The sequence below is a fragment of the Lagopus muta genome, chromosome 4 (assembly GCF_023343835.1).
Source record: "Lagopus muta isolate bLagMut1 chromosome 4, bLagMut1 primary, whole genome shotgun sequence".
In the NCBI taxonomy this organism is placed as follows: domain Eukaryota; kingdom Metazoa; phylum Chordata; class Aves; order Galliformes; family Phasianidae; genus Lagopus; species Lagopus muta.
The window spans coordinates 59,246,036-59,695,900 of record NC_064436.1 but is presented as its reverse complement, the minus strand read 5'-3'; the positions used below and the strand labels follow the sequence as shown (position 1 = coordinate 59,695,900).

General features: G+C 38.1%; 6 protein-coding genes across 27 annotated transcripts; 4 read left to right on the top strand and 2 right to left on the bottom strand.

Moving 5' to 3' along the window:
* Positions 1–7,129: 7,129 nt before the first annotated feature.
* On the bottom strand, positions 7,130–38,217 carry WFS1 (wolframin ER transmembrane glycoprotein). 4 transcript variants are annotated; one of them, XM_048943128.1, is made up of 9 exons: positions 38,084–38,201; positions 37,190–37,342; positions 36,057–36,254; positions 21,127–21,209; positions 16,571–16,715; positions 15,665–15,835; positions 14,991–15,071; positions 11,356–11,501; positions 7,130–9,807 (listed from the first exon to the last, which is right to left on the bottom strand). In XM_048943128.1, exons 2-9 carry the CDS (start codon positions 37,206–37,208, stop codon positions 7,999–8,001), a joined length of 2,652 nt encoding a protein of 883 aa, XP_048799085.1. In that variant the 5' UTR covers positions 37,209–37,342; positions 38,084–38,201; the 3' UTR covers positions 7,130–7,998. The 4 variants fall into 4 exon arrangements, with proteins under 4 accessions (XP_048799085.1, XP_048799084.1, XP_048799088.1 ...); XM_048943127.1 differs by having other exon boundaries at positions 37,747–38,196; XM_048943131.1 differs by lacking the exon at positions 37,190–37,342 and having other exon boundaries at positions 38,084–38,217.
* Positions 38,218–61,714: 23,497 nt separating this feature from the next.
* JAKMIP1 (janus kinase and microtubule interacting protein 1) lies at positions 61,715–192,166 on the top strand. Of its 12 annotated transcripts, XM_048943133.1 has the most exons (24): positions 76,299–76,316; positions 105,370–105,401; positions 106,501–106,695; positions 122,918–123,193; positions 128,798–129,292; positions 140,441–140,650; positions 141,355–141,474; positions 143,586–143,732; positions 144,359–144,499; positions 147,514–147,573; positions 153,188–153,316; positions 154,510–154,638; positions 155,693–155,776; positions 158,726–158,788; positions 159,978–160,076; positions 163,024–163,125; positions 165,501–165,554; positions 166,336–166,401; positions 169,896–169,964; positions 172,729–172,806; positions 174,374–174,577; positions 188,827–188,892; positions 190,423–190,467; positions 191,697–192,166. In XM_048943133.1, the coding sequence occupies exons 4-24, from the start codon at positions 123,065–123,067 to the stop codon at positions 191,727–191,729; spliced, it is 2,523 nt and encodes an 840-aa protein (XP_048799090.1). In that variant the 5' UTR covers positions 76,299–76,316; positions 105,370–105,401; positions 106,501–106,695; positions 122,918–123,064; the 3' UTR covers positions 191,730–192,166. The 12 variants fall into 12 exon arrangements, with proteins under 12 accessions (XP_048799097.1, XP_048799096.1, XP_048799089.1 ...); XM_048943140.1 differs by lacking the exons at positions 76,299–76,316; positions 105,370–105,401 and adding an exon at positions 61,715–61,865 and having other exon boundaries at positions 174,419–174,577; XM_048943139.1 differs by lacking the exons at positions 76,299–76,316; positions 105,370–105,401 and adding an exon at positions 61,715–61,865 and having other exon boundaries at positions 174,416–174,577.
* Positions 192,167–192,224: 58 nt separating this feature from the next.
* C4H4orf50 (chromosome 4 C4orf50 homolog) lies at positions 192,225–269,822 on the top strand. 6 transcript variants are annotated; one of them, XM_048943118.1, is made up of 16 exons: positions 192,225–193,868; positions 195,948–196,099; positions 197,301–197,439; positions 198,537–199,232; positions 202,976–203,090; positions 203,858–203,991; positions 204,311–206,530; positions 206,952–207,053; positions 208,584–208,730; positions 211,314–211,490; positions 213,691–213,747; positions 214,139–214,321; positions 223,610–223,852; positions 224,972–225,376; positions 236,019–236,072; positions 265,706–269,822. In XM_048943118.1, exons 2-14 carry the CDS (start codon positions 196,071–196,073, stop codon positions 225,353–225,355), a joined length of 4,626 nt encoding a protein of 1,541 aa, XP_048799075.1. In that variant the 5' UTR covers positions 192,225–193,868; positions 195,948–196,070; the 3' UTR covers positions 225,356–225,376; positions 236,019–236,072; positions 265,706–269,822. The 6 variants fall into 6 exon arrangements, with proteins under 6 accessions (XP_048799075.1, XP_048799076.1, XP_048799077.1 ...); XM_048943119.1 differs by lacking the exon at positions 224,972–225,376; XM_048943120.1 differs by lacking the exons at positions 192,225–193,868; positions 195,948–196,099; positions 197,301–197,439 and adding an exon at positions 199,447–199,606 and having other exon boundaries at positions 199,121–199,232; positions 202,981–203,090.
* A 4,007-nt stretch (positions 269,823–273,829) lies between these two features.
* CRMP1 (collapsin response mediator protein 1) lies at positions 273,830–317,074 on the top strand. Of its 2 annotated transcripts, none has more exons than XM_048943144.1 (14): positions 273,830–274,800; positions 286,782–286,870; positions 291,508–291,692; positions 293,079–293,243; positions 297,587–297,648; positions 299,293–299,373; positions 301,628–301,696; positions 303,525–303,645; positions 305,149–305,305; positions 308,854–308,995; positions 310,711–310,881; positions 312,092–312,271; positions 314,199–314,364; positions 316,036–317,074. In XM_048943144.1, the coding sequence occupies exons 1-14, from the start codon at positions 274,429–274,431 to the stop codon at positions 316,125–316,127; spliced, it is 2,052 nt and encodes a 683-aa protein (XP_048799101.1). In that variant the 5' UTR covers positions 273,830–274,428; the 3' UTR covers positions 316,128–317,074. The 2 variants fall into 2 exon arrangements, with proteins under 2 accessions (XP_048799101.1, XP_048799103.1); XM_048943146.1 differs by lacking the exon at positions 273,830–274,800 and adding an exon at positions 276,083–276,439.
* A 4,630-nt stretch (positions 317,075–321,704) lies between these two features.
* Positions 321,705–372,814, bottom strand: EVC (EvC ciliary complex subunit 1). Of its 2 annotated transcripts, none has more exons than XM_048943125.1 (21): positions 372,584–372,814; positions 369,425–369,535; positions 366,611–366,694; positions 365,842–366,074; positions 364,846–364,930; positions 362,697–362,795; positions 360,436–360,573; positions 358,536–358,694; positions 356,857–357,073; positions 352,620–352,768; positions 350,628–350,726; positions 341,389–341,601; positions 335,352–335,461; positions 333,896–334,106; positions 331,359–331,565; positions 330,367–330,511; positions 327,332–327,440; positions 325,218–325,344; positions 324,512–324,605; positions 323,587–323,704; positions 321,705–322,589 (listed from the first exon to the last, which is right to left on the bottom strand). In XM_048943125.1, exons 1-21 carry the CDS (start codon positions 372,755–372,757, stop codon positions 322,508–322,510), a joined length of 2,964 nt encoding a protein of 987 aa, XP_048799082.1. In that variant the 5' UTR covers positions 372,758–372,814; the 3' UTR covers positions 321,705–322,507. The 2 variants fall into 2 exon arrangements, with proteins under 2 accessions (XP_048799082.1, XP_048799083.1); XM_048943126.1 differs by having other exon boundaries at positions 327,332–327,437.
* Positions 372,802–437,398, top strand: EVC2 (EvC ciliary complex subunit 2). Its single transcript, XM_048943124.1, has 22 exons — positions 372,802–373,086; positions 375,951–376,005; positions 382,755–382,915; positions 383,376–383,441; positions 386,996–387,182; positions 389,162–389,271; positions 390,371–390,433; positions 393,596–393,730; positions 396,356–396,507; positions 403,120–403,444; positions 406,023–406,262; positions 407,741–407,916; positions 413,314–413,473; positions 414,115–414,572; positions 417,475–417,679; positions 419,176–419,298; positions 424,301–424,528; positions 428,104–428,318; positions 429,689–429,776; positions 434,636–434,826; positions 435,393–435,491; positions 435,947–437,398. The coding sequence occupies exons 1-22, from the start codon at positions 372,853–372,855 to the stop codon at positions 436,278–436,280; spliced, it is 4,005 nt and encodes a 1,334-aa protein (XP_048799081.1). The 5' UTR covers positions 372,802–372,852; the 3' UTR covers positions 436,281–437,398.
* Positions 437,399–449,865: the final 12,467 nt, after the last annotated feature.

Sequence of the window (449,865 nt, the reverse complement as noted above, 5' to 3'; positions counted from 1 at the left end):
GAGAAACCCTGAGGTTTCATTGGCTGGTCTCAGAGGAGCCAAAACAAGATTCCCTGCTTTTCAAGAGAGAATAGAGATCTCCCACAATAAGAATCCAGAGTGAAACAGGCACAGATTGACCTTCATGAGATGATGCAGTGCATCTTCTCCCTGCTTTGTGCAACCTAGAGACCTTTCCCTCAGTTCTCAGTTTCCCTCCTCTACAAACTGTAGTTACTTTGCACAGAAAAGTAGGTCATGTTCCATTGCTGTACTTCATAGGCAGCCCTGGAATCAAGCCAGAGAACATCAGACATTGCAGGGTGGGCACTCACAGCCTTCCATGGGGCTGAGAAAGGTGGCAACTCTCGTCTTTCCTACACTTGCCTCACGGATGCACTATGCTGGAGAAACTGTATGTAATAAGGCAAAATTCAAACAAAAAAGAAATTCTGCCAGGACAGCTACCAGTCCCAAAGAAGACCGGTGCTGGATGAGAACTGTGATATAAGGCGCAGTGCATGCATGGACTCTAAGAGCTCTAAGCTGCAAGACAGATGGGCTGCCCTGGGCTAAAGAAACTTCAGGATATAGGATTGAAAGATTCCCATGGAGACCCAGTTTTGAAATAACGATTAAAGGCCAGTTGAACTGTTACTAGAAGCTGCATTAGGAGAGATTAATATCTTCCATTTACAACTCCAGGAAAGCATCTTCTGTAAAGAGCAGACTGAAAAATCTGCTTATTGCAAAACCATTTGCTGGGATCACCACCAGTCTCTCATGCCAGCGCAGGCATACAAGCACTGCTCGGGCAGTAGTAACTGCATGTGGTGACTGTGAAAAAGTTTGCCAATTCCTTAAATATTTCTTGCCAGTATGTGCTTTGAACAGTGTTTAGCAACAGAATGAACTGAAATTGCTCTGCACAGCACCAAGAAATAATCTGGATTTTGACGGAGTATTTGATTTGGATTATTATTAGATTGTTCAGGCAGCGATACCCACCCTGACCTTGGGCTGGCAGACTGAGCTTTGATTCCACAGATTCTTGATCAGAATTCCATCTGTTCAAGCAGACTTTCAGAGCATCCAAGCCCTATTAGAATAACATTTCCATTACCTAATTAATTGTTTGAAGCTATTCTCAGTGATTACTTACTGAAGTTATAGTTTGTCACCTGAGGCAACAGAATGTATTGTTGTCGTGGAAACATCTCTGCTGTCACCGGCACTGAATAGAGAGGGAGGAACAGGAGAGGGAACTGAAGAAGCGAGGCTTTGTTGAAATGCCTCACTCTTGAAAGTGAACAATTATTTCAGATAAAGCCAGGGATGCAATGCACACAGATCTCTGAGAGAGGAGGGGTCAGCGGGTTTGGTTTGAGTCCTTTCTTCTGCAGTGTGACACAGCTGCCCTGCACCGCCGCCCCCATGGCCAACAGCAACACCCACAAGGCCCCTCCTGCTGCCAAACACGCTGCTGTTGCAGAAAGGTCCTGCTGTCCTCAAAAACGGAAGAACTCCGTAACAACCTGCCATCGCCTCTCTACTTCATTTGGAAGATACTAAACTCTGACTTCTGGGATTTGTTGTGTCAGCCTTTACCTGGTGTGTGACTCTCACACAGCCCTTCTGCTTTCCCCACATCTGTGCACTCATTTCTAGTGTGTGCACACCTGAAGAGAGCTGCAGCCAGAATTCCCTTAGAACAGCACATCTTCTACCAAAGTTTGAACACTGACACAGATTTTCTCTCCTTATTGTTCAGGTAACACAAAGTTAGTAAGAGGATTTAATCTAGATAAGCCCTGATATCTTTGCATCTAACACATGAAAGAAGCAGAGAATGCCATCTCTACCAGAACAGACATTGGGACTGCATGTTGTCACCACACAAATTACAAGAGCAAACAGCGCTGATTAACACCACCAAGTTTTTGTTATAAAAACCTCCTCAAAATGCTGCTGAACTACAAGGCAGCCAGAGAGTGCCTCTCACAAGACAGCTGTGCCCTGTTTTGTACACTCCTAGTTTACCATTACAGTATGCTGGCACATTTACAGTCTCAGATTGAAGAAATACTGTGGTGACAACTTTGCTAGTTACTGCTTGTAACTTGGTGGGGTGGCTTGAAATTGGGCCTATAGATAGTTATCTATTTTTTATTTACTAATCGTGTTTTCTCCCTGAAATGGAGTAAAAGCAGAACGTGATTCTTTTGTTCACCGCCGGTGCCCTCTGGAGACAGCAGCTGAGGGAAAGAAAACGCAAAGTGAACCTGGAGTGCCACCTGATGGCACCGCATTAAAACCACACACGCTGTGGGTTGGCAAGAGAAGGGGCAGGCATCCTGTAACACACACGGAGAAGTATCATCTTCTTGCAAAAAATACCAAATATGTTGAGCAAACAAGCACACAGAGGCTCCAAATTAGAAAAAAAAAAAAAAAGATCCCCAACCTAATGCTGAAATGTAAATGCAAGAAGTAGGTGATTTACCTCATCACAAAGGTTGAAAGTTCCACCTCTGACATTAACACTAGGTTTTAAGATGACAGCATCACAAACACCGTATGCCCACACAACCATTATGTGCAAATCTGCTTCTTCTGCTTCATAGGCAAAAAACATTTCAGTTCTCTTCCTGGCCACATCCAGTGGGCTCTGCAATATGATCTCAGAGGAGATGCACCTAAGAGCTGGCAATAAAACTTCATGTTATTTGATTACTACGCCCAGCAGCAGCTTCCAAGGAACAACCCACTGCACCACTCTCTGCTTTTATATTTAATTTCTCCCATTGCTAAGTGTTTCTTTACCTGTTTTTCAGCCTCCCAGCAGCAATCCCAGCTGGACAATACCATCAATAAAACATGCACCAGCTCTAAGCAGAACTCCTACCCACAACAGAGTCAGGAGAACAAGGACATTAACACACCAAAACACTGAGCAGGCATTCCTGCACATATCCAGCTCTGGTTTTCATTATTAGTTGCAGGTGGGAAAGCTAAGAACTAATTGTGCTCAGCCTCACTCGTTAAATCTATTCCCCCACACTAAACTTTGGGAAAGCCCTTTCTTTTTTGTTTTGTAATGGTGCTGCAGAAGGGGGAGGATACAGCAAACTATGAGTGACTTTGGGAGACAATCCAGACAGATCTATTCCAAAAGGCTGGATTTGTTCTGCATGAAACTAACTGAACCATCTTCAAACAGGTTGTACCACCAGTCTCCAGGACTACATCTATTAGCCCAGATCAGGCTGTGAATGTCCAGGCTGCAGAATCAGGTTTAAATTACCAGTGTTTCATTGCTTCTGTAGGTATGTTTGAATCTGGGGGCCCTCTGTCTGCAGCCAACTGTGAGAAACTTGTCCTTCTGGAGGAGTAGTGAGAACACACTGGAAAACATCAGAGTTTTGCTGCTTTGTTTTCTGTCTTGAAAAGGAGGAATTCATGTTTCAACCCGCAGGCCATCTGGACTACAACAAAGAGGGGGATCGAGGGTAAGAAATTCTACCTGACAGAAGAGGCTGGGGATGGACTGCCAACATCCAGTCCTGAGGATACAAGGTTTTGTCAGGAAAGCCCCAGGATGTGTTTTTATACTCAAGTGTCAGATATGGCTCTGTTGCAAAAACTGCATGCACTGACTACACATCCTATATACAAACATGCTCCATCTTACTCGTGCTCAGCTTGCACCTGTTTCTTGACTGAACTGCTGACTATCAATAATATATTTTATGTTTTGTCTTGAGAAGTATGATAACACACTCCTTCAGTAGAATTGCAAAGAAATTGCTGGCCTTGTTATCAGCTTCATGCCCTTCAGAGGGCACCTATCTTTAGAACTGCCTGTAATTCATCATGTTTTCAAAACTAAGAAAATAATAAATGTAGAATTAATTGAATAATTAACAGCAGTTGCCACATTATCATAGAATTGTAAAATCACTAAGGTTGGAAAAGATCTCCACGATCATCCATTCCAACCATCCACCTACTACTACTATTTTCCCCCCTAAACCACTGACCCTCAGTACAACATCTTGAACACCTCCAGGGACAGTGACCTCACCACCTCCCTGGGCAGCTGATGGGAACTGTTGATCACAGCTCTGATTGACCACCTGAAGCAAGCAATGAGTCAGCTGTGGGAGCACAGGTGAAGGCAATTCACTTGTGCTACCAGAAGGGGCAGAGCCTGGCTGCACCTCTCCTAGATCCCATTTAAGTGCTGACTGCCACTGAGGAAGGATTTTTTTCTGAAGATTACTCCTTGTGGAGTTTTCTGCAAGCCTATGACACTGGTGAGCATTTGCAATTATTTTTATTATCTTTCCACTGTTATAATCTTACTAAGCCTAACCTCTGTGTACTTACTGATTGTACAGCAGCCTATTCCACTGCCTCACCACTCTTTTGGGTAAGAATTTTTTTACTGCTATCCAACCTGAGCCTCCCCTGGTGTAACTTGAGGCCATTTCCTCTAGTCCTATTGCTAGTTATGAGAAAGAAAAGGCCGACCCCATCTCACCACAACCTCCCTTTGAGAAATTGCAGAGAGCTATATGTTCTCCCTGAGCCTCCTCTTTTCTGCACTGAATGATCCCAGCTCCCTCAGCTGCTCCCCATAAGACTTGTGCTGCAGGCCCTTCTTTGAACACACTCCAGGACCTCAATGTCTGTCTTGTAATGAGGAGCCCAAAACTGAACACAGTATCTGAGGAGTGGCCTCACCAGAGCTGAATGCAGGGGGACAATTACTTCCCTGGTCCTGCAGGCAGCACTATTCTTATATAAGATAGGATGCCACTGGGCACACTGCTGGCTCATGTTTAGCTGAGCGTCAACCAAGTCTCCCAAGTCCCTTTCTTCCACGCAGTCTTACGGCTGCTCTGCCCCAAGCCTGTAGCATTGCCTGGGGTTCTTGTGGCCAAAGTGCAGAAGGTGGTACTTGGTCTTATTGAACTTGAGACACTGCCTCTCCAGTCCATCTTAGGAAGATGGACTGTTTGGAATATAAAGCTATGGCACGTAGCAGTAGAGCAGTTATTTTATGCTGCTTGCCAGCAAGATTTGCTGTCGCAAGAAACAGCCTTTCCAAAACACTGAGCCCAGGACTGCAACTGCTTAAGTATTAGCAGTTACGTTTTGTCAGCTACAATTAAGAAGTATCTGCTAAAAACATTTTGGAACACTATTATTAGACAGATAATAAAATGGAATACCCATACATCATGTTACTGTTATCTTATTTTCCCATTTAAAAAAATACAAATATTAAGGAACACTTGAGAAACGGACAAGAATTTAACCTTCTGGACCTACGTTCAGCTGTGTCAACACAGAGATGTAATTGTTAGTGCATCTCCACCTTCTCTGCAAATACAAGGAGGGAGGAAACTCCACAGTTGCTTCATGACAAAAACCCAAATTCTCCTTTGAAGAAGCTCCCACCTCTGTATTAAATAAGGCAGTGTTTTATTGCAAGGAAAAAGTGATTATATAGGTAAAGATAACAAAAAAGCTTTATGCCATTCCTACCATACTGTAGTCTTATGCTAGAGGTTCTCTGCTGCTGCAGTGAGTTGGTCAAGATTGTTTCCTTTCCTCCCTGAGGTCTGGAAGCTGACATAGGCACTATGCACTAGAAGGGCAGCTCCCTGATGTCACTGGGATTCAAAGTCCTACTCAGCAGTTCATCCTGGGCTGAAGTACAAAGGCAAAGATTAGAGGTGTTGCATGCAGATAGCAGCTTTAGAAAATTTAGCTCATCTAACTTGTCTCTACTTAACAAATGAAGTATTTTTATCTCCTAACAATTTCCTAAGAAAATGCTAAACTAGAATTCTTGAAGTTGTTGGAGTTAAGCCTTGTAATAGTATTGTTATAGATGGGAACTGAACTACCTGGATTCAGCCTTTTGTCTCAGTGACAGAGCAACCATTTCCAGAGAAAGCAATAAAACTACATACTACTTCTTGCAACACTTTCCACATCTGACTTCATCACATTTTCCAGGATATACATCAACTTCTTCAAAACACACCAATTAGCCAATAAACTGACATCCTTCTGCAGAGTAAAAACTTAAATAAAAAGATGATGCTTATTTTTTCCCCTCCTGAGAAACACATGAAGTTTTAAATTTATGCATATATAAGGAAATTTAAAAAAAAAAAAAACAAAAAAAAAAAAAACCAAACATCTTTAGAACTTAACATTTCAGAGCCAGGAAGACCATTTGGGTATTCAAAAGAAGCCTATTGATAGTCCAGGAGGAGAGAGAAAAAAAAAAAAAAAAAAAAGGGGGAAAAGTAAAGGCAAAGTATGGCTTATTTGCTGCCAAAAGCCAAGAGAAAATCAGGTAAACTGATCTTTGCCAAAATTAACATTTGCTTGCAAATTCACACTATTTACTTTCTCCAGGGCTGACAGTTTTCAAAACTAAAAGCACCTTTAGAACACACTTCTACTTTAAAGATTCTCTGATAGGCTCCAATGTGACCAGGTCTGCAACACCAGGCTCAGCTAAGTGCCTGAGATTCTGGCATCCTTGCTTGTAGATGCTTGCTTGTCTTTGAATTCTTTCTATCTGCAGCTTGATCCTGATATTCAAAAGGGTGCCAATGGCTGGAGTGCAATCAAATGCCCCATTTTTCTAAGTTTCTCCTTCTCAGTCAGTTTTCAGTGACTGTGTTTCCCTCATGCTCTCTAAATTTATGACAGTTATGGAAAGGCAAAAAGGATATCAATGTAGAAAGAGTGAAAGAGAAGTCAGGGAAACAGAATGTTTCTATTATTCTATGCAGCATAGAATCACAAGGTTGGAAATGACCTATAAGATAATCTAAGTCCAACCATCTCCTCATCACCATTGCCACCACAAGCACTGAACCATATCATGCAGACATCATCCAGACACCTGATGCACAATGTCATCCAAGCACTCAAAAGGCAGGAAGTCGCAATGAAAGCGAAACTTGCAGTATGTCTAGATTCTATAGCTACAACTCGGGCAGCTCACAGCATAAAACTGCATGTTCTAGATTGTGTTTTCCAATGAAAGCTGTTTGTCATCAGTGCAACATGAACAACTGCTCAAAATGTCAAAGCATAACAGACACACATTGTACCCATTTAATCAAGCTTGTATTTTATCTTTATTTGCACAATAGAAATTATTCAACAGCCATTCTATTTCAGTTTCCAACGTAGACTTCTACATACTATGTTCAGTTGCTTTGGCTTGTCTGTTACTGGTACCAGTACAATACCAGTCCTACCATACGGCGTTTGTCATTCACGCACCAGCATGGATTATACCTTAGTGTCAGAATGTAGCTATCACAGCCATTAGAACAAACAGCTTGTTCTGCAAAGAATATTTAATGCAAAATGAAAGCTTGAGAGCATTTTACTACCTTGCTGGGGTGTGAAATGGTGTACCCTTCCAAAAAAAGATTGAAATCACCAATTTCTGGACAAGAACTGAAGCAATACGTTTTTTACACAGATATCACCACCAGGAACGGATTATATGATCACCTTTGTCTACAATACACCAAATAAATACAAGCAATATGTGCAACATAAGCTATTATCAACTACCTACTATAAATCATACCTGTGAAAATACATAGGAGCATGTTGTGAATATTTAAAGAGTAAAGTGCTTTAACACAGAGCAAGAGAATCCACCTAGTGTCCTATCACAGGCAAACAACATGTTCACTTGGGACAGAATAGTCTCCATGCAATTAGTCAGCAGCAATGCCCTGCATTCTTTTATAACATGAAACCAGTATATAACACTTCACTCATATTGGGCTTAAAGTCGAGATACAGTGTTTACACTTACAAAACTCAACCAATGCTCTACGTTAGCATACGTTTTAAGCATTGCTACAGCAGGGTGGTTTTGTGTTTATTTTTCTTTTTAAGAAGCCAAACCTTTGGTAGTGTAAATGCAGCGTACATCGAGGATGCCACTGGACCACAATGAGCTCATTATGCAGCTGACAGGAATGGAAAGAAGAAAAAATCAAAAACAAATTTAATGGCTTTATGCACTGTGCTCCTCCAGTCATGCTCTATTTTCACATGCCTCCCTGCAGGTAGGAGTTTAGACATGCAATTCAAGCAAGTGATTGCTTTCAGTTCAAAGACAGGCCATTTACTGCCAAGACGACCTTCCAGAATTGTGCTGAATTCAATTATACTTCCCTGCCTCAAGTTCAACAACACTTTCTTAAACTCACTGCTTGCTTTCAGCACAATATCTTTGGTTATATCATCTTCCTCCATCAACTTGGTTCCATTTTTGCTACTGAAAGGCATACCCACAGTTATTTCAAATTTGTACCGATCGAACATTTTCATGTGGCACTTATGCTTTGTCAAGTACTTGAGACGGCACAACTCTTCCTCCTCCATAGTGACATTTTTGGGGTCACAAAGAGGGTAGGTTTCACCATACAAGCACCTCATCCAATCGCCAATAAACAGTGGAAGCATGTTTATTGCAGATTCTGCACTATTGTCAATTTCTGTCACACGCACGTATTTGAACCGCCCAGTCCAAGTCACTCTGTGTCCTTCCAGGTGACTACATAAAATCTGAGTACGTGCCATATTGGTCTCCTTCCACGATCGGGGTCCACAGAGGAAGGCATACTGATTCCATGTCAAGGTGGAGTTGTAAACTTTCATTCCTTCTGATCGATACACATAGAACCAACAGAACAACACCACGGCTGTAATCCACACCAAAATGAGTTTCACAATTGAGCTTCGTGTGAGGGATTTAACCATATCTACTACAGAGAAGTTGACTTTTGTCCACCATCGGAAGAGCAAAGGAACAGCACACAAAACTAGAGTCACTACAATTTTCATGAGCTCCAGAGACACGAACCACTTAATGAAATGGACCAGACACATCAGCGCAATGCCTACACCTAGCACTGGGAGTGCAAAGAGAAACAGGAAGTACCCAATTGATGCACGGACCAGCCCAATGCCAGAGGACTCCCGCAGAATGACCACGGAGAGTTCACACCACATGAAGCAGACCAGATATGGGACCACGTAACAGTAGGTGCCTTTAAAATTTCGCAGTTGTGCCATTCTAAAGAAAAGATAGAACAAATACAAAAACAAAAGGCACGGGATGCTTACATTGATCACAAAAAGATGGCCTACGGGAACAGTAAAGAAGGTTTTACCTAAGAATTTCAAGAAGCCAAAATTCCCAGGTAATATCTGCAACAGGGATAAGCAACCTGCTGCTATCTCAGTCATTAGAGCTCTTCGCGTGTATGGCTCTGCACACGTGCTTAAACTCATGTAACTTGTCACTGTGAAGAAAACTGAGACAATAGCTAACTCTGAGCATGGTATACAGTCCTTGCTTGCTATAGGGAAGGAAAAAATCACAAAGAATACTGAGAGTAAAAAATAAATGTAGGGCTCTAAGTGATTCCACCCAAAGTTCACCTCAGCTTGCTCAACATCTAGGTTTGGTTCAAAACGAAGCAGTAAGTCAGTCAAAGTGCGGAAGTTTTCCCAGGCCTTACTGTCCTGAAAAACTTTTAGTGTGCAAATCACCATAGAAATGAAGGACAAATAGAATATAACTAACGGAATAATGAAGGCAAAAAAATCAATTGTCAGATTACTGATGATGAAGAAGAAGATGAGAGCATTGATGTGATGTGTTGGAATAATGGTAGACAGCCAATGCATTCCTGCCTTTGATGCAATATCTATGAGATATTCTTTAATTTCCATTATGGCATGAAGTGGGTATTTTACAACCTAGAAAGAGAGAAAGAAGCATTTTATTTAAGAGCAGTTTTGTACTGGTACACCACAGATATTAACTGAAGCAGCAGCAGCCAGTTGTCTAATCTCAGTTGACATGAAAAGATTTTTATTCTGAAAGAGCGTTGCCAATAACGTGACTTTATGTTGTCTGATATTATTAGCTCTATTTTGATTAATTCAGTCAGGTGAAACGCAGAGGCTATTTTGATTTCAAGGAAGATGAATTTCATTACCTTTGACACGTAATTAAACGGCTTCCTAGTCAAATACTCTGCTCTGCTAACTTCACACTGAAGATAACACAGAACTGTAGCCCTGTAGTTTAGCTTACGTCATCACTTGAGCTGTGAGTAATGCAAGTTTTAAAACATTTAACTCTACCACTCTTCTGCAAAGAGCATGTTATACACTCCGATTGTATGCACTTGCAGAAAGTCTTTATAGTCGTGTTTTATCTTTAAAAGATCCTTTCCACATACCTACAGATGCAGCTGTCAAAATCTATTTTATAAACAGCAGAAAATCACTGTAGATAATCTTAAAATTTTACCCATCTCACAGGGCATTTTCCTTTACAATTATACAGCAATAGAAGAAATGCTAGATCAGGTCTCCCTACGGCCACCTACACATTTAGTTTATTAGCAATAAATTTTCAGGATTTTTTTTCAAACAAGCATTCAAATATTACCATCTGCATATTATATAGTGCAAACAGTCCCACAAAAAACAGTTTTTAATGTTTTCCCAGAAGTTATGCTTTTACATTAATTACAACAGCAGAAAAGCCAAAAATGCTTCAGTGAACCTCTGCAACATTGTGAAGAAACGGCAACAAACACAAAGACTTTGGCACAAGCCTGTTTATTAGCAGAAGTATCTCTGCTGTTCTTCATAAATGCATCTCTTTCAGAGTATTAGTTGTTCAAACTACTGGAAGAGATAAAACCTATTACTTTTTTTGTTAACCCTTCTGTATGATAGCGGACAACAAAACCTCTCATGGCAGTCGCTAGGAAGCCCCTGCCTTGCTTGAAATTTATATTGATATTGGACATTCATCCTCAATTTTCCCTTCTCCTTTTACTACCTAGAGAAATAATACTGATGACAAATTGCACCATTCTTGAAATCCTCCATAATAGAACTTTTTAACCTTAGCCTCGAGACTAAGGATAGTTTTTGCCACCTCCTCATTCCTTTTAATGTAAGAAAGATATCAAGTATATAAAAACAACTGTAATAAAATTATGACAGTTACTATAGGAGCCTTTAAATTCTCATTGAGATGTAATGAACGTAGTTTGTCCCCTTGCAAGGAAAACTATTACCCTTTTCTCTTAAATACATGCCTGAAATTATGAAATTATAAATACATAAAAGAACTAAAGCCAAAAAAGAAATTATAACAAAAATTCTACTACTGATCTACTGAGGCTAAATATCAGCTTTGAGAAACAAGTGCAAATCATCTCTGTCTGTTCTGAAATGTGCACTTTACAGCCCTTCCACACAACCTGTTTATTCCTGTCTGCTTACCTTCAGTCTCAGAGGCAACTCTTCAGGAGTCTTCCCTGCCAATTCATCATCTTCCTCCTCCTGCATAATCAGGTTAGATGGGATGATTCCCTTTGCATACTTCTTGGTAATCTCCACAAAGTCATCCAAAGCAATAAATTTTTTAGCTGTAAGGTAAAGTATAGATTATGAGTAAATAGCATCACTAAAATGCTGCACTGTCTATATGAACTGGAATATTAACTTTCTTTCATGTTATTAAAGATGTGCTCTGGACTTCAAAAACTGAACTGCTTACCTTTAAACTTGCTCTAAGATTTGTACTTAAAACAACCAGCTGCTTTTCCCAGCAATACATGACTACTCTAAATCTTGTCAAACCAGTACATATTTTATTATATTTGCAAATAGGAAAACAAAATGTAGCTTATTTGTAAGTATTCCGAGGAAAAGAGACTGCTGGATTAGGTTACACAGTTTCAAATCATAACTTATCATAGCTTTGGTAATTGAGAGAAATCTTTAACTAAAATCCACACTGAAAAGAAACAATTGTACAGGAATAGTAATGAATTACCTATACATGATGAACTGAAAACCGACTTCTGATTTGGTTTAGCAATTATTTTTCCAATTTTGTAACTTACAGTCAGATATAATTACATCAAATGCCCAATTATTTATATCTGCAAGATTAAATACAAGTTTACTTTAGCATATTAACTTAATATGCTGTTGGGCTATATGAAAACTCCTCCCTCGAACTACAACAGCTAGGATTTAAATTAGCTAGCCACAAAATATGCTTTGCTCAGTTGTACACAAAGGCAAAATTTTTCACTGCCTAACAGCTCATTTACAGGTATGAAGCATCTTCTCAGCTATTGGCCCTCAGTATCCACTCCTACAAGTAGAACAGAAGCAAGAGATTACTTCAGAGATCTCCAGGGATGCTACAAGATGCCTTATACACTGCTTCCAACTCTTTTCACACCCAGTGCCTCGCATTAGCATGCATTAGCTGGTTTCTATGGTAGGCAAGCTTGATGTCGTTTGTAAAGGAGGATAATTAACAGCAACTTTTCCCATACGCTGCAGTAAATGACACTGCTGTAGATATGAAAGACTTGTGAATGACAAAAATCTGCAGTACACCACCTACACAGTATGTTTAGCAAGTCAGCTGACAAAAATAAAAGTGCTGGCCTGCTCAATGCAAGTTCATGATTTTAAAGCGACAGCAAACCGAATGGCTTAACTAAGTTTCACATAGAAGATTAGTGGATTTGAGCTTTAAAAAGGTTTTAAAAAGCTTTAACAGAAATAGTAGCTCTATGGAAGCCATATAAAATACATTTGTGGTTTTTAATATGAGAAAGCTGTAGATAACAGGACAAAAAAGGGCATTTTTTCAAGATACTCATTAAAGAAAGAGGTGTTACAAGGAGTTCAATGGAAAAACAGCAGCTTGAAATTTTTGCTTCCATCCCACAACTTGGACGTTGCCCTTGCTTGTACTTTTAAAATATTTTTCTGTTTCCCCACTGTATGAACCCTTATGTCCCACCAAATACCACGTGGCACTGTTCCCAAAAACCAGTTTAATTTTCTGCTAACTTGTCTTTTCATTCACAGACTGCAAGGCTACATGGCTTGCACAAAGAATTCAGTGAGGTTCCTCAGTTGTCTTTGGTGTGCTCCAGATCACTCCTAACTCCACACAGTCACCTATGCTTACTGCCTGATTTGGACAAAATATACAGCAGTAAAAATAGATTTTTGATGAGGAATCAGTATGTAGACACGACTAGAATCTTATTTATGTTCCTTTAGTAACTTTTACATGACTCTTGAGTTATCCTGAGTGGGAAAGAGTTATTAATTCAATTAATAAAATTAATTTTTGCCTATCAGGCATAACAATATACACACTCTCAGGCATGCAACAATTGTCCATTGACAACATCAGCTTTAGTATTCCATTTATGCCTTCATTAAGAATGCTCCAGATCAAGTATCAGCAAACATATTACTGGCTTAACACTTCCAAGAATTGACAACATATTAAAACTGAAGGAAAAAAATTTCTGCTGGCAAGATAAATGCAGAAACTCAGTGGATCAGAGAATTAAAAGCTGGATAGGAACAGCCGTCTTGTTCATCCGCGAAAAGATAAAAGCTCTCCAGAGAAGAGGTAACAGCTTAACTCCTACTTTAAGTGTTTGATGAAAACTTTTCATTTTTAAACGTTAGTAGTATTTTGTCATCCAGATGTCTCTTAAATTGATATTAAAAGTGTATGTTGTAGATTCTACTTCATTATTCATAGATTTTTTTCCTTCAATTTGGTTATGACAAATTCCCTGCCTCCCCCATCCACCGTAGGAAAAGAAAAATATGCACATCAATTCCTGCCTACGCTTACAAGTAGGTTCATTTACTCTCCTGTTATTTTATCTGCCATTTAAGCCTTAAAAAAGAGAGAAAGAGAGAAAGAGAGAAAGAGAAAAAAGCAGTTCCTTTTCTGACAATCTGAATTACTGAAGAATCCAGAGCAAAATGACTTGCTTTGCACTCATGCTCTGTCAGCACGTGCCTGTTCAGCTAGGGAATGCAAAGAACATGAGTGTCATCCAGCAAGTGCCCAGCAATATAACTCCAGTGAACTCAGTTACAACTGCTTTACGATTCCACAACCAAACAATGAAACACAATCTTTGAAGGACTATTTCTAGATTTCCAGAAGTGGCAAATCAGTCACAGGAACAGCTAATCTACTCCCATGGAAATTCTGATAGGACCAGACATTTGGTCTTCCAAGTACTATTTCTCCCTGTCTTTATTCCCTCCTTCATATACACAGGCATGTGTTCTTCCTCCACATAGCTAAAGCTGAAATACTCTGTTCTTAGGAGTGTCAGCTTCACTGCCAGTTGCATAACTTGATTGTGAAGCCACCTGTGTAATGAATACAATCCTTGAAAGCCAAACCGAAGTGATGGAATGTACATTTAATCTTTCAAGGACCTGAGACATGCAAAACCCTGATCTGGCTTATAAATCCACGTATAACATTTTAGTTGCACAATTCCTAACTACAGTATATTAGTAAGTAACAAGTCGTGGGACATTTAGCAGTGCTTTCAAGAACTGATCTACATTTTATATATCACACAAACTGACCTGTCCCTACCTACTTGAGATATGAAAGGAATATCTTGGTACCTATTTCTCAGATAAATTCTTGAACAAATACAAAAAAGCAAACATTAATTATAAGGGAATGGCAAACAGAAGCAAGGCAAATAGAGTAAGGGAACTGTCTGCACTAAGAGTCTGCATAATTAATTCCCTTATTATAAGTAGAGACTTTATTACAAGTTAGAAGGAAAAAAAATTACTGAAAGTGCAATTTATTTTCTTTTTACTGAATTGCCTCTTAAGCTGAAATGGGAAGAAAATGGCAACTTACATGCAAATTCCCTTTAATGTACTAATCACTGACAAATTTATGAGAATGGTAACATTCTATGGCTTCACGTGCAGATCCTTTATTTACCTTGCACATACAATAAATGGACATCATTAATTTATAGCAATTAAAACTTGCTATATATCCTTACTCAGGCAGATTAAAAGAAGCAGTAGGTACTCACATTCAGAGCTCACTAAACGCTCCAGCATTCTCCTCTGCTTCTGCACTGATTTTGGGACTGGACCAGGTTGCTTCTCACCATCTGGTTCAATAACAGAAGTTAAAGCTGCTAATTAAAGTGATCAAACAAAAACTGGAATGTTGTTCAACCTCAATATCTGGAGAATGGTATTTCCTCAAACTCAGCACAAGACATACATATCAATAGGTACGGAGTAGCTATTTACCTTTCTGTATCCTTATTACTATGCTTAAAAAAAAGAAAAAAAGAAAGGGAAGGGAAGAGAATTGTCAGAGCACATATGATTCCGTAACAGCAGATTTAATCAGATGTCTTACAGACTGAATTTGTGAACTGCAATATCTGGTAAGATTTAAGGATGACTGGGGTAAGGGGAAAAAAACTGAATCACAGTAAAACTGTAAGACATGGACAGCAACTGCTTAACTGAACCACAGACTACAGCAGGAGTTAGCAGTCTTTAGGAAATAATTTCACTAGTGCAGAGAGAGTACTTACTAATATAGCCATTAATAGTTACTTTTTCTTAAGTAAACCATACATTTACTTTACTTTAACTCATGCTTGATTTCTTATTAAGCTGTCCAGGTTTCTAGCTGTATTCTGCCTGCAATTATGTGTCATCAATACCATAAATCAGTTCATAAACAAACCTTCATTATCAACTTGCCCAACGTTTTCCAGTAGTTCAGAAACTGCTAATTGCTTCTTCTTTTTTGGGTTTAATTTCCAATACATGACTAAGGCAGCTTTTCTCACAGCTCTCTCCAAGTCAGTCTCAGATGATAGTTTTTTCACTTCTTGCTCATTCTCAGAAGTGATGCCTCAAGAAAAGAAAAATACATTAGATACTATTATCCCACACCCTTTCTGAAATGACAGATTTGCCCACAATTGATTTTTTCTCAGTTTTCTGAAACCTCTCAAGTTTCATTCACTACTTCACCCCTTACATTTTTCAAATGCCCTTCCATGCTCAAAATCTAGTTTCATTCATACTGTACATGCAGTATCCTTAGATCTTTTTCAACTTTTGAAGTACAACAGATCAGGCAAAAGGAGGTACAGACATGTATGACTAACATACAAAAAGCAGAAAGAATTTCACAAAAAAATAAAATTAAATATTTTTAAATATGAGTTCAGATAAGTGGCAGACAAGAGGAACCCATTTCAAGTGGTGGAAGCAGTATGAAAGAAGTTATGAATCCTGAATTCAGAGAAGACAGCCAGAAAGAACAAGCAGAAGAAAGCCTGGAACTGGGCAAAAGGCTGAAACAGCAGATATGTAGGTGGTATACAGTTATATCTGACCTAAACTGTCACAGAAAAGAAGCTTCAATGGTGTTGAAGGGAAGAATGCACATGGATTCCATGAAGGAACTCAATCAAATCATTAATACAAATGTTTTTTGCAGCACTTATTTGAACACATTTCCTGCAGCTACTCATATAATTTTGCCATGAACATTCTCATTGCATTTTAATGTCTTTGCAGTGTTAAAATGGATGGACTATTATTAAAGTAGGATGTACAAAAAGTCTCAGAGAACCCATACCTCTTCTGTCTGCTAGGCATCTACGCAGCAGTTTAACAGCTTCTCTTCGACCTTGCTTAGCAGCAAGGATGAACCAATCAACCGCACTGCAGTTGTTAAGTTCTTCATCCTCCTCTTCTGCTAATCTCAAGAAGTGTTTCCCCACCTGGAACAAGTGGAGAACAGAAATTCCTTCAATTACTGAAATACATGATAGTGTCTGTCTCTCTCTTCTCACCCCCTCAGACTCAGCTACAATAAAATCTCTTTGAACAAAAGGTCAAAACATTTGCTCCCAGCACTAAAGAACATAGTTGTAAGTTGATATTCTGCAGAGAAAGATCACTTTCCAGAACTGGAAGCACGAAGGAATTGCAGTACAACTTGATCAGGTCAAAGAATTAGTTGCCACTGGTCTCTGAGCATCTAGCAGGATCAGTTAAAGCTCATGGTGTTATTAAGTCATATTTAGAGTGGCCATTTCTTCAGTATCTAAAGGAAAGCTACAAGAAAGTATGGGATAGACTGTTAAGCAGGGTGTGTGGTGATAGGACAAGGGGAAGTTGTTTCACACTTACAGAGAGTAGATCCTGGGTGTGACGAAAAAGTCGTTCACAGTGAGGGTGAGGCACTGTAACAGGTGCCCAGAGATGTGGTGGAAGCCCCATCCCTGGAGACACTCAAGGCCAAGCTGACCAAGCTCTGGGCAACCTGATCTAGCTGTGGATGTCCCCATTCACTACAGGAGAGCTAGACTTGATGACCTTTAAAGGTCCTTTCCAACTCTTAAGGATTCTATGATTCTCTTTGATCCTTTACTTCCAATAAAAATAGTCAGATAAAATTCCGATGATGTAGGCTGGCAAAGAGTCTTGGCATGGAAGGAAGGTTCAGCAGTGAAATGCCTGGCTCACTGCAGTTTAGCCACTGAAGGTCAAAACAAACTCATGATTAATTAGCAAATGGAAGAAAACTAACACAGCTTAAGCACCCAGTAATTTAAGTGATATAACTTATAAATTCCTACCATTAAGGATTAATGTAATGTTAAATACAATTATGCTGTAGCATGAAACACTTCTGCTTATCAAACCCCAAGACTACAAAAGTTAAGTAGCAGAAAGTGGCCAAAAGTACTGGACACTTATTTACATGTACAGGGAACCTGGAAAATGCTTTTGTTTAGTTAACTGCTCCCCTTCTCTCTCATTCTCTCTCTCTCTTCTTTATTATTTACACTCAGAATGTAACTGAAATAATAATAGACTACGGCTCCATAAATCTACTATTATCTGTCGCAAAAACAAACAAACAAACAAAAACCAAAAACCACACCAACCCTGCTTGACAGTTTCTCTGAATCTTTGCATTTGATATCACCAGTTAGTGTGACTAAAGAAATATCTTCAAAACGTGAATAATAAACAGTTGTTGCAAGCAAACTGAACACTGATCTCATCAAAAAGATGTTTCTGTTAGACATGAAAGGTTAGGTCTCCAGCTTTGCAACTGGTTCAAGCACTTAATTGGGTGTTCAAACAAATTCTACTTAAGCAGTCACTGAATAGACCTTGGAGCAATTAAACTCATAGGACATACAGCAAAGTGACCCAAAAATGTAAGGGAAATTAGAAAAATATTGGACTAAGAAATACAAGAGACAGAACTAAATTATTATGAATTCATACAAGAGTTCAACAAGCACTGCACAGATATAGTGGCAGACCAAGAAGGGAGCGGATGAGGTTATTTATTTATTTTTACCTTAATACTTCAGCCTTGATAGTGCAATTGCCAAGTAATTCATCACCAACTGCAGGTCTACCTTCAGCTTTTTATGTCAAGAAGGAATTGTTTGAACAAGTTGCAAGGTAAATAACTTCTTTCAACAGGGACAGGAATTTCTTGAGCACGTTTATACTTTTAGCCACTGAAATTTTGAGCAAAGCTTCAAGGGTACTAGAAATTGATGCAGCTCTTTCAAGTTTATGAACATCTCTTGGTCACAGAAACTTGTATTGCAATGTAAACTAGAAGATTTTCGAGACAGTCGTATAATGCACAAGTGTATTGCATGAGGAAAAAGAAGCCACAGCACTGGTTTTATAATATGAATGTTTTGGGGTCTGGATTTTTTTTTTTTTTGACCTATGCAGGTTTTTTTGTTTGTTTTTGAAGTTCAGCACCAAGATTTAATTATTTAAACCCCCCCCCTCCAAAAACTGAAACAAAAATCCGAGAAACCAGAAAACATTTGTTTAATATTTTGGTTACAAAATGACAAGCCTTTCTGTGTATTTAGAAAGTTTTGTGAGCAAAAAGTCATCTCCAGTCACCTCCAGGTAACAAGCACATTGCATTTTCACAAAATACTACTGAAAGGGGCTCTAAACAAGCCCATGCCTTTCTTTGCTATGGCAAAGCTTCCACGTGGAGCCACTATGAATGGCTGCACAGCTCTGGCCTGCAGTGGTCAAATGAGGAAGAACTGATGGGCAAGAGCATCAGCCTCAGATTGCTAATATGACAAAGCAAGGATTTTCTCTTTCCCATGAGCTAAAACTATGAAATGAAGTAACAGCTGGCAATGACTTCACACCCTCTCTAAAGCCAACTGCCCACCTCTCACCTTTGGGCTTTACAACTGCAGCATTTATTACACTCAGGCCCCTTACAGATAACCTCTAGTCAAAGACACTGAGCTGCCTCTGCTCCATTACAGAATACAGCTGTGGGTGTTTCATTTTCATAACTGCTATGCAGTTATTTCTCAATAAAGAAACTAAAGCTACAGTAATGCAGGCTGACATCCACTCATGGCGTATTTATTTTCCACAGTCAGTGCAAGGTTATTTCTGAATAAGCTCACAGTAATAGCTAGGTGGTAGTGAACTGAGCATTTTCTTATGTTTGATTCTGTAATTCTTGGGGAAAAAAAAACCAATGACCTAATGTCAGCTTCTTATTCATAGTCTTACAACAGTCACAAATTAAAGTAGTTTTCCTGGATGGATTCTAAAGTAGAGAAGGATGTATATATAAGTATTGTATCTTATTTATTGAGGTTAAAAAAGAAAGATAATTCCCTCTCTACAGGCCACAAGACATCCAATTCCCTAGAAAAGAGATAACTATTTGGGGCTCTTTTCCAAACAGTCATTTCCTCCTGAATGCATAGTAAAGCAAAACTGTATCCCGGATCGTTTTAAGAAAAGAATACTGTTATTGTGCGGGAATAGAAAGTGTGCACAGTTAAAGGGCTAAAGGAAAGGAGCAAAGGAGGAATGAATGCAAAGGATAAGGATGAAATATAATCACTATTTACATATATATATACAGGCACACACATCATAGGGTTAGATTACCTATGGTATTTCTTACTCAGCCAGAAGTTATATCCTAAAATCATGTTCTACGGGTTTTGCTCTTTGGAAGAGGAGCCAAAATGTGGACTTTGTAGCAGCAATCCCCTCAAGGCTAAAGCCTCATCCTCTGCAAAGCCACTGGCAGTTTTGGAGGTGAGGAATTCCTTACTGTCTCAGGTTACAACTCCAAGGACAGCCTGCCCTCAAACCAGCTGAGATGGAGCGGGGATTGAGACTGGCATCGACGTATTTTTATCAGCTTCGAAAACATTTCTCTGTGTCATTGTTCCTGCCTCCTCCCTCTTGCCCCCTTTTTTTTTATTTGCAAGAAGAGTGGTAATCCCCAGGGAAAAACAAAACAACAAAACACCAGTAATCTCACGAAGGACCGTAAGTACTCCTTTCTGTCAAAGCTGAAGCTGGAAAAGAATGTTTCAGTCAGTTGGTATCCATATTAAACAGGAATTAAAAACCTTCTAAAAATGTGGAACTATTTATACTAAACCAGTTAGACCAACATACCACCATAATGGAATGGGCAGAAAGAAAACTGATACAATTTTTCTAAAACCTAAGGAAAATTAAGCACAATGTGTAGAAAGGCAGAACTGTCACTATGAATTTAACTGGATCTGTCATTACATAACTAAGTATAGTTAGCTTAATTAGACCATTACAGACTTGTTTTTAAAAAATGTGTTAATTCAACACAGAAACGGTGATAGAACAAAACCAATCTCTGATGTTCCTGCTGAAGCATCTCAATAGCAGTGTCTTGTGCAGAATCCAGCACGAGAGTCTTTGTACATAGTGGAGTATCGAACTAACAGTGTTGAATCACCTTTCAGCAACAACTCATTTTGTTCCAATGACAAAAATAAATCCAAAGAGCATTAACAATCACTATATTCATACCTCCACAAGTAACTCTGCTACATGGTTTAAAAGGTAAAATAAAGTGCTGTGGCTTCTCCATGCTCTGAGCCCTTCCCCCAGTTTTGACATTTTGCAAGAGCTGGCCTTGAAACCCAAGCAAGCAGCTTTCTCTAGGCAGAGAAGCCATCTGGCATCACTGTTCTTTGAACAACTTAAGATCCAAACAGATACAGTTCAACTAAATGTCTTTGGGAGAGATAATAGTTCTACTAAAAGCAGGCAGTGCTATTTTTGGAATTAAGAGTAAGTGGTACTGGACAAAGCATATAAAATTACCTCTGTTTGTGCTTTTGGTTCTCCGGCTTTGGCCCTCTCCAACAGTTCCTCAAAGAGCACTTCAGGTTCTTCCTTCATGGTCTCTATAAATTAAAGTGATTTAAAAAACTGGTTTACTAGCAACTCTTGAAATTATTTTCTAAATTGTTACTATATTTGGTTGAAGAATTAAAGGATCACATTGAAAAAATCCAACATGAGGGTGTTACAAGAACAGCAGTGGAAATTAACTCATTATAATATTTACACTGTATCTCAACGTTCTGCTTCAGTGTATGCACCATTACTTGTTATTTGGTACCTGCCACAGGACGCTACACACAGTTTACAGTTTCTCATTCACTTCCCCAGGATTAATCCCTCAATAGAATTCTCATTGCGGTGAAAATGGACACACACGGAACCTGCAGAACTGATCAACTTTTGTACTTACTGCTGAGAGCCCTCAAGTCCCTACCATGACTGCTCGTTTATTTGGTAGTGAAGCATTTTCAAGCATTCTGAATAATCAACCAGCCTGTAAAACTTAGCCAGTACGTTTGGAAGTTCAGCTCCTCAGCCCTTGGACTCCACAGAAACAATAAAAATGAGTAAATGCTTTAGAATTCATCCTACTTCATCCAGTTCAACACTCATAGCTAACTGTTTCTCCTTTCCTATCTGACTATACACATACAGATGTAACCACAGTTTTTTCTTCCTCAACAGCACGGAATTGATCTACTGGTCAGACATAAAGAAAAATCTTCCCAGCTCTATCTGATATCCAGTGCTTGTAAATAACAACATGCTGTGTATCATTTTATGAAGGAAGAACACTTTTAATGGAAAAGCTAACAAAGCCTATAACAACTACTTGTTCTTTTATATGAGAACCTGCAATCTGAAATTTGTTTGAAATATTAAAGAGAAAAACAATACGGTTTAATCAACACAGAGTGCGTTAGAAAGAACAGACCACTGATTCACAACACGGTTATCAAGCAAGCTAGAACTACAGCTAGAAAGGCAGGCCTAAACTCAACAGCAAGCTCCAAAGCCTTACCCCATCATCCTGCAAGGTCATCAAACACACTGTGACGCTTGGCAGCTATGTATTTAGGGCAGACAGCATGACAAAGCGTGGTCAGAAAGAACAGTCCCAGAGCGTAGGAAACTGTGCCTAAGAGACATTTTCTGGCACTTGCTCAAAGCTACAGATTTCAGTCTCTACCTAATATGGTCAGTGATAGTGCATGAAGCATGGGTAAGCAGCCCAGTTAGCTGAGGTGACATTAAGTATCAGTGATTTTTCAAGAAGTGAGAGGAAGAAGAATATAAACCAATTTCACATAATCTCCCAAAGAAAAAGACTCCTTACACTCTTTGATATCTCTGGTACTGGGACTATTTCCAAACAAGAACAGGCTGCAAGCCAGCCCTTTCATTAAAATGGATATATTTTAACAAGAGCAAATCATGAAAGTAAGTTTTCTCCTTCCCCATGCCACAGTTTTGTCTGCCAAGCTCCACTTGGAAAAATACTAATGCCAGATTATAATACGTTGTCTGGCTAAACAAGGCACATAGTGAAAAATAATTTTCAATTACTACTCCCTCTTTTCAGAAAGCTGTAAAAATATTATTGTAAGATAGGAAAACAACATCCCAGGAAAATTAACCACTTAATCTCCTTGCCTGATATATAGCCAACCACGCTGAACTCCAAACAAGTCAGAAGCCTCCTCTCCAGATGGCACCACTCACATCAGCACCCATCCTTCAGGGGCTCTCTGCTAACAACAGAAGTTGCAGTGAAGAGTGTATTGTTTGAAAAAAACATAATATTCATTTATCTACCCCACTCAAATGAAAAGAATTGGGCAATGCAGCATTCTTCTGCTTCTTCCTCTGCTTTCACTCATTCATAAGCTTCTTTCAAATCAGCAGCAATAGTTTTGGCTACAGAATATTTTTTGTTCAATATTTGGTACACGCTGAGAAGAAAACACCATCAAAGTTTCAGTGATACTCCGGATGAACCAGTGAAAGAGGCAGCAGTCAGAAGTTAAAGTGTTTAATAACTAAGTGCAATGTTCATAGCAAAATCACAGAAAGTTTGCTAAACTGATATGAACATCAGTAATACATCTGGTTATCTGGCAGCTTATACACACACAATACTTTCCTTTCTTGCCTGTTCCATCTTGCAGGCACAGAGCAAGAAATGCCATGGCTCTGGTTCCTTCCACCTCTTGCTCAGCTAGAAGTTTGTTAGGGAGCTTTTGCTGAGACTCCAAGACAAAATGACATTTTACTATCTTTGAAAGAAGGGTCAGACAACTTGGGAAGAGTTCAAGACAGGGTATGCAGAGGGGAAATCAGAATGACAAAAACCCAGCAAAAACTTAATCTGACCATCATTATTAAAAATAATTAAAAGTATTTTAGCAAATAGATTAACAACAGGAGGAATGCCAAGAAGAATCTCCCACTCTTACTGGACACTGCAGGGAACATTATCACAAAGGACTATGAAAAGGCTGAGGTTCTCCACACCTTCTTTACTTCTGTCTTATTATCCGGCCAGGTATCCTCAGGGTACTGAGCCCCCTAAGCTGGTATACAGGGATGAGGAGCAGAATAAAACCCCCCCCCCAACTACTGAGGAGGAAACAGAGACCTGCTTCTCCACCTGCACTGACACAAATCTACAGGCCCAGATGGGATCAACCCAAATGTACTGATAGAGCTGGCAGAAGTGACTGCTAAGACACTTTCTATCACATATCAGCAGTCTTAGTCAATTGGGGAGGTCCAAGACAACTGGAAATTTGCTAATAAGAAAACATACAAGAAACATCAGAAGGAGGATCTAAGGAACTACAACTCTGTCAGCCTGCACTCAGAAACCCATGGCTTGGCAAGGTGTGCTCCTTGCAAAGTGTAAAACTGGCTGCATGGCTGGGCCCATAGGGTAGCAGTAGTGAACAGTTAAGTCCAGTTGTCACTACTGGTGTTCCTCTGGAATCAGTACTGCAGCTGGCCCTGTTTAATACTGTTACTGATTATCTGGACAAGGGGAATGAGTACACCCCCAGTAAATTTGCAGATAACAATTTGGGAGGAAGTGTTGCTATGCCTATGGGTAAGAAGGCCCAACAGATAGATCTAGATAGGCTGGATGGGCTGAGGCCAACTGTACGAGTTTTAAGAAGACTAAGTGCCTGGTCCTGCACTTTGGGTACAACAACCCTAGGCAACGCTACAGGCTTGGGGCAGAGCGGTTGGTAACGTACACAGAGGAAAATGAACCAGGGGTGTTACTGACAGCCAGCAGCATACCTAAGCAGCTAAGAAGGCCAATAGCATCTTGACTAGTATCAAAAAGGGCAGTCACCAGGATCAGGGAGGTGATCTGCACTCAATCTGTACAGAGGGCACAAATGGTGCCCTCCATACTCAGCCCATGAAAAGCTGCATCTCAAGCACTGCATTCAGTTTTGGACCCTTCACTATAAGGAAGGCAGTGATGCACTAGAATATGTCCAGAAAAGGGCAGCAAAGCTGGTGAGGGGGTCAGGAGCACAAATCTTAAAAGGAATGGCTGAGGGATTATTCCATCCAGAAATGAGGAAGCTCAGAAGAGGTCTTATCGCTCTCCCCAACTACCTGAAAGGAAAAGAGGAAATAGCCTTCAGTTGCACCAGGGAAGGTTCAGATTGGATATTGGGGGGGAAAAAAAAAAAAAAAAAGATCTCAGAAAGAGTGATGAGGAATTAGAACAGGATGCCAAGGGAGGCACCGGAAGTCTTCAAGCAAAGGGTAGATGTAGCATCAAAGGACGTGGTTTAGGGGCGCAGCAGAGATGGGTTCACAGTTGGACTAAACCATTTATTGAGGATAGAAAAGACCATTTTTACAATATAAATTAGCAAAGCACACTTATTTCTTTGTTTATTCAACTCTGTGATATTACAATTACATTGCAAATCAACAGGTAAAGTTCTCAGGGAAGACTGCTTTAAAAGTGCAGGCTTCCAGTGGAAAAAAGTGCTCCCTGGGGCTGGCTTCAACTTCCTACTCAGTTACCACTTAGATAGCCTCTGCACTGCTACAGAGGAGCTGTAAATAAAAATGCTCATTAACATTATACTTGTGGGTTGGTTCCATAGTTGTGGAGTAAGGGCAAAGAGCAGACAGTGGTGTGTTCTGGAGGTCAAATTTAGAATAGCTATGTGTCCTAGAGTTCCTATAATGATAAATATTTTTCCTTTGCTTAGCTTGAGACAGGCCTAGAAGGTGATCAACAGGATAAAGCATGAACTCCTCAGGTCACACACCTGCTGTATCAATTTACTTTCCTAAAGCATTTAGGTCAGCTGTTGAAGGTAAACAGTACAAAATGCAGTCAAAGTGTATTTCAGAACTAAGAAGGAGAGAGAGATACTTTCCTTCAACTAAGTTGAAAACTGGGAAGACAAATACTATGAAAGACATGTCCACTATAAAAAGGCTAAGTGATCATCTATAACTTACTGCCCCCTGTTCTTTTCTTAAGCATGTTTTTAGTGAGAAAACCTAATATGTATTCCTCCTACACAGAAGTACCACAATCAAAGTGCTGTCAGTAGAAGCTTTTACTTTCTAGCTTTGGTAAAAAATGATGTCTTTTTAATGTCAAATCTTATTCTGTCTTGAATATAAGATTTTCTAGAAAAGAGGAACATTCATATTACAATACTTCATGCATCTTTTATGACAATTAAAATAGACTTCACTAACAGTTGTGTGTCAGTAGCATTTATATAAGCCAATGAAATCTATCAGTTATTCAAGGTTCACAAGCTCTGCAGCCATTCAAATGAAAGCAAGCAAGCAAAAGCACACAATTTTAAGTAGTATGCAGCATGCACGGAAGAATCAAACTAAGACAACACTGAAGTAGAAGGGTGGTTGGAACTTGACATTCACCTTGAGTTTCTTCCTACCAAGACTCTTTAGTGACCATCATCAGGCCACTGTAGGGTTCAGCTCCTGACACACAGAACAAGTTACTTCTACCTCGTCAGAGGCAGGCCACTCAAAATTACCAATTTTTCATCAGAACAATGATGCTATAAACAAAATTTCAGTGTTTATTATTATACATCATCATTATCTCTCATACCACGAAATTACACTGTATCCTTTTACCAGTGCTAGTGCTATTTGTTCACTATGAAATTATGTTTTACAATTTCAGAAAAATCCTGAATACACAAGTCTTATCTGTTTATATAGATAGATCATAAGTAAGCTGAAGAAAACTAAAGAGTACTTACTTGTATGAAGTGTCATACATTGCTTATTGATCATACAAAGCAAGACTCCAATTTTCAGTCCAGCTTTGTAGCCAAAGGCTGAAATGGAGATTGTTCATTTTAGCACAGGCAGGCATTTTTACTCTGTTAGGTTTTGATCTGAAGGAGGAGATGTTGCAATAAAGGGAAACACACTGGTTTTGAAAATAATTCTATATGATATTCTGTTAGGATACAGTTATTGTCCCTCGTGTCTCAAATTCAGCAATCAAAATGACAAAAAGGCATTAAATCCAAAGAAAGCGATTAATCCAAGTGTCAATGACAGGGCTTGGTGCTTAGCAGACAGACTGCATACAGGATAATAAAAGTGTTTATTGATGAAGTATTGATGAAGTTTCCTACCAACACAAATATATTACAGCTCCCAGCAGAATGGGCTTTGCTAGCAGGACTAGTGCTAAAAGTCCATTCTACTATCCACTGCTGGACAGATACACACAGCTCTTTTCTCCCCATTTAGGTCACAACTTCATCACCTGAATTCTCCAGATAAAACCAGAGAGCAGAGACTAAACAAGAAATGTCCAACTCAAAAGCAAGTATTTTAAAGGATCGCAATCTCATATGCTGAGCTTACAGTCTTTGTTCAGATTGTTACTGGGGAGCCAGAGATCTGCATTACTTCACACAATAAACCAATCTGTAGGCAAACACAAGACAAGTACCTCCAAGACCTTTGAACAACAGAAACTTGATGAAAACAAGATAAAAGGAAAACTGAAAGTAGTTTCTCAGACAGGAAGCAATAATAAAATAAAGTATTCATTTGAAATATATAAATTTAAAAGAAATTACAGGTTTTTACAAGTGAATATTAAAGCTGCACGGAAATGCTTCTGAACAAAAGATTAAGGCATCAGGCAACACCCACACACAGGAGGAAACCTGTACGGCATACAAACTTTGTGATCACAACTACAAGCATTCATTTGGGCTCAGAAAAGAAAGTGACAGGGACATGGAAAAGGAGGAAAAATGGTGTGTTTGGGAGAATAAAACAGATTACAAAATATGAAATGGCCCCTGGACTGGCTTTCCCATTTTATAATTACAGCAAGTGAAAATAGGACGAGTTAAACATATGCACAGTGCATATGTTATGTTCAGTCCTAGCCACTGTTAGCACACTTCCAAGCTCACATGAACCTTTTTAACCATTTCATGAGAACACTTGACAGTTGTCGCAGATGAAAACTGCTATCACGGCAGCCCAGCAAGGTGGCTCGAGAAACAGTAAATCAATTTCAGTTCATCCCCAAATCCTAGGGTTTTAAAATAAAGGATTACAGTAAAAACAAACAAACAAAAAACAAAAAAACAACAACAACCCAGACTAACAACATCAGTAAATCCCAGAGACGAAGCTAGCATCACAACATTGATATTACTTCATTTATTAAACATAGTTAAAACTCAGAGAAACCAGAGGAATGAACAATTTCTGATTCTAGAAAGGAGCAGCTCACAGAATCTAGATGAGCTCACTCTACTACTACTCTGCAGCAATTTAGATTTAGTACCTGTCTAGCTGTGCCCAAAGCCAAAAATCTGCTAGAGTTGAATTTAACAGGAAAACAGGATATTTGAAAAAATAAAAGACAGGAAAAAAGAGAGGACAAGTTTTTAGAAATAAGAAGGCATCATTGTAAAGCTGAGGCCGCTCCTTAATAAAAAGAATTAGAAAAAACAATGAATTTAAAACACACCACGATAGACTAGAAGACATTTAGGAGAATAACTCAGTGCAGAATCTGTTACTGCTTTCTATACCTTTTTCAAGCACACAGATTGCCGACAGCCCACCACACAGACAGGAGACAACTCAAGGCCAACAAAATATTTTATTAAAGAGATGGTCACCGTTAAGAGAGATCTATTAAAAGATATGTTCCCCTGCCAATCCTAACAGAAGATGGTGCTAAGAGGCTTTTATGCAGAAAGCTCAAATTTACTTCAAAAAGTTACCATTTCTTTCAACTGTATTTTAAAGCATAATTTCTTATTTGTTTATCCAAGTGTTCTAATGTTAAAATCCATTGAACTAGATGCTGCAGCACGTAACCTTTCACTTAAAGCAGAGAGATGAAAAGTGGCAAGCAAGATATCAGAGAGACCCATGATAGCAGAGACCATTACGTCTGTTATCCATAAAATAAAATGCTCTTAAGCTTTTATCAGTCTCATTTGCTAGTCCTCCAGTATGCATTTATCTTTGCTATAGTTACAGTTAAAAAAGCAAAGGCAGTAGAGGCCTTGCTACAGAGTTCAAGACTACAATAAGGCTGATTGCAAACAGCTGGTCCTTTTGGGCTACTGTGGAAAAAAAAAAAAAATGCATGACTGAAGCATTAGAAATAACAGACACCACAGTGAAGCAGTTAACTCCTGTTAGAACACTGAACAAATTTGCTCTGAGATTACATGTCCTGTGATATTTGATACACCAGCTTCCACATATCATTCTTCAGGATTTTCTGCAGTAGTCTGTTTGCTAGCATAAAGAAGATTTAACAGAGTTGAAAATTGAAGATGTTACAACAGTAGACAGAAAATAAGAAACAAGAACACATGCACACACAGTAAATAACGTGGGCATCATTTATTCAAGCAGTAAATGCTCACTAGGAAAAAGAAAGCTTAAGAGACCTCCAAAACAGTACAGAAGAATATATTTTGTGCAAAATCTCACTGGACTGTATTTCTTTCAGAGTTATCTCCTATTAATGCACTTCCAAAGGAAGTGGAAATCATTCCAATACCAATACACTGGCACTTTCTGTAGTGCTCTTTCGAGAAGCACAAAACTGATAAATTTATCCAGATGCAACAAATCATATTTTCAGGGAACAGTCCACAGCTCTTTATTACAGATTTTATTTTCACTGTGAAACAAGCTTTCTCAAAACTCAGACTTAAGAAAAAGGCATACACACATTAATGACAAAAATATTTTTATTGCTAGAAGATGCTCTGTAGACACAGCTCCAAAATGAAAAGAAAAAGTTAAAATTAATCAAGCACCTTTCAGGAATAAGTAATTTAAGCTGTTCATCTGCAGTTAGATTTGTCTATTATAGATGTGCTCTTAGAAAAAGTTGATCTGTACATTTTGTAACAAAATGTAATGTGCTAATAGCTTTTGTGTCATTGGATTGTACTGTTGAGCTTTCAGTGTTGAGAGGAGCCAGTTGGAATCTCTAGAGAAATCCTCCTACTCACTTTGCACAAGCTCCAGAAGTTGAGTGGCACTGTGCACAGTACCTGCACAGCACGACAGTTTTCCAGAAAAGACTGACGTTCCACCCAAGCACAGGCATTAAGCACCATCTCATAAACACCAGCTGTCTGTACAGAATATAACACAGAGGACCTGACTGCAGAGGGGGAAATTCTGCAAAAAAACAAAACACTGCTGTTTTAGTAGTTTTAATTCTTCAGACCATTACTTGCTCACCTGTAAGTGTTCAATCCTTTCATCCATTCAGAAACCTCCTGCACTTTTTTAAATGTGCCTTTGATTCCATAGTGGTACTATAAGACAGTCCTGCTTGTCTCAAGAACAACTAAACACATTTGTATTAGCATGCATTGTGAGGCATTCTATTTTTAAAGGTGATAACAGGGATGAGAGTGAGGGGAGTAACTTTTCTTTAAGAGAAGTCTAGGGCTCGGCTCTGCTTTCTCTGGGAGCAGCACTGCGTTTGTAGATATGATTATAGACTTAGTCACACCACAATTGCAAGTCATCAAATAGCATTAAATTGAAAAGGGAACAACTTCTGCACCCCCATAAAGTGAAGGTAAATTGTCAGGAGAGAAGTGACAAAAAGCATGTAGGTGGAAGACTAAGAGTGATGATATTGTAAATTTTACAAGTGGAGGGAAAACTATTCTTAAAAGGTGTTTCTTTCTAGAGTAGCTATTATTGTACACTGATCACTTAAAGTAATTTAAAATGATTTTACAACTAATAAGACAGCTTTGATGCTTTTTTCCTATGCAGTCTCAGATCTACCCCAACTTATCAATAAAAATTTAATCAAAGAGGTTCCAAAAGTGGAGTTAAAATTAAGCTTTTCGTCATTTCTCAGGTAAAAATTAAAACATTGCTAACCTTCTCCACAAAAAAAAAAAAAAAAAAAAGAAAAATCAACCTGTAGAAAAGCTATGTGAGAAAGACCCGAAAACATAAGCCTTGCATAGTCCACATAGTTGTGTGAATGTAAACCCAAGTTATCACAATACTACATCTCAGGAATTCTACTGTGAAAGTCCTTCAACACAGGCACTATCAGTTCATTAACTTATTGCCAAAATAGCAGCCCTTAAAAAAACACCTCCGATATTTGGCAAGTAAGCAGTGCCTATTCCTTGCTTACTAAGCACTGCTAATAGTTTACCGAGTTTGCAAAGGACTGGCTTTATTTCCAGTTTACTTTATCCAGCCTCACCTTCTAACTTCTGCACTTAGGTAGGCCTTTCTGCTGTTGCGAGAGGCCCCACTAACAGCACAAGTTTCAAATCTCTCCTACGCTTTCTTTTGCTGTTCTATTTGAAGATGAATGTACAGATACTAAGTATGCCCAAATGTTTTCATCTCAAAACACTACAAAATACATACAGAGGTTAGTCAGCCTCCAGAAGCTCTTGCTGCAAATTAATTTCTTCTATAAGACACTCAGTTCAGATGAGGCATGAGCTTCTCAGCTCTTCCAATTTAATGCATTTTGTTTGCACAGCAGAACACACATACTGGATTCCTTTTGGAGAAAACTTAAAAGGGAAAAACTATTTCCAACTGCTAGATTTAATTCAGACAAGCTGAGTTTAGTATAAATAAAGCATACAAGATGAGTATAATACGAACTTTGGGTCCTCAGCACCAAATGATTTACAGAAATACTCTAATTCCATGACACTACATGCTGATGTGAATGCAGCTCCTCCTCTTCTGCTCCTCCTTTCTATCCCTTCTTATCATATACATAAATAGACTTTAGGACTACATCCCAAATGTTACCTGAAAGTGGAGTCATTAACTTCTGTTTGTATAGAACCCTTTCTCTCCTACAGTAATGCCTGACAAAGGCAGTAGTCACAGGTAAAGTCTGAAAGAACATCAATAAACTGACAAATAAATTGTTAAGTAATTAATACTTCAGGGCATAAACCTCCACTTTAACAATCAAGTAATTTTCTGAGTTTTCTTCAAGCTTTGCACAAACATTTCACGTTGCCTCACAATGTGCCTGTACAGCAAAACATCACTTCTGACTTCATTTTCTGATAAAATAGAGCTCTGAAGCAAAGGTTTCTTATAACATTAAGTAGAAGCTAACATGTGGAAAGTATTTGTAAATTAGCAAGGTTCCCTCCTATTTGTTAACCTTCATTTAGCAATGCATGGGAGACACACTGTTGCACACTGTTACAATGTATTGTAAACTGTTTTGAAGATTTTTTGGTACTGTTTATAAATTCTAAGTCACACAATTTATAAAAGAAACTTCAAGAGGTACAAAAAAACCTCATAACCTTCCACAGAGCAGAAATCCACATATCTACTGACATAAGGGACAAAGCTCCCAATACAAATACTTTCCCCATATGTTCTCAATTTTAGAGGAAGAAATCGGCGCATGTCCTTAATAACAAAAACAAGGACAACACAAGTTAGGGAAGAGATGCTTCTTGAAGCACTGCAACTCAGTTCCACAGTGCTCTCAACATTTCCCAAGCTCACCTTTGAAATCCTATCCGATTTCTTTTTCTCAACTGTACTGGCTAGCAAACATATATGAGTGATGTCAACAAAACACCCCTATTCCAAATTAAAATCCCTTTTGTCTGCGTAAAAGAAATAGTCACCATCACACTGCTCTCACGATTTCTCTGTTATCCTATATGTCCCCTCTTACCTTCCCTTCTACTGTTGACCAGCAGGCAGTTCAATATCATTTTAAAGGAAGATATTCTGCATGCTTGAAAAGGAAACACCTCCAGATAACCTGGAGCACAACAAACATGTACCTGGGGGTGAGAGTCAGTCCAGTTCAAGTTATCACCACTGCTGACTTGAACTAATTAATGGAATGCAGATATTCCAGGCAAGTATCCTATCATTACATGTTATGAGAAGTTTCTCTCAATTATATGTTCTATGTACAAACATGGGAAATGATTCCTCTAGCAAGCATTGTGTTTTTAGGCCTATTTGGAAAATTGTTCTTATGGAGTGCAAAACAAACGGACAGAAATTGAGGGGCCTGTGCAGTTGGGAGGCATAACTGTGTCTTTGAGATCTGAGTCTTAGTTTCCTTCATTAAACTTCACTAGATTTCATTAGCAAGCAGCCATTGGTCTTTTTTTCCTTTTTTTTTTTTTTTTTTCCTTTTTTTTTTTTTTTAAAAAACCATATACCACATTCCTCCTGACACAGACTACTAAGGTAATGACAGAACTTCTTTAAGCAGCTGGCAACTCTTCTGTAATTTCCTTACATAAATACCAATGACTCAATGGTTTTGAAGTTCTGGAAGTTCTCATTAGCAGTGCATACGCTTTGCTCACTAATAAACTTCCTGTCCAGGAACATTCATGACAGGGCAGCAACATTGTGAAAACAAAAAACCAACAACAAATTGACACGCATGCCATTACTAACACACTCCACACAAAGAAAACTCAATAACTTACATAGGTAGAAATTTTCTTTAGATAACAGGTTTGGATAGGAATTGGAAAACCCCCTTTGAAACAAACACCCACCAATATCTACAAATCATCAGTAGAGTATAACCCCCCCCTACCCCCTTCCTCATGAAATTGAGGTTTGATTTAAACAATGCATTTGCAACTACATTTGACTGCTACCTACTACTGTGAGATGAATTATATAAGGAATGGCTAAAACACTACCTAATGATATTAGCCTATGATGAACTAAAGACTGACAAGAGAACACCTTCAGATTTTTATCCAAATGAAGTACCTATGCTTAAGTGCTTTACTGAATTACAGCCAGGGCATTCATTCCTTTGCTGGATTATGCTGCAAGATGCAGGTAATGCTGCTGGAGTGCTAGATAGGTGTTTCCAGAAAACAAATTACTTTCTGTTCCAATCAGCACTATACATTTAAATGCACTAAACAGAAACAGGAAGAAAAAGCATGTATCTGACATGCAGATATTCAGGTAAGAATATTTCAAGAGTAATGCAACGATTTAAGTTGGAAGACATCTTATGCAATCCCTCTGCTGAGGCAGGGCCATTTAGAATAGGGCACCTAGGACCTCATCCAGGTGGCTTCTGAATATCTCCAAGGAGAAGACTCCACAAATGACCTCACCAGCACTCAGCAGAGGGAAGAGATCATCTCCCCCTTGACCTGCCAGCAACACTCCTCCTAATGCAGCCTAGGATCCCATCTGATCTGATGGGTACCAGAAATGCACAATCTAGAAGTACTGGAAGGTCTCGAGAAAGTTCCAAGGTTGCTTTTCTAGCTCAAGTCATTTATCTTGAGGCCCTAGAAATAAGGGTTTTAAATCAAGAGCTCCTTAAGTCTCAAGGACTACAGCTGGCTGTGATCCTTCATCTCCCTCTGAGCTGAGATACCACTAGGGGCAGACTTCCAAGATCAGCACTGAAGAAGAGCAGCCCTTTATGGGACAGACCCTGTTGTCCACTGAGAGCCCACAAAAGGGCAGGCAAATAATTCACCAGGAGGTACAAGTTTAGAAGCCACCCCTTCAGTACTCTGCACACAAATTTCAAATGAACCTTGCCATTCTCAAACCTTAAGTCACTGTATTTGACTGTAGTAAATTTCATTGAATCAAGATGTTAAATTGGCCAGTGATTGAGTGCCAATTGAGTCACAGGGTTAGGTAGTATGATTCTTAGTATTGTAAAAGTATTAATAAACACTAAATCGCTGCCAAAACTAGAGCTGTGTAAGAACCAATCTACAACAACTATTCAAAGGAGCTGATGTAGTTTTCCAAGGGAGAAGTTGGCTCCCAGAGCATGTTTTATGTCCTTTCCTAAAACCAGAATACAACAGAACTATATCCCATAACTAATAGACTGAGTTCTGCACACATCTTATGTCTATGAGCAACTGGAATGTTATTTATTGGTAAAGGCTCCAGTGATTCTGAGGAATACCTTTTTTTGGTTTGAATACTGCAAAAACTGCTGATTTTGGATCTGAGATAAGGTTTTTTTTTCCTATTTACGCTTCAATAAGTAAATATATGAATGTGTGAACTTCTGTGAATTTGTATTTCTCTTTCTGAAGGTCTACTAAAATCCATTTTTAAGTTTTAATGACCAATGCTGCTGTGGGTGGAAGAGAAAATTCTCAGCTTCATCTTTTATGAGATTTTTCAGTTCCAGAACACGTTAGTATTATGCTACATTTTATAAGTCCAAAATAACCATAGAAAAAACTGGACAGAGAAATACAATCTTACTATCTCAATCAACTAAAATCTTGGTTATTAGAAACTTTGGCATGATATAACAACAACAGCAACTCATTTTGCAGCTTTAAATACTTGAATATATGAAAAGGAGGATGTAAAGGGCGGTGACGGTTACGCCAGGCTATTCAAGGGAATATCATCAGAAATGAGCCACAACTGAAATAGAGAAATACATCAATATTTGGAAGTCCTAGTTCTAAATTAAGAATCACATAATTGATGTCAAAAGTCTCTATTCTCTAACATCTGAGTTATTTTACAGGTGGGCTAGATGACAAAGATGGCAGCGATACCCTGAAGCATGTTAAAAATTCAGGCATTCAAAAAAAATTCACTACTTCTATCTAGAATGTGCTCTTTGGTACCAAAGAATGCAGAAGGTTCCAGCAATCAGCTCTGAATTGCATACAAGAAGTTCTACTAACACAGCCAATGGTATTGGCCTGAATCTTGTAATGAAAGTCTAATTTTACAGAAAGTTAAAGAACAGTAACCGTGCTTGGAATACAAGATTTCTTGCAGAAGTATTAGATTACAAAATGAATTTAAAACCGAATTCAGCTGAACACAAGAGCCTTATGTTTTTCTTTCTACCTTCAGCAAGAGGTTAAGTATTCTGCTGTTCAAGATGTATCGCTATTCTTAAGACTTCTTACCTGACAGCTAATACTAACTTCACTTCTGTCACTGATTTCATACATTGGTCCCTTAATCTATGTTACTCTAGTATCTATTCATCCATGTTACAATTTCATATTAAAGCTGCAGTCAGCATGTAGTCTAGCCAGTTAAAGAAATTAAATTTAAGCTTTTATATTCTGCTGAATTACATTTAATTCTTCCTGCCGATTTTTCAGAGAAACTTCTGCTGCTGCTCTATGTACATTAAGAAAACTAGATAGAAAAGCTCAAAAATACACAACAAACAAGCAGCAAAGAAAAAAACAATAGCTCTTCCAAAACAATAGGTTAAGAATTTAGAGGCTGCTTTTTATTACTTGGCAGCGTCTCTTCAGAGCAAGAGCTTAAAGTGTATACAGATATTGATCTCCTAAGATCACTCAATTTTGCAGAAAAACTGCTTTCATACTCACCATTTTTTTCAGCTTTCTCCCTGCTATGGGAGTAGCCTGGAACTGAAGAAGAAGGAGTTGCAGCATCTTCTGAGGGTGGTCCAGATTTATGACTGCTCTCACTACGGTCCACAGCAGCAGCATTGAGCTGGGACCTTCCAAGATGCAGTTGTGGTTGAGATGGACTTGATGGAAGATCAGAATTTGAGCTCATTTTCGCTGCAAAAGAAGAGGGGTTAATTGTCAAATAGCAGAATCACTACATAAAAACAAAGTGAAATTTAAAATCTGAATCTGCATATACAGTTACAAAAAGTCTCAAAAATGAAAAGAATATTGCTAGCAACTTCAGGGTGTACAAATACATCCTTGAATAATTCCAAGCATCAACAGTTACTGTTGATTACTGACTGAGCACTTATAGTACTATACAAGAATAGCTACTGGCTTTATCCGTTAACTAAATAAGAATTGATTTTTCAAGAATAGACAAACAGCTCACAATTAAATCCTGTAAATACTACATACAGACAACTATTTGAGTCTTAATTTTGCATATGCAAGAAATAAAGATTCACTCCTGAATTTTTTTATAGAACAATATCGTCCACTTTAAAACAATAGAAAAAAATTGACTTCATCCCAAGGGCCTGGTGCACAGTCACCACTGAAATCAAACAGCAGAGAAGGAAAAAAAAAAAAAAAAGAGGAGGAAAAAAAGGTGAAAAAGCAAAGGAGAACTCTGAAACTGGAAACAAAAAGAGGAACACCACCAAAGATACTGTTTGTGGACACCTGGAAGTGAAGTATACAGAACGTCAAATAAGCTCTCACTTTATTTCCTACTTAGTCCATCAAGTAAATAGAAAACACTCAGGCAAGGAGTGAAGGCCCTATGATTCCCAACGAGAAAATGCCTTTTAACTCCCAGTGCAAATCCTCCCTGAAATGAGGCGACCTCTGTTCTGTAGAGAAGATTTCCTTAAATCAGTAAACTTGGTTACAGAATGCTTATCTTGTATCAGACAGAAGTTGGAAGGCACACATTATACTACCACAGCATGACAAGGAATAACTCTCTCTGCTTGAAAGCAAGCCCCTTCAAATGAAGTAATTCATGACAAACACTACAAGTGTTTGCTTACCAACTATACCTTTAAAACAGCTGTCCATTTCATTGACCTAAAGGTGCTTTTTCTCACAGAGGTGGAAGCAATGCAGCCAAACTCAGGGATACAATCCCTCACACAGCCAACAGTGTCACCTCCACTTGAAGAGCACCAAATCATGACAGGATGCTGAAAGCACTGAAAGCATTAACATGGCAAAATATTCTCCCCAGTTTAGACAACCTGCTTGCCAAAATGAAGCTCACATAAAATAAAATACTTTACTGAAGGAAAGAAAACGGATTTCTGTATTGCATCCCTATATCAAGCTATAAATAAACCAACACAGTTCCACTCAACCACCCTTCAAACAAGCCCTAGGAAAGCACAGAGATTAAAATACTTTCCCAATAAACCAGCATGAGTATTTTTAACCACTGTACAATCACAAAAGTTACTTTGCAACCCGTTTCCAGCTTGACCTTCCGGTGCACTGTCAGCCGCAACACAGGTCTGCCTGCAAAGGGTGTCCTACCACACAGACGGACACAGGGCAACGAAGGCCGCCGTCCTACACGTGAGGCGAACAGGGAGAGACTTACCTCAGGCGCAGGCACTTCACACTGCTGTCTCAACAGTGCCTCCTACAAAGGACCTCAAGTTTCTCTGCGCCCACACTCTAATCCTTAACTTTGATTACAGCTCTTCCTCGCAAAGTTCGGGAGCAGTGCTGCAGGAAGAGCCGCCTCACATCCACTGCGGCCGGGCAGGGGCGCTGCCCGAGAGGCCGGAGGGTGCCCGGGCAGCGGCAGCAGCAGCAGCACTCCACTACCACCCCGGAAGGCCGCGGGTACCGGGAGGGAGACAGCAGCTCGCGCCGTCCTGCCCACGGCCCTCACTCCGGCCGCTCACCGAGGCGAAGCCACCGGCGCTACCTACCAACTCAAAGTTTCTCCGCGGCCGCCGGGCGCCGAGTGGGGCCGTAGCGGCCGCCCGCCGCCCTTAGGGGTGGCCCGGCCCTCCCCCAGCCGCAGCTCCTTCCCGCGGCGCCTCGCGAGCGGCCAGCGCCGCTGCCACTCATCGTCCCGGGGGCGGCTCCGCCGCTGGGGGCCGTACCGACGGGAGGTGGGCGGGCCGGGCGGAGGGAGGTGGCTTTGGGGGGGGTGGGTGTGGAGGAGTGCTTCCTGTGAGGGCAGTGAGGGTCAGCTGCGAAGCGGCGGTGTGGTGTTATGAGAAAGGGCGGGGCTGTATTCCTCCATCGGGAACAAAGGGGGCGAAGAGAGGAGGGGGCAAAATGGCTGTGATTGAGGAATTCATTATAATAAAATCTCTTAAAAGTTAGTACTGTCTGCTCGTGCTTGTACAGGGAGAGCCGCTGGCTTGCAGTGAGATGGGAGCTTAGGTGAGGGTTGGTGCGGTGTTGGTGCGGTGTTGGTGCTTCTTTGTAGCAGCAATGCGCTGCTGCTTGGTTTTGAGCTGCCTAAAGGTAGATCAGTCTCTGGAGCATTTCTATGGAGCACTGTCAACAGCTTCTAGTTCAAAACGAAGCTCTCACAAACTCTAAACAGGAGCTTAAATTTAAACTGCACAGTAACTTAGTCATTAAGTTAGTCATTGAGTAAGTTTTTTGGAAGTTATAGTTTATAGCAGGTGAGAGAGCACTATGGTATGTTTAATTTTTAAGATATCAGGTCCTACTTCTCAGCCTGGAGAGGGCTCCGGGGAGACCTCTGAGAGGGGCCTTTTGGTGTGCAAAGGAGGGCTGTAAGGAAGAACAGGACGGGCTGCAGCAGGGCCTGTGGTGACAGGACTGGGGGAAATGGTTTCTAAACTAAAGAAGGGGAGATTTAGATTGGATATAAGGAAGAAACCTTTTATGATAAGTGAAGTGCTAGAATGAATTGCCTGGAGATGTAGACGCATTGAGATCAGGCTGAATGGGGCTCTGAGCAACCTGATTGAGCTGTACATATCCCTTGCAGGAGATGTCCCTTGCAGGTGTTCGTTGCAGGAGAGTTGGACTAGATGGCCTTAAAAGGTCCCTCCTAATTCATACAATTCTATGATCATATTTGTTGATGTCACTGCCTTATATTTTTTCTATCCCCAAACAAAAATGTGATCCCCAGCACCTGTGCTTTCCTTTCTATTTCTTTACCTTGGAGTTCAGAAAAAAATTCTAATTTTACCCAAAATAAGTCTCAACAGGAAGTTCAGCTTATTACTTAAATAATTTTTTTGTTGTTGTTGAAAAATAAACAACCAAACAACCCAGAAAGTCGCTTTTAAGAAGATGTTTTTCCTCTCTGAATCTAATCTGGTTTTGTCAGGAATCTAAGTGTCTGCCTTATGTTATCAGCTCAGTTGTTTGTTCAGACTGACTGTGACCTAACTCAGATACAACAACTTTAACTGCTGCAATCTGCTCCTCCTGCTATTCACATTTGCTTTAAGCTATTACTCTATAAAATTGATTTGATATTTAGTGGGTGTGCTTAACAGATGTAGCTTGCTTAGGGAACAGGTGGAAATGAGGGTGGTAGCTGGAAAAACAACTATCAAGGAAGTGTAAAATAAGGCCTCTCTGTACTGCTTATGTCTGCTTCTTTCCAACAGTTGGTATAAGCCATTCCTGAGGATCTTGGTTCAAATTTAAAACTATCTCCACTGAATACTACTCAGTTAAACATTGAAACTCAATGTAAAATATATTCACAGACTGTTTATAAGTGATGTGCAGTGTATATGCACATTTGTTTCATTGTTGAACTTGGTTAGCTCCTTACCTTAGAAAATACCACCTAAACCTCAACAGTGTCTTAACTGTCACACACACTTTATGTACTCAGGTATATAAATACACATAACATAACTTGGAGTAAGCCAAACATAAGCATGGTGTCAGCCACTGATATCAACTCCACTAACTTCACTTTGGCTTACGCCATATCACGTATGTTGGTTTGCATTTGGCATAATCACAGTTGCCAACTGCTTCAGTTAAAAAGAAGAACCCTGGAAGTACTGTAATAACTCATGTCAGCACCTTTTTAATGTCAGTTATGTACTATGATTTAAAAAATCCTATTGTAATAAGGACAGAATAAAAGCTTGGTGTCCAGCCAGTTTCATCCAGCCCTTTTACAAATATTTTGTATATTTACAAAGTGATGTTGACTCTGTTTTCTGTAAATGTTGTTTGCTCAACATATAATAAAATGTAAGTGATCACATGAATGTCCTTATGTCATAGGGCTACAGGCTGAAATTAACTGCTTTTCCATAGGATCATCAAGGAATCCTAGAAACATGATCAGAGACTTCCAATGATGTCAGCAGCTCATACATAGCCTCTGTTAAGCTGCACTGACACTGGAATGTGATACAAAATTAACATCTTCACATTCTGTTATGAAATTTGTATTCTCAGATTGTATTCAGATTTTGGTGTGATTGTACTATTTCAATGTTTTTAAAAAGTCTGTCACTCAGAATATTTAATTTACAACTGTAAAGAGACATGGTCATACTGAGCACTATTACATAGAATGTTTTGTTACTAAATCAATCAATTCAAACTCATTTACCCATCATTATCATAGAATCACAGAATGGCTCGGATTGGAAGGGACCTCAAAGATCATCTAGTTCCAACCCCCCGCAGTAGCCTAATGCTAAAGTGAAATCACATTTGTTGTATTGTTGGCATATAAGTTTTTCAGCAGCCCAGAGAAAAACTTTTAATCAAGTGTTTCCTAAAATGATGAAAGAACAAAGTGACAATCCATGAAAATTAACTTGCGTGATGTATGAATCATTCCAGTGAACAGTCTTCAACTCTATTTGGCACAGTAACTCCAAAGAAGTCCGTTTCTTTAGTCCACAGTACAGTAAGAAACAGATTTAATGTAATTTGTCTGGATGTGTCCAGAATATGTTAATACTAGCAACAACAAAAAAAAAGAAAACAGAATTGTCAGCAGTTGTGAGAGTATAGAGGCTGAAAAATCTGGAGAAAATTGCCATGTGCACCTTCTGTAGTTACATGTTATGAAAGGTACATTAAATAAGAATATCTAAGTGATGCTAAATAAGCTATACTTAAAGATGTCTCAAACATCTTTGCCCCACCTTTCCAATTAAGAGATGTTGTTTTGAAATAATAGGTTTTGTTTTTTACTTTGTTACACCTATTTTAACAGCATAATTTGATTGATGAAGGGATTATATCAGCATAAAATTAGTGCAATAAAAGCTCCAGCATGCTTCATGAGCAGCTTGAGATACTATTGTTTCATTAGGCTCTAAGGACCAACCTGCAAACAGACTCTTTTTTCAGGCTATGTGTAAATCTAAAGCAGCAGTCATCTTCTGTCAGAAATACTTAATTCATACTTAATACTTTAAGGCACAGTAGAATCTAGACAGATATAGAATCCAGAAATTGAATGATGCGATGTCAGTAACTAGCATGTAAGTGCTATTTGGGATGGATATTTAGGAGGAAGAATTAGTAAAAGGCAAGGGTGGGAGGAAATGGAAAGAAAAACATAGAAAGGCAGCCTCTAAAAGCAGGTAAAAATAGTGAGTGGGGAGTTCTGTGAAGATTGGGGATGAAGAATCTTGTCAGATCTGCATATTAAACGTAACACTTCAGAGTTAGAAGAGCTTTTGTGTAAAAACTGTTTTCATGTGCATAAATACATAGGGCAGTGCGAGCATCTCTCCCTGCCCACTGCTCACTTACCTTTATCCCAATGTCCTTTTGCCTCTTGGCAAGGCCACAGGCAAGTAATAACCAGCGTCACTGCATTATAGAAATGAGCAATGCTGTAGCACTCCCTCCCATAAGCTTTCCCTGCTGGGAGAAAAGGGTCAGCCTTCTCCTCATGAATACTTATGCTCCAGGTCAGTTGCATCATATGTTCAGTTCTGTATTTATTCCCCAGCTGTTTTCTTAGTCATGGACATATGCTGTGAAAAAGGACAAGGTTTTAAAGAGATGCCAGCAGCAAACTCACAGGTGATAGTTAAAGCTGTAAATGTCCAACAGTGGCTTTTCTAAGGTAACTCATTTCCTAAAGGAGGCGAGAAGAACGTGCTCCTCTTTTGCTTCCTCAGAAGTTCCTGCTTGTTCTTTTGACAGCACAACCATGTGAGAGCAACTGATTTCATTGCTGTGCAATGTGCACACAGTGCAAATCAAACTTAACTTTCTAAAGCTTGGTGCTGCATCTGAATTGAAGTTTTATTCATTTTATTCTGCTACCACCTAGAGGAAACGGCAGCTTTCTAAGAGTGGGAAAATATTATCTCAGACCTTTATGCATGAAAAAAAAAACAAAAAACCAGTAACAGGTATGAATAGAGTCTGTGAATGTATCTTGAATCAAGTTGGTGCTAACACTGATTAAATTTGGTCTAAAATGAAATTTGACATCTTCAGACACTGAGAATAGCTTGGTAGATGTAACTTTTTACTCAAGAGTTTCTACAGAGTTTGTAAATAAATGAGGTTGCCCTAAGAAGTACCATGGCCCTCCTCGAGCTTGTAGCACAGATGAGTTTGTGTCATCCTTTCAAATTGCAAAGTGCTCCACAAATGTCCTGCAAACTGATTCATTACTGTTCATTCCTTTGCACTGCGAACATAATCTTGCTCACAGTGACCTCTAGTGTAAATGAACAAAACAATTTGGATACTGCAGTGCATTAATTTCAGGCAGAACAGCAGTTGCAGATCCAATCTAATGCATGTAGGACGTAATATGGAGCTGTTACCTGTTTAAAGAAACATGCATGTATGCCATCTGTTTGACTAAATAACAGACTGTTTTACCAATTAAACAAGCATGCAAAGAGTGAATCGAAAACCATAAAACCAAAAACATTCCTTCAGCCATAATAAATAAATAAATAATATTTTTAAATGTATTTAAACAAACAACAACAACAACAACAAAATAGTGTGATTCGGATAATTACCATCATTCCCAAGTGAAAGAGTTTGCTCTTACTTCTGAAAGATAGCTCTGGATTTCATATCTGAGATACAAATCAAACAGCAGTGATGCAAGAATTGCTTTAAAATTTATGGATTTTCCAGTATGCCACCCCAATATATTAAGGAGTTAACCTCAATGTTATAGAGAATAATTTGGATGGATTAAAAGAATTTACTCTAAAGCAAAGATGTTTCTGTCTGTTTTCTACAAAGCTGCATAAGGAAAGTAAAAAGTGAATATAGAAAATAATTTATCAGGGAAAATTCCTGATACTTGGCAGTGTTACACCTGGAATTTAATAGTTAAAGGGAATTTAGCTTGAGAAGTAGCCCAGTTCAATCCCTGAGTTCATTCTGAAGGCATCTTCCCACATTTCAGGAGAAAATAATCTTCACCTACTTCGGATAAATGTAAATTATGATTTTTTTGTCACATCAGCTCGCATAGCTTGAAATATAAAGAGTTAGGAATTTAAGCTACCTTCCATCCTTTCCAGCAATCCATCTGCTACACAGCAGCAAACGCAGACGTTTTGTTCTCCAGCCAGAAAATATTATGTATAAATTGCTATCTGAAAAATTGAGTTGCTACATCTCAATTGCTGACATGTTTAATGTAAAGGATTCTGTAGCAGGAGATTGTGTACCATTTAATTAAGTTCTCAAAATTGCATAAAACTGTCATATTGCAAATTACTTTTCTGACAGGAATATACACTGTTAGTCCTATACATGTCAGATCAAATTCTTTCATATTGTGCCTCTCAGTGTTTTAGTCAGGAAGCCTTCGTAGTGTCATATTAGTCATTAAACTTTCAAATCATATTTATGTCAATACTGCTATCTACAAATCTCACTACTTCCTGCCCAAAAATTGGCCAGTGATTTCACAGCTTTGCATACAAACACACTGTCAGAAATGTGAAAAGAAAGTGAGCAGTGATGTGAGTTCATTAAAAATATGAGTGAATTAATGGATCATTAGAGAAGCTCAGATTACCTATGTCTGGAAAAGTCCACATTATTCCTTGACAACTACATAAAATCAAGACAGACGGTTTGGTCAGTTTGAAATACAGGCTGAAGCATCTGTTCTTTGTCCAACTTTTCTATTAAACATTTCTCTGTGCTCGTTCAAATTTTATTTACACATTTCAGTATTCCAATCCTGTTGATTAGCACTGAGAGTGATGTGATTTAGTAACTTCAATAGTGAATTTAAACGACTATAAAAGGAGTGTAAAAACAGGCTGCAGCCCGTTAATAATGCTGTTTTGTCATAGCAAATGCAATCACATGATTGTTCTCATAGTGCAAAATGTAGTTAGTGGAGACCCTCAGAAAGGTGTTGATCAGTGTGAGTTGTTTCAATACCTTCACAATGCTGTTAAGTTTAAAAACCCACCATTCCCACCAGGGGGCAATAACTCTTCATTTTTGAAAAGCACTTGCTATGTTTTAGATGGTATAAAAGTATTTTACCTACCAGTTAGTAGGGAAAATGGTGATTTACAATAAAGTCAAGATGATGGAAAATGTAATTTTCCTGAACTCTCAAGGACCAACACAGCTTCAGTAAAGGCACATGATGCCTGGCAAATCTGTTGGCGTTCTGTGATGGGGTTGTAGCATTGGTGGATAAGAGAAGAACAACTGACATATTTTGGACTTGTGCAGAGTGTTTGACACTGTCCTTCATGATATCCTTGTCTCCAAATTGGAGGTATATGGATCTGATGGAAAGACCATTCAGTGGATAAGGAATTAGCTGGATGGTTGACTTGAAGAACTGTTGCCAAAGGCTTGATGCCTAGGCAGAGACCTGGGTGAGTGACGAGTGGTGCTCCTCAGGGGTTGGTTCTATTTAGCATCTTTGTCAGTGACATCATCAGTCTTGACTCTTCAGTGTCTGGTCATGCAGAAGCATGCAATGTGCTCAGTTATTCTTTTCAGATCCCTATAATAACGTGAGAAGACATAAGTGCTCAAAATGGGCTTCATAAGGAATGAACAGAACAGCATCTAACCAGACAAGCAGAAAGTTCTGTGGGAGGAGAAGGACACAAGCACTACAGACTTCCTACTACAGAGGAAACAGTTTAGAACAAATGTTTGTTTCTGCTAATACTTTACAACTTACTGTGTTTTTCAAGAGCCAAGATCATCTTTCAAGCTTTACATGCGGTTCTTTTGTCCATTTTCAGCCTTCAGAACTCTGTTCCAGCAATGTATCTGCCATTTAATGTTTGCCACAAATCTTACATAAGTTCAATTGTTTTTCCTTCTCCCTGATGTAGACGTGAACATGCATAAAATTTAGTAACTATCCCTATCTCACCTTAACATTAAAAATCAGCACTTGTTGGAATCTTTTCTTTTATATTCTGAATTTTTAACCTACTGCAACATGTCTGATTGCATAAACTGCCTATTTCCATTTTTTTTCTCCAAAATGCTTACACTTGGTATAAAGAAAAAGCTATTGTAAGAAAAAGGTGGTACTAACATAAGCATTGTTTTATTTTTACTGTCGTTATATAGAATTCAAACTGCAGAGTAAAGTAATTTATAGCATTGGTTGAAATAAAATATTACATTTGGTTCAGCTTAAGGAGAATGCAAGGTGTTTTTGCAAGTTACTGTTTTTGGTGTAAGAGCTTATGAAACATATCTGCTAGTTTTATATGATTGAGTGTATCATAAGATACCAATAAATGTGAAAATTTTTATTTAATACCAGTGTTAGTTTTCATGTGCTTCTAACAGATTATTGGATAAAAGCCCTTTGAACACAAAGCTAAGAAAAAAAGGCTGCGCAGCTTACTTCTGAAAGAGATGTGAGTTATACTTTTCCTTCCTTTTCAGTTCCCTTTGAAAGAAAGAACAAGCCCAAAACATCCTTGAATAGGGAACACTGCGCAGAATTAGAAACTTCATTGCTTATATATTCTCAGAAGGTCTCATAACATTAAGACATGTTCTGTTTCAATGGAAGGATGTTCAAGTGTAGGAAAATTCCAGCTGAGAAGCTTGGTACAGCTTCAGACCATACTATTCAGCAACAGAGTTAAATACTTCGTAAGATATCTAAGGCATATTATCGACTATGCATAGATAGACTTTACTACAAAGGCCTAAGTAAATAACACATTAGTGAATGACAGATGAAGTCAGGTATTTTATTTTAATATACATAATACCATCTGATGGGGAGAGCTGCATCAATGTCATTTTGCTTACTTTCAGAATATTTTTTTCCCTTTTTGAAAATACCATTATAATGCAAAACAATCGCAAATAAAAGCAGAAAACCAGCTCAGCCAAGTTTTGGATTGGGGTCAGTTTAACCCTCAGGATGCCAGAGTCATTAGATAGCACAGGTCATACATAGCAACTACCATTACAATTCAAAGATACTGTTGGTCTTTTGTAACACAATTGTTCCTTCCTCAGGAGTGGTGTCCTGAAAGCAGGAGGTAGTCTTAGTCTGGTGTCACTAGTGGTGGTGTGTCAGTATCAAATGTCACATAGAGATGCACTGATGTACCTCACACCTTTCTTCAGTAAATCCTGGCATTTATTTATTGCCCTCATCCCGATTCCCTGCAAAAGTCTCACTTCCACTGTATTTCCTAACGATGCTTTCTGCTTTGTATATATATCAGGCATGCTTGGCACAGTTAATCTGCAGTGCAGATGCACTACTTCTAGATAAAGGAATTGATTAATCCTGTACTTCATTGGTTATTTTTGTGTTTGTTTTTTTTTTTAAGTCATGTTATTACAATTCTAGCAGTAAACACTCCAACCATTATTGCTGAGTCAGACAGTAGCAAATCTTTGGTCTGGCACACCATGCTTTTTTTTTTATTGTATTTTAAGGCAATATTTATTCTGCCATATGCTTGAGATCATTCTATCATTACTCTTTGCCCAGATCCCTGGTCCTTTATAAGGATGCATAACGTGGACTCTCATTTTTTTTCCCCCCCCTCAGGTAGATTGGTATTCTGAAAATGAATCTTACAGCGTACTTCTTGGTCCATGCACTTAGACTGAGTTTCGTACACTTCTTTCTATGTGACTGTATTCCTGATTTATCTTTGGAATTAGCTTGAATGTCTCATTAAATGAAACTTGGATAAAGCTTCAATAAGACTAAAACAGCAGATTTCTTTTTTTTTTTTTCTTTTTTTTCCCCAGTACTTCAGTTTGCTATTTATTTTGATGGAAAATAAGCATCAAAATATTGTACAATAAAACCTTTAGAGGATGAAAAATACTGCAAGACTTTGGGAAGGAGATAAATAGGGTCATATATCTGCAAAACATTCTGGAACCTGAGAGATGGCTTACTCAGGATGACAGTACACTGATGCTCCATTCATTTTAATATGCCTGCAGGAAATTAGTATGACATACAGCTATGGACACTCAATAACTTGGCCTTGTTGAGGTGTTAAGTCTTTCCAGGATTAGCATGCTGACCTGACTGGTGTTAGGATTGTATGAAGAAAACAAGGACTCAGCTCAGAATGAGAGACTTGCAAACAAACTTCATGAACAAATAACTGAAGACATATTTCAGCTTGCAGGCTGAAATAACAACTATTTTAACAGTTGAGAATTGGAAGTAACTGAGTGACTTTAGAAACAGTCATTGCCATTTTCAGCTAGATAAAAGGCTACAGCTAAACAAAAGAATACTTTAAAATTACTTGATTCTTTCAGAAATTACACTTGATCAAAGTAAATTGACCAAACAGTATCTGGTGGGATGAGAAATCAAGAAAGAGAAGCCTGCAGGAAGAATTTTCAGGGAGCTGGGTAGACAGTTCTAGAATTGAAGGTGTACAGGCAACTGATAAGAAAGATGTCTGTGTTTATTGTTTCCAAATACAGCTTTTTGCAGTTTTGAAATTTCTAATGAATGGTGCCATATGATAAGGAGAATATTCGATTACTGATGGCCAATTTAATCATCCTAGAATAAAGAAAACTGTACAGTTAGTGTGGTGAATCATAGCTGATTCACTGTAGGCTGCATCTTGGATCCAGTTATGAAAGTAAGGAAAATAAATTATCTTAAAATATGTGACTAAGATCATAGTACTGAAAAAAAAAATAAATGGAAAAAACAATGAGCCTTAACAGACAAAAAATTATGTTACATAAGGGAGGTCTTCCAAGTGACCTCAGGATTCTTTTCTACTTGTTCTGACAGCCTGGCATTAATTTACAGAAAGAAAGACTCTCAGAAGTCTTAAGAGGTCTTAAAAGCTTTTGTAATCACATATGTGAGCTACAGATATAATTTTAGTTACAACTTGGGAGAAGATTTATGAAATAAAAATGATTTATCATCATTCAGTATTTGCATATGAAAGTGAAAGAGCTCAAGAGTAATGTTTGAATTTATTTTAAATAGAATTTAAAAGTAACTTGAGAAGTAGCAAATCTGTTTCCAACTCAAAATGTTGATTTCCTAAACTGCATGAATCTGTTTCATTTGAGGAGATAAAAGACAATACAATTTTCATTGTTGACTCCTAATATAATTATTTCACAGCAGTTCAAACTAGAAAACAAACGATTCAGCAAATACAAAAAGAAAAAAAAAAGAAAAAAAACAAAACAGCACATTATTTTGTTTCTATTTGAAGTCAGTAACTGGGTATCTTCTTCAGAGGTACAATGAATTCTGCATAACGTTAATAAGAGGTAAGTTAATGGGATGGTAGGTAGCTTTTGAAATGACTTAAATCTCTAAACACAGAATCAGTAGCAACATGAAGTCTGAGACACCAAGACTAGCAATAGAGAAAAATGCACCAGTTGGAAGAGTAAAGACTGGTCTGTGAGATAAATAATTATGGCCCTCCTTTGGATGTAGATTGGAGTATTGGGAGCATGGGAAATACTTTGCTGTTTATTGGCTTTCTCCTGTGGTGGCAGAATTCAGTGAAGTACGGGCTACCCTTAGCAAAACCAGTGGGTATCTCACAGTGGCTCAGCTGCATTAGAACCTCGTGGTTGGGAGCCTTAGATCAGGAAAGTGGTGTGATGTTTTCTTTCATTTCTGACAGCAGTTGGATCTACTCCCTTTCATAGGAAGCTTCATTGTTCTGTCATGGAAGTACAAGGTACTACAATCATCCCCTTGCTTTGCATGAGCAGAATTAGACTCACAGAATCAAAGCAGATGAGGGATGAAATAACAGATGAATAAATAACCTCTTCCAGGGAAGTAACTACTGTTGATTTAGTGATTAATGATTTCACATTAATTTTGAATTCTGCATGGATTTACTCTAATTTGAGGATTTGGCACAAGATAATTGATCTGTTTTCTATATTCTGAAAAAAAAATCAGGAATTAAGACCTATGAAAATGCATGGTGAGATGTTGAATAAATGTGTTATTATTTACTATTCCCAGTGTGTCAAAAGTTCCCTAATAAAACCCAAATGCAGATGTGGCACTAAGCAGAAAAAAACACATGTTGTTAAGCAGGGTTAAGAGGCAAAGAGAGAAGCAAATATTATACATTATGGAAGCTACTCTTGTCTATTCATGCTTGTGCTATACATATAGTTCAAAACACAAAAATCCCTCTTCAGATATATATATTGTACAGAATAAAAACCCTATATATACTGTAGAGACGTGAAATTGCTTGCCTTTAAGTTATCCACATGCCTTTAAAAAACTTTCTTGTCCTTAATATTCCTTTCTCAAGCTTCTCTTTAATTCACCAAGTTCCAACTCCTTGCCTTTTAAGAAAAGGAAGCAGACGGTACCTTGCTGCATCTGTCTGAAAAGAAAACTGTACAGGCAGCAGAACCAAAATATGCCATTCAGTTTACCTATGAACACCTATGCCAGAGCTGAGGTTAATGTGTCGAATGTTATACAACATGAAATGCAGAGTGTACTGCGCAATCATGGTATGGCAGTAACTATGAATAAAGCAGATGTCAGCATACTTACAGCTGCATTTTGTGTAGCTGTTGTTTGGGAAGACTGGGGGAAAAATCTCTGAAGTAAAGCACCAGTTCTGTAGCTACAAGATGTTCTATACACATGCTGCTGCAGCTCAGAGGAAGCATTTTACTCTAAAACCTAACAAATTAATGTGTTTAGTTCTCCAAAAGTGTTTCCCTGAATAACATTTTCCAGTGAATGTCTCTTTCAGACCTCAGAAAGCTCATTTTAAAAGCTTCTTAAAGGCTAAAAAATGAGATTTTGTGTTTTAAATTCTCCAGGCCAGAGATAACTGTATGAATGTTCCTCTTCTAGCACAGGATTTTGAGGCTTCAAGTTGCCAATGAAAATGCAAAGAGCCTATTCACCAGATTCTCTAGTTCTGTACTACACATACTTTTTAATTCATAATCCTCACCATTATTTTCCATCTGCTAATCCTTTGTCTTCTTTCCTTCTCAAATAGGAGGGCTATGTTCGGTCAACCCTGTCCTACTAGACAGTTGAAGTACCATTCATTACATCTTCAGACTTACGAATTCTTCTGCACGGGTAAGAAATCTCATGATTATGTTTATTATGTTTTATAAGGAATAATTTGCCTTTCACATAGTTTTTAATATGCATTTCCAAAAGCTTTCTAATCATGCTGCTCCCAGACAGATTCAGCAATGGAATAGGAAATCACACAGCAGGTTTGAAAGCTCCAAAGTTGGAAAGAATCCCTGCAAATACCCTTACATTCACTTAGGAAACCTGGAACCTAGAGAAGGCATCCATTACAATTTTAATTTTCTTTCAGCATGTCATTTTAAAAAAATCCCTGTTTTAATCACTTCACTGTTACATTACTGCTCATAAAATTACAATTTTCTGGCTTAGAAGAGTTAAAGAATGACAGTGAAGATTTTGTGTTTAGCTAACAGCGATAGAGATGGATCAGTATTGTAATACCATGTTCTTTTAAAACCAAATAGAAATAAATCTGTATGTTCTAAATGAATCATACCAGTGCACCTAGACGTATTTATAAAAATGTCAGTACTAAAATAAGTTATGGTAATAATAAGAGAAGCTTAAAAACTCTCTCTCTGGTTTGGATTTTGAAATGACAGGCTCAGAATTTCAGACTCTGCTTCAGCAGTTCTTTCTTTTCTGTTAGGATTCATCTCTTTCATTTCCGTTCCTCATAAAAGGGCAATCATGCTTAACCACTTGATAGCCTTCTAGGATGAGATGACCAGCTTGGCAGACAGCTTTATGACACTGTCCACTAATAACATTAGTAGGAAAGCTGACAAGAACAGTCTAGGTAATTGAACAGGGAGATGGACCGAAAACTGCCTGAACTGCCAGGCTCAGAGAGTTGAGATGAGCAGTGTGTCATCCAGCTGAAGACCAGTCACTAGAGTGTTACCCCAGGGGCTGTTACTGCCCTCTGTACTGTTTAATCACTTTGTTAATTACCTGCATGATAGGACAGGCTGTGCACTTAGCAAGCCTGCAGATGGTACAAAACTGGAGGGAGTGGAAGTCACACCAGTTTAATATACTGCCATCCAGGGAATTCTCAGCAGGCTGGAGAAATGGGCAGAGAGGAGTGTCATGAAGTTCAACAAAGGCAAATATCAAGTCTTGCACGAGGGTAAGAATAATCACTATAGCAGGTACAGAACCAGGGCCAACCAGGTGAAAAGCAACTCTGCAGAATGGAATCTGGGTGTCATGGTGGACAGCAGGACCATGAGCCAACAATGTATCACTGCAGCAGAGGCAGCTGATGGTATCCTGGGCTTCATTAGGAAAAGTGTCACCAACAGGATGTGGGACATGATTCTTCTCCTCTCCAAGCAGTGGTGAGGTCACATCTGGAGTGCTGTGTCCAATGCTGGGCTCTCCAGTGAATGACCACATGGATGTGACCTGAGGACCTACTCACATGAAGATATGTTAAGTTTGGAGAAGGGAAGGCTCAAAGAGGAATTTTATCTGTATTTATAGATATCTGATGGAATAATATAAAGAAGATGAAGCCAGACTTTGGCCTGTAGTGCCCAGGGATTGACAAGAGGCACTGAACCTCAGGAGAGTCTCTCTAAACATTAGGAATCCCTTCTTTACTGTGAGGGTTATTGATCACTGAAGTAAGTTGCCCAGAGGAGTTGTAGGGTTTTGGATTTATACAGAATGTGATGGGAAAAGAAACTGAGCAACAAGCATTAGATGAGTTTACATTTACAGGTATAAAAAAGAACTTGCCTATCTAGCAGAACATCATGTAATTTTATATGTAAACACAACAGCATGGAACTTGATCAAGATACCACAGTCTGCACTTAATATTGGACTTGTAGTAGAATCTCCTATATGAAGACATAGTCCTCATAGAATTAATGGAAGTTCCATAATAGTGAGTCAGTGCTAGCATTGATATTGCAATCCTTAAGCTCCATAGATGTCTCTTGTACCTCATTTTAAATCAGATATTGTTAAATGCCAAGTAAAGAGGATATAGAAAACAAGCCCACAAGGAAAATGCAAATGCATTTCATTCAGATGCATGTATGTTTGGTAACTCTCATTGCAATTGCAGATATTTTTCAAGGATATGCATACACAGAATTGCCTTCATCCTCTTACCTTCTGACCTCAAACGCTATCAGAGAATGTAAGAAAAGCCATGTTCTAGCCTTCATAGCTCTGTTGTAAGAAACGTGAGGTATGCCATATGCCCCCCTTTTCCCCTTTGGAGTTCCCCATGTCAGTATTTAAGGGAGTTACGTGATCTAACATGAGAATTTCAGCCTGAGGAGGTTTGTTCTGTGTGTGAGTACATTTGTTTTCAGTTTAGAGGTGTTATGTGCAACTTTTGACAGGTTAAAAGACAGCCATGGTCCTCTCATTGGGAAGAAATAAACACTACTAGAGAACAGACTTATCAGACCAAAATTGTCTTGCTGTATCTTGCTGCAACTCTCTTAAATATTACCACAATAACAAACAGCATCTAGGAAAACCATATTCTCTGTGGCACAGCAATGTGCTAAGGAAGTCATAGTAATTGGATCTCAGACATGAAAATGCATGGAATTTCTTGTGAGAAACTGGTATTAGAACTGAAGAAATCTGATTTCTGTCCCTATTTCTCCCATCAAATTGCTGCCTTGACTTAGGTTAATATTTATCATTTTCTATAACTGTTTCTCTATCTGCAAGAGCTTCATCATTGCCTTCATGAAGTATGTCACAAATCATGAATTAAGGCAAAGATTTACAGACAGGTAACATTGTTTATAAATGAAGCTGAACAGCTGGAGCAAAGGCCATCAAAGTTTGTAGATACACTCCAGGCTTTCTGAAACACAACAGAAATTTCTAAGGCATTAAGCACTAACAAGTACCCCTTTAACCTAGTGATTTTGGTCAAGTATTTACTGCTATTTCAGTCCCCATTTAAGGTGCTTCTACTATGAATACTGAATTTTAAGTGAGTATAAAAGAGACTTCAGGCTTTTTCATACCTTCCCTACCTATGGAAGGGAAAGGAAGGGAAGGGAAAGGAAGGGAAGGGAAGGGAAGGGAAGGGAAGGGAAGGGAAGGGAAGGGAAGGGAAGGGAAAGGGAAAAGGGAAAAGGGAAAAGGGAAAAGGGAAAAGGGAAAAGAAGAAGGAAAAGGACTGATCAGCTATACAGAAGAGCGCTTCTTTCACAAAGAGCTGAATAAGACAAAAATTCCAGAGACAAAGAGATAAGAATGCAAGTGAATACAAAAACAAAAAACATATCTAAGGGGACAGAAGTAGGCTGCTATCAAAATAACTCCATACTTACTGGACAATCTGCTACAGTTTTTCACTTATACCATTAAAATGGCTTGAGTAGACTAAAGAAAAGGAAAGGAGAAGGAAACAGCAAAGGAAACAGAAAAGGAAAAGGAAAAGAAAAAGAGAAAAAAAAAAAGAAGATGAAATGTAACAGTAGCAAATACAGAATGTAATACAGGCTGTTACATTTTGTACACCTGACCTGTTATCTAGGATAGGTCAATAATAGGATGGATCAAGAAGGCAACAAAAGATGAAGAATAAATGGCAAGGTAGCAGTACACTGGGGATTACAGAAGATTAATAGCTGATAAATTAAGAATGTCATTCTATTTCAGTTAAAGGCAAGTGCTATCTTGGCACGTAAGGCAAACAAGAGGTAATCCTTCTGCTATCAGGACTGTATGGCAGCTGCCATGCTTCAAAGTCCAAGTCCATACTTTGAGGAAGATGTGAGTCAGGTGAATAAAGTCTAGAAAATAGAAAAACCTAGAAGGAATTTAGGGAGAATGTGGAAAAATTACTCTTTAAGCCTTATCAAAGAAGATATTTCAAAATATGCAAAATCTTCTGCAAAAAGATTGCTTTTGGTGCCTAGAGTGCACAGGACAGAGAGCAATAAATTGCAGCAAAGGAAATTTAGATTAGATATTTAAAACAAACTTTAAAAGGACACTGAAACAGACTATCTGTGAAGCCATTATCACTACCAGACTTCTTTTTTTCTTTTTTTTTTCCTTTTTTTTATGAGAGGGTGATACAAACCTCTAAAAGAGCTTTTACTTTTCCAGTAGGAGTATAGAAGAAGAAACAAATCTTCAAGAAATTCTTGGGCCACAAGAAAAATGAAAAGATATGTTTAATTCATAATTTAGATTCCCTTTAGTTATCTTAATTCCATTCTGAACATCTTTAGTGGATTAAAAGGGAGCAGTGAAGGATGTATGGATTTGTATTTTGAAAGTTGAATGTTAGCTAAGACTAAAAAGCTGACTTCATTAAAATGCAATTTGGCTTTCACAGCATTTTCTAAGCTGTACATTTGTAACTCACCTCATCTTTCCTGAGGGCCATTCTCAAAGACTTTGGAATATGCCAAGATTTTTGGCAGTTGGGACCCAAACCTCTCAAAATGACTCATTTAAGAACACACTCTAAGAGGGTAAGTTACGTCATGCACTCTGAAAGGGAAGCAAGGAACTGAAAATTCCTTTGAAGATTTAATTTTTTTTTTCCTTTAGGATAGCTACAATTTCTTTTCTGAAGCAGGGACATACTTAGCATTACACTGCCTCGCTTCTGTTACAACAAATCACGTTATAACGTTGTGCTTGTGCTTGATTCAGTCCATTTGAACAAGAGAGACTTATATAGGGAATAGGCAGCCTGAATTCCAAAGATAGCTGCACATGTCTTAAAGAAGGAAAATAAAATAAAATAAAATAAAATAAAATAAAATAAAATAATAAATAAATAATTAAATTAAATTAAATTAAATCAAAAAAAAAAAAAACAACTTAGGAAATGGTGCAGAAATTTGGAGAACCTTTTGCATGTTTTCCCTGATTTACCAGGCTTTATCAGATTAAACCAATTTTGTACACTAAACCCTGCGCGATGTCTTTGCTTGACTGTGTTTTTTTCTCCTGCAGTCTCCTTAAGTGGGCTTTGGGAAATTGGCAAGACTGAAGAGAGAGAATAAATCTGTGTACAATGCCTGCAGCATAGATTTGTAATCTCAGCAGCCCTCTCTCTCTCTCTCTCTTTTTTTTTTTTTTTTTTTTTTTTTTCTGTTTTCTTCCCCCTGTAAGTCATGAAAGACAACCGAAAGAAGAACCATAGAAAGAAAGTCCATGTTAGGAAGTAATGCCACTAGTGCTAGCTCTCAGCTGCACATATGGAGATTAACCAAGCTGCCCTTCAGGAGCCATTATCCCATCAGGCTGTGAATTAGCCAGTTTACAAAGAGGGGAAGCTGGGAGATCTCAGCAGTTCAGTCACCCATCATTGACTACCCTTCCCTCAATTATATGTTATTTGTGTATTTGCGTATTCACTTATTTCATCATCATTCTCTGGATAGCAACTGATCCTATCCAACTTCTACCTCTACAGAAACGACCATACTGAAGATTCAGAATCCTTATCCATCTTTAAAGAGAACTGCTTGCTAGTGAGATACAGCAGACCTTGTGGATTTCCTGTGTTTTACTGCACCCTCATTTGGAAAGATAAGATTCTTTCTTCTTTTAATGGGGAAAAAGGAAGGAATTTACCAACCTATCCATTTATTTCTTTACCATTGTTTCTTTCTTCACCTACTTTTTTATCTACCATCCTTTCCTTAGAAAGAAAGAATGAGAATCATAAAGAGAAAAAAGACACCAAAACTGATTTTTTTCAGTGTCCATGATTAGCAGCTTCTTTTCCAGGAGCTCTTCTGGCTCCAGCTAACTCACAGTGCACTACGTGCTAACACAAGCATGAGTGACCCATAGACACCATGTCCCAGAGAATTTCTTCTCAGTATAATGGCTGTTATTTTTACCCTTTTATCCCCAGTCTCTCTCTCTCTCTTTGGCCTCTTCTCCCAGGCAACAAACAGGACCTGAGGAAATGGCCACAAGTTGTACCAAAGGAGTTGTACCATAAGGAAGAACTTTTTCTCTCAAAAAGTGGTCAGGCACTGCAATGGCTGCCCAGGGAGGTGGTGGAGTCGCCGTCCCTGGCAGTGTTCAAGAGGCGCCTGGATGAGGAGCTGCGAGATGTGGTTTAGTGCTTGTGGTAGCAGTGGTGATGGAAGGATGGTTGGAATAAGTGATCTGGCAGGTTGTTTCCAAACTTGTGATTCTATGATTCTATGATTCCATGAGTAAAGACAAATGTACAGGTAGCGCTAGAAATCAGTTGTCACTCAAACCTCTAGCGCTTATTTCCATGGCAGTGTCTTTGACCGAACATGGGTTAATATATTGTAAATCCTCAGTTTCACCCTTTAATATGGGCTGAATATTTTATTCTCATATTCCACGGTATAGTCATTAACTTCATCTACTTACACTGTCATTATCAATTAGATACATGACTGAACAACAAGGCAGCTTTTACCCGAGTCAGCTGTACATTAAGCCTATAATAAATCTTAATTTTAGGGTGTATATTCCCAGAAGACTCTTCTCCCCCTAGTATGGAAAAAGCGACTTCTCAAGTACAGGTGCAAGAAAAAATTGAAGGTGTATGCATATCCACTGAGATATGTGCCCTGTCACAAAAGAAATGAACATTGTACAGTCTACTCAGTACAGCACAAAAGATTAAAATTAAGAGTTGGAAAAAACCATATTTCAGCACTTAATTGCAGTCTGATACCGTTGGCTGCTATTGATAACAGTGCATGGTAAGTATTCCCTATAAAAAGCACATACTCAGCAGCACATGCTATTTCTGGATATTCTACCAACACCCACCTATGACAGTACCATAGACTGTTCCCTACAGTATTGTCATAGGTGGGTGTTGGTAGAATATCCAGAGGGAAAATCAAGGAAGAGAGGGAAGAACAGCTACAAGAAGATGTACTGTATCTTGTCATATCAGTGTTTCTACCATTCGTAAAAGAAGATTTGATTCTGACAAAATACTTGCTGTAGAAAGATTTCATTCCACAGGAGACTGTAGGTGGCTGTAGGCTGTTTTTGCCCTTCACTAAACCAAAGTGTTCCACCATTCCACATTACCAGCTGCAAACACCAGCATCGGTCTCCCTTTTGGTTTGGTTTGGTAGACACAAATGCTGTGTTTCGAAATTCGGCAGCATGGTAGGTGGCTTTTTTCACAGTTGCTAATGCTACTATCATTTTTAAACTTGACTTGAAACTGGATGATCATGGTCATTTTGCTTACCTAAAAACAGCTGATTTTTCCTGTCCTGTGATGAAAAATTCTGACAATAATAATGAGCGCTGAGCAGAGAGAAGTTTTAAGCATAGCCATATATGATACATAATCACTGCAGTAGTGCTATGCGCTATTAAATAGTTGCCTGCAGATGGCTGCATTTCAACTGGAAAATAAACCCACAGTATAAAAGAAAATTCTGTCATTAGATGTGTTATTTCTGGTTTTTAAAGAAAAATAAATCAGTGCAATCATTTTATATTTACAGCAGCTGATAAGTCGGCCCCTTGTGTGTTTCTCTATTAAAACAATTCTCTAGAATTATTTTAATGAAAAAAATGTAAGAATAAAAAATTACTATCATTCAGAGCTGAAATTTTAAAAACTTCCTCTCGGTTTGACTGAATAAGAAGGTCACCATTACTCACAAGGATTTTTTATTATCATTAAAAAGGTAGAGCAAATTTAGAGCGAGGACTCCACTATCCTTCCGCTAGCCACAGGCTTAAAGGTCTTTAGGATGAATAGATCAATATTAAAACTGGATTAACTTTTCAATTATGATCTGTCCTTGAAATTTCATTTTTCTTTCTGTGTAATACAGTTATCTCAACATAAGAACAAGATAGTTAAAATGCCTCTAATTCTAAACTGCACAGCTGGAAGAGGTTTTTAATGAATTTTTAAAGTGTTACTTTTAAGACTCAATTCTATTCCCATGGAACTAAATGAAGAATTCACATTCCTTTTGAGGGATTCAGAAGAGAGCACAGTATTTTCTTGCTCATCTCGTATAACGCTTCTTCTATTCAGTATTTCAATCCCCTCTATTGCTAAGAGTGGAACTGGAATGCAACAGCCAAACAAACAGCAACAATATAGCAGCTGACTTGTCAAAATGTTGTATTCCTTTGTAGACTCTGTAGTATTTTTCAAAATACTTCAGTGTTCACTGTTTGGGGCACCACAGTTGCCAGGATGCATCTGGGTTAGTTTCTGGACACTCCATGCATGTTCTGTGGGAACTGTGGCAAGTCTTGGTCTCAGCTGCCTTCCTGAAGTAGAAAAGCTCCAAGCTGGGGCTACCAGAGCTCTGCTGATACAAAACTGATGAAAACAAACAAATGAACAAACAAACAAACCAAATCAGATTTTGAATCCTTCCTTTTGCAGAGTACTCCCTTTCCTTGGCTATTCTGTACCTACGGAGAACATGAATGCTTTGAAGATAAAAACTTCTTCATGGTACGTCTGTGCCACACAAACTGAGTGCAGTGGGAGCCTCGCATGAATCCGGTAATGGTTTCCAGACATTAGTAGATATATCAGGCCTCATGCTCTTAAATCATGCTGTAGACTGCATAAAGTGAAGGTTTCTCCCCAGCAGAAAGGAAGTAGATTATAGATCTATGTCTGACAGGAAGCTCATCTTTTTGACTTTATGCAGACAAGACAGTGATGTACTTTCAAGTGAACCCCAACTTACCACATTAAAAAAGCTCAAACGCTTTCATGAATGACAAATACTGAGAACTAAAATGTTAGCTGGTTTACAGATTTCATTTCCCTATTATTTTTTAAGCAAAAATGATTTCACACATAAGAAAAATTAACTTCCATGTTACAAAACTTTGGCATCAGCCTATGACAAGCAAATCTTACACTAAATAGCCTGCCTTTGAATGAAGAACTCAATCGCGTGCCCTTGCACAACATACAACTCTGTGAAAAGGCTCTGCATATATTACTGAAGAGCTTCCATGTCTTTTCTCTCTTACTATAGCCAAAATTCCTATTCCTATAAAAAAAAAAGAGTAGCTGAAGCATAACAGGCTGCTTCTTATTGTTTCATTAATACAGATTTGGAGCAGAGCAACTAGTAAATGTATTGACTTTTTTTTTTTTTTTTTGAGTGTATATATCAAACATTTGTACCTCATATTGTCTTTGAAAGATGGAACAAATATACTCTGTGAACTAATTAATGCCAATTGGGACATTCAAGTCCTTAATTTTAAAATCAAAAGCAGCATTTTCCCTGTAGAAGAGACCCTTCCAGGGCCATTCTGGCTACAAGAATTCCTTTAGTTTTGTTTGAAATATCTTCCTTCTGAAAGAGATTTGTTTAAATGTACTGACTAATACTGCCCTGCAATGAATATTCCCTTTTGATTTGACTATTTCATTGCCTTTACTGTTACAAATATGTGCTCCATGTCAAATTTAGGTCTGACCCATTCAGTTTGACCCTCATAGAATCATTAGGGTTAGAAAAAACCTCCATGATCACTTAGTCCAACCACCAGCTCATCACTGCTATGCCCACTAGATCATGTCCCCTCAGTGCCGTGCCTGCACATTTCTTGAAAACCTCTAGGGATGATGACTCCACACTTCATGCCTATTCGGAGAAGGAATGCTTCCTAATATTCAACCCAGAGCTCCCCTAATGCAACTTAAGGCCATTACCTCTCATCCTATCACTGCTACCTAAGAGGCTGAACCCCACCTCGCCACAACCTCCTTTTAGAGAGTTGCAGAGAGTGATAAGGACTCTGCTGAGCCTCCTCTGCTCCAGCTCCTCTGCTCCTCCCTGTTCCCTCAGCTGCTCCCCATGAGACTTGTTCTCCAGACCTTTAACCACTTCTTTGACCTTCTCTGGACACACTCCAGGGACTCAACATCTTTCTTGCAGTGAGGGACCCAATACTGCATACAGTACTTGTGCAGTCTCGCCAGTGCTGAGTACAGGGGGAAATGACAGTCTCAACAACAACAACAAAAAAACAACAGTGCTTTGGCTCTTCAACTCTTCTTCACAAACACATTGCTGCTGCTGCTCATGTGCCCACTATCTTGACCAAGGCATGCCCTTCACCTGTGAGGATGCCATCAATGCAAACTCCTGAGTCCTCAGCTCAGCTGTATAGAACTTGTATAACCACTCTGCAGCACAGTCACCCTGGTGCTGTCCTTCTGAACTAGCCCACATCTTGGAGCATGGAGTTGTGAGGTGCTGGAGGCTGTGGATGCTCCCTTCCATGGAGGTGTTCAAGACCAGGTTGGACGGGAGCCTAGTGAACCTGGTCAAGCAGCAGATCTGGAGGTTGGTGGCCCTGCCTGTGGCACAGAGCTTGGAAATTGATGATCCTTGAGGTCCTTTCCAACCTCAGCCATTCTCTGATTCTATGGTTCAAAGGGAATGCATGTTTCCTATCAGGATCTTCTAGAAAGAGTCCTGCGGAAGACCACGAAGATGGTTAGAAACCTGGAGCATATCCTGCATGCTGAAAGAGTCTTGAATATCTTCAGAGAAGGAAACTCCACCACCTCTCCAGGCAGCCTGTTCCAGTGCTCTGTCACCTTCACTCTGCAGAAGTTTCAGTCGGGGAACATTGGAAGCTGCGCTTAGAGAACAGGGACAGCTTGGATACCAGCACATGATGCCTGTGCCTCGGAGCCTCAAGCTGATATCCTGGTCCATTCTAACAAAATAATGAGGTTTTAAATGGCATTAGGATTTACAGCTGTCTGGCATGGATAGCATGCACTACCAGTAGAGTTAATCTGACAACTCCGCGTGTAATTATGTTGCTGAAAGAAAGCACATCCGATAAAAACTGAAATTGATAAATCCATCTTAGTGCTCTGCTCTCTGTGTACGCGGGTCCACTCGTGTTCAGGCGCGAGCCCAGCTGCAGGAGTACCACGCACGTCCCAGGCCCTGCACCTCCTGCCCATCGCCGCCCGCTCCCCGAGCAGCCGGTGCGGCGGAGAGGGGCTGCTCGGGGCGGGGCTGCGGGAGCGGCAGCGCCCGGCACCAGTGGCGAGGGCGGTTCGGGGCCACCGCCTCCCGAGGGCGGAACGCCGGTGACAGCTGGGAGGGAGCGACGCCGGCTCCGAGGTGCGGCCGCCGCCCGATCCGCGGTTGCGAGCGCATCGCAGAGAAACGCGGCGAGGGCTCGGGGAGCCGGCGGGGCCCGGCAGCCATTGCCGGCCGCGGAGTGGGTGGGTGAGTACGGCGGAGGGGCGATGCGGGGAAGGGAGGATGGAGGATGCGATGCCGCCGTGCTGCAAGACTTTGACAGCGCGAGGTGCCGAGGGGAAAAAGTGCAGCCCGGTGTGGGGAGAGACGTGCCCGGCTCCGGTCGCCGCTCCGTCCCGTTGTCCTGGGGGCTGAGCGACCCCTCGGGGGCGGCCGCTCCTCGGCGGGGCTGTCCCGGGGCGGCGGCGGGGAGAGGCGGCTGCAAGCTGGGGCGCGGCTCAGCGGGGAAGTGAGAGCCCCCAGGGGCTGCCGTGCTCCCTGCTCCATCCCTCCCATCCCTGGTGATTGACCCCGCCGTGCCCTGCCGGCCGATACCTGCGGAAGGGCGGATAACGGTGCGGGGACCGCCGCCCTCCTTCTTCTCCTCCTCCTCTTCGTTCTCCTCCCTGAGGCCTGGGGCTGAGCCCCGCTGCCTTGGGGCTGCCCGCAGCCGCCTCGAGGTCTGCCCTTGGAGGGAGAGCGGGATGAGGCCTCTGCTATTCCGTGTGGGGTGCTGGCAGGCTGCTATTTACATAACATGTCTCTGCTTAAGTGTGACCTCCTTGCTAACTGGAGGTTTCCTCTGTTTTCTATGGCAACACTAAAGAACGGATCATTCACTGGAACAGATTATAGGGATAACTCGATGCAGGGTCCTTTTTTGTTTATTGGTTGGTAGTGGGGAATGGCTGAGATTTTGGGAGAAGTTGCTCATCTCAGTCCGTAGAGCAGCTTTAGGCCTGTGGTCTCTGCAGACCTGATGGGTTGAAAGAGAGTGGGGACAGGTTTAGCAAACAAGCAAGAACTATTTCTGACAGGTATTTACAGATTAGGAGTCATATAGTATTAGCCTGATTATTACCTTAAAAGTAACATGCTGCCTATAAATAAACAAAATATTACAAGGAACGACATTAAATTAACCCAATTTCTCTCTCTCTCTTTTTTTTTTTTTCTTGAATTCGTTGAATTACTAGAAGGAAGTCCTTGTAAATCTCGTAATGAGAGAGAAAATGAGTCTCACTTCATTTCAAGATTCCATTTGCTCCCTGAGATCACTGCCATATACTTAGGACCTATAATGTATACACAGTGATGTCTTTTCTTCCTTGATTGGTTTCACTGACAGTAAGCGAGATGTGTGTACGTATTTTATGCAGGAATGGGGCTCTGTAATGCTTATTAAGGTCTTATGCATTTTATCTCCATGAGATGCCTGTTTCTGTTCCAGGTTTGTATGGCTAGGAGTAAAAATGCTTTGTGTGGGTTTTCTAAAGCCTGCTGGAAATAAATGTGCTCTGATTGTAAGAGATGATAATTCATGGCACATTTATGCAGGAAGGTTTTGTGAAGACTTCTGAATTCTGCTTAATTGTCAGTTGAGATAGAGCTTTTGTCCTCCATTGAAAATCTGTATCTTTATCTATTAATAATGCTTAAAATTAGTTCCTGTAACATGGGAGCTGTGGTATTCCATAAGGTTTAAAATTTTGCTTTCCATTTCTCATCTCTGTTGCTTGCACTTCTCAGTCCATTGAGATGACTTTGTTTCTTTTCTACCTGAGATAGAGAGGCATCTTTGTGGGTCTGGTTGTTCATTTTCAGATGGGTGCAGGACTTGAGGATGTTAATGTAAAACAAGACCTATCAGAGTTTTAAACACAGGAGCCAAGGGTGTAGGATCTGTCAGAAGAGGTGACTGTGCTCACAGGTGGAGAGATGTAGAACACAGCTCCAGAAAACACAAGTCTGAGAAAGAGATCACTCTTTATGACTCTGCCCCTGAGCCATGTGGGCTTAGCTCTGCTCTGTGTGAGGTGCTGCACTGTAGGACATCACTGCTACAAAGATTTGCCCATGCATAAGTTCTCCTGCATGCAGATAAAGCGTCATTTTCTTTCTTTTTGGAGATGCTTTGAACAATAATCATTCTCTGCAGAGAATTTAGTGTTCGTTGTTATGGGAACACAAGAGTTGGAAATATCCATAAGAGGCCATGGGTTGAAGCAGAGCTAAAAATGAGGCTTGAAATGAAAGATGTGTGCTTTGTTAAAGAGTTAATCTCCACTATTCAGTGATAGATCAGAGATTCCTCATCCAGCATTTTCTCCTGGAGCTCCACCACTTCACACCCACAACAGTTTTCTGCAGTTGGTGTATTGGTGTTTCTGGTAATGTCCAGTACAGTTTCCCTCCAGCACCATCTTCATTACAGGTTACCCCAGCTGTGCTGTCAGCTTCAGCTTTGAAGTATTATTTGTTGATGTTTGAATGTTTATATTATTTTCACTTATTGATTTGTTGTTTGTTTCTGTTGAAGATTTTGATTAGTATATGACAGAAAAATAGGGTACATGGAAGTAGGAAGTGCACTGTGGAAATAAATGGGGCTGAGCCATGTTTCTGGGCAGTGCAAAGCCAGCTGGCATAAATATGTGTTGGAGAACAGAATACAGTGGAGATGGTGAGGTTGTCACACCATGCTCCAGGAGGATGTATGGACATCACTGCTGATTACTGTGGGACTGCCCATCAGTCTTGGCTTATTTGTTCAAATATTAACTGTGAAACGAGATTGCTCTGCTAATAAGGGAAGCAAAAAGCATAAAATCCTTCCTTGTGTCATTCTCTGTAATCCTTCTGATTTATTCTTTTTCTCTCAACTTTCATTAACTCTATTCTGCTTCATTTTGAAGAGACGATATGCAGCCTTAATTGCAGCTTTGTGTACTGGTATGCTCAAACACATTCCATCTCTCCATTTTTTCATTAAAAACCAAGTTTCACATTTGGAACAGTTGGTGATTTATTGCACTTACTCCAATGTTATTCTGCATTATTCAGGAAAACTGGATCCATACTCATTGTTTCATAGTTTGTTCATGTTGCAGTAAAATAGCTTTTATAATTGAGGTCTAAAAAAAATCCTTTTATTTTTATTTTTAATTATTTTTTAATCTTTCCCTATTGTGAAGAGGTTTCCTTATACGTATGAGAATTTTGTAACAAATTTCTTAATTTTTGCTAAGGCTTTTTTTTTTTTTTTTTTTTTTTTTTTTTTTTTTTAATATATGAAGTATTATCATTCCTAATTTCAGCAATAGGCAACATGCATATAGTATTTCAATAGAAATGGTATACATTAATTTTTGACGGTGCAAAATGGAACTGCAGTAATTTAAATCAATTTTTAGTCATTCATTTGCAGGGATAGTTGCTTACTTTGCGTAATATAATAAATCCTAGAACATGTTTTCTCACATGGAATGCTTTACTGAGCTGTTCTTTGAGAACATTAAAGCTTTCATTGGCTTCTTCCTTGCAATGTCCCACCTCTTCTCTCCTTCCATCTACTGGAAATAGCAGCTTAGAGGTGACTAATTCTATGTGCTGTGATGGGTGAGTTCTTCCTCTTTTTCCTTCACCACCAAGCTCAGGGATCTGGCATTTCCTTCTGCAGTCTTTCTTGAATTTGATTCATTTTCTCTTTGCCACCTATGCTTTCAAACAAATGCAGAAACACAAACGAGGAGCCAAATGTGTCTGGGAATCTTCAACCTGCAGCTGTTGTTTTAAGCTAATTAAGAGTGGATGAGGTGCTCTGTGTAATGAGGGTCAGAGTGAGAAGCTGAATTCCTGTTTTTGCTGGTTTTAGGCACAAGAACGTGTAGTCCTCAGGTATCTTGTTTACCATTCTCAATGGGAAATTGTGTGTCAATAAAAAAGAGGTACAGAATGACAGATCAGTTTGACTTCACGATCTCTGAAGGTCCCTTTCAGCCTCTGCAATTATGTGATCCTGTGATTCTTATCCTCCTTTTTCAAGAGAAATGAGCCTAAGAAACATTGTAGAAAAACCTTTCAACATACAGAGTTACTTCACTGCTTTGCAAGTAACTTGTTAAGTAACCTGATGAACTGAAGGGGCAAAATCTGGTCAGATGGGCAAAAATCATGTAAATGATGAGATCTTCAGTGAATTGGCTTATTTATTTATTTGTTTTAAATATATTGGCTATGACTTTCTCTCTATTGGTCTTCCCTCCCCTCCTTTATTTTACTCCCTCTTTCCTTACTTCCCTCTTCCTTTTTGTAAGTGGAAGAGGGTTGAAGAACATCTTCATTTTGTTTAGATGATGATGAGAGAGCTTCAATGTAAATATTACTTGCTTTGTTTCTTGTAGTTTTTGTAACCCCCCCATATATTAGACTGTGAGCCAGCTTTCTGTGATCAGGGTGGAATTAGGAGGGGAGCTATTTGTGCTGCCAGCTCAATGTGCATTTGTTTGTGCATTGCTTACTTGTTCCCTACTGAATGGACGTAGACACAACTGTAGCATGATCAAGATGTCTCTCATAACTCTTGCAATCATCTTTGAGGTTTTCTGCTGTTTTCTTCTCATTTTCAGCCTACCCTAACAGCATTTGCCTTGAAAGTAAGGAAAATGGGAACTATATCAGAAAGTATGTTTTTCATGTTTCTCAGTGCAATTTTGACTTTCATCATCTTGGAATAACAAACAGATGTCCTCCATTTCATTTGTCTTTGCAAAAACATTAGTACTGAACATGTCTAGTGGCTTTTTTTGCTAGCTGTTACCTCTTCATTCATTACGGAAGTGTCGTTAGTGATGTTCGTTGCAGTTTCACTTTTCATTTAGCACTAATGTTAAGCATGTGCTGAAGAAGAAATGCATGGCTCCCTGATAATAGCCTCAATAAATGGCGTAGCTTTAGTTAAGGTAAGCATGATTGTCAGCCTTTGTCTCGATCACTGACTGCTTATCCTTTTCCTTTGACTTCACTATGCAGGTGAGGAGGTGTTGTTTTTTTCCCACGTAAATATTGTGCCCTCAAGATTAATCCTAATGTTGCCTATTTGCTTTAAGATAAAGTGGGCTAAATGGCATGTTAAAGTATTTGAAACTGAATTATAATAATAAAAAACATAGCAATAATAATAATAGTTATTACATAATGAGCATAACAGTGAGCCACTGCAGATCAGCCTTCTTTGGCATCTTTCAAAATTATCTTATTTCTCTTCTTCAGTGACCAGAATGAGGAATATCATATCTATCTAAAATAGTTCTATTTCAGTATATATTCCCAAAGTATCAGTGATTATGGGGCTGAGATTTCATCTTGTTTTTCTGTTTTCCGTCTAGACAAGTATCTAACAACTGATAACTGTTTATTTACTGCATTATAATCCATCCACTTGTGCTAAGAAAATATTGTCAAACATTTTGCATTTCTTCTCACTAACTTACACTTAAATTGCTTGATAAAGGAGCAAGCCTTCTTTTCTCATAGACTACTAATTCTCTGTCCAAGCTTGTTCACCACCTTCATAAATACTTGTGGCAATGCACTTCTACCTTGAGCATTATCAGAGCACATTTCTGGAGGAGGGGGAGGAAGGGTTTTACTCTGAGACAGTGGTTCCATTTCTGTTTGAGTGTCTCAGCTGTAGGTGCTTCTATGACATTTGAAGTACTTCAGTTGGTTCTTTCTGTCCTACCTGAATATAAAGTCACTTTGCTATCTGTCACGATGGAGAATGTGTTGTGATGTATTTCTTCTCCAAACTCCTTGGAAATGGGAGATGAAACTGGTGAATACAGATGCTTTTCTTACAGAGGTGTAAAGCAGGGCCTTCACAATCTTTTTACCTTGTGTTGATGTACCTTGAGTCACATTTTGACATTTCCAGTAGAATAGAATGTGTCTTAGTCATTCATTACCAAACTACCTAGGTATAGACCATATTATCATTGTACTCTTGTTGATTTAGTGGAGCAGACTTTGTTTCTTAAAGAGAAAGAAAATACAGTTTTAAAGAGAAATAGAATACAGTTATTCTTCTTCTCATTTACCTTCCTGGTCTCTTTATTTTTAAACCAATAAGAATGAACAAAAAGAATGCATTTTATCCCACCTTCTTATATTGATGTTATTTTGTATTTACTGATTTTAAGAAAGATCAGAGTGAAAATCTATCTAGACTATGGTAAAATAAAATAATTCCATTGACCAACAGGATGATGGACTTAATTCTCACAAAGCCAGACTTCAGCTTCTCTGTGCAGCATAATCCTCTCAGAGATAATCAGCCTATTAGCTTCTGCATGAAGCTTCAGCCACTACCAGTACTATGGGGAGGGAGGATGGGTGCACCCAAGACTTCATGTCTGCTCTGGCAATTCTGAGTCGTTTAGTAAAATGGCAAGCTCTTACTAAAATCTTTAATTACATCTGCTGTAGCTTGGCTTCCTACGGAAACGAGACTTAAATGCTTCTGTTGTCTTTTAGTGCCCTATGACTAATTTTTGGATTTGTTGGCCACGCTTGTCATTCAGACTGCATTTGTAAAAGGAGCTGAAGTCTCAACTGTAATGCTCCTGCTCCAGAACTCAAGATGTAGATACCTGACTGGGATGCTTAGATGTGCTGTATTATTATTATTTTATTTTAAAAGCTGTTTCATTATTGCATAACATTAACTTGTATTCTATGCCAAGAGTGATGTTGAAAAGTGAAAATTTGGAGGCTACTTTATTTTTCCCATCATTATTTCACACTGTTAAACTTTCAGGTTTATTTTTGTTTTCTTGCCTTTCATGCATTGCCAGCAGACATTACCTTTCTCTGTGTTTTTTTAGATTCTGCATTCTGCCAGCCAGAAAGTCAATGCTGTTATTATGTTTTGTGTTAAAATACATCATTTTCCTGCACTCAGTTAATTGTATTATCATTGCCTTTATGCTTATAAAAAAAATATAAAAAAATTGTTCATCTCTTTCTTTTAAACTATTGTCCATAGTGTAAAAAAGCCTGTAAGATTTTGATTTTTATCATCTATGTTTTACTTTTCTTCTCGCCTTAGCCTTTCCTAGATGACTTCTAGACTAGATGGCTGTTCCCATATTAGATACAGCTGAGGTAGATTTAGTCCATCTATTTATCTACTACTAATCCAGCTAATTGGTAACATGGCAGTGGTTTCTAACACAAATGTGGAGAACTTCTGTGTGCGTATGCAAACATGCATTAAAAAAGCACTTCAGGAATTGACATACAAATAAATAAAAATGTGTTTGCTGTCAACATATATGACAAACAGGATGAAACAGAAGGTTCCCAAACACTAATGCTGTAAAATAATTTCATAGTAATGCCAGATTAGGCTTTAAGGGAGGATGTACTGAAGGTGTGTCTGATTTAAACGGTATTTCTAATCATTGCACTTAGTTAATTTAATGTGTATTTTGAGGTTAATTCTTCTAAGAGAGCAAAAGTGACATAAGATTCTAATTATTTTCAACCTAAAGCATTTTAATGTTGATCACACAAAGGTAATTAATCCCTGTAAAGAGGGAGGTGTCCCAGTATCACTGTAGGTAATAGCTACAGGGCATTTCATGCAGAGATATTGTTTTAGTGATTTGCATCTGTATATCTAAAATCCTGTTTTATGTCAGTAAATTGGAGACTTAAACATTACTATTGTAAAAAAAAAATTAAAAAATCAGCAGAAAGAAGAAAAAAATAATGTACTTCTTGTTTGCCCCTTTGTACCTAGTATATTTATCTCTCTTGCATTTGATGCAAAAAGATGTTACTGTCCAGCTGCTGCCATCAGCTGCAATTGGCATTGCAGTCAGGGAGCTAGAAAAAGTCCACAGTCCTTTGCTGGAATGCAGGAGCTGCCAGCTCCTTACTGAGAGGTGGGACCAGATGCATGAAGCTATCACAGCATGGAGGTGAGATTACAGAATAACTATCCTGCTTTCGTTATTTCAGATGCCCTTAAAGAACCATTTTATTTTATTTTTCTTTCCCTCGAGGAAAGAATTTTGATTGGCATTGCAGTATTTTATGAGAGGGAAAAACTAAAATGGATGGCTTGTTCTGAACTGATTGTAACAGAATAGCTGCTTCCTTCGTTAGTTTTTGCATGCAAACAGGTCTGAAGAAGCTGTGAGGAAAGCAGGCATGTCAGTGAATGTGAGGTACAGGAGATGAGTGAGTTAAAAGAATATGATACAGAGGAAAAAGAAAAGAGTAGGTGTCTATGTAGACAGCTTTGTTGATGGCAAAATGCTACATGTTCTTAGTTTGCTGTATTTTTTTTCTTGATGGAGGAATGGATGTTCTGCAGAATTTATGTCATTCTGTTTTGTTTTTTAAATTCTTTTATTTATATATACACATTCTTTTTTTTTTTTTTCTTTCTTTTCTTTTAAAATTTATTCTGGAAATTATCAACTTAAGACTAAGATCTCTTTTTCAGTAATGGAACTAAACAATGAGAAATTCATGTTTCTGTGACCAGAATGAGATGCATTAAAGTCTTTCTCATGAATAACCAAACCAACACCAAAACTGGAGACAGGATTGTACATGCAGTGTTATAACTTCTGAAATACATTCACAGAGTCACTTAACTACAGTGCAATACAGTTTTTCTGTTTAAAATTTGAAGGGTTGAAAGGTGAATTGTTGAATAAAGAGGGAAAGATCATAGAATCATAGAATGGCTTGGGTTGAAAACAATCTCAAAGATCATCAAGTTTCAATTGCCCTGCCATGGGCAGGGTTGTCAACCACTAGACCAGGCTGCCCAGAGCTGAGTTATCTTCTGCTGCTGCTTTGTGTTGCTTTTCCACTTTCCGCAAGGGCTGTTTTCCATGTGTCAGATGAAGGTAGCTTTAGGCAAGAAAAGTCTCAGCAATAGTGTCTTCACAGAAAGCTGTATTGTAGGTAGGTTGTAACAAGAAGCTTTTATATTGTGTTCTCGTGGTTCAAAAACTCTGCCTTAATTAATGGATTCACCACGTGGTGAAAAAGATAATGGAATTCACATTTTGTCTTGTTTCTGTCACAAAATAAAATCTCTGATCTGTTCATATGTGTGAGTTAAACAAGCTTAGGGCTCAGACTACTAGTCGTCAAACTTGCTGTTCTATTCTCTTTACATTTGATTTTTCTTTTTTTTTTCTTTCTTGTTTTCTTTTGCTAAAAAGTGGCCACTACTATTTTTTCTTCTTTTAACCATGGCTCTTTATGTATTTAACTAACTAACTAAATACATACATACATACATAAGTAAAATAAATTGGTGTGGTTTTTTTTTTTTTCTTTTTTTTTTCCCTTTGTGCACCTCATTATTTTATCTATGAAGAGTTAAATTAGTGGAAGAACTTTCTACAGTAAATAATTACCATTTGAAGCCAAGATGCTATGTTTATGGTCTGTTGGCCTCGTTTGGCTTTCAGAATGCCTTGTCTCCATCCCCGCTATAGCCACTGTTCTCTGAGTCTGAAACCTATTGGCCCAAAATAGGCCCAATAAAAGAACAGAGAATGACAACCTAGTCACTGGGAGAAAATATGGTGAAATTGAAGTTTAGCTCTTTGAACTGCATTTGTAGTACCATTTCCTACATTTACAATATCATCAGTAAGCAGTGTAAAGAAAACAGTTGGAAGTACTGAAAATACAACCAACTTTTAAGCATGTTTTGTATTTGCATTATTGTCTTTTATTGGGGTGCTCTTCAAACCACCAATCCTTTAAATACAGCCAACTCTAGCTGCAACAGCTGCTGATGTGTGTGATTCAATGAGAAGTCATAACAACGAATTCTTAGTTTTTTCACAGAATCACAGAATCACAGAATCACAGAATTGTAGGGGTTGGAAGGGACCTCCAGAGATCATCGAGTCCAACCCCCCTGCCAAAGCAGGTTCCCTACAGCAGGTTGCACAGGTAGGCATCCAGGCAGGTCTTGAACATCTCCAGAGAAGGAGACTCCACCACCTCCCTGGGCAGCCTGTTCCAGTGCTCCGTCACCTCACTGTAAAGAAGTTCTTGCGCACATTTGTGCGGAACTTCCTGTGCTGCAGTTTCCAGGTGTTTCCCCTTGTCCTGTCTCCACTCACCACTGAAAAGAGTCCATCCTCGCCATTCTGCCCTCGCACACCTTAGATATTTATAGACCTGGATCAGGTCCCCTCTCAGTCTTCTCAAGGCTGAACAGACCCAGTTCACTCAGCCTTTCCTCATAGGAGAGATGCTCCAGGCCCTTCACCATCTTCGTGGCCCTCCGCTGGACTCTTTCCAAGAGATCCCTGTCTTTTTTGTACTGGGGAGCCCAGAACTGGACGCAGTACTCCAGATGAAAGATGAAAAATTTTCTTCTGTTTGTAGGTTTTTATCATTCTTATTCCCGTTTCTTATGTCATTGTTCTACATTTGATGCTGTGTTTGGTTTCAAACAGTAATGTAAGATGATTCCTGTAAATGACCTGAAGTCATTCAAGGCCAGGTTGGATGGGCAGCCTATCTGATGGGTGGGTGTTTTGAAGCTTGATGATCTTTAAAATCCCTTTCAACTCAAGGCATTCTGTGATTTGTGTCAGAAAGTGCATTCAGAAAATCTCCATCCTTTTCCCTGCACAAATTTACCATCTATTGTCTTACTGTGCTGCTTTTTAAGTACACCTTTTGTCAGTACAGCTGCCTTCCAGCATGAAGGAGTGAACTAACCCCCTTTTCAGCATGCCATCAATGCCGCTTTGATCAGCTGGCAGATGTTGCAGGGTGACCGGTACTCGGCCCAGCCCTGCTGATCCCTCGGTGCCATATGTGTGTGCCTGGCAGGTGGCCGACCCCAGGGCTCCCACGTGGGATTCATAGCCTGCAGTGGGTGCTCACAGGCACTGAGACATTCCTAATGTGTTCTTGTTGGAGGGGTTTTCAAGCAAAAAGAAACTGCTGTGATAATAACTCACCATATAATTAAAGACTTAAAACCTCTTTCAAATTAAGACAAGTAAAAATAAACTTTCTGCATTATAAGTATGGGTTAAATTAGGCAGAAGTTCATTTTTTTGGTTACTGATTGTATCGGTGGCCAACATGTTTAACAAGAGTGTTCTTTGTGCTGTGCAGCAATTTTTACAATGAAATGGCACTTTCATTATTGTGTAGACATTAAAAAAAAAAAAAGCAGTGAACTTGCTAGCAGGCGTATCTGGGTTAGGCTGCAGTAACTCATTAGAAGCTTCTAAAGCAGGATTACATAAATGGGACCCTATCTTGCCAGGTTAAATATAGTTCTGTAGTTTAATCTAATATGTGGCTGTGCTGGCTGTCGGTAACAGTATGATTTGTTCACCTTTTCAGTGCTATGATTAAAACCAAAACTACAGTGCAAGTACAAATTCACAGGTGAATCTTTCATTGAATTTATTGTGAGTTTTATGATATTTTTAGGGTGCTTTTTTTCTTTCTCTTCTTACTTTTGTGAGCAAAAATACTAATGAACTGGTCAGACTGGAATAAACTTGAAATATAGGCAGTATATCTTTCATTCATCAGTTTTTCCTTTAATGAAATAATAAAAAGAAATTGTTTTCCTTTTTCTGTCTTACAATCTTAAGGGTGCTACTGCAATAGTACAGATACTTCCAGCTATAAGAATCTGCCAGTTGAAATATATGATTTTACAATATATTGCACAAAGAAAATAAAAGAAAGTATTAAGGGAATTTATTGATTCCCCTTGACCTGTTATTTGAGAACTGCTACATTTCTAATAAAATTACAAACAGATTCTTGGACTTCTAGAAGCAACGTTCCTAGGTTAGAGTATATACTATGCTCCTACCCTGTAAATACTACTTATATAAAAAAACTACTTGTATCTTTACATATGAGCACCGTTTTCTTGCAAAAATTGTTATTAATCAGCTTCTGGTTTACATTCAAAAGTTTCATGTGTTATCAAGTGAGGACACACTGGATGGGAGATTATGCTCAGCTCCAAATATGAAGTCAGAGACATATCCATACCCATGTCTGGAGATGAGCATGGCTTGCTGTATCCAAAAGCCTTAGCTGAGTTGTGCAGAGCGTAAGCATGTGGCAATAACACTTGGTCACAGTTTTTTCCCCAAATAAGATTATATAAATCTGATAAGCTCAGGATATGTCCACCAAGCATAGCCCTATTGCACATTCCAGTTGTAGTAGCATACTTTTTCCAAAAACATATCATGAGTATATGTAAATCTCATTCCCTTTCCTAATTCATAGTATGCAGTGAGTTTGCTGCTGTTTGTATTTTGTGCCAATCGAAACAGAGGGTCTATTTAACAAGTTAATGAGAACATAAAGATAATTAACTTTATACTCCTCACTTTACTTATGGAGAAGAAATTACTATTGACCTTAAGCATTATTATTATTATTATTATTAAAAGACTAAAAGTTGTGGAAATCTTGTTTGATATGTGTAGAACAAAAAAAATCTCACTGGAATATTTGCATTAGTAACACCTCATTGATTTTATCACAATCATTTTAATACCATAAGAAAAAGGTGTTCTGAGGCTGTGCATTAGAAATATGAAAACCAAGGGCTCAGTTCCCAAAATTCAAAAGATACCATCAAAAGCCAAAAGTAAGACTGCTTCTTTCTAGCAAAGAAGTTACTGTGTTCCAATCAATGCATTACATGTCTTATTTAATGCAACATTATTAGTCTGGTTGTTACTGTGGCAAGTCATTAGCTGGTTTATGGGCATTGTTAAACAGACATTTACCATGGTATTTTCATTTGTTTTCCATTTATTCATCATCTGTTACTTTTTAACCCTCCCCCTCCCCCCCCCCCCCCAAAGAAAGAAAAAAAGGAAAAGAAAAAAGACAAAGTTATGGTTAACACCGCAATTTGTTATGTGCAAGAAATTCTTGACTGACAGATATGCTATGTATACTTCATGGCTTTTCTGATTGTAGAAAGCTGAGATATTTTGGAATAAAAATAAAAAGAAAAGGAAAAGAAAAGAAGCTTTTTATGAGAATTTAGAAGCTGAGACCAAGCACAGCTTGATTCAAAGTGTATTCAGTAGAGCTTTCCTAAACACGATAACCAAGATCAGACCTGGATAAAGTGTGTTTTTTTAGAAACTTGTAGGATAAGAGTGAAGACCTGGTAACTGCAACACATTCTATTTCTACAGACTTTAAACTTCTTTTTTCTTTTTATCTTCCACTGCAAAGGATAAGATAAGAAAAAAGATAAGAAAAAACTCAAAGGATTTAGAGGTTTTATTCTTTGCCAGCAGGCATAGAGCATCATTTGGGAAGGACTTGTGAAATCACACATATTTTCCTTAACTGTTAAATTTTTAAAAAGCGTTGGATTTTGCTTGCTGTGTTTCAATAAAAAAGTACCTTTTCAGGTTGTATCTGAAAACACACCCAATTCTTCCTCTGCTTCCCCTTGAATTCAAACTCTTTGGAACAAGGTCTTCCCTGTACTATTAATTCTAGCTTTGTTGTCAAGGCAATAATTGTGATAATACATCCAGTACGTTCTAGCATGTGTTAAAAGTATTGTAGACAGGTGGCATATGCTTTAACAAGATGTGGCTTTGCTACTTTCAGTCTGTCTATCCTTGAGCTTTTTATCTGTATGTCTTATGTGGTTCTAAGGATGGTGGGTTTATTTGGTTTGCATTGTTTTCACCTGGACAATGCCCTTACTGTATCCTGGCAGCTCAGTTTTGTTTCTGTTTTGTTTTTGTTTTGTTCTTTTTTCTAGATGAAGAGAACATGTTTATGTGAGGAGCAGTCCAATTTTCAGTGAGGTTCTCTCAACATCTCTGAATTTCCAAATAATATCAAATACTGTTAATATCAAACTACTTTGTCCAGATTAATTTCAAAAAGTTTTTTTTCTTTCAACTGATACTGTTATGTTTCCTTAAGAGTCTTTGGGTATATGTTTAATACTTTGACAGATCTTCTGGAAACAAGTAGCAAAGTTACAGTCACACAATTTTCATCTTAAGAGTGTGTGAATGAACTCAAATTGCTCTGTCTGCAAGAAATTCTGCTTCTATCTTGTTAAGATGTTTTGCAGGTGTGACTGTGAAAGTAGCTATCTATCAAAAGTCACTTGATTTGATTTATGTTTTAAGTAATTCACAGTGTGAGATTTGCCAGACATGTGATACATACCTTAGTAATAGGAACACAAAGTGACAAGCATTGTATTCAAGTTACAAATATGTGGAGAGGAGCTGTAAGAGTGGTTTCTAAAGCCAATAAGGACAGGACAGTTATTTCTGTCTGTAATTCTGCTGTAAGGCAGCAGAATGTGCAGATGTACTGTCCTGAACTGCTATTGCATACTGCAGTGGAATTGCCAGGTGACAGCTGGAAGCAGTGGTTGAGCACCAGGTGAGAAGGTGCAGCTAACTCCAGGAGCTCAGGTGCAAGCAATGCACCTGAGTGATTGGAAGGAGTGGACCCTGGATCCATCCCCTCCTCTTCCTCATTAAATATTTAGCAGCTGAGAAGGGTAGCATTTTTCTGAGTACAGATGGTGTTCCTCTTGAGCTGTCATGGCCATTGGAAGGGGTGAGTAATTTTCCTTTTTCCCCCTTTTTTCTATTTGGTGTTTCTCTGTAAAGTTTGTAGCCTGCTAGAAGTTATTGTCCTTGTGCTCTTTTGCCATACGTGTGCTTTAGGTGGTTAGGTATGCATTGGATTGACTGTTTGTGGGCAGTAATTTGTATGTTCTTAGAAGTCATAGCTTGTTTGCTCTGCATTAGGTATACACAGTGAATGTGTCCAGTGTGATTTTATGTAAATGTATATTCTTGGCAAGTATGCAATTCTTTATAGGCAGGAAAAGTAGAGATGTTCAGATCAAAGTACCTTCTTTTCTGTTTTGTGCCAAATGGGATACTCAACGCTAATGTTCTTAGATCATGGTGACTGTATTAGGTCAGAGATGGAGACATACACCTAGACTTTTGATTTATCTAAAAGTATAATTGACAAAACGAGCTCAATGTGTTGTGCGCTACCTGTGTGGTATGCTGTCATCATTCTGTAACTTCCAGCATGCTTTTTCCAAAGTGTTAAATAATGAATTTGTGCTATTGGAACGTGTTTGTCCACTGCTATTCTGAATTCCTTCTTCCTTTTTTTACCATGCTTGGAAAAAGCCTTTCTTTTCTGTGTTACTTTTACATTTTGAATTTCCATGCAAGCTCACAAAGTCTTCTGAGCCAGAAGTTAGGAGAAATGCTGTCATATATGCATGCTGTCTCTGAGCTGGCACTTACAGTCACGGGGTGCAGGGTGAGATAGGGTTGAACTTACCTGAACCGATATGTTTGATCTTAACAGTACGTGGGATAGTGCTTAGGAGAGGGCCTCTACACATCTCCACTATAGTAGATACCCAAATTGATAATGGAATTTTATTGGACTTGTATAACTACAGAAATAAGTGATAGAAATTAAAATGCGATTATCCTTTGGAAAGGGAAAGAACAGGCTATATAATAATAAACATTAAAAACGAGGGGGGAAAAAGGAGACCTAATAGTAGGTAGAGCAAAATGGGGAGGCTGTTTTCATTTTTTTTTATAAGGGAGTAATTTTATCCAATGAGACACAAGAATTTACATTTTATATGCATTATGATGGCAGTGAATTAGATATGCTTTGATAGACATAGTGTTACAGTCTTAGTGTATGACATGGTCACTTGACAATGCTGATTTGATTGGAGCTGTCCTAGGCTTGTAATTGCATTTTGGTTAATTCAACAAAATAAAAAAAAAAAAATAAAAAAAAAATAATAAAAAAAAAAAAATGGGGCCCTTGTGACCCTAATGAGCTTCAACAAAGCAAAGTGCAAAGTTTTGCACTTGGGTTGATTGAGGCAATCCTCGATATGTATACAGACTGGGAAAAGAACTCCTTGAGAGTAGCCCTGCAGAGGAGGACTTAGGGGTCCTGGTAGGTAAAAAACAGAACAGTAGCCAGTAGTGTATGCTTGCAGCCTGAAAGGCCAATGGTATTCAGGGTTCTATCAGAAGAGAAGTGGCCAGCAGAGAGAGGAAGATGATTGACTTCCTCTCTTCTGCCCTTGTGTGGCTCCAGCTGGAGTACAGCATCTAGGTCTGGGGCCCCCAATACAGGAAAGATGTGCAGCTTTTGGAGAGTGTCCAGAGGAGGGCCACTACGATGATCCAAGGGCTGGAGCAACTTTCCTGTGAAGAGAGGCTGAAGAAGCTGAGCTTGTTCAGCCTTAAGGAGAGAAGGCTTCAGGGAGACCTCACTGTGGACTTCCAATATTTAAAGAGAGTTCACAAACATGAAGGAAAAAAAAAATATATTTTTTTACTTGTGTAGATAGTGGTAGGGGGAATAGTTTTAAAGTTAAGGAAGGGAGATAAAGATGAGATGTCAAGGGAAGTTTTGTATTTTTTTTTTTTTTTTTTTTTTTTTTTTTTAAACTGAGAGAGTGGTGAGATGATGGAACAGGTTGCCTGGAGAGGCTGTGAATGCTCTGCAACTGGAGGTATTTAAGGCCAGGTTGGATGGGGCCCTGGGCAATCTGATCTAGTATTTTAGTATCTGATCTAGGCCTATTTTACTTAGACAGAAGTTGTCGATACGAGGGCTTTCCTTTATCATAGTATGCTGTATCATATCTTTTTCAAATATCCCTTTGGTTTTCTCTTCCACTATTCTATAAAGGTTTTGCAGATATTGGAAAATCCAACACTGATCTAGCAGCTGGCAACCCTGCCTCTGTCAGGGAGGTTGGAACTTGCTGGTCCTTGAGGTCTCTTCCAGTCTAAGCCATTCTATGAAATGATAGCATAGTGTTGTGACAGCTGGAGCTGAAGGTTTCGGCTTTGAAATTTTAAGTAAGGAGTTCCTATTTTCACTCTGTAGCTTTGCCTTCTCCTTTCCTTAGCAGGAAGCCCCATATTAATACCTGGAGACCAGGTACTGTTGTGTAAGTTGCTTTTGCTATTTATTCATTAAGATGTCCTTTCACTGTGAAATATTGGCTCAATTAGGAAGATTTAGAGTACTCTCAGCTTTCTCACTGCAAATGTTACTTGCTTAAAAACAAAACTTTGGAAATGACTTAAAGTAGAATAAGTAAAAACAGCTATTGTTAAGATACCTTTATTTGAATGGTTCTTTGAGTGGTTCTATTTTAAGGAGATATGGTACAATGTCAAGATAAAGACTTGCTTTCTAGGAACTACTGCTTTGTTCTCATGACAACCACTAGTTTCACAAAGAGGGCTGGCATTTTTCTTCCTAGTTTCCAGCAAGGGTGAGGTCTTCAAAAGAAACTGATTCACAACGAATTTTACTTTTACTTAGTATCTGAACATGTATACGCTGTTACAAAGTTGCATCGTTGTTGCTGTTCTTATTCTTTAGACAAAACAATTTCTTTCACTGAACAGTGAAACCATGCTTATGAGTTCCATTATGTGTCTCAGGTGTTCGACTGCCAGCTTCTGCTCGCTGCTGTCTTATCAGGTGACAGCTTCCTGTTTGCTCAATGCTCATGGAGAAATAAACCGTCTTGTAGTAATATTCTGATTAGGATCTTCTTTAGTTTATCTCATCAGAAGGATATTAAATCAGCTGAGTTCCATTTCTTAGAGGACAATTTCTGAGACACTGCTTGTCCCTGGCCTATTTTACTTAGACAGAAGTTGTCGATACGAGGGCTTTCCTTTATCATAGTATGCTGTATCCTATCTTTTTCAAATATCCCTTTGGTTTTCTCTTCCACTATTCTATAAAGGTTTTGCAGATACTGGAAAATCCAACACTGAATACCATCCAGTGAGCAAGCAAAGTATCTCATTCCTCTTCTTTTAGTCTCTGCTAGTTCTTCCCTGCACCATTTCTAACAAAAGCCTGAAAGTCTGGTAACAGTGGGAATTCCTGGAAGTGTCAGTGCCAATTTATGTGGTTTAAAAATTTATTATTTTTCAAATGCATCCATTTGTTGCAAATATAAAGGGCTGTTTATGCAGATGTTATAGCATTTTGGAACAGGGTGCGGGTTAAATGCTCTTCATTACTTCCTGTGTGAAGCCAGGAGTTGGACTTGACGATCTCATGGGTCTCTTCCGACTCTGTATGTTCTATGATTATGTCATCAAACAAAAATGTTTAGAAAATACTGTTATATCTTATTCAAGTATTTGAAGTGAATCCAAAATAATAACATTAATTTTTTCTTGGGCATGTTTGCAAAAAAAAAAAATAGGTGATTTTTATTTTGCATCTAACACGTCTACTTTTCATAGTCAGTTAAATTAGAGTGCTTATCTAATGTATTAATAGATGGGGAAAAAAGCAGTTCTATCTATTCAACTATGTGTACTTAAAAAAAAAAAAGGGGGGGGGGTTGCCGTACATTAAAATAACATTAGATGTTCAGTAAGCAGAAATAGGTGAAAAAGCTGGGGATGGGTTTGGGGTGTGATTAGTCTGCAATCTCACCAGTGTTTTTTAAAAATCATACTGGGTCTGAAGGAGGTTTTCCAGTTCTCTTTCCATGCCCAGTTGCCTTTTCCTCTGTCAATCTCTCCTAATGCTGGATCCAGCATTTTTCAGCTTCTAAGATGAACTGTCCCAGAGAATGATAAAGGTTAAAAACACTGACAAAAGCAAATGGCTTGCTGCTGAGATTGATTCTCTTTCCTGAATTATCGCAGCTCTGCTGATTCAAGGCAAAATCATTTATTTATTTATTTTTTTTTTTTAAGGTTTACACTGGCTTGATTCTGTGATCTTACTTGAGGCACGCTGTAAGGGATAGAATGAGAGCTGTCCTTGTACGCCCATTAGGGGATTTCCTCTAATATTGCTGCATGGAAACTGCTCCCAAGATGATATTTTCTTTGGGTATATGCCTCAGCATTTATCTTTAGTATCGTCTTCCTTCCTTGCTGGAGTTTCTCATGTCATTGCCTTCCCCAGCAGCACCAGGTTGACAACTGACTGAACCACTGATATTTCACAGCAACTTTTGCTGAACTTTGATTATTTTCCACTGCTTCTATGTTGAATTCCACACAGTTTAGACAACATGGTTTTCTGCAAAGCCGTCATCAGTGCCTGTCACCAGCCTGCAGATTCTATTAATAGTACCAGGTAGTATTCAGTGTGGCCAACTGTAGATGCTAGTATAGGACCAGCAGGTAAGGGCTGTATTTATGAAGACATTGATTTGTTTCAATCCAGAGGTGCAGTTCTTAAAACATCCGCATGATGTGCACTGTCTGCACTTACACTGATCTCTACTTACCATCTGTAAATGTCTAAATTTCTAAAAGTAAGTTTTTGTATAGCTAGAGCTCAGATTTTGTGTTTCCAACTTACTCCACATTTTTCCTTCCTAAACCAGTCTCTGTTCATCTGTTTTTAACTTAAAATTTTCACTTGAAGTGGACCAAGTCAGGAGATGTATTCTGCTGTAATGGATTTGTAGTTAGGTGCCTTAAAAATGTGGTTACCGAAATCTTAATCGGGAACATAATCTGCATGAAGAAATCTTTTGTTCAAATTGAAGCGATTCTAATACAAAATATTATAGGATGCCAGTTGCCCACTGAAACTAGGTCACATCGTATAAAATAATTAAAGATTTATTGCTCCATAGGGAGGGCCCTAGATCTTTAGATGAGTGTTTGGGGCACTCAATGGGGAATAATAAATTACTCTTATTCTGGGTGAATATTGCAGTCATGATGTTTGTGTGAAGGACTGTTGGAGCATGCTCTTCCCAATGCGTCCTGAAAATAAAACGGATGCCTGCTTCATTTCTGAAGAATCTGGTTGAAAAACGTGAACTACGAAAAGATGGGTTAGAGCTTAATGGAGATGCCCATCTTAGGAGATCTTAGAGTCAGAAATGTATATTATTGACTGCTCTCTGCTGAGGATTGTAGAGAGGAGAATGTGAACTTCTCCATGTATCGTAGATGTTGTGGAACATCTGGCTGGATGTTTTGCTTCCCTAGTGATCAGCAGAACTTTCTCCTTTTCTCTCTTCTCAGCAGCAGCTTCTGAACAGAAGGAAATGCTTACTTCTTTGAGAGTAGCTTAAGTGATAGTGACTTGAATGCTTGGAACATTGACAGCCTTTCCTTCACTTCTGGGTGATTTCGATGCACTGGGCAACCAGAACAGCAGAGATATTTATAACAGTGCAAGTGATATCGAAGCAAAATGAGAAATCTGATGGCAGCTTGTTTAACAAGGGATTCTACTTTATCACAGGATTCCACTTTGTTCTCCTGCGCTCTGTTCTGAGTTAAGTGTTCCATGCTGAGCCTTTTTTAAAGTCACTTTCTGAAAATTAGAGTTGTTGATGATGGTACAAAATTGCAGGAAAAAAAAGATTTAATATTGTCTTGGCTCCGTTTAAATGTTATAAGGCTGAAAGAAAGCTATCAAAATGAAGATAAAAGTAAATGTGACATCATTACATAGTTATGAGACCCAATTTAGTCTAAATGTTGGACAGCAGTGAGTTCACCATGAGTGTTTTATCTGTGTAGTCTGTTGGTTCCAGTAATACAATGTCTTTGTGAAAAAAAGACTGCAGCTTCCAAAATTGTATGCCTCAAACCCAGAAGGTGAAATGCAGCAGTGTAGCACTGCCTGCCTATCATTATGGGAGGATTGGATGCTATCGCACATTGTATGTTTTTCTCATTAACTATGAACTGTGAAGCAACCAATGTTACATTTGACTGCTTTCTGAATGAATGCAGGCATGACCTAGGTACACCACTAATAAAACTTACCTCTATTTACATGAAGCAATCTATTTTAGCGATGTTATGGAAGGCTTTTTTTTTCTCTAGTTGGGAACATCTTACCTTTTTTCCTGTATTGCTCAATGCCCTAATTAATTTGAGTACCAATTTAAATTAGGTTTCTGAAGAAAAGAAAAAAAATCTAACTTCTCCTTCCAGGTCTCAGAAAGTTACTTCCATAGATGCAGGAAATATATTTCAATGTTGCAGTTCCTAGTATTCTAACATGCTTCCGCTTCCAGCTCCTCTACTCAGCTCACTTCTATCCAGCGTGATCATTCTCTCATTGCTTTTCTTTTCTGCAAAGATTATAAACTCACTTTAGTAATGGTGAAGGCAGATAAGGCTTAATTTTCATTTTGAAATATATTTAGTAGGGGTGACCTCTCCTGCGTGGGTACTGAGATTAAAAAAAAAAAAAAAAGTTTACATAAATTCTATTATTTTGAATGAAGCAACTTCATAATCTCCAATCAGAAATTCTACTTGTGCTCTAGTATAATGCTAAAGTAGGCAGATTAAGAAGAAATATCAGTTACATAAATGTGCAACTATAAGTAGTAAGCTTTTAAAGTCATTGAGTACACTAAAAATGATACTGACAGTCACCCTGTGTCGTAAAGAGGAACACCTCTCTTACATGCACAGGCTGAGAGGTTTGGGACTCTTTAGCCTGGAGAAGAGAAGGTCCTGGCAGGACCTTCCAGTACGTGAAGGAGCCTACAGGAAAGCTGGGAAGGGACTTTCTACAAAGGCGTGTAGCAATGCAGCAAGAGGAAATGGTTTTAAACTAGAAGAGGTTAGATTTGGACTAGATATTAGGAAGAAATTCTCTACTGAGGGTGGTGAGACTCTGGAACAGGCTGCCCAGAGAGGTTGTGGATGACCCCTCCCTGGAAACATTCAAGGCCAGGCTGGATGGGGCTGTGAGCAACCTGGTGTAGGGGGAGGTGTCCCTGCCTTTAGGAGGAGAGTTGGAGCTATGTGTTCTTAAATGTGCCTTCCAACCCAAACTATTTTATGATAAGAAGAATCCTAAATAACTATTCTTATAGAATAGTTACTTAGTAGTTAGTTAATAGTAATGCATCACCGTTATACTTCGTAACATGAACTTCAAAAATACTTCTATTTTTTTGGTAACGTTGTGTCATTTGGTGTAGTTCTTGTGTACTGCTCCCTTACGGAAACAGGATTGCTTTAAGGAGTGACTGTCAGATGAATTCTCCTCCTTCCTCCTCCTGCACTTCACTCCCAGCTGCCAGCAACATGCAGAGCAGCCAGCTGTGGGTGGAGGCAGTGCTGTGGTGCACTTCTGCTCCAGCCCTGCCCAGGAAAATGAGCATTTCTGGGACCCATTGGAAGGCAAGGCAAGCAAATTCCTATATGGAGTACCCTACAAATGAGGACATCTCTCATAAAACGTAACACATGTAGTTATGCAAAAAGTCTATTCTGCTTCTGTCAGTGTTCCACAGCAAAGCAGGCCTTCAGCAGGATGAAAAATGGCATGCTTTTAATGCTGTTTGACAAGGCTGCATTGTCTGTTGTTGAAGGAATGAAAACAACAATTTATGTATGTATTTATTTAAATTCAAAAGCATGTTATCATGCAGCAGGACTTGAATCAGACATGAAATGTTAAATCATGTTACTTAAACTATTTATTCATCTGTTTGGAGCATTACTCTATTTATTTCAAGAATTTGCCACAGGGTAAGTTCTTGGCTGCAGGTCATACTATAGTAATCCTTATCCCTTAATTTTCAATTTTTACGCTTCTTCTACACTTAAGCTGATGCAAGAGGTGGTATCTTCTGCTTTCTCAGCATTCTGACAGTAGTGAATCCTCTGGTTTTTATGTAGCATAGTTTTGTTTTCTTTCTTTCTTTTTTTTTTTTATTTAAACCTATTTAAGGACACCATACTTCGATTACTTTCATGAATTTTTAGAACACTGGCTATTGAAATTTGTAAGGCAAAAGCAGAAAAATAAGGAAGCATTTGATTCCGTGGTGTATTTGGACTTGAAGGACAATTAGTGCAAATATACCAACTGACTGTATGTTTTGTGGTAATTAAGCATTTTAGAGAAGTCACCTAGTCCTTTTATTTTATAATGTGAAAATTTTTTAGTGGTTTCAGAAGTTAGTTTTAAAATTCTGATGAAGACTTTTCTTCATTTTCTGAGTATGAGAAATAAATATCCATTTGGATTTGTTTAGCCATTTCATATTTCATGATCCCCAGTGTTAGTGCCTCATGTATTCCTGGTTGCTACTCTCTCCAGTTGAGCACAAACAACACGAAAGAAGGAAAGCAGTACTTTGTTCATTTGATTGTATTGTTTCCTCTTAATGTTTATGATGTTTCTTCATTAGCAGTCCAATATCTTTAGTTATGTTACATCTTTTGAGAACTCCTCAGTTTTTGAAAAAGTAAACTGCTTCTTGCAATAAAACTCCTATCACGTATTCAGTTTAATTTGTAGCCCTGAATCTGTTGTAGATTTTTGCATAATGCCTTGAGTTCTGCAGTAATTGCTCTGTCTCTCTTGTGTTGTATAACAGGAAGGTCCCTCCCAGATAGAGAGAGGTTCCAGTCCTACTTCTACAAAGGTTACATGGATTTATTTCATTCGAGTCACTGCTGTTTAAGAAGAGCTTTACTATTGTTGAGAAGTATAGTGTATCTTTACAGCACAGTGTCAGCCTGCTTCTTCTTAGATCAAAAAGTAGTAATGAAAAATCAAGAAGTATTAATCAGAGTGTCTTGGTGGTCAGGAAGTCATGGAGTGCTCTCAGCACAGCAGGGTTTCAGTTTGTGTTGATGGTTCTGATGCTGACTGTTCTGTTCCATAATTGATGGAAATGCAATTCACTTTTCTGCCAGAAAGTCCTCCTATATAAAGACATTTCAAAGCAAAGAACCTGTTCCAAATATATAACCAGGATGCATTTTTTTCTCCTAACTATTTTGCTTTTGGAGTGACCAAAAAGTTCAGATAATTTCAGAGTGATCACCTGATCACAGTATTTTGCTGATGGCTTTCTGAGTTTTAGATTTGGGATGGCCATATCTAAAGATGATGTTTTCTAGAAATTTATGATTGCCACTTTTTTTTTTTTAATAACATCCTAGGCAAAATTAAGTCTAGTTTTGTTTAAAGTAGTAATATCTAGCAAAACTCAGATTCTCAATGTCCTCTGTTAGTTATTAGTTATTACATGTCCTAAAGGCATGTTGATACTTTAAAGGTCTGTATGTTACTGTAAGAATTTTGCTGTTGATTTCTGATTCTCTTGATAGGGCTGAGATGCTAAGACAGCTATTGAAATCGTGATCTATATTTCATCTAAATGCAGTAACATAAATTTGAAAAGTGTTGTCTTTCTCCCCCATCCAGCTAATGAGCATCTGTAATGAAATTGAAAAATAAATAAAAATTATGAATCAAGAGTATATATATATATATATTTTAAAGTACGATATGCTATATGAATTTGATTTCTTTCTATCATTACTGGCATGATTATATGTAGCAAGGGAATGTTTTTTACTTCAGTTTAAGCATATATACTAAACAAGCCTTCTTTTCTTCAAAAGGATACACTGAATTAAAAAAAGAAAGCGCTTCACAGATACACACTACTGCAACCTTACTTCTATCATGCTCTTACTACTTGAGATACTACTTTTTACTGCCAAGCTATTTCTCAGGAGCATTCACTTTCTACTACTCCCCACCTTTAACTTTAAAAGCATAATTATGGATTATGTGTTTTGAACTCTAATGAAGGCTCTTCTAGGGTGGGGAGGGTGGCTGTAGGGTGTGGCAGTGGTCCACAGTCTGTCTCAAGCTGTAAAACTGTTAATGAGTTACTATAAAACTGTATGCTGCTTTTGTCCTACTAAGTCATTTGACATAAGCTCATACTGATGGTAACAGAGCCAATTTCTGCGCTGTTTAAGAAAGGCTGGATGGATGTGGTGTTGGCAGTGTTGAAGTCTGTGAAGTTCCCCCATTGTTTTGATACACTAGAAATACCGAGCAATGGAACTGCAGGAGACACTCTGAAGCATGACTCTCCTTGCCTGGGAGAACTGCTGTTTCCACCATCAATAATAGTCCTAATTTTCTTATTTTTTTGATGAAGATGTTTGGCAACCCAGAACACTTCCCAGGATTTCATCAGATTAATTCACAGTTAACCTGTCCTTTGTGAACTTTTTGATTAAGCAATCAAGAAGAAAGAAAGCTTGGCAAGTTCAAAAATGGAATGCTATTGAAAACAATTATCCCTGCAATAAATCCTCTTCAGTAGTGTAAAAACCAATGTTCATATAAGCATGTTTTTGGTGCTGTTATTTGGAAAACCTAGTGATCTGGAAGCCATTAAAAATTTTTCATTATTTTTTTTCTAGCTTCTGGTTTAATAGTGTAAGCATTCAGTACTAAGAAAGCTGAGAATACTAACAAGAGGTTAAGAGCTAGAAATACTTAGAAAAGACCACACTCACATTTAGAGATACTTTCCTAGTTCTCCCAGCAAAACCTGAAAATGAGAAGTAACACCTCTAGAAGTTCAGTGAGCTGCAAAGGAGGATGATGCTCCACTGAATCAAGAAAAATGAAGCAGTCGGACATCGCTAGATACCCAATTCCTTATTTAGGGTGACTGGGTTGTTTTTATCTATTCCTACCAACAGAAGTGCTTTGTGTTCAGAAAACAATCATAAAACAATTTCCTTTAGCAGCATTTGTTTAGGGAAACTATTAAATCATGGCCTGAACCAGGTGCCTGATTCAGCACCTGCTGAAAGGTGTGGCTGCCCAGGTGCAACAACTTACCTGTGCTTCTCAGGTGACCTGTGTCCAGTTATTCTTGTGCTTATTTAAGGGCTAGCCTCTGAAGGGAGTGTGTATCCTGGATGAAGGCCGCTTTCAGAGATGGAAAAATTCCAAAGCTAGAGACCGTCATTGCTGGCTGGGTGAGACAATTTTTTCCTGTATGTGATCATTGATATTCCTAACAATATTTGATTTGGTACCACAAAACTTATCAGAAGATGTTTTGCTGCTTCCTAGGACAAAGAGTTCTCTGAAGTCCTAGAATCATAGAATGGCCAAAACGATAAACTCAACAATTCTACATATAGATTATTACAGGATAAGCAGAAATACTTCCATAAAGTTAAGGAGAAGGGAAGTAGTAATTAGAAAAAGAATTGATATATTGAATTTATTCTCATATCTTTCAGTAAGATAAAAAAAGCTAAGATTGCTAAGAGAAGCATGTTATATTAGGATCAGTAATGTAGAAGTTCAACTGAAAATTAGCTTTTGGTGGAAAGTGGAATTTCTGAGGAGTTATGATATGATTGCAAGTAAGATGCTACAGGAGAAATACTTTTAATAATACTCCTAAGGTGGCTTAAAAGTATTAAAAACACTTTCCAAAAGGATAGGTGTTTCTACTAAGTGGAATGTTAAAGGTAATTGAAACTGACCACACCATGACGGGGCAGCCTGCTAATGCAAAAGCAGGTCAAAAATTATCTTGCTAACCAAAATCATCTGCACCTGTTCTGCTGCTTCCTGAGCATTTTTTAAGTAAAATATTAACCTCACCGGTTATTATAGTTTCTTTGTCTTTGGCAGTCTTTCTAGTTAAGAAAATCCTTATTTTCAATATGGTTGTTTATGTTCCTCAAAGGAAAACCTGTAGGAATTACCTCAAAAATCCAGGTGTATCTTGAATTGAAAAAAACCCCAATCACTCAGTTGGTAAGTTCCTTGACAATAAAAATTGTCTTGGTGTGGGATAGGTTTTCTGATGCTATTTGCCTGTTCGAAACACCAAAATATTGTTTTTTTGTAGAAAATCCAGAAACATCTAGAGATTTGTGTGTGCACACATGTACTGTTTTTTAACAAAAAGAGTGAATAGGTTTTTACTTTTGGTCTCTGTTCTTTCAAAGGTTAGACTTCAGGGCTGGCAGCTATCTAGGGGAGAGCAGGAAGTAAAGGTGTGTGATTTGGCTTGAAGGGGAAATAAAGAACTTCCCTGGGGGGAGTGGAGAGGAAGAAGTATCACTGCTGACTTCTAATAGAAGGAAAAATTATAATATTTATTACTAAGTACTGCAACTTTGAAATTTCAATGAAAACTTAGATTTTGAGGTTGGAATATCTAAATATGTTATTCTATTGCAATCCACAGTTTTATAGGCTTTTTGTGCCAAAAGATGGGATTACTGCTTATATGTTATACTGTATGAAGTGAGTGATCAAAACATCACTGTTCTCTGGAGTGCTTGTGACCAGTCCTGCAATTCCTGTGCTCTAAACTGAACGTATTTTACCTTCTTTCTATGGTTTTGTCATGTCTGAACTCTTAAATCTGCATGGCAGTAGTACCCTTAATGATGAGCTTCTGGCACTTTGGGAGCTTCTTCCCAGAATCCCACTCCTTTCAGGAGCCTTGATGCAGTAGGTGATGAGAGTCCTGAGTATTGTTGCATTAGGAAGTGAAATGAAAATTTAGCAGCAATGCTGTATTTCTGTTCTGTTCCCAGTCAGTGGAATGAATAACAATAGATTAAGAATTTAAATACTAAAATAACACAGTACTGCAACAAAAAATGTTAGCAAGGACAAGTGATGCTATTGAAGACTGAAAAGTAACTTGGTTTAATCATATACCAGCAGGAGGGAAGCAGAAAATTCATGTGATTTTTAGACAGCATCCTGTAGTTTTGCTCTGTGAAGATGTGGAGATCTTGATAAGTACTTCAACTAAATGGGAGAATGGAATGGGCTAAGGCTAAAAAGGTCTCAGAGGATAGGACTGGTTCTCCATAAAAGATATTGGTGAGATAAAAGTGTGCTTGCACGTTTTTTAGAGGGTATTGTACTGCTTCATTTCAATGTATACCTTAGCATTTTTCTTTGGTCACAAAGACAGTGCTATAATGTGAAAATTTTGTTAGAAGAGCAATACACTGATAACTTTAGGGGGGGGAAATGTTCATGGAAAATTTGCATGTGACTTTGCTCTCTTACGTAGTGGTTAGCAGGATATTAGGAGAGGAAAAATGGAGGCAACTCAGTAATTCATGCCTTACCTCAAGCAAAAGTAAAGCTTTCATAACAAGATTAAGTCTCATCGGCTAAAAGGGTTGTCCTAGTTTCTTCCTATCACAGGCTGCATGTGTAATTTTGGGCAGGTTTTAAAACCTTTTTGCCTGTTCCCTGCTTAGAGAATTTCCCATTGAAAATACAAGCGATTTCTTCTTTCCTCTTTGTAGAATCTTTCAGGAGAGCACTTTTTTCCTATTATTTTTCTTCTTAGAGCTTTTTTTCTTCTTTATTTCTCTTCTAGGGGAACTTCAAGTTGTTACAGCTCAGGATTTCAATAGAAATAGAAGGATTGAAGTTTTGAGGCAATCTTTTTCTGCAAAATTCCTTTTCTTCCTTATTAAGGGGGGAAAAATATAAACAACAAATTACTGTCAGCCAAAGTGCATAAATGCTTAAGTTTCTTCTTTCCTGTTGTGAAGCATATATACACATTATTGCGTGTTGGAGTATTAGATATACAAAGCTGTCTCCAATAGAAAGTGCTGCTTGGCTTCCTCTTGATCTTGTGAAGGATTAAAACAGCTGAATTCACCCTTCACAATGCTGAAACTTAATTCTACCTCTGTTAGGCCTTATTCCCTTTCTCTTGATGTTAGTTCATTAGATTTCATGCGAGGGTACATGCTACAGGAAGAACACTGAGAAACGTTTCTGTGAGAGCTGTTATGCTTTTTTCTTAAGAATATTTAACATATACTAGCATCTAAACCACAAACTTCCCTAGACCTCCCACTTTAGTTCATTAGCCTAACAGTTTGATGTATGATCATTATTATTTGAAATAGATATTCTGCTTATGCAGCTGTAACACTGTTTTACAGAGTTTACCAGCCAGTGGGAAGCTGTACGAACTTCTGGTACAGTAAATATATTTTTTGTAGCACTGCTGAAATACTGGATGTTGTAGCATGTGCATGTCATTCCTACATCTTGTAGGATGGACCTACATCAATTTCTACATCTTGGAGTTGCTTTTTTTCTTAAAAATAAAAGCATTTGTAGGTTTTCAATTATATATTAATATAATATGAATATCCACAATATCAGTACTTAATGAGTATCAACTATGTATTATGGCACAGCTTCATGTGAGCTTGTGGCTTCAGGTGTGTGCAGATGTGAGAAATCTTAATGATGTGCACTTAGCTCATCCACGTGGAAGGGCAAACCTTCACCAGTCAGTTCATCTTCCAAATAACAATGTTGGATGCCCACTGAACTGGAAGCCAATATGTTGTTGAAAGAACAGGAAAGGGCAGGTTAGCTTCTGATTATGTGTAAAAACCGTGTTGTATTGATTAGTTTAGATGAGGCAATATAAACTAGGAAACTGATTTTAGTAATTTTTAAAGCAGAATTGCTGACAATAGTGAAACCATTATCAATGACATAACATTTCTCCATGTTCTTTCATGGATTTCTGTCTACTGTGTAAGGTAGCTGGAAAAATGGTCTAGATCTAGCCCTGCATAGAAGGATCTGGGGGTCCTGGTGGAAGAAAAACTTAACGTGAGCCAGCAGTGTGCTCTTGCAGCTCAGAAAGCAAATGGTATCCTGGGCTCCATCAGAAGAGGGCTGGCCAGCAGGGACAGGGAGGTGATTGTCCCCCTCTATTCTGCTCTTGTGAGGTGCCATCTGGAGTACTGTGTCCAAGTCTGGAGCCCTCAGTACAAGAAAGACAGGGAGCTGTTGGAGAGGGTCCAGAGGAGAGCCACAGAGATGATCAGGGGACTGGAGTACCTCACCTATGAAGTCAGGCTGAAGGTGCTGGGCTTGTTCAGCTTGGAGAGAAGGATGCGGGGTGACCTCATTGCAGCCTTTCAGTGCCTAAAGGGAGCCTGCAAGCAGGAGGGGAATCAACTCTTGGAAAGGGTTGATAACTGCAGGACAAGGGGAAATGGTTTTAAGTTGAGGGAGGGGAGATTCTTTACAGAGAGAGTGGTGAGGTGCTGGAACAGGCTGCCCAGAGAGGTTGTGGATGCCCCGTCTCTGGAGGTGTTCAAGGCCAGGTTGGATGGGGCCCTGGGCAGCCTGGTCTGGTATTGAATGTGGAGGTTTGTGGCCCTGCCTGTGGCGGGGGATTGGAGATTCAGATCCTTGAGATCCCTTCTAACCTGGGCCATTCTGTGATTTAAAAACAAACAAACAAACTAGTTTTGCAGAAAATGTGATGTGATCAATGGTGAGTTCTGTTGATCCCAATTATTAAGGTACATGAATTAATTTAAAACACATGGGATTTTCAAGAAGCTGAACAGCCCTTCAAAGCATTAAATATAATAAATGTCATGGAGAGAGAGAAATCATGCCATGCCTTGGGTGTGACTTTTTCTGAACTTGCTTTAAGGAGTAGTTCCAGTGATGCTGAGGAATAAAGATATAGCTGGCGGCGGTGAGGGGGAATATCAAAGCAAGGAAGGTATACCAAACAATTCTTGTTTCTCCCAGCTTTGGGAATTTTACTCTGTAAGTTACTGTCAGGTTTGCTTTTTCTTTTCTCTTTCAGGTTTACATAAACGTTTCAGTATTACAGGTTGATGTGATAATACTGGGTGAGGACTATAACCAATGTTTAGGCAATTACTTCATCCCTCTTCTTTCCAAACTGTGCTTTAATAGACATCATTCATTTCTGAAAGTAGAAATAGACTTGTTCTCCACTCTTATCCGACAAAAAATTTTGTATAAACACTTTGCTTAGGAATACAAAGAGAATAATTTTTTTTTTTTTACATACTACTCTTTTAAGAGAAAGTTATGAAAAGTTAATTAAGCAAAAAATCGTATTTTTAAAAGATTTTCTAAGCCAGGTGTGTCCAGGCTGCAGGCCCAGTGTAGCCCTGGCCAGCTAACTTGTGACTCAGCAAATGTGTTTCTTTACTAGACTTTTGTAAAACTTCTATTACAATAGAAAACTATCACTCATTTCACAGTTCTGCTCTGTTCAAGTCATTGCTTTTTGGCAATATTTACAATTGTGAGCAATGATTTTCTAGGACGAATCACAGGAAGAGTGATATAAAATCAAGAATCTCTGAGGACCTTGAGAATGGGGCTGGACTCTTCAGCACAATCTGTGGTGATAGAACAAGGAGAAATGTCTTCAAGCTCAAAGAGGGTAGATTTAGGTTGAATATAAGGAAAAAGTCTTTTGCAGTGAGAGTGGTGAGGCACTGGAACATGTTGCCTAGAGGCATGGTTGATGCCCTGTCCCTGGAGACTTTCAAGGTTAGGATGGATAAGGCCCTGGGCAACCTGGTCTAGCTGTTGTGTCACTGTTCCTTGTAGGGGAATTGGACTAGATGGCCTTTAAATGTGCCTTCCAAATCTATGAATTCTATGATGCTCTGAGAATGTACTAAGAATTGCATCTGTTTCTATCAAACCACACGCATGAATTTTTTCATGAAAACAAGGTCTAGTTTTTTGTTTTTGTTGCCTACTTCTTATGTTTCAGTAAAAATTGTAAGTAACAAAACATATATATTTGTATACATTAACTATATGGCACAAGACTTTCTCTTCACTCACTGCTGCGCAAACAAGTCAAAAGGTTGGATGCCTGTTTCAGTATCCTTCTTCAAACCACCTCTCTTTAGAGATCCTCCTGTCACAGAAGTTCTTCCATACGTTTTGCCTTTTTTCCACTCGTTTTCTTTGTTCATGTTCATCCGTCTGTTGTTGGATTAGTACCCAGTTAGCATCAGAGACAGTATGCTTGACTACATGATTCTGCTCTGAGCCACCATCATTATGCTTGAATTCTTCACCAGCCTGTGCTATTGTCTAGTACTACGTGTTGTCTAAACAATACAGATGGTGAATCTGCAAGTAATTTAGAAAAATACATGCAAAAGAGGGAAGTCTGGCTCTCCCACCTACAACGAAGTTTTCAAAGGTTTATATGTAAGAATTCTTACGTATTAATTAAATGCGCACATTTGGGTTGACTACTTGATTGACCAGACTGATACCCCAATATTATTCAGATTTTGCTGAAGTTTTTTAGATATTTTACCCTAACTCGAATTAATATCACCCTGTGAAGATAGAGAAACCCTAGAATGGTTTTCCCTAGGACTCTCATAGGATCACTTGTGATGACTTTCAGTTAATGTTGATCATTACTTTCTATCCTGAATTTCTGTTTGGAAGTAAATGTAAATAACTCAGTAAGACATGCTCAAATCTGAGTGGGCTATATAGAAAAGGTGAAGATTTGCAACTCATTTGTATCTAAATGATATTTTAAGTTGTTTGATTTCTTTTCTCACTCCTGTTACATCCTTCTAGCTTTTCTGCTCATAGTGAAGTTGTAATTTGTTTTGTTTGGCTAGGGTATGTTCAGTGAGAGGAATTGTTATACTTTGTGCTCCTCTTCTTGATGCACCTCAAAAACAATTGTTTTGTATTTGATAGAAAAGGCAGTTTTATAAGTACTCCCCCTTTTATTAACTTTTATTGATGTTGGTGTGGAAGTTGATGTGAGATAATCTCCCTGAGTTCACAGTCTCTAGTCTATAACTCGTGACCTCTAGTTCCAGGGATATCTTCATTTAATGAACTTTTTCTCTTTAAACTACTTTCAGTGAGGTGAGGTAAGTTGAGAACTGTAATTTAACTTCCAGATTTATGTCATAAAGCTTCCTTAGTGAGATTATACTTATAAAAAAAAAAAAAAACCAACAATCTGTGCTGTTTGTGGAAATCCATTGCATATTTCAAAACAATCATAAATATATAATCTAAACATTTGGATTATGTTCTCCCAACTGTGTTATTTGGCTGTTATGCCTACTGTTTTGACACCACTATTCTTTGTATGCCTATAATTTGTCAAATGAAAATTGGGATACATACGAGAAATCTTACTTTGAGGCATTTCTAATCGTACTGTGACACTTGAAATGGTATGGCTGAAATTTCACCCAGTATTAAAAATCATTCAAGTGTCTGATTTAAGATTTCTTGAGGTTAACAGTCTGTGAAGCTGTTTGTTTCTGTAGTTTGAAATACAGTGGTAAGAGAAAACAAAGAATTTGATAGGACGTTGGGTGTTTGTACCGTAGATGGGACCAATGTGTTACTGACCTGAAGATCTTCAGGAGCACTTTGTTGATACCTGTAAAGGACCAAAGGGGTGGGATGTTATTGCATGTATCTTATTTCCCCAGACCAGGGAAGTTTAATAAAATAGATGCATTAAAATATTTTTGACTGATGCCATCTCTGTAGTAGAGAAGCAGATTTCTAACACTTTGCCCTCTGCAGAAAGAGGTTAACTTCTTCATTCTGAGGCTCTGCCATTTAAAGACTACTGTCTTTAAATGTCTAAAATCAAGACATTTAAAGACTGAAGTGTTGCTAACATATTAAAATAACCTAAAAATGAACTATCATCTCCCAGTCTCCCATAACAAGCTGGAGATATTTGCTCACAGGACAGATTTTCTGCCAATAAACATTCCTGACCCCTCAATTTTGAAGGCAAACATGTCTGAAGAAATCCACAAAGTGATGTTAATTGACACACAATGACATCCACCACTCATCTCCTACATAAGTCGCAGTTGTCACAAAGTAATCTTTGAGCCAATAAAAAAGAAGGAATCAGCAATGGTCTTTCACAGCCCTTTAGTGACCAAAATCTTAACTGAACAGTAAGGAAGCCTTAACATCAATAGTAAGTACTCACATGTCATTTGTGCACGACAAGCTCCTGAACTCGTGCACATCAAAAGTTTAAATTGTATAAACTTTCTTGTAAATGAGGAGATGGATTATTTCTTTTTATTATTATTTGTATTTCTGTCATGAAATGGCTTCCCTTGGCCCCACAGCTGGGGCTTAGAAGCACAGCTTATCCAATAGAGGTTCTGCAGCAGACACTGCCTGAGAGGAACCAATAGTCCAACAAAGCCAGCAAGGTACTGTGCAATAGTTGTAATTTGTAGTGTAGACTGGCCTTTAGTTAAGTTTCTTAATTAGGCTAAAATCCAGTAAGTCTAGGATGGGTAATTAGCAGAAGCCATATCAGGAGGCAGTTGTTTTTTCTGGCTCGTTAACCTGTCTTTTACTGTTTGCACAAGATTTGAGTTACATTAAAGTTCATGCATCTTCTCTTGTCTTTTTTTTTCCTCATCAAAACCTAATTAACAATTGATGTTGGTGTTTAAACCTGGCTTTATTTTAGAGATTTTCTTGAATATAAATCAGGTCTCTTACATAAATATATTTAATTCTGTATTAGAATGGAATGTGTCGAGTCTTTACCTTATTTCCTGTTGATCCGTGCATTCATATTATTGATCCATCAAGTCTCTACCTTAGAAATTCCTGGTGCTTCTCTTCAATCAGGACCTCAGATCTGTTCAAAAGTGCAGTCATCAATTTGCTCTATTTCATCCACTTCTTCCTGAATTACTCTGAAAGCACTTAAAAATTTGTGAATAACTGGGCTCTCCAACAAGACTGATTGGATAGAAATGTGCCTTGGATTACAACGCATTTTCCAAAGAGCTGCTTAAAGGGGCAAAATGTTTACTCTGTCTCCATCATTTGGGATTAGAGCAGATCATGTCAAAATTTCTAAATACAGGTATGAAGTTTTATGGGGCTCAGAGTAAACAAGTAGTGTATACATAAGTAGTGTATACATAGTCCTGTGTGTATAAATCATTTCCTCCATGTTCTGCAAACACACTGATCAATTGCTTGCAGCAGTAATAAGCTGTATTTTAGAAAAAGCAAAATCAAAAAGAAAGGGATCAGTTATCATATTGCCATACAGCAGCCAAAGGATCCTGTGGGTGTAAATGATGACTTCCTTTCTGTTACCTTCTTTGTGAAGTTCTAATAAGTATCAATTTTCTTGCACGTAATTTTTCTTTCTCCTCAGAGGTTACTACTTGGCTTGGTGTTTAAGAATTGAGGATAATTAGGAGATGAAGTCACAGGCATTGTATCCTGTAATCCTTAGGATATTGTTGAAACGGTTTCTCCTTTGTGCATTAAGCATTTGTTGCTCTGAAATTAGCTCTTTGAACCCATCAAATCTGAAGTACAATAGCACTTAATACTTTGCAGTGTTCCAGTATGAACCTTAATTGTATTTGTATTTGATGGAAGTTGTTATGCTTTCAGCAAGCAATCTGCTGTAGTTAGAGAATATTGTAAACAACTTCTGAAGATTGTGGATGAGTTGGCTGTGTGATATAGAAGAAACTGTGTACAGGTTTGCTGTAGGTGATGGATGACCAAATGAACAATGAAGTCTGCTAGATCTTAAGTTACAATGTATACGTGCAACCTTCTGAGCTGCTAACAAAAAACCTTTGGGCTGTGTTGAAAGGAAAAAAAAAAAAAAAAAAAAAAAAAAAACACCCTGACCTGACAGGTAACAGGCATCTGCAGTACTGCAGTACTAATTAGAGGGTAAATGGTAATGCCACAGCATCAGTCCTCTATTTACTCACCTTCTAACAGAAGGGAGAGTATGCATAATATAAGATCAAATCACACATATACCTATTTTATCCCCTTCTGAAGGAAGTGACATCAAAAGTGCTATATTTTCTTGGTTTAGAGAGAAGATGTGTAAAAATGGATGTTGGTCAAAAGCAATATTTATTTTGGATGTGTGTACGTATATATTTTATCTATACATTTTTATCTCCGTGTGGAAAAAAAAGTACAATCAAGCTGAACTGTAGCTGAGAAATATATCCAATTTATATGGCTTCTGAAATGCATTTCATCAGCAACAGCAACACGTGCATTTCTGCTGATGGTTGCAATTTCCTTGACTTTATTGTTCCATTGCCCCTAATAAATATGGATGCACTAGAGTGCATCTGTCAGTGTTTCTTTTTCTAATGTATCTTTGCTGACTCTAGCAGCAGTCTATTTCACCTGAAATTTTATTTACTAGGAAGTGTTTATATAAATATGCAGTAAACTAAATGTGATATAAACCCAAGTAATGTATTAGATAAACAGAAAATAACAAAACAAACAAACAAACCCAAAACTAAACAATTTCTCAAAACCTTTCTATGCAGTACTCAAGTTATATACGGTAATGCAATGCAGAATATGTTGGCTTTTTTTAATCCCTCCATGGTTTGTATTAAAGGTGGTTTTATAAAGATAATGAAAAATGAATTTATACTTTCAGTGTCAGAAAAACAAATCAAAGTCAGTGTAGCAGGTTTGAGATAAACTTGCTTAACTGAATCATGAATAATAATACTAGGTACGATGATTTGGTATTACAAATTAATACTTCCCAATGTAATTTTAGAAGAATAATTTCTTTTTTAATGGAACTGAGTTATACTTCGTTTTGCAAACCTAGTAGGGCAGCAAGATACTTAAACAAGTAACTAAAATATAATAAAGGAGAGGAGTGAGCATAAAAACAAAAGTTCAACTCTGCACAGGTATGGAATGGAGAGAACAGCACTGAGCTGCAATTAGGGCTGCTGAGCTTGAGCGTTATGATCTGGCAAAGTAAAATAAGTTGAGCTGTGTTACTGCTGACAAGTCTACAAGAACTTCAGCTTAGCGTATGTTGCAGTGATGAGAGCTGTGAGGAACTCCTTTGTGGAATTGTTAGAAGCAGGTTTTGCTGTGCTCATATTCTTTAAATTTGGACATTGTGCACATTTGTACAAACAGATCTCTGAAATGTCCAAAAGAGTAGATCAACTCCATGTGAAAATATCCTACCTGGGGCTTCTTGCATGCACCATGCCCCACGGGCTGGCTCATCCCATTGTCACCTTTTTCTTCCCACCAGCATGTAGTGTGGCTGCTGTACTATGATATTGTGTGATATTGTGTGATACAGTTCCAGAACTGATTCTGACCTTTGTGAACCATAATGCAGGGTTTTGGTAGGGTCAATGCTTTAGGGGATGGAAGTGCAGGAAATTGGGCTTCTCATTTACTTCCAAATCTGTGGCCGTTTCTGAAAAGTGTTTGACGGTATCCTATGTAATATATAGCATATAGGCTCCTGTCTGTGTGTTCATTTGTGTGTATATTATGTAAGAATGTATGAAGAGAGAACGGAAAAATTTCAGGGGATTTGGGAGGTGTGTTTCTACTTTTTACTTAGAGGAATGAGATTGGTTTCTCTAAAGAACCTTGAGATGTCTGTGATGCCTATAATTTTAGGACACCCAGATTTTTGCAACCAAATCCTGCTAGGGAGGCAAGGATGTGTATTAGATATAAGATGTTAGATACACTGTATAAGTATCAGCATACACTGATTGTGAGTTTTAAGAAATATGAGTTGCTCCTTGTGTCTCTAGATACCTAAATATTAGTTCACTGATACATGCATTTTCAGTGATGGGTCTAATATTTTTCTATGATTTGTTTTGAAGTGTGCTACTGTCAAGCACTGAATCCTCACAGTAATGATGCCTGGGGGATTCAGTTCAATAAACAACTGGACTGAAATTAACTGAGAACTGGAATTGAATACCAAGCATGCTTACACACTGCCACCTCTTTATGGCACTTTTCCTTACTGTGCTGTTGGTGAGAAGGCTGAAGTGGGCTGTAACCGTATCATAATTGTTCTGTAAAGGCAAGTACCTAAAGGTCACTAGGACTGGATTTCTTCTCTCCACTATTATGATTTTTATAGTAAGCAGCTCTTTGTTGATGTAAAACTGGTGTGAAGTCCTTTATTGGAAGATAATGATGTCTTTGTAACAAACAGTGCCTGTTTCAAACTGTTACGTTTGTCAATGTTTAATCGGACTTACCAAGGTTTCTGGGAGGATCTAACTTCTATCAGCTTTTACTGGGTATCACTTGAATGTTCTGAGTAGAAAAAAAAAAAATACAGTTTATGATTAGGTGGAGAAATATGCTAGCTGATTTCTGATATCACACTTCAATTCTTTGCAGAAACACAAGTGAATACACAGAAAATCAGAGTTTACAGACATACCTATGTGTGTCATTTTATGATCATTATGAAGCTTTAACTGAGCATGCAGAATCTGTGTACTGAATGCTTTCTGTGCAACTCTGTGAAATCTAGAGACCTCTAAATTTACTGTTGGGACTGAAACAATAGCAATGTGCTACAAACTGAGCATAAAAGGTGCTGCTCAATTATATGCATAATGCACAGCTAATTGATGGATTTGAGAATAGAAAGCGCAGGTTTTCTTCTCGGGGGGGCTAAAGGCTGACCTGCAGTTCAATCACATAAAATCAGCTGCCCCGAGTCCTTTTCATATGTTTTAGCTGACTCACTGCATGACCTTGAGGAAACCTCTTCTTTTGGCATACTGCGTCTGCAAGGGAGAAGTAGTAGCTGTTACCTTGAGTGGGTATTCTTAGATGCAGGAAACTGCAGATTTGATGAGAATGTTCTGTTTTAGATGTTTTACCAGCACTATAATAAACACTGCGAGTTAGTAATTGAAGAAAGCCTGAGAGAGAACTGGGAATGAAAACTGAATGAAAACGGAATGACTGTATCTTTGATTTCCTGTGAGTGTGGGGTTTTTTTTTTGTTGCTGTTGTTTGGGTTGTGTTTTTTTTTTTTTTTTTTTTTTTTTTTGTTATTTAGAGCATGCGGTATTTGATCCAGCACCACTAATTCAAAGTCAGTAAGAGGGCAGTGTCTTAAAGGGAGGAAAAAAACAAAAAAGGAAAACTGGTGCTGAAATTAATGGTAGGTGCATTAACAAATATCTCCCAGCTTAATGTTATTTCTAATTGGACTACGTATGAATTTTCTACTTATTAAAATACAATTTATGGAATTAGAAGGCATAGCACTTTAACATCTTAACATTTTGATAGATCATTTTAGCCTGCTCAGGTGTAAGATGTTCAAACTTTCCAGTATTCAACTGTATTCAAATAGCTACTGTTCTCCCTCCTTTGAATTAGCTGTACAGAAAAATACTGAAATACAAGAACTTGTAAGAAGAGCAGCAGCTGATGTTGGGAATTTTTTTATCTGAAATTAGTGGAAAGGTGGCACGCTGTGATCTTACCTTACTAGCTGTTTGTTATGTTGTGAAGCAGAGACTTATGCTTTACCAATTCTTCACATAATATCAACTTCTAACTGCACAAAGATAGCAAAGCTCTTGGCTTTTGTTTTGGTTGGAATTCTAAGTGTAGTAGTTATGAATTTTATCTCACTAAATATGATGTTTTAAGTTGCTAGGACCTATAAGGACGGGGCTTTTAAAAGAAGGGACTACCATAGAGTTGCAAGAAAGAATTTCTGGGTAGTTTATTTAAAACCTCTTAAAAATAAAATCCATACTGTAAGTACCACTGTGTAGATTTCCTATTAGTATGCAATGGAATTTAAGGGGAATGATATTATTTGAAGCAATACTCACCTTTGTCTGCTTCCAAACTCCTCCTAAAACATGCTGATGTGAAATATTATTACTTAACTGACTTTGCTCAATTGTACTAAACGAGTAAATCCTAGCCTTTGCATAGAGGCTTTCAGGGTTAAGGTATGAGAATCAGATTCCAAGTCATTCAGATTCAGAAACCTAATTCTTTTTGTAGAGGGCCGCCAAATATGTGTGTGCTCACATGTTTATAAATGCTAAGTGAAGGTCGTACATATTTATGAACTGAATTAACTGCTGAGGCTAAACAGCGACTATGTGAGAGAAAACTGAAGGCGTGACTAACCCAATAAATTTTGCATTACATTTAAGTGAATACTAGGGCCTGAAGGAATATATGTGGAAAAACAGGAGTTGTTTCTGGAGAGGAAAATCTTTCCTTTTCCATCATGGAAGGACTTCAGATGTAATTTCCTTATCAGTGACCTATATACAAATGAAGAATACTTGTTCAGGCTTAAAAACAGCAATTCTGTAAGAGCTGAAATAGTGAAGAAGAAAGTCAGTACATTAATAAGGCCTTTTCCAGGGCTAATCTAATTGGCAGTCTTACATCAGCAATCTCATTCACTTTGCTAAAGTCATACTAAATGCTGTGCGTAGGAGTGGGAAACAAAAATAGTCTTGTAAACCTTCGTTGCTCTAGACAATGCCTTTGAGTCAGTTGTGTAATAGCAAGACAAAATAGCTTAATTGCTAGGTCATTTCAGGGCAAGGAAAGTGAACAAAGCATCCTGAAGCTGATCTGGAAGCAAGATTCCATTAGAGGGCAATGCCTGGAAAAATCCTCCATAGTCATAGAATCATAGAATATTCTGGGCTGGAAGGTATCCACAAAGATCATTGAATACAACTGCTGGCTCCACACAAGACACGCCCAAAATCAAGCCATGCTTTAAACTTAATGCAGTTGGTGATTGTCCAGCCCTCTAATTTGCTGAGATCTCTCTGCAAGGCCTATTCACTCTTCAGGAAATCAAAGGTTTCTTTCAATTTTGTGTTGTCTGCGAACTTTATTAATCTGTGTTTGAGTCCTGTGTCCAGATCATTTAGGAAAATGTACGGAAGAACTGACTCCATGAATAGAGCCCTGGTGAACCTCATTAGTGAGTGGGCAGCAGCTTGATGTAACCCTGTTTATGCCAACCCTTTGAGCCTGACCCATCAGCTGGCTGTTCACCCATAATATTTTGTATTTGTCTGGCTGTAAATGGGATATCCTGTCTTGTAGGATACTGTGGTCAATTCAGTGGGCAACCTTGTCATAAGAAGAAATTAAGTTAGTTAAACTAGACTTTCCCCTCATCTGGTATTGACTGTGACCACTGTCTACAATTCAGAAAGACTGATGTAAATTTCATACGAAAGCACTGTTGCATGATGTGCAGCCTATGAGCCGTTGTTGGTCCCTCCATCTGGGAACTGTCACAGTTATCTCAGATATGACGATATCAAACAAAGCAGAAATTGTCATTCTGTCCACGCCTCTTAAGATCTAAGTTTGTCCCCTATAAGAAGTGTGGTTATGGTGTTTGCACATCTGGCTGGGTGTTTATCATGGTAATGATTATATTTAATACCACTTTCTGTCTTTGGTGCAGTCAGTAGTGAAGGCTTCATATTTTTCTGATTATTATGTGGTGTATTAAGGGGTGACTGAACGGATACATTAGAGAGCAATTGGTGTATATTCTACACAAGCACTTGTTATTGGCATGTTCTGACTACTGACATGCTAAGTCCCATTCATGAAGGGCTGTGTCTGTACTGCTCTTATTTATTTGCATATAAAGTCTTTGCTTGCCTGGATACAATGGGGAATCAGGCTTAAAAAACAACAACAACAACAAACAAGTAAACATCACATTCTTAGAAATCTAAGATTGGTGACTGAGAAGATGCAATCTTCTTGAGTATAACTTGTATCTAGGCAATTATTTGTCATTCTGGTGGATAATCAAATTAATGTTATGGATGTGAAGTTTTAGGCTAGGAAGAAAGGTACTATAGTAAAATGAAATGTGTTTTTAGAAGTGTGCTTTTTTAATGCTTGAACACTCAGTTATAAGATCTCACCTTCCCTGTCTGCTGATTAGAGGAACTTCTTAGAAAACAACTGAAAGTTAATGTAAATTCCCATTACGAAGAATTTGCCAAGCAAAACTTACAGCAGCTACTGCAGGGAGTTCACAGATATGCTTGGCACTACCACATGGCAAAGGAATTGCTTTATTACCAAATAAGACTTGTTTCTGTTGCTGGTTGACATGCTTTACTTGTTTTAAACTCCAAAAGCTTTTTTTTTTTTTTTTTTTTTTTTTTCTCAAAACAAAAAGACTTTAAAATGTGCATCAGCTGTACAAGGGTCTACCGAGGGCTTCTGAAATATTCAGGTGAAATACTTTCCTCTTACCACAGAGTAAGGATGTTACTGTTGTTCATCTTGTCTTTCTGCTCTAAAGGATTTAGAGTTAGCCCTTGCTTGTGACTGAAAGACAGATGAATGTGTGTCAATTTTAAGAGAGGATGCTATTGGGAATGAAATCATAATGTGTTACAAGCCAAATTTTCACTGAAGATTCCATATATTTCAATTTGTCAATTTAGAAAAGGGCTGAAGGTACCGAAGATAATTTCTTAACTATTTGGGAAGTGTTGACAGATTTACAAATCATTGCCACATAAACAGAAATAAAACCTTCATTCTTGTAACACTGAACTTTTGTCTGGAAAGCCATTATATAACAAAGCACGTAATTCAATCAACTTTGCTTATTCAGTCATACTGCCCTAACTACAGGATATGAGTGAATTATTACATTTGATAAATGAGTAATTTCATCCAGCATCAGTTCATCTATCAAATTATTTCTATAATAGCTTTAGTTCTTTGAGGATTTTTTGGAAAGCGTGATATACTTGGAATTCAGAATGAAGCTGAATAAGTATAACTTATGTGCTGTTTATTTGTGGATTAATAAATTTTAATAAAAAATTTAATAAAAAATTAGCATCCCTCTCCTCTTTACCATTCTCCTCCTACCAACCCCAATTAGAAGTAGATTTTTCTTAGCGGTTACTGGAAATGGGGAATTAAGTAACCAATTAACTTTTTTTTTTTTTTTTTTTTTTTTTATATTACAATATCTTTTGAGAAACTCTGGGAAGATTACTTAAGGATTATTGGGTTGCAGGTTTCCAGTGATTGCTGGTAATTTATTATGAAAAAAAATCTGATGATATCTAGTGAGAAACATAATTAAATATGTTTCAAGTCTGCAATATTTTCTGCAAGACTTATTTCCAATTACTCTTGTTTTCATCTTGCTGATGTGCTGTGCCACTGAAATGTCTACTTTTAAAAAAGGTATGTGACATTGCTATACTATTTTCATTACATATGCTATTAATAAAGCAACTCGAAATCACATGTCCTACATCTATGTTCATCCTTATAAAAGTGTCTGTAAATACTGTGCCCTCCATACTGGTCAAGAACTAAGATAGTTCTTGTTTCTAAACTACCTGGTGAATTTAAAAGCTACTGCTGTTAAACTAACAAGTTTTTAGAATGCAAGAACTTCTTTAAAAGAGTTAGTATTGTGGAATGAATAGGTCTGCTGAAGTTAGAATACATGTTAAAATGTAGAAAACTCACCAGGGTAATTTTGAATTTAAGGATTTGTGTTTTGTTTTCTTAAGTCTAGAGATTTATACAGTAACCATTTAGCAAGAACTGACTTTTATCTCTGTTGCATTCTTGCTGGGTTGGTTACTGTATTTTGGCAACTTCTTGCTCTCTTATGTTTTCTGTATTCACAGTGTTAATAGCTGAGTACTCCTGTTTCCCTTTAAATCAGACGTGTTCAAATTAGCTGCTGTAAGGCTAGAGGAAAATGACAAAATATTGTTCTATGTGTAATGACTATTGAAATATTTAGAAACAGGACAACTCTTAATAATGAAGATAGGGTCAAATCAGTGGTATGACATCATAAAAATCCAGGTTCTTGGGCCCCCTCTACCCTAAGGAAGCTTGGTGCTCTAGAGACCAAGTAACTTATACTTTTCAAGCCTCCTGTGCTACTTAAGGATGCTGACTAAGCTGTTTCAGCACTTTGATCTCCTGCCATGATCTGACCCTCATTCTATCATCCCTCTTAAAAGCATTCTATCACAAAAGAGAGGCCCTAAGGAAATACGTATGTGGAACTTTTTGGTGTTTTTTTTTTTTTCTTTTTTTCCATTAGACCCTGCCTGGATGATTGTCCTTATTGAACAAGTAAGTTCTCAGTTATTCTCTGAGGATTTTGTATTTACTCGATTAACAACAGCATCAACTCAAAGCCTGTAACAAACCACTTGAGCTGCGTGGAAATATTCCAAAGCAAAGGGAATTTGCTAGGAGTTAATGTTCTAGGGACTGTTGCCATTGGAGGCAAGCCTGATATATTCTGTGTGAAGTGCAACTTTTTGTGAAGGCTTTAACTAAGCACAAGACAACAAGCCAGTCACATTTCAGTACTGTTCAGGCATGGCATCCTGCCTGCCTTGCAGCTGTCAGCCAAAGGCCCTGGACTTTGCTGGGTTCTACATTACTTGTGGCAGCCCTATGCTTTGGAGAGCTAGATGCCTGCATTAGACACTATAGAAATTTGTTTTCCTTCTCTGAATCCTGTTTAGTCAATCATAGAGTTATGCTTTAGCAAAAAGGGTTTACTGTGAAAGGGCTTAATGCTTAGGAGACTCTATTTTCTTCACTGAGCTTAAGTAAAGGTGTCATCATACTTCTATGGTCAAAATATGTTGACTACTTTCAGTAAATGTGAAGGGAGACAGTCTAAAGCCTTTGTGCATCTTTTATTATTTCAGAGAGGAAATCAACACCATTTCTTTCACTGAACAGGACAAACATGGAAAGAAAAATAGCATTTAGGTTTCTGAAATTCATTCTAGTTCTTTGTTGAATAGGATGTGATAACAACCTTATGTTGATATATTTTTGGCACTTACAGAGATCCATGATGATGGCTAGGGTGCATGTGGCAATTCATACACAAGTGTAAGCCTGTAATGCACGAAGAGGTGATATGTTTTAAAAAGAAATACGACCTCAGTTAACAGTTTGCATTGCTCTCTTCTAATTGTTAAGTAGTGTAGCAACTTTGTCACTTTGATTGAAGATCAGCTGACAAAGGCAATTATAAATTGGACTCTACATATGCACTGTTAATAGAAAAATGCTACACTTATTTTATTTTTATTTTACATGCTTTTTCTTTTGCATTTTTGTTACCTTATGTAAATAATTTTTCACTTCATTACTACAGTTAAAGCTATCGATCAAATCTAATTTGGGTTAAATCTCTTTTGTCTAACAGATAATGTCACCAACGTTGCTCAGAAATCCCTTTGTCCTGGCAAAAAAGAGGATGTGCCAGTAGGAGTAGGAGTAGCTGTGTGGAAAAACCCGGTACAAACGTACTTAACAACTTAGCTCCTGGTGCTGCTCAGACTTAACATCTTCAACATAAAATCAAACACAACTGCCTCAGTGACTCGTGGACAAGAGAAAGGTACTGTGTATTGTCACCATGTTTGTTGGGTAGGAAAAGAATAAGTCTGAAATAGATTTACAGTGTTATCAATTTCTAACACACAGTGTCTTGAAGTTATATTTTCTTGTGTATACTGAAATAGAAATTCAGCCCGACTAGAATATACAGTCAGTAAAATAAACCAAATTAATACTAAGTTTCTACCTGCTTAATACGGTTCTAGTTACAAGAAGCCTTTCTGTGTTCACTGAACGCACTTCTTTATAGCAATGTTTTTACTCTGTTTTCTGTTAAATTTGTAAGACTTTTTCCCCTGGCAGAATCGTGAGTCTGCAGTACAAAAATGATGCCCAGTGTCATACCTTCATCACCTGCTTGTTAATCTGACCACTGTCTCTATGTCAAGTACACCTTGTCACAATTAATAAAGAGGAAATATTTTGAATAGCTTGGTTTCTGTTGGATGCTAAGCTCCTCTGACAGAATTTCTCATTCTTCTGTTGGCTTTCATGTGTATATAGTATGCACAAGTCTGAGTGTTGAGAAAGCAGCTTTATATGCTTTGCATGACAAATCAGTGGTTGGGGTTGCTTTGAGGTACTGGCTACTTATAAGGGGGAGAGATATCAGTTTTCTCCTATTGGTAAACTTATGGAAAGGATAAATACTAAAAGGACTGGACAACCCCCATTCCATGTAACTGTTCTGACCGAAGCAAAATGACAGTAGATCCTGAATGAATGATATACAGCATCTCTCTAGGGAAAAAAAAATATATTATCAAGGTTTGTCAAAAAAATTGTATTGCAGAAAAAAAAAAAGGAAAGCAGCAGTAACTCTGAAGATAAACTTTACTGGCAGACGCTTTGTAGTTCACATTTGGAAATTCTTGCTTTTCTGCTGTTCATAATACCTGATGTATTTTATATATTAATACAGTGCATAGTGGAAAAATGCCTTCTGATGAAAGGGTTAACTATGATCTGAAGTAGGGAGAATACAATGGGAAATGACAGCTCTGCAGTATCGTATAATCATTACTGAAGTCTTCCTGAAGAAGAAAGAACCAACTTTTTTTTTTTTTTCTTAAAAAAAAAAAAAAAAGGTACAGAACATGCCTTAGGGGCCCCTCTGGGTAGTATTGGATTGTCTTTTGTGATGCTTTAGTACAGCTAATAGTTCATTAGTATCTTTTGTTTTAATGCTTGAGAGATGTTCCTTATAGCATAATCATTATAAAGCAGTATAAAAAGAGCGGGGGAAAAAACAAGCCTAAAATAATTTGGTGTTCATTGAAGTAATTCTCTTTTAGTAAAGAGAAGAACTAACTGTGTATTTTGGGTCCTACAGATAACTAATTGTTTGTCTGTAATTGAGAGGACAGTTCAACATCTACCTCTGATCACACTTAACTCCTTATGGTGACTTGCAGGAGGAGATTCAGTGGCAGATATGAAGGTGATTTGTTCAGATGTACCTGACTAATAATACAAGGGCTGCTGGGTGTTGGTGACATGGCAGTAGAGGTTGAACCTTCTTGCCAATTACATTTTATTGCTGTGTTTAAGATGTGTCACTCAGCAGGTAAAGTGATATTCGCTGCTGTTAGGATAAGGAAAGTGTTTCAGATTTCCTGCAATCTGAACAAACTATCAACTCTACATTGCAACTACATCATGATGTAGCTGAAGGTTTGAACTTCCAGATTGAGGCCAGAGAATAAGGCAACCTTTCTCTTGCAATACAACGCCAGGCCCTGTGCCAGTTTGAAGACCATAGAGCATGTTGTTGATCTTGGCTGAATGCAGTCACCATATTAGTCTGGATATGGAGCCTTCTGACTTCTGCCTGTTTGGACCAAAGAAAGATGGATTCTGTAAGCAACGTTTTCCTATAGCATAATTGCTGTCACGGCAGCAGTGAAACAGTGGATTACCTCTGCTAGTGCAGACTTTTTTAAAGTGTGGCATGTAGGCTCTTGTTCATCGCTGGTGAAAATGCATTGAAAAATAGCATTTTGTAGCTGAGAATTTGTTCTGTCAAATAGAGTTGTTGTGTTCTTTACATCTGTTGTAGTTTCCACAGAAATAAATCATTACTTTCAGTGACCTATGCAATAGAAAGTAGATAATGCTGATTTTGAAAAGAATGAAAGTACTGAGTACTGTAGCTCCACTTCCCAATGAATTTTGATTTTAAAACTTTAAAACAGTTTAAAAAATATTCTTATAATTAAGTCTGTCAGCTCCTCTTTATCTAAATAGATGAACATGGACAAGAAGCTGGACTTGAGCCAGCAGTGTGTGCTTGCAGCCCAAAAGACCAACTGTGTTCTGGGCTGTACTAAAAAAGGGGTGGCCAGCAAGGAGAGAGAGGTGATTGTCCCCGTCCACTCAGCTCTTGTGAGGCCCTATCTGGAGTACGGTGTCCAGGACTGGGGCCTCCAGTACAGGAAGGACATGGAGCTCTTGGAGCGGGTCCAGAGGACACTAAGATGATCAGAGGGCTGGAGCACCTCTCCTATGAGGAAAGGTTGAGCAATTGGGATTGTTTAGCTTGCAGAAGAGGAAGAGACCTCACTGTGACCTTCCAGTACTTGAAGGGAGTGCATAGCTAGCAAGCGGAACAGATGTTTACAAGAATGGATAGTGATAGGACAAGGGGGAATGGTTTTAAACTGAGACGGGGAGGTTCAGGTAAGATATTAGGAGGAAGTTTTTCACTCAGAAGGTGGTGACTCACTGGAACAGGTTGCCCAAGGAGGTTGTGGATGCCCCATCCTTGGAGGCATTCAAGGTCAGGCTGGATGTGGCTCTGGGCAGCCTGGTCTGGTGGTTGGTGACCCTGCACATAGCAGGGGGGTTGAAATTAGATGGTCATTGTGGTCCTTTTCAACCCAGGCCATTCTATGATTGGATTCACAACTTGGTTTAGATTGATTTATTTAATGGACTCTGCAAAATGCTCAAGATATGATAAAGTCTTTGATACCTAATTCTGAAAGTGTTTGCTTCATCTACTGATTATCTATGAGGAAACATCACATTTCCAGGCGAACTACTTCAGGAAAGCATCAGCATAGGAGTTTCATCTTTTGGATTACTTACGCACTTTTGCCCACTGCTAGCGGGGGGAAAATGGCAAAAAATTTCCCTACCTGGCCCCTAGTCTTTATTTGATTACTCTTATTTCTTGCACATCAATGTCCCGTTATTTTGACTGTAATGTTTCTGATACTTCCAAACTATCTCCTCAGAATGACCATGTAAATACACAAGATTTCAAAGGAAGTTGTTGCATCATGCTGCTATGCATGGGTACATTTCTTTAAATAAGAAAAGACTGTGCATGAAAATATAGGATTGCTGCAATGTACTGGATGTAGGGCCAGGTGCATTTGTGTTTTAAATGTCTTTTTGTTTGTATTGTTGACTGATAGATCATGAAATCTGACAATTTTTTCCAATTCTACTTTAACTGATGCAACTTCAGTGTAGATAAGAAGAAATTACTCATATTTCATTTTTTTAAACAGCCTCTGAGCAATCTGTGCTGAGTAATCCTCTACCCAAATGTTTCCTATTTTATGACCATATATTCATTACTCTTCAAACAGCAAAAAAAAACCCCCCAAAAAAACAAAAACAAAAAAAAAAACCACAACCAAAACAAACAGACAAAAAAAAAAAACCAAAAAAATAAACTGCAGTAACATGCATCAAGATGGTTTCTCTTACGTGTGAACTGTCAACTGTTCTGAAAAGGTGCTGCATTGGGGTAGCTGGTAGCTCTTCAGCTTCTGGCAGAATTCCCACATGAGTTTTACAGTTAGATAAGCATGTGGCTGCTAATGGTCGTCTTAAGATAAGAAAGGTCATGTTTTGCTTAGCCAGAAATACTTGTCTATGTTTTGAATGCTTGCAAGAGGTGATTAAAAGAAACTAAAACTTTTCCAATACCGTAGAAAGGTCTTTTAATTTATTTAGGACTTGCTGTTGGTTGTTAAGCAAAAGAGATCTTCAGTCTTTTATGAAGGTACTTGTCAATTTGTATGTTTATGTGAATGGAAAAAGAAGGAATGAACCCTGAGAAACCTGTAGCCTGTATGCTATACCTTTAATAAATAGTTTAGAGAACAAGAAGTTGGGAGATTTGACATCTCTAGAATACTGTCCTTGTAATAATGTGCTGTAATACTGTGCTTCTTTTGGTAAATATGGTCTCTCCTGAAATTGGTTGACGCTCTTCGGGTACTTCTTTGTGTGTCTTTGTTGTTGTTTTGTCCATTTGCTTTTCTTTTTGTTGTTTTTCTAGCTCTTCAATTGATTTGTTGGAAACAGTAGAAATTGTGAGCAGTGCAATATGAATACTTGGACAGCATGGTTTAATTATGGCTATATATATTAAAAATTGCTATACGAAAGCATGCAGTAGTATAAATGCTGTTTTTAAGAAGGTAGTCTTAAAAGACTATTATCGCTTCTGAAAAGAAACTGCATACATGCAAAATATAAATATCTATATGTATGTTGAAAATATGTTAACATTTTTTTTTACATGTAATCTTAAGGAAAAGTGTATTTTAAAATCTTGTTTTTCTATATTATAATCAACTTGGACAACAGCAATGGTTTCAGATTGTTCTTCCATTAATGAATCACAGAATTGTAGGGGTTGGAAGGGACCTCCAGAGATCATCGAGTCCAACCCCCCTGCCAAAGCAGGTTCCCTACACCAGGTCGCACAAGTCGACATCCAGGCAGGTCTTGAACATCTCCAGAGAAGGAGACTCCACCACCTCCCTGGGCAGCCTGTTCCAGTGCTCCGTCACCTCACTGTAAAGAAGTTCTTGCGCACATCTGTGCAGAACTTCCTGTGCTCCAGCTTATGGCTGTTTTCCCCTTGTCCTGTCTCCATGTACCACTGAAAAGAGACTGGCCTCACCACTATGGCCCCCACACCTCAGATATTTATAAACCTGGGAGATCAGTACTGCATTTCTATTGTTTTGATAGTAGTATCAGATTTTTAACTCATTGAGGCTTTTCTGCTTTCCTGTCTTGTGTGAACATCTTGTGAATCATGTATTTTTATTAAATTTGAAATCACTGTGAAAAATGCTACATATTGAAACAATTCTCAGTTCATTCATTTTGTATTTAGTGAGAACTGTGTGTGAAAATCTCAACTTTAGCACTAACTAGGAAATCTACCTGAAATTCCTTTAAAAATGACCTTCAGACATGAGTTTGATTCACTGATAACATAATGATAAATACATGATTCAAAAATCTGTTTCTAGTACTTCTGTTTGGTTATAGCGTGAAAAGAAATGAGGAAAGCAAAACATGGGGAAGAATGAATGTGTCACCATGTGTGTGAGTACAGAAACTGAATAAAGCTGAATGTGAACCTAGCAATACCAGCTGACAAACACAAACCATCATAATGCAGAAAAGGTCATTCCAGAGAATGAGCTCTTCTTTGGATGGAACTGAATAACATAACTGTACTTCATAATTACAAAACTGACCTGCAAAATCTGGATTTGATTTATAAAAACAAACAAAAAAGTTTTGCTTGTTCATTCAAGACTGACTTGAAGATACAGTATTAAAGCTGGCTACTAGATGGTATCACTTTAAGAAATTCTCTTAAGCTCTGTTTTAATCAATTTTAAGAGTGATTTCATGTTGAAGAAATAAATCTCCATCATGAAGCTTGTAACTTATCTCACTGATTGAATCTCTGAAATCCTCTTTACTTGAATTATTTTTAGATGTTAACCACTACTTATAAAATATAACCAAACTGAGGAACCAATGTCTTTAAACATTTATTGTGTAGGAAAAAAAGTGTGTTATGGAAACAAGCAGTGCTGTTGCAGATTTATCAGATGCTTATCATTACTGTCCCCTGAGGACAGAGAGGGGGAATTACTATCTTCCCTCTTCCCTGAGGGCAGAAGCTGTTCATTCTTCAGGAAGAATCCCCCTATGGTTTAGGAAATGGGAATAATAGGAACTTCAGACTCTGTTAAAGAATATGGCAGAACACTAAGTCCTAGACGAATCTGTATGGAGACAGAATGATAGGATCTGTAGGTGTGCTCTGAAGTCAGGACCATCGAGGATGCATGTCTCAACTTGCAGGTGAATGTGATGGAAAGTCTTGAGGGATGGGGGGGATCAGCATTAAGTCATTTGAGTAGGGTCAAAAAAATCCCTACTTGGAGCTCAAAAGTAAGAAGCATCAGGGCTCAGACACCGTGTAGGTATGATGCACAGGTGAGGAGAGGCAAGAAAAGCAGACTTTGAGTGCTAGGGTGACTTGACAGCTGCGTGCAATCTGCAGAGATGGAAAAGAAATGAGAAAGATTCTAATGGCTGGGACAAGAGCCAGGAAGGGCTGGCGCGATCAGATTAGTCAGCAACCCTGAACTGTACTTCACACTTGATAAATGTTTCTGCTAAAGTGCTGCTGGCCTAAGTGCTGCTCATTGCAACTAAACCCGAAGTGCAAGTTTTGCGGAGGGAAAGGAATTCTTTCTCAGTTATGTTAAATTTGGCTTAAAATTAACAACAACAACAAAAAAACCAAACTGCACAGGGGAGATGGATGAGGGATTATACTGAAGTGTAAGTTACAAATTTCCAATTATAGCAGAGAGATTCCTATTGCTCACTTGGGAGAGTTTATATTCTTTACTGAAAAATACTTTATCACTTTGTGGTTGTTTCAGGCAAGAAGTAGGAAAGAGATACAAAAAATATAATAGTATTTTATAGTAATTCTGAGAGTCATGCTATTCTTTCACTTTTGGGATCAGTTGCACTTTTATTCCATCAGCTCAACTGTGACAGTTTAATATTTCTGTGCTTATCAGGAAACTGATGAAAGCAGACTTCCTATCTTTCTCAAGTAGAGGAAATTGTGTTAAACTGCTTGCAAGAGTGCAATTGTAGCAATTTTCTGTGCAGAAATAATTCGTCTTTACATTTAGAAATTTAGACATGAATGACTTCTTAGGGTAAATGGAAATCAGTGGAAGAGGGGAAGCAAGGAAAAGCACTAACTAGTGCTACTAGAGGCATGAGAACAGCTTATAGATGTACTGGATGTTATCAGAACCAGGGAAAAAAGAAATTGGATAGTAGATGGGAGATGGAGTATTTGGGCATTTCTATTAACTTCCGGAGATTAATCTAAGATTTAAAAGTGGGTCTAAGTATTTAGTGCTTAAAAACCTCCACATGTCAAAGAAAATATCCTCTGATTTCCTGCCTTTGGTCCCATTTATGAAGTATTAGTGAAAATCTTTGATTTGATAATTCCAGATTTTTACTGCTTAACAGAAATGTAAATGTGTGTAATATTGGTATTTTGATTGATTTCCCTGGAGGGGACAAATGTGATCAGATCTTCTAGTTTTCACATTGTTCGCTTAAACAGGCAACATTTCAACATGGAATATGAATACATGCAGGCAACAAGTAAGCCTTGATCTTTGTGCAACTCAGCTTTTTGTTTTCTCTTTTTTCTTCCTCTTCTGATACATATTTCCTTTCTTTTGTGTCTGAGAGCTCGTGGTTGTGAGGTAAAGAGTTGAGGGAGTAATAGACAAACAGCAGATAGGACTTATTTGGGATAGTGATAAGTGGGTTCTACTATTTCCCTTGTTTTCCTTTACTGACGTCTCCTTTGGCAGGCTCTGTTCTGTAAGGGTGTTCCCAACTGATACGCACCCTTCCCCCCCCCCTTTTTTTTTTCTTTCCTGCTCTGGAAACTGTTAAAGATTTGCTAGAATAGCTCTGCAGTTTAGGATGTGAGAAACTGCACTGCTACTGTTAGAGCTGTGCCAAGCTTAACTTCAAAGCAAAGTCTCATTCTGTGGTTCAGCCTGAGGGGATGATGAGGCAATACCTATTTCCCTGTTACTTCATAAAGTCTTCAATAAGACTGACTAAGCATGCATACAGAATTACTGTTGGTGCCCTAATGTTTTAGGCCTTTCCTCAGTACCTCTTCTAGGGCATGAGGTGGGGCGAGTGACAGAACAGAATACTAAGATCAGTACATAGCACAAATTATATAAATATATTATTCCACAACTCAGCACGGAGTTTCATTTCCTATTGCATCCTACTTATGTGGCAATGAAACTTAAGTAAAAACTTTGTCCATAGCCAGGGATGATAGCAGAAGCAGACTGGAGAAGAAGGTTGCATTTATTAAGACTCTGAAAACATGAAGGTTTTTCCTTTAATTACACCAGTTTCTGTGAACTTTAGTTGGCATATCTAGACCTTCGTTTCAAGTAAAATGCTGTCATTAAAATGCTTTATGGTCAGCTCTGTGAGTCAATATGCTGAAGTAAGAATTTGCTCTCACAGTAACTGAAAAAAAGCTTCATAGGTAAAAGGGGAAAAAAAAAATTCCTCAGAGTGAATAAAAAAATCATTTTTTAATTCCCCCCAATGGACATAAGAGGCTGCCTATGGCAGCAGTCAGCAGTTGAAGATACACTGGTAGCAATGCTGTACCTGTGGAACTTGAATGTTCAGATTTCCACCTAAATTTAAATCCTGTGTGAAAGTAACCCCTAGTCCATATTCAACCATTCTTACAGATTCAGGGAGCTTTATTTCTGCATATGCATTTCTGAGCGTTGATTAAATTCTGCACTTCAAAATACACTTCGGACAGTGGCTGATTGCAGAATAATTTTGGTTTTTGGTTTTGTATGTTTGTTTTTTAAACCATCTTATGGCTGACTTGTCTTTTGTGTTTGTTTCTTAACATTGAGGGATGCTGTCATTAATATTTTAATTTTGACATATAGAAAATACTCCTGTCCAGATATGCAAGTACTCATGAACAGCACATTCAGCTCTGAGCATTCTCTTTGCACATCCAGGGAGCACCTTGCCAACCACTGTTCCAAGCAGCCTGGTCTGGCTCAAAAAGCCTGGTCAAAAGCACTGGCAGTCAGCAGGAGGATGTCTTATTGGCAGTCTTTTCACTATAGTGAAGCCTCCAGTTTGTGGATATTGGAAGATGGTTACACAAAGAAAGTCTTCAGCTCACAAAGTTCCTCTGCTGTGCTTTTCTTGTGCTGTGTCATGCTTGTCTCTGTGCAGATGAAACTGAATAAGAAATGAGTCTGTCTTTGAGCTCTTACTGTATTAGCCTCTAGCTGTGCATTTTGCTGGCTGCAATTTTAAGCTACTGTACTCTTAGGGAATGGAGAGGGAAAGGAGGAAACTAACATCTGGCTGAAATAGTCCTTGTAAGTACTTCATCCTAGCTGATGTAGTTCCATCAGCCTGCAGTCCAGAGCCTGAAGCTCTGTTCACTCCAATGAACAGTCACTGAATACTAGTGCTTGAAATGTCAACATTAGATGACTAACTTTCAGAGCGCTATCATAAGGAGGAATTTAAGTGAGTCACCTCATGTTGTCACCACTGGTATGCATGCATGTGAAGAAATGCAATCACTGCTTCCAGGGAAGGTGCTTGGTGAGTCAGCATGATCCCTAGTCACGCAGGGAATCAATCCCTGAAATCTTATGATCAGAGTAAGATCTTAGCTCTCAACACAGTACATGAGTACAGGATATTATGTACCTGTAGAACAGTACTTTAGGTACTAACATGAGTTATCTAAGCCACCCACCAGAAAACATTACTAAGTTGATGTCCATCACTAGAGCTTTGAATGCTCTGGTCTGGTCTGTATTCAGTGATTAGATTATTCTCTATTTAAGAAGATCATATAAATTCTTTAGTAAAAAGTAACGATTCATGAGACTATTAGAGGACTGTTATTTTTGGATATTAATTTCTGTCTAGTCCCACTCAATCTGAATCTGTATCTTAAGTATTTTGTTCTGTTTCTGAGTTCAATTGTTCAGGGAAATACTGGTTTTAGAAGGGTTTTCTTTAGGTATTTCTGGGCATATCTTTATGAGGGAATTGCAGCTTTGTGATATGTTAAAAGTAGTGGTTCCTGCTCACTAACAATTGTTTTAAACTCTTGGTAGGCTCTCATTACCCCAATTTCTCATAATCCTTATTCAATGTTTCATATTTTAATATTGTCCTCAGAATATGAGATAGATAATGGTAATATCTTCGAACAAATCATTTAATCTCTCACTTACAAAGTCATTAATGGCTTCTGTGACAGAACCATCGATGGACCCAAATCCATCAAGACTTAACCCAGTGTATAGCCCGTAAGATGATCATCATTTTTATTATATCATAATCCAATTATTTTTGAAATTAGACTTGAACATGAGGTGTTAACGTAGTTAAGCGGAGTCCTTGATACTCACTGTCAGCTGTAAGCTTGAGATTCTAAAATCTTGAGGGTAGGTAGATAATTTTCAAAGATTCTGTGAAACCTCAAAAACTAAGTAACACAGCTCTGTAGTGTACTCTCTTATTCTGATTTTGGGAACAAGGGAACTCTGCTTTAAAAATGGAATTCATGCCATCTTTGGAAACAGTTCTCTTAACAGTCCTCCAGTATCACTAGAATAGAATAGGCCATCTCTATTTTGGCTAAGAGTTTTGATTTTAGTGAGATTTGTCAAAGTTGAGTTGAAGTCTTGCATAACTGCAATAAATTGGCACGCTGTTTTGTATTTTCTTTTGTGGTATAGTAGTAAGGTGGGAATCTGGCCTGGCAGGCACAATACAAGGTAGCTTGTATGTTTAATAAAGGTGGTTAATATTGTGTGTTAATTACACACAATGATTTCAGAAACCACAGATGATGACACCAAATAATGCAACATCCGTTTGCTTCCTTGTTTAGCTGGTAACAAGATCATGTTCAGCTATCCCTGTTCTCTTCCCTATACTTGACTTCTGAGGGCTTTTGGAGATCAGATTTCCAAAATCATGTCAGACTTACAAAATAAAGATGGAACGTTTGTTGGTGTTGGAACATCTCCTGAAGTTTTTCTTTTCATGAAGTTCAACTTCTCCCTTCTCAGTCGTTTGAGAACCTGAACCTCTCTCCCTAAATCTGACTGCTTTGCACATTTCCTACTTACCTGTCAAAATGTCTTTTTTCAGGTTTTGGGTTTTAATTATTCCAAACCTCTATAGTAATATTAATAACAGTGATTATGATAATTAAAAAAAAAAAAAAAAGTAAAAAAAAAAAAAAAAAAAGCTCAAAGGAATCTTCTTTTCATATTCAGGTAAATAACTCAGCAAAAGTGGTCCAGTATAATCCAAAAGCCTAGATGTGATGGAAAGATTAAGCCCCAGAGTGTCATTGAGGGTGAATAATGTTATTGCAGTCATTCTCAGTATTTGTCCTTTCTGTAGCCCTAAGTGGGAAATGCTAAAATTTGATTGATCTTCCTATTCTTCTTTTGTCCTTAAATCTTATGCTTTAAATGAGGAAATTTTCATCAGAGGAAGCCCAAGACTCCCTCTGAATCACGCAGGGTGCAAGCAGAAGGCTGGAAGGCTTGTGTGTATGTTGAGCTAGACAGCTGGCACCTGACTTGTCAGGTCTCCTAAGTATGGTCAAAAGAAAGGAATTGGCACTAAGACCAGAGGCTCAGCTCTATCTCAAGCTGTTTGCTGCAATGTGTACTAGAGCTGACTCTAGAAGCGTGTGGAAGGAGGGTCTTACTACTTTAAGTTGCATTTGAACTTCACATTGTTCTGCTTCCTTCTTTGACCCTGTATCACAGGGCTGCTGTTTGTAGTGGTTTGTCTTTTAGTGTGCTTAGTGGGGTAATTTTAAGGATTAATCCGCAAGCCAGTGCTACTTTGAAATTGAGTAAATGCTAATAGAGGTGAGTCAATATTAATTGAAGTAAATGAATATTTATTATGTATTTCAAAAGCTTGGTTTCAAGCTCATAACATTCTGAGAAGAGATTTAGGACAAGGTTTCAGTAACTTCTGGTATATTAGAGTGCTGTAGTGGAGGAAGAGAATTGTGGAGCAAATTTCTAGTAGAATCTTGAAGAGGCCAACAGAGCCAGAGGTAGACACAGAAAAATAGTCTGTTCTAAGTTATGCTTATAACCAATCTTTTAGTTCTCCTCCAATATAATCTGTAAAATAGGGACCAGCTGTTCCTTCAAATCCTTTTTCATTGTGTGACTCTTCTGCCATTCCTCTGCTAAACGGTTGACAAGGACTACTGACAATACTACCCCTTCTGTAAGTAGCTTCAGCATAGATTTAAAAAAACCAAAACAACACTCATATCCATAATCTACATTATGTACGTTAAAATTAAAATGTACATTAAAATTCACGTGAATTTTGATGGCTAAATGCATTTGTGATTCCTTTAATTCCCACTACCTCATCCTTTTCAGCTCGAATATTCCTTTTTACTGCATATATATATATATAGCACAACTTCTTGTAAATAAGTGCCAACTTTTTTTTTTGATTGTGCATATGTTTTCTGTCTAGAAAAAGGCCACTAATGTACTGGGTGCTATCTAGTGGCCTGCAATACTGCTAAACAGAAATAATTAACTAGTGTTGTATGTTCGTTGTTGGTTGATATACATTTGAAGGTGTGTATGGGTTTTAAACAAGTTTGGAATACTTTTGGGTTTTTGGTACGTTACGTGTTGACTTGGAAGGATTTTTCTAATTGCATGTGTTTTAGCAGATGCATACATGACACAGACAACCAATTAACTGAAGTGAAAATGAATATATTGGTGAAAATCTGAAGGTTACTAAATTGTAGTTCTGTTAACTGCAGAGGAGGGACCTGAAAGGCAGGGATTGTGGTGGGATGTTAAAACACAGCTACTGTTCCCTGGGAGCGATAAGAATTTGTTGAAAGGCTGTGGAAATGCAAAATCTCAGAACATCTCTTTAGCTGAGCTGCCTTTGTAGAAACTACTGTAGAGGATACTTTGGCAGGAGAGTTAAATGAGTTACAAATTCTGAGTTCTTCCACAGGGTGTCATTTGTTAACAGAACCTCCTTAGTCAGGCATCATGAATGTTCAACTCATGCTATGCTACAGTCTCTACAAAGCAAATGTTTGTTCTGTTCAATTGTTCCCAACACAGTTTGAAATTTTTCTGGAAAAATTTGTTTAAACATTTGAGTGCTTCTTAGTGATTGCTTTCCATCTAGTTTGCACCTAGAGAGAGATTCTTATTAAAACAAGAACAGCTGTGACTCTACCAACAAAAATTGTGGCTGTTAGTTATCAATAAAGATATTTTTGGGTTTATCCTCAGAAAAAAAATCACAACAGACACTTAGGGTTCCACTAAGGAAACTCAACAGTACTGCAGGTGGGATAGGATTTAAAGTAAACCTCTACTATTACAGAAATAGGTCTGTTTGGTAGTTAAAAAAAATGGGTACCTAAAATGTTTTACTAGTCTACGATATATTTAGAAGATTCTTCTGATAACACAAATGTATATTTGTTGACTGAGGAATGTATCTTTTTTCATCCTTCAGAGATGCTTTTGCTTTTATCCATTCAGTCGTATTTTATTACGTACCTCTGAGAACTGAAGCAAAAAATGTAGGTCATCTGAACCTTGTGGGAAATCTGCCTTGGGCATTGACAGCTATTCATGTCAGCATTCCCATACGCTCATTGGCTGATTGCCACACTTCTGAAAATTGTAACATAAGTGAACCGGCGTTTCTGAGGATATGTGTTTTACCTTTGTGCACTAAGTTTAAATTTGTCAGGTGCCAGGGTGGTAATTTTTCTTTTAAACTTCTTGAATATTCAGCATTGATGTGGTTGTCTCATGTTCACAAGCATAACAAGGCATATCTGAGGCCCATAGTTTAAGGCTGTGTAATACTGTAGGAGACAGGATTAAATAAAATGAGAAATCTCCTTATTTGGATGGAGGTGTCAAGATGAAGAATCTTTTACTTATTTTTATTTATCTATTTTAAATCTGTTTTTGTTTTATGTATATACAATACACGGTTGCATTAATTACTTTTAACCTTCTGAGGAACTTTTGGAAGGAAACCTCCTACCCTTACAAATAATAATGCATTAGAGTGAGGAATTTATTCTGTGGAAATATATTGCAAATAAATGACCATTTAAATGTTTAATGTTTTTACATAAGTGCTTTTCCACAATTAGAAATTAGGAAAATTTGTTGAAACTATGAGAGTGGAAAAGTCCAGAATTCTCAGGCATTCTTGAGAGCCTGTGGAGTTGTAGGTCTTTCTGTTTCTTGCAAAAGATTACTGCAAATTAAAAATCTGAGTTTGGGGAAGGAGTTTAAAAAGGCAGTAGAATGTGAAGAGCAATATCTAGCAGTACAAAAACAAAAAAAATGGAGATACTTATTCAGAAGGTTTTAAAGGAAGTTTCTACAATATTTCTTGGGCAGAAAAGAAACCTTAAGTATGTTACTGGTTTCTGTGCTAGTCAGGGTTGGCAAATATGGACAATGACAAAGCAAATGTAGATGAACTGAAGAATTTATCTTTTTTATAGGAGCCCTAGACCCAGGTGTAATTCATTTTTTGTTTCTTTGAGTAGAACAAGTGTGAAAATTTCAGCAGTAAGGAATATCATGCATTGTAACTGTCATTGTTCTCAATTTTTCTATATCTTGGTTGTATGTCAGATAAAAAGAAAAGGCATCTGATCTGAAGCGAGGTGGGGGGGGGGGGGAGGGGGGCAGAATATGGTTATTATAACATTAAAGCAAAAATAGGCATAGTCAGAGAAGTCTTTGATAGTATTATCTTAGATCTATAAAACTGTGTGTATATATACACGTTTTTATTTTGTCTTTATAATCATTTTCAGGAAGCTGTTACAGATTCTGTTGCTAGTAGTTGATAGTTTTCTTTCTTTTTCTTAAGAAAGAAACAATGGAATGATATTGATTTTGAGGGAGCTTCAGCTAATACTGAATCTTCAGTTTATATATAACGCCTTTAGAAAACTGCTGGTCTGGATGGGTCTTCATGTTTGATTTTCTTTTTGATAGAGGTGTGTGAGAAACAGTGCAATAATTCTTTTGTCACTGCTACTTTCTCATCTCTTTCTAAAATTCAGTAAAGCAAGTATTTTAATTAGCAGAGGTCATAGCACTGCAGATTTTAGTGTTGTGTTTGGAAGAAAAGAATCTTTCTTTGGACAAAAACACCAAGACTAAAGACACTGGCACACCAAATCTGGCAATTTCCTTTCAAATAAAATGGAAGTGCAATTGATTCTACAAAATATGTGGGAAGATAGATTCTTAACTATCACAAACCATTTTCCCTTCCCCCAGACATTCTTCCCTTATGTATGTTTTTGCTTCAGCTGAGCTGACTCATTAACAACTTCACCTTCTGGAATTCTTATTGAATCTGAACAATGTTGTTAAAGAAGAAACCCCTTTGCTTTATCAGGAATTTAATGATGAAAATTATATGGGTTTTGAAATAATTCTCACCTGTTGCTCATTTTGTTCTTGTGGAGTGACAGGTTATTTTTAGGGGAGAGCTGGGAAGGAGGGTGGGGGAAGAACTGATGGAGCTTCACTTAGTACTCAAGAAGAAAACTAATCTTGGGACTTTCTAATGATTGGAATTACGGTTCATTGCCTGCTATTGATGTTCTCCTTGAGTATCATGTAAAGCTGATTTAAATAATTGTATACTTTTTAAGCTTTGCATATTAGGAAATTAAAATAAAATGAAATACCTTGATACTTTGGCTAGATCACTTCAATCTATTGACCTTTAATGTATGCAGCTTATATTTTTAAAAATCTTTTGAAGTATTTTTTTAGTTTTATGCTGCTTTTTCCACACATGCTGATGTTTTGAATCATCTGATACCCTGATACCTGTGAAAGGTTCTTACTCCTTACTATGGGAAGTAAGCAGTTCCCACTGGAATGCCACTCAGCTCTATTAATTTATCATTGTCTCAGTGCCTCTTGAGAATCTTGTGTGGTCCAAGTCATCAGGTCCTGAATAAAATATGATTTATATTTATATGCTATATTATCATAAGAACAAAACTTTTGTTTCTGTAAGCATAGGAAGAGAGTTGATGTGATTTTAGGTACGATTATGAGTACTGTGTAACTCTTCTAATGCTTACTAATTCTAGTACATTATGTAGTATAGTGCATACCAAATGCAAGTTCAATGTGCTTTAAAACTAGATGTTAATCCTGATCTTTGATCTTGCTCTGTGGTGTAGTCTAATTCTGTTCCTACTTGGTTTCTTTCAGGACATGAAAGACAAAGCCCACAATGGCAGAGATTCTTGTGAAAGATTTGGTTGAAAACTTCACGACTCTTAAATGCTGAAAGCAGAAGGCCCTAGTTGGTGCAGCTCAATTTGGAGCAAAACATTATTTTAAACTTCAAAAATAATTATGTCAAAGAAAGGTCGTGCCAAGGGAGATAAGCCTGACATGGATATTGAAGCTCTGCAAGCTGCTAATGAGGAGCTACGAACTAAACTAACCAACATTCAGATAGAATTTCAGCAAGAAAAAAGCAAGGTATGTATTTGCATTTTATTGATCATTCTTCTAAATAGTACTGATGTTATAAACAAGCAGAGATTGAATCTCAAGTTAATTCCCTACTAAAATATGCATTAAACTTATAAGAAATGTCTCAAGAATCACTCACTGATAAACTGAAATTTTTGTCAGGAAGGTGTGGCATGAAATATGAGAAGAACTGAGCTTTAAATTCCATTCTCTTGCCAACTATTTTAACACTGTACGAAAGTAAATAAATATTCCCAAAGACATTGTTGCTGATATTTGCTGTGATTTCAGTACTACTAGCACTAGCTTAGCTGGTCTTAGAGGAAATAAAGCAGTTCAGGATTTTATCTTAGGACTGAAAACTGTTTGTTAAAAGAAGTGTAGGCAGAGCGAACACAAGCATATTCAAACCATGTTATGTACGTGTCTACAGAGATCGTAACTTGCCTGGAAATAATGTGTGTAGGACTCCTAGTTTGATTTGCATGGGTTATGCGTCCTTAGCTGCTCTGATGTGCCTGTTTATTAATGAAATAAATCCATAAATATTTATACAATATACAATATATTGTATATAATATACAATACTAGCATATATTCAACAGGCATTTGAGTAGTCAGGAGAACACATAGGAGAAAGTGTTCATTCATAAAGTACATAGCATCATAGAATTGTACAATTGTTTGTGTTGGAAGGGACCTTTGAGATCATTTGGTTCCAGTTCTCCTCACTATGGGCAGAGTTTTTGTTTAGTGATACTTTCTAAAAGTCTCAAGGACTTCTCTGAAGAAGAAATGTATACTGAAACCATGTTTACTTGATACAACGTGGCTTTGTTGAGTACTTGTGTCATCATATTGGTGCCAAATTTGAAGCATCTTTGCAATACATAGACAGTAGTAGTCCAGTATGTTCAAGCTTCTTAAACAGTCCTGTGTGATACTCAGCTTTGGATGGCATCTTCTTTCATGTTTTATTTCATGTTATCATTTCATGACACAAAGAAACAAGCCTTTAAATAGAATCTTCGGAATTTATTCCTTCCAGAGGAAAAAATAAATAATAAAGCTCTAATTCTTGTTTGACTAACTGTAATAGGTTGATTACAGATCAGACATACTAAATTTGTTGGAAAAGGGAGATTTTTGAACACAGACTAAAGATGAAGGATGATTTTCACACAACAGAAAACTGAAAATTTCTCCATCTTGGAGCAAGAAATGTATGAAGCATTTGCAAAACAATGTGTAATGGTGTTACCAATTAAAGCTGAAGGGTATTTGAATTCAGGTCTCTGTTCTTGTTGTATAAAGTCAAATGATCAATACTTAACAAATCACTAAGATGAGAGTATTTGGGTCATCTGCGAAACACTGTAAATAGCAAAGTTATTTGGAATAAATGTGGAAGAACTCAGAGTTCTGATAAGAGTGAAGTGTTAATGTGCTAGACATGTTAATGTGACTTCTTGTCCAGTTAAAACAGCTACTAAGAAGGAGGGGAGGAGTGAGATATCAGTATGAAGATATTAAACAATGATTATCCTAAGTTTGGAGTAATAAACAAGAAAGTATCACAATTAAATCTTCTAGATGCCATCATGTTCTAAATTGCTGACAGAAAATGCAGTGTGATCTATGGAATTCTATTCTGAATTGTAGTGGATTTTGTGCAATTAATGTGTCAGTCAAATTATACATCTACATTTTGTTCTGGAATAAAAGGACAGTTGCTGCAGCCTTCAGGAGTTTCTAGGGTATCTTGATATAAAACAAGGAACTATCCTCAGATGTGAGCAGAAACACATTTTCTGTGATGCTCTCACATAATCTTAAGAGTTTAAACTAAAAAATTATCAGAGTTGGAAATGCTGAAAGCAAGAAAGATTGCAGAAAATGCGCAAGATGGAATTTTTTTTACTTTTATTTTAACAAGTTATTTGTTTTTGGAGAAGAGTAAGCAGTAAGAGGATATTTATGAAGGTGCACAGAGAGTAGAGTGAATACAACAAGATTTTTTTGCTAGAGAAAAAAAACAATGAGTAAGATCACATAAATAAAAGTAATAATCAGTAGAGGCAGGTGGGTGGGAAAAGTGGTAACAGTAGTGAGTGTATATTACATAAAATCAGTGCCTGACAAAGTGGAATTGCATCAGCTTGTGGCCTCTGCCACTTCTGTGCTCTTAAAGGAGAAGGAGATTCAGAAAAATGATTGCCTGAAAGCAGAATCAAGTAAAAAAGAGTTGGTTTCTTAGGTACCTGGAAGTGATAAGAGCTCTTTCTTTTACAAGGTGTGATACAATGATATAATCTGGAAAGAAGCCAGTAGAGTTACTAGGCTGTGGACTGATGTGACAAATTGTCACATCCAATAAAGAGATTAGATCAGACCTGTAGATTCTCCCAAGGACTTTAACTTATATTTCTGAGCTCTACACTTGCAAATTCAATATTCTGCAGAAAAGTTATCATGTCCTAAGAAATACTAAGTTTTAGCATATTTTCTTTTCTCCCTGAAATTGTTTAAATTTTACTTATGTGCCAAGTTCTTGCAATCCTATCAATTGTGACTTTATCCTGTGACGTACAAATCAATTCAAGCAGTATGAAGTTTCTGCATTGAGTATTATCATGTTCTCTTTATTCTGAAACTGGACTGTTTCTCAGCAATTTTCTAAATCTCTAAGACAGATATGCAATGTCACTTCCAAGAAAGAAGTTGGGATTGTTGAGAATGGAGAAGTCTTGGAGGGACTTTATCAAAATGCATAGATAGCTGATGGGGGGGAGGGGAAAGTACAGATGGAGCCAGGCAGTCTCAGTGATGCTCTGAAAGCCTGTATGAATTTTTTTTTGCTTGTTGGCTTCAGTTCTTGGTTATGCTTCAAACTGTGGACAGAACAGCTTTATGCATTTAAAAATAAATACATTTTAACTGTGTTTGAATTCATTTCGAAACCGAGACAGTTAAGCATTTGGGAAAATACCATATTACTATTTTTGTTCCATCAGTTGCCAAAAGTGTAGAGATTAACATTTTGGGAGGGAGAGAGGGACAGAGTTTCTGGCTTTCAGGGAAGACAACTATAACAGAAGTAATTTGCTGTCTTCTCTGATAAGAAGCAGTAACAAGAATAGGCTTTTTAAAGACCTTGAAGATTAGGATGCATCTATTTTTCTGGGTTTGTAGAATGAAATGCATTTAAGATGAGATGCAGAATTCAGGGATTATAGAGTTGTTATTTGTGCTGTGATTGAAACTTTGTAAGTGAAATGACTGAATGATACGTGATGATATTCAGTTAGTCTGAAGGTTTTAAATGTGTTGTCATGGAGAGCAACAATGGATATAGATGTTGACATGCACTCAATGAAAAATGAAAACCATTATTCAAGCATGCAGTTCTGTGCTCAAACTCCCACAAAATGTCAGAATCCTTTTCAAGTATATTAAAAGTTCTTTTAGGAAGTCACAATCAAATGTGTTATAATGAAAACTGCTTTTCATTCTCATACCTAATATATGACATGACTGATTTTAAAATACTGTAGTTCTGGAGGAATATCAGCATTATTTGTATTTGTCATTGTACGATTTGTTTTCCTATGTAGTTTTTACTAAGTCTCATTTCATAGTTTCATCTCTATTTTCTTTGGTCATCAGTAGCAGATTCAAGCGAATTTGAGTGTTGGTAGGTTCACAAATTTACTCATCTGTGGTAGTAAACAGGTTGAACTTTTTCCTAGACTCTCTTATGGAATTGAGTGCCGTGATGTAACAGCGAAGATCCATGCTATCTGCTGTAGGCTTGGGTCTTCAAGTTATTTCACCAGATTAAATGCATCATGGGTATCTAAAGAAGATATTTTCCCGTAGCCAGAATTACCATTTGGGGGGAAATAATTCTTTTTTTGAATAAACATATATATGATCTGGATTATCCTGGAAATAACAGTACCTGTGTGATAACATCCTAGTCAAATGCTGCCTACAATTATAGTGCTGTCCCAGTCGGTGTTTAGTTTACACTATAACTAGAACATGACTTCCACACTCTCCCTATCCTGCTTTCACCTGTTTGGTTTTTTTTCTTTTGTTGTTGTTTGTTTTTAATTTTTTTTTTTTTAAAGGGGTTTGCTGTCCTTTCTAATGGAAGACTTCAGGTGGAGTTCAGATTCTGGAAATCATGAAGTTAGTGCTAAGGGCTTGATATGTGATAGATTGGTCTCATTTTATGACCAGTTAAATTAGGTAGTAAAGTTGATTTCATTGGATGAGTTATAACTGAGGCTTTTGAGTTATGCTGTGTTTTCTCTAAAGCAAACACACAAGTGTACCTGTTTAAATCCAGCCTGATTACAATGAAGAAAATAGCAAAGTTTTCTGAACCTTTCCTGAACTAGTATTATAGCTTTAATTAAACTCTTTTATTTTTTGACTGTAGAATCCAGAACTGTGGAAAAAGTAAACTGCATTAATTATGCCTTCTTAGTAAATTTTATTCTGAATATTAATAGAGATCCTCCCCTCCATACAGAACTAAAATCTGAGGCAGGCTGCATCTTTGCCTTAGTTTACCATAAATTAAGTACATTAATGCATTGTGTGACCACAGGTCCCATTAGTGCACTGCATAGGTGCAAGAAGTCTAGGAATGCTGTGGCAGGTAATAATATCCAGCTGCTTCATGACCTGATTTTTACCGTGCAGCATTATGTGGATTATATGTTTTTATTGCCACTCAAGGTCAAAACACAAATCTTTGAAAAATTTCTTCTCTCTGGCTTTGTTTTAGAGTTGAAGATCTCGTGTAGAGCCTGTATTCTGGCAGATGAAGTAATATGGATTGTAGGAAGGCGTTGCTGATATTAGTAGTGATTGGATACATTATACACTTTCTAGTAAACTACAATACAGAAGCAAGCTTCTCCTTTTTTTCCTCTCCCATCTATATTATTGTCTAATCTCACTTGGAAATTACCTTAGGTCAAACAGATTTGGATATAGATTTGGATTTGGATATAGGAATTTGGAACTCAAATCCCAAAGACAGTATGTGTATATACAAGGTAAAGAGATGATTGACTGGGAATCCCGTCTGCAGTCTCTTAGCTACTGAAGGATGCTGTGGAATAAATTACCTGAGCCTATATGGAGATCTGACTCACTGAGCATCCTTGAAGTATGGTCCATTGAGTAGTAGAAAACTTTCTCATTCTGAACAGAAGCATTTTTCTCTGTCTGCTTCCCTTCTCATCAGCTTGTTGGCTGCAATGTGAGGGTTGTGGATGAGAGTAATCTGGGGGGTCTGGTGGAGAAAATTGCTAAAGAACTGGGTTGAATGCTGCTTGGTATTGTTTTACTTCCTAAAACTGTGAAAGTTTGTTGCCAGTAGCACCTCCGCAAAGAAGATTCCTCTACATACAGGTACAAACAGCCTTTTTCAAGCTCCAGTTCTCTCGCTGTTTGAAGAGAAAATTTTGCATTTATGGTTTTGCTTTTGAATATTCAGGATGACTTTTTAAGAAGGCTTATGAAAAAGCTCTCTTGACGACTTGTAAGGGTGTGATGGTGCTTGCTAATCAATTTTTTGCATTGATGTTCCAGGTGGGTAAATTGAGAGAGAAAATCCAAGAGGTTAAGCAAGAAAGGGAGCAGGAACAGCACAAGCATACGGCCTACATTTCTGAACTGAAAGCTAAGCTCCATGAGGAGAAAATGAAGGAGCTTCAGAGTGTCAGAGAGCTGCTGATCCGACAGCACGAGCAGGAAGTAGCGAGAATGGTGAAAATTAAAGACAGTGAAATTCAGCGTTTGCAGTCAACAGTGAATGTGCTGCGGGACGGGGCAGCCGACAAGGTGAAAACTGCGCTGCTGAGTGAGGCGAAGGAGGAGGCCCGCAAAGCGTTTGACAGCGAACGAATGAAGTTGCAACAGGAGATCTTGGAGCTAAAATCTGGTAAAAAGCAGCTTGAAGAAGCTTTGAACAACATCATGCAGGCGGATAAAATGAAGGCTGCTGACCTGCGCATGGCTTACCAGTCCCACCAGGATGAGATTAATAGAATAAAGCGTGAATGTGAGAGGGATATCCGTAGGCTGGTAAGTTCATGAAATATGCATCTGCTTATGGCAGCATTTAAGATATTGCTTTATCATTTAGAGCAATTCAGCACCAAAGGACATTTGTTTGGTACTTGATTCTTCTTACGTGTATTCAAGCTGGGAGGTGGTTGAGTCACCATCCCTGAATGTGTTTTGAAGAAGTTTGGATGTGATGCTCAGGGCCATGATTTATCTATGGGTTGTTAGAATTGAGATAGAATGGTTAGGCTGTGGTTAGACTTGATCTTTAAGGTGTTTTCCAACCTAGAAATTCTATGATTCTAAGATCCGTTTGTTAATCTGGCTAATCAAGCAATTCAATAGTTATGCAAGTAGAATGTGATATTATAAGAAAATATTTCTCATGTAAAAAAAAAAAAAAAATTACATTTCAAATGGAATAAAGCTTCAGTTTTCTTAAGCAAAAATTATTTTATTATTTTGTGCTTATATGGATACGTTCTCTTATTTCTTCTGTTCCTTGGAAAGAAAGATGGTGAAGATAAGCTACAAACAAGTATTGTATCTGTTTAACACCGATCCTTTTTTTTTTTTTTTTTTTTTTTTGTCTGAGGAAATGAAAGCTTTTAATGCAGTTAATATTTTTTCTTTAAATAAACTGGATCTTGATAAGCTCTTGAGAGCATCATTTCCTTGATTAATTAATGACCACTGCAATGACTGAAAACGTGATACTAGTGTGACTGTTACTTGTTGTACATCTTATTTTATATCATAAATCTAGAATCAAACAACCATTATAAGCCAGGTAATTTTATGAAGTGTTAAAGAGGAGAGAAACTTATTGTCTTGTTGCTTGTGTTGTTGTAGAGAAAAGCTGTTATTTAAATATACCCTTTTCAAAGATAAGAGTGAGAGAAAGCACATACTTATGCACTCTCAGTTCTTTCATCTTAAATTGCTCCAACAAATACACCTACAGTGAGTCTCACAGTGGTGTTGTACAGAACAGCTTAGCTCTTCTCTTTCAAGAGTTGAGCCTTTAAGTCTGCTGTGATATGAAGGTGAAGGAGGGCACTCAAGTTTTGTCTGTCATCAAACAATCCTGTCGAATCATTCGAAATTATAATTGGAGCTTTACTGGGACTCTCGTTTCTTCCTCTGTTATTCAGTACAACTGTGTCTATAAAAGATAATTGTATTTTGTGTGTGCAGATAACTGCTGTTACCTGTTTACAGCTCTGGAAGAATTCTGCCGTTAGCTTCACGGGGTTTCACTTCAAGTGTTTGCATCCTTGTGCGCCTTAAGGAGAAACAATGAGGAAAAATGTCAGAAAGTTGGTGTTGCCATGTAGTGGTTTGACTTCTTTCAAACTTACAAATTTCAGTATTTCATTAAATTGAGAACAAAGTGCTCCTTCCAGATATTCATAACAATTCATGTGGTTATTCTTGTATGGGATACTATTTTAGCCTGTGGCAAGGTAAAAACCAAAACAAACAACAAAACAAAACATCTCAAATACTACAGGTGTTCTTGGGACCTACTGTCTTCCTCTGGGAGACTAAGTGGGATTATAGTCAGATCATCAGGATGTTTCTTTCTCTCTGCCCCATTGTTTTATTTAGTGCAAGGGATGCTTGCCTACAATTTCAAACCAAGTTTATCAGCTACAGATTTGGAGTACTTGATTGGCTTAGATCTTATCCTTGAAGAATTAAATGACAAGAATGTGTGAATATACAGATATAATTACAGTGGATACAGAAGTAACCATGCTTGCCTTGTACAAGTGTCAGTATTTTTAGAAATATGATTAATCAGTTTTGAGGAATGTCCTCATACTTCTGAATTGAGCCATGAGAGCTACCCAACAGGCCTCAGTGCAAGCAAGATGAATAGGAAGATCCCAGTGCCAAACAAGGGAAAGGAAAATAGCTATTTGGCAAAGGAATCACTCTTTCTCTGTACAGCATGAAATTATATGTAAATATGTCCCTTTCTTGACTTCACATAGCAGTTATGTAATTTTTCATTAATTTATAGAATGCTTGTGGGCATAGATTTCTTGTTTTGCTGTAGCCTTAGTTTTTGTTTTCCTTCCCCAAAGAAAATACATTCTTGCTATGTATATGCAAGGGCACAACGTGCAGGCAGCTGAAAACTAGAAATTAAAAATAGCTAGTTACAAACTGGAGATGCAGGTGAAACAGAAGATTTAAAGGGAAAGATACAACTTGAAGAAGATAAGAGTAATTATTACTTATTTTTTTCATCCACTATTCCAAGCAGCTAAGCTGAAATAATATTGTTCTATTTCTGGATCAGATTATTTCAAAAAAAGAATATGCACAGCCATAATTGCACTTCTTCATCCGCTGAGCTTCAACATGAACTGCCTCAAAGCATGCCTTCGGCTGAGGGCTGCATAAATGCATGCACCTCAGTAATTCTCTACCAACAGACTCCTGTTTCAATAACATGTTTGTTAGCAGGGGTGTCTGGTTTCCCTCTAAAGTCTGGGCTGGTACAAGGTAAACTTGATGACATACCTGATTAATGCTGTGGTGAAGTTATGGATTTTTAGATGTTTATTAAATAAAAAGCAGAACTATAATAGCATTTAATGTTTTAATCAATCTAAAATTTTAAAACACACAAAATAACAGGATGTTTTTTGGTTTGGACCTCAATTAAACTTGTTATTTAGCTGGCTTAATTTGGTTTTAAAATCAAGTTTAATGTTAGTTTTCAGCAGTAAATAGTTTGTATTCTTTGGCTTAAATCACACAGTATTTTCAAAAGGTTAAGTTTTGGCAATAGACCAGCTTTGTTCTGTTGCAAGCATATCTGTGAAATAGGGTGTGAGCAGTACATCCTTTTCGTTAGAGGCTTCATTCATCCCAAGATTATCTGGAGACTGTTTTTAAGAAATCTCTTACTTCACAAGGTGCATTTCTCTCAATACTCTTTTTTTCTTTATTTTTTTCTTTTTTTCTTTTTTCTTTTTTTTTTCTTTTTTTCTCCAGAGATGAGAGTGATTGACTCTTCACAGGGCATGCCTTGGAAAATAATACAAAATTATTTATCATATATTGATTTGACTTCGCTTCGTTGATGTATCACATAAGAAGGAACTTAAATGTTTCTTTTGTCTGACAATGTTATAAATAATGAATGCAATATTTTGGAATAAACAGATGATATGCATCCTGTATTGTGTGATGTGGGGTTTTAGGTAAATATTATTTCCTCTACTGGCAGTATCCTTAACATCAATACTTTTGCCCATTTTAAAATTCAATCTAGTTAAAAATTTTGCACTTATGATCTTCCTGAATATTCCTAAATATTCCTGGATTGAGATGAGTTGAATCACTTTATGTCACTTCAGTGTGAAATAGACTTAGGTTTCTTATCCAGAAAATCAATGTAGAAGATTCCGCTCATCTTATTAGGTGCATAATCAGATCTATGTTTGAGGATGCACAGCAGATTGAGTGAATTAGCTTTGCTTATTTCATTAATATTTGCAAATGACCCTTCAAAATTCTCTAGACAGTAATGTAATGTTACTACAGATTCACGTTTGCAAGGAAAAAAGTCCTTTTGTTGCTCATAGAATAAAAGTGCAAAGTTATTTTTAGGATTCTTTTTAAGAAGTTTGTGATCAGCCATGATTTATGTAGTTTTTTTTATGTGTCCAGGTCACATAAAAAGAAAAAATATATAGAAGGGAACCAGGCCTAAAATGGAGCCCTGTGGAACCCCATTACTTACTGGCTATGTGCCTGTGGTAAATCCAGTTACTGTAGCTTTTTGAGCTTGATCTGTCAGCTAATTATTGCATGAATTCAAAGTTTCAGTGTGGAGCCCTTCCCTCTGTTTAGAATTTCCCAAATATTTGTAACGCAGTACCTGAAAATTTGATTCAGCCTTCATGTATAGATCCTGCAATCTTTTCTTTGGCTAAACAAGTCCTGCTCCTTCACCCGTTCCTTGAATGACACATAGTACCCCATAGTGGTCTTACTGGTCTTGCTTCAATTTATGGTAATTGTGCAAATTCCTCCATGCCATATATTTTTTTTTTGTTTCAAATAGAGTGGCCACTTTAGAACTTCTTTCTCCTGGTGTGGTTTCACAAGTGCTTAACGAAGGGCTAGATCACTTCTCTCATCCTTCTGGCTGTAGTCCTCATTTGGTCCAGTATCAAGGTAATTTGAGAGTTAAAATCTCTCACTACTGACCTGCATCCAACTTGCCCTCCAGGACACCAAAGCTTTCTCATTTGCTTTTTTTTCTCTTTCTTTTTTCCATGCAGCTCTGCCAACTGGAATTGGCTTCAACGCTTTTCTGCTGCAGAGCTTAAACCACCTGAAGGAGTTTGTATCTGTCTTAGGTCAATTTCCAAGGTTACTTTCGACCCATTTCTCCTACACACCAAAGTCCCTCTGAATGGCAGACATCTCCCCTAACACACCAAATACCCCCCCCATGTTTGATGTCATCCACAAACTTATGATTCAGTGTATTCCATTTCTTCATCTGGGTAGTAGAAGAAGATGTTGCATGTGTTATTCTCTTCAGCTTTCAAGGGGTAAATTTAGAAGATCAAATAAAAATCTGCTTTCCAAGATTCAGCAATTCTTTCTAGTAAAACATGAAAAATAGCAGGAAGTTTAACAGTCTATCTAAAACCTAAGTTGAATTCTTTCATATGGCTGCAATTATTTCATAATAAAATTCAGTTTTTTTCTCACATTCTTGTGATGAGTTCGCCAGGAAAAGACAGTGGAATTTGTAGTGCAGGTGGTGCTAAGACTTTTCCTCTCAAAATTCTGGTAGTTGCTGTGTTCCATTGCTGAGACCTGAAAAGAAGGATGAGGCATGGTTTTATTAACTGCACTTGTGTAGCAAAAATATGCATCAGTTTTGTTTCTACTTACAGTATGAACACTGAATTTTCAAACTGTAAAGCTGAGTTTTGAATCTTCTTAGTGTTGTGTTTGAGTCTTCCAAGTGTGTGCAGTCAGGCTGGGCAGAGACTTCAGTAACATTCTTCTTATCGCCCAATTAATCGTGCATGTATTTCATTTGCAGCTGCCGATATCAAATTGTAGGCTGCTTCTCTGGATTTTGCCATCTGTTTGAGAAGCCTGTTTGGGTTACATACCAAGGCTCAGCTAATCTCCTGTAAAAATCCTTCTACCACCTTCAGCATTTTAGGACTGCAAAATATACTTTGCTTTTAGCATTTTAAGACTGCAAATAATACTTTCCTTCAGACCTCTAAAGATTCTGTGCTTGTCCACTCAGGAGCTAAAAGAGCAATATTCCACCCATGCCTTGTTTTTTTTGTTTGTTTGTTTTGTTTTGTTTTTCTTGAATCAAAGAGATCTAATGAAAGTGCTTTATAATACAGGCTCAGCATATTTTCTTAGGACTCCAATGTGGTTGGCAGGTCACTAATATAATTTTTATGTCCTTTAGAAGTATCCAACTCCTTGTGTGCTATTAAAAACCCACGGAAATGATGTATGGCATGGCACATGGAATAAAAAAAATCTGCTGAAGTTTGTGTTGCTTCATTTATCTGCCTTTTTCATTTTCTGACAACTTCTGTTACATTATTTCAATGAGCAATAATTAAAGTAGAGATCTCATAGTAGAGATTGCAGTCAGCTACAAAAATGCAAGATGCTTTTGGGAAATGTGCAGTAAACCTATTGAAAGGTTCTGATATGAACCCTTATGGTGTTTCTATTATAGTTTTGCAGAACTTTTAATCTCTTCGTTAGACATACACACTTTAATGGGAAAAGCTATTGGAAGGAAGTACTGACTATTGGTTTAGAAAAATTGTGATGATGACATTTAAAAGTAGATCCCATTTACCAGTATATAACCTTTTTCCACTGGACATCTCCCATCTTTTCTCCCTCTTCCCTTGAGCAGCAAACAAATAAATAGTTGACTGTGTCTGCTGTAGAGAAGCCTGTGCATGACACAGGAATATTTGTGTTCCTCCCTCCAAGTGGGTTTTATGTAGAATATTGTTATGTCTTAATGGAACTGATGGAGAGAGTTCACCAAAGGGCCATGAAGACGAGGGAGCTGGAGCATCATCCTTGTTAGCCTGCAGAAAGCAGGATGTCTCCCTCATGAGTTCCTCCATTTTGGCAGAAGAAAAGCCTGAAGTGGGATCTTATCAATGCTTGTAAATATCTAAAGATGGGAGTCAAATGGACAGGGCCAGGCTCTTTTTAGTGGTGCCCAGCAACAGGATAAGGCACAAATGGAACACAGGAAGTTCCATATGAACTTGAAGAGAAACTTCTTCACTGTGAGAGTGATGGAGAACTGGAACAGGATGCCTGGAAAGCTTGTGGAATCTCCTCCTGTGAAGGTATTCAAAACCTATTTGGATGTCTTCCTGTGCAATCTAGTGTAGGTAACTGCTTCAGCAGGGGTTTGAGCTCGATGATCTCTAGAGGACCCTTTCCATTCCCTACAATAGTGTGATCCTGTGAAATTTAAAATGTAGAACTAACTGGAAGTAATATCTTGAAAAAATTGAGTAGCTTCTGTTATGTGTCTGTCTTTCTCAGTAACAAGCATTCCTATCAAGATAAGCTTTTTTGTTTTGTTTTGTTTTGTTGTTTTTTTTTTTTTTTTAAACATGAAATGTTTGGGATAAATTTGAACTTGATTTCTTCTGGAGCAAAAAGTTACAGAATGCTGTTCTGCAGTTGGCTACCAGATAATTTTGATAGGGACAAGTGAAGAAGAGTGTCCTACACTTGGCCATGCAGCAGCTGGCTTTTTCCACTTGAAAATTGAGCATCTTACTGCCTTGTTAAAGCTAGCTATTAATTCCCTGGGAATTTCTCTTTCAACTTTGTGAGAAGCTAAAGTTCCCCCAGACATCTCTGACTTTTATTGTAGCTATTGAAGTGTGGGATAATTGGCACATAGATACATTTTCCAGTGACTAGCTTAGCTTTCTTTCATGTTTGGTAAACGTTATTAAAACACTTATTTTTGATAATTTATTTTAGATTTTAGAATGATTTTTAAATGCTTTTTATTTTTTAAGAAAACTATGTAATTTTGGAATAGGCTACAAATGCTGGTCCTACATTGGTGCAATGCAGGTGATAGCTGTGTTCAGCAGCTTCTGTTTGATACTATAAAACTCGTTAACTAAGAAATGATACTTTAGAAAACTGTGATTCTAACCAACAACTCCAGAGTGATTTTGTAGTAATACCCTCCACAGCTGCTGATTGTAGATCTTATTTTCTTTACAACTCTCTTTCTGATGCGATTTCTACTACTTCTCAAAGCATGTAAATGAAAATAAGTTTTAACCTTTTGTTACTCTCTTTCCTTCTGATCATAAGCTTTTCATGCTGAATTGTGTCTTGCTTAATTGCATTAAAAATGTGACATTTCTTAAATGCTTTAAAATCCATGCAAAGTAGAATGCAAAAGAATGTATGCATTCCTGTTGTACTACATAACTGAAAAAAAAAGAAAAAAAAAAGAAAAAAAAAAAGCAAGCAATGTTTTAGATCTGAGACCAAATCAGCAATTAAAACGGCCAACTGGAAGGAATTTCTGGTATATGTTTGGTTCAGCATATCTGTGAGCCCGATTTATGAATTGGATCTAATTATTTTAAATACTTTGGAATAAAAGATGGCCTACCTTTGTACCTTACTGCAAGGTCTTAAATGATTATACAGGAAGGAATACACAAGTACAAGAGCAATGTAGTCAGCTTTCAGTTGCTGTGTGTTGCTTAGCTCAGCTATGCTGTGCCACAGATGCAGAAACCTCATGTAGGCACCTGCTGCGGCTCCCTGGACCATGAGGGGTTGAGGAAGAATGGAAAATCTTGCTCAGGATCAGGGAAAGAATCATCAAGTGTGACTTGATCCACCCAGACTTACTGATCCACTGAGCTTCAGCTCAGTGCTGGAATTGGCTTACCTAAACTTCCAGTAGAGAAAGTTCTGCATTCCTGAAAAAATACTTCCCACCTCTTAGGTTCTCAGGGATTTGTTAGTTTAGATAAGCTGTTAGATGACCAGAAAATAGATGCGATTCTCAACAGTGTAATTACTGTTACATATTGATGCTTTTTTATTGTTCTTTTTTTCCATTTTACAAGTATGAAAAAAAGGGGAGAGATTTAAGAGGAATTTGAGGTTAGTCTGGTAACCAAATGTGTTACTTGTGCTGAGTCCCTTAAGCAGGAAAAGCAGCATGGGAGAAGACATGAAAATGCTTGCCTGCAAACATGGCAAGCTGCTAAAAGAACGAGGATGTGGCAACCTAACATTTGGTAAGGGATAAATGGACTATAGTTTGGGCCTATCATTGAGAACAAGTGTAAATTTTTTGTTTAATGTAGTAAAAGCCAAAGCATCCTAATCCAGAGGTGGGAGTTTTTGGCTTAAGGAAATAATCACTGGCAGCAGCATGCACACTGTGGCAGGCAGAAAGATGAATAAGCTTACTGTGTAATGTGCAAGTCAGAAGAAAGATGGAAAATTTAGGGGTATTAGGGAAAATTTAAGTATTAGGGTAAATTTAAGAAAAGTGAGGCAGAGATTGGGTTGATGTAGTTATATTGAAGACATCAAACATGTGACTGTTCCTTTCAGGAAAAGAAAGTTATACTGCGAACTAAATAGCTAAAACAATTCAAGGCAGAGGTGTTGTTGCTGCTCTTCTATTCGTATCATTCTGGTTGTATTGAGTTACTCGAGTAAAATTGCTTAGAAATTCCTCTAGTTTGTTCTTGTAATGAAATTAGCACCACTGCTATGTTTCCTGTTTATGCACATGTTATGTTTCTATGTTCCATGTGTTTATGCACATTTACTAATGTAAGAGATGCTCTGCTGTGTCTCTAACTTAAGGTATAGGTCCTCAAATAGAGGGGTCTGTAGTAATGACTATTATATTGCTATTATCAATGTATCTGTAATTTTTCTATTTGACTGAAACTTTTTTTCTTAGTTTCACCACATGTAGATTTTTTTGTAGAAGAAAAACTAGGAAGTCCAAAGGGGAATTCTGCCTTCTTCCTTGCCTTCCCCTAGTCCTGTCCAAAAGCTCCATCATGCAATTTTGTTCCAATGTGTTTGATCTTTATGGATGGAAGCATGTGGAAGGATGACTTGGGTGCAATGTCATTGACGATAAACTCCAAAAGATCTGTTCTGCCACAGTTCATCAAATAGCAGTCTGTACTGCAATTTTTCCATTTTTTTCTTTCAACTTAAACACCTGCATCATTCCACTTAGCATTTAAGTTGTGACAATATCAAGAGTACAAAATGTGCTACTGATTGGGTGACTATAATCTATGCTGCCTACATAATGTTTGTTCTTCCTTGTGAAGTGTATGCCTCGCATAGTCCAACTTCTGTTCCATTTATTTCAGAATGAACACCTGTGTAACAGTGAGCCAAACCTTGTCCACGGTATTTAGTTACATGACATTTTTTCCTCTGAAGGGAGACCCGTGACAGATCAGTGTGCATGATAGATAGCATTCAGTGAATGAGGCAGCTGCTTAATTTTTGTCATTGCTGTTCACTGCACAGTCCTTCTGAAATCCTGCATGTCTCAAATTCTTCCATTAATAAAAACTGCATACTTGTCCTGGAAGTTCTTTTTGACATAATTAAAGTGACACAAATCTAAATTAACTTGCTGGAATATAATAACTCCATTTATTGGATGAGGAACTGAGATCTTTCTGGCCTCCCCAGATCAGGAAGGAAATCTGCATTAGAACAAATAATGGCAATTTATGAGCAGTCCAGACCAGTTTATTCACTTCAAATCTGCTGATTATTTTAAATCACATTTTAATTGGAATAATCAAGCTATCCCTTGCCATACAGATCCTGGACGCAAACTAATTTCACATGCTTTGTAGACTGTGAAAAGAGCAAAATGAGAATCCTGAAGAAGTTATATTATATCTGATCACATAATTTGATTGTGTTAATCCTGTACAGCACTCAGACTGTCAGACTTGACTATAAGTTTTACTTGTAACATTTTCTTTGTACTTTTGGGGGAGGATGAAGTGGTACAGTTGAAACTTGACTGAAGGATATATAGGTATAGGACTATAACAAATAATAAAGTAATAGCAATAAACAATACAGTTTGTGATTTTTTTTTCTCTTTATGTGAGGCTTTAATACTCTTCCAAAACTCCATGAGTTAGATAGCCAAGAAAATGACTTCGTAGACTAAAGGAGATGGTACAATTTTAATGAATATATAATTAATGGTTAATATTCTTGTTAAGAAAATGGTTTCTATAGTAACTGCTGCAGATTGTCACTTCCTCTGGCTTTTGGAATACTACCAAAATGAATGTAACACTGATGATGTGAGATACAAATCTTATGAGAGCTGCAATAGATCCCTGCTAAGAGAATGCTTTATTTGGTATCAAGGTGAATGAATAAAGCAGTCCAATAACCATAGATGCTGTTTAAAGACTAGTTTTCCCTACTATTTATTCTATCCAAAGCTCTGCATGTATTTGCTCTTCTCCTTCCAGCTGGAAACTAGCAAAGGCAGACAAAATGCTTAGGCATACTTAAGGATTTAAGTTGCAATGTGATTGTGTGTCTGTTCATTGATCTTAAAACCTCTGAAGAGATTCACTGCCTGTAATTTCTGACTAATAGAGAGAGTCAACATGGGCAAATATGTATTGCTTAAATTTCAAAACAAAGCTTATGTGAGTTTTAAAGGGTCTGCTCCTCTTACTTTATGTTAGCCATGTGTTGCTTCTCTGGAACATGGTGAAAGGAGATTTCTCTTATTAAGGTGTGTATTTGCAAGTGAAATGGACAATCTCAGTGGCTATATATTTTGTTTCAGTGTATGTCTGCATCTATTTTTGTTTTCCACTTGAACTGAGACTGCATCCGGCAAGCTCATTGTCAAGTGAGAGCTGAAACTTTTTTAAGGGGAGGGGAAAATGCTTCAGAGGAGAGAGTTCTTTCTTTTTAGCAGCCACTCTGGTATTAATCTAATAGAAAAAGAACTTTTTTTCTTTTTGTAGGTTTATGGATATGTATGCAGCATGTCCATACTTGGGGATGTTATAGAAACTTCCTTGCTATATTTCTTTACAGATGGATGAGATCAAAGGCAAAGATAGAGTGATTCTGGCTCTGGAGAAAGACCTTGGCATTCAGGCAGGACATACACAGAAACTCCTCCTTCAGAAAGAAGCTTTGGATGAGCAGCTTGTCCAAGTGAAGGAGGCAGAGCGGTACCACAGCAGCCCCAAGAGAGAACTTCCTGCAGGAGTGGGGGACATCACTGAGTTGATGGGAAGCCCGGTAAGAAAATCCTGTCTCTTTTAAATGGCCAGCACCGGGCAAATATTGCCTATGTATTCACATTGATTTTGTGGTTACTTCTAAAACGCTAAAAGGCTTGATTCACAATAAGTGGTCTAGAACTGCATGTAGTGTTTTGCTCGTGAGTGAGAAAATCCTTGGACATCTTCAGTTTCAAAGAATGTTGAAAAATAGGTGAACACAGAACTTTTAGAGCTTACATGATGAGCTTCAACCATGAACTTGTTATCTGTGATTAAAAACAGCCCTTCTTTGTCTAGAACCCCTCTATTTTTCTAGAGTTAGTTATTTCATAATTTTAGAAATTATGTACTATCCTTTTCCAAAACTGTTCCAAGTGCTTTCAGCCTATGTAATACGCACTAGATTTCTTCTAGCTAATGGTTATAAATCATGCTAGAATTTACAAGTCATGAATGAATTATTTATACCTAGCTTTTTAAACAAATATTGTTAACTCTTTACATACATCTGTCAAGTAGACCCATTTCGGGTAAGGTATCATGTAGCATTTACACTGGATGTTGCTGTTTAGTCTTTCAGTTAATTAAAATAAGTTTTCCAAACACTGATGTAAGAGTCTACTTTAGCAAGTAGATTGTATAAATCTAAAGCATGATATTACATTTATGAATTGTCTTTTTAAAGATAATTTTATATATCTATATGTCTTTGATGCAAAGGAGCAGCATTTGGATGAACGAGATGTGAGGAGATTTCAGTTGAAAATCGCTGAACTGAATGCTATGATAAGGAAGCTGGAAGACAGAAATACTCTCTTAGCAGATGAAAGAAATGAACTGGTAAATTAATTAGTAATAACACAGATGGTGACTGGGAGGACATTTTTATGGTAAATGAATTAATGCTGAAAAGTCAGTGTTATAAATAATTTACAAATTAGACCTGGTTGGACACAATCAATTATACATAAAGATAAGAGATTTTTCTATGGATATTTACTTTGTCACCATAGACAGGGATGGAATCTCTTTTGTTTCAGAGAAATAAAGCTTTATATATTTATTTTGGGGTCACTGTAACTGAATTGACTGTTAGTTTGCCTGTGGCACTGTCTAACGATGTTGTGTAAAACATGCATAATCCATGCCCTTAAATTACTGTATTAATCTTGGTAATAGGCACATTGAACAATAGTTTTGTGACATGCTTATGCTAGCTGAGAATTAAAAAGTGTTTTTGGTCTGGAGATGTGAAATCTGCCATCTTTCTCAAGGGAAGTCTCTTAAGTAGGTGAAAATATCCTAGGAGAATGATAGTAACTTATTAAAGAAAGGCTATGAATTTTAAGAATGAATTCTATTAGCCTGTGTTGCTACTTAATTGCTTGTAATGAGATTAATGGGAAAACTCCCATGGACTGTGAAACTGAGTTTTAACAATATGCATTCTTATATGTGTCCTATTATAATGCACTGTTCCTAATGGAAATAGAAAGGATTTTTCATTTTAAGTAGAATTAAGTAGAATTTTTCTTTCACGCAACCTGTGTTTCTGATTCAAATGTAATGCTATTATGTATGGTGAGGGCACAATTTCCTTCCAGTATATTGAGTGCAGCATTGGCCTGTTCTTACTCTTTGTTGGACTTAGTTTTTCATATTGAGATCAGAGGATTTATTTTATGATAAAGGGACTTAATTTAGTTGTGATAACTTGATGATTATCAAAACTAATTTTTGAAACTTTCTTTTCCGAAGTCTTGGCTGAATCTAGACTAGTGAAGTTAATTGAACCATAATATAGTAACACTGGATGACTTGAGAGTGTAATTGTGAATTTTAAAAGAACAACATAAAACAAACAACTCCCCCTCCCCAGAAACAACTGTGTAAGAACACACTTTTTAACTGGGATGCTGTTAGCGATTTTCACTACTTTGCCTAGATGCTGGGTAGTGTGCTGCTTTTTTTTTTTTCTTTTTTTTTTTTCTTTTTCTTGTTCTGTTTTTATTTTTTTTTCTTTTTCTTTTACCAGTACAGTTGCTTTCCTCTACTCTGTACTTACAAGAACATCATGCTTTCTTTCAAGGTTGCATTATTAAAGACAAGATAATTCAGCCTCCTAATCCTTTCTGTGGACATAAGTCAGTCAAAACATCCCTGAAGAATGCTAAAGTACTGCAACATCTTTACTGCAGTGTCCCTCTAAATGGAAGGCATGTATGACTCAGTCAAAAGCTCTTCTTGATGCTTGACTTTGAGGTTTCAGAAACATAGTTAGGAATTTTGTCATATTTTGAGACAATACTACATAAAACTAGTGATATCAATAAGCTCCTGTGATTAAGCACTGTGTGGAAAAAAAAAAAAAACAAAAACAAAGAAAACAACTCAAGGACTAATGAAACAAAAGTGGTGAAATACTGAATACACACAAACACAGGAAAGAGCAGTAATTTGTTTCATTCAGTTGTCTAATATAATAAGACCACAGGAGCAAAGCTGAACAGCTTGGAAATGTCAGCAGAATGCTGAGATTGAATCTGTGCCCTCTGGCTGCCTCTTGTATTGCTCTAATTACACACTAGGTATAGGTTTTTCAAAGTAGAGCAGGAAGCGTTTACTAAAGGGTAGTTAAGTTGGTGAAAGATGATGACCCTATATGTATACTGGCTCCCAAGAAACTTACGTATAGCAAGTTTAGTTTATCAAGAAATCACTTTTACAGATCTTCATAAATGTTTTGTAAGAAGCAAAATCCAAGGACCAGAGCTATTTCTTATTTGCTTGGACTCTTGTAGTTCTCAGTACAGAAGTCTGTACCAGATGCTACTTAAGAAAAGAACTAAACTTTCTAATGAATGGAAAGGGCAAGAGAATACTCACACATTTATTCTTTCCTAAAACTATATACTAAAGCACAGCTTAGCTTCTTCCTTTGCCATTTGCAGCTGAAACGTTCTCGGGAGACAGAAAGTCAGCTAAAGCCTTTGGTTGAAAAAAATAAGAGGATGAGCAAAAAAAATGATGATATGATGCAGTGCATCCAGAGAATGGAAGAAAAAATAAAAAATCTATCAAGGGAAAATGTAGAATTGGTAAGTAATAATTTCTGATATCGTGTTATAAGAGAACTCAGGTACTTGGAGGTGGAAATGCTCATGAGGCTTTTTTTTTCTGATAGGCATTTCAGAGTCTCAACAATGGGATGATATAGCTGCCCGAGTCAGCCAATGCAGTTGAATATTCACAATCTAAGTACAGAGTGGTATTCCTTTGTGTCACTGAGTTGTATCAGTTTGCCCTCATTAAGGAAAAGGATCATGAGTAGATAAAGATATGTTTGGATACTGTAAATGTACAACTGAAAATCAGCTTTATGAAAGAATGTTGGTTTTTTTTCCTGATTAAAGCTCAAAACAGACTTTAAGTATATTTGCCAAAGTTTCTACTGCTATAGGATGTCAGGCTGCCTGTGCTGACTTTTTTCCAGACTATGTTCTTTGATTCTGTTCTAAAATGTTTTATGTGAAGTACTAACACTAAGGCATACAGCATATTTATTTAGCTGGTGAAAGAGGCCTTATGCTGTAGTGGAATATGCACTGATGAGTCTGAAGAATTATAGATTGCTACATCATGCACCAGAATTCTCTTATGTTTATGGGAAGATAATTTAAATATTCTTTGTGTTTAATAACAAATTTTATTTTAACTTTTGTAGAAAGAGAAATTATCTGCACAACCAGCGCTGAAGAGGCACACATCTTTAAACGATCTTAGCAGCACACGGGATGAACAAGAAATTGAATTTCTTCGACTGCAAGTCAAAGAAAAGCAGCATGTTATTGATGATCTCACAGTGGTAATACTTCTCATATCTGGTGCACTCATGTATGCATATACCTTGGTAGGCATGCTGAAGACTGGAGAGCAATATTTTAACTCCAGTTGTAGTAATGTCATAGAAGAAATTCTTTGGCATTGAACTGTTCTTGTTATTTCCCACATGTTGAATGAATTTCTTTGCAGTGTGTATGTGTTTATCAATTATGGACTGCTTAAGGAAAGAGGTGCATCAGTCCATTCACTTTACTTACAAAACTGAATGTCAGCAACTGAGGAGCCTGGAGGAAAGGACACATTCCAGAACTTAATAACTGAAACATGTTGGGTATAGATCCTGCTGTAAACTCAACTACTCATTTGACCTAGAATTTCTCCTAAAACAAAGGAATGTACAGAATGACATTAATTCCACCTAACTGAACTGCCCATGCTCTGTTCTTACAGCAAATAGAAAGATATATGATTCATTTTACCAAAGGTAGCATTTTATTACAACTGCACAGTTGCTACTGTCTGACTGTGAAAAGTACTTAAGATTATGCTCATAGGTTTTTGCACTGCTTGGGACTCATTTCAGCTGCACTAGAAGTGCTTAGTATTATTTTGGACACAGGGACACACCATTCAGGTGCTCGTGGCAGAAATTATGTACCATCTCTGAGAGTCATGTGCATCTGGAGCAGCATCTGGAACTCGGACTGTTCTATGGCATCTGAAATAGCACTATGAAAGCTACATAATGATGAAACAAATTTGAGCCCTTTCTGTCTAAATAAGAGATTAAACAATCAGAACGCTCAAATTAGAAAATAAAACAGAAAATAAAAATAGAAGATAAAAATTTTAAACAATATGATGTGTTATTACTTGGTCTGGAACTCTATTCTTGGCACTTCACCCCAGATTTTGACCAAGGATTTCTCTCTGTAATCTTGCCAAAGATGTCTGTGTGCATTGCCCAGTGTTATGAGCGGTGGGATGTTATCCAGACACCAATGCTGATTCACAGAGAGATGCTTCTTTACCTTCAAAATACAGCTCTACAGACAGGGACTATCTCATTACATTAAATTCCCAATATATGCAGATATAACCTCACCTATATTTCACTGTGAAGAGGATGTGACCCAGTAATTTGAGGAAATATATTGTAACCTAACTTTGGTCAACTAATATTAACTATATTTAGTGTGAAAATAAGATTAATAAGCATTGCAAAATATGGTCTCATATTTGGTTACTTCTTATCCTATGTACAGATGTCATTCAGCTGCAGAAATAAGTGAAATTGTAAGCCAGTGCACTGCTTTGCTTGTCAGTACAAGCTAATTGATGCTTTGCCTTCAACATGAATGCAAGGCACTCTGCAATGCCATTGTGCTTTTTAGCTATATTTTCTGGTTCATTTCTTGCCTCAGGAAAATACAAATGAATCAAAAAGAATGACCCACGTCACATACCTGATTAACACAAAAGTCATCATCTTAACTACAGCTGAGTACAGTATGATACCCACATAAATGAAAGATAGTCGACAGCAATAAGGCTATCTGAATTGATTTACATTGTCAGTTCCAGAGTATCTTTGATGCTGTTGAAGACCTATCAACTTGAGTTCTCCCATAACCATGATTTCTTGGCCAGTTCTTAAAAGGAAAACTGTCAGAATAAACTCAGATGCTTACAAAACACACAAGTGATTCAGCAGATAGTTTTTCTTTAATTGGTGTTATTTTAGTTCTGATGACTTGAAGTCATCAGAATATTGCGACAGAAAGTAGATTGAGCAGTCTTACAAAAGATCAGAAACAGGAAAAGTCAGGGTATTTAGGAAGAGTTTGTTTAATTCTGCGGAGGTGGAAGAGGAAAGAGAAGGAAAGAGAGAAAGAATATTTCATTTGTCCAATAATTTGAACAGCAGCCTGGGATGCCTGAGACCTGTTGTTAAAGCAGGGACTGTGCCTTAACTCACTCTCTGAGGAGTGAACACTGTTTTTCTACATCTTCTAAAATGTAGCTTTGTGTTTACAGCTTTAACTTAATGCATAATATTTTCCTATACTGTGAGATATCTTCAGTCTATCTTGGCAGTCATTACTTTTCCATATTTTGAAAGCCACGTGTATTAAAGGTGCTATAAAAATTTCTGAATTATTTCTTTTTTTCCAAAACTTCTTTATTGGAACAGTGCACTTATAAAATGAGTTATTTTATTTTGATTTCTACTTGGAGCTTCCCATTCAGTTTCTGAACTGAATGTATAATGAATAACTCTGAATAGGAAAATATACTGTGAGCAATGACTGCTAGAGATGAACTTGCAGCTGCTATGGGTCTTTTAAAAGTAGAAACGTTGCAAAGATGTAAAGCTAGATAGATCACCTGCTGTCACCTTCCCTTCCCCCTCTCCACAATCTCTGCATTTCTTACATTCATTTTGAATTTTTAAATTTAAGACAACATTCTTGCGCTTGAATGTTTGTAAACCAGTATTTTTCATAAAGTAGTAAAGTACAGTATTGTTCCATGGCCATGTTAGAAACTAGATGCAGGCTAAGGCCTGATTTCTCTTGATGAAAAAATGCCTTTTTTCCTTTTTTGCCTATTTATCCCTATAAATTACACATAACACTGTATCTGGCTGAGATTCTTTTTTGCCTACCAACATGCATCTTCAGGACAATTGAATGTTGGAATGAGAAAGATAATTCTGTTTCCATAGTGAGCCTTTTGGTAAAAGTGTCAAAGGAACTGCCAGAAATCTGTGCCCAATATTTAGCAAAGCCTTTTCCTGCCAACTTCCAATCAAGCGTGTAAAGTGTGTGGATGAATGTTTATTTGCTAAAGGGATACAACTGCAGTACAGTGTGGTGTGACACCAACATGGTGTAGTCTGAGGGAATAAAGATGTGTTTGTGTTGGCTTTACCTCAGCTTTCAAGAAACTTGTTAAATTTCTTTGTGTTAAACATATCTATCTATATGTGTATTTCAGAAGAAATCTACACCAAAATGTTATCTTTTCTTTTAGGAAAGGGAACGGCTATTGCGATCGAAAAAACAGAAGAAGAAAATTCTGAAACCTCAAAAGGTGAGCAAGCCTTCATTTTCTGTGCATTCTGATTGTTGTGAACAGCAGATATTCAAATACTACCCAAAATTAGAGTTCTATTTAAATTAATGGTAGAATTTCATGTAACTCTCCTGTTTTCTTTTGTTGTTTATTAACTTTTTCCTAAGGACGATGGAGGAGCTCTAAGATTTGAACTGTGTTTAAGCTTGTTTTCAAAGCATAAAAAATCATGTTTTTAGCCACTGTGACCTACATGTTCAAGTGGCTTGAGGCCTACAAGATATAATGATTTGAAGTGTAATTTTACAGAAAAATACAGCCCTTTAAAGTACTTGCAGAAAGTTATTGCTTAATCACAACTGAAAACTTTAGCTTATGCTAGGGATGAAATGATATTTCTGTAGGTAAAAATAGAAAAAATATATGTAACTATTTTTCTCTAGTAACTACTTTGCTCTAGAGTGCAAAGAGGAAAAAAATAGGATTCAGAAATTGAAAACTTTGTTTCAAACCGTGCCTTCAGTGCTTATTTTAATGTGTTTTAAAGTAGTTGGTTTTGCTGAATACTGTTTTATTTTTGCAAAGCTGAACATTAACAGCCTGGAGCATGTGAGGGGAGGAGAATGGGATAGGAGGGAAAAAATGGAAGTGAAGAGTGGGGAGGTTATTATCAGGTATACGACAGTATAAGATGCATGCTTTTGTAAATGAATATTACATTAGTTTTCAGTGTTCAGCACTGTGTACCTCTGATGACCTCCAGGTGATGCATTTTTATAGCTCTGTGTTCTATGTATTCTGAAAGAATTATCCCTTCCTGTTCTCTGAGTTGGTGATAATTCTTCAAGTGATACTTCTAATAGTGATGTGTCTTTGTCATATAAAGAAAGAAAAATTCAGATATGATGATAAATCTTGCATATCTTCTACTTTTACATAATGTAAGGCTGATAGAGGCTGAATGTATTTTTAGTAAGCTAACTATTTTTGCTTGTTGTACTGTATCCAGGAGTTTGTCTGTTGTGAACAATTTTAAAATAGGACTTTCTGCATACAATGGGTTGCTCCGAAAGTAATGCCTCCCATCTTATTATGTTGGCCCAAAATATCAGAGGCAGATGGTGGTATGGCAGTAAAGGGTGGACCTTCCTACCAATATTCTGTTACATTTTGTTGCCATGTGACAGATGGCAGCAGAGGGGCAGTCTGACAAAATGGCGCTTGATACAGAAGTGTGGATGAAGCAAAAGTGTGAAACTGAATTCTTCCAGAAGGATAAATTTATTACGTGCCATTGAATATTATGTGTGATTTGGTAATGATGGCTGCTTTTATGTGAAGGCAGAATTACAACGCATAATTTTGAAGGGCATTAAAGTAAGCTAGGCACAGCTAATCTGTCATTATATCTTAGTATCAAATCATGTAAGTTTGCTCTTTTGCTGTACAGTTTAAGATCAAATTGTTATTCCTCACTCTGATTCTCCATAGAAATATACTGAGTTACAGTTGGAGTTGAGATTTTAACCGAAATAAAAATAATAAATCTTCAAAACCTATAAAAACCACCACCAGTGAAAAATCCAGCCCTTCTACCATCCAAAACCCCTTAATGTCCAACTATCGTCTTTCACTTTAATCTTAGGGTTAGGGTAACCCTAACCCTAATCAAGGCTATTGCCAAATAATATACTTGTAAATGCATTTTAACATTCCATAACTTGTTTTTTTAATCACTGTTATAAGCCGAAGAAATTTTGTTATATTTTTATTATCTAGGGGCAACATAGCTTGAATCTACATAGGCAACTGTATTGAAAAGCTTTAAAATTTAAAGCATTTAAAATCTTCTCAAAGATCTTCTACAAAATGTTCTTTGTTTTAGTTGTGCCTGAATAGCTTCTTAGTTTAGCAGGAATTTCAAAAAGTTAGCTCAGGTCACGAATTTCTCTTTTTTGTTCATGCAGATCACATTTCATGAAGGGAGAATCAAAATGGTTTGAGTCTAGTTAGGTGCTAAATCAGAAAGATAAATCAAAATCCTCGAGGCTATGTAAATTTCCTGCTCTCTTTTACTTACTATATCTATGTAGAACAGATTACTCACCCAGATGTCCTGTGGGGATTGTATCATCTCAATTTTTACAGCCTATGTCAGTAATTGAATTGAAAATTGTAAAATTCATCAAATCAAAATCTATGTCAAAAGTCACTAACAGTGGTGAGATATAGACATCTCACTCTGAGTGTACCTTACAGAGCTGTAATGTTTTGATTGCTCTCCTCTGGAAGCAGGTACCTAAACAGGACGTGTGAGTTTTGTCTTGAAAATATCTACTTCTCTCAAATGACTGCATTACTCTCAAATGCAGTCTAAGATGAATTACTTTCTATAGAGACATGAACAGCGAAAGTGTACTTCAGTCTATGATCTGTGTGAGATTTTTACATCCTACAGATGATAACCTATATATAGCAGTAGAAGAAGTTATGGCTGTATCTGTCCTGCCAACCACTCAGAAGGAGAAATTACTGATGTAAATTCTTGGCTTTGCTTTTCTAAGATTTGTTAAATGTGAAATTTTGAGCATTAACATGCATCATTAGCACCAATGAATTACCAGGTTTGGCTATTGGAGTTGGATCTGTTTCCAGAGCTGTGACTCTCCTTGATAATGTGGAAAAGGAAATAACTGATGACAATTAGGTTTCATGACTCTGGTCAGATAAGCTTATATTAGAATGTGTAGAAGGTTCATTTTTTTCTTCTAATAACCAGGAACTAAGAGCACAGGTGGGACACTGTGAAGGTGATGATGCACTGGCACAAGCTGCCCATAGAATCTGTGGGTGCCCCATCCCTGGAGGTGATTAAAGCCAGGTTGGATGAGACTTTTTGCAACATGCTCTATGTTGTCAGCAACTGGTTGGCAATGCAACAGGTCTAGTGGTTGGCAACCCTGCCCCCATGGCAGCATGGATGAAAACTGGATGGTCTTTAAGCTTACTTTCAACCCAAGCCATTCCATGATTCCATGATTCTCTTTTACTCCTGTACTGTTGCAGTTTTTCCTGAAAGGGGTATACACTTATAATCTAGCTTCCTTAATTTTTGTGATACTCTGATTAGATAATGTCCAGTATGTGGACATTTCTATTACAAGTATTTTCCTAACAGCTATTCCTGCTAGGTATAACAAAATCCACGGCATAACTTTGTTGGTCTTTAAGATTTGTGTGAATGATCTGTCAAGGCTAATCCAGTAGCCTTTGTAGCCCTACTGTGTCTAAATAATGTTAGTTCAGCTGTAAGGCTTTTGGAAGTACTAAGGATTTAAATATTTTGTTTTACAATCAGATATCTATGTTATTTCTGGAGTACCATAATTGCACTAGGTTACTGTTGCTAGTGTAGCTTTAACTGAGATTTCTTGCAATTACCAAGGGACACAGGTGCCCATAGGAGAGCACTGGCAAACAGCTCAGGTGCCCCTGAGGAAAGGAGCAGCACAGTGGGATGGGACTTTACAATCTCTGTTGATTGTGTTTAGAGGAGTGAGTAATATAATGACTGTGGATATTCGAGTACTGTAGGGTATTTTTCTCTGAAGGAAAGCCTAAGAAAATGGCTTAAAGAAAAAGAAAATTTTGTTTGTTTGTTTGTTTTTGTTAATGTGTCACTTGTTAGGAGAAAGACGTACAAGATGTGAATCTTCTTTTCCTTCCCTTTTCATGGTGTTTTCTTTGCCTCCCGCAGCCCTGTTCTGGAATTGATATAACGAAGGAAATCTGGAAAGTGTTGTTTTTTGTTTGTTTGTTTTGCACCCAAAGAATGGAATTCTATGATTCCATGATTGATAATGTTATGCTTTCGAAAATAAAGCATTATTGCTCAGTTTCTTTGGAAACAGCAGGTCTCCACAGAGCTGATTTTTTACTTAAACTTTAAAAAATAAACTGCATTTGCAACAGGGGAAAGCCTGCACACTGGTGTAATGGAGTTCATATTTCTTGTTTTATACTTTTCTTTTTTTATCTGCCTCTGTACTTTGGTGTGCCTGTATTTTTCTGGCTGCCAAGAAATGACATATAAGCATGAAGGTAAGAAGTTACTGATTAGTTCCTCTAATTGAATTGCAGGGAAATTCATCCTGATAATTTTCATCACGTTAGATTAATTTATTGAAAAACTGGATATTTGGCCATGAAACTGCTTTAGAAACCCAGCAATCAGATTACCATTAAAAATGTGAGGGTATCTTGAAATATGCATACTATACATTCTATGTCTTGCTCTGTAACATTCTAAACTTTTATATTTACTAGTACTGTGCTCCAGTAGGAGCCTTAGTACTGGAGTTACAAAAGCCTAATGCATAATATTACTTCAAAATTATGTGAAGGAATTGATATAAATTCACATTAAAAATACTTTCTATCAAATATGTGAGAGTAGTCAGAGGAAATTAGAATTCAGATCAGAATTCTTCAGCAACTGATTTGACTTTTCTCAGTTATGATTTAGAAGTAACAATTGAATTCACATATCAGTATAAAAGCATAATTTGTTGAGAGCTTTCCTGCTTCTTAAGAAAAGCTTGAATAAATCTTCAATGAAAACCACGTAGTTACCAAAATCCAGTGAGTACTGTACATGTGCACATATTCTTTTCAAGAGCCATTGTGATTCAACTTTTAAAGCTATACATGGAAACTCCCTATAAGGCAGGGAAGAGTTAATCTTAAGTGCATCTGGCAGTTCTGCTGCTCACTGCACTAGGATTGCAGAGCTTCCTGTAGAACAGAGCAGTAACGGACCATTATAGGTTTTTAATACAACAGCTACACTCCCTGTGACTATACCCAACTGTAATGCTAGAGGGTTAGTAGCTTACAAAAATAAGATTGGTTTCTGAAGACTGTTCTAAAGCTTTTATCTACCTGTATAGCATCTGGTTTATCTGTATGTCTGTGGATGGATATACAGATTTGGAGAACAAGTGACTTCTTTTTTGAGTGCATAGCATCCTTTCTGGAGCTTTTTGTAAAATCAGTTAGTTTACAAGTCAGTTTGAATTATATTTTTAATCTGGTATTCTCATCTCAAGGAAAGCAATTGCTTAGGACATGGCCTTGAGACTGACCAGTAGTGTGAGTGGGATCAGCTGCATGAGAAACAATTATAGAGCTGTTTAGCTAACAAATGATGAGAGCTAGGACTGGTAGACCATGGTAACCTGGTGAGATGGACCATGGAGGACCAGAGCTGCAGGCTGTAAGTGCAGTGTGCGTGTAAATGCAGGCACCAATGTATCCCTCCCAGCTTACTTTGAGGTTACATCCGAATAGGTACTGCAGTCCTCCACTGCGAATCTTGTGAATCAGATCTTTATGACTTTGGAAATTAGTATTTATGTTTGTGCTAAAGCATTACTTTACTAACAATTTCCCACTACTACTTGGAGTTCTGCCTTAGCAAACAGCGATGGAAAGGTAACTAATTCAATGGAACAAGAGTTTACACGGGTTGTTCTTCTTCCTGAATGGTCAGAGAAGATCTTGACTGCTGTTTACTGGGTCATTGGGGTTTTCTAACTGTTTTGCTAATAACTGAGGAAAACTAACTTTTCAGAGGCATGTTGTGGAGACATTTTTTGGATTTGATGAAGAATCCTTAGACTCAGAAACATCATCTGTAACTTCATATAACACAGATAAAACAGACAGGACACCAGCCACACCAGAGGAAGATTTGGAAGATGTAAGTAGCAGATTATTTGTTCTTTAACTTCTACTAAAATTGGCACAAAATATAAGAGCAACCATTTTTGCAGCTACAAACAAAAAGCTTTTTGTATGAAAGACTTTGCAGAGAATTGTTTTGTTCTGTTTCAAGTCCAATTTTAAACCCCACAGTCACTGTAATAAAATAAGATTCTGCCTGTTAGATTTGGTTGATACTGAGCTGAGAAACAAAGCATGTTGCTTTGCCTAAACTAGACTTCAGTTTGCCTTTTGGCTTTATAATTTGACTGTTTTTATACAACCATGATTTTTTTTTTCTGTTTTCAAGATACTGAGAGAAGCTTTTACAGTTCAGTGAGGCTTAAGTGATTATAGGGAGTAAATATCCACTGTCATGTTTTGTCTGAGTTCTGTGACACATGCTGCAGTTGACCTGTTTCAGAAGATTGCAGAGCTGAGGACAAAGATTGAACTAAATTCTCTTTCATCTATCTGTCCTATTTGCTAACTTATGACTTCCATTATTCACTTGTAATGGGCTTCCTATTTTTCTAGCTTTAATATCTAGTAATATTTTAATTTCTTTTCCTTGTAGCTTGACTTCCAGGAGCAAAAACTAATTAAAGGACTTTTCTTGCCCTCAGCATTATAGAAAAGATCTTGAAATTGTTGATGTCAGTTTTTTAAAATTCTAAGCAACTTTAGACGTTAATATTACTGGAAGAAAAAAAAAAAAAAACCAAAAAGGATCTTAATGCTACTGAGATGAAGCTGCTGTGATAGTGTGCTTGTGCTGGTAAAGTTCTTTATGCTGGTGTGTGGAGACAAAGAGTAATGGAGTGATGGACTGTGTGACAAGTAGGATTTATACCTTGTGGCACTGGAGTTGATGAAGAAAAGTGATAAATGCAACTGTTTCACATCATGGTTTCTCAGTCAGTTTCTTGAAATTTCTATGTATTACTGCTTTATATAGCAGCTGACACTGTCCTGCAATTTTAAGGTGAATGTAGCTGCTGAGCTCTGCGTTTCTCATTCATTTTTAAACCATTTTTCCTTTCGTTTCTACTCATGTCATTTTTCTTACAGCTTTCTTGAAGTTTGAAACTCAGACGAGTTGTGTTACTTGTTGTGTCTCTATAGATACAAAAATATTATTTGCACTTATTGTTACGTTCACAAAAACACCTGTTTTTCCTCTTCACTAAGAGCACACCTAAAGAAGAAGCTGAACTAAGATTCTGCCAGCTAACAAGAGAATATCAAGCTTTGCAAAGAGCATATGCATTGCTTCAAGAACAAGTTGGTGGAACCCTGGATGCAGAGAGAGAAGCAAGGGTAATTATTTTAATTGCAATTCCTTTTATCTCTGAAATATTTGGAAAAGCTGAAAAAATTTTGCACAGCAGGATATGGTAGCATTACTACAGCTACTGTTAAATTTTGATTTCAGAGGCACTGATGTACTTGAAAATTGTGAGACCATTGCATATTGCCTCTGCCTTCATGGGAAGAAAGGCAATTATATGAATATTTTTGTTATAGCTTTTTAAAATTATCTTTTACAAAATGATTTCTCCTTCTTATTAATGACATTTTTGAGGGAGTTGAAGATTTTCAGAAGGTAGCTTTTTGCATGGTTAATTTTGCAAGGCACACTGTTCTGGTGTTCCTTCTACTTTTGGATGAGGCTTAAGGTAAACAACAAGGATCTGAAGATGCAGAAAGAAATCCTTATGGAAATTTTTGAACTGCTTAGGTGAAAAAGTAGCTGAAGTTGGATAGGAAGAATAATTGTAGTAGCTCAAGGATTCTCAGTAACTGAGAATCTCCAGAGATCTTGCCTTTTGTACATCTTTTGTTTATTTACTTGCATGTTTCAGTCTCTTTTAGGACATCTCTGAACATGGTGGGTAGATGGTTTAGAAATTGTATAGAAAGAGGAAAACGCAGTGGTGTTATGCAATCAAAGGGTAAATGCATTATTTTGGTCAATATATTTTATTTTTGTATAGCTCTTCGAATTGTTTAACTGTTAGGAGCTTATTCAGTGCTCACTGCAATTCTGTCTTGCACTTTTTTCCTTCTGTCTTCCACTTTTTTCATGAACAGCTTCCTATGACGAACTATGAAGAACTATTTCAGTTCCTAACATTATTTTTTTTTATGAGAAGAGCTTGATCACAGAATATGTATAGACTAGAGACGACATACACTAGGAGTGAAAAATACTCTTAAACTGATGTCTTTAAATATTTTTTTAGCATAAACTCAAAAGCATTTATTTTAATGAGAAGCATTAAAAGCTGATTAGATGATCCAAAAGAGAGTCAATTTGATTCCATATGTGATTAAATATGCACTTTATAATACAATTTTCTTTTTTCCTCAGACTCGTGAACAACTGCAAGCTGATCTTCTCCGATGTCAGGCAAAAATTGAGGACCTGGAGAAAGCACTAATTGAGAAAGGCCAGGTAAAAGGCTCTCTTAATGTCCTCTACAACATCATTTTCTCTCTTGCATGCAGTGGTGCCCTTGCCATCTTCATTGCTTGCTGGTGTGTTAATGTGTCCGATGCAGTTTAATTACTACTCCAGCAGTGGATTATTTAAAGGAAAATGGTATTTATGCTAACCACCAAAGATTCTTTTTTTAATACATACTACAGTCAGTGTAATAGAGAATTATCCACATATACATGCATTCTAAATTCTGTTCCTACTGTCATTCAGTGTAGTTTTCTCTCTTTTCTGTTTTGTCTTTGCTATAAATTCCAACAAGATGAGTATTCTGTATCATAGAATATTTTGGTGTGTAACACAGGAAAATTTAGAAGAAAAAAATTAACTTCCCTGTATTCTGGAGCAATAAACTGCCGAGTGTATCTGGCCACTGGAAGCCACTTGCTGTGTAAACTCTTCTGAGCTTCATTTCTTGGAGGACACAACAACTTTCAAATTGCCATAACGTCACACAGGGTAAAATTGGGCTTCTCTGTATCTCGTAAATAGCTGCAAAGATCTGGCTAATGCATATTCAGTGCATATTTAATAATATTTAGGATAGTCAGGAAGATTGATAGGAGAATGAATGGTGGATTTAAAAGATGTTCAGATGCATAAGTGCTAGAACACACAGAAAATTGGATGTTATTTTATCATTTCTTAATTGCTTAAAATAACAGCTTAAGATTGCTGGTAGTATATGGCAATAAAATTGGGTTAATTATCTGTAGATAAACATTTTGAAGACTAATAATCCTAAAGTACCAAATGAAAGCAACCTACAAATTATGTCAGGTTAACACTATTGATATTTTTATAGTTTCTATATCGTTTATAGTTCTATATAAGAAAACTTTCTGTAAGTTTCTGTATAAATTTGAATGCTTGGGAACCATATTTAAATTGATAACATTGATAAAAACTGATAAAAATTGTTTATGCTTACTTCCACACCAACTGCAATTTGCTTAGTAAATTCTATGTAATTAAAATATTATTAAGGAATATGTTATCAATATAAAAATGATGACTTGTTGAGGTTTTGGAGAAATAATTGGAACTGAAAACCTCATGAGGATCAACTACGTTTTCATGCGTTGATGATAATGGTGATGTAGGCAAATTGCTGTGTAACTGAAAATAACAAAATAATTGACTATTACAGTGTAAAATACAAGCAGTATGTGTGTAAACATGACAAGAGAAAATGGATACACATGCAAGAAATTACTTCTGAGACTTGTTTCTTGAATGGCAATATGAAAAATAAATGTCTGGAAATAAGAATTTAGGTAGTTTATTACGTTATGGGATTCTTAACCATATTTATGACCTTTAATCTCTTAGTAATCCTGAGAAGGCCAACAGGGATGTGATAAGGAGCAATACAGTAGTATCCCTACTGGGCTAGTTTGTACACTAGCATTAGATTTTCACAGAATTTGTCACAGTGTCTTCCTGAGAGCTGAAGAACCTACTTAGTTTCCTAACTTGTTAGTCCTTATATTCAACAAAATAAATGATTATGATAATAAACTGACATCTTTGTGCCCTATGTCATTTCTTAAAATTACTTTGTCATCTAGTAGGTCATAATAATGTTGATAAGACTTGTGAAATGTTCATTTGGAGAACCATTCCATAACATATTTTCATAAAGGAAGCAGTGAATTAAAAGATTCTACTGAGTTATCCCAGGATATTTTAGTCCAATATTACAACTGTAGGAAACAGAAGCTGTGAAGACTTTACCAGCTTTCTTGACATCAAATTCAGAACAAAAAATTGAAATCTTGTAGTTAAAAAGTAATTTGAATCTTGACTAATTAGTTTTTTTTATTTATTTTAAAAATTCTTGACAAATACAATGTTTTTCAGTACTAATCTTGGTACTGTATTCTTGGTATGTCTCCTTTAACTCCATAACAGAATAAATTGTTTGTTGCATGGAAGTTAAAATGTGCTGGCCCACACTTCTTTTACAAATGGGAAAAGGAATAAAGGCAGTAGAGTGTGAAACTTGTTCTCTGTAAGTAGAAAATCAAACTTCAAACTTAAAAAAAGAAAGTGGGTTAAATATTTTTTTCTTATAGCTGACCATTCAAGGCTATTTATAGGGTTTGGATGGCCCGATTTCATTATTTTCTACTGCAGTATCAACGTGCAAAATCCTTGCTGACAAAGAGTATCAGCCTTACTTTAGAAAATCACTTAGATTTTAAACAAGTTGTCTTTTTTACCTAGAAAATAATATCATAAAGCACAATGAGCCAGGTTGTGCAAATACTTTTCTCTATACTGAATAGAATGATGTTAGAATCCATAAAGTCTGAATATCTAACTTTGTTTTTGTAATCTGGGGTGTTTGATGAGGTCAGTTAAAGCCACAGAAAAACCTAAAAAGCAAAGATCAGCTTTGGAACAAATGATCAAATAGAAACACAGTTTTCAACTGGAGAATCTTATATCATCATCCTTCCTCCATTATCTTAAATTCCCTGTCACAAACACTGTTTATCAGCCTGATTCTCACTCTTCTAGCAGAGAGCAACTGACTGTATGTCTCTGAAACTAAATTTCATTTGTTTTGTGTAATAATATTTTTTTTTCTTCTTCTCCAGTTGGATTTATGTTATGAAATTCAAAATCAGATGATTTTGCAAGAAGGTCCTCGGCTTCTTGCAGTGGAAAATAAATAGTTTTGAATTAAGCTAAGTTGAATAAATAAATCTTTTTAAAATGACAAAATATCATATGTATGTGTTTATCCAGAGTTACTATATGTAAACCTTTTAATGTAAATTGATGAGTGATCGTTTCCTTACAAGAGTGTGCAATGGTCTGGAATTTTCTAATTGTACTTATTTGTCTTGTTCAACAAAATATATGTTATCTTCTAAATTTTCTTCTTCCTCATAGGATTCAAAATGGGTTGAAGAGAAGCAGTTGCTAATCAGAACAAATCAGGAGTTACTAGAGAAGGTATATGTTCAGAGTTTGGCAATTTTTTTTTTTTTTTTTTTTTTTTTTTTTGGCAATTTCTGTGCTTTATCATAAAATGAACGGCAAAAGGAAATGAATGTACATAATATGGGGTCATCAGCATAAAAATTGCATTCTTTATTTTTCTCCAGAAACAGAAATTCTGATTTTCTCCAATTGAAGTGCTAATATACTTATGTATTCTTTGGGAATGGAAACTGCACTTTATTGTGGTACTACTACTATGTTGTATAGCCAGTGTGTCTGATCATTCAAGTTTCTGCCAAAACATAACCATGGTAATATGAAATTTTACCAGTTACGCAAAGATTTTTATTGCCAGGACCATTCAAACTAAAATTCCAAAATTATCTGCTCACTTCAGCAGTTTTTTCACATTAAATAATATTAATTCATTGTAGACTATTATACCTTTTATTGTCTGAAATATTCAAAGCTAAACATCCTCATTGGTCTTTACTAATGTAGGTAGAAAAGTTAGCTGATACTTAGAATGTAACAATTATTTTTGTTCTTTGTAAATGTAGAACAATATTAACATAATAGGAACAAGATAAAGTGCATGAATGAAAGCAACTACAGCTGGACTTGATTTGTCCAGACACATACATGGCTATTCTAAGTAACTGCACCATCACTGTCTGCTAGATCATATTCAGGTGCTCCTCTTCAGTCCAGTTTCACTAACTAAAAAGACCACACAATTAAACCAGCCAGTAGACCAAAGGTATTAGTTGACATAATGAGGGTCAATTTTGAATTTCTGTTTTATCACTGTTAGTGTCCCAAAGAAGAAATCTGGAAAATTAAAAATTAATCATTAAAAAACCCTCCATTATTCTCCATTATATGTTGTTTTCACAAAGATAAGCAGAACAGTCTGTCCAAAGTTATACAGTTTTATTCACCTGATTTTAGAAGTAAGCTTGCATTTCCTCACTTGTTTAGATGTAATGTTCATACAGTTTTTCATACTGGCTTCCAAATTACTGTTCTGCTTGTTCTTACAAATACTTTCAGATGTGATGTTTCTTCTTTATGCCCAAGGCAAGGACCAACATCTAATGAGAAACTCAAGTAACAGTTTTGCCTGAAACTCTGACCCATAACTCAGTATAATTCCCTTTCTGTTATTTACAGGATGTTAGATGTTGTGTTTTTCTCATAGATTTACAGAATGGAACAAGAAGAGCAGCAGCTGAAGAACGAGATGCAAGATGCAAAAGACCAGAATGAGCTGTTAGAATTCAGAGTGCTAGAGCTTGAAGTAAGAGATTCTCTCTGTTGCAAACTCTCAAATGGAGCAGAAATTATGTTTGAACCCAAGCTGAAATTCCTGTAAAGATTACTGATGTCTGGTGCATGTTTAAGGGAAGTCACTTAGGTATATATTTTTTAAATGTTGTATCTTGGGATAATGAGATTGATACCACTGCCTTAATATGTTTTGGAGAGAGTACTCACTTGTGTTTATAAAGATGTAATATAGCTAATATATATTGCATATAGTTTGTTTTACATCTAATAAAATATTTTGTTTTGCAATATTTTGCCTTTTTTATTTGTTTCATTTCCATAACTACTCCTTTCCTGCATGTGAAATCACTTGGTATGTATACTACAGCCTCGTTTGGCATTGCTTCAATTAACACACCTTCTCACATCTTGCATGCAGTGAATTCTAAAGATCTGACACATCCATCACATCAATGTATAATTGCTTTTAATTACACTGATTTAAGATTGACAGCAGTAGTATGAAGTAAAATGGTATCAAAAGAACAAAGAAGTTTTTAAATAGTTTTTCTTACCTGAAATATATTTTCTGATGGTATAAGATGCTCATGGGATGAAAATAATTTTCACCACTCAGAAGAAGGAAAATAAACCTCTAAGAAAGTCAGCGTTAGAGGTGAGGCACGAGTACAATTTGTGGAAGTGGGAAGTTGCCCATAGCAAACTTCTTTAACAAATTCTGTGAAATAACTGTGAAATTACTGTCATGAATAACAGTTTGAACACGTAGCCTCTGATCACAGTAGAAAACAATGGTCCTCGTTGCCTTGTAAACGAGACCCATGTAAAATTCAGTGTGAGTAAACAGCTTGTGTGAGATGCAGTCGCACAGTCATACTGTCTGATAACATGTAGTTCAATATCAGAGATCATCAGCCATCTGAACACCATCTTGAATAAACTCCCGGAACTCTCTGAGTCACTTCTCCATAATTTTCATCACCCAGCACGTTTCACCAAAAATCTTGGCATGTGTAACTTTTCTGATAAAGATGAAAACGTCATGTCATCCTGTTGTGTGGACATTTCTCTTTTTCTTTTACCTTTGATATTTCTTAATCTATTTTTAATCATTTATTTTATCAATCATATATCATAGTATATTATATTTAAAATTAAGAATTTACGTTATTAGAATTTCAGTACATGTTCTGGAAAATAAAAGTACTTTCTAATATATACTCTTTATATTTTATTAAGCAACTGTAGATTAGAATGCTGAACAACTGTAGATTAAAATCCTGAACAATTCAGCTTTCAGAATTTCAGTTACCTTAGAATCTGCTCATTAAAATGTAAGTGTTCTTAGAAGTACAGCAGTCTGAAAAAATGCCCTTGAAAGGAAAATTGCTTCAAAACATTCTTCAGGAAAGTATTTTCCACATACAAAAATCACTTGAAAAGTAGTTCAGTTTAAATGGTCTAGTTTCATTATCTGCCAAATATTTAAGGACTTATTTCACAGGATAACAAGGGGAGTATTTTTTGTATGATTGCAGTAAATGACATTTTTCCTTTGTGGGCAGGCATTTAGACACAAACGTGATTGACAACGTGAATGCTTCAGTAAAGTCATGAACAATTCTCATAACCAGAACATTTTTTTCAGAACACCTAAACTGTGTCAGATAAAAATTACATAAATGTAGAAAACAGAACCAGTTCTACATAATTTAACACAAGCAAATCCAGGTGAGTTTAGTGTAATAGCAAGTCACTAATTAAAAAAAAAAAAATCTAAATTGGTAATTGAATTTGGAAAAGAATTAAGCTTCTGTTTTGTCTCTGAATAGCTAGGTCACTTAAATCCATTTCAAAATTATGCTGCTAATAGAAAAATTATTTAAAATAGTGATTATGCGATGCAAAAATATACAAAATGAAGAGATATTTTTCCCTCCATATTGTTGGTCCTAGCTTGATTAGTCAACGAACAAGAGCTGCTGTACTTTGTAACCCGCTTAAGTGAATGGGCGCTTCCCACTTGTGATTACCAATTAAAGCACCTCCTTTGTGGTTTAGAAATCAGGTAATGCTTGAACAGAACTTACTAAATTTGCAGCAACTCTCTTTCATTAAAACTGAAACTGAAGGCAATGTTGGCAATGCCTCTTGTTAGGAGAGGAAATCCAGTTTTTCTCACTTGGGTTCCCATGGCCATAGTGAGCTTGCTCATTGTGCATCCTAGTGCCTTGATTTGCAGTCTTATTCCAGTCATTCCCAGAAATATCTTGAAATTTCACTTAAGTAAGGTCTTATTTGTTGTTTTATTCTCTTTTTGTCTTCTGAAGAAATAATAGGTTGATATTTTGAAGAAACACATGAGAAACAAGTAGATGGGTTGGATGAGAATTTATAATTTTTTACTTTTGGCATGAAGGCATATTGCAACATCTGGGATTGTGCAGTGAATAAGACAGGATTTTACACGTTCTAATCCAAAGGATAACTGTAGAATAGAGTAGATACAGAGCTTTAATTTTTTTTAGACGGAATACATAACCATATTACTTGGTGACAGAGTTTACATTTTTTCCTGCAGTTTCTTATTGCTAAATGATCACTTTTGTCTTGAAAGAGAACAATAGTAATATAAGACCGTAACTGGAATTAATTATTGCAATAGCTACAATAGCTCCAGTCAGTAATTTCGGCAACATAAAAGAGTTTCTTCTACTGAAGTGTAGGTATTTGTTTTGCAAACTCTTTGTGTACATAGAATCAACTGGAACTCAAAATTATTTTGTGTGCTTAGCTAAGCCCAAAGTCTTTCAAGTATGGTGAACACAGGAGGAAATTCCACAAATTTGGAATATGAAAAAAAATCTGTGTTTTTAATGTACAAGTCTTTTTTTTTTTTTAAAATGTGAGATATGTGTTAACCACGCATCTTGTTTTTAAATAAAATCTTTCCTCAGGAGAGAGAACGAAGGTCGCCAGCATTTAATCTTCACTTAACCACCTTCCCTGAAAACAATGGAAGCGCGCTGCAACTGTTCTGTCAGCATGAAGGAATAAAGGTATATGTTGGGCATTAGGAACTGTTGGATGGCCGGAATGAAGAACTTAATATTCAAATGATTGGTTTTCCATTATTATTATCTTGCTGTAGGGAAGAAAATCTGAAAAATAAGTATAGTAAGAAAATACATTTTCAACTTGGTAACGGGCTTCATAAGAATACGTTGTGGTCATTTGTAAGGCTTTTGTAAATGAAAATGAAGACTGGTCAGTTTACAAGCTCTTTAACAGAAGGCTGGTTTCTGTTCAGTCCCTTAATAAGTGTAATACTATCAGTAGAGGAAATCGACTGAGAGTGTAGGCTGTGTAGTTCTCTCTCTCTCTTATATATATATGTATATACAGGGAACTGAATCTTTACAAAAAAATTTAAAAGTCACTCTAGTCATGTCCCTAAATCACATTGACTCTCATTAACTAACATATAGTCACAGACGAGTTTTGGTTGGAAGGGATTATAAAGTTCTTCGTGTTCCAACCACCAAGCATATCACCTTTCAAATAGAGCCTCCAGAGGATGCCAGATCTGCTGTTAACGTATCTGTTTTTCTAATTTGCATGTTGACTGTAGCTGGTACAGGATTCATTTTTAACTATTGTCTTCTGCTGCATGAAAGATTTTTATTTCTTTCTTTCTTTCTTATTATTTTTATTACTTTTTTTTTCTTTCAATTCTTTCAATTTATTTGCCTGGAAGCAGAGATGGTCAACTCATATGGGCATATTAAATTGTTTGCTTTTAAATGTTTTCAGTTTCAGAGTGATAGAAAATCTGCTTTGAGTTTTAAATATTTCTTTTTGCTTCTTTGTGGAAATTAACTAGAATGAGAATTTTGGGTTTAACAGGGCTAAGAACTGGCATGTCTTACTGAATTCCAAATCCTCACCAGTGAAGGATCAGCTAAAGTTTCTGTTCAACATTGTCATCATGATTCTGCTGATCAGAATTATTAGCTTTGACTTCAGTTCAGTCCAAATACAAGAGTATTTTAAGCTCTGCTCCATTCTAAAATTATAATGTGCGCTGTTTAGTAGCTGCTGTGGCATGTAGATGCAATGCTGCAGTGTTGAGGTGGATGGCAAGAGAGGAAGTGTACTTCCCATGATAGACAAATGCAATACATGATTCCTTATTGGAGCCAGAGTATTCTATTTTATACAGACTCTCTTCCACAGCTGTGTCTGATTTTCAGGCAATCTTTCAATTCCTTATTAAACCTTACTCACTGGAGTCTATTGGATGTGGAACAGTGAGCAAATATATTCTGATATAGTTATGTACTTTGCAAGCACAGCTAATTTCACTTCAAAGAAATTGAAAGATCACTCATCCTGACTTCTTGTACCATGCAACTGCATAGCACACAGATGGAAACCAGCATGTAACATGCTGTAAGTAATGAAACTAATGAGCCAAGGTACAGCCATTGGGGAATGCTGATCTCTGCTAAGAAGTGCTGAATATGAGAAGTTGAAGGTGCCAGCATTATAATGGCTGTCTTTTTATGTGTGTATATTAAACATTTTTGGACTAACATCAGCCGGTCTGTACTCATCCAATCAAGCCTTCTTACCTTCAAAAAGCACAACTGCATACAAGCAGTCAAAGGAAATATCCCTGCTCCACAATAATCTGTGCGCCAAACTTGAAATCATTCTAGTATGTGTTGTTATCACAGGTTAAGCAGTTCCAGGAACCTTTCCAATAACTTTTTACAGTAGAAAATAGAGTTCTGCTGCCTAGGAATGGTCCTTGGCACTTTTAAATCTCATCATCTGTGGATGTATTCCTCCTCTTTTTTTCGTATCAGTGAAGTGTTTGCCTTGGTTGCAGTGACTGGTTGCTGTTCTCTGTGGATACGGGGGTGACTGGCAGAGAAACGTGGTTTTCTACTCAGAGAGGTTGTGAGTTAGCGGTTTTTGCAGGAGCACATTTAGCCCTCTGTGCACATTCCCCTCTGCCATGAAAACACTGATCTGGAACTCTTCTGTTTTGCTCAAGCAGAGAAAAAACAACAACATACCTTCTTAGTTATTATTTTACTGTCCCTTTAATTTCTATGGCCTGATGTGCTTCACACTCCACACCAAACTGTGAGGGGGAAAAATAAAGGTACTTTATGCCTGCTTATCATTTTTGTTCATGCATTGTTGTACATCAGCAGGATGCACAGATCTCAGGGTAGCTTGCTGTATTCAAGTGATATTTGACTTTGTTTCTGAAATTATCAGTAACGCTTTTGTAGTTACGATGCAAAACTCACGTTTAACTTATTGGCGTTTCAAGACTCTGCATGCAAAGGTGCCTAAAATGCAGCATGTAAAACTGTTTCTCACCTTCTTTATAAAAAATAGTATTGAACATCTTTTTCAGGATGTGAATATATCAGAACTCATGAAGAAACTAGATATTCTTGGAGATAATGGGGTAATGATTTTTAATTTTAAATGTAATACTAGCTTTATTGTTGTTTACAAGCAGCTGGGCTTTTTTTCCACTGCACAGAATAACACATAAGAAAATGTAGAGTGATTTTTATATGTCTCTACTTGTATAAAAAATGTGAATCATCAGACACTACTTATACAAAAGATTTCAGATAAATTGAAGTTAAAGTGTATTTCCTCAAGGCAGGATTTGATCATGGCTGAATGACTTGAAAGAAAGGACTCTGTAGTAGGTGCAAGAATGAGGCATAAAGCAGCCTAGGGGAGAAAATCAAGGGAGTCAAAGCCAGAACCAGTTCGTCATATTTATTGCACTAATTTTAAGTTCCAGATCTATTTTTTTATGCTGCAAATTGTGTGGCTACTTCTATAGGAGTTGCTCTTTTATATGCCTTTAAGGAATAGAGGCGTGGCTCTGAACTGGACTTGATGGAACCTTCACTGCTGTATAGCTATATATATAATATAGCAAACTGCTATTTTGTATGGCTAGAAAAAAAATGTCAAAATCCTTGACAAAAACAACTTGGTTCTCATGAAATAATAAACAGATGCAAAAGAACTGTTGAATGATATGTTGAATTAGTGCAGAGATTAAGCACTTTTCTAAATTTTCAGTCATTACACTTTTTCTGAACGTGTTTATAAAGTACTGAATGTAACTTGTTTACTTTGATTCTCTACATTGCAGTTAAAATTCATCACTTGTATTGAAGAATGGATTTCCAATCCAATTTAAAATGCATTTTTTTGTATTTTAGAATTTGAGAAATGAAGAACAGGTTGCAATAATCCAAGCTGGGACTGTACTTTCTCTCTGTGAAAAGGTAGAACTCAGTAAAAATTTTTGTCTGCCTAAAAGACCAACCATGTCTGCTGAGATCTCATGTAGCTTTGTCAGAGAAGCATGATTTTTCTGTCAAAGGGATCTGGACAGGAGCATATATTCATCCTCACATGATTTTATTGGGATTGTGATGTTTTAAGGTATAATCTAACATTCAAATGAGATCAATTTAAAAAATAAAAACTTTCTCTGGAGTTATGTCTTAGAATAAGTTACTAAAAAGCCTCTGGACGAGAGCAGCTTCATTCTGAGAAAAGCCAACATTCTCCAGGGGACTCTTCTGGGCTGTTGCAATGTTCTCTCTAAGTCACACTATTAGTCCACTTTGGCCCACTTCTATGCATGACAGAGAAGCCTGAATAGCCCATGGTCCTTTGATCTGTATAGTGGGCAAAAATAACAAAAAAGTGCAAGTCACTCAACGACTACTTACTTCTCCAGTTACAGACTGAACATAATCTACGTACGAGTAATGATGACACTTAAAATGAACTAAGAATAACTTACCTTCTTGTTTTTTTTACTGAAGGAACTTCACCCCTTCCTTTCATAGTTAACTACAAAATCTTTCCTATGCTTTTAAAATTCATAAACAACAGTTTAAAATTGAAATCCGAGCATTTTGTTGAATAAGTTATCACTGTTTTAACTGACATTATTTTATTAATCTATTTATCTTAGTATCTCAACTTAGGTAATCTAAATAAAGCAATTTAATAATTATTAACTTAAGTGAGTAATTAGTATAAGCAAAAAAATAATAATGAGGAAGATGGCTAAAAGAGCTTTTGACTGTACTATAGCATGAAAAACATGAGATAATGTTCACTGCCCTTTAAATTCAGTAAGTGGGAGAAGGCTGATTAGGAAAGATAAGATATGGCCAGCCTTTAGGGTGGGACTGACTTATCATTACTTAATTAAATAAGTCCTTGCATAAAAACTGTCACTCGAATTAGTCAACTTTTTAACTGGTGTCAGTGGTGCAGCTTAGAAAATTCACTCTTATCTGTAAGTTATTTCCAGTAGCAATAGATCACAGCATTAGTTTTGTAAGCAGAAGTAATTCTTCAAATTAATAGAAACATAAAATTAATGGCAGTAAAAGTTGTGCTTAAATTTCATTTCAAGTAAAATAGTGAAGTTTTTTTGCTTTGTTTTTGTTTGGTTGGTTTTGTTCATTTGTGGGGTTTATATGGCCATTTCCTAGTTTGCATTAAAGGATTTTTATGGTCATTTTACCATAGAATCCAATTTTTATAGAAACTCAACACTCATTCAGAAAGTTGGAGTCTTTCATTTTATCTTTCCTAGGCAAATAGACTACATTAAATGAATGAAATAAAAATTGTTCATCTTTGGACTTTTCTGCAGTTTCATTCAGAGCGTCACAGTAACCTAATAAGCACCACCTGGCAGGCAGTTAAATGAAAAGAATACTCTGAGAACCATGAAACTTTTTGTCCTTTTCCTGGTGGGTACTTGAGGTACAACCTAATCAAATAACTCCGTAAGAAAGCACTATCCATATCCAAAATTTACCAAGACAAGGAAGACAAGGAATAGGAGAAAATAGACCTATGCTGTCTTCAAAGTAAGAAACACAATACCACACATTTTCTTAAAATTCTATGTTTTACGGCACACGTTGGGGGAGATAAAATGCAAAGTAAAATACAAAATCTGATAAACAAGATTAGATTATTGCTTTAATGTAAGTCCTATTGGATGCATTGACAATTTAAGTTAGAAGAAATCTAAAATAAATCTATGCCTTTTCTCTTGTAATGTAACTATCTCAGATGTCCTGCTATGTGAGGGACAGGTCCTTAGTTATGAGAAGCTGTCATATGTAATCACCTTATAATGAAATCTTTGATACAGCAAAGGCATTACAGACATAGATATGCTAGTTACATTCATGTCTGCTAGTTATTCATGCTTAATGTTTATTTCAATCAAATCTATCATACTCAGCCATTAGCAGTAATTTTTTTGGAAATCAAGCAAAGAAGGTTTCTGGGTACTGCTGGAACATTACCAGGAGCTTGCTTTGAATGCTACAACTGATTATGACTCATAAATACTTGCTTGTCCTTTTGTGCCCCTTGGCTCCAGAATGACTTGCATAAGAAGAACTGAATCAAAATTTAGTTCTGCATGTCACCCATACGTTCAAAAAATTAGACCTCTAATTCTTGCAAACAACCTTTCATTTGCTCCTATTGAGGGTTACTGTGAGAGATGATGAGTACGTTCAATTTCTATTGATTTCAAGGGTTCCAAATGCTCACTGTCTTGCAGAATCCTTTATCAGTGGTGCAGTTTTGTTTAGCAATATCTTCCGTCCATCACCTTCAAAATGAAGAACACAAAGATTATGATGAGAACTGTATATGAGGTTCCTGGTCATTTCTTTCAGCTTTGTATTCTAAAACAAACATACTAAGTAGGTAAAACAAGACTCATTTTTTTATCCATCAAACTCTTGAATAGTGAAAGATCCAAAAGCATCAATTCATTAACTCACATTTTGCTTATTTGTAAAGCAAAATCCTAAATTTAAAAAGTTGATGTGTAATTCTTATTCAAAGAATTAAACTAAGTAGGAGCAATCTAGTAAAGTCATAATTATTCATCATCAGTGGCAAAGCTGTGGTTGGACTTAATTGGAACTGGCCCTTGGAAAAGAAGCATTAATCTAAACTGTGCTCTCTGAAAACACTGATCCTTATTGTAGACCAATAAAAAAGAAAATAAATGAGTACACACAGAGCATTCCTACTCATTCTGATAAATTCTGAATATAATATAGTCCTGATGATTGTTAATTAAGTAATTAAGCAAGTACCTTCTATATCTGCACTTAGCTTTTACGATATGTAAAATCTTCATCCTCTTTTTTTTTTTTTTTTTTTTTTTTGCTTATCCCCACAATAAGGGTTTTGTGAGAGCAACAATGTTAACTTCTGTGTTTTCATTTTATTATTTCTTCTACATTACTGATGTTTTAGAAGTGTACCTACTATCAGTAAAGTATCAACTGCAAAATAAAGGCTCAAGCTTGCCACTTTGTCTTTTGTTTGTATTGTCTTCTGGGAAAGTGCAGAGCTAATGCCATCATAATGTTTTTACAAATCAAGACAACAAGCACTGATATATTAAGCTGGGAAAAATCAGGTTGATTTTACATTGTTCACCAAAGTCAATGTTGAATTTTACAGGAGGAAGGAGTCTCTAGTTGTTAGAAGATAATCTCCATATTACTTTTGACTATGTTTCTACAGTCTTCCATTCTGCTTGCTTTCACAACCTGCTTAGTCATGCATTACTTCAAGTGAATAGATTAATATGTCTGAAATGTATGCCTGGGAACTTTGGGAACAAACTTGGAGAATGTTTGGTGCAAATTTTTCAAAAGCTCTGTTTTTTCACTTCTCATTTTCTCCTTTTTATATTGCTGTGTTCATGTAGTGGTTAAAACAGATAGAGGGAACAGAAGCTGCGCTGACACAGAAGATGTTAGACCTGGAGAATGAAAAGGTAAGGAAAGAACACCAAAAAAGTAATTCATTTGGTTAAACTCATTTCAAAAGCAAGTTGAAACTTCACCACAGGTTGCTTTGCTGCCTTTCTCTGCTTTACTGAGATTGTTTCATGGTAGAATTTGCAAGAGATATCCAGAACTGTTTCTTGCTTGTATTCTTTGGAGCGGGATGGAAGTGTCAAAGGCAATCTGGAGCAAAAATACTAAAATAGACACAAAATAGTACACAAAGGTATAACCTTACAGAGCAGATTAACTGAACAATGTGAAATTGTGCTTTCTCTTTGCATTAATTTGTCTAGCAATAACATCTTTTTAATCATGCTAGAAGAATTGTCAAGAATATTTCTTTGTTCTCTGATATTCAGTCTCTGGACAAATTGTAAAGACCTTCTTTTACTCTAGATTGACACCCTTACCTTTTCACATGTTAAGCAAAGAGTTTTGAAATATTTGCTTCTTTTTATTGGTTTGCCATGCCTGCTGTGCTTTTCATCTTCAAATAGCTTTACAAAAACAATTTAATCCTCACCATCTTTTCCAGGTAGATAGTAATCAACATTACATGCATCTTAGAGAATAGGAAACAGAGGCAGAGAGGTTAAGTGATTTACCCAGAGCCACTGAAGAAGTGTACAGAAAGAGAAGTGCTCAGACTGTGTTGAGCATAGCCTATGATGTTGGCTTTATTTGAATATAAGTATCCTTCCCACATTTAGCATTTCTATTTTTAATTCATTATGGAAAAATGGGAAAGTTTTAGAGAGGCAAAGTGCCCAGAAATATTAGGTTTCTTTATAAATAAGGAATTGGAAAATGACAATTTCTTTCTAACTTAGTTTATCTTCCCATTTAATGTCTGTATTGCTTTTAGATGTTGCTCTCTAATTGTTAAAATAGCAATCTGAAAGTCTTAATTACTGATGGTCTCTAAAAACTGAATTGTGAAATGAGTTTAGAAATAACATTCTATCGTGCCACTGGTCCAGAAGTACTTGGAGCTCATGTAAAGTATTCAAGATCTCACTCTTGGTCTCTCTCTCTCGCTTTCTTGGCTATCTTTTACAATGGCTTTTGAAGAGGTAATATGACCCAGAGCAGCTGTGCTGCTATTCTGGGATCTACTGGTAGCTTGATTTTCTGTAGTCTTGGGCAAGTCAGTTGACTCTACTGTGAGCCACTTGTAAGCAGCTTCAGACCAGGCCTGTACTTTACTTTGCTTTACACATTACATACTCTACAACAAACATGGAGCTGTTGCCATAAGCTATCTAAGAAAATAATGTCACCTGGGCAGTTGAGCTGGGATTCGATATAGTATCTAATACCATATTACATTCTTCAGAATGATGTCGGGAAGCAGGTTCTGCAGCACCTGCAAGAGACCCCTGTCTTTCTAGACAGATCACAGATCCTGTCAAGCATTAATTTGTGGATCAGGAAAGATTTCTTTTAAACCAGATGTTTGCAGTGAGAGTTTGCCATCAGTATTGTTCACAGCTATGCAAATTTTACACTGGCATATGCATGTCATGTGCAATTCCAACAGTTTTTAAATGTTTGAAGGTAAAATTTGACCAAGTAGTTTACTTGGGTATAATCCTCAATATTTTTTTGTATTGTCAACATATATATAGTTTGCAAGCAAGTCCTTCTGTTATAGGAAATTGAAATTTATTGAAAATGGTCGTAATACTAAAATAAATTGATGGATGTAACAAGACTGGAGACATTTGCTTTATATACTAATAAAAGCTAGAACAAACATATTAAGATTCCTGTATAAACAAATTGTGATTTATTCTATGTATTACATGCTATATGTATGTCTGCATGGATTGCAAGTGTTTGTTGAGTAGAATCAAACTTTATGATACTAAATTTGATCAAAAGGCCTTTGCTTTCTACCTAGAGAGGAAAATTAATAAAATGTATTATTTTATGTTCTACTTACTATCACTGAAGCACTCTAGAGGCGTGTTTTTCTTGTAGTTTGACTATTCTTCAAACTGTTTAAATGTTCACAAAATCATCCTCTCAGATTCTGAGTTTCACTGAAATATCAGCTATAAGTTATTAATTCTGTGGAAGTTAGTTCATTTGATTTTAAATATATACAAATCCTTGGCATGTCAAAAACTTCTTCAGCTCTGCAGCTATAGTCACTTAATCTCTCTGGGCATCACATTACCTATTTTGAATTGGCTTCCCACCTCTACAAGCTGAAAACTGAATTTGTATTCCTGTTTCATTAACATGTCATGCATTATTGCTGCGAGATCTAGCTCGGGCCATGCACCTTCTGATATTCTTCCTGGAAGAGGCTAAACAACACAGATTTTGGGTTGTCTCATGATTTCCTTGAGGGTCATACTGGATATTTTCAGAAAACCATTCAAGTGCCCTCACTGCTGTTATCACCACCCCTTCCTTGACCTATTTGTTTGCACATAATTGACACTGGATCCATGCATGCACGTTTGCATCCACCTCCCTACCTTTGGTTGCAACAGATCAAGGAAGCGTTGTACGCTGATGTAGAGGTCTGTACTATTGGGTACAACTGGTTGATAGCACGCACATATTCTAAGTGCCTCTGTTGTAAATTTGATATCCAAATATCCTTCTGATGAATGTTGTCACTGACTACGGCTTTTCTTTTACTTACAAGCGGAGAGTTTACATGAAAATGATGGCATTTATGATTCTTCATGAATTAAGATAAAGTACAAACACTTCCTTGCTTTTATTGTTTCTTAGGACCTGTTCAGTAAACAGAAGGGTTATTTAGAGGAAGAACTCGACTACAGAAAACAAGCGCTGGACCAGGCATACATGGTAGGAAAAGAACAGTCATTCAATTTTCATGTTTGAACAGATTTGGTAAAATATTTTTTTTCTTTTCATTTTAATTCTTTTAATTTACCTAGTGTTCTACCAGTCTGGGAAATCAAGTGCTACATAAATGAGGACTTAGGAAAGGAATTGTAGTATTTAGACGTGTCATGTTTTTTTGTTTTTTTGTTGTTGTTTATAAATTCTAAAATGCATTAAATTGTTGTTAGTACATCTAGAATGGTAAGAGCTGGTCTGTCTGTGCATGAAACTATCCTGATAAAATATACCAGAAATAACTGTAGAACTCCTCCAGTATTACTTTTCCCTAAGCATTTGTGAGTATTGCTGGGAATGCTTATTCTTCCTATGCCCTTTCTTGCTGCGCTGTGCTGTCCTACCTAACATTACTTTTCCTAGTTTTCAAGTGGAATGCTACAACCTTGCCTTTTCTCAGGCTATGCAACACAAAATGAAGCCTTGGGAATGATCTAGGAATTGGCAAAACCACACACTTCACTTTCTTAGTAGTGAGACTTCAGGAAATCAAAATATAATGACACAAAGAACTGTTTATATATCATAAATATTTCCTATGGGGAAAATACTTTCAGGAAAGGAGCAAGGTCTCGTGCTCAGAGCAGATGACAGATGGAAGCAAGCAGGCTCTATTTCTAGCACCGTGACCTTGAGCAAGCCATTTAACCTCTCTGTGCTGCTGCTTATGCATCACTAATATGGATAGAATTACCTACCTTAAAAAGGTGTTAAGAGGGCTAAAAGGATGTTGTCAGATGTTTTTGAACTAAATAGCATTCTATATTGTCTTGTAGAGGGAAACATAGAAATATGCTAACCACAGGAGCAAGAGAAATACTGTCATGATTCCTTTCTTTCTTTCCTCTTGGGAATATGGTTCTCCAGACAGGTTCTCCTGTGCTCTCTGCTTTGTCAAGTGCTTCAGTTTGAGTTGGTGTATTAGATTCTGATTAGCAGTCTGACAAAGAGTGAGAGATTGAGGAGATTAGTGCACCCTGCAGTGTTTCTCTCCTCGTTGCTTGCAGTCATAGGTAACTAAGGGAGTGAAGTCGATATTGAGCAGTGGATAGCAGGACAGTAAGGCCAGAGAGAAAAGGCACTACTATTTTTGTTGTTCACAGCTTTTTTTCTGTATGCTACGGGCTTTTCATTTTGTAGAGTGACTTAGCAACTCAGTCGCAACAGAAGGGAAACTTTCAGTTTTCGGTGATTTTGTAATTTTCGGTATCGGGGGTCTGGGTGTCTTGTCGCATATTAAAAACAGACCTATCCCCCAGGAAGAAATTAATCATTTAGTAGAATAGAAATCAGCCAGGTGTGTACTGGTGCTGGGTGGTTCTGCGCACTGTGTGTGGAATGCTCCTCACTGCTCATGGCTGCTGCTTTCTGTCCTGTTCCTGTCTCGTGTCTGTGTCCTTCCTCCCTCCTGCCCACGGCTGTGCTCGCTGGCCTTCTCCTCGAGCTGCGGGTGGGTTGTGTGCTTGCTGGGTTCAAACGGCAGCCTGTCTGTATGTGATTTGGGTTGCCTTAGAAAATCCAGGAGCTGGAAGCCACGCTGTATAATGCCCTGCAGCAGGACACGGGAAGGCGGGCGAGCGAATCGCTGACTGAAGCCCAGAGGGAGGATTTGCGGGCTGCTGTGGAGAAGGTGCGGCGGCAGATCCTGAGGCAGAGCCGTGAGTTTGACAGCCAGATCTTGCACGAGCGAATGGAGCTTCTTCAGCAGGCCCAGCAGGTAATCCCCGCTCTCTCTGCACCCTCCTGTCGGCGTTACTCTGTGGTGGCTGCCACTGCCCGTACAGCAGCATCTCACTGCAACTTGTCAAGTAGGGCTTAGTGTATACCTTGCACTGCTCCCTCATCAGGGAGATGGGCAGTGAGAGGACACTGTGGGCCTGGGCATGGTATGCACGCAGAATGAGCCACTGTCTCACCACAACGTCCTGTTGCACAGTCTGCTTCTTGTGCGTAGAACTACAGTCATCCACAGGATTCCATGGGGGGGATTATTGCGAGTTTAAGGCTTATGTTAGGAAAAGCCAGAATGGAGGGAAACTTGTATGCCTTAACACTATGAAAAGTATTAACAAGCCTTCATTAACAAGCCTTAGCATTGGTTCAGAAATGCCTTGTCTCCTTCAGCACAAACACAACATAGATGGAGGGAAATTCCTGCCTTGTGGAAGTGTGGTAATTGTTTATTAAATAATCCTTTTGTATGATGATGGGTCTTTCTGTTCAGATATTCATGGAGAGAAGAGAACTGCATGGCTTAGTGAGTTAATTATTCCAATAGGAATAATTCCTGTATGGCTCCTCATTATAGTAACATCTGGAAGATGCAGCCAGATGTTGTAGGTCTTGGAGACTGCCCTCTGGTTGCTCTGGCTGCTTTCTTTGCAAATCTGTAATCATGTATTCAAAACATACTATGCAAATGCATGCAGGACATTATTGCTATTTCAAGTACTGGTTACTGGGTTAGGAATTACATTTCAGTTTGGCTCAAGCTCTGTTTCAGTTTGCTTTGTAGATTAATACCGACTAGATTGGTATATTATATTAGTTCTAGCACTGTTGTGTTCATCTTCTCTCATCCGACAGTGATGAGAAATGCTGACAGTGTTTGAATTGAGCTCTCGCTTTCTAAAAGTCTTCTTTTTCTTACTCCCTCAGTATGTTCTCTTGGTTTGGGAGATGTAACACTGAGATCAGGAGGGTATGAGCAACACTTAAATCTTTGTTAATGAGTGTCCAATCAGTGAAGGTGTAAGAAGGCTGGAGAAAGTAGACACAAACTAGTTGTAAAAGTGTCAGAAAGGAAGAGTAGATTAAGTCTATGAAATTTGATCAATTAAGATAGAGTCAGAAGTTATGTGCTTAATGTTATTATCATGGCTGAAATTACTGAGAATTAGACAGAATTTTGATTTTTTTTTTTTCAGAACTAGTAAATACTGTTTCTCACTGACATTTAGTAGGAGTGAATGGATTTCTGTGTTGCCACTGATTAGTGAGTACAGCATCAGTCTTTTTACCTCTTGTAGTAGCTCTGAAAGTTAAAATAAATAAATAAATCTCTTTTTGGCTCTAAGCAACCACAAATCTATCTTTGCTCAGAGCCTTTGAAGAAATACCTTATACATCTGAGGAATACATTATTAATTGTATAAATCCCGTTTATCTCTCATAGACACTTATTCAGTCAGGCGCTGCTGAAGCTCATGGCATTTCAGATTTTCTTTAGAGTTTGTCTGTTGCTGGATCTGACAGATGATAAGGTTTTTTTTCTGATATTTGCAAAAGTGAGCTTCAGAGGAGCAGATCACTCTTTCTGAACACTTTGTTCTAAGTTCTCTACATCTAAGTGATATAAAGTGTGAGATTTTTTCATCAGACTAGATACTATCTGGTCCTTTGTCCCTGTCTGGCATGTACTCTTTGAGGGACCATAACGGGCTAAGACCTTTCTGTAGTCCCACTGTACACCTGGGCAGAGATCCTGTTTAAGCATGACATTGACAAATAGGTTTTACTAATAGGAGTAGATTTGTAGACCGAAACACTTACTTCCAAGGACACTACAGCTATACTAAGTGCATTTTAGATGTTTTCTTTGGGTTGTGCTGGGTTGTTAGTTTGGTCCCATGTATTGCTCACTGAAGATATGTTAGAACATACCTTCATTTCAGTCTGGTTTATGTATTTATGGATTGCTCCACACATTAAAGTCAAACATGATGGATTATAGAATGGTTGGAGCTGGAAGGGACCTCAAAGATTCCATCTGCTGCTGAGGGCAGGCTGCCCAGGGCCCCACCCAAACCAGCCTTGAATACCTCCAGGAACATCCACAACTTCTCTGAACAACGCATTCCAGCACTTTGCCACCTTTTCAGTGAAAATTTACCCCTGACATTCAGTGAAAATCTCCCGTCCTTTGGTTTAGAACCATTGTCCCTTATCCTACAATGGATGAGACTTCTCTTCTGCCTTAAAGCAAAATGGTAATGTAAGCATAGCCTCATTAGCCATGGATATTTATGTATCTGTCTCCAGACCCACATTATAGTGTGTCATTGGAATTTCGTGTTGTGCCCATCTCAACATACTTATGTTGCAGCCCTGCAGGACATGTTAAGCTAATTCTGCTGCCTAATAAGAAGCTAAGCATTTTAGTCATCTATTTTTAACCTCCTGTTGTTGACAGGAAAAATAACGTCAAAGATGGCAGTTAATTTCCCTAAAGTATGGAAAGCAAGCATATTGCATTTGAAATTCTTTACTCAGTTTCTTCTCAGTTGTTTTCTTCCTGAGGTTTGTATTTGTATGGGACCAGTGGTCAATGCTGTTAATCTAGTAGTTGTGTGCAAAAATGTACAGCTTAAAAAGACAACAGAAAAATAAACAAAAAGCCATAGTATGGAACAGTAGTGTTACAGGGCTAATCCTCACAGGACTAAATGTGTCTGCCATAGCTGGTGGCAGAAGCTGAAATGCTACAAAAAAGAGAGCACCTTGGAGTTGTCAGTCTTCATATAAGAATGAAGCTGTTCTAAATGTGCTAAATATATTTAGATGCTACATTAAATGAGTGTCCTCTTTTCTTGATGAATTTATGGATACCAGAGGTTTTGTGGACACAGGGTTGTTAGCAAGCACCAACTACACTGTATTCTGGCAAAAATGTAGTCAAGACTTGTTCACATTTATGCACTTTACGGTGCTTTTGCTGTATGTACCGTTCTTTATCTCCTGAAATGGAGGATAAGGAGAATGACATGGCAGCATGATGGGCCTGCTGGTTTTACAAAGAAAGGCAAAGGTTTTTTTCTGGAGAATATACTGTCTGAAAAGGATGCAGACATGCATGAATAAAAATTGTCCAAAGTGAGCCTGTGCTGCTTTATGTGTGCTCATTTGTGTAGGTATGAAGCCCTAGTTTTTAGTCACTGTGTTTAAACGTTTGAATGCAATAAACATGTTTTAGGACGTTAAGCCCTGTTTTGCTTTGGAAGCTCTGTTCATCTTGTGCCTGTTTAGCCTCACATTATGATTATTAGTGTATAAATAAAATCATTCATGTGTATCCAATATGCATGAAGGAAACCAGGCTTCCGTGGAACCAAATCAGACAAACGCTGATTAGATCTGCTTGCTAAGACATACAAACTTTTACTAACTCAGAGAGCAACATGCAGATCTGGGGGACAGACCTGTGGCTGAAGCATAATGACAGTATTCCTTTCAAGTCATTGATGGTGTTTTGATTTCCATCATCCCCTCTGTTTGTGAGAGGCAAGATATGTTAATTAAAAATCTGTCACAAGCAGCTTGTGCTATTTGCTCCTAGCCATAGGGTGCATGCTGCTCCACTGCTGTTCCTGTATTTGTTATATTGTATGCTATAGTCTTTTTATGAGCTTTTGTAAGCCAGTGTATTTCTAACAGGACTTCTTTTAAAATTAACATGTATGCTTTAGCCTGTGCAGAGCTGTGAGTTTTGTGCACTTGAGAAATTATGAGGATTATTTCTAGCTGGTTTTGTGAGGGAGGGGATTTTACATAAATAACATGCTTCACAGTAAGCATTTTCTCAAAAGGAGAAAAATGTGGTGGTGTAGCTATAAAAATCCTCTCCTAGAAAAGATTACTTCAAGTAGAGCAGTACAGTATATTTCTGAAGTAGTGATATCAACTTCTTAATCAAGCAAGCTCTGTTGACTTTTTTTTTTTTTTTTAATTAAAAAAGTAAGAGCCACGTTGCTGGATCTCCTGAAAAAACGCTTGTGTATTAGTTTCCTGATGAAATTAGTAAATTTTAAAGGTCAAATTTTGCTTTATTATTTATCATATGGTATCTTTATTCCAATTACTGGGTGTAGCTCATTTCTGCAGTAAGAAACTGTGGAAAGTGATGGGAGCCAAGTTCTAAATCAGGATAGATTAAATTACATTTCACTGTTGGCTGTCATACATCAGGAAAATATATAATAGAATCAGAATTTATTCTTGATTTCATTTAAGTCATTTTAAGTACAAGAAACTAGAAAATCCTTGAAGAACACCAGATTGACACCACCTCCATTCCGAAAGTGCTTGCTGCCAATTAGAAAGGATGTGGGAGACAGATTTTATGAATGTAATCCAATAATTTCCCAGATAAGTCTTAACATTGCATAAAGTTATTAGAAAAAAAAAAAAGACCTTTTTTCCTCTGAGTTGCTTTGTAATCACCATACTAAGCTGAGGTGGGGAGAAGACTCTAGTTTAGTTCTAAACTCAGTTTAGAATATTGCTGGGTGAAGCCCATTTTCACAGAGTAAAGGAAGTCGTCATTTCATTCCTCTGAAATGCTGAGGGCATCCAAACTCCAGCCCCAAATAGAATATAGCTGTAAATATTTTAACTGTGTTTTCTTGAAGCCTTTACTCCTATGACCAGGCAGAATTATTCATCAGTGATATAAACACAAAACACCACTTTGCACGTTTTACTGGAAGAAGGCACAGGACAAGAGTTCTATGAGAAAGCAAGAGACCTTACTGCTTATAAGTTAAGCATGGTGGATGCTACTCCACTGTGAGTTCTTCCTGCTAACTCATAGGTAGAACAATTTTTCCATACTATCATGTAGTACGTGGGAGGGAACACCTTGTTCACAAATGCATAGGATAGAATGTAATTGTGTCCATATGACTCTATTAGCACAGCTATTCAGAATACATATTTGTTGTTATTTTGTTTTGTTTTAGGGTTTTCTCTGAAACCCATCTTTTAATAACATTAATTTGTTGAAATATCAATTGCCTGTGTGAAGTTGGAACCTGAGATTTGCTGCTTGATATATTAATGATGCTCAGGTAGAACTTGGATAAATTCAGCAGTTATTCTACTTCACTGTATAATATGTTACGGTTGATAAACCATTTATTTTTCACCTGGGGAGAATTGTTAAGACTTAATGTTTAACTGTGGAGGTTCTGGAGAGTCAGAGAGAGATGGATGCTTATTTTATCAAATTAGAGAGGATGCTATGCTTGGTGTAGCTTGGTGACAGGCATGAGAAGGTCTTATCTTTAGTTTCTCCTCTCTGGCATGTTGCCCTCTGCCAGTCTGTGACTTGGTCAAAATCCCACAATTTTGTCACAGTCAGTAAGGCAAAAGTATTACTAAGATTACTTATGCATTAGTGGTTGGGGTAATTCTCAGCTAATTTACTTCTTGATAGATATCATCTGTTTTAATGCTTTAATTTTAAATCTGAAGTGTCATGGTGCTAGCAAAGTTCATCTCCATTTATTTGCATGCAGCTGTGTGAAGATGAATTCATAGGACAAACAAGGATTTTTTTGCAGTCATTAATGTTTGCAGTTGGGAAATATTCACTGTTCAGTGTACAATAGATTATTGGTGATGGTGCATTTTTGGTATTCACACGTGCTTTTGGAGCTAACTGTAATCTATAGTCATGAAGCATATCATGACTGGGTTAATGACAGTTGACCTGTGGTATTGATTTACTACGCAGAAGTGAATATTGAGTCTTTCAAACCATCATTGCTGCTGTAAAAACAGCAGCATAATAAAATTCTGTTAGTTCCCACAGATGAGAGTTAATTTTAGTCATTTCTACATTTTTATCTTACAGTGCTTTGTTATATATGTTTTCCGTCTGTTTAGGCTTCAGATCAAACCATGCTGATTTGCTAATTGCTTTAGTGATGCTACTTGTCTGTGTAAGTGATGATAGCTGTACTGGTGCAATACCTACAAATTGTAAATGAAAAATCTGCTGCTTTTGCCTTTAGTGAGGTTTGATTCAGGTTGTACTCAAGTGAAGAGCAACTGCATGCCTGAAAGTACGAACAGAATCTAGAAAACTCTCACCTGAAATTTGAATGCTGAAATTCTGAATGCCCTGTGTTTCTTAGCAAGGACAGTGGGAGGCTAAGAAAGAAATTCTAAAAACAGAAAGAGTACTGGAGTATATAGAAAATAGAAGGTGTAAAGAGTGTAGGCTAAATGTACTTTCATATGCACAATTCATGTATATATCATGATAATTATTTACCTTGAAATTTTCTATTTAAATACAAGAATATAGATAACAAGAATCTAGCGCTAACTGAAAAAAATATTTTAATAATAATAACGTTTCTGGACAGTCAAGGAGTCAAGATATTGAATGTTTGGTCTTCTGAGTTCCCACAGACTTAGAATAACCACTTGGTATATACTTAAAGCTTAAATGACTTCAGTAATAAATCAAGTTTACTAGTAAATATTAAGCCATATCTTCATGTTTAGTATCAGCTTATAAAAAACATTTATTGTAAGGGAAATGCATTTATAAAATTCACTGGTTTACTACCATGTAATTGAGTACATGTTAACTTCCGTGCTGAAAGATGCATCAGTGGAACTGCTAAAAGATTCATTCTCTTCAGGAGGGCAAATAAAGCAATTGCAAAGTGTGTAACAAAGCTTAGTAAGAACAATTCTCCTACTTGAGTAATAATCAATTGAATTATCATGGTTGAGACTACAGAACACAGAAAGGAATGGGGTTATTACCTGCTCTGTAAAGAGTTAATGATAATTTTGAGAAGTACAGAGTATCAAAGATGATGTAATACATTCAACTGGCCCAAAGTTTTTGTTCATGAAGTAAAACAAGATGGCAACACAAATAGGCTTAATTTAATGATACTACAGTATGCTTGTTTTTTTCCTTGTGTTCAGTATGCAAAATCACAATTTAGGAATATGAAACTAAAGGGAATATTTGGATTCCTAAGCCTACATCTCTTACAGTAGCAGATACAACAGCTTGAGTTAATGTGTGTGACAATTGTCCCATATGTATTTCATTGTATATACATTATAATCCTTAAAACAACTGCTAAAATACGTTTGATTTAAATATATATTATGTTCTTATTTTTTCATTAAGGAATTTTATCCATCATCTAAGTGATTTGAATAACAGCTAAAAGCATATCAGTTTATATGCATCTTTGTTTAAATTTGTACACGTACCATAGTTACACCACTGTTCACTATTAATTACCTTACTTACCTGCATCTTGATATCCTTGAGAAGCTGCTTAAAAGAGTGATATAATGAAAAAATATTCTTGTCTTTGTTCTTGATGATATGCTAGATTCAAAAATTCATCATCTGATATAGTCCATCCATGGTGCACATCCTGTAAATGTACATCAGCGTGAACCTTTCCAACATTTCAGAGCCAAGGACATAAGCAGCTTAGCAAATCCTCCTTTGTCTGCTTTGTGCTAAAATTATCAAATTGTTTTCTTTGATTTGCTGATGGACGTAAATCCAATAAGAGTGGGTCACAGGAACTATTAAGGTGATTTCTATACCCCTGATTAGAATTGCACTGTTGTGTTCTTGCAATGATAGCAGTATGACAAAAAGTGTATTTTGCAGGCAGATAAATTCTGATGTAGCTGCCAGTAAAACAAAGTTTGTTCCTATGGGCCTTTTACTTACTCTTTTTCTAGAAAACAAGAATGTTGGGTCTGCAGCTGGATGAACTTGCATGAAGTCTCATTGTTTCAGCAGCTGAAATTTGCCATAGAATTTTCTTTCCTGGTAGCATTTTCCCCAGCTAGCAAATGTCCTTGAGGACTTGAAACCATCCAAGGTGTTGGTTCAGGACTGAGAACAGTTGGCTTGTGCTACAAGTGAATTGGAGAGGACAAAAGACATAAACGAAGATGTTCCATTTCGTTTACAGCACATCCAATATGCATAGCTATCCGATAACCAGGAAGCATCAGAATTCTCAAAATCTGTGTTTCCTAATAAAAAGGAAGCTGAGAGATAAGGTAAAAAGCCTGACTGTGTGAAATGAATTGCATAATTGCACAGAGGGATGGCCATTTCTCATCAGAATTTGACGTATCATGAAAGAAAAACTAAGAAATTTAAGAAATCTACACATGTTCATTAGATGGAAAATTTGCACGTTGGCTTTTCTGAGTAGCAAGGCACTTCTTTACACTTCAGATCTTTCTTTGTAATGCAAAATTTCCTGAGATGTCAAAGTCTCAGAATGATGACAAATCATCTGTGGGCTGATTTATTACCTTCAGAATAAAAATGAAGGCTCTATGATTGAAATACAGGGCTCACTGATCTCACTGGGAGGATTTCCATTTATTAAGTGCTCCTTTAGAACGGGTAGTGTATTCATGGAAAAGATACTTAATGTAGATGGATTGCTAATACCAACTGTGCATACATACTTCATGTGTACTATGTGGGATGTAATCAACTTTTTTCTTAATTGAGCAGTTTTTTCATACTTGTTAAAGCATTCAATGATATGAAGTATCTGAAGTGCAATATCATTTTCACTACTAGCTTTGTTATCTGTTCTTCTTTACTCCATAAGGCAGGTTTTTAAACCTGTGCTAATAGAATTTATCTGTTACTCAAAGTGGAGTAATGTTTCCAGGTGAATATCCATCTTGCTGATTGCATTTCACATAAACCTTGATTCCTCAGATGGTCCAGAGGTGCTTATATCCTTGAGGTTGCTGTACAGCCACGAGAACCAGACCATACTGAAAATTAAAGAAATTTCCCTTTGAAATGAACACCTAGCATATTTAACTGGTTCTCCATTGGCAGTACATTAACATCCTTCCATTGAACCTCACCTCTGATTTGAATGGTCTGCAAGGAACCTGCTGCCTTTATCTCAGTGGTATGCTCTATTCATATCTGTGCTGGCTACTCATTATTACAAGGTGTTTTCTCAGAAGTACTGAGGCACTGTGGAACTGTCTATGCTTTGTGAAAGGCAGCGAGATACAGCAATGTTATGCACTTCCATCTTGGTGCCTCAGCCCTCTATTACCTTAGAAGTAAGAGCTGAGTGTCTGAATTTCTGAATTTCCCTGACGTTACTGGAAGATACACAAAGGCACTTGCCATCCAAATTAACCAAAGTGAAATAACTACTTAAGTAAATAACTGCATTCAAGAAGTGCATCTTGTTTCCCAGAAAGATGGACTTTCCACCGTGAGGTGAAAAAAAATGAAGGTTATGTGCATTTAAAAGAAATACACACATTAAGAATCTTATGCTTGGGAAAAATACTCAATTTGCTTCTTTTAGGCAGTTTGACAGCCCTGAGTGTTTGGTACTTGAGCAAAGTTTCCATCATATGCTTATCACTTAACTATTGTCTTCAAAGAATATTTATGCTTTAGGTGCCTTAGCCTTCTGGATGTTCTTTCTCTTAGCTTACCATTAGTTTATCAGGGTGAATGCCATGGGACTGAGTGCCACCTTCCTTTGCCAAACTACTACTAAAAAATAATTTATAATGGATCTTAAATGTCTGTTCAAATTGCAGTTAAGTAATAAGGCGCATATTGCACATCTTCAGCATGTTTTTTCTGTGTCTGACTGGAAATGCGAAAGGATTTCCAGGAGGAGCCTGGCTGCTGACTGAGCAGTTCTACTATTGCAGCATAGCTTGGCTGGTAGAGCCATCTGCTGTTACCTTGGGATGGCAGCAGGCTGGCAGCCCCTTTTGGCTGCTCACAGGGCCCTGAAGAGCAGTGGCAAGAAACTGCTGGCGGAACTATGATTTATCAAGTAGTTTTTTTCTGTACTAAAATGGATGCTTGGAAGACATACATGCAGGTGAAGTGGTAACAGACTATTCACAAATCTGCCCATCCATCATCCTAAAGTTTTGTGAGTTTTTTATTTGCTATTGCAGGTTGAATGGCAGATCTGTATTCAGTATTTTGGTAGATTGGTTGTGAATGCAGGTGTGGAGCATAGTATTAAGGACCCATACCCTAGCACAGCCCTCTTCTTTTTTATGGTTATATTCTCATTGTGCTGTTTCTTTTCAGCTTTTTGTTTGCCAAAGCAGCTCCTTTGTCTGGCCTTGTGATTTGACAACACAGTGTTATTCTCAGGAACCCTGCCAGTTCCAGAAAGCACTCATGGGGCTAATGGGCAGCTATTGACTGCAGTAACATAGGAGCTGCTGGAACCCAGCTTGAACACTACTTTGCTCTGTCCCTCATGCCTACTCTGATTGAGGCCAATACCAAGGCTTTTCATGGAAACATAATTACTGTCCTGCTTTCAGATTTTCCACCCTTGTCTTCCACCACCTTCTAAAATAATGAAAATAAGCAAAAGAACAATTTGTAGGTATCTTCTCAACCAAGACGTCTTAGTGTTTTAATAGCACTGTACCATAGATTTTACTGGTTCTTCACACAGTCTGCTGTTCTGTAGAAATTACACTGGTTTTAAACTACCTTGTTCAAGCACAAAGCCAAAGGTATCATTGTATTGAAATATTTATACCTCCATAAGACACAGTAGGAAATCTTGACTTATCATCAACTTAAAGCTATAGCATGATAGTAGATGGAAAATCCTGATAACAATAAAATATTTCTGCATGATTTGTTGTTACAACTGTGCTTTGCAAACATAAACAAATCAGAGTTCATTGAAAGCAACTAATCAAGTGCTGTGAGGATCTGAGAGTGAGTCCACAGATTCTTGATTGCAAACACTTGCAAATAAAAGGAAGAGTTGATAAAGATGTAAGCATTTGTACTGAATATCAAGAAGTTCTGACTTCAGTCTTAATTAGGATGTGTAATTTTTTCTGTATTTTCTCTCAGTGGTTTATTATAGCTCATGACTGAAGAACACATGTTGGTGTTTCTAGAAGATACTCTTATTTAAGCTATTTTTATTTTATGTATCTTATGTGTATTTTTGAAGTCATATTCTGCAAATTATTATCTCACTATGGTCAAGATAATGCTATAAATGCAGATACATGCACAAGGGGAAAATATGTTTATTTTGATGTATTAGCTACTCTACGTGAATTTAAATCTCTGTGTTGATTTTGTTGTGTTTTTTTTCCTGTTGCAAAATTATTTCTGTATTTTTAAAGGCATCTTTTGAATTACATGGAAATAGGTAATGAATTGAACAAGATATTTCAGGATACGTAAATAGCTGAGCTGGACTGACCCTGTGCAGTCACGGGATGTTGACTGCAATAGTGACACCCACTTCATCCCCCTGGATAATCCTCCTACCATACTCCAGGGCAACACGAGCAAATACGTGCAAATAAACAGCACCAAGCTTTTATACAGTGGTGGAAAATTCCAGCCTACTGTTGCTTTTTAGAACAAATTCTGTCCTGTAGGTTTGAACTCTAGTTCTTGTAGCAAAGGTACAGTATATTATATTGAAGTTTAAGTCTTCTGTGTTCTATTGCCATTGCCTTTTCCATTCATGTAAAGAGAATGACGGCTATTTAAACATTTGTATTCTTACTTCAGCATGTCATTTTTAAGTGGCAAACTTGGAACAGGTCTCTTAATAGACATATACGTGTGTATGTTTGTGTATATATATAGAAACATCTGCCCTACAGGCAATATTCACTCTGTTTATGTCTGCCCTACTGACACACATCTTGTCATTTCGAAGATTTTCTGTAAACAGATTTTCACACATATGAAATGCAGCCCTGTATGTATTCCTTTTTAATTTCTAGGTTGTCTTGGTATTTAAACTGATTCTTAGGAACGCATAATTTTTTCCACCCTAAGACTCTTTTCACTCACCTCTAATGTAGTTGCACCAAGCTTAACAGTTATGACGGGTTATAGGTGAGAACTGCAAAACAGAAAACTCAGCCTTCATTTTTAGAACTATTCCAAATAACTGGAGAGAATAACTGAATAGCTGTAATCTTCTGAAAAGATTAAAAATTCATGAGGGAATAATAACATCTCAATTTTTACTTAATTAACAGAAATCTGAAAAATGCTGTCTAATTAAAATGTTCTTATATAAAAGAGAACTTGCTCCAAACCCTGAGGTGAGGAAAAACCCCAGATGTTTGGGGTTGTTTAGTGTTTTTACTTTTTCGGAAGGATATTTCTCCACACACATTGAAAAAACATCTTGCACAATGAATCCTGAAGGTGAAAACAGCATTTAAAGTTATTGCTTCTTTCCACTCAACTCCCTGCAGTCTGATTTTATCACAGAACATGGCATCACCCCCAGAGTTGAATTCTATCACTCAGGTCTGGGATGCAGTTGTAAATAGGAATCAGCAGAACTGAAATTAGTGGGAGAGAAATATGAGTGTGAGCTGATAGAGCAGAGAACTCAGAGATGATTACATCTACATGGTTCATATCCTGTGGCTTCTCACAGGTTTGTAATATTCCTGCTACATACAGTATATGAAAGCGATTGCTTGAGAGACAGAAATGCTGTGAGCCGAGAGCAGATGAAGTATAAATCAATTCAAAGGTAATAGAGGAAAAGTGAAATTAATACAGCTGTGCACCAGGCATTTGTTATTGTCAGCAAGGCTTCATGCACTTATGTCATGTGAGGGCAATCTGGTTTGTGCATTTATATTATCTGGGGAAATCTCTGAGTGACGTGGCATGTTATGGTGGGAGGGTTTTGATTAACTTAATCCAACTGCACAGTGTTCAAAACAATCATTGAAACAAAGTCTTTTCTTTAAAAAAACAGCAATAATATCAAGATTATTGTTTGCAACCTGCCTGCAATATTTTTATGGCAACAGCTGTGGGCATGCTGAGCTGTGGGGTGGATGTACCTCATCTTTTGGGATATCTCCAGGTTAGATTCAAAAGGTTAAACGCTAGGCGTTGTGGTTCCTAAAGCAATACTGAATAGTATTGGGATCAGTTGCTGCTGCTAGGAATGTTGTGGGCTGCTGTGAGGGTCAGGCATTTCCCACCATTGGAAGTCCTTGAGTTGAAAGCAGATGAATGAGTCAAACCTTCATTTGATCTCACTGATGTATAAGTATTGACTAGTTGCTTTTCTGAAAGATATACTGTTCAAATGGATAAAATAATAAAATAATAATAAAATAATTTGGGAGTGGTACAGCAGCTCCTACGTTCAATTTATTAGCGTGTGCACAGAAATTAGACCGGAAGAGAATTTTCCTTTCAAAGTTCAGGAACTGCTAATAACCTTAATTTTTATAGGCCAGGGAGAGGTCAGGCAGTTAATTCCAAAGAGCTGATAATTTAAAAAGTTGCTCCTTCATTCCCAGAAGCTGTTAGTAGGAGATCCCAGATTTCTACCTGTAAAAAGAGTTCATGAACTTTATAAAGTCTACTATATACTAAACGTACTAATAAAATGCATCCTCTTAATCTAAAAGCCCAGTAAACTTATTATTAAAAAAAAAAGAAAAAAAAGAGGGAACTTACAGAAAGGAAAGGGGAGCAGAAATAAGGTCAGATGTGTGGACCCAACAACAATCATATTTTTGGAGATGCTTTGAACAAGTAAGCTTCTTGAAGTTAGAGAGAGCTGTAGTGGAGATATTCTCTCTGATGCTGGTGGGAGAGGGTCATCGTAATAAAGGGTTTGAATGTCAGAATGGCATCTTGGTGGTGAATTGAAAGTCTAAGCATGCTTATTTTTTCTGGTATAGCAGAAATATCTCAGAAGCATAGTCATATTTTACAGGAAAGGAAAATGGAGTGTTAAAATATAACTGTCATAAGCTTACTCTGTAGGTAAGTTAAAAAAAAAAAACCTTCTGGCAGTTACAGAGAAAGCAGTCTTGTTGTACCTCTTGGAATTTTGGTGCTAACTGGCCTTATCTCTATATGTAGCTTAAAAGTATGATTTATGAGTGGTGAGTTTAGACAACCTGGTAGTAAACAAGATGATATGAAGACACAGCTTGTTTAAAATGCTGTTTTATGGAAATGTGGAACAATCCTGCCATCTGCACGGCTAGTATAACTGAGCAGGAAGTGCTACATTAATAAAGGGTATTTATTCTCGTGTTTAAGCTATTTAACATATTTTTGATTCATATGCTTTCCAAAGTAGATACTATAAGATCTACTTAACTTTTTTTTTGTTCCAGAGGATTCGAGAACTAGAAGATAAAATAGAACTTCAAAAAAGGCAACTCAAAGAAATTGAGGAAAAGGTAAACCTGGTCAATAAAAATGATTTTCCTTCTCGTACTGATTTTTCCCAGTTACACTGATGGTAATAGGATTTAACCTACTCTTGAGAGATCTATTTTCATACAAGAAAGATCAAATTTTAGTTCAAGTCCTTACTGCAATAAACAAAGCTCTGTCCCTCATAAACTCATGATCATCTGCTGCTTGGGTTTTTCTGTCAAGTAGGGAAGTCATTAGACTAAAACGAGGAGGACTTTTTTTCTGTAATTTAAGTCAAATAACAGCATTATGATTTGTTTATTTGACAGAAGAGGCTATGTTCGTCCTGTTCCATGGGTAATGCTTAGCAAATCTCACAACTGTGAAAAAATAAATAAAATCTCTTAATGTTACTACTACCAAAATGTAAACTATTACAGTTTGTAGCATAGATACTAGTTGAGACAGCTTGTGGTAAACTGGAAAATAGCAGTTAGCATAATCTGTGCTGGCTCTTATGTGCAATGTTTGGGGAAAAGTACTGGAAAAGAAATACTATAATCACAATCTGAACAGAAAGCTGGGAATGAGTTAAAATTGTTAATGTTTTCTCTCTTAATGTCACATTGACAGGAGACCTCTCAAGGTTTCATCTTCTACTCCTAGATAAGTGCAGGGTTTCCTTCTATATATATTACGTTTACAGTTTTTTCTTGAAATGAAGTCTCATTCAGAATTTGAATGCCTGAAAAAATTTGTATTGTCAGGAAATCAATGAATGATACACTTCTACCTCATTGCTCTTTTTAATGCTTAAAATGTAAGTGAATGGAGAATGACATTTACATGACACTGACACTGAGCACGATGACTTCCTGTGGAGGGAAATTCTTTCTTTTGAAGGAAGGGCAGTTTTGATAATGGAGCCCACTTACTGGCTTATAGTTACTTCTTCATTAGTATGGATTTTTATTTTCCCTCAGGAATTTATTCAATTTTTAGGTATTATGTAAAATGCTTTCAAATGAGAAGATAAGAATGGCAGTATTTTTACCCTTCAGCAAACTGTCCTGTTTCCAGAGGTTATCAGAACAATAATGTAAAGTCTCCATTTCATTCTACCTGCCAGTGCATGAGGAGCAAGTGCTGTTTAAACACATTGAGCTTTTCTCATAACTGAGTCCCTGGCCTTTAAGTTGCATATAGTTTTTACCCGTGTCTGGGTAAGTTTTCTTGCAGGAAATCTTTCAGGCATGTTATTATGAGTACGTACTTGACTAAGTCACAGAGCTAAGCCTGATTTTTCTGAATTGTACATAAACTACAGATGTTACTGTTTGCAAAACTATCCTAAGATAATGAATTTTGCACCCTCTTTGCTCTTTTCAGAGTCAAATTTGTATACTGATCTTTCAGGCCCAATCAATTAGTATTAATGTAAATTAACTGCTGTTAAATTATGTCACTGGATTTCATATTACATATCTTACATCTTCTTCTTTTTCTTTTTTCCTCATTTTCTTTTGATCTTATTTTATAGTTTTTGTTCCTTTTTTTGTTTTTTTCACTAGCATTCATTCTGTGGCCTTGATGACACAACTGAGCCAAGACATGTGGTTGGTATTCTTTATATTGTTTTGTACTCAATTTTTAGCTCTTGGATTTTGGTATGTTTTTAGAATCATCTTTGTAAGGCTTTGAAACCCTGGGAAAGCGTTTACTGGTTTTGCTTGCACATACAGGAAGAGTCCCTTGTAAGATCCAAATTGATGCCTTCTATTAACTTCCTAGCCTTCTGCAGAAAATCATTCTTTTTTCAACAAGAATTGGTTTTGCATTCTAAGATATTGAGTGTCTGAACTGCAGTGGGTACTTCTCAATTCTGTAGAGCAGGTACATTTTAATCTTGAAGTTCAACTATTACTGAAAGATTCTGTCTCCCGTCCTGTGTTTGGTTTTCAGTTGTATTTTCTAAAAGTCCTGTAACTATACAGAAAGTTTCATTTTACTTTCTTAAAATCCTTGAAGCCACAAAGTAAATTAAAAATAAATAACTCAATTTTCTATTATGAGATGATGGGAAGAAGTATGACTGACCTTCTTTGTGCTTGTGAACGCAGTAAGGATGAGACTAAGAAATCTGTCTTTCTTTAGACATAACTGTAATTCCCACTGCCCCATTCACAGTGCAAAGGACAGAGAGAATTTCTTTAGCTGTAGCAGCACTATAGCTACAGTGGCTTACCTTTCACACAGAACAAGAAAGAGAGATTAGAATAAAATCAGTCCTACTTCCATGGAGCAATGTAAGTTTCCTGCTCCTTTTCACAGCCTCAGTGACAGAAGATTAAGATGTGGTTTAAAACCACTGATTTTTTTTTTTTTTTTTAACTGAAAATTATGCCACTTTTGCAGTTTTTCAAATCTTTTCCTTCTTTGAAATCTGTTCTGAATTATGTCCCGTTTACCATGGCTGTGCAGTCATAAAGCCACTCCAGATTTCCAGGGGTTCATGGCATATCAAAACTCTAGTGTGGAAGACAATTTCCTTTAATTTGTTTTGCCAGCAGTGAATCTACCCTGAATAACGTAACACAGCAAAGACCTTTTTAAGAAACCTAACTGGTTTCTTGTTGGTGAGACTCTTAAACATTCTTCCATATTGCTAGTCAAACTGGTTTGTTTGCTAATGGCAGTTTTGTTCTTGTTATTTTGAAGCTAACATTAAACTTTTAGGAAGACTTTTTGATGGGCGTGAATGCCAACATTTATTACAAAATTAATTTTGTCTATCTGAAGCTAAGAATACATTTTTTCTTCTCTTTTTTTTTCTTCTATTACCCAGGTTATTAAAAGAACCTATGGAGTGAACAGCTGAGTCCACATGCAAAAATATAGAAAACATTTATTGAGCAGCTTTAAATTGGTGCATTTTTTCATAAAAGTGTTTGCATAATACTTGAAGCTGCAAAATATTTGAACTTACAATTAGAGTTTTTTAAATCTATAGCTTCAGGCTGGAATGATTTGATAATCAAATAGGGACCAGCACATCATACACACTGAAAAAAGTATAAAGAGAATTTACACTCACACACCAATCAAACACTGGAAAAAAAACCAAGTGCAATTACTGGATGCTATGTGAACTGTTCTCTACCAAATAGTTTTCTTACAGTACTGAGATCTTTGTCTCCATACTGCATGCTTTCAACAAATGTCGTTTGCATTTCACGCAGGTAACACAAAATCTCCTTTTTAGTATCCATATTAAAAAGATAAGTGTTTGACAATAAATTCTCTGTAGTAAATATCTGACAGGTTAAAAAAAAAAAAAAGCAAAAAAAAAAAAAAAAAAGAGAGAGAAAAAAAAACAAAAACCGTTCTGTGTTGAAAAAAAGAGAGATTTAAAGCCCCGCAGTGACAAAATTCATATTCAATTTATAAGTTGGAAATTCACAAGTGGAGAAGATGTAGAGTTTGGAGATAAGGCAGGGTATTAGACTGGACTAGAAGATCTTGGAAGTGGGTAAGAGCTGCAAGACAGAAGTGAATTTTTGAACGTTCCTAGAAAATTAAGAAATAATTTGTGAAGATAGCCCTGGGAGAATGGAAGATCATGGGACGGACTGAGAGGTCAGGAAAACAGAATGCACGGTGTGCTGTCCTCAGTTATCTCTTAGGAAGAAAGAAAGACTTGAAGATATGGGTGTATAGATGAATGTGCTAAACAGATAAGCATTTGCAAAGAAATATCTGGGAAAATTTTATCCTCACAAAAGAAAGTTGACATTAGCGACCAGGAAGAAAAAATGGCACAATTGCAGCCAGAAGAGCTGGATATACACAGTCAAGGACATTAACCACCTGAACTGCAAGAAAAACTTCTTATGAAGCACAGATTGAAAAAAATGAAAGTTGAAAACAGTTGCTTAAGATGGAGAACCGTAAGAAAAATTCAAGAAGGTTGTTTTTCTTTTCTTGAAAGAAAAACCCAATTTGCTCTTTCAGGGCTGGAAGGACATTGTGAAGAAATAGGTAAATTTGATTATTCTGGAATGTAGAGGCAAGTTGACAATATTATTAAAAGCACAACATTTAAAGACAACTTTCTCCTCAGAATTGTATGGAAAATCTTTATTTTAAAAAGGACTGTGTAGAAAATGACAGAGGGGCAGGTCTGCTTCCATGAACATGCTGAACTCAAACACAAAAGTAGAGTGGAATAAGATGGTTATGGTAATATATTGGATAAAGTGAAAGTTATAATTAAAAAAAAAATAAGGCAAGGAACCATCAAGGCAGCACAAATAAAGCTGAAGAACAGATTTATCTTAGCAACTGAATTTCTCCCTTTTGGAGGAGCAAGAAGCAGCTTCAGAAGAAGCCAGCTCTCTCAAATCTTTTAGGCTCTGAAGTATGATTTTTTTCATCAGAGATGAAAAATCACCAGCCAAGATGATTTATCTGCTGAAGTAGCTGGAGCACTCAACAACATTATTTCAGTCAGATGTCGTGAACTGGGGATCATTTGAGTGTCTGACAAATCCTGTTTCCTGGCACAAAGCACAACAAAAGTTAGAAACTTTAGAGGTTTTTTTAGAGAAAGATTTTGTTGCTCACAATGTTTGGTTCAAAAAGGAACAAGCATTCACAGAATGTGTTTTCAAATAGAGACTTTTCATGTTTTAGTTAAAACTTTTTAGCACTATAATAACTGAATATGAAAAAATTAGCTCTTTACTGCAAAAGGAAAAGTTTTGTCTTTATTCTGAAGAGAGACCATAACAGTTGTAATCAGAGCTTTGGATAACCAAAACAGAAACTGGTGGTGTAACAGAAATTGGGAAGAGATTGGATTGACCGGTGGATGAAGCACTCTTCTACCAGACATAGCTTTGCTCCTCTCTTATTTGGAAATTAAACTGGAAGCATAGACAAATGATCACTCAACACGTGACTGCAACATTAAGTGCTCTGCAAGGACAGGAGATGGTCTTGTTACAAAGCAGAAAAGGTATGATCAGTTTTATTATCTCTTATGTGTTTTATTGAATTGTAATTTGTGTGACAAGTTCCTAAAACAAAAATACCTGTCTGATTTGAGTGAGATTTTCCACATGACATTACGATGCTTTTATCCTATCTTGAAGTAACAGGTTTGTACTTCTGAATAACTGGGTGTATCATTTCAGTCTTACTGTGCATTGCACATTGTTATCAAACGTAGAAATGAGAAGAGGCTTAAGGTACTCAGGCCATGAAAGATGCTACATCTGATTTTTACTTTCTGTGACAGATTTTAAGTCATCTCTCCCAGGTATATGAGCAAAGTGGAAAACAAAGAGTTTCTGATTTCTGAGATCAGTAGTAACAAATTTCTGGTTTTATGCTGCAGTACTAAGTACTTTTCAGAACAAAGCATAAGAAATATAGAGGCCTCCTGGATCATGAAGATAAAAATCAACTGTAGAAATTATTGTATTAACTTTCATTGTATTTATTCTAGTGAATAAAAGTCCACTTAAGAGTAACAAAATACAACGTGAGTAGAAATCTGTATATCTACATTAAGTGTGAGGTTTAATTCCCACCTGATCTATCTTTCTTTTTTTTAATCTGGTAGCTACTTTCTGCAAAGTGTATCTCTGAGAAATCTTCCTTCTACAGCTCATGAGTTGGATAGTAGGCTGGGGCAGAGCTGAAAATGGTATTAATTTAGCTTCTGATGTTAACATGTTAACATGCAGAGCAATTGTGTCCATAATTACTTTAAATTTCTTTTGTAGTAGTACGTGGGGTTGCCCATTGTAGGAGAGCAAGATATTTGTTCATTTCACAAATAATTTTTACACAGAATTTGATAGTGGTTCTAGGAGCTCAAAGCAAAGATACTGTTCCACGTGCCAGGGAAAAAAGGTGTTTGTATTTAAAGGTCCCATGGTCTCTGAGGAGAGACTTGGGCTGGTAAGTCTAGAGGAGATGACAAAGGGATTTGAACTTTGTTGTCTGTGTGGATTTACACTTTATTTTCCTTTCTGTGCTTCTAGCTTTTAGGTATCATAGTTTCTCAAAGGACTGGGGAGTGGCAGAACCTTTTCAGGTCTAAGTCTTTATGTAGCTGACATAAAGCCAGAGAGTAATACAATAGCAAAATAACACCATTTTCTGTAATTCACCACATATGTGGATAACTCACATGAAAATGTGGACAATAATAAAGCTGTTTATTCTTTTTGCACCAATTTGGTGCTATTTTCTTCTCTTCAGTGCCAAAAGTAAATGGTACTTTTTTTTTTTCCTCAGTGCAGCATTTGAAAGAAAAAAAAAACAAAATACGAAAGCAAGCAATAAAACATACACAAAAAATTAATTGCATTATTTCGTTGAGAAGTTCAAATGCCAGTATATCCTTACTATTACAGTCCAATTTCAAATCAGTAAAAATTGGTTCACAGAATGAAAGCTGTGGCATTTCCCAGGTATCAGTTTTAGGATTGTTCTTTACTGAGAACAGATCGTGTAAATGAAGCTGAACTGTGGACTGAGGAACTTTTAGAGCTGTTGCTGAAGGAGGCAATGGAAATAAACAGACTTTGAAAGCTTGAGTTTGAAGGTTCCTTTTTAGGCATTAATCTTTTGTCTTAAAATAATAAAAATATCAAAGATTTTTCCAAAAAAATATCCTTTGTTATATAAGTGCTCCATGTTATCAGCTGCTCTATTTAGTAGAAAACAATCCCCATTTCAAAAGTTTGATACCTAATGCCTTCCTGAATTAATGTAGTTGTACTTTTTATAAAGATCTGCAACTCCTTTCGTACATGCTGAATTACTTTGAGGTTAGTGAAATAAGACTCTCTTATAAATAATATATGTTTTCAGAACTGAGGACTGTTAATTTGATCTTTAGGGAGGCTTAGCCTCTTATTGCATACTCAGACTGCAGTACATGAGAACTTAAATGATTATTTTCATCACAGACCCTTCAACTGCTAGAGAACAAGAATTTTGTTACTGTATTAAAATGCTCAGTGATGAAGGATTTGATGTTCTGAATTTTAATGTTAACATCGATAGTTCTTGGATTTCCCAGGATTTAGAAGATGCAAGCATACCTGATGAGCAAGAAAGAAGTGCTGGACAAGAGAATTTGAACCTCAGAATAAAAGAGCTGGAGAAATTGGAGCAAAAACTGAAACACACTTTAGAGGACTACATGGAGTCAGATTCTGTGCTAAGAAATAGGTAAAATTTTATTTATTTATTTATTTATTTATTTATTTTTGCATGTAGAGGACATCAAGAAATATGTGCAAAATTAGCAAATAAGCTCTAAGAATCTTCAGAATGGCTAATAAAATGAGTTTATGAATGTTTTTTTTTATTTTAATCAGTTTTGTATCTTGATGTAGACTCTGTAACCAGACAGCTTTCTCAGGAAACTTCATCCTTAAATATTCATAAGGTGTAAATTCTGCTTGCAGATTATATCACTTTTAAGAGGTTTTAAAAGTTAATTTTGGAGCAGAAAGATACACTTATATTTAAATTTAAAGTTTTGTGCTATATAAAAAAATTACAGTTTCTGACAGATGCGTGTAGCTTAGTATGTTAATGCTAATCATTGCTGTAGCTAAATAAGCATTAATTATGTAGTTGACTAGAATAAGATCAAGTGGTGCCTTGCAATTGCACTATTCTTAACAAAGCTAGAGAGTTAAATGGATAATAAAATCCAAATTTCCTAGCCATGAATCTAGCAAAATCCAGTGACTGGATAGGTGTAGAGACCAGAGCTGTGGTTATCTTTATGGTGTTTACTTTGCATAACACAGAAAACTTCAGTCAACATTATTTCCATTAATGTGATTATTTATGGTTTTCATGCTAAACGTGCCGAGAGAGAATGAACATCAACGTTGTCTTTAACATCTTTGACAGTCTCCAGAGAAACTTGCAAACCCCAGTAGACTCTTTTTGATGATGTTTATTTGTAGCAATCAAAAAAGCTATTTGATTGCTGAGAGAAAAATGGGAAAATAAAAATAAATTGATATCCCAGAATCCCAGAATTGTAGGGGTTGGAAGGAACCTCCAGAGATCATCGTGTCCAACCCCCCTGTCAAAGCAGGTTCCCTACAGCAGGTCGCACAGGTCGGCATCCAGGCAGGTCTTGAACATCTCCAGAGAAGGAGACTCCACCACCTCCCTGGGCAGCCTGTTCCAGTGCTCCGTCACCTCACTGTAAAGAAGTTCTTGCGCACATTTGTGCAGAACTTCCTATGCTGCAGTTTCCGGCCGTTTCCCCTTGTCCTGTCTCCACTCACCACTGAAAAGAGTCCGGCCTCGCCATTCTGCCCCCCATCATCAATATACTGATGATGACAGCTTATCCATCTGGACTACACCACTTACTCAGCAAAGATCTTCATTTTCAATATAACAGGATGAAAGAGCTGGAGCTGTCACACAAAACACTTCTTGTAATGATTGATCAACTAAACATGAAAGTGCACCATTTTGAAAATGCAAATGTGCGTGTTAAAGGGAAACTGCGAGAAATTTGGGAAGAGCTGCTGAGCTTGGTAAGGAGGATATTGTTTCAAATGACCTGGTTCAAGTTCTCTTTAAGGCAATAGTTTATAAGTCAGTCTCCTCTCCAGTGACCTGTTTTCACACAATACATCATTTCAGGCTTTCTTTTTTTTTTTTTTTTTTTTTTTTTTTTGTAAAACCAGGGCAATCAGAAGAATTATTTTCTCTCTGTGCCTCACTTTCTATTTCTCTAATTGTTTTGACAGCACTGTCAAAAACAAACAAACAAACAACTGTTACTGCTGCCATTTGAGCCATTGAACTTTGGGATACCTGCTCCCAAGTCAACACATTCTTTTTCCATAAATTAGGCTTTATTCTCCTGGCCCCACATTAAATCATTTTTAATCCCCACCATCCATTACACAGCAGTACAATGCAACCATGACAGCCTGTTTTCTGTACAAAATTCAGCTGCTCAGCTGCAGGGAATACAGCAATGTCTCAATGCCTCACTCTTACTTAAATGTTGTCATAATGACAGTGTGATACTGGTGGCTCTAAACAAGGGCAGCATGTGAATCATGAAAGCATTCTCTGCCTTCCCTTGACCTCTTTCACCTTTCTGTGTCTCTGTGTTCAAGCACAGTTTGATGCAAACCAAAATACTAAAGTCTTTCTGAAACTGATTCAAAAGGCATCTGTTCCTTTCTTCTTTTACCATGGGCTCATAAAAGGATCTGACAGATGACAGGTATGGGGAAGGGCAAAGGGCAAAAACTTTGTTTCTTATAAAAGTGTGTGTTCTCTTTTATTCAATAGAACCATGACTTCTCTGTCTGTAACATCTCAGTGTCATACCAATATCAGTGTATGGGATATGTTACTGTGTTGTTCAGAGCTGGTTGTATGCATTTCAGTTCAAAGTTGCTTTTTATTTAACAGTTCTTGTAGAACGTGCAAAAAAAAAGTGGGTAGTTTTTGATTTGAGGTGTTTTTCTTGTTATGTTTTTTTCCTATTTCCTATATTTCCCCTGAGTTTTCAGGGGAAAAAAGAGGTAAAAATATTGCAAAATTAAGAAAAAAAGATAAGAGAAGATTAGATTTGATATGAAGTTGTTAACTGTACAAATCACTAAAATTTTAGGTTGAAAACCAAGAGAAGTCAGAGAAGAAACAAAAGGAGAAATTACATTGGCTTCTGGAGCAGCTGAAGACAAAAGAAAATGAACTAAAAAGACAATCTGAGTACTTTGAACACTACAAACAAAGGCAGAAGCAACAGACAGCAGTGCTGAGAAAAAGGGAATGTTACCTACAGGGTGAGGTGTTTAGACTGGAAAAGCAAGTGCTAGATCTCAGTGCCCATATTGCTCTTTTGACGTCTGAGTTAGGAGAGGGAATGGCACAGGGTCTCCAGAAGAAGCTGGAATCAGCATCCAAAGGCCTGCAGAGCTGTAAACCTTCTAATATGCAACTCACAGAATTGAAAAACTCCATTGGAAATGTGGAGCATGACATGAAAAGCCACTTTGAGTCATTTCAGAAAAATCTGAAGTTCTTAAGGGATAAAGAGGAGGACAACAGAAGAGAAAGAGCAGACCTGCTGGCTCAGCTTCAGTGCTCCCAGGACACTGAAGACTTTCTCAGGAGAAAATTGGAAGAATCTTGTCATCATGTCTATAATCTGAAACTATCTGAAATCAAACTACAGGAACAAGTGAACAAGCTTTTGAATGAAAACAAGTCTTTAAAATATCAAGCTAGGGTGAGGTTAAAAAAGAAAGAAGAAAAGGACTCACAGCTTACAAGACCAGAAAATGCAGACAACAGTGCTGACCTGGTAAGTAAAAGTAAAGCAAAATACAATAAAGTTTCATCTTTATATCATCCCAGATTAAACTTTTCATTAGGTATGCAGAGGAGATGTAACCCTGAGGCTTTTTTCTTCCTGTATTTGTTTCCTTTATTTCTGTTGATGTATTGAAATTTCAGTGTCTAATTCACACCAATTGGAACCAGCAGCTGGAGTTTCAATGCATCACTGCTTTTATTAGGTGTACATTGAAGGCACTTCACAAACCTTGTTTCCTTAAGTTTTCAAGTGATGTGCCCAAGGCAAAAGGTCTTTGTTGGCATCAAAAGTAGAACCCAGAAGAACTTCTGAGGCATCTGTCTCATGGACACCATCCAGATGAAGAGTGCATGCATGGTTGGGTGAGTATTCACATCTTATTCATGCCTGACTGCTGAAGGAAAAAAGCACAGCTGAGAAAAATATCTTGCTCATGAGATTTTCTGGATAATGGAGCACAAGAGGAGATAGATACTATATTCAAGTCTGTGAGTTGAGATATTCAGTGCTTTGCAGCTCCCCAGCATTGTGATGTGCTCTGAATACACTGAATAGGATTTCTTTGCTTCAAGCAGTTCACTCCAGCAATGCCTGGGAAAGCTCCACATATGCTGCAATATGACATTCAGCTTCTGCCAATTCATTTTGCTGACAATGAATAGTTTCATGGAGAAGACACAAACAAGGTTTTATTATTTATGCACTGGGATAGGTGGTATTTTTATTCTGAGGACTTGTTAAAGTGAAATCAGTTCAGCCTCATGCTCAGCTACCCATTCAGATTGTGACCTGATATTCTTAAAACTCTCCTGATATTATGTGCAGTTATCTGAGAGGTAACAAACACAAAAAAAGCCTCTTTAGTGTAGGAGAACAAACATACTGTGAGTACTTTCAGGACTGGGAGAAGGTAGAGAGGACTGTCTGCTTTAAAGTTTAAAAAGAAATCAAGATGAAGTTTTTAACCTAGTATTTGAATGCATCTTTACAGACATAGTGATTTGGTTCCATTTCTAACTCTTTAGTCACAATTAAGTGAGAGGAAGAATGTTAAGATCCTTCTGGAACTGGCAGCATGAACTCTGAGGATAGCTTAGAAGATATGTTGCCACTTTTCTCCTTCGCTCCTTTTCTCCTGAGTTGGCAGAAGGACTTGCAACTGTACTTGTTTTTATAAGTCTGAACCTTTGCTACAGGTGCTTTACCCTAGTGAGTTCACTTAAGAATGAAGGTTTGAAAATGTCCCTGTCTTAAGATGTATTTAGAAGGAGTTGCACTGAGTTGTACACAGGTACCACAACGAAGTGCACTGTGAGGGAACTGCCCAGCTAAAACCAGGGGGGATGGTGGCTTTCAGAGCCAGAAAATAAGTAGTGAAGAATTACTTCCAAAAATCTGAGAAAGGGAAAAAGTAAATATTGAATTGGAGGTGTGAGGGCAAGATGACCAATTGCCCAAGACTAATGCAGAATGTCTTTGAGAAACGGGGCCATGTCTCCATCATTCTATTCTGTACTATGGTGAAAAGGTTTTTTTCCTTCACCAAGCTTTCTAACCATTTCTTTTCCAACTATTAATGTATGGCTGTGTTGTCTTAGGAATTTAGGTAGTCTATGGTATACACAAGCATGCCAAAGTATATGTTAAGCCAGTGTATTTTGTTCTGATGCACAAAAACCCTTGTTCCTTGTTGTGTTACACAGCATCAAGCCTTGTGCACTGCATTTTCCTTTGCTTTCAGTACTATTACAGATTTCACCTGGATTTTTCCAGTAGAAAATTTTGCTCTCAAATAGTCTGGAAAAAAAATTCAATTTCTGTTCTAAAGGGATGAGGGAGACCTCTGGTGTTGTATAGTAAAACTGAAGAGGTATACTTTTTTTGCCTTAGACTCAGATTCACTTTAGTTGCTGTTAATAAAATTTCCTAATCTCATTACACTGGTCTTGCAGTATTCAAGCCAAAATAGTTACATAAAAAGAAATCCTATTTAAGCTCATCATACTCCATCACCAGCTTTAAAAATTAGGAGTTATATGCATAACAAGAGAAAGTTCCATGCTGCTTTTTTTCTGGAACGTTTCTGATACATCATTTTTCACTGAAAGAGTGAGTAGGATCATATGCCCATTCTGCAGCCAGGAAAAATGTATTTTGTGGAGACAGGCTTATCAGAACCCATATGAAATACAAAAGATCTGAGATTCCTCAGTAAATATTGTATCAAATGACAAGCTCATCAACAATACTTGAAAATTATTCCCTGATCATTATCGTATATTAATGCACTAATATTTAACTCAATTAGGTGTTTTGCTCTGGTACCGTGGATGTGAACTGAATCTCGTGGAGGACTACAGTCACATAAATCTCATAAGAAAATTAAATTTCCATAATCTTGTCTGCAGTGTTCCAACTGCAGCTTATGCCTGAATGAAAAATGCCCAAAAAAGTAGCTAGTACCATGTGCCAATGTCTTTATTTATCAGAAAATTTCTGGATATTCACATTAGAGGTCTATTCAAGATCTTAGTGAAGGAATGTTAAGAAACACCGAGCCATGCACTTCTCTACAGCTCTCAGATGAGAGTTGGAGGTTTGATTTTTGTGGTGTTCCAGGCATCCAAGCATTGTGTCTTTTCCATTATTTTAAATAACAGTCTTCTGCTAGAACCCCCATATTGCTAAAGAAAATATATCTGGGAAGAAATAGAGGCAAACTTGCATGAAAAGAATGAGTGTTTTCCAATGAATTAACATAAGCTTCATTATCACTGAGAAAAAGATGGAAGAAATCTGGAATTATTGTGGTTTCCACACAAATCATGCCACCCAGACAAGATATAAGAGGGCACAATAACGCAGGATATGGCTTGGGTTGAAATCAAAATTATGCTCATTGATTATTGAGAGGAAAACCAAGTGGCATTTGCAGACTCATTTTGAAGTTGCTGCTTTTACCATCTGCGTGTAACTATAAAGCTGCAGCTCAGTCCTGATCTGCTGAGGTTTTTTTTCAGCTGGCATTTGATGCAAAGCACTGTGGGAAGACAAAAATGACTCTGTTGTCTTGGTTTCTGTTCTGTTGCTGCTTTGGCTACAGCCTCAATTATGTTTTTTGTCAAGGAAATCAAATCGGATTATTCACTAAGAATATGCATGGCACATGTGAAACATGATCTGCAGTGTATCAGACATTAAGGGTATCTGCTTTGCACCAGAAATTGTCCTAGCACCCAAATTCAATCTGATACTGAAGATAGATTTTGAGAAGAGAATCTGAATTTTATAATTAAATTACTGACTGAAGACAATTTTTTTTCCAAACAACTATTCTACCTTTTCTAAAGAGCTATTCCAATATAGAAACATTTATCTCCATAGCCTGCACAGTGCTGGGCATAGAACTGTCAGTCTCTTTCCCTTTGTTAATGGACAACGTGTCGATTAGACTCTGCCTTGCTAGTGTTCTGTGCTCCAACATTGTGCATACTTACTACTGAGATATTCTTCCTCAAGGAGATGTGAGGGTAAAATCTAACAAGCGTGATATTTACTAGAAAATGTTGGAATGAGAAAAGTATATAGAATAGTAGCAATTATGATGAAATAATTGGTCTATTGAATGTTAATAGAAAATAGCAAAGAAAAGTTGTGTGCTTGTGTGCCTTCATATCAGGAACGGTGTATTTATAATATGGTTTTTATTTCTTCCCCCTTTTCTCATTAAGAACAGAGACCTACACCAGCAAGATGTTCAAAACCAGAAAAGGGGAGCAATCTCAGATCAACAGAGAAGCAGAGCTGCTCAAACTTCAGTTGTGCTGCTGCATGCCATGGAGTATGGTATGAAAATGAGCTGCAGTTTTTTATTTCATTTCTGTGCAGCAAAAGTGAAGATTACTTCTTTCTTGTAGTGTGCTTGACTTAGAAGGTAAAATAGCTCCAAAAGCCTTCTCATCTGGAAATAGTGTCTTAAGAATGTGGAAGAATAACTATTCACTTGTATGATGTGAGGATTTAGATGTGAGCTTTCTCAATAAATCCTGCAACTGCCAAGAGGCTGAGAAGTTAGGCGATACTTTTCAAGTTTAGACTGAAATGTAGTGTTTGGGAACACTGCGCAGCTGTCAGATTTATTTTTTAGACTAAACATTACATGAAAGCTCTGATCTTGGCAAATTGTATCTAGTTAATTTTCTGACTAAAATTAATGTGGGCTTTATGATGAATTTCAGTTTATGCAAGTACAGACCTACACCAAATATTTTAACCCTTAGGTTTAACCTTTATGTTTAACACATAAGTTGTCCTCTACTCAATGTAATGAGATGTTTATTTCATTTTTAAAGGCTTTAAGGTGGGGGAAAAATCTCCAAATATACCTTAATTTAGAGCTTAATACTTGTCTTATGAAATATGTTTTCTTGCGTAATGTCATCCTTGTCTCTGTATCACTCATGGTATGCCTTTCTGATAGAGAAGGTAGTTTGGGGCGTATTCTTACCAAAATGCTTTCCATTCAAATCATCTGGTCAGAAATATGGGGGGTTTGTTTTTCATGTAACTGCCTGTGAATGCCATTACACTTACCTTGTGCTTTATCATAACAGAAACACCCGGATACAGCTGTGATGGGCCTAAACAGACAGAAAGGCCACAAGAAGAACTGTTGCTTGTTTCGGAGCACAATTCCAACATCCTTGCAGATGCTGCTGAAGAACTCAGTTTAGCTCAGATCAAACTGGTTAGAAGTTCCTGCTATTCTCATCTTTGTGGGCACAGTGAATCTGTGAATTTTGAGTTAAGAATAGTTAGTATAATTAAAGACAAACATAAAAACATTTGAAATCCTATCTAGTTAAGTTGTTATTCAAGGTGAATAATGTGCTCTAAGAAAATGACTGACTATTTGTACCTTCTTATTTTACCTTTATTCTATTTCAAATCCTTAAATTATTTGAAAAATTAATGTGGCAATATTTTTCTCATTTTTCCATAATCAAATATTATTTCCATTGGTTTATATTTTTCAGTTTGAAACATATCTCCTTTGCAATTATCAGGTCACCCTAGGAACAAAAAGTACAGGTGCTTCAGAAGACAGTTTCACTTTGTTTAGATGTACCCCAAGCTATTCTACCACAAGCCTGCTTCCACCTTGCTCTGAAAAAGTAACTAATGGTGAAACAAGCAAAGGAAACAAAGATGAAGAATACTTTTCTTTCGTGAAAGAACAAGCTATACTTCTACCAGCAAAAATGTTCCCTGTTTCTGTGGTTGAAGATTTGATGAGAAGCAAACCCAACATTATCTTGTTAAATCCAGAAAGCTACAGGGTAGAGGATGTCACAACAGTGAAGAAAGTGAGGAGTTTGGATTTCAGTGGGGCAAATACCAGTCTTTGCTTGGATGATCTGTGTGTTGTTACAGAAGAAGGTTTTTCTGATAAAGCTCCTACAGCTCTTTGTGGAAATATTCCATGCTCTGTGACCGAAAATTTTGCATCCTCTCTTCAAAAATACAGAGTGGAAAAACATCAGCAAAAGGAATTAATTCTATCAAAAAGCGTAAGTAAGAATAAAAGTTCAGATAAAAGTGTTCGTGATAGAAAATATCACCAAAAAATCTTTAGATCGAGAATTAAAGGAGAAGAAATACAGACTGAGAAATCCCAAGTACAACAGGTAACCTCTGTTTTTGGGGAAAATTCTAATGTTTTAAATAAGAGAGGTTTGACAAAGCCTGAGAATCAAGGAATTGAAGTCAAAGGCAAACGAGGTACTCCACAAGGTGTCCACAAAATATCTGTTGATGTGAAAGACTTTCAGTTGCATTTCAGAGAGAGTCCTGAACAAGTGGAGAAACAAGGAAGACTCTCAGAAATCTGCATATCTGATGTGATGAGGGTGTGCAAAGATGGAGACACGATAAAAATGGGAGAGGAAGAGAAGAAATCTCAGAAAGCAACTCACCAAACAAACCCTTCAAGAAATATTGGACTGAAAGAAAAAAAAGTCCAGTCCCTGAAACTACATGAATCAAATGAGAAGTATTTCTCACGTCAGGAAATTGCTGCTGAAGACATGCGGTGTACATACTCTCAGAAATGCTCTTGGTCAGAGGAAGAGGGTTATCCACTAAACATATTGTCTCCTATGCAGAAGAGGTCCATGTGCTTAAGCAAACACTTCGTGCCAGAGAACAATTTTTCTGAGTATTTCTTCCACCTGTCACCACCAGCAGCGGTTCATGAGCGTAATATGAAAACATATGAATTGGAAAAATTAGTGGCAATGTGTTCACAGAGGATATTTCTACTGATGCAAGAGAATGAAAACTACTTTAAAAAGGTCTGTGTATTACAAGAGGAGAATGAGAGATGTGTTCAGAAGATGTGTGCACTGGAAGAGGGCATGAATGCATATTTTCAGTACACTTTAGAAGTTGATGATGATAATAATGTTTCTTTTCAAAATTTACTCAATGAGAATGAAATTGTTGGTAAATGTTATAATGTGTCAGAAGGAAATACCAAGAGTCCAGGAACAGTTTTTGCTAAAACCATCTCTAAGAATCTCTCTTACGTTGATGAGAAAAATAGGAATTTGGGGAAAGACTCATTAACAATTGAATTAAATAAACTTCCCAAGAGTGTTTTACCTCTAGATGGAAAGAAAGTTGGATATTTTCAGCTACTTTCTGACCTGAAAGAAGAAAGAAGAAAATGCTTCAAAGAAATAGCTAAATTATTACAAGACAAAGAAAACTATATAGCAAAATATAATGAATTAATGCAAGAGAGAGAGGGAAACTTAAAAAGAATATCTCTTTTAGAAGGTGAAAAAGAAAATTTATTGGGAAGTTTGGCAGAAATAAAATGTGAACAGGATAAATACCGGGCCTTGGTCTCAGAACTTCAGGAGTGCAAAACTAGCTGTTATCAGACTATTTCTGACTTACAGGAGGAAAAATGTGTCCTGAAAAGAGCTATAGACCAAATTAAAAAAGAAAATGCAGAACAACTTGGTGAGTTTCAGAAAGCAAATGCTGACTTCATTTTAGAAAATAACAAATTGAAAGAATTGATGTATTCTTTGGGTTTCTCCTATGAAGATCTGAGGAGAGAAAAAAGTTTGGGAACAAAGGAAAAGATAGTAAAAATAAAAGAAGAAAATAAAACTCAACATTATGGTGCTAGGCCAAGGAAAGTTGAAACAGCATGTGGTGTAACTCAGACTGAAGAAGATGGAAGAGACCCGTCCAGCTATTTTTACAGCAAAGAGGTAAATATTAAAAATAATGAAAGTTATCAAGCAGGATAGAAAGAAAGGAAGAAATATGAACATGTTCATTTACTAACTTTTATTCTGATAGGGTTTATTTTTTTATCTGTTCTGGTTTTTGTGAAATGTATACTCAAAGACAAGATCTTTAATTATACTCAGTTTCTCATCTGTATTTTTCTTCTGCAATTGTGAATCTTACAGTGAAATTCTGTGGAAATTACAATGTTCTTGTAATAGCTGAATTATTGCTTCAGTTGAGAATAATCAACAAGGAAAGATTTATCTCTACTATTCTGATTTTATGCAAGTATTTGTTGTAATTCAGATAAAAGAAAACTATATTTTTCACTAAAATATATGTAAACACTTCTGTATAGGTGGGAAGAGTCATGTCTTTCTGTTTCTCCACTTGTTCCAGGGCAGGAGATCTGAAAGCTACAGTGAGATGAAAGAGCAAGTGGAAAGGTCAAAAGAGGAATTAAAAGCACAGCAAAAAGAATTAGAAAAATCAAAAAAAGAGGTAAGCTCATCTTCGATGCAGTTCCGAAGAGCAAATTTGTTTTCTTCTTTGTTTTCTTACGTGGCTGCTTTTTTTCTGCCAGTGCTTAATGTTTTTACTAAATGGGAAGTCTCTGATTTGCAGAACCAAGATCTTTTAGCTAAGAGATAAATTACATAGTTGTTTTTTTTGGTTTTTTTTGTTTTTTTTTTGTTTTTTTTTTTTGACAGAATTTTGGGTGAAGCTGCTGTCCTTCAGCATGCTTCAACAGAAACTGAGGTCTTAATAAAGACACTCCAAACAAAATATCTGCTGTAGCCAGCTCTGGCCTCCCTCCCCCTCATTAGGAATGAAGAGTAAGAAGTATCCTCGCCTCAGGATAATGGTGAATCTGAATTCAGAGTAATTTTTGAATAAGAGAAGAAGGGGCATAAAATCTGACTCTGCCAAGTGATTTTGCTATACCAAGTGATAGTGCAAAGTATGTGCACTTCCTCATCTCTTGACATGTATGTAATAATAACCATCTCCATGGAAATTCTTTGAATGGAGAGCTAGTTCTGTGCCTCTGTACAGCAAATCTGTGGTTTTAATAGCAGCAGAGAAAGCTAAGCTTTTTCTGTGTTGTGCCTTTCGTAACACTTTAGCTTTAATATTCCTATTTTTATTTCACAATCTCCATGTCTGTTTATCTTAACAGTATTTCTTTATGGCATGCTTGAATTTACGGGGCTGTTTCACCCAGTAACAAGCATCATGCAGACTGTCTGTGGAAAAACATCAACAGTAACAAATGTTATACTGGGTGTGTAAAGAAGTAGTATGATTACACACTGTGGATGTGTAATGTGCAACGATTACATACTGTGGATGTGGATGAGACGGCAGTCCTTTGACTACCACTGTGTAAAACCTCCCTGAATTAAAATGAGGCAACTGCAGTACAGGGATGGATTGGGGTTGAGTGATGGAGGGACAGACTCCAGTCCCTTGGAGTTTATGTGTAAATGTATCGTTTGATTTTTACTTATTTTAAAATGTCTGATTAATTTAGTCCCTTCTAATCCTTTGGGTGTTACAACAACTTATTTTGTTAACTTAAAAGAATGTGAAACCTTTGATTTCGGAAGGAAGAAATAATGAAGAAAGAATCGTGCGGTCAATGATCTACTGAATGTGTTTGTTTGTTTCAAAATGGCAGTTAATGTGTAAGTAGGGAAAATGAATCTCAGAAGTAATATAAACATAAATGTACAGGTTTTTATTTCCTCCGCTACATTTATCATTTTGACATTTTTGAGGATTTTTTTTTGCCACTTATTCTCCTTTATGCTCTGGTGGCTTTCAGACTGTTTTATTTTAAGCTTCATTCAGAGCATTCAAGTAACTTCAAATTTAGAAATCAGCCTAAAAATTTAATCTCATCATATCTCTAGCCATTTAAAACTTGGAGATTATGTTCAAGTCCATGTTTGTAAGCCAACGCTGAGAAACAGTATCTCTGCTAATCTAAACTCACTCAGTAATTTTGCTTTTTAACCTTACTATTAGGCTCAGAAATGGTACAGGGAACTTGGCTTTGCTGAAACCAGATATGAAGAAATCAAGACTTATTTAACACATGTTCTCTCAGAATTAGACTGTCTTAAACAAGAAGCTGAAGACAAAACTCTTGGAAAGCAGCACTGCAAATTAATGGTATGTATGTAAATGTAAAGAAGAAAAGCCATATTCCTTTGTACAGGTGTTGAGACATCTATTAATGTTATTGGCAATAGAGTTGATGCAGACTTACAGCCAGTGCAGATGTAAACTTGAAAGTAATGAGAATTATGCTGCACTGACCATCTCTCTTACTGGATAATCCAATGTTTCGGTTCTGCATGGGCATTTTAGACAGCTCTTTTTTTAGAACTCTCCCTATCTAGCCAGAATAATTCTCTGACAAATGGATTTTCAGGTGAATTAATGAGATTGCCCATAGTGGAAGGTTTGCAGTGTTGTTTGAGTTGCCTCTTACTTCTTTGTCTAGTTTAAATCTTTGTTGTGGGATTAATATCAATTTTTTAAATACATACATATCTCATTCTAGGGTCAAAGTTGTAGCAAATGGACATCAGGGAGATGAGTTTATCCTTCAGATACGCTATCTGATGGATCAACTAATTATCTGTATGACTTAAGTCCATTATATCTTCACCAAAGGATGTAGATCTTATTGGTAAAATTAAGCCAATATTGATATAGATAGAAATTAGACATATTTTAAGAAATATTAAAACTTTTTTTTTTCACTTTCTTTTAAAATAAACTTTTTAATAAACATCAATCTGTTTGTGTGAAATCCTTAATGATCTAAGCTTTTCTGTGCGGGTATTATATCTCAAAGTTACTGCTGGGACTTCTTGTTTGATTGGTGTTGCTAACAGAGAAAGCATCATTTAGCATAAGTTTATTTGGGAAAATTTTCTAGGCTGCTCTTGTGTCTTTCTGAACCGTACTATAGTAGTAGTTGGGAGAACTATGTGGGTAAGCAGGAAAGAAGCAGAATATTACTTGCAGCTTTGGAAAAGAACACAAGATTTTTGGATGATGTGCATACCACATAAGTTAAGTTAAGATTGGGGCTTAGTCATTCTTCAGTTATTTCCCAGTTTCTGCATTTGTGACCGTTTTGGAGCTTGAACAGCAGTTACTGTAAACTGGGACGTCATAACCTTACATCATTTTTGTGTGCTCATTTGTGCTTTTGAAAATAAATAAAACTGCCAGTGTGACAGCAAAATGCAGAAGGAAGGAGGCAAACCTTCTCTGCCTTCAACCTTCAAGCATTTTTTTTACCACTTCTTTTTCCGTTAAGCATCTTCAGTCAGAGAGTGTTTCCATTTCTGATTTAACATGCTTTTTTTCTGTAGGAGAGAAGATGAAAAAAAAACTGGTCTAATCAACCTTGATTTGTACAACAGTCACTATGGTTCTATTCTCTTAACACAAGGGGGAGCCAAGAATTTGATAAAAAGCAAGTGCAAATGACTAGAATGCTGCACATGGAAAACTCACTTGATTAGGAAGAGTATGAAAATACCGTATTTGTGGTTTTGCCTGTGCTGCAACAATGAGTTGCAGACAGAATGATGTGATAGAAGAAATCTCTCTTCAGTTTTCTGTATTCTTTGGAATGGTACCTTTGGTATCTTGTAGTCACCAAAGGTGTCCAAGTTGGAAAGATGGTCACTAAGCCAGGGAGAATTACTGCACTGCTGTGCACAATAGCTGAACATTAGCTCTTCTTTCAGCTGCTTTGTTGTTAACATCCATGAAATTCAAACCATCTTCCTGAGTGAGTGTTTCGTAAGAAAGTTTATGGCCTTATTACAGATCTGCCTAGGATTCTTATCATAATCTCAGAAATGCTCAATCTCTTTAGACTTGCATATGTGACATTACATGAAGACTTGAACAGTTGTGAGTATCGACTCAATATTTTTAAATATAAATTCACAATAGCACAGGCAGTATTCACAAAACTGTCTTTACTCTTAGATCTTCATCATTCTCAGACTGTTTAATCTGATAATATAATTTCTGGAACTGACCTCATGATGCTGACCACAAATCTAAAGCACTGTCCAATGTGTTCAATCTAACTGCATGAAACTGAAAAAATAAATAAAGAAATGGAGACTACTGAGAGTGGGAAAGGAGGAATTAAATTCAGAAGCTCTTCCTTCCCCTTGTTCTGTACCATTATCATTTGAAAGCAATAGTTTATTTTTAATTTTTTTTTTAATGTGCCCTTAAAATAAAATTATTTTTATTAATTATCTTCCAAAATAAAAGATAACTGAAAACATGCCATTTACTCTCTGAGAAGAACACATGTGCAAACCAAGGGGTGTATTATATAGCAGTTAGAGCAGGAGACTGGGGACTTTTGAATTCCGTCCTCACTAACTGTGTGACCTTAGGTTAGTCACTTAATCTCTCTGTGCCCCAGTTTCCCCATGTATGAAATGATTATAATACAATACTTACCTTGAAGGAACTTTGTGAAATCCCAGTTCTATACCTATTTTCAGAGGGAATCAAGAACTCCTTGCTCGTAATTAATTCTAAGATTTTTGCAAGATACTAGTTCTCCTATGTTCATAAAGATTTGAAATCATACATTTTGTATTAGCTTAAAAAAATTGAGTTAAAATGTAGATACATTGCTCAAAAGCATGATTCAAAATATTTTATTTTCTACATCTAATCTGAAATTCTGTGTTTGCTCTCTAGCCGATGTACACCATGAAAGATGCCCAGGAAATGGAGGAAAATAAAATATCCAATAAGAGATTACAGCAGCAAATACTGACCTTGAAAGCCCAGCTCAGGGACCAGACTGCATTACAAAATCAGTTTCACAACTTGGAAAATAAAGTGAAACTTCTTCAGGCTCAGCTGTGTGAAAAGGTATAAGCAAGCTGATGTCTGTGTGCTTGAATGGGTGGACTGATGTGGGCTCAGACTTCAGATTCTACTTCTTTCTTCCCAAAAGAAGGAGCCAAAGTAGTCTTTTTTTTCTGTTCTTTTTTTCCCTGGGAATGGGTCTGGGGATAATTAAGTGGTTTACAGGCATATCAAATTCCCCCTGACTTCAGAGAAATAGGAAAAGATGTAAACTGCCTGGGTGGTCAACGTTATGGAAAGATGATAGTCTCTCTATAATAAAAACTTGCCACCAGTCTGTTCTGTAATCCCCATATCATAATCCAAGAAAAGTGCTGAGTTTTCTTACCGAGCCACCTCCTTGGCTTACGTTGTCAGAATTTGTAACATTCCCAGCTGCCTTGTCGCACCAGAATTCTGTGGCTTTTTTTTTTATCCAGCAGTTAGGGTTACACGTTTAGAGATTCAGTTGTATGCGTGGTGTAGATTTTTTTTTTAAATTGACATTATTATTCTGTTGAAAAGCTTCAATGTACATGCAGGTCTACTTACATTAACAGTTTCTAGGTCTGCACACTGTATTTCAGTTTCTAGGTCTGCACACTGTATCTCAGCAGGCACACCAGAGCAGCCACACTCACTAACCTTTGCAGAGCTGTTGCCTTAAATTCAAACTGCTGTCAGTGTGACTACAATCACTGATCTCTTAGATGATCTCTGACAAATGAATAAATTTCTGTTAAGGCTTTTTTTTCCCTTATATTTTATCTTCTATTTCTTTGGAACCTTTTTTTTTTTTTTAATGATGACTGTTATAATGTGAGCCAAATTGGAATTGTCCATTGTGCTGTGAAACTACTAGTAAACAGAGTTTTCTCAGTTGTGCCCTGCAGAGAGCACATGGGATGTGCTTCTTCTCTGTCTTTTCTCTGAAATACAAAGAATTTTCTTCCTGCAGAGTGTGAATTTCGTTCTCCTTCCTCCACAGTAAATCCACTGCCTTGTTATGTGCTGTGATTTACTTTAAAGAACACTGCATGGAGAACTAGTGGCCTCTCTCAGGAGTTGATTAGGCTGCTTCTCAACAGAATAGTGCTGGTAAAATGAATTTGTTTTATAGCATCTGCTGTCTGCATTGATGGATGGTGCATATCAGATGGTAGGTGAGCAAAGGATGAGACGTTCTATCCACATAAGTGGGCAGCTCCTAATTGCTCTGTTGCATCAGCAAAGTGTTTTGTTCCATGCAGAATTTGTTCATCAAGAATTTAGTGTCAACAGTGAAGAGACCGACTGCCAGCTTTTCCTTTGTTCCTTCAGTACAAGTGTAATGTAAGGGCATCTCTCTGTCCTATCCACTGTGCTCCTTCCCAAGTCCATAATTTATTGGCTAAAGATTGGGTGGCCTCTTTCAGTGTGATTGAGTTCTTATAAAGGAAATATTTTTCTTTCTTCTCTTTTTTCTTTTTTTTTTTTCTTTTTAATGCACATTATATATTTACTGTGGGCTTCATAGAAATACAAATAACCAAACAAAATGAATTCAAAGGAATCTGTTCTTTTTTTTTTTTTCTTTTCTTTTTTTCTTTTCTTTTTTTCCCCAAATATTACTGTATTCATTTATAGTAGAAGGAGATTTTACCTGACAGACTATAATACATTTTCTTTATTATCAGAAAGCAGGTTTCTCGTAAATAGTAAGCATTTATATCATGAAGTACAAATCAGGTCATCTGCCTCACCTCATACTAGGGGAAATGTATCCATCATTTCAAAGCAGAAAATTGTTGATGTTTACTTATGAAAGCCTGCAACGGAATGAATGTGCTGGAAATCTCCCTGTGTTTCTTGCTCTCTACAACATAACATAAATAAGAAAGGGGAAGACTTTTCCCCAAAAGAGTATTTTGAAGGATTCACAGATCAAATGGGAGTATGAATGCATAATGAATGGTATCAAGTCTTTAATGTGATGTGGCTTTGATGATATAGGGTTCCATTTAAAAGCATCCGAAAGCACTTGGTAATACATGAGTCTAACATCAATGCTAGGGCTTATCAGTGTACAAACAACTCCGTACATTACTGCAGGGTGTTTGTGATACAAGGTCATGCAGTTATGTGAAGTATATGCTTCAGAAGTCGAGTCTAAAACAAATATCCAAAAACTACTGCAATATTTCTAAGTGAAAATATTAATATGGTATGTTTTTCTACCTTTCAGACAAAAGAACTCCAGAAGAGAAAGTCTGAAGCAATGTTGACACTAGCTCCTCTAAAGGTAATATATGATCTTGAAGGCTGATGCAAAGGGATATCCCTGTGTTTGCAGGCTTGCTCTTGTTTTCAGCATCTTGTATCTTCTCTCTTTGTAGCTGCTTTCTGCAGTTCCTCCTAACTGAGTTGTTTGCTCCAGTGGTTTAGGTGAGGTTGGCTGTTATTATAGCTTGCAAAAGTGGGTTTTCACAGATAGAAAAGTGAATGCCTCTTTTCAGTTTATCTGTATGTACATATTGCTGTTGCAGGATGCAGAAGCACCTGAAAGGCCTAGAAGTATAGGACTACAGTGCGCAGTTTTGGGTCAAAAGGTGTGGAATTTCACCAGACTCAGAATATAATTTTGCAGTCTGAACAGGGAACAAGATCACTGTTCATGTGTTTATTCTGCATAGGCTAAGTTGGCTTGCCTGACCAGAAAATGCCAGGAAAGGAACAGCTTCATTATCAGGATGCATGGCGAGTTTCACCGTAGAGGATTTAACAACTCCATGTTTGATGAAGAGGTGAGGAGCTTGGTGAACGACGTTGCCCTTGCAGAGTACACAGATACTTTTACAACAACATGTAATCAAGAGGTAAGCATCTGCATGTCCTTGCAGGATCCTCTGGTTTCCATTGCTGTTTTGTCAGTGATTTTTTGTGAAGTGTTTAGTGAGACTCAGTGAACAGTTATAAAATATCTCTGGGCTCTTAACATTGCTTCAGACCAAGCAGCAGACTGGGTTGCTTTACTGCAATTTTAGTCATGGTTTAAATATTCTGGAGCTCATCACCAGATATGTCTGTGCTCCATGATTTTAACTTTTAGCTAATACTTTGAAGAAATATCTGACCTAGTGGATAATGCAAGATAACTGATACAATTTGAGTTTTAATAGTATTTTTGCATTTTCTTCCTGAGAAATCTGAGATGCATTATTGAAGAAGAAATTAAAAGGAAAGAAAAAAAAAAAAAAACAGTCTGGATGGGACTAGATTTATATATATAGCTATAGTACATAGCTATGTTCCTGCAAGTGTTTCAAGACACGTCCCAACACTGTCTTACCTAAGCTCACACTAAGAATGAGTGTTTTGTGTGACAGAGTTAGTGACTCTTCTGTCAGAAATGTAGAAAATACTTCACTATCTTCAGATGTTTTCTCAAACACTGCTGTGATGAATGAGCATATAGTAAGGCACACTTAGTCTGTCTCCCTGAATGCCTAATTGTCACAAAACAGCTCTTAACAGAATAGCATTAAACTGAATCGTTATCTGGATGGCTAATGAGTTAATTTGGGAGGTAGGAGCTCCAAATTCAATTGCTTGCTTCAGCAGACATTTAGCTATTCACCAAGGAGAGCATAAATCTCTTCACATGGTATCCAGCACTGTATTGGCCAAAAGTTCCACCAGGTCTTGGGGACATGGGGATTCACACCTGCTTTCTGAATCTTGCTAAAGACAGCCTGGCTCTTGCTGAGCAACATGATGCTAAGCTTCAGACCATTCTGGGTCCAGATGTTTCAGCTGACTGTGGAAAGTAATTCCCATATGTAAGAGAGGAAAACCTTCCTGCCAAGGCAGATTTTTCTGTTCCCATGAAAAAAAATAGGTTTTCATGAGTAAGTTTTCCTATGGAAAACATTGTAGTGAGAAAATATCCAATTGGCCCTTCTACAAGTTTAATATATGTATAAGTAGTTGCAATCGCAAAGAGAAGGGAATGTTTCATATTCACAGTTCTGTGTGGACTTCTGCAGACATGTATTAAACTGAACTGAACTTTCATCTTTAAGAGTTACGTTTTTCATCTCAACTCTTATTCTCACTGCTATTCACATCTAAGATTCCCAGCTTTTACTGACATAAAACTCCTTTGAAAGTTCATTCTTTTTCATCCCCTGAGATTTTAACTTCTAAATCTTTCCTAAAACTTGAATACTTACAGAGAAAATTTGGTGGATGTGTTTTTTTTCTTCCTTCTTGACATACAGATTTGCACTTGGCTTTATTCATTTCTGGATCCAGTGACAAACGGAAGTCTGTTACATATTGGTGTCAGATTTACTTGCTTTAGCTTAATGATGGATTTCAACTGAAAGTTTGCAAGGATATATAAAGGTGGCCATCAGGGAGAGAGAGGTGATTGTCCTCCTCTACTTGGCTCTTGTGAGGCCCCACCTGGAGTACTGCATCCAGGCCTGGAGTCCCCAGTACAGGAAGGATGTGGAGCTCTTGGAGCGGGTCCAGAGGAGGGCTACTAAGATGATCAGAGGGCTGGAGCACCTCTCCTATGAGGAAAGGTTGAGGGAACTGGGCTTGTTTAGCTTGGAGAAGAGAAGGCTCTGGGGAGACCTCATTGTGGCCTTCCAGTACTTGGAGGGAGTGTATAAACAGGAAGGAGAACTACTGTTTACAAGGGTGGATAGTGATAGGACAAGGGAGAATGGCTTTAAACTGAGACAGGGGAGGTTTAGGTTAGATATTAGGAGGAAGTGAAGTTTTTCACTCAGAGGGTGGTGATGCACTGGAACAGGTTGCCCAAGGAGGTTGTGGATGCTCCATCCCTGGAGGCATTCAAGGCCAGGCTGGATGTGGCTCTGGGCAGCCTGGTCTGGTGGTTGGTGACCCTGCACATAGCATGGTGGTTGAAACTCTATGATCATTTTGGTCCTTTTCAACCCAGCCCATTCTATGATTTTGAGGGCTGATCCCGGAGCCCTTTGAAGGACTACATTCAATTCAGTGCCAGGTCTTGCATAGTTAAGTAAAAAATTATGTGCCTGCTTCTCAAACAAATTTTCATGTTATTGTTATTATTTTTTATAATCAACTGTGTAAATATATGAAGATAGGATCAGTCTGTCCTAGTTGTGTGTGAGGATGGTGTGGCTTCAGTAGAGGACTTATGAAAGTCAACACGTTACTAAAGACTAAAGAAAAAAGTGTATTTAGTTTTTTTCTTATTCAGGATACAGCATATGGTTGGGCATTCTCTTCTGTTTTCCAGAAGTATTTTTATTCCAAATAGCTATCTCTAATACTAAAACACTAAGGCAGTGCCACGCAAAACCAAACATCTTTAGATATGTAACTTCACTTACAGCATTGGAGGCTGTGTTCTCAGTCACTGTAAATCACTGTTGTCCCAGTGACTTCATTTTACTGGAAATTTACAGTAAACTGTAAATTTTGACACAGTTGAAGGAAGGGATGCCTTTCAGAGGGACCTTGAGAGGCTTGAAAGGTGGGCCCGGGTGAACCTGATGAGGTTCAGCACAGCAAAATGCAGAGTTTCGCACTTGGGCCAGAGGAATCCCAGGCATCCATACAGACTGGAAGGAGCAGTCCTTGAGAGCAGCCCTGTGGAAAAGAACCTGTTGGTCTTGATAGGTGAAAAACTTAACATGAGCCAGCAATGTGACCTTGCTGCTCAGAAGACAAATGGTATCCTGGGCTCCATCAAAAGATGGGTGGCTGGCAGGGACAGGGAGGTGCTTCTCCCCCTCTACTCTGCTCTTGTGAGGCCCCATCTGGAATAGTGCATCTAAGTGTGGAGCCCCCAGTACAAAAAAGACAGCTGTTGGAGAGGGTCTAGAGGAGAGCCACAAAGATGATCAGGGGACTGGAGAACCTCCCCTATGAAGACAGGCTGAGGGAGCTGGGCTTGTTCAGCCTAGAGAGAAGAAGGCAGCGGGGTGACCTCATTGCAGCCTTTCAGTACCTAAAGGGAGCCTACAAAAAGAAGGGGAATCAACTCTTGGAAAGGTTGGATAATTGCAGGACAAGGGGAAATGGTTTTTAGTTGAAGGAAGGAAGATTTAGGTTGGATGTCAGGGGGAAGTTCTTTACAGAGAGAGTGGTGAGGTGCTGGAACAGGCTGCCCAGAGAGGCTGTGGATGCCCCATCCCAGGAGGTGTTCAAGGCCAGGTTGGATGTGGCCCTGGGCAGCCTGGTCTAGTATTAAATGTGGAGGTTGGTGGCCCTGCATGTGGCAGGGGGGTTGGAGATTCATGATCCTTGAGGTCCCTTCCAACCCTGGCCCTTCTGTGATTCTGTGATTGGTTCAGCAGAGCAGCGCTCATTCTGAGAATTGACATCCTCAATTATTTTCACAGTCCAATGTTATAATCAAATATTTTTGAGTGAGAACTAAAATTTTCTTGAATCATGTAGTATGCCTTGTTCTTGTATATAATGTTTCAGTCATCTGTTTAAAAAAAAAAAAAAAACACATGCAGAAAACAAATAAACAAACAAAAAAAACAACCTGTAACCTATTAAGAAGAGGAAATCAATTTTCCTTCTCTTAACATACTTTGAAAGTCCTTATAAAGAGAACTAGACTTTGAATGACTTTCTCACCGTAGAACTGTACACCATGAAATTCTTTCATTTGTAATTTAATTTAGTAATTTAGTGTAATTGGTTTAGTTTTAGTTCAGTGTATCATAATAAACATATGTAATTATAAACTTAAGGTTTTATTAAAATTCATTTTCATGCAGAGAAAACATAACTGTAAGTGTAGTGAAAGCAAAGATTGTGTGCGTGGTTTAAAAAAAAAAGCTTCATCAAGCCTATCTTTCAATTTTGAAAAAATACATGGCTTCCTGGGAAGACAAAGGAATAACAATCTAGTCCAAGATTTTAGGAGGCACAAAGAAGTAAACGTCAGTGATTTCTAGACTTTGAGATACACTCTCATTTTAAAATGCCTAAATGGAGAAATCTCTGGAGCCTCTTGTCATAGAGTGATAATAAATTTGGACAACAGAAATAATTTAAACTTTGTATTTTGTGTTTGGAAATTAAAAAGTGGTCTGTAAAGAGGTGATACATGGCAGGGGCAAGAGCAACCTCTAGAAGATGCATGTAGCCCTCAGCACAGTGCCATGGTTGGGGCTCATAGGCTCAACATCAGACAAAATATATGAACAATCTCAGTTTTCATCCTTTTGTCACATCCTACTTTCATGATCTTCTTTTAAATGTTCATTTTTTTCAATTGGAAAGGTCTTGTTGTCTTACTTTTCTTGCTGAAGTAGGGTTAATTAATGGACATTATTAACAGTTATTATTTCTTTGCCCTTTTCAATGGAAAGCATATAGGGCAGATTCATCAGCTGATAATATATATTTCTACTTACTGGACAGAAAACAGTAACAGAAAAGACTAGGACTGGAGTTTTCAATAGCTGACATGCTTGACTTGGTAACGGTGGAAAGGAAGATGTTTCAGATAGCTAATAACAGGAAATATGAAATAGGAGCCGACACTTTTTTTCTGAATTTCTGTCTACTTGCACTTTAAGAAACAAACTTGACATGTTTTACAGCCTCATACACGAAGCTGTCTCCATGCTGCTTTTGGTATGTTGGAGAACCACACAGAGGAGCAAGAGAGCTTGGCTTGCCCTTCATGTGAGCTCACCCCAGACTGTGCAGTTATGTAGTATTTTCAGGCATTTTTTCTCTCTTCTAGAGTGTGTGTGGAGAAACAGGAGTGCGTTCAATTCTTTCCCACAAATGTCTGAGCCAGCCAGTTCTGATTTTACGTCAACAGCCTCCGTTCAGATGACTAATGGTTGTAATGGATAATGCTGCTGTACTCAATCACTTCAATTTCTCTTGCACAGGAAGCCTTTGACTTGATGATGTATTTGGTATGCTCTTTCCGTAGTGGATCTGAAGCCATTGTGGCTTTTTGCTCCCTTCTCTCAGATCCAAGAGGTGATTTGTGCAATGAATATAACGATAAATGGTAGTGCTTTTTATTGCCTTTCATGAAGTCATCTTAAACCTCATACATGGAAAGCTCCAGGCAGAGAATGTGTCCAGTGCAGTGAATTATGTGTTTTGCAGAATAGAAATAAATGTGCAAAACAGTGTGGACTAATCATCCTTTCTATCAGGGGATTTCTTCAGAGGTACTTTTCAGCAGAACAATGTTTTTCATTTATATATACGGATCTATATATGTATGTTCTCTCTGTATATTTCTTTGCAAGAGGGCACTTACTGCTTTCCTGTGAATCATATTTGAAGGAAGCAGGCCTGCAATAATATACTCTTACACTCTCCGTGAAATGATTTGTACATTAGTGTTGAGATCAGGTTTTCTGACACCTGGGATGAGATACAGTTCACATTTGATGCCAGTAATTAGACAGCTACATCTGTGGAAGTTACTCTGCTTCTTTCCATACTTAGTGGAAAGAAAGAGGCACTGACCAACAGTTACCCTGCCCATTTTATCTGCTTAGAAGTGGTAAGAAAATTCTAAAAAGTGACTTTCTCTCTGTTATAACAAGAGTCAGAAAGAGATATGCTTTGGCTAGTTAAGTCCCACACTTAAAGTGAGGGACTCTGAGTTTTTAGTCTATTGGTGAGCCAAGGTGATTTGATTGGAATTCCAAGCTGACAGAAGAACCATGATAGTGGTTGTTACTAAGTCATTTTCTTAAAGAAGTGTAGAATCCATTGCAGAGGAATGTTAATTTTGACCCTCAAAAATATTTTAAAACAATGAAGGACATAAAATATGGATTTAAAACTGTTAAGGGCAATCTGTCATTTCCAGTGGAATGACTGATAGAGCCATTCAATAATTATGTAAATGTCTGTAGAGAGGGAATCCCAAGAATTTGCAGTGACTGAGGAGTAGGTACATACTCAAGGTTAGCACCATTTTTAAGTAAAATTGGGTCTGGCTGACAAAGACTTAGATCTGTTTTCTGACAATATGCATAAAAGGGATATTTTTGCAGTGGTTTTTGCTGTAGTAGAGTAGAACAGAAAATACATGGTGGTGAAAGTGGTAGAATAGCCATGATTAAAAAATAGATTAACTAACTGTGAAGCTGTTTGGAATTTCTATTAAGATAAAATGTTCAGTTAAAATTATCCACAGTAACTCAAACTTTATTCTATCAATGACACCAGTATCTTTTTCTGTTTGTAATATGAGAAAGAGTAGTTTTTTTCTTATTATTTTTGTTTAAAAAGTGATCCTTTCAAGGACTTAAAGTGTAAATTTGCATTTTGCCCAGCTTGGGGGGATGTCACAATACTTTCATTTTGTTCCCAGCTGGGATAATTTGTGGAAACACTAAAGGAAAGAAAAAATTATCAAGGTAAAATAGAATTAATAATGTTAAGTGTGATAATTATCTAATAAAAGAAATTCACACATAGACACTGAGACAAAAATCTGAAATTTTTGTATTCATAAATATAGTGCTTGGTTACATCCGTAGAGTTAGAGAAAAAGTGATTTTTAGTGTTTCACAAAGCCTTATGAAATGCTAAAGACGAACGTTTTTGAAAGAATCATACCAGTTTTCATATACTGACCTTTCTGTGAACGCTTTGTCAGTGTGGTAGCAGTTCCACTCATCAGGGTTTGCATTAACTCATAACCCACATTTCTGCTGATCCCTGATGCATCGACTGCTGCAGAATTCAGTAATCCTGGAACTCAAAAGAGTTTGTGAGTTGAATACTTGAGGGAAATAGAAGAAAGAGACTTGAAAAAGATTATTTTTTACTAGCAATGGAATGTATGACTCTCACAGCTTTGACACAGTTGTCCTGGTGGCTTTAGCAGCAATCCTGCCTACTGAGGAGGACAGTGATTTGCCTTTGCATGGGTCGTTGGACTCCATAACTTGTGCTGCTCCTGCTGAGTCTCATCTATCACTAGGCTGCCTCTAACTGTGCTTCCTGTAGTGAGAAAATTGTCATCAAATAATTTCAGATGCAATTTCTTCATGCCTCAGAACATGTCAGGGCTGCCTTTTGTAACCCCTCTTTCAGCCAGCCAGCACTTTTTGTGAGTGCTGGTGACAGTCACTGCCTTCATAACTTTGGTTAGAAGTCAAGGACTTCTGGAGATTCCTTTGGCTTCAGTGTTTACAGGAGAACATCCAATGTATAGCTTTTGCTTTCCAACTGATCAGTACTGGTATTGATGCTATGATTTCATTGGGTGTTCATGCCACCCTGCCTAAATAAACACTATCCAGATCACAGACTGTCTGTATAATCAGCATAGAGAAAAAGCAAATCCTCTAGGGAGGAGCAGCACAGTTGGTCCATGTGAGTGGTCTTTCAGTTCCTTGATGTTGTTGTCCTGTGCCTCACCTGCTGCTCAGCCTGAAGTAAAAGAGACAGGTGGTGACTGCTGTCAAGGAGTAGTTGTCATCTCAGCTGGCAAAACAAATTGCATTTGGTATTTTAATGGGATCAATGGCCAGAATTCAGTGTTGGTTCCCCCCTCTTATGATGAGGAGGCAAGAATGTAAGGTACAATTGGATCAAAGTCAGTGTCCATCAATTATGTTTGTCATTCACACTCTCTTATGTGCTGTGTCTGGGAAAAGTTCTGTCCTGCAGCACACCAGATCCAGAGATGGACAGGCACAATTAATACACCTGACTCTGTGACCAGGTTACCAGTACACTGGTGTATTTAGGAACCACAAGACACATGCTTTAGGGAGCCTAAGAGCCAAAAGTGTTGTTTTGTAAGCAGGGCAGAAGAGTGATGAGCTTTCTCCGGTCAGACTAGCTTGTCTCCTGAGGATCAGCTAGGCTATAGCACAATGCAGCACCACTGGCATCTGTGTGCTCCTGGTATTGGAGCTCTTGACCTCCTTGCAAGTTGCATATTACACATAAATCTCCATGATTATCACTTCAGCAAGGTGGTGAAACTTCTTTCCTTGGCAATGGCAGCAAATCACACACTATATGTTCTCCTTTACACTGTCACAGCATTTTATTTTGGTGGATTTGCTTGCCAGTAAATGATAATTACATCTGGAGGATCACTTCAAAACAAGTTTACATCATTATAACGCATCAGAATCCCTTATTTTTTTTGTTTGTTTGTTTGTCTGTTTTTGAATGCTTACTTAATGCTTATTAAAGACATAGAGAGAAAAAGCAATACATTTCTGTAAGTAAAATGTGTTTTATCTTAAATAACAATTCCTGATTTGGATTTATAGTATTTGCATTTCTGGAATTTTTGCAAGAGAATTAATGACAGTGAAGTGATAAATTGAAATCAGATGCATTAATTTTGGAAGTAATTCAAACAAGCAAAAACCAAAGGGCTGAAAATATTGTTAAAAGTTGTAAATTCATTTTCTTTGCAACTACAAGGAAAAGAATGTATCTTTAATCTTGTTTCATTAATAAATTTGTATTTAAGACAAAATTCTACTTCTTTGTGATAGTCATTTATTTGCAGGGAAATCTTCTCTTCCTGTTGGCAACTATTATGAAAAGGTACATTATCAATCAAGCCACCTTTCTGTCTTAATGTGACGTCAGCTTTATTGTTGTACAGTAAAATAAATTAAGTTGATTTAAATATGGAATAAGAGGATGTGCCAAAGAGTTTGTGCAACTGAACTTTTAAAATCCATTAAACTTAACTTCCTTGAGCATTCTTAAGTAGACAAGCTTGGATTGGATTTGCTGCTGAGTAAGATAATATGCGTGAAGGAAATATGCTATAGAAGTTGAAATCCTTCAAGAGGATAAATTGTGAAATCTTTAAAATTAGTGGGTTTTTTCCTAGTTTTTTCTAGTTTTTCTAAATATTCAGGTGCAAATTTGGAATTTTTAGTTCTTGGGGAAGAGTTGGGGAATGCAGGATTCCATTTTAGAAAGAAAAAAGAATGCCTCACGCTTGAAGTAATTGGTATATTAACTACTTATTTTGATAAATATCATTACTTTACATTTGATTTCTGTGAATGTTTCTTGCAATGAAATAATCCAAACAGCTTCCACTTACTCAAAATAAACAGTGCTGGAAAGCTTCATCTACTCTGAGTTTCTAAAGATGACATTTTGTCTTGCAGATGCTGCCTTCTTCCGCAGACATTTTAGAGGCCAGTGGGCAGTCAGAGAATCATGAGGCTTCAGTCAAAGTGAGCAGAATGTCGCGGTCAATACCTGCAACCTTTCTGCAAGAGGCAGATGACATCCACAGCTCTCACATCACTCCAAATATATACACCAGTTCTCCTGTAAAATTAACGAGTCCAGAGAGGATCATAGCCTTGCATCGGGAACTAAGACAAAACCATCAGAGAAACTGCCAGGTCAGTAAAGTTTATTTCATTGTTTTTATTTTAGTTAAATGTATTGTTCTTGACAGTCATTTTACAGATCCTATAAATATTTGAATGGTCTCTTCCAGAGATGCATGTTTTATCGTTAGTTTAAACAAGCTGAAGATAAATTCTTAACGTTTTTCATTATGCATTTTCTTATTGCCTAAGAATGGTTTGATAAAAATGATTAAAAGTTGTTTTCATCATGGTATTCGTTCTGCTAAGGTTATCTCTGAAAGTTGTTCGATGTTAAAAAAAAAAAAAAAAAAAAGAGGAATTATCGTGTTGATTCTGTCCTACCTTTTTTTCCCTCCATTTTGTTTTTTTAGTGATCCAATTATTCCTATGCCCTGAAGCTCTTACAGTAATTTCCATTAACTGCGGGAATCCTGTTTAGAACAAAGTTGATCAATTGCAATTGCATTTGTGACAGGCTGCTGCTAAACTAAACACGCAAGAGATTTCACCCTGTCTAAGACAGCATAACCTCTCCATAATTATACAGAAACAAAATTTGAGTTTGTAATTACTGGAGCCAGTTAGCTAGAGCAGTTATGAATATTGCTGTACTGAATTTTCCTTGCTAAAATAGAAGAAATAAAACAAGCAGTATGTAGTTCCTACTTTTCAACTGTTACATTAAAAAAAAAATTCAAGTAAGATGTTAATGTCTGTCTTTAGTTAAGAAGTTTATTATATAAAAAATGTTGACTCAGAATTCTGGTAACACACAGAACTCGTAATTATTTAATCCAGGGGCTACACGCGACAGCTTAAACTGATTTCCCAGCGGTCTTCTTTATCACAGTCATATATAAAAAGGATTGATGAAAATATGGTTGTAGAGGAAAATTATTAGAGAGAGCAGAATGCGAGCAGCTCTTTGATGACCCTGGTCTTCGATAATTCCTGGATTTATTTTTTTAATACATTTACACCATGTGTCCTTTGATTAAATCACAGGAATAGCATGACACAGACCTATTGTAGAATTTTATGGGAAGCTACAACTGAAATCAACCACAGTGTCCAGAGTGACACGTTTTCATATGGGATACAGAAATACACTAGGAGGTCCGAGGTTATATTTTCTTTGTTCCTCCTCAGATGCCTTCATTTGTCTCCTCCAATACAAACTCAAAGGCTGACCCCAACCTGTCCATGACTCATGAGGAAACACCTTGGCCTCCACTCCCAAAGATGAAGGACACGCTGGAGCTTTCGAAGCGTGACTGGTCCATGCAGGGGAGGGACTGCTTGTCCAAATGGGATGATGTATTTGGGGGTCAAATAGGAAATCAGCATGCAAGTGCTATTCCCCAGGGAATTAAAGAGAAAGATGTCATTACAAATAATGCATGGCTCTCTAGAGAAAAAACAGATGGCTCAACCTCAGCTACCACAGCAAAAAGCTCTTTGTCAGACATGTTGTCAGCAAGTAATAAAGGTCGAAATCCTGTGGGAAGAAATCAGCTGCATGGGAAAGAATAAAAACCTCAGAAATAAAACAAGGTAAAGCAGCTTAGCAATGTGATACTCCCATTGTAATACTACTTTGTATGTACAAAAAAAATATTTTACTAGATGTTTGAGGTGCCTGGAAAATTTACATGAAAGAGAGCTTTAATCATTTTTAAGATCAGAATTTGTTAGAAGACTTTAGATAACTGAAACCAGCAGAGTTTTCAACAGCCAGGGTGCTTCTCAATTTTTGCTTTACCGCTTGTCTATGATTTGTTTTTCCTTTAACTGTGAAACAATCTATTAAATCACTTTTGTTTTTATATACAACCCATTTCTTCAGAGTGCATTGGCAAGTTCTGAAAAAATATCTGGCTTGAGTGATGGAGATATTGTGGCATGGACTTCCTAAATTCCTACTTTATGTAAATGTGACAGTAGTTCTGCTGTTAGTAATTCCTTAATGTTGTGGGATTTTTTTTTTCTTTTTTTCCTTCAATGAGCTGACTTACAACAGGATATTCTGTGTGTTCCTGTAGATGGTACTATCCATAAAACAGCATCCTTCAATTGTTACTTTTAAGCCCTTTATTCGAATTCCGGTTTGATTTTAGCAGTTTTATTGGACTTGTTTCAAAGTGCTTCTTTAGATGACTGCTTGGGCATTGTGAGTGCCATAACAGAGCTCCTGGGGTAGATACTGAGATGACAAACCCCTATATTCCTGCAGTAAACAAGTGAAGGCAGTGCCAGGCCAGCTGCTCTAGCATAGCTGTGGTAGAGCTTCCTTGTGAACCTGACTCAGAAATAGATGTGGTCTGGTCTGTGTGAACCTTTGATGGAACATGAGGTAATGGAGGGGAGCAGGAAGGAGGCATGTGTGAGCCAAGATAACTTGAGTCTGGAAAATTTAACAGAGCATGATTGCAAATTACCCTAAACACTTAATTTATGCCATTTATGTTGGGATCCTACCAACCAGGGTTGATATTTTTGGAAACTCAATTATTCAAATTTCCTAGCTATCATTATTTTTGATCACTTTTATTAAGAAAGGGCATTTTTTAACACACATTAATTTGTGACACTGTTCTGTGTTTTTTCTCTGCCTTCATTGATTACTTCCAATTGGTTCATAATGCATTATTGCTTTTTTTGATGCTGCTCCTCCAAAGCCAGAAACAAAATGACTGGTTTTGAAAAAGTATTAATGCACATATTCACTCCTCGTGGTGGGAAACCCATCTTAATTTGCTCAGTAATGTAGCAGAGCAATTGCTTACGGCAGTAACTGAATTGGTCTTCATCCAAAACCTCTTTAGAAAATACACACCAAGTGTCAAGGGAAATAGACTCTGAAAATGATGTTTTAAAGCACTGTTTAAGCAGAGACACCTATGAGTATCTAACATCTGGAATTCTGCTCTAATCTGGCTTCCTATTCTTTCTAATGCTGGCTGATGTCCTGTCACAAGTTGTTTTATTTAAGACTAGGATATTTCAATGTAGAAAAACACATTACTTGACACTACAACTTTCATATTGATAAAATGATGCTTTAAAGCACTTAGTGAAAACTTTTTTGGAGCTTCATCTTGCTGACAGCAAATTACATGAACTGGTAGCTCAGGTCGGCTAGAGGTCAGATGATAATACATGAAGCATGTTAATAATAAGGGTATTAATCATAATATTGTGTGATGGTAAGATAGCCTGTTATCATAAATACCATAGTATCTTACCATGAAATGAAGCCTTTCCCACTCCACTCTCTTTCTGTCAAACTTAACTATGGTTTATCTATTATGCTTCGTGTTACAGCTAAATAGGTTATTTGGCCCCATTTTTCCTTCTGTTAAAATTAGTTGTTTCCTGAACAAGGTCTGCAGACACGCACAGTTTTAATTGTGGGAACAGACACTTACAGACATACGTCCAAAAAGGAGCTGCATAACATGTAGTGGACTCAAGAAATTCCGAAGGCCAATAGATTATTTGCTGGCACTTTGTAGCTTTGCTTTGCAAGCCATAGATTTGAATTAAAATCCTTCGGTTTTTTTAATTCTTTAAGAAACACGTTCTTCCTACAACAATAAAAAAAAAATTAAAGATGTGCAGATAACAAAGTTCTGACTTTTCTATCCATTGCTTTTTACTTCTGCTAAGTAAAAATGCAAGATTTTAGATACTGCAGGGGAGGAATGCTAACGATTTAGCAGCGTTCATTTACAGCGTTACCTACAACAGCCCTAGGAAAGATGGATCATCTAAAGGCTTTCTTTTTGAAACTTCTGTCCTACTCCATTTCATCTTAACATTGAATAGGCAAATGAGGAATGATAGTCATATTATGCCAAATAATTTTCTGCTAATTGATGTAAAAGATTAGATGATGGTTTGTATCAGCAACAAGGTCTTTCAAATTCTTTAAACACTGTCGTTTATAGAAATCAGCTCCAAGTTGTACAGTGGCAGGCCAGTGTTTGTATACTGGTGTCCTGCCAAGCTGAAGCCCTTTGGGAGTCTGAGCTTGCTGAGTGATTCATATAGAACAATTAATATTTCCTCTTATTCCATAAATCTTTTTTTTTTTTTTTTTTTTTTTTTTTTGAAATTGAGGGCTGGTAACAGCAAGCATGCTTAAATAACATATCTGAACAATTGATTTGTGTTAATTACCTGTTGCTTGGTATCCAAGGACTGCTCAAGTGAAATGGCATTATCTGAGCTTGATGGGTTTATCTGCACGCCTAGAGGGAAACTGGACATCAGTATACATCCTACTAACCCGCACTCTCAGAGCCTGATTTCCATCAAGACCCTTTCAGTTACAAAGAACTTGTTAGAAACGTGGCAAAGCTGTTTGCTGGGATCAACAGTTCATGTAAACTCATTCTTGTTAATACTTACTCAAGTAATCTTTGCTCTGTTCTTTTTTCCATGCTTGAACTCACCAGTACTAAAGCCAAAACATTTTAGCAGCAAAATTTTCTCTTTTCTCTCTTTTTTAAAAGAAGTGTTATTTAGACATAGAATATATATGCAGTACATGGAAGAAGTAACCTGAAATAGTGCACACAGTGTATTTTAATGGCTACCTGAAAGATAAACTTGGAAAATAAAATGATGATGCAGCTCAGGCAAAAAAAAGGGAGCAAAACTTAGGGTGTTCAGTGGAAGTGATGCCACCATTAGCTCTAGGTGCTCATGGTGTTAAAACATCTGGAGAAAAGGGAAATGGGTTCTTGTGGAAGCCTATCAGTTCCTATCTAATGCTTTTTTCATATTGTAAAAATCTTTATACAAGATCTGGTGATGAAATTGGAGGCTCAGACCATGGTAACTCAGTCTCTTGCTCAGGGCTCTCATTGCTATGGGTCAGAATAAAAATGAGTAGCCAATGATTGTATTTTCTGCAGTCCTTAATAAATTACGATTACATTTTTGAGTGGCAACTCAGATGTGTAAGAATGCTATCTAGTATCTTCTTAGAAACAATCTTTTCCTTTAGTCTTTAATCTGATGAATATTAAAGCCCCTTATCAAAACCAGATAATGCATGGAAGGTTTTTTCAGTGCTGACCTTTTTCATATGGCCTGATTAAACCAAGAAACTCCCATCTATTTGTGCAATTGTATTCTTAACAGGCCAGCCAGCTGGTAGCTTTACTTAAGTCTGTCATTCTTGCAGCAGCTTTTTCTTGTGAATAAAGAGAATATTTTCTTTCCCCAGACTGTGTCCCAGATCTTACCAGTCAGTATAATGGTGAACCATGGGACAGTGTGTTCCTTTACACATAAATACAGATAAAATATTTATGAACATTTGTATCCTTAAATATGGATAAATACAGGGGATTGGCATAAATGATGGTAATATAAAATAATTGGGAAAAGTTACTTTCTGCAGAGAAAAAGATCAATGTTTGTATAAAAAATTTTTAACACTTTTTTTGTCTTGTTTTTGTACGCATAACATCTTGAACTTTTGCTCCTGTACTGGAAACTAGACTGACTTGCACCCTTGTTAAGATCTTCTGAACTCTAGTGAAAAATTTGAGGATATTTTTACAGATGATGGGTCAGGTTCACAGCATGCTGCAGCAGCTCTGTTTCAATCTGGTGACCCAGACCAGCTGTTACCCTCGCTTCTCAAGAACTGAGATCAAAGGATCAACGATAGAAAGAGAGGAGTGTGGTTTTATTTTTGTTTGTTTGTCTGATTTGTGGTGTACAAAGAATATTTAATCAACAATTAATCAGAAATTCAGGTGTGAGCTGTTCTGTCATGATGTGAGAACATGGAGCAGAGTAAATGGGAATTTCAGCAGAGAACTCCTTGAAGTTCACTTGGGTTGCACTTGCACTACTTACTTTTAGACAAGAGTGAGAAGTTTTGAATGGTGTTGCATCTCAGCATATTGCTGTCTGGCAAAGCATTCTTTAAGTGTCATTTTTTTTGTAGTGTGGCTCTAAGGCTTAAAATTATGAGTGATTCTTTCTTGCTCTGAGCCACAGCTAGAAAGGGAGAACGTAGCCATCTACTGGTGCCCTGTCTTGCCCCCACCATCTGCTGGGTTCCACCTCTCTATTTTCCCATCTGTAGGCTGAGGACTTTGTCTCTCAACAGCCACATCCTAGTTTCCATCTGGCTGCAGGCAGTCCCTTCTGGTGAGGGGGCTTTAAAATAAACCTAGTAGTGAGGCTGCCTTTGGCAGTGGCTGGACGAAACTGGTAGTTTATGGATGTTCTTGGAGCTTACCTTGGGATGCACAAAGCTGTTCTCATCTCTCAGAAGACATCTCGCAGTTTAGGATAGCTCAGCCAATGATGTGAAACTTCACGGCAAATGTTAAATGTGTTTTGGAGGCAGAGAGTTTGTAATCATCTCTTTAGTAACTAAGCTTGAATCCTGCTTAACTTGGGATCTAGAAAGTGGGATTCATTACACCAAGTGTAAAGTTAATCTCCTGAAACCTCTGACAGTCCTGAAGAGAAATCAGCACTAGGTCTAGAGGACAGGGTTCATCTCACAACAGTGTAGGTCTAAAACAGGCACTGCAATCCACACTCTAGAGCTGACCCTTCAGCTCTCCGACTGTGAAGTTGAGACAAGGGGGATCTTGAATGTCAGGTCTTTAGTGCAGAAGAAAGGGAAGGTGATTCCTATCCTCCTTCTGTGTCCTAAGCAGCTGCTGTCTCAAGAGAGATAACTGACATTAACACTCTTTCTTATGATGTTCTCTTTTATTTTTTAATGTTCTGCCTCAGGACTTTTCTTTTGTATGTATTCCGTGGGTTATCTATGTAGTTTTATCTTTATTTATATTCTTCAATTCTTTTGAATTCACTTTAAGGCATTTATGTCACAGTTTATAAATATATTAAATAGGAAATAAAAGGTGTACGTAAATCTGAAGCCTTATTGACCTGACATAAATTCTCTGGAGCCCGCAAGAGATCAGAGACGACATTCATCAAGTGAGGCATTGAGTGTACATCTGGTGCTAATACTCAGGAGTTTTAGCATATAGAATGTTTTGCAAATAGAATAAATTCAGTCTTCTTCACAGAATCACAGAATTGTAGGGGTTGGAAGGGACCTCCAGAGATCATCACTTCACCTGTGAAGTGTGCACTACTCTTTACTCACATATCCCCTTGAATAGTGCAAAATAGAATAACGTGGAAAAGAGAGTAACAGCTTATAAAGCAGTGTATTCAAGTGTGTGGATTCAGCCTGGCTTGTGGTAAGTTTTCTTCAGTGAATTTATACCTGCAGTCACTGCCGTTCTTCTGGGAAATCACGTAAGCACATGTTTCCTTTAGAGGGCTTCTGACCCCTTTTGTGTTCTTCTCTTTAATTTTTTTGTCCTAAGTAAGGTGATATTAAAAGAAATCCTTGGCGGTAATCATTCCCTGGGAGCTTTACAGAGTGTAAAGGATAGAAGAAGTTTCTGCTGCTTCTAAATTAAAAGCAATTGCTCAGCTCTTGCAAGTTTCCAGGAGATGACATGTCCGCTAAGAATGAGTGCAGCCCTGTGCATGAGCAAACTGAACGCTGGGGAAAGAATAATGTGATTGTTAAGACACATCCTTCAGTTTAATAAACCATTTTGAGGAGAAGGATCTGTCTCAGATTAAAAGTAGTCCTTGGGAAAAAAAAAAAACAACAAACCATAATCTAAACTTTAGCATGAAAGTAAGCACTCTTCTTGCTTGAAATAAACATACTTTTCTTTCTTCTGTAGTACTGGGTAACTTCCATAGTAGGTTAAAACTACTGTAAATCAATCATGTGTGAACAAGGTTATTATATTAGCAGTATTATTAGGAATAACAAGCTTATATTCTTTGAATTTATAAGCATGCATGTTTTATTTCCTAAGCTAGTTTTTCCCTCAGAAGAGCTTGTCTTGTCTGTAAGACCTATTTGTAATATCATGTTATATGCTATAAAATGAATTACTACCTTTGAGCTCTCAGTTATTCAGAAGTTGTAGCAATACATCTCTCCTGGATTTTCTGGCTGGTTAATGTTAGGGGCTTCCTCCTGCTTTCAAATAATTGGTTTGGGACTGATTATCAAGTCATATTGTCATAGTAAATTTGAATCTGTAGTAAGTCTGAATCTGCTTGCCACTCTGTTCTTTGAATCATCAGAACTATATTCCATCTGTGTGTTTTACATTGGGAACCCTATGCATCAGTGCCATTATATTCCCAGACACTGCAGAGCTGACATCCACCCACCCATCCATCCATCATCTATATTCTGAAAGAGATTAAAACATCGATCACACAGACCCCAGGCCCTGGATGGTGTACGGTTGCCATGTTCATTTTCACCCTCTCAATACTGTTCTTGTGATTTCTAAAGATGTAGGATCCTTGGCATTTTGGGGACTGCTGCAGCTGAACACAGCATTATCTGTTTAGGACCACACCATTAAAAAATCAACTTCTAATTTATTGCTTCAATTATAGACCTGCTTGATAGCCTGTGACACAAGCTGAACTCATGTTCAATAATTAACGTGAAATAAAAGACAGTGTTACATGGCCCAGATAGATTAGATGTTCTTTATTTAATCCTGTCAGTCAGCCACAGCTGTTAAAATTTATATCCTCATAAAAGAAGGTACCTATGCTGCTGGAGGTTTTCAAGCTAAAAGCAATTCATGCTGGAATAAAGTATACATCCAGAGCATATATCACTCAACAAGACAAGAAATAAGCATCCATAAATATAATCAGATATTTATGTGGGCATATGCTTACACAAATATGACTTTTTGCCACATTGTTATAGAAATTTTTACAGTTGTAAGAAGGAATTTGATATTGAGATCTAATGTTCTTTATATTTTAGTTTCTAACTAACTCCTCTTACGCCTTTGAAAACATACCCTAATTTACTGAATTTGATTATACATGCCCATATATAATCACATACAACCAAAGATGTGGATTCTTGGCGATTTTTAAATTATGCTTTGATTCGGTGCAAATTTCCGATTGAAATACTTACCCAGGGGACAATATAAATAAAAGTAGATGAAGAATCTCAGGATTGTTTAGCTTTGTGAAGCAGTTGAACTTTTGTAAAACTTGGCAAGATAATAGGAGTGCTGAAAAGACAATTAGTCACACTGGGCGTTAGCGTTAGGAAGATGCAGAGTTGGCTGCTGTGCCACAGGAACAGCATAGTCCTCATTCACATGTAGGACTGAAGGGGAATCCACAGATATTAAATGAATATTCCCATTGGGAAGGACACTCTTCTCCTTTTTGTGTGGAAAAGTCAATATCTCATCAGGGAACCCTTCAATACAGAATATTTTGAGTGAGCATATGATAAATAATATTCTTATCTGCATTTGGGATATAGGGAAAATGATTTTCCTGGTATAATGAGTAATAAGTAGAACAAAGATCACATGGGAATAAAATACAGCTATTAGATCCATTTGATAATTTCCATCTGGATGGCATTTGCTTCTCTCTGTAAATGGAATAGGAGCTGCCTATTTCTGGGCAATCTGTTCCGTTTCTTTTACAGGAAAAGACAGTTTAGCTATTCCTTCCATATGGGCATACATTATTACATCTAACAAACATGTTCATCTCTCATTTTAGCCAGACCCTCTAAGCACTCTTAATTCCTGGGTGGGTTGGGATGGGGATTGAATATCCTATTTTCTTCTTGTTTCCTCTTCACAAAGCAATAAGGAATGGAGAAGAACCACATTATTCTGTATAATTAGGTGCTAGTTAGTTTGATAAAAATAAACTTTACTTGAGGGAGTGGAAATCAAGATAGCTATAACGGTAACAGTGTAATCATTGCTTCTCTTGGCCTGATGATGCTGTATGAACACTGGTCTGCAAGTTTAGCTATCGTGGGCTTCAATTCATGCTAGTCCTGTCATAAATTAAGCTGGTTCTGTTTTAGTACTCACTCTTCTTTAAAACAGAAAAATATTCTAAGGGTTAAGAAAATCACTATAGTTGTTTTGGCTAACAAAAGGGGGGGGGGGGGGGGGGGGAAGGTCACAAATTAAGAAACTACAGAAAATGCTACAGATAAGCATATGGAGTTTTAGGACTGCACCTCTCTCATCCCTCCGCTGCTAGTGACCCCTGGATACTGGCTGTTCTCTCTTTTTTGCTTTGGTTTAGCTTGCTGGGCTCTTTCATCAGGGAGTTTGAGCTTTGTTTTACCACACCCAGTATCCTATGGACACTGCTGGTCTCAGTGTGCCTGGGCAGCTTGACTGGAAGCTCATCCACAGAACAGTTTGAAGTTAAAGCAGCCTTTTGTTGCTGTCACTAATACACATTTGCACAATCACTGAAAGTTGTCACTCGGCATCAGATCCAGGATGCTATTTTTAAAAAAGGGTAGGGATAAAAAAAAAAAAAAGGGAAGATACGTGGAGTATACTTTCTGATCTCCAGAATTTCATGAACAGTTCCTTTGCATTTTCCATGTGAAATGCAGTCTCAGCATGCTGGAGGCCTTTGTTGCTTCATAGCATACAGCCAGAATTAGAGAGCTTCAGGTGGGTTGAGTCAGACTTGGTAAATAATGAGACAGCAAAACACTTTGTCTGTTCGGGCTGGGGAAGACATGTGCAGCTCTATGGAGCCTGGATGCCAAAGGGCTTATTGGGGAAAGCAGAAGAAAAGGGTTAAAATGAAGAAACAGGTGCTGTCTAGTCAGGAATTCACATTCATTTTGTTTACTCACCTGGCTATTGAGGAAACCCCGTGAGAAATAACGTGTGCTTTCAGCTGCTGACCTTTCTATAAGACTGTGACAAATACAATGTTATGTTTTCCACAGAGAGCTGATGTGTGTTACTGCTGCGTCACTTCAGTTACAGCTGTGGATTTTCTTCTTCTCTGGAAGTAGCCTTAAATGAGACAGAAGTACTACCTGATTCGCTAGCACAAATTAAACTGTCAGCTGAGTTTTGCTTCCTTTGCCACAGTTTTTAGAGCTCTCTCTTTGCTCTTTAAGATTTGATCCAAATGGGTCATGGCTGTTTCAATCCTGATGTGTGTGCCACCTTGGCTCGGCTAATATCTAACCCTTCAGCAGTTGTTAAGGGGAGTCACATCATTAAGAATTTATTTTATGCCTTGAAGCCTTTTTCAGACCTTCCAATTTCAAGATGATATCGGCTACTACTAGCAAAAAGGGGTGCTGGGCTGCAGGTGTCAGTGCTGGGATGAACAGGCTGTACCTGAGTGGTACCTCACACATGTTTTGGACATCCTATCAGCAGTTGAGGTCCACCATTCTGCTTATTGGTGCAGTTATTTTAGGAATAATTTCATTAAATTCTTACTTGAGTGGTCACATCCTCCTGTATTCTACAGGCATGTACTAGGAAAGGCAAATTGCCATTTTTTTTTAAATGTAGCTTCTTGTGCTTACAGAACGAGACCTGCATGTGGATAGAATGGAAATATGCTTGCAGACAGAAAAGAAAGACTAAAAAATAATAATAAAAGACAGTAACTGAAAGCAGTTACTTAGAGGAAAAGACCAGCGCAGTCTGATAGTCTCCAGGGCCTTGATCATTTGCAACTCCATGAATTCTTGAAATAGTATCAGTTCAAATTCAATCAGTGAACCTTGATTAAGTTGTCAAGTTGAACCCACATTAGATTTCTGCATGTTGCTCTTTACTATGTGCAGGATGCTCACTGCTTGAGTGTGTTTTGTCCAGAAGCTGTGATGCCTGGAGGTGCTTGAGGCCACGTTGGGTGGGACCCTGGGCAGCCTTATCTGATGGGTGGCACTCCTGCCCACTGCAGGGGTTGGGCCTGGATGGTCTTTAGGGTCCCTTCCAAACTAAGCCTATGATTCTGTGTTAACAGCCAATTTGTTATTAACCAATGGCTTTTGTAGTGTACCTTGGCTCTTATTATTCCTGGTTTCCCTTTCCTCTTACACTTGTACTCGAGTATCAGTCTTCACTGTGGAGCATCAGTTTTACAGAAGAATCTATCTAGCAAACAACAGCATTGTTTATTGATAGCTATTGTACTCACATTTCCAAAGTCATTTCAGGACATATGTAAAGCAAAATTTTTGAAAAATTCTCAAACCTTTCTACTCCAAAATTATGTGCTTTAACAGAAATCACCACTTAAAATTTTTTTGTTTTTTATTTTTTAGGCTAGAGAAAATACTCATTGGGCCAATTCCTGAGCACAGACAAAACCTCTGGAGGTAAGACTATTAAAATTGGAATCCCTTATCAGAGCTTGTAAGGTAAATCAGGCAATTATAGTAAAAGGGGAAGGTGGAATAAATTAGAAAACAAAGGGATACTATTTCTTTTTAAGATACTATTTCTTTTTAATTCCACGTAAGTGCTTCTACAGGAAATATTTATCATGCCAGTTCCTCTGTGGAACTCCAGACTACTTTTATGCTCTGGAAATCCTAATTCTCACAAATTAAGTGCAAAGTGAATTTTGTCTATCTATCTATCTATCTATACATATATAAATGAAATTAGAATCACTTCTTTTTAGTTCTTTAAAGCTGTGTATGCACAACTAGCAACTTTATGATTTCTCTTCCTTTTTTTCAGTAGCTGTCAGTTCTGAAATGAGCATTGAAAGCCAAAGTATTTATGTCTTTAAGACTTATTTATATCCCCCAAAAATTGCAGAATGTTCATTCCACTGTCGATTATTATGGAAAGCAGTCACTTTTTTAGGTTGAAGTTATTCTCTCAGACTCCTGCACCGAGAAGTTAGCAGCGATGTTTTCAGATATTGTCTTTTTCATTTTATCTGCTATGTTATTACACCTGCTTCTTTTAATTCACTATTTTGTTTGCTGAAGTCTTCTTTCCTTAAAATAATCCTATTACCATGTGCAATTTGATGAAAACAATTAGACTGTATAGCTAATGATAGAAGATTGTGACTGAGATTAATAACTTTATGTTTTGCTACAGCATAGAGATAATGGGAAAATTCACAGTATTGTTGAGGAACTACTGATACTGGAAACCCCTATTAAATCAAAGCGTTAAAGCAAATGCTGAAATCATTTTGTAACTTCAGTGCTGAACTGGCCAGTGGGTTGAAAATTGACTTCATTGTAAGGACTCAGATGAAATGTTATGCTAAACTGAGAATACTGTTGACTTTCCTCACCAAAAGGGAGAAAACTCCAACATCTGCACTTATGCTCTGCTAGTGCTTTGGAAAGCTAATGATAATAGTATTCTGTGTGGATTTCGTTTTTTCTCCAGGGATCACTTTGCCAGTTGATTTGGTCTGTGTTATTAAAACAGTGTGGAAAAGCAACCAGCAGTTCAGAGAGACCATAGATGATGAATTAGGATGTTTTAATATGGCTTTCATTGCAGGATACAAAATAATAGGATTTTAACATAAATGAACTGTTAATATTTTATCTCAAAAGGCATTACATATTTTTAATTTTTTTTTTTTTTTTTTTGCTTATTTTTATTTGGATAGAGAAAATTCTGCATGTTAATTTTTAGTAGTGTTAATTTTCAAATAGAGCACATTGCTCTTGAAACACTCAATAAAATCAATATAGCCATTTCTGGTGACAAACACAGATTTGATGTGTTTTGCACAGTGGTCACTGACACATAATCTATCATGTTGCCTTACAAAGAAAAAAAAAAGAAAAGAAAAAGAAAAAAAAGCCAGCAAAGTAGGTAGAAGTGTATTTCATCAGGCATCATCAGGATACTTCTGTATTTAACTATTAAAAAGTACCTTTCACATTATTACTCTTATTTTATTAAAAAAAAAAATTACCTATATTTCCTATTCACAAAAAATGGGCTGAATTTCCAGCTCATTATTTGTTTTGGCTCAACACTTGGACTTTGACAGGAATTGGAGAGGTTGTACGCTGTTGCTCAGACATCTGATTTCTATCAACAATTCTCCTCCCTTACATGGATCATGTAATGCTTGTTTTTATTGTGTTCAGGAAATTCATGCACTTAAGTCTTGTCATCTTTCACTTTGCTCTTTAAATAGAACAGTTTTCTCTTTTGCTGAGGTACAGAGAGATTAAGTGAAAGTCTGAGGTCATGTACAGACTGTAGAAAACTGGAGTATCAATGATCTAAATTAGTTAGCTACTGGATTTATTCCTTATTTGTGATAGGGTTTGGTACCTGGAAGATACAGAAAATCTATGTTTAGCAATGGATGCAATAATTCACATTTATATAGTTATTGAAAACTTGTGTAGTCTTGAAATAGATATTTTTGTACAGAAATTAGAGTTCATAGTCCATACTTTGATTCTTTGGTTGAATTGCTCTTAATGGAGGACACGTGCTTTCAGATTCATTATGAAAGTTAGATTATTTCTTTCCTTCCTGCTGTGCTTCATCTTTTCCAGCCACAGTACAGTGACATTCATCACTTTCATAGTGAGTTCCATGCTTCTTCGAGTCTATCTCATGTCCATTTCACTTCCTCCATTTTTTTCCCCCCCTCACAACTGCTCAGGAACATGCTGTAGCTCACTTGGACCTCACGTTAACCAGCACAAACGTGGTGACTGATTCAGGATCATTTGCCCCTTTCATCTGAAAAAAAGAAAAATCTCATTTCAATTAACTGCTCAAAGTGCATTCTGTAAACAGTGAATCACAGAATCATCAAGGTCAGAAAAGACCTCCAAAATCATCCAGTCCAACTGTGTACCTACCACTAATATTTCCGCACTAAGCCATGGCCCTCAGTACCACATCTAAATGTTTCTTGAGCTCCTCCAGGTACAGTGACTCAAACTCCCTGGGCAGCCTCTCAGAGAATAAATTTTTCCTGACATCCAACCTGAACCTCCTCTGGCACAACTTAGACTCCCACATCTATGTAGAATTAATTTAAATATATGACTTTGCCTTCCTGTTTTCTGAACATTGTCCCAATCACAGAATCACAGAATCACCAAGGTTAGAAAAGACCTTCAAGATCATCCAGTTCAACCATCCACCTATCACCATTAGTACTCACTAAACCATGTCCCTCAACACAAAATCCAATGACTTCTAGTCATTCTGCCATTTAAATTTATGCATGTATTACCTGAAATGACTTAGGACAAATTTATATATACATATATGTATTTAGGAGCAGTTCTTCAGGCTGTTTTAATTAGTCTTTGAATTTGGCACTTCATCATATTAAGAGAGATTTATTATCACATGTGGTTACCATATGTCTGTATCTAGTGGTTATTGGTCAGCATTTATATTGTGGTGCTCTGGAGAATATTTTTTGCAAGCAGAAATTACAATTTCATGGATGAAGCCCTTGCTCAGCGTTACCCTATGAGTAGATCCTTTGTGCAGTCCCCGTGAAATCTATTGCTTCCTGAGCATTACATTGTACCTTGGCATGCTAAGCTGAAATTTAACCCAAATAACCCTAGCTGAGTTAAGTGGGCTGTAGATGTAGATACTAACTTAGGGGAAAAATTGGCTACATCAGAACAGCCTCAGTAAGAGAGTGACAAGGACCTGTGGCATTTCACTTATGCAGGAAACACTAATTTGGTTGGAGAAGGTCTTGTGGCTTTCTGTAATGCAGGGTACAGGCAGAACAAGCTGACAAGTTTCTATGAAGGACTGGAAATGTACCTTTGGCTTTAAAATAGAATTAGAGTTGCCTGAACATTAAAGCTGTTCAATTATTTAAAGGTGTTTAAGCAAGTCTGTTACCTAAATATGCATGTATGGGGAAGGGTAGTAAAGAGTAGTGAATACAGGAATTAGCCTAATATAGTTATCTTGGGTTTTAAGTTGTTAAATACACATTACTATCTCTGGTTGCTTTTTGACAGTCAGTGGTAGGTGGGTGTGAAACTGAAGATTTAATAGGACAATTTCCAGTCACTCTTGTGAACATTATGGCTATGCCAGGGTCAAAGAGGTTTTGAATTGTTTGTCTCCAGCTCTGAGAGAGAATCTGCTTGCCACCATCTGAGTCTGTTTAAACAAATCATAATAAAGCAGATGCTATGCAACATAGATCACCCTTAAATATCCACCCAAGACTTCATGACCACCAAAGGCAAATATCTATCCTATATTAAATCCTTTAAACAAGTTGTGGGTTCTATAGAATTGTTTGAGTTGGGAGAGGCCTTTAAAGTCCATCTAGTTCAACTCTCCTACATATGAAGCTGTATCAGGTTGCCCAGAGCCTTGTCCAGCCTGACTTTGAATGTCTTGTATCTTTTTATTTTTTTCCATGCTTATATACAGATGAGGAGTTGTGAAAGTCTGCTATGAATTCAGCAAGTACAAAGTAGCTCAAGTCTTTGTTGAATGACATTATTTATTCTATTAATATTTAATGTGGAGGAACCAGTGAACTGCATAATTTGATAGAGATGTGTGTGCTGCTCCCTGAACACCTCTAATGCTGTCATGCCTTCTTCACTTTTTAGAAGTTATATGAAGGAATAAACACAAAATGCTGTGTTCTGATAAAAAGCACAAAGCAGGTTAATAGGATGTGGCAGTGCACACATTTTTTTCCTGGCAGTTTTTCTGTAAGTTGCTTGGGACTCACCAGGTCTCTTGGGCCTATTGAGCTCCACAGGGGCTTCCTGTCACTCTCAGACGTGTTCCCATGACACAACATGACATGGGATGTGCCTTACAGGTGCATTTTTACTTCTCCTGGGATTTGCAGTTCTCCCCACAGTGAGCCCCTAGCAGACACCAAGTCCATCCTGGCAAGCAGTGGGGTGAGACCAGGTCACTTTGCTCTTGGTAGCATTGTTGCTGGTTAGGCTTTTCCATGCTTGTTAGATTTGAATGCTGACACATCTTTGGAGTCTATTATGGCAGCTCTCCAATGACATCATTTGCAGTCATTGCTGTAAGTACACTGAGGTTAGGTTTATTTCTCTGAATATATACTGTGAAAGCATCACCAATTCCATATTGCCTGTATGTTCTTTTCCCCAGATGTCTTAATTGTGTCCTGTTATTTGCTTCTGTCTGTGAGCTAAAAATCCATAACCCATTTGACCTTTTACTCTTCATGTCAATGCCTTGCATCTGTCCTTAGAAACTCAGTAGCTTCTCCCACTGGAGATACTGGCTCCTTTCTCTGCCTTTCTACCTGTTTGTCCTGTTGATAAGAATATGATAAAGACTATGGAAATACCATAAACCATATGGCCATAGGATAGATTAGTTTAACTTGCCCCTTTGGCCCCTCCACCTGGTCTCTACTTCCAGGGACTCGTCCAGAACTCCATGCCACTGAGCTGCAGCTGTCATTAAAAAATACAACAGGTAGGATAATTTTTTTCTATTTCTGGTGAAAATCCCACAGATGAAAAATCACTCTTTTGTGGGTCCTGTGAAGGGGATAAGGCTCTCTCAAAAGCCATTATATAAAAATATTTTTATGTCAAGGATAATTGCTAAAGTCCAGAATATTATTGTATTCTCTCCCAAAGGAGAGAGAGAAATTTTTTTTCAGTCTGATTCAACACTTTTAGTTCTTTAGAAGATTAAAATCATAATATATAGTCTAAAGAACAAATTTAATTTTTAAAGAATTTTATGACCTCTTGTGAGCTCTTTACAGTAGGATTGCAAATGCCAAAACCTGGAGCAGTGACGCCATGAGGTTCTTGGCTAAAAATATATTTTTCAGTTTTCTAAATAATGACAAACAGAGAACAAAGACTTTAATCAGTAAGAATGTGAAAAGATCTGCATTTCTCACAGGTAAGCTCCTCTGGGAGATAACCAGTCTGTATATTACATACCATACAAAGTATTACAATCTCTACTGGCTCAACCAAATCCGTTACAAGTCAAAGGACTTACTTACTTCAACAAAAAGCTTCTTCTAGTATTTTACCAAAAAATATTGCTTAATGAATAATATTACAGAAATAGTTGTAGAAAACTTACTCATTTTACAATGAATACATCTTCTCTTTGCAAACTGTCTTTAAAAACAAAAAAGACCATGTAGCATTTCAAATCAGTATTCAAATTGCTGGTGTCTCTGGCTTGCTTTCTAGAAGTTGAGCACCTGCTATAGGTATAGGAGGCAAGGCCTGTGGTCTGAAGTTCAGCCTTGCTCTGCAAAGAAACAGCCTACTGCCAGCTCCTGTAAGGTGCCTTTTAGTGAAATTGTGTACTTCCATATGAACTACAATCTTGAATTTATCCTCTGCATGATCCATGCTAGTGCCTTTCTTGAAAAAGCATCTACGACTCAAGTATATGCATGTTCTCATAAGGAGACAATTACTGAAGAACCTGCAAAAGGTTAGTGAGGTTAGTGGTGCATTCAGCAGAAATGCTGCGTTTTAGTGCTTTTTTTTTTTTTTTTTTTTTAAATCAGAACATCTGTGATTCCTGCCTAGATATCGTGAATCTGGTGAACAGTGTTCCTGTGTTGTTAAAGGCAAGTTCCAAGCAGATGGAGTTGGAGCTGGGATTAATTGTAAGGAAAGTGAGACTCAGTGGTGCTTGTTTTCAGTGTTAAGAGTCAAACCTGCTGCCTTGGATGACACAGAGATATCTGGATCTGATACAGATTGATAAGATTACTGGAGAAGGGTGACAAGAAGTAACCTCCAATAACCTGATTAAAACCTGTTTTTTCTCTGTAACACAGACAGACTGTTAATGATGACACAGTAAAAGAGGATTCATATCTATGACTCTGAGAATTTAAGAAAATTAATGTGTGAAGACTTTTGGGTTGGAAACACAAGGAGATTAAAATCAGAGGTTCTTTAGGAGCTTTATTAGGAAATTTCTAGGCAATTTCTTCATAATTTCCTACAAAGAGTATCTCTGCTAAACAGATCTTAGCCATGGTAACCAAATGTCTTGAAAGGTGATGTTCCTGCAGCATAGGAGGGAGAGTGAGGAGACTGTTCAACGAGAATCTCTGGTGTGTAAGATGTGACATCTGAGTCTGTCTTTGGGTTTTGTTGTGACATTTTTACACAGCGCAGGTAACTGCTCAGGGACCTGAACAATTCTGCAATATACACATCCTGGAATGCAAATGGCAATAATAAAGACTGCTGTTATGTGCCCTGCATGCACAGGTTGGCGTCAGCTAAGTAATGATTTCTATTTATATAAATGTTTGCATTGATTCAGTTTTTGAAGTGTTCCATAATTCTTTTGAAAAACCACTTACTCAGCCCTTTGGCAGGAAATTCTGAGCTCTGGCAGGTGTATATAGTAACACAGTAATGTAACTTTTATTCATGGATATTTAGGTCTAAAGGTAACTGTTAACCATGGCAGGAGGTTGGAACTTGGTGACCTTTGATGTCCCTTCCAATCCAAGCCATTCTATGATGATGATCATTACATTCATTCTGCTGTCTGTTCTCCAGAATTCTGTTCGTTCCTCCTGGCCTTGCCCCCATTACGTGGCTGCACTGTGTATCACCACAGGAACAAAATCTGGTTCTCTTTTGAATTTTTTTTTAACTTTGAAATACCAATGTGAGTACTAGAAATATCACACAATTGTAAGCACCATTAGTCTTGGTGACAATGCTGACAAAATAAAAGGAAGCAATCTTGATTCAAACATTTATGCCATATTCTAGTCACTTCACCTCAATGAGAATCTTTTGATTCTTGTGCTATATAGAAGATTTGTAATATGCATTATGTGGTTTTTTTTAAATTATTTTTAATTAATTAATTAATTAATGCTTATAAGTCTTTAATCAAAGCTCTTCATACAGGACTTTAAAACTCTCTAATTGTATTACTTATTTGCTTAAACAAATTTAAGACTAAGAAGTTTTAATATAGTTTAAGACCCTTTCTGAAAAAGCATAGACCATGTTTGACATGAGTCAGACAGCTGTTCTGGCACATACCATCCCAAACTGTTGTAAGGGTATTAAGTTGGATATTAGGAAAAATTTCTTCTCAGAAAGAGTGGTAATGCATTGGAACAGGCTGCCCAGGGAGGTGGTGTTAACATCTGTGAAGGTGATCAAGAAAATAGTGGATTTTGCATTGAGAAACATGATTTAGTAGTACAGTGATAATGGGTGGATGGTTTGACTAGGTGATTTTAGTGGTCTTTCGAATAAACTAGTTGTCCTAGATAAAAGTGGGAGATATGTGAGTGCTGACCTTCAATACTTCTTTATTTCATAGTTCTTGTAAGAATGTCTGACTGGCATCATAAAAGGGACAAGTTGATTCAACATATTGCAGAGTTGTAAATGGGTTTTTCAGAGTTGGAGAACTAATGTTCTGCCTCTTGTGTCCCCACCTGTACACTAAAAGGCAGGTTTTTAAACATCTTTGCCCTGAACTCCTGTGTTCTCCTTTAGAGAGTCCATTGGGGGTAGATGCAGAATGAGCAATGAGAGAAAGATGCAAGAAAGGAAGATACACTTCTAAGCTGCAGGAAACAGACTGTGAGCTTGAGTTTTCTTAGCTTGCTACTCAGCAGGAGATGGAAATTGTTCTTTAAACTTTATCCAAGAGATATATACCTATATTAATTGTAACAAAGGTTTTACGTATAGTAGGTTGAGTATTTTTAGATGGAAACTTAAATTTCTTTTGTGGGATTTCTCTTTAAGATGAATATGAATTTATATACCATGGTTTATTTCACGTACCATATACAGTGACTCATCTCTTACCAGATTGAACCTCAATTATTTTAAGAACAAGTTAGTGAATTTTAATGTGTGTGGGGCCAAATTACAAAGAAATTCTAAGCCATAGACAGATGGCTTGTTCATATACATCCCTCTCCACATGTGATAAATCCCTAATTGTGCTCTGTACTGAAATGTTTAAAATTTGGTTAATAAAAAATATATTTACTTGTTTCTAAATAAGTATTGCAGAATAGGAAGTTCCCTTAAAAGCAATTGTTTGCCAAAACAAACAAACTACCCAAAGCAACCAACTAAACAAACAAACCCTTTGCCAACAACAAAATTAACAGCAACTAAAACAAACAAGGAAATTTTGTAGCCAGGTACTTTTCAGCCATGTGGTCTTTGTTCTTACAATCATACAGCCTCAAAAAAGGTGACCAAAACTTACTTGCTTTTAACAGAGCATTAAATACTTCCTTGCTCTTATTAGCAATAAAATAGTTCCTGTTGAAGTAAAAATTAAGCTATAGATCATAATTCTGGTGAGATCAAAGCTTGAATGAATACACAGGCAATTTCCGTCTTGTTCATGATGCTATTCACAAAACACTCAATTCATATCCTTTACACATAAGCAGAGCCTTCTGAGAGCCCTGCAGCTTTGTTTCAATGCTGGGAGCATGCTGCACTCTCTGTGGTTTCAAAACCACTTTAATCTGGAGGTGACAAATGGGAGAGATTAATGGCTTCAATTTGGACATAAGTGGCCAAGTACAACATTGATTCTTTAGCAAAGGCAGAGCAGACTTGATTGCTTGGGGTTTAAGAAAGCAAATATTGACTCGGTGAATGATCATAATATACATTCTTACTTAACTTAAAATATTTTAATATCACTACAGAGATGGAAATTCTGTCTGCACACTTTAGTGCCACTGAAGTTGCCTAAATGCATATTTAAGGATATAATGGAATTTTATAAACTTCAATAGAAAAAAAAAAAAAGTGTGATTAAAGAACTTGATTATCTGAGAGTTAACCAGGTATTTAAATATGGAAGTAATTTTTGCATCCTTGTTTTTATAAGGGGACAGTTAAGACACAGAGAAGACAAGTGACTCTCCCAGCATTTCCCAAGAAGTCTGGGGTGGATAAAGAAGCTGAACCCAATTTTCTTGTTCTTGGTTAGACCCAAGGCTGACCTACAAAGCCACCCTTAAAATGCAGTGTCTCTGCATTGCCACTTTTCAACACAAATTTCAGTGAGTGAAAACACAGAGACTTTGCACCAGCAGGGATTTTTACTAGGCATGCTTCAGAGAATGTACTTTAGAGTCTTCTAGACTAGCTTTATTAACAAAAAGCCTCAAAACATTTAGTATATAATATAATAATTTATGAAAGGTTTAGGCAAAACTTTGATACATCTGTGGATATTTTTTCTTGTCCTTGTGTTGCTTTTAAAGACTGTCTCTTTTCTGCAGATGATAAGAAATGGGCTGACTTTCAAAGGAGAGTTGCAGAAATGATGTTGATACACTTTAATTGCTAGCCAGGAAAACGCCCTCTTTAATAAAACCTTTTCTGAAGTCAATTAAAATAACAGGCTTAGAACACAGGAGGGTGCAAAGAGGTGGAAAGAGCTGATGTACAATCATATTAGCTGGAGAGATTAAACGTTCACTTTCAAAGGGAATTCAATGGTGATGGACTCCCCAGAAAAACCCTTCTAATTTCTCTTATGCTAGGAGCACAGAAAAAATTTTTCCTTGAAGGTTTGTCTGGGTGTTGGAAAACGTAGGGTCTAAGACTTTCTGATGATTAACTCATCACATATGAAACCACCATCAAGAAAAACTACATATCATTTAGACCTCTGTGACGGTGTGACATACTCAGCATTTTTATAAAGCAGGTCATTTAAATATAGCTGTTGGGCTAAGGAAGGCAAGTTTTAAAAATCTTAGCTAAAAGCTTGAGTATATCAAAGAGAAATAAGTCAGAGTGTTACAAGTGTGAAGTTACACATATGGCGTGATGGTTTTTGGGTTGTTGTCAATTATGCAAGTTGACTGAAATTAAGCAGAACTCTTTTAATACTGGGAAAGCAGGTGGATGAAGCCAATATAACTAGTTTTGTTTTCCCTGTTACTCCCTGCCCCCAGTCTTACACGCGTATCTTTGAAATTGATTGCTGGAAAATGGCTGAGGACTAACAAAGATACATTTTTCAGAGAACCTATGAAGATCTATCCTTTTTATCCTGTCTAGAGATATCAACAGAAGCAATTTTCTTTTTTTTTTTTTAAAGCCAAATACGTAAGGTGCATTAATTGTTAGTTAAATCACCAGTCGTGATAAATCAAACAAAGCTAAAAAGCAACTAACTAACCAAAAACCTGAAAAATCCCAGCTGTCCTCTGGATGACAGTGTTATTCAGTCCAGGAATTTCTTAAGCTACTGCTTTCTTTATGAGCTACAAGGGCAAAAATGCTTCTCCATTTTGTGTCAAGACTACCGTGATGGAAGATCCTTACAGTGGATTTAGTTCATCCCTGTCAATTCCTCCACAGATATTGGTAGGTTTTTTTTATGGTGTATGGCTTTGAGGCAATGCATTTTGAAGCTCAATTTCCTCCTTCCTGAAAATAGAAAAATAATCCTGTTGCCTCTGGGAGAAAGAACTGGCCCAGAGAAGAATTATATTAGCATGACATATATAAAAATAAAAAATAAAAAAGGAACTTGCTTGAGAGAGAACAAGGAACATTTACTTACTGTCTCACAGAGACAGATTTTCATGTCTATATGGAAGGTTGCTGTATGACTTATATGCTACTTAAGTCTCCCTTGAAGCCCTGATCTGAATGAGAATTTCTTGCCTCCCCTGGATGTGAGGCAGTTAAAACCAGACAGAGCTGCCCACGCCTTTCTGATCTAAAACCATGTGTGCGTGCTCCAGCAGTTTGTGCAGTAGTAATGAAGGAAATGCAGGCTAAAACTAAGCACGTGCTTATCATTCTGAATGTGTGTTGTAATGACGCTCCAGCAAAGGAAAAAAATATTACTGCTGCTCCTCATTATTTCCATCTACAATATATTACTATCATGTGACAGTGATCCTAGTTGTGTAGCACTCACCAGGCCTGCATCTGGAGCTATGCCTCCTCTTGTCTTATGAGAAACTGTCAAGAAACATTTAAAATTTTATTTTGACATGTTATGAACTTGCAGTAGACTTCTGCCAAGCTTGTCTCAGTTGAATGAAAGTTAGCAATCTCCTAAGAAAAATAAAAAAGAATACAGGAAAAGAAAAATGTTAATTCTGTCCATGATATTCCGTAAATTGGCTTGCTAATCCTGAATTTGCTTTTTGAAATTATATGTAACTGAAAATTGAACTCTAATAAGATGGTATTAATTTAACCAATCATACTGTAAAATATACAATAGTCTTTGGACTTTACCAAGTAGTTTAATTCTTTGCTAAACATAAAATAGAGAAGACACAAGTTTAAATGATGTTGTCTTAATCTGTTGTATCACACGCAGTAGTTTAGAATTTAAAGATAAATGTAGTTTGAAAAGATGATAAAAAGGAATAAATACAGCATGATGAGTAATTATGGCACATATGAATGTCATAGACTATTCATCTTTCAAGTCTGCTATTCAAGGCCATAAATACAGTAACTCAGCTATCAGCTCTTCTCTGCAATCAGGACTATGCAGGTCATAGAGAGGTTGCTATAGTAACCTTTCATTAACAGTGCCAGGATGCTGAAGGATCTGGCTAACTATTTAAATAAAACAATTGAGGGGAGTTTGCAACCAGCTCCCTTATTAATACGGTGCTTAATTCCATCAGGAGAGCACTTAGTCTCATGTGGATTAGTCCTGAGTTTGAGGAGTAAGAGAAAGGCTGACACTTAAAGCTAAATTTGGGTGAAATGGGTCAGTGATGGCACATGTGCTCCATCATCTGCAATTCTACCTTCAATAGACAGTCCCAGAACTGAACCCAGGTGTGAACGTACTTCCTGGGAGCACGTTTGGATATTTTGAACACAAAGAAAACTGTGAAGCTGAGCAAAGTCCATACAGTTAAATACAGTTATGGAAGTACATGGTTTTGTGTTAGTGTGGACAGGGCAGCTAATCTTTCAGAAGAAAAGGATAGATCAGGGCATGGTTAGAGAACAGGTGAGATTTAATGCTGGTATGTCGTGGGGACCTTTATTGTTGACAAATGAGAATTAGTGTGCGGGAAGAAGCAGCCAATTCCTGAATTGGATTTGCCTGTGTGGTGAAGATTGGCTTGAGCCCAGATGAAGCTTTGCAGTGTTTGGGTACACACAGGACCTGTGTGCACTCTCTACAAGCAATAATCCAAATATGTAGCTTTTCCTATAGTGAAGCAGCTTACTGCAGGAGTTGCTTTCTTCTACAGACCTCCTAATTCATGGGAGCTTGTGAGAACTTTGATGCTTTTCCCCTATATTGTTTCATTTTAAATACGGCCTCCTGGTTCAAAAGTGAAAGAGAGGCAGGAATGGAGAGGCACAATAGTTGTGAATGCTCCGTTTCCATTGGAAACCAATCTAAAAATACTTTGTAGCTGCAGCTCAGCTGTGCTATCACTTCAAGCTCCTGGCTAAGACTGTGAAAGCACTCATGTCTATGCCAGAGAAATAAAAGAAAAAGTTAAAGTTGTAGTCTATCATGAGCCCGCAGTCCTACAAAGGAAAACCTTCATTGCTTGAGAAGGGTACCAGAGCTTTTCCTTTTTGTCTGGCCCTAGAAAGCCAGATCAGTTTTGTGACTTGCTTTGTTGAGACTGAGAGCCTGAGCAGGGCAAGCTCCCGTCCTTACAGCCTTCTGCAAAGGAAAGAGGGGAAGGAAGATTTTTGCTTCAGCAGTTCCATTTGCATTGCTTTCCTTCCCGTCTTCCCAGCATAAAGGTGGTTTTGTTCAAACTCAAGAGCCAGCTAAAGAGTTTGGCTGTGAAATGAGCTCTCCTCAGGAAAAGAGAAAATGGGTAGAAGACACAGCTTGCAGCTGCAGAAACAAAGCTCTGCATGCCCCCTCCTCCAGGTCAGCCACTGAAGATGACTTTTGCATTAGCCAGCTGCAGACCAGATAATGAGGCAGTAGTTGCTGGATATGTACTCTTGACAGAAGTAGTTTTGTATTGCAGTTAGGTGAGAACTTAAATGGTGGGAAATTAGTGAGAAACAGGATATGGTTGATATTTGTTTTGATCACATTGTTATTTTTGTTCAAAATCTTTGGTGCTCTCAGGAAGGTGGGAGAGAAGGCAAAGCAGTTACTCCTTGCAGCCAGCACCAAGCCAGACATTTCAAGATGTTCCTTATGTGAACAGACTGAATAACATTAGACCTACAGAAATAAAACCAGAAGTTCCCCCTGCACTTCCCCTTGTTGTGAAATATCAGTTGATAAAACAGTGTGCCACTGAAAATGTAGGTAACCAGGATTTACAAGATCAGAGAAAAATCCACATTATTCTTCTTCGTGTCAGAGATGAGGTAGATACATTGAATACAGGGGAGTCTCTTGCGTCTATTATTCTTACAAAAATATGTCAGAAGCAGAACACTGCTGAGCACATTTCAAGGGTTGATATATAGCAGTAAGAAAGTTCTTATAACAAGGGTAGTTAGGTGCTAAAACCAGCTGGGTAACTAAACACCCAGATCTGTACTTGAGGCCCTTGGGCAATGATGGAGGAAAATGGGAAGGAATGTGTATATCCATCACCTCTGCGTCTACATAAGATAGAGGTTTACATGTTTTGAAGCAGAGAAAGAAAACCTAGTGTCTTCATAAGAAACATGAATGACTAAAACATAGCTGTGAAGTGGTCTGATGTCATTCTTTAAGAGCTGGGTGCCCTTTCTCAGGCTCAAGACTGTGCAGTTTATGTGATTATTGTCCATGTAATCCTCAGCAACTTCATGTGTTCCAGCAAAGGTACAGGATGCAATGTTTGGTTAATTAGAGCCTTCACATCCCTCTGCCTCAAATACTTCAGGGAACAAACTCTGATGTCTGACTCTGCAAGTTAAAACGTTGGCTCGGGGTCTGAATGGACAGGAAACGAGGTTATTCTCTTCCTTGTTGCTGCCTAGGCTCAGACATGAGGTGTGGAAGAGGTTTTGATGAGCTGAGCTGATCTCCATTGGAGCACACCAATTGACCTGGCTGTGTCCCAGTGATGCTTGTGAAGATATCACATGGAGATCTGCTTATACAGGGGTAAGGAAGGGTGGAAGAAAACTGGGTTTAAACAACTACTTTATTTAAAAATTAGCTTGTACTTTCCATGAAGGTCTACTTTTCCCTGTGATCTTGCCCAAATCCCTTAATTCGTATCACTTAGAATAAAATGACTGCTGAGTGTAAGGAAGATTTGAATTGTCATTTCTGTATTGCTAAATAATGATTACCTGGGGAGATACAAAATTTAAATTGGAAATGTATGACCTAGAGCTGATGATATATTAGATGTATTATCTCCAACCTGAGGCCTTCAGTCAAGAGAGAAGGTCATCTGTTAAAGATGTTACAGAGCTCTGCACCAGGTATTATATATTTTTTCTTTTCTGAGTTTAATTTTCTCCACAGAAACAGTGCGTAATTTTTCCAAGATATACATTGTGTTTTCTTGTTAGGCTTCCTCAATTATTTTATTTTGTGTTATGTTTCATGAATTAGAGAAAGGAAGGGATCTGTATTGTTCTGAAGAACTGACAATCACGTTTTCTGGAAACCTGTGATTTTTCCTTTTAATTTATTTTTTATCTATTTCTGCTTTGTGTAATTACTTAATTGATATGTAACAACTCTGAACATAGATACATGAAGCCTCATTTCCCCTAATCCATGTTCCTGTGGTGAAAATGAAACATTTTTTCTTCCAGGTACACAATTACAATATGCCTTACATTGTGCTGAGTCAGATAGCAGTGTAAAAGAAGTACTAATTAGTCCCAAGAAGTATTCCTGTGTGACAAAGGGCATTTTTCTTCAACTAGACCTGCTCATTTATGCTCATTTAATATATGCAGTGCTATACTAAGTCCAGTTAATCAACACTATTTATTCTGCAAATAGGAAAAAAATCTGTATGTCTATCACACTCCATCACCTTTCTCCACCCACTTAAAGCTAAATTTGGGTGAAATGGGTCAGTGATGGCACATGTGCTCCATCATCTGCAATTCTACCTTCAATAGACAGTCCCAGAACTGAACCCAGGTGTGAACGTACTTCCTGAGAAATTTTTCTCATTTAGAAAATGGAGGTGCAACAATTATTATTATTATTTGCAACAATATTCTGTGATGTACTGAACCTGTACTGGACAAATGCTCTGGAGAAGGGAAAGGAGTGTGAATTACCTCAAATTCTTCTCCAAGTATTCCCAATGCAAACAAGATAATTGGAAGTAGTAGGAGACTCCCCTCTTGTCTCCTGAACGCTGAAGTGAAACCAGATTTCTAAGGGGGAAATGTACTTGAGAATCTCTGAGGTTTGGTGTTTCCTGGGGCTGGGTTCTGTAGAAGGTTGGGGTTAACAGCATGAGCCATCCGTCAATGAAATGCATAAAAAATAGCAATATTGCTATTTAACTTAACTCTGTTTTTCTAGCTGTTAATTATTCTTCTTTTATGTCTTCTCACGTTTAAGCTGTATAATTGTGCATAACAAAATGTTTCTTGTTACCTGCTGTGATCTTGAATAATTCGTGGTATAAATATGCAATTTGGGACCACCGTATTCTCTTTGGAGCAAAATGAAGGTTCATTTACTGTTTTTGTGTCTTTGAAGGTGTGAGGTATGCAGGGTTTGGCTTGCATGGTCTTTTCTCAGGAAAACAACTTTGAATCCTCTGAACAAATTAGAGAAGGCATAATGAAGACACAATAGATGTGTGACTTATTATTATGAAATAGCTTGCTGAGGTACATGGTAACCTGAGCAAAGCAGCCCAGGGCCTCTGCAAACAGTAGTGACTTGTGCTTCCAGTTAATTGCTCCTGCAGATGTAGTCAGTGACATCAGTGTGTTTATCCTATGTCAGTGTTACTGCTACTACAAATTTCATTTGATTGTGTTCTTTTCTTAATGGAGGGGTTAACCATATCTAAAAATAAAAATCTGTTTTTACCATTATAATAGGGACTTTTTTATATGAGTTTTGTGAGTTTCCCTGGAAACAAGAAAACACTGAGATAAGGTCAGAAAAATGGTGGCATGCCAGCTATTGTTTTCAGTTTTTTGGTCCCAGCTTAGTACCGGATAAAGATATTGCTGGGGCTCCAGGTGTTAGCTGATACTGGCAGTAACTTCTGAACAAAGACAGGTGTGGTGTGTTTGTTTGGATTAGCAGAAAGTCAATGGAAATACTTGGCAGTGAACAGTTGCCATGTCAGGAAAACACAAAAAAATTTTGTTTTTCTCCCCCACTCTGGCCTGTTTTCTGGAGCAGTTTTGTTGTGCCATTGTGTGTTTGTGCTTCACTGCTGTCTCAGGATTCCATCTCTTGTACAATCTGTACCAGCCAACAGAGTATGAGGCTGAAAACTTCTGGCTATATTCGCAGATAGCTTTGGAATGTTTTCTCATTTTCCAAATGATGAAAATACTGCCCTTCTGAACATGAAGCAGACTGGTTTAATGTTAATACAATGGTCAGTCCTAAAGGTTAACTGCTTTATAAATAACCACATTATTCCCTCCACTCACTGCAAATTTGCAAGCTGCTTAGTATATGCACAGTCAGGGAAAGGCTGTAAATATAATGGTAAAAGCAGACAATGGAACTATTTCTTTTGCTTTTCTTAAGCTTATGCAACTGTTTGCAGTAGCTGGTTTGCAACAGAACTGTTGTGTCCTAGCACTTTAGGCTTAATCATCTGCCTCCTGACTACATCCCATTCCAACTTTCTTGAACAGATCTGCGGGAGGAGGGTTTGCAAGACCAAGACCAAGCCCATTCACTGAACATCACAAATTCTTTAGCAGCTGCTAAAGCCACCACCTTAGGTCTGAACTTGCTAATCCAGTAATGCCAGTAGAAGTCCTGTCTGAAAGCAGGTAGTAACCATACATTTTGGCCATAAGATGCCCACCCCTCAAATCTCATTCGGGTTGTTCCACCTGCTTCTCCCCTTGCAAATGCCTGAACTTCCCACTTCTAGAGGTCTTCCAGTGAATCTTTCTGATCCTTCTGTGCATTCACAAGTGTCCTTTCTGCCAGCTCCTATCTGCTTAAAAAAGCAGAGGTTATCTGCATCCACAGCCTCCTCTCTGTGGACGGATCCAGAGGTTCTCTGATTATGAATAACATTCTTGCTCCATGGGCTTGCAGATCTGTTGAAGGTGACAAGATGATCCAGGAAATTATTGCCAATAGTTATCTACAGGAGCTCCTTGTAAAATTAGTCTAATGCATTAACAAGCTGTATGAGAGGAGGGTGTACTTTATGCAAATGAAATTGGAAAGTCTTTGAAAGTGATAGTTTGAAGTGGGTGGAGAAAGGTGATGGAGTGTGATAGACATACAGATTTTTTTCCTATTTGCAGAATAAATAGTGTTGATTAACTGGACTTAGTATAGCACTGCATATATTAAATGAGCATAAAATTGTTCCTATTACTTGGAAAATGCCTACTATGTGATTAAACCTAACAGGTCACGCTCAGGATGTTATTACAGATGCAAATTTAGAAAGTTTTAGAGGTGTACTCTTGCAGATAAATGCACTGTTTTTGGTGAGCTTGGTATCATATATTTGTCCTGTTTTAGTGTCAGTATTTTACTTTGTGGTAAAAATGGAAGTAAATATAAAAAGAAATGTGGAAACTTTACCTATAGAATAGCTTGTGTATTCTGAAAAGTGTTGTACACAGTAGTAGTGCTGGGGAAATTCTATTTCACATATGCCACTCAGATTAGGTGCCCCTGAGAGATGTGGTAGAATTGCCTGTCTGTCAGCTGCTCATTTACATCCCAAATCCAATTTGACCTTTCAGCTTTGTGCTTGATGGTCATGCTAACTTGTTGGCCAGAAAAGTTTCTGCTTGTTTCTTTGATGCTATTGTTGACATGGTCTTTAATGCTGCAGGCATGAGCTGTACACTTAGCTCCTAGTGCATCATCTCGAATTTAACCATATTAGAATATTTATAGAAGTCAATGGTCTCATTTACATGCCAGCTGGAGATCGGAATTGCATATTGGAGTTACCTTCTTGGTCTAGAATTGGGATTTGCATAGATATCCACATGTATTTGATAGCTGAATAAAGCACTATAATGATTACAATAGTAAATCAATTTTGTTGTCCTCAAGTATGAGTGCCTGTGATATTAGCCTGAGCACTGGGCACCAGCTGTTGATTTGAGTCCTCTCCCCTTCCTTATACCTTGTCCTAGATTTAATACAGAGATTTTCTTAACATCCCAGTCTGGATAGTCCTGTGTGCTGTGTCCTGTGAAGATGTATAAAGTCCCCGAGCTATGGCTGTTTCAGAGGTATGGCTTGTGGGTGAATGACAAAATGGAAGAGGTTAAAGGAAAAGGAGAAACAAGAAACAGCAGTAAGAAAATATGGAGTGAACATTCAAATTAACAACGGTACTTGAAAGAATATGTTGAAATATAACTAATGTGAGTTAACTCAAAATCTTTTCTTTCTAGAAGCAAAACTGCAGTGGAATTGATTGGTACTAGTGAATCTGGGAAAAAAAGAGAGAGAGAAAAGCCTAAGGAAAATGATTCAGTCTGTGATTCCAAGCACCAGGCTAAGAACATGAAGCAATTACAGGTCTTTGGAAAATTGAAAGCTGAGATTTCAGTGGGTCTCCTTTAATACAAAATAGATGCATGTGAGCCTTTGATGAACAAGCACACAAGGTTATGTAGCAGTCACAGCATATTCTATCTAATTTGGGACACAGAGCCTGATGCATCACTGTTATGTAAGCCTGCTGACCTGATATAGGGCTTTGTGATTATAGGAGTTTGAGAAAAATAAATCTTTTTCAACTTAGCTTATGTGCTCACATGAAATTAGTGATAAATAAATATATATCTTATACAATATATGCATATATATGTGTGTGTGTATATATATATATATATACGGATATATATATATATTAGTTCTTCGGCTACACAGATATGGTATTTTCCCTATATAAAACACAGCATTCTCAGAAGAGCTTGTTTTTGGAAATAAAATGGGGAGGGAATGAATACCTTGGATAGAAAGGAAGAGGAAAGGAAAGGAAGAGGCTGTGAAGATGATGAAAGCGCAGGCTGCTGGGCAATAGGACAATCTGTGTACTTAAGCGTCTGGACCCTGGGATGTCCTGTAGGCCAGTCATGATGGCCTGTTATTTAAGTGGATTGGAATGGAAAAAGATCATTCCATTTTGCAAAGGATTTTGATAGATTTGTTTAATTTGGCTTTATTCTGATTTGAAACAAACAAACAAAAAAGTGTGTATTTTTAAAATTCTTTTGTTAATGACACCTAGAACTGAAGGCGTCGGAAACTTTGGGGTCCCCAGCTAAAGGCTCTCTGTCTTGATCCTCTGGCTGATGAGGATGCCAAGGAGTTGCACATTTCCAGAGCTCCCACACTTGTCTTTCTTGTCTTTCTGCCTGGTGGGCTAACAGAGAGGTGGCAGCTTCAGAATTTGTGAGCAGGGATACTCCACTCTGAGTTTCTTGGCAACCTGCCTAATGAGATCTGTAGAGGAGCCAGCAGCTTAGGAGTTCTGCAATCTCTGAGGCGATCCTGGAGCAATAACTTCTTTCAAACTCCCACTCTCTGTCAACCTGCCAGAAATGCCATTGAAGACCAGGGAAGGGGACCTGGCAGGAAATCAGGCGTGAATCCTGCAGCCTCATCAAAATCAAATGCTCTGTGAACATTTTTTCTGACCACTTTTAGTAATCCCATGTGGAAACCCTAATATGTCAGCATCTGGCTGTTGAGATCCTATGTCTACTTGCTTTAGATATAGTGCATCTAAAGTTCAGGGAGGAGAAAGAGGATGAAGAGATACATACAGCATCCTAGTGGCTCTGCTCGTTGCGGACCATCTCTGCACTGGTCTGTGATTTACTGGTTAAGTCCATGCATGTAATGTTTGTGGGTCAGGCAGCAGCTCACTGCTGTGCTTACCCTCACGTAGCTCTGTAGCTGCAATGCAGCTCTTCACGTAGCATCAGGCTGTCCATAATCAAATGGCCTACAAATTCCTATTGCTCTCATGGTTTTTGAGGACATGTTTATTCTAGAAAGCCTAGAGGCTGATAAGATGGCACTGCAAAGGCAGATGAAATACATATTGATGCTCTGCTTTTTTATGTGCTTGCTTTATCACTGACATTGAGGTCTGTATCTCTGTAAAGGTACTGGAATAATAGAATCATTAAGGTTGGAAAAGACCCCAAAAACATCTAGTCCAACCATCTGCCCATCACCACCATACCCAGTAAACCATCTCATCCAACCTGTGTGGATGGGAGAACTAGGCATTTATGTGTCCTGAGCATACCCTTAAATTTCAGTAGGCATCCCCCATGTAATATATAGAACACTAAAATTTGCTGTAATTTGAACTTAACATCTACAGCTTCAGAATGGAGTTTCAGCAGTCAGAGGCCCTGGAAGGTGAACATGTTTTTTCTAGCCACGAAGAAGGAGGATGGTAGACAACAAGCTTGATGGTCCCTTTAGGGTGATTTAGGACTAATGATGCAATGCAAAACTGCCCAAATGACAGAGAAAATCTGGGGCACTGTGTTCATCTTGTCTGATTTCCAAATTTTTCAGTGCTCAAGGGGATGAAATTGCAATGAAACATGACTTCCTACTATGTAGGTCATAAGTTGAATTCTCCACCACAGGAGTAAAGCTTGACCAGAGAAACTTGCTTTGCCTCTGTGAATATTGACAGGAAAAACAAATGCTTTTCTTCCATTAATAATTTTCAAGCAGTTAGATTTGGGATAGAATTACTTTGGTTTTTACTATTGGTATCGTGTTAAAATATGCTGCAGTGACAATAGGTTGCAGTTACTGAACTCTGCCCAGAGCAAAATTCTCTGTTGGTCCTCAGGCTTTTCCAGTAATGAGGGGACTGTCCAGCTGTGCTGTGGGGTGTCTGTGGGTGCTGTCCCTGCAGTGCTGCCTCATCATGGCTGTCACCCACTGTCCCTGTCAGACAGGATTGGGCAGGCTGACACTCAAATCTCCTGTAGGTTGGTTGGGCATCAGGGTGAGGACGCAGCCACAGAAAGCCGATGATTTGCTATTGACTAGCACATGGACTTGTAGTAACATTGTTCTGATTTTTACTTAAAAAAATAAAATCCTCAGCCTCAAGTGCTACATAATTGGTTCTGGATGAGCATACATAATTCTCCCCCGTGTGGCTGGAGGGATAGTGGAATAATAAAATACCTTGATGAAATGCGAATTTGCTTGCCCATTTTTCTTATGCTGACAACAGCAAGAAAAATCTGCTGATGAGTTACTTGTATGACTGTGCATTTAAGGGGGAGATATTTCTTGGTTAGTGCTACAGCACTGCTGCAGCAATTAAAAAAGTGTTTAAGGAGACTGCAATAACTCTGAAAGTGTCTTTGGTGACTAAACATAGTTTTCTAAATAAGCAGTTCTGCTGATGATTTTTCCCAGTCTCCTGTGAGTCATAAAACCTTGTCTCATACTGAGCAATCCATTGTTAATGACCTTGAATTTTAAAGAAAATGTGTGTCTTCTCCTAATTCAAATAATTTAAACTAATGATTTTCTGCAGAACATTTGTGCTATTTCCAGATCATCAAACTTCCTGAAGGACAGTGGGCAGCCCCATATTTGTAGGCACATGTGTAGACACATTGACAATGTGCACAAAGGTTGCTGTGGTTTAGATGAATGTGACCCTTCTGAATTGCCTTTATCCATGCAAATGGGTAATCTTCTCCAACCCTGGAGACATCCAAGGTCAGGCTAGACGAGGCACTGAGCAATGTGATCTGGCTGTAGGGGACCCTGTTCATTGCAGGGGAGTTGGACTAGATGACCTTTAAATGTCCTTTCCAACTCAAATGGTTCTATGATTCTATGAAATGTGAATTTCCAGGTCTGCCTGGAAAGATCATCTGGTAAAATGACAGCAATTTCAAAACGGAAAAGCACCAGTGGCCTTTAATCCAAGGAATCTTGCATTTTCCTGGTCACAGTAGGCATTCTCTTCACCCAGCAGGTCTTTCAGATTTTCATGGTTGCACTTGCCTCCTTGTTTTCCCTAGCATTCCCCACGGACATGCTCTGAAGCACAGAGTTTACTGCTGCCCTGGCAGGTGATGGAGTCACAGTCCCTGGAGACGTTCACAAAACGTGGAGAGGTGGCAGTGAGGGACTTGGTTTCATGGACAATGGTGGTGATGGGTTGATGGTTGGATTAGATGATTTTAGTGTTCTTTTCCAACCTTGATGAACAGTTGAATTCTCTCATTGTCTGTTGATTCAGTTTGCAATGCCTTGCTGCAATGAATCAAAGCCAGCAAATGAGACATGTTTTCAGAGGCCTCATAACTGTTATTTACTGCAAGTACATCATTTCCATTTTGCAAAACTTGCACTGCACATTACCAGCAGAACCTAATGATTAGGATTGTGATCTTAAAGATACTCTCTGAGAAACAATAAGGAAAAGATTGTCCCTTCAGCCTCAGTGTTTGGAAATAATGGAGCTGAATGTTCTTTTGCATATTGACTTTAGGGCTGCAGGAAAGTGATGTTCTATGTTCACTACTGGAAAAAACACATATGTTCTGTTTGTAACCAGACGTATGATGGTGCTAATACACTCCCGTACGTGGTGCCATGCTCTTCTTGTCTCTATAATGAGAGGTTAACTCATTTGTACTAGCCTTCAACTCCATTATAACTGTCTTAATAACAGATCAAAAGAGATGTAAATAGCACTAAGTTCTTCTTAGCAGAAAAAGACCCGATACTTAACAAGAACCAGTAGATTTTCAAGGCTAGCAAAAGCTCTGGTGGGAGTGATGCTTTTGTACAGCAAAATCGAACAGGGTCTTCTGGAAGATGCTTTGAATACACAGGTGTTTTCATTGTTTCTTATTTTAAATTGGAACAGGGACATTCTTTAACCAGGACTGGTACTGGGCAAACTCTTTATCATTAAAAAAAAAAAAAAAAAAAAAAAAATCCAGCTGGATTTTTCTTTCATGAACACACACACGTGTGTTTCTCAGCAAACCGTGATCAGACTTCAAGGTTTCTTAGATTGTCATTTACAATTTTTGGACTGCTTCATATCAGCATGTTTCACTGTAAGTTTTTTGGCAAGCTAGCTTGCTTTGGCTGCTTTCTCAAGACTATGGGTTAGATACTGATCTCATAATTTCTGTTCATAATGTCTGTTACTGCTGCCTGCCTGCCTGCAAATTTCTGCAATATTTGATGAGCAGGAGGTTACACATCAGGATTCTTCTGTATGCATTTGCGTATCAGAATTGAGTGCCTTGCACCAGAACAAGAAGTATTTACAAAAATGTTATTTTAGAAGATATTTTGAAAGCAAAGACATTCTTTCAATATATTAAATATTATACCACTAGTAGAAGAAAGAAACTTCCAGGATGGCGCTCAGCACAGCAGTGAATTCAACTGTCCGTGCACAATTGGAACTTCTGTTCCCTCAAACCCATCTAAGACTCCTAAATTGTTCTTCTCCAAATTGTGAAAATGAATGTGTTACATTTTCCAGAAGAGTTCCGTACCATTAAATAGCACTACTCATGTGTTATATATTAAGCATAATGTAGAATCAACTGTTAATGAAATTAATTTATCTTGTGTACGGTTTAGTTAAAACGAAATTTGTTCATCACTGCATGAATTCATTTGCCCAGAGTTACTACATTAGTTTGGAAAGAAAGAGTGGCATAAAGTCAGAGCAACAATACTGAATCAAATCTATAAATGCAAAACTTCTTAGTATGTAATACATTTATTAAGCAAAAAAATTAGATTACCATGATTTCATTTTCTAACAGAAAATAATATAATTTATTCATAATTTTTAATAGTCATGGCTGGTTAGTTGGTTGTTTTTTCCTCTGGGATGCAGTTGGCAAAGCTTTTCCTTTGCTCTGATATACAGCCAAGCTCTGTTGACCTTAGCTTGTAATTGGGATCAATACATCTTCACTCCAGGTTTAATGAGATACACACCTCCTGAACGCCATCAATTAGAAGCTACCTTTATAAACAGCAAGTCATAAATAAGAAGATGCCACTGAGTTCTATTTGATTTTTTTTTTCCAAATACAAAATCTAATGTTTTTACAGAGATCAGAATGTGTTTGTTGAAACAATATTTACCATAAAGCTGAGGGATCCCATGTGTATTGTGGCAAAAGGCAATTTTACAACACTTCCTTTCCTGTAATCACTCTTTTTCAGCAATTTTTCTATAGTCAGGCAATCAAACTTTTTCTAAATAAAAGAAGTTTACATGATAAAATTAGATTGTAATTTAAGATGTGCATAGAATATTTCATGGTAGATTGTTTCCTAATAACATGTGTATACCACAGACCTTTAATTTTCTTTAATTAATAGAAAATATAAAAATGACTGCTCCTTGTATTTGATAGACCAAGTATCTTTAAATACATTAACAAATATTGAAGAACAACACAAGCCTTCTTGCTGACATTTTCTTTCCTTTGTGCTGCTGTAGCTCTGGAATGGAGGTAAAAGCCAATAGTGCCTCAGTGATGTCAAAGTGGAGAGAACAGGTGATGTTTGATAATGGTCAAAACAGGGCAGAGTAATTCTTTAATATTTTGCAGCATAAATTCTTTCCAGTTCTTAAACTGTACTCAGTTCTTTGATATTAGGTGTTAGTTATTATTAGGAATTGTTTCCAGTAGGCATTGTCTGAGATTAGTCAGAAGGCAGAGTGAAGCAGTTGGAATTCAGTGGTGGTCCACTGCCTAAGCCCACCCCACATAACATGGAAAGTTTTTACAGAGGCGTCACCAGTTTTCACACTCTCTGTCAGAGAACACGAGGAAAAGAATGTCCTCCTTTTTCCAACTTTAGCTTCCTAGTGGAAAGAAGTGTTTAGCTGGAAATTTTGTGTGTGTGTATTCACTAAGTGAAAAAAGAACAGGCATTCCCTGAAGATGGTGTAGAGATTTTAAGAATGTGCCTTCGGTATTGTAGTTTCTTTTTTTCTTTTTTTTTTTTCTTAACTTCCATCCCTGCTGTTGTTTGTCTTAATAGTATCTATATTAGTTTGTCTCTGACCACAGACTCTGGAGTGGATGCAGAGCTCTGCTCTCTGGGGTAGAGGCGTCAGATAGGACAACTCTTTTTAGAAGTAGTTGAAACTGGGGAGCACTGGTTGTGTTCCGCTGCTGTGAGCAGAGATAGATCACTAGTCTGTGCAGAGCAGTCAGCACTGTTTCTATCATTGCATTCATTAAATCATTACTCTTTGAACAAAATGAGTTGTTGAGGGCCCATCAATGGCTTTACGTAGCATTACTAGTGCTCTCACACTCAGCTTCCTTAAAAATGTTAGTTTAGGCACTGTGGGGTAAGGGCCCTTGCCCTCTGAGAAGAGGCCAAAGGACCTAGGCTTGTTCACCCCTGAGAAGAGCTGGCATTGGAGAGACTTCACAACAACTTGCAAGGAATTGCTGCGCTCAGTTGGCATGAGGTGAATCAAGGGAGATTCAGACTGAATATAGGAAAAGCCTTTCCTCCCTGGGGACAATCCATCTGTGGGACAGGTTGCCCAGAGAAGAGAGGTCTGTGAATTCTCCATTCTTAGAGGTTTTAAAGATTTGAATAAATATAGGTCTGAGGAACCTAGTCTGGCTTCATAATGGTTGATATTAATAACCTTCTGAAATCCTTACTATGGTCCTGTAGTTTTGGGAATCTCAGCACATGATAAACAAGGATAGATGAGGATGGTAAGGAAAAGTCAGAACAAATGAATGCAGACAGCACACAGGTTGTGAAAGACTGAAGAACATAACTGAGCATACAAAAATGCCCTAATCTTTGTTATGTTGGATATGATTCAACCCTGGATTAGAGAGTATGGTACAGTCTTGTCATTTAATTTTGTAAGATTCCCTTTAAGGCTCCAAGGTCATGAAGAAATCAGTTTACATTGGCAGTTCTTTGTGCTGGTGACGGAAATTGATTTTGCTCCTCTTGTGAAGGAGCATGAGCCGAGCCTTTGCATTGCTGCTCATGCATGTGCTTTAGCCCTAACAAAGAACAGGATGCCAGCAGGTTTCTGAGCATGAGAGATACCCTTGCTGAAATTCTAAGTCTCGCTGTTAATAAAGACTTGGCTGGTTGTTAATTGCTGTGGTACCCTGTTGGTGACTGTACCTCCGTGCTTAAGCACTGTAAATGCTTAGTTGGTATTTTTCTTTGGCAAAGTGACATAATGAAGACCTTTATTTGCCTCAAGCACTTCACAAAACAGACATCTTTCCTGACAAGAGTAATTACAACAGATCTGTATTCATTTATGTTGCCATGCTACTTAGGTAAGTGGTACAAACAAAAAGAATGGGAGATGGATGAGTACTGTGTCAGGAAAATAAGACTGCAAGAAGCACAAGGGTCATAAAAGACATAGAGTGAAGAATAAAAGGTGGGATAAATAACACCACATGGGAAGGAACAAGGACAAAGATGAGGGAAAGAAGGTGAAAAAACAAATGAAGACTATGAGAAAAATTAGAAATTTAATTGATAGCTAAATTTTTCAAGAAAAAAAGCGTGTAAAAATGGATTCAAGTATTATGCCAATAACTGTTTTAAGACTGTAAATGCTTCTAAGAGTTACAGTGCCTGTTTTAGTGAGAACTGTTGGTGATAGGTGGATGGTTGGACTGGATGATCTTGTAGGTCTTTTCCAACCTTGATGTTTCTGTGATTCTGTGACAAATATCCTCTATCTATGACTACAGAAAATTGGAGAACTTATTTCAAAGTTCAATGACAAAAGATGTGGCCACTAAAATGCAAAAAAAAAAAAAAAAAAAAAAAAAAAAAATTCCCTTTGAAATAGTTGGTAAACAGTGGAAATGATTGGTGTTTCATGTGCAAGCAAATGAAAGGCTAAAAGTACAAATTCTCTATCTTCTAAATTAAGATGAAGTTTTAGAAGGTCATGGGATCTCATCACATTGATCTCGTCCAGAACTTATGCATGCTGATGGGATCACATAGAAGAGACTTTGTGTGAGTGGAAGGGGTGGAAGGGGAGAGACAGGAATGTCTTTCAGACTGTCCCAGAATACAAGATCATATTTCTCTTTTTAATATTCTTTCTGTAATATTCGTTATAAAAAGGGATGTGGCTGACATCCTGTGAAATTATTAATATCTGTGGATAGCAAGAACTATAAATATGTTCTGCTGCACATTGTCCTGATTGCAGTTCATACTAAAATATGGTGATCCCCAGAGACAGTATTTTCATAGGACATGAAATGGCTTTAGGATGTGAGGAAACAGCCTCAGGTTGTGCTGGGGGAGGTTTAGATTAGATGAGAGGAAGAATTTCTTCACAGAAAATGGTTAGGCATTGAGACAGGCTGCCCAGAGAGGTGGTAGAGTCACCATCGTGAAGGTTTGAGATGTGTGGGCGTGGTGCTTGGGGACATAGTTTAGTGGTGGGCTTGGTAGAGTGAAGTGATTGTTGAACTTGATCTCATGGGTCTTTTCCAAATTAAATAATTCTGTGATTCTGTAGCCTGGTACCAGCACTCTATGAGCCTTCCCTTTTTGGAGAAAAGAATGACCTGCAAAGGACTCTGTTTGTTGGCAATACAGAATAGGGCTCTATTTCATGATGAATAGAAAAGAAACTCCCCAGACTCTTTTGTTTGAATCCACTTACAGGAAAAAAAAAAAAAAAAAAAAAAAAAGAGAAGATAACATTATAGCAAGATAGCATCATAAGAAGGCTGCAGAAAGCTTCTTGTGTTGTATTAAATAAGAGGAAAGACTGAATATTTGTCACCTTTTTATTCAAAATGGAAATCTGAACCAGAGAGTATGGAAGGACACTAAGTGCCTCTTATCAATAGCAATCACCGTTGTGCTCTTGCACAGCTGGCACTCTCCTGACTCAATTATTGTCTCTTGCACACCTCACTGGTTTTGTTTCCCACAATATCCCATATAGCTGCTTCTCCAAAAATGATGGCCTCCCCATTCTGCCTCACTGCACGATTTTTTGTTCTGTTTTTCTTGCTGGTTAAAACTTTCCTATCCTAAAGTATAAACCAGGAGGGCTCTTTTCTTTTCCTCTTTCTGATTTTTCTCTTCCGGGGAGAATGTCAGTGAATAGGTTATGTTTCAGTGATGACAGTTAATTTCCATTGCTAGCCAGTTTTATAATAATGACTTCAATGTATTAGTGTTTTAGAATCTTGTATGTAGGTTTCATTTCCCATGCTCTTAATATACTAAGATGAGTGTTTCTCCAATAGACACTAATTTTTAGATAACAAATACAGGCAGTGCATCATTCACAATATTTAACAGTAATAATGGTAGCCTCATTAGATAATGCAAATCCAGGCTTTTTTATCAGAGAGATGATCCAAATGATGAACTTGAAATTGCTCTGAGAAAGAGGCATATAGATAGGGCTTACTTGGAAGGTTGGACTTGATGGCTGTCATCCCTGGAATGCACTTTATTTGAGAGTCTACCTCCAAGAGGATTATGAAATGGTTTTGGGAAGAGGGTAGGAAGTGTTCGTTCTCATATTGATAAATGGATGAGTGGAACTTGTTTACAAGAAGGAGCAGCAAAAAGGAGAAGTACAAGATGTGACTTTCATCATAAAAGTTAATCGTGGGAAAACATCTCAATGTGTTTAGAACAATTCAATTCCCACAATGTGTTCTGTTAATGCTGCAATTGTGTTATGTATGCATGGAAGCACACAAAGCACTCTACTTTCCAAATGCTTTATTTTGTCCTTGAACAAGTAAAGAACAATGCTTTAAATTGTGGAAATCCAGATTCTAATCTTATGCTTTTCTCTCTGTGTTTTCTCCTTTCACTTATCCAGGGAGTAAACTTTTGGTTACAAAGACACAATTACTGCTCTGAAGGAATGATGAAAGGTGTTTTGACGTGGAGGTTACCACAACTGCTTCATTACGGGAAAAAATTGAGAAGCTGCATTGATTTACCATCTACTGTGTTTTAGCCACATCCTGTAGTGGAACTTGACCATGAGAGCCAGTCTGATATGTGGTTTGTTTTTTTGTTGTTTTGTTTTCTTAAGATCTCGAAAGTCCCATTTTAAGAAATTATCATACTAAGCACATACCTCAGTCTTCATAGATCTGCTGATGTGGGCATGTAATGCCTGCAGCCTCTTATGGTGTTGAGCATTCCAGAAAAAGGCTTTGGTTTAAGTTAGGATGTTCAGTATTTCTGAGGACATGTTAGATGAAGGTACAAATTGTCCAGGAAATGAGATAGAACTACATTTTTACAATGTATGAATTGAGGATGCACTTCATGGACACAAGAGAAGCATCTGGAACTTCAAAGCACTATGTCCTAATGCTCTAGATTGATTGGTATTCAAACACATGAATAGGCCACATTGAATTTAACTTTCAGATAAGGTATTCACATATATGCATTCTTTTTCTGAAGTAGGTGTTTCTGCACCCATTGGTTGATAATATTACACGTTATGCAAAAATATTTTGCAACTACAGTATATTTTATGCACTCATATCTCCTGCTATTCATAACTAAGTATCTATTTGTGAAGGCAGGCAGACATGAACACTGGCACAGGACTTGTGCTTAAGTGGTCATAAGTGGTCATATAGATATGTACATTCCTTCTTTAACTACAAGCTTGCACAGCACTGCTGAAGTATGTGGCAACTCATGTTGTCCGAGTGGAAACAGCCATAGATACTGATCTCCCAAACCGTCCCTGTCACCGTAATGGACTTTCAGTATTGACAGCTGTTTTTTGTGTTTCTTTTTTTTTTTTTTCTTCTTGAGTTTGCTGCTGGAATGTGCTGATATTTACAAAGCTCAGTCTCCCAGTAATAACAGATATTCTTTGAAAGGAGGCAGAAGGATAAAAAAAACAGTGGAATCCAAAATCAGATTAATGTAATGTGTATTTCCATCTTATGACTAGTAACAAGATGGCACGTTGGCATGTTAACACTTGAAGTTTAACTACAAGTTTTTAAAATGAAGCAATGATGTATGCGTAGGTTTCTCTCCCTTTGCATACTATCCACCAGAAAACGTGCATCATTTTCACAGCACTCAGGCAATTAAAACCTACTACTTGCTATTGAATTAATTGTTGAACTAAAACATCATGCTTCTTTCCTAGCATTTATGCATAATCTCCCACCATGAATTATAAATGTTGATAATGAACCTGTCCATTTTGTATCATCTTAGGCTTTCTATTATTAGATTTCATTTCAAAATGATTAGCATAAGATATATAAAGCACGCTTCATTCTTTGTGGTTTGTACCATGATTCTCTTTCAATTCTGCCACAGCCTAGTATGAAAACCATCAGACCAATATTGGAAGACCGTGTTTATTAATTGAATTGGTAGACCATGTGGCTGAGGATCAGGAACTAAAATTCCAGTCTTACCTTAAATCGCTAACAGAAAATTTTTAAATGTGAGATTATCAACTGAAACAGAGATCCTGGCTATTATTTTTTTGATACCTTATGGTGAAAAGTGTTGTCTGACTGCTACAGAGTCTGTTCAGTTTTCTTTTGCTAAGCAGAAGTTAACTTGTTAGATGTGCTGTCTATGGCAAACAGGCTGGGCACTGCTTTACGTACATCATTGTTTTGTGTTAAACTTCCTCAGAATGCAAAATGAGGTACTTTGTTCTGATTGCTTTATATGCACAATATCGCTTTGACCAAATTCCTCAGTCAGAATTGAGGTGCTGCTAAATTCTAAGTAAAAATAACCTTCTTTTGTCGCCCTAAATAGACAAAGTGGGCTGCGTTACATGATGATTTCTTTGACAGTTCACTTATTTCCATATACTATAATGTATAGAGCACCACAAGATACTGAAAATATAGCTTAATGTATTTCCAAAGCTGCTTGTGCAATCTTTAAAGCCTGAATTCTATTCTTCGTACTACTATGGATGGCATATGCTTGGAAGTACCATGATTGACTCCTGCACAATAATCACATTACATTCAGAATAACGCAATTGCTGGGAAATATTTCACATACACCGGAGGGTTCTCAAGTTAAACCTCCATACTAAGGTATGGATCATGTTTAACCTTCTGGGCTTTTAAAAAGTGTAAACCTTGACCTGTATTTCTAACTTGCAGAGGAAGGATTTTAGTATTTCGATTTTCTATGGTTGTGGGTGGAGGGAGGGAGATGTACATGCTGGGTTTTGCTACTAATCCTTTGGAAATCCTTTAGTGCCTTAAGGAGGCAGAGGGGAAACAGACCTTAGGATTACGGAAATTTGTTCAAACCTCTTTCCTGCTTCAGCAGAGTTCCTTTAAAATGTATTGTGCCTTTGGCTCCAAACATATTTGCATTAGAAATCAGTAGCAATAGGATTATGGAAAGGAATTTTTGTCCCCACAAAATTGTTAGAAAAGAAAGTATACTGTTTATTATGTAGGGTGTGAATTAAAAATATAGCTGACTTAAGTTTTATCACTGTCTTCCATGCCTAAACCATTATTTGCTAACGAGGATAATTGCAAGTTGGAGATAGAATTAGAAAAGAAGAGTAAGTTTAAATGTACTGGATGAGATACTTGTACCACAAATCTCCATTGGTCTCCCTGGGACCAAGATTTCATGCAATCTACTTGGCTTAAGAAATGCTCAAATCTGATAGGTATACAGCAATATTATACAGCTCTGTTTAACATTTTCTAAATACGGAGGGGGGGGAAGAGAGATGAGTAGTTGTGAAGACTTTCTTTGATTTGGAGTCATTGGGATCAGTGGTATAAATCTCTGTTCGATGTTATTTTTGTCTGTAAGAGACTCTTGTTATTGGAATATGAATATGCAAATATAAATTCCAACGTGAGAGGGTACTGTGCAGTGTGAACTAATGGATGCTGAATATCTGCATTTCTCTGCTCTCAGAATAGTGGTTGTGTCTTTTTTTAAATGAGGGAAAAAGTAGTTCACTGGTTAAAACCACTCCTGTGCAAAAAGTCTTTGAGAGGTCGTTCATTTTCTCACTGGTGTTCCTAAGCAGATCTTAGGAGAAGTTAATCAGCATTTGGCTTGGAGATGGGGAGGGAATTTTATCTTCTAGGAATTAAAAAATAGTTTGTTGGCACAGAGCTACCAAAAGAAAAAAAGTAAAAAAGAAAAAAAAAGCTGATATGAAACTCAGAGGAGTGGTTGTCTATTTCTCTCCTTGTGATGACAAACAAGTTTTAAAAAATATGTGAATAGAAAATATTATTACACAGCTCACAGTATATAAGACAAGATGCAGCATGGAACAGATTTTTATGGCTTGTTTATAGATTAGGTTTCTGTCTTTTGTTTGGAATTTGGAGAGAGAAAACATGTAAATTAAATAAGGAGTAAAAACTCTACTCACACTGACTGAAACAAAGATATTTCCCCACCTCCTGGGCATTAATGAGAAATCTGGGATAAATAATGTATGCAGATGTATTTTGAGCTCTACTGCTGTGCAGCTATTCAGCTCTTCTGCACAGCCACTGGTGTTGTAGTTAACATGAATCATTGGGGATGCAAGTTGGGGTCCATTTCAAGAGGTGCCAAAGAATTCACAAAAAGGCTGGGGTTTATGGTTTGATACTTATTAAACAGATGTACCAGATAGATGTTTTTGGAGGGAAAGGGTTGTAAATAAATGCAAAAATTTTAAACTCTTACCCATGATTACCCTGTAATTGGGTGTCAAAGTGGAGAAGCTAACCAAGAAGTTTCAGTAACAAGACAGAGACCACTCTTGATTTTTATTTGATCATGGATAACTTTTCAATAAAGATTTCCACTTTAAGGCATTTATCATGGATGTGAATTGTACATATGTATTAATTTTCAATGTAACTAGGGTGAATACAGAATTGTAATGAAGTCACAAAGTCTACTTGATGATTATCACAGATTTGTAACTCTCACAAATTATGTAAGATATGTTGACATTTTATCTTGTTAACAAGATGTATTTTTCTATGTTAGTTAAATGTATAATTTGTACAATTTTGTATATTAAATGTATTCATATTTTAAATTAAAAACTTTATAATTTTAATTATTTTTAACTCCAAAATGGTGGTGGAGCTTTTAAATATAGTTGTAAACACAACTGTATCCCTTCATAGCAACCAAGAAAGTCTCCATTTTGAGGAAGGGTTGTCAACTATTGGCTATTTGATCGGCTACCAGGATAAGGATACTGCTCAGTCTTTAGTTCTTGCTCCTCTTCGTAGAAAAGCTGCCATTCAGCTTCTGATAACTTTACAGAATTAGCATGAGTTAATCGAACAGTACTGGCTGTCTTTTTATTGTAGTTTCTCAGGAAGTAGGAAACATGAGCCTTTACTGGCTTGTGGAATTTCGGATCCAGTTCTGACATATCAAGGGGCTGTGCAAATTTCCAGTGTATAGGACAGGAACTGGGGACAGGAGAAGGGTACAACAGCCAGAAATCCAGTAGTTGTGTAAAGCACAGAAGGAATCTGAGTGATTCAGCTTTATCCTCTGGAAGAAAGAAGTCTCAGATCTCTTTCACTCTCACTACTGATGCTTTTTTTTTTTTTTTTTTTTTTTTTTTTTTTTTTTCTGATGATTGTGCTGTAAAATATGCAAAGCAAAAAAGCAAAAGCAGGTGGAAAACGTACATTGCGTGTTCTCTGAGCTCCTGTATTTGAGAAGCCATTTTCCAGCTCTCGGCATTCATACTGTTGAAAGAAGAGTTCCAGCTACCATTGGCAGGTTGGTAAAATCACATATTTTTCATTGGAATTTTGTTGAAAGTTTTTGTTGAGGGAAGCAAGCACGTCTCTAGGTTTTCTCTCATCTAGCCTGTTTGGAATATAATTAATTTGCCACTGGTGTTATGTCAGTATAAAGCTTAAAGATCCTATAGGAAGAGGGTGCAATTTCAATTAACCTCTGTCCTGTTTTCACCAAGTTATGCCAAGATGAGAAGAAACACAGTGTCTGCAGAATATTCCAAAACTACGTAGTTCTCCAAAGCTGCATATGTATTTTTAGGTAAATTCATGAGGTGACGGCATCAGGCTATAACTGGGTCTTCTGGAGCAGCTGAAACAACAATTTTCATCTCTTAGTGAACAGAACAGCATGCATCTGTTCACTTAGAGCACGGGTAGTAAGCAAAGGCCTGTATTATGAAAGAAAATGCAAAAACGAACAAAGACATATGATTTTATGTTTGTTCTTAACTTGAAAGTTTTACAGTTTTCTGAAATGTTCATTTGATGTGTTCTTTGAGTCTTTCAGTCTCCTTACGCATTAAGATGAATGTTCTAGCTTAATACTAAACAAAAAAAAAAAAACATTTTTCTTTGTTGTTTCAAAAAACTGGGCAGTACTAGGAACCTGAACAATGTTACCACCTAGAAGCCACATAAACAGAGAGTCTGTCTTGACTTTGTGAGCATGAAACAAAAGATGCTCTTTAACTCTGAATCGTTAAGCAAACTAATGCATCACGTACAACATACTGGACCTACTGTGGGACCATCAGGAATATATTTTACTGAGGTTCAAAATTCATCTTCTGATTGGAAAGAAAAGTCTTACGAAATGAGTATTTTTTCCAGTATTTAGGGTGATGTGTGACCTTCATGTCTTCCTGAATGTACCACCTACATTAATGTGGTAGCCCGTTTTACTGAGTTAGCTATGAAATCCTGCACAGGAATATGTGTTTAGGAATGCCAGTGGTGATGCAGCAATTACTTAAATGAGTGTGTTAATAACCAGGGATCAGTGAACCTTTGACTAATTCTCTAATTCCACTCATGCAGACAGCACAGTTTTCCATGGCATTTGAGACAGGAGTCACTACTGCTATAGGAAATGCAGAAAAGGAAGATGTTTCTCTTTGACTTGTTAGAGCAGTGCTCAGGTATGTTACATAACAGCTTTTTACATGGCTTTGGTCCACTGGTAGTTGTTGATGAGAAAGCTGGTATACTTTGATGATGCATGTTGGGATGACAGCAGCCATTTGGATGGTGCAGTATTTAATGCATCTTCAGCCTGAGACCAGCAGTAGTTCATAAACTGGTTCCTTGGTTACATTTATGACATGCTTTGAGTTTAGGGAGCTGTTTAAAATATATTAGCTGGATTATGACATGAATAATAATAAAGCATTAATATTTAGCCTGTTAGCTAGCAATTGAGCTCAAGTGTTGTGCAGTAAAACTAGGAATTGGAAAAGTCAGGGAGTCTGACTAAAAAATCCAATTTTAACCCCTTTCAAAAAGATTAAGTTTACTTTTTACCTCATGGCTTTTCAAGTGGCTGCTAACATTGGAAAAACAATTTGATTCTGACTGTTGTTTTTATTTTTATATTTCCCCAAATCCACACTTTTCTTAAGGAATGGCTTGGAATAAAGTTTGTGACACTGTCACTATTCAGTATTTGCACGTTTCCAGTTATCTCCACTGGGGAAAGCTATTAAAAGTAACGGATGCTGCTTCTGAATGAAGATGTTCTGGGCCAAATGCTGCTCTCAGCTATGTCAGTGGAAATATGAGTATTATAAAGCCCGTGTAATGAACGATTTTACAGTGGTATAACTGAGTAAGACTTTGTCCTGTTGATGTGCTTACACTATGGAAAGCATTAAGTTTTTTTTATCTGCCTGTAGCTGTCTATGTCAGTCTACATCTGCTATATAGAGCATCCAAAGGAGGGCTACAAAGATGGTAAAGGCTATGAAGAACAGCTGAGGCCCCTGGTTTACTCAGCCCAGAGCAGAGGAGCTGAAAGGAGGCTTCATGGCAGCTGCAGCTCCTCACAGGGAGTGGTGGGCAGCGCTGAGCTCTGCTTTCTGTGACAAGCAACAGGGCCCAAGGGAACAGCATGGAGCTGTGTCAGGGGAGGGGCAGCTGGGGTTAGGGAAAGGGTCTGCACCAGACAGCAGTGAGCATGGAATGGGCTGCCCAGGGCAGTGAGCATGGCCCATGCTGCCGATGTGTTTGGATAATGCTTTCAGTCATAGGGTTTGGGTGATGCTGTTGGATGATCCTTGTGTGTCCTTTCCAACTCAGGATATCCTGTGATATCCTGTGATCCTGTGAATTCCAAGGGACTTCTGCCTTTAATCTCCTGCTTCTTCTATTCAATCTACAACTTGCAATTCTTCTTCTGCTGGGACAATCAGGTGTGCCTGTGGCTCAGAGATAGCATTGTGTGGCCGGGCTTTGTGTTCAGATGGCATAACCACACTGTACATGAGCTGTAAGCAGGTCTTGTGATTGATCCAGTGCTTTGAATTTGCTTAGTCATTTAATCAGTGTCAGAGCAATTTGTTCTAATATTTCAGAGCAATAGAGTGTGATCCTTATGTAACTGCTGGTGCACTCAAGGCACGACAGGATTGTCTGAGGTCGGCTATGTGGGTGGGAGATGAGTATCCAAGGTTTTGTGCTCTTAGCGGACGACCCCCGTTTTGTAAGACAGGTAGAGGTGCAGAGCCGCACTTTCTGAAGTGGGCAGAGAAGAAAGCATTCTCAAATCCTCCCGCTTTAAACAGTAATAATAATAGAGAATCGGGGTTTGTTAGCTGGCACCGTGCCGACAGAACGAAGCGCTGCAGTCGGGTCCCGTCGGTCGCCTCCCGCAGCGCAGCCTTCAGCCGGCGCGGGCTGCGCGGTGCTGAAGGGACAGCTCCGCGGGGCGCGCCGGGCTGCGGGGGCTGCGCGGGGCGGATCCGCGGGCAGCTCCCACCGCGATCACTTCCGTGTCAGCGCTGCCGCCTCCGCGCCGCGGGATCGCGCAGCGGTCGGGGGCTGCGGGGCGGAGCGGGGCCGCCCTCCCCCTCCCCCCACACCCCCAGCACCAGCTGCTGCGGCACGGAGACGGCAGCGGCACCCCCTGCCCCGCCCCGGGAGGAAGGAAGGAAGGGAGGGAAGGAGGCGGGGAGTGCGAGTGTGCGAAGTGGGAGAAACTCCCCCCGGCTCGCTCGGGGGACTGGGGGGAGTGAGGGCTTTTTTTTGCTTTTTTTTTTCTCCCCCCCCGAAGCCACGTAGCAGCAGGTGACTGGAGCCCGCCCGGTCCCGGCCGTGGCTGGGTGTGCATGCGGCGCGCTCCCTCCTCCCCTCCCCTCCCGCCCCCCGGCTCATTCTTTATACCGGGGGAGCGTGTGCACTGCGGTCCTTGCTCTGGGAATTGCTGCTGCGCTTCCGATTCGTCAGGGACTTTCCAATCACCTGCCTCTGCCACCCTCTCCTCTGCTCTCTTTGTACTTTATTTTCACGTGCTCTTTACTAACACGGCTATTTCTAAATCCCGCTTGGATTTATTTCGTCCTCTTTCTTTTTCATAATCTTTTTTTTTTTCTTTTTCTGCTGGGGGCGGATGGCGGAGGGGAGCCCGCCGCCTGCATCTCCCTAAGGGCAGCATCCCGGCAGCCAACCCCGCGCCGCCGCAGCCGTCCATTCATTTTTATGGTCACGGGCAGCCTATCCCGGTAGCAGAAGGTGCAGAGAAGTGGGGTAGCAGAGAGCGAGCGAGGGAGAGACCCGCGCGGCAAGAATGGCCGAGAGAAAGAGGAACTGGAATAAAGAAGACGACCTGCCCGTGTATCTGGCCCGGCCGGGGACCACGGCGCAGACACCGCGGCAGAAATACGGGGGGATGTTCGCCTCGGTGGAGGGGGCCTACGAGAACAAAACCATCGACTTCGACGCCTACAGCGTGGGGAAGAAGGGATCGCGCACCCCGCGGAGCGGCAGCCGGCACGATATGCTGGACGGGGGGGACAACTACAGCGAGACCGCCAGCGACATCAGCGAGGTGTCGGGCTCCGTCATCAGCTCCCCAGGGGAACGGGAGGACAAGACTCCGGGCGTGGAGATCCGCTTCCCGCTGGGGAAGGAGCTGCTGCAGGGTCCCGACAATGGGCAGGTGAGCGGGGACACGGGGGACGGGATATGGAATGTTTTTGGGAGGTCGAGGAGGCTCTGCCCTCCCGTCCTGGCAGGGGGATGCTGTGGGAACGGCCCGCCCGGCCTGGGTACTGTCTCACTCGTGAGCTTCCTGGGGGTGTTTTGCGGGGGGACGCGACAGAAATCGTTTTTCCTTTGTAAGTGATGGCGATGAGTTTTTTCCTTCGTGCCGGTAGAATGCCGGCCGGGCGGGGGCGGAGCCGCAAGGTCGCCCCTGTCGCCCCCCCCCCCCCCCCCCCCCCCCGCCCGGGACGGAGCGACTTGGCCCCGCCACGCGTGGGATTGCTTCCTCCGAAGCCTCCGATGCCCTCACTGTGCCCCGGGTGGGGTGGCGATGGGGGCGGCAGCTGTGGGCAGGATGGAGAGGGCTCACCACCTGGGTTCGTTTTGTAGACTTAAGGAAAAAGTGAGGCCAGGGCGGGGGAGCTGCGCCTCCATCTATTCCGATCGTAGCAACTGAGCCGGAGGCAGAGCCAGGCCGGCTCCGGGGCTGTCATTGATATCCCTTTAGGAAGAACCGCGGCCTTCAGCCGTGTCTCCGCACCGCCGCTTGGCACCGCTCGCGGCCACCCGCCTGCGGCCGGGCTGGGAGCTCCGCTCCTCGCGTGAATAGGGGTCCGATCTACCCGGTGCTCGGCAGCCCGGAGGGGACACGGCTCCGCGCCCACCCCGCGCACTGCGGCGACCTTGGTGTCTGTGCAGAGCTGCACTGCGGTGTTTCCCACCCCACCCGCACCCCTGTGTCGGAGCAGCGGGGAGGGCGCACCCTGACCATCCCCCATCGCTTGGGACACCCGCGATGCCTCGGAGCGTGTTGCTCTGGCAGGTCCCCAAAGTTCTAAGGCTGTGGGGGCGAGGATAAGCTGGCAGCACAGCGGACCTTGTGTAGTCTCTGGAGCGCCGAGCAGGGATGATCTGGAGAGGGGATGCGTAGGGGAAGCGACCTGGCTGGGAGATGCCACGTGCCTGTGTGCGTGTCGCAGCGCCGTGTGCGCAGTGTCCTCCCCTCGTTTGCACGGCGGGGATTAACTCGGAGGCAGCTCCGCGGTGCCTTTCGCCCTCCCCGGATCCCACCCCGCACTCCCGACGCACGGGAGCCCCGCTGTGCCCGCAGCCCGCGATAGGGCGGCGGCGGGGCCGGGGCCGTGGGCGGCGTTTGCCAGCGCCGGTGTGGGAGGGAGTGGCTGGGTTGATGGGCAGGGAAAGGGGGGCCGAGGAAGGGGGATGTAGGGGTGGGGGACAGGAGGGAAGGAACCGCTTCCTGGGTTGAGCCGAGCGAATCCCGCTCCGACCTGCAGCCGGGAGGGCGCTGCTGCCGCCGGGAGAGGCAGCGCCCGCCGACCCCCCCGGGAGCCGCGTCCCTGTTTTATTGCAGCTGGAAAAAAAGGTGCCGGCTCCGCCTGGCGCTCCCCTTCCTCCGGGCGAGGAAACTTTGCCTCCATTACACAGCTCCGCCGGGTCCCACCGCCCCGCCCCAGCATCCGAATTATCCTTATTCCCGTTATCCCCACCGTTATTTTTCTCTCGCTGTTTGGGGCGCGTTCCGGGCGGGAGCCGACATGTCTTACCAGGGCAAGAAGAGCATCCCCCACATCACGGTAAGCGCAGCCCGGCGGTGTACCAGCGCCTTTGTTAGCGGGCAGGGAACGGCGGTCAGCGGCCGCGCAGAGTCCGCGGGGGGCGGCGGGGAGCGGGGCTCGGGGGTTGCCGGCTGCGGGGCCACTGCCTCCTTCCACAGCTCTGCGCTGGGTTCGTTTTCGTTTCATTCATTTGATTTCGTTACTATACCGCATCCGTCTGGTTTGATGGCGGGCGATTTCGCTATTAATTTTTCCCCGTACCTCGCCTTATAGCTCGGGCCCGACGGCGGTGGTTTGGGGTCGGGGGGCCGCCGGGCTCGGCAGAACAAAAGAGGGAGGGGACGCTGCAGCACGACGTGCCCCCGGCAGCGGGCAGGGGCGGGGGCCGGGCTGGGCCGGGGGTGCGGAGGGGCGGGGGGTGGGGGGGAGCGTGGAAAATGAGAACGCCATGATGCCAGCGCCCACACCTCCGCGCTGGGAATGCATCAGGCGTGTCGAGATCAGGAGTCAAAGGGTTAATCGTCACCATCCTCCTCCTATGTGCATCCAGCGGGACCACAATGGAAGAGCTCTTTCCACGGCAGAAAGAAAGGATCTGGGTCCTTTATTCAGTATATTGTTCCCCATAGACCTATAAAGGCGAGGCGGAGCTGGCGGGGAGGGGGCTTCTGTGGGCGATCTCTCCCTAGTGGGGCCATGCAGAGATGATGTGGGGTCTATCCCTGAGCTGGGCCCTGCTTTGCTCTCAGGAGTCGGGGTGGGGGTGATGGAGAAGGGGTTGGGGCACTGAGTGAGAGCTTCTGGAGCCGGGGATTGGGCTGTGGGTGGGTGTGGTGGCTACAGAGCCAACGCTGCTGTTCAGGACCGGGGGGAGGGGGTGGCTTTCAGGAGGGCTTCTCGCTTTGGGAGAAGGCAAAATGTACTCTGAAGGCATCACTCAAGCCAATGTGATGTGGCTGTGAGCACCTGAGCACCTTTATCTCTTGTAATTGGAAAAAAAATCCTTTAGCTCAAATATTTGGACATGAAGGGAACAGCCCTTTTCTGAAAGCAGGGCTGAGTGGTACCAGTGGGTGCAACAGCTGCAGTTCTCCCCTACCAATGGACACCAGTCAGGATGAGAGCATGGCTGCTGTGTGGGCTCAATGGGGGACAGCTCCTCGTGCTTCAGTTCTGAGAATAGGTGTGACCCATGCTGGCTGCCCAACTGCTGCTTCCCTTGCACTGGGAGCCCCCCATGCCTGCTGGGTGGGTGCTGGCTGCTCTGTGTGGGGCTCAGCCCTGGTGTGCAGCAGGTGCGCACCTGTGGCTGCTTGAGGTGCTCTCCAGTTCAGAGTAGAAGACTGCAGAGGAATTACAAGTGCTTGCTTGGGATCAACAGTTCATCCAATGAACTGTTCCTTCACTTCCTCAAATTTCTTTCTATGTGAGGGGAGTGCTGGGAAAAATGAAAGCCCAAAGCCCTTTCCCTTTGAAATGGGATGCATGAAAGCTTCTACAAATGAATATTCATTAATGCTAGTGTTGAGTTTTATGACCAAATCAAAAGCATAAATTAACATCAGGGAAATTGGCAAGTATTGGGCTTCAACTGCCTTTGTTTATTTCCATCTTTTGCACTTCTAGGCCATCTCCTCTCCAGCATAAGCAAATCAGCACTCTCAGTTACACCTCACACACATCTCCTGCCTCTGAAGCATCCACCAGCTCTAACTGTGCATATCCCCATTCCACATTCCTCATCCTGCACTGAGGAAATGCATTGCAGGTTCAAACCTTCTGGGCTCTGAGGAAATGTGACAGCATTGTAAAGTTATGCAACAACAACAGCAATATTGAAATCATGCAAAAAATGTCATTTGTTACTGTGCTTAATTCCTGTGGCAAATCTGTATGGGGATGGGAGCTATCCCATAGCATCCCACACCAGGCCAGCCCCATGCCCACCCTGCAGTCAGGATTTGGCAAGACCACTCTGGGAGTTTGCTGAGGGTCAAGTCTGCAGCACTGGAATCTTCATGCAGGAGGAAGCAGGGGATGGTTTCATCACTGTTCAGGGCTCTCCCTTTATATCCCATACAATGCTCCGATGCAGTTGTTGGACTGGAGACACTGTAGCTGCTGTGAGGAACTCAGTCTTTGAGGCCCCATAGAGGTGCTGGAGTGATGTAAAATAGAGATATGCTGAACTAGTGAGTGCTTTGGTGATGCCCTCAGCAGGGTGCTGAGTTCTAGAGGGTCTCACTGCCCTGGCTCAGGAGTGTTGGATGAAGAGGGGACAAGGATCTGTAATGCATGGTGACCATGGGTGCATCTGCAGGAGTGCATTTGTCCTTACGTGCAGCACAGTCATCCAGCACAGCCATTGCTGAGGTGTTTTTCTGCATGAAGTGGCAATCTTTTGTGCTTGGGTTGTGCTCTCAGAGCAGATTTTCCAGGGTGCATCCCCCTGCCTCTTGCTGTAACGTCACCATTGTTCTCCTCCTGTGCAGGATGCTGCAAGGAATCAGTGGGGATGGTGACACTGAGATAGCCATTGCAAATCATTTTGGCTTGTGTGTTTTGTTAGTGTTTCAAGCAAGTTCTCAGCCCAGATGAACTCAGCATTCTAAGTAAAAAAGCATACGGCTTATAAGATGTCTGTAGCAGGACTTGTTCCAGTAGCAACTGCAACCATTAAAACAGAATCAGCGTGAGCTCAGTGAGGAGGAGGTGTGAAGGCAACTCCACGGAGCAAATGGAGAAGAGCAGTCAACATAGCCAGTGTATGGGAACATGTGGGAGAAGCAAAGGGTGTCTGAAACCCCTGGGGATGAAGTAGCGTTCCTGGGAGGGGTCTGAGAGTTGGTACTTCCATGGGGGAAGGAGCTGCTGGCCCTGAGCTGATGGACTGTATGATGTGGGGGACAGCTCACAAGCGAGGTTTTGCAAGGGAAGGATCTCACCACACTTAGGAAGGAAAGAGAAGAACTGGTATGAGATGAGAAGAAGTAGCAGATGCAGAAGAGTGAAGAGAGGGTGGAGAAATTCAGAGGAGTGGGCACAGAGATTAATTTTAGTTGTACTCATTTGGATTGATTGACATAGAGAGAGATGAGAAGGAAGTAGGATTCAGTTGAAGACAGCAGAATATTTTGAGTCTTAAGCCCTGGTCTGGATGTGGGTCTGTTCCACATCTCCCCTTTTTTTCCCACCCACTTCTACGTGGAAATACAGACGGATGTGTGACTTGCCAAAAGGGTTTGAAAAGCTGCTGAGTGCTGGGCATTGGGAACATTTCCCACATTGTTATCCTGTTATTGGTGCAAGATTTAGACTGATTTGGGCAGCACTTTTTTTTGTACTGCTTTAAATCACCTGGGTGTGGGATTTCTCTCTGATCCTCTCTTACTCTGTAATATTATATACATCTATTTTCTATCAGTAGCTTTTTAATAGGCTTGGCTACTCTCAGTTTGCCTGTCTGCCATGAACATTTGTGAATTCTTGTTGCCTGTTGTTCTGGGCTTGAATTTGGCAGCTCCAGGGATGCTTTTGCTGACTGGTAAAAACCAATCTGAAACCACCATTTCTATGACTTTGTGATGTCTTGTTCTTTCCTTTTTTTTCTCCAGAAGAGTAAACCCTTGTTTCAGTCACTTCCATCTGCTTCAGTCACTTCCATCTGCCTTCAATTACATTCACAGTAGGTCTTTTGGTGACCTATCTTTCCATCTCCTTCTCTGGAGGTTAAAATCTTTGGCAGAGGGATCGAAAATGTGGGCTGGGGTGGTGGTTCCTAGAAGTGCCACTGCCAGTTTGTCAGCCAGCATCCTCTGTGCCCATCAGGGCTGTCGGTGTTGGAACTGCCCTGGGGTTTGGGTGTTGGAAGGAGAACAGTTGCTGTCTGGGAAGACAAGTAATGTTGAAAATGGTTGTTGAGGAAGTCACAGTTGCTGAGAGCCACCACTGTCACAGTTGCTGAGAGCCACCACTGGCAGTGAGCCACTTCCCTGACATGAGGGTCCTGTTCTCTGCTTCTTCCATTAGAAGTTTATTGGTGCAGTAGAAAGGAGAAGCCTCATTTTCTGTACAATCAGCATAAAGGAGTTCAGCAGCAAAATAATTTGTAGTTTTCTAATCTTTATGCATGTAGAGGTGGCAGCCTTGTACCTTGGGATGGATTTGCTTTGGAATTACTTTTCCTTGTCTTTTACTGTGCTTATAATCAGATGAAATTTCAACTTGTAGTACATGTCCAGTTCTTGCTTATGTTCCTGCTGAATTATAAATGTCCCCACTGTTAGCAGTAAAATCTACACTATGATCTCCTAAGTGTAGTAGTGAGGGCGCAACAAAGATGGTGATCCTAGTCCACCTTGCACAAGGCTCAGAAGAAGCTGTGGAAGGACTGTTGGTGGAGCAGCAGGCACTGTGACCTGCTATGACTTACACATCTACATGCAAACAACACGCATGTGCACCCACTGCATTGAGCTAGTCAAGATATATTCTCCTGTCTCTCTTGCATCCACATCCTCTGCCAGAGAAGGGGTTCCTTATGGTCTCAGCCAGCTGTCAGCTACTTGTAGTGCCTCTAACTGGTGCCAAGGCTGATATGCCCAGGTAACCTGATGCAGGTTTCTGACTAAAACACAGATAAAGCTGCTCTTTAGTTCAGTGGCACGCGGCAGGAAACTGCTGAATTGTTGTTATTTATACCCAAGTTCAGCCTTGCCCATGTCTGGCTTGCTGGGATTTTGAGATCAGCTCTAATTGACGTAACCAGTGTGTAACCTGAGAGCTGGGTTTTACAACACACAGTGTGATAAGTTTAACCCTGCAGCCCATATTTAGATGAAACTCCTGCTGATGCCAATGAAGATTGCCATCAGTGAGATGTTGTTGTGCTTCTGCTCCAAAAGCAAAGCGAAGATGACATTTACAATGAAGAAATCCCTGTGGAGTTTGTAGCTGTAGGAGTAGCCCTTTTAGACTGAGTGATTAAGGATGAGAATTGCTAGATGAATAAAAAGCAAGGTCTCCAAAGGGGAAACAAAGGAACATCAGATCTTTTAAATGAATAAAGATGAATGAGTACGTTGGCTACAGACCAAGATACAACATTACTACAATCACCATAATCCTTTCTAAATGAATTTCCATATACTGGAGTACATTTGTTAAGAAAAGGGCCTTAAAAGCAGGATTCTCCTTTAGTAACGTAGCAGATGTGATACCTTAAGGGTATGATATTTGCAAGTGATTCCCCAAGTCAATTCAGGGATCACTACAGCTAAAAGTTACTGCCTATGGAGTGCAACCTAGACATGAAATTCAAAAGAAAGGGTGGAATCGTACTGATTAAAAGCACATATTCTATAAGCAGAAAGCACTCATGAAATCCCATTTATAGCGCTTTGATCCTTATGAAAGGATTTTAAGCAAGCATTCCTTGTGGGAAGGATATCTTTCTTCCTTTGGCATTAAGTTAAAAATGTTCCTTATTTGTAAGTATTTGCAAAACCCAAGGTAACTGAACCATATTGTATTGCAATGGTTTCCCAGTCTGACTGGCTCTGAACATAGGTAGGCAACCAAGGATATCTAAAAAGGAAATATAATGTAAATCTCTCATTTGCTATGGGAAATTAGAAATGCACAGAAGCACGGAAGGGCTCTCCCTCCATGGTCTGCCAGTGAGAGTTTTGCTTTTGGGGCACTGCTCCCTTACAAATATTCATAGCCAAGGAGAACACAGGCATCATCCTGGGCTTTTGAACTTTAAAATAGGGATGCTGTGTCTTTTTTTTTTTTTTTTTTTTTTGGCTCCCAGTGGTCCTTTTAAAGACTTAATAATAATGGATTCTACCTTTCAAATGCTGAAAAGTAAAGATGAATGCCCTGGTTGTGTGTGAGATAACATAGCCCACTGCCTTCTTATGTCTGTTATGTTATGTGTCTTTTAAACCACATACTTATGGGCAGAGAACTGAAAATACAGGTGAATTCAGAATTTGAACTGTTCTTTAACTGCTGTTTAGCATAAAATCATTTGTCATCTTCAGAGCCCTTCACTATTCCGAATTTTAGAGAATACACCCTTTGTTGCTGTGGAGATCTGAGGACAGTAGTATATTCTAGTAAGTCCTTGGAGTTGTGCGAAGGATGAAATCACTACAGAGTGTTTTCTTCTCCTTTAGGCCTGGAAATACTGGGGCTAAAAGTGTTGCAAAACCTTTGCAGTTGGGAATGGCTGCAGTGCAGCAATCGTGAAACTCCAAATCTAAGCACAAAGCAGTACTCAGAGCTATTTGCTGAGTACATCACGTGAATTTCATTGTAGTTAAATTGTAGAGCAAACTGTAAATGATTAAAAAGACATTATTTCTTGATTTAGAGTTGGTTGTGTAATAGATAGACATTCTATTCTTGAAAGAAAAACAAAAATAGAATAGAATATATCAGGATTGCAGTCTGGACGGATGCTGGTATTTGATTAAAACACTACTCCTGAACTCTCTTTGACTCTTTTTGTGTAGTTAGAATACATAATGTCAGATTCTGTCTTGCTTTTTCCTTTCCCAGCCTCCATCTTGTACTGTAGGTGTGGTTTTCTCTGAGAGGTGCATGCAAGCGCAGTACAATGCGTATTGGTACTGCAGAGAGGTGTGTTTTCTACAGCTTGTGCTGCATTGTGCTATGGCATGCTGCATTAGGATCAAATAATATTTATTTTTTATATCATTTCATGCCAGTGTTATTCCTTCTGTTGCTGCGATATTCAGATGTTCTAGAAGACTGAGGATGTAAAAAATGTATTTGAATTTTGTTTTATGTAGTGATTTTAAATATGTGTAGCTCTGAGCGCAGTAGGTAAATGGAAAAAGGGATAGTTTAAATTTCTTTGCAGTTGTTCTTTCAAATCTAACATTTGGATCATTTTGATCTGAAGATAGAGGTAAATGATTTACTAACCCAAGGGATTTGATTTCCCCGGCAGTTGTGCAGGGCAGTGATGCAGAATTCAGGCCCCCCAGTAGCTTCATACACATTGTGTGGGTCACTGCATGTTGGTTCACACCCCTGCTTGGCTCTGCTGGCCCCTTATCATGGGGAACACTTGAAAATATGAACATACTTCAGAAAGAGCTGAGCCACGCTGATTTTAAAAAACCCAAACATCAAACCAGGCGATTTGTACAAACTGTCACCAGCCCACAGATGTTTCGTGTTGCTCGTGCTGTAGTGCAGACAATAGCTGTAACACAGCAAAAGCCTGGTGTCTGGGCTCCTCCTCCCACAGCAAGCGATGCTGAGGCTGTGGCATCTCCTTCTGCTGCTGTGAAAACTGCTGTCATGTGACAGACTGAGCTCAGTGGCTTTGCTGCCAGATGAAGCAGGAGAAGCCGGCCTGCGATCAGTGAAATGTCAGCAGTAAAGCAGTGCATGGGGTTTGAAGGCGGAGTGCTGTGAGTGAGAGGAGCCGAGCTGCAAGCAGCTGGAGCATTTGCAAAATGGAGCTGCAAGGCTGCACATGGCCCTGCTGCAGCTGTTTCACCCAGCCACAAACCCAGAAGCAAACAGCTTTGCTGCAGCAGTAGGTGGAGGAGAAACACCTCAGCTCAATGCCTCTATAAATGCTGAGCAATTGTATGCACTCACAGTGGTGCTTCCCTCCCCTCCCATGTCACTGAGAGGAGGGATTTTTGTCTTGAAGCTTGGCACCCAGTGAATCGCTCCATTTCAGTGTTCATTGTAATTCCCCCTCTCGCTGCACAGCGTTCCTGCTGTCAGGCCCATAAAGGCTTGTACTGTGGTTGCTGGGCTGAGCAATGAGCACGCTGTTGTTTGCATTGTGAGAGCACCCGGAGGTCAGCCTGTGGCTGGGGGCACATCTGAGAACTGGGCAAACAAAACGTCCTGCCGGAGGAGATTTACAGCTGGGAGCGGGGAACGTGGCCCAGCACTAGGTGATGGAGGCCTGCGTTTGGGGCACTCTTCCCACCCTTCTTTCCCCATGGTGCAGCTTTCCTCTGGCCTGCAGTGCTGTCAGGGAGAAGAGGACTTTGATCACAAGTTTTCCGGGGCATTTGGCACTGTGTAAAGAAAATTGCAAGGTCTGACTTGAGATTTTGGTGCCTGTCAGCACCCTCTGTGTCAAAGTACCTTTCATAGAATCATTAAGGTTGGAAAGGCCACTAACATCATCTAGTCCAGCCATCAACCCATCACTATCATCATTGGCTTGTCCTTCTGACTTGTAGCAATCTGTAGCTCTTCCTATGGATGCACTTACAACTTGAGCAGTTGGGAAAGATTCCAGCAAATCCCTTTTCATCAGGACGTGCTGATTCACTCAGATCAAAATGTATGTCGGGAATGTTTTCACATCCGTTAGTCCTGATGAGAGAAGGGCAAGGCTCCACAGACATCTGCATGGTAGCTCATGTCCCCAGTAGCTTGGGAGATCTGGGGAGCAATGGGAAGCATCAGAATCTGTGGAGTTTTGGCAACCTCATCTCCCTTGGCTTCCTGTTCCTGGCTGGGGACATTAGCCACCAGCCAGCTCAGGTGCAAGACCTGCTTCCTTTTGCAGCAGCGTTGAAGGGTTTGTTTTTTCTTTTGGGCAGAATGGTGTCAGGAATTTTAACATTGAAAGGCTCTGTGAAGTGTGGTTCTCTTTCTTGGGCAGTTTCTTAGACCCTCTGAAATGCTGAAGAAGGAGTGATTTAGATCTAAATAGTCAATAATCCTTTATAAACTATAAATGAGTCTTCATTTAATGGATGAGTCACATAATTGAGTGCCTTCTTGAGACTGGGTTTGTATCCTTTTATTTTCAGTTCTTCTGATGCCTCCTTTTGACCCATATATGTTTATATAAAATGTATAAAATCCTTTTTTGTGTTTACAGTTGTTCTATTGGAGTTGTACTTTGTTTTACTTTAGGTCTATCTTATTTTCCTCGCCTGTTACATTTACTCCTATTCATTATGCATCTTTTTCTGTTTTGAAAGGAAAAAGTATAGAACATCTCTATGAGCATGCAGATTTTTGACTCATTAGCAGTTGTACATGCAGTGTTCCAGTAGAATTCCCTGTCCATATCAATGAGCTCTTGCCTCTTTGTGCTAAGACAGTGTTAACGTGTAGGAAGGCAGTTCTCCATGGGTCAGTGGATAGTGTATAAATCATCATGGTGAAGAGGTACTACTGCCAGCACATGGCAAAATAATTTATGACTTTTCAGGCTGCTGATTTGTAAGCACTGTAATTGTGAGTGACAGCAGAGAGACTGGGAAGAGAACGTGGAGCCCAGTCTGGCAAATTCCAGAGTGAGGACTTGTATTTGTCTGCATCTTTTAAGGCAAGGATTCCAACACCCAAGGCAGGTCCCAGGGATGTACTGCAATGCGGATCTGGGCCTTGACTTCCCCCTGCCTGAGAAGAGACTCATATTCTCTGTGTACATCTCCTGTGGTCATGCACTGTATTTAAAATGTCTTTATAAATGCTAGGTAGTTCTCCCTTCATGCTTCTCTAGATTCATAGGGAGGGCTATATAGCTTTCAGACCTGCAAAATTTTGAATACAAGCTCAGTGTTCAACATTGGGCCTATATCAGAGAAGTCACACTGAAGAAAGGTTATTGTTACAGCCCTAGTTCTGGCTGAGCATTTTTTATCTGTAAATTTTTAGGAGCTCTCAGTTGTTGTCTTAGTTTCATAGATGAGAAAGCATATTGAATTGTTCAGTTGTTTTCTGAACTGGGAACTTGAGACATGCATGGTTTATGTGTGTGAGTCATCCTGTAATTAAGCCAAGAACTGAGTCAGGAGTGAGGAGCATAAAGCGTGGACAAAATATAGATTCTGAGTTATTGTTCGGTGAGCCAAGGAAATAATTTATAATAAATGGCCTGTTTAAATATATGAATGGGGTGAGAAGGTTCTCGCTGCTTCAGTTTTTCAGCATTCACAGTCACTTGGCGAAAGTCTTTCAAAAGCATTATGCACTGAAGTTGCAAACTTCTCCAGTTTCTGAGTAGGGTGCTGGTGTTTCCAGCATGATTCCTTCAGAAGGGGAATTAGAGCTCTGCTTCTTCTGAATATACTGTGGTATACTGACTCTTGTGTGTGCTTTAAGGATGGGACCACTGTGATATCCCAAAAAGCAGTAATAAGCACTCAGTGAAACTATGGTTTTCTACTCTACCATCTATGTACTCACCCGAGTCTATGGCATAGATCTGTATATAGGGTGAGTGCTTTGATGTTAATGACTTTGCATATACTATAAGCCTATTTGATATAATCACTATGTTGTTATGATTATTTATTTGAACAAAACCACATTTCTTCCTCTTCTTCCCTCCCAGAGTGACCGGCTACTCATTAAAGGTGGAAGAATTATCAATGATGACCACTCCTTCTATGCGGACCTATACCTGGAAGATGGACTTATAAAGTTGGTTTTTTAAATATTGAACTTTTTTTGCATGCCTGTTAGCATAGCCTAATGTGATTTCTTGATGGCACTGACCTCATTCCTTGCAACTAACATCTTGGTTACTCCTGATATGGAGTCACTGTAGAGGAACGCTAAATAATGAAATTCCGCCATTTAATCTTTTGCTGGTATTAGACAGGTGGAAAATTCTGTAGCTGTAAAGAGAAAATGTTTGATCTTTGAACAGTTCATTTCTAGCTTTGGCCAAAATAGCCAAACAAAGGCAGGCAGGTACAATCTCTTGAAGCAAGAAGAAAAAATATATGATGAGTATTTTTTGAGTCCATATATAGCTGGAGGATTATTACAACTTCACCTTCACCCCAAATGCAAATGCAGCCATGCTGTACAGGATCGTGTAACACAGAAATACATCCTTGACCTGTTACACAAGTGTAAGGTGGGGGGGGTTGGACTTAAGGTCTTTTCCAACCTGAGCAATTCTATGATTCTATGATTCTATTCTGTGTTCTGTTTGTACAGTGGTGTTATATATTGCTCAAATGTCCCTTGCTCAAATTTTCTTGCTTAGAAAGCAAGGTCTTTAGTTTCATGCCATTAGAAAATCCTACTGATTTATTGACTATATACCACGGGAACTGGGAAGGTATTCCTTAGATGAATAAAAATACACATTACTGAAAGTTCAGTAAAGAATAACAGAGATGTAATGTAACTCTACTGGTCATACTTAGACCGTGGTGATGAGAGTTTGTAGTTGTGATGAATTATGTGTGTGTGTAAGCACTATAATGTAAATCAGGATCAAAATTTTTTCTCAACTACTAAACATTTTCTTTCATAATCTAACAAATTTGGTCTCCAGAGGCCCCACAGAAACATAATTACGGTTATATGGTAAATAATTAATTGCCTACTTGTTTTCAGATTTCCTTTTCTTAACAAGATATCATCAGATTAAAAGTCTGCTTCTTTATATATCTATGCCTATATACATTATTCATGACATAGGTTATTGCAACTGAAAAAAACTAAACTTATTTTTGATATCTTGAATTTTAAAATGCCTTCATCTTTGTCAAAGGAGGGGAGCTTGCTGTTGAACAACCTGAGTTGTAACCGGTGTTCTGAGTTTGTACGACTTGAGATTTTTCTGTGCTCTGAAAAACTCGGTAGTTAATATGCAAGTGCAGCCTGGTGTGAGTTGGGCTTGGTTCCTATCTGTGTTCTGATGGCAAATTCTACAGTTTGGAAAGTGCTGTGTTTTCTGGGTTTGACCTTTATTTTCTCCAGCTGAAACTGCCCCCTGTGTCTAGGTATTTAACATATTTGTTAGGTGTTGCACAGGGTCCTTTGGAGGTGAATCTTGAACCTCAGTCAGCCACATTTTAATTGATACTCTAACTCTTCAGCTGTAGATCCAGCTGATAATACAGAATTCTTTCCACAAAATGGAATGGACTCTACCTAGAATAGGCAATAGTGTGATGGCTTTGCCAGGATATGAAGATCAGGGATCATTTTCCTGTTCTGCAGTGGAAACTGATTAGAAAATAGAGGTTGAGTTTCTCTTGCAGACTAATGAAATGAAGTAGGGTCCACTAAGACCTACTGCAGATATCTGCAGGTTGTTCTGCGGAGAGAAATGCACATGTAGCGAACACATTGAATACATTTGAAGATTATCTATAGTTTGGAAGATGGTAAAGGCTTTTTCCTACCTATCTGGGCTCAAACTGGCTCACTATGTACAAGGAAGCATGAGATTTTTTTCCAGCTGAAACTCAAGCTGTGCATGATGAAATGGGATTTGAGAGGCTGCTCTTTGGTATCTAAATAGTAAGTAAGATATTCAGTAATTTAAATTACTATCAGTACATAAATAATACATTTTGCCTGCATCTTTCCTGTCTTTGTTATCCACGTGAAGAAATGAACCCTGGTCTTGGTGCCAAGCAGTAGGTCACAATGTCTGCTGCTTGCTGTCCTCCACTCCAGCCCTGCCAATGGAAGGTGTGGGTTCACTCCTGGTGTAGGGAACCAACAAGTGTGCAGGATGGGTCACAGGGGACTGGAGCTGGGCGAGCAACAAACCAAGGTAGAGGGAGCCTGAAATGTCTAAAAGATATCTGGTCGTTAGTGACTGATATAACTTAATTGAGTGCTGAGGGAGTTTTCCAGCTTTCTCAAGTTAAGCTTACAAAGAGTCAAAGTCTGATGTGATACAGCTGTTATTCCTTTAATCAGCTTGCATATGACAGGATGTGCCAGCTTGCTCAATTTATAACTGTAGAATGCATCAACTTCCCATAGACCAATTTTTCTAGTTTGCTGAGTTGCTGGTGCATCAGAAAAGTGGCTCAATCATTTATATTGTGCCTAGGATAGTTACCTATGCCACTGTATTTTTTCTCCCGCAGGTAACTGAAGCCCGTTCTTATTAGCATACATTAACAAGTGAGAAATTCAGGAATCTCATCACATTATCTCTTTATGTTCGAATCATAAGAGTAAAAATAACCTTGAATGCCTTCTGTCAGCAGCCTTAATCTTTATGCCAGGCAAGAGATGGGGCAGGATCCTGACAGGTAGTAGCACAGCGTCGTCCACAAAGACCATTTGGTCCTGTATCACTTCAGCATGGATGACTCCAGTGACTGCCAAATAAGCTGTTGCTGAGTATTGAGCAATGAGTCATCAAAAAACTTCAGTACTCACTTAGCACTCTTTTACTTCATTTGGATGTGTGTCTTCTTGAGTAGGAAACTGATAGATACTGATTGTGGAAGAGCATGAAAGTGAATTGCTTTTATATTTTTTGGATAGGTTTTCTTTAGCAATATTATGTGGTGTGGTAGCAGTTAAAATTTTGGGAATGGATTCAACTAACAAAAATCAGTGCAGCACATTATTATCCATGGGTCTACCTAACTTTCTCTATGCTCTCAATCTGCTTGTGGGCTGGAGTGCCGTATGGTATGCCTTTGCAATTCAAATTTTAACAGCAGAGAATTTTCTTGCACCGTGTTTGTGCCATTTGATGTGCTGGGTTGCTTTTGCATATCACTTCCATGTTTGTCATGGCACCATTAGCATTCCCCACCACTGTAAACAGGTTATGACATGCTCCCAGTGCCGTATGTGTTAATGAATATTGGACATCAGATACAGAGCTGTGTGTCTTCAAGTTGTGATATTATCAAGTCTCACAAGCTAAGCATTTTTGGATTTGTTCAGCACTGGGGTGAGGCTGCAGCTTGGGCTGCTCAGGGGTGTTTGCTCACGGAATGGCTGTGCTTCCCTGCAGCAAAACCCCACCGTGCTGGGAGAACCAAGCTGCTGGAGGTGGCATTTTTGCATAGGGTATGAAGCAAATTCTTGACCTCTTGGGGCTATTTATTAACTCCGGTGGTTTGGCCAAATTCCAGTTTGAATAATTACCCTTGTTTTTTCACTGATTTTAATTAATGGTTTTATTCATCTTCTGTTCTAACTTGTGATTGGCTGTTAATCGGGCACTGTGTTTTGCTCCATAAGTGGGAGTTGCATTTTAATATGGGAGAAACAGATGCAGCAGCTCAGATGTCTGGGGTGTTTGTTTAGCTGTGGGTTAGTGTTATTTTATCCCAGACAAAAGGAAATTAAGGCAGGGACTGACTGTGTATCAGACATATGAAATCAACTAAATGAACTTAAAGTGCGTTATGATTGTCTCTAAGCCCAGACCGATGAAGGGGTAGCAGCGCAGAGACACAGCTCCCACACTTTTCCTCTTTGACAGCACAAAACAGACTATAAAAATGTAATGTGGCTTTAAAATCTAAAGGTCGGTTTACTCAGTTATGTCTGTGAACACTCAAAGTATTTTGATTGTAGGTATCTGGAGTTCACTTGATATCAGCATGGGGGACAGATTAATATTTTTAGTAGTGAAAACAATCCTGTTTTGAAGATCTGTAAGGGGAAAGATAGCAAGAGCATTTGAAATTGTTTCTACTCAGTTGTGTGGAATGTTCCACTAAGCTTTAACTGCAGGAGGGGGATGAAGATTATGTGACATGGCAGGCTAGGTTTGTTTGAGTCTCAAGTACGTATTTCTATATCTTAGCATATTTATATTTCCTTTTAAGGACAAATTCACACTGCTTGATTACAAAGTAATTTTAGCTCCTTTCTGATGTCCATTTTGCCTTTGCCATTTATTTGCAATTCTCACTTACTGTCATACTTGATCTATGTTTTTCTGTGTTCTGATAGAAATTAATTTAAAATACTGGAACTCCTAAGAGAATGTTAACTCTAGATAATTGTTTAAAGATAGGATGCTTAAGTCTCATTTTCAGTCATATTAAAAAAAGAAGTTTTTAACTTTGGCACATTATGACTTTTTTATTGGCCACAAGAGCAATGCAAAGCAATTAGAGCATGTGGCCCAGCTGACAAACTCGTGGGTGCTTTGTTCTGCCAGTGCTGTGCAGAACAGCCAGAGCAGGTGGTTGTGTTTGTCCCTTCTTTTAGGTCTCAGTTCTTTCTGCCTTTGGTATGGTCCCTAGTTTTCTCTTCCCTGTGCACACCAGATAAGTTCTTCGCTTTACTGTTTAAGTAAAGTAATATTGCCTTTCCTTGCTGCATAGGCAAATAGGAGAGAATCTGATTGTTCCTGGAGGAGTCAAGACCATAGAGGCTAATGGGCGCATGGTTATCCCTGGGGGAATAGATGTCAACACTTACCTACAAAAGCCCTACCAAGGAATGACTACTGTTGATGACTTCTATCAAGGCACAAAAGCAGCAGTAGCAGGAGGCACCACCATGATCAGTGAGTATTGGCAGAACCACTTCTTCCCATCCCAAGTCAAAGCCCAGGCATTGGTAGGTGGAGACAGCTACAGGAGGTTCTGTACTGATATTCTGACATCTTCTCTGATTAATACTCAAATTTCTGGATGCTGTTTTGGAGATCCCAGGGTTTGCCTGAAAGTGAACCTACCCTCAGAAAAAAACAGCAGCACAGGAGTTACTTCTTGGATTTCCCTTTGACAAGCATAAGGAGTAGTATACTTACTTTTGGGATTCTTAAAAAGCAATGTAGTTACTGCTATAATTATATGACACAGACCATCTGGCAAAGATCTGTTGGTCCTACTTAGTGGCATTTCAGAGACTTTGGAATAACAAGATGCTTACTTATGAACTTGGGTTTGGTGTGAAGAATGGAGGAAGTTCTCAGTGGAGGTGTCCTGGAAGCCTTGGTGGATGGGAGAAGTGTTACTAGTTGTTACACTGTGTACTATAGGGCAGGACAAGATTCATCTTCATCTCTCTCCTATAGGCAGTGTAGAGCTGCCCAATGGCTCCCTGAGTTGGGATGTGGCTACATTTGCTGAGCAGTGTTGCTTATTATCTATGTTCAGAAGCAAATATCAGCTGAAAAAATGTCTGGCAACAAGCAAGAAGTATGTTGCTGTTCATTACTTTTGTTAGAAAGTTTTTCAATGTATGTTCCTCAGTTGAAGCTTCCTGTAAAACATTTTGTTTGCATGTGCCATCAACAAGCCCATAATGACATGTGATGTAGGTTAGCAAAATGATAATGGTACATGTGTAAGTTATGTTGTATGACTTGGTGGCATTATCACATGCTGAAAACCTTAAGACAGCCAAGATGTGTAATTCCAGCACGCACAGTCTGCCATGTGGTATGGCCAAGTGTTTGTGCTCTGCAGCCTCTCTGTTCAAACATTTGGCCATATTCCCAATTCTGGCAGTTGAGAAAGCAATCAGCATCTTCACTGATACATTAGTAAGGCAGAGTGAGCCAATTCAGAGGCTAGGAGGCACTGGTTAATAATAATACTTGAAATACATAGAAATGGATGCATGAGATAATGAATAGATCTTCTCTTAGAAAACAGTTAATGGAAAGTTAAATATCTCCTAAACCATGAGATATTCAGGTCTCTTGCTGTGCAACTCTTGTTGCTGTACCAGGCAACTTGCTGGACTCACCTTTAGCATACACTGTCCACAAAGCCTGTTGTGCCTCAGACAGCAGGATCTGGCTAACATCCTGAAGTTACTTCAGGGCACAGAAACTTCCCTGAAGGCTGCTGTTTTGGCTGAGATGGGAGAAGGCTAATTACAAGCACTGAGGAAATCCAAATAGTATGTAGTCTGAGTAAGAGACACTGATTCTCTTTTTCAGTTGACCACGTGCTTCCAGAGCCCGGATCAAGTTTACTGACATCCTTTGAGAAGTGGCACGAGGCAGCTGACACCAAATCTTGTTGCGATTACTCTCTCCACGTGGACATCACTAGCTGGTATGATGGGATTCGAGAAGAGCTGGAAGTACTGGTGCAAGACAAAGGTTAGTGAGTGAAAATAAGCACCATTTTGGTGTTTTTTAAATGTCGTATGGAGGTCAGATTTGGTAGTAGTTTAAAGAATACATGATGCAGAAAAGAAATGCACAGGTGCTGGGTATGCTTCCCAAAGTTGTACATTACTTTGAACTTTTGTATTTTCTTGCTGCTTTGTAAGTGGACTTCAAGGCTTGTGCATTAGAGCCCATTTGACCGCCTCAAATTAAGCCCAAATATGAAGGGCCATCTCATCACGTATCTGAGAAAGTCTCATCACAGGCTGTTGCAAGTTTCTCAGCAGTTTCTTAAGATAATTTACTTGTCAGAAAATTATTATAGAAAATGCCTATATTTTTTAAATAGGCTCAAGAGAAAAAAGAGCCTAAAGTTAGGTACCTAATAATGGAAAAGTGCCCTGATTTTCACAAGTTCTTGGTCTCCTGTGGCTCTCCCTAAAGTTACTAGAAGATGTTTTGTATCAGGACTCTGAAAAACTAGGTCAGTTATTTAGGAGTCTGTTTAAGAACTCAGAGGCTTGATTCAGTTCAATTAACAAGTCTGCTATCATGTGACATACTGTAGGTTACCCTACCTGACCTCCAGCTGCCATTCAGGAATAGGACAGATAAAATGTCTAATAAATCCTCTTCCACACCTGCTGCTTCAGCACAGGAGAGGCATATATGGCAGGGCATCTTGGTAGCACCGCATACCTGCATGCCTTCAGAAAACAAATTGTGGTCTAGTTCCTATCTGACAGCCTGGGTTTTCTGCCCAGAAACATATTTTTTCAAGTATTTTTCATTTGATGCATTCTTCCTATGTTTATTAGTGGGAATGTTTTCTGAAACAGTATTAAATACCATGAAAATCAGAATGAGTCTTTTGTTGGAAAGTCTTAAGTAGTACATTAATGCATCGTTCTTTAAGAAGTATAGTGTTAGTGATGACTTAGATTTGAAAAATTCTCTTTAGGTCACAATATACTATCAAAGTAGAAACATGAAGCAAAATCCCATATTTTCAGTGAGTAGTTGTTCACTGAGTTACTGTGGAGGAATTTATCTTCTACTGCAGCATGCTAGCAGCACACTTACTGTATAATGGAAAAAAAACCCAGAACATTACAGTTAGCAGGATGGCATATAATTTAGACAAACTGCTGCTGGTCTTCAGTTGGATATTTTTTTACAAGGTGATGACGTCTGGTAATAGTGATGGTGCTGTTCCTCTGTTATCAGTGCTAACATGGACACAGTGAAGTGCGTTAGCTGAATATCAGACAAGAGTGCTGTGCTTTGTTTCAAAGGTTAGATGTTATTTTCCAGAGCTTCTGAGTCACACGTGGCTCAGCATTTCCAAACGTGCCAGGGGCTTACATTGAAAGCCCAGTACTCAGTTGGGTTAACAGTTTTCTCCAGCTATAGAAATGTGAGTTTTCACTCTTCAGGGAAGGCAGGGAGCTATTCATCCATTTCTGACCCTCGGTGGCATCTTTGGTTGCAGCAGCACTAAGAGGTCACTTTTGTTCTTCTGGATGCTGCAGTGTCTCAGTCAGTAAGAATTACTTTTGTGTGTGGGGAGACACAAGTTATGGATGAATATGAAAGAACAAGCAGAATAGGAAATAATTCAGTGTGGCAAGGACTTTCAAATTAATGGGTAATATCTGCTGATAATTGGAAACATCTGAGCCAGCTGGTGCAAATAGACTTGATTTGAATGGAGTGACACTGGTTTTCATCATCTGAGAATCTGGATTGAATTTAACCTCAGCTGATTGTTTGGTAGGAGAGTTAGGCAAGGAGCAGGCCTCCGTTAATCATATTTCTGTTTGTGCCTACTAAAATCTTGGTATGAGTAATGGGAGCTCAGAGAGCTGCTGCTGCTGTACTTTGTCATGAGGTGTAATTGAATAATTAATCAGTTTTAAATCAACACAAAGCTAATTTAGGGAGACATAGGATTTTGATGGGCCTGGAGATTTTGTAGAACCAAATGTCAATTACAGAGCTTTTAGCTTTTTAACAACTAGTTTGTGATTGTGATTCTTCAGTGTATATAAAGGCACAACAGCCTGAACTGTGTTGACAGAGGCCTTGATGATTCCTTTAACTTTGTTAAAAAATTTGTTAGAAATTTGGAGAGGATTCTGTTGAGTACCCTGGTGCAAGAATGAGAACCCACCCCTGATTTGAAAAAGGTTATAGCATGTAACAAATGTTAAATGTGAATTAAGATATGCAATGGACCAGGTCTTTTGAAAAGCCACGTATTCCCTGTGAGGTGATTGAGGCACCAGACCCAAGTAATTGGTCAAAGAATTTAGAGTTGAATATCTGTATATGTAATCTGGTGTTATTTTACCTTGGTATCTTGTCAAGGTAGTTCCTTTGCAAAATAGGATGGCTTGAACCATCTCTGTATTGGCTGTAAAGGCTAACTGTGAAGTGCCCTTCCATTTTATGGTGCCTGATATAGTTTTGCTTCTATATCTATAATTTCTCCTTCTGCGTTATGGAAGCAGTCAGTAAGGAAGCAGGATCACGTCCCATAGCTGTCTCTTCTGAGATGCCTTTTACTCCTATGGACTTTATAGCTAACATTAATTTGAGTGGGAGCAAAACTCACAGTTAAGTTGCCAAAATTAGGACGGAAAAGGGAAGAGATCTTGTGATGCTTGGGTAATGCTTGTCTTCCAACTGTAATGCCTTGATAGGACAGAGGAAATGGTTTTAAATTAAAGGAGGGGGAGATTTAGATTAGATATCAGGGGGAAGTTTTTCACAGAGAGTATGGTGAGATGCTGGCAGGGTAGATGGGACTGCAGGTATGAGTCTGTAATTGTTGGCACCAAGTAAAGCAGTCTTTGACTGTTTTTTAACAGGGATATGAGTGCGCTGAAAACATGTAATATGAGCAGTCTGAGGGATTACAGCTGCTTAAGTCTATGTGTGTTTTTTTGGGATCCTGAAAAATAGAAAATAAGGTAAGATCACTGGCTGAGGTGGCTCCGTGGTTCAGGCTGGATTTGCTCAGCTTGGAAGGCAGCGAGGAGGGACTAGTTCCCCCGTCATATTTCTTCCTGAGCTGCCTGGCCTTAGCAGAAAGACGTTAATGCCAGTGATCATTTCAAGGTTTTATCCTCCACGTATCCCAGAGTATTTTAGCTTTGTAGTTGTATTGAATTGAATTGAATAAACAAATTCTCTGCATGAGCACAAACCAAACCTTCTGCTTGGGATATGTCTGCATGTCTAGATGCATGAAGAGTTTGTAACCAGGGAGCATTATTCATTCAACACAGCCAACATACATAACATGCACAACTCTCCTTTTTCCTCTTGCCACAGGAAGCTCAGTTTTCCCAACAGCTATTTTGAAATGCAGCTTACACGGATTAACTTAGAATTGACTTTTCTTTTGGGCTGGAGAAGTGTGAGATCAGTCCCTGTGCCAAACTGGGGATATTGTCAGTAGACTAAAAAGAAAGGCAAGTTTATAGACTAATATAAATTCAAATCATAGAAAATATAAACAGAAGAGGTCTGGAATTCCCATTCTATATTAGAACATGAAGCTGTATAATTCCTCTGAAGAAATTTTTGAAACATAGTGGAATACAGTTGATACATGGCCACCAACACTCAACACTAGTATTTCTTACTGATTTCTAAAATTTGGAGCTGTCATCTTTCATGGTTCTGTATCACTGCCAGCATAAATCCTTCCAGCTTTGGAAGGTGGAGGGAGAGGTATGGCAAGCTGCCCTTGTATCTGATTTCAGGCTTTAATTCTGTGTCTGCCATCAGCTCAGCTGGGTGCTTTGGACAGCAGGATCAAGAAAAAGCAAGTCAGCTTGCTGGTTCAGACACAATTTCTGCAGCTTTTCACCATTTTGAAGAAGCATAACTGGAAGTTTATCTGTGTTTAAAAGCACAGTTCCGGGTCAAACTAAAATGTTTTCATGATTTGTTAAAGAAACCTAAAAAGTGATGTATAGAATTTTGTACCCTGCAAGTTTTTTTAACATTTTATGAACTTTATATGCTTGTTTAAGCCACTGTCACTTGTCTGTTATTTGGCTCCTAGCAATCTTGTCTGCAGTAATGGCTGTGTTGCTCCAGGGCTGAACATGGCAATCCACAGAGTCCAGCAAATTCCCTCTGAAAAGAAGGGGTTTAGGCTCCTAGTCACAGCAGCTGTAATACAGCTGTGTAGCCTGCTTTATTTATGGCATTATTTGGTAACACTGAAGACATGATCTGCTTTTCCTGTTTGATTTTATTCAAATACAGTTTAGGAATCCACTAAACATGGCAGTGTCTTTCATTTTGTCTTGGAACAGGTGTTAACTCTTTTCAAGTCTACATGGCCTACAAGGATCTCTACCAAATGTCTGACAGCCAGGTACTGCTCTGAATGTTTTTCATTGCTGTGATCTGTCCTTTCTTCTGTGATCTCTCTGCCAGCAGCTGAGGAGCTGTTAAGTTGAATCCTAGATCAACATTCCCACTGATCTGAGTGGCACTGGGGGGGGTTTGCACCCGAGGGCTATTTTTCTCTGAAGGATCAGTGCTGTTAACATCTGCATGTGTTCTTTGGACTGTATGGCATTCAACTTCTGCAGGGATCATCTAATGTCCCCAACGATGCAGCTGCTCAGCACTGCTCAGGAGTTTGCCCTCTGCTTTACTTTGCTGTTGCCATTCAAGAACTCTGTGTAAGAAAAGGAGAAAATGATGAAGCACATGAGGCAGTGACAATTTTGAGATTTGAAGAGTTCCTCTGTTGCTGCAAAAGGTTTAATAGTGTTGCTGACGGAGTAGGTGGCCTTTTCTCATTAGGGCTGGAGATAACAATGAGCTTGTTTGTCCAGTGCTCATTACAGATTCCACACTCTTCAGCTTTCCCATTCATGAGTATCAGGTCATTGTAAATGGACAATGACATCTGTGAGTAATGATAATGTGTGCTTATTCAGTTGAGAAAATGTTTTATTTGTACTTATTCCCAGAGCTGTAGCTCTCAGTCTCTTAAATAACTGTTGCTACACCTCCAGTACATGTGGTTTTAATTGCAATTTTAGACAAAATAACATGACTTCTCTTGGAAGCAGTGCATGCCAAATTCAACTCACTGTTGAAATTACCAGAAGTAATACAGCAAAATATTAAATGTAGCTGAACTAATGCCTTTACTCTGTTTAAGGCAAAAGTAGGCAGTGAAGAAACCATATCTTCAGGATTTGATCTGTAGTTGAAAAATGGATTCCCATGCTGCTGAAGTCTGGCTTATAAAAGGATCGTATTAGCTCAATAACTGTTAGAAAGAGAACTAGAATTTCACTAGTGTGGTAATTCAGTTATCTCAGAAATCCTCACTTAAATACAGTAGGATCAACAATTTTCATTTTGTGAGGATGGGTTTATAATCTTAGCAATAAACAAAAGAATGCTCTAGAGAAAATACAGGTTCTTTTAATTGTAGTACAGAAGGTACTGGTGAAAACTTGACACCATTTGCTCTAAAGGGTGATGCAAACTGCCTGCACTTCAGAAGGGATGTGTTTTGGCTGTACTAGAGGTGTCTGTAGTCTACTGATTATTCCCATTCCATCTGAGTGCATCTTATTGGATCTTTTTTTTTTGTTTTGTTTAGGTAGGCAGGAGACCTTTGTTATTTATCTACTGTGTTTGATAAAACTTGGGAAAAGAGATTATTCACAATGTGGAAGGCATGGGGAATAGAAGGAGTTTGTGGAACCACCATGTCTGAGGGAGATGTGGCATCACTTGGGACTTGACCCTGTATTAGTGCAGAAAGGCACAGGCTTGTCCTGGGCAGGCATGGTGTATGAGAGGTGGACCAGGTGATGCCTAGCAGTGTAACTCTGGGAATATGTCAAAAGTGGATTGTGGAAAAAGGAGATAATATGCCATTCACATAGAGAATTACCAACATAGAAGGAGCAGAATGGAGATGAACAGAGTTGCCTAAGTGTTAATATGTTTTCCTTATTAATCAGCGTTTCCTTCTTTGTACTACCTGCAGCTTTATGAAGCCTTTACCTTTCTAAAAAGTCTTGGGGCTGTCATCCTGGTGCATGCTGAAAATGGAGACTTGATAGCTCAGGTGAGTGAACTGTGATTTTTGTTTCACTTTGTGAGATATCCCAAGAATCAATAGCAAACCTTCCACTAATCTTTCCAAGGGAGGATTCACTTGTAGAACAGAATGGAGAGTTCTGAGTGGGTATTGTTATGATCACATATATCTGTGGCAGATGAGTATTTTAAGGCTGTTATAGGGATATCTCAATCCTCAGATCCCTTGTCTGTGTGCAGAGCACATCAGAGGTCTGTGAGCCTCTGAGTGAGCTGATTGGTTTATTAGCTGGCTTACCTAAGGACTAAACTACAGAGCTGACAGGAAAATTACAGTAGCTAAGAACAAGCTGTCTTTGAGCTCTACATTAGGGGAGACATATTGTTGCATGCTTAAGTGAGATACAAAGATTTGAATTTTTGTGGAGTGTGTAAGCACTCTTGCCCTTAAGGGTTTATTTTGTTGTTTTTCCCTTAGTGGGATTTCTGTCCTTACTCTAGCTGGTAAGAATTTACTGCCTTTGAGAGCCTTCTTTCCCTAGATCAAGTTTGACCAAGCAACCATTGATCTCAAAAGAGAGTAGTGAGGAGTCAGCAGGCACATGCAGCACAGTAGTGTCCTTCTCCCACTGAAACCAGGTGAAAACCATATGGAGAGATTCAGGAGAGGAAAAACTGCTGATTTTTCATGAAGATTAGAATGATTTAAAACTATCAGAATATATCATTCATAGTGTTAGCATGACACAAAACATCCAGTAGAATGAAAATCAATACATAAGTCAATATTACTGTAGGAATGGCAAAATGAAACAAATCAAATGGCATCTGTGATGTTTTGATTTGTGTCCTATTAAAATCAGTGTACACTTGTGGAACTGCATTTTTGATAGAAATCTGTTTCAGTTACATTTTTCATTGCTCAGCTTTAATATACAACAGTGGAATATGAGCATACAAGAAAGAATTGTTAGAAAAAGAAGTAGTTGTAAAGAAATGTGAATTATGTTACACAGGAAAATATTTTCCCAGCATTGCCATGTTTTAGGAAATCAATCAGTTCCTTTTATTTAGAAGGATCATTTGAATGGCAAAAACAAAGCTGGATATTCAAATCCTCTTATGTTAGTAATTATATCACGTGATCTGATATTATGACTTCCTTCAGGATATAAATGTATCCTATCATAAGTGTTGACATCCTGTGCTGTCTTGCTATTTTTTGATTTATGGATGCAACTGTTTATTTTTTTTATTGTATTTTAATTATCTGAAGTGTTTAACTTGCAGTGTTCAGAGCTGTTGCCGTAATGATTAGAACATCCATTTCTAAGAGTACCTATGAAAAATTATGATTTTCTAACCCAAATAATCTTCATTACACAGTCAGATTAATGCATTACTGTTAAATGGCTGTTCAGCCTTGACTTGCAGTGAAGGCAAAAGTATGTGTGGATGTTAACTTACTGAGATTTTGCTGGAGTAATTGGTAATGTGTGAGCTTTGCACTCTGGGAGGCCTGGGATCAAATATTTACTAGATGACATAGTAAAATGTGTTAAGTAACTCCATCCTGGTCTCTCAGGGACATTCTTCTGTATTGGAGACATTGCACTTGTTGAAGTCTGCTCCTTAGAGACCTGAGGACATGGCAGGCTGGGCTTTGAGGTGCATCAGCTGCTATGTTCCCACTTTGGGCCTATTGGTAGACCAGTACCAAACTCGGGTTGGAAGTGGTTGAATTGGCAATTGCTATGACAGAGGAGCTTTATTCCAACGCCATTGCTTGGTCTTACATTGGAAGTTCAGTGAAGCTTCTTTTCTATTTAAAAAAAATTGATCGCTTTGCTGTGAAGCTTGATAGCATAATTTTTTTGTGACAAACCTCCATTGGTCCCTAGTAGGGCTTTTTGCTTCCATAAAAAGATAATGTTAGTTATTCACTCTAGGAAAAAAGCCATACAGAAATGTAATGCTGAAAGTTTAATGAACATAACAACACTTTGTAGGTTGCAGAAACGGAGTAAAGAAAGAATTGCAGGATGGGAATATCCATAATTACTACTTAAAATGTTGGTTGAAACCTGTTGTTCAGTCTGGTGTTTGGTCAAATAGGACTCCTAGGCCAGTGGAGACTTCAGCAGGCTTACAGAGCTACATTTGTACACACAGGAAAAGGGTGATCAGAAAACATGGCTGTTAATCTTCTGGGAAGTGGTTCGAGAATCTCATCCTGGAGTGGTTGTTGTATTGAGTTGTTGTATTTATCTGTTTTGTTCCAGGAACAAAAGCGCATCCTGGAGATGGGAATCACGGGACCCGAGGGACATGCCCTGAGCAGGCCTGAGGAGGTAAGAGGTTTTCTCATCTTGTTCATGGAAAGACTTTGTCTAGCATGCAGTACTGCAGCTTGGCCTCTGTACATGCAGATGATAGATGGGTGCATGGAGGGAGGCAGCATCCTGTTTGTCCTATGGCCACTTCCAGAATTATTCTCTTTCTTTCTGTTTCTGAACCCTGTGCTCTGACTCCAGGATTTGATGATTGCGTAGCAGGCTGAGCACCAACAGTACTGCTTATGGGTTAGACTTTTAGGTTACCAGATTGATTAAAATGCCTTGGATTAAAACCTCCTGTTAGATACATCTGTATGTATATTCCATGCGTATATGTGTGCCAACTTATGAATCTGTATTTATGTCAGCAGAAACATTTGTAGTAGTACTGCAAACAGTAGAAATGCAAATATATGAGGATGGAAAGATGCTGCAAGGCAGCTCAATTTATGTGATTGTCTTGTAATAAAACTAGACATTGCAAGGATCATCTCAGGCATCTGGAAATGGTTTTCTTAATGAGAAGGAATGGATGGAGATGTGTCAGTGTCTCTTAATGTAGACAGTTCAGGCTGCTGATGGCATAATGGGGGTAGTGGTAAGTGACTGCTTTCCTTGAAGATTAAAGAGACAAGTCCCTGGAGATTTGAGGCTAAACTTGAAGAGATTGTTATGGTTTGCAGATCTTTATATAACCTTTCCCCAAGGCAAGAGGAGTAAACTTAATTGGTCACATTCTATTGAACTGTTTATGTATTTTTTTTTCATTTTCCTGTTTAATTTCCACCTAAATTATTCTGAAATAATTGAGGCATTTCCTTTTAATGAGAGTAAGGGCCTAAGTAAAATCTACTTTTGCAATTCTGGAATTTCTGACTCTGCCATCTGATGGCCTCAGACTCAGTCAGTGGTGCACAGAGGTCCTGTGTTCCTTCCTTAGACTTCTGTAGGTGTCTTTGGGGATTTGAGAGCAAATGTTGCCATAAAAGTCATTTAAGAATCTGAAGTTATAGTCTGATTTTAAGAAAAAAAATATTTTACAAAACTGTGAAGAAGTAAGGAGTATGGTTTTGGCAGGCTAAATTGTTCAGCTTTGTCTAGCACAGCTTTTGGAAAAAAATTACTGCACTGTTAAGTCAGTATGTTTAATTTCAACAGATTGTTAGGTACTAAAATGTTGATACTGTGAGTTTGTCTAGGAGATGTAAAACTGATGACTGGGTAGAGGAGCCTCAGAGTCACTGGCAAACAGTGCACCTCCACCTGAAGATGACTGCTTTGTGCCTGTGTCCCAAACAGATCTATGGTAGGAGGTTGCGTTGATGCATACAGGGAGATGTTTCAAAGGCTTTTATGGACTGTGGGCTAAATTCAGTCCATAATGCTGATGTTGCTGTTGGAGAATACTTTATTTTCACTGTCCTTTTATCCTTACGAAAAGATTGCAGAGAGTAAGCTGCCAGGGAGAGTTCTGAGCTGAGGCACTGTTCCTTGTTTTGTTCTCCTTCCAACTGCAGAGTACAGGGAGAGGTCGGAAGACTTGAGAGGGAGGTAAGGAGGAGCCCTGTTAGCCACCTGCATGTGATCTTTCCTCAGGAGCAGGGAGCTGTATTTGCACCAGACCAACCGTACCCTTTAACAAGTACAGCTAAATATAGTGGTTACTCCTAACAAGAGGTGTGTGATGCTGGGGGAGCTCCTGCTTTCCTGCATATCCCGATGTGAAAAAAACAATCAGTTCCTGAAGAGTTGTTGCTAAGCAATGAGAAATATGGCTCAGTCCTCCAGTTCATTTTTTTCTTGTCTGCTTTTTCAGTTAAATTCTTCTTCCTTTTCCCCTCAGCTTGAAGCAGAAGCAGTTTTCCGTGCCATCACCATTGCCAGTAGAATAAACTGCCCAGTGTACATCACCAAGGTGATGAGTAAGAGTGCAGCTGATATCATTGCACTGGCCAGAAAGAGAGGTAAGAGAGTTCCTTTTCTGCCCTCAGACTTGGATTTTGTGTTGTATAGAAGCTCGGTGGAAAAAAATGTTACTGGCAGACTGATCAGTACACTTTGACACCAGTCACAGACACTAAGTGTTTAGGACTGGTTAAACTGAAAAGAGATCCTTCTTAGATAATTTCTCCCCATGAACTCTTAAGCACCCCAATCCTCTTCAGGATTGCATTGTAACTCTTTGTTTTGGTTTCCTTTCACCTTTAACTTATGCCTTTAAATTTTCACCTTCTTACAAGACCTAGCACCTTCCCTGTGTCTTTTATTTCAGGTTGTTACCTTGTGGGGGGTTAATTCTAGGTTGCAGTGGCTTGGGCAGTGGATGTGCTGTATGAGGTGTCTGATCCTTGCTCTCATCCTCGCTGTTGGAGGCTGACCACCAGTAACATGCATTGGGGATGTCTGTGGTCAGCCTTGCTTGGTTGGCCATGTTAAAAAACACCCAAAAGGGACAGAAGAGGATGCAGCCTCTTCTGAGGCTGCCTTTGCTTGCTGGAACCTTTGCATCACAGAAACAGCACCTAAAGTGCTGCCATACTGGGACACTCAGATCTTCTTTGAAGGCAGTGGGACAAGGTGTAGCTCAGCATGGGGACAGTGGGGAGATTCACTCCCTTTTGTGTTGAAAAGTTTTGTTCTTTCACAGTTAATCATTGTTCTGTAATCCTCATTTTCTGCTACAAATGGCACCATGTTAATGATTTCTCTTTTCTGCTGAATTGTCACTGTTTTTCCATGCTTTTCCTTCCTGTTCTTTTTGCTTTTCTTTTCTTGCTTGTTTTCCGGCTCTTCCATTTTTCAGACTATTTCTACAGTGCCTCTGTTCTTCCTCCTGCCCTTGTTTATAGAGGTGATGAGAACAAAGGTTAAACCAAGTAAGAGCAGACTCACACTTTTCCATCTTTTTCACAAAGTTACTTTTCCATTCATTTCACTTGAGAATGGAGAAGACAGGCAGGAGAATCAGCTCTGTTCTGCTGGTTGGTGTATGAGCAATGCGGGGAAGCCAAAGAGCTAAACATTATCTTGATATTTATGTTCCTGGAGACTTGGAGTTTGCTGGCGGAACCATATGCTGCGATCTGCTGGTGCCATGCCTAACCTCAGAGTAATAGAAAGGCATCTGTCAGGAGCCCATCCTCCACCTACATTCACTCCAAAGCACAGCAATGGAGAGAACGTGGCTGTGATTAAAATAGTACAAATTAAAAGCAGGTCTGAACTGTCTCCTTCTGGATTAAAAAGAGAGCTTTGTAAATATCCTGATCAAAAGCATGTGTAGCTCAGAGAGCCTCCTGATTAATTTTTTATCGTGCAGACAAAGCCAAGGCTGCTTTATTTTCTGGGGGCTACACTGACCATGTAGCAATGCATAAATTATACATGGCAGCATGCAGCAAGATCTGTAATGTGCTGGAAAGAGAGTGGATTGTAATCAGTTCCTGTAAATCCTTGCTTTCCCCAAGGTCCCCTTGTTTTTGGAGAGCCGATCACTGCCAGCTTGGGGACAGATGGGACACATTACTGGAGCAAAAACTGGGCCAAGGCTGCAGCTTTTGTGACCTCACCACCTCTGAGCCCTGATCCTACCACTCCAGATCACTTAAATTCGCTTTTAGCATGGTAAGACCTTCATTTTTTTAACTGACTGGTGGTCAATCAAGTGCAAGTGCCACGTGGAATAAAGCATCCAGAGATCAACTCAGTTTCTTTAAAACCAGTGCCATGCATGACACAGCAGAGAAGGGAGGGTGGAAAACCATCTGTGAACGTGTGCTGGGGCAGTTGGACTGATAGACAGAGCTGGACCCTCCAGTTTCTGGGTTGCATATTTGAGATAAGATGTCTGGTTATTCAGGAATTCTTTTTCTTTCTGCTTTTTAAGTGGTTCCTAGTTGTACAGCTAAACAAACAATATAGCATGCCTTATGTTTTTATAAATTCCAGAGTCCTGAGGCTGGAAGTTAAGTGATATGTATAGAGAATGTATGTCAGGCATGAGAAAGTGACCAGAATGGTTTACAAAGAAGACTGTTGGGGATTCAGGTGGAGACAGGCTAGTGACTGAAAGCATCATGAGACAACAGGGCTGTGGATTTGCTGTCTTCAGGTTGGCAAGGGGATAATTATCAGTAAGGAGGGGAAAGCAGTGTGGACAGTTTAGAGACAAGTGTCTTCTTCATGTAGAAGGTATCAGGAACGTCTTGCCAGCAACACAGACTGTAAATCCATCCCTGAAAGTGCTGCCTGTAGCCAACTGTTGGTCTTCTTACATAAGGAAGTTCAGCTGTAGATCCCCCAGGGTGGATTGCTGGTGTTGCTGGTGTTAGGAGCTCAGCCACTGAAACCCTTATTTCCCATGGTGGAAGCACTTTGGTGGTGACACTTGTCTCACCTTTTGCCTCCCCTTTCTGAGAATCTCTCTGCTTTACACAGCACAGTACAATTTTAACCCTAAATGTGGCCTATTGGTCTTCAGAAAACATTTCCTCCTTAGATTAGTTTTCAACATGACTAACTGGCTGCGTGGAGCAATGGCAATGGGGCCAGTGTTACAAAAGCCCTGTGGTGTGTAACTCAGGTTAAGCAGAGCTTTGCTTCGGGTGGAGGGATGTTCCTTTCCTTGCATACATCTCTGCTTGCACATTGCAGGTCAGACTGTGTGCTCAACAAATCTAGATTTCAGCTACTATAATGGTGCTGCATTCACTGCACTGTTAATGAATGTGTATTTGAGCTCTGAGTTGCACGCATTTCTGGTAGGAATGTGCAAGCATTTGTTCTGCTCTGAAGGCCTTGTGGCCTAATTTTCCATTATTGAGTTTTCTGTTCCGTAAAATAAGGACAAGAAGGAAAAATGGCTTTTCTTGTCTGACTTGTCACTAACAGCAGTGTAAGGAGTGAAGCTCATTGTGTGAGGGTAAAGCTCTTAGCAAGCATACATGTACATGTGTATCAGAATGCTTGGTCCTTTTTTCTGTCAGATGCAGCTATACGTTTTCAGAAAAGAGAGTCCTCAAATAATATGTGGGTCAAAACAGATTGGCTGAAATAGCAAGAGAATTTTTAGACCTGGAATCCAAATAATGACATTTACCCTAATATCAGAAAGACAAATGGAGGAGGGAGAGTTTTCATTATGCTCCAAGCATGCAAAATGCCTTTTTTTTTCTTACAGGCTTAGAGTCCTAGATCTTAAATGACAGCAGCTTAGCCTGCTTTTGGCTTTAATACTTTAAATCTATACTATGAAACTAAAAAAAGAGCTGTATGTATTATCCCTCTGCTCTGCATTTGCGGGGAATTTTATGCAAGGATGATGGTAATCATAACATTTCATGTTTCTATTTCACTGTTCATCAGGAGATCAATATTTTACATCCATTAAAGAATACTCAACAATATTCATATTCTGCAAGCATGCTGCTCATGCTGATTACCACAGAATCTGTTGACTTTTTACTAAAGAGTTGGAAGTACGAAAATTAAGGGTCTGTCTCATTGGGCTTGCAGATTTGGTTCTTTTTTCATCTGTGGCCCCATGCACCTCAGATAGCTTTCATCTTCCATGGTGTACTACTGCATTATTGCTGCCTTGAGAGGCCCATCTCTTCTCAAGCTAGAGATGTGAGATCTCAGCACTACATTGAAGATGTCATCTGCCCCCAAAACCTTGTTTACAGTGAAAAAAAATGCCATGAGGTATTGTGTGGTGTTTAAAGAGGCACTGATGTTGGCTGTTAATTCCCACCACTTTTTTGAGATGTTTTCTGTGGTGATCCCTTCATCTCAGTTGTTCAGCTGATCAGATGCTTGCCCCACACTTGGCTGTGGCGTACACCTAAGCAGTAGGAGTGTAACAAGAAAGAAGAAGTGGCATACAATCTTATGTCTTTATTGCTGTGTTAGAATAAATTAATGTTTTCCTGATGGATTTGGCTTAATCCTATGGATTATTACTCTTTAATACATTCCTACGGATTAGTATTCATTAATATACTCATTAATAACTAGAAATAGCTAACACATTGCTATTTCACCATGAAAACATAGGTTTGGCTTATAACAAAAATGAATGGCTGGATCTGAGCATGGTGAAGAACCAGAACAGAGGCCAAAGAGTCTTCTCCAACTGTCAGCAATCATTGGGGTTGGCAGCCCAGAAAATTGCAGAAAGTTGCTGATGTGTGACTTTTTTCTTCTGTACTTGGTTGCATGTTAGCTTGCAGATACCTAAAGTAGTGGACCAGAATTGTTCAGATGTTTCAGAGCTGGAATTTGTCAATTAGAAAGAATGACAGGCTGCTAGGATGTCACCCTTCTGCAGTGACAGGAGAAATCGCAGTTTGTTTCAACTTGCTTGACTGCTGTAAGCGTTCCTGCAGATACTGAAGAGCCTATTTTTTTTTTCTTATATTTGCAAGATACTATATATTAATTACGCTCTTCCTTCTTATTCCCCAAAATAGTAGTGTTCCAGTTTTGATCTTTGCAACAATTTTTTTCTAAGGTGAAAAAATATATTCAAATACAATCATTTTTTTGGTAGCTCTTTCTGTGTTTCACTCCCTGCGTTTCCCTGTGTAAGGCCTATAAGTTAGGTAAATCCAGAGTACATTTCACTTGCATTATCCCCTTTTTTGTTTAATTAAAAGACAGTGTGGTGAAAAATGTTCCTCCTTTTTATTTTCATTGTCCTGTATTGGAAGGCCTGTTTGGAAGGTCAAGGAACACTTGTGTAAAAATTGCAATAGAGTGTATGTGCTGGGGAGAAATGCAGGAAACAAGCTTTTGTGCTGCAAAACATGCTGTTATTTCTGAACGTGGTTATGAATTTGAGTACGGCAGACATTTCATGGAAGCTCCTGATCATTTCCTTAATCTTAACAATAATCCTTTGTCTGGGTTTGTGTTTGTGCCTGATCTCTGTTGATCGCAGCCCTAGATCCAAGGAGGCTGGAATCTATGGGAACTCGGGGTGTTTCAGGGAAATGTGGAGATGTCAAAAGTGCTGTTGGCTCTTCAGTGATCTGTAGCCAACATGGAAAGGCTGCTGATGTGACTTAGAGCCTGTACCTCCAGTGTGTCGGCTTGAAAGGTCCATTTGAGCTAGTCCGAGACAAAGGTAGCCTTGGTGACTGGTCTAAACCTTCTGTGTGTTAACTCCACAGTGGGGACCTGCAGGTGACGGGAAGTGGACATTGCCCTTACAGCACTGCCCAGAAAGCCATTGGAAAGGACAACTTCACTATGATTCCTGAAGGGGTCAATGGAATTGAGGAGAGAATGACTGTTGTCTGGGACAAGGCTGTGGTAAGTAATTACTTTTATGACAAGAACTTGACTGTTGGCTGAATTTTGCAAGGCAGGAGACTCCTCATCAGTATTTCAGTGACTTTTTAATATATTAGTGAGAATTCCCAGAGGGAGAAACTATGACATGAATTGTTTGTTTCAGAAATCTGCTCCAGTATTATAAACTCAGGTCTGTGTATCACTTCTGACATGCAATGCCAGTGTTTTACTTGACCTGAGGCTTCACAGACTGCAGTGTGTAATTTCTTCAGTTGTGTCAGAGTGGATGCTTCTCATAGATGTACGATCACATGGCGTGTAGAACAGTTCAATGATTGTGAAGTAGACCTCATGTAAATGAAATGAATGGATTGTTTGAATTTGGGAAGTGTCTCATTGCTTTTCAGAAATTACAACTGGATGGCAGCAGAGCCTGAGGCTAAACCATAAAGTGCTCTGAAGGAGAACGTTGCATGTAATTCATGCTGGCATATTTTGCTGTGGAGTGCCGGTGTATGTTAGCATTTTTTTGATGGTTCCGTGGATCCTAATAAGTAATGCTATTCTCCCTCCATTGTCTGTCTTCACTTCCACACCCAGTCACACACACAGGCTTATTACTTTGCCCTGCACTGCACTCAGATGTATATTACAGACTGTAAACTGCTGGTATTTACGATACTTCTGTGAGCATTTCACACAGATGATATTTCATAACCACTGTCTGCAGGGACCACTTTTGTGATTGCAAGCACAGAAGCAGCTTCAGATATCTTCATGTATTAAAAAAACAAGCAAAATGCAAGCAGACAGTGATATTTTCATTCTGTTACTCCTACAGTAGGAAAGAGCTGCCACAGGGGTTGCAAGATGACGCTTACAGGTGCCAATATTCATTCCTGGACTACTAAGTAGCTTATACATAGAATCATAGAATCACTAAGGTTGGAAAAGACCTAAAAGATCACCCAGTCCAACCGTTCACCTATTCCCAATAGCTCCTACTAAACCATGTCCCTCAACACAACATCCAGTCTTTCCTTGAACACCCCCAGGGTCGGTGACTCCACCACCTCCCTGGGCATCCATTGCAGTGCCTGACCACCCTTTCTGAAAAGTAATACTTCCTCATGTCCAGCCTGAATCTCCCCTGCCGTAGCTTGAAACCATTCCCCCTGGTCCTATCACTAATGACATCTCATGATTTATCAGGCAGTAAATACATGTTTATTTGTTTGTTGCCAGGGAAGACCTCAAAATACTCTACTGCAAACTCAAAAGAAACTGCAGCGTGCAGCTGCTACTAAGCCATCACTAACAGTATAAAAGGTTCAATGGGTGGTGACATGTCTCCAGGCAAGAGCTTTGTAATTGCAGTTGTATTGCTTTGATTTGCAGATTTGAGAATACATACAGGAGAATAGAGTTAATTTGCAAAAAGTATTTCTAAAGGAATCTGATCATATTTTATACTTGATCTTTTAGTTACTCTTGTAATACTTACATGTATGTATCTCAGTTCTACATTCACTAAAATGCTTAACTGGAAATTACTAGGACTTGTGAAAAAGCACACAGGCATCAGTGCTTAGGGAAAGGGATCCCAGATAGCTGAGAAACTGGATGGTATCCACGGCATCAGAATGTTGTTGGTTTTTCTTTTTTTCCATTCAGCACTCTGAATACTCAGTCTCTATCTTATAAATGCTTTGCTGATGTCACGTTGTTTTTAGGCCACAGGTAAGATGGATGAAAGCCAATTTGTAGCTGTCACCAGCACCAATGCTGCCAAAATCTTCAACCTGTATCCAAGAAAAGGCCGGATTGCTGTTGGATCAGATGCTGATGTTGTTATTTGGGACCCTGATAAGGTGAAGACTATAACAGCCAAAAGCCATAAATCGGTAAGCTGAGAAAGACAGCAAACAACAAAAAAGAAATGCCTCTGTCACTTTTCAAATGTTGATCCCATTTCATGTGAGGAAACACGTGAAATGTAGAGGAGTGGGGCAGCTGCCTACTCCTTATCTGAAATGTGTAGTTCTGAAAATGAAGGTAATGAATCTTGCATTGGAAGCGCTGGGATCAGGAAGGGTTTATTTTCTCTCTGCATATACAGTTGCACTATTTTTTCGTACTTGATCTTGTAAATCAGCGTGAAGTAGCAGGTCTGCAGCTGAGCTTAATAAAGCTGTGATTATAAGTTTGAAACCAGCTCACTTTTTTTTGCTTACATGAAAAGCAGCTGGTGTTGTGAAATGCACGTTTAAATCAACAATACCTTCGTGTATTATAGATGATGAAATACTAACAGTTTCATGGCTCACTTAATTGCAAAGCTTTGATATGTACTTTGCTGTCCTTAGCACAGAGTACAACAGTAACTCACCTTCACTTCACAGCAGATCTTCTGTGTTTATCTCAAATTTGTATCATCAGTGCTGTGGTCTTTTGTACTGGGAAATCCTTATATAAATTTAATTGTAAATGCAGTGAGGTGGTTTATATATAAAAAAGCGTAAACCTTTGAAAACCTTTAAAAAGTAAATGCAGGTGATTCTGTTTTTATTTCTTTCTCTCTCAATATTTTTGAAAAAATAATGATCACCCGCCCTTTGGCAGTCATTCCTGTTTAGCTTCAAGCTTTCCTGGTCCTTTCTGGGCTTTTTCAGACAGAAATACATGTGCTGGCTCTGAAATCTCAGTTCTTTCTGCAAGTCTGAAGCTTTCTCTGCTGGGCATCTGAAATTGCCTTACATAGTCATAGCACGTACATGGTGGGACCACGTCTTGTGGGTATCTGACAGCTGAGCCAGAATTTTCCTTCTTAGTGAGGTTATTGCATTTCTAGAGGTTCTAGATAAACAGGGAAAGTCCTCAAAAAATAGCAGATAAAGTCCTGATGGAAAGTAAGCAACGTATCCAGGAGAGGTGGATCGGATACACGCTTTTAAATTATTTAATTCAGAAATGCATTGCTTTTCCTTAAAGCAGCATTTTTATATGCCTGTTAACGGCAGTTGCTTAAAAATATGACTACAAATGTGGTTTATTAGTTACTGAGTGAAGGAGGTGTTTTACCAAACTTGCAGTGAATGTACTGTTCATCCTCAGGCTGTTGAGTACAACATCTTTGAAGGAATGGAGTGCCATGGTGCCCCGCTAGTGGTCATAAGCCAAGGGAAGATAGTGTATGAAGATGGGAATCTGCACGTAAATAAAGGAATGGGCCGTTTCATCCCTCGCAAACCCTTCCCTGAATATCTTTACCAGCGCATCAAAATCAGGAATAAGGTAATGTCGGATATTATTTAATCTTCTTCCAAGCCACATCCTCTTGGAATCACATATTATATTGTGCTAGTATGAGCCCATATTAGATGGAGTATGTAAGACTTGTTCAAAACATGACCAAAAAGCTGGCTCCTTTGCAACTGATAGCACTTAACACTGTGCTCTTCACTGAGTAGAGCGTGTAAAGGCCTATTGGAGTAACTGTCTTATGCCCAGCTGTGCCATCTTCTGAAGGGAATAGTGATACAAGTTACTTCTAGATGGATGTCAGCAAAGAGATAATGATTCTTTGGGAGAAGAGTCAGCCAGAAGAAAATTAAGAATTTAAAATTGATATTAATCTTTGCATAATGTACAGCCACATTGCAGAGAAGAAAAGTCAGGCATCCTCTTTATATTTGGCATCTGTAAACTGCTGCTGGTGCATTTGCTGAACTGAGTTTTAGCAGCATTTACAGCTCAGAAAGCTTTTCTCTTGTATTTAAATAAAATCTTGGGAAATAACTAAGATTAAGACTAGGGCTTGACCTGTCTTGGCAATATTTAGGGCTCTTTGGAATTTGATGCCAAATTTTGCCAGTGGGTGATAAAATTACTTTGAGAGAACAGGTAACAAGAAAAAAAATTACTAAAAGATTTATGTTCTTCAACTAAATGTGTGCCATTCCCTGCAAGGATAACCACTGCTGAAATTAAACCTACAAGCGGGTTGATGAGTCCTCCAGCATTTTTATGCAAATTGTGTCAAGCTATGAAAGACAGAAAGTCTGCTCTTCTAAGGAGAAAACACACCATAAAAATAAAATGTATTTACATAAGAGTTTTGCAAAATACCAAGTGGTAAATTTTCTTTTTTACGTTATTGAGTTAGATGATGTGGGCCTTTTCTTCACGTTTGCCTTTCAAGGGTTTAGCACATGGCAGTGCTAAACCCTTGAAACTGTAGAGTGACGATGTTTTATTTAAATAGTGAAAACTACACTTCCAAAACAAGTATAGTGTTTCATAGCAGAGATTTGCACAAAAGTAACTGGGCGAAGTGACTTGCATCTAGCAATGGGACTGGATTTGGGAAAGACATTTGATTATAGATACGTTGGGAAGGGTATGCAGAGGAACCAAGTGAGGCACTGACATTTTTGCACTTCCAGCTCCCTCTGCTGCCTGTGGAGAGGAAGTGAGAGCAATCCCATATCTGTGTTTCTTTTCTCACTATCAAATTTTATTAATTGAAAACATTTTGAAAAACTCAGTGATGGTCGTATCAGCCACCATTAGCTTCTGTAGCTATATCACTGCACAAGAGAAGATAGATGAACACATCACAGAAGGGCCTGCAGAGCTCTAACTGGCACAGGGAAGACCTCCTGGAATAGGGATAGCAGTACAAATCCCTGCCTTTGTGGAGCCCTGGAAAGTAGATTCACTGCTGTGAGCAGCTGCTTCCTTCTGGGCATTAATGTTGGCTCAGCTTGCAAGGTTCTTCTGAGCCTGATGCTGAATTCCCCAAAACGAGGAAAAAGCATTGCTTTCTGTAAGAGCTAGAACAGACTCCTGTGAGCAGTGTAGCTTTCCTACATGGCATTTAAATTCCACTTTTAAACCACTGGGAAAATGATTCTGAAACAATGATCATATAAGCCTTAGATTTCTAATCCTTCGGATGAACTTTGCATTCTGAAATCCAGTGGCTAGAGACTCTTCCTGAAAATTGGAGCTGTTTTCTTAAACATACATTTCCTAGATTTCTGTCTTTGTAAGGCCAGTGAAACTCTTATGATTCTCTTTTCTCATATTCCTCATAAGAACCATAGGCCAAGATGCAGAGACCCCACTGTGCCCAGTGGCCTCTGTGTGTCAGTACGGGTGTCATTAGGGAGCATTATCAGAGCATTCAGTGTCTGGTTTTATTCTGCTCCTGCTTTAGGTGGGAGGACTGCAAGGAGTCTCCAGAGGAATGTATGATGGGCCTGTGTATGAAATCCCTGCTACGCCAAAATATGCAACTCCTGCACCCTCAACTAAATCCTCCCCTGCCAAAAACCAGCCCCCACCAATCAGAAACCTCCATCAGTCTAATTTTAGCTTATCAGGTAAGTCAACCCAACTCATTAGAAATGCCTTTAAAGCCTTGAGTATGGATTATTGGTGATTAATTTCAATTACAATAATTACCTCTTTAATCCAGTATGAAAAAAAAATACATATATGTAACAGGAACATATATAAAATGTTCATATGCATTCTTTCCTTAGGAATATTTAACAAATTACCAAATATTCAGAATGTTTGTAATTTAAAATACTTTTCTGCTGCAGCCTGTATTATTTACCTGACACCATGCAGAGGTCTGTGGTTGATGTGAGTGTGGCCCATTGGTGGTCAGTGGCATGTGGGCCTGGTGTGATTCAGGTGGCTCAGACACCTCCGATGTCCTTCTTAGAGTACTGACAGAAGCTGTTGGATGTGGGAATCTCAGTTGTCCTTGCCCATGGTCTCCAAACCATGTGCAGTATCTGTTAATATGCAGATTATACTTTTCCATGTCTCTTCACTCTTGGTGCCCAAAATATTTTCCATGGTGCATAAGAAATAGACTGGAAAATCATCCTTTGGGGTTGTTGGAAATAATTCTTGTTATTTGAAGATAATTGCAGGCGTGTCAAATTGCTATCCTTCAAAAGTCTGCAGCCCAATTGGTAAATAAGTGGCTCTTTATGATGTTGTTAGGAAAGACACAGGATTTTCTCCCCCACTGGGAGAGATGGTGGCATTTTCATTCCTGACAAATCCTCTCTTTAGAAATTAAAACCTGTAGAAGAAAGCCTAAGGAGAGTAAGTATTTTAAAAGCCCTTCTAGTGAGTTGGAATGTATTTTTCCCTGTACACTTGGGCCCATGGTGAGCATACAGAAATATGTATATCTATATAAAGAAAAAAAAAGCAAGCTTAAAAGTTTGACCTGTAACAATAAAAAGTAACAGGAGGATTTTGAAAAGCATGTGAAGCTGTGGTTTCTGAGTCTGCTGCTGGACCTGTGTATTATCATGGCACCTAGTGGTGCAAGTTTGATTCCAGTCAGGCACCTCACGTGTGACTGAGCCAGAGAGTACAATAGCATTTAAAATGATCTGACAATTTTTTAGTAATCTTATTTTGCCTTTAAGAAGCTGAGTGTGTTCACACAGTATTTAGCATAGCAGAAAGCTTGCTGTCACAAACTTAATCGTCCAGCATTTTAAAATGCAGTTTGCAGTGGGAATGAGTTTACATCAGATCAGTGCTCCCTTTCATGTGCACTAACATCAGATTTACTGTGCTGTTAACCCATGGACCCTGCAGGGACAGGTATTTGAAATGAGTGAGGCAGGTTTCAAAAGGCCATTCTGCACATTCATGATTTTCTTTCCTAATAAAAGAGCAATATTTTCTGTCAGGATCTGATCTGGTGAAGGGAATCCAGGTGGTCATCCCTGCCTGGATTCTTTCTCAGATCAGCGGAAGACAATTTCCAATGTAGGACGAGCATCTATGCTCAGTCTGATCCCAAACATTTATGCCTGCATTTCTTATTGAAGATGATTGAAGCTGGGCACGGGCACCCTTGAAGGTCTCTTTAGCACTTCAGGCAAGGGCCTGGCTCTGGAGAAACCAGCTGATGGTATGTGAGGGAAGCACAGCTGGTATGTCATGTAAAACATCACTGCTGATGATTTGATTTTGCCCTTCTCATAGCCTTGTTTTCTGTGTTCCTCTTGTTGCAGGAGCTCAGATAGATGACAACAACCCCCGCCGCACTGGACATCGCATCGTGGCACCTCCTGGTGGTCGTTCTAATATTACCAGTCTTGGCTGAAAAATCATGATGGACAGAAACATGAGGAGGAAGGATCATGTATCTGTGTTACTGAACCCACAGTTTTACTTGGTACTAATGGAAATAAAAAACGAAATGTCCTTTTTTGGGTTTTTATTTTTTGTTTTGTTTTGTTTTTTTTTTTTTTTTTTTTTTTTTTTTTTGTAATTTGTATAGAAAGAGGTGATAATAGTGTGGTGTGTTTGCTTGGAACTACTTGCCTCACAATTGTGCTTTCATGCCATAGTCACCTTAAAGCATGGTGCTTCCATTGCCCCTTTAGTGACCACAGGCTTTAGCTTTGTCTCGTAACTGAATGATGGTTCCTTTGCACCCTTTTGCTGTATTAGAATAGTTAATGCATGTTACTGAGTTATTTATGCAAGTTGCATTCTGTGAGTGAGTCCCTATAGAACACGTTGCCAACAATTGACTAGACGCAATGCCAAGATTAATGTCTGTATTTGATAACCACCACTAAAAACACTTATGAAGAAAACGGCCATCTTGAAAGTATGCAGTAGAGTAGTATAGGCAGCTTCTGTTTTATCTTTAATTTATTATAAACCCAAGAAGCACTTCTCTCAGACACAGAAAATCATCAGGACAAATGACAAATGGTCTCCGTAGCACCTGTCTGTACCCACTCAGTACGTTCCAAGTCTGTGTCTTCATTGTTTCCATTTTAGACCGCGCCATACTTTATACAAACCAATGCCATTGCCACCCCTGCAGGGATTTCTCCTCCTGGGCAGTAGCGCTCTCCTTCTGCATGAGTTTTTTGGTACTTACAGATAATTCAAGTTGCCGTCGGATTTTTAAAGTTTTTTGTACAAAGTTTTTCCTTTGTAATCACATGCATTTTTACTTACTCTACCGTATCAAGATCTACTAGTCGTGGTTCTATTTCTGAATTCAAAGCTTGTGAAATAAAGGAAATTAATTGATGGATAAGTGTCTTCCTCTGCTTTCTGGTACTGTTGCTCAATGATGAAAAATTTTGGGTGGAGAAACTCATGAGAAATTGTCTTTTAGGTTGGTATCATGTGAAAGAAGGAAACACCTTAGATAACAAGGGACATATAAGTATAAATTTCTGCATATGCATACCATAGCATAACATGATCTAATCTTTCTTAATTAAATCTGTCTTAATTAAATAAGAGTTTGCTGTAAAAAAATATACTTTACCATTTATCTTGCAGCTGTCTCAATTTTGGCCAAGGGAGACTTACATTAGCTTTCTCCCAATATCTTTAGTAGTTGATTGCCATCATCTTTATCTGTAGTAGAAAACCAATAAGAAACGCTCCAGTTTCACCTAAGTTGCATATGGCTTGGCATTGATTTTCTTGGTATGCTCTGTGCTGATCTGAGCTTGGACAGGGCTTAGGCTTGCCACGAACAAGACGTGATCCAGAAAAGGTGAGAAAAATGGACTTACATTTCCTCTTTCTATGAGAGCTATGGAAATGCCCTGTTTTTCTGGTTCTCTCACAGACTCTGTAGAAGAAACATTTTTTGTCACTTTTTAGTTGTCTGATTGTGTTGCAGATGTGGGAAGTGTGAGCTACAGTGGAGGATGGGTGCTATGAAAGTGAGCAGGTTGGCAAAGCACCACCCATTGGCTTTTCTGTCCACTTTGCCCTTTCCTACATTACCTAACAGCAACAGGAAAAGTACACTGGCAGCACAGTGCCACTGGAATGATTTTATGTAGTTGTGATACTTGACCACTTATTTCTGGTCTATCCTTTCCATGCAGCAATAAGCTTTTGGCACTGGGTGTGTGGTGCATGTCAGGTGCATGTGGGACATGAAAGTTTTGGAGTATAGCCTACCTGAAGCCTGTCATTGTATCCTGAAGCCAGCATGCTGTCACCTCCAGTATTGCCAGAGAACAAATCATTACCCTACAAAACTTTATTTCGGTCAGCTTGGTCTGAAGCCTGGCATCAGGGCTGGTCTGAATAGCCAGCTATTCTTTTTGCTTTGGCTTTAATCTGAACCTGTGAAGAAACACCACAATTTAGCCTAAGGTGATCTGAATTGATTCTGTTTCCAAAATAAAAGAAAAAAAGAAAAAGCCTTTCATCAACAGCAAATATAAATATTGTGCTTGTAAAAAATACTTGACTCTCCATGCCAAGGGTTCAAATTCATGTTTCCTATTGCCTGGAGAATACTCTTTTCGCTGTGCTTGTATGTTTGCTTGGTGGTCCATATATTTTATATTAAGTGATGTCACCAGAGAAGCCTGAGGATAAACTGCTCTCGAATAGCCTACAGCCCAGCAGGTCAGCCATCTTGTCTAGCAATCTTGAAACACAGGTCTCCACCTCCACTGTCTTCTTTCGTGCAGTTTTCTCTAAGAATCGATAGTGCCAGCAGTGGGTCTGGTAGTCTATCCCTGAAAACAGGAGGAAAGTCAGCTTATGAAACTATTGTCTGTTCAATTTTGGAAGCGCTGGTTACAATTTCCGTAGTGATTTTGTTCTGCGTGTGTTTGTGCCAGTAGCAATGACTGCTCAGCTTCCAGCAAAAGTATTCAGTCTACAAGACTTTTCTTGTTAAAGGTGACAGAAGGAACTGCTGTGTAACTAGTACTGACAGATTCCACTTTTCTACGTGCAAAACATAGTCCTAAACCAAAGAACGCTTTGTGTATAAGGGTCAAACTCCACTGTTGTTAACATGCATTTGTTTCTTCTTGTTAAAGTATCTGTGAATAAATATACCTACGGGTGTTTGAAGCACTTCATGGATCAGTGGTTCTATGTGAACAACACTGTGCTCGTCAGGCCAGTGTAATTCTGGGATTTCTCTGAGGAGAAATGTGCTAGCATGTCCATCACAGTCAGAAACTCCCACAGCCTGGCCACACTCCAGTGCTGCTGCTTGGGGACAGCCTGCACTGAGCCCGTATGGTGCCTGGGTCTCTCCACCCTGGATAAGCACTGCTTCCTAGATGTAATTTAAAGATATCTTTATTTCTGAGCACAGGGAATTTGCTGCATGGTCCCCATCCTGGTGAGGTGACGGACGCCGTAGTTACTGCAAAACACCAATCAGAGAGCTAGCTACACGTGGTGTTCTTCTGCAAGCTTTAGACAAGGTGAGTGGTGCATCTTTTACCATCCCAAGACCTATTCCACAGCAGTGCCCCATCCCGTGTGTTGCTAACCCATCCTTGAAAAAAATAAAACTGTAGCAAATAGAAATGAATTCATTTCTGATCCTAAATACGACTGCAGAACAGGAACCTATACTGGTATGTGCTCCCTTGTAGAAGCACTGAGCTGGGCGATGTTCAGTGTCTGAGCAGTTATCTCCTTGCTTTATTCTTGTAGTTTGAAGTTGCTTTCATGCTTTGTGAATTGTCAAACTGCTAAAAATTTGTACCAGGGCTGTAACTTGTCTTAAAACTATGAATGAGGCTGAGCTGTTTTAATAGCTGTTAGCAGTGATGTTAGGAAGAAAAAAAGGCGTGCTTTTTCCTTACATTTTTGACAGCACTTTTGTGTGTATCTAAAAGCATGATCAAAGCTCCTTATGAGCCTTTTCTAAACTAAAAGAGCTGTACTACAAGGCAGGTGTTTTGAGCTGTATTTCCATTTTCCCCTGTATGACATCATTATGCTGGAGACTGCTCTCAGCTGGCAGAACTGCTCAGCCTCCATGCACAATCCCTGGCTCACAAATTATTTCCACTGCCCCCCTTTCTACAGGAAAGATACAAAATGGAGAAAAAGCACTAAAAAACAGATCAATAGGAAGGTACATGAGACACACTGAGATTCATGTAGCTGGAGTTCAGCTAGTCCAGCCTATTCCAAGCAGGGCTAACTTCCAAGTCAAAATTGGTTGCTTAGGACATTGTCTAGCTGAGTGCTGAATCTCTTCAAGGATGGATATAACAGAATCACAGACTTGTAGAGATCTATGGAGATCATCTATATCCAACCCCCTGCTAATGCTGTTCCTTAAGTAGGTCACATAGGAAAGCATCCAGGTGGCTTCTGACTGTCTCCAGAGAAGGAGACTCCACAAGCTCTCTGGGCAGCCTGTTTCAGTGCAGTCATCCTCAAAGTAAAGAAGTTTTTCTGCATCCTCTTTGAATAACCTGTTGGTGGCAAGGATATTTTCCTGCTGACCAGTAATAGCTTTAAGTTGCACCTGCAGAGGTTCAGGTTGGATATTAGGTAAAATTTATTCTGAAAGAGTGGTGAGGCATAGGAACAGGCTGCTAAGGAAGGTGGAGGAGTCACTGTCCTTGGAGGTGTCCAAAAAACATGTAGATATGGCACTGAGGAATATGCTTTAGTGGATATGGTAGTGATGGGTTGATGGTTGGACTAGATGATCTTAATGCTCTTTTCCAACTTCTTTGATTCTATGATTCTATGATCTTCAGCATCTAGAGACAGCTCAAGACTGTTAATAATGGTTAAAGTTGAAAAATATAATATACAGAGCTTAAATGAACTGTTGTGAGCTCAACTTGGTGTTGCTACACTTGTTTCTCAGCCAAATGAAATTCTCTGTCACAAACTGTGAGACCTGCTTAGATCTGGGAGTCAGACTCGATGATCCTTATGAGTCCCTTCCAACTTAGGATATCCTATGATTCTATGATGCTCTTTCTTGTTCAATACCTGCATCACTTATGGAGAACTATCGTGAGTGCCATGCCATGCATGAAATCTGTACAGGACTTTTACCAAGGCAATGGATCAGGGGTGTAACGCAAAATGACTGAAGTTAGTAACACTTGATTTTTATTTGTCATGAAGCAAAGGTGATTTGGTGAGAGAGTAGGAAAAAGGGCAGTCTGCAGAAAGCCGAGGACAGAAAGCAGGCAGAGACACAGCCCTGGCTGGCTAGGTCTCACCTGCAGGGACTGAGAGGAGGTGGGGGCTCTCCTGGGCAAGCAACTGCTGCCCTCCAACAGCAAGGGAAAGAGACCCACGGGCTGCCCGCGAGAGGGCACTGCTGCCCTGCTTTTGGGATACGACAGGGATAAAGCCACACAAGCCCTGCCTAGCGGAATGGATGACACAGTGCATCCTGGTAGACTGCTGCATTCTGCCTGTGACTGGAGCCTCTGCTACACTGCATGGTTTAAATCGGTATCTTCACAACATTATCAACTCTATTATTAAAAGCTTCCTTCTTGCTATGTGCATAGAGTACACAGAAGAATTATGGTATTCAAACAGAAGGAAACAGGCTGCATCCATTTGAAGATAAATCACATCAAATAGGCAATTAAAATGTCTCCATTGGTAAGTCAGAGGGACCATGGAAAATGATTGCTGAAACAGCAGAATCTAATGCTTGAAGTAGTATAATGTAGGGAAAAAGATTTTGATAATGATTGAAGTGAAAATTAACAATTTAACAATTGTGTGTAACGTGCCCAGTAAAGTCATTTGTGTGGCGGCGCTTTCATCCGAGGTGAACTGCTTTGCTGATGTAGTATTTTACATCAAGTGCCAAAGGACAGCCCTTTAGTTAGGAAAATATATGTTAATTTTAAGAAGACAGGAAAGTTAAGAAGACACAAAAGCTGTAAGACCACTTAAGTAGGGCAATTTATTACAAGATACAGGTGCTCTGTGCAGCCAGGGAGAAAGAGCTGCTTTGCATGACAAGAAAAATTCCCATATGGGATGTAATGAGAATAACAAAGTGCACTGAAAACAAAGGAGTTTACTTAAGGAATTAGAATATAAAATGAAATATAAGAAAATGGAATAGTAGGTGAGATTTGTCTCAGTCTTTTTAAAAAGTAATAATCAGAAATCTGAAATAAGCAAAGGGAAAGAGATTTACAAAAATCTTTGTACAAATTTTAAAGCATAACTTACCTTGGAAGCATTAAAATATAACAAGGGAAAAACAAATTTAATCTTTCAATTTCCAATAGAACCTGAAGTCTCTTTATGTAGTCTTTAAATTTCTGTCTATTTCTGCTAGTCCAAAACAGTGACCACAAACACTGAGACCAAATCTGGCACATTTCAGGCTCAGAACATCAACATTACAATGAAACCTTACTGCGGTGTCCTGACCTCAGCATTCTAGGGTGGATTGGTTCTGCATTTTCCTCAGGTATATTCCTCATTTAAAACTATCTCCCCTTCATGTTTCCCACACCGTCTGGAAGAGCTTAAAGAATTCTTTGTTTCCCCTTGCCAAGGCTAAGTGAGAATGTTGGGATTGATTCTCACTCTGTAGCTAAAGAAGATTTCTCGGTTATTATTGATGTTCTTCATTGTTCCTCAGTAAACCAGCTCAGTGAGTATTTATAGCTGCTGAGAGCTCCCAGAAGAATGCTTTGGTACTCTGTGTTCAGACAGCTCACATAAATACTCTGACTACCTGTTGCCTCTTTTTTTTAGCATCTTTGTGATTTTCCTTGTTTCAGTCTCCCCTTCGTGTGGCCTCTCTGACCTCTCTCTGAAAGAAATAAATGAGAGAAATAAAACAAAATTGTAGACCAGGTTTTTCAAAGGCTACTCTCTCTTAAACTAAATTCATTTTGAGAGCACTTGCTCTATGATTATAACTGCTGCACTAGCTGGTTTCAGCTGCCTCTCTTGAGGCTGCCGAAACAAAGTTGCATAAAGATAAACGTTCCTTTGTAGTGTCCCTGTTCCCTACACGCGTATCCCTTGTTGGCTGTGGGAAAGGAGTGTGTGAAAAGAGTTGATGCCATTGGGGAAAGGAGCCATCTCCTGAACTCAATCCCAGGCTGAGGTCACTCAGGGGATAAATACTTTTCCCCAAAGGCCTGTGGCTCCTGAGAACTAAATGTTTGCTTTGCCTGTCAACAGGATTTTCTCTGCTCAATATATCAAGCCCCAGCGACCAGCTGGCTGGTTTGATCTGCCCGTAGTAATCAGCTGGCATCTTTCAGGTTTGTAGCCGTTTCTTCTCCTCTAGTTAGCACCCCAGCATAAGCCAACTGAGACATCTATCAAGAAAATCATTGTTAGAACTGCTACCCTCATGAGCTAAAGACTGGCGCTTGCCTTTGTTGAAGAAATAAAGTGGTAGTTGAAAGCTTAAATACCACAGACCATATTTTGGTTGCTACAAGTCAACTTAGTTCCATTGGGTTCAATTGTCCGTGCTGATTTATGCTGTCTGTGACTCGGGTTTTTAAAAGACTACTTAAAGGAAATTTGGAAAGAGTATTTCTCCTTTATCTGCTTAAAATCAAAGTTATTGATAAGATCTGTAACAGCACAGACAAGCAAACTCTGACGATTTTCCTAATTTAGAGAAGGATAAAAGAAAAACAATGGTCAAGTACATGTGAGAAATAAGTGTTAAAGATTTGCTAGTGTAGGTGTCATATTTTGGTTTTATTGGCATACCTGCCTACAAAGTAGATGTACTATTTTGTGTAAATAGTTTTTTCACAATGCATTTTTTTTAGCCTCTACTGTACCTGCACAAGCTGGAATTCAGTCTGAGGGGCTCCTGAATATTTTCACAAGAATCATCTTTATCTTCAGATTCTGGAGACTTTAAAGTACCTCTTTTTGAGTTTGCGTTTCTTTTTTCCCCTGGATTACCAAAGACATCACAGATATTAGAGCTGTTTTTAGATTATTCTCAAGCAAAAAACCCCCAAACAAACAAACAAAACCAAAAAAACCAAAAAAACTAAAAGCAAAGTGAAACAAACAAACAAAAATCCGCTACAGTAATTTCTAACATAGTAACACTTCACACAGATAAATTATTATGGCAAAAAAACCGCCCCATTTTATGTGGGCCTGTTTTATTGTAAATGCTCACAGAGAGGACTTCAGCTTTCAAATTTGCTGCACACTGGTTTAAGTTTGTATGAGGGGCAACCACTGAAAGCATCTCTTGAATAACAGATGCGTCTAATCTCCTAAAAGTGCAGTAGATTCATATAAATATTTCAAGTTTCCCAATTAAATAGGATTTTACTTTTGAGTATCTGTGTGGGAAGGCTGATTCTTCCATTCTACCAAGTGAATGAAAGCTGAGCGATTCAGCCCTGCTCTCCTCCCAGAAATGTAGCAAACAAGGTGAACACAGTCCTTTTTTAAAGTACATCATAAAGATGTGAAAAAAAACTGAGTTTGTGCAAGGTAAAGCCTTACCTCATGGTACCCATTGGTTAAAGGGCAGCTTTGGAGTGGGAACGGACACATTTATTTGTAATTCAGCCACCAGCAAGCTGGATGACTGTGGAAACTCACTGTACTTTTTTTCTATATCCCAATTACCTCATCTGATGAAAAAAAATCTTTCACCAAAACTCTGTTGTGACCTATTGCACCACACTGAACAGAGTAAGTGCAACTATGTGTTTTTTAAGACTCCTGGATTGTACCAACCTGCTGGCTTGCTTCTTTTGGACAGCTGCTTCTTCACAGTGACAGGAACTCGAGCCAGTGCAGCCAACTCAGTAATGAAGTCCCATTCTGCTTCCTGCACACAAGGATAAAGCAGCAGTCAGTTAACACAAAATGGTTTGATTCTGGGTTATGTTATTCTACACATAGTGTGACAAAAACATTCATGTTATTGCAGATGCATGGGAAACAATATGGTATGGCTTCCCTTTAACAGCACTTGACACAAACATGCTGAGAGCATCTGATAAGAGCAGGAGATGTGCTGTGAAGCCTGGCTAGTCACATATACGTGGTATTTGGGCTTGACCTGCCTTGTCTTGGCTGTGAACTCAAGCACACTGATGTACTAGTAAGGAGATTGAATAGACTCCATTTGATTAGACAGAGATGTTCAAGTAACCAAAAAATAAGCCTGAACTTGCAGTGGACATGATGCAGAACTGCCAACAAGTAAGATAAAGAATATAACATGTCCCTCATTTCCCAGGTTTTCTTTGTAGGAAATGGTTTCAGGCTGTTAAATGCCTGCCTGTGTTACTGGTTCCTGAGCTTCAATGGCGAATCTCTGCACTAATCTCAAATGGAGCAGCAAAAAGACCCTTACAACCTGTCAACCAATGAGTGGAACAACAGATGCTTTGTCTCTGACTGATTCAGGTTGGTGAGTGATGTTATCCTGATTTACCTTCAGTTGATTCTCCATCTCACTTTCTAGGTGATGCAATCCCAGCAGCTTCTGTTTCAGAAACTCCAGACGAATTTGTTGGTGCAATTCAAACTGAGTCAGAACCTTCTTTTGCTGCAGCACCATTCTGGTAGAGGGAAATTTGAAAGTATCCATGTTGTTCAGGATCATAAAATCATAGGGGTTGGAAAAGACCTCTGGAGATCATCTAGTCCAACCCCTGCTAAAGGAATACAATGCTAGTGAAGTGCAATCAGAAGATTTTGTAGAAAGGCTCATTAGCAGTATCAGTTATCAATATCATCCAGTTTCTAGTGTGAGAAATAATTTTGCTGTAGATTTTTTAATTAGTTTTCCTTATTTTAACAACCTGCCTTGGGTCACCACAATACACAAGCTCCTTTCTAAGGTTGGAACTGCAGCATTTCAGTTTGTCCATGCCTGGAGATCAGATCTAATTTTGAAGTCTTTTTTCAAAACCATTCTATGTTTTCTGCAATGAATCAAGTTAGTTTCACTCTCTGCATGCCAAAGAGACAAGCTGTTAGAGGATCAGGTGTGAGGATAAGGGAATAAGAATTAGCTATTTCATTCAGAGCTTTTTAGTATCAGGTTGACACTGAGCCAGAAACATGATAATTAGAAACCTGGTGTTGGGAGCATTGACAGCTATATTCTTCGCTTGTTTTATTTTGCTGGTAAAAGATTAATATTAATATAATGGCTGCAACTTTGCTAAATTTGTAAGTCTCCTGCTCTCTTGCCTGGCCTACCTTGAAGCAAAACTGTCAATCACTCATTGCATTCCTTGGGGAAGGAGATAACACAAATTGTTTCTGACATCTCCACACAATGCAGTTTCTGTTGTAACGGTCAACGCTTACAGAAGGTTAGCTTACAAAATTTGCTCTTTGAAATCACACACACAACCTTCCAAGGGCAAAAGCAAATAAAAATTTCCACTGAGTTTAAAAGGAATTAGATAATGGAAATTCTGTCATTGATTTAACATCCTGAAAGAATTTGGGATTTCCTAAAAAAAAATCATAATGGAAACATGAAACTGAGTTTTGACTGGTAGTTATGAGATCAACTTAGATGCAAAATAGTTGCATCTTTAATGCCCTATTTTCTAACTGAATGCAGTCCAATTTAATTGTATTTTATTTTGAACTAGTAGAATAGATTAGGGATGAAAAAATTGAAACAGCTACAAGGGAATTTACATATCAGAATAAATGATGGGCTTGATAATGAACATCTAACATATTTTCTGAAGCTCTTTCCTAGATGAATTTATTTCTATACTAATTCAAACAAGAATGAAAAACAGAAACTAGCAGAATGTTTAAAAATGAATTAACCACTTTACAATGTCAAAATTGCATATGCAGTGTTACTTTGGATAATAATGAAAAATAACTAAATTAATTACAAAATATATATTATGTGCATATCATTTTGCAAGACCTGCAAACTTATACCTTTATAATATAGATTTGTATGACAATTAATTCTTTGGATTTACAGTGCTTTTTGTCCAGTCTAAATTCCATAAAATCAATAATATATTAAAAATGACTTTTTAATCTAATTAACATCTGAGGTGTTCAAGCCTAAATTTTGTGCAAACAATGTCAATCATCAAAGGCATTCAATGAAATCCTCTAGCCATTTTGAATATTACTCATTCTTCAAAAATGTTATCTTCATTATGGTATATATTTACTCAACAGCAAATTAATATGTACTTTTTATATTTAAAGCAGAAAAGACGAATATAATGAATTGGAGAACAGCAATTCCCATTCCACATTTACACTGAGTTTCTTTCAAAATCTGGTGTATGTTTTGGCATTGCTTTTCATTCTGTATTTCCAAACTGTCTCTATATAGTTCTTCAGTCTGTAATTAATGAGTACCAAAAGTTCTATTTAATAAGAAAGCAATTCTTTTGAGATCAATGGGTAGAAAAATTTGGCAACAGATGCTTCTTTTCCATCGAGGACAAAATATTAAACGTAAATATAAAACATTTATTCAACTAGACGTTGATATAAATATACTAACGTCAAAACATTTAAACAGCCAGCAGTGCTTCTGCTTGCTCTTACCTTTGGTGGACTGTGGATGATACATTCAGGTTGTCTTTGGTCTGTTTTTCTTTCAGTGCTTGTTCATTCTCTTCTTTCTTCCTAAGTCTGTACCTTTCACTTCTTTCTACTGAAATAACATTTTTGTAAAATCTTCTGCTCACAATTACAGACTCTACTTTGAGGTCTGGCATCCAGACGATCCATGTTTTGCATCAGTGCAAATTAATCCCTGTTCTAGGTAATCTTTCCAAAGTCATTGCTCCTTAAAGATCTCAAGCACTTATTACACATGCTTGCTCTGCCACTGTGATCTGTTGTACCATCAGACACGAGGTTGTGCATTGTTTAGCTGAGATGGTAACGTCCGTGAATTCCCGTTCTTATCTGCTTCTCCCGCTAGGCTAAGTGATTCACACAGAATTTGAAGGAGAAATTTTATGAAAACATTGCCAGATAAAAAAACTCTCAATTACTCTGAGGCCTGAGAATGCTTAACACTGCACTTCCCTTCATTTGAAGGTGAAGTAATTTCAGTACTTCTGCTGATGCTCACACTCTGTAAGCAATCTCTTTATCTGTTGAGTGGGATCTTGAGCCTTGCCTTCAAAATCCTACCTGGAAGCAATTTGCTGGATATGCTTTCCTCATACCCACTGTTGTGGACCACTGCATTTTTTCTAAAACAAGGAGAGAAATGGATGGGTATACATAACAAATTAAGCTACTTAACATTTATCTGGGGAGCATATGACTTGTTCTGAATGCTGGGAGAGGATGGCAGGCACCTCTGAGGCTAGCAGTGTATTTGGTGAGGGGAACCACTCTTTCCCTGTGTAGCAATCATGCTGGGAAATCACCTCACAGAACAGACCCTTCTAAAAGTAAAGAAACATTTATGTCCTGTCTCCTGACAAGGCTGACAAGGCTTAGCCCAGCTGTTAAGAATCACAGTGGAAAATTTCAGTGCTTCTGGGGGCAATACAACAGCTGAAGAGGGTAGGTATGGGGCCTGCACCACAAATTTTGACTTAGGTTAAAAAAGGGCTTATATCTACTAGAGCATCAAAAGCTCTTATTAAACCTATTTCTCTCTCCTAATACGTGAAGTACCAACAAAGCAGAAGTAGTTTACTTGCTGTTACTGAAAAACAGGGCCACGTTAGAGCATGCACATGTATCACTGCAATATTTTTCACTGTATTAGTTCATTTAAGCTTTCAGTTTCAGCTTAGTTTCTCTCAGGCCACAAAATCTCAAACACTCCTGTGTTTATTACCAACATAAATACTCTCATCTTCTTTCATGCCTGCAGGCTTACATTGCAGGAGAGATAAATTTATTTTTCCTCAGTTGAAAAGAAAATGTGCTCTTTCAGTAGCTGCTTACACACGTAATTTTCTTTCTCATAGTTCACAGAATGCCAATTCATTGAAACGATATATCCACACAAACACTAGGAGAAAAAATGATACAAAGAGTGGTGATCAGAAGGCTCTCTTTGTCTCTGCTGATTGGTATTCCAGGTCTTTCAGACTATTTGGGAGACTAGTTGAGAGCAATATGGAAACACCAATGAACAAAAACCAGTCGTGTATGTAATGACAGTGGCATCTCAGCTCGCTCAGATCAGAGAAGTGCTTAGCAGTAGGCTTTGGTTTTAATTCCTGCTTATCACAGAATGGCTTAGGTTGGAGGGGACCTTGAAGATCATCTAGTTCCAACCTCCCTGCCGTGGGCTGGTTGCCAAAGACTAGATCAGGCTGCCCAGGGCCCCATCCAACCTTGCCTTGAATGCCTCCAGAGACGGGGCATCCACAACCTCTCTGGGAAGCCTGTTCCAGCATCTTACTACCCTCTGAATAAAAAATTTCTTCCTAACATATAACCAAAGTCTATCCTTTTCAGTTTAAAGCACTTTTTCCCTTGTCCTGTTGATATCAGACCGTGTAAAAAGTTGGTCCCTCTCCTGCTTGGAAGCTCCTTGAAGTACTGCAAGGCCACATAGAGGTCTCACCAAAGCCTTCTCTGGCGAGTAGAACCAAGTTAAACTAGCTCAACTCCCTTAGTCTTTCTTCATAGGAGAGGTGCAACCAACTCCAATCAAAGGAATTTTAGACTGCTTGTAGTCAGCTAAATCAAGACCAAAGAGGTCTTTAGAGAGACTTAGTGAGAACACAAATAACTGAGTGCCTTGCTGGCTGCCAGTGTCTAAAACACAGGCCATCAAACATCCCTGCACAGATTTTGCCTGTTACTTCAGCTTCCAATTTTAAGGCTTCAAGGTCCATGACAGGCCACTGCTGAACAGATTGAACCTCCTATAACCAGTGAGCTATTAACAGGAGCTCACAAATCCTTCCTACCAAAGTATGTGGATAGGTTTGTTCCTCTTCAGAAATCCTCTGCTTTGGTTAAATACTCAATCCTACTTAAATTGTTAACTTAGGTTTTAGAAAACAGCTTTCATTCATCCGCACCGTGTCTCAAATACTTAGAAGCTTCTGTCATTCTACTAACTTACTAACTTCATTTAATACCAACAGTCTTCATCCAGAGGAGAGAGCTTGCAGAAGAAATCAATAATCACAGCTTTCTTTCTTTCCTGTCCTGAAGGGACTGAACAATTAGAAATAATTCCAGGAAAAAATGTCTGTATATCTGTGGAATCCATGAGTTCATAAACCTCACCAGCAGTTGCACAGAGTGTGAAAGTGTTACGGCTGATAGCAAGAAACAATGCAGTAGCTCATATTCAGGATGGGAATGATTGGCTTTTTCCTGTATCCTCCCATGAATCTTCTCTATTTCAGAGAGAATAGCATTTTATTGAGTCATAAAAGGAATGAATATAAGAACCTCCTTCTTAAAATTGAAGGCAAACATCTCAGAGAAACCAGACTGTCTGCCAGGAACTGCAAACACAGATCTCACCCCTTCTAAAAGGAAGATCTACTTTGCAGGGTCCAGTCATACACTCTTTTCACTCCCTCTATCAGTATTTGTTAAAAAAATCCAACACAACAATGTTTTATAGCTGTCAATATCATACATACCTTGTAAGGATTTCAGTTGCTGAAGTTTTTTCCCTTCATAGTCTTCCGTGATTTTTCCAACTTGCTGATAGTAGTTTTCTACCAGTCTATTGATATTATTGCTGGTCCCATATACACTTTCTACAGCAGCTTCTACCAGTTTCTCCTGTATTACACATTAGAAAATAACAATTAATTTTCTAAGTAAAAAACTAGGTGTTTTGTTCTGTCTAAATCTGAAGACCAAAATTAATATTGTATGTGCATACAAGATTGTAGATTTTGTGCTTTAAAAATGTGACAAACTGATATGTTGGAACATGAAGAATTACAGTACAGTCTTTCTAATAACAGAATTTCAGGGGTTTGAAGGAACCTCAAGAGACATTAAGTCCAACCCACCTTCTAAAGCAGGTTCCCTACAACAGCTTCCACAGGCAGGTCCAGAGTAAGTCATCCAGACAGGTCTGGAGTTTCTCCATAGAAGACTCCACAACCTCTCTGGGCAAAGTGTTCCAGAGGTCCATTACCCTTACCATACTGAAGTTCTTCTGCATGTTTGTATGAAACTTCCTTTGTTCAAATTTTAGACTCTTACTCCTTGTCCTATAACTAGACACCACTGAGAAGAGCCTGGCCTCACCCTAATGTGCGAATCAAGCTGTTAAGCTGCATGCTATTATTAACTCTAAAATCTTTGTCAATAGATTGTCATCTTCATTTCTTTCTCATTTTTGTGATTTTCTGTCATCAAAAACCTCAGTGTTTTAATGTTCTGGGGTTTGGTTTAGTAAAAACTCTTGACAGCTATAGTGAGTCACTAGAAAATATTGCACTTTGACATAGGTGTTAAGTCTTTAAATAGTTTGCAGGTCGTCTTCAGTTTTAAAACAGATTGTAATGCTGTCCTGCTGATCTTTTAGACATTGGTTAATGCTTATTTGGAGTTGCCCTCCAATTTATCCAAGCAGAACTCAATTTTTAAAGAAAGCTGCTACTGAGCACTTCCATACCTTGAACTCCTGTTCATCATCTGAATTCTCTTTTATAGCTTCCTGTCTGGCATGCTGCAGCAGCGTCCGCCCAATCACTTTCTCCATGTGTTGCTGAAGAAACTGAAGAGCTTCTTGGATTTCTGTTACTAACTGCTGGTGAAATTCTAAATGGTTTTGCTGGGTTTCTTCCTCAAGTTTCTCTTCCTCTTCCAGAATGTGAGACTCCTGGTAATTAGACAAGATAATAGCAAGCACTGCCATTCAAGCGTACTCACAACTTTAGTCAGCATCACTGTAAAAGAAAGTCCTACAGCCATTCAGAATATCACTGTTTTAATCCTTAATCTAATTTCCAGCATAATTTTTTATTCAGTTACTTAATGTATTTGTTTTGGCACCAAGGTTATTGGCTCTGTCATCGTAAGTACAATAACAGCAGTATCCTGTCCCAGCAGTCATACCCAAATGATGAATTCCAGTTTTGATATTCGTACTTTTATATTGGGTCTTACTTCTATGCAAAAACAGTCAAGCTCAAATACTCTGACTGCAGGAAGGGACACTTGTGGATACCTTGATAAATAGCACAGGAACAAGGCAAGCACACAGTTATGCTTCTCATACAATTTTGAGAAAAAGTAGTTATTCGTGCTAAGTACTTAATAGCAAGAAGAGACCATTGGCAGTCTTAGCACCTGTAGCATCCTCATGATGAATTCTGCAGCTTAGCAACATATTCTTTCATTTTGAAAAAATCAAGTGGCTTTCAAGTAGGAATCTAGTAGCTTTGCTTGGCGTTCTCTTGTACTTTCATCAGAAAAAAAGACATAGAAACAACTGTATGCCAGTTTTAATACCAATTACACTCACATTTCTTCTAGGCTGAAGAGTTCTAGTCTCTTAACCTCTTTCAACTATCCTTGCCACTATTTTCTATGCTACTTTTCAAATCCACTTTCCCTCCAAGCTCTGTTCAGCACACAAGAGGACGCTCACCAGCACAACCTGTTCCTTCTTTCCCATGCATATTACTGTCTTTCACAAACTGCCTTCTATTGAGTTGCAGATTTCCCTCTTAAACTAATGTTCTCATTTAAGACTAAATAAAATTAAATTATTCTGAGGAATTTAAAAGTTCCTGTTTGATTCCCTCTTGTAAATAAAAATTGCAAGCAGGAAAAGAACCTGCTCTGCCCACATTCATCTGTGGAAAGTAATGATGTCCCTATTGATGCTGGTTATTTTGATGTCTTTATTTAGAGCTCAGGCACATTTTTGACATTTCTAAGTCAGTCATAAAGTCTTTAAACAGTTTTTCTTTTTTAAAAAAGACCAAAATGTCATGTTATGAAATAAATAGACTAACATAATACTCTCACATTAATTTCAGCATAAGATTAAATTAAATTTACTTAAAATAACACAGTATGCCTATAACTCTGGTTGAGTGTCTGCAAACTAACCTCTTCCTTAACTCCTTATATACCAGTTTTAGTTTTGGAGGCTCTTCCTAACATTTGTTTTCTCTCTGACAGTTCCATATATAGACTCTGCTCCTTTGGCAGCAAGGATATTATATGCATATATTTAAGCATTTCCTTGTGAGACTGGTCTTAGCTGGCCTTGGAAAAAGGCTGTAATGGATACTGTCCAAAAGAGCAGTAGTATCTGGGGGCATTTCATTTTTGCTAGGGAACACAGTGATTGCATCAATTCTTGTCCCTGTGGGACCTATGTGAGTTGGAACAGTGGAAAGAACATAAACACAGAAACAAGAGGAATGATGTCATATGCATTTGTATTTCACTGTATTTTACTTCTTCTAAAGGTTAATGATATTTTGAGATTTTCACACTTAACAGGGACAGAATTTCCTTAATCCTCTCAAAGCAGAGAATTATGGCTCGTGTCAAGACAATTAGAACTAGATGCATGCAGAATATTCTCTCTGTGCTGATCACACAGTGAAGACATGGAGCACAGAGACACAAAGTATTGGATGGGTTCAATCCAGACTGGCAGCAACAGTGAATTGAGTAGGGGTTAATACTGATGCCTGCTAGGAAGGCTCCTCTGATGTTGACTTCAGCAACATGGTGTTGTTCAAGTTAAGTACCCACTGTAGGTAAGTGAATAACCAACAAGATCTAGTATTAACCAGAAAGATTAAGAATGAAAAATGACAACAGTACATAAAAACTTGCTAGGTCTGTTGAAGGAAATAGATAATTTCTTCCGACATTCAAGAAAAGAATTTTCAAGCACGTATTATGATCTCTAGAAGAGTTAGTAGGAGTTTCTCTTACCATAAAGCAGTAACTTGTGTAGAGTCAATTATACACTGTGCATGAAGTATTAGAGAATTTTAAATGTCTGCCCAAACTAGAAAGGAATACTTAAGTGCCTCCTATGTCAAGAGGGGTGCATTTTTGACAGGATTTTTTCTCTCTATTTGGAACATGAATGTTTTTATATTTGAGATCTGTGGCTACTTCTAATGCCAGACAATGGCACTTAAGAACTCAGGACAAAGCCCTCCAGAATACTGTACCTACCACTGCCTTCTGTAGCTGCCACTGATCTTCATCTTGACAGGCTGAGGAGTCCTTCTGTAGCATATGTTGCTCTCTCAGCTCCTGGAGCAAGCTCTTTTTTCTGGACATCCTCATGCGGGTCAAAGCTGCCATTCCAATGCTTCGAAGAGTTAATCTTCTCCATACTGAACACAGCAAGAGCCGCTGTTTTTGAAATATGTAGTTAACAGACCTGCAAAAAAGACCATTAAAAATCACTAGGCTAGGCTGCTTGCTGATTTTGCACACCTGTGGTCAGGAAAGTCATTGCTCAAAGATGACAGTTACTGTTCACTCCCACAAAGCATGCATTAGAATGTTTCTCAGATATAGAGAATGGATATTGCTATGATAAACCTCTAATTCTATTATGCTGAAATTAAATTACAATAAAAAAGGAAGAAAAAAGATAAATATTCAATTAAAATTACTCTTTTTTTTCATAAGAGACCTGAAATAAGATGAAAAGAGAATGTAATCAGAACTGCAGAGAAGTTCAAACTGAAGAAAATGCAGGAGAACATGCCTTGGATTAGCAAGGAAGCACACTCTGAAGAGATGCTGAAGAAGCTAGTGTTAGCTGGCAGCACAGGCAGGGCTAGAACAAGTGAACACACTTTCAAGAAAACTGAACAAAGCAAGTGGAATCTACTCTGTGTGCACTTGGGATGATACTCTTCAGAGCGGATTTGTGTCTGTATCTAACTTGTGTAATTGTAAGGCACTGTGAGATGTCCAGATACCAAACTGTGGGAAATGTCAAAGTTGGAGAATATGAAAACAAGGTTGAATTGAAAAGTACAGTCAAAATAAAGGAGCGTGGTGGCAGTAATACTAATATTCCAGATAGCCAAGTGTTTAAATGCATTGATCTATGGTGATGTGGATACCATGGTGAATGAAGTCATTTGGCATCTTAATCAAAACAAGGCAGATAACACAGAATTTCTTTTGAGAAGGTGTCTCTTAAGGAGACTTTTAGCTGATAAAACTGGAAGTTTCATTAGTGAGTACAGACAGAGAATGAAAGAGAGGAGTCACTTCCATGGTGTTCTAATAGTAGAAAGCAAAGATAGAGCTGAATGGTGCCAGACTGAACATTTTATGCTGAAGGATGTTACTCCAATGTGACATACAGAGGGCAAAGTGAATCTAGTTCAAGATTAGGAATTACTCACAAACATAGCAATAGATACTCAGAATGCGTATCAATTGACTAATCAGAGAAGACTTCAGACTTACAAAGAGTCTGTATCTTTATTCTTTTAAAATTTTTTTTTTTACTAATGAAGATTAAAACGTACAGTAACTGTCTCTCTGTTTGAGGATGCTTAGAATCCCTCAGCACTGCTTTCTGCAACATAACATACACGGGTGTTTATCTGCATTTGCAGCACTGCAGATTTACCACACTGCTTACTGATAAAATCATACTTACTCATCACTGAGGCAGCCCAGTCTGCTCATGACACCTTGCATTATCTTTTCTTGTTTCTCAGACAGGTGCTTTTGCATCACAGAAGTGAGAGCGTATTCATTTATCCATACCTAAAAGCAGGACAAAAAATTGCAATCTTAAGATACTCTCATTTTCATCACTTTGATCCCCATATGATAAATCAGGGGTTTATTTTTATTTTTGTTAAAAATAGTAATCCCCTCTTTCCCTTTCTCCTACAGATTTTCCCCAATATTTTCCCCAAAGATTTTCAGCAATAGAGGAACAATGAAAAAAGAACAATGTGGCACAACATTTTGCATCAGCTCTTATCAGCAAGTTGCAGTGGGCTTTCTGTTTGACTTTTTTCACTAGTACAGACGTCATTTTTACTTTAACCCAACAAAATAAAGATAATCATCCTCCACCACACTTTCATGTGTATTACACAGTGAAAAAAGAAATAGAGATTTTGCGATTAGGTTTTTGACTGTACATTTACAGCTCCTTCAAGATGATATTTAATCAAAGAATCTTGAAATGTTTTGATGGACTTTTCATTGGACTAAACTTTTGGAGATATAGACTTAGATTTTGTTTATTGTATTGAGAGAATTTAATGAATAATAGGCCGTAAGATGAAATGACTGTAAGGTCCAAACTCCATTACTGTGTGATGAAGAGTGTATTTCAGGCTAAGCTGGCAGCTGAGTGTAAGCAGGTAACTTGCAGACATACACAGAGCCCTAAATTAAATATAATACTCAAGCTCTCTGATAGCTTCACTTCATGTCCCAGCCTCATGCACAACAAGACGGAGTAAATTTTGTATTACCATAGACAGCAAGATTTCACCAGATCAATATGTGTAGCAAAAAACTAGGTGTGTAATTGCAGACCCTCTTAGTGCAAGGAATTAGGAATGGTACTGGGCCTTCATATTGGGTTAGATAGTCTTTTCCTTGGGAAGCACCAGGAGAGGCTTTATGTGTGAACACAGAATTAACTCCCCAGGGGAGTGCAGAACATCAGAAACCAGATATTCTCTGGCTTTAAAATAAAAATGTATTTCTTTCCTGGATAGTGCATTTTCTGCACCATACTCAGCAGTACATATGACTGAACCCTCTCCATGTAGAAAACCTTACCAGAGCACATTCTCCTGTGCAAGATGCCTGAGAAGGATGGGCTGGCAGTCTGTGTCACAGATGGAAAGACCATTAGAGACACACCACAGAAGCCTGAAAAGAAGTGCAGAGTACTCTTGGTTGCTCTCACAAGCAGCTGCAAGATGTGCACGGGAAGTGAGACCTCAGCTAATTTGAGCCAGGCTCATTCTTAAAATCAAAGAGCCCAATCAAGCACAACGTCATCTCTGATTGCATACTACAAATAACACATTGAGGTCTACCAAGTCTCCAGGTATCATAATCACAGACATAAAATATTTCCTCAAAATAATAGCTGTATTAGTATTTCCCTTTAGCAGCTCTGTGGATATAGTTTCCTAGTGCTTCAACCTCTCTGCAGAAGTCCATAAAAGTTTTGGCTAACCAGCCTGAATCAGCACACTATGTGTTTTATTGTCTCTTTCAGCAGTTAAAAGAGGGCTCAAAAAGACTTCTTAACTTTCTTAACTTAACTCTCTTAACTTAACTAGGAGTGTATTCAATAAGAGACTGCCTATGGCTCAGATGTGGCTTCCCATTGTTTTTAGAGACTTTTTTATTCATACAGCTGTTGTTCTTGAGGGCCTGTCCTCCCAGCTGCTCTCCAACAGTGCACAGAGGCAGGTTCCCAAGTAATGTAACACAGGAGACATTTTCAAGATTTGTAAATGATACAATATTACAGTCAAGAAACAAAAATGTAACACCTCTGCTGCTGGTGGTATATCCTATCCAAAAAAGGCACACAGAATGATAGATAACAAAGACAGGGACTATAATAGGAATTGCAAAAGAAATAGAATAGTTCTGCAATGGAGAATGTAGACTTTCTTATAAAGGGAAAGAATGAGTCACCTTCTAACTGAGACTGCATCTAACATAGGCTGTATGCAAAAATTACCTCTTCACTCTGAGATCAATAGAAATCCTAGAATCCAACAAAAAGTATCCCCTATGCACAATTATTGAACTTAAAAGGAGAAGTGCATTAACTACTAAGTAGTCTGAAAACAGTTATTACACATTTAAGTAGAGATAGTAAATAAGGAAGATTTGAGATCTGAACCAAATACTAAATTGGTGTTTTGCCTCTAAAGGTCACTAGGAAATTGTTCACCATGAGCCAGCAGTGTGCCCTGTATCTAATGGGCAAGAGTCAAGTGAATGAGGTTGAACTTCTTTCAGTGCTGTCCAGTGACAGAACAAAGGAGTAGGGGCACAAACCAGAATGCAGGAAGTGCCATCTGAACATGAGAAAGAACTTCACTGTGCAGGTGACAGAGCACAGGTTGCTCAGAGAGGCGGGGAGTCCCATTCTCAGGAGGTATTGAAAACCCACATGGACACCCACCTGTGTGAGCTACTCTAGAGCACCTACTTTAGCAGGGATTTGGACTAGGTGATCTCCAGAGGTCCATTCCAACCCTTACAATTTTGTGATTCTGTGACTAACCGGGAGCAGGAAGAGAACAGTATATTCTTTATTGCAAGTAACACTTCAGTTGCTCAACGGGATGGACCTAGAGGGCTAGGTATTTTCTATCCCCAAAACTGCAAAAAAAATCAGACATGCATGCACGCACACTATACTGAAGATCCCCTGGGAATCTTAATTTGAGACTGTTGGCTTCTGACTTACAAGTAGCAAAACAGAGACAACTATTTCATCAAGCAAGAATAAAAGATGATGCCCCATTCCTAGAGGTGTTCAAGGCCAGGTTGGATGGGGCCCTGGGCAGCCTGGTCTAGTATTGAATGGGGAGGTTGGTGACCCTGCCTGTGGCAGGGGGGTTGGAGATTCATGATCCTTGAGGTCCCTTCCAACCTTGGCCATTCTGTGATTCTGTAAAAAGGTGAGCACTGCACTGCTCTTCCAACACCAGGATAAGTTGTCAGCAGCCTTTCAAAGCTTTCTTTATATCGCTGTGAGATCCAGCACTTTTAGACAGGATTCCTGTACCTGAGTTGTGTTTTTTCCTCTACATCTTTATGTCTTGGTGTTGTCAGCACTGACTGGGGAATCAAAATGGCCCCTAGAAAGTCAGCCTGGGCCTAGGCTGACTGTGGCACAAGGTAGCTCTCAGCTCCCCCGACCTGTCATCCCCCACCACTTTCCTTCCCATCCCAGCAATTGTCCACTACAATGTGATTCCAAAATACTGTTAAAGAATAATAGATTAGTAAAGAATGGAGAAAACGATCATGCTGCACAGTCAGTGTCTGGAGAACAGCTGGGGTCTCTGATTCCTAAGCTGCAGTAAGACCGAGGCCAAAATCATGTTAAACGGGGAAGCAAAGCTCCACAGAATTTGAAAAGATAAGCCATTCCTATCACTATGAAATAAATTAGTATCAGAAAAACAAAGAGAAAGCAATAAAAAGCACCACATGTCAAAGCTAATAAGCAGCTGCTGATTGGCCTCTATCGGTGCCAAGCAATGATGTGGGAATGGATGAAAAACTCCTCACCTCGTTTTGTCTCTGCAAGTTTCTCAGTGTTTTGTCTCCTGGCAACAAGTCCATTATAAGACCTTCTGGAGCAGAGCTAACATTAAGCACTATTCTTTGGCAATAAATACGTGGAATATGCCTTTGGTAGGTAATGAAACCCATAAAATACTTTGAGTTAGATCTCAGATACAACAGTAAATTAGATCCAAGTAAGCTCACTTTCTTGTGAAGCTCTCTGACATTTTTAGCACAGATTCTTCAGGAAAGCGAAGTAAAGCAATTTCTTTCTAACAGCCTGTAGATGGTGTGTGATGCATACTGAATGCCAAGCAAGTACCTACCCTAGTGCAGCAGCCTGCTCTGAGTAACAGATGGCAGTGCTCTTCCAGGGAAATCATGAGGCAGGAGATACATGGGAAAATGTTCATGATTTATTTTCATTACTCAATTATTTCTGTTTGCCTTGCTCATATTCTGAAGCTTATAAGGTAAAAGTAAAATATGAAACCGAATTTTAATTGTCATGCATTAAAGAGATTCTTTTTCCCCAAAGGTCGTCATATTCCAGGTATGTATAAATGCAAAAAGATAATCTCAAACAAATACAGTCCAGGTAAATGGGAAAAATCTCTTTTTGAGCCACCTTGGAAAGCTTAAATAATGTGGTGAAAACCCTTCTGGTGCTAGGCTTCCTAAGGCTGTAAAGACTAAGCAATTCTTTATTGTAGTATATTTGTCAAAAGGCAAATGAGAGACATATTTCTTGCTGGAAAATGCCTGATAAATTAAAAGGCCTATTAATATAAATATTGATTTATGGACCTTTAGTCATCAGCACTGCAACATCTGTGGAATCTCCCAAATGTCATAATCACTTCTCACAAGTAATTGATCCCTCCTTTTATAAAGGTGGAAATCAAGTGCTTTCTTCAGTAGGATATGGGTGTCAGCTCACTATTTAAATGTACATGTAGCTGTGTTAATACTAGAAAAGAGTCAAGAAATGAATTTTGCATTTAAATGTAATATAGTTAATTCTGTCACACACTGGCTTACACAGGAAAATATGCCAGCCTAGCCTTGATGGAGTAGCTGTTTCCCTACAGACTCTCTTTAGAGATAGACCGGTTTTCTTCCAGTTTAGTTCAAACTACTTCAAAAACCACGTGTAAGTGAAAAAGAACTACCTATTTAAACGTTTCTTCTTGAAGAGTCACATATTTTCCCAGTAGGAGAAACTCTCTCGTAGAAATTCATTGCACAGAATCACTTATCCTTAGGAAAGCCCTACCTGTTGATCATGCAATTTTTATGTTGAAGAATGCCCAGCTACACTGCTGGTGACCCAGAGACCAATGAAGGCTATATAGTTATTTAGATGAATTCCTTTATAGCTCAGTAATTACTGTTATGTCGGTAAACTCTCTTTTTTTTTTCTTTTTTTCTCTCTCTTTTTTTTTTTTTTGCCCAGCTAGGAAACCATTTGCTTTATATTATGAATGCTACAGTACACTGAAAATATAGAAAATCAGCTTTTAAATCTAACTATCCTATGCTTGGCCATTACTGGAACATCTGAATTCAAATATAATGCATTAATCATACAGTGCTGTCTAAGGAACTATTCTCCTCAGCCGGCTGCTGGAGCTGAACTAATCCTTTTAATCCCTTGAGAAACAATCCTAGGGTCTTAGCTCCTCCACTCAATCTTCGTACATACTGTGTCCAATGATAGTACTGAAGAAATGCATACAGAATCTTTGGAATAAGCTCTACACTTGTGATCTACATCCTCTACAGTTAAACTACATCCATCTACTAGTTAAACTACGTCCTCTCCGACCTTGAGCAATGTCTGACATTCAATGGGTTTGCAGAAGGATCAGAGCAGAGGAGCCCTAACACTGATTTATTTCTGTTGCTTTTCTCTTGTCTCATTGCCCTCTATGTGCTGGGCACAAACAGAATGAAAAATGTGGACATGTGTTTCTTCACCTTATGAAGAGCATTTCACGTAGAATATTTATCATATGTTTCTAGTAATTACAGTATTAATACATAGACATGATTAAGAAGTATGTACGTAAGAATCATGTAATGCTTCCTTTTCTGTAAACCGATGAATATATTTTTTTTGAACTGTTTCTGTAGATGTTCAAGAGTTGAGGACACTGTGGAATCAGACAGAAGACTTGCTAAAAAATGTTTATGTACTGACAAAGCTGTCAAACACTGTGGACAGATGTTCAGTAATTACTCTCTGACTCTTCTGTGAGAGTCTACACACACAGCATATATATTCACTCCTTACAGCATCTCAAACTGCCCATTCTGAGTCTGGTTCTGCTCTGTGTATTCATATACAGGTTATTTCTTTCCATATCCCATTTTTAGACCCTAATGTCCCAGGTTCCTACCTTTTTTTCTTGCAGTAGCTGTTCCTGGAACAGCTTCCAGCGTTTCTGGCGGTGGCTGTCCCACTTCTCCAACTGAGGGACAACATTCTCCTGCCAGTCCTCTTTCAGAAGTTCACATTCTCTTACAGAGAGGCCGGTCACAGCAGGCAGTGTTTGAAGAAACAGCTCATTCACCAGCTCTGCTAAAGCATGGGAAGCTTTAGAATACAGCTCCTACCAGGGGGACAAAAAGGGACAAAGTGAGATAGGTGAAAGCAAATCTCATGGCCCTTTGCAGCTACTTCACTGCATGCTGCGTGATACCAGTGAGGGAATAATGCTTCAGCCAATGTACAGGACTAGTGACACCTAGAGATAAAATCCAATGCCAGTAATGCTTGAGTTGGAGCAGATTCTGTAAATGGAGCCTGTAACAACACAGATGTTTTGGTTTAAAGTGCACAAGAGTATTTAAAATGCCATAGTGGCATTAGCATGAGATTCTGAATCCTAACTGTTGTCCACCTGCAACTGCAAAGCAAATAATACCATGTTCTACTGGCTGTAGTAACAGGTGGTAAAATTCACTTATTTTGCCTGTTTGAGTGGAAAGAACCTTGTGTAGCATGACAAATTTTAGGCATATTTTTAAAGGTGCTGACATGAATGAAGGCAAGAAGTAAGGACAAGTTAAAAGGAACAGTACAGCATTTAGATAGACAAAGTTGACACTGATCACATTAATAGTTATTGCTCCAAAATATGACTCTCCTTAATGCCTTCTGGAAGGACAGAATTATTCAAATCCATCCTGATGCAGAACAGCTTCAAGCTTAGGAAAACAAACATCTGCTGGTGGTTCTATTAAAACTAGTCTCATGTGAGTGGTTTTCAATTGCCGAGGCTGCGTCATTCACAAGAAGAGTTTGGGCGATTTAGTCAGATGGTATTCAAGCTACTAAACCTTTACAAAACCTGCAATTTCAATGTCGAATACACAGTGACATGACACAAGCTGTGTTTGCAAACTTGCTAGAAATTTGAGGTAAGCCCTGAGGAAAATAACTGAGTGCAAGTAGCTTTCCTTAGAGGAAGAGACAAAACAAAGACGTGGAAAGGTCACACAGACACTGCAGCACGCCAGCAAGATGAAGAGCTGGTTTTGTGTGACTTCAACATTGTCATAGCAATCAAAAAAGCTTTATAGTCTGTGTGGTTTTGCTTTCATTGTAAATCACTCAGCCCTCTTGAAAATACTAAGATTTATTCATTTCTTTTAAAATACAGCTAACATTTTTAAAACTCTTTGCAGCATTTCTGTTGCAAAAACAAGTACTTCAAGTCTTCTGGCTGTTGTCTTTCTTTAAATATGGTTTTAATCACAATCTCTTAAGTGATCAAAATCCAGAATCTCTCAATCACAGCACAACAGAGACACAAGCACAGATGTTTTTATCTAAATGTCAAAAACACTTGTCTGCACCTTATATACATAAAAATGTCAAGTGAACTTATCTGGTTTTGGGGGGCACACTGATATAACACGCTATTCTATAAGAACTTCCCAACTCTTAGATGTGGTATGATAAAAACAAGATTAGAAAAAAAAAAAAAAAAGAAGAAAAAAAAGAGATGATAAATTTGCATAGTCAAGTACTCAGAAATAAAAAATAAACACAATTTATGTTGCAAGTAAAATCTGGCTCTGTGCATATGCCCCCATTCTGATAAATTTTAGGCTCCCATACCATTTTCACAAGATTTTTATATGTTCAGTGTTTAGGCTTATCAGTACTCATCAAGTGGGCACATTTTAACAAGAAAATATTTTGTATTTCTCATTTAACGTAAAGTTTGCAAGATGTGCACTGAATACAAAATTATTATTTTCCTCCTGTGATGTAGAATGCTAATCACCATATTAATGAGCTGTTTCACAAACAATAAATAGCTTAGCTCTACAGCTCCCTGCAGCAAACTCCTCTTATGGATAAAGTCAAGACACAACATTATCAAAAGTGCTCATAACACCTTCAAGACCTGCTGTCTTGATTTCTTCCATTCTCTTACCTGTTAAAAGCAAAAACACGCAGTGTTTTCAGAATCCAGCTCCCACTAACTCTGTTTAACCTCAAAGCGTTCAGAATTCTTTCACATTGGGCTACTTGTTCCAGAAACTGGATCTTGTACAGAACTGACAGTGTGAAGACACTGTAGACAACCAGTTGGATATCTCAGTTCTGGTAACACTTGTCTCACTTCTGCTCACAACGTGGACGTGACCATTAGGTATCATTAGGGCAACATCTGAACAGTAATTTATTTCTTCACACAGAGCCTTTTCTTACTAGGAAACGATCTGGTTGGCAGGGCTATATTGTGTGGCCAAGACTGTGCAACTTGACCTCAAGGTGTTTCTGACAGCACAGGAACAGGGCAGCGGAGAGTCAATGTTAAGTGACCATTCTTCTATAAACTAAAAGTGGTTTTACAAGAAATTGCATTCCAAAGAATTCTGGATAGCTGCCAGCAAATGCTTACTGTGTAGGTAGCTATGTCTGCTCTGCTAAAACTTCCCAGACTAAATAACCAAACTAGGCATTGGGAAACATTGAAAAGTGCATTCTAAATTACTGGTTTAAATGTGCTTCATTAGAAGGGAAATGCCATAGGCTGTACACAGCACTGCAGAGACAATCTGCTGCACAGGTAAATCCTGTCTCAAAGGAAGGATCTCTCTTCCTTAATTACTATAGTTACTAGTCCCTGTTATAATAAAAAGTAGGATTTCTATTGTCTTAATGAACTGTTTTGTAGTGGAAACGGCTTATCTTGTCAACACTAATGCTAAATGGTTTGAGTTCTCACTGCTGCTATTTCTTGATTTTAGAATTCTAGCCTCTAAATCCTGGGATTTGAAGTAAACTCAGATTCCATGTTTCTAACCTCTGTATCCTATGTCACATTTAAAAAACTCTGTCACTGTAAACTGTCTCTTCTCTGAGCTTTTCTAGCCTTTCCACACAAGCTAATTCTTCTTCCTTTACTGGATGCTCTGGATAGAAGAAATTCTCCTGTGTCTTCAACAGTTCAGAGTCTAGAGGATTCCGTGGCATTTCTACTACAATCTCAAAAGATCTGAGGCAAAGTCTTAAGGAACTTTATTCTTAAGCAAACAAAGTTCTGCCAAAGCAACTAATCATTTTACAACATACTTTGCTTCAGAACTGATAGTATTTGCTTGGCATGCTGACAACCCTGTATTATTATTTATTAGGAAATCTTCTGCACAGAACCTAAAGAAGGTATTTTGTTATTTGTTGTTATGCTATTTTGTTTAACAATAAATTGAACAGCATTCTGGTTGCACTCCCCACAGATTCAAATTATTTTGTATATTTAACATTGGTGCTACTGAAGCGGGTACATAGTTACCCAGAAAAAATGTGATTATGTTTCAGTCACAGGTGCTTCATCATTTGCAAAATACTTTGCAGCCCTCTGTTGAAATTAATGTGAAAAGACAAGAAAGTAGGACTAAAAATCCAGGAATCAACAGTGCCTTTAGAAATGTTGGACGAAAATATGGAAGATGAACAGGACTGAGTGTATTATTTTTCATCTCCTAGATGCTGCAAACAGGCAAAGCGATAGGAGACCTGTTCAAGTGCTGTTAGGCCCTGAAAGAGCGATCGTCAACAGTAAAGAACACTTCAACTACTACTACAAATTCTGCTCTGTGCAGGCCAGAAATCCTGCACACTTAATGGTCTCAGCTGCAGCCCAGGATCACAACATAAACCACCATCAGTGCTAACTATCATAATACTAACTTCTTCTCATCTGGTCACTGGGTTCTTTAACCCAAACACATAATACTAAGAATATAACAGTCCATGAAGTCAGTGCAACACCAACAGTACAGTGTGCTCTGCATGGAAAACATACACATACAATGTGATGGCTATGCTGTTTAACACTGCACTTGCAGAAACATAGTGGAATAGCCTTGTAAAGTTTGTTAGAAAAAATGAAAAGTCTACATTTAGGAAAAAATGCAAGTGTAACCAAATTCTACTATGTGACTCAAGAATCATAGAATCACAGAATGGTTTGGGTTGGAAGGGACTTAAAAGCCCATCCACCAGTTCCAATCCCTTGTTGTAGATAGGGTTGGCATCTACTAGTCAAGCTGCTCAGGAAAGAAAATAGTTCAAGCTAAGAAAATTGTACAAAATTATTTGTACTCTAAGGAAAGTACTCAATATGAAACAGCAGTAAGTCTGTCCATAATCAAGGACAGCACGATACATATTATTAAGTCTATCTTCTACAGAAAAATAATGAAACCGTTAAGAAATCCTATTGCTACCAACATCTTATTTCTACAGAATAGTTTCTGTGAACTTACTGATATGTCATCTCTCGCTTGTAGAACTTTCACTTAATGAAATTTATTCAAATTGATTCCATTAATAGAATAGCTGATTGCAACAGTGAATGAACCTGTTTGTAGTACCTGGCAGTCAATCTGAAAGCTTTTCAAAAAATCTCCAGAGAAATTCATCAAGCATAAAGAAATACCACAGAGTATATGCAGAAATGAAATGGTCTCACATTAAACTGCTGAATGCATCTGAATTTCAAACAAGGCAGTAAATATAGAATTTTGTCAAAAATCAAGGGAAATACACAGTTTACCAGATTTCACTGTAGATCCAAAGAACAATATTAACGCTTTCCCTCAAACTCAAATGATTAAGCGGTTTTTACATGCAGATGAGAATAAAGTGAATAATGACATTTTGAAGCAGGAAAATATATTTTGAAAGGCTGGTTGCACTGTATTTTAAATGCCAGCCACTCCATTACATATTATCTCCAAGAGGCAATGGCACAGTTAGTTGTTAACTTGTAACAGTTACTTGTTAACTTTGGATACAGTAGCATTTCATGGCAAGAATTAAAACTTCTAGTCAAGCCCTAGAGCACTTCATCATCACCGGAAGTCCAAAGGCTTGCTAAGGGGGCATATTAAGGAAAGAATTTCAGAAGATCATACATTCCTCTATAATTTCAATGCTCTTAGGCACTACTGGTATCTAGAAGATACTTCACGTCATAAACTCAGGACAGATGGGGAAAAGTTGATCTACACCATATCTCATGCTAATGAAATTACATAAGGAAAGAAATGGAAGAGTTAAATCTCTAGGAACCTGAACTTAAAATTTTGACAAAGATAATTTTCTCCCTGTTATTAACTGAGGAAAAAAAAATATTTTGCTTCACCTCACATTCATGTTTACTCATTCATAAAATGTTTATTGCTTTGCCTGTTGATAATGCTCAATACTTAATAGCTTTTAATCTAAATTCTTACGCTTTTCTATGTTCTGTCAAGTAAAATCAAATAACATTTTAGTGAACTGCTATCACCAGAAAAGAATTATAAATGACAGTAAATTGTGTTGTTTTTTTTTTTTATTACGCTTTTGATGTTAAAGCTGAGGAAAAATAATTATCTTATCAGGGACTATGCAATTCTTGGCTGTTAATCGATTTCATTTTGCGTAATCTGCATGTCTGTTTTCTTAATAATAAGCTGTTAACCATTAATCTCTTTTCACTTCTCCTTTCCCTGCTGAAATAAGCAGGTAGTTCACACACACACACACAAAAATAACAACAAAACAAACAACCAAAACAATAACCCAGAGAAAGGATTAAAGGTTGGTCAGTACCTGATAGGCTAAATTGAGACAGATTTGCAAGGAGCTAGCCATTTATCTTACCAAGACATCAGAAGAAACAGAGTAACACATACATGGGGTTGGGGGATGTGGAGGCTTTCATTGTCACATGAAAGAAAATTTCAGTTTAAATCTTGCAATTCAATATCTATACAAACCAATACAAACTGTTACTGCAACAGAGTATCCCCTGTGTATGGGATAATTCCAAGGGCTACCTTTACCTTTTAAATAAGGCTGAGCCTTTCAGTTAGCTTTGACACAATTCTTTCTTCAATTACAACACTGTGTGAATTAAAATCACTCATCAACAGTGCTCAGTTTGGACTGTACAATTTGTTACTGCCTACTCACTACAAGACTACTCACCCACAGTGCACTATTTTAATTAACTAGCATCGCTGAAAAGTCCTATGTAATCTTTTAAATACAACACCTTCATTCACTTCAGGCATCAATGGATTCCACTGACCTCAGTTAAATCATTTTAATTGATGTATTCATGTGTTGACAAAACAAACCTACTCAACTATTCTCCGCAAACAGAGTCAGCTTCCAGATCGCTGCTTTTTTATATATTTAATCACCAATTTGAACAATTCCTTGATGTTCTTTAACACTACAGGCTACATTATGCTAGAAGGCCATATAAATCTCGGTGAATTCACATTTAAAAGGCAAAAAAAGCTAAAAGAAATGGCGGAGAGTTTTGAGCAGGGTTTAGAAGAACATCGTGAGAACATGATAAGGATATTCTCCCACAAAGGAATGGCAAATACAGTGAAGTGACATATTTTCTTCTATCTCTAGGATATTCAGTGGTTCTCTAGTTTGTTATATGCTGACCTTTTCCCTACATTCTAATATCACCTCTCGCATGGAGGTTATTTTTCTACTTATTCAAGCAACTAAGTCTGTCACGTTTGCTTCCCTGCTCATTTAAACTAGGACAAATCAAGGTGACTGCTGAAATAAGTCATACTAGTGCACAAGTGAAGAAAAAAAGAGCCTAAGCTAAGGGCTATTTAACTTGGAGAGGCAGGAAGCAGAATAACTTTGTGCAGCTTTGCAAGGCTAAGTTTTATGTTCCACAAAATAAAAACTAGGAATAACTAAATATTTAACTACCTCCAGTTCTATGTACGAATGAATCTTTCTGAAATTCTCTTGCAGTCTTTGGATGCCCTGTGGACAATAGGCTAAGGAATATTTATATACGTAAGTGAGGAGCATGATAAGTGTGTCTCATTGGTCTAGATATAGAGAGTACCACCCAGTTTCTCAGTAATATTACTAGGCTTCAGTTTCTACTGGAGTGATAAAAAGCAACTGAAAAGAGCTTCTGCTAAGCAAATGACTACTGGTTAAACTACAAGTCTTTTGGAACTAAAATAATAAGCTCTGCAGCGCTAGTAGGTGTGCCCAAATCAGCTGGCACTACAAACAAGCTGATTCAATCCCAACTGGGATACAGGGCTTGCAGCATAGGGCTGAATATCACCTTGGGAGAGAAGTTGGTAGCCAGTTAATCTAATAATTATTTGCTCAGGTCTACTAGACCTGCAGTCACACCTCTACACTGGAAATTTGAGTACCTCAAATTTCTCTTGCCTTCACCACTGGAAGCAGTAACTTCTCCCTCCAGAAAGCTGGAAAAACTATGGAAAGATGTGAAGCCCTGTTGCCCAGGGAAAGGCTTGTCCAAGGAATAGTTCTGGTTTGAAAGTGCGCTGAAACAGATGAAAACTGAAAAGCACTGTGATTGTGAGATGCAATTCCTTCCCTCAAAATCAAATGTTTGCTTTTTTGTCCTGACAAAATGTGTAACTACTGCAGTTCCCTCAGCTGTAGAAGTCAGAACAATTCAATTTATATACAGTAGGGTTATGCTAATTTGTACTTTCTCTTCTTTCCAGTCTATGCTGTTTATAAGATGTACTGAGAAGTCTGTAGAATCTGCATTTAGGGCTAAGGGGGTGCAGTTGTTCATTACGTAAAACATGACAATAAAGAAGTTTTGTTGTAAATGTTTTATTGGAAATTCAGATTTATGGACTCTCATCCAAAGGATGCCAGCTGGATTACTTCACTTATTGTAGTTTTTCATGTCTGGTAGCGTTGTTTGTGTCTAAGAATGACAGCAGCCATAATATGGAATATAATGGCTTTGAGTTGAGTGAATTGGCAGAGTTCAAGTTCGTGCAGCTCTCCTGGCAAACTGGCAATTCTAGAAACACTTAATTCACCTAGATCAATTTTTCTTTAATGGAAAAGAAAATTTACCTAGCACGCTGTTGAAAGAAGTAGGATTTTCAGTCCGATTTCAATGTCACTGAAGCAGAATACACAACAAAAGAAAGCAACATAATTTCACAAATGAAGAGAAACTATGCAGGGGAAAAAATGTTTGGTCTGTAGAGACTTCATGTGAAATGAAAAAGGGGCTTGAGAAGAAGTCGTTAACTTTGGAGAATTGAGCATCCACAGTAACTTCAGCAGACATGCTGACCTTCCTTAAGCAGTACTGTACAATTAATTTATTCTGATTTGTGGCCATAGCCCTGCAAGTAAATTTTACCTTTCTCCAAAGCAGTAGTTTTTCTCAAGCGTCCTGTTGCTTGCTTGCAGAATAACATAAAACTCGAGTAAAAACTGTTTATTTATTCCTAATACAAAGACTTTGTTTTCAGCTGAATTTTAAAAAGTGCATGTGGACCAGCACTAATTAAGATTGCGTGGGTATCTTATCTTGACGTGCTGGAGAGAACAAGTTTCCAAAACACCCTGATCTGGTCATAATTAATCATGACCAGGATCCTGCAGAGCTAAAAGTGATTAGTTTCAGCCTAATTAAAGGTCACTGCCATCAACGCTTTTGGTCTTCATCAGATAGATCAAGTTATCTTATTTTTCAGTGCAGACAGAAAATAATTAAAGATGACGTAAAGGCATGATGCATCCACACTTTTTCCAAATCAGTAAGATTAAGAAGTGTAAAAATATTACTTATAGTTAGTTCTCTGAAATGTGTTCAGGTCTGTGGTATAAGATATTCTTATATATATAAGAAAAATAATTTCTTTGAGAGGAAAAGAGATGAGAAAACTATTTTGGGACATGTAGAGAAGTTAACTAAGAATAGAATCATCATACCATGGTGTGCAGGAGATAATTATGGTACATAAATGAAGTCTCCCTCCTAGCAGTAATGCCAGATTTTGTATACTCTAAACATTATCACAACTTTGTCAGCCATCCATACACATCTTGGAAGATCATGTAGATATTTTCTGATAAACTTGAGTTTAAAAAACATACTGTGTTGAGAAGAAAACGGAAAAGGCAAGTTAATGCGGAAAACTGTCAATCTGTTTTGCTAGCCCAGCTTCCTGGGACAGCCATGATCTTTGATGCAAATCCCCACACTAAGGCCTCACATTTGTGTCATGGAGTTGGAGAATGTTCAGAATTACTTTAGTGAATAACATATATCACTAGAAGCGGTACCTTGTAGAGCTCCACCACAGCCTCTGTGCTTTCACAGTCATCTTCCTCTTCCAGCTGCCACTGTGCCTGCCAGTGTTTCTCTAACAGATCATGGTAAGCCTGAAAGAAACATAATAGACATATTTAAATAGCTGAAATGCTGTTTAGATGGCTTCTTGTGACCCTCTACCTACCCTTCCCTAGACCTCAGAGGGTGGTGAGACACTGGAACATGTTGCCCAGTGAGTATGTGAATGTCTCCTCCCTGGAAGTATACAAGGCCAGGCTGGACGGGGCTGTGAGCAATGTTGTCTAGAGGGAGATATTCCTGCCTGTAGCAGGGGGATTGGAACTACATGATCTTAAGAATCCCTTTCAACCCAAACCATTCTATGATTCGATGATTCTATATGAATTTTTCTTCCTCTCCAATGGGCTCAAGGCCCCCTGTGTTAGGACAAAAGGGTCTCTACTGAGGCAGTAGAAAGTCTTACATTTCTGTCCTTTGTTATTTGCACTGAGGTATTTCCTAGCATTAAGAACTACGTTCTCTTCTGCAGCATAAAGAACGAGTTGTCACCTCTGCCCATTTCCTCTCAGCCTGTCATAAGCAGCTCATTACTCTATATTTTATCCAAGAGTAATTGTTGGTTTTCTAAGGCATGCAAAATAGAGCATTTTCCAGACCAAAGCACTGTGGCTGTAATTTTCTAGGGGAGAGATCTTGACACAATTTCTAAGCTTTGTTTAACAAAGTTGGGAAGCGTTGGGGAATTATGTACGCTTAGAAAATACATTCAATAGCTACAAAAATGTGTGGTAGAATTATTAGTCCCAAGTTATGAAAAGACAATGAAGTAAAATGTGCTTTAGCATTCTAGAGTGACTCAAACCTTTTGTTTGTTCAGATGTGAAAGCAGTTTTGAAGAGAGCTATGCCAGACAGGTGTGGCATACAAGAACAGTAACAGAATTATCTAATTCACACAATATAATTAAAGAAGTTGGCCTGCAGTACAAGATTGCATTGTTGAGATTAACAAAGTTTGACAGTTTGCTACAGTTGGAATCTGAGTCTTCTCCAATAGCAATTTATCTAAGTTATTAGATTGCATCGAAAGTTTAATGCTTCTGGAAATAACCACTTCAACCTTAAATAATTTCTCTTCATGAAAATTGAGAATTGATTTTTTTTTCTTCTTAATTACTTGGCTTTGTGGTTTTCAGCAGTTATAGGAGTTTTGCAGCTGTCAGCATTTTACAACTGAGAATTCTGATTTTATGTACATTCTGAACAATAACAATTGAGGTGGAAAATGCGGCCAAGAAAACATTACATTAGCCACCACATACCATATTAAATTATCTATTGCAACCTCTTATAAGGTATCCTGCCAGTGTTCAAATCAGTTTTCCCTCTGTTTATGTGAAATTTAACAGTCTTTAGAGCCTCTGTAATTTTACTCATAGAAAGGTTCAATTACACCAGTGCAGCCTGCTTTATTCTATAAGATAGGCCAGATACTTTCACCCAGAGATTTCCTATACTGAACCAAACACAGAGTATCTAAGTAAATGTTTTGGATGAAACATGCAGTCTAGCAGTAACCTACCTTAGCACTTACTTCCAATGTGAAAATTCCAACACTGAAAGAAAACCCAAGGCAAGCTTAGACACAAGTATGTCTGACCCTTTCTTACCTGTGCTGATGATTCATAGCAGAACCTAAAAATTCTGATTTTATGGAATTGAGAGAAATCTGAAGCATGTTTTGCCTTGAAAAATCACAGAATCATGTAATCCTTAGACTTAGAAGGGACCTCTGAAAGCTATCTAGTCCAGCTCCCCTGCAATGAACAGGGACACCACAGCTAGATCAGGTTGCCCAGGGCCTTATCCAGCCTCTCCTTGAAAGTCTCCAGGGACAGGGCATCAACCACATCACTGGGCAATCTGTTCTAGTGCCTCACTACCCTCACTGTAAAAGATAAAGGAACGTTTCTATGTACACACCTTAAGAAAATCATTTAAATCTCCAATATTAAAAGCTTTAGTAAGGAGAATCCCTTGTTCAGTTTTCTGTCTGCGTTTGAAGTCTTCTCTCTTTTTTGCACGGCACTCCAGTCGTTTCAGGATGAGGTCTTTACTTTGCTGGATGCATTCTGGAACATGAAATACAAATGATTAGATACTGTAATTCCACAGGGAGAAAGTAGCATCTGCTACTGTCACACAACATAAGCTCACAGAGATCTGTGAAATTTAGTGAACAAAATAGGAAGAAACTACTACACAGAATTTCAAAGCTGTTTCTTCAACCTTTTCAGATGCAAACTTTTGGGCACTTAAATCTATCTGCCTGGATGACTGCGAAGATGACCTGCGGGTGTTGATGGATGCTCGTCTGAACATGAGCCAGCAGTTGGTGGTCAAGAGGGCCAATGGCATCTTGGCCTGCATTAGAAATAGTGTGGCCAGCAGGAGCAGGGAGGTGATCATCCCCCTCTACTCAGCTCTGGTGAGGCCGCACCTCGAGTACTGTGTTCAGTTTTGGGCCCCTCACTACAAAAAAAACACTGAGGCTCTGGAATGTGTACAGAGAAGGGCAGCTTCTCTGCTGTTGTTTAGTCTGGAGAAGAGGAGGCTCAGAGGAGACCTTATTCCACTCTACATCTTCCAGAAGGTAGGTTGTGATGAGGAGGGGTTTTGGCCTCTTCTCCAAGGCAACAAACAGGACCTGAGGAAACGGCTGCAAGTTGTACCACAGGAGGTTTAGATTAGACATAATGAAGAACTTTTTCTCTCAGAGTGGTCAGGCACTGGAATGGCTGCCCAAGGAGGTGGTGGAGTCACCACCCCTGGCAATGTTCAAGAGGCGCCTGGATGAAGAGCTACAAGATATGGTTTAGTGCTTGTGGTAGCAGTGGTAATGGAAGGACGGTTGAACTACATGATCCTGAAGGTCATTTCCAACCTTGTGATTCTATGATTCTATGACTCTATCTTTTCTTTTTTGGATCACTACTGTCCTGCACTCCCACCTTCACTGGTACTGCTTTTGCATCGATGATGAGTTCAATACAAGAAACAGATTCCTATTGGCAGCACACCAGCCAAACCTCCCCCTCCTGCTTTAGGAAGGTCCAGAAGTGGCTCATTACCTAATTGCAGATAAGCAAATATTACTTCAAGAACAAGGGCAACAACAAATGGTGGGGAAAACAGGTCCAGAGGAACTTCAGTTCCTATTAGTTTGAACTCGGATGTCAGGTGTGACTATTTCAAGAACCTGCAAAAGTTGTCAAGGTTCATCCAGTTTTGCATGAATACTGTGAAATATTTGGGACACAGTACTTGCTTCTTTCATCCTTCCTCTTGCTCTAAGTGATTTACAAATTCATAAGTCAATCTGAACCCCATCCTACAGAGTAGAATTGATGCTTATGATGTTTTCTCAATATTTCATATCACATTGCTTGTCCACCTAAGAATCTTCATTTCCTCTATACACTCTGTCCCTGATCAGTAATTCATTCTGGACATATGTAGATAAATGGGAATTCAAAAGAAGAGTCAGATGGAGTTGATTTAATGGGGAGGAATTATTTTGAGGAGTATTACAGATTCATAGAATCACTGAGATAGGAAAAGACCCTTAAGATCACCAAGTCTAACTACCACTCGACATCACAAGCCAACCACTAAACCATGACCCATCCACATGTCTCATAAAAACCTCCAGGGATGGCAATTCCACCACCTTCCTTTGGACAGTCTGTTTCAATGCCTAACCACTCTTTCTGTGACTAAATTCTTCTTGATATCTGATCTAATCCTTTGATCTGAGGAAAGAGATGTACATCCACCTCACTAAAACCTCATTTCACATAGTTGTAAAGAGCAGCAAGGTCTCCCCTCAGCCTCCTTTTCTCAAGACTAAACATCCACAGTTCCCACACCTGCTCCTCACCGTGCATGCTACTTTTTCCATGTTCCTTTCTCATATATGATAAAGGATTGATGACTCACCGACAAAACATTTGAAAGTGCACAGAAAACACAGGAAAGCCTCCAATTAAAATTTCCCCTGAACAAACGTAGCAATCATTATCTTTAAGCACTACTTGATTCTTTCAACTTTCTTGTTTGTTTCCTAGGAGCAAAGCCTCTTGCTGGCTCTGTGCTCCACTTGTTAATTATAGGTACAGTATAACTGATGTATTAAGGAGCTCATAACCTATGTCAACTCTCCAGAGTGTTTTTTCTCAAGCATATTTAACTTGAATGTGAAATTAGGATGTTGCTATCTAATGCCCTTCTGCATATTTAAAACTATGGCTATAAACACTGACTTTACATAAAATCAAGGCCTTGACAGAGTATTCTGCTTTAGAACAAGAGAAACAATGCTAAATGGAAGGAAAAAAAAGCACAGTTTTTAGCTGATTTTTAAGGGAAATCAGTGCCTGAACATATGCAAAGACTATGAACTAGGCATGCTAGTTCTAGAAGTAAATGTCCATGAAATAATGTGTGATGATACACAGACTGAAAGATGAGGATCTTCAGCCTGGAGAAGAGAAGGCTCTGATGAGACCAAAGAGTGGCCTTTCAAGTATCTGAAGGAGGGCTATAAGAAGGACCCTTTAGCAGGGTCTGTTGTGATAGGACAAAGGGAAATGATTTCAAAGTGAAAGAGGAGAGATTTAGATTGGATGTCAGGGTGAAGTTTTTTTGCTGAGATAGTGGTGGGATGCTGGAAGAGGTTACCCAGAGAGGCTGAGAATGCCTCATCACTGGAGCTGGTCAACATGAGACTGAATGGGGCCCTGGGCAATGTGAACTAGTACTTAATCTAGTGCTTGGCGACCCTGTCTGTGACAGGAGGATTAGAACTTGATCCTTGAAGATTCATAGATTCATGGATCTATGAATCTTCAAAGATCCTTCCAACCCAAGCCATTCTATGATTCTATGATGAATTTTTTTACTAAAAGGGTTGTGAGGCACTGGAACTGGTTGCCCAGAGAGGCTGTAGATGTCCCATCCTTGTAGACATTTAAGCTAAGGCTGGACCAGGCTCTGAGCAACCTGATCTACCTGTAGATGTTTCTGTTCATTGCAGGGCACCGTTTCACATACAGGCTTAATAAAAATGATCAGCAGTTAAGTACTTCTCTCTATCATTTTTTTTCACTGAACATATACTAAAATTTCCCGTGACTGGAAATTCTAAGCCCTTCATTCAGCACCTACTAGAGAAGTTAGGGGTAGATTTCTAAAGAAGGTGGATGTTAGGTGTATGGGAATTGTTAGATCACAGCCTAAACCAGTGATTGAGCATCTGGTGAAGAGACGTGGCTACCCTGAGAGCACAGGTGCAAGCAATTCACCTGTTCAATCAGAAAGGGTGGACCCAGGATCCTCCCAAACCTCATTTAAGGTCTGGCAGTCAGAAAGGAAGGATTTCTAGTTGGTGGTTGCTTCTTGTGGGAATTTTCAGCAAGTCTTCACCTTCAGAACATGGTAAGCTATTTTTTTTCTTATCACTGGCTTATGACTAATACCTTTCACAGGTCATCCTAAATCTGGTTAGATGCAATTCCTTGCCTGTATAAATCTGTAGTGAAACAGGGGAAAAACCTTAAGTCAGTTAGCTTAGACTTCACTAATATTGTATAATTTACAGCTAGGCAGTCTGAAAAGGTGCACGGAGAAAAGATGTTCTTCTAATTTTCTAAATATCTTAAGTATGAAAAAGAGAAGAATTGCTGAATGTTGTAACTGTTAATGTTACCTTTTCCCAAGAGTGACAACACTGCTATATCTTTGGGCGCCTTTTCCCTATGCTAGTAGTTGATCATAAGACAATACTTTCCACATATACAGTTGGTATTACTCCTAATGTTAGCCAATATCACCAACAATGTCAAGTACATAAAGAGTAACTGGAGAAATCCTAAAACTGTTAGCAGCATATTTGACTCTACTTCAAATCAATGAAATAAGGTACAGATTATATGAACTATAGAGTAAGTTTGAAGTAATGCTAGGAACAAGATCTAGGAGGCTTAAAGCCAAAGTTCTCATTTTAAGTGTCCAGCTTCCACTAGGATTGTGTTTTTGGCCGATTCATCAAGACACTTTTAAAAGAGGCATACAGGACTAAAGCCATAATTTTTGTATTAAATAATACAATTAAGAGAAATCATACTTAAATTAAACGGTGATCTCTTGTCTAACTACTCACCATTAGTGAAATGTGCCAGTTGTTCCCAGAAGGCCTTGTGAAGGTCTGTTAAAAGTTCTTCTTTTTGTCGAACGGAGAGCTTATTCTTTACAGTTAAATGGTCCAGAATATTTGATAACATATTCAATCTACACCTGCACTCTTCTGGTATACAGGACTTCAGTGAATCAACTACTTTCACCATAAGCTCCCAGTTAAATAACCTTTCCTGAATGTCCTAAAACAAACAAAATATCCTGCTTAGAAACTAAGAATCTTTGGTCACACATGCTTTAATTGAACTATTCAATTCCAAACAATACAGAGAACTCAGGAGGCTTCTCAAGGTAATATGAATAGTAGCTTTGAGGTACTTAAGTAGTTCCAAAACTCCTAACCTATTTAGGATTGCAGCAGGTTTTACTTCATGTTCACTTGAAAGAGCAAATAGAAAATTAGTGTTCTCACTAACTGCAGCTATCAAGATGACATTAATAGCAGAAAAAAATGAAACTTGTGAAACAAACTCAAATACTCGAGGGGCAATGATAGACAAAGGTGCAACATAGGAGTCCTGGATAGCACACCACTATGTGCTTTCATAAGTGGAGGGCACATCTGATTTTGATACTGCTAGGATTTCATCAAGAGTGTGGTAAGCTGGAGTTTAGTAAATACATTTAAAAAAAAAAACACCTAATAGTTTCCATTACATTGTTAAAGAAGAAACCAGGATTACTGTAGGGAACAAGACTTCTTGAGTGAAGCTGGAATTGCTTTAGACAATGATGAAAGGTTAGAAAAAACGTGACAACTATTCTAGTTATTGGAGATGCACAGGCTGTGACTTTTGCACATAAATGCAAGTATGATGGTAGTTATTTCAGGTATTAATGTTTTCTCTATCATGTATCTAAACACCTCGTTTGAAGACTGTCTGTTCAAAGCAACTTTTCAATGCTATAGTAGCACAGTGTGGGTCAAATGTGATCAGTTGCCAAAACTGCCTTCAAACATGATCAGATTGGTTTCCTTAGCAAAATAAAGCTAGTGATCCATTTATCCTTCAAATTACTAAAAAAAAAAAAAAAAAAATGCAGATTCTGATTGTACTGTTAATCTATAAATTCCAAGCAACTGTTTCATTCTCTTGTGTGAAGTAAACCACATATCTGACAGAGATCTGTTACATTTAAAAGCACAGCACTGATGTACTTTTAAGCTTATTTTTCCTTCTTAAGACCACATCCCTATGAAATAGTAAGGGTTTTCAAGTACAGTTAAAGTCATTAGACACACAGAATCACTCCCAAATGACAATCTTCATCTAAATTAGGATTTCTTAATCAAAGGGGAATAAATATTTTGAAAGAAACAAGTGTTAATGTCCAGGGTAATGATTCTCTCTCATCACAGAGTTCTTGTTTGCTCATTGGCTGCATTTATATCATGTACATCACTTTTTTTTCTTAACGCGACTGCCTAAACTGTATTTTGAGATCAAGAACATAAGTGAATTAGCGTTCATTCTCTAGTGTGCTGTATGGCAGGAACTGAGCTCTTAGCATGAAGCTGAAAGACGTACAGTTGGAGTAAGCAGTTTTCAGCATTCTTAATATAGGATGGACAGACTTGTACACTTGCATTGTGCTTTGTGTTCAGACTGACTAAATATCTTTTGACTTCTTTTTGTACTTTACCATTGCCTGCAAATCCTGAGATGCATTTAATAAGCCTTCCACTGCAATCATCCTCTCAGTCAGGTCCATCGTTATCTTTGCTGCTTCGGCACTTGAGCATTTTGACTGGTCCAAAAAATCCTGCTGGGCTTTATCAGTCTGCTTCCAGAAAGATTCCATCTGTTGAATATTAATCAAATAACAATCCATTTTCCCTCATTAATAATCTGGTATTACGTTACACTGAGAGAGACAGGAGTCTACTATGAGATACAAGTCACTGAAATACAGACTGCTTTCAGTACTAATCACAGCATAAAGCTGTATTTTGAGACTACTTATTATGATTTGTGTTGATGGCACACAACCAATATATGGTATGTTTGGACAATCTTTTTGCAATAGGAGTCATTCTGTGCAATTCGCAGAAAGTGTAGTTCCTCATCTACTGAAGCCCACTATGCTGTTAATGAGAAAAGTAGCATGGATAAACTTTTGTGAAGTTTCTTTATCTGTTGCAGTAGGCATTCCAGTCAAATATCACTTCTGCTGAAAAAGGAAAACTAAAAATATTGTTTTTCATCAAAGCCTTTCATAGCCACACACCACATAACCACTCTATTAACTATGCTGGAATTAAGCACTTCATGCAGTATTGGCACAGTGCATGTGCCCATTCTAATATATTATCCCTAAGGGTAATATCTACCTTTAGGCTCTGATCCCACAACCACTTTTGACTGTGCACAGCTGTGGATATTCTGTGGGCTCCAATGGGATTAATAGTATGCATTAAAGATTTACATTAAAGATCTGTGAGTTCTGTAGTTATGGCCACGAAAACCTTTCTATTCCCGGGCAAAGAGTGGATTAGTTCAGAGTCCTGATCTGCATAGAGGAAATCATTTTAAAAATGGATGAAAAGCTTCTGCCAGCACAAAAGTGGCAGACCCACTGAAGGATGGCTGCCATCAGTGAATAACTGCCTCATGTTGCTTGGCACAGCTTTCATAGAGCTATCATGTGACTGACTCTCAATTCTAAACAACAAACTTAAGGAATAAAATTAAATTGCAAGATAAACTTCACATGGGTCTACCATTGTTAAAAGGACTTCCACTATAAATCAAAACTGGGAAAAATACTAGTGAAGTGCTTAACCATCAGCACTAAAAAAAATATTAACTCCTCTACAAGACTGAGATAATGAGCTGATATGCTGTGGTCAATCAGTGCAGGCAGCCTGCAGAGTCATCAGTCTGACTTGTCATTCTTTCATTTTTATCAAGAGTATATTTGTTAAGCCTCAGAAATGGGATCAGGAAATAGCCTACCTTTCAGAATATCCAATTTCTTGGAAATGAATATACTGAATGCTTTTAACCCCCAGCTTTTTTGAAAGTAAGCTAGCTTGGATGCAGTGGCACTACTGAAGATAATTAGTACCTATAATAGGATAATATTTTCTACATAAAACATAGGTTTATCATAACATGCAAAACTACTGGAGTAAAATGCTCTGCTGTAGCAAATATGCAAAACATACTGAAAGATTGTATTGCAGTTATTTTCTTAGTAATTATTTCTGCTGAAAAGAGTATTCTTCTTAGTCTTTTAGTTATGTGGCATTGAAGAAAAAAGGTACTATGATAAAATTCCTGAAAGTCAGGCTATACCTAGGCTTGAGATATGCCTCACCATCTGACAAGTAATAGGTGTTTCTCATATCTAAAACAGTGTGATGCAACTGTGTGTATAAAAGCATTGGCTATCAAAAGTAGTTAGAAATACTCCACTGGAGCAATATAAAAATGCTTTCATGTACCTTTTAAGTACTATGACTATTCAACACAACAGTTAATTAAAAAAGCATTCCTCATTAGGAGAATAATATTTAAAGAGACAAAAATTAAAAAGTTACATTATCTATTATGTGCTCAGAATATTCCCTTTCTTTCCTTTCTAAGTCTTCTACAGTCTGGTATTCTGAATTATGGGCTCCTGACATCTCAGTATTCTGGAGTCTGGAATCCAGTTGCTTCTGTAATTCTTCAAAATCCTGGGAAGAAAAAGTGATTTGTTAATCACAAAAGTACATTATTTTTAATTTCAAGAGTGAATTGGTGTCAGTCCTTGTACATGACAAATGAAACTGAAAAAGTGTTTGAAAAGCTGTTTCTTGGTAATGTGCTGTGATGAAAAAGTATCTGGCACTTAGTACAAATATTGCAACCCTATTAGCACATGAGTACTGTTGTCTATCTCTGCTAAACTCAAGTTTTGGTAGATAGTAGTCCATGAGCTTTTTTACTGTGTCTAACACAAATGTTTTTTAACATGCGCCCAACTTAAATAGCAGCTGTGAGCATACAAGGTCTGTTTTGAGTACAGATATGTATCCAGATACAGTGTTTCCTTCAGAGTGGTAACACACAGGGATGAACACACCTGTAATGCACATAAAGAACAAATTACAACCCATGCAATTATCTGGGTTTTCCAATTCTTCACTCTATGGAAACCAGGATGAATTTTTCCAATAGCTAACAATATTAACAAGTACTAATTCTCTGCTCTTACTTAGTAGCTTGATAATACAATGGACAGTCCTCCAGTTGCTTAAATATGCCTTATGTGAACAAGCTTTTTTTCTTTACATCACATGATTTTAGGTGTGAACGCATTACCTCAACACCTTTATGCTTTAAAGAAATCTAACCAGGCTTTGACAAGGTTCACAAACAACTTAACTAAAAAAATCACAGATTTTTCTTATGATGGAAATAGAGAAAAATCCTGTCTAAAATCAATGATAATATCCTTGATAGCCAGCCTTATTCTTTTTGAGTTATTTCAGCCTGAAATGTGCCATATTTCCATGATCTCTTTCTCCAGAATACAGGGCACAGAAATCCCATATTGACACTTAAACAATTAGGCTACTCCAGTGATTACTGTAACTAATAAACAAAATTTAGTCACTGTCTTGTTGCAGCTCGGCTACCTACATGAAAACACCCAAGCTGTCAAGCATAATCCAAGGTTTAGCTATGCTGGGAAGCGCTATCTTTTTTTTTTTATGTTTGTTTATAATTTGAAGTCATTAATTGAAGTCCATTAGAGGTATTTACACACCAAATCTCACTTATTATTTAGTAACTACAATTAACTAATAATATCAAATGTAAGGATTTAAGAAAGACAAGCGATTTTAAGACAAAAGACATTCTGCTGTAATTGACATAAACATTCTGTTCATTGGGAAAAACTGTGGAGATTTCTGTCATTGATTTGCAAACCATGGGACTGCAGAAACAAAATATTGACAACTAGCTGTCAGCTAGCAAGCTGACAGACTTGACTTTAATGCCTAAATGTGAAGTTTCATGAGTACATAAGAAAAAAAGAGTAACAATTACTGTAAGAACAGATGAATACTGGACTAGGCTGCCTAGAGAAGTGGTGGTCTTCCATGGGAAATATTGAAGACTTGGCCTGACAAGACATTGGAGGCCCTGCTTCCTACAGAAGATTGGACCAGATTATCTTCACAGATGCTTTCCAATACAGACTTCCTGTGATGCTGATGTGGAAAACAGAATGGGGAAGCAGTAGCTCTCCTATCTTTTTTTTTTTTTTGTACAGCCTTCTAGTAATAGTAAAAAAAAAAAAAAAAAGTGAATCCAACTGAAATGTACATTGACTGCAAAAGTATGTCTTTTAGTTCACAAGTGAAAATGGATTTTGATGAAGGACAAAGAGGAAAGTAATTGCATTTTCCCCTGATAGGAACACTGAGTTTTCTTCTAATACTTATTCCCTATTGCTCTATCACTCGTAATGATATATGGAACCTGACAAAGACTTGATAATTAGAAATTAGTAAATTTGAGAGAATAAGGTTCAGAATGTTCTCTTTACTTGAGTGGGTTCAACTACAAAATATTCTTAACAGATTAAGAACATCTGTTTTGATCTCTTCAGATAACAACTAAGAGGAAATCAGAACAATGTAATACAGAAAACCAAGTAGCAAGACAGTTTTACGCATTTCTTATTAAATGGATTACAAAGGTCATTGCTGTTTAAAAATATAGGGGAGATAGCCTGCCATGGAAGCCCCCATGAATTGGTGGAATTAACTCCTGAATTCTGTTGTCTGAAATACCAACCAACACTTACATTTTTGAGAATTAAAAATGTCTTCTTGAACAAATCATCAGTAATCTTCTTCTTATGATTGAAGTCTGTGAGGTATATTTTGAGAATCTGAATGAATATCTATTTAAAAGGAAAGAAAATTGCAAGTATTGAATAAAACCAACAGAATTTATCACAAAGTCTGTATTAAAATTAATCAGTAAAAACTACATTGAAGCATAAGCAAAACAGTAGAGACATCGTCAGCAATTCCCCAGAATTCCCATTATGGAAAATTTGTCTTCAGAATATCGGATGATGGATTTACATTCAAATGAGGGCAAGGACATAATCTGAGACACTTGAAACTACTCTTTATTGGAAAGTACCTAGACCACTTAAAAACAGAAAGATCTAAGCTAAAGGATATTAGCATATTCATTATAATGATTTCAATTGTATTATGCCAGATAGAGTATAAAACATTTTTATATGAAACCTCATATATAACTCAAAATAACCATCTCAAATTCTAACTACCTTTTCTTACAAAAGATACAACTATATTCTAGTTCTGTTTCCTAAGTTTGAAATACCACTTGCTTCAAATGGTCATTTTGAACCCTGGATAATTTGAATAATCAAATGCCTTGTCTCTTTCAAAATGTTATTTTAGAGACAATTCAAGAAGACAATTCAATCTTTGTCTTCATCTTGAAAGATGTTACATAAGTGCTAAAAAACAGATGATGAAGTTGCTTGTTTTTAAACACTTATATGCTTTATGTTTCTAAATTAAATATTATAAACAGCAAAATCTGGAAAATATTATTGCCCAGCAGAAAATAATTAAATGACCATGTTTCGGATCTCACTTGCCAGTGTTTTAGACATAGTTTTGTGAAGTTTTGAACACAAAACACCAACACTTCACATACTGTTTAAAATAAATAAATAAAAGGCATGGGGAAAGAAAAGCTTCAAGAAAATACTTAAGAAGAGTTGTTTTCCTTTTCCTAGACTGACTCTAAAATCAACTTTGAGTGAGAGAAACAAGTGGAAAATGAAGGAACTATTCCCTGTAATCATAGCTTTTTTTTTTCTCCCTGGTTCCCTGCTAGCAAAAATACAGAGCTATTAAAAGCTCCAGGTAAAAGTCAAAGTCACCACCCTCTTGAGGTCATTTCTTGTGGGCCACAAAGTCAGTCAAATTTTCCCAGTGTTTCTGTAGCTACATCACCATGTTATTAGTTTACCTTCTTTTACAAATTTATGACTAACTTTAAGATCAAGTTTAACATTTCGTGGCTAAACTAAACTTCAGTCTGGAAGCTAATCTCAAGTTCCCTTTCTCATCTGCTTACAGGGGAATCAAATCCATCCAGAGAGAAATTGCTAGGGAGGAACTTGCCCAGAAAAATCTCGCTCCTTGAAATATTCCTAGTGCATTTACCAAATTGTATCACAGATGACAAGTCTATTCAAACTTAAGAGATTGGGAAGGAAGGTGAGAAGAAAGCTATCCAATTTATGTCCAGATTCACATTACCTCTGCTAAAACTCAGTAATGGAAATGATTCCATACTTGATCTCAACCATGCACTGTTAAATAACTGTCTGAACCAGGTATTCAGTGGCTTTGTGTAAATCCCTTTTTTTTTTTTTTTTTTTTTTTTTTTGTCTTGTCAGCTTTGAATGCTGTGCCTTGATAGAGGTAGTCATCTTGGGTTTAAATGGGTGTCTTAATTCCTTTGTCCTACAAAATCAGGATGTTCTACTTAACACAAAAGTACTGACTCGGCTGAACTGAATTTTCAGTTTTATTCAAATAGCTTACAGTCCCTGGAGTTGCAATGCCCAAGCATTTCCTTAAAACATTATCTTATCTATTAAACATATATTTTTTTCCCTTCTTATAAACTCCAACTGCTATGTTTTATTCCCTGGAGTAAGATTTAAAATTGTTATGTTATTCAGTCTGACTTCTGTATTTCACAGCACAATAGATTTCATTGTATTTTATTCTTTTTGTGAAGATCATATACATGCAGAACAGAGAGAAAAAAATAAAAAGAATACTGCAAAGGTATAATTCTGCTACACTACTCATCTAGTTCATGTTGATTGTTTCCTAATATATTCAGTTAATGGTTTCAAATCCAGTAACTCTAAATGAGACATGAGTACCTACCACATGTTCTTCTTTTCTAAGCTCAGTATCAAGAAGCATGAGATCTTTCAAGAGAAGACTGCAAAGGCAGAGCTTAACATCAAAACTAAAAGAAAGATGAAAAGAAGTTTTAAAACCAATCTAAACAGAGGTCACACAAAAAAAGCAGCATTGTACAACAGTTTCATTTAATCACTAAATTCTCCATTGCCCCTAGAAGAGGAGTAAGATCATTTCTACAGTGCCTCGTAACTCAGATAAAAAGAAGCAAATCAAAATAGTCCTTATCAAAAGGCATGGTAAATATGGGGATGAATGGCTACAAGAAAGGGGGAAAATAGCTTCTAATTAAAACTGTTAAAATGTGTGGATATTTAGAAAATATTTTTCATTGTATCTTCCTCAAACCTCACAGTGACGTACACCTAATTTTCTTTATTTTTGCAAATGAGAATACAGACATTTTTTCATTTAGGAATACCTCACTTGCATGGTGTAGCTAAAAGAAAAAGAGCTGATAGTCCATTTGGATTAGCTCTACTTGCTAATCCCTTGTGCATCTGATAAACGTACAGTTTTCCTTGAACATAACGTGAACTGTTCCCATTAAATCAAGGAGAACGACCACTGTCGTCTGCTGTTCTCAAGATACCAGCTGTATTACTTGATGATGTGCAGTGCAGAAGGCTCCATTAGCTTGGAAATAGTCTACTGCATGAGTGAAGAGTATATGAGGCAAAAGGGGTCTCCTTATATTAATGGTGATAATACCTTTCACGAGAAGAGAAGTTCTGATTCCCAGAATTTCATAAACAAGAAACTGACTTTCAGGGTATGAAGCATTTTTCTAGTCTCTCAAACCACCATTTTTAGGGTTATAAGTCTATAACTCTGTCCTGTGGTGAATGTATGCATTCAAGCCCAGTCTTTCATTTATGTCAGACCTTTTAATGGTTGTTTTGAAAATTACCAGAGCATACCAAGAAACAATCAGGCAAGGGCTGGTTTACTGCTTACCTCTCACATGTGAGCACTTCAGGGAAGCAGGTTACCTTGAAGAAGGCTCGATCCTGAAATCTGTCATCACTTGTTGTTGAATGTATTGTTGTGGAGGAACTACAGTCCTCTTTGTCTCCCTGGCTAAGGGATTCCAGGCTGCCTGAGGTAGATGCTTCTGTTACCTGATTAGGCAGAACTGTCTGCTTTGGATTCTCATGCAAAGATGGATTGGATGAGCCATCTGCCAAAGGCTACAGTCAAAAAAAAATTTTACAAGGTTAATTAATACAATTCAATCTTGAGATAAACATCTTATTAATTTGCAGCATTTGCTTCCAAGCAAAAAATTAAACAACATACACAGCAAAAGTGTTTCCATGTAAATTAATGTTTATCATCCCAACAGGTTTCTGTATTGCCTGGAAAAGTACTCATCTGATGAGGTTATCTGCTCTGAGTCTTTTTTTTTTTTTTACTGAAGTGCAAATCTTTGTGTGCTTTTTTCTTACATCTCCTTGGGCAGATATAACCTCCATTAATGTTAATGGGAAGAAAACGTTGCATGACTGCAGTGAAAATTGACTGGACACAACGTAAAAGCACTGCAAGTTTCAGAGGGAGATGAAAGCAGCTGATGCCTTACAAAACAATTCCTGAGTCAATGGCCTATAAACAAACAAAGATCCCTTTGAAACAGATTTGGCATTAAATTTTCTTACAGTACTTGACTGCAATTTACTTTGACTTAGAACTACTGCCATTAATATTTACAAGTCTAAAACCATACCCTAAATTTCTGATTGATGGGATAGATGACTTTTGCCTTCAACGCAAATGCTGTAACGTTACTGTTCAGAGGAGACTCATTTTCCTGTGTGCAAAAGAAGATAAAACAATTAAGATTAGAGAATAACAGTGGACCTGACAGTTGTTCACTGTAAATATTCCATGCCCCCTTTTGATTATATAACTTAGACATTCCAATTGATAACTGTTTATTGACTATTTCAACTTAGGTGTGAAAATTCTTCTCCTAGTACTCATTCAGGCCAAGGTATGAAACCCAGAAAAGAAAACTGCCATCACCACTGCTCCAAAATATTTTATGCCCGTAAGGGAAAATGGTCAATAGTTGGTATTCACAAGATATTTTCATTTCCCTTCTTTGCTCTTTTAGCAGTATCTACAGATTTTGCATAACAGACTGAAATAATCTTGATAATAGAAAATACTGAGGGATAAGCTCCACACATCATGGATGTAAATTCTGTCTTCCAATTTAAATAAAGAAACAACAGATCAACAGATTAAATAAAACTAGTCCTTTTTTTTTTTTTTTTTTTTTTTTTTTCCAGAAAGAACTTTTATAGTGCAATCCTTTGTCTTTAATCTAGAGAAAATAGCAATGTTCTTCCAGGGAACTTTTTATAGAAAATGTTTTCTTTTCATAATACCTGATATCTCATGTTGCTTGACTTTCTGCTCCTCCTCTTTCTTATCCACTGCCCAGAACAATGGGATAATCAGCTCTGTTTCGTGAGATTATGCAAGTCCAATTAAAAGGTCAGATTTATGCAACAGACAGAATAGTTAGGAGATTTACTGTTCTAGCCATTTTAGTGTTGGGGATTTTTGTTGGTTTTTATTTTTCATATGAAATTAAAGAATCTGACTTGTTAAAACAATTTTCCTTACATAGATTTTTTTAGAACATATCAAAGCATTACTAAAATCCAAAAATAGAGATAAGAAGAGAGGAGTAAACTACGCCATTTGTTAGACTCTTATCACTGCACCTTTTTATCTCCATTTCATTTATTTGCAGAAGGCATTTTTGGATTTACCGATAGAGTAAAAAGCAAGGGGCTCAGTATGTAAAACATTTTCTCATGCTGAGTAGCCCCAGTGCTATAGCATACATTCAGGAATAGAAGCTGACAGATTCACTGCTCTGAAATGGCTGGAGGCAACGCAGCTTCAGTCCACAGCCATAAAGCTGTATCACAGTGTGCTGGAGCTAATGCATTCTGCTTCTCAGCAGGCATGAGTAATATAGAATTATTATTAATACGGTAATTATGGTATTATTGCAGCGTGGAAGGTCTCAGAATGAAAATATCTGTTTTTCTGAAGGCTTTAACCTCACTAAAAACATTTCGCCATCTAAGCTTCTCCCTGAACTGTCAATTTGATAGTAGTAAAAGCCAAAGCCTCAGGGAATTGGAACAATCAAATAGAAAAAACATATATAACTTAGAAGTTTGGCAAATAAATGGCAGAAAGCCCTTTCAAATAACAAGGCTACTTCTTAACGCGTCACAAATGAGCAGCCTTGCCTGGGATATACACATAGTTATGAAGGATCACCTTTTAAAGGCTGTGATGCATTTTCAAAAAGAATGATAATATGCATAATTTTATACCACTGACAAGTTCTCTCACAGGATTTACACTCCAAAAGAGAATCTAATCAATCCTCAATTGTTATGCTGTGCTTTAACTCACAAAAAATGACCAACAATGGTTTGCAACAGTTTTTTGATCACAAAACTGAAATGAAGAGCAATTGTCTGCCAGAATTTAAACCAAGGCTAAAATGTTTACAATAATGTTTTTTCTTTGTCCTGGAACCATTCCTCACTGAAAGCTAAGCACCAGGCTCGCTGGCTTTAACTGACACTCTCTGCATGTATTTAATTTATGTATAATAGTGTTATCTGAACTGCACATTTGTTAAATATTGCTATCCACAACTTTTAACTTAAAAAGTGCAGTCAAATCAGCATTGGGTGAAAAGCAAACAGCTACAACATCGGAATCATTCTCATGTTTACTTTGAGATTACCACAAAAAAAAAGTGAGTGATTAGAAGTTCTCACTGAGGGTTCATTTAATTTATACCTTCTCCCACTCTCTTTCCAAATTACTTTTCTATTTGTCCATGAATCCCAGGGTACCACAGTGCTGTTCAACTACTTGTGGTCATTTGACTTCTGCACTGTGTCTTCAACTGATGGGAGAGTTCCCTATACGAAAAAGACATTGAAGATGCTGTTTTCTAATGTACTCAGTTTGGTTTATTTATTCTATTTCCTTCCACTGATCTACACAATCCAACTCAGGTCTATATCCATACATTAAGGAGGCACTAGAAAAAATTACTTGTTCCAGATGAGACCTGATGAGGAAACTTTATCACTCTCAAATTTTCTGTAATAAGACTTCTCAAGGAAAAAAATCCATTATGAACCATCAGGACTGATTTCAGTACTTAAGTACTTCTTCCTTTTTCAGTAGTGCGAACATTTTCCACCAGGCAAAACTAAGGAAGCCAGTGACCAAAGAGATCTCAGTATCTTGATGGAAATGTACAAGGACAGTTGCCCAAATTAAATGGAATTCACAAGGGAAATGAATGCCTGAAATGATTGCTTTCGTAAGAAGCTATCATCACTCATTCTCCTTCCCACAATTTCTTTGAATGCTTTTTAAGGGCTCAATTGCAAGTCCACTACAATCAAGACCGTCTGGACATGGCCCTTAATGTGCTGATTAATACGTTCAGCAAAATGGACATACACTCCGAAGAACCCAGCTTTACCTCCAAAACCATCTCCTCTTTTGATTTATAGGGTTCTGCTTCACTTTTGGTGAGAGGATTCTCTTTTCCATCGCAGTTGAAACTTTCCAGAAGTCTCTGGGAATCATCTTTCTGAAATTCCGAGATAAAACAGATAAAATATAACTCTGAGATCACACAGAATCATCCGAGGATATTCAGGCTACTCTCAAAGACTGTTCATGTCTCCATTCTGAAAATGATTCCAGTATCAGCTGGAAATGATAATTTCGGAAAAATACAAACTAAAAACAAACAATAATTTTATATATGCAGGATGCATTCTTTTAAACTACTGAACATTATGAATTTGATTTTTCATTGTAGAAGTAAAACTTTAACCCAAAAAGATAATGTAAACGTGTCAAATTAATCCATCTCAACACTATACTACTATGGTGACAAGCTCACAGTCTTTGTTCAAATTCTTAGTTAAAAAAAGTTAATTAAAATAGTTTGCAATTGCTTGCAATGAGTAGAATGTACAGTATTTTTTGCATTACCTGTCATGAGAAATACCTCCTAAATGAAGTTTTATGTCCAAGAAAGTTCCTGTTGAATGAATAACCATCATAAAGCATTCGCCATCTTCCTTCTCGAAAAGCAACACATATAATTGGTCTTCTCTTTCTTAACAAACACATCCTCTGGTCTGGACGCAGACTACAAAGGCATGAAGTGCTCTGCTGCACACATGCCTCTCTGCACACTAGCATAGACTAAAGTAATAATGAGGTCGATCAGTGCATCCAAAAATAGCACTGCAAGGAATTTTGCAGTGAAGGAGAAGATGGCAGCCACCCTACCCTGACTACTTCTTTCTTTTACTTTTCAGCTTTTTATTCCACTGATTGCTTTTTCATGTAGTCTAATGATATGGCTTTCGCCACTATGCATGTAGCTCTAATGGGAAATTTCTCCTTGAATTGTTTGGTCAGTTGGTGTATAAAGTAGTCAGTTTTCTCAGTATATAGAGAACTGCTTAGGGTTTGAATAGATTTAATTCCTTATGACTTGCCTCTATCACCTGTCTGGAACACAGATGCTCAGGAATACAGATCACGTTCTTGGGTTAGTCTCCAAGATATGGTGAACTGAAGACACTGTTTCCCAAGAACCTACTATATCACAAAAGAACAGCTACAAGTCCACTTCAGCAATCTTAGCACTATTTGTCCCAAACCATTCATAAAACTTTGAGTGACTGGGAGCTGTGGAATTAGCCAAGCTGGATTCACTGCTGTATATCGCATCACTGCCATTCCAAACTAAGAACTTGCTTTCCTCAACTTAATTCTTTAACTACTCACTCTCACCCACTATTCATTTCCACTCCTTTATATATCCATTGTGTAACTTGAACAGTATTTGCAATTTTCCAGGATTCATTTCTTTTCTGCCAACACTTCTAATCTCATCTCCTTCCTCTTTATTTCTGCCCTCTTTTGCACATTTGCAACTCCTCCCAAACAGTATCTACAAAAACAACCGAAGTGATACTGACCTTCCCTTTTGTGTCATTAAGAAGCTGAATAAAACTAAGTTTAACTGTAATTACTGTAATACTGCATTAAACTAATCTAATATCATGAGACAAACTCCAATCCAAAGAGCCTCTAGCAATGATGTTTAGTATAATAGGAGAGTTTAATCGATAGAAACGCATACTAGAGAAGTTCACCACAGCGTCTGAAGCTATCATTGAAAAAGTTCTATAAAACTTTCCTTGTATGCACAGATCCTCAGATCAATAAGGCACTGCATGCATTCAAGTGTCACATAAAGAAATGATTAACTGGGGTTGTGTGACAAACACTGGTAGCTTACTGCGGTTCTCCAGGCACTGTTCCTTCTGCAAGCTTAACTCACGTGCTTGGGATATGCTATCCCTGCTTTTATTCTGGATACAGAAGGCTGTAAAATTATAATTATACAGAAGCTCCAGTATAGTAGTTCCTTTATTATAGTAGTAACTATAACACAGGAAGAATGCTACCAAATTAAAGTAACTATATAGTAAGAATACTGCATCCAGGAGGCTGTACCACAGCATAGCTGAGGCAGACAGTGCGTGAAAGTGAATGGTATAGTCCAAGGTTGCCCTGTTTGTTTTTTGGAAATCAGACCCTAGGGCACAATCTGACTGCCCTGCAGTGTGCTCTGTATGTGGCAGCTTTCAGAAATAAACAACTTTTTTACAGCAGCAGCATTGATTTTAATAGCATTTAAGCACCTCAATGCATTTGAAGACCTGGGCCAGAAAGAACTGATAGCTTCTATTCCCTATTGACGTAAGTGACAAAAAGGATAAAATTGTACAAGGCTATGTTTGAGTTGGTAGTGATGGTACAATAAAGATACCATCTATTAAGACAGGAAACATGAGAAACTGAATCAGAGAAGCTTGCACTCGCGCCGGTTGCATTGATCCACTATTTGAAGCGAACCCATTGTTAGGGTAAAGTATGGCTTCAAACAGAGCTTCAAATCTTCCACTTAAAAGCAGTCGGGAGGATTCAGTGGTGCTCAGCCCAAGCAGACAGATCCATGCAGCAGAGCAGGTACGGCTGGAAAACGTGCAGACACGAAACAAGGACAAGCAGACACCTCACACACGCACTTTGGCGCAGATTTACTGCTGTGAGGGAACATTAACACTTCTGTGCTCTACATTTTCCTTCTTTGGACTGTTCCTCCTGTTGTAGGGTGGAAATGCGTGTTTGTTTCCAAGCACCTCACAAACACAGCTCACCTCCCCGTGACAGACAAAGCCGCGGGCAGCTAAAAACAAGCCCCAGGATACAGACCAGGGTTTGGAACACATCCACACCTAAAGCAGTGTCTTTTTGGAGCCGTTTATAACGATGTCTACATTAGCAAAGCACTGAAAATGCTTTGAGCAGGCGGGTGTCACGAATCACACGGCTCTCCAGCCACCACTGAGTTCACACAGTCAATCCGGGGTCACTCCGGCCTCGCATCCGGGCAACCCCAGCGCAGCGGAGATCTATCTGCCTTCCTCACGCCGCTCGGCGCACGGCCCGGCCCAGCAGCGCCCCAGGGCCGCTCACAATATCGCTTTCGCTACTCTATGTCCGCGCATTCCGGGCTGAGCCCGCTCCCCTCCCGGCGGCCCCGTACCTCTCTCCGCCGGCGCGGCCGCAGCAGCGCGCAGCGGCAGAGCAGGGCGGCGGCGACGGCCCCCAGCAGCAGCCCCAGCAGCACGGCGGGGGCCAGCAAGGCGGGCAGCACCCGCAGCGAGCGCGCCGAGAACTGCAGCCCCACCGCCCGCAGGCACTCCGGGACCGCCGCCATCGTGTTCGGCCCGACCCGGGCCGTTTCGGCCAAAGAGGAGGTCCCCGCCGCCCGTCCCCCCGCCCTTCTCTGTGGTGGGAGGAGACGGATGGCGGATGGATGCGAAGGCTGGGGCCCGGCCTGGATCGGGGCTGCGCTCGGAAGGGCTGCGCGGTGTTCCGCGGGCCGGCCCGGCGCCGCGCGGAGCTGGGCAGCTGCTGGCCGGGCTGCTCGTGGTACTGTTGCCCTCCGCGCCCGCTCAGCCCCTCGGGGCGGCAGCCCGACGTCCCGCGCGGGAACACGGGGTGCCGGGCCCGCCCCGGGGGCACTGCGGGAGAACGGCGGCTGGGGTAAGGAGGTGTGCCCGCTCCCGGGGCTGGCGGGGGGTGCTCGCAGCAGGCCCTGCACAGACAGCTGCGGGCGGCGAGCTTCCGGGGCCCGATGTGCCGGGAGGTTTGGCACGGTGGAGTAAGGCATTCATACGGTCATCCCCTCTGCCTCAAGCTAGGAAGGCTCAGGGGACCGTGTGCTGCTGGGGCTCTGTCACTGGGCGACCACCTGCCTTCCTGCTGTGATGAACACAGACTGCACTTGGAAGGCTCGCAGGCCCACCACTGATGGCTTACATGCAGCCAGAACCCTGATAGTCACAAGGAGGCCCTGTGCTGGTCCCACGGGCAGGGATAGCTCCCAGGGATTGCATGGTAGGGCACTGCAAATCCCACACTGACACCAGCTGCGTTTATCTGTTCTTGAGTGGATGCATTTGATTTTTATATCGAATAAGAGTGTTCTTGCCCACTGGTGTCAGCCTGCCATTAGGAATGCCATTAGTGGTTTAAGATAAGGCTTTTATTTTTTTCTCTCTAGGTAGTTGTTTAGCTGTCTGAAACTACACCAGTGTAGTTCTGTGTGGTGAATACTAGCGAATGTGTAGCGGGGGTTGGAGGGAGTCATAAACTGTTATCTACAGCTGCTCTTGGGAGGTGGTGGAGTACTGTTTGTGAGGGAGTTCAGGAAGAGGGTATATGTCACACTGAATGACATGGGCTACAGCAGTCACAGCATGGGTCAATGGCTGGACTAGATGATTTTCAAGATTCTATGATTCTGCCTTGTCTTTTGGCTATAAAAACTTCATAGGCGGGAAACAGTAGTGCTTGAAAATGAAGAAAGCAAATCCAACACTTATTTTTCCACCAGAAAAAAAAAAAAAAAAAAAAAAAAAAAAAAAAAAAACATTGTAAAATGTAGGGGAATGCATGCTGGCAATTTGGCTGCATTCAGTTAACTGTGAAGCGTCATGGTAGCACTGTCCCATTGGGTTGGTGCTGGGTCCTGCTTGCTGATGTGAAGCTCCTCATGGTGCCCTCTGGTATCATGGAAGTTTTCTGGAATTGACTGGAAGAAAATAAATGAATATTCAGATTCAGTTTTCTGGAGTAGAGTATTGAGGAGAGCAGAATAAGACAGAAAGAAAAACAAGGAGCAAGGAGTCTTGCGGTGTCATTCCTAGTTGATGCAAATGGGCACAAAAATATTGTAGATTTTGTGCATGAACTGTTGTAAAACCACAGATGAATGAATGCCTGGAGTCTCTAGAAGTCCTGAGTCATTTCTACACTAGTTGCCTAGGCAGCAGGCTTGGCTAATAAGCTGCCTTCACTGCACTCATTTATGCATGCTTAGACTGCGTTTGTCTGCTTTTGTTACAGGCTTGTTTACAAAGAAACTGTTGACATTTAATGTTCACCCCATATATTGCAGAAGAGTCATATTTAGGATTTGTATTTATGAACAGGACTTATGTTAACACTTAAGCCACTCTCCTACGTTCTTGCATTTCATCAGTGATGAAAATAGTGTCATTACAGTCATTTACTGCACTGGTACACATTTTGTCAGTGCACACAGACTGTTCTAGAAATATCTGGCAAAGATTAGTACTCATTTAATGTTATTTCTACTGCTGTGTATATGCATATATGGCAAATTCATGTGTGTATTCATATGTATAAATCATCACCAGGAAAAAAATCGTTTAAGATTTCTGATGGAGTTTTGTGTTGTTTTGGGGCTCCTGAGCAATCAAAATTCAGGGTCATCTAGATTGTTCAGCTAATGAGAAGAAATTAGTGCTGGAGTGAGAGATGCAGTAATTTAGTTATGCAGGAGGACCTGTGCAACTGAGTGGTTGGAGATATGTAAATAGTGCCCAACAAAGAGCTCAGTGCCTGATGTGTCCCAGAGCTGCATCCCAGGGCTCAGAGAGCTGCATGTGCTTATTTTCTGCTTAAAAATGCTGAGATGTCTTGCACTTCCTGTAATGTTGAGGGAAGGTGCCCTATCTTAAGTGAGAATTGTTTTCACACAAGGTTAACAGACACTGCAGCTGTAGCAGTAATCAAGATGATGAATTTCTCAAGCAGGTAAAGAGTAAAATTGCCTCTTACTTGCTCTACTGTAATAATGGTGTTGTTGTATGTTGGGACTAACACTATTTGTACACAGTGCTTGGGAGTATACAGGAACAGCAAGTGCAGGTCACACTGTTTGGTGAACTTGGAAGATAGCTGTTAATCAGCTGGCTCTCATAACTGTATTTTCTCTCCCTGGGAACCATTTTTGTTGAACGAGAACTTGTTTATGTGACTGCTCCATCATGTTCAAAACACTGGACATTATAAAGTACTAGTTTCCTTTATTGAAGTTTTAGAGCTGTGATTTTTCTAACAATCTCGGTCTGGACACAGGCCGGAGTCTCATAAGCTACAGTTCTTAGCCCGTGGTCTCTTTGGATCTGCTTAGGCTTGTTTATTCAATATGAACTGATTCCTGCTGCTCCTAGCAATGGGATTTGCCTGTGTCCTCGGTTCTACATTTGAAAAGAATTATTGTTTAAGAACAGACTCATACTTAATATCAAACACTTCTGCTCTACTGTTGTGCAGTCTCAGTCTCGTAATACCAAATACAAATAGAACCAGAGAACCAAGCGTGCATACTCTTATGACAGTGCAGCAGCACTCATACTGCTTATACTACTTGACAAGCCAGTGTTGTATCTCTTGTATGAGTTGATTTTGGAAACTCAAGGCTTGGTGGAATAGGATTCTAACTGTAAAGCATAAATTCTTCTTAAGAATTTAATTAATATTAAATGATTAAGAAAACAATTGTTTTTTATAATTGCTTTCTTCTGTTTTAACTTCAGGTTATTACAGATGATCCGTGGCTTCAAAAAGAGACAAAATGTCTGGGGATGACAGGTATGTAGCTGTTTTCTTGTCAGCCTGTGGGAATCTCAGCACTCCAAGGAGATGGATGTGCAATTGGGCAGGGGACTGAGGCTGTGCCTAGTTTTTTACTTGCAGTCTAACTTGGGAGGAAGGGAAGAGAGAAGAAATGATGCAGTCTAGTTCTAAATCCATCAGGATTTTTACCAGAGATTCTGGCCCAACAAACCAAATCTGAGTGGTTCCCAGAGTACTGTTGTGCCTTACTCTATAATTCAGTTTGCTGGAGGAGCATGACTTGTGTATAAATATGTGCTGTCAGCATTTCTGTCCTGACGTACAGCCCTACAGAGGTAGAAGCACTTGTGGTGTCCTATTTCTGTACCTGTCAGTGGGACATCTTCATCCTGGACCATTGGGGAAATTTCTCTTGGAAATTAGGCTCCCCAGGCAGTTCATATAGAAAGGAGCCTCTATGAGATGACCTTGCTTCCTTGCCCCAGATCATTTTCAGGAGGAGTTCTCTTTCCCTTTTAGTGATAAGGATGTGTAGGAAGCACACTGATTCCCTGTGTTGCAGAAAAACCATGTTACTTGAATCTGGTCAACAGCTTGTTGCTTTTCAGAAGCTATCATTACCACTACATGTTTGCTAACACTTCCAGTAGCTTTGCTAACACTTTCAGTAGCTACTCCTGAAACTATCTTTGAACTATCTTTATACTTGAAGGAATCACTTGCAGCTTAAAGGAGCTGCATCTGAAGATTGCTGCCACAGACACTTTGAGTAGATCTGAACAAATTTTGTAGTTTCTCTGAGTCTCTGGTCTTTATTTTCTTTATCAGAGATAATAAATAACATGCTGCTTCACAGAAGTGTTGTGGAGATAAGTTATTAAGGATTATTGCGTTATGAAGGAGGTAATGTCTGTAACAGACCCTTCCTCCGTGGCAGAGGATGCCATTCCCCAAAGGATGATTCCATAACATGCATTTGCCAAGAAATTACACACACTGAAGCAGTCATCTAGTGAGATGTCTCTAATTTCTTTGCCCAGTGCCGTGGCTAATTCAAAATGAGTTTATTAATTTAAATAAGAAAGCAAATAATTCAGATTTTCTCAGGTTTCCTGTTTGTTTTTCCTCCCTGCTGTATTTATATGATATAAGCTTTTCTGCTCACATCTTCCTTTCTTATGAGTTACAAATTAATAACATACAATCCACTGAGAAGGGAATTGCATGTGGTTTTATAGTTCAGAACAACCTTATGGCACTAGACAAAGTGAAGTAATTGGAAGATTTTAATGATTTTTTTTGTGTGTGTGTATTATTTGCTGATTGTCTTCCATTCCCACTAGTAGGTAATTACAGATGTTAAAGGAAAGGCTGCTACAAGTGCTGGATCATATGCCTGATTTTATATCTGAGAATTGTCCCATACTAGTAAGAATATATTTTTAACACATTTAAAGCTAAGTTCTAAGAGGTTTGCTTGATCAAGATAGTAGAATGTTTATTTCTTACTGAAGAAGTTCTCAGTGAAAGCAGTGAGATTGGAACTTCTGCATAAAACATTTGCCACTGAAAATGGCAGCATATTGAATTGAAACTCTTTGTGACAGCACACAGATTTCACAGTTCCTGGTTGAAGTTTTTTTCAAGTTTTTTTCTGAGTAAGACTAGAAAAAGCAGACCCAAAATACCTCTGTGATAGGGGAGCACAATGGATTTGTAGAATTATGTTATAGCCTGGCTTAATTTAGCAAAACAAGCATGAAAAATAGATTTGTTTTGTCTGGTTGGTGCCTGTAATTTCTTTGACTTTGTAACAAGGAAAGCTAATGGCAGCATTCAAAACTGCAATACAGTAAATTACTACCTTTGCTTGGTCATTGTTGTGTGTAATTGAAAAGACTTTAAATTGGATCTGGTATCCTGGATGGTTTTTAGGACAAGGAATAATTGAGAACAGCAACAAAAATAATATAGTAAACAGGTATATTTAACTCTTTCCTTTCCCTACTGAAATAAAGCCAAGTAATTCAAAGCTTTACTGATAAATTCAGAGGAAAAGCAAATTGTACTGTGATTTGGGACTTGAAATATGCAACCTGTGAGAGCTAAGAATTAGAATGACTGTTTTTAAATGAATTAATTTTTAAAAGTGAACTTGACATTTCACAAACTTGTCACAGCCTTCACCCTCCTACATATATTATCAGTTTAGGGTTTATTGTAAAGGTATGGGAGCCTTAAGGACATGCTGAAATCTTTGCTGGAAATCTATTACAAGACTATTTAATTTAATGTCATCCTATTTAATTGCTGTGCCTTTATCTTAACTGCTATCAAGTACTTACAAGGCACTGGAGGTTGTAGAAGTTGTACCTACCACGAATACTAATCTACACCCTTGGTGTGGTCAGGATGCAGCCTTTTTAGTCCTGTGGCTCAGGCTTGTAGTTTAGTATTGAAGGTCCCCACACTAACGTCTTAGCAAAGGACAATAGGCTGATCGCAAACAGAGGACAGTTTCTTTTCTTAGATAGCCATTCTTCCATCTCCAGCTCACGTGAACACAAACCTATCATCATGACAGACTTCACGTGGTAGGGTAGGTGCATTTTGTACCACACTGGGTCCTCTCTGTATTTGACAGAAAGCAGTTGTAATGAGAGGTGATGGTGGGAGACCTCTCCTCTCTATTTGTATTGTATGTGCCTTGACTGTGGCTGCTAAAATTCCAAGAGCGTAAGGTCACCACCCAAAGCAGTAGTGCACAAAACAAATGAGTTGTCAAATGACTGTGCAGGGGGAATGGCAAAGGAAATTGAACTCGGTTGCTGCTTGTTCTGGTCTGATTATGCATTTGAGACTGTTACAATTACTTGGGCACGTTTCAAATTTTATTATTGAGGCTCTGTGTGAGGGACTGAGTGAGTGCTGTAGGAACATGTGTTAAAATAGAATGCCAGTCTTCCAGCTGTTTCTGTTAAATTAATATTTATTTTCGTGTTTTCATTTGGCAATTCAATACAAAGTCAAACTGCCAGCACTAGTAATTAACTAGGAATATGCAATTTTAGGCAGGGTTCTGGTATATCTGTTTGTATATTTGGTTATGTAGGATTAAATAATTGGAAAATATTTAAATAACATGCTGATGAAGTAAGTTCAAATATTTATCGACTTGATTATAGACTGTGAATGTGTGGAATGTTTAACATACATCACTGAGGAAGAGAAAGAAAATTTCATCTTGGAGATTATTTTATTCTCTCCCATCTCAGAAGAAAGTAAAACTACTGCCTTTCTTTGATGAATGTTTCATTTGGTGTCTTTGGGGATGTTTGCAGTAAAGCCCCAGATGAAGCCTCATGCTCTGTGGTGATGCTCACTGGAGGATGTTTTGGCCTCAGGCTCGACACGTGGGGAGCTCCTGGCTGGGGGGTGCTGTGGCTGAGCAGCTTGGCAGCGTGTGGCTGGAACTGCTCTTCAGCTAGCAAAGTTTGTGTTTCAAAAAGGACTGACAATAGCTTCTGTTTAGAACCAATGGAAGTGAACACTGTGCAGCTCAAATAATGGCTTTTTTGAAAGCAGCCGGAAAAATGACAAAGATTAGAACTGTAAGAGAGTGGAAGGAATAGAGTACAGAGTTGGTGTAACAATTGAGATGCACCTCTGAAGAGGCACTGACAATGGTGTGCTCTCATTTTTGATCTGCAGGGTATCAAAAAGAAATCTCGATGCTTGTTAGTGAAAGGCCACAGAAGTCAAGCAACAGTATTTTTTAACCTCAGATGAATCTACTTGTAAAAAAGCAATTTCAGAACAGAAATCTAGGATAGACTTGGAAACCTCAGAGCATCTTATGCCTGTAATATCCTTTCTGAGGTGTTCAGTATTTGGCTTTTCAAACAATGTTCAGCTATCTACAATCCATGTAGGACCTCATCTGAGAAGAAGCAGTATGTGAATTGATAAATACAAATATGTTGTCATGAGGTTAAAGTATTCAATGAATTCTGTAGAAAAGCAGTTACATTCTTGCAGGTCAACTGGACTGAGTGACAGTTAAATATTTGTGGATCAAGAAAAGCATATTTTGTTTAACTGACATTTGACACTACAGAAAGTAATGAGATATAAAAGTGTTGCTTTACTGGCAAGGGAAACCAGGTTATTAGCAAACAGCCTGTGCTGTTAAACATAAAGAATGAGAAAAAAATGGACATGCATCACACTGATTGTATCTATTTGAGCAAAGCCTTCCCCTAAATACTAGGGAGATGCAAGTGAATTTGCAGAAGTATCCTTGTAATTGTCATCAACATCAAGACTGCTTGACGTAACATGAAGAACCTGCCAAATCCCTGGCCTTTCATTACCAGTGATGGAGAAGCCAAATAACATCTCTGGAGCCTTATGCTGGGTGCTGTCCACGTTGCTGAGGATGTAAGTGATTACAAAGCACAACTTGAAAGCAGTCATCTGTGTAATTAATAATCCAGATCTCTATTCGGAGGCAAAGAAAATGATCCATTGATTAAATCTGTTATTATGGACTTGGTACCATCCAGAGGGAAGTATCAGAGTTCTCTGTCACATGAAAAGGGCAGTTGTAGTTGGATATGCTGATGGAGAGCTCTCATGGTATAGGGCACAAAGAGCAAAAGGTATTTAATGAATCAGTTACTCCTCTTGTCTGACTGCCTTCATCCAAGATGCAGAAGGAAGTGATGTGCTAGAAAAGAAACACTATAGGGGCAATAGTTGCTCAGCAGAGCCCATACATATTTGCATGTTGACTTCTGAATCTTGTAAAGCTCTAAGAAGAAGCTCCATATCTTCAATTAGGGCTTCTTTTTCTATAAGGGAAAATGCTTCTCCTGTTGTCTGTCAAGAACAGGAAAGTTGGTGCTCCACCTCCGTAGGTGTGAGGTGGCAATTGCACCAATATCTAATAGGCACAGCAAGTATGAAAAGAATCCTTTCAGTGTTTCAATATATATAAGAAGAGGCATGATTCTGTTGTCAGAACATAGACTTGGATCTGTTGTAGGCAAGATATAATATGCTGCTTGATCTTTTGGGGAATGCTGTGGCCAGGTGGGACTAGGCTGGCAGCCAGCATGTCAGTTCAGCACTGGCAGCATTCCAGGTGATTTGGGCTGTTGCTTCATCTTGAAACTGAAATGCAGCATGCATGAATGCCCTGAAAAATACCAGCCCAAAAAGTATGCAGACATTTGGTATTATAACTAAGTGTTGCTGTTCTCCTAACCAAATTTTTCTTACTATTTTTATGGTCCCTAAATTGGTCTGCATCTGTTGCACTGTGAACAGTTTAAGTATGCAAGTGAAATTTAGGGAAATGAATTAAAACTAGCTGTAAAATCTAAACAAGTAATTTTTCCTGGCCTGTATAAGCACAGTTTTATCCAGTATAAACCACTCTCACAAAGAAAAAAAAACATAAAAAAAGCATGAAGCTCCCTAAGGTGCAGCTGTCCATCTGGGTTCTGTAAGCAGCAGGAATGAATCTCGTTCCTTATATTAACAAAAGCCTTTTCAGTGATCCGTGTGCATTCATAGACACGTAATAAGACCTTCATCTGAACATTGAGTTATAATTGTGCTGTGAACTCCTTTTCTATTTACAGCTGATATTATTTCTCTGTATTGGTTTTACAACGCAAAACTGTCTTTTGTAAAACAGGAGGCTTCTCGTAATTGTGAGGTTGTCAGTATGTTCAGTATTTTCAGTATGTTCAGCTTTTTATATTTCATTAACATTTAATAGTTGAAAAAAATAAAAATTTACAAAAGCAGTCATTTGCCAAAAAGCCTTTGCTCTTCAGTGAGAGCTTTTGTTCCCATGCGTATGTATTGCTAATGATTAAAACACAGGGTTTAGAAATAGGTAATAAGTGAAAACTATTATGCAGAGAGTGACAAAATGTATCTTTCAACGTAGAACGTCAACTATCATTTTGAAATTTTCGTTTCCATTTTTTTTTCCATTCAACAGCTTTATTTTTTACAGCTAGGAGATTGCTGAATTGTAGTATAATCTCCTATTGTCATGTGTGCATTTCTTAGATGAAACTAATTATCACGTAATTTTAAAGCTCTTGTAATTTCATGTAGTATCATGGCATAAACTTTACTTAAAATGTGAGAGTTGGTGAATAGGATAGAACTGATATTTGTAGTTACTAAATTGAAATGTTTGATTCAGTAGTACTCCAAATCAGCTGAAAAGTAATTGACACCTGTAGTCAACCAAGAAGTATTTTTGTTCTGAATATGTGCTGAAAAATGTAATGGTTAATTGGCAGACTGTTGCAGAAGCACGCCACTCTTAATAGTGAGGCCACTCACATTGTAGAGTGCTTCAATTATTTATGCTTTGCTGAAAAGATTCTTTGTGTTGAAAATATTAATAGTTGATTTATTGCTGAAACTTTTAAATTCATGCGTTAGGTGATTTAATGTGGAGTATATGTGAGCTCCCTTGGTAGGATACAGTTCTAATTCTTGCTGGCTTTTCTTGGGCAAGTGCTGTCTCTGTTTCCTACCTACCCCCAATCTCTGTTTTCCTACCTACCCTCCATTGCCTGTTTAGATTTTAAGTGCTCTAGGGTAACGTGTGCTGGTCCCCGTGTGTGTGCAGAGCATGGGGTACCACGATCCCATCCCAGGCATGACATGCACCAAAGCAGCTGCTGCACAAGAGCCGCCTTTAATTCTAATACAGAGTCTTGCCCTGGTTTCAGCACTGCAGTTGCCTCTGATGGTTCAAGCAAATGAAGTCCCTGATCTGATCTTGACTTCTGCAGCCTTGGATGATCAGTGGAGCCATTCGATATTTGCTCTGATACCCTCATGGACAAGGAAGATTTTGTTCAAACGAGATTCTTCTGTTAACCACCAGCTGGTCAGTAAGAAGATGGTTTGCTGATTCCAGTGTTTATAAGCATCACAGCAATTATATCAAAAGTGGGTGTTGGTGGAAAATTGCTATTCAGTTAGTGCATTTTTAATTATGTCCTAGGTGATTATATTCAGTTTAGATGGCTTCAGCAATACCAAATGGTTGGGAGGCTTCTAAATAATTATTGTAGCAGATACAGCTATGTGATTGCTTTTTAAATTCTGGCACATAGTAATGAATTGCATCTGTATAGACTGCTGAACTTTATACACAGCATATTTTTGTTAGGGAAGCTTGATTGCCAGGAGATGAGTATGTCAGTTAATACACTGGTAGTTAAGAGTGGGAGTCTATACAAAAATATACATATTTTTTTCTAATTTCCTTATTTACACTATTTAACTTGTGCTGCAGTTTGTGAATTGTTTCTTTTATTATATCATCTTTTCACCTTTCATCACAGTCTGAAGATGTGTCCAAGTTGTCAGCATCCTCTGGCTTTGGAATAACCCTTCAGAAATGTGCTGTGGTAAGGTTTGTTTACATTTATCTAGTTAATTTGATAGAAAATTTGTACTCAAATGTCCTTTAAAAACAGTTGACAGAATGGTATCCATACTGAATGTGGGCACATTTTTATGTTGAGATGATTGTTCTCTATACAAGATGAGTAATTTTGCATTGATGATTCATAACTGAATGAAGTCAGTGAAATCTTTTCCCAGACTTCAGAGGATTTTGATTATGTCCATTGTAAAGTACCTCTGTGTGAATCTGTGAAAATAGAAATGTGAGAAAGCAAGTGAACGAGACTGAGTAATGACAGAAACTTCTTTAGAGAATGTGATAAGCCTTCTGAGATACACTGGCTTAACTGTGTGTGCCTTACCAGTGTCAAGTATGGACTCCTTTTGAAGCACGGGCGACTAAGCTCTGTGATGCCTACTCTGTCCTTGAACATCCTGTCACAAAGCCTTGGAAGAGTCCAAGAGTTACAGTCAGCATAGCGAATAGAACCTAGCTAAGAGCAGAGTTTTTTTAATGAAAAAAAAAAAAAAAAAAATCATTTGACTTGCATTAAATGCTTATGAGGAGCAAAGGCCTCGCTGATTGAAAGAATTTTCAAGTTTTGCATTTTACATTCATTTTACGTTTTCAGCTGGCATACATTGGTAGATCTACTTAGACTGTTATTTCTTCTTTCATTTTTTTTTCCTCCTGTTTTTTGTTTTGTTTTTTCCCCATGTTGGTTGAATCATGTATGAATTTTGTTGTTAGAGACAGTTCACAGTGCTTGCCCCTTGGAAAAGGAAAGTGCATCCAATTTTAAGGCAAATCTGAATTCAAACATCGACATGCTACATTTGAGGATAGAGAATTTAGTACCCAGTACAGAAGAGGTGACATTATGACCTGCACCAGATCATCTGCACAGAAAGAGAATGAATATTCATTGCACTCATGGCACTCATTAGCTATAATGTCATTATTGAAACGGCTGCGTGTCATAATTAATGAGGCTGAATAGTGAGCATTTCAGGAGTAAGAAACAGTAACACAGAATATTCTGAATATTTTTGGAGCTTTTCAAAATGAGAGTTTGAGATTGTTACATGCAGTTGTTTTCTACTATTCATAGCACAGCCTCATGCTTACTAATTAAAAGTTGTGAAATCCTGCTGTACAAGATTAAAGTTAGTCTGCTGTAGATGCTAGGATTATTAAAAAATAATTCTGCAATGCTTCCCGTTGTAAATTACTGAAAACTGTGCGATTGTATGTGAATTGTCCTCCATCTTCAAATGTATTTTGTGTTTTGTTTCTCTTTGCTTACCTTGTCATCTACTTCAATCTTAATTCATTTCAACAGATGCTTTCCTACTAAGAGGCAGACTGGCCATATGGTTGTCTTTAACTGTTTTAAATGGGAAGAAAAAAAAGTGAATCTGCACATTTCCCAACCACTAGCCATGACTGACTGCTCAGAGCATGGAGATGACATACGTTTCCTTCTTGAAGACGGTGTTTTTCCAACACTTAATCATAGAAATACATAGACTGTAATTAGGGTGTTCAGATTTCACTTGCGCTTTGAGTGCCCAGTTCTTCTTTCTTACCAGAAATGTGCTCCTTTAGGACCTTCATTGTGCAGTATCACATGAGCATTTAGTAGTGCTTCATAATGACAAATTCTTCAGCAGAGCCGAAATCTTTAAATTTGTCTGCTTGGCTTTTAAAAACTTACCTGTCTCATTTTGGACTCCTAAGCATTCTCATGTCTTAGATCACCTTTCTTTGAAGTTGGTTTCATATATCCTCCATTCCTTTCACTTCCATGGCAATTCCTCCTGAAACGTTCTTTCATTTGCTGTGGTTCTTTTCATTCCGCTCACCCATGTACTTGGAGTGAGATCTGTTGTAGGGGATGATAACACACTTCAGTGGCAGAGAGAAAATGAAATAAGCACTTATCACCGCCATCAGTGGCTGCCACCAAGTTCTGTTCCGGTTGGCAGCTTAATGATGTGCTCCAAAAGTGAGAAATAATATCTTGAGGCAAATTAGAGTTGCATCTTAAAGGAGATACCAGCAGCCAGTGATCTCAATGGCAGCAGCATATGGAGAACATTGTGTCTAGGAGAGATGAAACCCAACAGTTTCCCTGCTTCTTGGTTCTCATCTGCTGTTTTATTCACTCATATCAAAAAAAACAAAGCAAGTTTTCCCCACTGCCACTTAGCGTAAAACTCATTGCTGATCAGAAATAAGCAAAGTCTGACGAGTATTTAAAGTTATTGACAAATGCAGCATGACCTTTTGGCTGCCTGATGAAAATTGCAGTAGAAAATAGGCAACAGATTTGTGATCTCTCTGACGGGTTGCTTTGTTTAATCACTGAATTAAGAATTTTATTAAATTAAATGAAAAGGAAATGCAATTTTAGTTGGGCAAAGATAATACATACGATATGTGTAAGTGTGCATTAAAACTCTAGACTAGCGGAAGGAAAGGACTAATGCTTCCATTCCCTCACCTACTTATGAATATACACAGCCTACTTCTTTTGGCTATTCTGTTGTAGGAATTTGCCTCAGTTACTGTCTGGTTAAAAGCATGGGATAAGACCACTAAATCTGAATTTTTGCCTTCATCTCACAGAAGAGCAAGAGAAAGGTGTAGGAAAACAAATGAACGAATGAAAAGTCTCAGTTTTCCCATCTTTTCCAGCTCCTTTATACTTTTTTTTTTATGTGTGTAAGCCCATCCACACTTACAATGGAACATAACGTAGTAGGTACGACTTGTGTAACATAGTATTTTCAGCTTGTGTGGCTTCAACCTGAATTCTTTCAAGATGTATTTTCTTGATTCATTGATTAGGTCAAGTTTTAGTTTATAAAGGAAAGCAATTTGGGATGTGAGAAGTATGCTCGAAGTGATTTCATTTAGTTACATTAACATTTTCATTAGTTAACAAATGCTTAATTGAATAAATAGAAAAAATCACCTAACTGCATCGCTAGAGCTTGCTTATTAATTCATGAACTTTGCCACTGTCTGGAAGCACAGCTCTGAACCCCAAGTGGTTCAATCAGCCCTTAAGTCAAAAGAGCAAATAAGTGGCAGCTGGCACTCTTGGGAGAGTTGCTTGAAAAAAAGAATGGAAATAGAGAAGAGTGAAGAGAATAAACTGTCAATGAGAACAGCTTGCAGAAGAAACATCTCTGCGATACAAAAATTAAGAATTTTACAGAATCTGATTTTAAGTTGTTATATGGTTTTGCTTATCGAAGGGATGTTCAAATTCTGGTTTTCAGTTACTTCTGGCTCAGCAGGAGAGCTGGGTTTTTAACTACTGCTTTTCTGTCTCTTTGTCTCTAAGCAACGGCATAGCATACCGAAAATTAAAGTCTCCTTGAGATTTTGAGATCAAACCAAGTATAATGTTGCTTGTAGGTCACTGAGAATGCCTTCAAAACTGAATTACTTGTATAGTGAACTTTTGCTATTAATCAGGATGACAAATTTTGCTGATTAAATGCATGTACAGCTATTTTGTACTGTTAATATTTCTCTTTTCAGGTGGATGTGGAACATGACCCTCAAATTGCATACATTAGACTTCTCATTAATAACACCAACTCACTGCCCTCGAGAAACATCACTGATCTTATCCTTCTGGACAATATCACTGGTCTACATGTTCAAAAAGACAGTGGTAATGAGACAAGAGATGGGATGCAAATTTACAGGAAAAGATTCTTGCAAGGTAACAAACTGTGCAAAGATGTAGCCCTGATTACACAGGAGGAAGAACATCTGTTCAAATCAGTATATTTATTTATTTTTGATGGTGTAAACTCTCCAATTATCAATTACTACAGGTGAAATATTCTCTATCAGGTTTTGTGCTGCAGTTTAAAATTCTTTTAACTCACATTTTGGCTCCTGACTTTAAACTTCCTCTAATCTCCAAGGCACACAGTTGAACACACACACTCTTGACATCTATACATCCAACACACTCTTGAAATCTATAAAAGTCACTGCCATCAAAATGAAGCAGAATCTTTCATTATGGTATTTGTTCATTTTGGATATATTTAAAAGGTGCTACGCAAGCAATTTTAGTCATATTTGACAAATATTTCTTATTTATCCAAGCTAAAAATTGGAAAGTAAGTGAACACGTTACTTTAAAACCATGGCATATTGGTGTGCTTGGATAGATTGGAATTACAAAAGACCATGCAAGTCAGCAAGATGATTAATCTGAAAGAAGGCAGCTCTGCTCTCCCTAGACTGGAGCAAATTATAAAATTGAAGCAATAGAACAAAAAAGACATTCCAGTCTTGATGTTAGCAAGTTCCCTGAGTAGAAGCTGGACCATTGCACATTCATAAAAATTTGTCCTTTCTTTTCTAAGCACGTGCAAGAATTGGAAGATGTGCATAGAAAATTAACTGCTTGCTTTTTAGTATTAGGATATTCCTCCTGCAGCTTCAGAAGTCTTGAATAATACCTGATTCTAGTGGAAGTTTTATCTAGGTTTTTTTGTTGCATTTTATGAGTGGAAAAATTTCCAAAGAGGAAAGGAAAATCAGTAGATCAAGGTTGTTTTCTGATTAAAAGTGGATTGCTAGGCTCCATTTCTAAAAAAAAAAAAAACACAAGTGATTATGGGGCGAGGAGTTGCTGGCTGTCATTCTATGATTCTGTGATTTTTAAGAACAGGTGATCCTAAAAAAGAATAATTTCTGAGAAAAGAAGAGAAAACGAACTTGCAGAGCTGTTGCAGTAAAATGTGTTGCTGCAGTTATTGAAGCTACTGAATCAGGAAATGAATCTAACTGAATTAGAACATAAAGGTTTTGCTATGTAAGTCCGGCATGCTGTATTAGCATGACATACTGTCATGCTGCATGTTAACTAGAATGATTTTCCTGTGGTCCAGTGCATTGCGAATAAAAACAAAGCTGAAATCTCAGTCAGACTCTTCTGTTTCAGTGAGAACAGAACCAACCGGTTAGTGGCTATAGTGCAGAGTATTCATCTGATTAAAAATAATAATAATAAAAAACAAGTTTAGTTTTAGTTGTCCAAACATGATGTTTTTCAGTAGCTTTAAGCATCATTTAAAGCAGTTTCCAGATCCTGTGCAAAATTTGCTTGAGTTAGTAGATGCAGTGTGTAGAAGGGATGTTGCCAGGCCCATGTTTGCCAAGAACTGGCTACTCTGGATGTGGGGGATTGGAGGTATTGGAAAGGAAAAGCTACAGTGCTTTCCAAGATCTTCCCTGGGGATGTTTGAGAAATTTTCCTGAGATAGAGCAAATTTATCCACATTCTTCTTCTCTACTATGCTGATAGGCTCAGGATGCATTCCCCTTTTGAGGGGTTTTGTGAGCTTACTGCAGCTAGGCTCCTAAGAGGGTAACTTTGCTGGTGAGGAAGCACAGTCTATAAGGGGAACCTAAACTCCAAAATGTTTTATTCATGTTAAACTTGCTTTCCATATTTTGCAAACATCTATAACTGCAGCTGAGCTCAGCAGGGTGCTCAGTTCTTCAGAGAATCACGCCCAGTATTGCATATAAAGAAGATATGCAACTCTGCTAGGTTATTTTTAAGTCAACATAGCTACTGTTTGAAAATTCAGACACTTACTGAGAGGCCAGTATTTTACTGTTAGATGTATCTCATGTATTTAATCTACACGTGCTTTTTTTTCCTCTCTCTTTTAACAGTTGGGGAATATTTTGCAATCAACTATACTGCACTTCTTGATGCAAGGAAAACATGGAATGGTAGGGTCTTGACACTGCCTGCACAGCTGACTTTCAGGAGTTTGTCACAGGTATTTGCTGTACAATTTTATTTTCCTCTTCTTAGTTTCTGTGAAGAAACACTTAGAAAGCAATACTTGTCTGCGTAAGCAGTGAGACCTGTGGTGAGGCCAGTATGTATGGAAATGAGGTTGTGAGGCTCCTCGGTTCTGTACCGTACATTTTTAAATACACAAATCATCTGTCATAGCTTTATGTAAAGGATGCTTTTGATGTGTTGTCCAGTAGCATTTCTCACTATTTTTTGTATTTCTTTCCATTTGACCTATGTGTCTTGAAAATGTGTTGCACCTCCTTATGAGCTTTTTCCTGGAGTCTGTGAGGGATTAAAAGTTTTGCCATCTTTTTATCAGAAAATAATTTCTTTTTACCAAAACCACTGTCTGAGTTTGAGAGGTTTGAGACCTCTGAACAGATTTGAGAGGAGCTCAGGATTTTTCAGCCTCGGTGATTTTTGGTGCAACTCAGTTCCACCAGGCTCTGAAACAAGTGACCTTATACAGGAGTTAGCCTGAGTAGGAAGCAGGACTAATGACACAGGAGAAATGGTTTCTTACAAAGTAACCATTTCTCATTCTTAAACATGGCTTGTTTAGTTCCCTGTGGTTTATATAAATGCATGTAGTCAGAACCTCTGGATATATTTTCATTTGCAGCTGCTGTATCTCCCATGTTTTAGAGGGAAAAAATGATGGTTGCGCATGATTGTGTACTAGAGTGGCAAAGAGTAAGACTCAGGAATCAGGGAAGCATAAAAGTAAAGGACATTTAGCAGATCTGATTATGTGAGTTGCTAACCTTGATCCCCAGAATACATATGCAGTGGCTTAGAATCCTGTTCTTTGCACTTTCTGTCAGTCCAGATTTTATATGTACAGAAAAATGTAATTCTGTGAGCACTGGAGTAAGCCTATGCATGGTTAGAAGGGGAATGGATTGCACAGAGCATTGTTACCATTACACTCTCATATCAGATTTATTTCAGCTTTATGCTTAATGAGAAGTATAGCTTTTTTTTCTAACGAGAGGCTTTTGTAGAGACTCTAGACTGTTTGAAAGTGTTATCTATTGAATTCTGCTCATTTTTAATACTTGTAATATTTTTCTCAGAATCAAACAGATCTTGTATCATTGACCACATTGTTCACAATAACTGAAGAAGAAAAGACTGAGGTAAATGCTATGATTTTACATTACACAGACTCCTCTTCTTAAACTTGGGTAATCTAAACTAAATCCTAGGGGGCTAACAATATACTTATGTACTTAAGTCTCATTACTCTTAGCAACTGGTTATTAATTATAGACAGGTTCTACCTTCTCTGGTTTTAAGAGGAAGAAAACAGTGAAGCTTTGTTGTCTTAAAGCATCAATATTTAGTATGGAAAATCGACAAAGTTCCTTCATATTCCTAGCCATTTTTTTTTTTCATTTGAAGCATTGTCCATCTACAGAGAGCTGTAATGAGGAATTTGTTCACCTGCTCTTGGGCATAGCCACCATGAGAAAGCTTTTGCCTTTTCCAAAGCTGTCCTCCACCTGTTGACAAAATGGTTATGTATTGTGGTGAAAAAGGTGAAATGTATTGTAATTTGCCCATGGCTTCAACTGTTGTAAATGCTCCCACATTCAGATTTTATTTATTTAAAATTATGTGGTGAAACCAATACATGTATGTGACCAAGTAAATATTAAAAGTTGACTTTGAAGCTAGAATAATGAACTACTTGCACAGTCGTGGTAGTGCCATGCTAAGTCGGCTTTCATGTGGTTTAATTGCATGTTTGTTGTGCTGTTCTTGAAAGCTTTACAAACCCTGTGAATTCTTCCTTCTGCACTGCAGAGTGGAAGTGCTTGGTTGCCTGTGTAATGTGGGAATGTGGGCTAGGAAGACACATGAGCATTGCTTATCTGTGTTCTTGCCAGATGTCTCCCACACTGCTTCAGGGGCTGTGAGTACTGCATGGCTCTGTCCTTAGCTGAATGTTTTTGGCACTGAATAGGAAGATGTAGTGAAAAGAGCAAGAACCATTTCTCCTATCTGACTACATTGCATGGAATGTGTGTGATAGAGATTGCTTTGAGCTGATTTTTGTCAGGCTTTTTTTTCTCTCAAATCAATGGGAGTGCAGTACCTTTTCAAAGAAAACCAAGCCTCTAATGTCTGTTCACTTCACTTAAGAAATAAACTTTGCATGTGGGTTTGAAAGTCAGCCTTCAGTGCTGACACTGGTCCTCTTCTGTGGCTTATAGGGGGGTCTCTGGTTTCCCCTGCTGCAGCATCTGCTGCAGTGCTTTAGGCATTATAGCTTGTTATGGCTCTGCCATATCCAAAGAAGTAGACTATCCATCTAATACTCCTTTTACTCAAGCGTATATCCAAGGAAATTGACTGTCCATCTAATACAGCTTAAGTGTAAAAGCACAGGTAATTCTCTATCCAGTGACTTTTCCACAAGAGCTTAACCTCTTAACAGAACTGTGTGCCCTGATAACAGACAGTCACATTATGGATCTCAGCCTTTACTTACAAAGCACAGAGTAATTCCTTAGCCAGTATTTTTTCACTGCCAAATCTTAAACAAGCTTCTTTTCAGCTTCGCCAGATTCCTGCTTTTTGTAAAAGCCTGGATAGGTATCTAAATTTCAGAGTGCTTGGAAATTAGACAAACACAAGTGGTTTAAGGCAAGGCGATAGGTGGTTCCTAAGCAGCTTTTTTTTTTTTTTTCCCTAAGTACTACATATGGCATCCCTTGTTCCTTGAAAGTAGAACTTCAGGCAGAGCCTTGATGTTGCATAGTTCGATAAGAACCATTGTGGGATGTCCTCTTTGGCCATCCAGCACAACTGGAGAAGCTGAGGAATAGTTAAGAACTGTAGTCTTCTCAAGTCACACACAGATGTTAGCGACGTTCAAGAGATATGGGCTAGAGAGGCAAAACCTTTTAAATCTATGGAGGGAATAAACAGCAGCTTAGAGAAGGACTTAATAGTTAAATCTTTCAAATAAATTTAAAGATGAAGATATTTTGTTGCCAAGTGATTTGGCATGATGCTGGCTCCCCTTCCTTAACTTTTTGCTCTTCAAAGTTTTTGTGAAGTGTTAACTGAACTTCTGACAAAGAACTGAGAGGCAGCATGGAGTTAGAGGAGGAGTGAGCTGTTAATAACACTGCTGTGGATGTGCTGAATGTTCTTCCTGGTCATCCTTAGTGATACAGGGATGCTTCTGGGGATTCGTTATTTTATATTGTTTTATTTTTCAAAATAAATAAAAACTGAGTGAGTGCTGAGTGTCTCCAGCATCTTTGTGGAGCTGAGCCAAACAACGTCTGACATAAGGGAATTCATTTAATTTATTTCAGTGTTCAAAAACATGTATCAGAGACAGAATAAGCAGGCAAAAAAAGGACAAAATTCTGCTGTTGAGGTAGAATACATTGTTTTTAAGCTGCAGACCACATTTGATTGTTGCCTCCTATGCAGAAATCTATTGATTGCATGGAATGCTCTCAGCTTTTTACTTTAAAAGATGACAAGCATTGCTTGTAAGAGGCATGTTAATTATTTACACTACCCTCAGCAAAGTGATTATTTTGTGGTGAAATATTATACTGGTAGCTATGCTGTTTTTCATCCAAACATCTCAAAGAACTAAACAATGAATTAGCTTTTGCTATGTGAAGCATGAAGTAAAACTTAATTTTTAATGTGCTTCCATTTAAAGATTAAATTAAGGCCTAAAGTGGAAGGCCTACAATAATATTAGCTGACTTATAGTTCCAGTGCTTCTGCTATTATTTCTAAGTCTGGCTTATGCAGAAACTGTAAGGATGTGCACGCATCAGGTGGTTTTGTTAGTTGTCATTTACTTATTCATTCTGAATTCGTACAGTGTTTTATCCCTGCATTTTTATTGAATCGAGAAATGACTGTTATTTTTTGGTAGCTGACATTAGACTGATTTTACTAAGGCTTTGAGCATCATCAAATGTCGCTAATTTCAGTGAGACCTGGGAGATTCTGGCAATGCTATTAAACAGGCTTTAGGTAAGTCTGCCCAGAAGTTGAAGCACTTATAATTCAATCTGTTAGTTGGGATTACAGAGGCATTTGAGCTAGTTGGACGTATGTATGGCATGTAGGCTTCAAAATCTATGGAAAGCAGGCACTACTAATGTTGATAAAATTAATATTAATAAAAATTAGTACTTGTAATGCTGAGTAACTCTGATATTGCACAAAGCCATCTAAAAGTAATTTACTATGTTGCATAGAGCTGTAATCTTTGATTATTATCTTTGTATGTATGTAACGTGGTATTTTCATTTCAGGTCTCCTACAGCCATGCTATCCATGCTTCAGGATTCTTCATTGCTTTTTTTGTTTCCCTGGTATTGACATGTGCTGTTTTCTTCATTCTCTACCGAACCCAATTATTAAGATGGAGTTTCTATAGTAAAAACCAGGTGAGTTATACATTCTTTAACAGTGTCTTATATAATTTTATTATTGATCAAATCTTGTGATACAAGGACTACAGATTACCTGAAGAGTTTTTGAAGATAAATAAAACGGTATCAAGTGCTGGATTGGATTCACAGCTTGTGTAATGTCTTCAACCCCTAATCTTTAGCACAGTCAGATTTTGAGGGGATTTAATAATGATCTGATCAGAAGAACTGCTGGCAATTCCTGGATGTTAAGCTTCAGAACTGAGCAGTATTAGCCTTGCATTTGTTTTCATCTTTCTCCTTATTTTCATCATTTGCTTTTCTCCCATAATGAAAGGCAGAAAGTCTCTGGAGTAGACCGTTCACCCTGAATGCAGCAGATTTGAATCCAAATAGTATTTATGATTATCAGGAACAGACAGGGGCTTTAATCTGGATCTCTTAGTTCTTTGGATTTGCGTTAGTCTCTTGAGTGGTTGGGTTTGAGGAAAGAGCATTTACAGTATTCTTTATTTAGGCCGTGCCAGTTTGTAGAAAGTATTCCAGTACATATTGGGCCAGATAGAGAAAATGCAGAGTTTGATGAATATTCATCAGATTGGCCCAAGTTTCATTCACTCATTTTATTAATTATTTAGATATTTATGTGAAATGGTACAACTTCAGTGGGAAGGAGCTAGAGAACTCAGTCACTATTGTGGTGATGAGAGCAGTCCTGTAAGAGAAGGAATGCTTAGAGATTTGAATCCATCCTCTGTTCATTTGGTGGTGGGTCTCCTGGTGGGCTACTGGGTCAAGTGGGCAGCATCCCTCTGTCTTTTGCTGTTTCAGCTTGGGCTTGGTCTAAATATGGTGGGTTAGGATGGGAGTAATGATACAGGTGAGAGAATACCAGTCATTTGAGAATCCCCCTGAGGCTGTTGGGCAGTATAAAGTGTGTTGGCTGGTGCTGTCAAATTCAGATAATACAGACAGGGAAATTTTAACTGGTAGCTATGTTGTTAACTCTGTGTTTGAATTTCAGTTTGATTATTTTTTTTTCTTTAGTAATCTCACTTTACAAACACCCAGAAAGCTTCAATTTGTAATCCATAATGAAGGTGTCTGTTAAAGGTTTTTAAAAAAATTCCATGATAAATGTAAAGATTTGGTTGAAATACAGCTGTGAGCATTTATGTGTGCTCTGGTGAGTGGTTTTAAGATTTTATTCTTCCTATGCCATTTAACTTCGAACCTCAGAAACCCTTTATATGCAATTTTTTGGGATACTGCTGTGATGTGGCACGTGTGGAGGCAGTCCAGGGAGAGCAGGGGGAAGCACTGCAGTTGGGCATTTCAGAGTGTGCTTTAGAGGCTAGAGTAGTCTCGCTGGAAATAATTTATTTTGGGACTAAGTGCATGGAGTTTGCTTTATTCAATTGTATCAGATTCAAATAATCATAGAATGGCTTACGTTGGAAGGAACCTCAAACATCATGTAGCTCCAACCCCGTGCTGTGGCCAGAGCTGCCACCTACTAAATCAGGCTGCCCAGAGCCCCATCCAGCCTGGCCTTGAACACCTCCAGGGATGGGCTTCCACAACTTCTCTGGGCAGCCTTTTCCAGCATTTCACCATTCTTTGAATAAACAATTTCTTCATAACATCTAACTGAAATTTCCTCTCTTTTACCTTAAAGCCATTCTCCTTTGTCCTATCACTATATCAGATCATGGTAAAAGCTAATCCCCCTCCTGCTTATAAGATCCCTTCAAGTACTAGAATGCCGCAGTGAGGTTTCCCCACATTTTCTTTGTAGTTTAAATTCTGTGGACAGTTTACTTTGTCATTATTTTCAGTAAGTGGGAAAATAAGGTGAATTACATTTCTTACAGATTTGCAGTAATAGTTCTGTCTGAACCTGTGCAGAGGGGATCTCATATCAGGCTGGTGGATGAACCAGATGATCTCACAAATCACTTCCAGCCTCTCTATGGTTGAAAATTACTGTTAATACATTAATGTTTTTTATTTTTCGTAGGCCTGAAGTAATAATCCCTTTAAATAAAAAAGGTCTTGTTTTGTTTCATTTTTACAGAAAAACCTCTCATAACATTTTTTTATTAAAAAGGGGCAATTTGTTCTTAGCATCAGATATCTGCAGCATTTTGTTGTGTATTATTAGACCTCAGTCTCAAGGGTGTCTCACTGATCTGTGAACTATCTGACTCACTTCTATCATTCATAGGATTAATGTTTCATTTTGTTCACCTTATAGTAGTGTAATCTTACCATACCTTGGTAGTTTGTTAAAAATTGTCGTAGAAAAGTTTATAGCAGAAAATAATCTCCTAGAGGGCTCTTGTAAGCCTACTGAAGTCTGCTGTCCTTTTTTGCATTGATTTCTTCATTTGTATTCTTGATCTGTAAGTACATTTATTTTATATCTGATATATAAAAAGTTCAGCCTGAAACAAAGGTGATATATTTAATCCTAGATATGTATTTGAACTACACTTATACCCTTGCTAGCTGTCCAACATGATGATGAGTTGGAGTCTTTCCAGTAACTCAGGGTTACCTGTAATAAGATTAGATCAGACTCTCACTGTAACTTTTTAAATAATCTGAAGCTTACTTTTTTTCTTTCTTCTTTTTTAGGACATACAGCATGAACTCAGTCAAAATCACAAACTGGAGCATTCTCACTTCAATTCAGGTGACCTGTTCAGTGAAGATGTAATTATGAATGACCAAATCATTGACATACTAACCTTTGAAGAATCAGGGAATATGCTTCAGGCTTTAGAAGAGTAAGCATTCCTGTTGTTACATCATGTTTATCACATTTATTATAAGCTAATCCTTTGAGCATGATTTGACTATCTGCCTTTTAATTGTTTTTGTAGCGTCTGTTCATGCATATGACTGTATTATTACAGTCCAAAAACCTTAAGTAGCCATCTGTGGAAATTGAAAATTACTGTAATTCACATTGCTTTACTTACAAAGTCATGTATTTATCTAGGCCTTAGGCATGCAAGTTTTCCTATTCAGATTGAACATTCTGTTTTGCTTCTTTGTGGTTCATTATGGGAAGGGTGACTTCTGTGTTCAAGAAGATGTTAAAAGGTACATTCTGCTATTGCTGAATGTAGTGCTGTTTTATAGCTTTCGTCCCAGCTCACTCCTGGGTGCTAGCATTTCTGTGTAGCATGCATATTTTGGAAATGCCTGACTCAGAGTCTTAAGAAGTGATCAGGGTTGTTTGGCAGAAGTGTGCAGCTATTAAAGGGCATCTCTTTTTCAGCAGAATTGGAAAAGATGTCTGCTGTGAGGACAGAGCAAGTTTTGTTAATTTAGTCTCATGGTTAACTCTGGCAAGTCAGGTTACAGTCAGTATTATGCAACTATAAAATCTGTAGAAGTTGAAAAGTTAAGAGACTCTGGAAGTAGTTTTCTTTGTTAAAGGGTAACTAGCAGCATTATTGTTTCCTGCATTTTCTTGATAATTTGGATGCCTAGTTTGCTTTTATAACTATATAACTGCAGATTTTGAGAGGACTTAAACTGAAAATTCACAGGTGAACGTTGAAAGGGTCAAATAATTTTTTTAACTCATTTTACTTTTTTTTTTTTTTTAATCAAAGATATTTTGAATATTTTCCTATTGTAAGCCAAAATACTTTTTTATTCAGCAAGCATGTGTTAGTTTGATAATTCACATATTGGTACAGCTACATGTCATTTTCTCTGTGTGTTTTATATATATACTTGCCAACATAGTTGATATATTCTTTCTGAATTACACTGGAATAGTATACATGGTTGGAATCATTCTGGTGTTTTGCTCTGTTGTCCAGACACAAATGAGAAAACTACTTAGGAAAGTGTGAGCCACAGAACTTTTTTTTGTCCTCTTTGCAGTATGAGGCTGTGTTAATAATTAATGTATTTTACAAAGTAACAGAGCCAAATTGTTTAGCAAATACATTAGGAACATGTGTTCAATATTTATGGACAGGGACCTCTTTGGAGTACAGGCAGTTTGTGATGTCAAGAGGATTGGCCAGAGAACAAAACATACTTTCAATATTTCATAAGGAAGATTCTTATTTGTTTTGTGAGTTTAGTCTTAATAAGTCATTTCCTTGCTGCGCATTATGCAGCAAAATAGTTTGGTTTTTGTTCTCAGTAGGTTCCTTGCTCTGTATATTTCTTAATATTGACCCACTGGCAATGAATGCTAATGAAAGGAAGCTATATGTCTGTATATAGGATTATGTAAGTGCCAGAAAATCACGGTCCAAAATGCTGTAGGTCTCTTCCATTGTACCTCTGGAGAAGAGCATAAAAATAGCGGAGCAATTTGGTTTTGTGTCCAACATGATGAAGTCTGACCACGCTTATAATCTCAGCTATTTTAAAGGCAACTTTATTTCTTTAAAATGACTTTCAATTACTGCAGCTTTTCTTTTTCATCTTGATTTCATACTATGCTATGCCTGCTTGAGTTTGGCAGCATTCTAGCTGAATATCTAGTTGAACTTGAATTTGACTGCTGATACACAGTGTATACTGACAATTATTTTGACAGATCACTAAGTAATATGTATGCATTGAAGCTTTTTTTTTTCTGATGATAGAGGGCATTGAGGCCAAGGTACTAGAGAACAGGATCAAAATGTTTCCAGGGAGTCTTGATGGAAAAGCCAAATACAATTTAGTATTGTATTAGAAATTCACCTTTTCTTTCTAAATGTAATTTCTTTAAAACCTGAACTCAAATAAAAAGTAAGAATCATGTTGTCATAGTAGCTAGACCTGAATATCCCTACATAGAAAACTGCGACAAATAATTAGATTGTTAGTACAACAAAATGAAGGAGCTAGATCTCTGTACTTCTAACTTTCAAAACGTGTGATAGAAATTTTAGAGTATGTAGGGGGAGATAATAATGCTCTATGTTTGTGTAGTGTGTGTGATGCAGGACTAGAGCAATAACCATTACAGAAGCAGTAAGATCATAGAATCATAGGCCTGGGTTGAAAAGGACCTTGGGGGTCATCTAGTTTCCACCCCCCTGCTGTGGGCAGGGTAAAAGATAAAGTACATATAGATGGAAGGAACCCTAAACTTTTTACTTGTAGTTCTCTGTTCTGAATGCTGTTACGAATTTGACAAATGCATAAACTGAGATAAATGCAGAAACCCTCAGAGAAACACAAACTCTTGATGGGTAATAGAGAGTAGCTCATAAGACAGAGGAAGTGAAGAAATAATTGAATTGATCAATTAAAGAACCTGTACACTTTATATTGCTATGGCCATTTAAATGTTTGATGATGGAAAGTGGTACCAAATTTAGTGCTTAGACTTTTCCTTAATCAATTTTTTTCTGAAGAACCAATGATCTCTCAGCTCAATTTATCTTTTTTTCTTTAATTATTTTTTTTTGCCGGTGCATCAGGAGAATCCTGTTTTTGTTCTGTCAGCATCTAGGCATTTTCTGGAAATCTAAACTTAATCTGTGATTCATCCATGCAAAAGCACCCTTGATTAATCATTGCTTCCCTTTCTCAGCAATTTGATTTATTTACAAGGTATTCTGTATTTTCTGTAGGCTCCTATTTCAGCTGTGCTAAATTCATGCTTAGCTGTGTGGTGATGGTCACAGGACCGATGATGACCTCCTTCAGTTCAGGCCAGTACAGCTACCTGTGGCTCAGAGCATCTTCTGATGCACATGGGCCAGGCAATGCACCCTGCTCCAGCTGAAGAGGGCTGAAGCTTGGGGCGCTCTGTAGCTGTTGGCGGCCTTTCAGACCTCTTGTCATTGTGTCTACACACCATTACGGTGCAGCCTGGGTAAATGCCTACCAAATGAAATGACTGTTCAGATTCTTTTATGTAACTCAACACAGCTGGAGAGTGTGAGATGCAGAGGGAGAGGCTGAAGGGAGCAAATAATGTCAGCACAAATGGGTCACAGCAATTACATGTTTACAGAAATGAATGAAATAATAGTGTCAGTAGTTGATCTGTTGTTGTTATGCAATTTCCTGTGCCATTTCAAGTACAAGAGGGTCATTAGGGGATGATTCTTTTTTCTTCTATTTTCCTTTCTTTCTAGTTCTAAAGCCAGGATTCTGGGAAATACAAGCACTGCTGTGTTTCAGTCTAATTCTGGGGGATGGAAATCTCCTGTACTGTCAAGATTTTTTTTTAATAAAAGCATTCCCCTGTGCAATTTACATTAAAAAAAAAAAAAGAGGGAAAAAAGAAGGAAAAAAAATCACACCTACATGTGTTAATGTTGTATTATTAATCACTCAATAAATACATGATTTTATAGATGATTTAGGAAGCAAACCACATCTGTAGCTGAGTACCTTTGATGCCTGTTACACTTGAGTTGGTTTTCTTTGCTTGCCAGCACAGGAAGGTAGTGTTTTGAGTCACAGTCCTATGATTCCTTTTATCTCACATGTAGGATTTCCCTCTGTCCTTCTTCACTTCTCTGAAGCATAACAAGACACAATGGATGGTAATACTTCTTTCTTGTCCTCCTTTTCCCTTCCTTGCTACCACCCCACTGCCTAGGGGCTGCAGTCTCCTCTGGATGCTGTAGCAGTGTGCATGCTACTAACTGGATACCTTTTGCAGATGATAGATGAGGGGCTTTTTTTGTTTTGGTGAAAAAATATCACCAAAGGGAAGTTCACTTGATGATTCTCTCCCCTTTAGAATTAAAAAATTGTATCACAGTAATTTCTTATCTTTATGTTCATGTTAAAAATGTATCTAAAAGCCATTAGTTCATTTTAGGGCTGTTACATTCAGAAGCTATTAATTCTGTTGTAAAATTTCCTCTGTGGCCTCTAATTTGAATAATAAAACTTAATGACACAATTATTTTATAGTTAATTAGAGGTTTCCTATGTGCGTATTTGTTTTGTTCTAATTAACTATGCTTGTTTCTTCCCTGACACTAGTTGCTTTCCTGTATTCTGTTATTAGGTCTGTGGAAGACATTGGACTCTCTCTCTCTGTTTCTCTGTGTTTGGCATATGGGATTTTCACCTTCCAGATATTTCTGACAGATCTTTAAACCTTCTTCCTCTTCAAGTGAGTTAAAAATCTTTACACTCGCTGTTTGCAGCTTCATTTTATGTCTGTTCACTTTTCCTTTCCACTCCCCTTTTGTACACCTATCTTCTGTCCTATCCTTACTCTTTCTCTGCATACTTTGCCCAGAAGAAGCTTTGATCTTTTTCATCAATGGGCCGACATCTGCTAACTCTGCTTCACTGACTTTCATGTTTCTATTGTGTTGAATATGCTCAGGAAGAGATGCAAGACCTTTTAAGCATCAATTGCTTGAAGAGTGCAGAGTGTTTAAAGTAACTTATTAAATCTATTTTGGTCTAAGAATGCAGACTGTCAGGTTATGATTTTTTTCTCCTGAGTAACACAAAGCATTGCTCATTTAATCTGGTTGATTGTAAGCATTGTTCTCCTTGGGGACTTATGTCTGAAAGCATTTGTTGTATTCTACGTAGTAGATTCTTTTTTTTGTGCTGACTGCTTGTGTCAAAGATTTTCAGAAGTAGGTTAATGCCAAGAACTGCCTATTGATGTCTACGATGCAGCTTGCTAAGGGTCAGGGTACCTTCAAACCTAGATGCACCTCTCATTGGTGTGAGAGCTTGAGGCAAGGTGCACGTGGTTGGCTTGATTTGCTCCTGCAGCCTGCTTGGAGGACACTGATCAGAAGCAGAGCACGTCATATAAGGTATAAGGCACATTTCAGATTTTTGTAGACAAAATCTTTCTTCAGCTGTCACTAAAAAGTGACTGCTGCACGCCAGGATGTGACCTATGAGAGCTGTGGCTTACAATTACTTTTTATTCTTGTTATTACCCCTAAATTGGTGGGAACAACTCATGTGCTTCTTCTGCTCCATTGTATTCTTAATAAATATGCTGTCAGGAAAGTAGAAGGTGAGACTTGCAGGTGATCATGATCTTAAAAGCCTTGCTTATCATCAAGTGGGTGATAAGGTAAACTATATCTCCTGCTTTTGGCACTAGGATCTTGAGGAGCAGAGTTAATCAGGTACCATAGTTCTTCCTGTTAAGCAGATGAAAATCTTACTCAGAACGCAGTCAGGTGTAGTCTGGAATGACTTGCAGTAAAAAGAAATAAATGCTGTGGGAAAATTAAGGGAAAGATAACCGTAAGATAACTGAAAGTTTTTTGGTGGTGTTTGGTTTTGGTTTCGTTCTTGGATCACTGCTGAAGAAGACTATAAAACCAGTAAGGAGGTAGATTAGGAGTAGCTTAGCCTTTGTTCCAAGCTTTGGTGGAAGAAAGTCTGCATTTGTTGTTAAGAGATTAATGTTGTGTTACAAGCTGTCTATCAAAGTGGGAAACTGTGAGGCATTGCCTTTTAGTGACAGAGTTAAGGAATTGATGTCTTTCACGTTTCAATGAGAAAAGGTTGTGACATGCTGTGAGCACCATTTGGCTGCAGAACAAATAAAAACAATTAATTCAGCTTAACTGCAAAAAAAAAAAAAAAGGATGGATGGCTTTTGGTTTTCAAAAGTGTACTTTGTAGATTTTGTAGATTTTTTTTAAAAGGTTCTTAATCTACATGGAAGCATACAGAGCTGTATTTTCATCTAAATTGGCATGCGAGGGCAAAAAATACCTGCTTATTTGAATTGGTAAAGCTACAGAAATTACCATAGATAAGTCCTATATGAAATGAGAGTAATTGTCATTCCAGTTTAATTAACACTAAAGATAATTGAGACTGTATTCATATGTAACATAGCATTTATGGCATTTTGTTTCACAAAAATTAAACTGTCTTTTCCAGAACTTTATTACTCTTATTGAAAGAGATACATCAGCTTTTTCAACTTTTTTTTTTTTTTTTTTTTTTACATCAGCACATAATCAAACCTTTCCCTATACCCTGCAGAGAATACAAAAGAGTAATGCATTAATATGGATGGCAATTTATAGTCTATTCAGTTGCTCACTTCATCTACATTGTGTGCTTACTGGCACAGTTCTGTTATCGTTCTCAGTTTTGTTTTTGCGGAATGTTTTGGTGTTTTTCTTTTAAAATGAGGGAATGTTTCGCATTGCAAAGAAAACGGTTGCCTTTTCTTCCTCTAAAACAGAAGTGTATGAATGTACATCTTTCATTGAAGTTAATGTAGTAGAAGTCAGTTCACTCTACTTTTAAATAAATGATTACTGTCATGATCGGTAAACTCATATGGTGATGTATTCCTGCACTTCTCTCACTACCATTTTCATTTACACAGCATTCAATGAATTTAGATATCCTTGTTTTATGATAGCAATTTCATGAGATGTGAAACAGTCTTGATGGTTTCTCTACAGCTTGGAAGTTGCCAGTCTGACTCGGGCAGATACTGATTTGGAGGCATATCGAATGCAGATCTGCAAAGAAGTGATTGATATGATGATGAAGAACATGGTGTTAAGTCACAGCCTCATTCCACACGTGGAGAAGAGGATGAGTTCAGTTTTCAAAAAGCAGTTCCTTACAATGGAGAGAGAGTTTCAGGAAGAGCACGAAAGGAAGGTTGTGGCTTTAACAGCTGAGTGTAATCTGGAAACAAGGAAGAAGATGGAGACTCAACGCCATAAGGAGAGAGCTGCAAATGAAGAGGCTGAAGAGTTAGTGAAAAAAGTGAATGAAATGGTAAGTCTTGTATAGAGTGGAGAAACTTTGCATGATGTAGTTTTATGTAAATGGTTTCTCTTTTGCAGTAGGATGGCTGAGTTGTTCTCTTAGAGGACTGTGCAAATTAAATGTTTTCAAAAGATCAGATTTAATGAGAGTGGATACTAGCAAGAAACTGTTTTGCTTTACCAGGAAAATGAAATCATCTTGAGAATCTGTGACACCTGAAAACAAAAGGCCACCACTATCTTGCTTTATTTTTTGCTTGCACAGTTGCTCACCCTTGCAAAGTAGTTCATTATTTATTATTTTGTACTGCAGCAGTTCTAGGAAAGAAAGTATTTTACACATTCGGAGTAGAATCATAAACCTTATCTGCATCAGAAAACCTACAGTACAGATAAAACTTCTCCAATATTCTTATTTTGAAGAGAATGAAAATACATTAGCCATCTCCACCAAGGACTGTTTTCTTCTAAACCAAACGAAGGCAACCAGAGCAGTCCATATTTAAAGCAGAGCAGGAAGTGAAATTTTCTTGAAAATAACCTCTCAGTAACAGTGAGATAAATCATGTGAAGATGAATATGATTCTTTACAAGTTTAGGGTTCTCTGTAAGTAAAATCTTAGTGCTTATACCTGTTACTTTTGATCAGAAATTTCTGACTGAATGGGTATTAATGCTTAGGATTTCATAGGTGGTCATTTCAGGAAGTAGAGCTGAAGTCATCTGACCTCCATTTCAGTGTCCCTGATACAAAATCATCCTCAGTTCCTCTACATCTTCTTTCAAATATTTTACAGTAAAACTGATATATTTTTTTTCCTTTTTAATTCACATGTCTGGAGAGAATTCTGGTAATTTCTGAGTGTTTCACCTCTATAACCTTAAAATTCTAAAATATTCAAGTTTAATGTTTCATGCTTGTCTAAGTTCATAACTCAAGTTGAAGAGGATGACTTGGTGGGAAGAAATAGCGCAGTTTGTGATTTACTAGTGGTGCTTTAGTTCTGGAGCACATGTGGATGTGTGGGTATTGGATGTGGCGCTTCTGAATTTCCAGCTGTCTTTGGATAAGTGGTTTCTAGTAATAGATTCTTTTAGACCTTTATACATGCCTGTGTCTGCTGTCATTATAGACATTTCCTAAGTTTTTGGCAATCTGTAAAAACACTTGATTTTTTTTTTCTGTTTGCATGCCATATACCTGTAATTGTGAAGGACTTCAATAGCAATTTGTGATAACAAATTGGAGAAAAGTGTTTTGCTGAGGGTTTGCTGGTGAAGTACCCTCAGCATGCTGAGGATCTGGAAGAACTTTGATTTCAGATTATTCAGAGTTCAGTGTTCAAATTTTTACTAAACGTGCATTCAGTCCAGTAGATTTTATTTGCACAAAATACATTGCTGCTCTTTCAGTCTTGTTTATATTAGAAATCCCAAACAGTAGCTGTCATTAAAAAAATTAAGACCAATTGTCCTTAAGCATTTATGATCTACTTATGTTCTGTTACCCAACTTTCAGTCCCCTAAGATCCTGACAGTAGTTATGCTTTTTGAAAGAGAACTGTAAAACCCAGCAGAATGTATGAAAGAATGTGGTTGGTTTTTTTTTTTACTTGCCATGGAACTTGGTCCAAGAGGACATGCTGGAGAATTAGGGATGTCTCACACTTGAACTCCTGCCAGTGGGTGACGTCAGAGAGACAGCGGTGACAAGCAGCTGCAGCAAAAGCTTCTTCATCCTTTTTGGTCAAAACAAAGAATGGATATTCCTTGCCTTTTTGATCAATTGTTCATTGCCTACAGTGCATCGCTTGGGAATGAGGGGTGAGCTTAGGGAGGCTCAGTGCAGAGGACAGTTTTGTCAGTATGAATAGTATGAAATTCAGAACAAGACTCACATAACACTTTGGTAGCTCTGCTGACGTAAGAAGTATCCTTTGCTCTTTGGGACATGCATGTTTTGATTCGAAAATGAGTTCATGCCATCTGTGATTAAAACTGCGAATACGTAAATCTTACTGGAGAGCTATGAGAAAGTATTTCTTGCAAAGAAGCTTTTGAATTAATTGCCATTTAATTCTGCTCCATTGTTGTAACTCTAAAATGGCTCTATTGGATTAATTTGTAGAAACTGATAGATAAAGTAGGTCACTGATAATCAAAACTTCCAAAGATTTGCAATGTAATAGTTTTTTTTTCTAATTTGTATTTTTTTAGATATCTGTGTTTTCTGACTTATGTAAGTCTACTCAATTTTAATATGATTTCAACATTGCTGAATGTAAGAAATTAATTTCATATATATATGTATGTTGAATCTCATGAAGTTGGTTTACCTTCAGGAATGCTTCTCAGTTCTAATAAAGCCTTGGAAGCATCATTTGGGTTATAAACTGAGTATTGTACAATCCATCATTCCAGCAGATAAACATGGAAAGTGTGCACAGATTCAGTATTAGCCTTCTTCAAACCTGAAATGATAGCAATCAAAGTATGCATAAAATACATACGAGCTACTAACTTCAATGCTTCAAAATATTTTGAATGCTGAATTTATTCAGAGTTATTTATTATTCTCTTCTCTGCAGCCTGCTGTAGAATACAGAAGTCTTTTGGATAGACTTCACAGTCTGGAGCGAGACCATTTGAAAAGGTTCCTTCTGGTAAAGCAGGAGGAGTATTTTGCAAAGGCTTATAGACAGCTGACTGTTTCCCAGAGAAAGGAGCTCCATAGCATCTTCTTTACACAGATAATAAATGCTACTTTCAAGGGAGAACTGAAACTGGAAATTGCAAAATCATTAGTGGAAGATTACTCTAAAATACAGGTAATGGGACAACTGTTCTCTTCTTAAGCTGATGGCAGAATACAAACCCATAGTAACTTTTGTAAAATATTTCAGGAAGCATATGCACTTGTGCCTAAAATGTATTACCAATGTATTATCACTTTTATAGCTAATTTTCATAGGAATAACATTTAAAAGTATATTACCATTATTATGTATGTTTAGATATCTGTACAACTGTATATGAATGCATTTGCACAGCCTTTTTCTGCAACAGTGAATTAGATGTATTTGCTACAATATTATTTGCTAAGTACTTGACTTCTGTTTTCCTTGGTAATATTTTCAAAGTGCCCAAGGTTTTAAAGCTAGTCTTTACTGCTTAAGGAAAATAAGACTAAGAGGTCACCTATGTCATGCAGAAGAAATGAGGCTGAAAACTTACCTACACTATGCATGGGGAGATTGTGATATACAAATCTGAAGTTTTGCAGTGAGTATTTTGTGTCTGTGCATAGCTCCTGAAAGCTGACTTAGTAGAGTTCTGTCCTTGAGCCCTTTTCCACAGTGTGGACTGTAAGCAGATTTGTGTTCGTGCAGCAAACTTCTGGTTCCAAGTCTGCCCTAGGTGATGTTAATGGGGCCCTCAGCTTCTGACGGAAATGTCAGGGTGCATTGCAACAGCATAGTGTGTGTCCTTGAAGGACTTTTTACTCTGTTTGTGTTGGAAGTTAGTGTTATGGATTCTAAAAACTCTGGGAATTGTTCTTCTGCCTGTTTCTTGACGAATGAGTGTCGGGATCCTAGACATTGAGGTTTTGGAGGTTACAAAGCAGTATCTGAAAAGTAAGTGTTAAAACATAAGGTCCACTTGTAAAACTAGGTGCACTGTCAATGCTTTGTACAAAAAAAGCCTCACATGGGTCACTAAAAGACATACATGCTATAAAAACTTCTCCAAAAGGTAGCTAAGCAACCATAAATGATAGGGCAAATGAAAGAAATCCTGAAGATGTTTGTTTTGCTACTTGAACATGGGTGACCTAAGTATTAGAACTTGTCTTAGATACCTGAATGTGTGCTAGAAACCATCCTGTACACACCTTTGGTGTCTACTGCAGCCACTTGTAGACTTAAACCTTTCCTATTCCAAACTGTTGAAAGCAGAAACTTCTGAGCCAGCCTGTGTACAGCTAGTGTGGATTTTCCTATGCCGTGCTGGACACATGTAGGAGATGTATCCTTGTCTTTGAAGTCAATTTAGGAGAGTACACATAAAATAGAAGTATTCATACCAAAGGCTCTTTGTGTTATTTTCTTTTGATGAAATAATGTTAATAATTCAACATGATCTCCAGACTTAAGTTTGTATGAGCTCAATGGTTTTTTCACTTGTAAAAACTTCTCTCTGTTTACTTCTCTCTATTTAGGAGCAAGTCTGACCTGATACCCTTAGGTGTTAGTTGAAATTAACATTATATCTAATTAGATATGTTTGTTCATGTTCTTTCCTGTAGGGAGACATTGAAGAGCTAATGGATTTTTTGCAAGCTAGCAAGAAGTATCATCTGAACAGAAGATTTGCTTACAGGGAATATCTTATAAGAAACATACAGTTAAGGGATTCTCAGGCCTCTGCTCTTATAAATGCAGCAGCAACTCAGATATTGAATCTCATTAATAAGATGGAAAGGTAAATGCCTCAGTTGTTTTTTTGGTATCTATGTTGGTGTTTATGTTTCCTAGCAAGAAAGGTGAATAAAAATATGTGTGGGGGTTGAGTTTATTCTAATATTTTGTAACTGATACCAGTGTCAGTTGGCTGAAAAACAATCCAGCACTGCTGCTACAGGTCCTGTGTATGCATCTTAATTTGTGTGTTTCAGATGTCTGTATTGGTGTTATTCACTGGCATCATATGGGGCATGCATTCAGAGAGCAAGTTTAACATAGGTAATGCAACACCAGCCTTTTGGCATCAGTGGCAAGAGTCAGCACTGGACAGATATATCAGACTTTACCTTGTGTATTTTCTTTCATGATGTTGACTTACATTAAAAGTAATTTAATATTAGAAAGCAGGAAGTCTGTCCCAAACCAAAAGATTGCATCTGTTGAGATGGTACATTAACTTATTTAATTCATGTAGCCTTTGCTTACTCTTCCTGTTTACTGACGTGCTGAGTTCAGCCTCAAGATTTGTTGATCAGAGAGTGGTTCTTCCCATATGCTTCGACTGCTTTGCCTATTTTGCTAAAATCTGCAGCTGTGTGGCTCTAAGACAGAAATAAATCTCTTGGCATAGGAAATAGAACTCAGGCACATCTTCCACAGAAAGTTCCTTTCCATCAGTTTGTGCCTCTTTTCAGAAACGTATTATGCAAGAAATGTTCTGAGATGTTTTCACAGATGTCATTATGTGAAAGGCCTTAATGAGAAACTCATCTGTATAACCACTGCGTCCTTGGATCAAATCATTGCAATAACAACTGGAACTTCTCAAGTCGAAAAATAGGTTCCACTCAGTGTTCAGTGCTTGTTACTGCGCTTAATAGTCAGAAAACAGATCAACAACAGAATGAAGAGAAGACATGTAGTATTAGTAAGGCCTAGTGGATTTCATCCCCAGAAATATAATAGGAGGGATGATTGTACACGCATACAAAAAAAATACCCTTCCTCCAAAAAGCCAACAACTTCTTCCCTCTTAAAGCATAATTTCCAAGATGAAAAATAATTCCATTGTGCTCCCCTTCCAAACCTCTCAGACTGGCAGAAAAAGAAAATGTATCCATAGTTCTAGATGACATTTGTAGAGAATAAATCCCATCTCACTTTTTGAGTGTAGAACTAGTTATTTTCCTGTAACTTCCCATATCTGCTGGGTCACAAATTCCATTCAAGCAAATTTTGCCAGATTCTTATTCAAATTCCATTCTAAAGAACAAATTACAGAATGTAGTTATTTAAATTTTATGCTAGATATTTTTTTTCCTACAAGCAAACTGAAATATATTGGTATAAACCCAGAGGAAGTTATAATCTGTGCTAGGCAGGATTGAATTTCAGTTTTTACCTCTAAACTGATTTAAGGCATATTTACAAATTTGGGAGTTAAAATTTGAGCAAGAGTAGTTTGGAGCTGCTACTTTATATTTGTGTCCATAATATCGTCTTATTTTTCGTACTACTGTTTCAACTGCTTGTCTAAATGTAAATACAGGTCTACCTTGATTCGTTGTGTTTAGCTTTGGTACTGGGCCTGAAACTTACAGTCACAAATGGAATTCTAAAATGTAGAACTGTTTATCTTGAGTTGAGAAACAAATATATATCAAATTAACAGATTCAGAAATAAATGTAACAAGTAAGTTGTATGGGTAGAGACCATAATAGAACATATAAAATGTATCAGAGAGCAAGGCAGTTCAAAATAAACATGAAAATGATTATCTGTAGCCTGAAATAGAGGCTAAAAAAAAAAAATAAATAAAATAAAAAAAATTCTAGGGAGATTTGTGAACATTTTAAATGAAATAAAACAGCCAGGTTTGTTAAATTGAACTTTCTAAAGATAGCAGTTAAATAAAATATCATTTTTAATAGGACTGGCTGTGTGTACTTGGTGCTGTTTGGAAATCAAGCCTGTGAGTTGCAGTGTTGGAATGCAGGAAAACAAATTTTAAAATTCCAACACTAATGATACATTTTCAGAGGTGTCTGGGCTCTTTGTGTTTTCCCTTACAGAGTCAGTGAGTCAAAAGGCAACCAGAGAAAGTATTTAGCCCAGTGTTGTTCTGAGTATACACAGAGATGCAGAGCTCTTGATATTTTTGAACTGCAGCAGCTGTAACATTGCATTGTTCTTGTGCAAATATCTGCACTTTCAAAGAAGTTTTCTTAGTTCTCAAAAATCCTCACATTTTAATATCTGTAAGCATTCATTATGAATTGTGTTTTTTGAAGCAGGGTGTTGCTTTGATCTTTTCTTACAAAGATAATCAAAGCATCTTGTATTGTTCTGACTATTCTTCATTTACGTGGTCCTTATTATAAACTAAGTAATTTTCCACACAGTGTCTTTCTGAACCTTTCAGGAAGAAGTTGCTGGAAAGTGAATATCTCCAGTAGTAATGCAACAGCACAGAGCTTTTTCGTGATTTCTTACAGCCTTTTCTGCATATAGCTCTTTTCTGTGTTAAGCTTTTACAGCCTTGAATTATTTACTTCAGTTATTATTGGTAGTATGCCAGCTTGGCAGGTAAAATCCTATAATAGCTGAAGTGCAGTAACCTGGACATCATCATGCAGGTTCTCTGCATACAGTCTGTTTTGAGACAGCCTCCATATACAGCTTTTCTGATTGATCTCTTCTGCTTCAGTGACTTTCTTCTCTAGCCTCTATAAAACATTTCTTTGCTGGGGTACAGCTTTCATTAGGCAGTTCTCCATTACATTTAATACAATCTACTACTTTTTATTTTTAGTGCTTTTACTATACATTTTTTCTGTAAACCTTTAGGCTTTCATTCTGTACAGAGAAGTCAAGGTTTTTCTCCAATTGACCTATGATGTGTGCTTCTCATGAGCCCACACTGCATCTCTGTACCTTCCAAGACGCTAACTGCATTTGCGTGAATCTTCCTGTAAACCTCTCTGTCATTACTCTAGTATTCTCCTTCATTAACATTCTCCTTGTACAAAAACATTAAACACATGCCTGCACATTTTTTCAATGTCTGGTATGCTGAGATCAAGCATATCATACAATCTTACACTATTTCACTGTCTTTCTCCTCTCCTTTTGTTTTGTATTTCAGTTCACAGTCCTTTGGTAACAGAGTGTCTTTCACTTCTAATACACCAACTGTTTTTACTCTGTATTTGTATGGAACTAGAAATGAAGTTCTCTTGGAATGGCAGAGCCTCCTAGGAACTACCATAATACTGATTAATAGAAGTTACCGCTTAAACTCCTATAGACCTCTGAAATGGCAGGAGTTCTGCCCACTATTTTATTATGTGGGATTTTTAAGTAGATTCCAAATAAATAGATCATCAAATGCAGTTTGAGAAAAAGGCATATGGATCTCTAAATAATCAACAACCCTGAACTGAAATAATGTAGACTCTTTTTTTTTTAATCCTAAGATAAATCATCTTCCAGTCATTCTGTGTTGCATGTCTATTTTGAAATTTTTCATTTGCAGGATGATTCCAGCACATCTATCTTTTTCTATTGCAGATCTTTCCACTGCTCTGGACAGGGATTTTAATTGGGTGCAGTAAGACTGGGTTTATTTCTTCAATGTGAGACAGGTTGAAGGTGTTAAGAATAATACTTGGTTATTATCTTACCATAATAAATCTACCTTTGATGCAATAATCTTTTGCCTTGGGCTTGATCAGAAAGGAAGCATGAGATCTATCAAATACAGATATGAAACTTGGTGCTCTTGGGTCCATAATGATTTGCTTGGACATAACACTGAACTTTATTTACTTTCAAGGCAAAAATGACTTTGCCAAAATATATGAGAATAATGCTTGGTGAATTGCTCTCAAGTTGCTGAGAGGTGTTTTAATCCTCCTTACAGAGGAGTAGAAAAATGCAGTAGACACTGGAAGAAACCTCTGTAAAAGGAGGCATTCTCTGGTTGACATAGCTGTGAGAATGCAGATCTGAGTTTCTCTCCAGCACAGTCAGTACATGGGGGTTATTTTGTGGCTTGCTCGGATATCTGCAGATGCATGAGCTCTAGTTGGAGAGGTGAGAGTTGTGGAATTTGGACACCACGTTTATAATGCAGTAACTGCAATCAAGTTAGAACTTTATATTCTCCTTCACTTATTTTAGCTTGTAGTTTGAAGATTTTACTTAGTTAGAATACGGCTGCAACAGTATGAACAAATCCTAATAAAACAGAATTAGGCCCCATACATGGAGAAGGTTGTGGTGGTAGATTGCTATGTTTAGCCATTACTGTAGCTTATTAATTCTGCTAGGTATCATGCTGGAACAGAGACCTGAAAGACCAACATATAAAGACCAACATACCAAATTTTTCAAAATTGTATTGAACCCAAGCTTTGTATGTAATATTGATACGGGAAGAGGGGATTTGGAAATTAAACCAGGAAATTTTGGACAACATCCAGATTCAGCTTTGGAAGAGGTGCGTTCTGCTCAAAATTTCATTTGGCCTTTTCAGCACCACTTCAAAACTCCAGTGTGCTTAATATAAACTTAATATATATAAATAAACTTAATATAAAATACAAACGGCCCAGCAGACTGGCCTGACTTAAGATAGTCTGCGTTAAGATGCTCTTCCATTCTTCTGTTGTTTGAGAAAGATTTGGGAATTTTCTATTGTAAATAGTGTAAATAGGACAGCAGACAATTTTAGAAATTAAATTTGAGTGTATAGGAAGAGAATTTTTATAACTATTAAACTATTATTTGTATTTTGCTTAATCTTTAATGTTAAATGGGATAGCAACTGCGGGTAGATCTAAACTTCAGTTTGAAATAACCATGTGCCTAAGACCAAGAGTTTGCTCTGTCATAGTATTATATTTCACTGTTTGAAATCTTTTTCTTATTTAAATGCAATAGGAAAGCTGAATCTAAGTGTTTTTATTTGATTAAATTACATCCTTAAAAGAGAAGATTGCTTTTAATGAGAAGGAAATATAAAAGACATCTAGAGTTGCATCCCAGTGGCATTAAATGAAAGATGTAAATATTATGAATAATATATAAGGTTTGAAATGTCTCATTTGAATATTACTTACATTACTAGATGATATGTAATTGGTTTTGCATTTGCCTTCCCTTTCTTCCTTCTTCCCATTCCTTCTTCATACTCTGCCCTCACAAACTGCCTTGATTCTGCGTTCATCTTTGAGATTAGGGCTATCCTTCTGTTATCTGCTTGTCCATTTAAGAATTATGTTACTGCTAAAAAAACAAAGATCTTTCTTTGTGGCTGCTTTGTGGAGCCTTATTACTGTACTAATTGCTTTAAATATCTTTTTGCTTGTAAGAATTGGGGGTAAGAGGTTTCAAACACCATTATTGTTACAGAGCGGGTCATCTACATGAAAGTCATTTGGAAATGCTGCTGGACCGAGCTGAGGCTGAAATTAATTCTGTTAAACAAAAATTCGATCATGATTTAAAACAAGAAAAGCAAAAGCTTCATCAGAAACTCATTACCAAGCGAAAGTGGAAAATGTTGCAAAAGGTAATTATTTTCAGTAGATTTATTTTTCCAGGGCTTAACGTGAAGGAAAAATTGAATGTGCTGAAAAGTAAGGCATAGTTCTTAGGTTGGAGGTCAGCCAAAACAGAGATGAAAATAAATGTTCACTTTTATTTGCTGTGTATGATCATGTATTGTACTGTGTTTATTATTCAGTAATTAACAGCTTTTCATAAAAAAAAAAAAAAAGAAAAAGCCTGCAAGAAATTAATGTAAGTGAAGAAACTCATGAAGCCCATTTGCTTAGTCTACTTGTGCATTGTTACAGTTTTGTCTTTTTGGGATTGGTCAAACCACATGGTCATACGTTTCTGTAAGTCACAGCCTTTCTCTCTAACTATAATTAAATTTATATTTAATAATTTATATGTATATATATATATAAATAATTATTTAAATATAATTAAATTATTATTAATAATTAAAATAATCTCAGGCCTGCTTGATGCATATAAAGCCATTATGTTGCATACTAAGTAGATATCCGCACACTGAAAAGCAGTTTTGAGAACACTGAAAAGCAGAATTTTATTTTTGCTATAATATGCGTATTTAACAAGCTTACATTTGAGAGCTGTCTCTTCTCTTAATCTTGTTCCTCTTTTTGGCAAATGAATCTGCAGAAAGAGCAACGGAAGGAGCAGTTGTCCGTAGGGAACGCCTTTAAAACCTCAAGGGAGATCACTGACTACCTGAGCCACTGGAAAACTCTTCTGAGTGATCATGCCATTGAATTTGAAGAACTTACTGAAAAGCTGGATAATGAAGGCAGTGAAGAGCTGAGAGACCTTATATTTAATCTAACAGAGAAAACTGTTGAAGAACTTAAACTTGTTCAATATGGAGTATTTGTGCAAGAGCTGATAAAGATCAGTGTGCCAAAGATGTTCCTGCTGGAAGTTGTGGAGGAGCATAAAAAAGAGATCATTGCTAAACGTGAACACCTTGAAAGGGAAGAACGTGAAAAGAGCACAGCTGCTGAAGAGTTGCTTCAGCTCACCAGGCAAAAACTAAGCCAAGAGCTGGAAAATAGTCTTTCACAACAAAGAAAATTAAGGAGCTGGGAACAATCAGTATTCATGCAAGTATCTCTCTCTTTTCTTCTGTTTTTGTAATTAGTAATAAACTAGTAGCTGACAGACCTGTGTGGTTGTAATTGTTAATGACCAGTTCTCTGTCATGCACCTGGGAACTGATTTCTCACAAATGCTCAGCCCCTGCAGAGCCAGCAGCATGAGCTGACAGCCTCTACAGTCTAACTCTTCAGTGGAATTTCCAGGAAATAGTGTTTTCAAAACCAAAACAGTGCAGTACTATTTTTATACTTCAGTTTAGCCTGTGTCAGTTGTCACTTGTGTGTCTTTCATCATTGTTCTCAGTCCCTTCTCAGAGATCCAGATTACTTTGCAAATGTCATTTAGTCAGGCCTATTTATCCCTACAATCGATTTTTATGTATCCCTTCCAGCCACAAGTCAAGCTTTATCCATCATGTGCTCATTTATGCTCTACAACAGTAATTTTACTTATTTCATAAATGCCCAGCATAGTAGTGTACCCCTCCAGTTCTTGAGCTCCATCCGTCAGACTTGGTTAATTTGCCCTGCTGACAAAATGCTTCTGGTACCGAGGTCCCAAGGCAGAGAGGCATCATGGCATGCAATGCAGGTGATGCTGCAGAGATTTGCTGACTTCAGGCACATCCTCTGGCCATTGCTTTATGCTATGATGTGACATTGTGGAGGTGGAAAGGTGGGGGGCCATGCTACCTCCCCTGGGAGACCTTAGGAAGGGAGGGACCATGACTGTAGCCAAGAGAAAGCAGGCACAGTGCTGTGCAGCAATTTCCTCGATAAGCTTGCAGTGTTGTTAAGCATTTGTCTTTCAAGTACTTTTTTGACTTAGTTGTTTTATTATTTGAACGTTTACAGTATTGCATTTCCTATACAATGTACTTAACAACAAACTTGGTTAGAGACATAGTAACAGAATTGTAGCTTTAGAGGAAACCACTGGAACAGGCAATGTGTGGAGCCTGAGGAACAAGCGCACCAAATGTGAGAAATCATAAAGAAAAATGCATCAGTTAAACTTTCTGCTTACTGCCCCTTTTATGAATAAAAGAGATTTGCTTGGTTGTTTTTGTCCAGGCAGCATGTCTCTTAAGTTTGTCTGCTGTACAGGCAAGACAGGGCAAGAAACCTTGTCCACTGCATGTTTGCTTTGTTAAAGAATAAAATCCATTTGCATCTTGGTTTGGTTCTGTTTTCAAGGCCCTTGCATTTTGTTCAGCATTTTAAATACTTTCTTGTAAGCCATTTTGGTGCATCTTCTAGCTTATCTATTATCTCAGAATATATTACTGAGAACAGACCTGTGTGAGCAGGAAAGGAGATTGTATGACCCAGCAGGTCTTTCATTTCCTAATTTTCGATTCCAAGGTAATTGTGTTCCAGTATGCAGCATTGTCTGTTACATTTGTTAGATGCTATCTTTATTTCCAGCAATAGTAAGCTGCCTGCTTTTTCTAGTAAAATATGGGCATATGCATACAAAAACTTCAGCATTTTTGCAACTGTTCTGTCAAAAGGCCCTTACGATCTATCACTGTCTTTTTTCTAATCCAGTGGCTGTTGATTTTGGTTATTTCAGTCACAGATACCAGCTCTTACGTTTGCATGTTTATCTGCCATATAGTTTTCACAACTGTTTTGAGCGATAGCTTTTCCTTTTTATTGCTTGTTGGAGAGACAGTGAGTCAGTCCAAAGTTTGTGAAGGTCATTAATGCTGAAAGTTTTTTTAAATATGGGCTTTACAAAATTGTGGTTTACAGACTTTACACACTGTGGATTTTCTTCTGTTGAAGGTCTAAGACAGCAAGAGGAATAGAAGGAATACTATAAATGCTTATTTGGTGTAATGTTGCCTTACTTATTTTTAAGTGAGCAATACTCATATTGAAAATGTTTTAATATAGAGTTTAAGTGTACTTTGATGAATCAGTAAACAGGAATGGAATCTGCATTTCAAAACCCAGAAATATTTCAGTAGAACTATGAGTTTCTGTAAGCCTGTGTTACACTGATTAAAAGCATCAGGCTTAATGGGACTCACAGGACAATAACATTTTAAAAACAAAAATTCTTTAAATATATATATATATATTCATATATATAAAAATATTCATATTTTAAATGCAACTGCATTTTTGGGAAATAGAAAAAATTAAAAAGTTAATCTACTTTTATCAAATATTCAAATAATATTTTAGTCACAGAATAAGAATATGATTGTAGTTTAAGGTCAGTCAAATCTGGAAGATGAATTTAAGTTCTGGCTTTTTTTTTTTTTTAATGTCAACTTCACCTTGACCTGAGGAGCAGTTCCCCAGACTTCTGTGTTGGAAACCTTTCTTCTACAAAAAATGAATTTTGAATGATTCACATTGTTAAAATGTAATCCATGTTGTTCAGACTGCTGAAAGCTTTTTTACGAAGAATAAGTCAAACCACTTAGTGATGGGACAGATGACATATATGAGTTTATTATAAAGAGATACTTTTTTTCCACTCAGTGGCTGTGACAGCTAAGTGCTGGGAAAAAGCACAGAGAAACTTTGCAAGAAGCCTTTACCGTAATTACAGCCTTAACTTCAGAGTCTGTATTTTCTGAAGTGGTAGTGGAAGGATTCTATGCATAAGTGCTCAGAATTATATATATTTATTTTTTAATTCTGAATCTGTTTTATTTTGCAAATGATTTTTTACAATCTGAGAAGTTCTGTGTGAAGAAATTAAAGTATCTCCAAGGAAATTTTGAACATGTTGAGCATCTCAGTCCCAGGAGAAATAAATAACTCTCGTATGATAAGACAAAAAAAGAATGATCAAAGTCACGTATTTTTCTGCATGCCTTAAAATTTTGTACAGAGTTGTTTGTATCACTGAACAAATGGCTTTACTTTTTTTCTTTTTCCCCAACAGGCATCTTCTAACTTTGCCCCTTTCACTATCTGAAGAGAAGTTGCTCAAAATGAGGCAGGAGTTCCACTGCTGCTTTTCTCAGCTGGACAGCAGTTTGGCTCTGCCCAAGATAAGAGCAAGAGCTTTACTTCAGGCTTTTGAGCTGGAGTGGAGAGATGCACAGCTACTGAAAGTCAATCAGAATCTAGCAATGACCAATATGCAGGTGGGAACATTTGGAATCAATTTGGGAATGGGTGAGATGTTCATATAGGTCATCCACAGGTTGTTGGCCTCATGTGCAGGTACAGGTCAAAAGCTTCTTCATAGGGGTGACTGTGAAGTACGCTCTTCCTCTGTGTGCAGATGGTGGACTAAAAGGTAACTGAGCGTAGGGGAGTATGCTTGCTTCACATACACCTGCATATTGCTACTGCTTGCATATCCTCCAGCCTCTCCAAGATGAAGGTGTAGGTAGAAGGAAGCAGTTGGGTGGCCAAAAGGAGGCACATTTCTGAGGAGAGACACTGAAATGTCAAAACCTGGAGCGGTGCTAAGCTTCAGGAAGATCAGGCACAACCCAAATTGCAGTTTTACCTGCAACCCCCATGCTTCACAAAATTTGGCAATAAGGAGGAAGTAAGGGCAGATAAGGGAGTATTTTTAGAGGAATGTCCTACATTATCTTGTTTGCTTAAGAAAGTGAAATCCCTGAGGTAGCTGATCATTCTTGGCAAGAATATAGCTTGATATTTGATTCTTCTTTCCAAGAAAATTGTGCAGGTACTGAGGATTTTCTTCTTCTGTTTGGTTGTTTTAAATTTACATATATATACGTTTAAGGTTGGAGAGACTTTCCCAACAACTTTCCCATCTATCAAATCTATCCCCTTTTTAAATTTTAAATAATTGTATGAAGGGTGTTTAATAATACCTTCAGTAAAATGTAAAACTTGTGGAGTCATAAATTGTTTTCTGTCCTTATTCAGCAGAAAGAGAATTGTTTCCTGTATGATTTGTTTGATGCCATCGTAAATGAAGGACTTTGCTTTGCTCTGTTTTGTTTCAGTTATGTTTTCTGAATGTGTAAGTGAACTTGGGATAATTGCAATAGAAAGTAGGCTAGATCAAAACCTTAATAATTTCTGAAGTACTTAAAAAAGAAAATGACTTTGCCAAGCCTTATAGTTGAACAGATGTTATCATTTCCCTGAGAGTACATTATACTTAGTTGATATTCTTGTAAAGAAATATAAAGGTCAAGAATAATTTGATTACATGGAACGGTGCTCCTTAATACTATCATGGTTCATTTGAGATTCATATAATGTGTCTGGAAAACAATGTAGCTCTTGAATTAATATTCTTTGTTCGTTTTTAACTGTGCTGGGGAGATAATGTATCTGTTAAAATCTTGTTGTATTGTCACTGCTAAAGGTTGTTTAAAATAAAATTTATAACAGTTTCATGGGAAGGATGAATACATAATTCTACTTGAAAGAAATCTAAAAGGAAATTTCCAGCTTTGTCTGAATATCTGAAAGGAATCTTCCGAGTGAATAGCCAACACATGCATTTTAGAAATATTTTCTTAGTGAAAGTTGTCCTTGCCACATATTTAATTAATTATTGAATCTGCCAAATACAGTAAGTTGTAATCTTAATGTTAACATACCCACCTGTCTCTTACAAATAAAGCACTTTGCACTCATCTTTTTACAGCCACATTCTAAAACGAAAAAAACAGGATCCAAGAATAGAAATAAGATTGATATTTTGAAGAAATCTTTACAGGACAAAATTTTCATTTATGAAGACTCATTGAAAGTTGAAAATTTGACTAAGGTAAATGCAAGCATTTTCTGTACTGGGATCAGAGCCTAAATTTTAAGTAAACAAGATAAAAAATGAATGCTCTTTAATCTTTCTCTGCTTTGCTTTCTCACTTGTATGATATGAGTAACATAAATTTTCTATATCAGATGAATATTACAGTGACAACAGTTAGACAGAGGTAGTGGTCAGCTGTTGTGAACTCTGTGCAGAACAAGTGTCATTGGAAGTTAAAATTGTAGATAAAAATCCTTCCACAAATGACTGCAGTGACACTTTTAGTATAAATTTGGATGCAGTTTTGTTCTTACACTTATTCCTTGTGCTTTATATACCTTTATTCTGAGGAATGTAAAATCATGGATCAGTGTGTTTATTCAGAAATAATTTTACTTTTACATGAGATGAGCACTTTGCTATTTTTTGTTGCAGATGGTAAAAGTGATGGTTTATCCAGCATCCAGTCTTTGAAAGTGAGAGAAAATGCTTATGTAAGAGTGAGACAAGTGGCCAAGTGTATTCTGCCACTGTCTGATAATTTAAGAGCTCCTATCCGAGTGTGCACCAAATGTGTTACTGGGGACATTTGAGCTTCAATACCTGTTGTCATAACCTCCAAAAAATTATTATTATTATTTTTTAACTGTAAAGTACAACTTAGTATGGGCCCAGCTCATAAGCATTCATTTTTATAACAACTTTGGTGCAAATACTGACTTGAATTTTTGTTAGAATTTTGTTTTAGAACTAGAAATTTACCTTCTCTCATCCTCAGTGTTTGTTTTGCACTGTTTTACATTCACCATCTGGTATGCCTTTTGTCGCTTTAATTTTCCCATGGGCAGGGTCAGAATTGAAAGATCTTAAAGGTCCCTTCCAAGCCAAGCCATTTTGTGATTCTGTGATACTAAGTTTGAAGCCTGGTCTTTATGTGAGAATATCATCACTGTGCTGTGAAAAACACTGAAAGCAGATTTTATCTACTTGTGTTTCATGGCTGTTTTTAGCTATTCTGCGTATTTGGAATGAAGATATTTCAGTTCTGATATCGCAGTTACCTATCTCAAAAGAAAGACAGTGGTAAAAATAAGTGACCTTAGTCTGTTTACCCTATGGGGCTGAAAAAAACTCTCAGTGGTAATAGACTTGCATGAGAAAAGTCTTAGCAACTGCATGTAATGAAGTATATTTTCAGATCATTTCCATTATTTGTAAAATTTAAGATGGAGACATCACTAATTAGCAATTAGTGAATAAAGTATTGAATTTGGAAGCCAGTGCTTTCAAGCAGAGGACTAACCATAGTGCATTTACAGAATTTGAATTATTTTTTTTAATTTACTTCAAGCATTTTAAGTGGTGTTAGCAGCAAAAGTTCAGACATAGGAGTTGATTCATCATAAACGATGTATTTTGATATTCTAATGTATTACACTGAATTATACAGTGACAAGCAGTTTTTTACAGTCTTCTGCTTATATGGTAAAATCCTTCATGAGTGGCAAGGAAATACTACTGCTTTAGAAGAAGTTTATAATTTAGTTTGAAACCAGTATTTCATCTAGCTTTGACTGAAGTTATCACATATATCATGCTGAAGTCAGATCTACTTGCAAACTTTCATTTTCCCAAATTCATTTCTGTTTGGAGGGCTATGATTCCAGAACTAACAACAGGCAGAAAGAAACTCAGGTGGAGAGAGATAAATAATGCTACCTGTCTGAGCAATGCAGTGACTTGTTTAAGAGCAGCTGATTTATTTTATGATGTTGAATAGAACCTGAATAATAAATCTGGAATATCCTTCTTATGTATTTGGGCACAGTTAGCATATGGTTTCATACTTAATAATACATAAATATTACCTTGTTTTGCAGTTTGAACTATAAATCTTATGGTTCATGGAATGTACTTAACATCATGTGTAAATCTGTGTGATATTTGGAGTGGCTAACAAAGGAAGTATGTTTTTCTGTCATCAATGATATCTCTTTGGCCTTTTAATTCAGCTGCAATTAAAATATACATTCTTGTGTCTATATGAAATGTAAAACTGTATTTCAATCCTTATCCATTTAAATGGATAATGAATTCAAGCTTCCACGTGATCACTCATTTATTCATACATATTCATTCACCCATCCTCAGATTTCATATAATTCACTTAAAATCCTTGTATCTGAAATGGAACCTTCTGTGAGGAAAGAAGCAGGTCTTAAATTCAGTTGTGTGTACACATCTCTCACAACATTTGTGTAGTTTTTTATCTGTATCTTTAAAGGCTTAAGCACATCTTTTTCCTAAACAACAAAAGTAGCCTTCAGATATTGCTGACTAATTTTGTGTCATATAAACCAAATCTTTCCACAAGAATGTGTTTTCCACTTTTTGAGATATTGTAAAAATTGTACATGTTCTGGCAGATGGACAGTATTGTAGAGATGTAAATACAAGCTGGATGAGAAAGAGAACCAGTTCCTCAGAATGAATATATATATATATATATATTTCATAACACATTAAAGCTAATGAATGAGTGCTAAATAACTTAGATTATTTAATATATATTAATTAATTATTATTTATACTAGCTGGAAGTTGCCCTGGTATGTTGGATAGAGAGCATCACAAACAAAAGCATTTGAAAAGGATCCTATTTGATTTTAGTCAGGTCGGTGCTGTTGAACTTTTTTCCCCATTCCTTGAACAAGTGGTATTATATTGAATTATATCACTATCATAATATAAATCATTCTGTTGTGATTCCATTGTTCTCAGCACTCAACCATGACAAAATTTAAAACGTGATTTGTGGCACCAGTTGTCCAGCCTGGTTCATTTCTAGCACTGCCCTTTAAATTGTCATCGGTAGTGTTTTATTTCCGTCTGCAGGGAATGCCTTGGTAGACACCAGCTGCTGCTAGGAAAGTGTTAAGTCATCAAGTCAAATGTAACTTGAAGTTTTTCCTGTGCACAAGTTTCCAAAGGAGGACTTTTAAAATATTTGCACTGGTGTGTGGAATAATCTTTTTTCCAGCCCATAGTCTTGTATTGTTGCCTCATAAGAATATCTTGAAATAACATTTTGGATTTTGAAAGCAAGCTTTCTTTGACAAGTTAGAAAAACAAAACAACAAACAAACCTTGAGCTGGGTGGGATTGGCTGCCTCGTACAATCCAAACCAAAACTGTGATTTGTAGAATGTTTTACAGAAGTTTTACATGATTTCTGTTTCATGTCGCTAGAGTGTAATGTAGATGTCTGAATGCTTGTTTGTGAACTGTTGGATTGTGAGGTTAGATAGGGCATGCTGAAGTTATCAGCTTTTCAGTAAAAAGCATGGCAGTGAAAATACCTCAAATTCATTTTATTTTTCTTGCCTACTTGCAAAGAATGTAAAAGATATACACACCAAAATAATATTAGTACAGAATATTGACTACTGAAAACTGGAACAAGAAATGGATATTTTTGGATGTAGCTTAAGATACAAATCATCTACTTTTGTTTATTGTTTTTAAGAGCAGTTGGAAACAGCTGGAGCACCAACTCCAGATTTTGGCCATTATTTTTGCTTTTCACTGAAGAGGTGTGACTCCACTGTTCAAGAGTGACAAGTTAGTTTTTAACATTTAGGTTTACTGTATTTCCAGTATGATCTCTGAGCTAAGTTCTGTTCTGAAATCAGATGTTTGCTAGCCATTTGCTTGCTTATTATTTAATGTTATATACATGTATTTTTCAAGATTAACTCTTTAGATTAACAGTAATGTTGAAAGGCAGTGTCTGTCTTTTAAGATGGAGACTTGTTTCTACAATGTGCTTATAAGATGATTTCTTTACTTTTTTGTTGCAATTGTCTAACTCATTTCTTAGAGATATGTCCTGATGATAATTGTCTTTCCTTTGTGTTCAAGGATGTTCCAAATGATGTAATGGAAATTTGGAGAAAATCATATGAGCACGAACATACCATAAGCATTGTTTATTGCAAATCATATTTTGAATTTAGCTGTATCTGTGGGATAATAGAATTTGGGTGATACATGGTCACTCTTGAGAAATTTCTTACCAATTAAATATCCAGAGAAAAATCATGAGCATCATTCTTCTTTAAAGCAAACCACAAAATAAATTTAAAAAATAATGTAATTCTGATAAACATGAATGGAATAAAAACTAGCATGAATGGAAAGCTAATAAGGTTTTAATGACTTGAGATGCAGAAAAACAGATGCAGGGGCAATTTCATTGGTCATGAATGTCAGTGGTACAGAATGGAGGGCTCGTCAATCACATTGCTTTTGATTGTGTGCTTGTAAATGCAGAGTTTGCCTTTCACTCATGGATTTTTTGTTTTGTTTTGTTTAGGTCCCATTAGATGTGTGGCAGCAACATAGTTGAGTCAGAGCATTGCAATTTGATTTTCTTTGATGTTTACTCAGTCTAGTTTTAATCCTGTCTGAAATCCGTTACCAGCAGGCTCTTGATCTATAGTTTAACGTTGTTTACAAAAGAGAATTTTTAGTTATCTACTTAAAGAATAGTAGGTTGAATTTTACTAGTCACTGTCAACTGACACATGCCAATTTGAAAACTAAATGTAGTCTTTCCATGCATTTTATTATTTTTGCTAAGTAAAAGGATATATTTTGTCTTATTATTTAGTCAATGACACAGGTAAGCAGAGAGTTATTTGTACTCTAATTTTTACTTTTGTTACATTAAATATTAATGTAGACACTGTATTCCAGGTTAATATTTAATGTTAAAGTTATCTTTACATAAAATGAAGCCTTATCACATTGAAATATCTCACCTAAATGCAGTTTTATCATTGTAAATAGAGTAAAAGCCTGAAATGTAATGCTATAAACACCTTTTAAGCTAATAACAGCTTTGATTTCTTTGCTGTTTTAATCCAGCTTGTTAATTTCAGAGTAGTAAAATCATGAGTGTGCATGTAATGTTTTAGGTTAATCTTGTTATCTTTTGTCTGTCATTATCTTTTAGGTCAATTATGAGTTGCTACTTGAGAAAGACTGTCAGATACATGATCTGGAAAATAAACTTGGGGAATATATTGCTTCTTTAGAGTTTCAAAAGAGTGTTAAAAAATGCAAAATGCTGGAGCTCTATGCAGCAATCATAAGTGTGCAAGCTTTCCTCTTGGAAAACCTGAGCATGTCAAAAACACTGTCAAAATCGGAATGTATTCAGATTTTAAAAGCTAATAATCCGGTAAGTAATGAAGTTGTGAAAAGGAAAGTTCCTGCTGGAAGACAGCAGCTGGCATGGTGGCTTATTGGACGTTAGTTTAGCTGTGCTGGTTTGCATCTGTTGATGGTCTGCTCTTGAATTTCTGTGTTTATTTGCACTCTAGTGCTCCAACTAACACAAATAAAGCAAAGAAAAGTGTAAGAGCCAGAGATGATATATTATTTATTTTTACTGTAGTGATGTACCTAGACCTGCAGTCAGAAAGAGCAGTATTTTGATAACTAGTTGATGTTAAAATTTTGTTGTTCACAAGGAAGGCAATGGGAAAGTGATGGTGAATCATAACTCACTAGTGTGTAATCGTTGTATAATTTGTCAGGAACAAGTTAGAAAATTTTGCACATTGTAGTTGTAACCATACAATAAAATCCATAACTGCATGTTCTATTTAGATCATGGAGCTCTTAAAATGCCTGGGAAGGTTATGGAACAGATATTCTCGGGAGCCTTCATGGACCAATTAATGGTCAACCAGAGGATCAGGCTCGGTCAGCATGGGTTTACAAATGGTAGATCTTGTCTGACAAACCTGATCTCATTCTATGACAAGGTGACCCGCTTAGTGGATATGGGTAAGGCTGTCGATGTGGTCTACCTGGACTTCATCAAAGCCTTTGACACTGTCCCCCACAGTATTCTTGTGGAGAAGCTGGCTGCCCACAGTTTGGATGGGCGTACTCTCTGCTGTGTGAAACTCTGGCTGGATGGCTGGGCCCAAAGAGTTGTGGTCAGTGGAGTTAAATCCAGTTGGCTGTTGGTCATGAGCAGTGTCCACCAGGGCTCAGTACTGGGGACGCTTCTATTTAACATCTTTATTAATTATCTTGATGAGTGGATTGGCTGCACCCTCATTAAGTTTGTAGACAACACCAAGTTTGGAGGGACTGCTGATCTGCCTGAGGGGAGAAAGGACACTACAGAGGGACCTGGATGGACTGGATCAATGGGCCAACATTAACTGTATGAGTTTCAATAGGGCCAAGTGTCGGGTCCTGCATTTTGGTCACAGCAAACCCAGGCAACCCTACAGGCTTGGGGAGGAGTGGCTGGAAAGCTGCCTGATGGAATGGGACCTTAGTGTACTGTTGGATGGTCAGCTGAATATGAGTCTATAGTGTGGCCAAGAAGGCCAATGGCATCCTGGCTTGTATCAGAAATGGTGTGGTGAGCAGGACTAGGGAAGTAATCCTGTCCCTATATTCAGCATTGGTGAGGCCTCACCTTGAGTACTCTGTTCAGTTTTGGGCACCTGAGTACAGAAAAGACATTAAGGTGCTGGAGCAGGTCCAAAGAGGGGCAACAAGGCTTGTGAAGAGCTCGGAGGATATGCCCTATGAGGAGAGACTGAAGGAACTGGGGCTGCTTAGTCTGGGTAAGAGGAAGCTGAGGGAAGACCTTATTGCTCTCTTCCAATATCTGAAGGGTGATTGCAGTGGGAGCGGGGTTGGTCTCTTCTCACTGGTGACAGAATGAGGGGAAACGGCCGCAATTTGCACCAGAGTAAGTTTAGGTTGGATATCAGGAAACACTTCTTTACAGAAAGGGTTGTTAAGCATTAGAATCGGATCCCCAGGGAAGTGGTTGAATCACCATCCCTGGATGTGTTTAAAAACCATTTGGATGTGGTGCTCAGGGACATGATTTAGCAAAGGGTTGTTAGGATAGTACGGTTAGGTCATGGTTGGACTTGATGATCTACAAGGTCTTTTCCAAACGGAGTGATTATATGATTCTATGTACCACCCATTTATCCTACTCTGAGCATGCTCACATGCCTTACGTATGTAGTAGAAACTTCAGACAGACTTTTTCCCTTCATTGTATTTGCCATGTAGTTAATATGTGACCATTTTTTAAATCTCTTTTTAATACTTCAGTGCTCAGTATTCATAAGGAATTTTTTTTTTGTCTGCTATTTGCGACTATTCAAGTGAAGCTTGGGAGAGCACTGGAGTAGAACAAACAAAACGTTTTTTTATGAGCAAAACCTTTTTGCTATAGGGCATCATTAGAAAGATATTGCTGTGAAAACTCCTGCTGAAATTTTAATGCTCTCATCTCTGTAGAGCTTCTCTTGAAACAGCAGTTAGAATATTTGTGTCATTCTAGACTTTTTTTTTTCTTTGATTTGTATTAAATCTGTAGGAAATAGGGAAAGTTCTATGTGGACAGAGTATTAAAATAATTTAATCTGGGATTATTACCTTTTATGCAAGAAGTGTAAGAGGTCCCAGCGAAGAGACTGGATTTTGTCCTATTCTCTGCAAAGAGATTACCTTTAGCTTCTCAGTCCTCGAACAGATGTAGAAAAAACATTGAAGGAGAGACAGAAAAGAGATGTAGAATAGCAAAGGATTCTTTATCCAACATGCAAGAACTGAGCTAAAACATATATTAGTTGGGAAAAAAAAATACTTTTGGCATTGACAATTTACAGAAATAATGTCCTGGTGATCAAACCTTTATATCTTGATATCTTGCTGCGCTTTATTTCTGCTCCTTTATTCTGCCAGCTGGCAAATTTTAACAACTGTCATTTTAAAACAAGTATATCAGATTACACAGGATTCCCAAATACTTCGTTAATGGTCGTTTTGCCAATCAATGAAACAGGCATGTTTGGCTATTTGTGAACATGCTTCATCCCCTCAGAGAGAGCGAGTTTTATTCATTTTTGCTGTTAGGAGTGTAAATCTGAGCTCTAAGCATCAAATCTTGCTGACTGAGGGACAGACACTTACTCCATACAGATGGCATACTCCAATGGATTTCTAATACAAATAGAGCTGATGAGGTCGGGGAGCAAATGGAAAAAGTACTGAATTTTTATCTAAGCTACAGGTTGGGCAATAGGGTGCTGAGATATTTATTAAGCAGCTTGTTTGAGGTCAGACAAAAATGACCCTTGAAGACTGGAATATGAACCCTTCCTTTTGGAGTCAAGTTTGATTATTTGACCAAGGAAAGAGAGTTTGGCATGAGAGATCCAGTCCACTTAAAACTTAGGTTTTAGCAAAAGGTTTTAACCATTCAATTTTTAGAGCATTTTATTTTAAGTCTAATTTTATTACTCTGAATATGAATTACTCTCTTTGAACTTTATTTCTCGTTAATGCTAGTGATTAATGCAATATAACTGAAATTAATCTTGTTCAATTTTGCACACTATTTCAGTAGCTTTATGCAGCTCATAAATTAATTATAATGGCACCATTCTTTTACTAGATCTCAGGTTTCTGTATTGTACTTTCTAGATGTCCTCTATAGTGGAAGGTTTCGGAGAGTATCAGCAGCAAAAACTGACTTGTATCTCTAGCTATCTCTATGAATCTGATATTCATAGTGTGCAAGTCATATTTACTGAAGACCCGGAAAAGTGCCTTGGAAAGTGTAACGACTGCATGTGGTTGAGTAGAATGATAAAATGAATAAACAAATAACACAAACTGATGTCATCTTTTTTCTTCACTCCAAATGGAATTTGTTCTTCCAAGATAAATCTCAACTTTTCATCACTATGTGTGTTCAACCTCTAGGAGATTGAAGAACTTGACAGAAAGCTGGAGTATGAAATGTTGCATAAGGAGTCAGCGCAGCATCAGCAACATCTAATGAATAAGCAGAGGTGGACACCAGATGGAATGAGACCTTCAAATGAAACTGTAGAAACAAATGTAGACAGACAGGTGACATTTCTGTTAAGACAGGCCATGAATACACGTATGGAGTTTATAAACCTGCACCAGCAGAGGTGAGTGCTGTGGTCTCGGATATTGCGAACTCACTGCAGTCGTTATAGACTTTAAGATACCACACAGAAACAGCAAAGTGTTCTGCATTGTTGAGGAGGGGCTGTACATCTGTGTTTAAACAGTGTCTTTTTTGTGATGCAGCCCAGAGTATAACAAGGAAGTCTCAGGAACACTGAAATAAGAAACATGGAATAATAATTTGGTTGCATTTGGATTGTACTGTGTTATAAGACTATTTCTTGATGGGGCCAATGGAAACCTAGCAATAGCAGCAAGGGGGGAAAGAATTCTAATCCTGTTACTTCATTTCCCAAGGATATAGGCAGGGACTTCAATGAAACCTGCTTTGTTGGAATCAGAGGAAGTAGCCAAGACAATAAAATTAAATTTCCATCTCACTGTCACACTGTTGACTGAATTCTCTATGACAGTCATCTTTGAGGTCATATATAAAGACTTCCTCCAAGATAGGCTTGTTTTCCCTGACCAGTTTTCAAGTAAAAATATCAATGGAGAAAAAAATCCTGAACAGTCATGCCTCCTGGGAGATATTTAAAAATATCTGTCTTGTCATTGAGGTCATCCAGCAAAAAGATAATGTGTAGAATTATGAAATACTGTATTACCTTTATTAGGGTTTAGGGAGTTAGAAATAACATTTTTTGTATATTGTACAGTATTAAATGCCTACCAGCAGTTTTACATTAGAAAGAGGGGTTTCTCTTGTACCAGTTGATTTATTAAAAGGTTTTTGATAGACTTTGAGTAGAGCTGTTACTCTCTGCTCTTACTTTGAAAGGGTACCTGATGTAGATTAACAACTCTCCTATTGTAGACTTAATAGAAGAGAAAATAGGTACCTGGCTTGGGAATACCATGGGGTACAGGTAAGTTAGACATGCTTTCAAAGAAACAGTAACCAGTCTTTCCTATATACCTGTGAACATAATGGAAGAAGTGAATATTGTATTTTTCTCACATTGCATTGTAATTGCTTCATAATTTGTTCTAGAATGGAAAAATCATCAGTAATGAGAAAGCTAAGAGCTTCTTGTTATTTCAGCACCAAAAAGATCCACAATGTATTGAAAAGTGTGGAGATGAAATTAGGGATGGTAGGGGGACAGATTGAATCACAGTCTTTTGGAGCGATTTCAGATTTATATTTTGTGCAAGACTCTGCTCTGATTTTGTGTTGTGACTCAGAGAAGGGAAGGGGAGAAGCTTGCTTATTTTAGATGTTATGCTGTTCAACCAGCGTAGCTGATAAGAGTCACGCTTCCTTCAGGATAACTTTCAGTTATTGTTTCTTGTAATACATTCATTGTTCCAGGGAAGATTTCTATGTTAATTCTATCTTTCACTTCAGCTTGAGAGATGAGCAATGGAATTGTATGGTGCTTGAAGATCTCTTGGAAAATATTGAAATGGATGCATTTTCGGCACTTTATAATCAGGTAAGCGTGAAATCGCATGAAGGCTCCAAGTTTAAATTACAGCTGTATCTGGAAACTTTTCTTCTTTTTTGGGAGCCATTGCAGATGTACTTGGACCCAGTTCTGTAATAGTCACTGCCAGTTCTGGTGTTTGCAGCTTACATTACAAATCAGTTCTTTCTGACCTACTTTCAGCCTTTTTAATTTCAGCAAGTTGTAATACTTTTTGTTCACTTACAAATCCTTTCCGGCAGTTGTCCTGTTGCATTTTGTTCCACTAAACTAAAAAGAGAACTAAATTGCATGAGTTTATGTTTTACAGACAGGCCTCCAGTCTGATTTTCATGTGTTAAGACAAGGGTTTTGTTTAGTTCTCAATCTGTGAGAAATGATTTGCACTGATTGTGTTACAGAACTAAATTACAGAGGCACTGCTAGTTAAGTTTTCTAGTATCCTTACTCGTATTGTTTTCATAAGGAATATCACCTTTTCATTCAATATCATTTAATATCTATTGTCTGCCTGTCAGGTCTACACAACGCATTAGAAATGAATCAGTTATCCCCAAGTTTTATCTGCAAGTCTTGGTTGAGATAAAAAGGTAGTATCAGAATACTGTAGGTAGTATAGCTTTTAGCCTCCAGGTTTCTTGGCACTCAAGGACACCTGCAGCCACACGTATAAGTGTGAATTTCAGATGTCAGCAAACCAAGGAGAAACAAACTAAGGCTGCTTAGACTAAGAGAGTGTCAGGTTTTACAGTGTCTCAGATTTGTTTCTATTCAGGATTATGTACCACTTATCCTTTCTTGAGTTAGATGGCTATTTGAGATCAGCTTAAAGTAAGGCTACTGTATATTACATATGCATCTCCTGTGTATTGCATCTGAAATTCACTGGGAAAGTAGCACCTGTTTTCTGATCTTTACTCTGATTTTTATTAGAAACTTGCGTCAAGGTCTCCTAAAACTCATAGGAGTGTGATAATTGCTTAGTTCTGTCTCTCATGGGGACATTTGGCCTCTGTTCAGAGCAGATTCATTGCATGAGCCTTGCTGGAAGAGATTTGAGTCACCTGGTTGCATGATGGCAACAGTGCTGTCCTGGAGTGGAGTGTCTCACTTTGTACTAAAGAACTAAATGAGAGAACATGTGGTAATTCAGACCTCGTCTGATATTTTCCATGTTTCCTGTTCTCTAGACATAACAATAGAAGCACCGAAAGTTCATTCTGACGCATCTTGCAGGGAGTAGCATTTGAAAGTGTTTCAAAAAAAGCTGTGACCACCATTACTATTACTATTAGTTATTATCATTTTCCTCTGATTTTTCTCTTGCAATCTTTCTTCTCTTCCTCTTCTCATTTAAGTATGTAACAGTGACATGGGCAGTGACAGCTATATATTCTGCATCCAGAAATACTGACCAGCATATAGGTTTTAAACAGCACAGACCGACTTTGCCAGAAAAGCACTACCAAGACCATTATCATAGCATAATTTCAATGTTTTTTAATCTGCTTTTCCCTTATGTTTTTTGATTAATTGCAGGAATGGATGGGACTCTGCACAGTGTTTGTTTAGATATTTCATGGTCTGGTAAAAACACTCATAAACATTACATGCAAACTCTTAAAAAGACAGTGTGAGTACTGCATTATTCACATGCTCTTGTCCTTAGTTTGCCATATTTGTAAGTATGGAAAGGTAGAAAAAGTTGCATACTGCAAGCCAGCTGCTTAGCAGAACATCTTGCAAAGGATATTATGAAATTTTTATCTACTGCTCTTGAGTATAGTTGTGCCTGATAGAGCTTCAGCATTTACCTCTCTTATGAAGTCTGGAGCACCTCCCCTATGAGGACAGGCTGAGGGAGCTGGGCTTGTTCAGCCTGGAGAAAAGAAGGCTGCGGGGTGACCTCATTGCAGCATTTCAATACGTAAAGGGAGCCTACAGAGGGGAGGGGAATCAACTCTTTGAAAGGGTTGATATGTGTAGGACGAGGGGAAATGGTTTTAAGCTGAGGGAGGGGAGATTTAGGTCGGACATCAGGGGGAAATTCTTTACCCAGAGAGTGGTGAGGTGCTGGAACAGGCTGCCCAGAGAGGTTGTGGATGCCCTGTCCTTGGAGGTGTTCAAGGCCAGCTTGGAACTGGCCCTGGGCAGCCTGGTTTAGTATTAGACATGGAGGTTGGTGGCCCTGCATGTGGCAGGGGGGTTGGAGATTCGTGATCCTTGAGGTCCCTTCCAACTCTGGCCGTTCTGTGATTCTGTGAAGTCATTAATTCAGGATGTGTGGCATGTTAAGACCAGCTGAATGCTGAAGCAGCTGTGTATGACCTGGTGGAAGGAGTGGGAGACAAACCCAGTGGCCAAGTGCTACTGCTCCTGATGGTGAATCATTTCAAGAGAAATCCTTTCACAGCAGACCTTGGCTCTTTTCTTAGCATTTAAGTTTAAGTACTCCATCATATACGGAGAGCTCCTTCAGATATACAAGCAAAATTCTATTCTCAGCAATTACCATAATATAGTAACTCCAATATCCCAAACTGTAAAGAATTACACGCTCAGTAGGGTAGCAATTTATTAATTTATTAATTACATTGATAATAGGAATTGATTTAAAATCTCTTTCCTTGTCACGTTACAATTTATAGACACGTTATAATGGCAAATGTTAAGAAGATACAGCTGTTGTACTTCTGTATCTTGCATTCATTCTTTTATTTATAGAGGATTTAGACTAATTTTTATATCTGTGACGTATCCTTCTCTGGAAAACCAAATGTATTCTATTTTTCGATCTTTTGTCCTGCAGCTTATGTGCCAGTGGAGGTGGATCTGGGTCATTAAGAGATTTGCTTGAATGATAGTGAGTTCAGGATTGTAAGCCTCTGGCTGAGAAGTTACTTTTAAATAAGCTTGTAGCTGTAGCCCCAGGTACTGTAGTTTTGTCTCAAAGGCAACAGGTGATGGAGGCAGACTATTGCTGAAAACAGCACAGTAAGCTTGAAACACAGCATAAGTCAAATTCATTGATTCTTGTATGTAGGGGTTGAAATACACATTGCTTACACATTGCAAGACCAAATACTTAATTCTGCTGTTTGTAAATTACATCTCTGTTTTCTTTTGGCCAAATTCAGAGGATACAAATGAGGTTGTTGGTGGCACAAGTAGCCATTAGTGTTACAAAAGATGCAAAAGCCTGATCTTTACAGTACCTTTCCATATAATATGCCTGTAGATGGAAACTCATCCCACACTAGTTTGACATTTCCTGTATTTGAATACACATCCAGTTCTCCTTCCCACATAGGCAGGTTGATCTGGGTAGCTCAGAGATCAGTACTCCCTTTGCCAGACATGTTGGGTACACCTGGCTGGTGCTACTTGCAGTACTGTTGGCAGCACAGTAGCAGTTTGGAGGATGAATTAATCATGAATTGTGCTGTGTTAGAGGAGAACTAAGTACTAGTACTAAGTACAGACCATTCTTGGTGAAGAAAAGTAATGGTCAGAGGGAAGGAAGGAATATTTTAAGGAGGAAACTATTATAGGGAAGAGCAGTAATGAAGTCATGATGGTTTGATCATCTGCATATAAATTACTGAGACCATTCAGCCAAAGGGAAGGGTGGGTCATAGAAATGTGTCATTCTTATGTTTTTGTAAAAACAACAATTTTAAAGACAGAAAAGATGTGTATAAGTTGACTTCAGAAATTAAATGTAGATGTCTGTATTAAGATTTAAGCTCTTTATATTTTCCCCATAGAGGCATCAAATCACTTGTTACTATAAGAAGTGTGAACTGCTATCTCTTTTTCCTAACTACAGTGACTGTTTTGTTTTAGGATGAAAATATTGGGTATTTCAAATAGCCCATCAGTTTTACTAACCTATCATCAGTCTTAGCACTTTGTCTCATTTATTCTAATGTCTCAGTAATTTCCATGGAAAAAATAAATCAATACTAAAGAGTCCGGGATACTGTGGGGAGGTGACTGGCTCTCCTGTATTTTGAAGAGGAGTTCTTTGCTTGGCAAGGGGAAAAGGAGATTGATTGATTTTCGTTATTGTAAATGGCCTTTTAAAATTTGGATTAGTGATGCTTGGGGAGTTGTTTTTGCATGGATTTTGCAGAAAGAATTGTCTTTTACAGAGTATCCTTTTGGTGAAATAATTTATTTCAAAAAAGATTGACGTAATGCTCTGAGAGTTGTTCATGTGAAAAAAGAGCAGAGTTCACACATTTGCAGGGGGATTTGGGTTCCACTGTGCAGAGAAAAGCTCGCTGCCTTCCTGCATGGTGGGACCTTTTGGGTTTCTTACATAATCTGGGCTTTGTAGTCCTTTCCCTCTTTCGTGATAACAAGAGGGTTTGCTGAATGAAGGCTGCTCAACCATCTTGAGGGACAGAGGCAGTCATACAAGAGTTGTCTTTTAGCTTGGCACATTCTGCATGATTTCAGCTGCCTGAGATACATGTATACTCTGAACAGTGTTGTTCTGGCCGTTTAACTTGCTTTAATATAATCTCCTTTCCCTTGAGCATCCACTTCAAGCACATAACCTGAGAGGAACATTTTTTTTTGAAATTTCAAGTAACTGTGTCAGGAGTGAGATGGGCTACTTCAGTATATCTGTAGCCAATGTGAATGGAAGCAATGAACATGAGAGTTGAGATTGTGACCACTTGACACAAAGCTGACAATGCAAAAATTATTTTCAGTAATATTTAGTTTCTGTGATGAACAATTCTTTAACGTTAGCAGTTAAAAATTACACTTTTTTTTCTTTTTTTTTCTTTTTTTCTTTTTTTTTTTTTTTAATTTCAATATTATATATCTCTCTTATTCACCCATTAATCTTCCAGGAGCTCCAACTGGCAGGTTATTTAGCCAGGCTGACAAGGGTACCAATGGGGATGTTGCACAGGATTCTGAACTTGTTTCTGCCCTCCAGTACACAAAGTGAGGTTCTTTCTATCCTTGATTCCATCGGTGCCTATTTAGATGCTGCTGAAAGTGATAGTAATGCAGACGAGTCTGGCAGCTGTAAAAAAAGGTAAGTGGGATTTTTTTTTTGGTAGACCATTGCAAAAGATTATAGTTTTCTGTAAATATTGATTTTCTGTAGAAGCAAATAACAATAGAAAAATAGCAGGTGCATGAGTTTATTTTGTGAAATTCTTTTATGGGAAAAAAGTGTTTTGAAACTGGTTCATTATTTCATGAAACAAATTAATTGATGAGAAGTTCATATGTATTACAACTTATAAATAAAGCAGTGGTTTATAGATTTATAAACCTTGCTCTGATCATTTTCTTTCTGTTAAGTTTGTTAGAATAATAAAATCTTATCTCCCAGCTCTGTGCCTTGACACAGGAGAGAAGGAGATGTTGTGTTACTGGACCCCTCTAGTTGTTGGATGTATGCTGTCAAGGAACAACTAAGGGTCCTTGAGACAGTGCTCTGAGGTGTGATATTCTGTGATTTAAATCATTTTTGTAAAAATATAATTATATTCATGCTATTAATGTCATGGATTTTGTGGTTAAAATAAGAAGAGGGAAGAAATTGCGTGTGTTTAGGGATTTGCTGCTGGGAATATTTCTTTTGTTCTCTTTCAGGAGGAACCAAGAATGGCAAGCACTAGAGTACAAAGTAAGGGAAGATTTGATGAGCAAAAGTTTGGAAAGGATCCTTTCTCTAAACAGGAAAAAAGACAGGTAAAGGAAGAACAGGAGGAAATACATGATTATTTTTTTCATCTCCAAAGATGCCTACTTTTATATCAGAAAACAAGTTCCTAAGTATGCATTTCCTGATGTTCTTCAACTGTTTGGTGCTTGTTTCCTACAGCATCTTTACACATAAGGTGCAATTATAGCAGAAGTCTGAAAAGCTTTTTACACACTTATCTGCAGAATTTACAGATTTTTCATGTACATTGCCCACCTCCCTGTGTTACTTATTACAAGGTTAACTTTTCTTATGTGACTTTATATCTCATAAAATGATTTGTAAATTATAGTAGACTGGAATGGAAATTACACTTTGATCTGTCTGAAATATGATTATCTTAATTTTCAGTGGAAAGTCGCTACTGTGTTGTGCAGTGATAGAGAAAGTGATCCTATTTTTCTGCCAGGTTTTCATTTATTTCTTTATTTCATTAATGTAGCTTGATAAAGAAGAAGCAACTTGCCCTTCTGGAAAGACCATCATTCGTTCACCTTGAAAGTTTGCCTACGTGTCCTCCTGTGGAACAGCCCAGTCCACATGTTTCTTGTAACAGTGTGACAGCTGAAGCCATAGAGGTATTAGACACAGGGGAGAAGATATTTTTGTTTCGTGATCGGAGTGATCCAACACTTTCTTTTCATAATTATCCAAGAAAAAAGAAAAAGAACTTTCTTAATTCCAAAAAGGCTGCTCGTGCAAGTATGAATGAGGGAGAGTTCCAGTTGGAGAACCAACTTGTGAAGAGGGAGTTATTTAAAAATCAAAAAAAATAATGGGAAATAATGAAGTATGCAGTTTGAATAGCCTTGGATTGTCTTAATAGCATTTTTCTGACATTGTAAAAGGCTGTAGTTTTATACTGGCACGCTTCACAGTGGGCATTATGCATTCTGTATTTCTTGACAGTGTAGGATGCAACAGGTGGAATATGTTGGGTGTTCTGTGATATGCATTCTGACAGACAGGACTCTGTGTTTCTTCAGTACAATTTGGTCATTTTTGCACTGATTTTACCGTAGCTCTATCTTCATAATTTATATCAATTTATTTATTATATAAAGCAGGTACTGATTTACTGTTCTTGTAGTTATATATTCTTGTAACAAGCTGTAGTTCAGTAGATGACATGCAGAGATAAAATTCACAAGTCTTCTGCTCTCTGTTTTTCTGTTAGTCTGGCTAATTTACTCTACAATCTTGTGATGTTAATGAGCTGTGAATGTTAGTGCTACTCTCTGCGATCACTGGTTGATAGCTGGTGGTTTAGATCTTCAGCATACACTCTTAGTTTTATGTCCAGGAGTAGTTTTGCATTTCACTATTGTTTATAAGCTTAATTCAGTACAGCAAAGAATGTTGCTTCAGTTGGACACAAAAGGTTTAAATCTTAAAAATTTGTAACCTGTTGCAGTCATTTTCTTGGGGACACAAGACCGTATATGTCAGTAGAAATGAGAAAATGGAAAATGCTGTATTAGCTTCACAAGCTTTTTTCTATTACAGTGCTGCCAGCTCTCACAATTTTAGGTAGCTATTTTTGAAGTTCTTATTCCCAAATTTCTCTAACCTGATGGCAGTATTACTTTACATTCCAGAAAAGAGTTAATTTTCAAACTTTTCTAGTTGGTAGAAAGTCTGTAAACATGAGTCCTAAAAACAATAACAGGAAAAGGTAAATTAAAATAAATGCATATGTTTGTTAATATTTCATTATATTCTAGCCTGTTTTGTGCTCTTTTTTTTTTTTTTTTAAACTATGTAATGCTCTGATGGCACTGTGATTGTGTATTTTGCAGTTGTTCAAGTATGGAGTTTCTGTGTCTTTGTATTAATAGAATGCCAATTTAATTTTAAAAATAAAAATGTTACTTTGTATGCATGTCTGCAGTTGGCATGTATTCCCACTGGAAAAAAAAACCTTTTTTTCCCCACTTCCCTTAACATGTTTAAATATTCATCCCACGATAAACAACAATTAGTGTTTCTTATTGCTACTAACATTAGAAAATGTTCTATGCAGTAATTAGGCTGATAATCCTAATTATTTTCTGATTGCATTCTTCAGTCTCTTCATAGAAGTTGTCACTTGCACAGAAAGAGGAGTGTCAGAGCTGCTGTGTTTTAAAGCATCTGATGCGTCCTCCAAAGGGCATTGGTAGGTTAAGGTAGGGTCTGTCCTAACTTGAGACAGGTCAGAGCTGCTTCTGCAGGAGACTCAGGTGTTTCAAAAAGGAATTTGGAACAGCCATGTCTCAAGCAGCCCCTGTGCAAGAAAAAGCAATAGGAAAAACCGAGCTGTTCTCAGGGCTGCAAGGGAGCCCTGAAAGCTGAGGTATCCTCTTTTGAATGAAAGTCTCTTCCAAGATTTCTTCCCAAGCTTTGATTCTAGGCTATTATTATATGCAAAGAGAAAAAAGAAAGCTGGTCACAGATAAGAAGTTGTTACCATGCAAAATCTGACTATTGATTGCTATATTGATTTATTATCCTTAACAACTAATCTCTGTATCTGATAGCAGAAGGATAATTTGCAATTCCTACTCATCACAAATTTGAAGCAGCTTGGTGATTGGAACACCAGAGAAATGTCTGAAACAGTTCCATATCATGCTATATTCAAAGGAATGTGCAAACCTTAAAATCTCTCACACCCTATGAAATGGGTACTACATGGCTACCAGCTAGCTTCAATAAAGATTGGATTATATTCAGTTTCGAGTCATTCAAAGGACAGAGGAGAGCCAGTTGGTGTGTGTGTGTGTGTGTGTGTGTGTTGTTCCAATGTATATACTGTAGGTATTAGAATCCTTATTCCATAGTAGACACCTTGCAAGAAATATTTGCTGGACAGTCACAGAATGACAGAATGGCCCGGGTTGGAAGAGACCTCAAGGAGGCTTATTGGCTGTGCAGAATAGTCAGTCGTCAGGTATGGCAGACATAGGGACACTCTCAGCATCATCATTATCCCAGCTTTCTGTTAATAATGTGATCCCTCCTGAAAAAAACATGTGGTGCTTCTAAGTTAGAGGTTTGCATTGGTAGGAAACAAAATGTCCCAGGAAAGCTGTGAAGAGGAGCTCTTGCTGAGAGAGTTTTGCTATGAAATACAATATACATGCTAAGCCTGATGAAGAATAATGAATGCCAAGAATGATATTCCGATACAAACTACCAACATTTTGTCAGAAGGTCAATCAATTGTTTAAAAAAAAAACAAAAAGTGAAAATGCGTATACAGACCTGACATTTTTGCACTGAGGAAAATACAAACATGAAAGTAAAAAGATTAACATTTTTGTGGAAATAATGTTTATGCTTCTTAGGTAACTTTATCTTCATTTATTACTATCACAATTTTGTTGCCAGATTAAGTTTTAAAGTGACAACATGTCTTTAATGAGGTCAGTTCTGCAAAATGCTCATCTGCTTTATCTGAACCTGGGGAAATCATGCTGCTTCCTTACATTATCTTGTATTTATGTAGTTGCTATTTTAACACCTTCGTTTCTTCAGGGGAATGTAAAGTTTTTGTGCTGCTATCTTAACACAGTCCTGTGCCAGTAATTATATTGCCTTTTGTCAACCGTTCTTGCTTCCTTGGAGTCTGACAGCAAGATTTTTAAAGCACCAAGCACCATGTCCACTAATTCTGAGTTCCCACTCTGCCCTGCCAGGACTGCCAGCACAGTTTTTCTACTGTGCTGATAGTGTGCCTACCAACTTGTGAAAGCTGGGTTAAGAGAGGCTGTTTTGTCACAGATCATCGGATGCTGAATGAGAACACGTGTACCAGCCAGGCAATACTGTGGAAAGGATAAATGTGATCCTTCTGGCAGAGCATTCCAAGTGGGATTCGGCTTAAATTCTCTTCTGCAAAATGGCTGGCAAAGGCCAGCAGCTCTTTCTATTTGTTTTCTTGTAGTTTACAGGGAGCAAGATAAGGAACTTGTGACTCAACACTTGTGAAAGACTCTGTAATGCTTTCACTGTTTGTGTTGGCAGACAAGCTGTAACACAAATGAGCCATTTAGTGCAAACTGATAATGTCCATCTGTATGTGGATGGTCTCTGCTTGCTTGTGTATATAACCACTAGTCATTTTTTCTACCTCAGCTGTATCAAGAAGCTTGAAACCCAAACCAATTGAAAACAATTTGCTTTCCTTAAGGCTCAAAATTCATCTGGAGTTCAGGAGACAGTGATTTGGTTGGCTGTGCATGCTGGAAATAATTATATGTGGAGAAAGCCAGCTTCTTTGAAGCATGTTCTTTAATTAGGCCAGAGAAGAGGTTTTGTGCTTTCAACCACTTCTGTTTGAAGGAAGACAATAAGAAAATAAATTCTCAAAGTGGCAGATATCAGTCCCGGGTACGTATTCCAATATCTCAGAACCTGAGATCAGAACTTGGATAACTTTGAGCATCAGTATTAGTCTCTAGTCCTTGATTTTGTGCATATGAGAATGGAATCTCATTAGAAACTATACAGGATTTTCAAGTTGCTCAGGTGAATATTCATATGGAGAGTGTTTCAGGGAAGTAAAAAATTACTTCAGAAGCAATATACATTGAAACGCCATTGGAGGAGGTATTTGGAGTGGATTGATGTGCAGTGTCTGTGCTAATTGGAATAAATGTGTAACTGTCCAATTCCTCTGGTATATTTATGTTCTGCTTACAGCTTGACCATCACTAGTAATTAATTAAATCTAGTAATGTATGCTGGCTGCCTTCAATTCACTTGCTGTTGATCACTGGTAATCAGTGTTTTAAAATTGCCATCATGGCTGTATTTGCAAATCGGTGTTTATGTGTGTTACGTACTGAGGAATGTGTTTGCTGTTCCTCTTTGTGTACTGCAGAAATATATGGCAATTCGAGGTTGCATTTTGGAAGTCTCTTTTAAAGCAATCTGTACTTTCACATCCTTCTGTCCTGGAAAATATAAAGGGCGCGTCAAGAATTGGAATCTGCCTTGAAAACTTATTGAAGATTTTTGAATTCTTGAAGATTTTCAGATCTTCAGACTTCTCAAAATGATTCATATTCCTTATTGCAGTATTGTTAACAAATTTTCTATTCTTCTAATGAGCGGGGATAAAATTTTACCTTCTCATTTATCAAATGAAGAGTAATTCAGTGACACTTTTAACAGTTATTTTCAGGTTTTTTTCTCACAAAGATTTGTTTCCTTAAGAAAAGATTTGTTTATTTGATGTCTGCCACTCACTTAGGAACACAGAAAATGCTGTAAGTCCTTGCTTTGTCATAGATTTCCTTCATAAACCTCTTTTTTTTTTTTTTTCAAGAACAAGTGCGTTATAAATTTTAATTCTGTCTGGTTGAAACCCATGTATATATATATTTTAATTTATTACTGAATGCTTTAAGAGCAGTTTAATGAACAGTGAGAAGCTTCAAGGTTAGCTGGTGAGCTGATAGTGACCAAGTCTTTTCTGGTGCATGGTGCTTTTTACTGTCTGTGTCTTTGAGAAAAGTGCTACCCAAGACGCCTTACACTCTGCCCAGCTAATGCTTGGTTCTGCCAGCAGTACAGAAATGCAGGAAATCTGTGGTGCTCAGAAGAGTCTTTCCCATAATTACATGGTTCGTCAACTGTGTGTAAATTATTTGCAGTATTTTCTTTATAGCTTCTTTACAACAGATCTCTGCTAACCACGTCTCCAGTTTGTCACTGTGCCATTTCCTACATAACACTATCGACCTATCCTTAATGGCATTACAGACTGTTCCTTTCAGACCATTTATCTGTCTGCTTAAGTCTCTCTTATTTTTAATCTAGTCTTCGGTGTGTTTGCTGCTCTTACCATTTTGGTATTGCTCAAGAATTTAATAAGAATACTCTTTATTTCATCTTGAGATGATCGGTAAAGAGAAATGGAATGTCAGTAAAGAAAGCCATGGCTGTTAGCCATCACAGTAAATGGAAAGGAAATTGGAGGTAACCCAACTCCTCACATCACATTTTCAGCTTATATCTGCAGATAGGTAACTTCTAGACAGAGGCTGTCACACATTTGTTCTGAAGAGTTATGTGATGCTCTTTCTGGCAAGTGTATTACCGCATAAAGCAATTCATGCAATTGATTCTTCAGGGTAAGAAGGGGGTGAGAAGTATTTCGCCTAAAATACACTCAGTCTTAGAAAATATTTAAGAAAAAAATAACAGAAAAATAGTACTGTATTTACGACAGGCTCCATCAGTACAATTTGTGCAGCCTTGTACGCCAATTCAAGCCTTAGAGTAAGTCTGAGAAGAATGCAACTCTTCTGCATTAAGGATAAGCTACATCTAGTCAATTCTATTAACATAAATGCTTAATTCACAATTCTGTTTTTTAACTTATAACCTATTTGGATAACAAGCCAGCATTCTGTTAATATAATTGTCTTTTGAGCAGTATTTTTGTGGAATGTGTTCCTGGTTGTGTGATACCTGAGTAAATGAGGTTGCCGATTGCAGATCTGGAGGACCTGTGCTCTGTCATTATTTTATTTTCTGTTTTTGTGAGGTCTGCTATGATGTTTAAATACAGAATGATAAGCTTTGTAATCTCAGTCTTTTGCACGTAGACCTAATGGCACCATTACTAAGAAGCTACTTCCAATATGGGGTCTTATCTTCAACCTCCAGGCCCAGATAACCATTCTGATTCCCATGAGGGTATCAGTTATCTGATTGCTTTTCTTCTGATGCTGCTCAACACCCTTAGAAATGGTGCTTTAGGGAGCTGTCTGGTTACGGCAAAGGCATGGGCTTAGGAAATTGATTACCAGCTCTTGAAGCAAACCAGGAAGCTGTAGTAACACAGCGTGTGCCGACAAAGATCTTCAAAACTATTGTGCGTGTTGCTGTCAAGAGTGAATTTTTGATGCCAAATCTCTACTGTGGAGTGAATAAAATGAGACTATGAAATGACTTTATTCTGAAAATAGTTGTATTGCTGTCATGGGGTGTGTTTTTGAGAGGTTTTCTTCCTAACTGAATTAAATGCAGAAAGAGAACACTTGAATTCTGGCGTTTGGAAACAGTATTTGCAGAGAGTGTGTGATAAGGAGGAGTTGATAAGAAGAGCGCTGTAAAATTTGGGGTGAAAAAAACTTCCAGAGGTAACCATGCATCTTTCTGGCTCCTCCGGTAGCTGTACATGCAAATAGTTCCCAAATGCAATAGCATTATTTACATGAATAAAGACGTCAGGATTTGGTTAATACAACCCTCTGTACACTGTGATTCAGTGTCATGTCAGACTAGAGGGTAATTCAGTGTGGCACAAACTCTGCTAATATGTTCTGGCTGTCAGAGTAAACAGGGTATGCACCATGATTCACTTTGCTTTATTTTGACCATCTAAATGTCACGGTGTCTAATCGAAGCTAAATGTCATGGTTTTCCCCATAGCTGAGAGGCAGGTACAGGCACTACCCCCAGGATGCTTCATGTAACACCTACAGCAGGCTTATAAGTCTTCCTCTTACTGCTTTGTTACTATGTGAGAGTATAGAAGAGGAGGAAATGGGAAAATACAATTCAATGCCACTGTGTAAGAAAGTATATTCCGATAAAAACATTTTCAAACTTCCCTTGGACTCTCCTGATATGTGTGTGTGTCGTCTCAAAGCAGAGGTACGTTTTCACTGTGGGTCTCTTTCACTGCGTGGAAAGGATACTGAGTGCATGACATCGTGGTTGGGAAGGAGACTCGTATTTTGTGAGACTCGTAATTGGGTAAAGCAGAGTTTTTCAGGTTTAAGTCTTTCTTCAACCAAAAACAGAAGATCTTTTCAGCTCCTGACTACAGTTGCCATGGGAACAGTTTCAAACAAATATACGATTAGAGCTGGTCGACATTTTTAATGAAAGAATGGCTTTCATTTGCAAAACAAACTTGTGTAGCATGTATTAAACAAAATTGGAAATCAAAACGTTTAGTCTTGTTTGTTTCCATTTCCTTATTCCTCTTTTGCTTAATCCTTTCAACTGGCTGAAAATCTTATTTTCCTTTTTCCTTGCATTTATGAAAGTAAGCCTTTTTCAGGAGAGGCAAAACATGCTACCAAATATTTGGATAAATGCAGTGCTCATTTTAAACCAGTAATTTCAGGCTACATCCACAATTTGGACACCTTGGACTAGCACCAGTAATGGTTAAGTATCCATCATCCAAAATATAGTTGTCAGTGAATTCTGCACTGCATTCTGACTGTAGAAGCACCTCAACTTCATAAGCCCTGAAACTTAAGTTTCTGTACCTAAATACTGTTGGTGACACTTGCTAGAGGAATCGAGTAATCTGTGCTTGACATATTGACACAGGGGGAAATGTTTTTGTTTTATTTTCCTTTCTAATGCCCTCTTGATGAGCCTGCGGGGCTTACAAGGTAAGAATGAAAACAAACTGCTGGCAGCATGTGGGAGCTCTTCCCCTTCTCCACTGCAGACGAGGGCTGAGGCTGAGTCTTGGGGTGCTGGGTCCAGCCCCTGCACGAGGACCAAAGGACATTAGGGGCCAAAAGCTTGGGATGCTGCAGGGCTCAGACGCAATCATGTGTGCTCTGAGTGTGAGTATTGGTTTCATTGCTGTAGACTGCCTTTATCAAAATGAACACCAACAAATCATTAAGCTCCCTTCACGACAGTTAATATCTGCAGAGCCTCAGAGGCTGCTTTGGAGAAGGATTTGGCGGGGGTGCACTGCTGTATTACTGACGTAAGAAATCTGAGAGCTCTTTTTGTAAAAGATGATGTCACTGTGTCCAGGAACTGCTGCTGCACTGCCTGAAATGCAAGTTGTTACTCATCTGCCATGCAATTGTGTTACAGAAATTAAAAGTGTCAATCATATCTGTGGCTGTCTTTCCATCAGCCCCAAGAGGAAACTTTATGGTGGGTTTTTTTCCCCATTTTTTTCCTGAGGCTTGAATTAAATAGCCAGCAAGCCAAGTATTTGTGTGTCTCTTATGAAACAGTGAGGTTACATTACACGTCTGTGAAAACTGCACTTAGAGCCAGATCTTGAGCATTGATCCACTGATGTCAAAAGATTTGTCGTACTTGGTACCCCTTGAAGCTCTGTTGAGGATTTGTGTGTGTCCGTACTGTGCTTTTTTTTTTCCCTTTAATTTTCTGTTTTTGCTATGGCATAAACACATAAACAGCATAAATAAATATATCTGTGCATGATTTCTGTGTTGTAACTGGAAAAAAAAAATTCTTAGGCCTGAAATCCATTTCTTCTCAATTCATCCTTCTCTACTTTTCCACTGCTGTTTGATTCTCACCACAGATAAAATGAGTGATGCTAAGTACTCTTCTGTGTGTGGACTGCCTGGTAATACTAAGCAGGGTACAGGGAATTGCAGCTGTACTGACAATCATTGCTTTGATACCATATATTTTGGACCCATACATAAAACATAATTTGTATCTTTTTTACTCTCTTTGAGTGATCTTTGTTCTTTTAAAAATCAATTCTTTTTTGTTTCAGTAATACAAACTTTGCACTGCTTCGTTTCCCCCAGTATTTTTCTTGAATAAACCTGGTAAAGAAGTATTCCTACTACCACTTAGCAGAGAGGAAAATGAAGCATAGAATAGGCAGATACAGCGTGGTTTTTTTCAGCATTTATTCAATGAGCCACAGCCATGAGCAGGTGATGCCACCCCTCCCCAAAGAGGTGAAGACCTGCTGACATTTTCTCCCTGAGCACAAAGGACAGTGAGAGCAGCCGAGGGGAAAATGGCAGTGAGAAATGTACAACTCCTGAGAACACTGTTGCTTTTTTTTATTGAGAGAGGAAAACAGTTTAAATGAGGAACTGGAACTCGACTTCATTTCAGGTGTTGCAGAGCGGTCATTAAAAAATCCCATCTCTATTACTGACATCATTTCAATTACTCCTTGAAAAAAAATACATTTCAGAAGCACTTTACTTTCTATGCCATCATGAAGCTAAAGCTAAAAATGAACAACAAAAATCAAATAGATGATTGCAAAGAAGTTAGTGTGGCACTAAGGACTACAAAGTCTATTCTGTCAGCAGAATTCCTTTGACATTTGTGCTGTGAAAGGAATACATAGGGTGTGAGTTCCTTTCTTTCCTATCTTGAATAGAAATCTGCTCAGGCTGCCGAAGGGTTAAATGCAAATCAAGTCAGATCTAAAATTCTCAGGTGTGGATGGAGCCATCTGGATGGGTGCAACCAGCATGCTGGGAGCACAAAAGGTGAGGGAAGATGTGACCTGGGGCTCTGTTTTGGGTGGCAGTTCTCAAGAACAAATATGTGTCTTGGTCTGGAAGTGGAAGCACCGCAACTGGGAAGATTCGAGTTTATGGTTATTGCTTACATTGTCTCAGATTATTCACTTCATGTTTTGTCTGAAATGCTGGTGCTAATAATAACACGAAATAATGATATTTAAATTACTATAATCTTAACTGTTGATTGTAGCTGATTGGAAAATAGCTATTCTTGTTGCTTCTCCTTGAAGAGAATTTTGATTTTTTTCCACAAAGATCCCAGAGGGAACATTTATCTCGAAACTGAGGTGCCTGGGTTAGAAATGATTCTTGCTGCTCCTACTGTGGGACTTTAACCAGTGATAGTATGAGAGGTAAGGGTCTTAAGCTGCACCAGGGGAGGTTCGGGTTGAATAATAGGAAAAATTTCTTTTCAGGAAGAGCAATGAGGCATTGGAACAGGCTGCCCAGGGAGGTGGTGGAGTCACCATCCCTGGAGGTACTAAAGATGTGGCACTAAAGGACATGATTTAGTGGGCATGGTAGGGATTAGTTGACAGCTGGACCAGATGATCTGGTGGTCCAACCAATTCTATAACTAGGACCATTCCTGTTGCCTGGCAGCTGGGACTGCCAGGCCCCATGTGTTACCCCAAGGAGGAAAAGACTGGTGACCAGCAGGAGCGAGCTCATCTCTGGGATTATTTAGGGTTCCTTGCTGCAACCACAAATAAATCATTGCTCTGATCCTCCATGAGGACTGAAACAAGGAGAGGACATTTGAGGCTGGTCCTGACACCTTCATCCTGGGCCTCACAGGGCTCACAGGTCAGCTCTGTGGGCCCTTGCTTCGCTTCTTGTCCCTTCCTTTCATGGACATGGGGTGGAGCATCCATCTCCTTTGGGTTTCTGCCCAGGAAACAGAGAGTTAAGAAAATAAAGAAAGGAAGAAGAGAAATAGAAAGAGGAGGAGAAAGAAAAAAGGAAGGAAGGCAAAGGGAGGCAAAACGGAAGAGAAGAAATGGAGGAGAAAAGGGGAAGAAAGATCCGGACATGTACTGAGTCTCTCTGCTGTTATTTCCTCTCTCATTTTGCCTTTTAGGAAGCAGAATCAGCCTCAAGGAGCAGCAGCAACTCTAGTTCTTCTTTTCCCTAAAGAGACAACTAAATATTTCAAAGATGTTATAAAAACTGACACATAAATGTACTTCACATTTAAAAGAATTCCTCTCTATAGCTGAAGGTAAAGAGGTAAACAGCACTGTGTAATTGACTTTCACTTTGACTTCCACATTTCAAAAGCTTTAACATTTTTCTCTCCTTCCTTATATATTTAAAAAGATATAATGCAAGTTGTTGCTATGGTGCTCATAACAAGATGTCTGCATTCATATCCCTGAACCTTGGATAGTGCTTGTACACGTTTGTAGCTCTGTCTGGATCTCTCTCCTTCACCAAAAGTAATACAGTGTACCCCAGCTGGTAGAGAAAGTGTGCTCCTTTTTGCCTTGAGAAAATGCAGAATAAGTGTAATGTGAAAGAAAGGTCTGCAGGCCTTTTTTTAAACACTTCTCAGGTGCTTCAATGGACTTTGGATATGCATGTTCAGAGGCAGTCATAAGAAACTCTGTATTTGGCAACATTTGCAAGCCAGGGGACAAATTATTTACTTTTTTTTTTTTTTTTCTTTACAGCTTATACAGGAGATTCTCATTCCTGCACATCCTACACCCAAACCCCAGCCAAGGGTGGGAGGCTGTGCTCCACTGCAGCCCTTCTGGAAGGAGCTGCCACATGGTGACTTACACAGATGGCCCTGCCCTCTGGAAGCTCTGCCCTGTCCAAGCTCTCCTGCACACACCAGTGCCCACGCAGGCACTATGGCTCTCACATCTTCCCTTGAACATGGCAATAGACTAAAAGCTTTTCTGAAGACATCATCAGGTCAGGGAGTGAACAGAATTATTGTATTCTTAATGGCGTTAAAAGAGGAAAGTACACTTTGAAATGTGTGTAATTAAACTGCAGGCTGTCTCTTTCACCTGTAGAAAAACCTTCCATTGAAATGTTTGGCTTGGAGCTGGAGCATGCTTCCATCCGAAGGCACTGTTTTTTCTCTGAGTGGAGTCTCATACACAGGACACACTGAACACTGCTAATGGATGACCGAACAACACATGTGGAGCTACAAGAGCCTGAGTTTCTGATGGCTATCCATCTTTTTCCTACAGTTTTCTACTATTCCTCCGTTTGTGAGCTGACAGCAGCATCAGTCATTTGGCTTGGAAGTACCAAGAGGGTTTTAGGTCACACATTTGTTATCCTCACTCCTGAGGTAAATCTGATACCCTGGAGAAATACAAGTCAAGAGGTACAGCATGAGATGTACAGTTGTTCTGATTTACCGTGGCAGCATTTTCCTCCGTGAAAAAGAAATGTTCCTCTGCAGATAATCATATTTGTTCCAAAATAAATATCCAGTTTCCCACTGATGTAAGATAAAAAGGACTCTCTGGGCCTTTATTTCCAGGGAGGACTACTTCAGAAATGTGGACTGCTTGCTTTAGAGGAGAGAGAAGAGCATCCATTGGGGTGGTGCTCTTCCGTTTGGAGGAGGAAGGTCTCTGGTGAAGTTCATGGCCTGGTGGTTCTGCTCCTGATGCAGCCTCAGCATTTGGAGGATGGAACTGTGTCTGCCACCTTGAATGCTCTCCTCGCAGCCAGGTGTGGTTTTAGGTCTTGGCAACAGGGAATTGTGTGTACTGGCATGTTTATTTTGAAATGCCTTAAGACTTGAGCTGGTTCCTGCAAGGGTCCCATCCCCAGCAGTACTGTAAGTTACTGCCAAGCAAAAAACACCAGCTGGGCAAACAGGTTTCATCCTTTCCCAGCTTGCAACTTTTTTCTCTCTATGGCATCTAGATCCATTTTCTATATTTTGATTGCTTTTATTTTTCATCTATTTCTCCCACTCTTACATTTGTGTAAAATTTAAGCACTTGCAACATCCTTTGGCAACAAATTCCACAGAACTTGTTGTTAAGAAGCACACCATTTCATTTATTTTGTACAACAAGGAGTTGGCTTAGGACTTGAATAATAGAGTGCCAAAGCCCTTCAAAGCAAATCTTTTCTACAGTCCATCCATCACCAGCTCCAGCTCTGTGTTCTTGGGGCTGCTAAAGGGAGAACTGTGAACGAGTCCTGGCATGACATGGCACCACTCGCACTTTGCTCCTTGCTGGTTTATTTCATGTACTCCACTGCTAACTGAGAACAGAAACAAAATTTTTCCTTCTTCCCAATAAATAATGAAAATATCACTGAAAAATACCTCCCAACATTTTGCTGAGTAGCACAAGTTTTATCCTGCAGTAGTTTGTTTTTGTAGGGCACTTAGCACTGCAACGCCTAAGCCTCTCTCCATTCATCCTCAGAACTGCTCTTCAGGGAAGTATTATCCTTCTGCTATGAAGGGTGAGCTGAGGCATTGAAAGGCCTGGTCTAGCACCCAGCAAAGTGGATGACAAACCTGCTTGCTGAAGGAGCTCCTGGTAGAAATGAAAACAAAGTAACAGCTGAGTGCTTTAACACATGGCTCATTTTTCCCTCTTTTTTTTTCCTTATATGTATATATACATATATACATACATATATGTATGTATGTATATATATATACACACACATATCTCTCTTTATATATGTATCTCCAGATTTGTGGGTGTTGTTACTTGTCAGAATTTATCCATTCATCTTCACCTCTAATATAAAATTTTCAAATATTTTGACACTTGTCATGTATTTTCTGCTTAATGTTTGCAATCAATTAGAAAGTGCAGCTTAGCTTCCAGAATTATAGAGCAGTGGATTAATATAATTTTATTTTCTCCAGGGATCTAAAAGTATTGGCAATGTCAGATTGTTACATTCTTTTTTGAAGTGCATACAGCAGGGCAAGCTACTGTATTTTGCTACTGCTTATGCATCCTAATGTTGTTCAGATTTCCTCCAGTGATAAATAATTCTCTAATAATTCATTTTCTGTGGCAACACAGCATGTAAATTGAGTTTTGTATGTGAATAAGAAATGCCA

Excerpts from the sequence above, each read along its gene's own strand:
- WFS1 (XM_048943128.1), bottom strand. Across the intron at positions 15,836-16,570 it reads ATGCCTAGCAGACAGAAGAG|GCATCACTTCTGAGAATGAG; the intron begins GTATGGGTTCTC and ends TCTTTTCTTGAG. Across the intron at positions 15,072-15,664 it reads TGGGCAAGTTGATAATGAAG|ATGGTGAGAAGCAACCTGGT; the intron begins GTTTGTTTATGA and ends TTATTGAACCAG.
- JAKMIP1 (XM_048943136.1), top strand. The coding sequence starts at position 123,065 with ATGTCAAAGAAAGGTCGTGCCAAGGGAGATAAGCCTGACATGGATATT. Across the intron at positions 147,574-153,187 it reads AAATTCTGAAACCTCAAAAG|AGGCATGTTGTGGAGACATT; the intron begins GTGAGCAAGCCT and ends CTAACTTTTCAG. Across the intron at positions 154,639-155,692 it reads ATGCAGAGAGAGAAGCAAGG|ACTCGTGAACAACTGCAAGC; the intron begins GTAATTATTTTA and ends TTTTTTCCTCAG.
- C4H4orf50 (XM_048943118.1), top strand. The coding sequence starts at position 196,071 with ATGGAGTCAGATTCTGTGCTAAGAAATAG. Across the intron at positions 203,091-203,857 it reads GCTGCATGCCATGGAGTATG|AAACACCCGGATACAGCTGT; the intron begins GTATGAAAATGA and ends TTATCATAACAG. Across the intron at positions 206,531-206,951 it reads GCTATTTTTACAGCAAAGAG|GGCAGGAGATCTGAAAGCTA; the intron begins GTAAATATTAAA and ends CACTTGTTCCAG.
- CRMP1 (XM_048943144.1), top strand. The coding sequence starts at position 274,429 with ATGGCCGAGAGAAAGAGGAACTGGAATAAAGAAGACGACCTGCCCGTG. Across the intron at positions 303,646-305,148 it reads TGCACTGGCCAGAAAGAGAG|GTCCCCTTGTTTTTGGAGAG; the intron begins GTAAGAGAGTTC and ends GCTTTCCCCAAG. Across the intron at positions 308,996-310,710 it reads TTGTCTGGGACAAGGCTGTG|GCCACAGGTAAGATGGATGA; the intron begins GTAAGTAATTAC and ends CGTTGTTTTTAG.
- EVC (XM_048943125.1), bottom strand. The coding sequence starts at position 372,757 with ATGGCGGCGGTCCCGGAGTGCCTGCGGGCGGTGGGGCTGCAGTTCTCG. Across the intron at positions 362,796-364,845 it reads TTAGAAAAGAAGAACATGTG|ATATTCATTCAGATTCTCAA; the intron begins GTAGGTACTCAT and ends CCTTTTAAATAG. Across the intron at positions 358,695-360,435 it reads CTGAGCACATAATAGATAAT|ATGGAATCTTTCTGGAAGCA; the intron begins GTAACTTTTTAA and ends AATATTCAACAG.
- EVC2 (XM_048943124.1), top strand. The coding sequence starts at position 372,853 with ATGGATGCGAAGGCTGGGGCCCGGCCTGGATCGGGGCTGCGCTCGGAA. Across the intron at positions 429,777-434,635 it reads TTTCGGCACTTTATAATCAG|GAGCTCCAACTGGCAGGTTA; the intron begins GTAAGCGTGAAA and ends TTAATCTTCCAG. Across the intron at positions 435,492-435,946 it reads CTAAACAGGAAAAAAGACAG|CTTGATAAAGAAGAAGCAAC; the intron begins GTAAAGGAAGAA and ends TCATTAATGTAG.